The sequence below is a fragment of the Stegodyphus dumicola genome, chromosome 12 (genome assembly GCF_044657685.1).
Source record: "Stegodyphus dumicola isolate Sdum_Otavi_A_Nest chromosome 12, ASM4465768v1".
In the NCBI taxonomy this organism is placed as follows: Eukaryota; Metazoa; Arthropoda; class Arachnida; order Araneae; family Eresidae; genus Stegodyphus; species Stegodyphus dumicola.
The window spans coordinates 80,869,855-81,387,491 of NC_140779.1; the positions used below are offsets into that span (position 1 = coordinate 80,869,855).

Genomic DNA, 517,637 nt, shown 5'->3' on the forward strand with positions numbered 1-517,637 from the left:
GCAATTCCACTTTTTGTTTAATGGACTTCGAAACATACTTTCGCTTTGTAGATCCTTTACATATTAGTAAATATATATCAGAAATTCTATTTGACATAATCGCAAGTTCAAGCTTACTTTTATAAAGTTGCTCTAACAGTCTGCAAAAAATAATAAGCCGATTCCAATTCGAAGATTAAGGAACAGCGCAATCTGCAACATTAACTGAATTAGATAACTTTAGCTTAGCTTATACCGTCCGTTATACATTAAACGCGCATTCGTAAACGTATTTTGCGCACGCGCACAAGTGTATTCGCAGCCGTAAAGGTCTTACGCGCATGCGTCAACGCGACGCATGCGCAGAAAGTTAGTAGCTTTGAAGTCCGGATTATAGATCATTCCGGATTATGGGTGTCCGAATTAACGACTTTTGACTGCATTTCAAATTAACGTAACTAAATAAGACGAAAGGAAAGCAATGTGAACATTACACTTGAATTTAATTACTTATTAAGTAAAACGAAATATAGATTTTTTAAAATTCTTTCTAGAATGTTTTTAGATCTTGCTTACCTCCATTATGTTCGAATTCTGAAAATCCTTCACAGAAAGGTGTTGATGAAACTGATAGATTAAAGTAAAACAGGACAAGAAGGAGTTTATTGAAACATTTAATTTTCTTAAATATTACTCATTCAAAATTATTCTATGATTAACTATACGTCATCTGTAGGCAATGGATACTAATTCTAATAGACAATTCCTGATAAATTTACTTTGCACTTCTTTGGTAGAATAATTAACCCAAGTTTTGATTGATTCTTTGACTGCTGGAGTAAAAGAAGAACCAATAATACATTTCTGTAAAAAATTAAAATCTTGCTCTTCTAATATTTGAGGCTCTAAAGAAATATTTTCAATAGAACCTTTAAAAATGATGAATTTAACTGTTATCTGAGATGGCAATTTTTCTTTGCCATATTGAGGAGATGGAAGACACATAGGAAATGTTTTAGTGACAGTAAAACGAGGCGTATGGCCAAAACACCACTCCCAGCTCATAAGATCCTTTTTAATCAAAGTTATTCCAGAACATGTATCTTCGTTTGGGATAACATGAAAGACATTTTCATTTTGTACCTAAACAGAAAAAAATACAGAAATATATTAATAGAAACAAATTAAAAAGGAATATATTTCTATGGAAATTTGATATAAATTTGTTAACACGAATATCTGAATACTTCACAGAAATTGTAGTTTTAAAATCTTTTTCCCTCCATAATTATTCGTTTAATTTCTTACATTACTGGTATAGTTAATGTAAATAGAACAAATATAAACTATGATATATTATATAAAATTTCATAATTGAATCTACAATCACATCCAACAGAAATTTCGAAGTTCCTCATATGCTATAAAATTTTAGAAATAATTAGTGTCAGATACATAAAAAATATCAAGTTACAAAAACATAATAAAATAAGGCAAAACACTGAGAAATATTAGAAAAGAAAGCCTTTTATTATTCTGCATAATTTATACTCACTTATAGTAAAAAAATAATTCAGCACAAAGCTTATTTAAAATATAAACTTTAAATTTTAATACAAATCTAATATTATTTACAAGCACAGCTTGAATTTAAAAGACCCTAAGAAATGTCTTTCTTCACAGCCCTATGGCTATTTTTCCATTATACCTGGTGAACGTTAAAGTACACTTACAATTAGAATTTTCACTACATCCTTTCTTAAATTAGCTTAAACATAAAAAGTAAAGCTTGCATAACCTTGTTAGTAATAAAGTAAAACTTAACATATAATAACAACTTATATTTAAAAACTTATTTGTTAAATGTATTTGATTGACCAACAACGCAATTTTCAAATAGCAAACACCACGAAGGAAGAAGTCACTACCTTTCTTAACTTTTTTCTCCATCCCCTATTTATTCCTTTCTCAGTTTGACAATGCTGAGAACAAATAACTCAAGTTTTGGTATGCAGAAAGTCCCTATCATTGTTAAAACCATATCTGTTCCGAATAATTTGAGTTTATTAAGAGGCAAAGCTTAACAGATGGTAATTTATGATTTCAAATTATGATGTCAGCATTATACTTATCTAGTAAGCTTATAACTTTCATATCAAATTATTCTTACATAACTCTAGACTATACAACTCAAAAATGGTTGATAATTGATTCGACTGAAGTTGTCATGTTGATAATTTCTTCTGTATTACTTTCGCTGTTAATTGCAGCTTCCGCAACTCTCCGGACATTCTCTAGGATACAGTAATCAGGTCTTTACATATTGTTTTAACATGATTCTGAATTTCAAGATATTCAAAAATGAATCTTCCTAATTACCCTCAATGATATTTGTCACTTGCCATTCCTTTGGAGGATTCCTCTAACTAAAATCATTTGCTAAAGCAATTGTTAATTGTGTTTTGAATGACTGGTAAGTCATTCAAAACCCAATTGCATTGACTATAATATGCATGCATTGACTATAATATGCATGCATCGACTATACTGCATGCACTATAGCTATAATATGCTATGCATTGACTATAATGCATAGCATATTATAGCATTGACTATAGCTATAATATGCTATGTATTGACTATACTATATGCATGCACTGACTATACTATATGCATACATTGACTATACTATATTATTGACCATGCATTGACTATAATATACATGGCATCTTATAATGCATGTGGATCAATATATTGATAAGATGTCAATTTAATTATGTTCTTCGAAGTACTTGCATTTTATTTATTTATTATTATTATTTTGTTTTTGTTTATCACATTTCAAATATCTTTTGCTGCCTTTTTTTCAATTTTTTATTTTTTCATTAATACTATTTTAAAAGAAAAATCTCTAAAGATATTGCTTGTCATCTGTGAATTTTTGTTGTTACGGTAAATGACAGACAAATTCTTGATTCTTTTCAAACATTGAGATCTTTTGTTTTTGCCAAGAACCAGAGGAGTTTTCTTAATATTGTTTCCATATTATACGTTAATAACACACTAAATTGTTACCTTAGTTTTATAAAGCAGTTGTTATTTAACTTTTAAGCATTAATGTGTAAACATTGGATTGAATTATTTAATTCAGGCAAAGCACACGAGGGTTATCTGCCTAAGCTTCATCACAGTTTTGATCAAGAGCTTTCCAAGGAATAACGTGTGTTCTCGTAATGGCTTAAGACAGATAGGTTTCGTCTGTATCATAAATTTGATGTAGCTTGCATTCCTTTAGCAACTTTGACCAAATGTTCTTTATTCATTTATACTGAATATTGATTTATATTTTGCTTCTCATTATATAGTTTACGATGAAAATGATATTTTTATATCTTGTGAGCTATTCCTCAAATGAAAGAAACTCTTCACCCAGCATTTTATCGAATTATAATTTTCAAAATGAGCAGCAGCAGAAATAATTTTTGCAAAATGAAAAACAGTCACACAGAAATAATTCTACAAAAAATAACTATTTTATAACATTGTTTGCACGTAACAATATAGATAACCTTAAAATTTATCTCAATTTCAATTCTACCTCATAATACTCACTTAAATTAGTACATCTTGCTTGTTTTACAGAATACGTAATTAATATTTTTTTTTTAATTCGCTACTTCGAACTATGTGCATATAATTTAAAAAAAGGTTATTTTTTTCTAAAAATGTTTTTTTTTTTTTTTTTTTGTACCATTCTGTTTTCTGTAAACTTTTTTTATGCTAACCTTTTTAATTACACTTTGTAAAATCAACTAAAGACCTTTGAATCCCTTTATGTGATTAAAATACATTGGGTTGGAAAGAAATTAATTTCAACTTGTATACACAAACAGTGTTCTGTTTGTTTTGTTCCTTTTCTGTCAATCTTATAATTTTTTTTTTTTTTTTTTTAAAGATTTGGCAGATTGCATTTTTAGGTTGCTACAGAAACAAATTTCATGATTTTGCTTACAATTGTTAGTTTACAGTCAGTTTTAACATGAGGCGCAAAAATAAACATTTTCAATACATTTTACTTCTTTATTTCCATAAAAGAAAGAAAGCAGCCAAAGCTCACAAAGACAGATATGTGAAGTTTACGATGTTGACTGCGTAAAAGAATGCATTGTCAGAATTAGTTTAGAAAATTTTGTTCTGGAGATCTTTCACTTAAAGGTGACCAACATTCTGGCCGATCTTCTGCAGTTGATGATGACAACATTAAAGCCATAACTGTATCGAATCGTCATATAACTGTGGGAGATTGCAAAAAGGTTAAATATATCGTACACAATTACTGAAAATTATAAGATTACATAAAATGTCTTGGACTTGTTATGAAGCTTGATATTTGCGTTCCCCATGAATTGAAAGAAATTCACTTAACACGATGAATCAGTACTTGCAATACGCATTGATCTTTTCTTGAAATGAATTGGTGAAGAATACTACTGATGGTGAAGAATGGATCATCTGTAATAACATGAATCGAAGAGGATCATGGTCCAAGCCTGATGAATCAGTACAGTTCATACCGAAAGCTAAACTGCATCAGAAACAAATCAAGCTGTCAATTTGGTGAGATTACAAAGGTGTATATTTTGAGCTGCTTCCAAGCAACCAAACAATTAACTCAGATGTTCACTGCCAACAACTTATGAAATCGGAGGAAGCAATCAAAAGAAAATGCCATAACTGGCAAATCACCAAGTAATCCTGTTCCACCATGACAATGTGAGGCCTCACACTCCTTTAACAACATGTACAAAATTATTGGACCTTGGCTAGGAAGTGATTTGGCCTCCCCATATAGCCCCGGGCTTGCACAATCGGATTATTATTTGTTTTAAAGTATAAAAAACTTCTTAAATGGTAAAAATTGCAGTAATAATGATGACCTCAAATTGTACTTGGTAGAGTTTTCTGCTGATAAAGACCAGAAATTCTATGAGTATGGAATCATGAAGTTACCAGATTCCATGCTCATAGAACTTCTGGTCAAAATGGCAAAAGACTATTGAACAGAATGGAAGATATTTGAAGTTCATTTTTTATATATAATTTTTTTTATAATATATATAGTATATATAATTTTTTATATATATAAAATATTGAATGATCTAAAATTCACTGTGTTCAAAAACAAGTTTTTCTAATACTTGCACAATAGCTGCAAAGTAAGATAATAATAATTTCTTTACTAAAGAAATATTGATTATATTATCGGCTAATCTTTGGAATATGGTAACAGGTAGTTTGGCGACATTTTGGTAAGGCGATAAAGGTTACTAGCTGGGACTTTAGCAGTGTACATTGATAAAGTCAAGAGTGTGCGCAATGCCATTTTTGTGCAATTCTGGGATGTTTTTTTTAAGTGAACATGGATACCGTGTGCATGGATACCGTGTATGTGCAATTCTTAAAAACGCGGCAAGCAGTTTGCAATTCTGCCCTTTTCCCCAATTTCGCACCTAATCTTCGTCATGATTAAGCACTTTTGTGCCATAAAAGTTCTAGCATAAGCGTAAATCGGCTAGCAGATTGTTGGGAAAAAAATGTTGAGTGAAAAAAAAAAACATGCCTTTACTTCGTGAAAACAAGGCGTCCAAACAAAAACTAGTAGGTTGTTGTAGCAGGGTTGGTCGCCAAATTTTCGCCAAAAATCGCTGAGTTACCATAATCCAAATATTAACCATATTATCTCCTAATATAAATTTCGTAGAATGTATCAAAAAAGACAGAACCCATATGTAGGAAGTTTAAAGTAACTTGAATGCAAATCATGAATAACAAAATTTCAAACTTTGAAAAAGAAATTAATAATTAAAAACAAGTAATTATTGCTATTGATCGGAAATTAGTTGACTTTTCGAGGGGAACAAACCAACTCCTGTTCAATGAACAATAATTAATAAATGCGAAGGTGTTTCGTCTTTTACTCAAGTAAGAATGATAATGCCAAACTGGCAAATTAAGTTAGGTCAAAATTGTAGTTCTGTGAAGTGATGGGATTTATAACCAAAGTATAGTACCGAAGAACTCATTCTGAATGAAGCATTTTCGCTAATACAAGATTCTTTATAAATTTTGAGTGAAAAGCCAATTTATGTAGTAAAATTCACAAATTACTTGAGTAAATGTCCCCCAACACCTTCGCTTTTATGCATGTTAATTCAAGAATATTTTTATAAAAGTAAACATAATAAACAGTAGTAATCTTAACTGGAATTATGAAATAAAACTCAAACTAATTGAAATAAACATGAGAAAAATAAGAAACATAACAATGCTATCTTTGCAAAAACAAATCAAATAAAAGTTGAAAATTGAAATATATATAATAAAAAAGTTAAATGTACATGAAGATGTAAAGGCCAGAAAATGCATTAATTAACTTACGTTCTTTCTAGTGGGATGTCAGTAAAGTGTTTTCTTCTGTCTTTTACTCAGAAGGGGTGTGTGTCCGAATTTCTGAAATTCCGTTATCAGCAGTGGGGAGACTGAATTATTACAGGCGGTGAAACTTTTTATGAGCTGTTTTTGGGATGTGGGAGGGACTAGGAATGTTTGAGGGATGTTTGTTGCGGAGTTCTTATATGAGAGAAAACATCTGTTAAAATTTTGAATATACTAACTAGTGAATGGAAATTAATTTCTGGCTAATTGTCGTGTCGGAACGAGGATGGAAAGAAGAAAGAGTAAAATGTAATTTTTACTGCTCTTTGACAGAATAAAGAGTATGGAATAGGCTAATTTTTTTAGTAACAGCATAAGAAAAGTCTGAAAACAATTATTTTTTACATTATACAGTACAAAGTCTTTAATCCGGATACGTTGAGACTTCGGAGATTCCGGATTAGGGGTTTTTCCGGATTATAGATCATCAATTTAAATCTGGTAGAAATTAAAATTAAAAATATGAAACCGTTATTTATGAAAAAAAGAACAATTATGATCTAAAGGGTATCAAAATTTACAAAAAAAAAAGGTTAATATTTATTTGTTTATTTTATTAAACATTTCTTTCAACGCGCGCATGCGTAAAGCATACATTACGCATAGTCAAAATTAGAAAATTGCAACCAGAAAACTATTTGATGTGTATTCGTGATATTTATAATGACGAGGGATTTGATTTAAATCATATCAAAGACGAACTACATCGAGATGAAATACTACATTTAGTAAAAAATTATAAGCTGAATAAAATAAAAACATCTGCGACAGATCAACTTCCAGCTCATTGCACGCCGCGATGTCCCCCCCCCCGCAGAGCAGCGTGAAATTGATAAACAGATTTCGGAATGGTTAGAGTAACAAAGGATATGCCTTTATCCATTTATTGCAGCAATTCCACTTTTTGTTTGATGGACATCGAAACATGCTTTCACTTTGTAGATCCTTTGGCAGCTCCGGAATTGGAAACTCTTTTTGACATAATCGAATGTTCAAGCTTACTTTTCATAAAATTGCTCTAACAGTCTGCAAAAAATAATAAACTGGATCTAATTAGAAGATTAAGAAACAATGCAATCTGCAACATTAACTGAAATAGATAATTAGATAATTTTAGCCTAGCTTATACCGTGCGTTATACATTAACCGCGCATGCGTAAATGTATTATGCACATGCGTAAACGCATATGCGCATGGGTAAAGGTATTATGCGCATGCGTAAACGCATTATGTTTGTAGCTTTGAGATCCGGATTATAGATCATTCCCGATTATGGACGTCCGGATTAAAGACTTTGTACTGTATACAATTTTGTAATTACACTATGTGCAGATCCTCCAACTGATAGTCATCCAACTTATACTGCCTTCTCAGGTTTAGGAATAAATTATCATATCCCTATCAGTTAAATGATTTAGAGTGAGTATTTAATACCTGCCCTTTTAAGACAATGGTTAATAAATCAATTAGGTATTAGATTATTTTTGAGAATTTTAATAAGGAGCAAAATTCAGAGCTGTAGATTTATCGTATCTGTGCAAATATTTTTAATATGTGGTATTTGATTTAAGATTGTATTACTAAATCACTTTTTTGGAGATGTTGGAAGTCCAATTTATTAATTTGTTAGTATTGAAATTGAAGTTTCTTGTTTTCTCAAACAGCAAAATTTTTTTGTAGTTAATTATTTGAAGATCGAGATACTCGATGTTATTTTCTGAATGATTAGTCTTATTAAGTGTAAAGCATTCTGAATAAATCTCGGAGTATTCAATCTTATTAAAATTATTAAATGTACTAAGATCATCTATATATCTGTAAGTGTGCTTGTAGTAATTTAATTCTTGCTGTTGTAAATTTTTTTTGGAAGGTAAATTTTTTGATAAATAAAAAGAGATTACAGATCGAAGTACTGGAATGTGCGCCCAATGGAAGTCCTCCGACTTGTTTAAAAAGTTGATTTTGAAATTTAATGTAGTTACAAAAAAGGGTAGGTTTTCCATTTTAGGTAGGTTTTCCATTTAGTAATGTTCATAATCGTGAGCATAGCAGGGAAGAGTTTAGGCAGATCTAGTAGACTAGTATAGATTTCTTCTGAAGGAAGTGAGGTATATTAGTTTTCACAGTCATAGCAGTTAATGTTTTGTATGTAAATTGTTTGAATGGCATTAATGACAAGAGTGTTATTATGGATGATCTAGCAATAGTTATGATTAGTGTTACAATTATTGAAAATAATTTTACAAATTTTTTTAAGCTGAATTGCAAAATATTAGTCTACATTTTTCTTGTAGTTATTAATTCCATTTGCTATAAATCTGAATTTTAAATTTGGGAAGTGCATATAGGTTAGTAAATCTGTTGTATTTTGGATTTAAAAAGATAGTATTTAGTTTTTTATGAAAAGTTTAAATTCTGTTAATTATAGATGTTTTTGTAAGGTTTGCTAATTGATAAGTAGTTGCATTGAAAAGTTTTTTATTAATAATTGCTACATAAAATTGTTTTCATATAATGCTAAAGTTATTATTTGTTTTATCTATTTTTGTAATAGTAAAAAGTTTTTTTTAAATTTTTTATATCAGACAGTAGTTGTGACCAATTTAATGTACTTTGAAACTTGAAGTGATTAAGTGTAGTGGAAATATGTTTAAGTATTTCATCTTTCTATTTTAAAAAGGTATCTATAGGTAAATTCAGTTGATTTCACAGCCAGCTAGCATTGCTGATACTCCAAATTTAAGTTCTTAGTCTAAAACTGATGTTATTCATGTATTCTGGTGGAGGAGATAAAGCAGTACAGATATACAACAGATTTTTAACATAAGTAAAAACATGTTAATGAAAATAAACCTTACAGCACACACCAACAATGTTAGAAGTAGGAAGATTGTGTACTGCAATTTATTATAATATTTTTCCAGCTTAAAAATTACATCTGAAACATTAATTACAGTAACTTAATGCAATTTTGTGTGAAAATTTCATATAACATGGTGCAATATAGTATCATCAGCAAGCTCTTAGTTTCAGCTCTATGGTGTTACATTATATACTGCAAGAGGTAAACATGAATGTTATTTAAAGAATACTACCTAATTGATTTCATAATTTAGATCTCCTGAACACTCTACTCTTCTTTCAATTCATTAACTGATTCATCAAGTACAAAGTGTATAACTATCCAGGTCTGCTATATCCAGAGATTATGTGACACAATATATGTGAAATTGAACAAATTGCTCTCATTATGCAGCACTGCAGTATGTTCAACTTTTATACATGACAGCAAAGTTGAATTTACTATATGAAATCCAATCTTCAGGCATAAAATAAATTCATTTAAAATGGGGTTGTCTTTTCAACAATAAAAACTCTTAAAACATGTTGAGGCTTTTATGTATTATCCTATCGACTGGCCAAGTAGTACTACTTAGCCAGAACTCTGTATCCTTTCTGTCAGAATTCTGCATTCTTATTCTGTGTCCTTTAGAATTCTCTAGTAATGATTGGTGAACATTGCTGAAATTTCCTCCAAGTGTTGACGGAATAATATGTAAGTAGCCATGTTGATTATTGGATATTATTTCATAATACGACAGTGAAAATCTCAGCTCATAAAAACTAGCATATTTTTCAAAGAAAAATTACTTTTAGAAATTAACAGTGCAAAATTTTAACAATTGTTTTGTTTAATAAATTTATTGATTATTTCTAATTGCTTCCAATCAAAGTTCAGAAAACTTCTCCTATTTAATTTAATAGAAATATACTATCTTTACATATAACATTTAAATATGTAAATATAATACAATTTGTTTGCACACATGCAATTTGAATTACCTTTACACATTTTGAAAAGAAGAAGTTTTTAAAAAGTTGTCATAGATTTCATTAATTTTGTTTCATAATGAGATCTTTAAACACAATTCACAAATAGCATGCATAGTGACATTTTTTTGCAATGATACAATTTTAAATTATGAAAATATTTTTAGATTGAAAGACAGATATAGTAATTAGATATTAAAAAAAGAATTATCTCTTAAAAATATAATTTTTAAGGAAAAACAAAAATAGAATATAAAGTAATTTTTATTTAGTTAACATTATATTTATTATAACAAAGAATAAAATGGCTAATTTATTGCATTTTAGGAAAAGTGAAAAAGTTTATTGCTTTTTCTTTAAAAGTTTTAGCTCTGAAAACCAACTAAATAAGGTTGAAAAGAAAAATTTGACCTTTGTCTCAGTATGAAGTGGCAACAGTTTTTATAGAGGAAGAAAAATAGTTCAAAAGAAGCAGGCATAATATTGAAGTTCCCCTTAATATAAACATCACAAATTACAAAATCGTTCTCACAGTCAAGACTCCAAATTACTGCCGATTAAGCTCAAGTACACATTAAATCTAAAACAGACCAAATAATAGGTGCAACTTACTGTATAACATATACCGCTAAATTTCAAATCAAACATTTCCTTTTTTGGGGGGAATGGGTGGGTCATGTAACTGGTCCAGAGAATAAAAAGTCATACAGAAGGTAGCCCAACAGAGAAGTACACTTAAACATTGTCAGATTAAAGAAGGCAAGCAACAAGGCATTTATTTTTCACTGCATTAGTTATGAGTGCCATCACGCACAATGACAAGCAACAAGGGATTTATCTGTCACTGCATCCATTATGAGTGTCTTCATGAAAGTCCTGTAAAAGTAAATGCATCAATCTTTCTGTGCAGAAGAGAATACTGAATCTAAAAGCATTCATGGGTTTGTTTTTGATGATTTAGAGTTCAGTGTTGCCAGATGAGAATACAATGAATATTTTACAGAAGGTAACATATGAAGAATTACAAGTAATGCTCGATGAAGCTTTACTTCAAATAAAAACAAACTTGCAGTAGAACTCTGAGTTATTCAACAAACTCTTTCCAGTTACTAAGAAAGATTCAGAAGGCAAAAACATGGATACGAACTGAGCCTCAAGAATAAAATATGTGAAGAATTAAATATTTGAATTTGTTCAAAAAATAACACAGAATGTCTTTCATGGAAGATGAGATGAGAAAGTACTACATTTATAAAAATCCCAAACAAAAAAGAATACAGAAGAGATCCTGATGAAGATATAACATTGATATCCCAAAAAAGTTCTGTTGTGCATCTGAAAGAGTATGCAATATGTACTCATTTATGAACTTTTGGAAAAAAATAAAAATATTACAGCTACAAGCAACAATTACTGTAACTGAAACAGAAAATTGTTCAAAAATAGCAATTAACTGGCAAAGTGATTCACTCCATAACATTGCTTCTAGGTAATCCTCAGCTACACATTTAAAAAATGGTCAAGAAAATGTTATTGGAAATTGAATGGGATGTTTTACAGCACCCCGTGTATAATCCAAACTTAATCCTTTGAAAAACATTGTTCTAGTCAATGCACACTTCTAAAATTTGCTAGGTGCCCAAACAATAAGATGCACAGATAATGACATTACATTTTTTATGATTAAAGATATAATCATTTTTTCTCGAATGCATGATACATTGCCTTAGAAATAGTTCAAAATTTATTTGTACACCAATAAATATCAGCTCATCACAGCTTTTTAATTGTAAGGAAAATAATACCACTATAACGTTTTTAAAAATCAGGTCTACGTTCTAAAAATATGTTTAAAAAAATGAAATATGGTGAACTGGTGAAACAGGAGAAAATTTTTAAATACTACCAATTTCACAACAAATTTATTATCACTTAACAAATATTTTTTTATCTATATCAACTTCTCTCCTAGTGTTGTTTTCAGAATTCCAGAACTGATTTGCTCAAAAATAAGAAGTTCTACAAAATAATAAACATACTAAACACATACAAATGCAGTAAGTGGCCATAAATTAAAGAATACAAAAATGCACAAAATAAACATAACATACTAAATAAACAAAAACAAATGAACAGTAATAGAAATACATAAAAGCCGATATATAACAAGATAGAAATAAGCAAGCAAAACTATTTAAATAAATCACAAGATTGCGTATACTTACTTTATAGTATTGTTTATACTCGTCTGCAACTGCATACATTAAGTTATCCACATTTAAAGCTGAACATACAGATTTCAGATTTTTTACTTTAGCACGAACGCTTGATGTTGCTTTGCTTTCAATGCAATCCTAGATATACACAAACCTTATATAAAGCATTTTAATTTGAGAATCAAATATTCCTGAATATAAAAGACTATGTTTATCCTTACCAAATCTCTGTGTAAAGCCTGTTGAAGTTTCTCTTCATCAACATCAACAAGGAGAGTACAGTGATGGTAAGCATTGGTTCTGCCTAACTTAGAAGCAGTACCAGAGATATATAAAATTGTTAATGAAAAAGCCAAGAGGTATAAAATTATCAAAATAATATTTATCTAATTGAAACAATATATCTGTTAATTAAAATCTGATAAGAAATGCAAGTATAAAACAGTTATACAGCCTTTTTTGATTATGTATAATCGACAGGATGGATATAAGACTAATAAAGAGGCCATCATATATTGCCTATTGCCTCTGAATAAGTAGCTTATAAGAAAAAGTTAATATTTTAAATTAATTATATATATATATATATATATATATAAAACTGAAAATAATATAAAAATAGTAAGCAATAAGTTCTAACAAATCAGTAGCTAAACTATGCCATGAAAGCTGCTACAATTTGGTGGTAATAATTTAAAATTAAATTCAAAGGTTAGATTACATTAATTGATTAAGGCAAAGCAACTCAAGGGATGCCCCATGAAGGACATTTTAACAGAAACTACTTGTATCCACTTAACACACAGAGAAAACCACAAAAACTCTATGAACCAGGATTTGAAACCCAGGTTGAACTACCAGCATTCAGCAAGTCTACTACTCAGTCCCCGGTGGGCAAAAGTAAATTAAAAATTATATTAAGATTTTATTTATCACATATTGGATAGTATATGAAATACTTTTATTATTCAGATTTTATATACTACAAAGTGGATATTGCCAGTCAAACCTTGATATGACGAATCCCCAAATATAACAAACACTTTGATTCCATCCAATTTCTTATACACTGCTGTAGCAAACTTCCAGAAGTAGGAAAATGGGATACAACGAATTATATAGATATCTCTGATAGAAACTTTTTGTTTTTTTTTTCTGGAATTTCTGCGAATTTTAATGAAAAAAAATCATTAGTCCATAAAATATTCTATGTTTAATATGCTAGAATGCACATTCCATATTCCATCTGGGGGGGGCAACCTTTACATTGCTTTTCTTTAATGTTCAATCCCTTTTCTGCATTCTAAAGCAAACTGTAACACCCAGTCTATGAGAATGATATAGTGATTCCATTTCAATTCTTTGATGGAATTGTCAGACAGAGCTCTATTCAAAGCTGATACCATGATGGAAATTTTGAAAATTTCCCTTCTTAAGGAAAGAGGAAGTAGTGAATCTTACAAGTTTGAGTTATGCAGTTGATTCATCATTCAGAGAATGAACTTTTTTTTTTTTTTATCCTTATCAGTTTTTTGGTGTTTGAGTATAAACACTATCCAAATTCTGTTCCCAAAATGAGGGTTTTGCATTCTTTAGGTCTTTTGATAGACACAGGATATTCCTTACAAAAGTGACTGAATCTTTCCAGCGCAACCATACATTTTTCAAGTAACAGGTAAAGGTAAATTGTCAGTATTTTTTGTTATTCTTTATCATATAAATACAAAAACATGGTTTTTACATGTGCTTTTATATTTTGTTACATAATCTTTTCTTATAGAATCAGATACAGCAAGCCAAAATTTTGTGTTTTGTTCTGTACATATTCACTACTATTCTATTGTTTCACCTAATTGCCTTCTGATTAGAAACTTTTCATTATCTATGCTTTTCACAAAACTCTTTCCTCAAGTTATGCTGACTTATTACTATTCACTTCGTTTCTATAAACTTTTCTACACAAAACACATGCTGCTACATAGGCAATATAGCATTCATAGCTATTAACTTTTTAACTGTCAAGTTATTTTGATTATTTGGGTGCATAAATTGTCAATTTTTTTTATTTCCAAAATGAAATGTTTGCCTTGCAGTCGAAAAAATCAAAAAAATGCCACGCACTTTGAACTTTAACCTCTATCCTTTGAAACCTTCAGTAGAATGTTGCCATCTGTTGAACTGAGGCCAAAATAAACTTCTTGTGATATATATTCGGGTATAACAATAAGATGCACTAAAAAAAAATTAGCCCGAGTAATATTCGGGCGTGACATTTTGGAATACTAGTGCTGTGCCCGAGATTATTTCAGGCATGACATTTAACAGGTTAACAATCAAAGCTACATTTAAACATACATTGTAGCAGAGGTTAGCACTCCCTGGCTGCTGATAAACTAAGTCATACAACATAAAATATATTTGTTGCATAGGCTATTGCTCCATGATCTGATAAAATGTGACTTTGTAAAAAAAACTTTGTAGTATTGACTGACAGTCAATACTACAAAGTTATCTACATCTAATCTTCCATCGTACATCCACAAAGTGCAGCTCCTCTTCTATAACACTTGACAGACAGTGTTTCAAATATAGACAAAGTGCAGAAGTAAGGTTCTGCAAGATATGTATGAAAATGAAAAAGTGTAGTAAAAAAGATCATTATGCTGTCACTAGGGCCATGTACATTATTTTCAAAACAGGTAATTCAAAATGCTATGCCTAGTATGTATATATATATATATACATTTTTAATATATACAACTCATGGATATTTTACATTAATATGGTTTTGCATAACAGGTATACATAAATTTAACAACTTATATTAATATATGTCTGAATCAGCATATTGTAACTTATTTTTTGATTAGTTTATTAATTTCTATAGTAATGCAAAATGCCCTGAAACATATAATGTGATTTTAAAATCAAGATTAACATCATATTTACAATTTCTGAATCTAGAGATAATACTCATCTATATGTGCTATTAGATAATGACTACTAAGCTTTTTCAGTTGTGTTGCAAGATGATGAGTATTCATTTAATTGAACACCCATGACCTTGCAGAATGTTAATTTTGAATAATTATTATTAATATTCTCTAAAGCAGCATTTTGAATGTTATAGTACTAATATTAAATTAATTATGAATGAAGTGTTTAACATGTTCCATACAGTACAACAAGAATGACAGTCCTATGGACGACAGATAAATTCTGCTTGAATTTCACAGCTTTTACTGTCAAAAACACTGATTAATAAAACTAAAAATGCATGAAGTATTTTTACTATGCTATTTGCTATTACTAAATACAGGCATCAGATATACATCTAATTAAAAAGTATTTAAGTATACAGAATTGTTTTTCATAAGAAATTAAAAAACTCATTTTTGTTTCCTTCAAGGCTGGATAAATGGAAGTTTGTGTAGCTCAGTGGCAATTATATGCCAGTTATACCAAATATGAGTGGAAGGATAATTGAATTATAGCAAAGTGCTTAAGTGATATATTTTAAGAGAAAGTACGACTTTGTGGAGGATTTTCTAAAGAAAACTGACTCCATTAATATTATGCCCATTTAACCAGTTTGTTCACTAAGACATAAGCAGTGATAAGCTACCAGTGATATATGCTCTATTCAGCTTACTGTGTGAAAATAAGAGATTATTATTTTTCCACCAAAGAGTTTTATGACAGTCCTACAATCTTTGTCAAAACATCACATAGTTAGCATAAACATTTCACCTTATGGGGAAGAAGGGGGGGGGGAGAAAAATAAAAAACACAAATTCAAAATGTTTTTTTCACTTTCAATTTTCAAATGTGTTTTCAATTTTTAAATATATTTTTCAAAACACTATTTCTGTCATTTTCAATAAACTGAAAACAAAGTGCAAAAATACATGAAATTTTTCAAAAACAAATTTATATTCCTAGTTATTCTTACACGAAACCTTGATAAATATTGAGAAATATCACTATTTAAAAAAATTTAATAACTTGGAGTTTAATATACAAGGTTTTGAAAGCAATCTGAAATTTTCACAATAAGTAGTAGTTAAATAGCTTCTTTTTCCTAGTTCTGAGCATTATAAAATTAAAAACAAAACTGAACTAATGATAAACTAATAAGTACCTAAAAATAACAAAGAGAAACAAACTGGATAATTCATTCGGCTCTTTACAACATGAAATCAAATATCTCGATTTTGTTGGTCTGGTCCAAAGCCATGGATTCAAGCTGTTGTCATTTTCAGCCTGTTATGTTATCAAACATATCCATAATACTAATTTTCATAGTTTCATGATCCCTTTACTAATTGTTTTGAAAATTAGTGATTATATTTTGGCCCCTATGTTTTAAACTGTAGCTACCTCAACTCATGTATTTCATGCAAAATGTCTGAACTTCATCTTTGAAACATTTATTATTTGAAGTGTCAAGAGGTCCTAAGATTGAAGTTCAGGTTCCTAAAATCACAGACACATTCATTAATCTTAAGATAATCTTTTTCATTTTCTCATCTAGATAGCTTTGTTTACTTTATACAGCCTGATTATTTTCTGCATGAAAAATACTTAGATGTTAATTTTTTTAAAGAATATGTCATGAAACTAAGGATGGAAAAAACACATAAACACATGGAAATCAATATATGAATTCAGCTACATGACAAATTAATTTTAAGGAACAAATATTTCTAAATATTAAAAAAATAAGTTAGAGTAGGCTGAAGGGTATCCCTCGTATTATCATGAAGTTGTTGATTCATTTATTGCAAAGTTGTTTAATTTATGGTAACCTGAGTAGTTGAATGTTCCATAAATATACTTTTATCTAGAATTGGGTGCCCTTTGACTTTTTAAGTGAAAATATATCGATGTGTACATGGAAATATAGTGATGTGTACATGGATGGATATTTTGGGAAGTCAAGGGAGTGTGCAATGCGAAGTTTGTGCAATTCTCTGATTTATTTTATTGAAAATAGATTGACGTGTACATAGATAAAGTCAAAATAACAAGTCAAAGAATTGCACAAATTCGGTATCCATGTACCGCCAAAAACCACCAAGGGATACCCGTAAATATACTTTTACCAAAAAATATATTTCAGATTTCTAAGTAAGCTTTTTTCAAATAAATCTGTAAAAACAGAAAATAACAAATTTTAAAGGAGTTTAGTAATATTTAATTATTTTAATAAACTTCTAACACAGAATTTAGAAGAAGTACACGATCTCTCGTTAAGATAACTACAGATTAAAAAAACTAGGAAATAAAACAAAACAAAAAGTAAAAAAAAGTTGATGAATCAAAACAATACAACTGAAGACACAATGTTAATCTAGATATGATAGAAATTAAATTATGGTAATTTTTTACTAGCCAATCTGCTAATCATAAATTTCTTACCTATTATACAATTATTTAACATTTCTCTCTTGTACTAGTAAACCATTCATTGGTTACCCATATTAGTAAACCCCCATTGGTAAGGCATCAATCATCTTAACAAATAGGTTGGCAATTAATCGTTTATTATTTAAAAATATTATGATAACTTTTTAACACTGATAAAAGATTTATATTAACATCAATATTAGTATAAGAAATAAAAACACACAATAAAATCTTCAATATAAAAATAGCATAGCTGTTAGTTAGAAATTCAAATTTAAACTTTATAATAATACAAAGAATATTCAACCCATGGGTTCTGGTCACTTACAATGACAACAAAGAGTACATTACACATAAACCAAAAGAAAATATTTTGGGAAGTACAGTTAGGACTTTTGTTAAGCAAATCTTTTGAAGCTCAAGCTTAATTTACACACTGAATAATACATTGCGGATTTTTTAAAGCATCATATATTATGAAATATATGAATCTTTTTAAATTGTATATACAGTTTAGAAACGGATTTGTATAGTAATGAAAACATGTTATTTTATTTGATATAAAATAATTTAACTATAAAACGGGGAGGCTAAAGTGCAGAATCGCCCACTTATTTGTCTGGCGCATTTTACAAGAGTAAGAAGAATTGGATTTTTGTCAATTTTCTTTAACTTTTTAAAAGAAAATAGGTCGATGTGTACATGGATAAAGTAAAGAGTGTGTGCAATGCCATTTTTGTGCAATTCTGGGAGTTTTTTAAAGTGAAAATAGTTCGACGTGTACATGTATACCGCGTATGTGCAATTCTTAAAAACGCGCCAAGCAGTGGGCGATTCTGCACTTTCACCAACGAGGAGACATAAAAACTAATATGAGCATGAGTTCACAAAATATTTCGGCAAAATGATTTAATCCAACAAATGTAAAATAAAAGGATACTTTATATTTATTATTGTACAAAATATCATGCCTATCAGATATAATTAAACTTATTGACCATTTTTTAAATATAGAATCACATATGATTTGCAAATTATTTCTTCGATCATACTTCTTTCTGGGCGTTAAAAAAGAACAGTTTACATTCCCATAATCATGATAAACAGTTCCTCCGCCACTGTGTCTTCTAGCTATTTTAATCCCAAATGTGTTACAATAATCTACCGAACATTCAACCCATGGATTTTGGTGTCTTCCAATAACAACAGAAGGTGAATTGTACCATAAGAGAAGAATAAACATATCTTTAGAGGTAAAATCTTGATTTTTGTACAACCAATCTTCTAAAGCTAAATTATCATATATATCTCGAGACTGAGAAATAATAACAGAATTATGGGAAATATTTAGCAAATTAAACTTTCCAGTAGCTGCAGAAGATTCGCCTGTCGTTGTGGAAGTAAAATATACATTAGTCGGATAAAAACTCCTAATGTGAAAAACATTACGAACTGGTAAACATCTGGTAAACATAATAATAAACAGACGTCTTGTTCTGCATTCATTAAGTCTTTATGCCAGAAGTGCGAAAAAAAATCAAGGTATGTAAAATGAGGGTGTTAAAGGACTCTAAGATAACTATGGATTTAATATTAAAAACACTTTAATTGGAAATATTTACAAAATTTAGAAGCAGTATATTTACAAAAACGGTTGAACTTATTTTCAAAACAAAAACTTTAAACTTTTTAAAAAACAGAGCTGAGTTGTAGATGGTATTACTCAAACAGAACGGCAATTCCGCATTTCAGAAAAATAGCTTTATATTTTTATATGAACGTAGATAGCTGGATGAAAGTATAAAATGACAAAGATAGAAAATGAAAAATAAGATGTCTATATTAAAGTAGTTGAGTGGGATTAAAAAATTTAGTCTTTTTGAATTTTTGTTTAGCGGGTGAAAAGATTTAAGAAGTGCAAAATGAACACATTTTTGTCTGTCTGTCTGTAGCTGAAAGTTTGTTTGTATTTAGATTTTGTTCCTGAGCTTGTCTTATTACTGTATCGTAAAAAATGCCGATTGCCGAAAAAAGAAGTGCTACTGATGGAGTTTTAGTGCCTTTCAAAAAGCCTAGGACGGATGTAGTTCCTAGTGCTCAGGAAATTCAGGTAATTAAATAGGTATTCCGAAATATTATTTCTTTCGTAGTATGGTATGAATTATAGCCTCAAAAGCTGTCATCAAGTGGTATATTTTATTTCGTGTGTATCAAAAAATGTGTTGAACTAATTTGTGGGTTGATCTTTACAATATGGTAACTGGTAGTTTGGCGACATTTTGGAGGCGATAAAGGTTACTACATGGCACTTTGAGAATAATGTGAGCAGTACTCAGTTCCGATTACGCATTATTTTGTGTGAGGAAAATGAGAGATCATGGGATATGTCATGTGATATTAATGGACGAATTACGGTTCTTTAATCGGAAAAGGGGGGGAAATCGGGAAAAAATCTGGAAATTTTGTATGTGGCTTTATTCTGTGTTGTGTGAAACAGTGATCGTGAATTTTTGGATCCCATGGCCGTAACTAAAGTGAATTCGGAATGGGTATTTATGTATGTATTAATTTAATGTATGTGCTCATTGCTCATTTATATTTTAAGTAGTGTTTTTGAATTTAATTATATTTTAATTAAATGATAGTTATTTTGTGAATTTTATGTTTGTAGGAATTTGGTATACGTTTTAGTTGAAGTAAACGTGCATGGAAATAATTTAAATATCTGACAATAAGTATTTGTAATGGTTCCGGTATGAATTCGTTGGTGACGTGTATAATGTAATAGATGATTTAGAGGTAAAAGTTTTTGGATATTTTATTTATTTTATATGTGGAAATGTTCATTACTTTTTCGCGATCAGGTAATTTCATATTTGTTCTTTTTACCGGGTTTAAAGATTGAGAAAATTGTCATGTATTTTCGTGAAATTTTTCTAATTTATGAGAAAAAAGCAGTGTACATGGATATAGTGAAGAGTGTGCGCAATGCCATTTTTGTGCAATTTTGGGATGTTTTTTTAAGTAAAAATAAGTCGGCGTGTACATGGTTTAGTGATATTTTAATTAAATGATAGTTATTTTGTGAATTTTATGTTTGTAGGAATTTGGTATACGTTTAAGTTGAAGTAAACGTGCATGGAAATAATTTAAATATTTGACACTAAGTATTTGTAAAGTTTGCTGTATGAATTCGTTGGTGTCGTTTATAATGTAATAGATGATTTAGAGGTAAAAGTTTTTGGATATTTTATTTATTTTATATGTGGAAATGTTCATATTTGTAAAGGGTAAATACTTTTTCGCGATCAGGTAATTTCATATATGTTCTTTTTACCGGGTTTAAAGATTGAGAAAATTGTCATGTATTTTCGTAAAAATTTTTCTAATTATTGAGAAAAAAGCAGTGTACATGGATATAGTGAAGAGTGTGCGCAATGCCATTTTTGTGGAATTCTGGGATGTTTTTTTAAGTAAAAATAAGTCGGCGTGTACATGGTTTATGTGTATGTGTTATTTTGAAAAATGCGTAAGGAGTATGGTATTGTGCACTTTTTCCCAATTTTGCAGTGAATATTTGTCATGATTAAGCAGTTTTGTTTGATAAAATTTCTAGCATAAGTGTAATTCGGCTAGTAGATTGTTGGAAGAAGTGTTCAGTAGATAAAAAGAAATGAAACATGTCTTTACTTCGGGAAGACAAAATGGCGGCGGGGGAAAAAAAATAGAGGGTTGCTGTAAGAGAGTTGTTTGCCAAATTTTCGCCAAAAAATCGCCAAGTTACCATAATGTAAAGATCAACCAATTTGTGTTTTGATAGCGTCATTTGTACTGACAGACCCTTATAAACACCCAAAATTGGGGAAAGTGCAGAATCACCCACTACTTGCCGCGTTTTTAAGAATTGCACATACTTGGTAACCATGTACACATCGGCCTATTTTCACTTAAAAAAGCATCCTAGAATTGCACAAAAATGGCATTGCGCACTCACTCGACTTTATCCATGTACACATCGACCTATTTTCACTTAAAAAGTAAAAGAAAATTGACAAAAATCCAATTCTTCTTACTCTCGTCTAATTTTTTAACAGTATTTAAAAAAAAATCACTTGGCTTGAAATTTCATCGTTGATAACTCTTACGTGTTAAAAAATTGAGCGTTGTCGGATGCACTTCTGCAAAGAACCCAGTAAATGTAAACATCAATATTTTTTCCCATTAAATAGATAACTCTGCCAAGAAAAAAGGTCATTATTGCATGATTATTTTACTTCTGTTAGGCTTTATATATTGTTTTTTGTGCTAACTTGAATTCAGTACAAATTCGCTTCACGTTTTAACCGGTTAATTTTGAATTTTCAGTTCTATATGATTAACATATTGTTTTTTCTGCTAACTTGAATTTATGTTACTTATTCTTTAATTATTTTGATTATATGCACTAAATACCACGTTTATGCGGCTTACTTCCATGTGTTTTAATATTTGATAACTGTAAGCGGATCATCCTCGGCATCGATCAACCGTTGGTGAACATGGCAAGTAAAACTGCAACAGCGCCAATGGGTTCTTTGTGGATGAAAACCCGCATTGTTATATGTAATATGCGTATTTTCAAGAAATAATGACTTTGCCACTTTTTTCTTTTTAATAAACTGATGAATTTGCTACTGTATGATAAATAAGATAAATGCCAGCTGATTTCTGGTGCATCATAAGCATAAGTAGTGTAGGGGTGATATAATTTTTGGTTTTCACACCTCATCATGACTTTCATGTCATTTACCAAAGGTAATAAATAAGTATCTTGAGATACTAGTCATTGTCTTAAAAAATGTGCATGTTTTATTTTATGATAGAGTTATAAATCATTTTGCTCATGAATAGCTCATCATATATTTAAGACGTATTTGTGAAGCATATAATTTTATTTATGGCACTTTAAGGCCAGAATGTATCAATTATGCACAGATTTTTTGTTCCTCCAAATACTAAATCTCATTCACATCTTATTCTTTTTTCAATCAAATTCAAATTTTATTAAATCTTATTATTTTTCATAATGTTATATTAAAAATATATTCAATAGCACAAATATTTATGTTATTTCAGATAATGTAAACATCAAAAAAGAAAGTACTTCTCTGAAAATTATTTTACCGGAGGTCGAATGAGGTTGATCTCTTTGTATTTATTATTTTTTGACAGTTTTGTGAAAATTTGTTGGAGTCATAAAATAATCCTTTTGAGAAAATACAAAATAGGCATATTTATCTAAATCTGAATTCATCAGTTTGTATTCGTGGCTTATATATATCATGAATGATGCTGTACTTATCTGTTAGGGGCTAATTTAAAATTGCTGTATATCCAATATTTAGATATGTGTTCTGAAATAATAAACACGGATTATTCTGTGTATTGCTGCCTCGTAAATTTGTCCAAGTTGTAGTTAAAATAAGAGGTATGTCCAAAGGAAGAAGAGCTAACATGGCACGCATATACTCAAATTATATAATATTTTATAGATTTTGGATGAGATAAAAATTTAGTTATAATCAATCATATAAAATTATAACTAATCATATAAATTTTAACTTGCAGTTAAAATTAATTAATATAATTACAATTCTACATGGAAAAATTCCATTAAAAATAAGAGAACATGAAGAAAAATTTGCAGTAATTCAGAAAGGGAAAATCACAAGAAATAGGCAGTATTTTGAGGCATTTATATTTTATTAGATCTTAACAATATGCAAGTTTTAAGATAATGTAATTTCATGCTTATGTTTAAAAATATATTAGATTAATTTCTTGATTTATGCAGGGACCACCACGAACATCTAGTCTGTTGGCTCCTATTATGCTTTTAACAGGACATCAAGGAGAAATATTTTGTGGTACTTTTCATCCTGATGGCACAATTTTAGCATCTGCTGGGTATGATCGTGACATATGTAAGTATACTTAATTAATGTCTATAAGAAAAATAAATGAAAGTTATCTGTCATTTATGTGAGGTTGAATTAATACAATGAAGGTGCCGTAGAAAATTCAGTTTGGGTTTCAGAAGTTCGATTTTAGAAACCATAAGTTGGCATTATTTTAATTTTGATTGTTTATTTCAGTTTTCTGGAATGTCTATGGAGAATGTGATAATTTTGCTGTACTAACTGGCCATACTGGGGCAGTCTTGGATTTAAAATTTTCAACTGATGGAGGGTAAGACCACTAGGAAAAAGTCTAAATTTTATAGTACATGTTGCTTATATATATATATAGAGAGAGAGAGAGAGCCCTCCAGAAAAATTTCCAGTTTTTCGTAATTTTTTACAAGTTTTTAATTTTTTAAAATTTAGATCATATTTTTCAACTCTAAATCGAGATGAAATGTTCATAATTAAATTTTGCAAGGTAAAGGAAATTTTGACAGCAAATATTGTTGCTGTAATCTCTTAATGAAATTTTAATCATGCAAGTTCTGAGTTTTGAAAATTATTTTCAGATTAATTGTTATATGATCTGAAGTGTTTTAAAATAATACACAGATTTATAGTGTTTAATGAAGACTTAAATAATATTCACAAAGTAAATATTTTTATTTAGTTTGATGTTTTAAATTTACAATTGTTATTAATTATTAATTTTATCCAGATGGTTATATGCACATTAACAATTAATTTTATTTTCATCATGTTTGAAAGCATTTTGATAATTCAAATGTTTTCATGAATGCTTTGATTTTCATCAGCATAAAACAAAAAATAAATAAATGAAATGAGAAAGAAATGAATCCAATATCATAATTTAATATTTAGTTTTCATTTTAAATACAGTCCAAAATCCAGACCCTACAGAGACTGCAAAATTTGTAGTCCTGGCCTGAATATGCCTTAAGTATATGTGGGAATTTATTTATTCTGGACTGAGAGAAGTCTTAACCATGTGTGGGAAATAAGTATAATAAATAACTAAACTAAAATAATGCAGGCTTAACTTCATAAGTATACCAAGTTTTTTATGGTGATGGAAGTGCTCTAATTATTACTCAACTAATGGACGGTAAAATTTGTAGTATGGTTCTAAGTCCAGAAAATATCGCTATTGATAGTTAAGAAAGGAAAAGAGAGGTTGTTGGAACAAAAATATTTCATTTGGCAATTTAGTTGGTATTTTCTAGACAGCAATATAGAAGAATAATAGAACATTATAACTGAACAAGAAATTATGTCTTATTTATAGAATTAAAGAGAAAGTATTAACACAAAAAGTGAAGCAACTTAAAGAACGTACTTTGAAAGAAATGTTTCATAAAGCAAACAAATAAATACAGTGCATTTGTCTTTAAATCAGATTTGCCTGTTTGAAATCATGTTATTGCATAACACAAAAACTTTCCAGTTTTTCCTATTGAAAATTAGTAGCTGTATGCATTATATACACTAAAAAAACCATTTAATTGAATTTAAAAATTTATTTTATCTTATTTAAATTCAATTAAGACAATCCATACAGCTTGGAACCTGATGTTTGGATTTTAGAGTTTTGTATGAACGAAAGGTCTTAAATGTAGACTAAGAAAAGGCCGAGTAAATAAATAAAGCACAGTTTCTGCTATTAATTTTTTCGAGTTCTTTTTTTATGAAGAAATATTAATAATATTGTCAATTACAATACATTCAAAATAGCTTTGCTTTGGTTGTATGGATTCCCGATCTTCTATAAGTTAGTGTGATTTTTGTAAGAAAAGATAAAGTTAACTGCTATTCCTCTGTTTTTCTCTTACATTTTGAAAAATTATTAAAATTTGGGTTTTGCCTTCTTCTGAACAGTAATCAATGGAATATTTTAAAAATCATAAAACTGGTTATACTGGTATGCATACTTAAATTGTTTAAGATGCTCAGAGACTTCAGCAAAAAAACACTGCACAATTGCATGACAGCGCTTATTCATTCGTATGTAAGCGAATTCATATGGTGTCAAGTACACAAAGACTTTTTTATATGCTATATCAGTTACATGTATTTATTAGTTATCCAACCAAATAAAGAACTGTCTGATGGAAAATCATGCATTTATTTAAAATTCATTCTACTATGATGAAAAAGATAGCATTTTTTAAAATTTGGTTATGTTAAAAGTGAAAAGTTCTGGGTACTGCAGTCTTTCTCAATTTAAACTATTGGCAGATTATTTGTTTAATGATAGTCATTAAAGTGATAATTTATAAAATACATATCTTGCTTCAGCACTGAATGAAAAACCAATATATACAAATGTTGCCAATATTTGCTAAAGCTGTTTGTGTGTCTCATAGTATCTTGTATTGAAACACAGTATCAAGTAATGCCACTGATTTAACTCATCCCTTCAGCATAATGTTTGTCCTTCTTCATAACAAACAAGCAATGGAAAATATATTCCATGATTAATAACATCCGTTTGCATGGCATTACACTTTCCTGTTTGCTTTTAAACTTCTACAGTTTTTGTACTCTTATTAACTATAAATTTTGTTGTTGACACCTGAGATTTTAGATCTTGAAATACATTTTCTGTAAATTTCAAATGTGGAAATTTATTAATTTTAATTTGGAAATTATTTTCACAAGAATTTAATGTGCCGTAAGAAGTAATTATATAAAGTTATGTTTTCATTTTTTGTTTTAGATTTTAAAAGTTTTATTTAGCTCTTCAAGTAGAATTTTCATACCACTTTTATTCATACTTGCTATACAAATGTTTAGTTAAAAGATATGAAACATTAATACAGTTTACTTAAACACAATTAGACTTCCAATACTTTATAATTTTAATGCATTTAAATACGTTGTTTACTTTATAACTGTTTGATATTTTGTTTGCTTAAATGATAATCTGATAATATATGATACTTTTTAATCACTGATGTATCGGAGGTTACAGTGTATAGTGACATAGTGGATAAAACATGCGTTTCCTGTTATGGATTTGGTTTCCTTGTGACTGAATGGGTTGACTATATATTTTTTCCATGTGTAATATGAATATGAGTCAATTTTCCTTAGAATGCCCCCCCCCAGGGATGCATCTTTCTTAGACAGATAGCTTGTGCTTGATCAAAAGAATAAGCTATTTATTATGGAGTCTTTTCCATAATAAATAGCTTATTCTTTTGATAGATTCCACTTCAGTTTTAGTCTTTTGAATGTATAAGTCAATTTTGGCTGTTCAAGTATTATTTGAAGGTTTCATATGTATTTAGTGTAACTTATAATTTTAGCAATTGCTAATTCAAAACTTTATTTTGCTTTTCACATAAATATTTTTTAATAAAGGTGCTAAATTATTGATATTTATCAAATCCACTGATAATAAAATATTTCTGAAGAGAAATTTCTTTGATGCATTGTGTGTAATAAGATAACTGTTATTATTTTATTACTTATGAATTTATTTATTTATTATTATTATTATTTTAAACTTTTTGTTTTAGTCTCATTCCACAGCCCTGGACAGTATAGTGCTGGCAGAGGCTAATCTGCAATGATGTTTTATGCATGATGATGAATCCTATATAAAGCATATTGTAGTGCCTTTTGGATGCTTAAAATCCATCAGTCTGAAAATTCCCTTGAGAAATGGACCTAGGGAAAGAGGACTGCGTTATCTCAGAATGTATTCATTTGAGTATTTTTGATCCAAATGAGATGGAAGCTTATGTTTAAAATCCTTGTGTGTGTTATTTTAATTAAATAAAAGGATGGATCACTGATAATGCTTTAAAAATAATGCTTCTTGAATTTGCATTTTATACCTGAAAGTAGGACAAGTGTGACGTTTTGTCTGTGACGTCGTGGATGCTTCAGTGGGAACAGAATCAACACTGATAGTGGTGATGCATCACTTTTTAATAACACAACATATCACAGATACAACATTAATACATTTAGAAAACTTTAGTAGATATCCGAGCTGGTGACACGATCAGAGACGTTAACAAAGATGGTACTCGTCATCACTCGACAAACAAACCTTCTTTTTTACTAAAACCCCATTTTTAATCCCATAACTTGTTTCACTTCCGCTTTACATTTTTGTTGTTCATCAATAAAAGTACTTGAGTCTATTTGAATCGCAGGACTTGTGGGGACACAAAGGTCGACAGGAGGTAATATCTCTCTGTTTTCAGACCTCTCATGAGCATCGTCCTCCTCTTCCAATTCTAACTCATTCTGCTCAGAATTTTGATTCGTCTCACTTAAATTTTCCGCTTCCTTTAATTGTCGTGCTTGAGATCGACTAACGACCGCATTAACATTACCGACATACGACGAATAATTTTTCTCAGTTCCTCTGAGAAGAGCCGCTGTCTGGTTGCCTAATATATATCGTCCTTGGTCTAAGTGGTCTTCTATAACAGCTGCTTTGGTGGTTACTGTACCCAAATCGCATTCAATATCTACTTCAGCAACAGGTAAACAAGTCATATGATCATCCAACAAATGTCGAACCCACACATGTTTCCCCTTCATTCTATCTCTGTCTACATATTTCTGACAAATAATATCTACCGTTGCTCCTGTATCTCTTAGAATAGGTACTTCAAAACCATTTACTGTTCCATTTAATGTATAGGGATCTAACAGATTCTTCTCTGATCTCCCGCTTATCCGATACAAATCTGCCTTTTGAGTTTTTAAATTAGGGCACTGAGGACGTAAATGGTCAAAAGATCCACATTCATAGCACTGGAGTCTTTTTCTCCTATCAAAATTCGAGTCTGACTTTTTCCCAACATTGCGTGCATCATCATCTTTTTTAAATTGTGTACCTTGAGGGTTTTTTCTATTTTTGAAAACGTTACCAGTGGACTGAAAAACACCCATTTGTCTACCAGATATTTTCGTTTTCATTTCACCCAATTTCGTTTTCCCAACTATCGTCTTTTTCGCATCTTCAAATTCCTCTATTTTACCCACCAACTGTTTTGGTGAAGTGATCGTGGCCCATTCATCTATAAAATGTTCCTTAAACTCATTAGGCGTGTGCCTTTTAATCTGATCTACCAACATTAAATCCTTGAGTTGCTCAAATGTTTCGATTTTTAATCCCTTAAGCCACCCATCTAAAAATGTCTTAATTTCGTGATAAAAATCGTACCACATAGAATCCAGATTTTTCTGAGTCTTAACAAGAAGTTGCCGAAACTTCTCCGCACTTAATTTAAATCTTTTAAGTAGTAATTCCTTAATATGTTGGTAATCTCTAGCCTGTTCTTCAGGTTCCCTAGCAATTATATTATTTACCTCAACCGGAAGGACACCAATGAGATATGACACCCATTGATCCGTGGGCAATTTTAGAACTTTAGCCTGCCTCTCAAAAAGTTCTAAGAATAAACTGATATCATCAGTTTTTAAATTAAACTTGGGCATAAGTTTCTGAAAATTCTGATTAAATACCGCTTCACCTCCAGGTTTAGCAGATTCAGTGTTCTGTTTTGCTTTAAGGCATTCTAGTTCTAACTGTTGCCTTTCAATTTCTTTATTTTGCTGTAGTATCTGAAATTCCCTCTCCCTAGCTTCCTATTCTAACTGTAATTCTTTCGCTCATGTTTGCTTCTCTAAGTTTTCCTTTTCTATCCTATCAGTCATAATACTTTCTAACAAATTTTTAACAAATTCTTCCTCATAATTTTTACTATTCGTTATTAAATGTTTTAAATCTATTACTTTCATATCTTCTAAAGCTATTTCCCCAAGTTCTGAAGCGACAAGGAATAGATCCCTTTTCTTAGCTTTTCCCAAAAATGCCATTTTCACAAAAGTAATTGCTCAAAACAAATAAGAACACAAATAGTTATTCACAAGTAATACACATAAAAATATATCAGAGATATAAAAAACACTTTCTTCTTACTTACAAAATTAGGCAAATAAAAATAAAAGGTTAATAAAAGCATTAATCACTGTGGATTTATTTCCCTTCAAACATAAAACGAATAAACAACCTTACTGAATACTTCTTATAAAAAAATAATAAATTCTTTTCATTTAGTACAGCCAGACAGAAAAAAAACCAGAGTGGCGCCAATAAATATAAACACCTTTAATTAACTATCGTTTCAGATACTTCCGTTAGCAACCACATGGCCAATGCAAATACTACGTAAATTCGATAGGCGCAGGTTTAAATCAGAACACTATTAGAACATTTCTTTACTGCACAAAGTTTTAATTTTTATACCATGAAATGATAAAAATTTAACATTCTACTTATCCGAAAAAACACATCATATTAAAATACAACACTGGTGTGCTTTCATGAGAAAACCAAAGTAAGAAGTTTTTAATATCTTCAACAACTTATTTCTTTCACAAGAATTTAACATAAATTTTCTTCTAATGACTTAGAAATGAAAATTGCAATATTGCACTGATGTGCTTTCACATATACACAAAATAAACAGTTCAGATTCTATCACACCAATTTATAACGAAATGTTAAACATAAATACACTGATGTGCTGTTTATTTACGGGAATGGATTTTCCCCATTATCATACTAAAGAAAAATATCTCGTTAGATATATAAATGCAACACTTTGATTGTTTTAAAAACTCTTATGCACTGATGTGCTATAAAATGCACTGATGTGCTACGTGTTAATGGGAAAATGTTTTCCCGAATATACCACAAAAGGAAAATATCTTGTTAGATATACTATAAACCAAACACAGTGAGTGTTTAAAACTCTTATGCACTGATGTGCTACTTCTGCTTTGGGAATTGATTTCCCGAATAAGTAATAAATAACTACATTATACACTTCAGGCCTGGAAATGAATATTGTGGAGAACACATACCTGGTCTCTTGTCACACAAATCTCGGTGGAACCTCCAATTTTTTTTTATTTTCTTTTTGTCTGTGACGTCGTGGATGCTTCAGTGGGAACAGAATCAACACTGATAGTGGTGATGCATCACTTTTTAATAACACAACATATCACAGATACAACATTAATACATTTAGAAAACTTTAGTAGATATCCGAGCTGGTGACACGATCAGAGACGTTAACGAAGATGGTACTCGTCATCACTCGACAAACAAAGTCTCCACACCTCAGCTTGCTGGCGGAGCTTCCCAAAACTCTTCTCTCACAGGCGTCTCACAGAAATCTCATCTCTTTACGCATGCGTAATTCTCAGTTAAGTCGTTGCCATTCACAGTTCTTTAAATAAGGTGTTAAAATGAATTATAGTACTCGTAGTGTGAGGAGTTTGCTAACGACGTTCTCTCTAGTCAAGAGCATCATAGGTCTTTCTAGTAGAGTTCAGGAGCGTTCTTTACACAAGATAATATCAAAGCATTACACATATTCATTATCATATCAGTACTCATTGTGAATAGACAATTAATTGAATCACTACTCTTCATGTACAGGAGGGAGTAATCTGATTTTGATTCTTTTCTTCTTTGTAATAATGATCCTTCTCATTTATAATTTTCATTTGTCATGATTCTCGTAATACATATAATCATTGACTATTTGATTCTAAGTATTATAAAACTTGCTAACATAGTACTGTGTTGAAGAAAAAAAAAAGGTGTCAAGTTTTTAAAATAAAATGGATTTCTTATGTTAAAAAACTCTTATTTTGCTAACAAAAAGTATAGCATAATCTAATTTGTGAAAGAAAAGATTTAACCAAAGAAGTGGTATTAAAAAAATGAATGCATATAATGTCAGTCCCTTACACAAATTTGGAAAATTTTTGGCACTATCTTCAGAACTCAAATTTTATCTTCTTATTCCTTACATTGGTACTTTTTAGTTGTATTTGTATTACTTGTATTTTTATGGGTGACTACTGATTAATTGTCAAGATAGACATCATTTATCACCAATTGATACCCAAAACTAAGTAATAAGAACTGTGAAATAGTTTTATTACTATTAGTCAAAATTATGGCAGTTGTCAATTTGTAATCAACCGAAAATGAAACTGTTCCTATTTTACCTTTTACTCAAATTTGAGAAGATGTGCATAGAATGGAGTAATATATCACTACAAAGGCCATTTAGAGATGAAGTGTGAAAAATTGTCAAAAAAAGAAATGCCTTCACATTGGTATCTGGTTCAGTGCTTTAAAAGTCACATTCCTGATAGCAATAAGCTGCTATTGCTGATTTTAGGCCACCTTAAAAATAAAATAAATAATTAAAAAAAAAAAAAAAAAAAAAAAAAAAAAAAACTAGGAAAATATGTTTTCTGAAGTAAAAGTAAGTCTCCCTCCCCCCCTTTTTTTTTGTTTACACATTTCTGTAAAAATTCATTGTTTAAAAGTCCTGAATTTTCTATTCCTCTTTCATATGTTGCTTAATGATTTTCCCATTGGTGCTTTGATTGCTTCTAAAACCAATAAGTACCATCATCGCTGTCTTTCAGGAGTTAAACTAGTGTAATTTCTGATCTAAAAGGTGCTGAAGAAAGCATATCTTAATAATACATCTTATAAAGTTAGCAAAACAAAAACCTTGAGTTGAGTGTAGATTTTAGTTAAGTCTCAATCGAAAGGCGAACAAATACAGGTTTCTCTTTATCAAGAGCAAAGAAATTTACAGTGATGGAAAAGTCATGATTATATTCATACCCAAAAGGAGTAAAGCAAGCCAGAAAGTAGGACCAAATTTTGGTAGAAATGGTAACGAAAACTGAAAAATTAAGTTAATAGAATTAAAAAATATTACATTATAAAATCCACTGAAGAAGCTTTTGGATAATTTTTGCAGGTCCAAAGTTAAAATTATGATTAAATTTCCAACTATGACTTCTTAATTTTGACTTGTCAAAAACAAGATTAGTGTTCCTTGCTGCAAAACTTTAATGCTCTTTTAGTTTGTCCAATATATCTCAAATCATACTGATAAGATATAGTATAAATTCCCCAAGAATTAAAGTGAAAATTTAAGAATCGAACCATGGATTTCATTGATAGTGAAAAATGAAATTTGAACTTCTGGTTAATTTATGCAATTTTGTAACTGACAAACTTATTGACATTTCCTTCTCATTCACTTTACTTGCTATTGGGTGTAAATATGACCATGGCTTTTCCTTCATTGCTGATTGTTTTGCTCCTTATGAAGAGAAGTACTTGTTTGCCCTCAAAATTGATAGAGTTTGACTAAAATCTATGTCAAATACAACATTGTTGTTTTGCTAATTTTATATCTTCATTCTCCTTAACCATAGTTTAGTGTAAAAAATATATATTGTTAGATACACACATAGTTGTAAGGAATTGATTATATACAGAACCAATGATAGCTGGATAAATTTTATTCTTTCCCCAAGAAAAAATGTTACAATTCTGGAACTTTTCCCAAAAGTACTTATACAGCTCTTAGTATGACAGAGCACATCAGTAGCTACCACTTCAAACTACTAAGAACATTAAACACAATGCAAAGCACATCTAAAAAGCGAAGCTCTCACAGAGATCTCTCAGTGCTCCAAACTCGGTTAAAAACTGAGACCTGATACACTCTTCAGTCTTATATAGTTTTTCCCTGGTTGCTGGGAAATCTCCAGTATGTTCGAGTTCTCTAAATTCTTGGAAGGCACAGTTACATATAGAGATCAGACTAATTATAGTTGTACAGGGATTTGACCAAAATGTTGCCTAGTTTGGGGACTTCTTGATAATTTCTCACCAAGCCATTTACGTGAATGTTAAATATACTATGATTCGCATTTATTACTAAAATTACTTACATACAAAATTGATAATAATATATAAAGATGGGGGAAACTTAAAAAGGAAAAGAAACAGTTATGCATATTTCTTTGTCTTTTTATCGTATGAGTTTTTTTATTTTACCAACTGAAAAAATTACTAAGTAGATTATTGTTCATTGCTCATTCTACAGTTTTCTTCATTTCATGACTTTTCTTAGAATTATTTGTTAATTATATATACATTTTTTCCTGTTGCAGGTATTTATTTTCTGCATCTACAGACAAAACGCTAAGTATATGGGACACAGAAGTTGGTGTTCGTATTAAGAAACTGAAAAGTCATACTTCATATGTTAATAGTTGTTGTCCTGCTCGCAGAGGGCCTCAATTAATATGTAGTGCTAGTGATGACTGTACTATAAAGGTAGTTTTTGATTTTAATACTCTTTTGGCCTTATTTATTTAGATAATAGTAAATATATAAATAGAATTACATTTTGAATAGAAGAATTAATTGGCAAATTTTAATTTTTATGGTGAAACAATGCTATAAATTTCTGCCTAATTTTAACATGAAAATAATATTGCATTTTAATTTCATAGAATAACTTTAAAAACCAAAATGTATTCTTTAATTTGGCAGTATAACATTAAACAAAAATTTGTATTGCGTATCTTGTCAATGATCAGCTTTATAAAATTATATTTCAGTGGTGGAATTCAATTTCACTTTGTAACTAAGTTTTCACAATTAAACTTTTTCACAGATTTGTAAGATAAGCATTTAATGAATGGTTTTTAATTAAAAGCTTACAGTTTCTTTATTAAATAATACATAAAATTTGCAATTAAATCTTGATTTTTGTTCATTTTCCATCATTTTTAAATCTGTAAAGCAGACTTAATGATATTTTAAGAAAGAGATCAATTCTTACCTTCCCCAAATTTGTGTAGCTGTAATTTTAATTTTTATAGAAAGAATACTTGTGTTAGAATAGCAAAAGCTTCCTTTTTTTAATAACATTTGTGCAATTCAGTGGGCATATTTTTATTTAAAATATTGAGATATTTAATGAAATATGTCATGTTTATCATAAAACTTATTTATGTTTATTATTTAATGATGAGATTTTATTGTCTATAGGTTTGGGATGCCCGGAAACGAGGAGCAGTACATTCCTTCCAGGATACTTATCAAGTCACAGCTGTAACATTTAATGATACTGCTGAACAAATTATTTCAGGAGGCATTGATAATATCATAAAGGTTTAATAATTTTCTCCTCTCAAAAGCAAAGTAATTTAAAAATTTATGTTTACTTTAAAGACACATATCATATGTGGTGGAATTATGTTACTTCAATAGAATCGCATTTTAAGATAATTTAAATTTGTCAAACCAGTTGTTAAAATTATAATTATGATGCTGGTTTATGAAGTTATTAAAGGAGTCTGTGCTTGCATAAAACTATCAAATTTGTAGTAGCTTAGTGTGGATTGCAGCAGAATGAAAGAGATACTATATGGAAGCTGCAGGTATTGCAAATTTAATTTGCTAGGTTTTGAAAACATTATCTAAATAATTTTTGTTCAGTATACTTTTCAAATTATAATTCAGAAAGATTTCAGAAGACATACTGGACATAAACTTTTTTTTAATTATGCAGATACACATATATTCAGATAAATCAGTACACATCACTATAGACCACACAATATACAAATCTAATGAAAATTATCAAAATGTTGAACATAATTGTCTAAAGCAAGCATCCAGCATTTTCTTCTACAAGATCACATACCCAATTCAAACTGAAATTTCCAAGCTTTCCTGCTGTTGCCAAATTAGGTATCAAAACAAACAATAGGGAATTGGGAGCATTGCAGCACCAGTGCGTAATTATTTACTTTTGGGCAACAATGCAATAATATAATCATACTTTGAGCATTCACTTATTGATTAATTTTCCTGATTAGTGGATTAGAAGCAAGAATGTAGTGATTGTATAATTATTCGGTACTTACGAAAAATTCACTCAGCCATTTTCGTCAAATGAAGACAGTGGCACCAAGAGGTGGTTTTTAGTCAGTAATGATAAAAACCTGGCACATGTGATTCAGTTTTAGCCAATAATGATAAAACTTACCATACATAATTCAATGTGATGATCTTAATGCTGATTTTCTTTCTAGCTCTTGCAGTAAAGCTGTTACTGTTTTAAATTTTTTATAGCTCTATGTTGTAAATGTTTAAAATTTTGGATTTACCAGCTACAGAACAAGAAGCAGTAGAATACATTCAAAAGTATGGAATCTTACCATCATCCAAAAAATGTGTTAATGGCCATGATATGTCACTCTATTTAAAGACACAGATTCAATAGAGTTGTAATATTAAGACTTGTCAGAACTGAATATCCATTTGGAAAGAAACATGGTTCAATGATTCAACCATTTCATTTTTGACTTCACTAAGATTCATTTACAGGTGGCATAAGGAATTAACTAGTATTGAATGGTGAAAAGAAGAATTTAAAAGTTCAGTGGCAAGACTGTTATTGATTGAAACAATTATTTAAGAGAAGTTTCTATACACAAAGTCCTTTAACTTCAGGGGGGGGGAGGGAATGAAATTCGAGAGATCCACCTTATTGCCTAAACTGATGAGAGCCTTTTTTCAAAATGTAAAAACCGTGCAGGGAAAATAACCCCGAACAATGATTGTTTGAAGGCATTTACAAGGAAACAAACAAGTGTTTTATGGTCAAAGCTCCAAATAGGAAGGTGATAATGCTTATTTATGCAAACGATAAAAATAGCATTGAAGAAGGTTCTGCAGTGTACTTGGAGTCGTAGAATGCTTATAAAAGCAATAAAATTAGAGCTGCTAATTTTTAACATTTTAAAGTTAATTATAGTTATAACTTTGTAGATCCAAACACCAGAGCACATACACAAAACACTGAGCGATTGTGGGATTTGGCCAGATGATGGTATAAAAGAACACCTGTCATGGGACAGCACAACACCACTTAGATTCTTATATGGCTGGTTTCATGTGGCATTATCTTCACAAAGGAAAAGACATTTATTTCTATTTTGAGTGCAGTTGCATATTTTATGCCACTGAAATGATTGACAGCCGTGAGATTTGGTGAACTTTTGCCAAGTTTTGTGATTAACTGGATTTTTCATAAGTACCAGTTGTTTTTTCCTGCATGTTATTTTATTTTCATTAATCTTTTAATTTGTATTGTTTATTGTAATTATTCTGTAAATTTTCAATACATGTAATACATTAGTGTGAGAAATTCTGTAAAGCTTTGCCCATTAACATATAAATAAATATTGTTTTCTGTACTTGAGATGATCACTAGTGCAGCAAACCATTTCATAAATTACTTAAATCTCATCACTGTATAGTAGCAAATGTCTTTAAAATAAGTTTTTACTTTTTAGGTGTGGGATATGCGAAAGACAGGTGTTCTTTACAAAATGATTGGTCATGCTGAAACTATTACAGGATTATCTTTAAGCCCTGATGGTTCATATATCCTTTCAAATGCTGCAGATAATTTATGTAAGAAACTATGCTTTTCAATGCTACATCTTATTAGAATAATATTAGATTTAAATGTATTAACATATTTTTTATTATTTTTTATTTAAATCAAAGTTGTACCGTTATGATAAATTATTTGTGTTTCATTACAGATCTTTGATCCTACAGTCTTTAAAATATTAGTGCTTTCAGAATGATAAAAGTGATATTTTTATTTATTTGAAATCTGTATAATGTTGCAGCTTGGTTTAACAATTTTATAGCATATACTGTCAAAACCTTAGTCTTAAGATTTAGTAATTATTAAAAGGATGAAAATTCTGTTAAGTTTCACAGTATGGGAATTATTGAACTGCTGGCAATTATTTTCCTTCTTACTTCCATAAATACCCTAATGATAGGAATTTACTTCAACACATGCCTTAGAATATCATCCCACTTATAAAAAGTGGAAATGTTAAGCATATGGTAATTACATTCATTTCAGAATTTGACAATAGGTTATTTTCCACATATAAAAAGTATAATCATTTATTATTTTTATATTGTATTGCTTTTTTCCTGTAACAAAGCATATTTTGTAAATTTGATCTATAATTTGTTCTATAGTCATTTCAGTCTTAATATTTTAATAACTTTAATTATCTTACTGATAACGGTTATAAAGGCAAATTTTTATGTTTTAGTAAGAATTTGGGACATCAGACCATTTGCACCACAAGAAAGGTGTGTGAAGGTTTTTACTGGTCATCAACATAATTTTGAAAAGGTATGTATTTTAAAATCTCTAGTTGTGTGAAATACTGAAAATGTTAAAATTTGTGCAACATATATTTGAGATTATATTAATGAATCCAAATATTTATATGGATAGAATCTTCTGAAATGTAGTTGGTCCCCTGATGGTAGCAAAATCACAGCTGGTTCAGCCGATCGATTTGTTTATGTTTGGGATACTGCTTCCAGAAGAATCCTGTACAAACTCCCAGGTCATAATGGATCTGTAAATGAAGTAAATTTCCACCCTAAGGAGCCTATAAGTAAGTTTTTCTTAGTTATTAATTTTAAAAGTAAAAATGTTTGATTAAAATACCGGAAGTATAAAAATTAAGCTGGAATTAAAAGACAAAGTATGGAGAAAAACATTAACTGTATTCTTGTATACAGTCAAAAGTCATTAATCCGGACTCGTCGAGACTTCGGCGATTCCGGATTATCGATTTTTCCGGATTATAGATCATCAGTTTAAATCTGGTAAGATGGCATGCAGAAATTATAAAATTAAAAATATGAAACTATAATTTATGAAATAAAGAATAATTATGATCTAAGGGGTATCAAAATTTACACAAAAAAAGCTTAATATTTATTTGTTTACTTTATTAAACATTTCTTTCAATGTAAGTTGTTTAAGTTGCTTCGTTTTATGTGATAATACATTCTCTTTAATTCTATAAACAGACATAATTTCTTCTTTAGTTACAAAGTTCCGCTGTTCAAGTCCTATAATTGCTGTGTCGAGAATACCGACTAATTTTGTCAATCGAAATTTTTTCGTTTTCAATAACCTCTGTGTCACTTTCTCCACTATCGAAAGCGAATTATAATGACCGCGACTTAAATCATATCAAAGACGGAGTGCATCGAGATGAAATACTACATTTAATAAGGAATTATAAGCCAAATAAAATAAAAACGTCTGCCCTGAAGATAAGGATAGTGCTGACAGATCTCTTCCAATTCATTGCGCGCCGCAGCATGAAATTGATAAACAGATTTTGGAATGGTTAGAGAAACGAAGGATATGCCTTTATCCATTTTTTGCAGCAATTCCACTTTTTGTTTAATGGACTTCGAAACATACTTTCGCTTTTAGATCCTTTACATATCAGTAAATATATATCGTAAATTCTATTTGACATAATCGCAAGTTCAAGCTTACTTTTATAAAATTGCTCTAACAGTCTGCAAAAAATAATAAACTGGATCCAATTCGAAGATCAAGGAACAATGCAATCTGCAACATTAACTGAATTAGATAATTTTAGCTTAGCTTATACCGTCCGTTATACATTAAATGCGCATTCGTAAACGTATTTTGCGCATGCGCACAAGTGTATTCGCAGCCGTAAAGGTCTTACGCGCATGCGTCAAAGTGACGCATGCGCAGAAAGTTTGTAGCTTTGAGGTCTGGATTATAGATCATTCCGGATTATGAGTGTCCGAATTAACGACTTTTGACTGTATATGCAACATGCTTGTTAAAGCCACATCTTTAATTTTTACCTCTTATTTAAAAAAAAAAAAAAAAAAAAAAAAAAATTCTCAGGAATAAGCTAAGAAAGTTGGAGGTGTGAAAGCAGCTGAAATAAAACAGTAGCTTCAACACACTGAGACAGAATTTTTATTACCAGTCAAAAGGAACGTGTTTGAGTATTTAGCACTTATTATTTATTGTCACAATCAGTACCTCTAGAGTTAAGTTACCTGCACTACCAGTATCTCACTGCATTCCATCCACAAATTTTATATGTGTGTACCTATTTCTGATCATTCATGTGTATAAGCTGCATTCTCAATTTTGATATTCTGTTTTGTTAAAAAAAAAAAAAAAAGTGCAGTTTGTACATGAGAGAATACAGTGTTTATTTTTCATTAGTTTTAATTAGCATATATTCCAACATTTAGTGCATGCTTTTAATACAAAATACAAGATCGAACTTTACGGGTGTGTGTTATACATTATAAACAAAATAGATTTAAAAATAAGGAAAAAATTAGTATATAAAAGTTATATTTCTCCATATACCTAAAGGCTGTTTGTTTAAAAGAAATGATATTCCTTATGGACTTAAAAAATTTCCTTACCTGATAACATAAAAAGTTTATACAGTCAAAAGTCGTTAATCCGGACTCGCCGGGACTTCGGCGATTCCGGATTATCGATTTTTCCGGATTATAGATCATCAGTTTAAATCTCGTAAGATGGCATGCTGAAATTCTAAAATTAAAAATTTGAAACCGTAATTTATGAAATAAAGAACAATTATGATCTAAAGGGTATCAAAATTTGCAAAAAGAAAAAGCTTAATATTTATTTGTTTACTTTATTAAACATTTCTTTCAATGTAAGTTGTTTAAGTTGATTCGTTTTTTATGTGATAATACATTCTCTTTAATTCTATTAAACAGACATAATTTCTTGTTCAGTTACAGAGTTCCGCTGTTCAAGTCCTATAATTGCTGTGTCGAGAACACCGACTAATTTGTCAATCGAAATTTTTTCGTTTTCAATAATCTCTGTCACTTTTCTTCGCTATCGGAAGCGAATTATAATGACGAGGAACTTGTTTTAAATCATATCAAAAACGGAGCATATCGAGATGAAATACTACATTTGGTAAAGAAATTAAGTGTATTAAGTGTAATAATTAAGCGTATTGTAATTGAAATTAAGTAAATAAGCCAAATAAAATAAAAACATCTGCGCTGAAGATAAGGATAGTGTTGACAGATCAACTTCCAATTCATTACGTCGCGGCGTTCCCCCCGCCGAGCAGCGTGAAATTGATAAACAGATTTCGGATTTCAAAACATACTTTCGCTTTAGATCCTTTACATATTAACAAATATACATCGGAAATTCTATTTGATATAATCGAAAGTTTAAGCTTACTTTTATAAAATTGCTCTTACAGTCTGCAAAAAATAATAAGCCGGATCCAATTCGAAAATTAAGGAACAACGCAATCATCAACATTAACTGAAATAGATAATTAGATAATTTTAGCTTATACGTCCATTATACATAAAACGCGCACGCGAAAACGTATTCTGCACTTGCGCGCACTCATATGCGCAGTCGTAAAAGGTCTTACGCGCACGCGCAAATGCCTATGCGCATGTGTCAACACGGCGCATGCGCAGAAAGTTTTTAGTTTTGAGGTCCGGATTATAGATCATTCCGAATTATGGGTGTCCGAATTAACGACTTTTGACTGTATATTTGTCTTCCATTATATTTTCAGGCACATCATAATATTCTGTTTCCATCTTCACCAATACTGTTACTCTGATTCATACATAAATAATCATCTTCCGTTCCATCTAGATTGCTAGATATACTACATTTTTTAATAACTTTTGAATTATATCGGGTTTAATTTCATTCCATGCTTTTATTATCTACTTTCACAGTATTTCTAGTCTGGCATGTTGCATTTTGCCTCCTTTTCAATTCTTGCCTTCGATGGTCTCTTAAAATAAACAGTTTTAAGTGTACAGAAAGAGAAAATATCCAATTGCTAATTCATTCCAATCTTAAGTGCATTATTACTTCAAATAATGTCTCCCTTTTCTTGAAACACTAGAATAATATTCTTGTGCACAGCTTCATTGAATACAATGCACCCTCTTTGCAGAATTATTTATCCCTCAATCATTTCCCCCACACACATGTTGTTTCCCATATCACTTTCTCTGTATGCCATTGTTCAAAAGCCTGTGAAAATTCTTTGAATGAATGACTTCAAAAGATAAGAGCATTGTAGTTTGTTTGTAAAGGAAAGGGTGCTTATTATACAGTGAATATACCTGAAAACTAAAAAATGTAATTTAGAATTATAGGTGTGCATTATATGCAGGAATATATGGTAATTATTTTTTATTATATTTTTATTTTGTTTTAATTATTTAATTCTGCAAGTGATAACTGAAACTTGTATGAAAGGAATTTTAAGTGTAGAACATAATCATTTTTATAGACTTGGAAAGTTCAAATAAGATCAGATTTTTACTATAAGATCTTCAGTTTATTCCATTTTAAAATTTCTTTGCAGTTTGGGCTTTTTTTTGTTTATAAAAACAAAGCAAACCTAAGGAAAACTGATAAAGATATATGTTGTTGTTGCTTATGCTCACTTGTCTGATGTAGTCAGCCCAAGCCCACAAAATTCTTTGTGGTAAGAAGTGCTAGAGTACATCTGCCGTTGGCAACAGCCTTGAGCACCATTCAGGCGACAGTGCAATTTAGCTCAGTTCCGCCCCCAATTTTGAAGGAGAGCACGTGGGGGGAGGACAGGTCCGAGAGTTTCCCACCCCTCTCTCCTTCCACCAAACCACAAGAGAGGACTTTTGGCTCACCGCATATTTAGAGTGCCGCTATGCTGCACCGACACTATACATTTACAAACATCAATGCCTTCTCTGGGATTCGAACCTGGGTCCTTCGGCACGACAGTCGATGACACTAACCACTATACCGGCTGGTCGACGATAAACATATATTATTATGATTATTATATGATATGATTTCTTTTCAATATCAGAGAAACTGTAAACTTAAAAAGCAACCGGAAGATTACTTCCATATATAAAATGAAATTTTTAGTTTAAATGTAACAAGTCACAAAAGAAGTGTGCTTTTACTGTTTTTGTGATTTAGTAGCAGCAGTGAAATGATGTTTTTTTTTTCCTTAAAATTTAAGGAGCCAGTTTGGTATTTGGATATTGGATTGTGATGGATTGTTATATGACAATGGTTAAATAAATGTTCTTGTTTTATATATCTGTTACATATGGTGCCCAATAGAAAAGTACGAGTTAGCTGAGACAATTTCATAAAGCATTACAATATGTCATTTCTTGGGAAAGCCAGAAATGCAGACCTGATAATGCTAGCCTCAAAACTTGAACAGTAAAGTAAAAATGTTTTAGTTAAAAGAGTTAATAGTTAACTTGAATGAATTTAAGAGAAATGAATACTATGTGAAAAATTATCATGAGACCATTATGTGAAGTCGTTATTGAAGATGAGCACAGATGAGATAAGGAGGTAGAAGAACAGAAAAAGCAGGAATATGAACTAGTTACGCTTGACTCTGCAAATTCAAAAGGAGCAAGAGCCTATTCCTGTCCAAAGCCTTGTACTTAAACTTGTCTGCCAGAAGATTTTGCGAAGTTTTAAGCCTGAAGAAGATGATGTCAATATATTTTTAGTTCTGTTCATGAGATAAATGAAACTTTTGAAGGTCAAAGAAAGCTTATGAGAAACTCTTTTCCTTGAAACTTTATTTTCATCAGAGGTATCTAAGCTGGCTGTTAGGGAATTAGGAAAAAAATTCAGAATTATGCTCATATACAAAGTGCTCTCCTTGAATGATTTAAGATGACTGCAGAAAAATTCAGGAGGTTGTTCACAAAAACTAAGAAGAATCCTGGTGGTTCTTAGAAGGAAATTTACTTCCAACTTGGGACATACTGTGAAGATTGGTTACCTGGGTTGGACCCCCCCCCCCCCAAATATGTAAGCATAAGGTATTTTAGTAAATTAGGAGATTCAGCCTTTTTTCTGCAGCAGTTGTTGACATGGTTATGAGCTTGAAAACGTCTGCTAAGTAATTGACTAGACTACAAGTTTCTGTTAACTGATAAAGAGCTTTCTTCCTTTTGCAAAGTTCAGCATTTGCTGTTTGAGATGACTGCTTGTAGAGTCATTAGGATTGTCAGTATCAGGCTGCTGAAAAATGTGCAATGCCCTCTCTGGCACTCAAACCTGGACCACTCGAATATACACCGAGTGTGCTACAGTTACACCACGAAGGCATTCTGGAATAAGGGAGAAAATACCTTAAAGGTACCTCCCACTATTAAAGGGTAACTAGGAATAAAGGGACACAATCTCCAAATCCTGATGGTGATGAATTATTGTCCACCACCTTTTAGTTTGGGTGTCACTGTAGAGACATTAGGGTTTTTTTTTTTTTTTTTTTATTTTGTTTGTTTGTTTTTGTTTGTTTTTGAAGCGGAAGTGAAAAATGAGCAATGACCTCACTGGACTCGAACCTGGTCCTCTTGAACATGTGCTGAGTGTGCTATGGTTAGACCATGAAGACATGCCAGAAGGAGGGAGAAAATACCTTAGTATACTCCCTCTTTTAAAGGGCAATAAGGAATAGGGGACCCAATCGAAATCCTGGTGGTGATGAATTATTATCCACCACCTTTTAGTTCGGGCATCACTGCAGAGGCATTTTTTTTTTTTTTTTTTAAGTGAAAGGAGTGAAAAATGAGCAAAACTCTTGCTGGACTAGAACATGGACCTCTGAAAAGCATGCCGAGTGTACTACTGTTACACCACAAGGGCTAGAAAAAGCTGCAAAGATTAAAGATAGTTTTCCAGTTTTTTTGAGTGTATGCAAAGAATTGTGTGATAGAAACATGTGTAAATGTAACAGTTAGCCCTTCAAGCAGCCAATCTGTATACATATGTTCAATAATATTTGTCATGATAGTTTTAAGCATGCAGACATACATTTTGAAATGTGTCCAGATAAATAAAGTAGTATATATTGGAAGAAAAGAAGTCAAGGAACAAAATGAGACAGTCATTTTCGAATTACAGTAAAAAAATTAGCATTTACTCATAACTTTTTGAGTAAGTTTAGGAATTTCGCCACATGAAGGATTAAATTATTGTATTTATAGTTTGACCACCTCAAATGCAACCCTGGCTGGCATTCTGCCAGAATACAAAGACTCGTCTAAAAGGGGCCTTGTTACTTGCTGCAAGATGAAAGGTTGCATGTAAGTCTTCTCTTCTCTGGAAAGAGAGAATTTATATGCTAGAGGGAAAGAATGTCTGTCATCCTTTCACCCTATTTTGAGAATAATTTGGTCCGAATGGCGCATGCGTGTTTGCACTATTATGGTTGTGGATGAGGCGGTTGAATTGTTCTTGCAAATTTCCCCCTATCATTTTCAACATATGGTTTATGTAACAATGCAAAATGTATCCATAAACATGTGTATTGTGCAAGTAAAAAAATATGAAAAATAATAATTTTAACCAACTTTTTTGAAATACAGAGTCTAACAATGGTATATCCATTCAGATATGTTTTTAATATGCTATGATCCATTCAGAAATGATATATGTGGTGTAATTTTCTCATGGGTTATTTATATATAATATATATGTTATTTACTCACATATCCTTCTCTTATTTCAAGAAGGGAAAAGGGAGAATACATGAATAAATATAGTATACTGTTATTTCAAGACCTCCACACTAGCAACAGCAAAAAGATAAATCTCAACTTTTTTCAAAGCACAACAAATGAAGCACCAATATCAGCAGTTTTGCTACTTTTTTGGATTTAAACTATCATGCCTGAGTGCTATAATTTGGTATAATCCAGGTATATTTTTGAATCTTGAATGCTTAAATAAATAGCAGTTGTTTTCTGGTTTACTTTAAAGCATTTCCTAAAAATATTCTCTTTCTTTTGCCTAGTGGTGGAAATCTGTAAATGTATTTATTGGTGTAAAAAATTATACAACTTTTAAATCAAATATAAATGTCTCTGTGTTTATATATACATTTGTGTGCAAAATTAGGAGAATGCTCATTATATCAAATTTCTGAAAAAACTGATGAACAAATTTTAATGAAATTTGGTATGAATATACATTAATAACAGTGAGACATATATACAATCCAAAAGCCATTTTACGTATGCACGATTCTCAGTAAAGCTCATAGTGCAGAAATCCAGGACCAACTGTGCCCTCACAGCAGTCAAGGTACATAAGAAAGGCAATCAGATCCTCGTAGCAGATTTGTCAAATACTTGCAAAGATGTGCAGCGATCCAACATAATGCCTGCCTAAAACCATTACACCTCTAGCACTGTAATGATCCTTTTGCTTTGATGAGGTAGGAATGGTACTGCCAAGCAGAGATGAAGCACCAATATCAGCAGTTTTGCTACTTTTTTGGATTTAAACTATCATGCCTGAGTGCTATAATTTGGTATAATCCAGGTAGATTACTTTTTGAATCTTGAATGCTTAAATTAATAGCAGTTGTTTTCTGGTTTACTTTAAAGCATTTCCTAAAAATATTCTCTTTCTTTTGCCTAGTGGTGGAAATCTGTAAATGTATTTATTGGTGTAAAAAATTATACAACTTTTAAATCAAATATAAATGTCTCTGTGTTTATATATACATTTGTGTGCAAAATTAGGAGAATGCTCACTATATCAAATTTCTGAAAATACTGATGAACAGATTTTAATGAAATTTGGTAGGAATATACATTAATAACAGTGAGACATATATACAATCCAAAAGCCATTTTATGTATGCATGATTCTCAGTAAAGCTCATAGTGCAGGAATCCAGGACCAACTGTGCCCTCACAGCAGTCAAGGTACATAAGATAGGCAATCAGATCCTCGTAGCAGATTTGTCAAATACTTGCAAAGATGTGCGGCGATCCAACATATTGCCTGCCCAAACCATTACACCTCTACCATTGTAATGATCCTTTTGCCTTGATGAGGTAGGAATGGTACTGTGTTCCAAGTTCTCTCCATATACAAGAATCAGTGTCCATGCCGAATCTGTAAATACATGGTGCTGCACTGAAGTCTGGTCCAAGGTGCAGTTTGCACGATGCTTTGTGTGCTGCAGTGAGTGGAACACAAACAGTGGAGCTTCTGGCATGCCCTGCAAATGTAGACTGTGAAACTTAGCAGAATGCAGCTCACGTAAGAGCTGTAGCAGTCTTGAAAATGTCAAATAACAATCCTTATTCGTTATTGTGGATCTTGGCTGACCTTGTCTTTTTCTTATGGATCCAGTATTCTGTAACTGTTTTCTCAAATTTCAGATGACACTGGGCCTTACATTGAGCTGTGTAGCCACTTTCGCTTGTGATTAGTCTGCCTGTAATCTGTGGACAATTCTTTAGCTCATTCCATCATTCATACATTCATGGACATTCACCCGATGCCTTTTAAATGTACCCGATTCTTGCAAAAAACACTGTGAAGGAGTATGAGCTCACAAATCGGCTAAAACCCTTGTGCGGTTAGATCCCCAAGCACAATCACAGCTCGGGAGGCATCTGGACACTTACATATTTGACTCTATTTTTATTATTCTTCGGAGGCATAATTAATACCTTTGGCTCAATACTTTTCATAATAAACATAATTTTCAGATTTTGCTAATTTTGCACATAGGTGTGTGTGTGTGTATATATATATATATAAAGCTGACCACAGTTCACATTTTTTTTTCCCTTTCCTTCTAGTTATGTCATGTTCAAGCGACAAGCAAATTTACTTGGGAGAAATTGAATGAAGGAAATTAAATACTTAATTTGAAAAATACGGTGTAAATAGTTTTTTAAATGTAACTTATGTTTCAAATAAATTATGTATTTGAGTGGTTATTGCTCTCTGAATGTTCTTCTTTAATAAGTTTTAATAATACTGCAATCTATATTACAATATAATTTTCTAAATTCAGTAATCATATATTGCAATGGAAACAATTTTTAATGCATTATAGATTGCTGAAGATTTTGCATATTCTAATGCCTCATCTGCTCTTTTATAAACAAATATTACTATTAAGTATTGGGCTAACCAGAATAATTAGTTGAAGTCACAAAATACAAGCTTTATAGTCAGTTGGTTCGTTATATGATAAATATTTTGATGCATTTCTGTATATAATATAAATACGAGCTGAATTTTTCAGCAACTTTTAATGTACTGCTGTAAAACAAGAATAACAGTATTAGTCGTTATGAGTAATTTGTCTTACTTCTCACGTAATATTCTAATTCCCCTTAAATTTAAGGAATTTACATAAAACCATTCTTGTACAAAGTGTTGTGAAAAAGGTATTATCATGTTGATTTCTGATAAACTTTTAAATGAAAACACAATAGAGAAACTTTATAGTCCTTTGAATTAAAATGTATACTCTCAAAAAATAGAAAATCTAATTTCACTCAGTAATAACAAATCTTATGGATATCCTTTTTCAATGAAAAGCAGTTTTAACAAAAGTCTATTAAACTACTGAAAAACTTTCAAATCTATACATGCTGTAAACTCTAATTCAATATCATGAAATTTTATCAGCCATATTTTTAGTATTTCTTTTGATATTAGTTTGAGCTGTGGCTTTTAATATGTTAACTACCATAAAGATTTCAGATATTGATCATTAGATCAGCACCATAGTAAGATCTCAAATCTTTATTTTCTGATGTTTTCACTTCTATGCATTTTCTAGTTTTCTTTTAATATTTAACCATGTGCCATATTAGAAAATTATCTAAAAAATGTACGCAAAATATACTTGTTATTCTTAAAATGTCTCATGAATAATCATGCATGTTGCATTTGCACCTGTTGTCAAAGTTGTACTATCATAAAATGTCTTCAGCAGAGGTGACAGTATAGCAGTTCCATCCTAATTCTGATAAAAAATATCCTGGAAATGAAATGTAAAAGTTTCATACTCCTCTTGTCCAACCAACAATTAGAGTAATGGGTTTTAAGTACCCAACCCAATAAGTACATTATACATTCATTATTGTCCAGTTTTATGGTCTTTTGGGTATGGGAGCTTCCATTAGCCACTATACTAATCAAATTATGTAAAATTCACAACTCTGTTTTCCTCAGATTAAAAAAAAAAAAAAAAAAAAAAAAAAAAAAAAAACACCTTAATGCTTCTTTTTAAAATGATTTTATAAAGTTTTGGTTTTAATAAAACAACATAATTAATATCAGTCTTTATATTTAAATATATACAGCTCTTTTAAGTTAATTTTATTTATATATATTTTCATATGCCAAAAAATTATCTAAATTTTTTATTTTTTAAAGCACACAAATTCATGTAAAATTGTAAATCAAATAGATATACTGTAGATCTCATAGAATTTTGAAATTATTGCAATAAATGTCAAAATATATTTCCATTTGTTTATGATAAAAAACTACTGATTGGGTTTTAAATATTAGTCTTCAATACACAGTCAGGTAAAATCATCAAATTAAGCAAATTATTGAGTACTTATTGGTTAGAGACCATTAAATTGAAGCCAAATTCTGGCTTTAGTAATTGCTAATATTGTAAATAGGTGCTGTTTTGCAATACTGATAATATGTTTACTGCAATTAATTTGAACTTAGTGCCATTTTATTCATGATATACTGTCAGCTAGGTTCTTTTATCATTTTGCTGCAATGATGAAGATCTGGAATTTGTCGAGAAACCAAGACACTATAAGCTTCTTTTAACCCCTTAACTGCCGCAGAAAACGTACAAGATTCACTTCCCAGTGCCACTGTTTTTCACACAGGCACGCATAGTTATGCAATGTATTAGGGGAGAAATAAATGCAATTTTTACTTTCTAAAAAGTTTACTTTCACAAAATAAAAGAAAAAAATGAATGCACAAAATTTAATGTTTTGAGTAAAAGTATAATAAAAAATGTAAGTATAATAAAAATGATGTTTTTATAATAAAAAAGATCCCTAAAATGGAGTTTCGTTCAATTCATTTTTAAACTAGTAAAGTGTAATATCAGATTTCAGTGTTATACCTTGTGAAATCAGTATGCCTAAAAAATCATATATTTCTTCTGAGCTGGTTGAATGCCACAATTTTGTTCTTGATTTTTCATTTGCAATGTGTTGGTTCATATACTCATCTACAAAGCAGTTAGTTTCAGTAACAATATGAAGCACAAGCAGTTCATCAAAAAATAATTAAAAAAAGATAAATGGGTTTGAAACATACGTTATATCTTTCTTTATTCCTGGAACCTACTACAAAAAGTAAATGAAAACGGAGGACACAGAATAAAAAAAATACATTTTACTCAAACAACACCAACCAATACTGCGCAGTCATTAATTTCAATGCTTTAGACACACCCCTCTCTCCAATTTCTTCCCCCCACTTCTCTGAAAAAGTATCCTCCTTCGCATACTTTGTCAAGGTCAATGTGGTGTTGCATTCCAAAGCTTTGGGAATAATTTTATGGGTAGCAGCGCAAAGCAAATGATAGTAGTTTGGAAGGGCGTATATATACACCTGTGGAAGTTAACACATTGGCTGAGCAAAGCGTATATATACGCCCGCAGCAGCTAAGGGGTTAACAGAAAGTTGCCAGTAGTGATAAATTAAAAAAAAAAAATTATCAGCAGTAGCTCAGTGATGGCCACCAAAAATTTTAATATAACACAATATTTTTAGTTGATTAAACTATTATAATTTAAATTTTTATCACTGTGTTTATAGTGAATTTATAATACTGGATAAAAACTGCCAATGTTTCTGCTGGTGACAACTCCAAAAAGTAGTTGCAAACCCATGGTTCCTATAACTGATAAAAACCTAGTCTTGAAATAATTTTGTTGAAATATTTTGAGGTATGTGTACTTTCTTGAACAGTAGGAGATGGGAGAAAAAAAAAATCATTCACTGAATAAAATAGATTTGATTTATTTATAAACATAAATATCCATCTTTACAGATATTTTTGAATTACACATTCTGCACAGGCTTCTGTGAGTTGTTTACAGTGGAAAAATTGTTTGAATAAACAATGCATTTATAATTTTGATCTAATTCTTGTACTTAAAAATTTTACTTCATAACCATATATGCAGTAAAACCTCTTATCAAAAAGTGACTAATATTAGAACATAATTAAATAAGATACTGATATCAATAATCATCTTGTTTTTTAAAGTGATCAATTTCACAAAAGATCCAAATTGTCTATAATCTTAAGTGACTGTTTTAGGGAGATTTCATAGCATATATTGCAAAATAAAGAATTGCCATATTTTTTCATCCCTAAAATAATAATTTCATATAGTTGTACAAATGTTAAGTAGTATACATTTCCCAAGAAATTGTTCAAATAAAAGCAGAACAAGCAGGTTACGATGCTACTTTTCACATCACATGATATTTTCACTTCTAAATTATTAGTTTATACAATCATACAAATAAAATTTTAAGTAATGTAAATTTCCCCTAAAATTCTTCAAATAAAAGCATAAAAAACATTATAGTGCTTAAGCAACCATTAAAAATATTTTCATTGTTATAGCAGAAATACTTCATATTTTAATCTTAATCAAAATCAATTAAAGAAAGCATCATTTGCATGTCAAGTCCATTTTTAAAATGATCTCATCTACTTTCAAAAAAATTTCTGCTGTTGACTCAGTATCAAGAGATATACAGACACATTTTCTTAACAAATGTAACTCACTGATGTATTTAACTGAATTCCTTGCTAATGTAATATTTCAATAAATGAAAATTACTAGTTATTTTACAAACTTCTGGTTTGAAATATTTGCATATCTCAGAGCAAATTCTTTAAGAATAATTATAACTTATTTATACTGCTGCAAATACACTGATGCAATTCAATATTCCAGCTGTAATGTCTTTGTTTTGATAGTTGGAACACCAGTCAATAAATATTTTGATGATCAGAACCTCTTTAAAGGCTTAAAAAACATCCATGATCATATTTTACAATAGAAAAATTATGAATCCAAGAGAGGAAAAAAAGGCAACAGTACTTTGTAGCAAATATATTTTTAAAAACAAATTATAATTTTTCAAATACAAATTTGAAATTTATTCAAAAGAAAACATCCTATTTAAGCTTACTTTGATATAGTGAACTATTATCAAACTAGCAGAAGAATTTTAAATAAGTGACTGCATATGCCCAGAATTATGTAGTTATGTTAAATGAAATAAAATAGTTTTTCATAATTATTCCACCAAGTGTACAAAAATAGTCAATGTATTTTTTCATGGAATCACAGCATTAGAGGTTTCTTATAAAGGCTGTATTACAAATTTTCTTGCTGCTTGGTTTGGACTATCTTTTAATAAATATAAATTTTACATTTTAACTGTATAACAAACAGATAATGACAAAAGTATTTAATTGCATAAATAATTAATGTGAGCTTGATATTCATATAATTTCACATACATAAGGTATGCGTGTCAATCCATATATCTAGGAAATCATACATAGCAGACTCAATCATAATTTTCATTTCTTTTATACTAAAAATAATGGTCTAAAAAATATTACAAATGTAAGTAACTTGAATGAGACTTTTGTTCTTTGAGCATTTACTTTTATATCATTAAATATAGCTATTTCTTTTTGATACTAAAAATTCATGCAATTTAATATTTTTCTTAATCAACAATCTAAAGGTGTGTATATATATATATATATATAGTATATACTTTCTTAAACAAAATTTTCTCATTGAACTACTTTTGAATTTCACAAATATCTGATAAAAAAGGTTTACTCTGATGCATGAATTCATTTTAAATTTTGCAATTAATTCAAAATTATAATTAAATCTTTGTATTCCAAAGGTGAATCTTAGTTGTAGATTAATTATTGTGCACTACAGGAGATTCCTAGTCGTTCTAGGTACAAAAGGTTAATATTTAAGCAAAGGAGCAAATACTGTATGCTACAGATTTGACAATATTAACACTACAGGTTTGATATATGTTTTAAAGTTTTACAATATATTATGATTTTTATATATATATCTATTGAATTTAATGATCTATACAGGATAAGCTAAAATAGCTTGAGTATGAAACAAATTATGAGTTAAAATTAAGGTTATAAAAAATACAGATGAAATTTTTAATTTAATCCTAAAATCAGATACAACAATGAAATGACCACTATTTAAGTAAAGCTAAATATGTAAAAATTTAAAAAGGATGACTAGTAGCACAAATTAACACTCACTGTAAAAAAAAATGAAACTATTAATAATAATAATTCAGGTAAACTAATGAATGAAATGTAAATTTAGGGCTGACACAAAATCACGATCTCATTTCAATAATTAAAAAATTTTAATTATTTATTCATAAAATTATGACATAACAATGCACATTTGTAAACAGCTGATTAAACATGAAAAATGAGGTAGTTTTGATTGTTAAAGGTTTTAAATAGTAAACAAAACTAAAAACAAATCACACTAAAAATATTTAGCTATAAATAGTATTATGACAATTATACTGTATAGATTTTTGGCTCTAAATTCACTAAGAACCAGTTCTATTCCATATTTTCCTAATCTGCATCTCACAATAGAAAATATGGTGATTATCTAAAGCTTTATGAAAATTCAGGGAGGAAATCTAAATTATACGATATAAATAATGATCACTAATAATAATAATTTCAGAAATACACACAAGATTCTAAAACCTAATTATTTAAAATAAAAATATAAAAAAGTTATTTTAAATCATTATTTTCTAATATAATAGAATCTGAAAATGATACTGAATATTTTTCTTTAAGAAAGCAGACTTTAAGAAAATTTAACACCTCTAATAAAATTATCTTTAAAACTATGTTTTCTTTCTTGGTCTTTCAAACATGCCTAAAACATTTCATTACACAGCACTTTCAGAATATTTAGAGTTTTCTCATAATAGTAATCTGCTTGCTCTATTTTAATACATTAGTATATAGTTATTATTAAAAAATTCTGAAAATTCATGAATTCTCAGTGCAAAATTCAATTTTCAAATTATTTTTCTAATTATCGGCAGTAATGTCTTAAAATAGTAAAATTAAATTTTTCATGCAGAATTGTGTTTTTATTGCTTTTAATATATATAAAATGCAACAAATCCTGTTCAAAAATATGATATGTCTATTATGGTAAGCTGGAGAACAATAAAAAATTCTTTATTATTGTCCAAGACCACTGCATAAATTACAATACAATATACTTAATTTAAAAATGAAACCTTTACAACAAAGCAAGTTAATACAATAAGATGAAAATCATAATTTCATCATTCACTTAAGGTAATCAAAGTATAATATCATTGAAATAGCCAAAGGAAAAACATTTTTACATTCACCATACAGTTTATAAAACTGTTGAAATACATTACTGAAGATAGATACATTTGTAGAATGATTTTAATAAAGCATTTAAAAAAATTTATATTGCAGAATAAAAATTTCTGACAAGAGCATATTATATGAAATGGAAAATAATGTGTTCTAATTTGAAATTTATTTTTCTTTCAAAATGCCATATGTGTAATGTAAAGAAGCTGTGGATTGAAGCATAAGTTTTTGCCCTTTCCAAAAAAAATATTTTTGATCAATTAAAAAATGCTGTGAAAAGATATTAAAAATTTTTAGTGCAAAATGAGCAACATTATTTATTGGGGAAGAAAAAACCATCATTCATTGTTTTTACATGTAAATGAGTAGTTGAAAAAGGTAAATATTCTAATGTTTTTAAGATTAAGTCTTTGGTGACAACAGAAAATTTGCCATAGCAGAAATCATCTGCAAAGTCTTCAAATACATCTGTAGCAACAATAACTGAAAAAATAGATGGAGATTTATAACTTATAAAGGTAAAAAAATTCCCCCTTTTTATTTATTTTATATTTATTTATTTATTGTGTGTTATGCCTCTGAACACAGAAAAATGTTTTAAGAGTCCTGTGTGAATACCATTTAGGTAGAAGAAAAATGGAACTACATTGTGACTTTTGATGAAGCATATGTTTAACTAAATGAAAGTAACAACAACAAAAGTCTACTCATAATAGAAAATGAGGAGAAAAATATTTACAAAGGGTAAGAATGTTTTGCAAAGGAAGTTTATGATTGCTGCAAGTTTTTTCTTGAGCAAACATTTTAAAATAAGAAAAGTAAAATGTTAAAATCAGCTCATAACCAGGTACATGTTTATATTTGAAATTTGCAGAAGAAATTTCATTTCTTTATCCCAACATATTTCAAAGGGCAAGAAAGACAATGTCATTAATGTCACATTCTGAAAATTACCTCTGCATTCTTTGTAAAAATAAAGACTGGTATTGTAAGTTATACTTTATAACATATTCCTGTGGCATTTATCTAAGGATTGTTGTACTAAAAAGACCTTTTTAAGTTCAAACCTGTAATAACTGTTAGAAAAAGAGGAATGGAAAGCAATACTCTTAGAAATTTTCTATCCTAAAAGCACAATGCCAACTTACAGCACAGAAAAAAGGCCCTCAGGTTGAACATTTAAAAAATAAAAATTTAAGTTAAACTACCTCAAAATCATTCTAAAAATGTATTAACAGTCTCTGAATTATTAATATATAACACTGCTACAATTAAGTGTCCTGTATTATTTAAAAAAAAGTCACTTTTCAAACATACTAACACAACAGAATTTTAAAGAATATATTGGTTCAATAAAATTTATGGAATGAAAACGCCTTCTCTTTTTTGGCATAAATTATGCTAATTTAGACTTTTCAGCTTTTTAATGCTATTGTAATAATATGATATGAACTTATGCTGGATGATTTGATATGTAACAAAAGTAATCATGAACAAGATTGTCAGGTGTTTTAAATTCAAGGGAAAAACAAGTAAGTGCATTAAGTGGAAAGCTTCAGAATGAATGCATATTCAATACTTATGAAATTAGAGCCTTTTTTATTTATAATTTCGTTTTTCCTTGAATTAGAGCAATAAAATTCTTAAGTAGATAATAACATCTTCCATGAAAGAAGATAAAACTTACCATATTATGCACAAAGTAAACAATCATAGCTATGCAAAATGTGTATTTGGACTTAATTGCTAAAAAATATATTAAAATTTGAAATTAAAAGGTAATATTGTATTCAAATGTATAATCACATCACAAGATAAAATTATATTTTGAAAAGTTATGACTAGTACTCATGCATTTAAACTTATTGCTTTGAATCATTTAAGTAAATTTATTAAGTATTTAAACAGATTAAACACTTTGGCATTTAAAAATTCATAATGTTTCATTTGATTTCTTTACACATTCATGAATAATTTTTAAATACAAAAATAAATATTTCCTTTTCGTTAACACATATTGCATTTCAAAAGTCATATAATGTTGAAATCATAACTATGATAAATTGAAGAGTTTCAATAATGTTAAAAATTGTGACTCTCTTAATTTTATAAACAATTAAAAATAATGTGCATAGAAATAGTGTACACAAAGAAGTCTATAAAACTAAGATTTATTATTTTTTTTTGAGGGGGGGGGTTATATTCAAAGCCTTTCAGCATTACTATGCACTACTGTGCTAGAACCAAACTCCAATACCTTAAAAAGAAAAAGAAAAAAAAAAAAAAAAGGAACATTTCATTTTCTTTTAGAGAACATTTCAACCTAGCATACACCAAAAAGGCACTAGAAACAATAACATAGCGACCATATGAAATTAAGATGTAAATGAGATCATATAGCACCAATTCTATGCGACTAGCTACTGCACATTCAAAATATCTTTGGATAATATTTTATTTGTAAAAAATATGATATATTTTCATTTGATTTTTATTTTATACAATTTTAACTTAAAACCCAAGACATCTGTCAGGAGAGCAGAAAAAGCAGACAGTACGATCACTTTCGTAATATTGTAGAGGTACGAATTTGCACAAAGAACAGAAATTTTGAAAGGATTCTCCAATTCCTAAAATAAATAAAAATAACAATTAATTAAATGGCATTTTCAACAGAGATTTATGAATTTTTTTTCAAAACTGACAGAACAACTTTTTGATTAATGAGTTTTTTTAGTAATGTCTTCAAAAATATTTAAATTTAAAATGAAATTATTTCTCAAATTAAAAAAATATTGTTTAATGCATTTGGAAATATTTATGAAATGCAATATATACTCAAACTATTTCAAGTAAAAATTTAAAATACTCATTCAGCAAATATGAAAGAGTTTAATTTATAAATATCTCTAAAAACTATTAAAGTTTATATTAACAAGCTTTAAATACATTATTTATGCAATATAAAACAGGCTTTATTTTCACTAGGACTAGAATTTTTTGAAGGATTCTAGCTAACTTTACTTTGAAATTTTCTTACACTTTTATACTGACAAAATCCTGAGTAATGCAGAGCACACTATTATTATTTTTAAATCACAATAAAAAAACTAGCTACAGATTGCACATAGACATTAATGGTTCAAAATTAAGTGAAATTCAATTGCAAAGGAATTTTATTTATTTATTTTTGTAAAATTTCTTTGCTTCCCAAAATACAGAGAATACTTTGCTGTCTTGGGGAAAAAAAAAAAAAAAAAGAAACCAGTATCCATAATGGCAGTGTATGATTAAACTTTACTGAATTTTCAGTTACGTTATGCTCATATGACAATTTCATGCCAAACTTTTTTTAAAAAAATAAATTTAAGGAGAAAGAATTTCATAGAGTGAAATGTATTAAATGTGCATAGTTTGGAGCACATTTGGAAGGTCTACACTTTATAAAAAATGGAAAGTTAGACAAGTAAAATTTATTTCAATACCAAGTACTTCTAAATAGGGTTCAAGGAATTTATTTTCTTGTTTAAATATGACAAAATATTTGAAAATCATAAAACATGAAAATTAATGACATTTAAAAAAGGGAATAATTAATATTATAATAATTTCAATGGTGTCAAAATAACAACATATATATTAAAAACTTTTTAAAAATTCTGTAAATTTCCAATAAAAATTTTCAAGCCAACAAATTTTATAATCATTAAACTATTGATAAATTATGAAATCAAATGACCAAAAAATTTAGATTCAAAAGAAGGATAGCTGGTTTTAGATGTAAAAAAACAGATATATTTAGACAAAAAAACAAACCTGCCAACAGTATGCACTTAAATTACAAATTTGGCTTTCAATCACTGAACTGATAAAATTTTTAGCATCTCTATGGAAAGTTGCATTCTCCACAAAAAATGAATTTTGTGCATAAAATAATATATCTATGACAATTATCATAAAACAATGAAACAATGAAAAATTCATTATATTTGAGTTACATATTATAACAAAACACTTCAAAGAACTATTTATCATATGGAGGAGTTTCTAATACTAAACTAATTTGCATTTATGTTACATAAGAGAAAAACCACAAGATTCCAATGCAATCAACTTACTTAGCCACTAGACACAAATCCCAGCTAAATTATCTGCATTTAAAAGTTTTAGTCATTGATTACTGGTGGGTATTTAAAAATTTATTTGCCATGTTCCTCCTATATCTATTACTAGCAAATTTCTTTTACATTTGTTGCTTGATTAGTTGGTAAATAAATGACTTTTTAAAAAAGCAAAACCGATTCATTCATTATACATGGAGAAAAATTGAAAACATCCATGCAGCCAGCATATTCACTAGGATTTGAATTCAGGTCTTCTACCAATGCCAATATCTATTAGACATTAACAATAGAAAGAGATACAATACCTGCTGCTTGTTAAAATATCTTTCGCTCCAAACATATTTGAATTTGTTAAGCGGCTGAGTTTAAAAGATTGCAATTTGTGTATTTTAAACAGTGATATTAGTTTTAAACTTTTCAAGTAAAATAGAAACTAATAATTAATTACACACAAAATAATAAATTTATACTAAAATTATTCATGCAATTTTGAAATACATTTTTAATATTTTATAACCACGTTCTTGATGAAATTTTCTCTCTTACAAACCAGTATTCATACTTCCCATTATTCGAAAGCAGTTCTTCAATTGCATTTTCAGTTTAAGAATTTTTCTTCAAATTTGCATTGCTTTTCTAGATTTGACTGACGATGGCATGTCATCACTTTCATAGTCAGTGGAGTTCTTTTAACACTTTCATAGTCAGTTTTTATGCACCTTGTCCCAACATTATTGCAAACTAACACATATTCTAAAAACGGAGCCTCATAACTTCCCTCACTGATGTCTGAGCATTAGCTATAGTTTGCAATTTATCAGAGTCTCTGTCTATGTAAAAGTTACATTTTTTAAAAGAGATTTTAAGAGATTAATCTCTGCACTGATTATTATATGCATATCATCTAGCAGAGATATTGACTTACTTATCTCCTTTGCAGTCTTTCATTTTTCATAAAATTCAGTTCTATTTGTTTACTGAGCATCTTCTGTGAAATGATATTTGAAAGCTACCCTAAAATTAAAGGCTGAATGTATGAAACTGTATTTGTATGAAGAGACACTAATGTGTGTGTATGCCACATAGTTAGGTAATTTTTTCATTTATCAGTTTGCTATCCCATTTCAAAAGAAAATCAGTAAAGATAACATTTGTCATCCATAACTTCTTGTTTTTATTCTAAGTTAGAAATAAATTCTCGAGTCCTTTCAAATATCAGGATTTTCTGCTTTTATCAATTACCAGTGCTGTTTTCTAGTTGTTGGGTCCATACTGCAAGTTAAAATTTCTTCAGTTTCTTAAATTAATTGCTGTTTCACTTTCACTTTTAAATATTAATGTGTGTTCTGGCAATGTTCTGTAGCAAAAACATGAATAAGAAAACTTTATTATTAAATTAAATACGTTATTTTTAATTTTAAAGCTTACAGTATATTTAAGCAAAATTAATTGTATCACTATTATAATTCATTTCTTACATTTAACAGAATTGTTAGTATATGTTAAAGAGCACAACATATTATTAGCAAAATGATTTAAATTTTAAACAAAATTTAAGGGATGCATAATTATTGTACAAATGACCAGTGGATTTGAATAGTAGTCTTCAGAAATTCATTTTATTAAGAAAAATTTATACTAAGAAAACTAAAATGCAAGTAATTTGATATATAATTTACCTTAAGTAGATCTGCTGCTAATTTTAACACATTGTTTGCTAAAATCAGTTCTTCCTTTTTATGAGGCTTTTGTTCCATGTGCAAATACAGATTAATCTGAGGAAAAGAGTATACGCAAATTAAGTTTAAAGCAATATACTTATTATGAAAATAAAAAGTAATCAAAATTCTCACAATGTTAAGCACATTCTGCATCTCTCTCATTTGTGTGAAACACTAAATCAATTTTAACAATTATTTAGAACTTCTAATAAATAAATTAGTCCTTTATACTTTCTATATTTGATGAAAGAGAATGACTTATTTTAGCACAAATTTACATTTCTAACAAATATTAACAGTTTGATTAGTCGTTTTCAAGCTAATAAAAATCATATCTATATCAGTTGTTACAAAAAAATTTTATCCAATTAAAGTTATTCATAAACATTTAACTATCAGCTATTTTTATAAACCTGGAACACAATTATAGTTCCCAAAGATCGTACATTACCAATATTAAAGTTAAGTAAGCAATATAAATGTATTGTATTTCCAACAAATAACTTCAAAACTAAATTATAGAATTTCTCTAAATTTTCAAAATATTCATTGCAGTCTATCCACTCTAGAAATAAAAAATACCTATAATCACAATAATTTAGTATTGAAATTTTACATACTTCAAATTCTTCCAATTAAATATTCATGTTAACACACATAACACAGGTATAACAATTTACTTTGCACTTGACCTTACATAGATTTCTTATTTTAGTGATACATACAATAAATATAATTCTTCCTATTTGCAATTTATTGTTGCTATATTTTATAGCTACATACAGGGAACTATATGTAGTTGGTGTTTGTTATTAAACAGTATAATTTTTTCAAAATTTATTTTACAAGTTATCTCTATTTTCAGACTATACTTCTTTAAATGATATCTGTATATTTCTTTTCCATGTGTTTCCATTCTAAAGTGTTCTTATGAACATGCTTATATTACTTGACAGCTAATCTGGTCATACCAAAAGCCATCAAAATGCTTTTTGAAGCTTTTCTTCTTGTTTTCCACTTCTTTTCTAGATTCTGTACTGGAAGAAGGTGAACACAAAATTTTTTGCAATAATGCCTACTGTTACACCATCGTACTATATCAGACATGGCCAAACTGTGGCTTGCAAACTACTTGTGATCCTTTGCCATATGATACACATCTTGTTTTGAATAAATATAGTTGAATTTCTTAATACAAATGGAATTTGAAATAGAAATCATGCAGTGCCATGTTTCTTTATTAATCAATTTACTTTTTGATATCATGTATGTAAATTTGATAGATTTCAAACTGTCCACTGTTGGCTTACCATCAGAGCAACAAATGCGTAAAATCACAAATAATTTCATTTCTGGTAATTACTTTAATGTTTTACACTATGTACACATTAAAATGCTTTATAAAACATCATAAAGTAAGATGCAAATTATTCATATTCACATTAGACTTTATTTTACACAGGTTACTTATGTGTGCCTGGAAATATTACAGCATTTCCAAAATCAAACAACAACAGCCCTTTGTCTTCATCCAGTGCACGCCTTTTAAGAAATGTAGTCCGATGACCGCTTCAATTACTATTCCAATTATGTTACTTTTTGAACAGATAATGGTCATCAGAATAGACTAATAAGAAGTTAATCTAAAACTCAGTGGTAATAATTTTATTTATTTTACTCTCCCTAATATTTTTTCTCTCAAGTTAATTTTACTTCAGGCAGTATGTGCTTACATTCCTATGTGATCCCGTTATTCACAACACTTGTGATCAACCTGGAAGATTTGCTATTCGTTGTATGGTACTACTTTTATTCAGTCCTTGAATAGCGTGTGTAACTGCTGAAGAAATCTGTTTCGCCTTGTAATCCATATAGGGCTCTTTTAATCTATGGAAGAATTTTACAAGGATTTTATTTTGGGTGGAGTGAACCATCAGTCTCTAAATTGGTTAACAGACTTATCTCAAATTTCTGAAGAGCTCCTTCAAAATTAATTTCCTATCTCTAAGCAAGTCAGACATTTTTATGCAATTACTTCACATATTTTGCAATCATTCACATTAATATCCTTAATGAATATTTTTTACGTATGAAACTCTATCTTTCTTAATAATTCCTTGGTAATCCTAGGCAGGGATCATAATTTATTTCATCAGTGGTTGTGTATGCTGAAATATTTGGAGTCATGGGAAGAATCACTGATTTGACAAAGATTTTAGTCAAAATGTTTAGTTCTCATTTTATAAAATAGTGTTATTCCAGATAAACACCTTTCACCTTAATCATCAAATCATATATAATAAGGCTGCATCAAACAATGAGGGATCAACAGAACACAAACCTCTCTCTTTTCTAAAGTTTCTGCCAAAATTGGCATATTGATGTTGGTGAAATCTCTTTAGGTTATGATTTTTTCTATTTTCCCATTTCTTGTTTGATAACTTTCTTTCTTTCTACTTTAGAGGCATTTTGGTTAGAGTCAATGGTAAATATAGCACTAGGTTAAAGGCATTTTGCCACCAGGCATATCTAAACTTTTTCACCCCTTAGTACCGCCGCTGTGATGCAAGCATTACTCTTCTTTTAATCTGTTGATATTTTTTGTCTTCCTAATTTTCCATCATCATGTACATCTGATACATTCTTCATGAAAGCTTAATAGCCAAACGAAAAGTTGTACAATGATCCACTGCTTGATCACCATAAATTTCAGGCAATAATGTGAAATTTTACTACCGTAGACATTTAAAGTCTGATTTTTTATTTTCTAAAGTATCCTCCGCATAAAGACTCCATTTTGAAGTCCATTTCAGATTTATTTTCTATACACAGGTTAAGTAACCCAATGTACTATGTAACCGTTAGGCTGATAATAATTTATTTAAAATTTTCTTCTGAGTTACTTAGAAATTCAAGATCAGACAGTAAGTCATTTGACCGCCTTCATGGGCCCAGCAGTTAGAATATGGTAGATCTGTTCACCTATTTGGCAACAGCTTAAGAGCTAAATTATTGTGCAGACGTCTGCCGTGTTACAAAAGGCCTCCACATCGAATATCTATGCATGTACACTGCTAAAAAAAAGGGGGGGACAGTTCAATATCTCTTGTTCTACTGGGACAATTCACGAAATTCAAACTGCGTTCTTCATGTCTCGAAAGCGCGACTTAATAGCACTATTCTAACATAGGTATTTTGACACAAAATCGGACTTTTTCTGAAATAACATACCAATTTTTTTACATATTTCGATTCTACGACTCAAATTATGCCTAATAATTTGAGTCGTAGAATCGAAATAATAAATTTTGTAAAATTTGGTGCGAAATTTACTGAGAAATTCAAAAATTTATGTTGGCACTTTTTATTCAGTTTGTGCCAAAATTAGTTCACTTGGCGAACTTCTTAATATGTGGCAACCTATTTTCATTTCAATTTTTAGACAGTGCGTGAGAGGAAAAAAAGACTCAATCATTCCTTCTTTCAAATAATGTTCTTTATCTTATGTTTTTAATTATAATTGTTATTAATTTTAAGCATTTTTTTTTCAAATTTATTTTAATTGTTTAAGTTGCAATTTTTTAGTTAAGTTGCAATTAGTTTCTTTCGAATAACTGTTTTAAAAATTTCTATTTACTCATTCGAACTGCATAGTTTAAATCAAAGGTGCATCATTTACTTTTTTTTTTTCAATAGTTTTCTTTATACTATATTTTTAGTCATAGTTACTATTTTAGGTAAATTTTTAGACTTTTATTTTAATTGTTAGTGTTGCATTGTCTCTTCAGATAATTATTTTAAAATTTTCTATTTATTTATTCGAACTGAGCATTTTAAATATATTTATTAATATAAATTTTCCAGAATTTGATTTTATTTATTTGAATTGCATTTCTTTTGGAAGAATACTTTGTAACCCAGACTACGATGCATTTGAAAACTGCATATATTAAAAGAGAAAATACAGTAAAGCACACTTAACACACCTTTCAATGTTCCGTTTAGAAATGATATATATATAAATAAGAGAGATGTATAACCGACATTTTAACTTAGGATGACTTGCATACACTGCTTTAAACAGTTCTATCATTGTGCCCATTGCTTTACACAATTTTATCCTACATTTGGTTTCTTAAAATGTTATTCATATTTTAGTCAAATATTTAATTTTGCGGCAAAAATTTATTTTTTTCTTCTCTTTTACTTCAGGTATTTTGCTTCATTCTTGCTCTTTTTCTTTAGGCATTCTGCAAGTATATTAAAAAGCATCCAACTTTTCGAAACAATCTTGGTATTTCTAACAATCATTTTAAATAAAGTTATCGCCTTCCATTTCATAAAGTCCCACAAATGGCTGAGCAGTAAAGTTGCTGAACACTGGTAGTTCACTCCGGGGTTCGAATCCCGGTAGATGGGCTGGTTGCATGGGCGTCTTCGTGTATTTTCTCATGTGTAACGTGTATGCCAGCTGGTTTCCCTTAGAAATTTCTTCACGAAGGCATCCTTCCTTTTAGGCAGATAGCCCTGCTTTGCCATAATTTAATAATCCAATTCAATCCATTTCATCAGAGCCTTTATCAGTTTTTAGAGGCTAAGCATTTTAAAGGTAGGAGATAAAAGGAAAGACTTGTTTCATCAAGAGGTTTTGGTTTATTTAATTACGACAATGCACACTAGGACTATTTGCCTAAGGGGAGGGATGCCTTCGTGGAGGAATTTCTAAGGGAAACTGGCTCGTATACACACATAAGGAAAACCACGAAAACGCCCATGCAGTCAGCCCATTCATGGGATTCGAACCTCGGATCGAACTACCAGTGTTCAGCGACTTTACCGCTCGGCCGCTGTTTCATCAGGAGGATAAAAAAAACATCTTTAGGTGACATCCACATACATCACTGGATAAACTTCTTCAAATACGGGGATTCTCCGCTTATGATATGATATGATGTTTTATAACATAATTTAAATTTATACAACCATATAATCTAAAACCAGTCGCTCTTCACTTTAATCTGCTATGATATCGTTTTTGTCTTTTCTGTAAACACAAGCTTAATTGATGCTGGTGTACACGTCCAAGTGTTTTCTCTTTGAACACCTAAATTCTTTGAAGTATACTGAAAGTATCTTCAAAAGCGTCCAACATTTTAAACATCTTGGTATGTCTGACAGCCAAATTTCCCTGCAAATTTTTGCTTACTTTTCTCCCTAATTTTCTTCTTTCCTTCTACAGTTATTTTCAGTGCTCACACAAGAAAATTAAGATTTTTCGATTGCTAGACTTCCATAAATTTTGCATTCTTGTCAATTTTTTAAAATACCAATTACATGAATTGCGTTTCAGCTGAAGACAGCTTTTCATTTTCTAGTCATTTTAACTATAAATAAAGTTTAAAGCAAAATCCAAAGGATAAATATTTTAATTAAAAGATTTTTGCTAAATGACAAAGAAATAAAACAGCCCAGCAGTGTTTATTCTGTACCACCGAGTGACCCGATTCTTATATCGGCTGAAACAATCTAAATCATATTAAAGATCATGTTTTTTTATACAATCTATAACGCGAGAGAAAAATTAGCTTCTTAAAGAGGATTAATATAAAAATTTATATTTATATATATATTTTTAAAGCTGGGACTTCAACCAAACTGTCATACTTTTAAAGTTTAATTTACATGGTGGTTATAATTAAAGTTCCACTTTGAAATGGTCATAAAAGGAAAACTACCGGACCAAATGTTATCACACTTGGGAATCATGTAAAGGAGGTTATGGAAATTTATTTTCCGTGGGGAAAAAAAAAAAAAAAAGAATTCAAAAACTCACCACCAGGGGGAAAATGGCGCTGTACGCAATATTGTTAAATGAAATAAGACATGAAAACATTAGTTTAAAATGTGTTTAATCGTTTACGAAACGTGTTACAAAGCATGTTCAATGTAGCGTTCAGTATTTTCTGAAAGCAAGTTAAATTCTGTTACTGCATTCTCAACAGCAGCTCTTAGCATATCAGGAGGAATGTTATGGACATGTCGGTGTATCACATTTTTCATTTCTGCCAAATTGTTTAGATTATCACCATAAACAGAGATAACTTTGAGATAACCCCATAGCCAAAAGTCACAGAGGTTGAGGTCTGGTGCGAAGTGGGGAAGTGTCGGCGTATAAGACGTTCATTCGTGAAATGTGTGGTGATGGCGATAAGGAGCGCGCCTTGCGCCCTCCGATAAGTGTGGCAACCCTAGAGGAGAAGTTTCTTACGAGTAGCGAGCAGAGCGAAACAGGCAGGCTGTCGGGCAGTGTGCGCGAAGTTCCGAAATAAAGCTTAATTTTTATTGTGCACTATGTCTTGTTAATATTTATATTAATGCAGTAAGAACATAATCTGTGATATGGAATTTGAGGATTGGCGGTAAAAACATAACAGGAAATCACCATAATGGTAACCCGGACTGTGTTAAATCGTATGAACAGTTCTCAAGCACTTTCGGTTTTGACTACAAGCCATCACTCAAGATCTCCAAACCAGAAGTAATGGATTACATCGGTTTTTATAATTACGTTTTCTACTTATCATTTAATTTAATTTTCTTTAGTTAAATTTTTGCTTTTATTTTGGCTTAAAAACCTTGCACAATGTCTGATGTTCATGCCGTCCAAATTCCGGTTTATAACCGATCAGACCCATCTTTATGGTTTATTCTGTGTGAAAGTACCTTTGCTCTTGCCACTCCCAAACCTATCACAGAATCCATTACTAAATATAATTATGTAGTTGCTCATCTTCCTCCAGATATTGCATCAACAGTACGGGATTTACTTATGAAACCAGACCCTACTGATCCATATACAAAGCTCAAAACTGAGTTAATAAATCATTCAGGAGAATCTTCTCAGCAAGAAATTCACCAATTATTATCTGGAGAAGAATTAGGTTCTCGAAAACCTTCCGATTTGCTTAGAAATATGAAGCGTCGAGCAGAATCTTTAAATGTTCCTGATAACTTAATGTTAGAATTATTCCTTCAACGTTTGCCTTCGACTGTTCAGTCTATTTTGGCAGCGGTTTCCAATTTAACTGTAGATAAAGCTGCAGAAATTGCCGACAGAATTTTAGAAGTAAATCCAACCTCAGGGACTTGTGCCATTTCTCGCACAGTCGATCAGTCTCTTGAGGATAAATTATTTAAACAAATAGAAAAATTAAACAAACGTATTGATCGCATTTCTCTTTCTCGTGGTCGCTCGCCAAATCGCGGAGATCGCAATAAGGAAAGAAGCAATTCCAAAAGGAGAGATTATTCTGTTTGCTGGTATCATAGACGTTTTGGGAAAAAGTGTAGAGATGACAAATGTACAAAACCTTGTTCATGGCAGGGAAACAAAACCAGCAAAGAATAGAGGCGACTTATTCTTTGCCTCAAGTTTCACGTCGCCTGTTCGTTCGTGACCGTAGAACAAACCTTTCATTCTTGGTCGATACCGGCTCTGACGTGTCCTTACTTCCAGCAAATAATTCTCAAAAACGGAATTCGTCCCAACAAACACTTTTCGCTGCTAATTCTTCTACTATTCATGTTTATGGTCAAAAAACACTTTCTTTGGATTTCAAATTAAGACGACAGTTTACATGGACTTTTCTTATAGCAAATGTTAGTACACCCATTCTTGGAGCAGATTTTCTCCATTTCTTTGAATTGGTGCCTGATCTCAGAAACAAATGTCTCAAAGATTTAAAAACGCATTTTAAAACCGTCGGTTGCGTGAAAAATGCAAGCATTTATTCAGTAAAAACTGTATTTAGTGATACACCATATCACAAAATTTTAAAAGAATTTCCTTCAATTACTAGATTACCAGATCCTAACCAACCTGTTAAACATAACACCGTTCATTATATCATAACTAAAGGTCCACCTGTGGTTGCAAAACCTCGTCGGTTAGCTCCAGATCGCTTAAAAATAGCAAAACAAGAATTTCAAACTATGATGCAATTGGGGCATTTGAGACCTTCGAGCAGCAATTATGCATCCCCACTTCACATGGTTCCAAAAAAGGGAAGTCTGGAATGGAGACCTGTAGGAGATTAGCGAGCATTGAACGCTCAAACAATAAAAGACAAATACCCTATTCCATGCTTAGCCGATTTTACTGCTGCATTGCACGGTACTAAAATTTTTAGTCATGTCGACCTGATTAAGGCATACCATCAAATACCAATTAACCCAGCCGACATCCACAAAACCGCCATATGCACACCATTCGGTTTATTCGAAAGTACCCGTATGCAATTCGGCTTATGCAATGCATCTGCGACTTTTCAACATTTTATAGATGAAGTTACGCGGGATTTAGAAGGCGTTTACGCTTTTGTCGATGACTTGCTCATAGCCTCTAAAGATTCTGAGGAACATTGCAGGCATTTGAAAGCTTTATTTTCCAAACTTCAGGAATATGGACTTTGCATAAATGTTTCAAAATGCACCTTTGGTCAAACATCTATTGATTTCTTAGGTTTTCACCTTAGTGAAAACGGAATTGAACCTCTTCCTGACAAAGTCAAGTGTATTTTAGATTTTCCTCAACCTACCACTCTCACTCAGCTTCGCCGATTTTTAGGCATGTTTAACTTTTACAGATGTTTCATACCTAAAGCAGCACATATTCTTTCCCCTTTAATAAAATTGTTAGAAGGCTATATTAATAAAAAGAAATCTCGTTCTCGTGTTCAGGATTCATCCCCACAATTAAATTGGAACGAGAATGCTGAACAAGCCTTTATTGCTGCCAAAAATGCCATTGCTCAGGCTACCCTTTTGAGACACCCTATTCCCGGAGCCCAGCTAAGCATCTGGGTAGATGCCTCAGATGTCGCAATCGGCGGCACACTTATGCAGTTGTCTCAACAAACATGGGAACCTATAGCATTTTTCTCTATGAAACTCAGTAAAAGTCAACAGAAATGGTCCGCGTACGATAGGGAATTATTTTCTATTTATTCTGCAATTAAGAAATTCTGACACATGTTAGAGGGCAGAAATTTTATAATTTATACGGATCAAAAACCGTTAATATACGCTTTTAAACAGAACCCTCATAAATGTTCCCCTCGACAATTGCGCCATTTAGATTTTATTTCTCAGTACTCTACTGATATTAGGCATGTGCAAGGTTCAAAAAACGTCGTTGCTGACGCTCTTTCAAGAATCGAAATTGATTCCATAACAAAATCTCCATTTTTGGATTTTAAAAAATTTTCGGAAGCTCAAAGGCATGATCCGGAGGTACAAGACCTTCTCAAAAACAACACATCATCTTTGAAACTGGAATTTAAACCGTGCCAATATTCTGATGGTAATATTCTTTGTGACATATCAACAGACATTCCTCGTCCATTTGTTCCGAATTCCTTTCGCAGACTCATCTTTAATCATCTGCATAATCTGTCACATCCAGGAATTGCAGCTACTACGAAGCTTATTTGTTCTCGTTATGTATGGCTCGATATGAAACGTCATATCAAAAATTGGGTGAAATCCTGTGAATCTTGCCAAAAATCGAAAATTACTAGGCATACTAAAGCACCACTGGGCACATTCTCTCTTCCTGATGCACGTTTTTCAGAAATCCATATGGATATCGTCGGACCGTTACCTCCATCAGAAGGCAATGTGTACCTTTTGACTCTAATAGATAGATTCTCCAGATGGCCTGAAGCCATTCCCATCCCGGATATGAAAACGGAAACCATTTGCAGAGCCATCTTCAACTGTTGGATATCTCGTTTTGGCTGCCCATCGATCATAACAACAGACCAAGGTTCTCAAATGAGATCCGCACTTTTTGCAGAATTTACGCGCATTTTAGGTACGAACAGAATCACAACAACAGCCTATCATCCAATGTCCAACGGCATTGTTGAACGATTTCATCGACATTTAAAATCTTCTTTCAAGGCTCACGAGACCAATAACTGGACTGAAACACTACCAGTTGTTATGCTTGGTATTCGGACAGCCGTAAAGGAAGATCTACAGTCATCTTGTGCTGAACTGGTGTACGGCACAACTCTCAAGCTGCCTAGTGATATGATAACGTCATCTAAGATATCTCCGTATGACACACAATTTATCACGAATCTTAGGCATAGAATGCAACAATTGAATCCAATAGCAACATCTGCACATTGCCAAGAAAAATGTTACGTAAGTGCTACCTTAAAGTCGTGTACGCATGTATACTTACGTGTCGATCGAGTAAAGCCACCTCTGTGCCAACCATACACAGGTCCGCATAAAGTCCTTTCTAGAACGGACAAAACTTTCACAATTGATGTTAACGGTCTGAAATCTACTGTGTCTATAGACCGTGTGAAACCAGCCTATTTGCTTTCGGACTCTAATTTGCCTGAACTGAAAACAAATAAAGACTTAAAGACAGTTCAGCAGAATAAATCTGCAAACGAACTCTCTAAGACACAAACTGTCACCAGATCGGGAAGACATGTTCACTTCCCTAAGAAACTTGCTTCTTACATAACAATTTAAAACACTTTTTTAAAATTCATATCTTAACATATTTCTTGTTATTTCATGTTTATTATATGTGTCAATACCTTGTTATATATTGAATTGCATTTTGATCTTTTCTAATTTTATATTCTAATTTTGTAATCATAAAAAAAATACCCGACAGCACGGATACTCTGAGATAATTTCATAACCTATGTCGTTCCTTTGAATAGCCATTAAAGGAACTGGGGGGAAACTCTGTGGTGATGGCGATAAGGAGCGCGCCTTGCGCCCTCCGATAAGTGTGGCAACCCTAGAGGAGAAGTTTCTTACGAGTAGCGAGCAGAGCGAAACAGGCAGGCTGTCGGGCAGTGTGCGCGAAGTTCCGAAATAAAGCTTAATTTTTATTGTGCACTATGTCTTGTTAATATTTATATTAATGCAGTAAGAACATAATCTGTGATATGGAATTTGAGGATTGGTGGTAAAAACATAACAGGAAATCACCATAAATGTTCCCTAAGTAACTATGCAAGACATGTGAGGTGGGGCTGAGCCCTGCATAAAAATTGTAGTATCTAAAATGCCACGTTACTGCAGTTCATGTATCACGAAGCATTTTAACATTGACTCTAAGCGAGCTGCAATCACAGTGGTCCAGCTGTCGACTGCTACTCAGAGAAAATGAATGACTGCTATGCAATCGAATGCAGTAGGAGAATGCAATGGAACTAAATAGATAACATGAGGGATTTCTTTGGCCCCATTCGATTAAAAGCGTTTTGAATCGGTATCTTCATGTTTTAGGGCCGAATTTAAGCTTCAAAAATTACAAATTAGCAATCTGTAAGAAAACGATTTCTAGATTGTACGCACTTGTTCGAGTGATTTGCGATCTCACATTTTCTGATCTCTATTTCGTGGTTTTCACGGACGAATTTCTCCCTTACATGGATGGCGCACTCGACTTTTATCGAATTTAACACCTTTAAATGGTAATTTGCTTACTTCAAAGTTTTTTAAGGGTATACAACATATTACACCCATGTAATAAAAGGTTAAGTTAGATTCCGACACATATTTCATTTGGTGTCTGCCGATAACATCGCAGCAAAAACATCGCGGAGAAAACAACCCAAGGCGAAAACTTCGTGCTACAAAACATCGTGGGAGAAAACACCAAAAAGAGAAAATATTGCAATTCTAAAACATCGTGGTACAAAACATCAACGTCAAAAATATCATGGTAAAAAATAAAGTATCTACAAATCATCGCATGACGATAACATCGCAGACATGCTTTTTTCATACATTTTTTTGCAAACATGCTTTAATAACTGTAAGTGGATATTTCCATAATGATTTGTGAGCGCAAGATGTAAAGAAGGATAATTTTTACTTTCACATTTTTTTATTAACTAATAAATTTTTGCTGAAAAAGTAAGAAGGAAACTTAAGCATAGAAAATTAAATGCAACTTATTGCTTATACTTTTCCTGAAAAATTATCAGTAAAAACTTTATAAAAAATGATTTAACAATGGCTTTTGTTAGTTAACTATGTCGAGTTAAAATTCTAGTATTTGCTAGAAGTTGCATTAATTTGCTATGCTTAAGTTTCCTTCTTATTTTTTCAGCAAAAATTTATTAGTTAATAAATAAATGTGAAAGTAAAAATTATCCTTCTTTCCATCTTGCGCTCACAAATCAATTTGGGAATATCCATTTACAGCTATTAAAGCATGTATGAAAAAAGAATGTCTGCGATGTTATCGTCATGCGATGACTTGTAGATACTTTTTTACCACATTTTCGTTGACGATGTTTTTGAACCGCTTTATTTTCGACAACGATGTTTTGTACCATGATGTTTTAGGACTGCAATGTTTTGTAGCATGTCGTTTTCGCCTTGCATTGTTTTCTCCGCGATGTTTTCGGCTATAACCATTTCATTTAAAAATATCGCCATTTTCCCCCTGGTGGTGAGGTTTCGAACTTTCTTTTTTTTCGCGGAAAATAAATTCCCATGACCTCCTTTGCACAGTTACCAAGTTTGATAACATTTGATCACCGTTTCAAAATGGAACTTTAATTATAACCACGCTGTGTATTATTAAATTTTAATTTGAAGCTATGCGTTGTATGTATATCATGCATAAGATTTTCACTTTTATGGAAAAAATAAAGAATCGAAGCAAATATACTTGGATAATGGACCAAAACTGAAAAAATTTCCCCTCCCTCCGAAAATAAAATATTGAAACTTCAACCTTGAATTTATTGGATTATTGAAATATTCAGTTTGACTTATCTTCTAAGTCCTAGTTCCGATAAGAATTCCGTCAAAAATTCCAAATTACTGAAGCTGAAGTAAAAGCTTTAGTATATATTCACTGTATGTTAATAAAGTAATCAGAGTGTAATAAAAATAGATTACAGAATTTACGCTGATCCAACTTTTTGTCTGAATGCACAACATGTAATGGAAGAGAAGGCTGGTAGAGATTTGTTGTTGACATGCCTCTAAATGTAGATGTCATACTCCTTTTGTCTCTTCAATGTCAAAAAACTTTCCTTTGAGAGCCAACTTTTAGTTTTTGGGAAAGAAAAAAATTCACAAGAAGGCAAATTTGTAGAACATGCAGGATGATTGAGTACATAGACTTATTTTCGGAAAACAAGCGGTTCTCCGATTGGTTATTGAATAATGAAAAGACGCATTGTCATGCAATACAAAACATTTGGAATACGTTTTCTGACTGAATAACGTAAGATTAAAAGTCATCTGCTTAATTCACAGCCATTTACAAGTCAACTACTTGGGCAATTGCAGAAATGTTTTGATCCTGAGCTTGTAAGACAAACCTAATATCACTGGATTTAAATACTTCTTTAATCTTCCGAGAACATTCCTTCTTTAGCTCATATTCCAAGAATATTAAGTGAATACAATTATTGCAAAAGAAATTGAATATTCATTTGCACTACGACTTGTTAGTTTGCTAACGAGTTAAAACTTAAATTCTGCCTTTTGTGTCTACGAATACAAAAATATTTTATTGGGTTGTTCGGAAAGTAATTTCGTTTTTTCTCGTCAGAGGACTTAATTACATTTTTTCGAAACCAACTTCACACTTAAGCCGCATAACCATTATATGTCTTGAGAGCTGATATTACAAGGCTTGTGTGTGAAAAAGTTCTATTAATTCTACGCAGTAGTGTTTGGTTGGTGCCCTTTTAAATATGGAGAGCAATAAGCAGCATTTTCGTCATATTTTACTTTTTTACTTCAGAAAAGGTAAAAATGCTGTCCAAGCGAGAAAAAATTGACGGATGTGTATGGAGAAGGCGTGTTAACAGTACGCCAGTGCCAAAACTGGTTTGCAAAGTTTCGATCCGGCAATTTTGATGTCGAAGATGCACACGGTCTGGAAGGCCGGTCGAAGCTGACAAAGATGCGATAAAGGCATTAGTTGATGCAAATCGGCGAATAACCACACGAGAGATCGGTAAGAGGTTAAATTTGTCGAATTCGACGGTTTATAGCCACTTGAAAGGCCTGGGCTTAACCTCGAAGCTCGATGTGCGGGTGCCCCATGTTCTTACGGAGCGAAATTTGTGTCGTCGCGTTGCCGTGTGTGATTCGCTCCTCAAACGTCAGGAAAATGATCCATTTTTGAAGCGGATTATTACTGGGGACGAAAAATGGGTCGTATACAACAATGTGAAATGCAAGAGGTCATGGAGCAGAAAAGATGAACAGGCTCAAAGCGTTTCAAAAGCCAACATTCACCAAAAAAAGGTGATGCTGTCCGTTTGGTAGGATTTCAAAGGAATCTTTTTTTTTTTTTTTTTTTTTTTTTTTTTTTTTTTTTTTTAAGCTTTCACTGGACAATACAACTATTAATTCGGAAGTCTATTGTCATCAGCTTGGACAAATTGAATGATGCACTTAAACAGAAGAGGCCAGAATTAACCAACAGGAAAGGTGTAGTGTTCCACCAGGATAATGCGAGACCTCATACAAGTTTGGTCACTCGCCAAAAGCTTTTAGAGCTTGAATGGGACATACTGCAACACCCACCATATTCTCCAGATCTGGCACCTTCCGATTATTATTTGTTCAGATCCCTGCAAAATTTTTGGATGGTAAAACCTTTACCTCAAACGAAGATGTCAAAAACCACCTGAATCAGTTTTTTGCCAGCAAGGATCAAAACTTTTATGAGCGGGGAATTATGTTACTGCCAGAAAGATGGCAAAAGGTGTTGGACCAGAATGGCCAATATATAATTTAATAAAATATTTATTCATTATATGAAAATTGTCTTTCATGTTCCCCCCAAAAAACGAAATTACTTTCCGAACAACCCAATAAATATTTACAAATAAAATATTAAATTGGAGACTTAATTGGAGCCTCAGCAGTTGCCTAGCATTTGAAGATTGTTAAGTACTAACTGTTTGTTGCGAAGTCTAACTCAGGCTGCATGGTTGGTTTTCGTAGTTTCCTAGGTTCTCTTTACAAAGGTTCTCTATGAAAGCATCTTAACCAAATAGCTCCCATGTTCTTTCTATGTTCAAACAACCAACTAACCTAGTTCAAGCACGATTTCCAAGTGAAGTTACTAGCAAAACCCGAATATTCATTAAAAACTATGTAGCTTGCCAATCGGGAGTAACATGAAAGATACGGAGCCAATAATTGAATTGCTGTTACGGTACACTGTTTCTAAACTTAGATGGTCATTCCTTACATAAATATAATTGATTTGTAACTTCTACTAGAGCTGACGGTAAGAATTGTAGTGCAAATAAATAATATCGTGTGCAATCTTGATTAATATAAAATTAGAAATATTTTCATTCAGACAGAAAGTTTTTTGAAATATCTGCAATTACTTTATAAGAAGGATTTATTAATAACCGTAATAATTACTTACTAATTACTGATGATTAGAATTCAGTTCTTGACAATTACATTCTAAATTAGAATTTTAAGGGTATAATGAAAATACGCTACACATAAAAATACATTTTAGGATAAAAAAAAGAGGTGAATTTTTATGTTTAAAAGCTTTTTAAATTCATTTAATAAACATCGTACCCTCGTTGTTAATTGAATCCAGAATTTGGGTGTTGTTTATATAATTATTCTTACTTGTCCACAGAACCAGCTGACTTATCCAGCCATTAAGTACCTGCAGATCATTTCTACATAACCATTGAACTTCCATTAATTCGGTCTCTAGAGGGTTGTATGTTTATATCCTAATTTGACTTTTATAAAAATGATTATTTTAAATCTTATGTTTTTATAAAAATATACTGTGCTTTAAAAATATGGATGATAGTATCAGCTGCTCTTTCACTCACTTCATAAGCAACAGCATGTTTAGAAATAAATTATGCAGTTAATGTCATAAAATATTTTCATAAAATTCAAATAAACATCAAACGAAAGTTCGCAGTTTTACACAATTCGATTTAAACGAAGTTAAAGTAGCAGACGATAAAACGCCGAAGATAAAAATTTACTCTTATAAATACTTTTTTTAAAAAGGAAGAAAGACAGAAATTAAAAAAAAAATAGTTAAAAATTTGAATAATATCATCTATAATTAAAAAACATAGCTTTTCATATAGTATTAATAAATATTTATTATGCATCATTGAGGGAAAAAATTTCATATAATTAATTCTCCGTAAAATTTTACTTGAAATTTAAAGTTAAAAATAGCTGTGGCAATTCACTGTAACAAAAATTGATAAACCACATTTGGCGTTATTATCGCTCAGAAAAAGATGCCAAATTTCAAAATGTGAAAATATGTAAATTCGTGTATTCTTAGAAAATTTTGAATAAAAAAAGCCTAATTTTTTGCAGGTATGCTTAGAAATACACTTACTTTAAGATGATGGTAAAAATTGTATAGGTTATAATTCAAAATCTTTTTCGAAAAATTTATAAAAATTATTTAAAAATAGAAATTTAAAAAATAAAACACAACAAATGTGTAAACTTTATTTGGAATGAACCTAATTTCAAAATGTGAAAAGAAAAATCAAAAAAGTTTAATAAAAAAAGAGATATTAATAAATATTTGCCAAATTCAATTAACATTGAGGAGCTAATGTTTTAAAAACTACTCGTACGATTTTTACAAAATTTGGTATTCTGGCATAATTTGAGTCATAGAACCGAAATATGGAAACAAATTGGTATGTTATTTCAGAAAAAGTCTGATTTTGTGTCAAAATACCTATGTTAGAATAGTGCTATATATAAATCTAATATATATCCTAAGTCGCACTTTCGAGACATGAAAATTGCAGTTTGAATTTTGTCAATCGGCCCAGTAGAACGGGAGATATAGTACTGTCCTTTTTTTTTTTTTTTTGAGCAGTGTACATAGAAATAAGAAGAGTTATGCATTCATGGCATATCTACATTTGCAAAATAAATTCATTATAGTAATGACCCGTATGTTTTCGTCCTGTAACATTAGTTTTGATTTGCCAAACAGCTCAAAATTAAACAGGTTGAAGAGTTCGGATGGTAGATGGATGGAATATATGCTTGACGAAGCATCTATATAGCCCACATGAACTACCAGATTTATAAGCAAATGTCCAGAATTATTGTAATGATTCAAGAGGTGGTTTCAAGAATTTTCAATGATGTACATGAACTTCATTATCTATGTCCAAAATTATCAGGACCATTCGAGAGAAAGTTTCTGAATTTTCAATGATGCACCTGAACTTCATTATCTATGTTCAAAATTATCCGGATGATTTGAGAGATGATTTTGAGAATTTTCAATGATGTGTAGTGTACTGATTACTAAACAATTCTGGCAGATTCTGTTAGATGCTATGCTGAAATACTGCATCAGTCAGGACTGTCATGAGAGATACTGATTATTCAAATACCACTGAAATTGCAATCATATTCTTTTTTGGTGAATTATTCTATACTAGGCATCAGTAAAAGTAGTTATTCCAAAGTTTGGGAAAAATTTTTTTAATGATTTCTTAGGTTAGGATCCAAAGATTCAAATGATCTCAGTATGTTGAGAAACAAAACTACTTTTAAGCAAAAGCCTAAACAAGTTAAAAGATTATTTTTAAATTAATATTCTTTCTTAAACAACAGTTTCTCTGCAGTGCGCATTGATGTATATCATTTAATTTATCCTTTCTAAAAGACTGCTCGAGTTACAAAAAAAGGACTCAATTTTCTTTTAAAAAATGATTTGAAGCTTACTCAAATAACATATTTTTATGTAATTGTAGACAATGAATATGCTTCGGATTTATTTTACTTATACTAAAATAAAATAACAATAATTAAAAATGGAGAGGTATAAAGGAAATCAGAAGAAAATATTTAGTTTCTCTACCTGAAGAAAAACTGCTCAGCTGCCCAGAACACTAATTACAAATTTTTATTTTCTTGCAACTTAACTCTTCTGAACACAAAACAGTAGATACGAGATGCATTTATTCATATTTATATGCAATCATGTTAATCACATATTCATTAATTTACTTCAAAAGTTTCTTTATATACAAAACCTGTCTCACTATTTTTGAAACGATATAAATTTGACTTGCTCTCGATCATTCATAAAATCTATCACGTAGCTTCCATCATCTTGAAGTTTGGCCATCCAAGTACTATATGGTGAGTTTAAAAGACATTAATTTTGAAACCTTTTTTCAATACCCATAAAATGCTAAAATTTGAAATTTACTACTTATTAAAATTTATAAAATTCCCAAAGTTTCTTTTCCTTTTTTTTCTTTTCATAAAAATGGTTTAAGTCCCAAAATTTCAACAATTTTTCAAATCGAAATTTACATATTATAGACCAAACTTTTTCTGTAAGATTTTTAGTAGAATGAAGAATAACTTACTAGTTGGAATGTTAAAATTTCAGTTTTATGTACTTTTGCCCAAACACACACACAGGAAAAAAGACTTTCTAAAATTTAGATGTAAAATCCTTTTTATGTATTACAAAAACTAAAAAACTACACGTGGTGCAAATATTTCTGGAATAAGAGTACTAATTAATTCACAAATGACCATTTTACTTTATTTTAAAATTATTTATGAAAAAGGCTAAAATATTAATTTTGTATTTGTACAAATGTTATAAAATAATTTTTAAAGCTTCAAAGTAAATTTAAAATACAAAAATCATATTTACTATTAAAGCAATAAAGTTCTAGCACACACTATTTAAAATTTTAATTTATACATATAACATTCTTACCTGCTCTGTGATGAGGACTGATAAATTTCGATACTTTTTATTTATTTTTGAACCAATTATCATGAAGCGTAAAAGGTAAATACCAAGAGCTATTGTCCAGAATAAAAGTTCCCAACAATATAACATATCAGCAAACTGACTAGTTTCCTTCAAAATCTATCAAGAAAAATAGATATTTATCATAAAAATTCAGAAAGTTTAAGTATTCAGTTAGTACAGTATAAAAGAACTAATTTTTCATTTCTTTAATTTGATTTGTATATTAATAACAAGTTACAAGAAAAGAAAAAGAAACTTTTCAAAAACTATAAAATTAAATAAATAAATAAAGGGGAGGGAAGAGAGAATATTTTGAATTAATGTTTAGTTCCAAATAAACTGATCTCTTTTTCTTAAATTTATTTATTAACAATTGAAATGACCAAAATCATTCAGAATTTCTTTAAAATATTTTAAGAAATATATCGATAAGCATAAAATTTCAAACAATGTACAAAGCATACAGAATGATTTTCAATGGAACTTATATTCTTTTATTTATGATTATTTTAGATTTACAGTTTGCTTTCCCTTTCTCCCCCATTTGAAAAAGATATTTAGTGATAGATGGAAGTCCTCCCCCTTGTCACAAATAATAGTAAAGTTTTTTGACAATCAGTAGGCATACAAACTTTACAGCAACAGAATACAAGTCAAACTTTACAGCATCAGAATTTCATTTGCAAAGCAAAAATATATCTCAATCTCATAACTCAACATCTAAAAATCTTCCCTCCCCCACCCAATCTTTCTCAGAATTACAGTAATGTCATATTATATATATATATATATAAACCAAAGGGACCCAAAAATTAGAGTCCTACATTATATTTAAAGAAAAATAAATAATGAAGAATCTGCATGAATGTATGCACATTTCTTTCACTGTGAAAAAACAACAGTGATTTGAAATTGGGAATTAAAAATTTGAAACTGTTAGCAAATTTAAATATTTAGGATCAGAAGTTAACACTCTCAATTATTTAATGCCTGAGATCCATAGTAGAGTCACAGATGCTAACCGATGTTTTTTCAGTCTAAAAAAATACTTGAAGTCTAACTAGCAGAAAAATGAAGATTTTAATTTACAAAAGCTTAATCAGACCCATTCTTACATACCTGTTGAGACCTGGGCAATGATAGAAAAAGCTAAAAGTATCATTTCTGTCTTTGAAAGAAAAATTTTGAGAAGTATTTTTAGTGGCATAAAATATAACAATATCTGAAGAAGAAGAACTAACTCTGAACTCTAAAAATCCTTTAAAGAAATATATGTAGTAAAATATGTAAGGATTCAGAGAATTAAATGGGCAGAACACCTGCGCAGAATGGGTGAAAATCAAGTAACTAAAAAGATTTTCACGGCCGGACCATTCGGCACCCGAAAAAGAGAGAGACCTAAACTTAGGTGACTCAACTGGAAACAGACTTAAGAATTTATAAATAACCAATTGCATGTCCATGGCCAGGGATAGAAGAGCTTGGAATTTGATTCTGAGGAAGGCAAGGGCCCATCCTGGGCTGTCTGGCTATTGAAGAAGTAGTAGAAGCATGAATGTATATACATTTCTCGCACTGTGAAAAAACAACAGTATCCAGAGACATAAAATTTTGAATAACGCAGTCCTCAACTTGAATATGGGATCTGGAAGCCTAAATTTGGAATCTCAAATTAATTTTATTACCTATTTCATATTTTGTAAAACTTTAACAAACAACAAACTCAACAATTTCAAAACAAACATTGGCAACACTGTATGGGTCCCCCCCCCCAAAAAAAACCTCTTGTCACCAGCGTGCGAGACAGCGTATCGGAAATTCTAAAGATATGCTTTTCCTAAATAGTTTATGATATTGCTCTTTAATTTAATTTTATGATTTAAGTGAGAAGAATATGATATTTGATAAATAAAGATAACATACAAAACATTAAAAAAAAACCCTTCTGGGTGTAATATAAAATATGAAAGCTTTCAGATTTTTTATGTATTTATATATTTATTTTTACTTTTAAAAATTTATATACTCTCCTTTCACTAACATGAAGCTCCTAATGATATTCTAATTCCGAATTTATATATCATTATCAAAAGTTTGTTACTGAAATTATAAGTCTCTTTCATAAATAACACATTTAATCTTCACTGAATTTAAAAAAACAAGTTTTCCAGCTTTCAAATTTTTATAGCTCTGAAATTCTAACCCTCTTAAAATTCTAATCAAAATAAACTTTTTCCATGATATAAGACAACTCGAATAAGTTACATAAAATAATAACTAAAAATTATTTGCTTTAGATAAATTTACTATAGTTTAATTTTATTAAAAAAGAAAAAATTAGTGAAAAATTCCACTTGAAATTGAGCTTAATATAAAGCTAAAAACAAAAGTTATAAATACAGTAATTTCATTTCTTATCATAATGCAACATTAATTTTTGTTACTTTGTAAATGTATTCTTTCAAAGATGGTATTTTATGTAATATATAAATACTTAAGTAAATATTTAATTGCAAATATATACAGAACAAAGTCCAAAATCCAGACATACTATATATGGAGCTCTAGACCACTAGCAATTTTTTTATTTTTGTTAAAAATGTTTTCTTAAAAAAATCCAGGAATGAAGAATATAATCTCAAGGAAAAACAGGTGCATAGTAAATGCAATTTTTCTCTTTCTTTTAATAAGATTTGTACCTGCATGTCACTTTCAAACACATACTGTCTATAGAATTACACAAAAGGCTAATGAAAATACACTGACTGACATTGAACACTTGAGTAATTGTGAAACCACATTTTTTTTGCTCTTGAATGTTTGCTGGGGGTGGAGTTTAGTATTTTTCTACCTGATTTAAAGACTAAGGAAGCCAAAGGCATATTTGTTTATTGTTGGTCAAATTAGTTTTCTTTTACTGGTTTAGCAGCAGGAAAGAGAGAAAGAATCCCAGGAACGTAAGTTCCATGAATGCAGGAAATTGGGCACTTCCTTGATTTTTTAATTTGATAGAGTTTATTGTGTTCTGCAGGCTGTTATCATTACAAAAACATCTTATCAAATTTAAAGTTTGAATTTTTGATTATGTCGAAAAGAGTTTCTAATTCTGGACCTACAACAGGATCTGCAAAGCGGAAGCATGTTTTGATGTCAACCACACAAAAAAATTAATAAAGGCATATCAGATTTAAAGTTATGTGAGGAGAATGGTATTAGAAAGTCAACAGTATCAGACTTTTTAAGTCCCCACCCTCGAATTCTGAATCTCCTCTCACAATCAAAAGCACAAAAATCATTCATTATGCTGAAAATGATGATTAAGACAAAATGACAATTGAATTGGTGATACAACACTGCAGCAAGGGCATGCCAGTGAAGGGTCCAATGGTAATAGCTCAAGCCAAAATATTTTATGAGATAAGGAAATGGACTTAAAGTTGAGTGCATATATTTGAAAGATAAGTTAATCAAATAAAATTGCCATTGTATTAGCAATTAAAATTTTAGGCCATGGTAAGTCAATTAAAAAAGTTAAAAACCATGGCAAGGTAATTAAAATTTCAGGCTAAAAAGCTTCAGCTGAGAATAAATTTATAATGCTGAAAAAACTGCTGGTCTTTTGGGATATGTACCCCTAAACACCTTAAAAACCTTTGTGGAAAAAAAAAAAAAAAAAAAAAAAAAAAAGCCCCAGCTGGTGTCAGAAATTCTGAAGTGAGATAATGATTTTGAGATGTGCAAAAAATGCACAAAAACACGAATATAAACTTTTTATCAGCAAAAAAATACACAAACTTGGGCACTTAAAGGAGTAAAGATTTTCAACATTATCTATCATTCAAAGAAAAGCGCATGGACAATACAAACATTAATAAATGACTAATTTGAAAATTATTTTATACTCAGGGCTCGGGAACATTTGAAACTGGTTGGTTTGCAAGATGAATCAAATATTGTCCTGATTATATACAACTGTTCAGTACAAATTTCACTTAAAGTTTTAGCAAAAGATAACATTTCTGTCTTATCTTTCCTCCAAACTATACATCCATCATTCAGCCAATGGATATATCAAAGCGCTTGAATGCACTCAAATGCAGATATATAGCAGCCTTTTTAAAATGTGCACTGAATTTTTTTAAAAGTGGACCATTAAAAATTTTTGATACATTTTAATATAAAATTTACTCACTACATGGTGGAGCACTACATGGTCATAGAAGGATGTGTCTGTAGATAATTTTAAAAATGCTATGCATAATTTAGGGTCAACTACCATATTTCATGGGGATGGAGCCACAAATCTGAAAGTTTTCGTATATTACATGTAAAAGATGAAATTTTCCAATTAATATAATTAATGAAGAAACTATAATATATATAATGACAAATGAATATGATATAGACAGAAATTTTCCATTGTGGTGACAAGGTCCCAAGCGAATAGTCAGTCGGTAATGGACGCCGAAATATGCAGTATGATTTTATATTCTGAAAATATCACTATTGATAGTAAAGGGGGGGGGATTCTCGACATAGAAATTCAGAACTTGAACAATGGTAATTTGTGACTGAACAAAAAATTGCCTACAAAATTAAAGAGAAAGTATTAACACAAAAAAATGAAATAGCTCACACTGAAAGAAATGCTTTATAAAACAAACAAATGCAGTCAAAAGTCTTTAATCCAGACTCATCGGACTTTTTCAGGCCATGGTAAGTTAAGGCCAATAATAATGTGATTCCGGATTATCGGTTTTTCCGAACTATAGATCATCAGTTTAAATTTGGTAAGATGGTATGCAGAAATTGTAAAATTAAAAGTATGAAACCGTAATTTATGAAATAAAGAGCAATTATGATCTAAAGGGTATCAAAATTTACAAAAAAAAACTTAATATCTATTTGTTTACTTTATTAAACATTTCTTTCAACTCGCGCATGTGTAAAGCATATATTATGCATAGTCGAAATTAGAAAATTGCAACCGTAAAACTATTTGCTGTGTATTCATGATATTTATAATGATGAGGAATTTGATTTAAATCATATCAAAGATGGAGTACATCGAGATGAAATACTACATTTAGTAAGGAATTATAAGCCAAATAAAATAAAAACATCTGCCCTGAAGATAAGGATTGTGCTGACAGATCAACTTCCAGTTCATTGCGCGCTGCGGCGTTTCCCCCTCCCCCGCAGAGCAGCGTGAAATTGATAAACAGATTTAGGAACGGTTAGAGAAACAAAGGATATGCCTTTATCCATTTTTTGCAGCAATTCCACTTTTTGTTTGAAGGACATTGAAACATGCTTTCCCTTTGTAGATCCTTTGGCAGCTTCAGAATCGGAAATTCTTTTGACATAATCGAAAGTTCAAGCTTACTTTTATAAAATTGCTCTAACGGTCTGCAAAAAATAATAAGCCGGATCCAATTAGAAGATTAAGGAACAACGCAATCTGCAACATTAACTAAAATAGACAATTAGATAATTTTAGCTTAGCTTATACCGTCCGTTATACATTAAACGTGCATGCGTAAACGTATTATGCATTTACGCATGCGGAGAAAGTTTGTAGCTTTGAGGTCCGGATTAAAGACTTTTTGACTGTACTGTGCTTTTTTTTGGGGGGGGGGCAAAGTTTAATATTCCTGTGATTTTAAATGTTTCATTACTTCATATTTTTAATTTTATAATTTCTACATGTCATCTTAATAAATTTCAACTGATGATCTAAAATCTGAAAATTTCTAAACTCCAGAACAGCCAAAGTCCTGACAGTTCCAGATCTATATACAGTAATACACAAAGAATATAAAAGAGCATCTCATGCATGGGTACATATATGTCAAAAGAACAATAATACTTAGTGTGAAAGTGAAGAAATGAAGTGAAATCTAACATGAATATTTATAACTAATTAATAAATATTAAAAAATTATTAATCACGTAATTCAAAAGACAAAGAAAAAAAGCATACTCTTAAAAGTTTTCCCTAGACCTTTTGTATCTTTCCCAAAACAAATTTCTCTGAAATAGATAACTCAGAAACGATAATTTACTTTTGTAGCTTTATACCATTTATATCAAATGAAATATTAAAATGACATATAAAAAAGAGTGATCAGAAATACTCTAAATTATGATACAATTAAAAATTGCATTGTTACATTAAAAATAAACAAAATTCAAACTCAGATTAACACAGAGACTTATAAGAGACTAAATTTTAAATTTCAAATTAAAATGCATTTCATTCATATACTGCTATATTAATTTAATTTTTTACCTGAATGCATAAAATTGAAACAACACAAACTTCCAAAATAAATGCAATAGAAACAATAACATCAACAGATCTCTGAGGGCCCAATTTCTGTAAATGAAATAAATAATTCATAACACTCATTCAATAATGTATTTTAAATACTGTCTAAATAACACATTAAAGTAAATATTTACATCAAAAACACTTTATAACCTAGTTTCTTTTCTTCCAATATATTTTGAAAATGACCTTATATAAAAATATTTTTGATTTGGTACGAAACAGAACAAATCACATAGATTGGGGGTTCTCAACCTTTTTGTCCCTAGCACATTCTAGAATATCTGTTGGATGGCAGGCACCATTTCCTTTTTCAAGGTGAATTTATAACTAGATAAACATAAAAAAAAAAAAAAAAAAAAAAAAAAGATTGGTTGTATTTTGCTTTGTGCTGGTATCTGTGTTGGATGCAATTTCTATTTCATTAAAAATGAGAAAACTTTCACATAGAATTTTATTGGAAACTAAAACATTATTGTGATCGCACAGCGGTGGACACACATTAAATGATCGGCTGGATAATCATGCAACTACCACCTTTTTGCCTATGGTTTAGGACTGGATATGTATTACCCTTTTTATCTGCTTTAATAATTTACATGGACTATTGCTTTTGCTTTGGGTTTGTTTGATTATTTATTTCTCTCATTCTCTCTCTCTCTCTTTTTTTTTTTTTTTTAAATATATACTGTGGAGGTAGAATTGATGGTAGTAGCATTTATTTGTAAAAGAAATTGTGGTATATTTTTGTATATGTAGCAATTCATTACTGGCATTTGTGAAAAAAAAAAAGGAATTCATCACTGTCACTGGCATTTGTGAAAACATTGCATAAAATGTCTCTATTTATTATTACTCCTTTGATCCAGTTTTCACTTAACAAGGACTTGCATATTTTCTTAAAATATAAAAATGAAAAAAAATTATATATATATACATTAATATTTTAAACATTTTTTTTTTTTTTTTTTTTTTTTTTTTTTTTTTTTTTTTTTTTTGAGGAGGAAAGAGATGGTTAGCTTCATCAGGATTGGTTCAATGGTCTTTGACAGTGCTTTCAGCAATACTAGATACTCTAAACATGCATTTACTAGCTTAATTTTTGCATTATTCTCTCTATCTACATATACAGTACCAAGTCCGAAATCCAAATGTCCAATATCTGGGTCCCCCAGACCACCAGATTTTATTTTAGAATTGTTTTTTTTAGAAAAGAGAGATACATGCATTAACAGTACACATTTTTTAATAAAGCACATTAACAGATTCTTAATTTCTTTCATAGTTTAATGGTACTAAATAAAGCAGCTCCATATTGAAGGAACACAATTATTTATTAGTATAAATCTTTCTGATCAATTGCGTAGCCACTTTCTCGCTTAGCAAACATCTCAAATCAAAAATTTCTACGAAGTTTATGGCTGATTTTATACCTACTAAATAACTTACTTCCTAACACCAACCTGGGAATCATTTTTTGCTTTTATCACCACATAATTACTGCCTTGTGGCAGCTTGAGAAATGTTTCACACAATAATGTCTAAAACATTTTATCCCTAATATTAGTTATTGAATACCAAAAACTGTAAATACTGATTTGTTCCCTATGAAATTTAAAGGTTTTTCAGCTATCAAAAATAAATAAATAAATAAAATAAAATAAAATAAATAAAAAATAGTAAAATTTGATAATCAGTGACTAATATACCAAACAGCATGGTAACTTTTTATGTTGACTTACACTCTTCACTGTGAAGTACCATTTTGCACTGAATATGTTGATAAGCATAAGATGATATATAAGTTGATAAGGATGTTGATATGATAAGAATGGATATGTTGATAAGTGCTGAATATGTTGATAAAGAGAAATTGAACAAAAAATATCTTTCCATATGTAAGAAATAGATTTTGTAAATAATATCCATAGACCAAAAGATTATATTTAGCACTATTTCAATTAAGAATAACTAATTTGTTGTTCAGATAAGCCTTCAGTATATGCAAGAACTTATTAATCAGGACCCAGATAAGCATATGTGGGAAACAGACATAAATATAATAAATAACTAAACTAATATAATTCAGACTTAACTTTTACAGGGTGCAATAGAAACAAGACAAAATTTAGTGGAAAAAAACATCTCTAGTCGCCAGTCTCATGACAGATTGCCAATAGTGTATAGCAGATGCTTAACTGTAAATTTAAAAGTTTTCAGCTATTGGGGAAAAAAAAAAAAATTCCAATTAATGGAATTTGTGAAAATTGTGGAGAACTGATAATAAATGAAGATTATATAGAATTTTTTCACTGTGATGACAATGCCTCAATTATCAATCAAATGACAGATGGCAAAATCTGTAGTATGGTTCTAAATTAAAAAAAAAAAAAAAATACCACTGCCAATAGATATTATGTCATGAGAAAGAAACACATGTAAAACCTTAAAATATATGAATGGGTATAAAACCTAATATACATGGATAATCTATTAATTAATAAATACATAAATATAAAAAAATTAGGCATTATTATGTAATGTTTATTTCTATAAAATGCATGCAACTATAGATAATTAACAAATATTTATCCCTATAAAAATAAACGATTGGTAGTAAGTTAGGGCTGAATTGAGAATGATTGATAAAATAAATAACTAGGCTTACATTTATAAGAAATTAAAAACCATACAGCACCTTACTTAAAAATAAATTTCCTGTTAAAAGATTAAAAATTACATACTATATAGTTTTTGTTTTGCAATAATTATTCCAGTTTACATTTGAGTACAGCAAAACAGTTATTAAAAATCTGATATTTATCTAAAATAAAGAAGCTCTAAAAGAATATAAACACCAATGGAAAAGTTACATCTACGAACTTCAGACAAAAAGTATACAAACCTTCAAATAAGACCGTATAGAAAGCCATATTTTAATATTCCTAACTTTGTTCAAACGGAAGTGAGGCAAATTTGCTCGCTTAGCTCGTCTTGAAGATGTGAGAGAGCAAAAATGCTTAGCATAAAAAAAACGCTACATAAAGATAAAAGAGACCATGTCAATTAAAAAGGTATATCCAAGATAATAATAAGCACACAGAGTTGAGAAGATTACATTATTACTTTACCTGTTTAAAAGTTTTCTCAGCAACAGAAAGTAAGAAGAAAAATGCAAGGCTGAACATAAATCTCTCCAGCATGACAATTAAAACTACAATTTTTACTCTGAAAAATACAACAAAAATAAATTTCCAGGACACTGGTTAAAAATAATAGTAAAAGTAATCAAATATTAGTAATGGTACAGACGTATGTTGTTGATTATGGATGCATTTACACAATGCAGATAATTTTCACACAGCCTTTTATATTATAAAAACATTCTGTCACACACTGACAAACTTTAACAGATTCTAATACAGAAATTTTTTCAAAAAGAAATAAGAAAAGATCTTAATAATGCTACATAAATACTTCACAAATTTCATTACTTTCTGATTATCTGCGCTCCTGCTGAAAAAACTGTAAAAAAGAATCTGATGCACGCAGTACATTAATATAATTTCATTAACAGTGATAAACTTTTAAGTAGACTAGATGTTTGTTTCTTTACAGCTCACAATTTTTTTGAGCATGTTTTACATAATTGGAGATGCCAGTACCACTGTTTATTACTACAATAAAATTTGTAGGAAACTGTCTGGAATTCACAAGAAATAAATTCTGGATACTAAAAACTTCCAGATAGTTGGGCACATAAAAATTGCAATTCATGGTAGAAAAGCCATCTGAATGGAAAAAGAAATTTCTCGATCAAATTATAAAACAGTTGTCATCTTTGTTATTAGCTTGAGTATCAAAAGCCTAAATTTAAAATTATATAAGACTTAGGGAAAATAAGAATTTTGTATATAAAATCCAATGTATTTCAAAGGCTTTCAATATATGAAGTTAAAACATCTTATCCGATTATAAAATGACATCAATCATGAAAGTTGGCAGAGGTGCCGTCAAACCTGCACAGTCATTCTGGTAGAAGCTTAAAAATATAATTTTTTTCTCTTTAAATCATAAGTTTCAAGTCACGGATATAATATATAAAAACTTATATTGCATAATTTTTTACATTGCATCATCATTGTTTATTCATTCTCAAAGTCACGCATCAGGGTCGGTCAATAACACACATTTTCTCTTCTTTTTTCCCAGCCAGGATCGTGTTGAATCCATATTGTTTCACAGAAGGGAGATACCAAATTTTAACATTTTTAAAAAATGCAAGGGAAAGCAGATAATTAAATAAATAAAAGTTTCCTTGTATTTTCTTTATAAAAACTCAAATGGCTTATCAAGAATTAATCTGGTTTGCATAAAACTAAGGCAAAGATCTTATGACTGTGTTGTGATATCATGCTTTTACATAGCTGGCGCTAAATTGCACTATTTGATGACAGTTTTTATATGTCAAAAATGACTGAAAGGAAAGGACATTAAATAACAAATTTTTTTAATTACTAAGATTTTTGGCCTATATGCATTGGCCTATAAACAGTGATCATAACAATGAGTATAGTGATTGTGATACACAAACTATTGTGAACTTTGGAATCTCTTATATGCTCCAGTGCCATAATAACAAAGACGTCTAATGGAAATTCCCATTACAAATTCTTTCATAGCAACTACCCACCTTTCTTTATGTGAGGGATATCTAAATCCAAAGATGAATTCTTGGAACAATACAATGGATACAGCAGCAGGGAAGACATGTAAGCAATGTCTTTTGAAAGACAGCCATGTAATTTTATTAACAGTTATAAATGAGCTTTTGAGAGTCCTATACATGCTTTATAATGGCTTTTCAAATCTCCCATTTGATTAATTTTTCAAAAAAGTTTTTTTATTAAAATATATATATATAATTTTTAGGTTAGTTGAATGCTGGATAGTCAGGTTTTTACCGCATTACCAAGTTTGATTATGATTATTTAATACATTTTAATGTGTTCTAATAAAAAGGTTCCAATTTTCTAATTCAAATTAAAATTCTTTACTAGTAGCTCCAAGGCTAATATATGAAACACAATTTGGTAAAAAACAAGTAAATCCTTTAACTCAGTATTTTTATTTCATATTAAATGAATGTAATATTTTGGTAGAATTCAAAGTAGATCAATTTGATTTAAATTATTTATGTCACACTAAAGTGAAGCTGCTGGAAGTAATCTGCTTACCACTTCAGCTTTGTCTTCACACAGTTTTTCTGTGATTTACCACATCCCTTCACCTACTATTTGTACTAGCATTAGCTTTGGTATTCTGAGCCCTTATTCCAAATTTTGTGTGCATTTTTCAGAACAGCAATTAAAGCACAGCAAGCAAGAGTTTATCTGTTATAGTGTGGTCGGAGACACTTAGCCGATGGAACACTTAACCGACAAGACATTTAGCCAACAGGGACACTTAGCCGACACGGATGCTTAGCCGACAGGATGTTTAGCTGACAAGGACAGTTAGCCGACAGGACACTTTGTTTACACGAACAGTTAGCCAACATGACATTAAGCCAACAATGAGTCTCGCTCTTCCCAATGATTTTAAATTTCTAATACTTTCACTTTCATATTTCATTACTACTTTGCTCAACACATCACACTACATTCATTACCGTATGAAGTCATTTCGCTCCTCCCACTAATGAAATTTCCTTTCCCTGTCAGGAAGTAGAGTGATTCACCCTACTCCTTGCGACACTGGAACAACTTTTTTTTATTTAAAATGCTATTTATACCCTATACAATTTCAGGTTAGGCACCACGTATTTATTACAGGTTAGGCATCGCATGCTTATTAATCTGGGATAGTAATCTGGCATGGGAATTCGTACCTCGTGGCCTGCGGCCAGAAGTAAGTTTGGTTTATGCAATTATGGTAAAGCCAGATGGCTGTCGCGTAACGGGAGGGATACCTTCATGGAGGACTTTCTAAGGAAAACTGGTTCGTATACATGTTATTCATGGGGAAACCATGAAAACACCCATGTAGCCTGTCCGTTCACCGGATTTGAAATTCGGAACGAACTGCCAGTGTTCAATGACTTTACCGTTCAGCCGCTGCTGGACCTGACAGAAATAGAGTGACCGTTTTACTTAATATAAAATCAGTCTCTTCCAATGAAAATTGCCTTTTTACGCTAGAACTTTATAAATGCATTCAGGAAAATGGGCACCAAAAATTTCCCTATTACCATGTAGCTACAACAAAAACTAGAAAGAGAAGGAATGAACGAGAAAAAAAAAAAAGTTAATGAAAATTTATACATTTTTAACAGATATTGAGAAAGTTACATTTTATGAGAATAACATGAAACAATATAACATATTATATTGAAATTACACATCACGACTTTCAAAACAGAGTACATAATATTATTATCTAGTTACATGACTGATCTAGTTAAATCTAGCTTTGATAGATGGCACCACATTATGGTGACTTTTCAGGATGTCTCGCTTTGCTCCGCCCTGCTTGGTGCTCCTCCTTCTGCAGATTCCTCCGATTTCTCTTCGGGGATTTTCCAACATCCGAAATTTCATATTAGCAATGTTTTCGATATATAAAGAGTGAAAAATGTAGTTTTTGAGAACAGAATTCAGTTATGAATGAAATAAAACCTTAAAGAATATTTTACTTCTAAATTAAACATAATGCACAAGTTTAGTGCTATAAACATTAAAATAAGTATTTTAAGAGGGAGGCGTGGTCAATAAAATGTTACAGAATTTTTATCTCAAGTATGATGGCATGAACAGCCCGTTATAGAGGTCAATAATTTATACCTTTGCTTGTCTTAATGAATTTTTTTTTAATTGTTTCTAATAACAAAATAATATATGTTTCGAAACTAACCCTTCACTACCGTATGTTTCTATAAAAAATATAATTCAAGAATAACAATAATTTTTATTGCATTTATTTATTATTAACGACTACTTCACACCTCATGTGACAAGGTAGTCATACCCTCTCAACATCTGCGATCCTGACTTAGGTTTCACTCATGCATTCTCCTACTTTCAGCGCTCTATAGCAACTAACTCAGACAGCTGGAACAAAACTTGCAAATCCTGCAAGTTAATCGGTTGGAAGAGCGAGATTGGAAAATTAATATCATTAAGTAAACAAGAAAAATTATCAATGATGTGAAAGTGTTCAAAAGAACCCAGTTGATTAAATGAAGAAGCTTTATGAATAATGTTTGAAGATCCCAAATGTAATTAAGTGACCACTGTACTTAGCTAAATTTTTTTTTTCCTTTCGAAATTTAATTCATATTTCCCGACGAGAAATTTCAGCGATTTTTCAGTTTGGCCGATATACACTAAGAGCACGATACATATCAAACAGTGCTAAATTAACACAGTAATTAAAAGCCCATATGAGATCTATAAGAATCAAAAAATGAATTTTACTGATAGGTGACAAAATAACTTAAATATTGAACTTATGGAGAGGTCGAGAAATTTTCTAATTGATAGTAAGTTTAAATAATGATTTGTTACGTACCAGTTAAATGTCACTATTGGCTTAGTATCCTGTTGACTAAATGTCTTGACAGTTAAGTGTCCTGTAGCTAAATGTTCTGACGGCTAACTCTTTGTGTCAGCCAAATGTCCTGTTGGCTAAGTGTCCTTGTCGTCTAAATGTCCTGTTGGCTAAGTGTCCTTGTCGGCTAAATGTCTTGTCGGTTAACTGTCTGTGTCGGCTAAATGACCTGTCGGCTAAGTGTCTGTGTCGGCTAAATGTCCTGTCAGCTAACTGGTGTCGGTTAAGTGTCACGGACCCGTTATAGTGCTTGTGTAGTTGGAATTATCTATTTACCTAAGTATTAGTATTTCTCCAAATTTTATTTATTTTTATTGACAGTGATGCCATACATAATGAATGGGAACAAGAGTAAAAAAAAATTCTTGCATTATGAGCCACAAACCACCTATTTTTAGAATATTAAACTTGGAGAAACATTTGTTGTACTTCCTGTACTTATAAATACACAAAATCCTCAGTGCATAAAAAGACAACCAGCATAGCAATTGACAAATAAGCATATTTCCTAATTTTAAATAACTGTTGAAGATTTGCAAGTCCTTCTTTAACAGAAACACGAGTGCACTTAAATCTTTTAAAGAATTTAGAAGTCAGCCAAGTAGGGGCACAAGAAGTACAAAAATGTCATGGACAGTTCAGACTGGGTACTTTAGCACAATCCCTTGGCACAGTTTGGCAATTTTTCACAGAAGAAAAAGAACAATGACTTATTCCAGAAGTGCACATTTGAAAATTTAGAAAAAGGGGGGAAAAATATCCCAATTTATTCACAAAAACTATCGGAACTTGGAATAAAATAAGCAGTATGACACTGCTGATTAAAATTGAAGAACTGCTGCCAGGGTTTGCTACATTTCACAAATTTTGTGACTTTAATGAAGGTGGTTATAACATGTAAGTACTCGAGTTGTATCTTCAGGAGAAAATTACAAGCTTTAGCTAGACTGTGAAAGTGTATATACACAAAGTAAGTGTTAAAATATTGCATAATTTATTTATAAGTAATTTTCTTGTTTTTCTAGTATTGACAGTATTTTCAGTATTCACTGAAAATTTGTTTAAAATGTTACATGATTTTGGATTATGTTTACAAATGGATTAAAATTATTTCTACAGTATTTTATAAAAAACAGATCTTGCAGTATAAACACCCTTCCAAAACAGATTGTGTTCATTAAATGCAATACTGCATATTGCTCTGATTATAATGGATGTTGCGATGTTCATGCAAGATGTAGAATCATCCTAATACTGGCACTCTCCACTTGGCAAAAACAATTTATCAATTTCCGGAAATTTTTCATCTTATTAAATTATTATGAATTATGAGATAACTTGATGTTTATGGATATAGAAACATCATACGCATCCCAGACAATATGAAGACTCTATACAACATATTAATATCTAAAGAAATGCTATTTTTGGTGTCAATACATCTTTGCTCAACCTCTGGTAGTTCTGATGGCTGCAATACTCAAAATTTAATATAAGGTATTTTATTTTGAAAATGAAATCATTTAGTAAATATAATTGTAATTATTGTTTTTATTCAAAATAAATTTTCTTAAAAACACAAATTCATGTATTTTTCTGCTATTTGTGTTATTTATATTTGTAGTTCTATTTGTGCATTTTTAACTAATAAGCATTTAAAATCCACTACGCATAAAATGTTTGAAATATTTTACTGCTTTTTGCTTTACCTTAAAAATTAGCACAACAGCACACTGTAAATATCATACTAAAAACTGAAAGGAGATATATTAAGAAGTAACTTATTACGAGGAAAGAAAGTTTTGTTTCATATTTCTTGATTATTAAAATTTTGATTTTGATGTAGGAATGCTAATGCAATGCACTGATTTAGAACTATTCTGAAGATTATGTTTCTTTAGTAATTGAATAACGCAAAGTATACAAGACCTATCTACCTTAAGAAAGGGATGCTTAGTTGAACCTTAAGAAAGGGTTTACCTTAAGAAAGGGATGCTTCGTTACAATGAAAACAGCTTAATTTTTATATTACACATGGGGAAGATATAGAAACTCATATAGCTAATTCACATTCAATAGAATTTAAATAAGGTTCATGTTAGCATCATTCAGTACCGAAGAAGTGGCAAACGCTAATTACTTTACACAACTTCCCAGAACTTGATTTTCCTGAAACAACACAGGCAGATATGCAAGAAGGACGGCCAAGTTTTCTGCTTCCAAGGAAAGACTGGAAAAACTCCTCCTAGTGCTAGACACAAAAACTCTGAATTTTTTTATATGAATTAAATTAATAAATTCATTGTTGTAGTTATAATATTCTCTGAATTTCTTTGATATTTTGTAATTCTGCATCAGGATTAGGAATAGATTAAAATTATTTCTATAGTAATCTATAGGAGACACAACCCTGGAATAGATTGCCTTCATTATGCAAAGTACCTCAGTATCTGTTTATATTAATTTTAAAATTTTATTTCATTTGTTTATTTCATTGTTTTTAGTTTGCTTATGATTTTAACATTGTACCAAGCTATTTCTAAATGCTGATATCTTTCACATTATTTCTAAACATACAATTATTTGCCTGGGTGCACTGCTTAAAACACTTATAAGTGTTCTTTTGTGTAAAAGGGAGAGGGAATTGAAAATATGAATGAGAAATTATTTGAGAAATCTTTATAAAGAATAAAAGCTTGCAGCCATTTTGAATAAAAACTTCTGTTTAACAAAAATAAAAAAACAGAAGCATATCAAATGGTTAAATATTGGATTCGTAAACCTATGAAAATTATTTCAGCGATAAAACTCAAATTCTAAGAAATTAAAAATAGTACCGTAATTTTGCGCGTATAGTCCGCGGACTATCTGTGTTTAAAATGCGAATTTTTGAAGCTGCGGACTATCCACCAGTGCGGATAATACGTACATATATTGTGATGTGATTTAATTGAATGATGAATCATATGCACAATTTGTCAAGAAGAAACTGTTTACTAAACATAGTATATTATTTCCTTTTTAAATACAGATTAAAATATGAACCTTTTAAATACAGAGGTATAATTATTCCAAACAAATTAAGCATTCATTAACTTACCTCCATCCTGTTCCTAGCATAGTCTCCAGAATTCCATCTGTTATTTTGACCACTTCTTCAGAACTTGGCACTGACAATGAAAGTACATCTGTTGTGGCATCCTGGATGACATATGTAGCAATTCCGTCACGTAAGCGAAACAACAGGGGTAAAAAAGACAAAACCAAAGCAAAGAAAACTCCAAAGTAGAGATATTCTGTGCTATCCTGTGAGGAATCCACTTTTTGAATGATGGCTGAGCTGACATCTAAAGCTGTTAAGTCGACTTTCTTGCACTCACTGTGTTCCCATATGGTACAGCTCACTTAAGAAAAGGATTAGTAAGCATATGGAGAAGTTAGAGAAATGCAAGAAGGAAAAGATAAAAGAAATGAAATTATTAGAGTTATTAGATAACACAAACAGAAAAGGAAAGTTATCTGTAAGTACATAAGATAAATAATTTTATTGTATTGTATTTATCTACTCAAAATTTTAGCATCTAAATATACAGAAATCCATGAATGACAGGAAATACTGATACTATAAATTTGGAAGATGAATCCACTAAAAGTAAACTCCAGTTGAAACTCAACTTATAGTTTTTATTAAGATTATTTTATTTAATAAAAAGAAAGAAAAATATTTTTGAGTGTTACATATATATATATATATACATAAAGAAGCAATGTAAAATTAAAATACTAGATAGAATTTTCTTCCTATAAAGAAAAAAGATGTTTCCAAAACTACAATTAGTGCATTACTAAATGAAAATGCCTTTTCTTTCTTTTCTTCCCTCCTCAATTTATACACAGAAAGGTCCAATAAAATTAAATCAAGTGCAACACATACACATAATGCATTTTAATTTACTAATTAAAAATTTCTAAATATTTTAAAACAAAATTTATTACAATGATTCAATTAGCAGGAAATAAAAACATTAATCTTAAAACATTAAGGAAATATTGGTAAGGTTAATACTAAAATAATGCATGGTTTTAAACATTTAAATTTTGAATATTTCTGAAAATAATACACATGGCCAATTCATTAATCAATTATCACACAGCATATGAAAGCTGCCTTAAAAAGAATGCCACTGCTTAAGATTAAAAAAAAAAAAAAAAAGGACTGGTTCAGATTTATATTTTATACAAAGATAAATTATACATTGAGTATATAATGTACAGAATTTGTTTTTAAAATATTATCAAGTACCTCAAAATGAATAACTACTAAAGTGAAATTAATAATCACTGTTCAAAATAAAAACTCATCTGGGTGCTAATTTTATCATGATCCAAATTTTAGGATATTTTTAGGGGTTTTGAGAATATTGCACAAACCCTTCAGTAACAATTTCTTTTGGATTACTTTTCATTACATAAATTTTAATAGTAATAAAAAAAAGCACATTAAAATACCATCTACTTGAATGAAAATCTTTATTTCGTTCAACAGTGTGTGCATATTATCAGAATTTAAGATATTGATAAATGTAAACAGTAATATAGAAACATACACAATATCATGCTCACTTAGTTAGGTGCTAGCTTTTATATATATAACTGCTGCATGTTTAACACTTCTTTCTTCCTTTTATTTATTTATTTTGTGAAATATTAGTGTAATCTTAGGCCAAAATGTTTTTTTGAAAAATCAATCGTGCAATTCACAAGCTACAAAATTTTCATAAACTTATTAATATGAATTATAGCTTAAAAATTTTTCATGAAATCGGCATAAATTGTATGTCACAAAATTTTTTGCCATAGGATTTACACTGTGTACCATTTTTTATGTGTTCTTAATTTATTTGCACATTCTGAAATTTCATGCTACAATTAGAGCTTTTGTCTGCTCTTCATGTCACAGTATTCAGTTCTTGAAAGCATCTCTTTAGGCAAATTTTTAAATATAAGGTGCCCATTGAATTCAATACAAATGTGTATTCATCAGTTTGAAAATGCCTTTATTGCAATAATGGAGAAGTTACATATGTATAATTAAAAACAACTTTTCTTAAGACAGATGTTATACTAAACTGTTTCTAAGTTAACTGTTCATTTTTCAAAAATTCAATGGAACATTTTCCCTATATTTTTAAAATTCATTATACAAATTTTAATAAAATGTTTAAAAGAATTAATTACAATATTAAAGGTTTATTTATTTACTTTTAACTACAAGTTAAGAGGAAACAGTAACTATTTAACAAAATTTAGATTACTGGACACACCGACAATGGTAAATATTATTATATGCATTATTTCTTTACTTCTCATAATAAACACATATTAATGACTTTTATATCTGCATTCCAAAAAAATACTTAACAGGCGATTTCAGAGTAAGTCTATCATCAGCACCATTTTCAAAATGTTATGTTTTTTCCTTTTAAAGTCTATAGCTAAAAATTCAGCAACATAGTAACATGAATTATTTCCAAATTATGTCTTAATTTATGCATTCTAAACATTTTAAAAATTTCTGCAGCTTGTTGCGTGGGCAGTGAAGGACCAAACTTCAAACTAACAAGTTTTTTCTGAATTTTGTAAGGATTATTCAGAAGCCTAAGATATTTGTTTCAAATGGAAAGAATCTACAACAAATCAGAATAAATCTGGTGTAAGTGTGTGTATATTTTTCCTTTACAAAGAAGCACCCCATATGGCCCCTTGAAACATGTTGAGTTACTTATTAAAATCAAAAACTATTTTTAGCTTCAAAATATATATAAAAAATTATATTAAAATCTTTCTTTGCCTTTTACTTTTAGTGTATTCTTTACCAATCATGTTCTCATGCCATCAGCATATTATTTATTATAATTTTTAAACTATTAATTAACATTTGGAATTCTCCATTCAGCTAAAAAAAAAAAACTGGTTAAAAGTATGTGATAAAAAGATATAAATCTAGATCTGCTGATCCAGGCAGACTAAAAAAACCTCAAATAAGAATTTTTAAAAATTAAATTAATAGGTACCGTAGAAATACACTTCTTCAAGTTAGTATTTTCAACAATTTTATCTCTCAATATTATTGCCGTATAAACAGAAACCCTACTGTATAATTAAACAATGCCATTATTTATTCATCACCATCCGAAATAAAATAAATAAAATGCTCTCTTTGATGAATAATGCATAGCCCCAAGCGCATACCACTTGATAGATTTGTGCAGCAGACAAGACATATTTTAAAACAAGCATCTAGATTTGAAATGCTGCAGATTAAATTGAATTTAATAAGGAAATGAAATGCACAAGAGTTGCTTCATACAAAAAACAAACTTTCATTACAAGACAGCTCAGTTTAGATTCAAACCAATATAGGTGAACTAAACATGTACAGTAGAAAATATATATATATATATATATATATATAAAAAGGAAGCAAATAAATTTCAAATTCCTCATCACTGAAATTCAAACATTTAAGACTTCAGATAAATAATTTAAAGTTATAAAAAAGTTTCAAAGATACTAATTTCAAATGAATGCAACAAACTGAATTATAAACATCATGTACAAAATTTAAAAAAAGCCCATGCAGCAAATACAGTCTTCATGCAATAAATTAAAATTTGTTACATTTTTAAAAATGTTAAAGCCCATTTAACATTCCTTTTTCTTTTCTTTCTCTTAAATAAATCTATACTTCAGACGCAGCTATCCAGATTTTAGAAAATACAAACAGCTCTTTAGTTCTTACAAAAGTATACTCTATATAATTTATATCATAATTAGCTCCAGTTTTCAAAAGCAATGGACCACACCTTTTTTTTTTTTGTTTGAAAATATCTTGCTAAAATGATTAATTTGTGCCATTTAGTACTTATATATATATATATATATATACTTAATCATGACTATGTTCAAAAACATATTATCAAAAATTACTAAGCCATCTTTAGTTGGCTCTTTGATATTCTTTTATGTTAAAAAGTACACTTATATTTCTATAAAAATTATTTTGGCCACAATATTTCTCATAAAATATTCCTTCTTATTCCCCTTTCCTTTTTCACAAAAACACTTGAGTATTACTTAACAAGCAGAAAAAGCAAAAATACATCAGAAATAAAATTATATCTTTTTACAATCTCACATGATTTGATATAAATTTAAAAGGTATTTGATTCATTCTATATGGATCTACAATTAATGTGAGAATTCTGAAGGCGATGATTAATAACGAATAGGCAATGAAGTTCTAATATTTATATTAAATATATGAAAATAAAATTTGCTAAAAAATTACAGCTTTAAAAAGGCATGAATTTTGAAAGCATTTAATTATTGTGCTGCATTAAACATGTAAATTCTAGTATACTATATTTCATACTAATCTTGTAAATTTAAATAACAGGTTCTTTCCCTCCTTTAAATTAAAATTGATTATGTCAAAGTTTAAGTTGAAGTTAGTTTTATTTTATCTATCTTTCAAACTCAAAAATATTTACGAGTTACCTATAGAAGAAATTGTTAAAACAGAAGAAGCTAAGAAGCATGGGAAAAGGGGGGGGGGAGAAAACTTGGGCATGAAGAAAAGAAATAATATGTTAAAGAAATAATTACAACAAAATACAAATAAATTTACCTGATCTTGGGCGGTGACCTAAAAACAAAGGATAAGGAAAACAATCAACACAAAGAAGATGAAAATAACATTTGGGTTCAAGCCATGCAATTATTCACAGATGCAAACACAAATACAGCAAAATTTTATTATGTTATACAGAAATTCATTACCTTTGTCAGTACCAGGGTGTCCTATATTACTTATCTTCTTAGAAGGCTGAAAAAATAAAAAAATTTTGCATGAGAAAAATTTTCATTAAGAATTTTAATTACATAAATACAGAATTAATCTTCTGTCCATTAATGGCCTACAATATTCAAACTCATTCAGCTCACCTTGTATTTCATTCTGACAGATTTTCTTTAGTGCTTGCTGTCTCATACAGATTCTGGTTTCACTGCATTTTGATCTGACACTAATTAAAAAAATTTTGTTTGCTCTCTCAATTGTTCTGACAACAGCATGTTCTCTCTCTTTTTAAAACATATTTATTTATGATTATAATTTCCCCCCTTCTGAAATAATTACATATTTGAGATAAAATACCTTTACATACTCAGATTTGAATTTAGACAAGAGTAAAGTACTTCAAATAGGAAAATTCTATGGAACTTATTTAACCATACATTTTTTGAGAAAATATTACTTCACATTACATTTTTACAAATATGAAAAATTTTAAAAGAGATTTGTATAATGAACAACATTCGATTAAAAGCAAAATACATAAAAATTAAAGAGATAAGAAATTTTGGTAAAAAAATATTTCAAACATATTTATTGCTGAAATAAATATTAAGGTTTCTTTTGAACTTATTCTATACAAAAACAAAATGAAAAGTCACACAGCATAGGCAAGCAGACTCAATTTGAAATCTTAACATGAATCTTATATTCACAGGTAGAAATTCAAGGGGTCGTGGTGCCATGCGACTGGTCTGCCTCTGACAATCCAGCAATCAGAATTACGTCCTATCGAGGTATTCTTCGTACATTGCCATTTAAATGTGCAGGAGCTCCATCATACTGAAACCAGATGTTTCGGCATGCAGCCTGCTGGACCATCAACCATCAGATCCAGGAGCACTCTTTCCACAAAATATCAATAAACAACTGAATTAATAAACTGATTTATCTTTCTCCAGCAACATCCTCACCTGAAATGATCACACATTCCACTCTTCAATAAGCCTGTGGCAATGACCTTTTTAGACACCTTGTATAAGCAAATTTTAAAACTCTAAAGCATAGTGCCGACTAGAATTTATTGTTAGTTCTGTTTGATGTATGATCCAGATGTCATAAGCAAGCAGATGTTGTGTTGCCGCTGCAGTCAATTTTCAGGTCAGCAAAATTTTCTGTTGCATGACATTATCATAAAGGACATGTTTTCCTGAAAAGTATGTACGAGGTAAATGCTGAAATAACTAGTATATGAGCACATGGATTCTGCACTGCAGTCTACCATGATGATAGTGATGAACTTCTGGATGCTCACATTATAATCAGCAATGAAACATGGGTTTCACACTTTAGAAAGCAAGCAGCAGTCAGTTGCACTGGCATCATGCAGAATCTTCAACAAAGAAAAAATGAAACAGACTGTGTCAGTGAGGACAATGATGTGCATGATGCTGCAGGATAGATATGGTATTTTACATATTGAATTCCTAACCAGAGGATGGTGTGATGCTGATCATTGCTGTGAAAAATTGTAAAAGTTGCAATGGATTATTCAAAACAAGCAATATAGCACCCTCAGAGCCAATACTATCTAATTCTTGACCCCATACTGCTCATGGTGCAACACATCTTCTGCAAGAGTTCTGCTAAGAGATCTACTATATAGTACTAACATTGCTTCATGAGATTTCTATCTTTTATTACACCTAAAGGAATGCCCGGGCAATTATGTTTACTCTCTACTGATGCCTCCAAAAAGACTTACTCTCTGAATGTCCATCAAAATTAAAGATATAATGAAAACATAATGCAATTAGTACAAAAAAAATATTTCAAATTTTTAATTTTCCCTCTTAAAAGTAATCAATGATAAGTTAAAAACTAAGTTGATCCATTTTAAGAGAATGTTTTCTTTCAAAAAAGGGAAGGATGCATATATTATAAAATATGTATGTGTATGCAAATATATATTTATATTCATTCAAACTTATAATTGATTACTTAGACCTTGAAATTAAATGTTGTGAATATTATCTGATGAAAACTGTTTCTTTTCAATATATATTGGGAGCATCTCCAAAAATATAACTAAGCTATTACAGAAATTATCATAATAGAAATATAAACAAAACCTTGATAACTAACATCATGGATTAGAACTCTTTATAATTACACTAATTAACAATATATCTATCAAATCCTCAAAATTGTGCCTTATGCCTACCTAATTTTTCTTTTTGATGTATTTGACAGAATTAGACAAAACTTTTATAAGAAACCTATTTTAAATGTATATCAAATATGCAAATAAAAAAAATTCCTTTACCAAATAAAGCATCAGATTTAATTTGAAAACCAATTTGAGCTTAAATGGATGCATTCTGCTTCCAAGCTTTCTACCTATTTCTTCTGGACCAAATATTTATAAAAATATGTTTTATTATTAAGTTTTATGTCATATAGTAACATACAAAATCCCTAAATTCAACTCAAGCACATCCCATTAAAACTCGAAATGCATGCACTTAATGGATTTTGAGAGAGTTTAATCTGTTGTGTTACATATTAGTATACCTCTTTTGCTGTACTATACTAAGGTCTCTTCTGGATAGTAATCCCATATTCTTTTTTGCTTTAGATTATATTTGAGACTACAAGATATCACACAAGACCATATACAGCAGCAATTTTTACTTTCATTTTTCACTGAAAAAATTTTTAGTTTCACTGAATTTATTTTTACACTTATTACTATAATACCATATATTTATGAATCTCTGAAGTAAGTGATAATTTCTGGGTATTTCTTTATTTGCTCCTTTAAAAATACATTTTGCTGTTTAGTTAAGTGATTTAACAAACTAGCCATTTGCGCAGTCAATCACCTAAAACAGTTACTATGAAAAAGAAACAAAAGGTATAATGATTTTAGTAAGTCCAGCTACTGTAATTTCATTAAAATACCTATTGTTTTTAATTAGCTATACCATGAAATAAATGCATTTTTTATTTAAATCGATCAGAAGAGAAAGTTTAAAACATACTATCAAGAACTGATTTTGTTGCTTTTAAATTGTTTTATTAATCAATAACAGAAATATTGAATTTGAAAGTTAAAAATAAAAAGGTAGTGGCAGCATATTCTTTTTATTTGATGGAGTTTGTTGATAAAGTTTAACAAACGTCTTAGATTTTATCATGTGGCAACACATTTCTTGTGCTTTTATATAGTTGAGTTTGTTCAAATATTCACTAAATCAGCACCAAATATGGAATAAAAAAAAACTAAAAATCCAGGCTTTGAGGTGCATATGTCAGGTGGAGGACTATACATGTTCAAAATTTAATTTTAGATGGTGCCATTTTTTTACAATATGAGGAAGACAGACAGATTTTTCATTATTTAACAATAGAGATCAAATGTAATACAGTAGAAGTCCAGAAATCCACAAAGCTTGGGACCAGAGCTTGTGCGGATTTTAGGATTTTGGAGATTTCAGGACAGAAAAGATAAAGCATAATATTTGGACTAAAAGTGCAAAATAAATAAGGCGTATTAGATACATTTAACTAAATCATTACATACATTATTGCAATAATTTATTATATGCATTGAATTATTATTACATATATAAATTGATTATATTATTCATTGTATTATATGTACACAGCATCGAGGTTTGCCGATTTCACCTCGTAAAGATTTCCGGTTTCGGATTCCGGTATTAGAATCACTGTTGCTGTAAAATTTCAACAGCTTTTCTTTATTTTCCGTACATCATACACAATCGTGTCGCAATTCCATACTATTGCTACAAATTGAGGAGTAGCACCTGCCTCCATCTTTTGCAGAATTTGCATTTTTTGCGTTACCGTCAATGCAACGTGTTTACATTTTTCAGCGTTGCAAGTAGTAAAATCATGAGTGTGTTTCTTATCTGTCATTGTATTAAAAAGGGCTGAAACTTAAAATATTTTTAATTTATCCATAAAATATCGGGATAAAAAAAAAGCAGCACTAAAAAATCTCGTGAAATAACAAAGCTCAGAAAATACAACAACGTGAATCGTGAACTTGAACGAAGAGCTGAGTGAATTGTCTGCTTTTTTATCTCAATGCAGAGATCAGAGGGAAAAAACTTTTATCTTATTTTTTAAAACTTTTTTTATGTCAATAATTTGGTATATCCGTTATGACTCATTATTATTCGGTAAGTATTTTTTCTTCGATATTTCGTACTCAATGTGGCGGTTTCCGGAATCTATAAACTGAATGTTTATATTTTGAGAGGCAACGTGGATTTCAGGAGTTGGCGTATTTTCGGAATTTGACTGTACTTTTTTTTGGTGTTGTTGTTATTATATTATGAATCTTTTTTTCCCTAGCAGAAGCTTTAAATAATAATTTCAATATATCTTCAATAAATCTCTCTCAGGAGTCTCTGTGAGTACTAAATTCTGTTACCAAGCACTCCCCTAATTTTTAAATTTTTGCCGCCTCTAAATTTTGAGTCCTAGTGCTTTACCTAAATTCTAGAAATTTTATCATTCTTTTTGTTACTCAGTGCTTCTCTAAATTCCAAAAATTCAGTCTTCCCTAAAATCTGTCGCCTGGTGCTGCTATACGACCTCTGGCGTCAGTTTCAGGTTTATGAGAATAACAAATCAGTTATTTTTAGTTCAAATAGCACTAAACGTAATCTTTTGGTCTATGAGTATGTATCATTAACAAAATCTATTTTTAGCATATGAAATGAAATTTTTGTTAAATGTTTCCTCGTCAACTTTCTTAGTGCATTCACTTAAATCTGTAATCATCGGCAAGGATTTTGCCTTATGCTTAACATAAAACATAAAAGGTTATCGTACTCTTTGTTATTCAATTACTAATAGGCATCTCTACACAAGTCATTACTTAAGTTGCCATGTGTTGATAAACATGCAGTGATGAAAACAAAATATAATAAATAATGACTCACCAGGTTGGCACCAGGTGTAAAATAAATGATGTTTCCATGTAGAATAATTTGAGTTTGAGATGCATGTCAAGCAGACACACAGCTAGGGAGCCAAATTATTGATCACACAAATTTATGCTAAAATGATTGTTTCTGCGGTAACAATGTATTTTATTTAATGCCGAAGTAAAATTAAGAATCGGGACTTGTTGAATTAAGAATCCACATGTTTTATTACTAGCAGCGGGGATCAAATGCACATACATAAAGCTGTGAGAACATAAAATTCTCACACCGCTCAGCTTATCTTCATCGCTACTGTAATTGTAATCGCGGGACTGCCACGTGCGCTGCTTGCATAAAAACTGGACATATTGGTTTTTCAATCTCTCTTTCTGCTGACGATGTTTCAACCAAGTGTGTGGGGCCTTTCGGCCTCAAACATCTCGTCCTCGTATTATGGAGCATCACTCACGTTTCTCTGCTATTTTATTTTTCCCTGAGTTGGATGAGAAGATATGTTCCATTTTCTAAAAAGTGCACGATTTAGTGATAAATATTTTGGATGGAAATTAATCTGTCGTGATGCGAGACCAAAGGTAAACCTACATCGAATGCCTGAACTGTGCTGTTTCCAATATGTGTAGACCTGTTTCGTCAACCTCGGGAGAAGCCGACCCTGTGCTCAAAGAATAGAATTGTATGATAAAAGAAGGGTCCTTTAGTTTAGAATACTACCACTTCACATAAAATAGTGAAATTAGAAATCAGTATTGAGCACTGTACCACTGATGTTCTTAGATTAATAAGTCAGACTCTCTATTTGGAAAATAGACGGTACTCGTGACACGCATGTTTCACATATCAGTTTTGTGTTTCTGAGATCTTCATGATGATTTTTGTATTATGTGATATATATTAATATTCAAGTGAAGTTTTTTTTATGAAATAAAAGTGTGATTAAATGATTCTACAAGTCTCATGCATGGGGGTTATTGGGTAAGTCAACCATTTTTGTATTCCTATTATTAAATTGTCAATGCAATGTACTCCACTAATTTTCAGGCTAGCTAATTTTATGCAGACATGGTTTATATTTGATACTCCTAGTATCACACCAGATTAGGAAGTCACATTTTCAACACCTCAAAAGCATAAAAAAAAAGTTTGTTGTTGGCTTTGAGGTACGGATTTTAGATCATTCTAAATACTGGACGTTCAGATCTCGCACCTTTTACTACACTGTTGTTACAATAGAGAGGGTGAAGTACTCAAACCAAAAATTAAGGGGATGTTGCTAATTTAAAGTATAATTCAGAGTTACACATTTTTTACCTTGCATAGATGTAAGCAATATTAGAATTTTAATTATTACCTCCTAGGAACAGTATTTCAGTATTATTGTAACTACATAAAGTAAATTAATATGCAAAAAAGTCAAATGTGATCGATAAATAGTAACCATTAAGATGCTATTAAAGTTTGGCTGTACAAATATATGATGCATTTAAATTATACAAAGGAAACAGAATATTAAAAAAAATTTACAATAGAAACAAAATGAAAAAAATTATAATAAAATTGTTTCTTTGCCAAAGGAGAAATGACTTTTCAAGCAGAAATAATTTTTCTTTCATAGATGCATAATAATGATATTATAGATAGCTAGATAAATAGATATATTGGATCAGTTCATAAGTTCATGCGCATTAAGAGTAGGCGTGGAATTCACTATGACGCATTTACTTAGACAGTACAATTTTGAACCTGTTGAAACTTGTCATCGTTTGACTAACATATTATTCAATTCATCACCAACTTTCATAAATATCGAATGCATTTTGGTACCCATAGAAGATAAATATAGATAACCAGTACAAACGTGCTGTGCTGCATTTTTTATTTTCGTGTGGTAAATCTGCCAGGTTTGCAGTGATAAAAATTAATAGTGTACATGGTAAACACACTATTAATGCAAGGACTGCCCATTAATAGTTTAAAAAATTTAAAGTTGGAAGAAGCAGCATTGATGATGAACCCCATTTAGGACATTTTGAACTGTTAGAACCAAATTAAATGATTAATTCAGTAGTTTATAGTGAACAAACCGTCTAAACTCAGAATTGATCAAAAATGCCCACAATTGGTGAATATCAAGAAAATGTTGTTTCATCATGATGACCGCATATGGCTTGAACAAAGCTGCAAAAAATTAGTGAATTTAATTGGGAGCTTTTGCCACATCCTGCTTCCTACCCAGATATTGCCAAAAGTGATTTTCACTTATTATCATATTACAAAATTCTTTATTGGGAAAAAAATTAATTTCTAAACACAAAGTACACAATGAACTTTCAAGTTTGTTCATATCAAAACCAGTCTTTCTACAGCAATGGCATAAAAAAGCTGCCTGTAAGATGGCGAGACATTGTAGATAATGGAGGAAAATATATAATTGATTAAATGTTAAATTGTGTTTTTTATATTATTTAAAAATTTACCAAAAAATGCACACGAATTTACGGACTGACCAAATAAATGTGAATTTTCCTCACCCAAAGCCACTTGATATTATAAACATGCGTTCACACAAAAATGAAAATAATTAAAATGTAAAAACGTGTAAGTAAAAAAATAAAATACAGCACAAAAAATAAAACTATCATTTTTCTTTTCAGCGTCTACCCCCCCCCTTCATTTTTACTATTATTTCTGCTTTTAGCATACAAGACATCATAACTCTTCAGGTTTATTTTTTTGTGGTCTTGATGTTTGCTTCAACATTCAAACATTTGTAGTTTCTTTGTAAATATGCTACTTGTCTTATATTTTACATTTAAAAATTTTCCATTTTGTCATGTATTGTACTTTTTGTTCACATATTTTAACATTTCTACTGCTTCTATTTTTATGTTTACACACAGTTACAATTGTACAGTTCACTATGGGTAAGAAGAGCTCACATTCTTAAGTAATTCCATTTAACCTAAATAAGCAAACTTTATTGTTATTTTATTATTATTATCTTTATTAACAATTTTATATTAGTGTAGCTTTATGAATATTTTAAATTCAATTATGTATTGTATTTTATTTTATATTATTTGATTTATTAATTTAAAATAATTGAAATACTGGCAAATTTTTTTTTATTATTATAATAATTCATGGTTTTAATTTTCTATTGCTTGGAAATAGTTTATGAAAAAGATTTCTAATAATAAATTAATGGAGTTGTATTAATTATATATATTGAGGGTATTTTTGTGATTATTTTGATTTTCTCCGTGAATTTAAATATTAATTTTAAAATACAAACATGACTTTCATCCATATTCTTTTGTTTAAAATGTTGCTGAAAAATAAACAATGGATCGAAGGCTACATTTTTGCGCTGTTGGAAGAGAAATACTCTTATTCAATTATTGAAAAAAGTGTGAAAAGCATGGTTTTTAACGTAAAATAAGTGACATAATTAATATGAAAGGAAAGGAATGTTAAAGTTTACATCCAACTGGGAAAAAGGCAAAAAATACATACCCAACAAAAGTACGTACAGCTTTTATTAAATCTAAAGTCACATCTTGTGTTTTAAAGGAAAATCTTTGCAGTATGAAAATTATTTGGCAAGCAAAAAATGAGAAAATATAGCTACAATTGATGAGGCTTGGATATACTTATCTGATTGTGACAGAAAAAGATTCATTCACTACCGAAAAAGAAGAGAAAAAGACTTAATATGTTGGTTCAGAGAAAACAAGGAAAGTTTTTCTAAAGGTTTTATGGTGATTACTGGGTTTTCTTATCACAGAAAACTTAAATAAGGAAAGTAGACAAAAAATGTCAAAATTAATTCGAATTACTATCAGAAATATGTTTTAACACCTACACTAAGACCCCGCTTAACGCGGGGGATACGTTCCATCAAAGTAGAGCGTAATGCGAAACAGTGCTAAACGAGGCTATCTTTACATGTAAATATTGGGGTTAGGGGAAGATGGCTAGGAAATTGGTTAGGTATTAAATTTAAAAAGTATGTTTTTTTAATAAAAATAAAACCAAACATTTATTTTTTAAAGCCCAAATTAACACCACATTATTATTTCTTGCAAAAATAAAAACAAAATATAAATAACAAAACGAATATTCTTAAAAAAAAAAAAAAACAAATAAAATTCTCAGTCAGTCATATTTAGTTAGCCTTCCGCATTTTCAGTGTTCTGCCTTTTTGTGACAAAAGCATCTAATGTTGTTTGCCTTTTTCTTTCGCGTTGTTCTCTTAAAAGTTCTTCATAAACGGATAGAGCATCTCTAACACCACGCCTTACTTTTGAGCTCCTGTCAAATTCGGATCATTTTCAATGAATTGATCCATTATTTCAGTTATGGTAGACAAACTCCTTTTTACAAACGCCATCGAAAGTTCTTTTTGCTCTTCTTCTGAATCACTGCTGTCAACATTTTTGTTTTCTTCTTGTTCAGTTAATTCCTTGAGCTCATCATTATTAAGACTAGCCGCTGCTTCTTGAATTATTTCTTCGACATCTTCCACATTTACCCCTTCAAAATATGTCTGTACAATACCGCACCAAACAAGAAATACAAGTACACTCTTTCGGATATGTATTTGAAACCTATCGCTGCATAATATTTCGTGGAATCCCCGTATGCTGCGAGCGATTTCGTGGAATCCCCGGGTTGAAATAAAAGAGCGCTAAACCGAAACAGCGCTAAACGAAACAGCGTTAAGCGGGGTCTTACTGTACTTTTAATTACAAAATTCCCTCTCTTTATCCAAACAATCTTCACTGTGTTAAGTTCCATCAGGATAAGGCTCCAAGCTATACCTCTAAATCTACTCCTGTATTTTATGAGAAATGAAACCAGAATTGAAGCTATTCCCTTTAAATGCATCCCACCCAAGTCCCCTGATGTGTCTTCTATGGATTGCTGTGCATTTGGACTTTTAAATCAAGCTCTTTATAAGCTACATCTCAAAAACTGGATGGATTCTGGAAGATTGTGAAGGAAGAGTAGAATAAAACCAACCTTGTTGTTTTAAGAAAAGGACTTTTATCTCGAAATTCAAGATGTAACATGATAGTTCAACAAAAGGGCTATCAGACTGATCATATTAGAAAATAAAATTCCACAGTTTGTTTATATATAAATCTTTGCATAATATAATGGGATAAAAACAGAAGAGCTATAAAATAAGTTAAAATTTATGAAATTACAATGCTCATTAATTGCATGAAAATGAAGCAACAATAATGCATAAATATAATTTAGGTAGGCCAAAAGCTCCTATCAAAACAATATATAAAGAAATTAACAATGTGGAAGCACGTCCCACAGACCAAAAATTTAAAGAAATAATAAAAATGATTAAAATATTCTCAAAACATGAATTAAATCTGCCAGGATTATGCAAAGTGAGCATCAATAACAAAGAAATTTAGGCAAGCAAATTTAATTTAGCTAGATGATTTTGACAAATAAACTGGATTGCACCAAGTAGGATCAGAAGACAAAGGATTAAGATCAGATGATGACACCCCTTGAGATAAACATGATCTTAATTAAGTTTCTTCACCTAAATTTCTTTGCTTGCTAATTTTCAATTTTTCACTAACTTTCCATGTTGATAATATCTCTGCATATAGTTTTAAGAGGAGTCAAAGTTTCTTGACTTTTATTATATATACATATATTCATATGTGTGTGTGTGTGTAATAAGATGACCTGGTGGAAAGTTACAACGGATTAATGACGGTTCTCTGCATTATAACTTGAACAGACTTTACTGCATTCTTACTGCTTAGATAGAAAGATGGCACTCGAAAACAAATATAATCGTAAATTCCACACATAATTTCATTCCTTGATAATACACATCATCACTATAGGTGCTCTATGCACCCCACAATTTTATACAGCTTACATTTCTTAAAGAATAGACGGAAATTGGAAAAGTAAACTCTGCGTGGCTAGCGGCAAGGCAACTCAGCAAAAAGAAGCAGAAGAGAAGAATGAAGAGAGGAGATGGGGAGTTATGACGTAAGAAAAAGAAAAAATATCATTAATGAATCAATATAAAAGCTGCACACCCCATTCCTGTGCGATTTTGCCAAAAATGTAAAAAATGAATCAAAATGAACAAACATGGTTGAAAACTGTAGGAGAAAAATTATAGCCGAAAATAGAGCTATGAATGCTCATAAATAGCTATATGTTTGAAAGTTGGCCAAGACAGAGCCATAACTGTGCAAAAATTTGAATTTCTTGACCCCCTTTCAATTTTAATTTCATGTATAACTATAAAATCAGCAAATGCATAAATTGGAAATATTTAAAGTAACCTTGCCATCACACTAGCTTTAATTACACGAGACTTGCTCTTTATTATTTTTAACACTGGTTTTTGTAGATTTTAATTACATTTCATCCTTATAACAACATGTGTGTAACATGTAACAACACAAATCAAATAATTTACGGTTTGGGGTTGTTTTATTCATTTCATCTTCCCTGATGAAAAAATTAATAATTCTTTTACACATGTGTAATTTTTCTCATCAAAGAATATTCTTTTCATGTTTACTTTAGCTAGCTATTTTAACACTGTACTTTATGATTATCTGCAATCCTACCAAAGGTCATAAACTTGTTGGTGACTTTGGACAGCATTCGAGAACTCATTAGCTGTTTTAAAAATAGCATACACCTAAGAATTCCATACAGCAGTAATCAATGAATAAATTTTAAAAAGCAAAATGCACTGATAATAAAACACTTATATTTTTTCAGAAATCCCTTATTTGTACACTCAGTAATTTGATTAAAAATCGCTTAAAAACACTGCAGAATTGCACACCAGCCAAAACAGATGTGCTTATGTGCACACCTGTGTTACCACATAAATACTTTTCAATGACATTGGGTTACTATTTAATTATTTTGTCAACATACTGCTTTGTCTCATGTGCTTTGTTGTGACTTTTTGGTGGAAGTGTTTATAATCAGAAAGTTCCCCTTTTGTTAAGGCAGAATTTATAAACAATCCAAGGTCTGAGATAGGTACACCTGCTAGTCAATAATTTCAAGTGCATATTTCAGTTATTTATAGCATTAAAAAGGCAACAGAGAAATGTATGCAAAGTGAAGGTGAGTATGAGAAAAGCAAGATTATGTTACTAATGTTAACTTAATATGAAGTTATTTTAGTTAGCAATAGAGAAACACAGTACTGCTTTATTGTTGGTTGACAAAATTTTAATTAAATAAGTACGGTACTCCAAAAACTCCAGTTTCACTTTTTCCATTATGCAAGTACATTAGTCATTTGTACTATACACTGACTACCAATAAGTATTTGGACACCTATGATAGAAAAGAAAAACTAACTTAATTCAAAATCAATAGTTGGTAGAGCCTCCACAAGAGGTAATTACAGCGTGGACCCTCCGGGGCATACTTTCCACAAGTCTTTGTATGACAGCTAGTGGTATTTTCCTCCACTCGGCTTGGAGAAGACATAGAAGTTCCTTCACTGATTTTGCACAGGTAATGCACCCCTGAATTCGGCGGTGCAACTCGTCCCATAGGTTCCCGATAGGGTTCAGGTCTGGACTCTGGGCAGGCCAGTCCATTCAATGAACTCCATTGGCACCATACCAAGCCTTGGTTAACGTCGAAACATGACAACTGGCATTGTCGTCCTGAAAGTATCAGGGGTCCAAACCGTAAAACTGCCACAACGTAGGAAGCACATTGTTATCCAAAATAGTGCAGTAGGCATTGGAGTTGAGCTTACCATGAATGGGGACCAAGGGTCCCAGCCCATACCAGGAGAAACACTCTCAGACCATAATTCCAACTCTGCTGAACTATTGGCACAATGCATTCTGGCAGGAGACGTTCTCCAGGTAGACGCCAGATCCAGATCCTGCCATCCAAATGGCAAAGGGTGAACCTTGATTCGTCACTCCAAAGAACCCATTTCCACTGATCTACAGTCCAATTTCGATGTGCTTTGCACCACATTAACCGAGCAGCGCGGTTGGACTTTGTGATCAAAGGCTTATGGGCAGCAGTACAACCATGAAATCCAAGCAGATGTGCTTCCTTATGGATGGTATTCATTGAATTAATACACTCCCGGATGCCTTTTGAAACTCCTCGCGGATGAGGGCCATCGGTTGGGTGCGGTTCTTCCGAATTTCTCTGGACAGCACTCGTCGGTCTCTATCTCCCAGTTTCGTTGGTCTGCCGACTCAGGGCACATTCCGACAATCACCGCTCACCTTCCACTTCTTAATCACATAGGCCACTGTCGATTTTGGGTACTTCAGATCGCTAGATATGTCCCTTAAGGATCGGCCACATTTGTGATACCCAATAATTATACCTTTCTCGAAATCAGAGAGCTCCGAACTGCGAGGCATCTTTCATGCGACTAAAGCCGATGCTGTTTCCTACACAATATACACCGGCGGACTCCGTGACGTATCTTAGGACCGCAGATATCTTCATTTGTATAGGTGTCCAAATATTTATTGGTAGTCAGTGTATAAGACAAAGATTTATTTAAATCATTTTACTATTTTTAGGGCAGAAAGGAAAAATAATGAAATTAAAAGAAGATTTAAGGCTATTACAAATTAAAGGTAGAACTGAGATACAAAAACAAAGGTGAATACATAAATATGCACACATATGCAATTTGCAAGGAAAACTGGACATGTCTTCAGAGCCAGTATTGTATTAAAGTCTTTATATTTTGCATGCAAATAATAAAAACATAGCATTTTAAGAACACATCTTACTTCTCTTATCTCCCATGCAAAAGGATTCTCTGAAGGAGAGATGTCACTTCCATTACTATCAGAACACTGTGATGAATAGTCTGTGCAATCACTCTGACAATCAGTTATCAAAGGCCATTCCAAATCAGAAGTTTGGGGCTATATATAAATAAATACAACTAAGCAATTAATCAGCCAACTAACATGCATTCTTTTACTTGCATAAAATCAAATGTTTATGTATTAACATAACCACCTTATCCCAGTTTGATAGAAGATAAAAAATTGTGACTTGAAAGCTAGAAAAAAAATTGTTACATGTATAATTTGCATTTCATAGATATTTATCCATAAAATCATTCAATCTCCTATTTACAAGAGGGCACTTATTTTTTATTTTATTCACTTTATTTTTAATTACTCAATTATTTTATTTTGTACTCTTGGAAATTTGTTGCTACTGCTTTCAAAACCTAATCACAGCAGTAGTTCCCTGTAAAAATTTTGCAGTAAAATATAATACATATTTTTGCAGACTCTATTCTGTAATTTCTTCCAATTCAGGCAAATACCCCATATTAATAGCACATATTTTAAAACTGAGTTAAGACAAAAAATATCTAAAATAAAAATTGTCTATAAAACCCATTGGAATCTAAAATACAATAATAGAGTGCATACACATTTCTGCACATGGAAATAAAGTACTTTTTTCCCCTTGGAAATAAAGGAATATCAATTAAAACGATTAAGGAAACTGGAATGGAATAAGTTAGAGCAATTGCCTATGGTCAAACTTCACTTTTGTAATATCATTCTAAGAATAAAACAGATCTGTAAGTAGGATGCATAATTATTAAACATAATCTGACAATTAACAATATTTATAACACAAATTCTAGAATAAAATCATCTTCATAAAATTTATCAAGCAATTAACATTAAATTACAAAATTTCTTGAAACATGTATATTTGACACTTATAACAGTTCAATATATTTTAAGGAAGATTAGTGACATTTTATTTAACAAGCAGCTTTACTCTGATTCTTTCTTTCATGCCTACATTTATACACATTTTATGTCCAGTGCTATAGGTTAAAATGAGGAAAAAAAAAAAAAAAAACATAATCAATATCATTCATAATACAAGCTTGGCTGTGTCACCCTTGCTGCTTGAGAAATATCTGCTGATCAGAACAGAAGTGAAAACCTAACATAGGCATGGTTGGTAAGTGCTGAAAGTTAGTTATGTTTTGTCTTTTTGAACAAGTTTGTGTCGTAGCTTAGCACAGCGTTGTTAATGGTGAAATTCCAGTAAGACTCTGAAGCACTTGAACCAGAGCTGATAAGTTGTTCTGTATTATTTGGTTTCACTAGCCATACAGAATAGTGTTTTATGTTAATTTTTATATTTTGGGGTTGTATCTTGTAATGATTAAGGAAAGGCAATAACTCACTTTAACACAGAGATAACTCTTAAGAGTGAGCAGTCCATCATAAATAATTAAAATTTGATAGTTAGATGCATTTAGTCATTATAGATTTACATTGTGACTTCTTTTTTAAATATACTTTTTAAAAATATTCATTAATAAAGAACTATTAAAATCCTAATCTAATAAGTTTAAAATAACAATTTCGCATAAAATTTATGACAATTCTAAAACAGTATTAGAATAATTTCACAGGGTTCGTACACATTTCTGCACACGAAAATTAAGTACTTTTAAGGACTATTAATGAAAAAAATTAAGGACTTATGAGCAAATGGGAACTGAATAAATTCAATTAAAAATATTATCTATGCCTGAATTTCACTTTTGTAATACCATCCTAAAAATAAAATAGATCTCTAAGTAGTCTGCATTATTACTAAACATGAATTAATTAACATAATTATTAATAAATTTGAGAATAAAATAAACTTTATGCAATTTATCAAGTAGCATTAAATATTTTACACTTAAAACATATGGACATACTTGAAAGAAGATAAGTCACATTTATGTTTAACTCACAGTTAGCTTTATGTTGATTTTTTTAAATGTCTCATTTTGTCACGTACTTGCTCAGTCTAGAAGTTCAGTAAATAGCAGGTAGATTTTATGTCAAACGTCATAGGTTAAAATGAGAAGTAAGATCATAATCAGCATGATTCAGAACAAAAGACTGAATGTTGTTACTGCTGCTGCTTGTCTAGAGAGAGACCTTCTCATTAGAACAAATCTGAATAGCCTGATGTAGTGTTGAAAGTTAGTCGGGCTCTGTTTGATGCTGTTAGTGTTTGATGCTGTTAGTGTTGTAGTAAAGGCTGAAATCATAAACAATTGGGTGATTTACATAATAATAACTGCACATTTTCTTTGAAGAATAATTTTCTTTGTCTTTATTATTTTCTTTCTTCAACACGTTTCCTTTTAATTTTAGAATTTTTGGATTTATTTAAAGATTTCCGTTATTCTAAAAAACATGAAATGCATTTAGAATGTATAGAAAATGGCTAATTTTATTTTAGTAATATGAAAATTCAGAAGAAATATATATAGTAAAGGCCAGTTACAGAGCCGTTGTGACAGAATTTTTAGAATTTGGTGTCACACCGAACAACAAAATCTAGAAATGGCAAAATTTTGGAATTTAGAGCAGGCATTGGAAGCAGAATTTAGGCTCCAGAGAGATTGCATCAGGTGGGAAAATGCCTAGTGCCAGCTCTGTGCATGATGCATTAAAACATATTAGATGAATCTTTTAAACTGTAAGTTTTCAATTTCTTTATTAATAAAAAAATCCCTTTCTATTAATTTGCCTGCCCATGTGACAAGATTAGAAGCATTTTTGATATTTTCCGTGCTTGTGTCTAGTGAAAAGTAGAGAAAATAAAGAGATAAGAAATTCATCGCAAACTTTCAATAAAATACATCCATTAGGTGTTGATACCATGGAGACATTTTTCATTTTATCACATATTTCTCGAATCTTCCAGAATCGTGGGTCTATAAATCTTGCCTTCAAATCCTTCTAAACTTTCCAAGCTGCAATGTCTAAAATACTAAAGAAAAATTATCCCTACGAATTCAGTAACAGCAAAAAGCCAGAAATATTTTGGAAAAAAAAGGAGGGAAAAATTGTAAAATTAATTTTATAGAGAAAACTGATACATGTTCTGAGAATTTTGAATATTCTGAGACAATTACATAGGGAAAACTTTTACTATGAAAAAATTAAAAAGAAGATATTTTTAACTAATTACATAGCTAATTTTGCTTTTGATAAGAGCCATTTCGTAAATTGTGTTTTATAGCATTATACCTTCTTTATATTTCAGAGTCAAAATATTGTATAAGTTGCCAAAATGAAATTTCATATGACAGCGAAAATTAAAAATGTTTTATATTAATGCTATTTTTTAAATATAATTTCAATATATTACCATTATTTTAATGAAATTTATCAATGTTAGAACGTTTTGAAAAAAATCGTCCAAAAATTCTCAGATCTCGGAATTAAAAATTTTCTATAGAAAATGATCTTAAAATCGCCAAAATGTTGATAAGTCGCCAAATTTAAAACCGTTTAATAAAAGAATTCACATCTCCAAAATCGAAAAGTTGTTTAAGAGCTCTTTATTAGAAAAAATGAATTTCTAAATGCTTTTATCTCACTTCTTGCTTAGAAACTAGTATCCCATCAATTATATTAGAAATAGAAACAAATTAAAACCGATAAACCCATTTAAAAGATCACCATATATGCGCCAGTGAATCGCCAAAAATATTCCTCCAAAATGCTAATTCACACTCAAAATGGCAATTGTAAAAAGAGACAGAAATTTCAGATGATTAAAATTAAGGAGCTTCTGCTGATTTTGGCCAAAATTAAGGACTTTTAAGGGCAAAAAATCGATTCCAAAAAATCTAAGGACTTTTAAGGACCGTACGAACCCCGTTTCACATTAAAAGCTGTAAAAATATATGTTTCGTAGCAGCAATATATAACAAAATATTTATGTGTCATTTTAATTTGAAAGAATTCTTACATATTTCTGCTATGTACATCAGTTTTCTTCTCTTTAGCATCTTATTTACTTGTTTCAATAAACAAAACAATGTTCCCACTTGTCTCTAATTCATCTCCTAATCTGTTAATTTCAACAATATACCTTTGAAGAGCATTTTTTTTTTCCAATTTGCATAGTCAACTTCTTCCTCACTAAGCTTCATTTTAAAATTTTCAGATTTAAATAAAGATTTTTGTTATTCTAAAAACAGCAGCATTTAGAATATACAGAAGCAGTTAATTTTGTTTCCTTAATAATTTGAGTATTACGAATAACTCTGAAAGAATATATGGTCAGGGTTACCGCCAGAGCCACTGTGGCAGAATTTTTAGAATATAGTGAAACACTGAGCAGCAAAATGTTTAGATTTTAGGACAGACACTGGCAGCAGAATTTAGAGATGGCAATAATTTTAGAATTAAGGACCTACAGAGATTGCACAAGCAGCAAATTGCCTACCATAAATAAATCACTGCGTATGGTGCACTGTGACATATAAGATGAATCTTTTAAATTCTCTTTCACTTTCTTTTATTAATATGAAAATTCTTTACTACAGATACCTGTCTACCTGACAAGAATAGAACTATTTTGGCAATTTTCTATGCATGTGTCTAGTGAAAAGAAGAGAAAGTAAAGGGATGATTAGCACGTTAAGAGAAATACTTTCTAGGATCAAAAATAGAAAAATAATTTTAGTGCCACTGTTCTTTAAAAAATTTTCCAAAAAATAAATTCATTACAAACTTTCAGTAAAGCATGTCCATTACAAATTAATACATGAATGCAATTTTTATTTTCTTTATTTTTTTTCCTGAAATCTTCTAGAACATAAATCTATAAATCTTGGCTTCAAATCCTTCCAAGGTGCAAGGTCCAAAATAAAAAGTATTTCTACTTGCTGTGTGAAAGCAAAAAGACATTTTGAAAAGAAAATTCAAAAAAGAAAAGTGTGAAGTAAATTTCACAAAGAAAATTGATACATACTGAAATATTTTGAAATAATTACAGGGGAAAAAACTCTTATGAAAAATGTAATAGAATAAAAATGAAATTAATTAAAAAATAATTACAGTAGCTTAATTTCTCTAGCTAAGAAATGTTTCAAGACCTGTGGTTTCAATAGGATGCATTTATTATCTTGTTTATTTTTCAGAATCAATATATTCCTAATTTGACAAAATAAAAGTATTTGCTATTTCTCAAATATAATTTGGATATATTATCACAAAATGAATGATTTTTTTATCAATGTTAGAATGGTTGAAAAAAATCATCAAAAAATTCACAAATCTTCGAATCAAAAGTTTTGTTTACAAAAAATCACCAAATTTAGTGAAGCATAATAAAAGAATTCATAACCCGAAAATGAAAAACTTGCTTCTGATGTAATATTTTATAAACTCTTCATTCTCAAAAACGAAATAATTTCAAAATGGTTATATTTCGATTAAGGTAGAGCCTCGTGCCCAGAAACTGCAGTAGTTTACTCTTTATGTTACAAGTAAGAATGAATTTCAGTAATAACCCATCAAATACATATTTGTCACTCACCAAAAAGGCATTCCAAAATATTGATTCACACTCACAATGGTAATTGTAAAAAAAACAGACAGGAAAGGTAGATGAGTAAATTTAAAAGGACCAAAAATCATTTCTAATAAACCTAAGGCATTTTAAGGACTTTTAAGGGCCATACGAACTTTGAACAAAAAGAATGTAAATGAAAATGATATTGCTTGTGCATACAGTTTCCCCAGTTTGGCACATTCTAAAAACTTGGAAACTTAAAATAATTTGGACTTCTATTATAATGGTTGTGCTAATGCATAACTACCAAAATCAATTATATTTCATTGCTTGCTCATAATGCAGTACAGCACTTTTAAAAAGTATTAAGGTATAATATGATGAATAAAATATAATGATGGAATTAAAAAAAGCACATAGAATTAATTGTACATATATTTAATATAATTAAACAAAATTTTAAATAATTACAAAATAATTCAAGATATAACAAAAATTCACAAATGTACAGCCATAATGGCTAAGTGGTTGCTAATCAGCCACATGCTGCTTATGAACAAACTAGAAAACCCGACGGTCATACAAAATGACCGCTTTTCTAGATATTACAAATTGTAATTAAAATAATTTGTGCGAAGGTGTCTGCTAATTTAAACTGTATTAATTATTGTATGTAAACCCAGGGTATGTAATTATTGTATGCAAACCCAGGGTAGGCGGCGAGGAAGCCCCTTTGCTTACTGCCCCATGGGATTTCCCCCTTCCACTTGCTTAATTGTTTAAAGTAGAGTGCAATAAAAGAAACCACTGGCAGTACATTTCTTCAGAGCCACCGCTAACTCAATAAATAAAGGTGATTTAAATAATAAAATATTAATTCACATATCAAAGATCTCTTTGTACACAACATTTCTTGTGTAGATCTTTCCATTATTTCTAAGCTTGCCTTGCAGAGGACCATAAATTATTTTTAATTTTACGTTAGTTTACATTTAATTTAGAGTTCTTTCACAAACTCTTGAACAGGAAACATAAGGTTGACCGTGTCCAAATGCAGGCTCAGGTGAAAAAATGCCAACACGCTTAAGCATTTGACCCTGAGACATATTGATGGTCATAGCAAAGGCAAGTTTTACAGGAAATTCTCTAAGTCTCAATTGAAACGGCAACACTGTGCCATGGCAATTTCACCCCAATGGCTAGTACAGTTACGCAAGCAACCAATAAACTATCGGCGACAAACAGATACTTACGCCGCATGGTGTGAATTAACAACATGGGGTGAAGTGACATCATCTCTTCCGAAATGGCTCGGTCCCGAGCTTAGCGAAGCACACCGTTGGATTCCTCAGGTCAGCGGCACGTCATTTTGACCATTTGCGTCTTCTTGGGACTTAAATTAGCAGAGATATTAATTAAAAACTAATTTTACCCTATGTTTTCCCTACATTTTCCACTTTCTTTCTTGGGTTTTCCCTATTACAGGGATTTGGCTATGAGCCAAATTTTTTTTTCTTGAATATCTATGGAATGGCTCCGAATTGAAATTCAAGACGTTTTCTTTCTCCGAATTCATTGATACCGTCCTCATCTTCGTACGGCTTTAATCGACTGAGATATTAATTAAAAACTGTGGAAACATTAATTTCCGCACTCATTTTTCCGAGTGGCAACAATAAACAGCGGCGACACACACTTTAGCCGCTTATATATATATATATATATATATATATAAATATATATAAAGATTAACAAAAATGAAACAGCAAATTTATAGAAATTTGGTAATAGTGATTGAACATGTGTTATACTTTTATTGTATTGATCAGCAAATCTTTTCTCATATTTATTTGTTTTGAAATTCTGTTAAATGGATTTTGTATTAGGCGGAAAGTTTTACTGCATTAGATATTAAATCATTTTAAGCGGTAAAATAAAAATATCAATTAAGAAACATTCTGCTCAAAGGTTAATTCAAGGTGCTATTTTTGCTCTTTAATTAACTTTCAAGCATAATTAATTATATTTCAAGTTGAAGAGCTTCAGAAAATCAACTGGAATACATAAGATACACCAAATTTTGTTTTAATCCTTTGATGCTCTGAAATATTTGATCTACAAGAGAAAATTCAATAAAATTAACTAATAAATATTTATTTCATGCTAAACAAAATTTAAATAATCGAAAATACAAATATTATTAACTTTCATAAATATGTTACCCTTCACAATTAAATTTCCTCAAGCAATAGCAAGTGCAATTTACACTGCATATTACTTACGAAAGCATCTATCTACATCTTAACATTTTACGCCTTAACCCATTGATGCACACGATATCATTTTTATAATTTTTTTAACTAAAAACTCCAGAAATTGAATATTATGATCCTAGAGACGAATAATATATGAATTAAAAAAAAATCTACTCTTGCCCATTGTTTTGTGAGTGGTGGCTGCACTGTGAAACCACCTCGCATCTAGGACTTTGAAACTTACCTAGATAGCAGGGGGGGGACGTACCTTTTTCCGTGCGCGTTTCCAATAAATGACGAAATTAATAAATTTAAAAAAAAAAAAAAAATGCATGTAAGAATTGCTTTACATTATTTTACAAACTAAATCATCAGGAAAAATTAAAAAATAAACATTTATGTAATTTTTCTATAGCAGTGAAAGTATAAGTACCTACATAACAAGGACGTTTGGCTACACGGATTAAAAAACTCAGTAAAATAAGGATAAAAAAAAAGACTTTTTTTTTTTTAATTGCAAAGAACAAATATTTTTTGTGACACTGTTCAAACAATGTTTTGTCTTTTTTGGTACATGCATAGACCCACATTGCACGTTTCACACATGTATCTTCTTCTATGATGTTTCTTCTTTATGCTACAAAATGTACACTGATTGGATCTAAATTTCACTGGTATATGTACAGCGTTATTTAGTTTCTTTTCATCTGGCACATGATATTTGTGTTTTTTTTTTTTTTTTTTTTTTTTTTTTTTTTTTTAATGTTAACGGGAAGGGGGGGGCTTGGACTTTTTGGTTTTGGTATGGATCATTCATTTCCCATTCATACTTATTTTATTCGTATTTAGTCTCATATTCAGAAAATATTTTTAATTTAAATAAAACTTTACGTGATTTCTATTTTTAATTACAGCAAAGTACATTTACATTAAATTTAAACCACAGGAAACAATTTATAAAATCACAATACTAGCTAGAGGAGCAAGTGTGTTGAGGTCAGAGAAAAGTCTCTGGAAAAGAAAGACCTTTTTACTGAGCAGGTGCCTGTATTGTTTAGTAATAAAATAACTCTGTGATTTCACAACCTCTTACCTATATCCAAGTAAAAATAAACATTCCTATTTGAGAAGCAAGCAACCGCCATTGTGAAGAGCAGTGGTTTCAATGCACGACCACCGAGCCTCTAGAGCATTGTGACACAATGCTCTAGTGGGGCAGTGATCGTGCCCTGAAACCACAAAGCAAATGGCATACATATAGAGGTTTTATATATATATATATATATATGCAGTTTAATTATTGCTATTTTTAATTGCTTATGATAGAAATCATGATGTGCGATGAATAACTTTTGAAATTTAAAGTTGTTTATATTAATTAAAGGAAGTTATTTTGTCTCATTGAAAACTAATTTTAAAAGGTATCCGATTTGAAGTACTAAGACCTAAAACATGTATCATTCTGTAGTCATTTTGTGTTATTTAGAGATAAAAGATCAGTAATCAATTGATTTTCACTCAAAAAGTTTGGAAAGAAGAGGATAAAAAAAATTGAAAATTGGTGGTTTCAAGGCGCGACCACCGCGCATCAAAGGGTTAAGCAAAAAAAACAATATTTAATGAGACTGGAAAAATTTTAAATCGCTTTTGATTATCGTTAAAAGCTTATGCAGTATTAAGAATCTTACTTCCTGTTAAATCATTAGGAGTATTTAACGGTATGATTACGTCATTTTTTCTCTTCTTGGCGCCCTGCATGTCGCAGATGTTCACTACAGCAACCCTGTAAATGCTCGCTCAGTTTTTATTGCTGTTGTAGTTAGTAGTAAGTCATCACTTGAAAGATGGCACGCATGTGATTAAGGTTTAAGAATAAAATATTAATTATTGCAGTCCACATCTAATTAAATTGAAATTGTTGTATAACAACGCCCACATTGCAGGAATACTTCCATTTTACCATAAACTGATGTAATCATACAGTAATGCATAATAATCTATATAATTAATAAATACATTTAAATAAAAGTATTACAAATATACAAATAAAGTCAAAAGCTTGTTACACTTTGTTGATTTCTACCATATTTAAAATCTCAAAATGAAGTTAAATCATTTTAATAGTTGTAATGTATGCATGCAATTTCATTCCTAAAATTTCATTGTTGTTTTGTGATCTGTCAGGTCTGACAATCTCAAACCTCTAGCACCATAAATATTCTGTTTAGCCTTTTATAAAACAGAATATGTATGCAACATTCAACAACACTGATGTTTAGAATTTGCATCTATTTTACAAACACAGTTTATACAGATGTTAAAAGAAAAAAAAAAAAAAAAAAAAAGGCTGGATAAAATTATTAAGGCAAAACAAATCTGGGTTTTCTTTATGATTAGGGTGCCTCTGAGTAGGAGTTCCAAATTAAACTAGTCTTCAGCTAGTAGACAGATCATCCATATGCTGGGAGTAGAACATGGGGTGAACTAGCAGTGTTTAACAGTTTTAGCCATTAAGGTATTAGATTACTTATTAAGGATATGATCTGATCAAATTGATTTTGTTTCTTCTTTTATGTATTCATTTTAATTTTCTCTATAAACCAAAGATAAGTTATCAATGATTTTTTCCATAATGTAGAAGATATACATTGTATTTCTATTATTATACAATAAATTCTTTGAAATAATTCCAAAAATGCAAACACAGGAAAAGAATTTCACAACAAAGTTAAATGGAAAGAAAAATTAAGAAACATGCTTCACACAAAATACAGAGTCCCAAAAATGAAATTAATCCAAAATTTTATAAATTTCAAAGAGCACATATTTATTACTAAACTGAACTCAAACATTTATGATTAAAAATACCATTTATGATTAAAAATACCTCAGAGCATTTCAGTTTTGCTCATATTACAGACATCAATACTGAATCAGTCTATTGTTTACTGTAATCAGTATTGCCATTCTCTTAAGAAGTATAACCTACTACATTTTTTATTTATTTATTTATTTTTTATGTTTCAGATAGAATAACATATCACTTGTGAAAAAGAGTAGTTGCAAGTTTTAGCTCTGGCATAGTCTTGCAGCTGACAATCCATTTCCTGTCAGAAATATTTAATAGGGTTGTGTCCATGTTCTGAACATGCCAGCCCCACTCCTCAAGAAGCCGGTCAAAAAACCAGCTGTGCCCAGCCTATACTTCATGGTCCAAAGCCTCATCATGGTGCCAGGGTAAAAATAGATACTCTTTATCAAGCATCCTCCATATTTGTATATAGCTACTAAATCACATAACATGTTGAATGACTCCGTACGATACATCACTGCTGCAAGTTCTCTGCTAGAGTTTCTCACCAATAAATGTAATGCTAAGAATAAGTAATCTTCAGATTTAACAAATTTGCCTTTCCATGAGACTCTAATATCTCCCTGGCATTACATCCAAAGGCAGAAAAAATTTTAGTACAGATTTTTACACAAGTTCTATGGAATTCCATTTAACAATCTTCTTTAGTATTTTGTGATTTCTATTCCTCTAAAGGTATGGCTCTGTAGTCCCAGCATCTACAAGTATCCATTGCATGATAATATTTTAAAAATCTCATTAAATGATTTACCAAAAGGACAACAGCCTTTTACTGCATTTAACTCACACTTTTCTCCATTCTATGCTGTTCAGTCTACATTGTTGGTCTACCTCATCTGCCATTTTTCATATCTGCCTGTGATATACCATAGATATGATCATGGGAGCATTTGATCATGTAATTTTGATCTTGTTGATCGTATAATATATAACAAGTATGCAAAAATAAAAAGGCAATCAGTATGCAATTAAAGGAAATCAAGCATACTATTTTTTTCCCAACTGCTACAACACTTTCACTAAAATATCAAGAAAAATTCATCATCATGTAAATTTTTATAATAATGATTTCAATAAAAAGTTAAATATAAATTGTAATACATATTAAACTAAACAATGATTACCCCAAAAATACATATGTACACAAAGAAAACATTCAATACACCAAATGCAATAATGCAACAGGTTTTTACAAAACTACATGCATTCATTAAAATAAAATCAACCAATTGGAAAATTAACTATAAATCAGATTCAAGAGTGCATTCATAATATATTACTAATCACAAAAATGTATAACTGTTAAAACACACTTTTCAAAGTGGTGAATATTACTTTTGTATTTTTAATTTAAGAAAATCTGATTCAAAAGCGTTTTGTTTTTAATGATTGCACTAACACATTTTTATTATTATAAAAATCAAGCATGTTTACCATAAAAAATATTAGTTAAAAAGTTTATTACCTTTGGTGTATTAGGAGTAGTAGTATCAGCACATGATTCACCAGAGCTGGATATTTTTTTAATATTTATTGGCATTTTGATTTCACGTGGAAAATTCCTCCTATATGCTCCACTTCTATCACATGAATTATCACAAGTTTGAGATATATTTTGGTTGTCTGACAGTAAACTTGTAGAAGATAAAAAATTTGTACAGTGTGCATTCTTGTTTTCTATAACACTATCAAAAGAATGCCTATGATTTTCTAAATAGCTATTATTCCTATAATGAGGTTCAACATCTGAATACCTTCTATAAGTGAATCTGTCTCGTTTTATAGAGTACTTTTTAGAACATGTTTTTGCAATATGATTGCTATTTTTCATCCACCGTTCTGTAGCATAGGATGATTTTTTGGCAATAAAAAGGTCTTCATCTGAGCTGAAATTATGATTGGCTTCACTGCAATATGAGTTAAGAACAGAATTGAGCTTTCTAAAGGGCATATTTTTATCACCTAAATTATATTCTGAACTTGTTGCTTCAGACACATTCAGAAATGAGGGAACATAATCAATGGGATTATCCATTTGACAATCACATTTTGCTGATTCGGAGAAAGCTGAATCTTTAGAATTTTGACTGACACAACTTTCTTCATTTGAAATACTTCTGTTTAAAAATGCTGTTCTATTTGAAATTACAGTCTCCTGAGAATTATGTATCTCAATATCTTTACAGTCTTTTGTGCAATTCCCAATATATCCTACAGATGGCTGTATAAAATCTGGATCATCAAGACCACTTTCTTCATTTGAGCAGCTTGGCTTTGAAATACTTTCAAAGGTAAAACGAAGTTGCTGACCTAAAAAGTAAGAAACTATGTCACAAATATATAGCAAATATAAGATGTATGGTATATGTGTTATTAGATGTAGCATGTGTTTGGTTAGAAACAGCTAAGCTCTCAAATTTAAAAGAGTTATTTCTTGGTTACACATTAAATTTGATTTAAATACTATTATGATTACAGATGCTAAAACTGAAAAATTATTTTAAAAAACTCACATTGGGATCAGTAAAAAATTCTGCTCATTTTAATAATTTATCATCATTAAAAACTCCTGAAAAATTAAAGGAAGCTAAAAATTACAATGGTTCAAATTCTTAAAAATATTAAACGGCATAGCTGACTTTTATATGTCTGAGATATACCATATATTTCTGTGTATAAACTCAGAAGTTTTTGACTTTTTCTACAGCTAAATTACAGGGATTGGTTTATATACAAATCCACTATCTCACAAAAATATAGGTATTTTTTTGTTAGCAAGGACTAAGTGATCATTGACAAATATCACATTTTTTTATTGCTTTAGTTTGTATTTCTTAAGTTTATGAAAAAATTAAATGAAATGAGATATTTTTTTATGAAAATGAGTATTTTTATTTTCAAAACTGTTTATAATGCTGGTTTGGTGCATCATCGGCAAAGTAAAAAATCTGATATTGGGAAAATTTGTACCCCACTTTCTGTATTCTTGATATACCATATATTTCTGTGCATAAACTGAGAATTTTTGGACTTTTTTCTAAAGCTAAATTACGGGGGTTGTTTTATACATGGATCCACTACCTTACAAAAAACAAAGATACTTTTCTATTAGCAGGAACTAAGTTATCATAGTCAAATATCAAACCTTTTCATTTTTACTTTAGATTTCTGAAATTTATGAAAAACATCCGAAGGTTTTACCTGCTTCATAATAGTTTTGCCCTCATGAAAACATGTTTGAATGATACAGGAATTTTTTTCCATTTCGGCTTAAATGCAGGTTTTGAATTGTGGATACGTTTTTGAGGAAAAAACGCACTTTCATTTTATACACAGATCAGCTTATATTCTGAAATATACAGTATAAAATTTCAAACATAGTGAAGACTAATGGATAAAAAAGGTGGCTACCAGTTTTAATTCCTTAAAATGCTTATTCATAGGCATGGGTTTCTTATTACAATATTTTTTAAGATAAAGTTTTTCCAGAAAATTTCATCACTACTAGTAGGAATGTTCTTAAAGTACAAAATTTTAATTTTAATTGGTTGTTAAAAAAGAAAATGTCTAATTTGTAATACATTCATTATGCTTTATTAAGCCAAGCGTATTTTCCCAAAATTCTGATTTTTTTATGTGTAGAATTCACAGATATTTGTAATTAATATTTTCTCAGGTTCAGCTGCAAATTTACTAGCCAGTGCTTAATATGTAATTCATAATCATCAAAATCAAGCAACTTTTCTATTAAAACTGCTTTCTAAACTTGGTCAAAATTCTATAAAATATCCAAGTTTGGAGATAAACATCTACTGAAAGATTATTTAAATAAGTAAACTTTTTCTGTAACATTTCTGTGAAATTTAACTGCTCAGAAACAGAACCATTTTGTATTGAAGTCATTAAAGCATACTGAATAAGCATACTACATCAAAGTTATAAACTCCTCCATTAAAAGTACTGGTTTGGTGTATTTGATTATGTGAAAGCCCATGAGGCTTATCTACGTACAGGAAAGAATGCCTTTGTGAAGACTTTCTAAGGAAAACTGGATTGCATTCACGTTACACATGTGGGAAAGCAAAAAAAAACATGCAACCAGCCTGTTTACCAGGAATCAAACCCAGGACAAACTGCTAGTGTTCAGCAACTTTACAATATGGCTGCTGTCAACTTACTAAAAGTATTAAATTTGTTTTAATATTCACTTGTAATTGGAAGTACATTCTAAGATCATTAATTAAAGAAGTAAAGTCTGTATAAACTCTAACCTAAAGCAAAACATGTTAGTAGTCAATGCACGAATGACATTTTTACAACTTTGAAATGTGAAGGTAAGTTTAATTACATTTAACTTAAAATCCATAAATACAAGTATAAAACGTGAATAAAAATATTTATTTAAAATTATATACATACTTAATTCATTTTACATAAAAAATTTTTCATTTTAATACCTAAGCAGAAGTAACACTAAATCTGCTAGTATATTACTGAAACAAATATTTTAAATCACAAGTAATCATATCGGAAGTCAGAATCTATATATCTTTGAAGTTTCTGGATTCTTATTTTAGAGAAACAATAATAAAAAAACAATAAAAAAATTCTACACAAAAACAAGAAATACACATATAATCATCAACAAAAGTACTTATAATTCATTTATAAATTATGAATGTAAAGATTCATAAGTAGCATGTTTTGCAAGCTTAAGTTCCTAGTTAGATAAGATTTTTGTGTAGCATTGTTCTGCATTTGCCTGCGTGTTTAATTTTTTAATGAGAATGGTTTCAAGAGTTTTCATACCTAAATTTGGCCAAAACACAGTCTGATCCCCACTTTCTTAATAATAAAAAAAAAAAATATTTCACAGGCTGCCTTTGAATGGAATACTTTTTTGTTATAGCAGCCTCTGGAAATACTGCTTTGAATGGCTCAAAACTGAAATTGGAAAGTTGTGTTCAATTAAAAACTGAATTAAATAGCATTCAGCTTTTATAACAACCATTTCACTGTCTTTTATGAAGAAATTTTATTTTCCTTTGATTTCATAGTACTAATTTCTTTATACTTTTGAGAAAGTACATACTGTTTACAGTCATCTTTTGCGTTATGAGCAACTTAAAAGTCCTTGTTGCTAGCACATAGTGCATGATTTACAGAAACTTTAGATGTTTTAATGAATGGAAATTCTGCAGAATCTGAGTTTTTAAATATCAGCCTCTTATTCTGAGCTGACATTATTAACAAATTTTAAAAACTTCCAGCTTAATCACAACTCACGAGAAGCCAGCACTACATTTTCTCACCACAATATAAACGAACGAGACCTGCAAGGTATACAAACCCTTTACTGCAGGGTGTTTGATTATGCAAATCTTTGAAATCAGCAAGCCCATCAAATTAATACCTGATACGTGATGTAATAATTATTTTGTCAATCATAACGGGAATAAGTTGGTTCCATTTTGCATATTATTTCCCCTGTCCACCCTCTGAATAAAATCTGTAGTTTTTGAGGTAACTTCCAAATTCACGGTTTTTAAGGAATTTCCGTAGAATCTACAGCTACTAGAGAGAATGCATACCAGTTGGAGTCTGAGTCTGTAACCACTTTTTTTTTTTTTAATATTCTGTACACAGATCCCCTCTTCACAGTAGCTCATATCTGTTTTCAGACACTTAAAAAATTTTCAGTTTTATTAGCAAATGTCAGCTAACAATGTTAGCAAAATGATTTTGTTTTTACTTCCATGTATACTATTGATCATTTTTTTTTTAAACTTCCTTGTGTTCAAGTGATTTAAAACATTTTGATTAAAAAAATAATACATTAAAAAAGTTCTGAAAATAAAATCACATAAATAAGTATTCAGGCAATAAGCTTATGTTTAATATGAAAATATCAGGACATTCAATACTGTATTAGATATCCTTCAATTAAAATAACACTTTGAATTCATTTTGACATGGGTTTAACTAATTTTTATATCAAGAATGTTCTATTCTTTTGTAAGAATTTCTTTTAATAAACAGAGCTTTTGAAGAAATGTCAAGTTTTCTTTTCCCCAACTCACTCCTTACATACTTGATAAAATTCAATTCTGAAAAACAGGATCATTATCCTGATATAGCTTCAATGTATTTTACATTTCAAGCCTTCTTGTAGATTCTTCCAGATTTCTGTTAAGATATATTGCATTAATATATTTATTTTAATTATCTTAATGTATCTTATTATATCTTAATATATTTCATTAAGATATAATAATATACATTAAGATATATTACATTTTTCATATATTTATAATGATCCATATTATTTTCTATAAAAAGTAAATTTCTCATTCCAGTGGCAGCAAAACATATCAAAGCCATTATGTTTCCAAATGTTTAGGCAATACAGTACAAAGTCCGTAATCCAGACTCGTCGGGACTTCGGAGGGTTTTTTTCTAGATTATAGATCATCAATTTAAATCTGGTTAGATGGCATGCAGAAATTATACAATTAAAAATACAAAACCGTAATTTATGAAATAAAGAGCAATTATGATCTAAAGGGTATCAAAATTAAAAAAAAAAAAAAAGGCGTAATATTTATTTGTTTACTGTATTAAACATTTCTTTCAATGTAAGTTGTTTAAGTTGCTTCATTTTTTTGTGCTAATACTTCTTCTTTAATTCTATAAACAGACATAATTTCTTGTTCAGTTATAAAGTTCCACCTATCGGAAGCGGTATTTTCTGGATCTACAACCATACTACAGATTTCGCTCGTAAATTTATTGATGATTGGGGCATTGTCATCGCAATGAAAAACTTCTGTGAAGTTGAACCTCTGCCTGATTATTATCTTTATTTTGATGTAATTTAGTAAATCGCGATTGGCAACAGTTGAATTTTAACATCTACGTTTTCGAGTTTGTTCTATTGTTTACTTTCGTTTTAAGTAATGAGAAAAGCAACTTAGAAGGTTGTTTACTCGAGCATGTAATACTTTTGACAAGGAAGAAATCAAATTAAATCGTGCTGATAAAATTAATAAATTAAAGCTAATTGAAGAGAAAGCTTTATTAATGATAGCATGTGAAGAGAAATATAAACATTTGTTATATTCTGAAAATACTTCCGATACCGAAACAGAGAAAGCGGTAGATGAGTCAGAAATGTATATTGATCGATGGAGATCTTTAAAACAGAAGCTAGAAACACTAGTGAGTGAACAATTATCTTCTAAAAATGAAAATTTGAACATTGTTTCGCAGCCGAACACTTTATTACGTTACCCAAAAATAAAATTACCTACTTTTGACGGTAGTGTAAGAAATTGGCTATACTTTTGGGGTCAGTTTAAAAAATTGATGAGGACATTAATATTGATTTTCACGATAAATTTTCATATTTATCTCAAGCAATTGAAAAAGGCAGTCCTGCTGAAGAATTAATTAAAAGCTATCCCCCAGGGGGTAATAGTTACGAAAAAGTTTTAAAACAGCTGAAAATGCGTTTCGGCAGAGAGGAACTATTTATTCAGGTATATGTCAGAGACTTATTAGTATTAGTTCTTCAAAAACAGAACACTTCTAAAAATTCATTAAGAAAATCGTTCGATCAACTTGAGAGTAAACTGCAATCACTTGAATTATTAGGTGTTACTAGAGAAAAATATGCTGCAATGCTTTTTCCACTAGTTGAATTATCATTACCCGAAAAAACTCTTGTTGCTTGGCAGCGCTATAGATCTGCTCATTGTAGAATTCGAGAAGTGAATTTAGATAATTCAGATGAAAGTAAAACTATAATTGAGAAAAGTGATTTAGAATGCATTTTAGAATTTTTACAAGCCGAAGTTGAAGCTGAAGAACACATTTTTTTAGCCTCTCAAAGTTTCAACACATCGAAACCAAAAGCAGAAGTAAAACATAATCTTTCCTATGAGAAAAAGGTAATAGAGAACGAATGTAAGAGTAGAAAGTTTTCAAATATACCTAGTGCAACAGACCTTCTAACTTCATCTCAAGTATCAAAACAGTGTATATTCTGTTCTAATTCACATTTTTCTGGAGACTGTCTAAAAGTAAGAAAAATACCTTTAAGGCAGAGGGAGTCACTGGTTCAACAATCTCACAAGTGTTTTTTATGTTTGAAATCTGGACATTCAGTCAAGGATTGTAACTTGAAAGTTGGTTGTTCGTGTTGTGGTAAAAAACACCACATTCTTCTGTGTAGAAAGATGCACCAAATAACTATGTCAAAAAACGAAGAATCACCTGAAGTTGAAAAGAAAACTGAGATTAGTGCTGAAGTGGATCAAGCTCTTTCCAATTTATCTTCTACTCCGGACGTAATGCTTCAAACATTCAGTTATAATTAGAAGTAATGGGAAAAAATGCGTCGCAAGAGCTATTATCGATACTGCTTCACAGCGATCATATTTATTAAGAAGTACAGCTAAAGAAATGAACTATGAACCTCAGAGTTGTGAATATTTACAACACTCTTTATTTGGAGGGAAGGACTCGGGGATATGCAAGCATGATGTATACACTTTATATTTACCGAGTGTGCATGGGAATTATAATTGCAACTTTAAAGTTCTTAGTCAACAAATTATTTGTAAGTCAGTGCCACCTACTGTCAACAAGCTTTGTCTGAAAGAGTTAGCAGCCTGTAATATAAATATTGTGGATTATTGTCAAAATCCTATTGAGATTCTTATTGGGGCTGATGTAGCTGGAAAACTCATGACAGGTGGTCATCGTGAGCTGCCTTGTGGTCTCGTAGCTGTTGAGACCAAATTTGGATGGTCAGTTATGGGACGAATGCCGAATACTTCGAAAAGTGAGTTTTCATCATCGTTCTTAGTTACATCCTTGTTATCTACTGTGGAGACCATAACAGATCTATGGACTTTGGACACACTTGGGATCACTGACCCATCAGTCAAGAAAAACCAGACTGAACTACAAGAAGCTGCTCGGTTACATTTTCTAAATACAGTTTGTATAGTCGATGATCGTTTCAAGGTTGATTTGCCCTGGTTGGAATATCATCCACCACTAACAGACTATTTTGACTTAGCCGAGAGAAGACTGAATAAAACTGTTAAACGTCTTAAAATCGAGTCCAATTATGAAGCTTATGGAGATGTTTTCAAGGAATGGCTAGAAGAGGGAGTAATTGAAGAGGCTGATAAAAATTATCAAGGGCAAGTTCTTTACCTTCCTCATCGAGAAGTTATCAAAAAGAATAGCACTACAAAACTTCGACCGGTATTTGATGCTTCGGCCAAAGTAAAGGGATTTCCTAGTCTTAATGACTGCTTAGAAAAAGACCTAAATCTAATAGAACAGCTTCCGAGTATTTTAACATGCTTTCAAAAAGAAAAGATTGGTGTTATTGCTGATGTACGAAGAGCCTTTCTTCAAATAAGTGTTTCACCTACTGATAGAGACATTTTGCGGTTCTTATGGCTTGATAGTGATGGTCAATTGAAAGTGTACAGGCACTGCCGTGTAGTTTTTGGTGTAGCAAGTAGCCCTTTTCTTTTTTCTTCTAAACTCTACTATTCAGCTTCACCTACAAACTGTTTTAGAGAAAATAGAAACCGGTGAATCCTTATATACGAAAGGTGTCATTCAAAAACTTATGCATAGTTTTTATGTTGACAAATGTGTCAGTTGGGTTAAAAATGAAGAAGAACTCAATCATTTTATCAGTGTATCAACTGAGGTAATGGCTGAGAGAAAATTTGACCTTAGAGGGTGGGAGGAGTTCAATGATATTAATGCTGATGCTTCTGCTGATACAAATGTGCTCGGTTTAATATGTAATAAAAAATCTGACACTTTAAGAATAAATACTGGTAATATAAAAGAGTTACGTTTTGAAAAAGTGACTAAGCGCTTAATCTTATTTACAGCTCATAGATTGTTTGATCCTCTAGGTATATGTTGTCCTGTTATTCTTATCCCTAAGTTATTACTTCAAGAAACTTGGAAGCAGAAGATAACATGGGATGAAGAAGTTGATACCTGTACGAGAACTAAATTTTTAAAATGGTTGAAAGATACTGACTATCTGGAAAAGATCCATTTTCCAAGATATTTTGGTTCAAGAAGTACGAGTGAAAATACTTCAGTACATATTTTCTGTGATGCCAGTAAGCATGCTTATGCCATGGCTGCTTTCATTCATATAAAAACTTTTGATTCTACTAGAGTACAACTGATACAAGCCAGGAGTAGTAGAATTACACCAACTGGAAAAGAAGAAACTACTATCGCGAGATTGGAATTACTTGCAGCTACTATAGCGTCTCGCCTTTCGTCCGAGATACTGAGTGAAGAAGTTTACTTCTGGACTGATTCTTCTACTGTTTTAGCATGGATAACGAGAGAAGAAGCCTGGAGTGTATTTGTCCAGAATAGGGTGAAGGAAATAAGAAGACCAACAAATAAAGATTCTTGGAGACATATTCCTGGTTGCACGAATCCAGCTGATCTTCCGAGTAGAGGTTGTTCAGCTCTCTCCTTATTGAAATCTCAGTGGTGGTTAGGTCCAAGTTGGCTTTACTTGCCTGAAGAAGATTGGCCTAAAGGTGACTTAAAATTAGATGAGACTGAGATTGTTAGAGAAAAGAAAAAGAGCATAGTTTCTTCTGTAACAAAATGTTTAGTTTCTGCATGCTTGGTTACCAAGAGAGACTGGTATTACAGATATTTTTCCCAATACAAAAGGATAGTTAATCTAATTGCCTGGATCCTAAGATTCACCTCCAATTGTCGAACTGAAAAAACAGTGAGAAAGCATGGAATTCTTGATTCTGATGAAATTTTTGAGGCTGAGAAGTTATTGATTAAAATGGTTCAAGAAGATTGTTTTGTGAATGAAAAGGATGAGAAATTAAGAACTTTAGGAGTATTCAAGGATGAAAGTGGAATCCTCAGACTAAAAACTAAACTTACCTTTCGTGAGGATACAGAAGACTTTAAAACGCCAGCTATTCTTCCATCCAATCATGAGGTTGTCAAAAGACTAGTGTGATACTATCATGAGAAAAATGCACATGCTGGTACTCAAATTTTAATAAATATTCTACGAGAGAGATTTTGGGTTCTGAATGCTCGTAAAACTGTGAGATCTATCATCAATCAATGCACCGTGTGTAGAAGATTTTCTGCAAAGAACCTAGAAACTCATACTGGGCTCCTCCAGAAGATAGATTACGAGAAGCAGCTGTATTTGAAATCTGTGGAGTTGATCTTGCAGGACCAGTAATCCTGAAAGGCAACAAGAAATCTTGGATTTGTTTATTCACCTGCGCCATTTATAGGGCAGTCCATTTAGAGTTGGTTGAATCGATGTCTACTGAGAGTTTTCTACTAGCTCTTAGAAGATTTATAGCTCGTAGAGGACGGAGCAGAATCATATACTGTGACAACGGAACCAATTTTGTTGGTGCTTCAAATGTACTTCAAGACTTAAACTGGAAGCAAATCACTGAAGACACATCTATACCACCAATTCAGTGGAAGTTCAACCCACCAACTGCCTCCTGGTGGGGAGGCTGGTGGGAGAGATTGATAGGAATTCTTAAGAAATTGTTAGACGAGTATTAGGAAGAGCTTCGCTAACTTCTGAAGAAATGAACATGACTCTCTGTGACTGTGAAGCAGTAATTAATTCCCATCCATTGACATATGCAACTGAAAGTGATGCTACTTTAATGCCTTTAAGTCCATCTCTATTTCTGCAAGATAATCAAATAAGTGGTGTTCCAGATCTTGATGACATTGGGCATAAAAGTCTTAATAAGCGAGTCAAATATAGAGAAAACTTGCAAAAGGATTTGAGAAACAGGTTTAGGTCTGAATATTTAGGAGCACTTATTCAAAAAGCAGGAAACAAAATTCTGTGAAAGTGAATATTGGTGATATTGTATTGATAGGAAGTGATAACACCAAGCGAATCAATTGGCCATTAGGTAAAATAATTCAGATTCTTCCAGGAAAAGATGGAATTACAAGACTTGTCAAGCTTAAAACAGCTAATGGACACTTGCTAAGACCAATTCAAAGATTGTATCCACTTGAAGTTTCCAACGATGATCCCATTATTGAGACATTTTCAACCGCGAAGGTGGGAGGTGAAACCTGTGCCAATTCTTCCTTTGATAACGTGTGTGGACTTGAACCTCAGATTCAAAAGACTAGAGCAGGTCGTACAATCAAAGTACCTAAGAGACTGGACTTGTGAACTACTTATAATTTTCTTTTTGTAACTTATAAAATATTCACAATTTTCTTTTGTAAGTTAAAATTTTGAGGTAAAAATATTAACTTAGGTGGGAGGATGTGAAGTTGAACCTCTACCTGATTATTATCTTTATTTTGATGTAATTTAGTAAATCACGATTGGCAACAGTTGAGTTTTAACATCTACGTTTTCGAGTTTGTTCTATTGTTTACTTTCGTTTTAAGTAATGAGAATAATGACTTTTTGAGATGTTTTTCATGAGTATTTAAAAACTAATGAGTAATATTTTATGCCTTTATGTTTTGAGTATTGCTTTGAGGTGTCAAAGCTAAAACTAACACTTAATTAGACTTGTAAATAGAATCGTAATATTAAACTGTTTGTGTTGTGACGAGATGTCTTTCATTAGATAATTGATTGTATACTCATTTTCCATCATAATTCTTCTGATATCTTAGGTAAAACGGGATAACTTCTGTTATATCATCTTCATTTATTACCGCTTCTCCCCATTTCTTTACAAAATCCAATAACTGGAAAATTTCACCTTTAGTTTGCAATATCCGAAAATCTTCAAATTCACTGCTATCATCTTCATCGTCCTCACCATGAAATATTGTAGCTGGCCAAAAATTATGCCAAGCATTTTTAACATATCTGGAGACACATCCTCCCAACGCGCATGCGCAAACGTATTACATGCATGCGTAAAGCATATGAAAAAAAAAAGTTTGTGGCTTTGAGGTCTGGATTATAGATCATTCCGGATAATGGACGTCCGGATTACAGACTTTGTACTGTATGTTTTCCAGATTTGCTTTACAACAATTCATCCATCGGACTCCAACACATTAAATTTTGACTCGCCTGCAAATACAACATTATTTCAATCTGATAAATTATTGCTTACCACCAATTTTGTGAATTCTAGGCATATTTTCATTGTTTTCTTCTTGATGAAGAATTTTCTTCTTGCCAGACACCAAATGAACTTATGTGCTCTAATGAGTTTTCTAGCAGTTTCAGAATTAACTTTTATTGCAAACCAGTCTTCTAAATATGCTAAAAATTTTTATCACACTAATTTTGGAGTTCTGTTCGATTTTTCATAGGATAAATCTGTGACTGCTTTGTGTTAGCGTGGAATGTGGTCTAGATTTCAGATACATTTTGAACAGTTCCATGCAATTTTCATCATTTTAGTGCATCAAAGACAGTGTTTTGCATCAAGAACCTTTTGAATATTTTTTATACTTCTATCACTTAAATATCCTGTGGAAATTCCTACTCTGAACATAACGTGTATTTGGCAAGATGCTGATTTGTAGCATCTTGCCATGTTTACTTCAAATATAGCCCTCCTAATATATTTTGCTAAACATGTAATAACTTTCAAATTCAGACAATTCTTGTGAAGTATTTTTACTTAACACAAAAAAATAAGACAAGAAATAACATCTCAACAAAATTTTCGAGTGTCCAAATCATTATGCGAGTTCCTGAATGTATTACGATTTTATTGGGTCATCCAGAAAGTTCTGCAGATTTTTTATGATAAATATAAAAACATGTAGTAGTAAAAAAACACTGGAAAATTTCACTGAATAAGATAAGCTCCATTTTGTTCTATAACTTTTCGCCATCTCTCCAGCAGATGGAAAATCTTCAAAGAATTTTGAAGTTACCTGAAGAACAAAGTCTGGTGAATATAGGGGGGGTGACAAAAACATCTCACCACAAGTCATTCATCAACTGACATTCATCCAAATGTGCAGTCAAGCATTGTCATGATGCAAGACATAAAACACCTCAATAATTGGTCTGCATTGGCTGCTAAGCTTCTGTTTCTGCTATTAAAGCATTTTTCTGAATTTTTCAGATAAGGTGGCAACAATTCATAATATATATATATTTTTTTCTAGTCTCATCATACACAAAGCATTGCTTTTTGGGGGGATTCAACACCCCTCTTGATGTTACTAAAGGATTATTTTTGGACTTTTATTTCTTTTCTTGTAGCATTACTATATAAAGTCTATTTCTCCAGTAATCAGCATTTTTTTTTTTTTTTTTAATTTTTTATTTTAAAGGAGCCTCTTTATTTCTTTTCAACAAAGAATGACATGCTGAAACTCAAAGCAAGCATATTCTGATCTATTAATGTATGGAATACCCATACATCACAATGACTTAAATAGCTTATCTTCTTCAAATGATCATGAACTGTACCTTTCAGAATATTTAGGCTGTCAGATAGCTTCTGAATTGCATAACATGAGATTTTAAGAGAATCTCTTTTAATAGGTCCCCGTTTACGAAGAATTGTCACCCAGCATGGGCATCATTTGCGAAGCTGAAATGGCCACACTTAAACCTTTCAAATTGTGTTATAAGAAACAGCTTTTTGCCCTATTAGGGGCACAAATTTTACAAGTAGTCTGACTAATTTTTTTTTTTTTTTTTTTTTTTTTTTTCCTCCAAAATAAAAAAGCACAATATGACAAATATGAACTTTTGAATTTTCCATTCCTAACACTGCTCTGGAACAAAAATTATGCAACATGAACAGAAGACCATATTTAAACATCTCATCTCTCATACTTAAACATCTTGTCTCAATCAAGGTCATGCCTTATGAGCAGTCACAAAATAATTAGTAAACACACTTCAATCTGAAAGAGTGCAGAACTTTACTTAATGCATTTCAAAGTTTTTATAGCTATATACAAGAAAATCTATTTCTTATACTTAAAAACAGTTCTGAAAATTAAATACAAGACATATTTTTTTGCCAAATTCTTCAATACATTATTCAAAAATTTTCTTTGCAACTAATAAACTATTTATCATTGCAAACAAAATAAATCTATCAACTAATAAAAAAGTAAGAGTAATTAATAAAATCAAACATGCAAATTAATAATTACTGTTAGATGTCTTTTCTAAAAAGACAAAGACCACTTTCACAAAAGATAAAATCATCTGGAAGTAAGAATAGGTAATGTCTTGGAGAGGATTCACAGTAAGCTGCTATTACATTTCAGTCACAAGAACAAAAACATGTTATTTATTTACATTACACCTCAGAATACCTGTCCTTTTTTTTTAACTTTTAGAATTAGAGATAAACTAATTTGGATCATGTACATTAATTTTTTTTCATTTAATATCCATATATTAAATTTCATTTCTCTTATAAAGATCTTATTTTCAGAAAAAAATGTAATAAGTTTTTAGTGTTGAAAGAAATACTAATTACCTAGAATTTTAGATATATGTACATGTATATATATTAATTTGATTTGAACAGCACATTTTATATAAATATTTGTATGTCAACAAAGATAAATTGAATCACATAAAAGATCAGAAATAATGTTGCATTCAGAGTTAACTATTTTACAAAAAATTACTCTTTTCACATGGCTACATCAACGACTGCACCAAAATTTATAGAAACTGTTAATCAATAAAAATAATTACCTTTTCACTAATTAATAATTTCTATAAATTAAGTAAAGTGATTTTTGCTGCAAATTATACTTCTCTTTTACACTGGTCTACCAATGTAATGTAAATTTAGTTCAACTGCATCTTAACAACCAGGAGTATGGTAATGTTTAGTTCTATGGATTAAAAAATATACCATAAAAGGGAAAAAAAAATCTTTTGCCAATTCAACAAGCAGTTACTTTGCCAAAAAAGATATCGAGACTTAAAAAAAAGTAACAAAACCAATAAAAAGAACAATAACTTCTAAGAAAATATTATACCACAAATTTAATCTAAAACTGAAATGACTGCTAATAAAAAACAAGAAATGAATAAAGAATACCACTTCTAGATGATCTTTTACAATCACATGTTTGGCACTTTGAATCGGGCTTTTCAGGATCACTTTGCACTGATTGAAAAGAAGGAATATAAAGCTCATCGCAACTCTCCTGGACCATTTGGTTAGGATGGCGATCCCTGAAGTTCTGTATCTTGTCTTCTGATGCAGAATCAGGAGACGACTTTGATTCTCCATCGTAATCAGAACGCCTTTTCATACGTTTAGACTTCAGCTTTCGCCTATATTCATATAAAAATATATTTGATAAGGACAAAATTTGATTGACAGATAAAATCATTTATTCATCCTTTTATAATTATTTCATAACAATAAAAGAAACTTGGTCAAAATAAAATAAAAACAATCATATTTTATATTATTCATTTCAAAATCCAGCAAAAAGTTTGGTTGTTTTTAATTTTGAATAAGGGAATATCAAATGTTCATCATTTATAAAGTGAAATTTGAACTGTTATTATCTTTTACAGAATTTTAAAACATAATTCATGTAGCTAATAAAACAGATTTATACCACTGACAGCCATGAATGTCCAAAACAACTGTTAAAAAAATAAATTGATAGCAAAGAAAAAAATCTGCAAAATAACTTCAGAACAAAAACATCTTGCTTATTACACATCATGCAAATATGCCTCAGTAACTACACATGAAAACAGAAACATACTAAATATGTAAAATGCTTTTTGCTTCCTATAGATTGCATAAGAATTCATATTAAACAACTGTTCTGTACAATATTTCAAAAATAGATAACTTTAATGCTGACTGAAATAAAGCTTTTCATAAATCAAGTATGACTTTTACGACTGCTTTAACCATTTGAGTCCTTTGTTTTTACACATACATTTCAAATCAATATATTTTATTTTTGTCACTGTTTATATGTATTAGGACTATCAGAAGAAGAGGCATTATTTATACTCATTTTAAGGACGTAATACATTCATATGCAGATAAATATTGTGATCTTGACAATTTCTATTCCCTTAATATCTACATTTCTTACATTTGAAATTTAATAACTAATAATTGAATAAACGGACTTACTAAACGAGGACTTGCTAATTAAAGTTAACTGCAATTTAAAATACAAAATATATTAAGAAACAAGTATTCATTTACATGTGGCTAGGATGCTTCATTTAGCCAACCAATTGTTTAACAAAAAATAATTTCTAATGTAATAGATACAAACAGCTTATTAAATATGGTAACTGCAAATCATGATCAAATGTGAAGCAAATTGTGTGTAAGTTTCGTTTTGCTGATGTGTTCTCCTTCTAAACTGTTCTAAGTGTGCCTGAGGGCTGAGCTGAAATTCTCTTAATAGCGTAAGTGCTCACATAATGTCCGCACTTGTTTTACCAAAATTACATTACTAAAATGCAGGTGCGATCAAATGTTGCGCTGTTTCTCGTGAGTAATTTTGGGTGTAAATTTCATTTCAAACAATCAATTCAAGTTCTAAGAAGAAAATGGCATAAGTAATAAAAGTATCAACTTTATCAAATTTAAAGTTGTCTAATAGCTACTTAAAATTTACAAACTCACTTTCTCTCATTCACATATATAATATAAATTACCCCGTTTACGTTATCAAGACTCGGCATGTATTAGTTCGTACAGGAGCACAATATAGAGGCAAAAATTAACCAACATTTGCAATTTTAGTATTTACTTTTACACAAATTAAATGAATGTTAGTTCTTTTAATATCTTGCATAGGTTATTTAAAAAAAATATCTGTTCCACACACTTATCTTCATAGTCACTGGGCATTTTTTGACATATTGTCATACACCGGTGAAACGAAAAGCCATTTCAATTCATCATTCGCTGCAACCAGCCTTCACTCGCTTTGAATTGCGATGTAGGAATGTCTTCTCGTGCTGCTGCAAGTGCTCTTATCTCCTCTAAGGAGCCAAAAAAGGAAGCTGCAGAATGGAAGCAATTTTCCACTACCATGCAGTTAATTAACAACATTGAAGTCGACAGATGTATTTTGTTACCAGATAAATCAAAGTGGAGTTACATGGTTTCTTTGATGCCTCAGAGGCAGCTTATGGAGCAGTTATCTACTGTAAAGCCGCATCAAGCAGTACAACAGCAAAGTTGGTGTGCAGTAAATCGCATGTCTTCCCCCTGAAGAAGATTACAATCCCAAGACTTGAGCTCTATACATTGTTGAATATCTGAAAATTTAGTGTTTTAACCATTTATGACTTTAACTTAACTGACTGTGGTGCCGGACAAAATTCAAAAATTATATAATCATATGAACATTCATACATCATATCGAACAATCAATTGTATAAACAATCGTATAGTGGTAGTACAATTTAAATTTTCGGTTCTCGTTGTGAGTAACCTATGTAAAAGGAAAATCAATAATCCAAATTCAATTAAAGCTTCATGTTTCTTAAAAGCCTACCGGCTCAAACAAATGGAGTGACATGACAGATCAAAGTAAGTTAACACACAAAATAAACAAGTGCAATTAAAATTCTAAATCAAACACATTTATTAAATTCTTGAATATAATAATATTATTAGTAAATAGTTGGGTAACTGATTAGTATCCCCTACCACATATTTTTATTATTAAAACATTTAATTAATAATTAATTTTTTTTTACAAATTAAGAAGGTGTTACATATTTTAATTCTCCAAATAAATGGTTCTCATTAATTAGGAATTAACATTTTTCTAATTACAAATTAAATAGGTGAAACAAATTTTAATCCTTCTAAAACTGGGCTTATAAAGGGCCATTATAAATCACTTCTCAGTTTTACTAACTGTAATATTTAATTTATATAATTAATGTCAATATATACATGGTAGATAAATCATTATTAACTGTTCCACCACAGCATTTGGAAAACTAAGAAAAGAGAGAAAATAATCTTAAAATTTTTTCACTCGCTTTTCCGGGTAGCAGGATCCTTAGTGTCCAATCTACAGGGAAATGAGCCAAGCCCATTTTCCTTCTGTCATAATCCTTTCAAAAGCATATAAAATGATTAGAAATCACGAGTGGAAACTACAGTCTAATAATTCTTCAAATAGCATTATCTGTCCATTAGGTGAGAAACAATTTTCTGAACACAAAAATCTTTAGTGTCCAATCCAATCCACTGAGAAATGAGCAAAGACCATTTCCCCCCCCCTGTCAAAACACTTTTGGAAGCGTCCATTGATTTCAGGAACAAGGGGAACATGATACCTCGTTCTGGAACAAATATGTATCTCATGACAAATTCCTTCAAATGGAATGTCTCAAACATGACTATTCAAGTTCTTCAAAATACACGATGAAGCAGCGAAACTAAATTTTGCATAGAGCACTTTTGGCAAAAACTTCTTAGCTGTAATAAATCTCTTCTGTCTATAATGAACAATTCTAACTGTAAAGACTCTAACATGACTATTCAAAGATCTCAAAATACACGATGAAATGGTGAAATCAAATTTTGCATAGAGTACTTTCTTCGTTTGGAAAAATTCTCATCAGCGGAAAAGCCGCGAGAAACCTCGCCTCACACCAAGGCGCAAGCTCCCCGCAGGAGGTCAAGCCCCACCAAACTTTGTCTTTTGCTGCTTTACATCTTCGCAACTCAAATCTGTTTCCAAATCCTACTCAATAGCCGGCGCTCACGAGAGCAAGACCCGCAAGGGGTAAAGCCCCACTTTTCTTTTCCCTTCTTCTTCAAAAATCAGTATCCGAATGAATCTAACAAAGTGCAAACCTCCCAGGAAATCTCAGTTTCTCTGCCTCTGTAAGTTCATAGGCCTACAAAAAATCATCAAATTAAATCTTACCAATGTCAGAATTTAACTTTATCTAAACTGAGAAAAAATTCCACCTCCATGACGAATCAAACACCAGAAAATCTGACAATGCAGCCTAAAAAACATCTGTACACACAACGTGGGAATTAAAGTGGACCCCCCCAACTAACAAGTGGAAACTAAGCTTTACGAGAATTCATTTACCTAAGCTTATAACAACCCCCCCCCCCTCACTGTCTTGAAGTAAACAAAATTGCAACTACAGTCAAAAGTCATTAACCCGGACTCGTCGGGACTTCGGCGATTCCGGATTATAGATCATCAGTTTAAATCTGGTAAGATGGCATGCAGAAATTATAAAATTAAAAATATGAAACCGTACTTTACGAAATAAAGAACAATTATGATCTAAAGGGTATCAAAATTTACAAAAAAAAAAGCTTAATATTTATTTGTTTACTTTATTAAACATTTCTTTCAATGTAAATTGTTTAAGTTGCTTCGTTTTATGTGATAATACTTTCTCTTTAATTCTATAAACAGACATAATTTCTTGTTCAGTTACAAAGTTCCGCTGTTCAAGTCCTATAATTGCTGTGTCGAGAATACCGACTAATTTGTCAATCGAAATTTTTTTCGTTTTCAATAACATCTCTGTCACTTTCTTCACTATCGGAAGCAAATTATAATGATGAGGAATTTGATTTAAATCATATCAAAGACGGAATACATCCAAATGAAATACTACATTTAATAAGGAATTATAAGCCAAATAAAATGAAAACATCTGCCCTGAAGATAAGGATAGTGCTGACAGATCAACTTCCAATTCATTGCGCGCCGCGGCGTTCCATCCCCCCGCCGCACACCAGCGTGAAATTGATAAACAGATTTCGGAATGGTGACGTCATTTTTTGCAGCAATTCCACTTTTGTTTAATGGACTTTGAAACATACTTTTGCCTTGTAAATCCTTTACATATTAGTAAATATATATCGGAAATTCTATTTGACATAATCGAAAGTTCAAGCTTACTTTTATAAAATTGCTCTAACAGTCTGCAAAAAATAATAAGCCGGATCCAATTCGAAGATTAAGGAACAACACAATCTGCAACATTAACTGAATTAGATAATTTTAGCTTAGCTTATACCATCCGTTATACATTAAACTTGCATGCATAAACGTAATTTCCGCATGCGCACACGCATATTCGCAGCCGTAAAGATCTTACGCGCATGCGTCAATGTGACACATGTACAGAAAGTTTGTAGCTTTGAGGTCCGGATTATGGGTGTCCGAATTAACGACTTTTGACTGTATAACAAAGCGAAAGCAAGACGATTTTCGTTTCAAACGCCATTAGTAAAAGGTGACAACACAACACCCTACTGCCTCAATTGTTAGTAAAAAGGCCATAAACCAATAAAACAGATGTGTTTCCTCGCAAGTCTCTCGCCTTTGCTACTCAAGAATAATGAGTTAAATAAAGCCCTAACAATTTAAGAATACTTTTATCCCAGATTAAAATATACATGAGTACAAACAAACAAAAAACACAAGAATAATGATAACTTAAAACACATATTAATAATTAAAATTCACGACATAACAACAGCAGTTCTCTTGGCGAAATTAATGCATCGAGTGAGATCAGCTTTGGAAATGGAGCTTTCCTCTATTCACCTTTGGAATGATTCTATGATTGTGCTGTTGCGGATTAAAAAGGAGAAGCATATGTTCGAGATGTTTGTTGCAAACCGGATATCGAAGATACAGGATCTTACTGAAATTGAACAGTGGCATTACATCGTGTCTGAAGAAAACTCATCTGATTTTATATCCATAGGTATGAATGTTAAAAAACTGCAACTAAGCCAACTGTGGTGGAATGGGCTTGACTTTTTAATGAAGGATAAAGTACCCTAGTAGAACTGTGCCAGAAGCAGTAATTGAAGGAGAAACAAAAGAACTTAAAAACTGTGCTAACTCTAAACTGCTAACACATTTAAATCTAAATGTGAATGTCTTTGGTTAATGAGTTATTGAATCATAGCAATAAGTATAAAAAATTAATTCGTATTATAAGTTTTTGTTTTAGGTTTTATAAGAATTGTAAACAAGAACCAAAGAAGGTAGGTAAATTATAAGTGGAAGAATTAAGAGCAGCTGAAGAAACTTTATTAAAATTAATGCAAGGTGAGTATTTTATAACTGAGATAAATGGTCTTAAAAAATCAGGTATGATTGCAAGGGATAATTCTATTAAAAATCTTAACCCCTTTAAATGATAATAATGGGTTACTTACAGTAGGAGGTAAATTAAGAAATAGCAATTTAATTTATGAGAAAAAATTTCCTGTTATTCTGCCTTCTAAATATAAATTACAGAGATAATAGTTAATTACTGTCATTTTAAATACCTGCATGTAGGTCCCCAATCATTATCATAGATAAAAATTGTGGATTGTAAATGGTAGAAATATTTGTAGGAAGATTATAAAACAATGGATAACATGTTTCAAAGCTAATCCCACAGTATATCAGCAAATAATGGGTGATCTACCTAATGAAATAATTACAGCTAATCTTACATTTAATTGTACTGGAGTTGACCTCTGCGGCCCATACTTGAAATATAAAAACTAGAGAAAATCTATATATCAAAAGGTTTATTTATGTATATTCATTTGCATGGTTACTAAAGCCATTCATTTGGAAATGGTAACAGACCTAATGCCTGAAGCATTAATTGCTACCTTGAAACGCTTCTTTGCCCAAAGAGGTAAGTGTTCGAACCTATTTAGTGATAATGCTACGAATTTTGTAGGTGCAAATAAAGAATTCAAAAAGTTAAACAAATTAGCAAGTGAACAAGATGAGCTTTTGGCTGGCTATTTGAGTTCTGACAATAACGAATGGAAAATTCTCCCTCCAAGGGCATCCAGTTTTGGAGGCCTTTGGGAGGCTGGAGTGAAGTCTTTCAAGTATTATTTGAAACATGTCGTAAGTAATGCAATTGTTATTCGAACAATTTTTAACAGTTTTGACACAAATTGAAGAGATTTTAAAATTAGTGACCTCTGACACCCCTATCTTTAGATATCGATCATTTAGAAGTTCTAACACCAGGACATTTTTTGATTGGCAATCCTGAGCCAGATATCACAAATGTTAATGTTCATAGATTAAAATTATGGCAGTAAATCACAAAGTTTGTACAAATTATTTGGAAGAAACGGAACTCCAGTTATTTAAGTCACTTACAAAATCAATCTAAATGGCAAATCTCAAAGAAAAATATAAATGTTGGAGACATGGTTTTAATTAAGGATAATTTGCCTTGTCGTAATTGGTTAATTGGTAGAATAATAGATGTATTTTATGGTAAAAATAGAAAGGTTCATGTGTGCAATGTTTAAACTCAGAATGGTACATTCAAACGACCAACTACAAAATTATGTGTATTACCACTACAAAAATGAATATTGCCTTATCATTATTGTGGTATTGAATATGTTACACATAAAGTATTGCTGTGTAATTGTATTTCATGTTGATTTATATGTTAAATGTCATATTATGGTTGATGCTTTTTATGTTAATTTGTTTATATATGAAATGTAGAATCTCGTACATTATTTGTGTTGTGCAGCCGGGGGAACAGGAATGAGACAAATTTTGGAATATAAAGTGATACGTTTATTTTAGCATCCATCTCACAAGCGTTCCTCCTGTACCTTGAAGAGAAGCCCTATTTATAGAAATGTGTGCATCATGGTGCTCATGCAATCAGTGATATTAATTGAAATCACGAGGTGACGCTATCTTCTCATCAGGAGTGTTCTTAAGGACTTTATGTAATATGACAGATTTATGAGTTTGGCGATTTGGTGGGTGCCAACAAATTCATATAATTTATAATAAAGAAAGGATTTCGCCAAAATTTAGGAACAGGGATGCAATTTAGGTAGAGAATCACCAACACATTATTAAGCAATATGATTAGAATTTAATTTAATCAACTGATTTAAAATATCATTACATATATATCTCATTTCAATTGTTGTATGTTAACACACTGCAGCGCAGGGCGGTATGTATGCGCCTGCGCTTCTGCAGAGCAGTCACGTGTGGTGACATGACAGGTATGGCCGATGACGACGAACGAGAGAGAGAGTGTGTATGTCTTCGGCTCATTGAAGCCATGAGTATTTAAATATAAAGAAGTGAGTTAAATTCAGTGCAATTTACAGTTCAGTGGAATATTTATTAATTTATGTGAGTGAGCTATCGTCACAACATATGGTTTAAACAAAGTATATGTTACATGTATACATTAGAAAATGATAGTTAATGTAAGAAAAAGAATAGTTAGTAATGCATGAAAGGACAAGTATGACAGCTGAAACATAAAATTAGGCAAAATTGATTCTCAGATTGACACAGGTTTCACAGAAAAGTTTTTAAATATTTTGATGAAGATTGGGATAAGTATTTTTTTCCCAAGATTTAAAACATTCTGCCAACTATTCAGAATACTTTTTTTTTTTTCTTTAAAAACAAATATTCATTTCTTTAAAAACAATTCCCCTTCAAATGCAGCATTTTTCTGCAAAACCAATGTCAATCTAAAACAGTGTTTTGCCTAATTTTATTACCTGTAAGGGTGTCCCTAATCAACATAATTAAAATTCACAGTACCTGAAAACAATATCTTTTAAGATCTAACACTATTATGTAAAACCATATACACTATTATGCAGCACTGCATGTTAATATTCAATGCTGTTAATTATAAAAATGTAAAGTTTAAGCGAAAAATTAAATACAGTAAGACTTTACCAAAATTACATAAAGTAATAAATGCATGCTGCCCTGCATTTACTACAGTATAAATCTGCAGAGCATCTCTATTTTCACATATAAACAGGGTAAGTCTAAATTGTTTTTACAAAATGAGAATACCCATACAGATCAATAATTACCATGGAACATAAGGTCAAACTCCACTCTGAGAAGATGAAAGGAGTAAAAGTAGAATTCCAACCTGAACTTACAACAATGTTGGAAAAGCGAATCAATGATAACAAAAGTTCCACAATCTGATTTATTGATCAGACAAAAACTCACAGCAAGAGCTCAAAAGTGGTGGCCATGCATATTGTTGCACGGTTCACACCAGCGATTGAATGACTGGTGCAACCTGTTGAAGATTCCTGCTATTGTGTGTTCCATGGCAATTACTGCTCATCTGGATGGGCACTATCACCCCTGTTATTCTGTAAAAACAATTTAGACATGCCCTGTATATGAAAGTTATGGATTTTTAACACAAAAAAGCATAAAATTTGAAAAATATTGCACAATATTAAGCACTGTTTCAGCATTTTTATTGCTTAACACTCTGTTGGAGGGAGGGGGGGATTCGCCTTTTCCTCAAAAATTACACACATAATGAAACAACGGTCTAAACTGCACTGCATATTTATGCACATATGATCAGGATAAACATGGGCACATATTCAGGGATTTGAGAAGGAAGTTGAGGGATTTGAGAAGGAAAGAAGGGAAGGGGAAAAAAAAGGATGATTTTAGCAAACTACTATATAAAGTTACATATAATAAAAATACCTTTTTGTTCGAGTTATAGGTTTAGGTGCCTTTTTGCTACAAAAAGTAGCTACAATCTGTGAATGAATAATGCCCAACATGAACATCATTGCTGTGGGCGTTAGAATTTCAGATACAGGTACATCCTACATAAAAAATACAATTACACAATATTGCTTATTATTTTGAGGTTTATTGATTACATTAAGAGATCAATATATAAGTGAAAAATTAACATCTTTTTTATTTTTAATGTATAAATCTCAATAAATTTTAATTTTAATGTTAAGAATAATTAAAAATGCATAAAATTGCTGAAATCAATTCTTTTTCTACAGAAAGCTTATAATTTTTAAAGAGTTAAAATTTTTCTTTTATCTATAATAGATCAAAGCCAAATTTCAACACAATGCAACTATTACAAAATAAACATTTTTGTAACAGAAAAATTGAAAAATTTAGCTAAAAACAAAATTCTTTTAATAATTTTTTTTGTTTTAATTTTACACAAAGATATTTTAATATACTAAATTTGTTATGATTTACTAGAAAACCAATATATTTCTATTTTATTTTTCTGAGTCATCTTATAAAAAAGCAAAAAGAAAGAAAAAGGCTATTTTTTACATACTTTCATTCATGTTTTGATATCTTTAAAAGTTACTATTTTGCTTATCCCCCAAAACCCTTAATAATTTCTAAATCCATTATTAGGGTAATGAAGAAATATATAGTATTTTAGTATACATACGGTATACTGAACATATAGTATTTATTGAATTCAAGGATGTAAATTCTCCCCCCCCCACAACACACAAATATCTTTGAAAGTACTATACATCTTAGAATCTATGTGTATATATATACATCTGAAAACACAGATTCTCTCTCTCTCTCTCTCTATATATATATATATACACATCTATATTACTGTTCTTCAAATAGGTTTAGGACATAGCACTGAACATTTCATTTCACACATTTTGTTCATTTAAAAAATACCATTACCAAAACCAGGATCATTAAAGCATAGGCCCACTGGGAACTTGCTCAGAGGCCTTATGAGCTTAGGGGCTCCACATTCATTCATTTATATTTCATTTCTGTGAGTGCTTATCATAGGGGCTCCAGCACACTTGTTTACATAAGTGGCAATAATACTGTGAAGTCATCACTGAACGCCACTCTTTTTGACTCAGAAAATGATATACATACCCTGTTGCCCAAATTCAAGTTAAACACACTTGTGTGAAATAATTCAAAATAGCTACCATTAATATAATGAAAACTGATATCGTATATAATTTGGGGAATAGTAAATGTTATGCAAGTCTCTAGTGGTTGTCATAAGGTAAAAGAACAAGTTTTTTCAGAAAACATGAAAGTGTCCCATTTCTAAATATGTGAAATTTGTTTATGGAACTGTGTTCCTATAAGAAACTGTGTTATCCTACAAGATAAATCACAAAACTGGCTGATTTTATGTAAAAGGATTTCCAACATTCATTTAGACCAGCATTTCTTAAATTAAGGGTTGTGACTTTCTTTAACTTATTCGAATAATTGTACAGTTACCAAATATTTTTACACAATGTATCTGAAAATACGAGGGCTATCCAGAAAGTAGATTACGTTTTGGAATAAAAAAATAAACAAAGTATAGGAAACAAATTTTATTATATACAGATGAAAGCCACACTCAAATACTACTTTTCTACATAGTCACCATACAAATTAAGGCATTTATCGTAGCGATGTACGAGCTTGGAAATTCCTTCGTCGAAAAATTCGGCCGCCTGCGCCTTCAACCACTTCGTTACCTCTTCTTGCAGCTGTGCGTCTTCATCAAAACGCTGCATAGCCAGCCACTTCTTCATTGCTGGGAATAGGTGGAAGTCGCTCGGTGCCAGGTCGGGACTGTACGGCGGATGAGGAAACAACTCCCACTTAAAAGATTCAAGAACTTTACGAGTGACATTTGCCGTGTGGGGCCGGGCGTTGTCGTGAATCAACAAGATCTTAGAGCTCAACATTCCTCTGCGCTTGTTTTGAATTGCTCTTCTGAGTTTTTGGAGAGTTTGGCAATACCTTTGAGAGTTTATTGTAGTGCCTCTTTCCAGGAAGTCCACCAAAATTACACCTTTTCTGTCCCAAAAAACAGTCGCCATCATCTTCCTTGCCGACATTGTTTGCATGCATTTCTTGGGTTTTTGGGGAGAACTTGTGTGCCCCCACTGCATTGATTGCAATTTCGTTTCACAGTTCACATGTTTCACCCATGTTTCGTCACCAGTAACGATGCGATCGAGTAAAGAGTCACCATCCTTATGGTAAGCGTCCAAAAAGTTCAACGCTGCAGCCATTCGCTGATTTTTGTGGTCCTCTGTCAAGATTTTTGGAATCCATCTTGCACAAAACTTGTGGTAACCAAGCTTTTCGCTGATGATTTCGTGCAACAAACTTCGCGAAATTTGTGGAAAACTCAAAGAAAGTTCCGTTATTGTGAAATTTCGATTTTCACGGACTTTAGCATCGACTTTTTCGAGAAGTTCGGCGGTCACTATGCCGGGTCTCCCACTTCGATCTTCGTCGTGAACATTGGTTCGGCCATTTTGAAATCTTATGACCCACTGACGCACTCCACCTTCAGTGATAATGTTGTCCCCATACACTTCACGAAGCTGCCGATAGATTTCTATCGGTTTACAGTTTTTTGCAGTCAGAAACCTTATTACTGAGCGCACCTCGCAGCTCGCGGGATTTTCAATTAACGCAGACATTTCAAACCGTCACAGTATCTGAACGGAGCACAGCACGAACCTCTCACTAGCACGGCTAGATGCAGACTGAGCTGCGCAACGCTCTGACCCCAAGATGGCCGCGCTAGCCCCGCCCCTAGCGGACACAGACGGAAACGTAATCTACTTCCTGGATGGCCCTCGTAGATAAAGATAAAACAATACAGACAAAGAAAAAAGGAAAACGTTTTGACACATTCTTTTTATAATAGAAATGTTCATTTTACTTGCTTTGCAAGTGATGCTGTCATTTCATCTATTACTTATTTAAAATTTTCACACTATTCTATGTCTTAAAATTAGAAATTAGAGTTAATGATCTAAAACTGCAATAGTATATTAGAGTACAAGTGAAAAAATTGACAGTTTCACGCATGCATGTGTGTGTGTCGGATTTGTGCAATGCTTATGTGATCCTACTTAATTTTCATAAATATTATTGGGTCCTGGGGGTCGCAAAAAAAAAAAAATCTCAGAGATAAAAAGGGGTCACAACTGAAAAAAGTTTAAGAAATCCTGATTTTGACAATGAATTGAGATGGAGAACCATCAGTAAGCTTGAGGCAATCAGTCACACAGAGGTCTTTTTAAAGTTATAGGAGTAGTACAGTATCTTATGTTAATTAACTAATTATTATGATTTAACAACATACTACAACTTCTCTTTTCCATATTTGCCCAAATGCAAATTAGCATTCTGTGTACTTAAGCTGAGGGTTTTCATTCTTTGTTCAGAAAGCTTCTGGCAACTGCATGTTATTATAGTATTTTTGCCAGCTCTGATTATGAGCGATATGCCGCTTTAGCATTTTCATCTGCTGATGCTTTAACCCTTTCACAACAACTGCCATGCACATGTGCCAACATGAAATGGCAATGTTTTCTCATCCCCCCAATCATACATTCGTGTCAGAATAAATTAATTTTCCAAATGGCTAAAAGGTCATAAATTCATTCATATTGAATCTACAAATACTAATGCAACTAAACATTAGGATTAAGAGAAAAACTTTGTTTTTAGGAAAAGCTTATGCTATGATCTTTTTTTTTGGTTAAAAAAAAACTGCAGAGCATTATCCATTTTATGTGGAATAACAATTTATCAAATGACTGCAGCATTAATAAAAATAAAACACATAAAAAGATATTTTTTTTTTTTTTTTTCAAAACCGATTCTGCATTTGTTGCATTCAATAGCAGAAGAAACAAATGACTTATTCTTTATAAACCTAAGAGGTATGACTTGAAGGAAAATCTCAAATTCAAATTAAACTTTGTGTGCAAATTATTATTCTAAGAGAATGAATTATAAAAAATTTCAAATTTGTGATGAAAAATGAGTCCAGCTAACAGATTACCATAATGACGGAACACAAGAAGTAAAATAAAAGCTAGTTATACTTGGCATTTTACTGCCACTCAAAGGGCCACCATTAACTGAGAAGTACTTGTGTTTTAGTTCATTCATTGATCTTAGAATTTTTGGTATTGCCAGAATCTGGAATTCATCTTAATATCAAAGAAATATGGCATATATGAAACAAAATTAGATTACCAAACAGAAAACAATAAAGCTTATGGGTACTATTTGGTTTTGAGGGCCGTAAAAAATCGCCAAACTATTGTTGATGCCAGTGCTGCCAAAAATAAAAGCCGCAACCCTAACGCAAGAAAGGAAGTATAGTAGTAAATAACTATCTACGATTGATGTTTTAATTTAGATGAAAGGTTAATTTCATATACCGTAACTTCCGGAAGAAAGGCTGCATTCAAGAAAAATGGCGGGAAAAAATTAAAATTACACAGAAACGCCGCAATAGATTAAATTGCGCTCGACATCATTGTGGGCTGTATAGATGCAAAATCTCAACATGTGTCCTGATATATGATATATCAGTTAAGAAAAATGCATGAAATGAAACCATAACTCAAAAATAAATTAAAGAAATGTTGAAAATATATTTACGTTTACGAATATACTTATATTTACCCACTAAAGAAGTCCATATTTGTAATACTCTGACTACATTATAAAAAATGTTGCAACAACGAAATATTAAATTTGGATGACAAAAGGAAATTTTAAATTTTACTTACAAAAGGAATTACAGTAACCTATACATCATATGAAGCCATCAAAATCTGATTCTTCACTACCTGAATTAAAAAGATTTAGTAAATCCTGATCCAAGTCTTCCAGATTGTCACATTCATCCTCTTGGTTTACAGTCTCTGTCTCTTTATCTAAGGATATAATTTCAGCTTCTTTGAACCCTGCTATTATTGATGATGTTTTTACCGATTTCCATGCACTTCCTCCCCACTTTGCAACTTCTTCATAAGATGCTCTACGCATTTTACTGCTTTTGGTATATGTATGCAATCCTCCACTCATCCAACACTCCCACCGCTTTCGGACTTCAGCTTTGAAGGATTTATTACTTGAAAAATAATGGTTGTAAGATTTTTTTCAAACCACCAGGAATTATTTCTATGGTCGTAGACAATTTTTGACATATGGTTTTCACTGAGTCAAGTAAATGAGCACGCATGGAATCCATTATCAATAACCCTTTTGGTTGGAAAAAAGATCCCTTATGACACTGCCAAACTTTTTGTAGCCACTGATGCATGATTGTTTCGCACATCCAGCCATTCTCGTTTGCACAAATAATTATGTCATTAGGAAAATTTCCCTTCGGAATAGTTTTCCATTAAAAAATGATCATTGGCTTTAGCTTGTCACCGTTTGCGGCACAAGCTAACACACATGTAAATGACATTCTTTCATGCCCCGTCGTAAGCACAGTTTTTGCACCAGTTTCATCAACAGTTCTGTTTGCAGGCAAGTTGAAAGCTAACGGCGCTTCATCCATACTTATTATCCGTGACCGAAGAAGTTTTTTTTTGGTCAATAATATGTCACATATTTTAGAAAAGATGTCTTTTTATCCTGCCAGTTTATTGGTAATTGTTGCCCAACTGTTGTTCTAATACACACAGAAATATTTTTTCTTTTCATAAATCTGCTACACTAGCAAGGCCCTCCTTTGAAATCATTTATGTTCATTTGTTTTGCTATAAATTTTGCTTGTAAGCGAATTTTTACAGTCGAAATTGCCATTCCCTTTCCTTGTTGCTCCTTTATCCAGTTTGCAAGGTCGTCCTCTAGATTCGGCCACCTTACAGTACCACTTCTTTTGGCTCGTTTCTGTTGTGGCATATTTTTAAGTTTTCTTTTCAGTTCTCCAACGTCGAATACATCTCTTGTTCACTTCAAACTCTCGAGCTGCTGACCCATTTCCAATTTGTTCAGCCCGTGAAATTACATTAAGCTTAAAACCAGCACTATAGCTTCTATGCCATTTAGGTGCCATTTCCAAAAATTTTCCGCTCCCTTCTTACTTAAAAACTATCCAACAAGTACTTGTACCCAAACTGATGGGATCTGTATCTGGCAGAATGCCAAGAAATAATGATTCATGCTGAAGGGAAAATATGCCAGAGTTCGTTACTGTGAGGCAGGCGGAGTTATGTCCGCCTTTGAAAAAAATTGCAGAAAAGGCAGGGGTGGGGAGAGGATGGGTCCTGGAAGATTCATGGAATGGCAGAGGAGAGTGACTATTCAAACTGATGAGAATGCTGATTTGAAAGGGGAAAGAATGTTATTGTTCTGAGATCCCGTTTAGGATGAATAAGGCATGTAGGTCCGTTCAAGGGATAGAATATAAACAAAATAACGTTCGCAAAAAGCAACTGAGTGGTCTTTTGTGTGGGAACAGCACCAGTCTATGTACAATGACAAGGCCATCCAAACTATGTACAATGACAAGTTTATTCAAACTATGTACAATGACCATCATAGGAAATATTTTATTTTTAGCTGCACCTGCTGAAAATTTAAGTTTTAAACACGTAAACGCCGTGGTGTTTCTTCTGAAAATTACGGTAATATTTTTTATTATTATAATTTATGTAAAAAAGGCTAAACATGACTGAATGGAAGCATAAGAGTAAATAACTATTCCAGATCACTATTATAATTTATATAAAAATTGCTAAACATAGCTGAATGGATGCCCGCATCGCTATTTCGCTTAGTGAGTTATCACTAAAGCATAGTTTCATCTCGTTGGTTGTTCAAACATAATTTTCTATAATGAATGATGCCTATTCTTTGAAAAAATTCTTGGCAAAGCGCTCACTTATTTGTTTGCCACTTTTTACAAGAGTTCAAAACAATTGGATTTTTGTCAATTTTCTTTTAAAGCGAAAATAGGTTGATGTGTACATAAATAAAGTTAAGGGTGTGCACAGTGCCATTTTTGTGCAATTCTGAGACTTTTTGTTTAAGTGAAATTAGGTCGATGTGTACATGGGTACCGAGTATGTGCAATTCTTAAAAACGCGTCAAGCAGTGGGTAATTCTGCACTTACCCAAAATTCTATTGCACACTTTTCGTCATGGGCAATTCCCAAATTTTTAAAACCATAGGATATCAAAAAAGAATTTAAAATTTAAAAAAAAAAAAAAAAAAAAATTAAACTAATATTTCAATGGCGTCTTAAGAAATATAGAACTATATAAACTTACGCAATCTGAAATCAGCACATACACTAGATTTGTCACGCTGTTAAATGCGCATGTTTGCTAGATTTGGCGCTTTTGCACATACATTTTCGCTGCAATTTTTTTACGGTCCTCAAAACGGAATAGTACCAGCTTATGTAATACAAAGGAGAATTTCAGTTTGATAGTCTGGAATTTTGTTTAATCATTAGATTACTAATTATCACTAAAAATCCTTAACATTTATTCAATAATAAATTTGTAGCTTACAATAAAAATATTAGCCAGATGTATTTTAGTTCCTTTAATATTTTGAAATAAAATATTGGTATTCAATTTATAAAAACTGCAAAATTAAATTATGCATTTATTAATACAAAATATATTAAAATGACAGATACTAAATATTTATCAAATAAGAAAACATACATACTGGAAATTCATCATCATCAGCAGAAAAATATAAATAAATAGCTGCAATTTTTAAACTATATAAAAGGATAAGCATGCATGTGACCAGAGTATTTGTTTGCTGTTGCCACCTAAAGAAGGAAAACTAAATTTAATACAAGAAAAATGATATTTTAAAATATCTTTTATCTAACATATTTCTTTATAAATTTATCAAAAAAAAAACTATTAAAAACACTAAAATAATCCAAAAATATTCATAACTTAAATAATTTTAACACTACAAATCATGGCATTTTCATTCATAACAAAGCTAAAAATCAAATGTTGTGCCTTTTGGGTTAATAGACATGGAATTTTCTTCCCCCTTTTATTTTTTTAAAAGTAAAAAAAAAAAAAAAAAAACTACTCAAACACAGTCAAACTTTATTATGAAGTCTTTCCAGAAAATGGCAAAAGTGATTCTAATAATGTGATTTTATATGCCGGGAAGGGCTTTCACAGTTGTAAATATACGCCTAATGAATGATATGGAGAAGTAAACATTTTTAATTAAATAGTGGCACTCGATTTATAAATTTAAATATTCAACATAGAATTTTGTTAGCACAGTTAAAATTTAAGTAAATAATGATATTATTCTGTTTTAAATTAATTCATATTCTTTTATTTATTCAGACCAAAGCAAAGAGATGCAGATTAAACTATTTGATATCTCTTTCAAAGAAATCAGGAATAAACAATTTTCGGAACTTTTCCTTAATCTGCCTGCAAATCTGGCAAAAGAGAATTTTGAGAATAAAAAGGGCCACCAAAACATAATAAGATCCGATCGCCAGATCTGTCTATTCTATTCTTTTTTTCAAAGCATCATCGTCTGCCCCAGCATGTTCCAATACATCTGGAACATCACATTCTCATGTTGGAAAATACAGATAAAGCAGATACAGAACCAATAAATGAAAGTCAGAGCTGAAGATGACTTATCCAATAGATGTTATTTAATTAATTTTGAAAGAACTAAAGTCACTTCCAAGATAATTTTAAAACTATGCTTTATCATTCTTATTCTGTGAGTGAAGACATAAAGGAAATAGGGAAACAAAGGGAACAACTCGTTAAAAAACTATTATTACAACAGAATAAAAACCATTTTACTAGAAAGAAAATTTCCTGGAAAATACTGAAATTCTTAACCTGGTTTTATAAAACTGAAGTGATCCTGTAAGTGATACTGACATTTCACATCTGATATTATATGCAATTAACTTAAATAATGAAATGAAATATCTTCAAACAGAACTTTTTAAAAATGTGACCCTATATATAAATGGAATGATTCTGTATCCACATGAACTTTACAAGGAGGTTCAACTTTATGTACTTCCATTATTTATAAATTATAAATTTAATCAAATATATTTTAAGTTAAAGCAAACCCTTTTATTTAATTACATAAAAATATAACATTACCAATTGTAAAAAAATGGGAGTAGAAAAACACGTCTGATGCCAGATACTGTAGCAGCAATCCAGCTATGTTGAGGCTTTGCTTTTGAAAAAGCAGAACCTAATTTATGAAATAAATAAAAGATGTTGAGCCAGTTGCATCTGTAAGTATGTAATGAAATGTTTTAAACCAACTTCAAACATAGCTTATTAAAAAACAGATAGCAGATCTCTAAAGTATATAAGGATTAGAAGTACCAGTATTATGCAGTCCTAAATCAATATATGAACATATATATTAAAGTTTTACTTCTAAAAACATTTAACAATTAATGGCTAGCTATTGACCAAAATTGCATGCTTTCTTTAATGAAGCTAGATAAAAAACTTTTTTCAGAAAGAAAAAAATTCATAAACAAGAAAAAAAATGCACCTATCATTCATATATGTTTAGATCATCTGCTTGCAAAATGAACTGTCATCTACCCCATTATCCCATACTTATGTTACCTTACACGTACTATAATTATTATACATGCTGCTAATATTAGCTATCAAAAATTAAAAATTCCTAGAAAATAAAAGTCTGAAAAATCTACAGTACATGAGAAGTAGTAGTTAATCATTTTTATTGAAATGGCATGACATTTTTTTTTTTTTTCCTTTTTTTTTCTTCTTGGAAGCACTATTAGCAGATTTAGATGCACTCAGTACGTACACTACTGTATTATTTAAGAATCTTACTTAAAGTTTGCAGCTATGCATTAAACATGTTGAGTTAAACCATTGTTTACTGCAATGGCTTAATTTATTGAATCTGGCAAAGTTATGATAGCTATCTGCTTAAGTGGAGGGATGCCTTCACGGAGGAACTAAAGGAACTAACTTGTACTCATGTTACACACATGGGGAAAACCACGAAAACCAACCATTCAGCTGGACCATTTACATTGGGATCAAACTACCAGTACTTGGCAGTCTTAACAACACAGCTATACTAGTGGGCCCGAACTGATGCACTATTCATATGAAAACAATCAGCATTACAATGATGCATTTTAAGCATAATAATGGTGTATTTTAAGCAGAGCTCATACCAATATTAATAGCTAAAAGTGGTTGCAAAATTATTTCAATACAATTAATAATACTAAAATTAATTTCTTTGGTTTATTTATGCAGTGGCTTATACTTCACTCATTCACATTAGTGCACACATGAAGTTTGCAAATACCTGCCCAAAGCTAACATGAGGCAAATTTTAACTTTTTGCAACATATTTTCATTCTGTGATGACAAATGATAAAAACTAATACCTACCTATATTTCACATGCTTAATGCTACACCAAACTTTCAAGCTTAATGCTACTTTTTTTTACAAAACTTCAAGTTATTTTTTGATAATCTGTAAATCACATAATTTGTCAGCTAATTTTTTTAAAATTGCTTTACATGCAGAAAATGTTTTCCAGTATACTTAATAACAACTGCATTGAAGTGCAAAATTCAAGCCTGAATATTCCAAAGGCCAACATTAGTTAAATTAAAAATCTGATACTGGGGGGGGGGGGGGGGTGAAACAATTCAACAAAATTTTAGAAATCTGAAAATGGGGATAAAAAGTAAATTAGATATTTACCATCAAAAAAGAATATCTGATTTTCAACAAAATTTCCTTTTTGTTACGCAGCATTTTGCAGTTAAAAAAATGAAGTATGCATTACAGTTTAGTTTTGCATTCCACAATGCTTAATAATGCATTGTTAAAAAAGTTTAAAGATTGTCAAGAGGATTTAGATTAATTGCATATTTAATGTCAGCATTGTTACGTCAAACCTAGTTATGGAATAAACTGTAAAATTATATAATATAAAAATGAACAAACTATGTGTGTGTGTATTTATGAATACTTCTTAAATTTAAGCATCACTTTAGCTTTTTAGTGGGGTATTCTAGAGCTGTGAGAACAGATCTGCTAAAAGAAAAACAACTAACTATCCTTTAACATCTAAAGTCTCTCTATTTGTAAACTGATGAAGGTAGAAATTTAAAGTATTCTCTATTTAACAAATACAGGTATGTGCATAAATGAGCGTTAATCCATTATCAGTGATAAATCTCACTAGAGACAGTTTTTATTTGTCAAACATAGTTAGAAAGGAAAAGTAGGTAAGTATCTCTAGAATTATTCTTTCTGCAGTAAACTACAAATTATCCATAAAAATTAGATAAAATTACCTCATTGACACTGATTTCTGAAATATGTAAAAGAGGGCTTTAAAAAAAGTTAACCTTGATGATATTTCAATTTCACTGTTCTCATGAAAAGAGACAAAACATCGTGTAAGCATGTTTGTAAAATATTTGTTATTAGGCAGAATATCTACTGAGAAATGGTAACAGTTATTCTAGTTTTATTTTCTTTAAATTCTAAGAAATATAGACATGTCTGCTGCAGTAAGAATGTCTGTTATGATAAGTATGTTTCAGAGTAAGTTACTTGTAAACCTAATAAATTACAAGTATGATTTATCTTTTAATAAATGTTTGTTGTTTTTGTTAAAAATGCCTTATGAGTGATTAATTTAAAAATAGAAGAAGTTAACAATCATAAAATAAATTTTTTTGCACTCTAAGGATGAATATAAATAATTCAGTATCAAAGATATAAGTGAAATTTGCAAGTTATCAAAATCCAGTATTTCTCATCACTTCCTTCACAAATACTTCAGTGCTAAACAAAATATTTATTTGCAAAATCATGGCCTTCTGGCAATCTCTCTTATTATAACCTAACTGAAAATTTTTACCTGCTTTTATTTGAGATACACATTCTAACTTCTAACATGCTACTAAATTTTATCTGGAGTATTTTAAGATGTATATGAAACTAAACATAATCAAATATTCTACATCAATTATAATTTCAGTTCAGACAGTGAAATAAAGTGTCGATGCAAATACTATGAATTCCTTATCAGTTGTATTAAAAGGCATTTACATTTCACTGTATTAACACATAGGATGGATACTGTTGCAAACTCAGCCGATAGGGGATGATAGTGAGCCCTTGAATTTAAAACTGATTTGTTTACGTTTATCTTTAGAATGTAGCTAGATATGCAAGATGTGTCTTGTCAAGTGAATTGTTCTTCGTACAATGTTACAATGTGTCAATAAAAGATTAAAAGCTAAGTAATATTCAATTACTCTCTTTAAAAGCTCAAGAACCAGGTAAGATCTATTATTTATATCCGATTTGTTCTATGGTGCAGAACTACCGGGAGCTATAGTAATTAAAAATGACACAGCCTAGTGAATTAGAGAAGTTAAAGAGTAAAAGAAAAACTATTCAAATTTCTTTAACTAAAATTGTGAATAAAATAAATACAATATTAATTATGACTATTTGGATGACTTAAAATGTGAGAAGAAAAAGCTAATCAGATCTATCAGCTAGAATCTACCATAGAAAGCATTATAAGTAATTTATAAATGCTTGAAGCTGATGTTCTGACAAGCCAGGAATACCGCGAAAAGATTACGAGTTCCAAATCGAAACTTGAAAGACACTTTAAGCGTAAACGTGAAAACAAAAGTAAAATTGATGCACACAATGAATCCTCTAGAATTCCTGAAGAAGGGGTAATTATTAATTATCCTAATGTCAAACTGTCAAAATTAAAAACAGAACCGTTCGACGGCAAATATGAAAACTGGCAGGGATTTTGTGGACAGTTTGAAGGTGCAATTCATGAGAATAAACAGTTATCAAAAATTGATAAACTATTTAAAACCATTTTTAAAGGATTCCACATAAAAATGTATAAAAGGATTGACATTAACACAAAATAATTACGATTTAGCTGTTGAGCTATTAAAAGAGCGATTTGTTAAAACCAAAATTATTGTACGTTCACACGTAAACAAACTTTTAGGCTTAACTATTGCGAAATCATGTTCGAACTTAAAGGAAGAAACAGTTATATGACACAATTACTATCCAGATTCAAAGTCTTGAAACAGCCAAAATTGAACTAAACAATTGCAGTGGAATTCTTTTCATCATTTTAGTAAAATTAATTTCTGAAGATATGGTATTAGAATATAATCGTTCTGTTAACGAAGAAAACTCATGGAATTGTTTAAAATTACAACAGTTTCTTAAACGGGAAAAAGAAACACATGAGAAAACATTTTTATTTCGCAAGACAGATGAAGTCGATAAAATGAAAATTTCGCAGTTCAGGAAATATGAGAATTCTAAACGTCTACTGACAGCAGCGGCATTAAACACTACTGCAATAAAAAATGCATGTACATTTTGTTCTACAGATGAACATACGATAGATAAATGTCCTGTAACTATAAGTGAACGGGAGGCTAGTTTATTACATCTCGGATATTGTTTTAATTGTTTAAAAGAATCTCATGCTTATAGATTTCGCCGCGATCGAATATGGTGCAAGAAGTGCGGTAAAAAACATAGCCATTATATTTGCAAGGAGGGATCAGTGACAAAAGGCTTATCGGGAAATGAAATAAACAAAATAAAGCCAAATGACAGCAATATCAATCATACATCAAATCATTTCATTTCAAGTCGAGAGGGTTGCAACATATATTTCCAGACAGCCATAGGTATGCTAACTAAAGAAAACAGGAAGTGAAAATTAAATGTTTAATTCAGAAGTCAAACAACAAAAATCAGCGTTATATTTACAAAATTTTCACAGGACTAGTTTCGATGGTTTTACCGAACCATCACCTTCAGCTGCAAAACCGCAAATGAACAAGATAGGAAATAATGATTAGATAAGATAAGAAAGCCTGGACAAGAATAAGCAAGTGGCGCCATCTGTTGGCGAAACCAGAACTAAAACATAATTTCTCTAAAAGCCGAAGGCAAATTTGGATTGGAATTAGGATCATTAACTAGAACAGAAATATTTTTATGAATGTGAAATGCCTCTAGAAAATCCAGTTCTCCAATGGAAGATGTTTTTTGAATAATTTTGGCAGCAGAAAAATTGAAAGTGTGATTTTCGGACCAACAATGTTGAGCAACAGAAGACTTCTGTGTTTCCTTTTTTCTAACGTATGCCTCATGTTCTTTGACGCGAAATTTTAAGGCTCTCTTAGTTTGGCCAATGTAAATTAAACCACACTGGCAAGGAAGGAATCCTATAAATACCCCAGGAATTCATATCCAGAATGGGGTCCTTGAGTATAGAGTTTGGAATTTTATTGATGGGAGAATAAACAACCCGAAAGTTAAATTTCTGCAAAATATGTGCAACTTTATAGCTAATTGATGGAAAGAAGGGAATGACAACAGAATTTTTATAATCTCCTAAAATAAGAGTGTGGCTTTTAGTGTGTTGAGATGAGAATTTTTTAACTGCTTGATTAATAATGTTGGGTGAAAAGCCCCTGTCAATAGCTATTGCTTTTAAATAATTTAGTTCTTCATCAAGGGCTAATTTGGAGGAGCAAACTTGAAGAGCACGGAAAACATAGGAATAAAATGAAGCTAACTTTTGTTTAGTCGGATGACATGATTTAAAGTGTGGTGGAAGGCAAACCGATGAAGGTTTACGGTAAACTGTAGTACTGAAGTTGGATGTGTTACGTGTGACCAGAATGTCGAGAAACGGAAGAGAATTGCAAGTCTCAAGTTCAAAAGTGAACTGAATAGCAGGATCAATAAAATTCATTGTTGAAAGAACTTTATTTAAATCATCTTTATTACTTTCAAACAGGGTAAAAGTATCGTCTACGTAGCGGAACCATGCTGGGAAGTTTAAAGTTTCAAACAATTTTGATTCATAATAATGCATGTAGATATCAGCCAGGATGGGACTGAGTGGGCTTCCCATGGCTAATCCCTCAGTTTGCTTGTAATATTTATTTTGGAAAACAAAACGTGTTTGTTTCAAACAGAGTTGAGTGAGAGAAATTAGCTCATCAATTTCGATGCAAGAGAAATGAAATTCACGAAGTCTGGTTTCTAGACATTTTAATGCACCCTCCACTGGGACATTGGTGAATAATGATTTTACATCAAAAGAAACCATGAGTAAATTACTAGGAGAAATGTTTTTAACCTTTTTTAAATTGATCCCCAATTTTATTCAAATCAAATCTAATCAAAAACCTTCGAGTCGCGTTTCAAGAATTCTGTTAAATTGCAAGCTTGCTTTACTTCGGTCCGTGATAAGGGATACACGTCAACAATTGTCCAAAATTGAACATGAACTCTATAAGCTTCATCTGGAACTTGCTAAATCATATCCAAAATTCACTGCCCTTGAACAAAAGTCTTGGTCTAGAACGGAGAATGCAGTTAACCGTCATAAAAACACCCTTGCAGTTAAATTCGAAAAACTTCTTTTACAGTCTTCCAGTTCAAGTAGTTCAAAAAATCTTCCCATTGTAAACATCAAGCCAATAGTTAATATTTCTAATGTTAGTCTTTCAGAAGAACAAGAGAGAATTCTAAAATATAATTTTAACTTCTCACAAACCTGTAAACCCTCGATTCCAAAGATTTTGGCTCCTATCGAAAAAGCTTTCAAGTTCAGTAAAGTTTCAGATTCACAGAAAGAAATGATTAGGCATCTTATTGCTCATAATGTGAAATTCAATAATAAACCTTTGAAACCAAATCTAACTGCGAGAGAAAGAGCTACAATGCGCGAAATTCATTCTAACCCGGATATTATCATTTCAAAGGCCGACAAAGGTGGCCAGATAGTCGTCATGGATAAGAACACTTACATCGATGGTGTCACTAAACTCTTAAACGAAGGACCATATAATCCGATCCCTAAAGATCCTTCACCTTCAGACTTATCCAAAATAAAAACTGCGATCAAATCTTCGCAAATCATTTCAAGCAACTTAAAACATTCGCTTATCCCATCTGTTGCGAATTGTGCCAGATTATATGCTCTCCCCAAAATTCATAAAAATGGTATTCCTTTCCGCCCTATTGTATCAAATTTAGGTACTGCCTCGTATCCATTACCTAAATATTTAGTTTCTAGATTTTCCACTCTATTAGACAATAACATTTACACCATAAAAAATTTAATAGAGTTTGTAGAAAAGGTTAAAAACATTTCTCCTAGTAATTTACTCATGGTTTCTTTTGATGTAAAATCATTATTCACCAATGTCCCAGTGGAGGGTGCATTAAGATGTCTAGAAACCAGACTTCGCAAATTTCATTTCTCTTGCATCGAAATTGATGAGCTAATTTCTCTCACTCAACTCTGTTTGAAACAAACACATTTTGTTTTCCAAAATAAATATTACAAGCAAACTGAGGGATTAGCCATGGGAAGCCCCCTCAGTCCCATCCTGGCTGATATCTACATGCATTATTATGAATCAAAATTGTTTGAAACTTTAAACTTCCCGGCATGGTTCCGCTACGTAGACGATACTTTTACCCTGTTTGAAGGTAATAAAGATGATTTAAATAGAGTTCTTTCAACAATGAATTCTATTGATCCTGCTATTCAGTTCACTTTTGAACTTGAGACTTGCAATTCTCTTCCGTTTCTCGACATTCTGGTCACACGTAACACATCCAACTTCAGTACTACAGTTTACCGTAAACCTTCATCGGTTTGCCTTCCACCACACTTTAAATCATGTCATCCGACTAAACAAAAGTTAGCTTCATTTTATTCCTATGTTTTCCGTGCTCTTCAAGTTTGCTCCTCCAAATTAGTCCTTGATGAAGAACTAAATTGTTTAAAAGCAATAGCTATTGACAGGGGCTTTTCACCCAACATTATTAATCAAGCAGTAAAAAAATTTCATCTCAACACACTAAAAGCCACACTCTTATTTTAGGATATTATAAAAATTCTGTTGTCATTCCCTTCTTTCCATCAATTTGCTATAAAGTTGCACATATTTTGCAGAAATTTAACTTTCGGGTTGTTTATTCTCCCATCAATAAAATTCCAACTTCTATACTCAAGGACCCCATTCCGGATATGAATTCCTGGGGTATTTATAAGATTCCTTCCTTGCCAGTGTGGTTTAATTTACATTGGCCAAACTAAGAGAGCCTTAAAATTTCGCGTCAAAGAACATGAGGCATATCTTAGAAAAAAGGAAACACAGAAGTCTTCTGTTGCTCAACATTGTTGGTCCGAAAATCACACTTTCAATTTTTCTGCTGCCAAAATTATTCAAAAAACATCTTCCATTGGAGAACTGGATTTTCTAGAGGCATTTCACATTCATAAAAATCTTTCTGTTCTAGTTAACGATCCTAATTCCAATCCAAATTTGCCTTCGGCTTTTAGAGAAATTATGTTTTAATTCTGGTTTTGCCAACAGATGGCGCCACTTGCTTATTCTTGTCCAGGCTTTCTTATCTTATCTAATCATTATTTCCTATCTTGTTCATTTGCGGTTTTGCAGCTGAAGATGATGGTTCGGTAAAACCATCGAAACTAGTCCTGTGAAAATTTTGTAAATATAACGCTGATTTTTGTTGTTTGACTTCTGAATTAGTATTTATTCGGCGTGTTATTGTGTCTTAATTAAATGTTTATTCAATATAGGGAGTGAAAGAACTTTTATTGCTAAATGGATATCTAGTTAATTAAAGTTAGAAGTGATATGTCAGGAATGTTTAAGTATTTTTGTTTTTGGTTCCAAAGCAGAAAAACACACAATTACTCATGATTGTGAAATCATGAGTAATTGTGTGATGGTAAACTTGAAAAGTGTTTATAATTCAAAGGAAGTAATAACCTTAGAAGCTATCGAAACTCCGTGTATTTGCGAAGCTATAGTTAAAGCACCTGGTAGAGAGATTAGTGATTATTGTAAGCAGATGAAAATACAAATGGCAGAAGAATTAGATTCTGAAAATTTAAAAATATTGTTGTTAATTGGTTCAGATTATTTTTGGAGTATTGTTACTGGGAAAATAAAACAAATGGCAGGCTCATTAGTAGGAATGGAAACGAAACTTGGGTGTGTGTTCAACAGATCTGACACATCAATCAGATTGAACTCTAGGGAAGTCAGAATAATGAAAATATTGTTCGAAATGAAAACATTGAAAAAATGGAAATTTTAAAGAAAATATTTGATTTTGAAAGTTTGGGAATCGAGTGCAATGAAAATTTTAAAGATGATGAGGATTTTAAGGGAATTCGAAAGCTCTATAAAAATGGTTAATGGTCGCTATGAAGTCAGTCTTCCGTGGAATAAAAACGTTAAATTTTTATCCGATAACTATGCTATTGCCGAAAGACGTTTTCAAAAATTAGTTAATAAATTTAAGAGAAATCCTTCCTTTCTTACTCAGTATAAGGAAATCATTTCAAAGCATGTTGCAGAAGGAATAGACGAAAAGGTTGATTCCAGTATGTCTGAAAGTAAAGTTTATTATATGCCTCACCAAGCAGTAATTCGTGAAGATAAATTAACTACAAAAATGAGAATTGTTTTTGATGCATCTTCTAGTGTAGCAAACTCCGTTTCCCTTAACGACTGTCCGAATTTAATGGCAGATTTATTGGCATTATTTCTGCAGTTCAGATTGAACAGGGTCGCCTTGACAGCTGATATTGAAAGTGCGTTTTTGCAGCTAGCATTAGCACAAGAAGACAGAGACAATGTTAGATTTCTGTGGATTAAAGATGATACCAACATGGAACCAGAAGTGCTGAGAAGGATGCGGGTTAGTTTTGGGCTAAGGTCAAGTCCATTCTTGCTAAATGCAACATTGAAACACCATGTAAGTAAGTATGAAAGAGACTACCCAATTGTGTTCCAAATCCTAAGTAAAAAATTATATGTTGATGATCTTATCCATAGTTTGCAAGATGAAGAAACTGCCTTTGAAGTTCATCGACAGGTGAAGTTTGTTTTAGGAGAAGCTACATTTAACATGAGAAAATGGCAAACAAATATATCTCTACTTCAGGATCGATTTAATGAGAAAACTGCTTCTGATACTTCGCCCTGTAAGGACTATAGCTGAAATTCTGAGGAAGATTGTATAAGCATTTACAATGAAAAACCGATGAATACGAACAATGTATATGAATTCAAATCGTCGAAAAGAGGTGCAATAAGAACTGTTGGAAAGGTGTTTGATCCAATTGGATTTATTTCTCCATTCACAATTAGGGCGAAAATGATACTTCAAGAATTATGGAAGAGAAGACTGAAATGGGATGAACCCTTACCACCAGATTTGGCAAAAACATATGAAAATTGGTGTGAAGAATTGCAATACTTGAACGAAGTGACGTCAATACGGCATTTATTTGAACTAAAAGAAAATGACAAATTAACAAATTGACAACTTCATTGTTTTGTAAATGCAAGCAAAACAGCCTATGGAGCTGTAATTTATTTAAGTTACAGCAATTTAGTTGGAAACTCTAGTTTGGTTTTAGTAGTTTCAAAATCAAGAGTTGCACCAGTGCATGAAGTTACATTACCTAGGTTGAAACTTCTTGCAAGGCTTGTAGGAGCTATATTATTTCAGTACATTCGAAACAACTTGGAACTTCAGACTTAAATTTTATTTCTGGTCCAATTCAATGATCGTTCTTCATTGGATCAAGAGAAATTCTCAAAAATTGAAGGTGTTTGTAAAAAACAGAGTTGAAGAAATAAGAACTATTTCTAATTCAAATTGATGAAATCACTGTTCCTTAAAGTAAAACCCAACAGATTTTCTGTCTAGAGGAGACAACTTAGTGGCTCTTGAGGGCAAGAAACTGTGGTCGAAAGGACCACGTTGGATAAAGAAAGATGAAGACCATTGGCTGCAATCGAGTAATGAAATTTGGATTTAAATGAATAGTAATTCATTTGAAGGTGAATCCGAAATAGACAATGCTGTTACTTTTTTCATAGGAACTGAATCAGAAACACTCTTTGACATACGGAAATTCAGCAAACTTAGCAACATCTTACAAATCACAGCTTGGATTCAGAGATTTATATACAATGTGAAGAATTCACACAATAAGAAAAATGGGTATTTAAAAACAGAACTACTTCAACTAGCTGAACAATATTGGATCAAAAGAACACAGATGGAATACCTTCCGCAAGAATATTTGGCTTTAACTAAAGGAAGACCATTGCCAGAAAATTCAATCATTAGACAATTTAACCCTATTCTAGGTAAAAGAGGAATAATTTTAATCAGAGGGCGTCTTCAGTATATTAATATTTCACAACAAGGAGCACAACCTTTTGTTGCCAAGTGCTTGTCACTTGTCTGATCTCATTATTAAGGAGTGCCATGAAAGAGTAAGACATGGAGGTGTAGCAGAAACACTAACTCATCTCAGAGAGAAAATGTGGATTTTAAGAGCCAAGCAAAGAACTAAGAGTGTTATACATAAATGCCTTTTATGCCAGAAATTTCGAACGAAGTCAGTGACTCAGATTACTGCGCCACTGAGAGCTGACAGATTATCAGAAACATATCCTTTTCAAAAGACTGGATTGGATTACTTAGGACCATTATATATTAAAGATCAAGATATCATGAAGAAGACCTATGTACTGTTTTTTAATTGCGCAGTAAGAAGAGCAATACATTTGGAATTGACTCTTGACTTAACCACTCAGTCATTTCTACAAGCCTTTCGAAAATTTGTTGGAAGAAGAGACATTTGCAGTGTGATTTATAGTGATAATGCAAATACATTCCACAAGGCAAACAGAGAACTGAATCTGCTGTGGAAAATCATGAGAGGGGAAGAAGTGCAAAATTTATTTGGGAAGTTACCTATCAAGTCGAAATTTATCGTCGAAAGAGCCGCCTGGTGGCGTGGTTTTGGGGAACGCTTAGTAAGATCAGTTAAGATATCCCTGAAGAAAATCTTAGGAAGAACATCAGTTTCATTTCAAGAACTGGAAGTTATATTGATAGAGACAGAGGCAGTTATCAACTCGAGGCCTCTCACTTATGTTTTAAGTGACTTGTTCTTTGTATAATGTGTCAATAAAGGATTAAAAGCTAAGTAATTTTCAATTACTCTCTTTAGAAGCTCAGAAGATCAAGAACCAGGTAAGATCTATTATTTATATCCAATTTGTTTTAGATATATATTCAGTATGAGGAACAACGCGGATCTTAGTTTACATTAGGATTTACTTTACTTATTGACCAAAATTATATTATTTCATTACCTAAATATTTATATGCAAATACTACAGATTTTTCTGATGACTTAGATTTCAAATAGCACTTATTCTAATAATAATAATAATAATAATAATAATAATAATAATAATAAAAAAAAAAAACATGAAGGCCTCAGAAAACAGGACAGTTACAGAATTAAATTTGCCAAAACTAGGAAAATTATTGTAGAAAGCTTAGTTTTGTCATACACTCCTTTAATTACAACTGGAAAATCCATTTTTTTTTTTTTATTTTTTTTATTTTTGTTTATTCTACTGCTGTTAGTTGTCTCATATTATTGGGCAAATTTCATTTCAGTAAACTAATTTTCAACAGGCTATGAGTTATATTCATAATGCTTTAACATGCATTCAAAAATTTAACACACTTTGTCTTAAAAAATGACTATGTGTTTGTGAATACAACTGCTATATTTGTAACTATATTTTATTTTTAAATGCACTGACTATTTATAAATTCTTGACATTTCAGATACTTCAGATCAGATCAATCAAATTTTGAGTGATATAGATTTTCATAGATTTTTTTATAATTACTATAATGAATTCATTTATGCTTATTTTAATTAAGATTTAAAAAGAAATAACAAATACAAATAAAATCTTAAATACAAAAACTATAAATATGAAGTACCTTGTACAAGATCAACATCTATTAGCTCAGTTTTAATACGAGCAGTTTTCTTTGGGACAGCTGAAACACCCTGCAAAAGATTAAAAATATATATATTAAGTATATGAAAAATATTTCCGCTTTCTATGATAACTTTGAAGAAAGCCAGAAAAAATGCCATGCAACTAAAATATTTTACATTTAAAAGACATTTTATTCGTGGAAATATAAGCATAATCCAAGCTACTATTTATATCCCACACTTTCATTTACACATTAAATTTTGCTTTAAAAAATATCTCATTACTTAACACATAAAAGTTGCATGGTTTTAAGTTTCTAACCAATTATTTTGTTATTTTGGCTTTGCCTTCCCTTCTTCTTGCATCGGCTCCCACCAGAGTGCACATTAGTTAAGTATTTAAATACAGAGTTCTTGAATTCGAAAGAGAGCATTAGAGGCTATCACTGATCATCTCATTATTATTCTTCCTAGTAAATGAGCTATTTGAATTGGATTTAGATTTGATAGTTAGAATTGCTCGTAGGTATTAAGGAACCAAGCCAAAGCTTGTACATGAGTTGGTGGTTTAAATTTAATATCTGAATTTACCTTAACTTTTTTTTTTTGCAAGCAGTGAAGATCATTTTCTGGTTTTATACAGGTTGTGACTATCACAGTGATGATTATTTTTTTAAACCTTAAGTTAGAGTTAATTTATTTAAAAGTTTAAGATTTGCAGGCAGAGTAAAATTTTAAATACATTCAAACAGCAATGCAACAGACAGGAAATTTACTATTATTACGGTAAAAGCCCAACAATCTGACATTCAGCTAACAGAAAGCTCAAGTAAGAGGAATATTTAGAATTTTAGAAAAAAATCTATAAATAAGAGATTGTAATACCATAATTGAATACTATTAACAAGCATACATTTTTCACCAAACAGTGTGATTTAGTACCATTAATAGCATCACACTATTATTATAAGAAGTTGGTTTAATTTTTGTAAAGCACGATACAAGTTCTATTTTTCCTGTAGCAGAAATAATGCTAATACTTGCCACAGCACAAGCATGTGCAGCACACATCACACAAACTTTGTACCAAGTGCTTCTTCTTCTTCTGTTTTGCTTCTGTGGAGGAACCTTCACGATTGCACAAGTAACTGTTAATCCTGTTATATTTACTTTCCATTGCCAAGTGGGCTATCCTTGTGTACATAGAAAGCTGCTCATCCTGAATAAAGAATGCTTTTTTGCTTACCCAAGTGTTGTTATTTTGGAGTCAGACAACCAGGGAATTTTCACTACATCAGTCATCTAGATGACTAGTGGCTCGGACATGATGGTCGACGTGGAAAGTTATGAAGCAATAAAAATTGAAAAGTGGGTGAGTAGCTAACTCTTTAATTTCTTTACAAATAATAAGGCATTGTACTGAAATTAGTTATAATTTAAAGAATAATTTGAAAGTTGCTTCCTTAGACTGTTAAAACTGCTGAAACAAATGACAGATTTGAATGAAGAACCTTTTGCTATAGAATGGGTAAAGCAGAAATAGGCAGTTGTTAAGACAGCAATGAAACTAATTCCAAAAATAGAAATGAATTTAAATGAGCCGTTAACTGATACACTTACTAGAAGTGCAAAGGTTGAAGAATTATGTGATCTGTCTAATGAGCTAAAAAGAAAATGTTAATTCACTAAAAGTTTTAGACAATAAAATTAAAAATAATATACATTTAAATAAATTAGAACAGAAAGTTTTACATAACCAATATTATCAAGAAAAAGTCGCCAAATGGCTATGGAGAATTAGACAGTAATATAAAATTGTATTTGGGTAGTGATTGGAGTGTTAATACTTTACAGAATGTAACTTCTGAAAGATTTGCTAGAAGTATGGTGAAACTGCCTAAGTTAGAAATATTCAAATTTTATGGGGACCATTGTACTTATCTAGATTTTTATCTAGATTTTTGGAATAGTTTTGAAGAAGCAATACATAATAATCAAACATTGAAAAAGGTTGAAAAACTGAACTACTTAAAAATCTTATTTGCAAGAAAAGCTCTTAACATAACATAACAATGGTGGCGTTTCCTTCTTAACCCTTTAACTGCTTAAGACGTGTTTAAACGTTTTTGGAATTTCTTTAAAAATGCTTAAGACGTCTTTACACGAATTTCAAATCGCACGAAAAATGCTTAAGACGTGTATACACGAAGCCCGAATTTCGCGAAGATTGCTTAAGACGTGTTTAGACGACGCGATCTGGTCTTCCTTCCCCTACCTTTCTGCAGGCGGCTGTCAGTTGCCACAAAGGTCTTAATAGGGTGTGAAGTCTCTTTGAAAAGAGCACTTTAGGAAAAAGTCCTTAGAGTGAAGTATCTTTGTCAGACAGCAGGTATGTATTATCTGTGTGCCGACTAAAAGTTTGCGAAAGAAGATAAATTGTTTTACAACTGTTTGCCTTGTGGTACTTTATACAAATGAAAGTCAAACAGGATCCGACCTTGTTATAGTACATTGCCGAATTTTAGTAAAAACAAAAAAAAAAATAAGAATTGTAACGGAGGACGCCTTTATGCCTATATGTTATAGAATCAAATATTTTATTTTTGTATTGAAAAATGATTACAATTTCTGATTCGTCAGGAAAAAATATAAAATGTTGTAACCAGCTTTCTTGTTTGCCTTCGTATTTCAAATGCGTGTTATTATAATGGTATATTCTTTTTTTTACATTTTTAAATGTTAAAACTGTGCTTTCAGCATGCCTGAGTTTTGTACTCGTATGTGTGGCTCTATGCTCCGTAGAAATGGCGAACTGACATATAAAAATTACATGAATGTTGAAAGGAAGATATTCTACTTGAAACTTCAACTAAATGGAATAAATGAATACGCTGAAGGAATTTCCAGAAATATTTGTTTTAAAAATTTTATTATTAAGATTTTAAATATAAAACGTTTTCAAATCTAAAGAAAAAAATATGTAATCCTTGAAACATTTTTGGAAAGAAATCTATCGATATAAAATCTCTTAAAATTAATGGAGTGTAAATCAATTAAAACAGTTAGTGTACGGAAGGGTTAGATATACTCTGCACAAAAAATTACAGTCAGAAGATCAATTATTTAAAGATATAAATTAATTACGTTAAAAGAATTTAAAATAAATTAACATCTGTCCAAATGTCAATGCTAACAGCAATAGCACGAATGAAAGTTATTCTTTAAATTCCGAACTTAATTCATCCGTCGGTACGCAATGATTGTGTCTTTGCGATTACTTTTCTTATAGATACTACAAAAGGCCGCCAATGAAGTAGCGGTAATATCGTTGATTACTAATAGTTTGAAGCGGGTTCAAATCCTGACGAATGGATTGCCTGCATACCAGTTTTAGCGAATTTTTGCTGCCCATGTTTAATGTGAATATGAGCCAATTTTAGTTAGCTTTTCATGATCACGTGCCTTGACTACGAGTCCTCGCTCGGGTTATGTTTGGTTTGGCTTGTTAGATTATTAAGCACGTGAAGGCAATCTGTCTAAGGGGAGGTATGCTTTTGTGATAGATTTTCTAAGGGAAACAATCTCGCACTACAAAAAGTTAAAACTATAAAAATGCCCATGCAATCAGCTTGTTCACGGGGGTTTGAATGCAGGTCAAACTATCAGTATGTTAAGAGAAGCGATTTCAAGAATGTTTAATTATTTTATTTAGTTTGTCATAAGCTAAATAAAATAATTAAACATTCTTGAAATCTCTTCACATTACTGAAATGGCAATAACTTCGAATTGTACTATGCTACCACTTTTCCTCTAATATGAAATTTTGAACTTTTCCGTTATCGGACAGCACACCAGCGACTGAGCGGAGTCTAACGGAACAACTGGTGGTTCTGTCCGGGGTTCGAATCCCGGCAAATGGGCTGGTTGCCAGGATGATATTCTTAGTTTTCCATATATGTAACATGTATGCAAGCCAATTTCCGTTAGGCAGTCCTCGAACGAAGGCATCCTTCACCTTAGGCAAATAACCATCAAGTACTTTACCATAATCAAATAAACCTTTATCCATAACATGCTTCAAATATTTTTATGTTGAAAAGTTCATGTGCCAAAGTTGGCCCCGTTGAATGAAATATGTTGTTTATTTTTTCTTTGTTTTTTATAACAACAATGTTCTTGTTTTCAGAATCTGAATTATCAATAAAATTCTTTTAATAATATGCGATTCTATTTTGTCTTTTTGTTTAATGAAAAATTAATTTAAGCGACAAATTTCTTACATTTAGAAAAATTTTCGATTTTCGAAACGAGTTGCTGTCAAAAGCGCATCTTCTCGTTGCTGCATATATTTATTTAAAGCAAACTGCTTGGCCCATGTGCTTTTATATTTGAAAAGATTCACAGAATTTTCAACAGGGAAATAAATTTATTAATTTTACTGAATTTTATGGATTCTTTGTGTTTTGAGGTAAAAGTCAAACCATCAGATATGTGATAACCTTATAATAAGGGTATATAATCAGGATTTTGCGCCAGACATTCCCAGCGAAATACATTACAAAAAATTATCTATGTAGAATTAATGTATATTTCATTTAGTATTTTAATTTATCAGTGTTATTACACATCAGTTTATCAGTGTAAGTTATATCGAGTTTTAGTTGTGTTCGATATAAGAATTTTATTTGGTTTATATAAATCCGATTCGTTTAATAATATTATATTTATTAAATACTATTTATTAGGTTTTTCCAAATCTGTCAAACCCAATCAATGGCCTCCTGGCTAAGATATCTGATTATCGCTATTTCGACTCATATTCGAATCCAAACAAATGAACTGGTTGCATGGTTGAATTTTGTGATTTCCCCTACGTGTAACATGAACATGAGTACGTTTTACTTAGAAAGTCGTCCATGGAGACATTCACTGCCTTCGGCTGATAGATCTCGTTTCCTTTGCCATACTCAAAAAATCTAAAAATTTTTCAAAAAGACTAACAGATGCATATAACAAAATAAAATTAAGTAAATGCATATAAGAAAATAAAATTAAGTAAATGTATATAAAAAAACTGAAGTAAATGTATATAATGAAAAAAAAATGAGGTGAAAACAAATTTTTAATAATTTTTCAATACAGTAGTTTTTAAAGTGCTTGTTTTCAAATTTTATTTCATTTTTATGTATGTACTAATATACAGTGTATGTGTGCGAAAGTGTGCTTGTTCGGCATATCCATATATATTAATTAAATAAATCTGATTTGAAAATGCATGCACTAATGCGCTATTCTCGTAATTTGAAAAACACTAAAGTATTGTCTGAGAAAAATATTTATAAAGAAAATTAAATTTCGTCTCCTTACTCGGTGCTATATAAAAAATTTAAATAAGCTTATTAATTTTTTTCTTCTTTTTTAAAAACAAATTAGTTTCTTTTCATCTATATACGAAAAATAACAAAATCTTGCTGTCAGAATGGAAATTCTTAAAAATATAAAACTCGTTTTTTTTTTCGAACAAAAGTTTCTGAGAAATTTCTCTAGGTCAGCAGGTAGTAACAGGACCACCGACTGCTTTGTTTGAAAAACCCGATGAAGTGGATGATTTTACCCCCAAAAGGTTTTCTTTAACGAAGCAGATGTGGTCCAAATGGCTTTGCTGAGAAGTGTTCATATTTGAATAGCTTGAAGCTTGAAAGCTTGAGTTGGAAGACTTATTGTTCTCGAAGCAATCAGTCAGACAGCAATAAAATTTGTTATAGATATTTCTCTCTCTCTATGTGTGAGTTCTTGAAATCTTGGAATGGGTGAAAGTTTATTTTGTTTTACATAAGGAAACTGCATGTAAAGCAAAATAATTCAAGGCACCCATTGTATGTTAATCATTGTACGTCCCCTCAGCTCTTCGGTTAGGTATTAAGAAAAGAAATTCCTATACTGCTTTTGTATTACAGTCAAAAGTTGTTAATTCGGACACCCATAATCCGGAATGATCTATAATCTGGACCTAAAAGCTAAAATCTTTCTGCGCATGCGCCGCGTTGACGCATGCACATAGGCGTTTTTATGCGTGCGCGCAAGACATTTACGACTGCGCATATGTGTCTGCGCAAGCGCAGAATACTTTTCGCGTGTGCGTTTAATGTATAAAGGACGGTATAAGCTAAAATTATCTATTTCCGTTAATGTTGATGATTGCGTTGTTCCTTAATCTTCGAATTGGATCCGGCTTATTATTTTTTGCAGACTGGAAGAGCAATTTTATAAAAGTAAGCTTGAACTTTCGATTATGTCAAATAGAATTTCCGATGCTGGAGCTCCCAAAGGATCTAGAAAACGAAAGTATGTTTCGATGTCCATCAAACAAAAAACGAATTGCTACAGAAAATGGATAAAGGCATATCCTTTGTTTATCTAACCATTCCGAAATCTGTTTATCAATTTCACGCTGCTCTGCGCGGGGGGGGGGGATGTCGCGGTGCGCAATGAACTGGAAGTTGATCTGTCAGCACTATCGTTATCTTCAGGGCAGATGTTTTTATTTTATTCGGCTTATAATTCCTTACTAAATGTAGTATTTAATCACGATGTACTCCGTCTTCGATATGATTTAAATCAGATTCCTCGTCATTATAAATATCACGAATACAAATCAAATAGTTTTCTGGTTGCAATTTTCTAATTTCGGCTATGCATAAGATATGCTTTACGCATGCGCGCGTTGAAAGAAATGTTTAATAAAGTAAACAAATAAATATTAAGCTTCTTTTTTTGTAAATTTTGATACCCTTTAGATCATAATTGCTCATTATTTTATAAATTACGGTTTCATATTTTTAATTTTATAATTTCTGCATGCCATCTTACCAGATTTAAACTGATGATCTATAATCCGGAATCGCCGAAGTCCCGACGAGTTCGGATTAAAGACTTTTGACTGTACTTGTATAGTGAAAGATTTGAAAAAAATAGCTTCATATGAAAAGTTTTTCTCCAATGAATGAATACAGCTGAAACATGTTTCTGTCAGTATATCCACAAAACAATATAAGTATTGTACAAATAGTATTGTACTCTTTTGTATTCTATTGCATTTTTATATTACTTTGTGGTAAATTTTTTGATTCTTAAATTTCTCTCTCTCTTTTCTTATAATACACAAGTACTCTTTCAAATATGGCTGACCTATGAACCTAAATTTTATACTATAAAATTTTATATAAAAATTAGCCGTAATCATTAGGCACAGCTTTGTGTATATTATATTCATGAATACATGCCTGCAATTAATACTAAGAATACTATTGATAAAATTCGTGATATAATTAATAATGAAAATACTGTTTAAGCTAAAAATTGATTTGAATATTTTTTTCACTATAGGGTAACATGAGCCAAACAATTTTCGTTAGAAATATACAATTATGCTAATTTGACACATCAGATAGAAAATATTTTATCGTCATCATCGGATATGATAAAAGATTTTTACGCTTAAGATTTTGGTTTATGATAAAGCACACAGGACCTATTTGTCTAAGGGAAAAGAAGTATTCAGGGTAGATTTTTTTTTATGGGAAACAAACTGTTAATTCACAATCAATTGTACTTATAAAAAACCCCTAAACCTCCCATGCAGCCGCTAGAATTTACCGGTGCTCAGCTATCTTACCGCTTGGAGACTAGTTGGCTTTCTGAACTTACGCAATATCTATCTGAATTTGAATATTTGCATAAAAAACGAGCAAAATAAAATGACACATTGTAAATAGTACATTTTACTGAAATCAAACTTTCTTTGAAAAAGGAAAATTAATTGTAAGGAATAAGATGGATGCATTTAATTATTTCCAAGTGGGCAATAACAGCGCTGATCATATGTTTCGTATAGGAAATCATTTTCTTCGTGTTATCGTATAACGGAAAATATCCACAGATTATATTTTACAGTTTTTAAGAAGTCATGGGTTATCTGCTTTAAGAGAACACCTTCATGGGCAATTTTCTAAATAAAATTGGCTTGAATTCACGTTACGCATCGAGAAAATCATACAGACCACAAGCAGCTAAACCGTTCGGTTGCCAACAACAAACTACCAACATCCAGCAATCTTATTCACTCAACTATAGTGAACTTAAACTAATGTTTGTATATTATTAGTAGTATTAAAATAACGAAAATATTTATTCTAATAAAAATTTTTGTTTGAATATCTTTCCTAGTAAGGTATTTCCTTTGGTTGGAGATTTGTCAACAATAAATGCTATGTTCAAACAAGACATTTATTTAGAGCATAATGCTTCAAAATGTATGCTGGGATCCCTAGAAAAAAAATATCGCCGGAAAATATATCTCCGAAAAAATATTTAATTATTCATATTCTTATGATTAATTATTAAATAATTAATAACTTTTATAATTATTAAATGAAATGTTTATTTATACTTTACCAAATGTACAGCAACACGCTTTCTTTACAAAAATACCATATTGAATAAATTATATTGTAAGCTAATACGTAACAACATTGCTTTGTTTAATTAAGATACAATAACAAGCCGAACAAACATTAAATTGGAAGTCAAACAACAAAAATCAGCATTATATTTTCAAATTTTCACAATCTAATTTTCATTATATCTTATCTCGTTCATTTGCGCTTTTGCAGCTGAAGGTAAACCATCGAAACTAGTCCTGTGAAAATTTGAAAATATAACGCTGATTTTTGTTCTTTGACTTCCAAATTAATTGCTTTGTTTGTTATTAATATGTCTCATCTTTCCTATTTCAGATAAAATTTACTAGTGTTTCTTGGACAGGAAAGCAAGAATTTTTAATTTGAATCAATAAATTTATGATACACTGAAAACGGTTTCAAGTTGTAATTCCCTTTCTGAATATCTTGAATGTATATGAAAAAGTAAAATGCAAATTTAATATTAATATTATCACCCTTAAAAACACCCAAATGTTTTGTATATTACTCTTAAAACTATGTAATAATTAAGGAAAAAAGAAATTATTTAAAATAATTATTAGTTGCATGCAGTTGAAGAATATAGGAAAATGCTGAAGGTTTTAAAGATTTTTAATTAATGACAAAAATACAGAAAAGCGGAAATAATACGAAATGTTTCAGCAATATCTCAGAAGGAATGAAAGTTGCACTAGATATTTGTCAGAATATAATTTTAGTGATAGCAGTTTAATCAGTCTGCATTGAAATTCCAGTGATAATCACGATGTGTTTCTGTGACATACAGATTTAGGTTACTTAGGTTAAAAATGCGTAATAATTTAAAATTTAACTGGGTAAATTTTAAAACCAATTTATTTGAAAACTGGCAGCTTCGCTGCGAGCCTTCGTCTGGCTTTTAAATGTACCGGAAAAATGGCTGAAGGGAACTCCAAACGTTAAATTTAAAAACTGCGTAGGATTTTACTCTGCAGAACAACTTCATAAAAAAAGTTATTATGTATAACAAAATTACAATGAAATAAGCAATATCCCTTAATACAAATATTAATTATCCTAATAAATAAATTAACCAAATTCCCTTTGCAAAATCTTAAGAACTCAAATGGTATAAAGGAGGTTAAGAACTTTGTTTCCTAAAAAAATCAGTCAAAACTTTTCAATATCTTAAAAACAGTGAAATGAGCAATAAATAAAATAAAGGAATGCAAAAAACAAAAAATTCTGAAAAGCAAAGTATAATTAGTGATATTTTATCTTATGTTTTCAAGGGAAAAAATTACGATGAAATAAGCTATATCTCTTAATACAAATATTAATTATCCTAATTAAAAAATTAACCAACTTTCCGTAGAAGAACAAAAATCATGCAAAACTTTTCAATATCTTATAAACAGTGAAATAAGCAAAAAATAACATGAAAGCAACTCAAAAAACATAAAATTCCGCGCAGAATTTAACTCCACAGAACAACTTTATCAAAAAAAAAATATCAATAAAAATATATTTATATAAAAATGACAATGATCTCTTAAAAACAGTGACATAAGAAATATGATGAAAAATTGTTGCCAAACCCATATTTCTAAAAGAATGAAACTATTCAAAATGATGCGATTTCATCAAAAATCTATCAACAACAATAAGACAGAAAATTGTTGCCAAAATCACACTTTTAAAGATGTGAGAAGTGTACTCAGAAGCTTCATTTAAAAAATCTTTTAAAAATACAAAATATTATCATTTTTCCAAAATTCTTTTTGTAAAAGCATTCGCAAGGATGAAAGTTTGACGTGTCCAAAAATCAAAGAAAAATAAACTGTCCTTTTTTTAAAATAAACTTTTTTAGAAAAAATCTCATTAAAAAAGTGTTAAGCTCCCTTTGTTAAATAAATTCATATTTAATCGATTTATTGAAACACGAAATTTATTTTAAGTTCGTAAAATAGCTAAGTGCATACGTTTCATGACGATGTGAAAATGGAGTGTGTAAAGTAAAATCTCGCTTTCCTATAGCCTATTATGTTTCAAAATGACACGATTTCATCACAAAACATGAAACAAAAAAAATTCGAATTTCGAAAAAATCGCTTCGAAGTGCACTGGCTCTTGTGTAGATTTACCTATGTACCAAATTTCGTAGCCGTGAGTCTATTAGCTTACGTGCAGCGCAAATGAAAGGCACACACACAGATAGACTCTTTCTTTTATTATATGTAGAGAAGATACGTAGAGATAAGATTGTTTAAGGGAAGGGAAGTTTCACAGCTGTACCCTGCGGCATTAAGACGGTCATCACGGAAAGTCTAGCCTTTTGCAATTCTCTTGAGAGCTCACATCTACCGAACAATATCTAGTAATCAATCTCACTTAGTGGAATCATTGAAGTAAAATTCTGGGAGGGATGGGAAATAACAAAAGAACTGCTTGACAATTTTCAGAGGTTTAGGGTTATTTTTGCGACATTTTATGGGAAGTTCGGTACAAAACTAGCGACAGTTTTAAAGGGATTCGCAGAAAATCACTCGACAGGCTAATGGTTAAAAAAAGAAGGAAAAGAGCTTAGGCAATGCTGCCCATTGCTCTACCACCATTTGAACACTTAAAACAAAGATTTTAAATGGTTATTCCTGTGCAAGGTAAATAGTAAATAAGTAGATAAGATCCCAAACTGCCAATAAATATATACTATTAGCAAAACATCTCATCTCCAAATTCAGGGGGTCGGTTAAAACATAAAGACATCATTGGATGAAGAGCTGATTCAATCCCTCCCAAACCACCAAACGCAAACTCTCTTGACCAAACAAGGGTGCGATGGCGAGTCTGAAAAATAAATTAAATAAGGAAGACAGAGGTACTTCCTTAAGTCAAGTGGCCAGGTGGTGTATATAGATTTGATATTTATATTCCAAAACACAGCTGTGAGAGGGAATTACCTGCATAGTTCCTTCCCCCTCCAAAGGACTCACAGGGCGTCTCATTGCTTGTTTCTTGTAGTTTCAAATTCACCTTACCTGTAGGTGTTTAGTATACATTAGGAACCCTATTATGCAAAACAGCCCTTTGTATAGAAGGGCTTGATTGAAGCTGATGTAGGGAAACCCCAGGAATTTGTTTCTAGGGATAGAAATTCTGGACATTGTCCCAGGAATTGAATAGATGTTTCCTCTTCTTCTCCACATGCTGGGCTGAGAGGAGATACGACAAGACCACATTTGTGGAGATGCTTGGCCAGATGGGCATGTCTGGTAACAATCTGAATTACCTGGCGTAAGTTAGTTCTGCTGAGGTGTATGAGTTGACCTGATAAGTTAAGTGTACTGAGCACCAATTTAGAATGAGTACAGTCTGGTAGTTTAGACTATATATCATCATGTTTGTTCTTTATCCAACTTCTTACTTCTTTTTTAACAGTTTTATATGAAACTGGGTAAAATGGTTCTGGGCCAAACATGGGTAGTCGTGAAGCATCTTTAGCTAAAAAAAAGGGGGGGAAAGCTCTTGCTACAGTTTCAGGGTTTTCTTCTAGTAGTGAGAACTACGACTCTTCCATAGCATTGCTTAAAGAGTAGTTTGGTCAAACAGACCTTTTCATAAGTTCTTATATAAACTGTTAACTATCAATCCAGTAAGAAATTGCACTAATGTAAAGGCATTAAGTAAGCACAATGAGCATTAAGCACAATTAAGAAGCTTACAAACTCTTAATATCACCAGTAGTGCATACGGAAATATATTAAGTCCTTTGATTTTACAAAAATTACCGAAAAATATGAACATTGAATATCACACAAAATTAAAATCAACTTCAGAGTTGAACATAAATAAACTTTTAGGCTTTTTAAGCAAGGAAGTGGAAAGCAGAGAAGTATCTAGCTCATTTATTTAAGCCAACTATAGAAATGTTATTAAAGGGGTCAGGAGAAAAACCTTCGAACAAGATTGCACTTCCAAAAGATATCTTAAAAAAATGCACTGATGCACATATCAGAGGTGCAGCTGCATTGACCAATTCACTGCAAGATGGCTGTATTTTTTGTACAGTTAGGAGAAACGAAGCAGAAAATTGCCCATTGGCTGTTCCGGTTAGGAAGCGAGAGGCAAAATTGGCGCATCCGTTGCCTATAACGTAGACATGTCACAAAACAGTGTTGGCAAAAAGACACATGTAGTATATACAGCAGGCCACATAATTATTTAATTTGCGATGGGAAAATTAGGAAAAGTGAAACCACACCCGAATCTGAGAATACATCAACTTCAGTTTCTAACTTACATTATTCATGAAAGGGAAACATTTTACTACAAACTGGTAGTGCTATTTTAAAGGCAGGTGAAAAACATAAGTTAGAAAGAATTCTGTATAATTCTGGATCTCAGCGTAGCTTTGTCAAAAGAGAAATAGCGGATCATTTAGCGCTAGATGTAGTTAAGAAGGACTGTATTAAAATATTTGGATTTGGGGGCAAGTTCATCTTCGTGAGTTTATGGCATAGTTCATTTAAATCTGCACAATAGAATTAATCCAGTATTACATATTACAGTTGAAGCCCTCATTACAAAGAAATCACAAATGGGCAAATAGAAGGTTCTACTAACTGGGTAAAGCGAATGGCGCTCACCAAAGAGTTTCAATTATCAAATACTGGAACACATACAGATGTTGATGTTTTGATAGGAGCCGATTATTTGTGCGATATTTTACATAATAAATCAGTAAGATTAAGCCGAAGATTAATCGCTACTAATAGCATTTTCGGATTTGAGGTTTAAGGAGGAACTTTTTATAAGCCTAGCTCTTCAGTTGTATGTGTAAGTAATGTGATAATTTAACAAATATGTATTTCTGAGAAATTAGAAACTTTATGGGAGTTGAACATGATAGAAATCAATTCTGAAGTGGAAAACAATGCAGTGAGGATATCATGCATTTGTTTGATAATAACACGGTGTATAAAGATAAAACATATAAAACTAAACGTTTGTGGAAAAAGCATCAACAGAGTTTAAGTAATAATTATGATGTAGCTAAGTTTAGACTTAATAAGCTGGGAAATAAATTAAGAAACAATTTACAATTATTCCAGCACTATGACGCAGTGTTACAGGAACAGTTAAACAAAGGGATTATTGAAGAATGGCAATCCCAAGTTCTGGGTAATAAGAGTTACTACCTTCCTCATCACGGAGTTGTGAAAGAAGAGAAATCCACCACCAAGTTACGCATTGTATACGATGCATTCTCTATGGATGAAAACGAAGTATTCCTTAATGACTGTCTAGATCTGGGAATTAATCTTCTACCAGATTTGCTTAAGATAATAGTAAATTTTCAGATTTAAAGTTGGGTTTGTAGCAGATATCAAGAAAGCATTTCTGCAGGTAAGAATTAGTGCAGAAGAAAGAAATTTCCTTAGATTTCTTTGGTTTAGGAATAATCAAGTAAATTACCAAGAAAATAACTTGAAATTATTTAGATTTGCAAGAGTTCTGTTTGTGGTCTCATGTATCCCATTTCTCCTCTCTGCAACGATTAGATTGCATTTAAAAATATATATAGAAAGTAAAAACAAAGCTTGCCAAATGTTACATAATCTTTTATGCTGATTATTTAATTTGCAGAGCACTGTGGAAAAGGCTTTGTTCATATCTTTGGATACATGAGAAATAATGGGGAAGCCAGCATGAAGTTACGAAAATTTGCCATGAATTCTGAAGAGATGAAGGACATATGTCAGAGAAAGATATTGACTGTCAGCCGGCATCTAACTTCAACGATATACCATTGAAGGTTTTGGGACTTGTATGGAATAATGCAGACGATATCCTGAAGATTGATTTATCCAATGTTTTAAAGGTGATCGAACGCGTTGGCAAAAAGCAAGCAACAAAACATACCGTGTTAAGAACATGTGGCAAGATTACTATCAGAATGAAATTTTTATTAAGGTCAATCTGGGAGAACGGAATTAATTGGATGAACCTTCACATAATGATCTGCAGTCACAGTGGAAGGAATGGTGTATCAAAATCAATCACCTGCAAAATTTGGCCATTAAGAGAGTCTACTGCGAAGATTTTTTATCTTAGGAAGTGCACATATTTTCCAATGCTAGTTTAAAAGCACATAGAGCAGAAGCTTACTTAAAAACGTGATCCAAAGCAGGCTGGAATACAAGTTTCCTGCTAGCTAAATCTCGATTGGTGCCAGTTAATTAAGTTACAATTCCACGACTCAAGTTTCTGGGAGCCAATTAAGTGAGTTACGCTTCCACGACTCGAGCTTCTGGAAGCTCTAATAGCAGCGAAATTAGGCAAATATATGTTATCCATATTTACATTTCTTAAACCTACTGATATATTTCTTTGGACTGATTCACAAATATATTTGTGCTGTATCAAGGGCTGTGCTCGAGACTGGAAGTAATTCATCTAAAATCATGTTGTAGAAATCCAACAAAAGTCGGAACCTCAAAATTGGAATTTTTGTCCAGGGAAAGAAAATCCAGCTGATAAAATTATGCACAGGGAAAAAGCACATTCTCTTGTGTCAGATAAGCTTTGGTGGAATGGACCTGGTTGGCTTCAGGAATCTCAAAACCCAAAGTTCCAAACATAGATTAAACGTCGGGACTATGCAGACACTGAAAATGAAAGGCGGTTAAATATTTCATGTGAAGTTAAAACAGAATGTGAACCGCTATTGAATTTGAATAATTATAGCAGTCTCATAGGGTTATTTGAATAAAAGCATGGATAAAGTACTTTGTTCAAAATAAACTGAAATCTGAGAAGATAAAAGGATACATGGCAGAACAGGAATTAGCTGAGTCTGAAAGGTTCTGGGTAAAATATGTTTAAGAAACAGAGTTCCAAATGGAATTAATACAATTATCTCGAGGAAAAAAGGTGATGAATAGATTTTCTCTATTGACTGGCCTTGACCTGAAATTGGACGAAAATGGACTCGTACGTTTAAGCAGAGGGCTTCTGAATTCATGTTTTACTACTAGGCAAAAAAAAACCCGTGGATATTTCCTAGAGAGCATTGATTTACAGAATTGTTAATTACACGAGAACATCAAAATGTGTTGCATTCCGGGGTTTCTGACACACTCATACAAATTACAGATCGCTATTGGATACTGAGAGGTTACCAAAGCATCAAGAGAGTTTTGAAGAATTGTTATAAATTCAAAAGGTTCAAGGCAAGCCATGGAACTCAGATAACAGCTCCATTACCTCTCGAGACAGTTAAATAAACATGTGCATTTGAGGTTATTGGAGTAGATTTTGCTGGTCCACTGTATGTGAAAGGTCTAAATGAAAAGGCATATATAGCAGTTTTCTCATGTGCAGTAACTTGCGCTTAGAAACGGTTACAGGCTTAACAAATGAGAAATATCTTCTTGTTTTTTGACGTTTCATAGCAAGACGTGGATTATGTAAGGTCATAAATAGCAATAATGGAAAAACTTTTAAACAAGCCAAATACGATCTCCGAAGATTATAGATGTCAGTTACTGATGATCATGTTATGAATTATTACAGAAAAAGGGGAATCAAGTTTAAGTACATAGTAGAAAAGGATGCTTGGAGGGGGGATTTGGAGAGAGGATGGTACAAATAATAAAAGTTTGAGGAAGATTCTAGGAAAGATTTAAAGATTATCTTATGAAGACATGCAAACTGTAATTACGGAAATTTAAGCTATCATTAATTTTCGGCCAATTACTTATGTGTATAATGATCCTTTTGAACAATCTCTTCCAACTCCTTCTTATTTCTTAGTAGGTAAAAGACTGACTGCTCTACCTGATCTAGCTAGATATATTGATAACGTTACCTGCAGCAGAAATGCTATCCTGAAAAGGTATCTATAATCTCATGGCCTGCTGAATAACTTCTGGTACAGATGGTGCAAGGAATATTTACTCCAGTTGAAGATAGCTCACCATATAACGCTATTGACATCATGCACGGGTTACAGATGGGTAATGTCATTTTAATACAAGAGGACAAGTTACCTCGCCATATGTGGCAGTTTGGAAAGATTACAGACATTCATAAAGGAAGAGATGGAAAGGTATGCAGTTGCACATTCAAGTAGTATGTTAAGAAAGCCAGTGCAATTACTATATTATTTAGAAGTTTAAAAGTTTGTAAAGGTATATCAATTTAATTTCATACAATTTTATCTTTATGTCTGATGAACTTTGTCCGGGAAAGGGGAGAGGATGTGGCAGATATTATGCTTATACTTGCCACAGTGCGAGCAAATGCAGTGCACATCACAATAGACTTTAAAACGGGTCATAATTTTGTACCAAGTGCTTCTTCTTCTGTTTTTCTTCAGCAGAGGAACCTCCACGATTGCCCAAGTAACTGTTCATCCTGTTGCATTTACTTTCCATCATCAAGTAAGCGATGCTTGTGTATATAGAGTGCTGCTCATCCTGAACAAAGAATCTTTTCTGTTAACCCAAGTGTAGTTTTTTGGAGTTAGACAACCATGGAATTTTCACTACACTGCCCTCACATTTAGAAAAAATTATTAATATTTGGAATTTAAAAAAAAAAAAAAAAAAAAAAACATGAGAAGTAAATTTGAAAACAGATAAACAATGATGATGTAACATGAAAAAATAGGATAAGCGATTTAAATTTCTGTGTGCTATATCCATAATTTGCATTTCTTCATTATTTAACAAAATAAAGAATGACACGTTCAGTTAAACTTCTGCTGGAATGACTGGCGACATCTCTGCCAACTTTCATACTCAGGGAAATTTCATAATCAGATATGACCTATGAAATCGCTTATTAGACTGAAATAAGTTTTTTTCCCTCTCAAAATCTTAAATTTAAATGTTGGCTCACCATTCCCCCGTCACTAATTTGGCTTTTCTAACATGGATTCCATTTCTAAATGCTCAACTATATGGAATTTTCACATATCTGGAAATCAGCATTTCCTGAGCCTTCCGGATAGTCAAGCTCTTACAGTACTAAAAAAAAAAAAAAACTTAGCAGAAATTTATCCATAAAAAATTTGTAAAGTTATAAAAATTATTTACCCTCAAAATTCGCTGATCAACAGATTTTTCCCATAGTTGTTTATCGTAGGCACCGATCTAAAAAGTAAACAATGTAAGCAATGAAAAACTTGATGAAGATTAAATATACATACATGATGAAATTAAAAAACTATAAAAAGTTGAAATTTTAAACCTTTTTGCTTTAGATGAGACAGAATCACCAATTTACTCTCACTTTTACTATCCTTAACAAGTTTACTTTTGTATGCATCAATGTATATGCAGTGCAGATCCAAGACCATCGGCTGCCCATGTGTAAATTACAATTGGCTGCTCCTTTTTACAAGCCTTATGCTTGAAATTTTTAAATTAATAATCATTTCTCTGCCCTTAATTTTGACCACATACATGCTGTGTGCCATCTTGTCCCCTGCTAGGATTTGCCTACATATATATATGTAAAATATAAAAAATATGATGGCTTTGCTCTACGTGAACAAGCAACCTCCAATTAACTTTTCGCAATTTCAGGATCTTCCTTTTAGACCAGTATTTTCAAGAGCATTCGAGCCTATTACATAACCGCTTCTATAAATAACGAAGTCGCACCATTTTGCATCATATTGCTTCTCTTCTGCGCTACAACACTTCGCTGCTGCTTAACCCATCTTTCCTTTGTTAGAATAGTTATGCCGCTGAAAGTCTAAATTTAATCACACATAGCTTAAATCACTATTGAATATGTAATTTGGAGAATTTCATCTAAAGTAAAAATGATCTGCGCTGAAAATTGAAATAAAGATATGGAACAGTAAAAAGTGAAATCCTTCTGTGTCATCATTTCTGCTATATTCCACTCTGCCAAACAATGCCCGGACTCTGATGGCAAGCTTAGTCACTCATGTGCTTGACTGGCAAAATATCACACACACACACATATATATATGCAAAACGTAATACAGTCAAAAGTCGTTAATGGAAAGTTGTAAAGTCCGGAATGATCTATAACCTGGACCTCAAAGCTAAAACCTTTCTGCGCATTCATCAATTTGACACATACGCATAAGACTTTTACGGCTGCGAATATGCGTGTGCGCATGCGCATAATACGTTTACGCATGCGCGTTTAATGTATAACGGACGGTATAAGCTAAGCTAAAATTATCTAATTCAGTTAATGTTGCAGATTGCGTTGTTCCTTAATCTTCAAATTGGATCAGGCTTATTATTTTTTGCAGACTGTTGGAGCAATTTTATAAAAGTAAGCTTGAACTTTTGATTATGTCAAATAGAATTTCCGATATATATTTACTAATATGTAAAGGATCTACAAAGCGAAAGTATGTTTCAAAGTCCATTAAACAAAAAGTGGAATTGCTGCAAAAAATGGATAAAGGCATAATCCTTTGTTTATCTAACCATTCTGAAATCTGTTTATCAATTTCACGCTGCGCTGCGGAAGGAAGAGGAGGGGGAAAACGCTGTGGCGCGCAATGACTTGGAAGTTGATCTGTCAGCACTATCCTTATCTTCAGGGCAGATGTTTTTATTTTATTTGGCTTATGCTTCCTTACTAAATGTAGTATTTCATCTCGATGTACTCCGTCTTTGATATGATTTAAATCAAATTCCTCGTTATTATAATTCACTTCCGATAGTGAAGAAAGTGACACAGAGGTTATTGACAACGAAAAAATTTCGATTGACAAATTAGTCGGTATTCTCGACACAGCAATTATAGGACTTGAACAGCGGAACTTTGTAACTGAACAAGAAATTATGTCTGTTTATAGAATTAAAGAGAAAGTATTATCTCATAAAATGAAGCAACTTAAACAACTTACATTAAAAGAAATGTTTAATAAAGTAAACAAGTAAATATTAAGCTTTTTTTTTTGTAAATTTTGATACGCTTTAGATCATAATTGTTCTTTATTTCATAAATTACCATTTCATATTTTTAATTTTATAATTTCTGCATGCCATCTTACCAGATTTAAACTGATGATCTATAATCCGGAATCGCTGAAGTCCCGACGAGTCTGGATTAACAACTTTTGACTGTATTTTCTGATTATTTATGCCACATCAAGAAGTTGCAAACTCGCTGCCAACTTTGGAGATCATCGGCTATTTTCATGACTTTTTGAAAAACATTCCTAAACTATTGATATTCATCACAAGCCTTATACCAAAAGACAACATACTTACAAAATTTGAAACAGAAGTTTGGCAATTAAGTATTATCACCGTAATAGAAGTTGCCAAATTTTCCAAATGTACCAAACTCTGGCAACTATGCACATAACCATTCTTCAGACAACCATGCTCATAGCAATCCTTCAGTCAAGTAACATTGCCATTATAGTACGGATTCTTTTTATTTTATTCCAAGTTCCAATGGTGTTTAAATATAAGCTGAACATGTTTAAGTTTAAATCTAAAATATGTGCTTATTGAAGAAATTCCAGTAAATTGAAGCAATTAAAGAAATTCCAGTAAAATTCCTGCAGGAATACGATATACTGCCTAAGTGCTAAAGGGAACAGTGATATGATTTCGGTAGATAGCTGGTGATCAATGCCAAGGTTTTGCACAATTCTCTCATATTTTTTAACTGAAAACAGATTGCTGTATATATAAGAAGAAGACCAGCATTAAAAAAATTACAGACAGACTTCACGAAAATCATGTTTATATTTTTTAATATATCATTATAATCCTTATTTACTTTTAACATGTTGATAATATTTCCACCTTTCCATAAATACAGGTACTAAAATTTTTAATTATTAAATAAGTATCAAATGATACATTTTTAACTCTGTCCTTCTTCCCATGTACATAGTCATCTGTTTTCACATCACAGAATTACAAGCTCAGCATTACATACTGGTATTTTATGAATGCACATCATGACTGTTCCCTTTAATGATTTTTAAGCAAATACTGTATTTATGCAGACATTTTAGCAAAGTTTTCTTTATTGCTGGAAGAAATATTTAGTACAACTGCTTCCATTGCTAAAATTTTAATAAATAAATGTTTTAAAATAGTCTAAAAACATCAGTAAAACAGCACTGTATTAAATATATTTGAAGAAGCAAAATTTTTTCAAATCGGTAAGCTAGTATCTTAATAAAACAACCATACATCCTTTATTACAAGAAACTTCAAGTTCAGAATTTCATCTAAAGGTTTCAAAACTGAAATATGCAACTTACCAATAAAAACTAATTACTCTGATTTTTATGGTGTGCTAATAACAAATAGTTTTTCATAATTTAATAGAACTGAGATATTTGATAAAATATCAAAAAATATTAAATTAAATCATTCAGCAAAATACTGTAAACGGTAAAGCATTTTTATTGTAAACATATTTACAAAATATTTTTATATATTATTTTTTATAAAACAGTTTATTTTATTCAACCATTCATTGGTATTTATCATAAAACATAAAACCATTATTTAAGCTCTCAGTTTTCAAAATATGCTTATGCAAATTATGAACAGACTATCCCATTTAAATTGCTAAAGCATTTTTTAAATTTATCTACAGTTTTTAGCATACAACTAATATGTAAATTTCTTTTCTTTCTTCACATTAGAAAGCATAGGTATTAATTATAAAATTTACCAGAAGATTCACAAACTACGCTTCAGTTTGTATTTTTGTATGAATATTTCCTATTTATATACTTAAAAGTAAAAGCTAAAAAAATAATTAACTATATATTTTCTTTTAAAAGCATTAAAGCTAGATAATATATTAAGGATTCTCAAACTTCTAATTTACTGTGCATTTATAATAATTACGTGTACAATAATTTGAGAAATAGCAAAAATTTTTAACATAATTATTTTTAACATTAACACAGATCTTCAAAAATGATTATGTCAAATTAATTACAACAGGCTACAAACCTGGAAATATTTTTTAGCTTTTTGAATGACAAATAAAGAACGTGCTTTGAAATCTTAAAAATATTTATGATTATCCAAATTTGCAGTTAAATATTGCATAATTTCAGAAAAATCATCACATTACAAACCTAACATTTGTTTAATTTAAATATCTGCATAAAAAATATCATTCTAATATTAAAATATAATAAAAAATAATACAATTCAGGAAAGCATACAGTAGAGACACTATTTTAAGTTTGAATAAATTTATTTTAAAATTCTGATTTACTTATTTTAAGTCATAATTCTCATGATTATTTACGAAATTTTTCCAAGTGGCCTATGCATATCAGATTCTCTTTAAAATACTCATTACATATCTTAAAGGGAACACTTTAAAAAAGTGATCTACAGTACATATTGACTCACCTTTTCATGGTACCAATTAAGTGCAGAAGTTAACAAAGACATGTTTTCAAACTGAGTTCAAAACCCCGTTATGTATAAATAGTGAAAAACCAATTCAAAAGCACCAACCTAAAAATACATCAGGAAAATTATATTTTCCCTTCACATTTCAGAAACAGATTGAAGAAAATTAGGCAGTTAAAAGAACATGCAATGAAAAATTAGTAACAATCTTATAACATAAATTTATTACAGAACAATGACTGCTTGATAAAAAAAAATTAAGTCAGGTTTGATCTTTACATTATGGTAACTTGGCGATTTTTTGGCGAAAATTTGGCAACCAACTCTCCTACAGCAACCCTCTATTTTTTTTTCCCCGCCGCCATTTTGTCTTCACGAAGTAAAGACATGTTTCTTTTCTTTTTATCTACTGAACACTTCTTCCAACAATCTACTAGCCGAATTACACTTATGCTAGAAATTTTATCAAACAAAACTGCTTAATCATGACAAATATTCACTGCAAAATTGGGAAAAAGTGCACAATACCATACTCCTTACGCGTTTTTCAAAATAACACATACACATAAACCATGTACACGCCGACTTATTTTTACTTAAAAAAACATCCCAGAATTGCACAAAAATGGCATTGCGCCACACTCTTCACTATATCCATGTACACTGCTTTTTTCTCATAAATTAGAAAAATTTCACGAAAATACATGACAATTTTCTCAATCTTTAAACCTTGTAAAAAGAACATACATGAAATTACCTGATCGCGAAAAAGTATTTACCCTTTCCAAATATGCACATTTCCACATATAAAATAAATAAAATATCCAAAAACTTTTACCTCTAAATCATTATACACGTCACCAACATTATAAATTACATTATACACGTCACCAACGAATTCATACCGCAAGCATTACAAATACTTAGTATCAAATATTTAAATTATTTTCCATGCATGTTTACTTCAACTTAAACGTATACCAAATTCCTACAAACATAAAATTCACAAAATAACTATCATTTAATTAAAATATCACTAAACCATGTACACATCGACTTATTTTTACTTAAAAAAACATCCCAGAATTGCACAAAAATGGCATTGCGCACACTCTTCACTATATCCATGTACACTGCTTTTTTCTCATAAATTAGAAAAATTTCACAAAAATACATGACAATTTTCTCAATCTTTAAACCCGGTAAAAAGAACATATATGAAATTACCTGATCGCGAAAAAGTATTTACCTTTTCCAAATATGAACATTTCCACATATAAAATAAATAAAATATCCAAAAACTTGTACCTCTTAAATCATCTATTATATTATAGACGTCACCAACGAATTCATACTGCAACCATTACAAATACTTAGTGTCAGATATTTAAATTATTTCCATGCACGTTTACTTCAACTAAAACGTATACCAAATTCCTACAAACATAAAATTCACAAAATAACTATCATTTCATTAAAATATAATTAAATTCAAAAACACTACTTAAAATATAAATGAGCACATACATTAAATTAATAAAAATTACCTTACAATCCTAATTACTTTAAACTAAATCATTGCTAATAACAATTTTCCCAATAATACCAAATTCCTTTCCACCTTACATTTAGAACAATGCATAAAAATAATATCCTCAAATAATTAAAAATACTAACTTACCTAATCTTCTTCAGAATCTTCATTACGTGGCGGATACACTTTTTTAATTCATTCAATAAAATTATTGAAAGATTTTTTCTGCGAATTTTTCCTCCATACTTCCTCTGCTAAATAAAAAGCAAACTTCTCTTTATCACAATACCTAAATACCCATTTCGAATTCACTTTAGTTAGGGCCATGGGATCCAAAAATTAACCAACACTGTTTCACACAACACAGAATAAAGCTAAATACAAAATTTCCAGATTTTTTCCCGATTTCCCCCCCTCTTCCGATTAAAGAACCATAATTCGTCCATTAATATCACATGACATATCCCATGATCTCTCATTTCCCTCACGCAAAATAATGCGTAATCGGAACTGAGTACTGCTCACATTATTAGTAAAGTCCCAGGTAGTAACCTTTATCGCCTCCAAAATGTCGCCAAACTACCAGTTACCATATTGTAAAGATCAACCTAAGTCAGATTAAATAAATTAAAATGTATGAGAAAATTTCAGTATTTCTGAGACATTAAGAGTCTAACTTTTGTTTACATGACAGTTTTCCAGACATCTAGCTCTTCCCCCCCCCCATAAAATAACAGTACCAAATCCCATTTATACTATTATTAAAAAGTAACATATCAAAATGTAACATGGCACAGTACATATAAAAATGTAACTTTCAGGCATATTTGATTCTCTTCAAAACATTTTGTAATACCCAAAATAAAAAAAGACCGATCAATAATTCCTAGTAGATAATAAATTAATAAACATAAAATTAAACTAAAAAATTCTCTTCGAAAGATTGTTATACATGAAGCAGAAACGACAGATGAGCAGTTTCCAGCAGATAACAAATTAAGAAATACAAAATTAAGCTAAGAAATACTAAGTAAAAGAAGACTAAGAAAACTAAGTTAAGAAAACTAATTATAAATACTTAATATAATTTCAGGTATCAGAAAAAAAGTTTTTATTTTTACCTGCATTCCCCCCAGATGAATCGAAGATAACTTCAAATATTCTGTTATAATAGATATCTTGGATATAAAAAACATAAATTTAGTGTTAAATTAGGGCAACAAAATTACTGAACAAAACAGCGAATAAAAACATAACAGTAACAGAAGCTCATCAGAGCTTTCAGTAAATTTCAAGAAAATAAAATTTCGTGAATATTACATTCTTTCGTAAATTACATATTGTAAATGTGAATAATATTAAATTCTGATTATCTCAAAAACTATATAAATATATTTCAGATATGTCAACAAATTATTCCTCAATTGCAAATATAATGTACCCAAATTAAAGCCTCCGCACTTTAATTCACCGATACCATAAACTTAACTCAACAGCAAAGTGAAAAACACAAGATTTTCCTGCCCCCCTCTCCTCCCCATGCTTTCCAAATACTGCATCTGGTTGGCTTACAGAAACTGTTGCCATTTTCTTAGTTTTATGTTTAGAAATGTAAATTACATCAAATTTGCGTTTTTTAATGCGAATAATGTTAAACACTGACCTCATCAATTAAAAAATTACATTTACAGTAATAACTTCGAAAATTTTAGTGATAATTGAAACTCACCTGAGAACCACTGACCAATTTAAAGTTTCAAATTATGACATACATCGTCCCGACTGATTACATAGACAATTATAAGAGTACTTAATATTGTTAAATGCTGCACCGGAAAACATGCATATGATCTGTCTCTGCTGCAGAATACTGAAACTTTTGCATGCGTAATTCACTGCAATCACACTGAGTATCTGCTCGTTTCGGTCTCTAAGGCCCCTAATAAAAGCTTAAACATGCAAGATCTCGATATCATTTTAAATCTCGGTAACCCAACTATCTTAGCAGCAAATTTCAATTATAAGCATCAAAATTAGAATTCTCACAGAGACAATCAAATGATGTTTTACTTGACAATTAATGTACTCATTGCAGGCACAGTTCTGACATTCTTGATATAGCCTGCAACCTGCACAATCTCCATATTCACATGTTGATAATAATCTTCATTCTGATCATCTGTCTGATATATACTGTCTGATGCAGCCTGAGATATACCTGCAACACAGCACGGTCTCCATATTTACATGTTGATAACAATCTTCATTCTGATCATCTGTCACTGAAATTTACCACATATGGATTGCGACAGTCTATAAAATGTTATGTTAACTGATTTGACTACAATCATATTCTAAATAAGGATATAAAAGCTTCTGTTCCTCTCACAACCAACGATGTTATTAATAATGTCATTCAGTATCGTAATTCAAGTACTCAATCTAATAAATAATACCAAATTCACTCTTTCAGAATACAAATTTAAACTTCCAAGACATATTCTAGTGAAAATCAGATGGAAGTCTCAGGAACAATTTTCAAGGAACACAAGATCCTTGAGGTAAAAGAAATCTTAATAGACATGATGACAAGCGAAGCATAAACTATGCTAGGGCGAGACGCTCTGTAGACGATATGTTTCGAAAGAAAAGTATCGGTCTTGTCAAGTGGCGCTATCCGTCGGATGAGTGCTTTTCAGGACGTCTTTTTACAGGAATGATCTCATGCAACTATAAAACCGTAGCCTACTTTATAATATGGATTCGTGAAATGATTGCATAATAAGATTAAGACAAAAAAACTTCTACTTTGTTGCTGGGTTCATTGACTGAGATACATACGGCTTGGCATTGAGATATATTATTGTGATATAGTACAAAGTAAGAAAAATCTAATACTGTATCTTAAACATGGCAGATCTGAAATTGGATGATTTATGTTTGACGAGAATAGTTAGTAGTTTTGAGATTTTTAATTATGCGTACACTGCGTCAATTGATGCATCTTTGCATAGAAATTTGGAATTTTTACGTAAGTTAAATTTAGTAATTTTATTACTTTTTTATTAAGAAATCTCTGTAGTTAAAAGAGAATTATTTACAGTATACTAAATACTAGTTAAATTATTAAATAACAATACTAGTATTATGATGTGCGTTGGAATCAATAAATTTTGTATTAACTGACAGTTGGTAATTCCCAGTAAAAGCAGAACATTTTAATTAAAGATTTGGGAAATAGATGTATATTTTCTTTTAATTCCGTGTTTGTTCTAGATTCCAGTGATAAAAATAAAATAAAATAATTACAATTTTAAAAAAGGAAATGCTTAGTTTTATTTCGTTGAATAAGTTTTATTAAATTCTGTTTATTTTATTTAATAACCCATACAAGATCATGAATTTTCCTAGTCAGTTTATGATTTTCAATGTATGACTTAATAAATACATGCATAAAAATAAATTTAATATTCTTCAGTCAGTTGTGATTAGTTTATAAGCAAAATTCTTTTGTGTTTCATCCGTGAATTATTTAATTACGTAAATATATATGCGACATTTCTTTATTATTTACTTGTTTTGGTTGTTACTAACCATTTTTTGTTCATATACTCTTGAAAATTTACTTATATTGCTTAAATCTAAGTTAGACTTCTTATAATTAAAAAAAAAAAAAAAAAAATAAGTAAAGTATTAGTATTTATTAAGTGCACTATTTTTAATTGCGCACAAAAAAATTTTTAGATAGATAATAGGAAAAAATTACAGTGAACAAAGCCATATATACCATGATAATAAATACCTAACCAGGGTGACCACCCACTAAAAATGTTTGGTACTAACTGAAGCAAGAAAAAAAAAATACTAAATCTGAGAGAAAAAAGCATTAAATTTTTATTTGTTTTTATGTTATTCTGTTCTGAGCATTTTGCAGCATTACTTAAAATTTTAATTATGTAGAATACTTAAATGGATTTTAATTGTTTAATATACTTAAATGCAGGTTTCTGTATTTTAAAGAAAAGCATTAAAATATTTTTCATTACTTATTACTCAACTAGGTCATTGATGAACTCAGGTTAAATTAACACTTGTAAGACAAATATGAGAAGAAAAGTTGAACTCACTTCATCATAGTCAATTATGTGTGTGTGTGTGTGTGATTATGGCAAAGCCTCGAGGGCTATCTGCCTAAGGGAAGGGATGCCTTCGTGGAGGACTTTCTAAGGGAAACTGGCTCGTATACACATTACACATGAGGAAAACCACGAAAACGCCCATGCAGCCAGCCGTTTGCGGGATTCGAACCTCGGACCGAACTACCAGTGTTCAGCGACTTTATCGCTCGGCCGCTGGTGGGCCCCATAGTCAATTATGAAACCATAAGTTGTGACTTAGCTGAAGAGGAATTAGGGCAGCATGTTTTTGGGGGTGACATTTTTCATGTGCAGCATAATTTCATGAAGAGCTTAAATTGCATCTGTACTTCTAAATTCTGTAGATAAATTGTAATTTTGGCTGGAGTACACTAAAACCAAAAATAAGAAGGCTTTCACACTTCTTTTATGTAACTGTACCTCAATTTTGGCAGAAGATTCTTTTTGATATCAGAAATTTTATTTTGATAATAAGGAAGATTATCAAAATTAAATTCTTAAAAATTAATTCTTATTTCTAAATGCATGCCTATTTTATCCTGAAAAATAAACTCTTTGATAGACCTTGACACTGAGGAAAGAAAAGTCCCTATCTCATTATCAAAGTCTTATTCTCCAAGAAGTATGATGAATTTATAATAAAAAGTAGGTGAATTTTCCTATCTGAAAAGTAATTACCATGCTTGGACTGTGCTAGTGATTTTTCATGGAAAAGAGCATTAACAGACTCTTTAGAATGATGTAACAAAATATGGGTTTTCCTTGGCGAAACTTAGCGATTTTTGGTGGTACATGGATGCTGAGTTTGTGCAATTGTTTGACTTGTTATTTTGGCTTTATGTGGTGGCGATTGCACCAAAAATCGCTAGTACATAAAGCTAAAATAACAAGTCAAGAAATTAGGCAAACTCGGTATCCATGCACATATCGATCTATTGTCACTTAAAAAGTCAAAGGAGCAGCCAGTTCTACACTAGAACCAAACAAAAAATATATAATCTCAATAAACTGCATTTTAAATCAAACAATGAAATAACATAAAAAAGGAAATTCATCTTAGCACTACACAAAGGAAATATCCACTTACCTTATTTAGAGATTTCAGTGTCGTCAGTCAAACAAAATTCCTTAACAGCATCCAGAAACTTCTAAAATTATCTGAACTAGAATCTGTATACTGGCGTTGGCACATAAATCCACAAAAATGGCAGTAAAAAATATCCCCCATAGCACCGGTACCCTCTGACTTTCGACCATACGCATTTCTTTCATACATACAGGACACTTATACTTGCTACTGAGTAAACCTTCATTTACATACCAGTCAATTAATGCTCTTTTCCCTTTAGTTCAAAATCGTACAGAAATTCAAATTAATCTTACCACGTTCAGCCATTAAACCACAAAATAAGCAATGTACTTTCTAACCAACATCCAACACACACATAGCCTTTACAAATCTTTTCCCATCATTCAAATTCACTGTAATCATGCAACCAATTATGTTATTATAGGGTTTCCATAACATTCAACTACCCAGGATACCATAAATGAAACAACAACTTGGCGATGAATGAAACAGCTTCGTGATAATCCAAGTGGGGCACCCTTCAGTATACTCTAACTGATGTTTGCTCTCAGTTTATAGATCAAGCCTTGGATTTCAGTGAAATATTTTCACTGTCACATTTCTGGCAGGGAATTGTGGCCAGAATGTTTTAGACTATTCTTTGTGTGGTCTTTCTTTGTTATAGTGGCCCCTGAGATTGAATCGCCTATCAGCCAAGGTATTTTGGCAAAATCAGGCTGCATGTTCTTGTATCTCCCCACATGATCATGTATTAACACCAGCTACATGTTCTTATACCATAAACGTGAGCAACACGGTGCATGCTCACTGCATATTCTTATATTCAATTTTGATGAGGTTTCCAAATTCGCATTGTTTATTTAAAATAAATATATATATGTAAAAAATATAAAAGCAAACTTCTTAATTTAATTCACTATAACCTCTTTTATTTAATTTAGGGACTTCCTCTCTTTGGCTAAAAATAGTGCCACAAGTCTAAACTGTGTCATTCACAGTAATCAAGCGATCTTGCCTAATGCTTAATGTATATGTCTCTTTCCCAATCAAAATAATTGTAAACCAAAATAACTCGAATTGAAACTTAACTTCCTCCCTTCTTCCTCTGAAGTACTGCGACTCTTTCTCTCTCTTCTGGCTTGTGCTTACATCTTGTTAAGATGCTTTGCCGCAATCATCTATGCTCTGTAATGATCGCTTATATCACAATAGTATCAAAATTGTTCTGGAAATAGGCATACTAGAGTGCCAAGTGAATTGTCGCCACAAACGTCAATTGGAAAATAAAAATGGAATTGAAACTGCCTCGACTGCCAAATTTCTTTAGATATTACCAAGTCAGCATATTAGCATACTGTGCAATCAAAATGCATCCTTTTCAATATGGATCTAAGTACGCGTCAACGCTGCTTGCTTTTTATTATGTCATACATTGCTTTTTTTTTTTTTTAAGTGTGTATGAATGACATTAACAAGCTTTAATTCAAAGTAATGAGGTGGATGCCATATTGTCCCCCCCCCAAGAAAGAGGTCTTTCACCTGATAAATGAGTATGTAAAAAAGGCACAACATGAAACTCTATGTGAACATTCAAACCATTTGGAAGTGCAGTGTTAAAAACTGCAAAAAGAGGAAGGGCTTTCATGTTGGAAATTGATTCAGCAATTCCAGAATATAGTTTCTCTCTTCTATTAGATTTATGTATTCTTGGGAGTTTCCATGAAATGATGTGATAGACAGCTTAATATGTGCAAAAATGCTGTAATTGACTAGAACAATTACAGGCAATATAATAATACAGTCAAAAGTCGTTAATCCAGACTTGTCAGGACTTCGGTGATTCCGGATTATAGATCATCAGTTTAAATCTGGTAAGATGGCATGCAGAAATTATAAATTTAAAAATATGAAACCGTAATTTATGAAATAAAGAACAATTATGATCTAAAGGATATCAAAATTTACAAAAAAAAAAGCTTCATATTTATTTGTTTACTTTATTAAACATTTCTTTCATTGTAAGTTGTTTAAGTTGCTTCGTTTTTTATGTGATAATACATTCTCTTTAATTTTATAAAAAGACATCATTTCTTGCTCAGTTACAAAGTTCCACTGTTGAAGTCCTATAATTGCTGTGTCGAGAATACCGACTAATTTGTCAATTGAAATTTTTTCATTTTCAATAACCTCTGTCACTTTTTTCGCTATCGAAAGCGAATTATAATGACGAGGAATTTGATTTAAATCATATCAAAGACGGAGTACATTGAGATGAAATACTACATTTAGTTAGGAATTATAAGCCAAATAAAATAAAAACATCTGCCCTGAAGATAAGGATAGTGTTGACAGATCAACTTCCAATTCATTGGGCGCCGCGGTGTTAAAGATAAACAAAGTTTAGATAAACAAACGTTAAAGTTTAGATAAACAAAGGATATGCCTTTATCCATTTTTTGCAGCAATTCCACTTTTTGTTTAATGGACTTCGAAACATACTTTCTCTTTGTAGATCCTTTACATATTAGTAAATATACTATATCAGAAATTCTATTTGACATAATGGAAAGTTCAAGCTTACTTTTATAAAATTGCTCTAACAGTCTGCAAAAAATAATAAGCCGAATCCAATTCGAAGATTAAGGAACAACGCAATGTGCAACATTAACTGAATTAGATAATTTTAGCTTAGCTTATACCGTCCGTTATACATTAAATGTGCATTCGTAAACGTATTTTGTGCACGCGCACACGCATATTTGCAGCCGTAAAGGTCTTGACGCGTGCGCAGAAAGTTTGTAGCTTTGAGGTCCGGATTATAGATCATTCCGGATTATGTGTGTCCGAATTAACGACTTTTGACTGTAGTAATAAGGATAAGGATTCTTAAAATATTCTTAGGAGTATTATTATAACATTTTGTGTTGTTTATTTTCGCATTGGCTGTTCATGAGCTTAGTAAAGTTACAGCTGAGATCTTGGGGCTAATTTTAATTTGCCAAACATGGTTGAGGACTCCTTAACAAAAAAATTTTGGTATTTTTCCATTTCGCCGGCACAGGTGATAAAGTCACCAAAATGATACAACCAATGTCAAACGGTATATCTCGGCTGGTAACCTTTTAGCACAGCATTTTCAAAACAAGTTGCTGCCATTTTTTATTAGTCATGACTTTTCCCTAATATGTCAAAAGTGGATGAAAAAAACCAATTAAATTTAGGATTTGCCCAGAACATAGGAAGAATTTGCCAGATTCTTTCAAGCAAAAGGTGTTTTCCCTAAAATTGCCTCTTGTGATAATAATTATGAAATGAAATTCAGTGGTGCTGCACCCTTTCAATTTGTCGCATTAAAAAGAAGTATCCAGAATGGCACATGGTTTGAGCCATTGAAATTGAATTTTGTGAAGTGTGTGAGGTTTATTGATGGTTGGAGGAAAGAATTAACTTTAGTTAAATAGTGCAAAAATCAGTCGGTTAGAAATCAGTAGCACAGGACAACTGTGGACTGGAATAACAACATGCGCAAGGTTTTTACGGATTCTTTGCTTAAACATTAACAACGGAAAATATGACCTAATATGATTGTCGAAGTGGATGAAAGTATGTTCGTGAAGTGCAAAAACAGTGTGGGACAGATTCCACCGCAACAGTGGATCTTTGGAGCTTACTGTGAAACAAATGAATGTTTCCTTGTGAAGCTGCCAAACCGATCCATGAGCATTATATTAAAAGCAATTAAGGAAAATATTGAAAAAGGAACTAATATATTCAGATTCGTAGAAATTGTACTGCACTGAAGAACTGGAAGCGGAAAGTTTCGCACAAAGTGAACTATAACTACAATTTTGTCAATCTGGAAACTGGAATGCACACACAAAAAATAGAAATACTGTGAAGTAGCACCAAATGTCGAAATGAGAAACACAGAGGAATGGCATGACATCGTCTAAAAAGTTATCTCGCAAAATTTATGTGGAGAAGGGAAACAAAAGACCCATTTGAAAAAAATTTTAACGATATTAAAATGTTTATGCTTCTAAAGTAAAAAATTCTTAGAATTAACGTTTGCTAAAATTTTTTATATGTATACTGTGTGTTGTCGCCAAAAAAGTATGCTTTTTGAGATTTGTGCCGGTGAAATGGAAAAGTACTGGAAGTATCCTTTGTTTTCATATCTGTATATCTCTTATAGAATTCCTTTCCATAGTCTCATACTATTTCTACCATTATCTATTTTCATTATTGAAGCTTTAACCATTTTATAATGTTTTATTAGTGTTCTGGAAAAGAAATTTTTTTTAGTTCTGTCATACCTTGAAATAGTACATTATACTTTTCTTAGTTGAGTGAAATTGTAATTCCAGTCAGAGGCACGAATAAGACAAGTTCCAGTATTTTATCAAGTATTTATTATTAATTGAATAATTTGTTAACTTTTTATTGATCTCTTTACATTTTATTAAATTTTAATGTTAATTATTTAATTGTGACTGTTATTAACACCAGAGGTGCTGTTAGTCTTAAAATATCACATTTTTGTCCCTATCACTTTTCTAATGCTGACACTAAATGATATCACCATGTATTACTTTTAAAGAAAAAAATGTAAAAAATGTGTGGCAACATCAATAATAGGATGTTGCCACCAAATGTTTTCTCTGTATATTATTTTTAAAGAAATAATGTAGCAAGTATTAAAAAAAATATGATAACATGTCACACACTATTTGAAATTCAAAAGATAATGGATATTATATATTTTTAACAGTTTTTTTAACTTCCACATAACAGTTTGTTACCATTGTAAGATATTTATTTTTTCTTTTAAACTTGATGTGCTTGTTATTGATCAACAAATTATGCAAGTTAAAAGCAATAAATGTAGCTTTTTCTCTCTCATATTAATTACCATAAAATTATACTAGCTAGATTTATTAAAAGTATTATATATTTTTTCTTTTTATTATAACTATTTTAGGCAGCTGGCTGTGCCAGGAATTAGTTAAAAGATATGCTGTTAGAACTGGATCAATAAATTAACATAGCTTATATAAAAAATGTATTTATTCACAATATGCACATTCAAGAAAACAATCTTAGTCTTACGTACATTAAAGATATTGTAAACTTCACAACCCAATTCAAAACGTAACAATAGCATTTTTCTGATGTTGCCAATCTCTAAAGAATAAAACCTTATTATTTTTTATCAAGACACACACACTTTTTGCATCATAATTAAAATATCAAGTTACAACCAGCTCCTACCTGTGCCTTGACAAAGTGTAAATTAAGGCAAATTTTAATTAATTCAAAACAATTTCTTGCCAAAAATATTTGGCAAGAAACTCCACGGTGCCATATTACTATCTAAATTTCTTGTCTACATTTCAAACTTTAAGCCTAAAATGTCTCCAAAAACGTGGTTTTCGCACATGCAAAAACCACGTTTTGAACACACAATTTAAGGTAAAAATCCGGAATAAGAACAAAAAATTTAGATAACAACAACGTAAAGTTTCTAACCAGAAATATTTGACAAGAATCCATGTACACAGCAATATGTTTTAACTTTAAAAAAATCTACGAATTGCACAATCTAGGCAGCAAAGGAATCTATGAACTATGCACACCTTGCTTTAATAAATTAACATAACAACAATAAATTTCAAAGAATACCATGTACACAGCATTCTGTTTAAACTTTTAAAAAAATCTATGAATTGCACAATCTAAGCATTGCGCACAAATCAACAAAATAAACTAAAATAATAAAATAAATTACAAACAATTCAAATAACAACAGAAATTCAGTGAAAAAACAATAAAATAAAATGCACTTACCATAATACATACATGAATAAAATTTCGCCAGTCACACAACGTCTGTGAACAAAAGTGCCATGATTTTGCTATATCACGTCTTTTTGTGATTCAAAATTTTGAAAGTAACGATAAAAACTTCCTCCAAAGTTAACTACACGAAAGTACATGAAAACCACAATCCAAATCTTAAACTCCGCTGACAGCCACATACTTTACCAGCAACCATTTGACTGCAAACCCACTCAAGACTATCAGAAACACCATTCTTCGTCTGAGTTCTCACATCAGCTCCGCATTTCAGACATGCCAAACTCCAATTTAAAAGTCCTGACTCCCACAGAAATTCCAAAAATGCACTTCTATCCACATAGCAAAAGACTCATTAACAACTCCAACATCGTACCTTTTAATACTAAATTTACTTAGCACACAATCTAAAATATGCAACTGAAATCTTGCTACCACGTCTCTCATTGCAACATTCAAAACACACACGACATGAACCAACAAGCAATGAAACCACTGCAGCAAAAGAGTTAAGTTTCAATGTCAAAAGGGTTGCCATACAAACAGCATCATCCACCAAACCATCCCACGGCACAAAATCGTGCCAAAAACCAACACAGAACACATATCGCCACATTTGGTGATCTTAAGGCACATATAAGAGTAGAGCCAAAAACGTCTAGATTATCACTTATTATTTTCCTTTCTTAAGGACTCCAAAATCTTTCTCTAAAGTGGGTTAAAACTGTTCTTACTCACAGTATGGCAGGTAATCCTTAAGAGTGTGAGCTGTTAAATATCTGACAGTCAGATGATCAGACAGAACAATAAGATATTTGAAAATCTTCCATGCCTTCTTCAAGTACAAGCCATATTTCTACTTTTAGTGTACCATCATCTTCAATCAATGCCATAGACTAATCATATGTTTTCATATCTTCAATTACCCATCTTCCTTGCAGAATTTAGATGAGAACCTTTAAGGCCATATTGATTTCTTCACATGATAAGATTTGTGATTGAACTTTTTCATCTCCTTTTGCATTTCTGTAAAAGAAATATAAAAATCAAACTCCTGTATTTTCGTTCAACACAACATTTGTTAAACTTATTATAACCTTTTTCTTCTCCTGCAAAGCTTCCTTGGAACTAATTATTTTTTCATTAGGCCAACAAATTTTTGGCTGTTTAAGCCAAGGTGGTCTTTCTGCCACAAAAATCAAAGCACATCTCTTTCTTCTTTGATACCAATCTGTAAGAAAACCTGTCTGATCACTGCTATCTTTCCATTTCTAAACTTGTGTAATAAGGGTGGAATTGATTGTGTGAAGCTTGGTCTAGTATGAAAGCAATCATTAAGATCTTCACATCCATATGTCTTTGAAGGCACATAAAAAACTGGGCAGATTTTAGTTGTAGCACTCGGCATTTTGATTACTGGTCAGTGTGGAAAATAAAAGATGGGTTTATCAGTATTAACTTCCTTTACTTCTTTAAGTATGCCTTCTGGATGCCATTGTAAAAATATATTATGATAAGCTTGCAAAATATTGGCCTTTTTTAATCGATTAGAAACGGTACATAGTCTTGCCTTAACAGTATCAAAATTATTAGGTGTCCAATAATCCAGGGGAACTTCATACCATCAGTCTGAATTAAGGTTATTGTTTCTTTGAAATCACACAAAATTTCTCCACTTTCTTAGTTTTGACTTCAATTGGATCAGATATTCCTAAGAAATCCAGATCCCACATCATCATAAACATAAGTCTACAATATTCATATCAATTTCTTTTTATTGTCTGCCTATGATACATCATCCAAATTCTGTTTCTAAAGCAGAAAGTCCTGATTTCAAAGCATTTAATCACTCAATGAGTCTTTTCCCAAAAGTATCAGCTCCAAGCAGCATCTTAATAGGTGGCTCACCTGGTTCAACATCAGATAAAATTATTTCTTCTGTGGCAAGCTCTTCAATCTGTGGATCTGAAACTTTTAGCAATCTTAAAGAAATCACTGGCTGATCCAATATTCATATCATGTAACATTATTTCTTTTTAAGACTTTCTAATTGCACATCATATCTGCAATGAACTGCTTTGGTAGTTCACCAAAAGTCCTTGCAATAAAATTTCATTTCCAGAGAGCTGTAGTTTCAATTCTTATGCAAGCTCCTTTTCTATCTAAGCTCAATACAAGCCATCATCCAATAATCCTCTTATGTATCTCAGTTTTCCTTTATGTCGGATTGCAACTTTGATAGTTTTTAAAATTTTCAAAAATGACTCCATAAGAATCGTAGAACTCGTAGTATCTCCAGCATTTTTTGGATGCTATTTGCTTAATTCTGGACACAGCAATGCACAATGTCATCTCTTATATACAGTACAAGTCCGTAATCCGGACTCGTCGGGACTTCGGCAATTCCGGCATGGCTGCATAGTTTTCAGTTGTTGTACCATGGCTGCATAGTTTTCAGTTGTTGTACCTAATGTTTCCAATGCTCCTAAATAAGTTCTGAATTTATTATAGAGAACAGTTTTATACTTGAACAATTAGTCACCAAAATTAATAGATCTCGAATATAAATTCCAGTCAACAAATCATCCCTCCCAAAACAGGATTTTAAATGCACCACCAGTTTGAGATAATTCTCTTTAGAAGGCGAATAGCAGTCCATGATATCTCGAGTTCTCGATTTAGGCTTCAAGAAGATAACAAGTATTGAAACTTAAACATTTAAAAGAAAAAATAACCTCTTCTTTTAAATGTTTATCATCACGTATGCATAGAGATTGGCCCCAAAACACTACCCAGTTTCTTGGTATTAAATCATAATCTTATTAATCTAACTTTAGAAGTGTTGAATTATCTTGGCTATATCATTGATACTCTTGAGTTTATGGAATCTTTACCTTTAGAATAATTCTTCAACTCAGTTTCAATATCTATGAATCTATGATTCTTGTATTAAAGTCTTCATCAGTAAATTCAGTTAATTTATTTAACTGCTCATCAGTATTAAACAAACACTTAGATTTATAAGCAATCTTATTGCAAAGAGAATGAACCTGCTTACTTTTGATTTCTTTTTGTGACATCAGATTTATAAATTGATTGTAAGCCAGAGTAGAAGAATGGCATACATTACTTTTCTGTTTTCCATTTTTCTAAGAAATTTACACTCTTGCCAACTTCTGTTTTTTTAACTGCATTAGTCATCTTTACAATTAAAAGTTCTGTTTACATCCATATATACAGGTCTGTGCAGAAAGTAATGAGATTGAATTTTTCGTGCCCATCAGAAGGCCAAAGGGGCAGAGTTTGCGGGCTATACAGGTGGTGGGGGTCTGTCAACCACAGAGTCTCGAAGAAATCAATTGTCCTTGAGCCTTTGCTGCCTTCAGATCATTCGTGAAGTAGACACATGCTTGAAAGTGGCATTGGTTTTCAGATTTCAATGGAGTGGCGAGTAGTGATATGCCATAATGTTTTGTGTAAAACTAAACAAGTCGGCTACTGAGGATTTTTGTCCAAGGCTTAAGTGTTTAAAGCCTTCAAAGATGAAAGAGATGGTGTCAATGATGAACAACACATTGGTAGTCCATTGAGTTCTTGAACCTCAGACAATGTGGCTAAAATTAAAAGGCTTTTGGAGTCTGATCGTCAGATGAGTGTCTGAATCATTGTGGAGACATTGGGACTTACAAAATCGATCGTGCATCAAATTGTCAGGGAAGAACTTCAAATGTGGAAAATTTGTGAGAAGCTGGTTCCAAGTATTTTGACCAACAGACAGGGGAAAAAAAATAAAACCTTGAATGTATTTTCCATGAATTGTTGGAGTGTGTAACAAGTGACCCTAATTTTTTTAAGTGAGTGATTACTGGTGACGAAACATGGGTTTTTCAGAATGATCCTGAAACAAAGAGAGTGACACACACACATAACCAGTCTCCTTGTCGAAAGAAGACTTGGGTGAGCAAATTGAAACTTGAGTTTCGCTGTCTTCTTTGACACCGAGGGAATAGTGCACAAAGAGGTCATGCCGCCTGAACAAACATTTAATATTTTAACAATTTTATATAGAAGTGCTTCAAAAGTTGAGGAATCAAATCACATGTGTCCAACTCAGTTCCTGGCACAACACGTTTCAAGGCTGCCTCAAACACAGTACAGCCCTGATCAGTAACCACCAGGCTTTTTTATATTCTCTTGGTTAAAATGTAGTTTAAAAAACATTGTTTTGAACTTGTGGAAAAACATAACTTGCATTCTGAATAGCATTCCAGTTGAAGACTTCCAGGTGGGCTTCAATGGGTGGCAGAGCTGTTGGCAACTATGTATTAATGCAAGAGGAGGCCATTTTGTAGAATATATTAAATGTCTGTAAAGTTATCTTCAAGTAAACAAATTTTTTGTAATCAGTCTCATTACTTTCTGGACAAACCCTGTGGCTTAAAAAATATTCTTTGACTTTTAATATTAATCTTTCACAGTTACAAATGCTGTTGCTTTATGTTAGAACTGGATCAGTAAAATAGCATAGCTTAGAATGTATTCAGAATGTGTACATTCAGGAAAACTATTTTAGTTTTACATACATTAAATATTCTGTAAAATCCAGAACCCAATCCAAAAGATATTTTAAGAAAAATTACATTTTTTGACATTGCCAAATTCTAAAGCTTGGAAACTTATTATTTTATTATTAAAACACATGCACTTTTGTTTATGTCATAATTAAAATATCAATTTGCAACAATTGCTGTTTTTAAAAATTTTGTGATTTTTGTTGAATTTTATGTGGTGTAAAAGTGATGTTTAATAATAAAGTTAAAAGCACAAAAAAGTTCAGTTATTAAGAGTGAGTCCAAGAGCAGACAGATAAACTGTGATCTAAATGTGAGCATAAAAACCGTAACAAATTGTCTGGTGCAATGTTAAAATGTTTTGTTTTCATTAAAGTGGGCATTGCAGTAAATCAGTATAAACTCTAAAAATGGAACAAGTTATCCAAAATTTAAATTGCAAATGTGAAATTTACCGGAATGAATGGTTTCAAACTGGTGATAACATAATTATGGGATGTACCAAGTATGTTTGATACTGAAAACTGATATCAAAGCTACATTCTTGAAGAAATTTTTACACTCCATAAATTGAAAAGTGTCTGGAGATTATTTCCGAAATGTCATTTTATATGGCAGTAAATTTAGCATGCTAGGTTATAATAATAATCTAAAAAATAATTATGAAATCGGAAATTGTCTGCAGTATTATTTCTTCTAATTCATATTGCCATTTTCTTTAAATTTCTCCTCCCCATCATCCCCGCACTCAAAAAAAGCTATGTACTGCATAATTTTTCCATTTTGAAATTTAGACAGTGAAATTAAGATATTTTTCTCTTAGAGACAGGACTTAAAAGAGAAGGGCTAGCTCATAGAGCGGTTCCCCCTGAAACAGGCAGTGGGGAGTGATGACGTAGCAATGATGCCACTGAGCGCGGAGATGCAATTGACAACATAGAAATTAGCATTTTAAATTTGAAGAACCAGCGTTTAAAATTAGCTATGTGTGAAAGATAGCTATAATTTGGAAGAGACAATGTTACTGCAGTATGCATTTTACACTGAACATTAAAAAATTTAATAGTACTCAATTTTAAAATAATAGATAAAATGCACTACTCTTAGCATGAAGTTCCCCCCTTTTTTTTATTTGCAGGGCTTTTTTTTTTTCTTTAAATGCCTGTTTGTTTCTAATCATTTCTTTATCTGCATGTTAAAAACTGTACTACTGCTTCTAAGATAACTATAATAACAGCTATTTAAAATTAATCAAAAAACAACCTTAAATTGGCATAGTTTTAAACATGTATGGTTATATATGGCAAAATTTCTGCTAATCTAAGTTTGAGTTTCAGCCTAATTATAAATTTTACATTGGCATATTTTTCTCACAATTCAATATGATAACATATATTTTTTAAAAATAATTTTGTAACTTAGGCTTACATCAATATTTCATTTAAATAAATACATGTAAGAATGTTATCTTAATTTAGACAAAACAACTTTACTCATAGTACCTAAAATAATTATTTAATTTTTCAAAAGTGGGGATTAATGGGGCAGGTCTTCTTATGCCAATTACTTTAATATTATGCTTTATATATATTTTATCTAGAATGTTAAGCTAGCACAAAATCGAATCAATAATATCAGAGGATACAATAAAAATAACTGTAACAATAACTTAACAGAATTAGTTCTCATTTGAAATATGCTTTACGCTATTAACTTCTAAAATGTCATCTAGAAATATTTCAAATCAAAACATATTATATATGCTTACTTGTACAGTCGCAATGCAACTACAAGTTGTTGAAACATTATTTATTGGCTGCCACATTCAAGCAATGACTGCACAAAATACCGTGAACTGCACAAAATATGTTTTCGAACTCATAAACTGTATTCATCCATGAATGAGAAGGTATAGTCAAACCTCCTAAGGACAATAATTTAATCCATTCTGAATTAAATATTGGTTCATCAGCACTGTTTTTAGATATTGTTCCCAATGATGGGTCTTTGTCTCGCACACGATAGGCAATATAACCTGCAACATATGTTAATGCTTCTTTTTCGGCTGTCGAAAATTGTCTGTTGGAATTCAATTCTAATTCCCAAGCCATAGAAGAAGGTTCCTCTATGAAATCCAAATCCAAATTATCAATAGTATTTAATGGAAAAGCATCTTCCTCCTCAGTTTTCAAAGCCCTTTTAAGTATTTCTGATGTTAAATATGAATCAGTATTTCTGCTTTCTTTAATCATGCATACTTTTGAAGATAAATTTGGCAGCTTATTAGCGAGTATTAATTGCTTTAAGCGGCATATAACTTCACTAGGTGATGGATGGTCATTAAACCTACCAAGCCCTCGAATCTGACTAAAGAGACTTTCAGTGCATCCTGAGTTAATCTAGAGGTTAAAATATATTTAGCATCATGCGATGATTTCAAATCCTGGTGTAGGCCAAAAAGAGAATTTATTGACATTATTACAGTCAAAAGTCGTTAATTCGGACACCCATAATCCGGACCTCAAAGCTAAAAACTTTCTTCGCATGCGCTGCGTTGACACATGCGCATAGGCGTTTACGCATGCGCGTAAGACCTTTACGACTGCGCATATGTGTGTGCGCAAGTGCAGAATATGTTTTCGCGTGCGCGTTTTATGTATAACAGACAGTATATGCTAAAATTATCTATTTCAGTTAATGTTGATGATTGCATTGTTCCTTAATCTTCAAATTATTTCCGGCTTATTATTTTTTGCAAACTGTAAGAGCAATTTTATAAAAGTAAACTTGAACTTTCGATTATGTCAAATAGAATTTCCGATACTGGAGCTCCCAAAGGATCTACAAAATGAAAGTATGTTCCGATGTCCATCAAACAAAAAGTGGAATTGCTGCAAAAAATGGATAAAGACATGAAGAATGTGACAGAGAGGTTAGTGAAAACAAAAAAATTTCAATTGACAAGTTAGTCGGTATTCTCGGCACAGCAATTACGGGACTTGAACAGCGGAACTTTGTAACTGAACAAAAAATTATATCTGCTTATAGAATTAAAGAGAAAGTATTATCTCATAAAATGAAGCAACTTAAACAACTTACATTGAAAGAAATGTTTAATAAAGTAAACAAATAAATATTAAGCTTTTTTTTTTTTCTAAATTTTGATACCCTTTAGATCATAATTGTTCTTTATTTCATAAATTATGGTTTCATATTTTTAATTTTAGAATTTCTGCATGCCATCTTACGAGATTTAAACTGATGATCTATAATCTGGAAAAATCGATAATCCGGAATCGCCGAAGTCCCGACGAGTCCGGATTAACGACTTTTGACTGTATTCCTATTTGGAAAGGCAGTAAGTTGGCTTTTCCCTGAACTCTTAATCCACCAATGACTTTCTTCATTAATTCCAAAACTTGAATTTGTTTTTCATGATGTTCATTTAATCCAAATGCTGCCTAAGTATTTTATCTGAAGGAGGATATGTTTTAGTACTATTCATAATATCGAAAAAATTGTCGATTAACTCAAAGAAGTCGAATGCTTTTTTATTTCCTGTGAGTTGGAGTATACCTTTTGCAGTAGTTCTTGAAAATAATGTTTTCGCTGGAGCGACTTTTTGGCTCTCGTTTCCCTTGACCATTAAATAATCTGGTTTTAGTTTGTGACACAATTTAATTTCTCCTGAATTTTTATTTAAAACCTCTTTAATAATATCAACATTTAAAACAGTTCCATCTTCTAAAACAAATACTTTATCTAAAAAATGGTTTCTCAGTAATTTGAGGCAGTGCGCTAAATCTGCAAAAACCCATATTTTTTTCGTTTGCAATACTGGATTTAGAAACAGAACTATTAATCGAAATCTGTAACTCTTTCCACAAAGTACTAGATCCTCCTAAATCAGACACTATTGCTTTCACTTCCACTCCAGATGATTGAATATGTCTTATGAGTGAAAAAAGAAGTTCTTTCTTCATTGGAGTGTTAAAGTAAAAAAAAAATATTGGTTGTTTCCACTGCGAAATGAGACCTTTGATTAAAACAAACTGCACTTTTTGAAAAGGACCGAGAATTTGGTCCAGTTTAGAGTCATAGCAGAGTTTAGAATCTATGTGCATTTTGTCGAAACTGAGAACGCATATTTTTTCTACAGAATTCAAATATTTGCATCTTTCCTTCATTACAGCAAGAACATCATTCTGAATTCCTGGACTACATGAAAATTTAGTGCACCATCTCTTTAATGTGCTAGTGCTAGGTAACGGAATTCCCATTTTTTCTTTCCAAAAATCGAAGCTTTTAGATGACAGAGCTCTTATGACATTTCAATGTGAAATATCTTCACTAGTCCACCTGATTTTTTCCTTCTTTTCTAGCAATGCGTTAAACTGCGTCTTTGTAAAAATATGCTTTAGACGTTTTCCCAAATTCTCCGATCTGTGCTGTTTGAGATTTTAATTTTTGAATTTCCGATACAAATTTCTTTCTAGATGTCGTCCACCTTCTTTTTCGCTGAGCAAACATTCTAAAATTTTTCTTTTCTCTATTTTTCAATACTTTATTACAATTTTCTAAGGATATTATTTTGTTCTTCAAATCATCAATACATTCTTGTTTATCTTTACACTTACGGCATTCAGGGATATTGTCACATAGGGCATTGTCACTTGCGAGTTTTATTTTAAAATCATTCACATTTGGTTTATTATTGTCAGCTTCAATTTCATTCTCGCCCTCAAAATAAATTTTCTTTGGGCTTAATTCGTGTAGTCTTTCAAAAGCACTCTGCATTAGTTTTCTTTTCAAATGTCTCCGATTTCTTGGTGTTATTTCGTTTACTGCACACGATAAATTTACTTTCAGCACAGTATTGCATTTCAACAGTTTCTTTTACGGCAATCCAAGCAAGCGATTTCTCATGTCATCTTCATAATCACTGCACAGAAAATGTTCGCTGCAAATTCTTGCATTTCTCACATTAATAGAATCCTGTCTTTGACATTTATGTATCCATTCTTTCGTCAAAAGCAAATTGTCCTTGGGGAAAGCATGAAATACAACGTCTCTTCCTTTCGTATTTCTATAAGTGTTACGGCACGTTGCTATACAAGAAGGCATATTACATAAAGGATACTTTAAATATAGAATTTAAAAGGAAAACTGACTAAAACTATATATATATATATATATATATATATATATACACACACAAATTATTTTAAATATTTGCATTATTAGAAAACAAATATGTATGATTAAAATTAATTTGGGATATGCAACCTCCAGAAAATCGTCTCGCAACTGAATGAAACTACAGTTTTAAAGGTGCGAAATCAGATCAGGTATAACAGAGACACGTCAGATTACTTCCAGTTCCCCCTTCCATGAGGCTCACGTCGGCGAGGAGTCGAACAAAGGAATGACCTAGCCCTTCTATTTATCCCTGTTAAAGAGATACCATTTGGCATCCATTAATTCATTTGTTTATGTAGTAGTAGTACTTTATTATGAAGCAATAGTTAAAACCACACAATATTTTCAGCTGAGGTCTTATGGAATAGGATACTTATGTGTTATCCATTGGCCAGCTAATGAGTGTGATTTAGCACCAATTATGGATGAGGACTTCCTTTAGAATTCTGAAGTAATGACTGGTGATTGTTGCCATAATTTCCACCAATTGTTGATGGGATAATACACAAGTGCTCAGAAAAGCAGCAAAATTAATGGAAAAGGGGAAGAAATTCATTGAATGAATGTTGTATTTTGTATGTGGTTAAGCAGTTGTCATTGAACAATGAAGGTACAGATTGTTTGAATTTGAGTTTTTTCTGTTGACCCAATAAAACCACAGTTTGCAAAATTGTAATATGTATTCATATATTTCATTTTTTAGTTTGTATATAATTTTTTTTTTTTTTTTTTTTTTTTTTCCAATTTACAGAGCGAGCCTATTCAGCTGAACTAATAGCAAGAATGAGCGCTGAAAGAAAACTATGTACAGATTTCCTAAAATTCCTATTAAATAGATTTGTCAAAGATTTGGATTTCTCAAAATTTGACTCTTGTCCCTGGGAGAGTGTTTTAGACAGTGCTACTGAGATTGCTGAGGTATAGTAATTTCTTTTGTTAGTAGTGCTTTCAGAAAACTAATCTGCAGAAGTGCAGTTTGAAAAAGTGAGTGGCCTGTGGGAGGAAGTAGAGAGAATGCTGTTATTTATTCTACTACCATCTCCATTTATTAACCTTATACTGTACTGCTTTCTCCATTTATTAACCTATTGCTTATGTCATATTATAAAATTATCAAATTGGAGAGTATCCTTCCTTAAAATCTAAGTGCACTTTTTCAATCATTTGTTCTTGAAATTTTATATAGTTAATTCTTGTAATGCTTCTGAAGATCTCTGCAAAAAATTAACTTGTAGCAAAACATTTTTGCTGTTATCATAACCTGTAATAGCTAGAAATCTTATCTTTCAAACTAGTTCTAAGAAAGCGTACTTGTACCGAAAGTTGCCTTTGTAAATTTGATGTAGAATCATACATGTACAAGCTGAAGCTTAAAAAATACAACCTGGAGTGTTTCATTTGTCACAGATGAATTTTCTATACTTTGTAATTATCTCTCATCAATGCTAATTTTCATTACATTCATAAGTATAAACCATATTTTCTCATAATTTCGTCCAATTCTTTTCTGAATAATAAAAAAATATCATTAATATTTGTATGGTATGAGGTACCTTGAAGATCTATGGTTCAAATCCCAACAAGAGCATAGATGGTTACTTGAAATTCTTAGCTCTGAAGCAATATAAAAATATCTACAGCAGTACCTGAACCAAAATGTTGTGAATGGTGATGCATTATGACCTGGATTTAATTGACTTGGTATGTGCATGTTAATATAAAAATTCCATTCCCTCTCCACAATCAGTGGTTTTTTTTTTAATGGGGGAGAATGTAACGAATTGCAAGAAGTAGATGGGAAATTATTGACAAATATGAAAATGGTGTCTGTGTCTGTTCTTTCTCCCTGATTTGGTATGACGAAATCAACAGTCTGCATATTATAAAAAATAAGCTGATGTTTCAAAAAGCGTAACAGTTCTTATTAAACAAGGATAACAGATGATTGAAGAAGTTGAGAAATTCCAGCTCATTTAGATAAATGAGCAAATGTTAGCTATTAACAAATTTTCTAAAGGCGTCATTTATATTAAAAAAAAAAAAAAAGGCAATTGCGATGATCTGGGAAAATATACTCTAGTATGATTGCTGGTACTGATGTTTACAGAGCTAGCTTAACGGATGGTTTGAGAATTTTAAGAAAAATGTAGCATATACATAGTGCCATTAGGCATGAAGATGTTTCAATTGTTAATCAAAAGGCTGCGGAGGAATTTGTACAGAAATTTGGTGATTGCATAAAAGTTAAAACATTTCTTCTCCAGTGGGTAAATGCCTAGTAGAAAATAATAACCAAACAGGAGATAGCATTGTAGCATTACCTGGATATGATTTCGTGAAGGGTAGGCTAACTCATTTGCAATATAGAAATACAAGAGAAGACATTTAAGGCCTAACCATTACTTTTATTGTACTTAAAATTCAAGGTTGTATTAAAAAAAGCGATAAAAAAGAAATTACTTGTTAGGTGGAAGGCTAAATTTTTTTATTGAGTGGGATTCGGGAGATGGTGGGATAATTTTTTAAATGATTTTTATTCAGGATAGTGGATCCATGAAGTCTTTGCCTCGGGTGTGAAAAATACTTAAAAGAAAACAATCTGCCATTGAATGGCCTTCTTGTGATAAACCTGCTCATCTTTCAGGCTTGACTGAGTAGGTAGAAAATTTAGATTTCATCAAAATGAAGTTCATGCCTTCTAAAGTTACTCCTGGAATAAATGGATCAGTAAGTTATTTCAAATTTCGAGAAGTTCTGCACTAAAGCAATTCTTTTAAGATGTTCTGACGTAACTGCTGAGACAGAACTAACACGACCATAAATTTAGTCTGGAGGAAATCACAGCCAAATTGTGTTCCAGGTAGAAACTTTGAGTATTCTGACACTGATGAAGTTCCGGTTTTTGATGATGATGATGTGTGTTTAGACAATAACATGGGCCTTGAAATTTAGCAATGGGAATGTGAGGGAGTTGCTAGAAGATCACAAACATGAATTCAACATATAAGAATTGGAGCAGAAACAGCACCAAAGAAAAATGTCTTGAGAGGAAGAAATCTGGAGGTTTTTCCTATTTATTTTATTTGCAAAATGGGATGAAAAACAAAGTTTCAAAGCATGTTATCATCCTGCTGAAGAAGTCATACTATAAATCATTGGGAATCCCATGCCTTACTTTAGGAACATTTAAAATATAGTCAAAAATGAATCACAATGCATAAATTTTAGTGAGACAAAGCCTCTGTAATTCACTAGTAGAGATGAGTGATGCTAAGAGGAGCCCCCTCCTCTTAACCTAGATAAACAATAGCTACCTGACATTTCTGTGTAATATTATTCTCCTTTCAAACATTTAACATTTTGTCCTTCCTTTACTGTTTCCTACTTACACTGCCAACTTTCCACCATACAGATACTGTAAAGTTTTCCTATTTTTCATATGTTTAATATTGTTAGATCTAATTAATTTCATTGATTTTCTATTACAGATTTGCAGTCAAAGTTAATAAGCAATTATTTAGGGTTTGAAAAAGGATTAATCTATTTTACATTAATTTCTATGGGAAAAATTGTTTCAGTTTACAAACATTTTGGATGATGAACTGTCTTCAGGAATAAATAAACTTCATGAACCGAGGTTTCACTTTATCATAGTACTCTCATTTTGTAAGTGATAACATGCACAGCTTAAATTTTAAAATCCATGATTTGAATCCTAGTGCAAAGTTTATTGCTCAAATTATCTGGCTTTAAAAATTATGAAAATGTTTCTACGATGGAAGGTATAATTCTTGCGGATTCACAACCTTGATCCTTTTTTTCTTTGTGGGTGGAAAATTTTTATAAAGCATTTTGCCACTTTTAATGCAGAATTTATGTATGCAGAAGAATTTTAATGCAGAAGATGTAATTATTAACCATGGTATTGGCTATATAATTATCATAATGTCTTTGTTAATATAAACTAAATTCAGTGGCGTAATACCCTAGTGGGCCAAGGCCAGCAGTGCCCCGAAATCTGCTTTCTTGACCGTGGGCCACGGGGTGTGTAAGATATGCCCTGAACAAGTGGTCAGCTTGTCGCAGAACCCCCAGTGTTTAGTCCCCAAGTGAACTTGGTACTCATTTTATTGACCCAAGGTATGGAAATCAAGGGATGAAACCTTGCCAGCTCGGGGATCAAACCCTAAACCTGTGGTGCTGCTGCACAATGCGCTAGCCACTGCGCCACCAGGCCTTTCTGTTAATATAGTAGTTACAATTAGTAATAAATATTATTTTATGTTGTACAGGTTAATCTAATATTTTTATTTTCATTAAAGGGAAGATCACACTCATTTTGATGAAACGGAATGCTTAAATCAGTTTTATAAAAGGGCAGCAAATTTCTATTTTGTTCAAAGTAAAACGATTAAATAAGTATTTATTGATGTAGCTTTTCAATGTTTATACAGTACTTTAAATCCTTAAAAAGTTTTTATAAACTCTATTTTCAAAGGTCTTTTATTTTTTTTATTTATTTATTTATTTATTTATTTATTTATTTATTTGTACTTCATTATTATTTTTGGAGCAAAAAACAAATTCTTAAAAGTCTTTAAATCTTGCTGAAATATTTTGCATTTGCCCTAATGATGCTTTATGTGAACACCTTTATAATAGAGGTTAACGCGAACATCACATTATGACTTGCTTCGTTAGCCTGCACAATATATAGGAGTGCTGTGCTTTTTTGATAGCATTTGGTATCTGTTTTCTAGATTAAAGAGGTTGCTTTACAGTGGGATAATTTCATTAATGTGTAGAAACATTAGGATTTTTTTTTTTTTTTTTTTTTTTTTTTTTTTTTTTTTTTGAAGCAGAAGAGATGAGAAATTAGCAACGCCTTCGCCGGGAATTGAACCACGGACCTCTGGAATACAGGCCCAGCGTGCAGAACCACTACACCATGAAGGCACGCTAGGAAAGCGGGAGAAATAAATTATATACTCCCCTTTTTGAAGGGCGACTGGGGTTTTAGAGGACCCAATTACCAAATCCTGGGTGTGGAAAAACCTCATCCAACACCCTTTTAGTTCGGGTGCCACTGTAGAGACATTACGATTTTTTCCTTTTTTGAAGCAGAAGAGATGAAAAATTAGCAACGCCTTCGCCGGGAATCAAATCATGGACCTCTGGAATACCGGCCCAGCGTGCAGCACCACTACACCACAAAGGCATGCTAGGAAAGTGGGAGAAATACCTTATAAATGTAATGTGCTATTTCTGTTTAGAATAACTATGTTGTTACTTGTGACTGAATTGAATAATATTATGCCAGCAAAAATGTGTATTCAATTTTTTTTTTTTTCCCCTTTGTTTTGGAAACTAGTAATGTAAAATAGGCAAGTATGTGGATAAATATAAAGCAAAGTGCAGTCTTTATTAAAAAATTATACAAAGTGTAACAGCACCCTGTATAATTTTTGTTTATTACAACATTGAGGGGGTTAAAAGTAACAGTTTTTGTAACCTAATATGTGATGAAATCGAAATGCTGATACATAATAAGTATGAAGAACAAAAAAGTTTCTTTAATGAGTTATTTACAAGAATTGTTCAAATGAACAACGACCAACTTCAGTACATGCATTATAAAGATTGATGCACACTTTGGAAGATGCCTGGCATGCATACACTTTTGGAACTAAGAACTGTAATTCTGGCAATGAGGTCTTCAGGAGAGTTGATCTACATCTCCTAAATCAGATTCTGGCTGTATTATTTGATGAGCTGGAAGTGATATTGTTGCAATCCCAAAGAAAGCATATGGAATTTGTACAATTAAAGTAGATGGACAGTGTATTTATGCGAAGGAGGGCACTTACAATCCATTCAGTCCAAGAGGTCCTTTTCAGAGTTGAGTTTTGAATATTGGTTTAAAATTCTCATAATAGACAAGAGAATTCTCTCGCGTACTGTATCTTCATGAAACCATTGTAGTAGTTTTCCACTTGGTCATGACGGATAAGGAGGGGAGGGGAAAAAGGCCAAAGCAATAAAATACTTTTTGTGAGGCCAGTTTATGAAGATCTTACTTTTTGAAACATTCTGTATGTAGTATGCAAATGTAATTTTCATGAAATTTTGCTAATTTAAGGAAATTTAAGCTGAATGCTTATTTCTAAATTCAGTATTCTAGAAAATATAGCTCTCCCTGTTTTCTGGAAATTACTGTAAAACAATATCTTTCACATTTTTTAAATGATAGAAAATATAATGAAGAAGACTACTGAGGCTTCTTAAAGTGACAGTTCTCCATATTTAATTTTTGTTTGTTTTACTTCCAAAAATTTTAATACTATTAAAATAATATATTATACAAGAGTGGTCAAATTAACTGTGACAAACGATTTTTTTACAGATTTTTAGTTACAAGCTGGCACTAGCAGATTCCTCTAAGCAGTTTTAACTGCCTTAATGTAATTTGGTTGTCTGCTTTGGACTACTTAAAACTGGTTTAATCAATAAATTAGAATTATTGCACCATTTTTAAGCTTATTTCTGTGAGAAGTTACTTTTGCATGCTTTCTAAGTACATTTTGCATTTGTTCATTTTAGTGTACAGTCAAAAGTCGTTAATCCGGACTCGTCGGGACTTCGGCGATTCCGGATTATCGATTTTTCCGAATTATAGATCATCAATTTAAATCGTGTAAGATGGCATGCAGAAATTCTAAAATTAAAACTATGAAACTGTAATTTATGAAATAAAGAACAATTATGATCTAAAGGGTATCAAAATTTAGAAAAAAAAAGCTTAATATTTATTTGTTTACTTTATTAAACATTTCTTTCAATGTAAGTTGTTTAAGTTGCTTCGTTTTATGTGATAATATTTTCTCTTTAATTCTATAAACAGACACAATTTTTTGTTCAGTTACAAAGTTCCGCTGTTCAAGTCCCGTTAAGTGCTGTGCCGAGAATACCGACTAACTTGTCAATCGAAATTTTTTTGTTTTCACTAACCTCTCTGTCACATTCTTCATGTCTTTATCCATTTTTTGTAGCAATTCCACTTTTTGTTTGATGGACATCGAAACATACTTTCATTTTGTACGATCCTTTAGGAGCTCCAGAATCGGAAATTCTATTTGACATAATCGAAAGTTCAAGTTTACTTTTATAGTATTGCTCTTACAGTCTGCAAAAAAATAATAAGCCGGATCCAATTCGAAAATTAAGGAACAACGCAATCATCAACATTAACTGAAATAGATAATTAGATAATTTTAGCTTATACCGTCCGTTATACATAAAATGTGCACGCGAAAACGTATTCTGCGCTTGCGCACACGCAAATGCGCAGTCGTAAGAGGTCTTACGCGCACGCGTAAACGCCTATGCGCATGTGTCAACGTGGCGCATGCGCAGAAAGTTTTTAGCTTTGAGGTCCGAATTATAGATCATTCCGGATTATGGGTGTCCAAATTAACGACTTTTGACTGTATTAAAAATGGATATAACTCTTAGAAAGAGAGATTATCACACCTAACAGTCTCACATCCATGTCTGTTAGAAATTTCACTTCTGCCCAGTTGGTGTTGGAAAATCGTGCATTTAATGAATTCTGACGAGACAATGAAATTGGATCATTTGCTTCAGAAAGGAAAGGCAAATGTGGAAGGAAATCGAAAACAACTCTAAAATCTAATCGGTTCCTACTTTGAAACAACATTTTAATCGAACAAAAATTAGCAAAGATCTTAAAAGAGGTCTATTGGTATTGATATTCATCCTTTAACCCGGCGTTACTTGCGCCGGTCTTCCGAGGCCTGATCAGTTTGTTAAAGCTGTATAAACCCTATCCCTTAATACTGAAAGGGACCACACCCAGTGTAGCTGAGTGTAAGGTGACCTTTGATGCAAAGGACTAATTTCCGGAGTTTTATTTTATTCTGTTCAGACTAAAAGCTACTTTTCGGGTCACTTAGGCCCGGTGCGAGTAAACGTGTTTCTAATTTCGAGTTTGAAGTGCACTGAGTTTGTAGCACAACATGGCTCGCAGATTAACATATTATGAAGAAATGGAACGATTACGGGCTTTGCTAGATGAAGTATCGACTGATGACGAATGTATCGAAGGTGATGATTTATTGTCTAATTGCGATGGAAGGTTTAGTGAGCGTAATACGTTGTCTGAAGAAGAAATCGAGTCTGATGAAGAGGATGCTACTGATTCTAATTCAGTTGATTGGTTTATTGGAAAAGATGGAAAGACAATTTGGAAGAAAACAAAATTTCATCAAAATGTTCGAGCTTTATCGCGAAAGATCATTTCAAAGTTGCCTGGAAATGTTGGAGTGGGAAAAAACGTAACTTCTCCTCTTGAGTCTTGGAGTTTATTACTGGACGATCTTGAATACGACCGTCACCTGTACAAATATGTATATTGACACTATCAGTGACAGCTTTCAGAGACCGCGATGCTAAAAAAACAAAACTCTCCGAGATTAAAGCCTTTTTTGGATTACTATATTTATATGGTATACATAAATCATCCCATGTACTTGTGAGATATTTATGGCGCACTGATAGAATGGTAATAGAAATATTTCATGGGACCATGTCTCATAATCGCTTTTTGTTTCTTAGATGCGTAAGATTTGACGATGTTAGAAACAGGCAAATGAGAAAAGAAATTGACAAACTTTCCCCAATAAAGTATGTATTTGGCTCATTTGTGCATAATTGTCAGGAGTTTTACACAGCTGGATCATATGTTACAACTGACGAAAAACTCGAACCATTTAGAGGACGCTGTTCATTTCGACAGTACATGCCAAAAAAGCCAGCTGGTATGGAATAAAGATGTTTGCTCTTGTTGATGCAAGAACTTTCTTTACATGTAATTTAGAAGTTTATGCAGGTACTCAGCCCCAAGACCCGTATCATGTAAATAATTCATCAGTTGAAGTCTTCAAAAGGTTAACAGAAAAGTTAAATTCTGGGAGAAGTGTAACAGTCGACAACTGGTATACTAGTTATGAACTTGTAAAATATCTCCTTCAGAAAAACATTACTCTAGTGGGCACCATAAGAAAGAACAAGAGGGAAATACCGAAAGAGTTTGTGAACAGTAAAAATCGTAAGGTGCATTCCAGAAAGACATGACTTTAGTGTCGTATGTATTATGAAAAAAAAAAAACGATATAGAAATTCATACTTAATAATAATTGCTGAACATCATTTCTGTGACAAAAACTAGTGTAAAAGTTTCATACTGGATTATGAGGTAGGTAACTGTGTGTATAAGTCACATAACAGAACATTTAAATCAATATTGTACCAAATCACCAAGCTGTAATAATAGTAGTTATTATAGTGTAACATAAAAACAAAATATGCAAACAATTCTAAATGCGTTGTGTAATTTTCAATAACCCATTCTATGTTAAGGTCCAATGTAAAGAGCTAATTACAATAATTACAAACAGGATAATAGAATCAAACTAACGTTTATTTATGGTAGGAAAATATTATGATTACAAATCAGAAGAGAGTCATGACACTCACTATTTACGTTACAATTAAAACGTGGTGGCTGGATCAATAAATTTACTGAGGAAAACAACAGAAAAGGATGACATACCCTTCTTTAACATCTATAAATATATACTTTTCACATTTCCGGATTTGGGATCCATCATACAATTTTTTATAGATTACTGGTACAGGCGAACAGATTGATCCATGGAAAAGATCTGTAAGTAAAAAATAAAGTTATTAAGCTGATTAAATTTAACTAAGGCTATTGTTTCGGAGGCCTGGCTTCCCTCCTATTACTGCTTCCAACCAGTAGGACACAGGTCTTACCTCCACAGGCCATCATGACAGCGAAATTTTAGGAAGAAATATAGATGTTGCAGCCTCTCTTTGCTGGTTATTACGTTGCTATGTCTATGATGCGGCTCCCCTCCAAGCTGCCCGGCAAAGATGACATCTTTTTCCTTCTGGTGTTTCGAAGGTTCCCGTGGAAATTTCTTTTCTCCGTCTCTCGTCTCCCCTGAAAACCTTGCGCAGCCGCTTTAGTAGCTGGCGCGTTTTTTGAAAACTTGGCATAGATGTTGATCAGCCGGAAGCGAAAAAAAAGCAACCCAACGCTATGGATCTTTACGGGAAGGGGTTTCCCGACTACCAGAGGAGTCGTTTCTCGCTATTCTATCGTTCAACTTCCAAGGCCACACCAATGTGTCATCAAAACTGCAGACGGAAACAGGGGGTGAAGAAACTAGCCTCTCTCCAGGGTCCCAGTCGATAATGCAGATCTTCTATCTCAACGAATATTTTCTCCCACCATAAGTATGCTGTAGAACATCTCCCTGCTTGCCTGGTCCAGCAAAACAGGGTCCTCTTTTCGTGAAAAACATATGGTATAACTATCCAGCACTTCGCCCCCCCCCCACACACACATGGTGGAACGCTTGGTAGAAAGAATTTTTGGGTGCAGTACAACTGCTCATAAGAATTTCCGCTGAAGGAAATCCAAGCCAAGGGCAAGGGGTGAAAAATCTCTGAACTAAGTCAATACAAAATGACTTTGGGAAATTAAAAAAATGAAGCTACTAATTACACAACATTATAATTCATAATAAAAATGTCAGCACTGTAATAATTGTTTCCTCAGCCACAATTTAAGTCCACTCATATATTATCCAAAATAAAATACAAATAAAATCAATTTATTTTTCTTCTACCGCTAGTCAGAAAGTATGTATTTGTTTAACTTTAAAAGAAAGAGGGATACAAATTAAATTACTCAAGGTTAAGAAAAAAAATTAACACACCAAAAGTGCAGCGACAAGGCTTTAAAATAAAATTAAAGTCAAAAGTTAAACAACCTTAAGGGTCAAAACAACTAGAACAAAAACCAAAAATCTTAAGTCCCTAAACTCAAACTCAAATTAAACAACTTCAACTCAGAAAACTTTTAAAGCAACTTAACCAAAACTTAAGTTTACAAAAGTTACAATTTAAAATTAAAATTAACTTTAAACAGAAAAGAAAAAAAAGAAAAAAAAAAAAAAAAAATTAGAACTTCAATTACAAATCAAAACTGAAAAAAGAAAAACAACTTAAGCTTTAAAAAAAAAAAAAAAAAATTGTTAACCTCTTATCTACAATGCATAACAACGACGCTATTGACCAAACAACAGGTGACGCAAAAAAAACCTGAAATAATATCGTTTTATAATTTGACGAAAGGAGCTGTTGTCAGCCAAATGTCAGCAGCGTATTCAACTGCAAGAATCAGCAAAAGATGGCCCGATGGTTCTATTCTTTGCATTGCTGCAATCAATGTTCAAGTATTACTCCAATGCTCAAAACATCCATACTTACAGCACAAGAAACGGAGTCAGTTTTTAAGAGATTTTGCAATAGATTTGCTGAAAGACTACACAGCGGAGAGGTGCACTGTACCATGTCTCCCTCGACATTTGCAAGAAAAACTATCTTCCAAGAGCAAAGAACCTACTGATAAAAAACAGAAAGTAATTGAGAGAAAAAGGTGCTATATTTGCCCAAGTTCAAAGGACCGACAATCTAAGATAAGTTGTACAAAATGTGAAAGAAATGTCTGTGGAGATCATTCTGTTTTAACATGTACCAATTGTACATAAAACTTGGTAAATTTAAAAAAAAGGTTTGTGCATATATTGAATAAAATTAGAACTCTAATATTGTCTTAAATTATGTTGTTAGTAAATGCTTAATGGGGTGTTTAATGACCTGCATAAAATATAAATCCATAAACGGGCCTCGCAGGCCCGGCGCGAGCACTTGCGTATGTATGATTAGCACGAGTAACGCCAGATTAAGTATGTTGCATAGACTTCTCACTGCTGGTTGGAAAACAAGAAAGCCAATTAAAAAACCACTTTTGACATGTAAAATGAAGTAGAAACAATTATTGAGGGCAAAAAAATACAAATCTTGGATCATAAATGACTGGAAAAAGGTCTTTCTCAGCAATGAGACTTATTTATTTATTCATGGTTACACATCTAATGTTGTTATATGAAGCAAGGGTGAATCAATAAGATATCAAAGTTTCAGAAAAAACCATAAAATACTCAAAAACAAATGTTTTGGGATTACATTGCGGATGGCACTCAAAGTCTAGTTCCTATTGATGGAATGATGAATTCATTGAAGTGTATTGAAATTTTAAAACATAAGATAGTGCCATTCTTGAAAATCTTTTCAAGGGCATTTCAACATGACTTGGTTCCATGTTATAACTGGAAATCTGTCAGAAGATTCATGTTAGAAAATAGAATTAATGTCCTAGATTAGCTTGGAAATTCAACAAACTTAAAGCCAGTGAAAAACTTGTGGCGTATTATCAAGGAACATGTCCTTCACACTTAAAAACATCTTAGCAAAATGGATGGTATGGCAAAAGAGTACATGATTAAGAATGCTATAAAAGTATGGTTCTGTGATGAAGAAGTGAAACATATATGCATTAAAATAATAGAGTCAAGGCCTATAGAATTGCCAACAATAACAACAGCTTTGACTCTATTATTAAAGCAGTTAAAATAAATTGTTTATCAGAATATAAGAAAAAAAATGCCTGTTTATAATTAGGTTTATTATTTCATTTGTGGGATAAATGTTATTAAAATGTAAAATATGTATGTAATAAAAAATTTCTTTTCGAAGTGCATTCTAGAGGTCTTTCTGCAAAAGGAGGACATATCTTCAATTAATTTTGTTTATTATCACTGAAAATGCAGATGTATACATAAGCTAACAAAAATTGCTTTGTCCTATTTAATTTGCACACTATAGTATTTTAGCTATTATTTATATAGATTAATTTATATATATTCCATGAAATTTTTATGCATAATACAGTTTTATAGCAATTTACAAAATTTTTTATACCTATTATGCTCTGGTCTTGATATTTTTTGTAAAAAAAGGCACTCTTGCATTACAGTGGATAATTTTTATTGGTGCTTTGCTTTATTATTTAACGTAATTGAGTTTAGATTAAATTGGATGTAAAATATATATATATATTTAAATAATAAATCTAATTCCCCCTCTTTCCCCCCCAGAATCTACTTAAGGTAACTTTTGATGAAGAAATATTCTTTCAACATGACCAGAGATTAAAAGGATTTCTAGAACTGTTACAAAATGTGAAGCATCTGGTTTTGCCATTTGAGTGTGATGATGAAACAGTAAAAATTATCTCTAGAAGTTGCCCAAATCTTATAGAATTGGATCTGTACGTCAGCATTGTTAGTGATGATGCACTAAGGAGTCTGTGTGGTGCTAAATTTGCTTCTAGTATTCGCATATTGCATTTGAGGTCCTTAAGCCGTAATGAGAAAATGATTGCGTCCATTCTTACTAGCATGCCACGTCTTGAAATTTTGAATAATTTTTATTTAGTACAAGCATTACAGTTTTTGCATAGATATGATCTTATCACAAATCAATTAAATGTAGTAAAAAAGTATATGTTAACTCATCTTAATTTATCTTGTGTGCAACCATCTGATTGTGTGGAGGCTCTAACTATATGTACTGTTCTTTGTCCAGATATAAGAAACCTATCTTGTTGTGTATATATGCAAAGCCATATAGATTTACTTTGTAACTTTAATAAACTACAAGACTTAGATTTGAATTATTCAGAAGAAGACCTACTTGATCTGAATAACTTCTTGAAAATGAAAGGTTTTAATTTAATTTCATTGCAAATCAATGGATGTTTTTTAGTTTACATTTCAGTTTTGATAGAGAATTGTCTGAAACTAGAAAAATTGTGCTTGTTAAGGCTTAAACTTCAGTGGTCAAAAAATGTTAGTGTCTTTAATTTAAAACGTATGGAAAGGTTAAAAATTTTTAGTATAGGCATTCCGTACTCAAGTACAGAAGATTTAAGCTTATTACTGAATTCTATCCCAAATGTAGTTTGTCTGTCTCTGTCAACAACCCTTCATTTAAAAAGTGCAATTTTGAAAAACTGTGACTTAAAGAAATTAAAATATTTTAATATTGTTTATGCAGTTTTGGATGTAAATTTTGTAACATTGATTCTTAAAACATGTACGTCTCTCAAAATACTGAATCTTCATTCATGTTATAATTTATCTGAATATGATTGCAGAATAATAACTGCAGCTGCATCTGCTGCAAAGAATTCACCTGCTGTTACTTGGAACAGGTTTGCCCGTATTTCAGATGATGGACAGTTTATGATGTGGTGAATTCAGTACTGATTCCTAGAATGTTCTGAGAGTTCCTGGTGTAGGGAATATAGTAACAATTGTCATGAATGTCTGAAATTAATGTTAGAATGTGCTTTATTTTAAAATTCCTTCGTTGAACATTCAGTGTATTCTAATAAAAATGTTATCGAATGAAAATTAATTTTAATGCTTGTATTTTGTGCTGTTTTTTTAATTATTATTATTTTTAATGTTTAAATATTGTTGTAATGTTTAAATATGTGTTAAAATATTGTTCATGTATTCTTGTTTATTTTGAGAGTTCGTAATTTATCCACTGCTTAACAGATAGAAATAATTTTCTTGGCTACAGAAATATTTCAAAAATTAATCAAACCATTACATTCATTCCCTCAAGCATCTTATATTCTACATTACTCACTTTATTATTAAACCTTTAGAAAGTATAGTTTTGTACAGGTAATGTTAGTTTCCTTCCAGAGTATTGCATTGATATTGTGATTAGAAGATTATTTTCTAGTAAAAGTATTATCCGCAATTCTTGTTCATATGTTTCAACTCTGTGCCTTTTCTACTTAAGTATCAATGCTGCTAAATGTTATTTTCCAGTTGCAGCATATATGTATGATCTTCAGTGCAAGTAGAGGATTCATCAAGCACTCTTGAAATTATGTTATCTATGTCTGTGTTTCTTCATAAAAGGAAAAAAAAAAAAAAAAAAAGAACAATTTAAAGTGTTTTGATTTCAATGAATGTAATGACATGATTTTTTTGAAATACTTCTTTTCATAAGAATATTTTGATCTGTTATCTGGTGAATATTCATGTGTATAAATAGAGTACAAAGTCCAAAATCTGGGCATCCAATATCAGGACTAGCAGATATTTTTTTTAATAAATATATATAAAGTTCAGGAATGGAGAATCTAATACTTGATTTATCTCTTGACTAACTGAAATTTCTGTGTGATACTTTCAAGACCTGCTGTCTAGAGCAGGGTTTCTTAAACGTTTTTCAATCGCAACCCCTTTTTATCACTGAGATTTTTCAGGACCCCATAATATTTTTAAAAAATTAGTTGGACCCTATAAGTATTGTGCAAATCTGACACACACACATGAGTGAAACTGTCAATTTTTCATTTGCACTGTGATATACTATTGGAGTTTTAGGTCATTAACTTTAATTTCGAAGACATAGAACAATGTGAAAATTTTAAATAAGTAACAGACGAAATGACAGCTTTTTTCTTTGTCTGTATTGTCTTTATCTATATTCAGATACATTGTGTAAAAATATTTGATAATTGTAAAATTATTGTAATAAGTCAAAGAAATATCAAAATTGCTAAAATTTTTGGTGATCCCTTGCTGCACATTGCGACCCACAGTTTACGAAACCCTGGTCTAAAGAATCACACTGTGGCCAATGACAATATACTCATTGGAAGGACCACATTTTTGTGGCTGTGGAGGGGAGGTTAAAATTTTTTTAATCTGATATAAACAGTTGTTGAAACCGTAAGACATATTTGTTTGAAGTGGGATGTTGCTCATACTGGCTGTCTTTTGCTGCTTATGAAAGTGAGAAAGAGATTATGAACTTAATATAGCAAATTGCTCTCTTCTTTAACTTTTTAATTTGACTCAGTTTATAATTTTTTGCAGGCCATTATTATTATAACTATCTTATCAAATTAAAGTTTGAATTTTTGATAATGTTGAAATGAGTTTCTAATTCTGGAGCTGTAGCAGGCAGGATTTGGAAAGTGAAAGTATATGTGGTTCTTGCTATCTCTAACAGCCTTAGTTGGAGAAAATAGTATTAATACAATTCAGATATTTGGCACCTTCTCTTTCTAGCAGACTTTTGAGGAAACATTGAATAGATGGATGCATCCCTATGTAGCATGAGGAGAAGCTGAGAAGGGAATTTCTGTATTGAATGTGGCTTTGTATTTACATCTTATTTTATGATAAAAGATTAAGTAATTGATGTGTTTCTATTACAGTTGAGAGACAAAAGAACTTCATCCATTCTCTCACCCCTCAAAAAAAATAAATAAATAAATAAATAAAAATAAAGCAAATTTGCCCTTCTTAAAGGCAAGAATAGTGCCTGACCTGTCTGCACCTGGCACAAGTTTTTGGACAGTTTTGAATTTATGGATTTCCTTTTGGTGAAAACTTATTTCTGTATGATGGACAAGTAGCAATATGTCCTTTTTTAAAATAAAACTATAGAAAGGAATATGTTAGAATTTCTTTCAATAAAAAATTTATGAAATCAAAATGTTTGTTATCCATGTCAATTCACAATGTATGTCAGGTACACTGTGAAAGAACATCTGATGTATACACCACATGACTTCCTTGTACGGAATATTAAATTATACACATTTTTTCTTGCATTTCATTTAAACTTATTGGATTGAATTAAATCTACTTCGCCGACAGCGCATAAACCACAATAGAATAAATGCATTCTTTAAAATTCACTCTAGTATTTGTTTACCATAGCGACACTCTGGCGCTAGATTCACTTAACAGTATTATATTTCGTTCATATTATAACTCATAATGCACAAAATTCATATCATTTGAAGAATTATCTAATCGTTGTCACATATTCTATTCAAATACTATAATAAAGCTAGAACGATGTATAAAAGAAATTAAGCAAACAAAACAAAAAAGAAACAGTTTTTCACAGACGATTGAGTATTTCTCATTCAATTAATTCAGTTCTCACTTCGCGAGAAGGCAAAAATACATAAAAACTCAAAATATCTATATTAAAATTACGAAGTAAATCTCAAACACTTATTTCCTCGAAAAAATTCCAGAAAGGATTAAGCATGATTTAATTGGCAATAATAAATGAAGCGTTATCTTTGTTGTTGTGCAGCTACGTTTCTCTAGATTGGCAACAAATCCACTAGTCTCCTGTTTCAAATGTAAACATCAATGGCCGCGATTAAAAACAGGCTTAGCGGCAATTAAACAACTTTAAAATTGCTGATAATTCTAAAAATATTGCACACAGATTTACTAAAGGCATAAAATCCTTAACCGGAAGATAAAAACAACTTAATTAAATCATTTTAAAGCAAAAAATGTACAATTTACAAACATATGAGTAAAAAAACAGATCAATGAGCCGGGTAACAGAGTGGATATATATATAAATATATTTATATACGTTTGGTGCGGCCGATTGCAACCAAAATACGAGGTGCACATCTACATATTATGGCAGTCCTATATACAAAATTTCAACGTTCCGAGGCTACTCGTTTTTGAGTTATGCGAGATACGTACGTGCATACGTTCGTACAGACGCCACGAAAAATTCTCTTCAGAATTAATTTTAAAGCAGTTTTATAATTTTTTTTGAACGAAAAGAGTATTTTATTCTGTCCTTACGTACAGATATTACACAAAAACATCGTTAAATTGCATTCGATAGCGGTCAAAATAGATATTTTCTCAAGAAACATTATTTTAACTAAACGCTAGAGACTCGGTATTCTTAAGGGGGAAAAAAATGAAGCGATACAGTGTAAGTGATAGGAACCATTCGTTGATCGTGGTCCTCATTTTTCTACATATACTGATCAAAATTCACATGGGCTTTAAAGTTAATAAATTCAGATAGGATGTTCAAACAAGAATTCTTCACGATTTTGAGTAAAGATAGGAGCGCAATGAACTTAATTGATAATAACGGAAATGTAAGTTAAACAGTAAAAAAGGGAAGGATTTGTGGAAGACTTTGTAACGCAAAATTGCTTTATTCTGCGTCATTCATTTTACTTTATTGTGTTTCAATTAAAAATTGAAAATAATTGCTACATGTCTTGGGATTTTTCCCGCACTAGTTGCAATACAGATTATTAGAACAGCCCCGAACGTATAAGAAACTTACACATATCCACAAACATTTTTTTTTCCAAGGCTAAACATCAATAGTGTAGTATAATATGGAAGAAGAAAATGTCTACTTTCCAACAACATGTAAGCATCTGAGTACGGAACACATGAATAAGAGATGAATATTTTTTCTGCTTATTTTCTGAATGAGACAACGAGTTTCACAAATTGCGCATGAAAAAACTAATGAAATATTTTTAATCTTATTCTTGCCCATAACACATTATGTATTCTAAAATTTTCCGGTTTGATGACTGTATTGTACATATAGGCGAATTTGTTAAATTAGTGATTCCGTTTTCTGAAGATTCAGGTTCAGAAACTTGAAACCAAAGAGATTAGACATATAATGGAGTATATCGTAGCCAAGTGAAAGTGATAAATTAGTTTTTTGATGTTTTTTATGAATTCTCAGATATGTAGCAAAATTATTATGCCCCTCAGAGGATCTTTTTTTAAAAAAAATTTATTGTGATCACTGCCTTCTATTACATAGACTTTAGAAAACATTTTCGGTTAATATATCGTATTTCGTAACTTTTTTTTTAAATGCCTCTATTTTGACTCAAAGATTTAAGAAATGAGTTGTAAATTTCAAATTAAGGGAAACAAAGGAATCAAGGAGTGAAATAATAATGGCCTAAATAACTATTGGTATATGAAATAACAAATTAAGTTTTTAGAAAATTTAAAAATTATAAAAAGATAAATTATTAATTATTGTACAGAGTAACAATTGGGCATTAGGGATGTTAATCTGTTACATTGCTGATTTCGTTCATGATTTCGAAAAATACGAACATCCTATTCATAGGGTCAGATAATTCTTTAAGTTTTGGCATATAATTATTGATAATAATATTCATGATTTTAATCTTCCTTAGACCGAACATTTCGATGATTTCGGAGATATTTCGCATGAAACTTGCGCTTTTTCGTAAGCCAAGAGTCGGGTTTTTAGTGTTTGCTTTGTAGATTTTTTCCTGGCGGAATTAATTTCTTCTGTATGGCTATTATTAAGGTTGCTATAGGGTTTAACATGGGCAGCAGAAACCGAGTTCTGGTCGCGTTTGGTTTGACTGAGGGGGTGATACCTTGATTTTTGGCCATGTCGGTAAAGGAAATTCCTTTTTTTACAGAATAATCTTTCTTGGGGATTTACTACACCCACGATAAGACGATACATGATCTCCAAGGCAGTTACTGCACTTAGGTTTGTCAATTCTACCTTTGTGCGGGCAATCCATGGTCTTATAATCTAATGAGCACTTGACACATCTGGGTGCGAAAAAGCCGTTTTCAGACGAATGGGGCCACCTTTGGCAATTGTAGCACTGTGGCACCTGATTCTTTGAGATGTATTTTTCTGATTTTGAGATTACTTCAAAATTGGCTGGAAGAAGTTAAGATTATTTATGGGGGATTCCGATAAGTGTGGGTTGCATAGCCTTAAATTGATGTCAATTTCTAGGAGCGCGTACTTAAAATTATCTGAATACTTTACCTCCGCGTTGGTGATGGCTTTCTTAAAAATATTATTATTTAATTTATTGATGAATAACGTAGACTATGGAGTTTAAAGTCTCTGTGTAGCTGTTCATTGCGAACGAACCAGGGGACTCCTGTGATTTTTCGTAAGTAGTTGTTTTGGAAAATCTGCAATTTATTTAATACGGAGGTGGGAACAGAGCAACATCCAAGGAAGGCATATGTAAGGATGGGTCTTAATATTGATGTGTAAATGTGCTTCTTGCGAGCAAGATCTAGTGGTGAGGAGGCGTCAAGAAAGTTTCGGAACTTCCTAGAGATTCCTATGGCTTTCCCGATGGGCATGGAAATGTGAGGACCCCATGTAAGCGAGCCGTTAAAACGAACTCCCAAGTATGTAGCCTCTCTGACTTTGGGTACTGTTTTATTAAAGAGGGTCAGATCTGCATCAATGTTTTTTCTTTTGTGCCATCTTATCAGTAATAATTTGGGTTTTGTGGCATTAATGGACGTCCTCCATTTGCCACACCATTCCTCTATCTCGTGTGTGTAGTTTTGTATTCTGATCATGGCATGTCGTGGATTAAGTGAACTAGAAAGAATGGCGGTGTCGTCCGCGTAGCAGGCGGTGATGCGGTTTGTATTTTCAATCATAGGGAAGTCCTTAACATATATAAGATAGAGAATAGGCCCAAGGATGCTTCCTTGGGGGCGCCGGCTTTAATTAATGTGTTTTCAGAATAAACATCGCCCTGCCTGACATAGAAGGATCGATCACTCAGAAAGGAGTGAAGAATAAAAATCGTTTCCCTGGGGAGATCGAAGAAAGCAAGCTTGTAGATAAGTCCGTTATGCCAGACGCGGTCAAAGGTTTTTGGCACGTCCAGCGTAAGGAAAGCAGTTGTCTGGTGCTTATGAATAGCTGCGCCTAAAAATTCAACGATTCTGACAAGCTGCAGGGTGGTAGACAACCCTTTTCGGAAACCAAACTGCTGTTTTGGAAGCGCGTTTAGGGCTGGATGTAGTCTACTGCAGATAACTTTCTCTAGGATCTTTCCCAGCGCAGGAAGCAAGCTGATTGGGCGAACCCCATACGTATTATCTTTTACGGTTTTACAACGCCTGCCTGTACCTATGCTATTTCCCAGCTGAATGGAAGCAAGCGGTTGTCATCTTAATTCCGGGAATTAAGATGACAACCGCTTGCTTCCATTCAGCTGGGAAATAGCATAGGTACAGGCAGGCGTTGTAAACGCTATAGAGTTTGTTGATGAAATTACCAGGCAGATGTTTAATCGTTGAATTAGAGATTTTGTCCTTCCCAGGTGCTTTTCTGTTATGAAGTTTAGCTATAATAGAGCTAACTTCTGTGGGAGAGGTAAAAACAGGGCGATTTTTGACACTGGGCTGGTTAATCCAACTATCGACAAGCATGTTAATGTGATTAATGAAATTTCGGTCTGAAGTGGTCTCATTTGGAGTGAACTGTTTAGCGAAGTGGGTGGCAAAGGCTTTTGCTTTGTCTTCGTTGCTGTATTTGAATCCAGTGTCGTCCTGTAGAGGTCTGGTGCTTGTTTTTGTTGACTTCATTAAACGGAGGGACTTCCAGAATTCTCCGTCTTCCGCATTTAATTTTTCAGTTTTGTTATTCCAAAGTTTAGTCTGGTGGGAGTCAATTAACCTTTTAATGTTGCGATTAAGTTTATTAATTTGCGATTTAATTGCCGGGTCACGTGAGTAGGCGAAAATCTTGCGGAGTCTATTTCGTGTTTAGCTAATTAATTTAATTTCTTGCGGAAGTTTGAAGTAATATTTTTTATTAATAATTTCTGTAGTAGAATTTTGAAATGCCTTATCAATGCAGGTGGTGATGTTTGCGATAGCCCGGTCGATATCATGCGTATTTTTAAGTTGCTCTGTTTTGGGGAGGGGATTTTTAATTTCAGATTTGAATTTGTCCTAATCAGTAATTTTGTAAATGGTGTTGGCTGCAGGCCTGCTAATATCCAGGTGTGCCAGAACTGGCACGTGATCTGAAGAAAGGTCATTGATTACTTCCGTAGTGATCGGTAAGTTATCAGATGTGAGGAAAAGATCCAGTATGTCTGGATACTGTCTTGTGTGAGTAGGCCGGAAAGTAAAATCTTCTGGGGGGTAAATGTAGTATGGGTAATTGAACAGGAAGTTTTAAAGGATATCACCGTTTTTATTTGTTTTGCGGCATCTCCAGCTAACATGTTTAGCATTAAGATCGCCTCCGATTATGGTAGGAAAGGGGTTATTTAGTAAATTCTGTAAATGTTGATCTTGCAGCCTGAGATCTGGAGTGATCTAAAGGGCGCATACAAGCATATTTCCCCAATTAGGGATCCGAACGACTACTCTTACTTCTTCAAACCCATGAGAATTGTCAGAAGCGTAGAACCAAGCGCAGAACCAGGAATCCAAACTCCGTTTAACATAGATTACGGCACCTCCGCCACTATGTTTCATCCTATCGCAGCGATAACTGCGATAGTTAGCAATACTCAGGGAGTGCGCTGACGTAGCGTGTGTCTCAGTGATTAGTGCAATGTCAGTGTTGTAGTGTGTGAGAAAGTACTGCAGTTCGCTAATTTTGGTGATAATACTCTGCGCATTCCATGTCATGGTCGTCACTGGGGTCATTTTTACTAAGGACCTACGATCCATAATTTATCTCAGTATCGGGCCTCACTGTATTTGATTTTCAGCCATGGCAGTTGTATTGTGTAGAAGCGCTATAAGATCAGCGAGGTTCTTCATGACCTGCTGAGCGTCCGCTACAGCTTTCTGAATTTTCCCAGCAAAAATATCAGATTGAACAGCCTGGGCGTAGGATTTATTGATAATGACACTTTCATCAAACTTGGGGGCATTGGGTTTCTGCTTTCGGAAGGCCTCATAACAACCCCTCGAGTTGCTGATATGCTTCCCGAGACAGTTACAACATTTCGGCTCGGAATCTTTGGGTTCCGGGCAATCCCAGTTTTCTTGAGGGCCTGCACACTTACAGCAGCGAGGCGGGTGGTATCTTTGAAATCGAAAGCAATGTGTCGGCCCGCGCCGACCACTATATCTTTCGACTTTAATGTGCAAGTATATTAGATATTTCAGATGGTATATCTCATTGTTCCTATGATTCTTAGAGAGAGTGACCAGAAATAGGGGCATTTTAGCCCTATCTTTTCCTCTGTCCTTCATCAGTTGTTCCACTTTGAGCGCAGTGAAATCTTTTTCACGGAGTTTCTCCTGAATGTCCGTGGGTTTCGCATCAATGGGAAGATTTCTTATCACAACTTTGAGGTTCTTCTCCTCAGGGAGAAGGAACGAGTGATAATAAAGTTCTTTTTTGTCGAAAAGGGCAGTCATGCTTCGGAAGGTGTCCGAATTTTTTGTGTGTATCTTATAGTTGCCTTCACCTTTCTTTTTCGAGGTGAAATCGGTCAGTTGTTCCTTTTCAAGCAGTTCAGTGAAAGATTTCCAATTGTACTTGCATTCTCGAATGCAAATCGGCGGCATTTTCGCCGCCCTGTGCGGGAAAGTGAACTGACCATCAGTTCGGGTTGCTCCAGTCTGAGTTTCATGAGCATCACTATCCATTGACCCAACCGGGCACGTGACCTCATCCAAAATGTTGATTGGCCGAGCTACGTTTTCTGCCAAAGACATACTCGCGTGAGCTGACTTTTCAGCACTCTCAATAGATGGCGCCACATTATCATATTTACGTTTTTCAGGTTGCTTAGGCTGAGGGGGAATGCGTGAAGAGCAAGGAAAATTTAACTTACCTCGAAACTCCGAAGCTTGGACCTTGAGAGATTGTAGAAGCTTGAGTAACAGTTCCATACTAGTATCCTAGTCAGTGACTAGGATCTGCTGGCATCTCATCTGCTGGCAGGTCAGAATTGCCGATTATACGGATTGTATCTTATATTCAACTTCTTCTAATCTGTTTCGTGTTCATTTCTTATCCGAATCATCCATCCTAGGGTGGTAGTCCAACACAGTTTTCCTTCGCTGGAGGGGTCTCCGGCGAGGTAGCAACAATCCTAGATACATCGCTGTTCGTATCAGTCAGAGCGCTTATGATGAGCGACCTATACGTACCAAAGATCAGGACCGAATGTCAAATATTGAAGTGAGTACTGACGTTTCGCGTTTCCAAAGAATTTAACAGTCAAGTTCGTTTTAGTGTTCAGTATGGAAAATTCGTTTGACTGACCAATATTTCAAAGAAAATAGAAAATATAAAAAAGTTTCTTGTACATTTGTTAATGCAGTTAAATCATTTGGATCAGCCGATGTTGGACACAATGGCCTAGAGTTGAGACAAGCCTCAACCTGCGCTATCAAGGTCTGAAATTCCGGATAGGTCAGCACAGTATCACCAACAGTTCTTTTTAGATGTAATTTCATTGCCTTTACTGCCGATTCCCATAGTCCACCAAAATGGGGAGATGATGGCGGGTTGAATATCCATTTTATTTCCTCTAAAGACAAAAATTTGTGAATTTCTTGATTTTGCTTACATTGCAAAAAACATTTTCTAATTTCTTTCTCTGCACCTTTAAAGTTGAAACCGCAGTCACTATAAATCTCAAATGGTTTCTCTCTTCTTGCAATAAATCGTTTCAATGCACCTAAAAATGCCTTTGTTGACAAATCTTCTACTACTTCAAGATGTACTGCCTTGATTACAAAACACACAAATAAGCATACGTAATATTTAAGTGATTTTTGTCCACGTCCTGCACGATGTTTAATCATGAACGGTCCAGACAAATCTATTCCAGTTCGATGAAATGGTTGCGATTGTGTTACTCTAGATTCCGGTAGATCAGCCATTATTTGACTTGCAGTTTTAGCTCTAAGTTTGCAACATGTGATACAAGATCTTACTACTTTTCGGGTAGCAGATCTAGCAGCTATGATCAAAAATTGCTGTCTAATTAAAGATAGAAGAAGTTCCGGTGCTGCATGCAGATATTTGACATGAAAGTGTCTAATTATGATTTCTGTCAGATTGTGTTTTGAAGGTAATAAGATTGGATGTTTTTCATTTTCTGATAGTTGCGCATTTTTCAGTCTTCCTCCTACACGTAACACTTTGTTGTCATCTAAAATTGGACACAAGCTAAGGAGGTTGCTGTTTGTAGGTAAGTCCTTTCCCAACTCCAAACATTGAATTTCTTTAAAAAAGTGAAATCGCTGTATTATTCGGACAATACAGAAAGTTGCAGCTCGAATTTCATTACTAAATAAAAAAGACGTATTTCTTTCTAGATATGCTACTTTAGAATTCGATATGAATCTTAATATCCATGCAAATATGCGTTGCAACTTTGGAAATGAAGCTATATTTGATATAATAGCAAGTTCCTGTACAGGTTCAGAAACTACAAATGAGACTGTTTTACGTGCATCTGGTAATGCCTCTTCATCTATAAGAATATTTTTAGACTAGGCAATCTCACTGCACTTTAACCAAGAAGGACCATTCCACCATAATTGATGAGATAATAGTTCTGCAGGAAATAACCCACGTGAAGCACAATCAGCTGGATTTTCCTTTCCATCAACATGACTCCAGTTCTCAGGTGGTAAGATGGATTGTATTTCAGAAACTCTATTGGATACGAATACTTGCCATTTTTTAGGATCTGACCTTAGCCATGACAACACGATTTGTGACTCACTCCAAGCTTGCACTAAATCAAAATTCATAACTAATGCAGCCTTTACAGACTGAATCAAGCGTGCCAATAACACTGCTGAACATAATTCCAGTCTTGGAAACGTAATAGATTTTAATGGGGCTATACGAGTTTTAGCTGTTACAAGTTTAACATTAATGTCAGAGTTATTGCAAGTTTTGATATAAATAAGTATGCATAACCCCTTTCAGACGCATCACAAAATCTGTGAAGTTCACATCGAAAATAATCAGGTAGCAGAATTTTCCTAGGTATATTTATAGAATTCAAAAGTTTAACTTCTCTACATAGATTTCTCATGAACCTTTATCTGTCTGTACATCATTTTAATATCAGCGGTTATTGCAATGTTATGAAGTCTAAATCTTAGTAAAATACAAATTAAGTCATCTTGTATTTTTGGGCCTATCATTAGCGTATCATTTAAGGAAACATCTGTGGTTGTTTTAGCGCTCGCATCGAAAGCAACTCTCAATTTTGTTGTTAAGCTAGAGTCCTTCAACACGAAGTGATGTGGGATATAATAGTGTTTATTCTCTAATTCATAATCTGTGTCTGGCACTAATTCTACGTGTTCTAGTGAAAAGTACTCTTTCATATACTGAATATACTGGTTGTAAATTTCTTTCATAGATAACAGCCTCTTCTCCAAGTATTGAAATCTTCTGTACGCCATTTCATTCATAAAACATAATAGAGATATTCTAGGGAGTCACCTAGAATATCTCTATTATGTTTGAATGGTAATGCAACTGAATAACGACCTGATTTGTCTCTAAAATGCGAGTTTTTAAAATGTTCTTCACAAAGTTTTTCTTCATTTGTTAAAGGTTGTACATTTGGAAACTTTTCTAACTCACAGAAAGAATTTACTAATTCATCTGTGTTTGTATTCAAATGATTTACATATACTGGCTCAAAATTTGTAGTACCCGAAATTATCCATCCCAACCTCGAATTTAGAGTAAATGGTAGATCAAGACCACGTTTGACAATTTCTCCCGTCATTAAATGCAGAAATACATTTACTCCAAATAAAATGTCAACTGGTTGTGACTTGTAAAATAATGGATCAGCTAATTGTAAATCACAGAAGTTATCGAAGATGATTGATGGCAAAGATACATAGGGAATGTTATCTGTCACCTTGTCCAGTACAAACGCTGATGTTGATACACGAATATCACTTTTAAAATGAGAAGTGAATACTAAATCGACTTGCCCATTACTTATAGTATTAAATTCTCCTAGACATGATACAGAAATGGAATTATCTTTCACTTGTAATTCTAATTTCTTCACACAATCCCTTGAAATAAATGATCTCTGAGATCCAGTGTCACATAAACATCTACACTTCACAAACTGTTGTTCAGAATTTTAAACTTTTATTAAAGCAGTACACAATAAAATGTGACTGGTTTGATTACCTTTTGCATTCGAATCATAATGAGAGGCACAAACTGTGGCTGAAACATCCTTAGGACTCGTTAATTCATCTCTTTTAGGGATAGATTTCATAGGCTGAGATATACTGTTTAACTGAGTTTTATTCCTTGAATTATTTACAATGTGCAAAATACTGTGATGCTTTTTAAAGCAATGTTGACATGTATTTAAACTCTTGCATTTTTTGAGCAAGTGCATATAGATAAACAATTAAAACAGTAACGATTAGGTTTTACAAATTCTATCCTTTGCTGAACCGATAAATTTAGAAATTTCGAACATTTGGCTAAACTATGATCTTCTTTACAATAACCACAACCCAAGATAGCAACCAGAACATTATTCTTATTTTGAAACACAGATTTAGGTACCTTATTACTTGTTGATTTGCTATTTTGAAGTGTTCTTGCATAGTTTTTTAGGAATTCAATTAAAGTCGTAAGTTTTGGAATCTCGTTAGATTTTAACTGACGTTCCCACCATAATTTTGTAGAAGGATCTAATTTTTGCAAAATTAAATAAGTCATTAAAGTGTCACCAAAATTATCAATGGTTTGATTCAATACTTCTAAAGAACCATTTACTTCATTAATATTGTCAACTAAATTTAAAATAGCAAATGCTGATTCATTTTGAATAGTTGGTAAGCTTAGAAAACGTTTAATATATGCAAAAATTTGTTCTCTCTTATTTGAATATCTTTCGTCTAACAGATTCCATGCTATTTCAAAATTACAATCCGAAATTTGAATGGTTTGAATAATGCGATATGCTTCACCTTTCAACGAAGCCTTCAAATACTGCAATTTTTGAGCATTAGATAAATTTGCATTATTTCTTACACAAGCACTGAAAAGATCTTTAAAAGCTATCCATTCTGTAATATTACCACCAAAAGTCGGTAATGTTAACTTGGGTAATTTAATATTATCAAGAACCTGTTCTGAAATACACTATTAAAATTATTTTTACTATTTTGATTTTTTAATATTTTTTCACCTTTAAATTTCCACAAATAAATTTTATCTGTGTACTCCTGAACATTATCTATTTCGTTTTCTAATTCTTTAGTATCTGTAATTAAACTTTCGATTTCAGAATCAAGCTTCCTTACCTCAGTTTCCTTTTGTGTCAATAATTCGACACATTCCTCTAGTTCTATTAAATTAATTTCATCTACAGTTAAAATAGTTTCAATTTTCTTTACATAATTAGTAACACTCCTGCGTAAGACCGCTCTTTTTGTTTTAAAAGTTATAAGTTCACTCATAATTGATCAATTCAAAAACAGAAATGGTTTTTAAATCACTTAACACTATTATTAAAATGAAATCAAATTCTATGCTGTATTACAACATTGTTCTTAAAATTTAACAACAAATTAAACGAATTTTTGTTCAAAATCCACTTACCTCACAAAGTGGAGTAATTTTTCACCAACCATATGCATATTTGCGTTGTTAGAATACACTTAGAACAGTCACTATCTTCACTAGCTCTCCGGCTAGACTTTTGACCAACAATAAATTATAGTTCCTTCAATCACATTGACAGATAGCCCGTATAAATAAATACAAGTTTGTCGTTTGGGTGGAAAACAGTTACATATGGAACTGCAGCTGCTCCATATCTTGCAACCAAAGTTTTGAGTCAGTTAGCTATTGATGAAGGATTGAACTTTCCAAAGGCAAAGAATATACAGTGTATCAAAAAAGTGATGGGACACTTGTGCTTTACAAAAGGAAACTGTAATAAAATAAATTAAAAAAACATGTAAAATTTTTTGTGGGTGTGTTTCATACTTAAATTTAGTAACAATTATTACATAACATACATTTTCTCAAAATATTAAAATATTAATTTAATAAAAATACAATTGTTTAGAACGGAGCAGAAAATGGCTCACTTAAGTGATGGGACACTACGTACTATGCAACAAAAGTCGTCTGAAGTAAGCAATAAAAATATCTTTTGGGGTATTTATTTTTACTCAAAAGCAATTGTCAATAATTTATAAAATCGTCTGCAGTATTTCTCTCCAGTTTGTTTTGGAATTTTTGTGTTTTTTAGCTCTGTGCAGCCATGAATGCTAAACGAAAAGAAACTTTGCCTGGAATTCGAAAATTAGTTATTAATTTGCATATTGAACGTGGAAAATCTATTAGAGAAACTACTGAAACAGTTAACTTCAGTCATTAAACAGTTTTCAATATCATTAAACGATATAAAAGAATCATATGATTCAGGATAAAAGAAGACCTGGCCGACCATCAAAGCTATCCAATGGAATAAAGCGAATTATTGTTCGAAATATTTAAAAAAATCCAAGAATGAGTGCTTCTAAAGTTACTGCTGATTTACAAGCATTATATGGAGTAATTTTTAATTCTGAGACTATTAGAAGAGTAATTCGATCTACTGGATATCACGGTAGAGCAGCCAGGAAAAAATTCTTCGCAAGTGAAAAGAATAGAAAACTCAGACTGGCTTTCGCAAAATCCAACATAAATAAGAATTCTGATTACTGGAATGAAGTTATATTTGCTGATGAGAGTAAATTTAATATATTTGGTTCTGACGGTAGAATCTTGGTGTGGAAAAAACCCAGGGAAGAATTTCGCAAACAGAGCTTGGTGCCAACAGTAAAACATGGTGGAGGAGGTGTTATGGTATGGGGGTGTATGTCGTCAGCTGGAGTTGGTAATCTTGTTTTTATTGACAGTATAATGGATCAGTACAAATATATTGACATTTTAAATCAAAATTTGAAATCTTCGGCACGAAAATTGAACCTTCATAACGATTTTAAATTCTACCAGGACAATGACCCCAAGCACAGTGCTTTGAAGGTTAGACTCTGGCTGCTGTATAACTGTCCTGAAATAATAAAAACACCCCCAAAATCTCCACAATTAAATCCCATAGAGAATATTTGGCAAGAATTGGAATCAAGAATTCGCAAACACACCATTTCTACAAAACAACAATTAAAATCGGTGCTTCAAGAAGAATGTGGTAAAATCATTCCAGAAATCACAAAAAAAAAATTAGTCGAATCCATCCCAAGAAGATTAAATCATGTTTTAAAAGTAAAAGGAAATCCAACAAAATATTAAAACCTTTTAAAAAGTAAAATTTTTGGATAAATATTTGATGGAAAAGTAAGTGTCCCATCACTTAAGTGAGCCATTTTCTGCTCCGTTCTAAACAATTGTATTTTTATTAAATTAATATTTTAATATTTTGAGAAAATGTATGTTATGTAATAATTGTTACTAAATTTAAGTATGAAACACACCCACAAAAAATTTTACATGTTTTTTAAATTTATTTTATTGCAGTTTCCTTTTGTAAAGCACAAGTGTCCCATCACTTTTTTGAGACACTGTAGTTTTAAGAGATTTTTATGTTGATGATATGTTAACTGGTGTAAAAGATAGTTCGGAAGGTATTGCATTGATAGACGAATTGCAACAACTGCTAAAAAGTGGTGGCTTTGAGCTTCACAAATGGTCGACAAGTGAACCGTCATTGTTAAAAACCTCCGGCTCGACGGACCAACAATAAATGTTCTTTACTTAATATGTTTCACAAACAATAATCAATAAACAAATGGACTGTATTCCTTCACTTTTATTTCATTATACTAATTATAAATAAAATGTCAGCAATGCGTGATAATTGATACAATATAAGCGAGCCATTCTAATGGCTGTCACAAACACAATTCTATCAATCAATTATCTTGTTGCCACACATAAAGTTCGAAACTACAGGAAGAAAAACAAAAGAAATTTACTCTGTTTGCAACAATAAAATGAAGCAAACGATACTCACATAAACAACATTATTACTTTAATTTTTATTTTCTTGTATCATAACAAAAATTTTGAGCAAAATTTTAAGAATATTTTCATGTTTAATGTATTTGTGAAGTCGCTGTGTTTTCGTAAATGTTTTGACAGTGCGTTTTCAATAGTCGTTTAGACATTTCGAAAATACTTTTTTCCCTGCTATATATTTATGTCAGTGAATTTTTTGTACTTTTTCTGTTAATTTTCAGCTTATGAGTTCTACAAATATTTAAAAAATATACTTATAGATCGTTTATCTTGATTTCTTCAGTGTTTGGGAAAGTAAGTATTTATTTTGTTCACGAGAATGAAACTGATGTTTTTGTTTTTGTTTTTTTTAATTTTATTATTCAGAGTACAGGTGAATTTACGACAAAATGCTAAATTTTGTCATCATTGCTTAACATTCATGCGAATTTCGGTATTCCAAATCTTTGACATAACTGCAATATTTTCCTCCAATAATTAGAAGACGAGTGGAATAAATGCGAAATAGGACATGAAGCAAAAATTTTGAATGAAAAGAAATTTTTTCAAAATGAGGAAAGTGAGGTTATTCACATGGATGTGTAAATTTTTTCAATTGCTTTCGGAATGATATAATATTCGACATGTAAATTTGCAACTGGGAAAATAGTGAAGGACAGCTATTCTGCAATATCTGGACGGCAATTATCCAGAATTGATTATATTAGAACATTTTGTAAAGAATGGCTCTAACAAAGGTAATATGTTAGCAAACACCTTAAAACTAAGTGAGCTCCTAATACTAACTCTTACAAAAATCTTAGTAAAATTGTTAATTCTACATAAAAGCTGGGATCAAATGCTCAATAGAGTTTCAATATGCTCCACTGAGAGTATACTCAACGCAAAAAAAAGTGTAACCAAATAGAGTAGACTGAACCCAGTCGAGCATTTACGCAATAGAGTATATTTCATTGTCTTTCAAAATCTTTTTGCTTTTGAGTTGTAATATTTCTGAACCTGAATCTTCAGAAAACAAAATCACTCCTATTTATCAAATTTTGCCTAAATGTACAATACAGTCATCGAAATGGAAGATTTTAGAATAAATAATGTGTTATAGAAAAGAATAAGACTTAAAATATTTCATTATTTTTTTCACACGCAGTTTGAGAAACTCATTATGTCTCATTCAGAAAATTTGGAGAAAAAATATTCACCTCTAGTTTATGTTTTGCATACACGTATGCTTACATGGTTGTTGGTAATCTGACATTTTCTTCTTCTATTCTCTATTTTATTATTGCTGTTGGCCTTAGAAGGAATTTTTTTCGTGTATATAGTATACTTCTCTTATACGTCTGGGATTATTCTATCAATCTGCATTATAAACTAGTCTAGGCAAAATCTCAAGATATATAGCAATTATTTTAAACTTTTACTTGAAACACAATAAACTAAAATTAAAGATGCAGCTCATATGTAGAATAAAGCAGTTTTGCATTGCAATGTCTTCCACGAATCTCACATTGTCTTCCACGAATCTTTCTTTTTATTAGTCTTTTACTTGCATTTCCGTTATTATCAGTTAGGTTCATTGCGTTCCTAGCTTTTCTCAAAATCGTGAAGTATTCTTGTTCGAATATTCTATTTGAATTTATTTAGTTAACTTTAAAATACTAGTATATTTTGATTAGCGTGTAGGAAATGACAACTAATATCAGCGAATGGTCCCTAGCACTTACACTGAATCTCTTCTTCGCCTTTTTTTGCTTAAGAATACAGCTGACTAAAAGAGAAAATGTGCTTATTCCTTTGCGAAATATATCTCATTTTTTTATTATTATGTATAATGGTATCTTGAGACATTAAATATTACATATGTTAGAAGAATTGTATGTTTCTAGTGTTAAGCTAAAATAATGCTTGTTGAAAGTGTTGTCTTTTTTTAGATTAAATCATACAAAAACGTTTTTAAATGGCCGGCTATGTTGGATGATTATATGGATTTCATGTCCATGTTACCTGTTATGTATGATGTTTTTTGCATGATTTTATTTAATTATGATATCCCTGATAGATTCCCTCTGGGAAAATGTGATTTGTCTGTCTTTTTTAAGTTCAGAATGCTTTTAAAAAATTGTCAACAAGAACAGTGAGTAAGGGGGATCTATCTCCGCGTGGAGGATATACTATCTCCTGAGGTTCTGCGTGCTGTTGTGTGATGAGAAGGGAGTAATTAACAACTTATCGATCTCTTTGAAGAAACGCATTTCCAGTGGAGTTTTACCTTGTTGTGATCTCGGGGCTTCCTCGAAAGAGGGTCCAAATTTACTGCATCACCTAGTAGTGGTGATCAGCGAAAACTCCAGAGTAGCGGTCGCCGCAAAAAGCAACCACTTCACTTGTTTCACTGGTAAATTACAGTCTCGTGGCCAATATCCAGGAAAGTCTATCATTGTCCAGGAGAAATCGTTTGCCGGATTCTTTGAGGTCGCTGGAGATCAGATGGATGGAAATGAGGATATCACAAGCTGATGCTGCTAGACGTCTCAATGTCTTTCGTATTGTGGCCTACCGACTATGGAATCAGTTTGAAATCGGGGACTATGTGTCTAGAAGACATGTTCCAGGCGGACTTAGAGTTACAACACCTGCGGGAGTTATTTAGCTGTTTCGGAATAATGTTCGGGAATAATGGTTTGGACTGGGATCTCTCTTGGTGGTCACACTGACCTGCATGTGTTCTATGGAGGAACTTTGACAGGTGTGAGATATCAAGATGAGATCCTTGATCAATATGTCCACCCATATGCTGCCGCTATTGATCTTGAATTTCTTCTGATGGACGAGAATGCGCGATCTGACCAACGTCGGGTTGCTGAAGAGTATCTTGAGGGTCACAGTATGGAGTGGATGGAATGGCCAGCGTAGTCCCCAGACCTGAATTCGATAGAGCATCTTTGGGACTACCTTGGGAGACAGGCTGCTTCTTTATGGACACATTCCTTATTGGAACCCATTTTTGTAATGTTACCACCCCATTTTTTCTTAAAAAACTGTGATATAGTGTTTTTCTGTGATATACTGTCTTTTGGAAGACTGGATTGCTCTAACAAGAATGCAATTTTTTGTGTTTCATGTTTGTGTTGAACGTTAGAAACATTCTATGTCGCATTCATTAAAGAACTATTTAATTCTCAAGTTAGACACAAAATTGGAATTGTTTCATTCTCAAATTAGACACAAAAAACATGCTGTTCCTTAACTTTTGGAGGCCATGTATATTTCAATGTATCTAAATTGTTTCCAAATCATTTTCCATAGTACTGGCAACTTACTTTTATAATTTGAAAGGCAAGACTATCAGCAATTCACCATGAAAATTAAGCTGAAGATGTTCCGTAACAATGTTGACAACAACTAATAAGATAAACGAGAATTTCCGTATAAGAGAAATGGGAATTTCCGAGGAATAAAACGCAGTCTTCTAATAACTAACGTCAGTAAATAAATAAATAAGTACTAATAATTTTAAAGCGAAAGAATTATGATATATAAATAAATCCACAAAAATTATTGCATTCTAAAAAGGATTTATTTTTTGATTAAACTTTGAATTCAACGAAGACATTTTAAACAGAGTATAAATAATATTTTAGCCCAATTTTATAGTATCACCCTTTAATCAATCCCATGAATAATATTCAAATGAAATTTGACTTTATACGAATGCCATAGTTAAAAATAGGAACATGGGAAATGAGTAGAAATAAGTTGAAGAGTCATTAGGTTTATATCGATTCAGGCATCCTGAAAACTCTGCAATGCCTTCTTCGAATTAGGACTCAGGACCTCCTGACTACGCATCGAGTGTGCTTCCAATATTACGAAGGCATGTGGAAAGGAAGGAGTAAATACCTTATATATATAGCGCCTTTTGGAAGGGCGATTGTGGATTAGGAGAACCAGTCGCCAAATCCTGGTGGCGACAAATTATTGTCCACCACCTTTAAGTTCGGGCACCACTTGTAGAATCATTTAGAATTTTTTCAATGTTAGCAAGCGATCAGCTTTGCTTTCGCTGGGATTCGAACTCCAGACCTCAGGAATACGAGTCGAGTTACACCACGAAGGCATGCGGGAAGGAGAGAGAAAATACCTTATAAATCGGAAATTTAATAACTGATCGGTTTCTAAGTTTCACGTTTATTTTAAGCGAACAATGTTTTGTTCAGTCAAAGATATTTCCTTCCTTAATTTCTCTTGAATTCGAAACACAAAAGTGCATTAGAAATGAAATATAACTAACTTCATTTTTACCAGTCATGTTAGAGAACTGATAAGGATACCAAAAAATGACATCTTAACTTCGAATGAATCCGAAATAAATGAGCATTTTCACGTCGAAAAAAAAAAAATTGATGACACACAAAAAAGTTGGGAAAACATTGTTAGGCAAGAGAGAGAAAGGAAAGGCTCATATGGCCCCCTGATGTTTGTTTCAACATTAAGCAACGAAAGCTGACATCTTCCTGTTTCATTCTCTCGTTGCTGTTTCCTTATAATTAAGCCCAACCATAACAGTAACATCAGAATTTTTCTAGGTAGTATAATATTCAGTCTGAATTCTCAGCATTGTTTTATAATTGTGTTTAGGATAGGTATTTGCAATGTTCATTGCTTTATTGTATTTTCTAGTCCTTCCAGCTGCTGCTTACATTGATAGAGGTAAGAAATTAAACCAGCATAGCGTTGCATTCAGGATATATTACGATAATTTGAGCTGCTTCAATTACAAAAGCTAAGTAACAAAGAGACTGGCACTGTTTAAATGTATATTTAGGATATTTTTTAATTATACAGCGATATGTAATGAAATCTTTGTTAGAAAACTTCTGTGTACATTTTGAATTCGTTTTACTCTTCAACACTGCATTCGTTGAATACTGTAAGGTTACCTTACTTAAGTTTCATTAGTATGAATATTTTTCTAATCTTATAATAAAACCACGAGCACTGAGATGACCTTTTTTTTTCTAAATTATTATCTTAAATATATTTGCAAAATTTTTTAATTTAATATGCTAGTAAACATATAATCTGGAATTTTTTTAAATCTAAAAACATCTTTCCTCTCTTCGTGTTAACAGCAGTAATTATACAGGTGAACTAGCAAACTGCCAACTAGTTGTTATCAGTTTTGGGAGACATCTCTTATCATAGACCGTTGTAAGAACTGCAAACTGTACTGCGGGACAATATTTTTAATCATGATGACTAAAAAAGTATCGATTCTGAGAAATTTGCAAATCTTGCGGGAAAAAAATCTTTAATTTTATTTCCAAAATATGCCAACAAATTATATAGATGTACAAGAAACTGAGAGATTTTCAGGCGATAGTCATTTTGATATATTTACCTTCATTTTATTTTTTTAATGATGTACCAAAAGGTATAATTTAAAATATTATAAAGAAGTCCTTTGTACTCTTTAGCTTTTTTTAGAGATTTCCTTCTTTTGAAGAGCTATTGGTTTTAACTTTTTTTCTTTGAACTTCAATAAGAATTTTTCAAAATAATGGAATTCTGCAACTAAACAATTGCTGCTGGTAGATAGTTTTTGCTGTCTTCGATAGATTTAAACAGACCAGCATCTTGCTGCCAGCCTAGATCAACTTCAGTATGAAGAGAAATTACCAATACTTGCAGGAGAGTTCGATATTTATGATTTGTTACGTAAATTATTAATAAATCTGTAAGGATTATGTTAATTTATATAACAGTTAACTGTTTTATATAACAGTTAGGATTATGTTAATTTATCTAACAGTTAACAGTTATTATGAGTTTAAAGTTCCTTTCCTGTCTTCCTGAATTTCAACTTAAAACTTCCGGCCAGAACGTAGTTTTAGAATCGTATTTGAATGTGAATGAGGAGAAGTATTTAACAGTGAAGTTCTACTAACATCGAGAGAGAGAACCAGTGATTCTGACTAGCGCGCGATCGCCTTCTTAGGCTATTGTCTCTTAAGCTATTATCACGCTCGGCCGTACTTTAGGCCCTTCATTGCTTCGCCGTTATTTAGAATTAAGAGGCCAACTCTGTTAGAATCTTGATAGCTTCGGCTATATCTTTTTAGTTAAGATTAGTTTAGTTCTTAGTTTCCTAAGTTCGATCCCGAGTGGCGGCTTTATTGTAAAACTCCAAGACAGAGTTCTGTTAAACTTTATTGGAATAATAAAGGGTAATTTCACCCTTCTTACGTGTTTTTCGATATCTCACGAACTCAAGCAATTATTTGCTGATCAGTTCTTAAGATTTTTCAACTGTAACCTAAAAGTACACAGCACAGAATCTTACAAATCATAACATGAATACTGCTGAATTTTAGCATTCCAGAAGTAAACAATTAATGTCATTATCCCAAGGTTATTGGAAGATAATAAAGGGAATTTTGTGCTGAAATATCTCGAAATTATAGAATCAGTTTGATGTTTACTTGATGTGAATTAAGCTTCATTGAAGTAGAAAACAGTAGTGGAATAAACTGAAATTACATTCGTATAAGTGTGGAATGTAGCGATCCCATTAACATCGATCAAAGGCATGATTTGCAACTTTAGGCCAGTAGTACAACAGTGGTAGTACAGAGGGAGAACTAGAGCTTTTCCTACCGAAAAATCAATTCTGAACCAAATCCTAAAAGAAAAAGCTCACCAGCGCCACAGCGGTAAAATAACTGAACATTGATATTTCGATTCCTGTTCAAATCCCAGCGAACGAGCTGGTTGCATGGGCATTTTCGCGATTTTCCCACATACACAATGTAGATACGAGCCATATTTCCGCAGAAATTCCTTCATGAAGCCACATCTCCGCTTAGGCAGATAGTCCTAGAGTGCTTTGGAATAATCAACCACACCAAAACCAGAAAAACGAATATTTATTCACCAAACGGCTGATAATACGCTGAACTGAAACGAAAGAAAACAGAAAATAATAGTCCTGTGATCACAACGAAACTCAGGAACTTCAATAATATTCTTACCATGTCAATTAAAGATAAAATACTTAATCAAAAAAAAATAAATAAAAAAATAAAATTTGTAAGGAGTTATCCTATGTCCCCCAGTTGTTCTCTTATCCTACAAGATGTTAACGCATCCAGCTAGCAACTTGAAGATCCGTATTTTGGACCCTAGAGAGGGCATATTTTTCATTTATCATTTTATTTATCATTCTAATGGATTCAAAAAAATTTATACATATGTTCAAAAATAATTTCAGGTTTTAGAATCCTGTTTTGTTTCCTTCTAATTTTACATCAGTATTTAAAGAGGCTTATAAAGAAAAATAGAGATTTTGAGAAATAGTTGAACGAAGTGAAATATTTTATATACATTTTCTATCTCATATACATTTTCATATTCAATTAATACTACTTCAGTTATAACATATTGTTGCGTTCTACGGGTTCGTGGATTTGGAGTAATTGATGACAACACTTGATGAAGAACCAAAACACAATTTATTCGCCAGTATTATACAGGACAGTTCCAAAACACGTTTGCAGTCTTCGAAAAACTACGACAAACACGCTGAAACAACCAACAACACAGCCTTCAGGCTATAATGGGGAGGACAGTTTCACGGCAGAGCACGAAGGTACAGCTCCCGACTCGGTCGATCGCTCTCAAGCTAATCTTTGAACTCAAGACAGTGCTACTATATACTACTCTGCGTATAGGCAGGGTATATACAGCTTTAACCCACCTTCGAGAATATTCCCGAGAAAACCGCAAAGAATGCGTTCTAGAATTTTCTCGCTCCATCTATGGCATATCGCCAATTTTGTCGCCAAATATCTCTAAATGGGCGATTTCACACCAACTCTGGTAATCCTGCCTTACCCTGGAACTTTCTGGCTTTGCAAGGAAGCTATCTCAAAGCAGCTGGACATTTCGCAACAATAAAAATAAGTAAAGATAAATTTAAACAGAGATTTTGACAAATAGTTAAATGATTGAAATGTATTTATTAGATTACAGCAAAGTAAGCTAGGGCAATCTGCTTAAGAAATGAGATTCTTCTTCGAGGACTTTCAAAGACAAATTAGCTCGTATTTATATCACACATAAAAAATTTCACGAAAACCCTCAATGCGCGAGTCGATTTGCCGGAATATGAACCCGGGTCAAACTACCAATGTTCAGAAATCTTATCAGCTTGGCAGCTTGTGGGGATAGTGGAATAAAGTGATATATATTGTACTGTTACAAATTTGTATGCAGATAGATGATTTTAGTACAATTATATGTGGAATTATATTTTTTCGTGTTACATTATACAGAAAAATTACAATTTCACATATAATTGTATTAAAAATCATCTATCTGTGTACCATTTCGTAGCAATACTCATGTTTACGTATAAGACAGACATATTTTTAATTTAAGACACCATTGGTATTGAATAATCATATTAACATTTTCACGATTACATTTATGAAATACAACGAAGTAAAAAAAACTGACAAATATAAATGCATTTCAGATTTATATTTAAAAAAAATTACACATTTTTTAAAATCGCTTAGAAGGTAGAGATTTATTTAAAATGCTCTCGATTCTTTCTCATTCAAACTTAAATTATTTCATTAAAGTCATAGGCACAAGATTAGACTATGAAAAATTTCTTGTTTATTCTAAAAATTAATGCATTTCCTTGTTGATGCTGGCGAGGAATTAAGTGAATTAGGTGTCAGTTATATGTTAGCTTTCTTTCTGTCTTACTCTAACGAAATAAACAAACATGAAATTTTCTGATCTTTCGCTAGCATTTCTCCCCTGCCTAGCCATAGTGGTAGTGAAAGGGAACAGAATGCAAAAAAGAAAGATTGTACGTACAATTTTTAAATTACTAAGAAGTTTAAAATGATTTAGAAGAAGCCTTGAGAACATTTCAGAAGGCCGAGGAGCTATTATAAATAAAATTAAAGCAGATTTGTTAAATGTAACATAAGTTGACATAAAATCGCAAATTATGTTCTTAAAGAATGCAAATGCAAATCATACGGATAGATTTTAAAACCTGTGTGAATTCTAAATCACATCTTTTCTTTAAGCAAACTTCGAGATAATTATGTAGCTGAAAGTTTTACGGGAGGCTCAGCAAAACAGTTTTCGAACTCAGAATATTAAAAAAATGTTGCAAGAAGTTTAACATCTAATGTCATCAAAATACCACTTCCTCAAATGGTGCAGTGTTTTATACATTCTTGATTCAAATGTGATCTTTTAATTGTCTTGGTTATTCTAAAATGTTTGAGTGAAATATTCGTACATAAAGTTCAGTTCTATTTCATAAGCGTCATAAAGATTTTAGAAAGATATATAGCAGATATTTAATAATGGTTTTCCTGAAACTTTACGAGTTTCATTCTGCTATTCAAAATATAGTAATAATTAGCACAGTCCGGTTAATTGATTCTGTAATCCTGTTAACATCTCGGACTATTTGAAAACCGAATTAGTTTAGGAATTAGATGCATGGAGACAGACGGTAAATAATTCTAAGAACTTATTTCATCACTATTTTTGGTTATCAGTTGGCATTTAATTTATGCAAAAAATGTATTACATATGATGCATCTAGTAATATCTAATCATAGTCTTTTAGATTCTTCTCTTTCTGTATACAACATCAAAGAACTGAAAACTGAAAAGCTAGATTTTACTTTGAGATCAGTTTTATGTATGAAGAAATTTCGATTAAATTTTCAATTTCAAGTCAATATTAAAAAAAAAAAACTGTTGTGTACACCACATGATTTCCTTACGCAGAATATTAAATTATACGTAATTTTCTTGCATTTCATTTAAATATATTGAATTAATAGTTAACGGATTTTGAATAAAATCTACTTCGTGGATAGCACATAAACCACCAATGGAATAAATGCACTCTTTAATGTTCACTATATTTATTTACCATATCGACACTTCGGCGATAGGTGCTAGTGCACAAAAATTATATCATCTAAAGAATTACCACAAGTTCTATACTAATAAATCTAAACCGATATATAAAAGAAATTAAACAAATGAAAAAGAAACAGCTTTTCGTAGACGATTCAGCGCCGCTAGTCTAATGCGCATGGGCTACTAATTAATTTAGTTCTCACTTCGCATCAAGGCAAAAACACATAAAACTTCAAATTATTTTAATTAAAATTTGAAAGATATAGAAAAACATAAAACACCAAGTACAGTTAAAATAATAATAATAATAATAATAATAATAAAATTACAAATAAAATTACAGTTTCTACGCAAAAACAAGCTAATAACTTAAATAATAATTGTTGTTGTTGTTACTTATCTCCATGTCTAGGAATATACTAGACAAGGTCTACGAGTCCATTCACTTTCAGAAAATCGAAAACAAGATAGGAGACTTGTATAGGTCTTCAAGAGACAACTCCAGGCACTCAAGGATATGTGCCAGTGATGCCGGTGCATTTTGACATTTAGAACAAATTGGGTGCATCTTTGAGACCTCTCTCAAAAGTAAGTCCTTTCAGGTGTCCACTGAAGAATCGGGAAAGTGTTGTCTGAACACATCTATCGCAATCAGTAGCAAGAGATCTTCCAGGACAATCAGTTTGATACCAGGGATGATTCGGAGGAACGAGCCAAATTTGCCTGTCTGCACGTCTTCTAATGGAATACAGTTCCAGCTATGTCAATGAATTGGTAACTGGTAAGGGTTCTTCAAAAGCCTTCTTCGCCAGAATGTCTGCCATTTCATTCCCCCATATGTCAACATGGGAAGAAATCCACTGAAGGTGCACTTCACAGAGTGACGAGACCTGCTGAAGTTTGCTAAGAATTGCAATTCCGGCCTTATCACCAACGCTTCGCCAGTTTGAAAGATATTGGATGGCGCTACGACTGTCAGACAAAAACCATACTGCCTTAGGATCTGTAAAGGACGAAACAGCGTTTACTCCCTTGTAAGGTTTATATTTATTTTAACTAACATTTATTTTAAATTTAAACTATCTTTCCTGTCAAGCCTTACTTTCCCCTGGAACTGCCAATGCCAGAGTATGTAAATTTTAGTAGAACGCGCAAGGATTCAAATTATCAGCGGAAGTATTCTGAGTTAAATAGAAAGGAAACGATTTCGAGATGTGCTGTTCGTACTTCACGAGCGCGGAGGTAGTTAGCCAGAAATTGAAGAACCCCGCGTTTCGGCCTGTGTGCTTGCCTCGGAGAATTGTTAATCGTTCAACGTGATATTCAAAGTTTGCTGAATTAGCAGCGGTATTGTGAAACGCGGTGAGGTTAGTTACTTTTAGAGAGTCTCGTAAATAGAGTCTTGTTATTATTTTCTTTTCAGGTTCTTATTTTTATTTTACCGCCGGGTCGGCGTAGTTTGTGAGCGTCAAGAGCACGCAATTGTAATTTTTTAAGTTGAATAAAAAGGGACTTAAACCCTTAGCAAGACTCTGTCTATTTTCCAGTTTCAACAGTCACCTCTTGGTTGCGTGCAGGGTGGAGGCGCGCAACTCTACATTGGCGGCCGAACTCTTATCGAACTGAAATGGCCGAAAATCGGATGGAAGCCGCGGGACAACACCAAGAAATGGCAAGCCAATTGGAAGGATTTGGATACCTGGTCCAGACTTTGAGAGCGTCAATCAAGCCAAACGTCAATTTCAACGGAAAAACTTCGGTGGCAATATTTCTAGAAGGCCTAGAAACTCACTTTCAGCTCTACCCTGTGCCTGAAAGACAAAAAGTTGCCATCGCCACATCTGCACTAAGAGGACAGGCCGTGCTATGGTGGAAGAATATAGGCAAATTTTTATTAGGGGAATTTGGAAGCCAGACATATACATTTGAAAATTTCAAAAAATCGTTAGTAAAGGCCTTCCCCATAGTGAAAGATCGAGCAAGGCTGGAAGCCGAACTATATAGTTTCTATCAACGGGATATAGAAGAGTTGACGGACTTTATTTTGCGAAAAATTAAGCTGACGGATATGCTGTATGGGAAGAAACCCGACGCGGAGATTATTGAAATAATATTACCAAGATTGTTACCTGCTGTTCAAGACTACTTCGAAATTAGAAACCCAAGCACATTGCAGGAGCTCTTCGAATTGGCGGTGAAGTTTCAAAATCGCAGAATAGCGGAAAAAGCTGGAGGGGCAACGTATTCTCAAAGTACCCGAAGGAAATCTTCAAATGAGCAAACCAGAAATGCAAACCGCTCTTATGGGGGAAAAAGCTATCAAGCTAACTCATCGAACCTCGAAGGTCAAGGCCCAAAACGAAAATTCGAAAATAAACATCCGCATACCCAGTAGGCAGAACTTGAAAGGAAAGCTTTACACGAGTAGAGGGGCCTGTGAAAGCGAGGGTCCAGACCCCGGAAGTTTTAAAAAAACCCTCAAAAAGACATTTAAATACGGTCATCGTAAAGAACTCACATCTACCAATTATACAAGTCCTGGTTGGCGATGTACCAGTAGAAGCCCTCATCGATACAGGAGCAGAAGGAAATTTTATGAGCGAAACATTCTTCAAAAAGAATTTTTATAGGGTACGATTATTTAAAACCAAAAATACCGAAATTAGAGCGGCGCAAGGAAAAACCTGTCACTGCATCGGGAAATTATCATTAAACATACAGGTAAAAGAGGAAAGCCTCAAAGTATTAATTTTTGTAGTGAAGAATCTGCAAAATCCTCTTATTTTAGGTATGGAGTTTTTAAGGGCCTCGAGGGCCAAATTGAATTTTCAAGACAGTTCCGTGGTGCTGGAGATGGACCAGAGGGTGGTGGAACCTGTGGAAAAACCGCAAGTGGACCTTAGCCATCTGAATGACCATGAAAGTCAAGCCATCCAGCAAGTGGTGAGTAATTTTTCTAACTTGTTTTCAGAAAAGCCTGGTAGTTGTCAAATAGTTACGCATCAGATACAATTAACTGCCGAAAAACCTTGTAGGACTAAACCATATCGTTATGACAAACAAAAAGACGTAATCATCGAAGAACATATTCAGGAGATGTTAAAGAATAAAATAATAACGCCCATAAATAGTGAGTGCGCGAGTCCAGTCGTACTATGTAGGAAAAAGAACGAGTTTCCTCCTTCGGATAAAAGGGCTTGGAGGTTTGCTATCGATTACAGAAAACTAAATAGTATTACTAAATTCACAGTTTACCCTTTGCCGGTTATAGAGGAAATTATTAGAAAGATCAAATCTACAAGATACATGTCTACTTTGGACTTAACGTCTGGCTACTATCAAATAGCTATGAGACCCGAAGACATACATAAAACCGCGTTTATAACAAAATCGGGCACTTATGCATTTTTACGCATGCCCTTTGGGTTGTGTGGGGCCCCATCAACATTCCAGAGAGCTATGGACATTGTTCTAAAGCCTGTCCTAGGAAAATCAACTTTAATCTATCTAGATGATATAATTATAACGAGTAGTACGTTGGAACAACACATTAAAGATCTAGAAGAAGTTTTTAAATTATTAAAAGAGGCCGGTCTTACAATTAACGCCTCAAAATGCAAGTTCGCAACTAAAGAACTTAAATATCTCGGTTATAAAATTTCGCAAAAGGGTATAGAACGCAAGATTCAAAAATAAAAGCAATCAAGAATTTTCCACCGCCCAACACTGCCAAGAAACTTTCTTCTTTCCTTGGGTTATGTTCTTACTATCGGTCTTTCATAAAAGATTTCGCTAATATTGTTGAACCACTCTTAGTAATTAAAAGAAAGAGAAGTAAATTTACGTGGACAGCGGAAGCAAATACCGCATTCGAAAGATTAAAAGAAGCGCTCATCAATGCCCCTGTTTTGAAATTTCCGGAGGGGGACGAAAACCTGGAAATTGCAGCAGATCCGTCGGACAATGCGGTGGGTGGGGTTCTTATGCAAAATAGCCATCCTCTGGCATTTTTTAGTACAACGTTGAGTCAAACACAAAGGAATTATACAGCTACAGAGAGAGAAACATTAGCCGTATTAATGGCTGTACACAAATTTCGAGTTTATTTCGGCAAAGCGCCAGTAACAGTCTTTTCGGATCATGCGGCTGTTGGTAGACTTTACTCGGGGAAAAACCTAACGCCCAGGTTAATAAGATGGGCTTTAAAACTCCAAGAATATAATCTAATAATAAAATATAAACCGGGTAAGGAGAACAATGTAGCTGACGCACTTTCTCGTATAAAATTGGACGATGAAGGAAATGAACTTAAATGCGCTGTGTTGACTTCAAAAATTTTAGATTCTAGAGATACGATTATCACTGAACTAAAAGCTGATCCTGAATTTGGAAATATCTATGCATATTTGAAAGACCCCGAAAGCTTTGAACACACAGATATCGATGCGATAAGAAATAGAGCAGAAAACTATGAAATAATAGATAATTAATTATTTTATATGAAAACAACAAACGAAAATCTCGAGTACAAACCAGTCATCCCATCCTCGCTTCGATTAAGCATTTTGAAGGAATTACACGACGCGAAAACAGCGGGTCATTTAGGGGTCAGAAAGACTTTAAAAAGGGTACGCAAGGCGGTATATTTCCCGCAATTATACAAAATAGTAACTGCGTATGTCAGGTCCTGCAATCAATGTCAGTTAATAAATTATATTAATTACAGCCCGGCCGGGTACTTAAATAGCATTCGCGCTACATTTCCGAATGAAATTTTAGACATAGATCTTCTTGGTCCCTTCCCCCAGAGTGAGTTAAATAAAAATCGTTTTCTTTTAGTAATAGTAGATCATTTTTCAAAATGGACAGAAATTGTTCCACTTAAACGCGCGTCAGCCAAAACAGTCGCAGATGCATTCTTACACAGATACATTTTAAAATACGATGCACCGATAAAAGTCATTAGCGATAACGGAAAACAATTCATTAGTCAAATATTTGAAAACATATGCACTGGACTTGGCATACGCCATATCAAAATGGTTCCGTATAGACCACAGGCAAACATAGCAGAAAGGGTGAATAAAAACATCGTAAAAATAATTCGCAGTTACGTTAGCACACATCACAAGCGCTGGGGTGGCTACATAAATGAATTAGCTTATGCTTTAAGAACGGCAAATCACGATACTACGGGGAAAACCCCAGCAAAATTATTTTTAGGCCGAAAGTTAATTACGCCTTTAGATAAATTATTCTTTGTGCAACAAAGAGAGCAAGAGTTTAAACAGAAAGATGTGCAAAAACTTATTGATCAGGCGCTTAAAAGCTCGGATACGGCAAGAAATAAGCAAAACGTGTATTACGATAGAAAACGCCGTGAAGCAGATTTTAAAGTTGGGGATAAAGTATTGAAGCGGAAATTTTCTTTATCAAGTGCCCCAGACAATTTTACTGCAAAGTTAGCTCCAAAATTTGAAGGCCTCTATGTAATTCAGGAAATCAAAGGAGTCGTATTGTACCTTAAGAACGAGAGAGGGGAGATCTGTAAAGCAAGTCCCGACCAGGTGAAAAAATACTATAATCCAAATGATTTTGAAATCCTTAAAAGTTTCTTGCAGGACTCAAGTCTAAAAGAAGTAGAAGGTCCAGAAATAACGACAACTGTTCCACCACCCAAGAAGCAGAGAACTGAAGAGAGACCTAGCCCTTCTACAACCCAGACGACGGTACCAAAACGAAAAAGTGAAAACTTTCAGACTCCAGCATTTAAGAAAAGCAAGAATGCAAAGCCACCGCGTAAAGAAACCTTGGTAAAGAGGAAAACACCACCTACAACGTATCGCAGTAGAAATTATACATCAAGGAGAACGCTCCCAGGGCCAGAGAGTCAGGTACAAACAAGGCCGCCGTTCCGGAAAATAAAAAGGCAGCAGGAGGAACGGAAAGACCAGCAACAACAGAAGAAATTCAAGAATGACTCCAGACCGGAGGACGCCAAGACCAGCCGTCCAATGGAAAAACGGAAAAGACAACAACCTGACGATTACTCCGCCAAGAGGTCAGCATGTAGAGGACGCAAAAGAAAAACTAATGTGGACTACACTCGGAGGTCAGTAAGGAGAAGATTGATGTCCATGAAACCTATAAAGTGGGAATAATTTTGCCAGAAAAGAATGACGGAGTTTCAATCATCGAAAACTCAAAGAAAATCTTCTATAAAATTTTTTTCTTTTGTTCCGAAATGTTATGCATAAGTACGAAGTTCTATGTTTTGACGAAAGTCAATATGTCTCGGTTGAGACTTAGTTTTGTTTTACTTTATTTAGCTAAGGCAAAAGTATTATTTTCTTTAAATACAAATATAAGAACAAGCATTTTCTGTTGGTCGAAAGACTGATTCTGTTATGTTAAAGCCAAAATTTGGCCGAAGATAAAAATAACTTCGTATTCTTGTATTAATAAGAATTTTAGTTTCAGTGCCGCCAGCTTGGCGAAGAATGAGTAAAGTAAAAATTTATTTTCTCTTATTCATTTTATGGTACATTGTAAAAATCATATGTATTAAAATTTTGTAAATATACGTAAATAGCTGAATGTTATGTAAAAGTAGAATTTAGTCTAGAAGCATAAAATTTTAGATGCTAAAAGTAAAATGCTCAAAAGCAATGAATTCAAAATTTAAGTATTAAACTGTAGATAAAGTCATGCTTTAGAGCGAACGCCTGCATGTCTAAAGATGAATGAGGAGGAAGTTAGAATGAATGTGTTTTGTAGGGTTCTCCACCTACACTTGAATTTTTAAGAATGTTAAAGTAGCTCATCGAGTTTTAGAATGTCGAGTAAGGTGTGTCTATTTGGTCGTTGAATTCTAACAAATCATGGTGGTTAGGGGAAGTGTTGTAAGACTAAAACACGAATATTTCCGTTTGACACCACACATGGTGGAGAGCCAGGGTAAAGTTAAATTAATGCTTGAAAAATTGAATGAATGTGAATTAAGCAATAACTAAGGAAAACGAATCGTTTAAAAACAAAAATTTATTCAGTGTCAAGAAAGTGTAAATTATAATGTATTTAGAAAGATACTGATATTTATTCCTTCCAGATGCTAGAAGGAAAAGAACAAGATTGATTGATGAAGTCCAGGAAAAGTTGCTGTAAGAAGAGAGATTTATATAAGTATCGACAGAAATGTAGTATACATTTTGTTACATAAGATTTTTTTTTTGTGTAAACCGGGCTCTTGAGAGTTAGTTCAGAATTATAGAAACTTTACAACAGGTCGTTTGTAGGACCTGCTTCCAAGTTTTCCAAATTCTGGCAGCGGCAAATGTAGGGTTTATATTTATTTTAACTAACATTTATTTTAAGTTTAAACTATCTTTCCTGTCAAGCCTTACTTTCCCCTGGAACTGCCAATGCCTGAGTATGTAAATTTTAGTAGAACGCGCAAGGATTCAAATTATCAGCGGAAGTATTCTGAGTTAAATAGAATGGAAACGAGTTCGAGGTGTGCTGTTCTTACTTCACGAGCGCGGAGGTAGTTAGCCAGAAATTGAAGAACCCCGCGTTTCGGCCTGTGTGCTTGCCTCGGAGAATTGTTAATCGTTCAACGTGATATTCAAAGTTTGCTGAATTAGCAGCGGTATTGTAAAACGCGGTGAGGTTAGTTACGTTTAGAGAGCCTCGTAGTTAGAGTCTTGTTATTATTTCTTTTCAGGTTCTTATTTTTATTTTACCGCCGTGTCGGCGTAGTTTGTGAGCGTCAAGAGCACGCAATTGTAATTTCTTAAGTTGAATAAAAAGGGACTTAAACCCTTAGCAAGACTCTGTCTATTTTCCAGTTTCAACAGTCACCTCTTGGTTGCGTGCAGGGTGGAGGCGCGCAACTCTACACCCTCTTCGATGGCTATAAGCTCGCTCTTAAAAACCGAACTGAAGTCAGAATTTCTTTCCTTTATTTTAACAATATTTCCATTTGTCCATTTAATGACAACTTCACTACTGGAACGAGAGTCCTCGCTTTTACTCCGATCAGTATAGATAAGGATAGCTTCAGCGGGAATTGCGTGTATAGTTTCTAAGGCAGATTGTCGTAACAGGGTCGGAATATCACTTTTCTTGGAAATTCGAGACAAAAGTACCGTATGAAACTCTACTCTAGGGAGTCCCTCAGACGGATCTAAAAATTGTTTCAAGGACTGCTGCTCAACATTACGGTCAATTATACCAGCATACGCAATTTGACTAAGTGGGCTATTTTTCTTAAGTCTTTGATTATTACTCCAGTGCTGCGGGAATTCTGAAGTTCTATTTTGGGAGTCATAACTGAAAAGTTTATTATAATATTTTGCAAGGCGAGCATTTCTTCTTAGGCTAAGGGGTTGAAGGTCTGTTTCATACAACGCAATTTTATTCGAGCAACTGTTGCGTAAGCCAGTTATAATACGAGAAGCACTGAGTTGGATTCTTTCCAGTTTCTGGAGGTTGGTAGAAGAGGCACAACAGTAAACGGGGAAACCCCGTATTCCGAAATAGGTCGTATGATAGCTGAATAAACAGTTCTCAAGGTGCAAGCATCGGCTCCCCAATCACGTCCCGAGATATACTTTAAAATGTTTAGTTGTTTTCTGCCCCTAAAAACCATTGCATCCACATGTTTGTTACTAGTGATCTCTGGATCGAGAAAGAAGCCCAAATATTTGGGATGTTTGTTATACGTAAGAGGCAAGTTATTCATAAAAACTTTTGGATGATAATTATAAAACATCTTATTGATGGTAAAAAAACTAACAATAGATTTAGTTGGATTAAAACTCAATTTCTGGTCTTTCGAGAATTTCCACACTTCTTCAAGGATAAGATTTATATTTGTCTCAGTTGAACTCACATCTGGGCCAGAGCTCCAAAGAGCGATATCATCCGCAAATAGCCCAACCTCACATCTCCTTGATATGATAAATAATAATTCGAGACTGAATTAAGCATAATTTAATTCGCAATAATAAAAGACGTTACTTTGTTGTTGCGAAGCTTAGTTTCTCTAGATTTGCAACAAATTCTGCTAGGTTTCAAATGTAAACAAACATGTCTGGCATGGTAATAAAAATTAGACTTAGCCGCACTTAAAAAACTTTTAAATTGTTGATAATTCCACAGTTATTGCATGCAGGTTAACTAAAGGCATAACAATCTTAACCAGAACAACATAATTCAATCATTTTTAAAGTAAAAAATGCACAATTTACAAACATATAAGAATAAAGAAACTGAGCTGGCTGAGCCGAGTAACAGAGTGGATATATATATATGTATTATAAGAACAAATAAAGAGTAAAGTTAAAATTAATTAAATTTGAATAATTCTCTTGTGCCATTGCTGCAAGGAAGAATATTTGTTATATATATATATACTTTTGGTTCGGCAAATTGCAACCAAAATACGAGATGCACATCTACATCTTGTAGCAGTCCTATATACAAAATTAAGTTCTGAGGCTACTCATTTTTGAGTTATGCGAAATACGTGCGTACGTACGCACAGACACCACAAAAATGGTAATTATAAAACTTTAAATATATATGAAAATTTGTTAAACTTTTAATATATGAAAATTTGTTTGTTTCTATATCTATATTAACAATTCATTTTAAATCAGTTTTATAATTTTTGGCTAAATCGCAGAATAGGCTGCATCAGCAGATGCTGTGTTTACTTCTCTTATGCTTGGACACGCCTTTTTATGACGTAATATTGGTTACGCCTCTCCTTAAAAACAAGTTTTAAGTATGCTATAGCTTCGTATTTAAAGAAAACTTAAATAAAGTTTTAACTGAGTTGAAATGGTAGGTTTATAATGTTCTGATCGAGATTTTTTTAATTATAAAACTACTTTTGTGTGGTGTGTGGTAGTGTTAGCATTTAACGCAACGAATTATCTCTGACAAATGTATTATTAAGATACCAAACGATTGAAAATGATCATTATCAAACGATTGAAAATATTGAATGCATGAGTTAAAAATTATAACCGTAACTTCTGAAAATACAGAAAAGAATTCTTTTGCTTAAAGAATGTTTTGATTATTGATGAGTGTGTCAAAATCCGTGCTTACTGCAGAATGGATGAGTATCTGAATCTGGATTTTTTTTAATCAGTTGGAGCGAAAGAGGCAAAAAGAGCGTTATTGAGTGGTGTATGAAGAAAAGTTTGATTGCAATATCGTATAAGTGCCCAATTTGTGGAACAAACATGAAACTAGTAGAGAGACGGTTTTCAGACGTATAGACGATTTTGCGCAATGCCGAGTTCGTGCAACTCTGAGATTTTTTTTAAGTGAAAATAGATCGATGTGCACATGGGCAAAGCCAGTGTGGTGCGCAATGCCGAGTTTGTGCAATTCTGGGATTTTTTAAGTGAAAATACACCGATATGTACATGAGCAAAGCCAATGTGGTACGCAATGCCGAGGTTGTGCGCGATGCCGAGTTTGTGCAATTCTGGGATTTTTTGAAGTGAAAATAGATCGATGTGCACACGGGCAAAGCCAATGTGGTGCGCAATGCCGAGGTTGTGCGCGATGCCGAGTTTGCGCAATTCTGGGATATTTTTTGAAGTGAAAATAGAGCGATGTGCACATGGGCAAGCCAATGTGGTGCGCAATGCCGAGGTTGTGCGCGATGCCGAATTTGTGCAATTCTGAAATGTTTTTTGAAGTGAAAATTCATCGATGTGCACATGGGCAAAGCCAATGCTGTACGCGATGCCGAGTTTGTGCAATTCTGGGATGTTTTTTTAAGTGAAAATAGATCGATGTGCACATGGGCAAAAACCAGTGTGGTGCGCAATGCCGAGTTTGTGCAATTCTGGGATGTATTTTTAAGTGAAAATAGATCGATGTGTACATAGGCAAAGCCAATGTGGTGCGCAATGCCGATGTTGTGCGCGATGCCGAGTTTGTGCAATTCTGGGATGTTCTTTTAAGTGAAAATAGATCGATGTGCACATGGGCAAAAACCAGTGTGGTGCGCGATGCCGAGTTTGTGCAATTCTGGGATGTATTTTTAAGTGAAAATAGATCGATGTGTACATGGGCAAAGCCAATGTGGTGCGCAATGCCGAGGTTGTGCGCGATGCCGAGTTTGTGCAATTCTGGGATGTTTTTTGAAGTGAAAATAGATCGGTGTGCACATGGGGAAAGCCAATGTGGTGCGCAATGCCGAGGTTGTGCGCGATGCCGAGTTTGTGCAATTCTGGGATGTTTTTTGAAGTGAAAATAGATCGGTGTGCACATGGGGAAAGCCAATGTGGTGCGCAATGCCGAGGTTGTGCGCGATGCCGAGTTTGTGCAATTCTGGGATGTTTTTTGAAGTGAAAATAGATCGGTGTGCACATGGGGAAAGCCAATGTGGTGCGCAATGCCGAGGTTGTGCGCGATGCCGAGTTTGTGCAATTCTGGGATGTTTTTTTAAGTGAAAATAGATCGATGTGCACATGGGCAAAAACCAGTGTGGTGCGCAATGCCGAGTTTGTGCAATTCTGGGATGTATTTTTAAGTGAAAATAGATCGATGTGTACACAGGCAAAGCCAATGTGGTGCGCAATGCCGATGTTGTGCGCGATGCCGAGTTTGTGCAATTCTGGGATGTTTTTTTAAGTGAAAATAGATCGATGTGCACATGGGCAAAAACCAGTGTGGTGCGCGATGCCGAGTTTGTGCAATTCTGGGATGTATTTTTAAGTGAAAATAGATCGATGTGCACATGGGCAAGCCAATGTGGTGCGCAATGCCGAGTTTGTGCTATTCTGGGATGTTTTTTTAAGTGAAAATAGATCGATGTGCACATGGGCAAAGCCAATGTGGTGCGCAATGCCGAGTTTGTGCAATTCTGGGATGTTTTTTTAAGTGAAAATAGATCGATGTGCACATGGTCAAAGTCAATGTGTTGCGTAGTGCTGAGTTTGAGCAATTCTCTGATTTTTCTTTTAAGTGAAAATAGATTGATGAGCACATGTTGTGGAATTCTTTGATGTTTTTCGAGCGAATACTGATCGTTGTGTAGAAGAGAAAACGAGGTTGTGTGTGATGCCGAACAGTAATGTAACTTTATTTATGTGCAATGTTTAACATATCGTTAGTGTATTTTAAATTTGTATTGTTGTTTTAATTGTGAATTATATTTAAAACGTCATTTTTCATTTAAATTGTATTTTAAATTTTTTTGGCTTTGATATGTTTATAACGCTTTCCGACTTACGACATATATCGATAGCCCTACGATCTACTCAACAGTAGCAAAATTGTTAACTTTAACTCTTGAAGTAACGTTTACCTCATATTTTAATACGTAGTGTTTGGTATCGTAATTGCACTTGATGAGTTCATTGATAATATGTGTGTATGTGCGTATGTGAAGCATTGCTTAGTGTTTCAAGTTTGTAGTATTTATTTTATTATATTATTTTCTTTCATTCTGAGAAATTAGATTTTTTTATTTATTAATGCGTAGAATTCTAGCATGCCTACACAGAATATGGCGTGATTTAGGAATTTTAGAAACTGATATGAAAGCTGTGTAATGATGTTCATATGCAATAAAAATATTCTTCTTTTTTTATTAATGTAAAGTTTAAAATTTTTAGAAATAATGAAAATTGTCTAATTATTGGTATGTAAGGAATTATGTCGTTACGTAGCAAGAAGGTAATTTGTAAAAATGATAAAATTGAAACGTTCCACAATATGAATTTAAATTTAAGAAAATATTTTATTTGTATAAATAAAAAAATTAATAAAAATAATAATAATAATTTAATAAAAATCTTTGAAAATATTGAAGCTCTACAAGTATTAGAGACTGCGACGTTGTTTATCGTTTTAATAATTGGTAGAATTCGCTCACTGTATCATGGTAATTTTAAATATAAACAATTTATTATACTTATTATCAGTAACGCCTAAGGTTAAATGTAATAAATATAACTTAAAAGTAAAGAATTTGATATTAATTTACAATAATAAACAATTTATTATTGTCATTTTTAAGAGAACATAGAAAGCACACGTAGTGTAAATGCGAGACTGCATTGTGACGTCATAAGCTTAGTCCCACCCATTTATGGACGTCAAGCAGCTCCTCCTATTGAACTTTGTTGATGCAGCCTATTCTGCGCTTTTACCAATGTAAATTAAAAGTAAAGAATTTGATATTAATTTACAATAATAAACAATTTATTATTGTTATTTTTAAGAGAAAATAGAAAGTACACGTAGTGTAAATGCGAGACTACATTGTGACGTCATAAGCTTAGTCCCACCCATTTATGGACGTCACACATAGCTCCTCCTACTGACTGACTGACTGATAACTTATAGCCAGAATACCACTGAGATCAGTAGTTTATCTGGCTCAATCAAATTTATGCCGGATGGGCACAGTAACATAGAACTATCTTCACATAATGTCCGCAGTAAGGAGGAGAAAGACGGATAAAGAATAGGAAGACCAGCAACGCAAGAGCAACTACTGAAGTACACGTAGTGTAAATGCGAGATTACATTGTAACGTCATAAGCTTAGTCCCACCCATTTATGGACGTCACACATAGCTCCTCCTACTGAACTTTGTTGATGCAGCCTATTCTGCGCTTTTACCTTTGGGAAAAGAGTCCTTTATTCTGTCCTTATGTACAGATGCCACGCAAAAACATCGTTAAATTGCATTCGATAGCGGCCAAAATAGATATTTTCATTGAAATATGATAACCGAAATTTTTCGCGATTACAATACTTCCTTTTTACTTCGTACAAGGAAGCAATAAACACTTCAGCCGTTAGTTCTTTGACAGATATTCCAGCTTTAACCTATTCGGCCACCATTTCTTCATAAGCTCGTTATTCATCTATATCTATATTAACAACAATTTTATCATAATCCAAGTTTTTTGTATTTGCAGTCAGTCATACTGATAGAAAGTTTTTCTTTGAAGTTACCAACAGTGAGCCAAGTATGTTAAACGCTTATATTGCTTGCGAATAACAGTTTTTTTATCTACAGCATAGGCATGCACTGAATACTATAGCATTATAACACAAAGTGGATTAAGGTACAGAACAGAAGCTGCGATTAAGTAATAATATAATTTCTAGCGCTAATTATTACAATTAAAATTTTAATTACTTTAAATTATATTAGTATGAAACCTAGACTGCAGGGACGAATTTAAAAGCCGGATTAAATGAGTTAAATGAGATTTTATTGAAGCTTGTATTCCTTTCAATAGGTTCTCGACATGGAAGTTGCAACAAAATAATGTTTGTCAGCCGCCAAGATTGGAGAGCTCGCTTGCCTGTAAGAACGTTCCCTATGGCTTTACCTGTCAGCGACGTTATCATATTCGACACAGTTTTCGGAGAGTGCCACAACACAGCTGCTTGCATACGCAATGTGCAGTTCCTCCAAGATTTTCATATGGATGATAAAGGTTTAACTTTCTTTTCCTTTCTGAATTGGTCTCATTGTGCAAACTGTAGCACTTGCTTGTAATCCACCAAATAACGATGCAATAGAAGCCGTATACAATTGCGACAATTTGCGTGATTCATATTTCGTTTCCTTTCTAACAATCACGTACTTTTTCGCAGATTGCTCTTCTGTTCCCTGAAGATGCTGTCTCGGTATTCCTTCAATATACCGGCTGATCCAAGTAAAAATGCGTTCTTTAGTAATTGGACATTATAAATAAATCGCATAAATGATAGTACTATACTGAAGGAAACTAGTAGGAAAATATCGTAAATAGGAATTTATTTTACAAGCAAACAATATAAAACAATATTACAGAAGGGGCTCAAAATACCCTCCTTGGACTCCTTGCACGTGAAATCACAGTCTGATTAATCTTGCCCCCAGATATAAACGCCAAGTGTCACAATAGTGTTGCGTGCGTACGGATTCGTTACGAAATGAATGCACAAGTCCGATGAAAAATCAACAAAATTTATTATTATCACAAAAAAATGCTTAAATTTCCTCAGATATTCGGGGAGTATTACAATATCTCACAGTAATTATCTTTTAACTACTCAAACGTTCAAGATAACTTCATTCAAAACAGCTAAAGAAAGCTAATCCGCGAATTTGCTACAATCAACAAGAGCAGTTTTCTAAACAAACTCTTTAAACAACAACTAACTACGAATTAAGAGGTTTTCATGCCGCTTATATAAGCTTTTTTAAATGCGCGAGAATTTTCTAGCACTTTCTGGAAATCAAAGAGATATATTTATTTATTAAATGTTAAATGCACGTGCTCTTGTATTTTTAATTTTCCGGCTTAGCTTTCCTTTAATATTCGTCACGCGCTGCACTGCATGGGGAATAAAACAATTTAATTTATAAGTCATTAGCTGTTTAAATACCAAATTCGTAACAATAGGTTCACAAATGTTCTCTATAAGTAAATCAGTGTTTTGGAACTTAATTTTACAGACATTTTCTTTTCAGATATCTCCAGAGATAAAAGTCACATGAAATCAAATTCGAGGAACGTGACAGCCATAAATATTTGCCTGCTAAGGGTTGTTAATTCTTCATACGCGTTTGGAACCAAGGTTAATAGACAGACAAATGCTCTTTCAAGTTCAAGATTTTCTCTTTCCAAAGATTGAGACAGTGACGTATCTTATCTATGCGTTCAGATTTACGAATCAAGGACGCCGACCTCACCATGATGGTTGACCTTCTTCAAGAAGAACAAATCTTGTAGTATAGTAACCTCGTTTTGAAAGTGGAAAACTTAAAAGATGATGATGCTGAGGAGTTGTCCTTCCACTACCTATCAGCTGGCGATTAAGAAAGACCGCTCATTCATTGGTCTTTCTTCTTATTTTTTTCTTTCTTCTTATTTATTTCCCTGGTCACAGTGTTTCCAGGGAATTGCTTTTGTTAATTTAAGAAAAGAGAATTATGCTTCTGCCAATTCTAGTCCGAACAAAGACTTTTGCAAAGAGTGTTTGACAAGTGCATAAACTAAAGAAGCAGTCGTACATTGCCCGGAATTTCCACCAAATTCATTTTATTGAATTACTATACAAGCCATAGTCCTCAATGATTGTTATATCGTTATACGGATTAATTTTAAACGGTATTGATGTATGCCAGTAAAGTCCCAATCACATTTTGTTTCGGCTACGCGGGGCTTGACGTCGAAAGGGAGAATTCTCAGAACCCGTACAATTTCAAGAAAACCACGCAGCTAGGTTACCATTTTCACTTACTACAAAGAGTTGAACGCCAAACACTAGTCGATTATAGCTAAGATTGGGATCACGTGAGGCTTCAGAAGCAGAACTTTCGTCTGATTGGTTGTCTCTACCCGGGACTGAGGTCCAGCCGAGACATTTTCGGTGAGGTTTGAAAAAATCCCGGTAGCCGCAACATTGTTTCCGTAGCTAGGCGGGACTTCGCTTCAGGCGGGGCTCTTTTTTCTAGGAATCCTCCCGTTTAAACCAGTGCTGCCAGAAATCTCGTTTCTCAGAAAAATTCCGTTTAGCAGGGACTGTAGCCATGACTGATAACCTCTTAAGATATTATGGCACAGAGGAATCAGTCTTTTGTAAATTTGAGTTTTAAGAACGGTGGTTTTCTTATTGGTCTTATAGAGTTTAAGGTGTTTTACTATCATGCACACTAAGTAACCTCTTTAATAAGACTTGCTAGCGACTTACCGCTAGCCGTTACAAACACGAACGAAGGTTGCAAAAAGATCCTTTTATCAAACTCAAAATATAGAACAGAAGGCACTCCTGGTGCTTATAGACTCAGCCAGCATTTATAACTATAACAAAATACGAATTTCAAATTTTAAACTAATTAGAAAGGCTAAGCAGAGATATTTAAGGAGAAAGTTGGCTTTTTTTTTTTATACACGGGTGTGAAGACGACTATCGGCAGGATTAATTAATTCCGTAGACAGGAACGCTTAGCTTATGATAGCAAATTATTAACGTGGCCTTCAGCAGGCAGAACACGCTCTATCTAAGTAGTCTACAGCCTTTAAATACTATTTTTTTCTATCTCATGAACATTCTGGTAGGGAAACAGAAACGAGGAGTGACAGTAAATATCGAAAACACAAAATAACTGGTTAATAAAAAATAATAGTTACTTTTTTATAACCTCAAGAATTCACATTTACTGCCTTCCGTTTCTGCTAAACTAATAATTAAAAACTCAGTGTTCGAAGGATTTCCATTATATGCTGCCCAACAACTGTTATTCGTTTAATTTACAGTGACATTAGATTTTTTTTGGTCCTGAGAAAGAAATGGGAAAATTCCATTATATTTTGCTGGAATTCGAACCACAGTTTTTCCCTTTGCCTGTTGGACGGGTTACCCATTGCACTACGAGAACATGTACAGAGGAAGCGACGCAAGCTTTTTATAAGGAATTTTTTTTTTCGGAGCAAGTAACGGGAAAAGGCGAGTATGCTTTGTTTGGTATTCGAAGCAGGTATCTCCAACTGTTAACTGGATGTGGTACCATTCACACCACAAGAGTACGTTCGGACGAATGCGATGATTTCTTAAAAACTAAGGAAAAGCTTATAATTTTTATACAGCTCTTCGCGTACTACAAAAGTTTGTGCAGTAGTTAGTTCAGAAGTGTTGCTTACATATACCTAATAATCGTCTCTGGTGCAAGAATCTCTCTTTTAAATTTAAATATTTTTGTAACACTCCTAAAAAATAAGAAGAAATCCTCTCCTATTTTTGTATTTCAGGCTGGTGGGACATCGCATACAGCTTTCTGATTGGAGGAGATGGTCGCGTGTACGTTGGTGTGGGATGGCACAACGCAGGAGAGCACACAATTAACTACAATACTATTTCCATCGGTGTGGCATTTATGGGCAACTTTAGTAGCATCGCACCTAGCGAGCAAATGATAGCTGCTGGAAAATATCTAATTGACTGCGGAATTGAAAAGGTAAGATCCGTAATATGAGAGACCTCGCTAATAGTTTATAATGAGTATTTAACCCTCTCAGCGTTACCGACGGATTATTCTGCATTGAAAGATGGCTTTCCAAATCTTTAAGGGCTGTTCACACTGGGGTTTATCAGAGCATGAAGTATACGACCTATCCCCAAAACAAGTTTTTCACCATAAGGCAGCGAGTTGAAAAATCTGAACTGCAAGCACAGCAGAGCTAGTCTACACAGGGTACTGACTCCGTTAGCTCAGATAAACCGCAGTGTGAATGGCCCTTTACACACCGAGTATTCTGTCATCTCTTAATAGATCCGAAATCGTTTCAAAGGTTTTTTTTCTGCGTTGCATTTTCCTTCTCGAAATCGTTGAGAACGGAATATTCTGTACTGCCGTTCCTCCGATCTCCTGTTTCGTTTAATTGGTAGTGGGGAAACATCGATTGTTAGAAGAAAGATGTTATAATGCGAGGGTCATAAATAAAGATCTTAAATCCAGCCGTACCATCTGCTGACCTGAGGGCGATTTTCATTTCTTCTGCAAAAGAAAATGTAATTTGTACAGAACCCATGAACAACTTTTAAAGAAATTAGTATCACCTAATTTACAAATAATTTCTTTTACCATGGAATAAATACTTAAGCAGGTATCTTACAATGTCTGCAGAGACACATAAATTTGAGATAATTTTTATTTTTAGCCTTGATTTAAGGTACTATATTTTTAAACTAACACTATAACAATTCACAAAAACAGTTACTTCAATATGTATTTTCAATAATTGTTCTGAAATGAAAATGAGATTTTTGAAAGAATTCACATTAAGTAATTCCATTTTAAACTTGTACAGTTGCGCGCCTCCAACCTGCACGCAACCAAGAGGTGACTGTTGAAACTGGAATGTAGACAGAGTCTTGCTAAGGGTTTAAGTCCCTTTTTATTCAACTTAAGAAATTACAATTGCGTGCTCTTGACGCTCACAAACTACGCCGACACGGCGGTAAAATAAAAATAAGAACCTGAAAAGAAATAATAACAAGACTCTAACTACGAGGCTCTCTAAACGTAACTAACCTCACCGCGTTTTACAATACGCTGCTAATTCAGCAAACTTTGAATATCACGTTGAACGATTAACAGTTCTCCGAGGCAAGCACACAGGCCGAAACGCGGGGTTCTTCAATTTCTGGCTAACTACCTCCGCGCTCGTGAAGTAAGAACAGCACACCTCGAACTCGTTTCCATTCTATTTAACTCAGAATACTTCCGCTGATAATTTGAATCCTTGCGCGTTCTACTAAAATTTACATACTCAGGCATTGGCAGTTCCAGGGGAAAGTAAGGCTTGACAGGAAAGATAGTTTAAACTTAAAATAAATGTTAGTTAAAATAAATATAAACCCTACAAACTAATGTATCATTTATATGTTTGCATCGAAATTCATTTGAGCATTTTATACATTGAAATATGAGGACTAGGTGCGTTTCATTAAAAAGTATTAAACTAACTTAATTCTTATGAGGATTAATAAGGATTTAGAACACATTACATGAATCTATAAACTTATTTCTAAACTTTGCAGGTTACTACTATCAAAGATACAATGCATTAGTTTCAGACTCAATATAATTCTTTCGCCATCGTCTTTATGAAGTAGCCCTACTTCATACAGAAGATGGCAAATAACTTTGTGTTGATGAACCTCCCTATACCTTTAAACAGTAAATAAGAACAAATAATAGGCTTCCCTAGAAGTGGTTCTTCCACCCGAAACTTTGCCCTTGTTTTCTAAATACTATTCCTGTAGTCTGAATTGATTCCATTACTTGCAGGCCCACCTACGGCCGAGCGGAAAAATTTCTCAACACTGGTAGTTCCAACACTGAACAATTTTTATGAAACTAGAGAACTCGGATGTAATCTTATTCAATATTTCAAGCCAGAAGACTGAATTATTCCATGTATTTCTGAACATGTAGATTAACAGAAAATTTCCTTTCCCAGACGTATATAACGGCTTTCCTTTATCTGTCATTGCCAATGAATAACTTAATCCCAAATAATCTTTTATTCAGCAGCTATTAAATCGTTATTACTTGATACATAAAAAGTCCCCAGTTAAATGATAATCATGATCTAATGTAATGGGGTTGTATACGGTTACAGAATTTGATTAGGTTTTACATAATTTCAATTAGAAATCCGTAATATAATTTTTAAATGTGAAATACAAGTAGATAAATGCATAGCGTAATGGCCAGAAGACCAGAAGAGTTTTCAATAAAACCCTGAAAAAAAATAAAAAAAAAAAGAAGATGGTTATTTACTAAAATACAACAAACCACTTAAGCAATTGAGGTTTCTTTGGACTACAGGATCTGGCCTAAGGAAGAGTTGCCTTTGTGGAGAAATTTTTATGGAAACCTAACTCATATGCACGTTACGTACGTGGAAAAGGGAAATGTTTTAAACAGACTGCCATCGTCCGCTAGGATCCAAATTTGCACCACATCACAGGCGCTTAGCGCTCACTAACTTTTAGAGAAAAAAAAAGTAAAAAATCTAAAAGCTTTTCAGATTTTATATTACGCCCAAAAGGGCGTTTCTTTAACGTTTTGTGTGTTACCTTTATTTATTAAATATCATGTTCTTCGCTCTTGAACCATAAAATTCGATTCAACAGCAATATCACAAACTACAAAAGAGCATGTCTTTAGAATTTCCGATACACAGTTACGCGCTGGAGATAAAAATGTTGTTGTTTTTCTTTCCTTACAGTTGTTACCCTTGCTCGCTTTGAAATTCTTGAGTTTGTTAGTCGAAAATTCGTTAAAGTTTTACAAAATATGAAATAGACAATAAAAAAAATTCATAATTACAAATCTTTAAGGGCTTTCAGATACCCGGACTACGTTATTCAGAATTTTGTGTGTTTTTTCACAATGAGGAAACATACATACATTCATGCAGATTCTTTATTATTTAATTTCTTTAACTATAATGCCGGGCGATAATATTTGGTGGTAACAGTTTGAAAAGTGAAACGCCGTTAGTAGACGACGCAAAATGCGAAAACGAAATTAATAGCCTTTCTGGGCGAATTTCCTCTTTGAGCTAAAAAAAAAAGCTTATGGGTAAAATAAAAAGATCAAAAGAAAAGAAGAAATGCAAACAAGAGTGTACTTAAGTAGACAGAAACACGTAACAGCCTACGAATAACTAGAGAAGCAACAAATCTAGTTAAAAACTGGCTGCTTTGGCTTTTTCTAGATCCTTAAGAAACACATAATTGTGTTTGAAATGTTACTTGCTTAATACGGTTTATTTACTTAATTCCGGCCGTTATTTTTTCCATAATACTTTTCTTCCATTTCGATATTTTCCGTTGCCTTCAGCAGAATGCATATTAGCTAGCTCAAGTTTTAATATAAATAGTAGTTATTTTTGACTTTATGATTTCGGAAAATTTGACTATAAATTTGCTAGCTATTTTCATTGAGATTTTGATGAATAATTAATTATCTGTCTGCTTAAAATTAGGCACAAATGCAACCTTAGATTAGTGAGGATTTTGAATAAAAGTATTGATTTTGAGGGCGTGTCCAGAAGCGTAATATTATCTGCTCTTAAAAAAGAGGAATCTATGTAAGTCACCCACACCCTCGATAATCTCCCTTTTTCATTTGAAGAAAACGGACCTATGAGTGATCGCTCACAAAAGTAATGGAATTTTATTTAAAAATCTATGCCAATCTAAGATTGCTCTTTTGCCTAATTAAAGTTCTTTTTTGTCGCGTGTTTGTTCCAGTTCCAGTTATCTCTCTGTTCTCAATTTAACCTTATTTAGGGTATTGAAACAGAAACTTAAAAATTTCATTCCGTTCTTATTACATAAGTCATTTGAAAGTCATTTGTCTTCACAAGTCATTTAGAAATTTTACTGAAGACAATAGGTATCAGTAAAATTAGCCCTTTTAATTTGTATACTCTTTATAATCGTACGAATTCTTCTTTTACTTCATTCAAAAACTGAATATATCACGCAATATCCTCTTATGAAGCTTACGATTGTAATTTTATTAAAATTAATAAATAAATAAATTGTATTTAAAAAAAAATTCTGTTGCGAAAGCCAGTCTGAGTTTTCTATTCTTTTCACTTACGAAGAAGTTTTTCCTGGCTGCTCTACCGTGATATCCAGCAGATCGAATTACTCTTCTAATAGTCTCAGAATTAAAAATTACTCCATATAATGCTTGTAAATCAGCAGTAACTTTAGGAGCACTCATTCTTGGATTTTTTTAAATATTTCGAACAATAATTCGCTTTATTCCATTGGATAGCTTTGATGGTCGGCCAGGTCTTCTTTTATCCTGAATCATATGATTTTTTTATATCGTTTAATGATATTGAAAACGGTTGAATGACTCAAGTTAACTGTTTCAGCAGTTTCTCTAAGAGATTTTCCACGTTCTATATGCAAATTAATAACTAATTTTCGAATTTGAGGCAAAGTTTCTTTTCGTTTAGCATTCATGGCTGCACAGAGCTAAAAAACACAAAATTTCCAAAACAAACTGGAGAGAAATACTGCAGACGATTTTATAAATTATTGCCAATTGCTTTTGAGTAAAAATAAAAACCTCAAAAAATATTTTTATTGTAGTACGTAGTAGTATTTAATGGTGTCCCATCACTTATGTGAGCCATTTTTGTTCCGTTCTGAACAATTGTATTTTTATTAAATTAATATTTTAATATTTTGAGAAAATGTATCTTATGTAATAATTGTTACTAAATTTAAGTATGAAACACACCCACAAAAAATTTTTACATGTTTTTTAAATTTATTTTATTACAGTTGCCTTTTGTAAAGCACAAGTGTCACATCATTTTTGTGAGACACTGTATAAAGGGGAGTTTTGTGTGTTACCTATATTTATTAAATATCATGTTCTCTGCACTTAAACCAAAAAATTCAGTTCAACAATAATGTCGCGAAACAATTTGAAATGAGTCTACCTTTAGAATTTCCGATACACAGTTCAGCACGCTGGAGATCTGTAGCAATCTTGCTTTTAAGCAAGAAGAAAAGAGATGAGGACTTTGGCGAACGCCGTTTCCTCTAGTCCGTAAGGTTTTCCACTTCGCGCGCTGGAGATAAAAAGGTTCCCCCCCCCCCGTAGTGTGTTGCCATTGCTCGCTTTTAAATCGTTGAGTTTGTTATTCAAATATTCGTTAGTTTTACAAAATATGAAATGGATAATAAAGCAAATTCCAAATTTTAAATTTGGGCTTTCAGATGCCCATATTCGCAGTAGGATTACGCCATTCAAATTGGATGGGTCTAGGTACCGTTGTTTTATCACAGTGCGAGAAACATGCATACATTTATGCAGATTATTCATAATTCACTTTCTTCAAATATAATGCAGGACTCTAACATTTGGTGGCAACAATTTGAAAAGTCATTCCCCGTTTGTAGAGATTCGACGCAAAATCGCAAAACGAAAACAATAGTCCTTCAGGGAAAGCCCCTTTGGACTAATAAAAAAAATGCTGGTATAGAGTCTCACCTTCATGGGAAGCATACGCTATGTCAAGACTAGGCAGACTGAAATGAATTATCTCTCTGCCTTGTTAATCAAATAGAGAACATTTATGTAAAAGGCCCTTTTCTTAATAACTCAAATAGTTTTATTGAAGGCACTTCTTGTGCTTGCAAAAACAGCTCGGATTTAAGCCTAATTCAGAAGTAAGGAATTTAAATTTAACCAAATTAAATCTAAAGTTAGCCCAAAGGCTACGCAGAAAGGATTAACTTCGCAAACTGGCTTAAACCAGTGAGACAAGCACTATTGGCAAGAATAAAGTAACACCGAAAATAGACTGCTATCGTAGAATTTCAATTAGTACGTGGCCTTTAGCAGGCAGAACACGCTCTGTCTAAGCAATCTAAAACATCGCTTTAAATACTAGCTCTTTCTACCTCATTTGAATGTGCAAACTAAAATTGGTAGTCTTGCAAGAAAAAAAAAAAAAAAAAAAAAAGATCCCATTTATACAGGTTTGTTTAGTGTTTGTTTTCGTGACGTGTAACTTTGGCATTAACTGGAGTATTATTGCGTTCAAATCTGTATTGCAGAATACAGATTAGTTAGATTAGAAGAGCATGTTGTAAAACAGTTACCATTCCTCTCAAGGTTTGTTACCTTTCATAACATCAAGGCTCAACAATGTCTCAGTTGAGATGACGGCTAACATTGGTAGTTAGGTTCAAATTTTGACAGAGATGAGCATTCTTGTAGTTTTCTTCGTGGGTTAGATGAATATGAGTCGGTTTATTTCAGATATTTCTCCATAAAGGTATCCATACGACTAAGCAGATAACCTTAGTGCGCCTTGCCTCAATCAGTCTCTCCAATCCAATAAAATTGATTTCAGTCATAACAGCAACTTAAAACCGCTTTCACAATAAGTGTAGTTTTCATGGCTAAACATCCTTATTGAAATTTAGTTACTTATGTGTAAGTTTCACTTATAAAGTCCTCCACGGCATCCCTACCCTTAAGCAGACAGCCTTAATGTGCTTTGCCTAAATCAAACTATCCAAATCAATTTAATTTCGCTCCTTTATGATAGCGACATAAAAACACTTTCACAACAAGTACCATTTTAGTACTTTTCCCATGTGCAAGGTAAATATGAATCAATTTCCTTTAGAAAGTCCTTCACGAAAGTATCTCTATACTTAAGCAGATAATCTAGTGTGTTCTTTCTCAGTTATATCCAATCCAATTGAATTCAATCATGACAACAAAGTAAAACCACTTTCACAATAAGTATCGTTTTCATGATTTTTTCTATAAGTAAGGTGAGGAGTCAATTTCCTTTAAAAAGCCTTCCAAGAAAGCATCACTATACATAAGCATATACCCTAGTGTAATTTGCTTTCCGTTTCGCCATAATATCGACATAATAAGACTTGAAAGCCGTTTAAGTTCCTCCCCCCCCCCGCACACATGTAAACCGAATATGAGTCAGTTTTTCTTAGAAAGTCTTTTACAAAGTTCTCTTAAGCAGATGACCGTGGTGTGCTGTGCTTCAAGCAAACAATTTAGTCCAATCTATTCATTTCATTCAGAATACAAACAAAAAAGTATTGTTACGGATTTCGTATTTAAATAGCTAATGTTAGTTGAATTATAAATTAAATTGTTTTATTCTCCGTGCAGTGCAGCGCGTGGCGAATATTGAAGGAAAGCTAAGCCGGAAAGCTAAAAATACAACAGTACGTGCATTTTAACATTTAATAAATATATATCTTTTTTTGAGTTCGAGAAAGCTCCAGAAAGTTCTCGCGCGCGATTTAAAAATCTTGTAAAAAAGAGGAAAAACCTCTCAATTCCATTATTTTAGTTAGTTTGTTTAGAAAACTGCTGTTGTTGACTGTAGCGAATTCGCGGATTAGCTTTCTCTGGCTGTTTTGAATTAAGTTCTCTTGAACGTTTGAGTAGTTATTCGTGCAGTATTACAATATCTCACAGTAGTTAAAAATAACTACTGTGAGATATTGTAATACTGCACGAATATTTTAGGAAATTTAAGCATATTTGTTGTGATAATAATAAATTTTTGTTCATGTTTCATCGGACTTGTGCATTCATTTCGTAACGAACCCGTAAGCACGCAACAATTTTTGGTGTCAGGAGAGGGGTTTGAATGCCAATTACTGGAGCGATGGAAGAACAATTGAGGCAGCTCATCATTGCTTTTGCTGCATTCCAAGAAAGGATGGAAGCTGGCCAAACATCATTTAAAGAAGGGATGAAAGACTCTGTTAAAGAAGAGATTAAATACATTAAAGAGGAGATGATCTAGTCAGGAAAAGATTGAAGCAGAACAACAAAAGATTGAAGCAGGACAACAAAAGATTGAAACAGGTCAAGAAGAGATGAAAAGAGAAATTACCTGCATAATAGAAAATAAATTTGAAGCTATGGAAGGCAGAATTGATACAGTTGAAAATAAAGTTGGACAAATTGAAGAAAAGGTTTCTTCCGTAAAAGATCAAATTGAAGAAAGAGTTTCTTCGGTGAAAGAAGAAATAGAAGGAAGAGTTTCTTCTGTAAAAGAACATATAGAAGAGAGAGTTTCTGCTGTGGAGGAACGAATTGAAGTAAGAGTTTGTGCCGTCCAACACCAAATCGAACAACAAATTGATGATAGGGTTCCTGCAGTAGCCAAAGAAGTGGATATTTTAAAGAAATTCGTAGCGACGGCAGGGAACAATAGTGATGGTTTTAAATTTTTACCCATGCCTGCTCGTTCCTCTCTGAAGTTATCTACATATGATGCGAAGACCTCTTGGCAGTGTATAAAACACACTTTTCTATAGTGGCGGAAGCGAATGGATGGGATTCCCAAGCTAAGGCTTGTCATCTCGCCGCTTCTTTGAGAGCAGACGCAGCGGATATCCTTCAGACTCTTCCCGAAAACAAAAGGTTAGATTTCGAAGCTCTGTCTGGCGCGTTAGAGCTGCGCTTTGGGGAGAAGTGTTTAAAAGACTACAGCAGGCTTCAGTTAAAATCCCGCCAACAGAAAACCACGGAAACACTCCAGGAACTCGCCACAGATGTTGAAAGGCTATCTATCTCACCTTTTTGGAGTGCCCGACAGAAACAAAGGAAATCCTGTCCCTGCAATATTTCATCGACGGCATCCGGGATCCTGAAGTACAGAAAGCTCTACGAATGGCGGATGTTAAAGATCTTAAAAGCGCTCTATCGTACCTCATGAAATTCGAGGCAGCCCAGCAAGCCACTCGTTGAGACCGCCACCCAGTCAGAGCTGTGCGAGTCCACGAGTCAGTGGATCAATTGATGGCTCGTTTAGATGATTTATCCAGACGAGTCGACGCTTTGATACAGAGTAGCAGTGAGAACAAAGTGGCTGTAAAGTGTTGGAGATGTGGTTCTGAAGGTTACCTACGACGGAATTGCAGAACACCCTGGGGTACGGAAAATAAAACAGATGATTTTGCGAGACAAGTCTTGAAAACGGAACTCTTGAAGTCTTGCTTGAAACGGAACAGAAGTGAAAAGAAACCAGTTGTAATGTGCTGGAACTGTGGTGTTGAAGGCCATGTGCGAAGGAACTGCAGAACAAAGCACGGAAAATATGACAAACGAGTAACTGAAGAACACCCCGGAGCACAGAAATTGATATCATTTCCCAGCAGCGGCGGAGGAAACAAATGAATGACCATATCGAGGAACAGAGGTTGCCAGAAAATGAAAAACCTTGTTTTAAAGCATTCAAGATTTCTACAGTGAATGGCAACAGTAACGGACTGTCCACCAATGGACATATCGATGGAGTTCTTTGCAATATGATCAATGACACAAGATCTAATTTTACTATCATTCGGAGAGATTTAGCTCAACAATTTAAAGATAAACTGATTTGGACGCCATCCTGTGTTACCCTCCAGACTGCGTCTGCCGAAGAAATCTCCATCCATAGCTGGGAAGTTAAACGTGAGCATCACGTTTGGAAGTGCCGTCTACCATCATATTGCTTATGTGGCGGATATCACAGATCTATGCATACTTGGATTGGACTTTTTAAGGAAATACAATTTTTCCTTAGACTTCAAAAACAACAAGCTGTTCTCAGCATCTGAGGACATGACTATCCATACTCAAAAGGGTTCATCGCCAGAAAACGCCGACGTCCCATGTAAAAGACCCTACTCTGAAAGCTGCCGAAATCATACTAGGGTTGGAGAGAAACATCAGACTACCGGTTATTCTCCATCCCAAATGCTCTTCGGTCGAGACCTTCGTCTGCCTTGTGACAGTTTGTTTGTTCGCCATACGGATGCGCCTTCATCGCCTGAGGAATACATCCAAGATGTCCAGGTCCGTTTTGAAGTGATGCACCGTTCCTCACGAAAGCGAGTGAACTTGGCAACGGAGAAAATGAAGACCAATTCGGCAAAAGAGCTATTGGACATCAATTTCCAGGAAGGAGAGAAGGTGTGGCTGTGGAACCCGATTCGACGAAAAAGACTCAGGCCTAAATTACAGTCACCTTGGGATGGTCCGTACACAATCCTAAACAGACTGAATGACGTCGTGGTTCGGATCCGTAAGTCTTCGAACTCTGAACCTAAAGTCGTTCATTACGACAGGTTAGCTCATTACTATGGCTATAGTACGTAATGTAAATAATTGTAAATAGTGTAAGACCATGGTCCTTTTCGTTTCTAAATGTGTAGTGTTTGATTTCTATTTTGTATTTGATTTCTATTTAGTATTTGATATCATTTGATTTGTATTTAGTATTTGATTGCATTTATTGTTCATATTTTTCTGTTATTGTAATGTAATGCTTATTATTGCATTTATGTCCTTAGTTGTAAGTTTGGCTTCCTGTCCAGGGATTGTACTGCCCGGGACGTGCAGTCCTTGGGAAGGGGGCAATGTTACGGATTTCTTATTTAAATAGCTAATGTTAGTTGAATTATAAATTAAATTGTTTTATTCCCCGTGCAGTGCAGCGCGTGACGAATATTGAAGGAAAGCTAAGCCGAAAAGCTAAAAATACAACAGCACGTGCATTTTAACATTTAATAAATATATATCTTTTTTTGAGTTCGAGAAAGTTCCAGAAAGTTCTCGCGCGCGATTTAAAATCTTATAAAAAGGAGGAAAACCTCTCAATTCCATTATTTTAGTTAGTTTGTTGTTGTTTTAAGAGTTTGTTTAGAAAACTGCTGTTGTTGACTGTAGCGAATTCGCGGATTAGCTTTCTCTGGCTGTTTTGAATTAAGTTCTCTTGAACGTTTGAGTAGTTAAAAGATAACTACTGTGAGATATTGTAATACTGCACGAAAATTTTAGGCAATTTAAGCATATTTGTTGTGATAATAATAATCTTTTGTTCATTTTTCATCGGACTTGTGCATTCATTTCGTAACGAACCGGTACGCACGCAACAGTATTTTCACGAGTATCATTAATTGAGGTAATTTAAGAAACTTAATATTTCAGGGTTATTTAACACCAACCGTGGAAGTACATGGTGACAGAGATGTTACTTGCACAGAATCTCCTGGTGATCGCCTGTATGCCATCATCAAACAATGGAAAAACTTCAAAGGAGGAAGGATGCTCTATTATAACTGTAGAATTTCAACTGTTGATCCACGAGCTTGAGAGTTCAAACTTGCATTCAACATCTCTTCTAGTTACAAGAAAGATGAATTTTTAAATGCATCAGAAAGATTCTTTTTTCTTTTTATTTGCCAAAAGTTAAGTCTGTTCAGATTTTGAAAATATAAGCATTTCATGAAATAAAAATTAGTCTATATTTTCCTGTAATTTTAAGGTAAAAAATACGTATTTCATTTATAAGCAGTTAGCTGAAGAAACATGAGAAAATTAAGTAACACTAAAACCAGCCAGATTAGATTGGGAGAATTCTAATGTTATTTATTTTCAATTTTTCAAACCTTAAAGTTTTATGTAATAACAACTTCCCGCTATTTATAAATTTTATAGCAGTTTTGATATTGATCTGGCTCAGAATAAATATAACACTGGAAAGCAAAAGAAGAATTTCTCATACTTTAAGTAAATGAATATTTTGATCTTGCGTTACGAAAGGTCAAACATTAATAATACAGAATTCAAAATTAGGCTAAAAAATAACCTTTAGCTTGTAAGATTCTCACTAGTGTAATTCTCAGTTACTGTAAAAAGTGACGAATCTTAAGAACTAGTTAGCGAATAATCGCTTAAGTTCGTGTGTCAAGAAACAACAAGATGGAAGGGTAACTGACCCTTTATTATTCCAATAAGATTTAACAAAACTCTGACTTGGAGTGTACAATCAAAGCCGACACTAGGACTTGAATTTAAGAGACTAAAAATTAGACTAAAACTAAGATTAACTAAAGAAATATAGCCGAAGCTATCAAGATTCTAGACTAGTTGGCCCCTTAACTTTATTTGACTACGAAGCTTATCAAGGGCCTGAGTACGGCCGAGCGTAATAACAGCTTTGAGAGAGAGAGAGTAGCCAAAAGGCAGACGCGCGTAAATCAGAAACTCTGATTCTCTCTCACCAAGACCAAAGAACTTCGCGGTTAAATACCGCTCTTCCTCATTATGTATTCAGACATGATTCTAAACTACGTTCTGGCCGAAAGTAGTAAGTTGAAGTTAAGAATTTGACAAGAAAGGAACTTAAAATTTAACTGTTAATAAAATTAACATAATCCTTACAAGTTTATTTTGAATTTTAATTTATTAATTGAATCAAAATTTAGCATATTATGAATAAAGCTCTGTCCATTTTGAAAAAGGGCAGTCAGACACAGGTCTTTGTTTTCGTTCCTAAAGAAGAGGGAGCTGTGTATTATACCAATAGAGTTATACCACTAAATTCAATAGAGTTTTCTTTAGAATCTACTCAAAACTAGGGCTGCTTTTTTGCTTAGTTTCAGATGTTATACTGGCGTCTTTCTCTTCCAGTTTAATACAGCATTCATTATAAAAAGTAAGGAATATGCACCCTGAATTTTTTTTGAGGTTAACTAATTACTGTTAAATGAACAAATAAACAAAACTGTATTAATTTTATATTGAAAGCTTAATACAATACAAATGATGCTTAATTCTGATTCTATCTTAATTCTGATCTTTTAAAAACAATGTTTTCCCTATACTTAAAAACAATATTTTTCCTATTGTAACAATGTAAAATAGGAAACATTGTTTCCTATTTTATCTAAACAACGGAACATTGTTTATCTAAACAACAAAAGGAAAAACTTTGTTTAAACTTATAAACAATGCTTTTCCTTTTATTAGTATCTGAAAACAGGTTATTATTTTGAGTATTCGAAGAATTCGTTTCTGCAGAAAATTGCATATTTTAAAAACAATGCACTTTTGATTTTCCAGTTGTATAATGTATTTTATTTATCTTCTAACAGGCCTGACATCATTTGACTTTACTTAATTAAGAGTTTTATCAAGATTCGTAGCCATTTTTTTATATAGAAATTAGGATTATTATAGATCAGCAATGAAAACAATTAAGGATCTCTCAGCAAATAAAAATAGAATAAAGTAGAGCCATATTCGCTTCAGCCCCTTTCACTCTTGTAATATCATTCTAAGAATGAAACAAAGTTATGTACGATGCATTATTATGAAATATAATCTGATAATGACTTAACTGTAAAACAAGTTTGATAATAAAACCAAAACCGTAAAAATTCTCAAACTAAATTAGGGATATAATTTCGTGAACCATTTATAATATTTTACACTTACATTAACAGAAACGCATATTTTAAAGAAGGTTTGCATGGTCACAATTTGAAAAAGTTCTCATATCTTTAAACATATTCATTAAAAAGTACTATTAGAATCCCAACGTGTGTAAATTTTTCACTTTAAATTAATAGATAACTACACAAATAAGATATTAAATTCGTTTCTTAAAGATATCAGAACGTTTACATGTACGTATTAAAAGATACAAAATATCCAGTACACAGTAAAATAATCATGTGTTGTATAAATATGAAGATTTTCGGTTATTTTAGCATCTTGTGTCCATTTTCTTTTCTTTACCTATTTTCTAACTTCATTTCCTTTGATAAACAAATTTCAGTATTCCTATTGGTATCTGCGTCATCTGCTATTTCATATAGCATTTAGTTATTATTTAATCCGTTTGAAGAAAAGTTTGTTTTTGCTTTTACTACAGTTTTTTCTTCAATAATTTTCCTTATTATCATTAAATAAATTAATGCTTTTTATTATAAATACATAGAATTTCACAATACTTGGAAAGCGCAGAAGAAATTGCTAATCACATATTTTAGCGATTTCAATGCTACAAATCTGATGTATTCACCACATAGCTTCCTTGTGCGGAATATTAAATTATGCGCATTTTTTCATTTAAACGTATTTCCTCGAAATTCATTAGAGATATATTTCTCATTCAACTAATTCAATTCTCACTTCTCAGCAAGGCAAAAATACGCAAAAACTCAAAATATTTTCATTAAAAATTAAAAGATGTAGAAAAACATAAATCATCAAATACAGTTAAAACAATTAAAGAAACAATTTTTACAATTAAAATTAGAGATTCTGCGCAAAAACAAGCAATTCGACCAGCAGCAAGAAGGCAGATTTTTCGGTGTTTTCTTTTTGGTCCCACTTGGCAAAAAAGGCACTGAAGGTGCGGAAAGACTTCTTAATTCACTATTCTGCTAAGTTCCAAATGTAAAACAAATACGGCTGTTATGGTTTATAAAAAAAAGTTAGGCTTAGCCGCACTTAAACAACTTTTAAATTGTTGATAATTCTATAGTTATTGCATGCAGATCAACTAAACGCATAAAAACCTTAATCGGCAGATAAGAATAACATAATTCAATCATTATTAAGGCAAAAAATGCACAGTTTACCACGCTTTCAACAAGATGTCTGCTCTTGTTTTCTCGATGCAATTGTTCGATCACTTATTAAAGTGAAATCAGTTCGTGAATGAATAGCGATCTTGTTGAAAACGTGACATTTCAACAAGAGCTTTCCATGAACTGTAAAAGAGCTACAACTAATTTGACATTGAAGAATCGGTCTTTTTGCAAAACTGAGTTTTATAAGCGGTGAAGATGAGTTTAATAAATGGCGGTTTTTCTATTGATTAGTGTATATTCGTTCTGGTTCGCTGGAAATTTGAACGTAATATGCGGCTCAATTTATTAACCAGTGAGTTTAATAAGAGTCCGCCACTATTTATGTAACTGTCGTAATTACTCAATGCATAATATACTATTTACATCGCGAAAGGTATTTTAAAAGCCTCTTTCTTCTAACGGGAAGGGGGAGAAGATTGGCATTCTTGAAATCTTTTGAAAGGGGCTGTGGTACGAGTGGTGTTGCGTCACCAGATTTCCTTGTCTGATTGTTTAACATCCAATGAAAAATAGTCCTTGATGATTTGATTATATCAGCACAATGTAGATGTAGAAAATTTTAAAAATCAAATTAATATGGGAATTAATATGAATTATCAATAATATGAGTTATCAAGTTAATCAAATTAATATGAGTTAATATGGGAAGGTTAAAAAAGAGGGTGGAATTTTATAAGAATTTATAGACTGAAGCTTTCCAAATGGTCTAGAGTTTGCCTATTACGGTGCATTGTGCAATCCCGCCGTACGCCCCGTATCCAGTATTTATTACAAAAATAATGATGTAGGATAGTAGTAGATTACAAAATAGTCTGAATACAATTTGAAATTCACAATAGCGAGGGTAGTAATCACCATCCAAATCTACGAGTTTCTACCAACGTCTTAGTAGTTTTTCAAAGCCTTCGACATAGAAACTTTGTGGCCCAGAGTCCAAAAACAGATCAACTTCATTTCGGAAGTCCTGTCCAGAATGGAAAGTAGCACCAGTACGATGTAGTTACATTTGTGATAAAAAGATTAAAGTTCGAAGGAGCAATGTCGGGCTATATGGAGGGTGTGGCAAAATATCCGCTTAGAGTCCGTACAGAGTCCAGCCGATGAATGCAGACACATGCGGTCTTGCATTATCTTGATGGAACATTACCTTTTTGGTCCGGAACTCTTCGACGTTTTTCCTTGATAACAGCGTCAATACGGACTGACATCTCGCTGTATAACTTACTGTTGAGGGTTTTACCCTTTTTCCAGATACTTCTTGTGGATAATACCACGGCAGTCCCATTAGATACAAAGCATGATCTTTTTGTTAGTCAAATTGCGCTTTGCGATGCTACCGACGGGGTCACCGGATGCAGACTAAACCTTTCTCGAACTTTGAAGTAAATCCACTTTTCATCACAAGTGAAGATCCGGTCAAGAATTTTGTCCTTGCATTGATATTCAAGCAGAAAAGAGCAGGCCGGAACACGTCTGTCCTTATTTGCTTGAGTCAGTTCATGCGGCACCCAGCGATTGAACTTAAGTTTTATGTGATGCATAGCATTAACCTCTAACTCCTTAACAAGCTCTTGAGTAGTTGCATACTGATCTTCTTCCACAAATTTTCGCAGGCGATCCTCATCAACATCTGTAGGTCGGCCAAAGCGCTCTGCTACTTAAATGTCATAGTAGTTTTTGAACTTTCGGTACCAAATCTTCACAGTGTCGTATGATACAACATTAGTACCTAAAGCTATACACATGATTTGGTGACATTCTGTAGCTGAACTTTTGCAACAGAATTGTAAGTAAATGATGGTTCTAATCTGGTAGTGTGATAGTTCCATTTCAGACACCTTGTACTTAATGAAAAGGACATTATTTTACAGATTTCACAATATAGTATTCTAAAGCAAGTCTCTTTCTTTCAAATGCTAAAAATAATTTGACAAAATAAGATTAAACACGCCAACGCGAACTGTTTGCTCAGATGATATTTGCGATGGCGGAATACGTTAAAACAGATATTAATCGAAAATATAAATAGAAAAAACTTGTAAAAATATAAACGAATGAAATTTACCAAAAATTTAAGTATTACTTACAGAGGTCTCATTTAAGTATTACTTACAGAGGTCTCATTTAAGTATTACTTACAGACGTCTCATTGACTGTATGTTCGATTATAACGAATAGAACAAAATGTTTATACAGAAGGTTTGAATTATTTGAGAATATGCTGTTGATTTCTTTGTTTAATTTAAGGAAGATTGAGAAGGCTCCAATAACGTTTTCAGGATTATTCCGTGGAATTTTCTTATTTCCTAATCTGACTTTTAAATTAGTTTTAATAGAATGTTTCGAAATATTAACCTAAAATTGAAAGTTTTTACGAATTTGTAGTTGTTAGATGAAATACTGGGCATCTGACCACATTATTTGAGTTTCAATCAGATATTAGTTGTTTGCGTAGCGTCCATGGTTGGCATTTGTTGAATAGCAAAGATTTCCTTTGCAGAATTCGATTCCGGGCCAGCAGCCAGACCTAGGCTTTTTGGAAGTTTTCCTCTTGAGATTTAACCCTTTACGGCACAGTGTCTCCAGTTTGAACACAGTTAAAAATTTCCTTCTGTACGCACAGAAAACTTGAATGAAAAAGGATTTATAGGTTACTATAGGTTACTCTGAACCTTCTTTATTTATAGTAGATGGCGGCTCAAAACAAACCAGTCCATATATTTTAGCCATGTTTAGTTTTTTAAGACCCTCATTTTTCAAAGAAATTTTCCAGATTTTTTTAGGGTATAAAAGGAATTGTTTGAAAAGAAATTTATATGTTATTTTTTTGGCTGTATGTTAATAATCTTATTCTATATTAGTTTTAAATTTTTACCTTGAAATCTTGCCTAAAATCAAACCGCGAACCCTAGGTGGGCCCAGACCGGACTCACCGATAATCTAGGACAACTGAGAGTCTGTATTCTTTGTTTATCCTCATCTCATCGGTCAGTTCATTGACAACAAGGCTCGTTTCAGCACTCTTTTTGAAGCTCTATTCAATCAGTGTGCCACTTTGGGCACACCCACAGAATTAAAACGATAAGTGCTATCTTCACAAAATTTTACTTGTGTGCTCCACTAGGCCTAATTAGACTGCCTACCTTTTTTATTATCAAAATTCTGACTTTAAAAGGTAGTGTGCCGGAAAGGGTTAAAGGGCTTTTCGGGCCTTTTTTTTTTTTTTTTTTTCGCAATTAACAGCACGTGTCAAATTATGGTTGCAGTACGTAAAGTTCGCAATCCATTTGGCTTCACTTTCTGAGCAGTTCTTTACACACCTTCGCTTGAGGCAAGATTTTTACAAGATTTAAGTTCATGCACCTTTGTTTTCCACTATGCTTATCTTAGGGGTAACTGAGTGCGTTCTCACTAAATATTCGATAAGATAGATTAGTGATGAAATTAACTCTCTTTTTCATCTTTTCCAGAACGGTAGAAATTGATTTATTCTGTAAATCCCAATTCGCTTCACTCTGTGCTGGAGAAGATATTTTTGTGCCAAAAATTCTTCCGTACTGCTAGTTATGAACGGAAAGCGTTCTGCATTGAAAATAATGGGAGCATTACTCGAAAATTATATGACGGATGTAGCAAAATCTACACCTGCAGGTTAATGGAGGGACGTCATTGGACTAGAGGGACTAAGATAGAGACCTAGCGTTTTAGACATCAACAGTTTCAAGTCTGTTTTTACCTACTTCCGAAATTATTAAAAACAGAATCATTTTATCTATTTTGAAACAGTGTGTCTGTCATTAAAGAACAGTCAGGTTTTTCTCGAATGGGAGGAGCTCCCTTTCGTCGGCTTCATGCGAGGAAGTGCCGGCGGTAAGCCATAAGAAATTTTAATTTTCTAATGACTCTTATCGAGGAAATTAATTTAACTTTTAGGGCTATATTTAAATTCTTCATGACAGCGTTCTTGTAATGAAAACGTTCAGAGCAAAATATATTGACGCAATAATTCCAAGTAAAGATTATGGTGAGGAATATATTATAACTGTTGTCATTTAAATTGTTAAGCCAGTGAACGAACTTAGAATTAAAGTTTATCCTATAGTCTTCGACTATTAGGCTTAGTTTAAATTCTGAAATTTACTGTTACTTTAAGTTGCGTTCCCACAAATGGTGGCTAGGCTAGTATTGTGAGTTCGAGACGTGGGTTTAGGTTCAAGTTCTGATTTTAATAAAAGGGTCATTTTAACCGTTTCAAGACTCTGCTGTTCATTTGAGACAGCGGTAATTCGCTTATTGTCTGTTAGTTTGATATTACGTTGTGCTACCAAAGAAGATCAAACTCCATGGCATAAATTTCATTTTTGTAACTTCTTTATACTGATGTTGTAATACAGGCGAAGAACATCGTATAATTATGTTTAAGTGAAGGTTTATTCTTACTTTTACTTAACTGTCGAATGTTACATGCATCTTTATAAATACTTTGGTATTGAAACACCATTTAATAGTTTTAAAAGTATTAGACATGGTGTAATATTTCTGTATGGACAGCATCCATTTACAACAGAGTAAAAGGAAAAATAAAATACTTCAGTTTTTATTTTTCAATAGAAACATTCTTCTTTAATACTATTATTATTCCTTAGCAAATTCACTCAATAAGCGTTATTTTAATATAACGGAAGAATAATCTAAAATATTCTCAAGTATTTCATATCTGTTGATTATTGTTGCATGTTTATAGTCAGCATTTGTAACCTTCAAGTTTTCCTCCTTTAAAACGAGGCCATTGTTGAATGATTCTGTATAAGGCATCACCGGGGGAAAAAGTGCACGTACCATCGCGAGCACCGTGTATTTCCCGAGTTCGTGATATGTAGCCCTAAAATAGAAATATAATAATTTAGTTAAATTTCAGTAATTTATTTCCGTATGAATAATGTAGAGAATTTATAACAAGATTAGACACTAAAATTCGCGAAACGTCTTATTGAGGGGAAAAAACCAACAGAAATACATACAATGTACACTGCGCTAAGGGAAAAAAAGGGGGGACAGTTCTATATCTCCCGCTCTACTGGGCCAATTGACGAAATTCAAATCGCTTTTTTTTTGTGAGTGTGTGTGTGTGTTTCGAAAGCGCGACTTAGGATATATACTAGATTTATATGTAGCATTATTCTAACATAGGTATTTTGTCATAAAATCGTACCTTTTCTGAAATGACATGCCATTTTGTTTTCCATATTTCGATTCTACGATTCATTGTATTCATTGTGCCTAAATATTAAACTTTGTAAAATTTGGTGCAAAATTTATGAAGAAATTCAAAAATTTATCTTAGCGTATTTCTTCAGTTTTCGCCAAGGATAATTTACTTGGCGAACTTCTTAATTTATAGCAACCTATTTCCTTTTCTTTTTGCACTGTAGATGAGCGGAAAAAACGTCATAGTTCGTACTTTCAAATAATATTATCAAAGTGCGTAAACTACATTTGGCTTTATTATCGCTAAAAAAAAAAAAAAAATGCCAAATTTCAAAACACTTCAATATGTAAACTGACGTATATCTTAGAAAATTTTGAATAAAAACTCTATTTCTTGTAGGTGTGTCTAAAAATATATCTACTTTAAGACGATGCTAAAAATTTTACAGGTTATATTATAAGGTATTTCTCCCACTTCTTTAGCGTGCCTTCGTGTTGAAACGGTAGCACGCTGGGCCGGTATTCCAGAGGTCCGCGGTTCGACTCCCGGCGAAGGCGTTGTTAATTTTTCATTTTTTCTGGCTTTCAGAAAAATACCTAATGACTGTACAGTGGCGCCCGAACTAAAAGGGTTGTGGATGATGATTCTCCGCACCCAGGATTTGGCGAGTAGGTCCCCTAAAACCCTAATCGCCCTTTAAAAAGGGGAGTATATAAGGTATTTCTCCCACTTCTTTAGCGTGCCTTCGTGGTGTAACGGCAGCACGCTGGGCCGGTATTCCAGAGGTCCGCGGTTCGATTCCCGCTGAAGGGAATTAAATTTCTGTTAATTTTTCATCTTCTCTGGCTGTCAAAAAATACCTAATGTCTCTACAATATTACAAAATGTTTTTAGAAAAAATTATAAAGAATATTTAAAAATACAAATTTTAAAAATAAATCATAAAAAATGTGCGAATTATATTTGGATTAAGCTTAAATTTCTAATTCTGGAAGAAGGAATTAAGTAAGCTTAATAGAAAAAAGCGATATTATTGAATATATACCAAATTCACTTAACATTGAGAAGCTAAAATTTTGCGAGCTAATTTTTTAAAGACTACTCGTGCGATTTTTACAAAACTTGGCATTTTGGCATATTTTGAGTCGTAGAATCGATGGAAAAAAATTAGTACGCCATTTCAAAAAAAGTCCGATTTTGTGTCAAAATACCTATATTAGAACAACGCTATATATAAATCTAATACATAGCCTAAGCCGCGCTAAAAACGCAAGATGAATTAGTCAATCGGCCCAGTTGAACAAGAGATATAGAACTGTCCTTTTTTTCCCTTCCCTTCCCCCCTTTTTTCGGCAGTGTACATATATATGATAATAAATTTTATATTTCATTGAATTCTATAGCACTAAAACTAACTTCGAACTACTGAGAGTTTATTTACATACTGCTAGCTGAATTGCTTTTGTTGGGGCTGGGTGATGTGCTAATGCGCAGTGTCAGCAGAAAAAAATATTTGAAGCCATTAGGGAAAAATAGACGCCTTTGTATCTTGCGTACATAATATTTACAAGGAAATTTTCCTTAGATGCACCCGTACTGTTCAAGATGATTTGGGTCTTGAACCGTGAATGATTACTTAGACAAATACTATCAGAGGTGTTATTTAATTATGCTCCAGAAATGTTGCTGAGTATCACAAGTGATCGTCTTTGGAAAAAGGCCACAGAAATTTCTTTATATATTTATTTGCAATATTTATTTGATGCAACCTTAAAAATTGTTCGACTGTACTTTAAACTCGAAACAATACGAAAATCTATTTTTTAAGACAGAAGAGAAACACGGTACTATAAAACATAAATTATTAGAGCAACAAGTTTGTGTCTGGCTTAGATTTTGGTCAAGACTCTGTTTATTTCGAGGGCAAACAGGTACAGGTCTCTCTTCATCAGGAGCGAAGAAGTCACCTTCCGAAATTAAAGAATCCAGCAACTACGTGGAAGAGTGAGGCAAAACCCCATTTGATGAAGGGGGAACCCTCCTCCTTTAGTCCTGATGAAGTGAGACCTGTACCTTAGTTGCTCTCGAAATCAATAGCGTCTTGACTAAAGTCTACGCCCAACACAAGCTTGTAGCTTTGCTAATTTTATAATCAATCTTCTGTTTGTTTACGAGAAAGAAAAGCGCAGCCATAACTTGGCACCATAACCTAAATGTATCTAATGGTAGAAGCAACCCTGCATACGAGATTTATTCTTAAGTACAATAATACTAGCTTCTAATTTACAAACGTTACCAAAGCCTCTACCCGTCGTAAGTTTCTTGCCAACATATATGAAACTTCATATAACAATAATGTAAGGTGGTTTTTCTCCAGTAATATGAACGAAGCTAGATAAAAAGGTTTCAAAAACGGAACAACAGGTAGAACAACCCAGAAGTCAGGAAAGAGCAAATATAATTTTTACAGACTTGAAACATATTGCATAGTCTGAATTTTGTTTTAAGTCGCATAAATAATTTATTTTATTGAAATACGTGTGGAAGAAAAGATTATTGAGCAAAGAATCAGTTAACATGATCATCTTAAGCCACGCGTGTCTAAAACCGCACATGTGAGTACAGTACAACCCCAATTATTCGAACTCCGATTATCCGATTAGCTGATTATCCGAATCGCCTTCAAAATTTAAGAAGAAGAACTGAAGAAGAGAAGGAAAAGGAGAAAAAGAAAAAAGAAGCGCAAGAAAAGGAAAGGGAAGAGACAGGAGAAGAGGAGGATGACGTGTCACTCGAGGAATTAAGAAGCATTCTTTTGAAAATTCCTGGATGTTCAGAAGTTAGTGCGGAGGATACAGCAGAATGGATGGTGTGTGATTCATTAGACCCTGGTTTCAAAATCCTTAATGATGATCAACTTATTGGAAGTGTGAGAGAAGAAAGTGTCGAGGAAGAAGATAACCTTAATGTCGAAGCTGAAGTAGATACGGGACTACCAGCATTGTCAAGCGGATGCGCAACTTGGTTGCCCGAAAACGAATTACTTTGACCGAGATGTTCAGGAAGCAATGACTTTTAGCACTTGTAAGTACTGTACAGTACGCTATATAACACGTGCGTAAAAGCTTTGCCTTTTCCTTTTAATTAATTAAAAACCTCCCTTTCTTTAAAAATAGTTTTTCTTTCATTTTCAACATACAGTACATATAGTAATTAATTAAATTGTATGTAGATTCTTTCTTTGAAAAAATCCAATTATCTGAATTTTTGATTATCCAAATGGGGTTCGGTCCCAACTGATTCGGATAATTGGAGTTCTACTGTATACGTAGAATGCTACAGGAAAGTTAAGTAAAACGCGATTGTTATTCATACTTAATTCTACGTGAAAAACTGTTAAGTTTATGTTTATTTCATAAACTATTAGCCTTTAGTATTTTAAACTTTTCCCACTACATGTTCCTCATTTTCTTTCAGATTAAGACATGATGTAAATTTCCAAGATTCTATTTTTTAAAATGCATTTAATTTGAAAAGAACTATAGATTTATTTCCAACTCTCCTAGAACATATTATTTTTCTGCCGAGAAATCAGTACTCCAGAAGGATCATCATTTAAATCTTATAAATGAGAAATGTTTCTTCACATATAAAATTAAGTCATCTAATTATGTACAGAAATGTTTAAAATATCTGAAACATTACTTCTATTCTTGATCTCTTTCTCGTCCAATGAAGCTCCCAGATGTTTTATACACCTACGGATTTATATACTGGGATTTTATGTTCGAATATTTTATTATAATTATCTAAAAATAAGAAAAGCTTTTATTTCCTTCCGCTATTAATTTTTATATAAATTAATTTTATATCAGAAAAAGGTTTTTCTTAAATAAATATTACATAAAGCTATAAAAGTACTAATTAACTGCAAAGTACTATGAAAAAATAATGGAAGGAAGTCATTTTTTATTTCTAGTGGAAATAAAAAAAATTAGGAACGTATGTATCATTTTAAGCAAGAATGTGCTTGTTCATTTAATTAAAATATAATAGTGTTATTACATTGAATTATCAAAGGGAAGTAGCAGAAAAATCACTACTTTATACGAAATGGTTTTATAGTTTTCAATCTTTCTAACATTGAAGAAGCTTATATTACTAGAAATTACATTTTCCATTGCTGTTGTACCTTTCACCCAAGGTATATTTTTTAAAGATAATTTTGAACTCCTTATAAGGTATTTCTCCCACCTAGCGTGCCTTCGTGGTGCAACGGTAGCTCGCTGGGCCGGTATTCCAGAGGTCCGTGGTTCTATTCCCGGCAATGGCGATTACATTATTTTTCATCTTTTCTGCTTCCAATTAACCTAATGACTCTACATCCTCAAGATTTACAGAATTCAATAGGTGTTCAGTTTGATGGAGGATTTAATGGACCTTTGTACTGGGCAACACTGGACATACTATATTCTAACTTCCCCCCTTTTCAGCGAAGTAATTTTTTCAAGGCTTAGAAATTTTCTTCGAATCTTCGTTTGACTGTTCACAAAATCTTCGATAAGTAAGACGAGATCAAATCGATATTGTATGACCAGTAATGGTATGATGATAAACTTCTGCTCAAATTTTCTAGCAATTTTTCTCAGATCTAGTACTAGTTTTTCAGCGTAATTCGCTTTGAGCAAGAATGTTGTTAGCTCCACAGTAAGATTTAATCTATATACTTGAACTGTTCTGCTGTTTCTAAAAGATATCAAAGTCCTGCAGACCCTATATTATACTGGAAGAGAGTTATCGCTGTAGTCTGAAACTCCACTACTTTCGAGTATTTAAATTAATATAAGATAACATTAAATTCAAATGGAGGTAACATGTAGTCTGCGACTGCTCATGAAAAAGACTAATTAAGCTGGCTCATAATTACCGGGGCGTATTTTAAACGTAGCCTAAGAAGTTCCTAAAGCCAGAATATAACTTAGAGCTAACGATAGTGAGTAACAGCAAAACGAGGCTACCAGAAGCTCTAAATCTTAAACATTCAAGCCCTCGGTTTAAATACACAAATAATTAAGTTGCATTCTGTTGAGGACTACAAAAAGAAGAAGTTATAATAAAGGTCAAATCGTAATAACTGGTTAATTAACACAAAATCTTACATATTCTTGATTATGTCTTCTGTCTAATTCCTTCATTATTATATAATTCAGACGTTTTGTATCAAAGTTTTGATATTTGAATTTATCTGCTCACAATATTTTCATATATTTCCTGTTATCTGTTTCCCATATTTCTTGGCAAAGCTAACTAGTTTTGCTAAGTACAAACTATGTGGTAACGATTCCATAATTCTTCATGATGCAAAGTAATAATCAGATAGAAATTCTACTAGATGTAATTCTTCCAAATGATATATTTTTACACTGTGCTTGTTCTTTGAGCAGTCAATCCACAAAATTTCATATTTCATATGAACGATTATTGAACTTCCATATTAATTTGCTTTGATTATTATCTTTTTTTCAAAGTTAATAACCGTCATGAGTTTATTTTTAATATTTATATTTTAAAAATATTTTTAGTTATCTTTTCACATTGTCAGGAGTGTATTTTATAGCATACAGTGTCCAAGTACCTTTTATTTTGCTTCTCTATTCAATTTTGATGACTTCGTTTCAATATTTGTTATACTAAAATACTAGGAAAATTACATTTTACATTTCTGTGTTTCTCAAAGTTCACGAAAAGTAACCACTCTTTCCTTCATTCCCACGAGAGTGTAACAAAATGAAAATATTAAACAATAAATATTTTTATTTTTAAATAAAAGATTCAGTACAAAGTATAAATAAATTTAGGAAATTTAAAATTATTTACGATTCACAAAGATATTAATTTTCATCGAAATAAAATCTTAGGCAAAATTAAAAAGCTTTTTTTTTCCTATTCTATATATTTCAATGCCAATATTGCTTGAACAGAGCTAGAGCAGACATTCAAACGTACAAATAAGGAGGTATTGAAAGGTTGCTGCAAGAAACAAAAACAAAATAAATAAAAAAATCTGAAAGGTTTCAAATTTTAAATTACGTCCAAATGGGCGTTTTTTTAACGTTTTGTGTGTTAACTTTATTTATTAAATACCATGTTCTTTGCACTTAAATCATAAAATTCAGTTCAATAGCAATGTCGCAAAATAATTTTAAAATGAGCCTATCTTTAGAATTTCCGATACACAGTTCCGCGCGCTGGAGATAAAAAGAGATTATTCCATCCCCGTAGAGTGTTACCATTGCTCGCTTTGAAATCCTTGAGTTTGTTAATAAAAAATTCGTTAAAGTTTTACAAAATATGAAATCGATAATAAAACAAATTCTAAATTTCAAATTTGGTCTTCCACATGGCCGTATTCGTAGGAGGATTACGTCATTCAAAATTCGACGGCTCTATGTACCGTTGTTCTATCACAGTGCGAGAAATATACATACATTTATGCAGATTTTTCATTATTTAATTTCTTCAAATATAATGCAGGACTCTAACATTTGGTGACAACAGTTTGAAAAGTGAAACGGACATTTATAGTGATTCAACGCAAAATCGCAAAACGAAAACAATTGTCCTTCAGGAAAAAAGCCTCTTTGGACTAATAAAATTTTTGTTTTGCAGTTTTGCACAAATTATATAAATTCTCTACTGCTGTGAATGAGTACACGCAGATGTCTGAAATAGCATGCAATTCCGTTTTTACTTTCTATATCCAGGTAGATAACATGAGACAAATTCTGTTAAAATTATGTGATGAGTTTTGCACCTTTTTAACCTCAGTGTAAAATTCCATATTTTAGATAACCTAAGATAGTTTATGAAGAGAATCATTGTTATTACAGGTGTGTTGTCGCACTGATGCGAAACATATGAACTTACTTAACAATATGAGGCGAAATTTGTCGACACGTAAAAGCCTTCGAATTTTTGTCAAAATTTGCCTGTAGAAACGCAGGCGTACGACTTGACAAAAGAGTTATAAAATATTATTTAAAAATATATATACGGGCTCTGCAAACGATCTTGAATGTCTGTATAATAGCATTTCTTAAAAGCAATTTCAAAAGAAATATCACCGGGTGCTTTGAAATGAAAGGAGAAAAAATACAGAATACAGAAATCAGCAGCAAAATGACATACAGTAAATATTCAATAACTATTCTAAAATAATTTTCTTAGGCAGAAATTTCCTAAAAGACCTGATATTAATAAAACAATCGCAACAAATTTGGAGAAATTATTTAAAATGATATATGACTTAGAGGAGGGAGAGAAAAAGTATAAGTAATGAAGTACGAAAAGATGATTTGAAATGAAAAGTAAAAAAATACCAGAATACATTAAACAGCAAAAAAATGACATCCAGTATAAGCATTCAATAACTATTCTAAAATAATTTTTTAGACAGGAATTGACTAAAATAAGGAAGCCTAGATATTAATAAAACAATCGCAAAATATTACGAGAAATTATTTGAAATGATATTGACTAGGAGAGGGAAGAGGTGTGTGTGATTATGGCAAAGCCTCGAGGGCTATCTGCCTAAGGGAAGGGATGCCTTCGTGGAGGACTTTCTAAGGAAAACTGGCTCGTATACACGTGACACATGGGGAAAACCACGAAAACGCCCATGCAGCCATGCCCGTTCGCGGGATTCGAACCTCGGACCGAACTACCAGTGTTCAGCGACTTTACCGCTCGGCCGCTGGTGGGCCAGAGAGGGAAGAGGAAAATATAAAAATGAAGTAGGAAAAGATGATGGCTGTTAATGAAATAGAAATTATGAGCGAAAAATAGTTCATGAAATATTGGTGTGGAAGTAATGGTAAAAATTTAATAAATAAGGAAATTAATCATATTTTGTTTGAAATAAAATATATTTTTTCTCTAGGAAAAAAAAAAAAAAAAAACAGAGTAAAAAATTTATTGGAAAGATAACGAATTGATTGCATTGAGTCTACATGCTTTATCCGCCACTGAAATCATTTCTAGGCGAAATTACAGATCAATAATCAAGTGTCTCATATAAAAACTCTAAATGGCTGATTTGGGATTTTTATTCCCGTAATGGAAACTGAAAATAGGCGTCAGAAATTAGTTATAAAAGACTGCATGGGTGTGTCGCAAGAACACCAGATCTGCATTAAAAAGCCGAACGCGAACAACGTTTTATTGATTTTTTTTTCGATTAAAATGTCAAACAAAGAAAAGAATCAGTTTCTGGCAGCGAGTTCCGATCGATTCTAGATCCTAGCACCATTAACAGGACATGAATCAAATATTCACTCCTATTAGTTTCCGGCAGAAATGATACTCAGTACTTTTTAGTCTTTTAAAGACCTGCAATTCGTGCTTGAAAAGAGTGTTTTAATTTTTATGCTGTTTAAAGGAAATTGAATTCGTTCCATTACCCTACTGTCAAAGTAAAATCCATATAGCATCAAAAAACATTCGAAAGTTTTTTTAGCCTAAAAGAGGCGTTACTCCCGAATGGGATATTAGTCTCGAAACGGCATTTTGCGTTGTTTCACTATAAATGTCCGTTTCACTTTTCAAACTGTTGCCACCAAATATTATTGCCCTGTATTATATTTAAAGAATGTAAATAAGGACAAATCTGCATGAATGTATGCATGTTTCTCGCATTCTTAAAAACAACAGTAACTAAAGACATCAAATTTTGAATAACGTAGTCCTCCACCGTCCTCCAAAATTCAGGCACCTGGATGCCCGAATTTTAAATGTGTTTTCTTATCTATTTCGTATTTCGTAAACCTTTGACGAATTTTTGATGAAAAAAATCAACGATTTTAAAGCGAGCGGTGGCAACACTGTACGGCAAAAACATTTCTGGCAGAGAGTTTCTTACAAGATTCATTATATTATTCGTACAGGATAAGAACATTTCTTACAGGATTATTAAGTTTCCAGTGCGCGAGACTGTCTATCGGAAATTATAAAAATATACTGTTTTTAAATATTTTCTGATTTTACTGTTGAATTTCATGCAGCGCTAGCGCCAAGAACACGATACTTAATAAATAAAGTAAACATACAAAACGTTAGTAATAAAAATAATTAAAAAAATTTGTAATGCCTTCTTAGTTAAAAAAAACTGAATATTGATACTGCTATGCCCCTTTTAAAAGTTTTGTAATTTTGTTGTTCAATTGAATATGCGTAAGGGCGAAGAAAATGATGCTTAATTAAAAAAGCTAAAAGTTAGTAGGAAGGAGTGTCAGCAGAATGGTAGACTGCGAAAACCTCGACAAACTATTTTGGGTAACCATTAAATTCTGAAACCTTTTTTTATTATTATTGTTATTTTAATTTTATTTCTTAAAACAGAATTTTAAAAGAAAAAGAGGGGTAGATAAATATGTAGTGAATAATAAAAGATACTTCAGGATATTTGAAATAGCATGCACAATATCAGTAGCGTTGTTGACTACTGTTACGTTCTTTCATTGCTTTCAGAAGTTGTACGGTAAACAGATTTATGATTACTTTTTGATTTTCTGATAGTGGTTTGATTGTAATCCTCTCTTGAATTTTTGAAAACATTATACTTCTATTTTCAGATAATCTTAACGAACGAAAACGCAGACTCAAGTGAAGGACATTCAGTGGCCAAATGATTCTCCCTCTGGCGAAATTTGGCAAACAAGATGTAACTTCCTAAGAAAAACATCTAATAAAATAGGAAGAATTCTCTAAGTTTTGAGGCCATGGCTTCATGCGAGAATCAAAAATTAATTATCACAGAAAAATATACGATAATATGATGAAATACTTCATTAATTCTTAGTAAGATAGAATTCTTCACATTTAATGGAATTTTTTAACCTTATTTTTCTTGAAAACACGAAGTATCTAATAATCCTGTAACTTGGATACAACTAGAATAGAGTTCATAACAGTATGGACAGAACTAGAATGAACTGTTATGCGTAGAAGAAAGAACTATTTTTTTAAAAAATTCAAGGAATCTCAATATCATATGATCTAAAGTTTTGAGTACTCATAAAGTCAGCTAGATGATACGGAATTAACTGTAAATCGCATGTTAATCGCCTTAATTCATCTTTATTGCATTATGATCTATTAAGTTTAATTATGATTCTACCTTCTTTTTGTTAATTGTATCCTAGAACGAATAATTTGACTTTCATCTGACTGAAAGTGGGCTGACCGGCGGCCGAGCGTTAAAAATCTTTAAACACTAGTAGTTCCCGATCTCAGGCGAACGGGCTGGCTACATGGACGCTTTGGGTTTTTCCATGTACAAAGTGTATACTAGCCATTTCTCTTAGAAAGTCCTCCTTGAAGGCATCCCTCTTCTTAGGCAGATAGTCCAGGTATGCTTTGCCATAATCAAATAAACCAAATCAAACCAAAATGTCTCCGAAAATACTCAATACTTTTCCAGTTGATATTTAAAACTCTATTCGTGGCATCTTTAAAAAAACTGCAACTTTATTCCATGCTGAAGACAGCCATTTCGCTGCAATAGCTTGAATACCGAATGCTGTGCCAGCCCTAACGGAAAAAAGAATTATTTCCAATATTCTTGCAGCATAGAGTTAACTTATGGATAAGGTCATATACCTTGCGGAACAAGGTTAATCTTCTAATGTTCTCTTTTTCTGTACTTTTGTCCAGTTTGAATTCTTTTGAAAGTTTCAAATCGAGATTTGTTTTCCAAAAAATTATTTTAAAACTATTAAATTTTATTCCGCGCTTCTAATATTAGGCTTAAAATTAAAAAAAAATGAAAATATGTTTTTTGGGACTTCTGAACAATTCAACAAATCGAAAATCTCTCTTTTTAATGTAAATTTTACGTTTTGAAAATATTCTTATAAAATCATAATTAATTGAACTTTTGAATAGCACTTTTTCTTACGTTTTTTGAATGAAATGTACATGTATTGTCATCGCTTTCTTTCTCAAATGAAAATAAAATTAATAATACTTAAATTATACGAATTATTAAACCTTTATTCCTTTTTGACAAAATTAGAAAGTAATTACATGGATATGGAAATCTAAAAATGAGCATAATTGTAAAACTTTAGATAACATTTCTGAGAATCTTGACGCTTTTAAAGATATTTTTGAGAAAACTGTACTCTAGATCCGGGTTTCTTAAACTTTTTTCAGTCGTGACCCCCTTTATCATTGAGATTTTTTTTCTACCCCCAGGACTCCATACTATTTACAAAAATTTTGTGGGACCTCCATCAATAAGTGACAGACGAAATGACAGCGTCACGTGCAAGGAAAATGAACGTTTATATTATAAAAAGAATGAGCCAAAACGTTTTCGTTTTTTGTTTGTCTGTATTGTCTTATCTTTATCTATTTTCAGATACATTGTGTAACAATATTTGGTAATTGTAAAATTATTATAATAATTTAAAGAAATATCAAAACTGCTAAAATTTTTGGCGACCTCCTGCTGCAGGTCCCGCGACACCCAGTTTAAGAAAACCTGCTCTAGATCATAAAATAAATTTCACTTTTTTCATGTGTTCTAAAATATCTTTAAGCAATGTTTGAAAATTAGAACAATTTTTAAGCAACGATCTAATGTATATCATACAATGATTTACTGAAGATCTTGCATGTTATATAAAGACAAATGTAAAGAAGAACTTGAAGATTATAAACAGTTTTAAATGAGGTAATTGTAGTCCTTCTTTTTCCGTACATGCAGATAAACATTAATTTTCCACATAAATGTATGAAAATATGGTAACCAAGGAAAGCGTTAACAAAATTATTCACTTTTAAAGCAGCATCACAAATCGAATGTTTTACATTTGCCTCTAAATTTGAAATAACGAAGTTTGCAATTAATTATCTCTTGATACATATATATAATATGTAAACAAGGAGGGAATTTATTTACTTATTCATTTAATCAATTATCGCAAAAACGCTACAATATAACTTAAAACGAAAGAAGCCTTACACAAGCTTAGCTCAAGGCATTCGAAGGGAAACTATATGTTAAAAATGGGGATTTGATATAATTTTCATAATTTGGATTATGGCAAAGCGCGGGAGGATTACTTATTTAATGAGGAAGGACGCTTTTTTAGAAAACGTTTTTAAAGGAAACTGGCTCATATTTTTTAACACGGAGAAAATAAGAATACGCTTTTGCAACTACACCGTTTGCCGGAATTTGAATCTCGGCTACTAGTACGATCACTGCACCCGAAGAAAGCTACAAAACATCCATTGCAGGGAGCAGATTCAATAAAATTCTAACGCAAATTAAGCTATTCAGTTTCCAGTAGTCTTACCGTCTCGACTGCTGCTGAACAAGCGAGAAAGAAAAAATGATTTGGGGTTTCAATAATTTAATATTTTAAAAATACAATAATGTATCAAATGATAGATAAAGAAATATACTTAGAGCTTATTATTATTATTAATTTAAAGCAAAGAAATTTATTCTTATTCGTCGTCCTTGGTTTTTTTTAAAGATAAAATTGGTATACTTTAATGGCAGGGAAACAAACAATAGGCTGTAAAATAAAGGGACAACATTGATTTCATTGTATTATTTATAACTGCAAAATTTTTTTTAAAAAACTTATGTTTTTCGTCATTTTTCAAAGATCTACAGTGCTGAATGTAGATCTTTGAAACTGATCTCAGTGATGAGTGAGATCAGTGTGTAGTACGTTTTCTTCGTTTCCGCACGTGTAAGTTGAATGCACGTGTATGTTGAGTCAGTTTTCATTAAAACTTTTTCCAAGAAGGCTTCCATCTCGTTACATAGATAGACGTAATGTGCTCTACCGTAATCAAATAATTTTTTTAACCCAATGGCAGGCACTTGTCTGTTGAGCACTGGCCACTCCAAAGTTCATAAATGGTGACCATTTTATTGTGGAGGCATTTAATAGGCGGCCGCTGTTGCCTCCTATGAAGATACGGACAGTTACAACCATGCCTTCTTCGGGATTCGAAACTCGGGCCCTTCGTTACCACAGTCGGCTTCCCTAACGTCTATACTGTCTGAGCGGCAGTAATCAACTAATCCAGTCTAATCCATTCCAATCCAAACCAAAGAGCTATAATTACAGTACCTTTCTCATTTTAAAATGTTGTCAATTATAAAATGAGCTTTTCAATTTCAGTATCATCAATAGAAAATAAAATCAATAGAAAATTTCTAGTCTTAGGTAATAAAATAAATAAATAAAGTGATTTGTTTCATCTAACAAATATCTTTTTAACAATTGAATTCACTTTGGTAACAATTATAGTATTCCTATTTAAATTAGTAATTTAAAAATATTTTGCTTCAGATAAATTAGTAGGCTTGGAAATTTTGCGAATTTAAAAGATGCTATCAATTTTAGTATGCATCCTTTTTTTAGAGATATTTACGTAAAAATAAAAGGTTCCTCTTAGAATCAATTAGGAATTACCCCTGTATAGCGTTTTTTTGTTATAGTTTTTTTATCTTTCACATATTTCTGTAACATTTACCTGTTGTATTCCACAGATTATAAGTCGTCGTGCTGCATTTAGCATCTGGCTGTTAGGTTCTACATTCATATAATTTCCAATAAAAGCGATACCATGCGATTTTGAGTTCCATCCATAAGTATGAATACCTTGGCGCGTCCAGCCTACTCCTTCGTAAACTCTGCCATCGCCACCAATTACGAAAGTATAACTAATATCTGACCATCCTGAAATAAATGTCACAAAAGTTTCAAATCATTTATTACAATTCTAGAAAAAGAAATAGAAAGTTAGAATATCTTTAATTCACCAGATCTATTTACGAATAGACTGTAATTATTTATAATAAAATTGTCAGCTACCAAACTTTAAATTTCATAGTACGTTTCAACGAGAATACATGGTACAAACAATATTTCTAATGCCTCTAGTTTAAAGTTTAATACAATATCTACCAATAAGTATTTGGACACCCATGAAAATGCCGATATCTGCGTTCCTGATATACGTCACAACCGCAAGCAGCCGATGGCTCACACATTCCAGGAATTTCAACAGGCAACCGGGAGTGTTGTTTCGATGAATGCTATCCGTAAGGAAGCACATCTGCTTCGTTTTCGTGGTTATGCTGCTATACATAAGCCTTTGATTACAAAGCCCAACTTAGCTGATCGATTAACGTGGTGCAAAGCACGCCGACAGTGGACTATTTTTTTAATGGGCGAGCGCCTTATATAATAGCCATTACCTTTGCACCACTATAAGGGTTAGAAGTGGTATCCATTTCACTATGGAAATACCTAATATGTGGCCTCCCTTGCCTTCTATGAAGGGATGGACAGTTACAAACATGCCATGCCTTCTCTGGGATTCGAACCCGGGCCTATCGCTACGGCGATCAACGTCACTGGCTACTATGCCGGCTAGGCGGCCAGTGGACTATTGATCAATGGAAACGAATTCTCTAAGCCAAGAATCAAGGCTCACCACCTACCGTTCGGATGACAGGATCTAGCTCTGGCGTCTGTCTGGAGAAAGCCTCCTGTCAGAATGCATTGGGGGCCCACAGTAAAGTTCGGCAGAGGTGAAATTATGATCTGGGGCTATTTCTTCTTATATGGACTGATCCTTTTTAAAAATTCATGGTGAACTCAACACCGACGCCTACTGAACTCGTCTGCATGACAATGTGTTTTCTACTTTGTGGCAGTTTTACAGATTGGACTAAAGTTACATTCAGCACGACATAGCCAGCTGTCATGTTGCGAGGTCGACCATGGATTGGCATAGTGACAGTGGGGTTAACAGAATGGACTGATCTGCTCGAAGCCCAAACCTGAAGGCTGTCAAGAACCTCTAGGACGAGTTGGATCACCGAATTAAGGGGTGCAACAACCGTCCAATATCGGTGATGGAACTTAACGTCTTCTCCAAGACGAGTGGAAGAAAATGCCAATATTCGCCATACAAGGACTTATGTAAAACGTGCTTCAGAGGGGTGAGGCTGTTAATGCCGCTAGTGAGGACTGTAACAGCTATTGAATATAAATAAATTTCTTTTTCTTTTCTATCACAGATATTCAAGTATTTACTAGCTAGTGTATATTACCCTAGAATTAAATGCAACTGAAGTGTCTTTAGAGAATCAAGGAGTCTCCCAATTCCCAATGATTTCTACAATAGAACAGAAAGTCATGAGTGGCCTTCTAGTAAAGCAATACTTACTTTTTCAGATTTTCAAGCTCTGATAGTCAGTCGAGATTTAAATTCAAATCTTTTGTATTCTTCCTGTGATCATTTTGAAGAATGATCTATTCAAAGTCTATCAGAGATATCAGTAATCAGAGTACTAAAACTGTCTTTGAGAAACGAAATGTGTGGCTCAATGATGTGTTAATTCCATTACTTCATTTCTTATTGTCTTGAATTTTTCTTATTAAGAAAGAATTTACGCCTATTCTTTCTTCGCTTGATGTCAGTCTTGATGGGGGATTATTGTGCAACAGAAACCTGCTATTGGATTATACACTCTCAGCCCTGTGCTAAATTCTCTCTCCTTTGAGTTTTTATAAAATACAGAGCTCACCATCTGTCTTTGAGAAACAAAATCCTCATGAATTATCTCTCAATTAGGATAGGCACTAACAGGACCTGTACTCAAGATTTCTAAAACTGAAGATTCTTTATCCTTGGCTAAATTTTTCCAGCACAAACACATGATTACAATTTTGTCTCAGGATTTCAAATAAAGCAATAAGTTTCATCTTCAATAACAATTTTTTTAAAACTCGGTATAAATGTTTGCCATTTAGGTCAAATCTTTTGCACAGTTTTAGAATCAATAATAGCAGATGTTCACTGGATCAAGGTAAACAATTAAGTGCATAAAATATGCGATCCTTAAGTCGATTATATTTTAAAACATTAAAGTTGATATGTGATAGTAAAAATGCTTTCAATATAACTTGGAAATTTTGCTAGAATCTTTTCAAAAGTTAGTCACAAACCTCTGCAGAAGCATTGTGCTAAAATTTAATTAGAGAGGAATGGGAGAGCGGATGAAAATTAGCTCTCATGTAACTGATTTTCTACAGAGAAATTACTTCTATTCATATGATAAACTAGACGAAAATAGAGAAAACCCTCCTCTCCTGCGTATTCATCTAATCAATGATTTCCTGCGTATTCATCTAATGATCAGCTTGAAAACTGAGTCAATGTATATCGGAAATTTTAGACATTGAAGAGTACTATAAGAGCCTCTACGACTCAGAGTCAGCCTGATAATAGAGATGATTACTCTGCTTCATTTCTTGGTGCCTTCTGAATGATGGGTTTTATACATATTCTCCCTTAGCTCGATTTCAGTCTTGATGTAGGATTACTTTCCTGTTATAATTCATTAAGTGTTTCACTTCTGTGTGATATATATAAATTTAATTATTGTAAAATGTTTTTCCACATTTCGATTCTACGACTCAAATTATGCCAAACTGCCAAGTTTTGTAAAATTCGCATGAGTAGTTTTTGAAAAATTAGCTCTCAAAATATTAGCTGCTCAATGCTAATTGAGTTTGAGATATGTTTATTAATCACTGTTTTTTTTTTATTAAACTTACCTGACTCCTTCTTCCAGAATCGAAATTTAGGCTTGAACCAAATATAATTCGCACATTTTTTATGAATTCTTTTTAAAATTTGTATTTTAAAATATTTTTTATAAATTTTCGAAAGATGTTTTATAGTATAAAATTTTTAACATCATCTTAAAGCAGATGTACTTCTAGGCACACCTGCAAAAAACTAGATTTTTTTTTATTCAAAATTTCTGAAGATATACATGAATTTACATATTGGCGCGTTTTGAAATTTGGCATATTTGTTGAAAGCGATAATAACATCAAATGTAGTTTAGACACTTTGCTACTATTATTTGGAAGTAGGAAGGATGTAACTTATTTTCTTGCTTATGCACAATGTAAAAAGGAAAAGGAAAATAGGTTGCCATATGCTATTAAGAAGTTCGCCAAGTGAATTATTCTGGGCGTAAACAGAAATAAGTACGCCAAGATACATTTTTCAATTTCTCCATAAATTTCGCACCAAATTTTATAAAATTTAATATTTAGGTGCATAATTTAAGTCGTAGAATAGGAATATGGAAAAAATTAGCTTGTCATTTCAGAAAAAGTCCGATTTTGTGTCAAAATAATATAGGTATTATGATTTTGTGTCATAATACCTATATTAAATATAGATAATTAATATGTTTAATATATTAATATAGGTATTAACACAAAACCATAATACCTATATTAATATATTAAATACATTAATATAGGTATTATGATTTTGTGTCATAATACCTATATTAAAACAGTGCTGTATATAAATGCAATATATGTCTTAAGTCACGCTTTCGAGACAAGAGAAACAGAATTTGAATTTTGTCAATCGGCCCAGTAGAACGGGAGATACAGAACTGTCCCCCCTTTTTTTTTTCTCGCAGTGCACCTCTATTTAAAGATTCCTGAATAATATACTCGTATATAAACTGAGAAAGACATAAATAGATTTAGAATACCTAAAAAAAATTCTTTTTTTATTTCCCCTATCTAATTTTTCATGTCCAGGTTCGTTTTCCAATGTTCAGTGACATCACAATCTTTCGCTTGCAAACGTAGGAATAAATATTACTACGAGATCTCACCCTGATCATCGATGAGTTTCAAGTTTTGGAAGATTCCTTAAGAAAAAATTTTCAAGGCAAGTTATTTCTTACCGGGAATGGAGGCAATACGCTTCTTCCTTCTAAATTTTTGTGAGTGTCCGTAATAGGGAAAGAAAAAAAAAGATTGGTATTTAATACTATGAATGATTACTTTGTTGGAAAATATAGGTTTAGTTTGTATAGGTTTTATTGTGCCAATATTTAGCGTTGAACAGATTTTTATCTTGTAGAAATGCATTTAATACGTAATGTAAAAATAAATTGTATTAATCTTTTCATTCACATATCTCGCAACTTTTAAAAAAATTTTAAAATTAATAAAATAAACAAAAGATAACATTTTTGCAAGTTTCTGATTACCCTTCATATCCATGTGAAAATTCTGCATGCTGCGCATTCTAGCCGAGCACATTTCTTTATTATGGCATTCCGGTGTAACAGTGTGAGCAATGAAAACATGTTCCACTTGTCGGTGAATTGGCACCGTCCACTTAGGCTGCCGGGCCTGCCATTGTGCCCGAGACACTATTTCAATACCAGCACCTATAACAGTCCAGTAAAGCAAATGATACAAAACGTCTTGTTGACACATAAACAAAATTACTATTCACAGCCTAATGAACTATAAACGAACACAAAGAAGTGCACTAAATATAACACCAGAAGAATAAAATGAGAAAATATTAAAAAGTGTTCTGAAAATAAACAAAAACCAACGAAAGCTTTAACGTTATACTTTTAGTTTCATAAAAAATTTAATGCAAAAACAGAAAGCAAATAAAATAAATTTTAGATAAGATTATAACCATTCTTAGCTGATGCAGTCACATGGAAGCAGACATCTGGATAAAAGTTTCATTCTGTGCGTAACAGCTGAGCAATACATAGCATTTGTTGTTCTGTTATAGATGTTAAGATGATGCGTATAGAATTCACAAGTTTGTAGTAATATTGCCTTATCACTTCCATCCAAATCAGTTATTCCAAACCATGCCGAAAAGTGTATATGGCGAACTGTTGAAGAGATGTACTATGTTGCTACCTGGTCGAAGCTGTGACGTCAGAAGCTGAAAAACTTTGGAGCTCTGTGGTTGGCAGGCGGTTTATCCGTAGTTGTTATCAAATTCTGACTAAACCTATACCAGGAAATCTCTGCATTAGCAATAAAGAAGCCTTAGACACGGAAACTCAAAATTTTACCAACAGTGTTGAACAAGCTTTAAGTTCTCCTGCCAATAAATTCATCAGTAATCATCCTTTTCTTCCTCTTCCCAATAATATCAGGCATAATATTAAATATAAAAATCGCATCAGGAAATTATGGCAATCTACTAGAGACCCAAGAATTACAGCTCACCTAAACGCTCTTCAAAGGACCATTAAAAATATATCAGGAAATTTAAGTCTCAACGGTGGAGCAACTTCTTAAACACTCTTGCTACTGAAGACAATTCCCTCTATGACATTGGTCGTAAATTCAAAAAGTCTTTCAAGCAGATTCCTCCACTTCATGGTTGCAATGGAACCATGAAGACAAAGCCAATACTTTCGCTGACATTCTTGAAGATACCTTTACTCCCAATGCTTCCCCATATGATAATGATCATATCACCAAAGTCAAATAGCACAGTATCTTCTTTCCTTAATAGCCCTGGACCACTCAATTCCACCTTTCACGATTCTACTGGATGTTATGGCGTTTCTTACGTTATGTAATTACGTGCTTAACTAAAATTATTAACTCAGTTATCAAACTCTCTTACTTCTCAAAAGTATGGAAACATGCAATTGTGTTGTCTTTACTAAGCCTCATCAAAGTTCTACTTTTCCCGAAAATTATCAGCCTATCATTTTACTCAGTCAAATTTCTAAAATTGCTGAAAAATGATTCTGTTTTATATTAATCGAATCATGCCTCCTATCTCTTATACTCCCGATGAACAATTTGGATTCAGACATCTTCACAGCACCAATCATCAGCTTCTCCGAGTTATCATTTACATTACTGATGGATTCAATTGGAAATTTCCTACCGGCGCAATTTTCTTAGATATTGCCAAAGCCTTTGACAGAGTGTGGCACCAAGGACTTATATTCAAACTAATTCAGCTCAATTTTCCGAACCACTTTATTCGACTTATTGCCTCTTTCCTCAAAAATTGCACTTTTGCTATCAAAATTGGAAACACCTCTCAACTACAAGAAATGTTACTGCAGGTGTCCCTCAAGGCTCCGTTCTCTCTCCTTATCTTTACAATATTTATACTCAAGACATTCCAAAAGAATCTCATATTACTATCACCTTATTTGCCGACGATACCGCTATCCTAACTCAAGCTTCAACAATCAGTACTGTACAAATTTTTCTACGAAACTATTTGGAGTTTCTTGAAAACTAGATGACGCTTTGGAGAATTGCCGTTAACACTGACAAAACCCAAAGCCATTATTTTCAGAAAAGGACAAACAAACTTCCTTCCGCCTAATCCCATCTTCTTTGACTACGATATTCAGTGGACGGATCAAGTGAAGTATCTTGGAGTCACACTTGACAAAAAACTCACTTTTCGGCAACATTTACACGAAACTGTCAGGAAATTCAATATCTCAATAGCTACTATGCGTCCTCTCCTCGGCAGACATAGTAATCTGACTATCAACAATAAACTTGTTTTATACAAGTACATCCTTAGACCTAATTTTTTTTACGAGATGGTAGAAATATCCCATTCTACTATCTCGTTTCTTCTCATCCTTTTGTTGTCCACACATCAAAAGACAGGAATAGGATTGTGAATTTTAAATTAAGGAAAGCACGTTAAGCTTATCTGCACATGGAAAGGAATACCATAATAAAAAACTTGATCAGGAAAGTTGACCTATATTTATGCTGCTGCAGAGGTGGTCCTTTCAACCGCCGAGAATAGTACTTAGGGTGAAATCTGTTGCTTCATGATCGCAATCATTTCGCCACTGGGAAAGCTTCATTAGCCATTATAATACTGATTATAAATATTTATGAACAGTATTATAATCAGTATTATAATAAAAAACTTGATCAGGAAAGTTAATCTATATTTATGCTGCTGCAGAGGTGGTCCTTTCAACCGTCGAGAATAGTACCTAGGGTGAAATCTGTTGCTTCATGATCGCAATCATTTCGCCACTGGGAAATCTTCATTAGTCATTATAATACTGATTATAAATATTTATAAATAAAAATATAACAGTAGTTAAAATAGCGGATATTTTATTAATAATCTTGTCGTAGAAGAATCTTGTCGTGTAAGAATGTATAACTTAGCACCGGTAAATTTTTCTTGGTTTATTTGTTTAAATTCTTCAAATTAATTTTTGATATCCTAGAGATCCGATTTTCTTGACGTTTTCAGTGCATACATATTTATGATGATGACACAATATCCCACGAAATTTATTTTTGAAACTCGACACTTTTAGTTTGGTTTTGGATTTTTCTCACAAATCCTTTTTTAACCATCAAATTAATCATCGCAAAAGTTTGATCATTACACTATCAGATAAGCTGAAAAATAATCTTTCAATTGAAAGTTTTCAAAATTTCTAACTTATTTTGCAGAACTCTGGAATGTTTTTGAAAATCGTTTGGATTTTTAGTTGCCGTGGTATTGTCAGCAGCTGTAAATTTTTAAAATAAGAAAACTTACCTATTAACAAACAGTTTTATGGTAACATCAGATTTCTAAATCAAACGGAAATTTAAATAGATTGAATAGAACTTTACGCCTAAATACGGAAAAAAATACATGTATTTAACAAGTAATGAATTTTCCTTTTTGTTGCTTTTCCGTGTTCTGTCGATAAAAGAAAGCAAAATGAAATATATGAAAGTATACTTTTAAGGTTCATGCATTTAATAAAACGTACTAAAATAATTTTTTAAAAAATTTTATTGATCATATGCGACTAAAAATAATATCTTGAAGCTTCTGTCCACGACTTGTGTTAGGTATTAATAGAATGTCAAAACAGCAATAGAAGTTCTAGTGTAATAATGATACATGTAATGTAAAAGAAAGATAGCACTCAAATCGCCTAAATTTTTTTGACGATTTTGATTTAAGATCCATTATTAGCAGGCCTACACTTTTAAACATACATGATTAAGAGTATTTGAATTTTTTTATAACCAAAGAAATATTTTTAATTAAAACCGTGTAATTCAAAATATGTTTTTATGTATTTTACAACATTTTGGAAGCTTTATTAACGAAGTAGTTTTGGATAGTAATAATTCGTCGATTTATGGTGTTAACGTTTATCTTCTTTCTACTGCAATAGAAAAGTCTTCCGAAAGAAATTTATGCAAATTATTATTACGAATCTTTACATAAATAGATGATTTAGTGCAATTATATATGAAATTGTTGTAATTTTTGGTGTAATGTAACGAGAAAAAATATTTGAAGAGACAAACTATGCCGGAAAAGGAAGAATATAGGGGCAAGTCCATTTAACATTCGGTGTCTCGGTAATTTGGCAAGAAATCGCCAAATGTCGCCAAACTTGGCGACCATATAGGGACATTTTGGTCCGATCCCTGTATCACCGTAATAGGTATTGTAAATGAATAAATGTAATTGATCGCTATATTAGCTGCAACCGCAATTCGAATCTCATATTGCTTTCCAGTAATTTCGAGAAGCAGAAAATAGATAGACATATCTCGGCAGCTAGTTAAAAACTACATAGGGCCGGAGAGCAATCCGCTCTCAATAGTTAGTTGTTGTTTAATTGTTATTGTTGGGAGTTTTTAGTTCAGCGTGAACTGTATCTCTGGGTTAGCTTTCTCTTTAGATGCGCTTTACATTGCGTTTAACGTTATTAGTAGTTTGAAAAGTAACTACTGATTGTACTCTGTGATACTGTGAACAGCTGTGCGAGTATTTCTGTGGGAAAAATTCCAGAGATTTGAAGTATTTCTTTGATAAAATAAATTTTATTAACCTATCATTGGATCCGTGCACATTGAATCTATTACCAACCCGTATGCAGCCAACATTATTTTATGTAATGAGAATACATTTGTTTTATTTACTATAAATAAATGCATTCAGCTTCAACTTCTTAAATGGTAAATAGAACCTTATACGGAAGTATTACTCACTAGTTTTACCTTCTTAACTTATGAATGACGAAATAAATCATATTAACATATTTGTATTAAAGAATCCCATTACGGAACATTAATGATGAAAAAAATTGAGTACATATTACAATATGAAAAATACAAAATCGAATGCAACCAAAAGACAAATCAGTTCACTCTTAATCGAATTTATAATATTTAATAAAATAGCTTGGGATTTGAGTTCAAATAAATTCGAATTCGTGTTAGTTTAACACTAGAAACATGAAATATAACGTAAGTTCTGTTTTGAAAATTCGCAAATAAATTCTGGAAATTAAGACACAATAACACGCCGAATAAATACTAATTCAGAAGTCAAACAACAAAAATCAGCGTTATATTTACAAAATTTTCACAGGACTAGTTTCGATGGTTTTACCAAACCACCATCTTCAGCTGCAAAACCGCAAATGAACCAGATAGAAAATAATGATTAGATAAGATAAAAAAGCCTGGACAAGAATAAGCAAGTGACGCCATCTGTTGGTGACACCAGAACTAAAACATAATTTCTTTAAAGGCCGAAGGCAAATTTGGATTGGAATTAGGATCGTTAACTAGAACAGAAAGATTTTTATGAATGTGAAATGCCTCTAGAAAATCCAGTTCTCCAAGGGAAGATGTTTTTTGAATAATTTTGGCAGCAGAAAAACTGAAAGTGTGGTTTTCGGACCAACAATGTTGAGCAACAGAAGACTTCTGTGTTTCCTTTTTTCTAACATATGCCTCATGTTCCTTGACGCGAAATTTTAAGGCTCTCTTAGTTTGGCCAATGTAAATTAAACCACACTGGCAAGGAATCCTATAAATACCCCAGGAATTCATATCCGGAATGCGGTCCTTGAGTATGGAACTCGGAATTTTATTGATGGGAGAATAAACAACCCGAAAGTTAGATTTCTGCAAAATATGTGCAACTTTATAGCTAATTGATGGAAAGAAGGGAATGACAACAGAATTTTTATAATCTCCTTAAACAAGAGTGTGCCTTTTAGTGTGTTGAGATGAGAATTTGTTAACTGCTTGATTAATAATGTTGGGTGGAAAGCCCCTGTCAATAGCTATTGCTTTTAAATAATTTAGTTCTTCATCAAGGGCTAGTTTGGAGGAGCAAACTCGAAGAGCACGGAAAGCATAGGAATAAAATGAAGCTAACTTTTGTTTAGTCGAATGACATGATTTAAAGTGTGGTGGAAGGCAAACCGATGAAGGTTTACGGTAAACCGTAGTACTGAAGTTGGATGTGTTACGTGTGACCAGAATGTCGAGAAACGGAAGAGAATTGCAAGTCTCAAGTTCAGAAGTGAACTGAATAGCAGGATCAATAGAATTCATTGTTGAAAGAACTTTATTTAAATCATCTTTATTACATTCAAACAGAGTAAAAGTATCGTCCACGTAGCGGAACCATGCCGGGAAGTTTAAAGTTTCAAACAATTTTGATTCATAATAATGCATGTAGATATCAGCCAGGATGGGACTGAGGGGGCTTCCCATGGCTAATCCCTCAGTTTGCTTGTAATATTTATTTTGGAAAACAAAACGTGTTTGTTTCAAACAGAGTTGAGTGAGAGAAATTATCTCATCAATTTCGATGCAAGAGAAATGAAATTCGCGAAATCTGGTTTCTAGACATCTTAATGCACCCTCCACTGGGACATTGGTGAATAATGATTTTACATCAAAAGAAACCATGAGTAAATTACTAGGAGAAATGTTTTTAACTTTTTTTACAAACTCTATTGAATTTTTATGGTGTAAATGTTATTGTCTAATAGAGTTGAAAATCTAGAAACTAAATATTTAGCTAATGGATACGAGGCTGTACCTAAATTTGATACAATAGGGCGGAAAGGAATACCACTTTTATGAATTGTAGGAAGAGCATATAATCTGGCACAATTCGCAACAGATGGGATAAGTAAATGTTTTAAGTTGCCTGAAATAATTTGCGAAGATTTGATCGCAGTTTTTAATTCATAAAAGTGGTATTCCTTTCCGCCCTATTGTATCAAATTTAGGTACTGCCTCGTATCCATTAGCTAAATATTTAGTTTCTAGATTTTCAACTCTATTAGACAATAGAGTTGAAAATAATAATAATAATAACATTTACACCATAAAAAATTCAATAGAGTTGTAAAAAAAGTTAAAAACATTTCTCCTAGTAATTTACTCATGGTTTCTTTTGATGTAAAATCATTATTCACCAATGTCCCAGTGGAGGGTGCATTAAGATGTCTAGAAACCAGATTTCGCGAATTTCATTTCTCTTGCATCGAAATTGATGAGCTAATTTCTCTCACTCAACTCTGTTTGAAACAAACACATTTTGTTTTCTAAAATAAATATTACAAGCAAACTGAGGGATTAGCCATGGGAAGCCCACTCAGTCCCATCCTGGCTGATATCTACATGCATTATTATGAATCAAAATTGTTTGAAACTTTAAACTTCCCGGCATGGTTCCGCTACGTGGACGATACTTTTACTCTGTTTGAAGGTAATAAAGATGATTTAAATAAAGTTCTTTCAACAATGAATTCTATTGATCCTGCTATTCAGTTCACTTCTGAACTTGAGACTTGCAATTCTCTTCCGTTTCTCGACATTCTGGTCACACGTAACACATCCAACTTCAGTACTACGGTTTACCGTAAACCTTCATCGGTTTGCCTTCCAATACACTTTAAATCATGTCATCCGACTAAACAAAAGTTAGCTTCATTTTATTCCTATGTTTTCCGTGCTCTTCAAGTTTGCTCCTCCAAACTAGCCCTTGATGAAGAACTAAATTATTTAAAAGCAATAGCTATTGACAGGGGCTTTCCACCCAACATTATTAATCAAGCAGTTAACAAATTCTCATCTCAACACACTAAAAGGCGCACTCTTGTTTTAGGAGATTATAAAAATTCTGTTGTCATTTCCTTCTTTCCATCAATTAGCTATAAAGTTGCACATATTTTGCAGAAATCTAACTTTCGGGTTGTTTATTCTCCCATCAATAAAATTCCGAGTTCCATACTCAAGGACCGCATTCCGGATATGAATTCCTGGGGTATTTATAGGATTCCTTGCCAGTGTGGTTTAATTTACATTGGCCAAACTAAGAGAGCCTTAAAATTTCGCGTCAAGGAACATGAGGCATATGTTAGAAAAAAGGAAACACAGAAGTCTTCTGTTGCTCAACATTGTTGGTCCGAAAACCACACTTTCAGTTTTTCTGCTGCCAAAATTATTCAAAAAACATCTTCCCTTGGAGAACTGGATTTTCTAGAGGCATTTCACATTCATAAAAATCTTTCTGTTCTAGTTAACGATCCTAATTCCAATCCAAATTTGCCTTCGGCCTTTAAAGAAATTATGTTTTAGTTCTGGTTTCACCAACAGATGGCACCACTTGCTTATTCTTGTCCAGGCTTTCTTATCTTATCTAATCATTATTTTCTATCTGGTTCATTTGCGGTTTTGCAGCTGAAGATGGTGGTTCGGTAAAACCATCGAAACTAGTCCTGTGAAAATTTTGTAAATATAACGCTGATTTTTGTTGCTTGACTTCTGAATTAAATTCTGGAAAATTGTATAAAATTACATTTGCAATATTAGCAGAAATAAGACGTTGCATTTCAAAGGAAAAACAACAGTTACAGAGCATTATTTGAATTTTGTGCAAAAATAATACCATAAAAATGAAACTTACATGCATCACTGCTTGCCCAGAACGTTGTAAATAATATTAGAAGAATTAAATTCAACATTTTTTCTCAAATTTCTGAAAGAAAAGCAAGATATGTCACTAAATTTACTTAATTTTTTAATTGCATTTTAACTGAAGCTTTTATTTATTAATTTAAATAACTGCCATTTCAGTAATACATAACTATTAAAGAATATTCACAGTGGCAGTTTTCCTGTACTCCATAAGAGCACTAATTTATACAAAGTTTATCAAATAATTAACTATTAAATTTTAAATATCAGCAGATTTCTTAATAAAAATTTATAAAGGTTTCGCTTTGAAAGCATACTCTTCAAAGGGTATTCTTTCCAATATTTTGTCCAAGAATTAAAAATTTCCGGGTTGAATGCACCCAAGCAAATCTTTTCGCGTTAGTTTCTTGAAATTAAAAAAGAATGTTTGTTTATATATTCGATTACCTATTAAATATACTATATAATTAACTTGCACTATATATAATAAATAATATTTTATATTGTAGAGACATTAGGTTATTTCGAAGCAGAAGACATGAAAAATGTGCAGTTACCTCGCCGGGACTCGAATCTCAGACCTCTCGAATACGCGCCGAGTGTGCTGATCATTACATCACGAAGGCATGCTAAGAAGGCTGGAGAAATACCTTATATACTTACTTTTTTAAAGGGCGACTAGGGATTAGGGGACCCTAGTCGTTAAATCCTGGTAGTGGGGAATCATCAACCACCACCGTTTTTAGTTCGGGGGCCACTGTAGAGTCATTAGGTTATTTCGATGCGGGAGACGGGAAAAATGGGCGATGCCTTCGCCTGGACTCGAGTCTCGGACCTCTCGAATACGCACCAGATGTGCAGACCATTACACCACGAAGGCATGCTAAGAAGGCGGAGAAAATACCTTATAATATTATTGGAATTTATTAAACTTTAGTAGTAGAAAAGTGCCGGTTCAGTGCCAGGAGGCGGTGAGCGGTGCAAACTCGCAGGCGTATTGGGGAGGTGAAGTACGCGGAGGCGTAGCAGATGAGAGGGAGTGTTTCAGGATTCTTCATATAACTGATAAGATGATCTCACACTTTGATAAGAGATTATTGATTTTCCCATGGTTTTTGTTAATCAGGTTTTAAACTTTGTAATTTTTCTTCGTGTTCCCACTATTTATTACGTATATGATGATTATTTCCTAGGTACCCTTAACAGCGCTTATTTTCGAATTTAACGATTGATTCAGAAGGCCTTAATTTTACATGTAAATTTTTATTATATTTCCATATATTTTTAAGACATTTAATTCTCTATATACTCTGAATTTTCCTTTATTTCTTAAATCTTCTGTTCATAATACCAGACTTACTTTCCGTAATTTTAACTACATGACTCATTTTAAGTATTAAATTTATTCTACCCATAATTATTTTCATGCTTTTTAACCAATACTCTTAACTTACTTCTTATATTTTATGAGCATAATTATTCAGATTTTCCTTTCTATTTATTAAATTATTCAACGTTAGATGCAATTTTTAACTTTTTTGCTCTTTTTAAGATTAGTGATCTTTAACATATTCTGTATTTCATATATTTTCCTATCATACAGATAAACTTTACTTAATTTATATGTAACATTTTTAGCTTGTTTTATACATTTTAACCTTCATAATATTTAAAATACTCTAATTTTTAACCAATTTATATTTTCACACTATATAAATGACTTTTACTTGATTTCTTTCATACATTTTAACCTTCATAATTTCCAATATAATCTTAATTTTAACACAATTCGTATATTTTCCTACGATATACCTAGTTTTTATTTAACTTTAGATTTAAATTTTAACTCCTTTTCTACTTTTTAACGTTTTTAGTTTCAAACATACTCTGAATTTTTAACCAATTTGCTAGATTTTCACACTATGTACATAACTTTCATTTAATTTTTAACTACTTTCTTACGTTTTAACCTTCGTAATTTCAAACATATCCTTCACTGTAGCTTAATTCCTCTATTTTCTAATCATATATATGAACTTTATTTAATTTTAGATGATATTTCTAACGTGTTTCGTACATTTTAAACATTCATAATTTTTAAAGTACTCTATTTATTATATTTTCCTACCATATACCTAACTTTTATTTAATTTGAGATGTAAATTTTAACTTCTTTTATATTTTTTAATATTTTTAGTTTCCAACATACTCTAAATTTAACTAATTTGCTATATTTTCACATGAATCATTAATGACTATATATTTCACATGACTCATACATGACTCATTTAATTTTTAACTACGTTTTAACCTTCGTATATTCAAACAGGCTCTTAAGTATAGCTTAAATACTCGGTTTTCTTACCATATATATGGGCTTTATTTAATTTTAGATGCTATTTTTTTAACTTGTTCCGTACATTTCAAACCTTGGTAATTTTTAAAGTACTCTAATTTTGAACTTGTCTATAACATTTTCCTACCGTTTACATCAACTTTAATTAATTTTAGATGTAATTTTTATACTTTTCTGACACTTTTTCTTTCTAGTTCCCAACATACTCTACATTTTAACTCTTTTTTATAATTTTCGACTGTAATCACGCTTTAGATTTTACTATTTCAGCTAAATTTACATATTTAAATGTCTGAAACATAGAGATAGTTTACAATTAAGCATTTTATTTTACAACTGATAACTATTATTTATATCCAATGCACTGAATATCCCTTACTTAGTCTACATTTTATAATACTATTTTAATTTGCCAATTCTACAATTTATCATCCTGCAGTATTCTTACCACGACTGTACTATTTTACGTCATTATTAACTTTATTCAAATTTTGAAACTTTAACATTTCCTGCATATTCTGATTGTTTCCTTAAAGTTTTTACATCATTTTTATCTGAATGCATGCTTTTAAGCTCTTCAGTGTTACCAAATGCGATTAGGGAAGTGAGCGATTAGGGAAGTGAAGATTAAACAAGCGACTAGGGAAGTGAGGCCTTGTTAAACTAGGATATGTACATATCCTGGTAGTGGTAGTTTAACAGGCTGTCACTTTCCTAATCACGCGTTTACGAATTTAAGATAATAAAACTACCCCATCTTACCTTAGATGAATCATTTTCATAAGGTTGGATCTTGGAATCATCGTCTTGGAAAACGTGATACTACATTTCTAAAAACGTGAAATGTGCTTAATATGTGAAATATGCATAGAATTATATAAAATGTGATTAATTTTTTGAACGGTTTAATGTATTCTTTAAGTGGATCCTTGAGCGTTGTATTCTACGTTCTGAATTTGATATAGATTAACCAGCATTCTTCTAGTTCTAGTTGCTGTAACTGTAGTGTTATGTGAAATGTATGGGTGTTCAGCTTCGAATATGGCACTTAAAATAGTATTGTGCAGTAAAAATTGCTAATAATATGGGTATAAAATGTCATTGATTCGTTGTAATAGTTTGCTTATGCAAAATAGAAACTTTTATTTTCGGAAAAACTACCAGAAATGTATCAAATCATGTGATACATGTGATACATCTGGTTGGTTTTCAAGTTCGACTGAAGTGATATATCTTCGAATATAATTTTATATAAGAATATCTAAAATTTTCAATGGGAATGTTTTCTATTTTTGATACTGTTTCATCGCACTAAGTCTTCAAACTCTTATGAGATATAATTATTATTCACAAATTTTCATGAAAGATGAAAAATATTTGATTTTGTTTTCTTGAACGTTTTAGAGTCATTCAGTAAGCATCTGAAATTAAACTAGTATGGCACTCTCTACTTAATGTGAAAGGATATATATTCTATGAAAACGATTAGACTATGTTCTTAGAATCTACGAAAAAGTGAAATGTTTGGTTCGAAATGATAAAAAGCTAGCATGAAGTTCAGTATATGTTCACTCTCATTATTGAAGATATCTTCCTAATTTCTGAAATATTGATGTTTTTACTCTTATTATTTTCAAAATTTGGCATTTCATCAATTAATTAGCTGTACTATATTGAAAATTCAACTATTTTATTAATTGGTTGGTTTTATTCAAATGGTTTAGAAGTAAAAGAGCGGTATGTTAGGCAGTTTCTTTCAGAAATATATCCGTATTTGAAAACTCTGTAGATAATTTGCCTTACTGAAGATGTTTTAAATTTTTAAAAATATATGGATGATATGATGCTATGTTATCATCTAGAGTGTCTGTTTTCTTTGAAAATAGTGTATAGAGTAATAATAAGAATTGAATCTTCTTCCTACAGCAGAATTTATTAGTATATATAGAAGAGGAATTAGGAAAAATTTTCATGTTTTTGTAAAAAATAATGTAATATCTGGTTGTCATTATAGTAGAAAGTGTTTTTTTTTTCAAAAGTTTCAGAGTATTAAAATATGGTTCTGAAATGAAGTTTTCTGAAAATAATCACTGTATTTTCCAATAATATAAATTAAAATAGTTAAAACTAGCAGTCTTTGACACAGTATGAGTATGAAAACCACTAAAATATCTGTTGCAAACGTATAAGTTTTAACTCGGAGATGAAAATCGTTGCATGTATGATTAAAAAATATCAAAATTTGGTTTGAAACAAAACCACCGAATGATAAATATAGATCGATATTGTTTCAGGGTGTAATAGTAAAAGATATCCTAGATTTTAAATAAAATCATTTTCTTTTTCCGATGAAAGTAAGTGTTAAGCTGAATCTATGGAAAAATGTAATGCTCCGGTTTTCATCTGTTAGGGGATATGGGTATGCCTTCATAGGAAAAAAGTGGAAGTTTCACTAAATTTTCTCTTTCATATAAACGGGCAGATTTAGAAAATGAAGGAAAATTCCTAAAACCATTTTTTCATTACCTTCCTCTTACTTCTTAAGGGTTGATAAGTTACCATAGGAATACTCTTTTTAACCGTATATTGCTTATAGGAAATAATTTGTTACTCAGGTTTTATAGTAATCCTTTACAAGATTTCACATTTCATGAAAATATGCATAAGGTTTTACTATTCCTAATGAGTGGGACTTTCTTAGTGAGTATATGGGTCTTGGATATTTAATTGCATTTTCCCCCAATAATGTTTGTGAGTAATCTAATACTATGAAGCATAAATATGTTTATCATTTAAAAATCCTAATGGAAAGTTAAATCAGCACAAAATTATCTACAGCGCTGATTGTACTACACAACGATTTCTGATTTTTATGTGTATAGTGACAAGGCTAGATAAAGTGAACTTCAGGTTTTTCCAACTGATAGTAAATCTGAAGCCGATAAGAATCTGTTAAGACTCATTTTTAGGTAAATAAGTTGCTTTCTATAGCACATTTTCTAAAATTTGTTGGAATTCTGAGTAAAAAAGCTTAAATTTGGTAAAGGTTCTATCCTTATTTTGGATAAAACTGTAAATATTCTATAGTGGAACCTGCTTGTTTTGTATTTAGTTCTTAAAATTAAGAAAATAGTTCTAAGATAGTTATTCTGCACTGACGAAATACTGCAGGAAAAGGTGATATGATTTTGATAGCTTTTAGAGTTTTTCTCTTGGAAAAGGTAATATGTAGAAACATTAGTTAACTTACAGTTCTCGAAAATGCATGGAAGGTTTCTATAATGCAAATTTATATGTACAATTGTAGGAAAATGGAATAATTATTTGGGTGTAATTTTTTATTGAAAAGGGGTTATTCCTCATTAAATAAATATTAGTAAGAAATATTTAACTGATATAATGAGTATTTTAAGAAGAAATTTCTGTATTCGATATGGAAACGTTAAAATATTCGAAAATATAGCTGAGATTTGGGTGAAGTGTCTCTTACTCTTTCTTTCTTTGGTTCTTTCTGTAACTATATGTATATTGGTAATGATATATATTGTGTAAAGGTATGGTAGTGTTTTCCATGATTTGACAAGAGAATATATTGGTAAATAAATTAATGAAAACTGACACTCACGAAATAAAATTTTAGTCTAAGAAATTAAAAAATAGACTATATATGCAATTATCTAGGGACATTTAGTTGGAACTGAACTAGGTTCGAAGAAATGTGTTAACATTATGCACTAGAAATAAAATTATATCTATTAAACATAATTTCAAGAAGTGAAATGATAACCATTGAGTAAAATTAATGGTCATTCACATCTAATTCGATAGTGAAAATGTTTATCTTAGGAATTTCTTTTATACATGTAACGTAAATAATCGCTAATTTCGCTTGAAAGTTCCCCATGAAGGTAGAAATACCAGTACCTGGTGCAGAAAAAAGGTGATGAAGTGAAAATTTGCATAGTCGGGACATTTAAAGTCTTAAAATGATGGTATGAATGCAGTGAATTAGCAAAAAATACCGAATTAAAAGCTATGAAACGTCCAAAACAATATGAAAGATTTCTGTATGTGTACATGAAACATTGAATATGGCTCTAAAATTACGCATGAAAGTAGTGAATTCGTTCCAAAAATGCAGAATCTATCAAACTAAGTTAATGAGAATCGAGATTCAAACAGTTGGTAACACCGAAGAGCTTAAAAGCATGCATTCAGATAAAAATGATGTAAAAACTTTAAGGAAATAATCAGAATATGCAGGAAATGTTAAAGTTTGAAAATTTGAATGAAGTTAATAATGAAGTAAAATAGTACAGTCGTCGTAAGAATACTGCAGGATGATAAATTGTAGAATTGCCAAATTAAAATAGTATTATAAAATGTAGACTAAGTAGGGCTATTCAATGCATTATATATAAGTAATAGTTATCGGTTGTAAAATAAAATGCTTAATAGAAAACTATCTCTATGTTTAAGACATTTAAACATGTAAATTTAGCTGAAATAGTAAAATCTAAAGCGTGATTACAGTCGAAAATTATAAAAAAGAGTATGTTGGGAACTAGAAAGAAAAGGTGTCAGAAAAGTATAAAAATTACATCTAAAATTAATTAAAGTTGATGTATACGGTAGGAAAATGTTATAGACTAGTTCAAAATTAGAGTACTTTAAAATTTACCAAGGTTTGAAATGTACGGAACAAGTTAAAAATAGCATCTAAAATTAAATAAAGCCCATATATATGGTAAGAAAACCGAGTATTTAAGCTACACTTAAGAGCCTGTTTGAATATACGAAGGTTAAAACGTAGTTAAAAATTAAATGAGTCATGTATATAATGTGAAAATATAGCAAATTAGTTAAATTCAGAGTATGTTGAAAACTAAAAATATTAAAAAATATAAAAGAAGTTAAAATTTACATCTAAAATTAAATAAAAGTTAGGTATATGGTAGGTAAATGTAATAAATAGAGTACTTTAAAAATTATGAATGTTTAAAATGTACGAAAAATGTTAGAAATATCATCTAAAATTAAATAAAGTTCATATATATGATCAGAAAATAGAGGAATTAAGCTAAGATGAAGGATATGTTTGAAATAAAGAAGGTTAAAACGTAAGAAAGTAGTTAAAAATTAAATGAAAGTTATGTACATAGTGTGAAAATCTAGTAAATTGGTTAAAAATTCAGACTATGTTTGAAACTAAAAACGTTAAAAAGTAGAAAAGGAGTTAAAATTTAAATCTAAAATTAAATAAAAGCTAGGTATATCGTAGGAAAATATACGAATTGTGTTAAAATTAAGATTATATTGGAAATTATGAAGGTTAAAATGTATGAAAGAAATCAAGTAAAAGTCATTTATATAGTGTGAAAATATAAATTGGTTAAAAATTAGAGTATATTAAATATTATGAAGGTAAAAATGTATAAAACAAGCTAAAAATGTTACATCTAAAATTAAGTAAAGTTTATCTGTATGATAAGAAAATATATGAAATACAGAATATGTTAAAGATCACTAATCTTAAAAAGAGCAAAAAAGTTAAAAATTGCATCTAACGTTGAATAATTTAATAAATAGAAAGGGAAATCTGAATAATTATGCTCATAAAATATAAGAAGTAAGTTAAGAGTATTGGTTAAAAAGCATGAAAATAATTATGGGTATAATAAATTTAATACTTAAAATGAGTCATGTAGTTAAAATTACGGAAAGTAAGTCTGGCGTTATGAACAGAAGATTTAAGAAATAAAGGAAAATTCAGAGTATATAGAAAAATAAATGTCTTAAAAATATATGGAAATATAATAGAAATTTACATCTAAAATTAAGGCCTTCTGAATCAATCGTTAAATTCGAAAATAAGCGCTGTAAAGAGTATCTATGAAATAATCATCATGTACGTAATAAATAGTGGGAACACGAAAAAAAAATACAAAAGCTAAAAACTGTTTAACAAAAATCTTGGGAAAATCAATAATCTCTTATCAAAGTGTGAGGTCATCTTATCAGTTATATGAAGAATCCTGAAATACTCCCTCTCATCTGCTGCGCCTTCGCGTACTCCACCTTTCCAATCCGCCTGCGAGCTTGCACCGATAACCGCCTCCTGGCGCTGAACCGGCACTTTCCTACTACTAAATTTGCTTTTATTTGGATATTTATGAAATATTTTGTAGTGAAAATGTCATTGTTGCCTTAGTAGGTGATCCTTCAGAAATATATTTAACTTCAAAGCACATTTGCAATAAATAGTTAAGCAAAAACAAAAACAACAACAATAAAAAAATATTTGTAAAACCTAATGTGGCCTAAGGGAAAACCATTTGATGAATTAGAATGTTCTGCGAACTACCTTACTCTCGCCCCCTTAGAAAACAATTTTTTAGTGTACATTACTACAAGACTTTAAATAAAATTAATTTAGTTTTATATTGGTATCTTATCAATTAAGTTATTAGAAGGAAAGTTATTATTATTTTTAGTTATTCGAGGCTATTAGAGTTTGGATAATCTTTTATTCTGTCATTTAAAAATTACATTAATGAGAATACATTAATGATGAGTCTACCGATTCTTGCACAGATATGTTTGGATACATGTTGGTAAGCTTGAAATCGGCATATGCATGACATCGATTTCAGTACTTTGTTTTTATTGAGTTAGTGGTGAACACTCTTTCTTACATGGAATATGTAGAAGCAAACTGAATTGGAATTTTTAAAGAACCATTGTACATTTCACTATAGTCCTTTTCACTGGTATTGATGTCAAGAAATTAACTTGTCGATACCTTGTACATAAATTAACTAGTCATTAGGATAGTTTGAAGCAGGAGACACGAAAAATGCCCTCGCCGGGACTCGAACACGGATCCTCTCCAACACGCACCGAATGTGCTACCGTTACACCACGAAGGCATGCTGGAAGAGGAAGAAAATGTATTATAACCTTCTGTTTGGAGATTTATTTTACATCCGGTGTCGTTTTCAAATAACGATATCATTTTCTACTAAAAAGATTTTAAGGCTGGAAATAATAAAAAGTTTCTTTATTTTACAAAACTAACTCGCAAACCAAGTTTCCTCTCAAACCGCTTACATTCCTATGGGCATTGAGAACAGTCAAAGAAATAGCTCGTGGACAGAGAGTAATTTCATTTAGTTTTGGGTATTTCATTAGTTTTCATCTAGTTAACTAGTCTATGTCTTCATTAGTTAATACTTTATAAATATTTTCCGTTTTTCTGCACTGAAGATGAAATTGCTATAAAAGCACCAAATGCTTAAATTACAAAAATACATAACCAATCATAACATAATTTTTATACGTTTTGTGTTCTTAATAACTACATATTTTGATTACGGTTTTTACTTTAAATTAAAAGTTTAAAGGGATTAATATGAGACTTTGTGTTTTGTTAACTAGTTAGATTATAAGGTATTTCTCTCGCCTTCTTACAAAGCCTTAGTGGTGTAGTGGTCAACACACTCGGCGCGTATTCGAGAGGTCCGTGGTTCGAGTCTCGGCGAGAACATTTGCTCATTTTTCATCTCTTCTGCTTCGAAATAACCCAATGTCTCTACCGTGGCGCCCTAACTAAAACAATTGGTGAATGATGATTCCCCACCACCAGGATTTGGCGACTGGGTCCCCGAATCCCCTGTCGCCCTTTAAAAGGCGGAGTATATATAAGGTATTTCTCCCGCCTTCGTTGTGTAGTGGTCAGCACACTCGGCGCGTATTCGAGAGGTGCGTGGTTCGAGTCCCGACGAGGTCATTGCACATTTTTCAAATCTCCCGCATCATAATGTCTTTACAAGATAATTGCTAATATTTGAGGTTTAGTTAAATAAGGGTTTAGTGAACCCTTTTATAAAAAGGATAATTTGATATATTCTTTTAAATAAAATGATAATTAAATTTATGAATAATTTCATTAATTTTTGATAACTAAATTTCAAGAAAATGATGAGTTATCATCTAAATGCACAAGCCTCCCTCCCCCCAAAAAAAAGAAACTGTTTCTTGTTTACTTAAGGTATACATATTTTTTATCGTCATATGAATGGAGAAATCGGAGATTCATTTAAATACGGCAATTAAACTTAAATTTCATTATACAAACAGGAATGACACATTTTTCTTCCATTTTCAACTGTTGAAAGTTTTTAAGCAGCTTCAATCTCTCTGAAAAATTTAAACTTTGGCAAGCCAAAATGTCGAAAACATAATGGAAATCAGTTTTAAACATGTTGGTGTGTGAGAAGTCTGTGTCCTCCCGACGTCCTGGTTGTCGATGTGGCCAGCAGCCGTGATTTGGATTCGTGTGGTGCGGCGATATGATATATGGCATCCTGACATGGATGGAGCTGTCGAAGATCGTAATGGAAATAGGAATATAGCTGAACGTCCCATACAGCATTTATATGAAATATCGTATGGAATTGTTACAGCCAAGAACTTGTCGACATACCAATTAAGTGAATCGCGTGTTATAAATCTTTCATCTTCCGCAAATATTTTTTTCCTCACATGTCATAGGCTGGCATACTCTGTTCATCGGTTTTGTTAAGATCAAGGAAAACACCCATTGAAGTTTATGCTTAACTTACAGTACGTATGCTCTTGGGTAAGGAACCAAGTTTCAAGCTATACGCCAAAACTCTCAACGTCACCCCAAATAAAAATTTAACAAAAACAAAATGTAATGAATTTGTAATAAGAACACTTATATAATTATCTGAGATTTTTCCTGTGAGATTTTGAAGTATTTTACTCAAAGGAATAAAAAAAAGCATTATAAGTACAGCTCAAGAAGGATAAAACATCAGCTGAGAATTTCTGTTTTTTCGAAACAAATCGGAATGAAAAAGAATCCTACAACTCGAAGTAATTCTTAGTAATTGTCTAAAACAAAAAGTGGTTAATAATGGATTCAGCATGACAGATCGCAACGAACAACCTCTGAAATTTCGCAAATCAAACTGATTTATAGAAAGCCCTTAATACGGTTTTGGTGTCTTTAATTCATAATTCTTGACTAGGCCTTGTGTTGCAGCTATTCTCACTGGGATTTATGTTGAAGTTTTTATACCCGACGTGCTTAGATATTCAAGTCCATTTTCTTTCTGCCTTGGAAATTTGCCAAGAGATATGAATTCTGTATAACTTCCTGTACCAGACGAACTTCGTATAGTTAACGGTTTTCTCTCGCTTTTCATTTCCTTATTATCTTCCCCTAATTTATGTTTAACTGTTATTTCGCGTTTTCGTGTTTTCTACTGCTGTGGCTACTAGTGTTATATGTTTTCAGTTGTTCCTTTGCTTAATGCTAATATTATGATTTTGTGGTTATAGCAATTTTGTGATTCTAGTAATATTACTATATTACTAGCAATGAAATAATATCAGACGCCACCACTTATCCCAATTGTTTAGCGTGATTTTACTTTTCTCGTATTCATTTAATTTTAATTAACAATATTTCAATATTTATTTCATTTCTGCATGTAGAATTGCGAATAGTAATCATTACTTTCACAAAAAAGGTGTGAATTTACGAAAATGAGTAATTAATATTATGAATATTATTTTTGTTGTCCAGTTAGCAGTTAAGTTTAGTCAATTTTTAAGTTGCATATTCTAGCTTGTCCTTACTTGCGGGGCGAATATTCATTAAGACTAAATGGTTATGCAAATTTAAATCACAATCAGGTGAATTAAATAGGGCTGAGTTAATCCACTGAGCATTTGGTTATAAAATTTCAGTTATTTTCAGGATGTGATACTATCTCTTGTACTATCTTATCAAACTATGAAAAATGTTTGTACTCATTCCCTTACTCGGTCTTTATTTTCGCAAACGTCGGTCGTAATCATATACTTCCAATTACAGAAGTGTTTTAAATGACGAAAATAGTCATGTTTCTGCAATGTCAAATGAAAAAAAAAACAATTAGTTTTCGACAAATAACGAAATCTAACTGCATGTATAATAGCAATTTTCATCTGTAGTTAGTCTAACAATAAATATGTAACGATGTTTAATATAAATTTACTGTTTTTCTAAAAAGAATATTTAATATCCCGTACAGGAAGTCATGTGGTGTCCGTATCCGATTTTTTTTTTACTCAATAATGTTTTATTAGGAATGTTCAATATAAAATGAAGATCTAACGATTAACAGATGAAACCAAACCGTTTTCATGTGCATGATTCGAATAGCAGGTTCATTATTCCTCACTTTCGTATATAAGCTATTGCATCGTGTTCGGAAACATGTCATGGAACTTCAGTTACTCAGAACTTCGAATGTTTTTGCTTGTTTCTGAAAGATGAAAGCTTCAATTTTACAAATAAATTTATTAATTTATTCAAAAGTTTGGTGAAATTGGCTAATCAAAGGAATGCGCTATTATTGTGTAAAGTTTATTCTAAGTTTTTAACAGTTATCTTGAGTTAAAGCTACTTTCCTATCCTTCTTAATTTCAGCTTACAATTTCCTATCAGACTGTGTTTTTAGAATTCCGGTTAATGCAAACGCGTAAGAGCGGTATTTAAGTTGAAGTTTCACTGACTTCGTTAGAGAGCCAGAGATTCTGACTAGTGCGCGTTTGCCTTTGGCTACACTCTGCCCAAGCTATTATTACACTCGGCCGTATTTCAGGCCCTCGGTAGCTCCGCCAGTTTATTCGATATTTAGGGGTTAACTACTTAGAATTTTGATAGCTTTGGCTATATCGTTTTAGTTAAGCATTAGTTAAGTTTTATTTCTTACTACTTTTGAGTTCAAGCCCAAGTGGAGGCTTTGCTGTACGCTCTGGGAAGGAGCCGGCTGTTCGATTCTTATTTTGAGAAATAAAGGGTAATTAACCCTTCTTGAGTTTTACGTATCTGTTCCTGAACTAAAGCAAATATTCGCTTACCTGTTCACGAGGTTCCTACACACTTAGCTGTTAGATAAAGGCCGGAACCCCACAATTGTAAGAATTAAACGAATGCAGGTTTCCCTTGGAAACACTATATTTACATTACATCAGGATGCTTTTAGTGTTTATATGCTTGTATCATGCCTTCATTCGACTTTTCAGTGTTCGGATAATGGACTCTAGAATGATTTTGAGACTGAAGATAAAAGACCAGTGTCTGTTTCTTAGAAATGCATAAATTAGATAAATGCCAATCAAAGCTGAGTTTTAAATATTAATAGATAATCTAGGTTATCCCTTTTTCTTGTTTGAAATAGAATAATAATATAGAAAAATTAAAGTGAAATTATTAGCAAATGACCAACAGAAGAAAAATCTTTACCTCTTAATTTACAGATAAGTAACATAAATGAAGTAAGTGAAAGGATAAATGTTCGAAACAACTTACCTTAAGATTTTCAGGTTAAACTGATAGCATATCGAAGAAATATTTTTAATACAAACCCTTCCTTTTCCTTATAAGGAAATAACTCCTGATAATCGCAACGGTGATAACATTGTTTTAAAATGTTCTTTTAACATCTAGAAGTTATCTGATAATTTTCGGAAGTAATGTATTATTTCGTTGAATACGTTTCACGAATGTTTACTAAACTATCAAAGGGTAATGCTCGATTCTAATTTCGCTTTCACATTTAAGAAATGAACAAAAGTGTTAAATTCGAATCTTATGTAACGATTACACGTATTCCAAAACTGTTTAGGAACTGTATCTCCAGAAATTTTGAGATTTGCAAAGAAATCTCAGTTCTCAATCTCTGATAATTTTATTCTTTATATTTCTGATTCCCGATTCTCAAGAAAATTTTGAAAATTTAAATCGTGTTTCCACTCATCTAATAAACCCCATTTTACCACATTTAAAAATTGTTTTTTTCATCAAACTGAGTAAATAAATTAATTTTTTTTAAGTAGGAGCATTAATTCGATTATTTTAAATACAGCATAGAAATGATACTGGATGATTTGGCAATGAAATTTCATTGTAAGACTTTTTGGGAATTGAATGTCTATTTAGTTTATTTTGCGGCAAGGCCGTATATATACGGTCTAGAATATTTATTGTGATATCTGTAAGAACGTATATATACGTGCATATTAAAATATGTCAACGAAATTAAGGCAATATATCAAAAGAAAACAAATCCAGGTGTGAAATACCAGTTTTTACATCAAAATCAAAAAAATAATTTGTTCTCATAGTAGTTTTGGGAAATGTGTGCTTCCTTAGCGAAAACCCTGGTCGCCCAGAGGGTTCGACGGAAATATCATCTCGATGCGATCAATCATTGCTTTCAAATACAAGAATTTTATTTTCAAAATGCAATTGGATATGAGCTGATTCACGCACTTTCACGTACATGACGAAGTTTCTTTTTTTCTCATATATTTCACAAATGCCCCGTGTATCTGCCATTGCTATATAAAGCATCTATGTGATAAACCGTTTGGTCGCATTTACGTGTGGTAATATATCGCGATCAACCAGATCCTAAAGTTCCGTGATAAAGCTCCGAAAATAACGGCATTAAAGGGGGTAATAAAGGCACAACTATAAAGATGATTAACTTCTGAGGGTCTTGATGAACCTTTCCTCCATAAGTCACATGAGATTAAATCTGAAGGTGAGAACGGCCATTGCATTAACGCTTCATCTCTTTGTCCTGTGCGTCCTATCCACTTTAAGTGACAAATCAAAAGTGATGATTATCATTTTGAAAGTGATGATTTCTACATTCATGGCAAATTTTGAGTAAGATTTGTTAAGATGAATTGGTAATGCTTTGTGTAGTACTGAGCCGGTAAACTAACTTCTTGAAAGAAGTAATCGTCACTGTCTTTTTTCTATAAGTACAATTTAATCCCTCTCACAGACACATAACTATCTGCCGAACCCACCATCTTTGCTGGTGTTGTCAAAGATGGACAACACCAGCAATGATGGTGAACGTTTGTGAACTATGTAAATTAAAGAGCTTACCTTTATTTTAATATACAAAATATGGTATTATTTACTCAGTTAAATTTTCTCACAGTTTTAGGAATAATCCTGAAATTAGTTTAGTAATTAATCCTGAAATTCGTTATTTAGTTAATTATTTTTCAGATATTGCATAATAATTCATTTATTTCAATTACTATTTAAGAAGTAATTGAAACATTTCTTAGAACCATTTCTTTCAACGAGTAAGGTATTATTTATTTACATTTATTTATTTATTATTGTGAATAAATACTCTTTGGTCACTTCCGATTTCTTTGGAATTCCTTGACATGTACGGCACTGAAACACTTCAAATAAAATAATACCTTAAGAATATTTGATAATTACTTAAATGCAATCTAGAGGTTAGGCTAACTACGCATTATAAAGTAAATATCTTCATTCTGAAAAAGTGTGCATAAATTAGCTGAGGTTTACCACATTAAAAAAAGTAAATATATATAATAGTTACATATTTTCCCTATTGGGTGGTTTGAAACACGAAGATAAAAAGTTATAAATTTTTAATTGTAATTTATATATGTTTTGACAACTTTAAAAAGTGCAATCACATCCTAACGTCTTCAGCTGACGCAGCTACTGCTGTGCCTCCGCACACTTATTACAACAGTATTAAACGACATTACCACAATAGTGCACTTTAACAGATTTTAAGCAGCAGAAAAATATTTAATGCATTTGACTTTTGATAAAATTATGTATGCATGTTTGTTCCTCGCATTGTGAAGAAAAAGACAGCACCCAGAACATCAAATTTTGAATAACGTAGTCCTCTACCTGAGCATGTGCATCTGGAAGCTCAAATTTTGATTTTCGAATTTGTTTTATTATTTACTTAATAACTTTGATGACGTTTTGATTAACAAACTCAACGATCTGAAAACGAGCAGTGGCGACGCTGTATGGCATAAAACCTTTCTTATTTCCACCGTTCCAGACTATCTATCAAGATTTTAAACAAATTTTGTTTTTAAATATTTTGTGATTTTGCTCTTGAATTCAATTTTATGTGACGTAAATTTGAAGAACGTAATATTGAATAAATAAGGTTAACAAATAAGAAATTAATAATATTTTTTTCCAAAAAAAATTTTGTTAGCCATCTTACTAAGAAAACTATATATTGAAATGATAAACTGAGGAAAGACTGAACAAAAATGTGAAAATGTATGTCAACACTTAACATTGTATCGGGAATTCTGAATATATCTGCTAGTCTGCTTTTAAAAGTTTTGTAATTTTGCTATTGAACTGTATATGAAGATATATAAAGATATGAGTGAGAAGATAATGTTTCTTAATAATAAAGCTAAAAAGACAAAAAGAAATGGGTTAAGAGAAGCAGACAAGTAAACTACGAGCTTAGCGAGAAAGTAAAAAACCTTAACAAATCCTTGTGGGCGATCTTTAAAATCAAAACCATTTCAGGTTTTTTTTTTAAATTTTTATTTATTGATACAAGTTATATTGTTCTTTGAAGAAAACTTGCCATTCTTAGTGATCACATTACAAAGCTTGTATAACATAAGATTAAAATTTATGTAATTTTAAACAGAACTCTGTACAAAAAGTAGACTTGATTTAAAAAGGCACATCAAAACTGTAATTCTACTTTCTGCTTTTTTGGATCAAAATTGAAAAAGTGTTTTACGTTTCAAAACAGAGATTAAAATATAAAATCTTTGACGCTATTTAAAAAGACAAAACTGCTTGAGTAAAACAAACGGCATTATTCATATTGTTGTGTGCATACGGGATCGTAATAGATTGAATGCACACAGAACCGATGCTAGTTCGATAAAATTTTGCTTTATCCAAAAAAACACTTTACAGGATAACTTTCCACAACAATAGTCGTACAGCTCTTCACAGTATCGCAAAGTACACTGAGTAGTTACACTTTAAACTTCAAAGAACGTTAAACACAACGCGAAACGCATCTAAAGAGGAAGTTCACACAGAGGTATATCAATACACCGAACTTAACGCTGAACGGAGAATCTGAGATTATAGCCAAAAACAACGGAGAATCTGAGATTATAGCCAAAAACATCGTAGAAGAAAACGTCGCGGAGAAAACAATACAAGGCAAAAACGTCGTGGGTGTAAAACATCGTGGGAGAAAATAAAGCAAAGAGAAAACATCGCAGTTCTAAACCGTCGTGGTACTAAAATATCGTGGTTCAAAAACTTCACAGTTTAAAAGCATCATCGTCGAAAATATCGTGGTCAAAAATAAAGTACCTACAAATCATCGCATGACTTTAACATCACACACATACGTTTTTCAGGTTTTAAAAGTTGTAAATGCATTTTCGCAAAATGATTTGGTAGCGCAAGAAGGAAAGAGGGTGAAAATGTTAACTACAGTTTAAGCAGAAACAAAACAAGACAAAATTTTCACTAAAACAGTAACAGAGAATGTGAAAGAAAATAATGTGATAAATTAACTTAGTGACTAAGTAATTTGTACTGAGGCAACCTAATGAAGATTGATAATATATTTTTCATGAAAAATTATCAGTAAAAATTTATGAAAAATTAATAACATTTCTAATTAACTATGTAAATTTAAAATTAAGTGCTGTTAGTTGCATTAATTTTCTTTTCATTTTCTGTTTTTAAATGCTTAAGTCTCCTTCTTACTTATTCAGCAAAAAGTTATCATTCAAAAATATGAAATATAGAAGTAAAAATAACTCTCTTTTCTTCTTGCGCTCATTATGCGAAAATACACTTACTTTTAAATCCTGAAAAACTCATGTGTTCAATGCTATCGTTATGCCATAATTTGTGGGTACTTTATATTTTACCACGATATTTTCGACGTCGATGTTTTTAAATTGCGAAGTTTTTAAAACTGCTTTATTTTCGACCACGATATTTTGTACTATGATGCTTTCTTTTTTCTCACGATGTTTTGTACTACGACGTTTTCGCCTTACGTTATTTCTCCGCGACGTTTCCGTAGACTCGCTCCTGTATTGTTATTTTTCCGGCAGAACACCGTTTCTCTCTCAGCTTTTAGATTATACAGAAAAAAAATTTCACATACAATTTTACTAAAATTATCTGTACATGTAGAACATTCGTAACAATACATTCTTGTTATTGTTAGATTCTTGTTAAAACAAATAATATATTTAAAAAATAATTCTAGTTAAAATTTTTTTGTGTACGTCATTTATCAGTTTTCGATGTTTATGCGATTACAGATGCATGCTAAGTAAAACAGAAATTGTTTCAAATTATGCCTAGCAACGGTTATTGGAAAAATAAAACAGAATAAAGCTTGCAAAATCTAATCAATAAATATTTTTCCAATTTCTTTCAAGCCATGTACTCTCTGAAATTATTGGTGTCAAGATCAAAATATTTGAACGAACTGTCAGAAATGTGTTTTTCCGCGTCGTCATGACAACATTCTGCACCTGTTGCAACTGCTGTTTTCATAAGAGTTACCTTCTCATTTATTTACTGATTTATGAACTTTCTTATTTATTTATTTATTTATGGTGGCCATATTTTGTTCTTTCTATTACGGATCTAGGTACATCTCTTTCCAAAGTGATATAGAGTTCAAAAGCAAAGTAAAATAACATTTCCTTTTGTCGATTATAACGAGCAAATCTGAATACTATTCAACATTGTTTTTTTTTTCGGTTATGGCAGAAATATCATAAGCTATTTGTAATTGATTAAGTATTTTTAATGGGGAAAAAAGGAATAATCAAACGATGGTGAGTTTCATAGTTAGACCACGACCAGTTGGTATTACAATTTTCCTCAGTCCAGTCTTTTCAACACAACAAGTACCAGTCTTTTTCAGCACTATTTTCATTATAAGGACTCCTATATAAGTTTGGCTTACGAGGGGCCGAGCTGTAAAATCGCTGAACACTGGTCGTTTCGATCTGGTTCGAATCCAGACAAATGGACTGGCTGTATGCGCTTTTTTGTGGTTTTCCCCATGTGTAACGTGTGCATGAGTCAGTTTCCTATAGAAAGTCTTCCATGAAGGCTGACAGAGAGCCTAGTGTGCTTTGCATAATAAATGAAACCAAACCAAACCTATATAAATTCTGGCAATGCTTCAAGGGATTAGTAAATGAAAATACACAAGCAATCAGATATTTCATTAATTGCTTGCAAAGGCTTAAAGAGTTAATTACGTTTTTCATTCTATGCAGATAATTTATGGATACTATTTATATTATTTAAAATAGTATAATTTTGACATATTGAAAGCGAAAAGAAATGCTAATCTCTTATTTTATTTTATTATGCAATTTTTAGCATTCGTCGCAAATAATGACCGAACAGTTTGGTCAATTTGTACAGTTAATGAAGTCTGTAAGTAAATGTTTAATGCTCCAAATAAACCAAAGTAATGGTTTATTTGGAGAAAAAAATTAAAAATGAGCAATGGACTTGCCGGAATTCGAACTCTGAGCCACCCACATGACGTGCTTCAAACTATACCACAAAAGAGAGGAGGGAAAAGAAACCTTGCATTTTCCCCACTGAAAAGTTGACTTGGGAGCAGGGGTCCTAGTGGTGATGATTTCTCGTCTATATCCTTTTAGTTTGAGCATCATTTATAGTAAAATTAGGTTTGTAGAAGCAGAAAACATGAAAAATATGCAATAACCTTGCCAGTATTCGAACTTCTTTACTTCCCGATTGCTAGACGGACATATTTTAAATTCCTTGCTCAACTGAACTTATTTATTTACTTGCTATTTAACCTTAAGCCAAGGAGCCTAATCTAATCATATACCTTTACTTGCTTACTGCAACCTATCACCTAAAACATTACAGCCCCCACCAGTGGTCGAGTGGTCAAGGACGCTGAATACGGCTAGTTTGATCGGGTTCAATCGGGATGGCTACATGTTTTTCGTGATTTTCTCGATGTGTAACGTGATTACGGGCTAGTTTCTCTAGAAAGTCCTCCATGAAGGCCTCCCTTCCCTCAGGCATATGAGCCTCGTGTGCTTTGCCATATCCAAATAATGAAAAATAAATTAATCACTATGTTAATAAAATTCTGTTTGGTCTCTCAGCAAACATTAGTATTTGTTTAATTGCTGTCGTGCACATTGAAGAGTCAGACATAAATTTTTTTAGCTGTTAAGTCAGCTGCTGTAACTTCAAGAACTTTTCCAGCGCAAAGTTTCATGAATTTTGTGAAAAGAAAGTTTTATAAGTTTATAAATTCAGTATGTGTAAGGTTTCGTTCCGTTAAAATTTACAAAAGTTTCTAAGCCTAAATTTTAGCATAAATTCCATAAATATTAATTACATGATTTCATTCTATAGCTCGTTATAAAACAATATTAATAAACCAAAACACCATTATTAATAAACAAGCATGATATCAGTTAAAAATATGACGTTGTAATCGTCAGGTCAAATAACAAATACAGCATTTTAGAACTAATTTTTAAATTTTAAATGCAAATTATTTATGCAGGGTCTGGTGTTCCATGAAACGAATTATGTCCATAACTTATGCAATTTCGCTTCTTTCAAAACCGATAAAATCGTTGAATGTAGATAATTCTTTTTTATCTCGCATTTGATTCTCTAGAGAGCAAAATCCCTGACGACGTGGTAGCTTTTATAGTTTTCCCAAAAACGCAACGTGAATGAGAGCCAGGTTTAATGAGAAAGGTCTTCCGCAAAGGTGTCCCTTTCAAGGCAAATAACTCGCGTGCCTCGTAGTAATCAATATTGCCGACCTCACTATCTATGCTACTAGAAGAAGAAAGTTTTAGAACTAAATAATACGGTACAAAGGAAGGTGAAAGCCTCTGTTCGCAGTCACTGCGTTAGTTAAATTTAACACATACGCAGCAGAACATATATGTCAAGGGTGAGGAGCACAAGATTACCCTAGAAATAAAATTTGATCATTATACTTTTAATTTTATTATAATTACTCTAACGGTTCTGAGGAAATCTGGCCGATCTTTAAATCCATATGGTTGCCCGAAATCCTTAAAAGTTACTGTTATATGTTTTAGAAGTCCATAATACAGGAACCGAATGCCGTATAATAACCGAATATCAAATGCCTGCTATTACTTTTAAATGTGCAATAATCACAAACCATGTAAAAACTAAAGATGTCACAGTAGTTTTTAACTTTATCCAAACAAAAACATATATTTCCAGAGATTGTATATTCACAAAAATAATTTTTAACGCGCAAATGCAGTATCAAGTCTAGCAATGTATCAGACGAGCAGAAGAAACAAAGTTACTAATTTCCTTCTCCCCTTCCCCCAAATCTTTTTTTCTTACTTTTTTACTTCCTTGTGCGAAATAAAGGAAGTACTGTAGTCGCAAAAAATTTCGGGTATACTATTTCGACGAAAATTTCCATTTCAACCGCTCGCGAAACCATTTGAAAGATTTGCATGACGTCTGTACGTACTGACAGAATAAAGGACTGTTTTTACCAGAAAGGATTGTAAATTGGATTTAAAGTGCATTCAGAAGAGATTTTTTTCTTAATGTCTATACGCACGTATGTATCTCGCATAACTCAAGATTGAGTAGCCGTAGAACGTTGAAATTTTGTATATAGGACTGCTATAGCATGTAGTTGTGCACCTCCTTTTTTCGTTCCAATCTGATGCACCAATCATACACACACACACACACATACATATACGCATATATTCCCATTCTGCCACCAGGTTTTTATACTAAAATTACGACGTAAAACTTAAACACTTATTTCCTCGAAAACATTCCAGAAAGGATTAAGCATGATTTAATTCGCAATAATAAATGAAGGCGTTATCTTTGTTGTTGTGAAGCTTAGTTTCTCTAGATTGGCAACAAATCTACTATTCTGCTGTTTCAAATGTAAACAAATTAATCTGCTTGCGTATTGCAACGAAAATATCCATTTTGACGGCTATCCAATGCAATTTAACGATGTTTTTGGGTGACATCTGTACGCAAGGAAACAATAAAGGACTCTTTTTCCCAAAACGAATTATGAAACTGATTTAAAATGGATTCAGAAGGGAACTTTTCCTGGCGTCTGTACATACGTATGTATGTATCTCGCATATCTGAAAAACGAGTAGCCTCATAACGTGGAAATAGGACTGCTATAACATGCAGTTGCGCACTTTCCTTTTTGGTTGCAGTCGGCCACACCAAAAGTATATATATATACCCACTCTGTTAACCGGCTCGGTGAGCTGAGTTTTTTATTCGTATATGTTACTAAATGGTGCATTTTTGGCTTTAAAAGTGATTGAATAATGTGTTTTTTTATGTTCCAATTAAGGTTTTTATGCCTTTAATTAATCTGCATGCAATAGTTATAAAATTATAAGCAATTTACAAGTTAAGGGGCGAGTTAAGCCTTAACCATCATTTTTTTACATTTGAAACTCAGTAGAATGGTGAATTAAACCAGTTTTTGCAGTTAAGTAAGCCAGTTTTTGCCAGTTTCGTCTTTTTGCCGAGTGGGATCAAAAGTAAACTTTGAGTTTTGTGCATCGAAAAAAATCTGCCTTCTTCTCTGCTGGCCGAGTTGCTTATTTTTGCTCAGAAACTCTAATTGTACTTAAAAAAAATTTTTTTTTTAAACTGTTTTAACTGTATTTGGTGTTTTATATTTTTCTGCATTCTACAATTTTTAATGAAGATGTTTTGAGTTTTTATGTATTTTGCTTTTCTGCAAAGTGAGAACTAAATTAATTGAATGAGAAATATATCTTTAATGGAATTAGAGGAAAAATGTTTAAATGAAATGCAGCAAAAAATATGCATAATTTAATAGGTCATACAATGAAGTCATGTGATGCCAACATCAGTTTTTTTTTTATTTTAAACGTACTACGTTAACAAACTATACAGTGACTAAATTCAGATTTTATAAGTTAATTTCACCGTCTGCAATGAAACTTAAAGCTCTGTATTTGTTTGGTACACTTATGGAGATACAAATAAATGCATCTCTGGCATTATTACAAAGACATGATAGTGCATGAAATCAACATAATCTGTGACAGGTATAGAAAACGGAAAGGAAATCCCCATATTCAGTGGTTTTAACCTCTTTGCTACTAAGCAGCCCAGATTATGGTTAATATTGCATTATTCAGAAAATGAGAACATTTTAGAAAAATGCCTTTACTGATGTTGGAATCTCGGTGTAAAAAATAATTGAGAGTCTTCTTTGATGAGGATTTGGTTCCCGAAACTCCAAAACTGCACAAAACATGAGAAAGAAGTATTTTCTTGATTATAATTTGAAATTTCCATGCTAATATAATTCAGATCATTTAACTAAATATATTCGATATTGTAGTGTTCTACTGGTCTGTGAATTTTAAGTAATTGATGATTACACATGATGAAGAATCCAAACGCTTTTTATTCGCCAGTAAGTACTGTTACATAGGGCAGCTCCAAAGACAGGTTTACACTCGCCGAAAAACTTCCACAAAGCGTTGAAACAATCAGCAACACAGACTTCAGGCTATAACTGTGAAGGCAGTTTCACGGCAAAGCACTAAAGTACCTCTCCCGACTCAGTCGATTCACTCTCAAGATAATCTCTGAACTCAAGACGCTATTTTCTTTCCGTACACTCTAACCTACCTTCAATAATACTCCCGAGAAATCACCTAAAAATGAATTCTAGATAGTTCTCACGCCGTCTATGACATATGATCAATTTTGTTACCAAATATCGCCATTTCTCCCCAAATCTTGTAACACTGCCTTTCCCTGCCACCTTCTGACAACCCTCATTCACGTTGCTCACCCGGCATACTTCTTTCTCTGCTCCGCTGGAGGAGCTTCCTTTTGATCTGCTTTACGGAGAAGCTATTTTACCGAGCAGTCGCTGGGCATTTCGCAACAATATGATTTTCTTCAGATATGCAGATGCCTTAAATGTTTCGATACGTTTCAATAACTGTATTTATGTATTTACTTTAGAGTATTAGGAAAAATGCTTCTATATATACGGCTAGGTAAATACTCTAACTAATTGGAAGATTTAATTACGTCAAAGCAACTTTAGAAGCTATCTGCGTAAGAGATGGGATGCATTCACATAGGATTAATTTACTTTGGTTCATTATTCCTTTACTTTTAAGGAAAAAATACAAGCACTTCAAGCATATTCAACCTTCCAGAGTTCAGAGCGAACTACGAGCATTTTTTAAGTTCAGCACTCACAACTAATTAATCTGTACATTCCACTAAAATGCTATCAAGTTGAAAACCTTAACAGCATTAAAATGTTAAAAGTTTTTTTTATTTAAATTCGTTGTTGCGTAATTTTCCCAGAATAAAGTAAAGAAGACTGCTTTCTTATCATTCTTGAAAATTATTATCAAAATAGGATACGTATTTGTTTAACAGAAGCACCTTTTCGAAACTATTAAAAATAATATCAGTAAAAACTTTAAGAGAGTGCTAAATAATAAAGCTGCTTCCCTTTCGTAGTTGTTTCTTCTACATGTGCTTGTTTCAATGCAAAATTATTGACTTATTACGCCTAGATAAAACTAATAGTATGTGTCTTATGAGCTATCTCATTTGCCTGACAGTTGCATCAAATAAAGACCATGAATTTTAACACGGCCATAAGGCAAGGCTCCGCCTGTCGTTGGCTCAAACAATGGAAACCTTATAGTTGATAGCAGGAATTTTTGCAGCTCTATTCTAATTTTGAAGGAGAATTTCCCTGGAACGAATCTGACGGTTTTCCCTTTCCCAGAGGATTCTTGGCTGGATAGCATTTTAAGTGTTCCCAAGTCTTAAAGACACTGTATGCTTAAAAACATCCATGCCTTTTTGAATTTGGGATTCGAACTCGGGCTCAAGGTTACGGCAGCTGACTCCTCTACAACCATGCCCACAGTGTCATGTGAAAAGTAATAGTAAATATAGCAATCTAGATGAATATTGAGGAAATTTTGAAATCACAGAATTTCGCAGAGTAGCCAGAGATGAAATATTTTTACACAAATTAAGAGCATGTAATAATTCAAATTTTAGTGACATTTGATTATGAAAATAATTTATTTTGCAGAAATTATGAAAAAACTCCAAACTGATATATATAGAAAATGCATATATCAATAAAGATTTTAACATTAATTGACTTTTTAAGAAAAAAATAAGTTTATGTGAATGGTTGAAAATAAACTCTGGTGTGACCTTAGTCGAATTCGAGATCAACAAATTACCTAACTGATATTCTGCACGCTACGCCACCAAAGGATATCCAAGGAATAACTTTTTATTCTTTACATTTCATTCTAAATGCAACAAGAGAGAGCGGAGATGACATCCAGTCCAAACCCCGTTTGGTAATCTATTATTTAAATTCTTATCCCCCCAAATACGCACTTAAAATTACTTGGGGAGACGAATTGTGGTCTATAGTCGAATGGTGATGAGTTATCATCTACCATTTTGACTGGTTCCTACATGTGGGATAAAGCAGTTGTTATAATGGTTTATAAGAACAGTTTATGCTGATCGTTACAAAACAAGAGCACAAGACAGAAATACTTTTAATTCTTACAACTTAAAAGGTTACCTAAACCTTCATTTGGTTTTATTTCAAACGAAATGATTCCATTCCTGACAAAAGACAGATAATTCTAAAATTTTATGCGTTTATATTAACCGCAAAAAAAATATTCAGTTAATACGTTTCAATACTATTTCCCGTCTATTTTTACTTAAGAGAGAATCGTTCCTTTTCCTTTATTATTACGACCCATGTTTTATTAATGAAGAACTAATCACTTTACTTCGTATTAAAATATTTTTCTGTTCATCAACTGAAATTCCGTCACGCAAAAAGGCTCTTTCTACTTGTAGATACGATAATTAAAAGAACTAATTTTAAACGGCTTCGTTTTTCATTTATCATTCATCGTGTTGTCAGATTTGCTACAAGTCTTCTTAGATAATTTAAGATCAGTTCTTCTTTCCTTTTCAAATCCATACGTTCTGGTAAGCATGCATGCAGTTTAATATCAATTTCTGAGTGTAAATATGATAGTGTAACAACAGTTGTGCATGTCAAAGAGAGAGCATTTATTTTCTTTCAGTGCTTTTTACTACGCATCCTTTTATTTAATGCAATTCTGTTTTCGAGCACGAAAGGTAGTTCAGTGACTAGTACTTTTTGCATATATAAAGCCCACCAGCGGCCGAGCGGTAAAGTTCCTGAACTTTACCCTGACTGTTTTAATGAACACTGGTAGTTTGGTTGGAATTCCGCGAATGGGCTGGCTGCATGGGCGTTTTCGTGATTTCCTCCATGCGTAACGTGTTAATACGAGCCAGTTCCCCTTAGAAAGTCCTCTACGATGGCTTCTTTCGTGTAGTGCGTTAGGGCGGAACACATAAATAATGATAATAATAACAATAAAGGATAATATATGCATGCTAAAACATGAAGCATTACATGCGCATGAAAATCTGTGGATTTATATCACGAAGAACATTTTGGAATATCTTGAATTGATGTCCAACCATTGGATCATATCTAATATGAAACAAATTTAAGAATTATTATAATTTTTGAAAACGGAAATGCTGTATGATCAAAAGTGACCATATTTAGTATTTAACTCTCTTGTTCTGACTTTTAAAGATCAAAATTTAGGTTAAAGCTCCTTCCTTACGAATTTTTGTATTCTTTAGATAACATCACGCAGCAAGGACAATTTTTGCTAAGTTATTCCATCCACTTTGAATGCGCTTCTTTGATGCACGAGAGACATTTACCAAAACCTAATATTGCGTACAGCAATAATAACAGTGATTTTTATTTTATCAAAAACACTAATATATATCAAAATCCAAAAAAAAAAAAAAAAAAAGAATCAATAAATCAAAATTTAAAAAAATCGAATCAATATAACAAAAAAAAAAAAAAAAAAAAAAAAAAGGCCAAAATTAAGCAACTGCAATTTTTTGTGAACAATAATAACATTATAAAACATTTCTCCCACTTCCCTAGCGTGCCTTCGTGGTATAACGGTAGCACGCTGGGCCGGTATTCCAGAGGTCCGTGGTTCGATTCCTGGTGAAGGCGGTTGCATATTTTTCATCTTTTCTGTTTCCAATCAACCTAATAACTCTACAAGTGGCGCCCGATCTAAAAGGATTGTAGATGATGATTCTCCGCATCCAGGATTTTTCGACTAGGTTCCCTAAAACCCTAGTCGCCTTTTAAAAAGGGGACTATATAAGGTATTTCTCCCACTTCTCTAGTGTGCCTTCGTGGTGTAACGGTAGCACGCTGGGCCGGTATTCCAGAAGTCCGTGGTTCGATTCCCGGCGAAGGCGGTTGCATATTTTTCATCTTTTCTGCTTCCAACTAACCTAATGACTCTGCAGCATTTTTGTGTATTTTACTTGAATGAGCTTGAATATGACCCTTAAATGCGAGTGAATGTAGAATCTTCATACTGCGTTTTGAGGAAAATATGATAACTACCACATAATGAGTGAGCTCTTCAGAAAATAAAATACGAGATAAAAATGAATTACCTACGTTCAACGATTTTATCGGTTTTGAAATAAGCAGTTTTGCATAGCTGATAAACATTTCTTCCTTTCACGGAGCTCCAGATTCTAAGAAAATATTTTATATCTAAAACTGAAATGCCAAATCTAAAAACGTTTGTATTACTAGGTGACATTATTGTATTGCTAGGTACACTTTATTTTCTGTGATGAGTTTTTGAACATTAAAATGTCAGATTTTAGCTGATATTCCGTTTGCATTTTGAAACTGATATTTTGATGTAATAATGTTGTTTATAAGGACCTGAAGAAAAAAAGGATTGATGTCACTCTCATGCTGTTCAAAAGTTTGAAATTGAAGCACCGACAGAAAAATGCATTTAAAATCAAATTGCCAGTGTTTAAGCAATTAATTCTGAACTTAATGCTTAACAATTTTTCTAAATTTTGAAATAGGAAACATTACATTGTGAAACTTATAAAACCTTCTTTTTTACAAAACTTATAAAGTTTTGCACTGGATAAGATCTTAGAAATTACTGTAGTATATTATTTAGAGACATCAGGTATTTTTTTAAAGCAGGAGAGATGGGAAAAATGAGCAATGCCCTCGCCGGGACTGGAACCACTGATCCCTGGAATACGCGCCGAGCGTGCTGACCACTACACCCTGAAGGCATGCTAAGAAGGCTGGAGAAATGCCTCACAATTAATAACTCAAGGAGTAATCAATGGAACTCTCAGCAATTTCCAAAGTTTAAAAATCTTCTTGACAATCATAAATTGTAACTTAACTTTCGATAGACTGGCAACGTATTATTGCTACGCTAACTATTATCGCTTAAGTAACAACTGAAACTTGAGAAGTATGTAAAAGACCCTTTATTTAAAACTACATGAGAAGAGTTTGCGCTTACATCTCAGACAACCACAGGTGGCGAGATAACTTAAGAGTAAAGGTAAGTTCAAATGCAAAATTTAAAATTAAATATACTACTAGCCAAAGGGTACACAGATCAGTTAATGCAAAATTGGCTTAAACAATTGGCAAAAACCAAAATTGGCAAAACTTAACCGGCGTGGATAACAACTATCGGAAATTAAAATGCAAGGCCAAAGACTACAAAGGTTATCTTATCTAGCAACCTAGTAACGTGACCTCGAGAGGCAGAACATGTTGTATTTTATAATCTAAAACCTCAGTATAAATATTCGAGAACTAAATTTGCATTTTGGAGGGAAAACAGAAGGACGAAGTAACAGTAGAGATCCAAACTGATTTATTAACTGGTTAACTAAGATAAAATAATATGAAAAATTAAAGAAATAATATTTATGTCTTCCAAGAAATCAGGCAGTATTTTATTAACACATTGGATAATTTATTAGGTTAGATTATTTTTGTTATTTGAATATAGCAAAGATCAAAAGGGCTGTCTCCCTATGGGTAAGGATACCTTTGCGGAAGACTTTTTATGGCAGCCTGGTTCGTATCTACGATAAATAATGTGTTTTCGTCAGATTAATTTTTATCAAATGAAATTGTATATAAAATGCAGTGGTATCTTTAGCCGTGTCAGTGCATTTCTACAAATGTCCTAGAGACCAGCGCAATATCATCCGCTTACTTTTGCTGTATTATATGCCAGTGGTACAGTTAGTGCAGACATTAAAGAATGTGGATGCAAAACAGAAACTTGGATGATTTCTACTTTGATGTATCTCTAGTTTGAATGTTAAGATTTGCTCTGCTGCTGTTTCTTGTTGTTTCTTATTTTCCTAATCTTGGATAAGATATCGGATCAGATATATGAATTTTCTCATGGTTAAAAGGAAGCACCTCTCGTTAGCCAAATCCTTGGACACCCTACTGTAGCTGAATCCCAATAACTTGTCCACCTCCTTCTCAATTTTGATGGAGATTATCAATGGGGAAGGATTCAAGGGTCTTTTACCTCTTTTTCCCTAACACCAGCTTCTAAGATACGAACTTGACTCGACGTTATTTTAAGTGTCCATGCTGAGAAGGTACTTCAAATTTGCAAACATCCATGCTTTCTCTGGGATTTGAGCTTGTACCCTAAGATATGGCAGCTGGCACTTCTGAATACCGTCCCGATGAGGGCGGTATGGTCTTTATAAGAACGTGCTAATCGAGAAGAGCAGTTATATGGGATCATTTAATGAGGATGCCATAGTATGCCGCATTTTCTCAAATGCCTTCCTCATGTATTTAGAAAGTAAATCGAAACGTTTTTTAAAATCATCTTGTAAATATTAGTTAAAGCATTTAGCTTGAAATTTCCCTTAATTCTTACTAATTGCACAGAAAGTGCAAAAGAAAAGATGACCCACTGATAGAATTAGATAGATATATTTACACGTACATATAATCGAACCCTTTCTATAATTATACGTAATGATATATCTTTTACAAGTAAGTCAAAGAAAAATTTCCTAATGATATACTATTAGCCAACATTTTTTCCCCTATTACGTGATTTTCTTTTTCTGAGCAGATGAAGCTAAAACAGGTACTGATATTTTTACTTGCCTCACAAATGCATATAGCAGATAGCGGGGCAAAAATAAAAGAAGTTGTTTTATTCCAAATTACATCACGTAACCTTTAGGGATTGGGAAATGTATTAAGCTTAATAATTGCTGTCTGCTATATCCGAATAATCGGAAACACGAAAAGAGAAAAGAGAACCTTGAAAGAAATTTTATGTCAATTCCTCGATTTCTGTGTTGAAGGGAGAATAGTAATCGATATTAGAGACAGTCGCCGGTGCGCGTGACAGTCATCGACAGGTGGCTCCTCGCCGCCTCTCTTTCCTCCTGCTGAATATGCCGGACGACGATGAACACGGAATTCAATCTGCATGGTGAGCGAGAAGTGGAACAACTCGAAGTCCGGCTGAGTGGTAGCAGGACGCGGTTGTATTTGAAAACTGTTGAGAGTTCGCGATGTGCTTTTATAGGCCCGAATATAATCTCCACTATTTTAGTTAAATTTGTGAATGTATGTAATGATTGCAGCTTGAACTATTTTAAAATAAAAGCGTGCGAAACGGTTTGCAGTTCCTCATCTATGAAAATGGGAAATGATTTCTGTGCAGCCACGGAACTCTAGAATCAGTGGAAACCCACAAAGTGAGCATTAATGTATTTTATCGAATTTAGTTTATTCGCTTTTTTACGAAAAAGGTGGAAAATATTTTTAATTTCCTAATATAAACGTAAATATTTGTTCATACTTTCCAGGAAATAATATTTTGCTTGGAAGCTAAACAAAAAGCAAAATATTCTGTTTATTATTAGCATGAAAGACTATTCTCAGTTGTTTGTTTATGAAAAAGTGGCACCGCAAGCGAACATACTTTAAATTCATAAATATGCAATAGACGTTTTCTTTCCACCCGTAAGAAGAAACCATCTTGTACTCACATTTGAAGGTATCCTGTTTATGGGTTCAGTCGATTCCAGTTCCAGCAAAAACATAGCTATTAATATCGTTCGTAGCGCATTTCTGCCAACCATTCAGGATAATTGAAACTCCATTCATGAACGAATATTACATAAAATTGAATAATCACCATCAACTTAAAATTCACTAAAATGATGAATTTTTATATTCATTAGCATTAATTATGGAGGACTATTTTCCTTATATGAGTGAGTTATGTTAATTGGGATTGAAACATTAAGCGTATAACTTTATTATGGAACATTGCCGAAATTCGAAGGTTTCTCTTACTAATGTACTAAAAATAGCTGATTTCAAAGATGAATTTAGCAATTGCCTTTTTTTAAAGTCGGTGAACATGTCATGAATGAATGTAGTTAATTCAATAGTTTCAATCCTTTCGTGTCCGGATTTTTTCAAGAGCATTATGATGAATAGAAAAACTTTAATCATAAAAAGCATATCTTATTTGCCTGCCATATGAGCTTCTCTACGGATACAGTGGTCAGCGAAAGACCATACCAGGACGTCATAGCCATCAATGACATTTCCGACTTGTTGGAGTTGGAAGCGATCAGAAGGAGAAGACACGCCGCAGAAAATGAAAAGTACAACCATCATGGATGGATTGAAGATTTGGCAAACGATAGAAATCCGCATCGCACTTCAAATTTGTTCAATAATCACTGGGTGAGTACTTTCAAAATTTAGGTGAAATATTTTATATTTCTTTTATTTAAAATTTTATCGGGAGTATGTTATTATATATTTTGAAAAATACTAATATCAGAAAGTAATGACTGATTTATCATTTGCTTCGTTATTTTCCTTCTTTTCCGAACTATTTAAAATATTCTAAATTTGACAACCGTAATTTTTTCCTTCTATTGAAGACTATGCTTTTAATCCGTAAACGGATTAAGCTTTTATTGAATATTTTCTGTTTGTCACGCCCGCGTGTTTTGCCTAACATAAATCTTACAGAAAATTTCCTACTGAATGCAGAAAAAATTCCGTTTATAAATTTACACCTAGTAAAAGCTTTTGATATTTTAGATATCCTTGAGAAAACTAGATAGAAGCACTACCTTTTATATAACTATAATCATGTATTTCATTTAGAAATTTAACTATGTAATTGAATTTCCCCAATAAATCTATGAATACTTTTATGATGGCTTTCACGAAACTAAATAAACCGGACGTGCTTTGCAGTTTTACTACGGAGGTACATGGGAAAGAGGGAGAATATATTTTAAGCATTAATGAAAAACAAGTATACGAGTATTTTATACTAGAAGTCTAATATTTAAAAAATGCATTACTCTACAATTCTTGATTCGTGTGTTACTAAGATACAAAGAGTAATCATCTTCGTATGATTCAGAATGTATTAGCTATATGTGAGTTCACAGTTTTAAGAAGGAAATACATAAGCTGATAACGGAGAAGCTATGAAAATTGAATTTAATTTGCGTTAAGCATAATGCACAGAAGTTCGGCTCCTAACGAATGAGCTTTCTGAATGGGGTATAATGGCTTTCCCCATGTATAATATGAATATGAATTAGTTTCCATTAGAAATTAAACTATGAAGCCATTTATTCTCTTAATCAATAACGTTTGCCATAATGAGTCAAACAATCTATCCTAAATGAATATCCTGAATGGGATATAATGGCTTTCCCCATGTATAATAAGAATATGAAATAGTTTCCATTAGAAAATACACAATGAAGCCATTCATTCTCTTAACCAATAACGTTTACCATAATCAGTCAAACAATCTATCTAGTCATAGATGAATTGTTATGTATCCTAATGACTTGTGTGCATCAAAACTGGATTCAACTGACCCCCTTCTCTTTTTGTCATATTTTTTAAAAGGTATAGTCTAATCCAGGCTTCCGCAATCTATGACCCACCGGTCACCGAGTGATTCATTTCATAATTTCAAGTGACCCACTTGAATTACGAAAATAAAATGCATTATACGTATAAAAATAAATTATGAAATATAAATATAAAACGGGCACATGAAGAATATAAAAAATAAATAAACCGAAAATAAATGATAACAATATTTTTGTTTGATTTATAAAGTTGTAGTAATAAACGTGTATTTTTAAAAATTCATAAGAGTTCATTTTTAAAAATAACGTAATTTCAAAGAGAAATCGACAAATTTAGCAACGCCCGCCCGAAATTCATGATTCCAAAAAATTGGCTTTGCCATTTTGTCCGCATTCAGTTCAACTTATAAATGCGAACAAATATTTTCACACATGAAATTTATTTTAAGTAAGAACAGGAACAGCTTAACTACCGAAACTTCAATTGTTTGTATTTGTCTTAAGAGAGCTAATTATAAACCAGACTTGACTAAATTTACGTCACAAGTTCAGCATCAGGAAAGCCCTTGATGTTGAAGAGGAAAATGAAATTCATTCAAATATGTTTGTTTTTATAATAATTAGAATTTTAATTTTAATTTTTATGTTTAAATTTTAAACCGTGTTCTAATAATTTTCTCAATAAAATTTACCAAGGAAGACTGTTCTAAAATGAAAAAAACACTGACACGAAACTTTTTCTTATTACGCACATTTTGATTGGTTTTGACCCGCAGCTAAAACAGTTTGTCGACGCCTGATCTAGTCTATAACTGAGTTTCTAGTACGAAATATGATAATGTAATTAGCAACACTTTAGAGTAACCGTTTGCTTTTAGTGATAATTGGTTAAAGATAAGAACGGTTGTAGATAGTTCGAAATCGTAATATAACCTATAGCAATAAGCCCTTTTAGTAGGCTGTACACATTCAAGCATACATTTCCAAAGCAAACAATATATATATTTTTTTCCAATGGCAGACTGTGAACATTTACAATGTAACAGAATCCATTAATCCATACAAGACTAGATGGGGTAGTCTCTTTATTATGAAGGTATTTAATAGGTGGACCACCATCGCCTCCTATGAAAAGGACGAACAGTTACAACCATGCCTTCTCCGGAATTCGAACTCAGGCCCTTCGGTATCGCAGTCAGGCTTTCCTAACCGCTATACCGTCTGGGCGGCAAAGCAAACACTATTTGACTATATAATAATCAATACCTTTCGGAAATAATTGAAAATGCTGAAATATTTTTATTTGCCGTGTCCTCAATTTGTTTCTAAATATGTTACTTACAGAATTCCGAATATTAGATTATGTTATTACATGGATACCACAGATCAGTTAGCAATTAATTACATAGATTATATAGATCAGTTAGAAATTATCACATTTTCCCATTGTGTAGTAAACGCCAAAAAGTAGATTTTAGAATGTGTAAGGCTTAATATTTCAAATATTACTACACGTTCTATACAATCTTAAAAGACAAACTGGCAAAACATAAAATATATTTGAATGCCACATGACTGTGGAAGAAGGAGACAAGAAAGACCTTTAGTCTATACTATGTTGTATGGAAATGGGAGAGCAAAATGTAGTGTTTCGAAAAGGAATCGTTGCTATCAAGGACATTTCTGCGATGAGCTGTTTCAAGTGCAAACCAATACTAGAAAACAAAAGTGTTTTCCCAACCGAAAACTACGTATCAGAACTTCGCGAGTAATGTGAGAAAGATGACTACTAACAAGTAATTGCAAGACTGTTCTTTTATTTTCCTCAAAAAGAAAGGCCTTATATTTTATTTCACGTTTCTTTCACTTTACTACACGTCTTTCAATAAAAGTCTTCTAATGACTCTCTTTTCATTACTTTGCATAGTAAGAATTTGTCATTCTGTACAATTCACGTCTTCTCAATAAAAGCCTTTTCAAGAATCTTTTTTAATACTTTGCCTAAACAGCCTTTGTTGAAAGTATGTAATATTATATTGATATAATTCAGAAATTTCTTATTTTGACCCAAAACATCAGATATTGTATATATTGTATGGTCGATATCAGAATGCTGGCTTTTCATCATCACCGGTAACACACACAGGGTGGGCGAGAAGTAACTGTCTATTGAAGATTGTTTATTACTTTTTAAATAGTTTACGAAATTTCATGAAGCAAAAAACATTTTGTTCTTTACAATTTATTACGCGATATCTCATTTATGTCATTGCAGGTATCAGTGGCGGACCGTGGCTCAACATCTAATGCTGCGGTGAACGGGCTTAGCTGGCATCCCGGTACGATCTTTGTTCGGATTGTATGTCAGGTTAAACCACTTTCGCGAGAGGCCTGCCTTTGTGATTTCTGAAATTTTCGAATGAACATTTTCTGAATAATATGCATATTTTTTTACGTCCTGGGTACTGGAGCGGCGACCGCATCTTCTAGCATTGGATACAGAACCTGTGTCCATTAACTTCAAATGGCAATTACTTAAGTCTTTGCATCCACCGACGCGTGAGGTCCTTTCACGCTTCGCCCCCATTTCTGTGCTTGTACCAATAAACGAGGTACTTCGTACCGAAATGCCATCTGAGTTCACTCATGCAAGTTTAGACTTTGCGCCATGGTTAGCCACTGATACTTGCAATGACATTAACAAGATATCATATAATAAATTCTGCCACTGTAAGGAACAAAATGTTTTATGATTCAGGAAAATTAAGTATTTAAAAAGTTATAAACAATTTTCCATAGGGAGTTGATTCTTGTCCATTCTAATTTTATTTATCTAAAATTCTTCTCTTTGTAGAAATATAAGTAACAACAATAAAACATCGAATAACCTTTAGACAAGTATATTAATAATAAAGACATTTTTGTGAATAAAAATTTATGATATTATATTACTTAGCGTTAATCCAACATATTTAAATTTAGATTAAAGAAGCTTCATTTGAATATAATTTACAAAGTTAAGGAAAGATAAAGAAGAACCTCAAAAATATTCTTAGAAGATGCATTACAAAACGTTGAACGCAGTGTGAATGGAGTTCTTAACTCAAAATATCGTTAAAAGTAATTTGTGTGCGAACAACGAAACATAAACAAAATTCTAAGCATGATACCTGTAAACTTCTTTTTCTAAGAAACATATTTAAGCGGTCAATGTTCTTTTGTGAAAATGATCTCAACATAAGCACTCAGAATATGATGGCATATCGATTATCAATTTCGTTGCTAAGCTAAATGTTGAGACAACGCATTTATTGCTTCCAGGACATAATACTACTCGCTTAGAAAAACATTCTAACAACAAGAAAATGTCAGCTGAGATTTTCTCATCAACACTTAGATATTTATTGCAGTATGCATCGAAAGTATGTGTAGCAACACAAACAAGACATTAAAATTAAAAAATCTGATGTGTACACCACATGACTTCCTTGTACAGAATATTAAATTATACGCATTTTTTCTTGCATTTCATTTAAACTTGTTGGATTGAATAAAATCTACTTCGCCGACAGCGCATAAACCGCAAGAGAATAAATGCATTCTTTAAAATTCACTCTAGTATTTGATTACCATAGCGACACTGGAGCTAGATTCACTTAACAGTATTATATTTCGTTCATATTATAACTCATAATGCACAAAATTTATATCATTTAAAGAATAGAATTATCTAATCGTTGCCACATGTTCTATTCAAGTACTATAATAAAGCTGGAATGATGTATAAAAGAAATTAAGCAAACAAAACAAAAAACAAACAGTTTTTCACAGACGATTGAGTATTTCTCATTCAATTAATTCAGTTCTCACTTAGTGAGAAGGCAAAAATACATAAAAACTCAAAATATCTATATTAAAAATTACGAAGTAAATCTTAAACACTTATTTCCTCGAAAACATTCCAGAAAGGATTAAGCATGATTTAATTGGCAATAATAAATGAAGACGTTGTCTTTGTTGTTGCGAAGCTTAGTCTCTCTAGATTGGCAACAAATCTACTATTCTGCTGTTTCAAATGTAAACAAATATGTCCGCCATATTATTTAAAAATTAGGCTTAACAGCGCTTAAACAGCTTTCAAATTGTTGATAATTCTTGCTCGCAGATTTCCTAAAGGCATAGAAAAGCTTAACCTGAAGATCAGAACAACATAATTCAAATATTTTTAAAACAAAAAAATGCACAATTTACAAATATATAAGAGTAAAGAAACTGAGATTACTGAGCCAGGTATCAGAGTGGATAAATATATAAATATATTTATATGGGTTTGGGGACGTCGATTGCAACCAAAATACGAGGTGCACATCTACATGTTATAGCAGTTTTATATACAAAATTTCAACGTTTCAACGTCTACTCATTTTTGAGTTATGCGAGATAATATGTACGTACAAACACCACGAAACATTCTCTTCAGAATTCATTTTAAAGCAGTTTTATATATATATATATATATTTTTTTGGAGGAAAAGAGTCTTTTATTCTGTACTTAGGTACGTACAGATGTCACGCAAAAGCATCGTTAAATTGCGTTCGATAGCGGTCAAAATGGATATTTTCGTTGAAATATGGTGCCTGAAACTTTTCGCGATTACAATACTTCATTTTTAGTTCGTACAAGGAAATAAAAATGTCCTAAACAGAACATTTTTTATAGTCGAGCAAATCCTCTCAAAAATGTGCAAAGAGCTTCTGTATTAGTGTTTTTTGTTCAAATTGTGGGTTTGCTTCATTTCGATAAGGAGATTAGTTTATAGCATAAAGTATGAAATTTCATACTTTATGCTAATAAAATGCGTGATTTTAATAATAATGCGTGTTAAGGTATGTTCAAGTGACACTTTTGTAACGATATTTTACTTTAGTAATTGAATTATCAAATAAGATTATGAAATTTAAAAAATATTTAAAATCAATAATCATTTTTATTTTCACAATAGCGTAAATGGTAAGATTTTGAAAATGGGGAGTGTTTTGTTACACAATTTATTTCTCTTTTCTGAAAATAAATTTGTCTCTTAAGAAAGAAAGGCTGCTCCCGTGCCATATTCAGTGCTTTTTTGAAAATACCACTAAATGAAAATTTTTAAAAAGTGCTTCATAAAATTAAAGTTATTAAAACAGTTAATACATCAAAGCAGTCTCATTGTCCTTTTCGTTCATTAAGGACTATAAATAATTAGGTTATTTTTACAAGTTTTGTTTTTCGGGGGGGGGGGGAATCCTACTGCTGAAAAATGTCGCCTTTTCAGATTGCGTGACTTGTTGACAGTTACAGATTTAATGTGTAACTATTTATGTATTTTGCAGTGATTATTAATTTTTCGGAGCCAAAGCGTGCACCTGAATCATAAAAAGTCACCAACTGATTTCGGAATTAACTAGAAATGCACGAACAACAAAACCATTTCCTACTCCATTGCCAAATTTGTCCTTTATACATATAATGTGTGACTTACATGCAGTTTAATTGAAGTAAGTGTTAAGCTAAATGTCAGCTGTCTGGGAATAATATATTAGGATAATGTGTTTGAAATATCGGGTCATGAAACTGCAGACAAAGGTTGAGCTTACTCTGTTACAATAAACTTTTGTTAATGGAAATGGCACTGTTAGATGCAATACATTTTTTCCAACAAGATACAATTGCATTCATGCATTCATGTTAGGTTTTTAGAAGCCCAAAGCTTTGAATTTAAAAACTCGTAAACAAATTCGAAGGCGTTTTGACAGCTGCGAGCACTTTTTCCCCTACATTTTTTTCCCTACAGACAAAATTTTTTAAAAATACATTGTTGCTTCCGTACGAGTTTGAAATGGGTTGAATGAACACAGAACTGGTGATAACTTTGTAGAGACATTAGGTATTTTTAGAAGCAGGAGAGAATGAAAAATGAGCAACGTCCTCGTCGAGAATCGAACCACGGACCTCTGGAATACGCGCCCAGCGTGCTGACCACTACATTACAAAGGCATGCTAAGAACGCGGGAGAATAACTTATATACTCCCCTTTTAAAGGGTGACTGGGGTTTAGGGAACCGAATCGCCAAATCCTGGGTGTGGAGAATCACCATCCACCACCCTTTTAGTTCGGGCGCCACTGTAATACATTGGGGGTACACTCAGACCCTTCTGACCACGAAGTGGCCTCATGGTCAGAGACATTAGGCATTTTTGAAGCAGGTCACTTGAAAAATGAGCAACGCCTTCGCCGGGAACCGAATCACAGACCTCTGAAATACGCGCCCAGCGTGCAGACCAACACACTACGAAGGCATGCTAAGAAGGCGGGAGAAATACCTTATATACTCCTCCTTTTAAAGGGCGACTGGGTTTTAAGGGGAACCAATCGCCAAATCCTGGGTGTGGAGAACCATATCCACTATCTGTAGAGTCATTAGGTTATTTCAAAGCAGGAGAGATGAAAAATGAGCAATATCCTCGCCGGGAATCGAACCATGGACCTCTGGAATACGCGCCCAGCGTGCAGACCACTACACCACGAAGGCACGCTAAGAAGGCGGGAGAAATACCTTATAGTTTTATACAATTTGTTTCCACAAAAGAAACACTTAAAAGTTCTGGACTTTCCAAAACTAAAGTACTTGTACAGCTCTTCTAAGAACTTCTAAGAACAAAATCAGCAGTTACCACTTTAAACTACCAAGAACATTAAACACAATGCAATGCAAAGTGGATCTAAAATCGAAGCTCAGATGGAGATCTCTTAATACTCCGAACTCAATTATGAACGTAAAAATGACACATTGATACGTGAGTAGATCCCTTGCAATCAGCACGGTAGAAGGGCTCTTGAAATGTTAGTGAGATAAAGCTAAGAATTGGGGCATAACTGTATTGGATCAGGGTGAGTATAAAATGAATATAAGGACAAGGGTGATGCAGACCATAGCAAAATGTGGGGTGTGGAGTAGGCAGTAATGGAGTGTGGGAGAGAACAGTGTCAGAGGGGTGTGTGTGTGCAAATGTAAAGTAGACATGAGACGAAAAAAATCTTGAGTAAATACTATGCATACAAAAAACAATTTAGGCAGTCAAAGTACTATGCGCAATTTAACGTTTAGAGGAGAATAAGAGTGCTATGTGTCTACGATGTACTGCAAGGAGAGAGAGAAACCAGAATTGAGGGGCCAGAAGCAGAACTGAGAAATGAAGAAGGCTCATACCCTCAAGTGTCTGACCTGGAAAGTATCCATCCTTAAAGAGGTGGGTAGCATAGGTGCAGACTGTAGTCGTCTTCAAGAATTTCGTAGAAGTCATCTTTGTATTCCACTTTCTCACATGTGACTGCTTTAGCGAAGAAGTTTTCATTTTGCCTGAGAATGAAGTTTTCGATATTTTCAATGTTGGGGTCTTTATAGACATTCTTGTTTAAAACAAAGTAGGGGGCTTTGGTGATCATCCTTAGAATCTTGTTTTGAAGCATTTGGATATTGTTATGCACTATACAGTTTTTGCCCCGGCTGCCAAGAAATTTCCAGTACCTTCAATTTCTCGAAATTACTAGAAGGCGAAATGGTTAAACTTACATAACTCCAATACGATTACAGTTACATATAGGGATCAATTATAATTATTCCATTACAGTAACAATTATACAGGGACAGGTCCAAAATGTGTCCAAATGCTCGCCAAGTTTGGCAACTTTTGTCGATTTTCCCCCAAATTTGGCGATAAGAATTAGTCACCAAAACGATCGTCAACTTATCGATATCACGTCAATATAGCGAGATACATACTTATTTACCTAAATGTTATTGCCTTGCCCCTATAGCCTTATTTTTCTGGCAAAGCTTTAATGTCTTCAGATTTTTCATGTTACATTATACAATATTTGTAACAATATTATTCATATATTAAAAAAGGAGTAGTTGTTTGGTTGATGAGAACAGAATCTCATAGAGCAAGTTATGTATTTTTTAAAATGCTCTTTTGACACATGTTGTTCGCAATTTTGGATCATCCAGATGGGTGTAATACTTCTCAGAAATTACGATTTTATCCATTTTAAGAAGGAATACCAGCTGTTAGTTATCAAGTAATCAATCACGCTTGTTTTCCTCAGAAGAAGGCTCAGTTTTGGCAGAAGACTCATCTTCGGGTAAACTATTTAAAGGATCGGCAACTATTATTATATAAAACACATTTTTTGTCTTATGTTCTTAGTAAAATTCCCTTTCAAACGTTTTTCCAAGTGTTTTTCACAGTTTCTTGATTTTTTCCAAGGGCTTGAAAGAAATGGGAAGCTGTCAAATAATGTATGGTCAACTCTTCTATCTTGCTCTTTGACGAGACTCAGACTTCACTACTGTTAGCAATATTTCGTTGTTAATGGCTGCTACTAAATGTTCATGATGATAATTTTCAAGGATGACATATCACTGGATTCAAGGTTTTACAACCACAGTTGTATGGTTTGCTTGTTTACAGTGTCAACTTCAAATTTTCTGTTAATATTCCTCTCTGCCTCCACTTCAAACTGATAAATTTTATAACAAAGAAAATAAATATCCATTTTTGTTTCATTACCTCATTTTTCCTTCGATCATAGTACAATATAGAATCCAAATCAGTCCATTAACATGTCCAGCGATATTTAAAGATCATTGGCAAATGCACTTACGCAATTAGACAGTACTTTATTATATGTAAATAAGTTCATGTTCATGTGTAGAAACTTGATATTTATTCAAGGCACAATCAATAAGGAATTTTTATGATATTATAAAAGCAGCGTATTTTTAGAATATGATTGCAGATATTGACAAATTTTTGGTGTTTAATTAATGCAAATTTTGAACAAGAAGGCCTAATTAACTTCATGTCAGTAACAGGGAAAAGATTACTTGTTTATAGGAATATATTCAACGTAGACAGATGATTTTCCAAGTTCTGCAAGCTCAAAAGTCAGGGAAGATCATGCAAAGTGCAAATTAATTTATAATTCAGTAATTATCATTTGCAGTATCAATCCCGTTGGCAGTTTGACATTAAATCTTGAGACAAATGTCTTTTAAAATGACTTACAGTGTACTTTACTAGCTTTTTAGTTATATTATAAGGTATTTCTCCCACTTCCCTAGCGTGCCTTCGTAGTGTAATGGTAGCACTTTAGGCCGGTATTCCACAGGTTCGTGGGTTCGATTTCCGGCGAAGGCGGTTGCTTATTTTTCATCTTGTCTGCTTTCACAAAAATACCTAATATCTCTATAATATAATGATATTTTATTCATATCAGTCACTTATTATTAAGCATTTAGCTTCGTATTAGTGCCATTAAATTACAGAAATATAATAGAAACAAAATATTAACTTGTTAGACTTGAGAATAAAAAATCAGTCATTCTAGTTAAATATTCATACATAACGGCCACTACGTCTTTCCTGATAAATTCTGTAGGGATCGCTTTCGAAGCAGATTGTATGTGCAGGAGCGTTGCAAAGATGGCTTCTGCTTGTAATTTTACCATTTTTCAAACTGAAAAATGTTCTTTAGTCGCTTATATTCATTTATGACCATCAGGTGGTATTTTTCGATGCCGTTCAAAAATTCATTATTGATGGATGTAAATTTTAAATAATTAGAGTCGTAAATGAAGTTTCCTCAGGAGATGTGTAATTCAAAAGGGACGAAAATTACAGAGCTGCTGAGGAAACATCGACTATTAATGTTAATTAATTTTTTAGACTTATTTTGGAAAATTTAACACCGATTTATGTGTTTTTTCGTTCTAGCTTTCCACATGGGAGAAGTGCAAAGCAAAGTTGGTTCGATTAATGTTAAGTAAAGTTATCCCTTAATAAGAAATGTGCCAAATACCTCAAGGATACTCTTAAGTGACCTGTATTCTTTTAGAGAATAAATACTCAAATGTACTTTAAAAATCTTTTCTGTAATGTAGATGACATACCTTCTGAATCCGAGCTCTTTAGCTAGAATAACTCCTGATTAGTTAACGCAAGAATTGTAGTCATTAGGTTTTTATGAAGCAGGAGAAATGAAAAATCTGCAGTGCCCTCGCTAGTACTCGAGCTCTGGACCTTTCGAATAAGCCTTGAGTATGCTTCCAGTTACACCATGAAAGCATGCGGAAAACAGAGAGATAATACCTTATATACTCGTATTTTCTCTTTTAAAGGGCGAGTTTGCGATTGAGAGACCCCTCTCCCACTAAATCCCGGTGGTGACAAATTATCGTCTAACACCTTTTAGTTCGGGCGTCACTTATAGAGTCATCAGGGTTTTTTTGGGGGGGGGAAGTAGGAGACGTGAAAATTATGCAGTGCCCTCACCGGGAATCGAATCCTGGATCTCTCAAATACGCATCGAGTATGCTTCTAATTACACCACGAAGGCAAGCTAAAAGGAAAGAAAAAATACCTTATTGCAATAAGCAGGCACTAGGCTTTCATTTATACAATTATCGTTAATCGAATCGCTTCCTTTGTGCCTACAATAAAACTACCATCATATTTTTACCGCATATTTTGAAATTTATCGTTTTTTTTTGGCACAAATCAACTGTAAAATACTTTTTATGTTAATTAACCAATTATTAGGAATTTAATCTTCACTGTAACTTCTCCTTTTCGTATTCCTAGCCAGAATGCAAATTAGCTTTGCGTGTATTTAAGCTTAGGGTTTTGAATCTTTAGTTTAGAGCAGGGTTTCTTAAACTGTGGGTCGCGACCCCCAAGGAGGTCACCAAAATTTTAGCAGTTTTGATATTTCTTTAACTTATTATAGTAATTTTACAATTAAAAAATATTTTTACGCAATGTATCTGAAAATAGATTAAGATAAGGTAATACAGACAAAGTAAAAGACGAAAATGTTTCGACGCATTCTTTTTATAATATAACCGTTCATTTTACAGTACAAGTGAAAAACTTGACAGTTTCACTCACGCGTCTGTCGGATTTGCGCAATACTTATGGAGTCCCACAAATTTTTTGTCAATACTATGGGTCCTGGGGGTCGCGAAAAAAATCTCAGTGATAAAAAGGGTTCTCGACTGAAAAAAGTTTAAGAAACCCTGGTTTAGAGCTTTCTGACAATCTTGTCTTGATGTTACTATTCTACAATAGGTCTGCTTAAAACTGATATTCCGGCCTTAGCATTTTCGCTAGCCGATGTTTAATTTTCGGCCAATAAAATACCTGAGCCAGCTTATTCTATTTATTGTGTATTCTACGACTGTTCTCGACGTTTGAATTTACTTGTTTCTTCTGATTTGAGACAAAATTAAAAAAAAAAATTATTTAAAACTTTTTCTGTGTATAATGGGAATGGTACCCCTAAGTATTGCAGCCAGTCTGCTCGACGTTGACAATTTAGTTAGAATAACTGTACCACCAGCGTAGTCAGCAGTCATGACATTATGCGGACTTGAAATATAAGCTATGTATCAAACTATATAAACTTGGACTTAGGATGGAAACTAATCAGATTTAATCATCTTAATACTGGAATAGTGAGTTGAAATTTTGTCCATAAATTTCATTTCTTGTAAATAGCTGTGTAAATGTTTGAAGACAGCCGGAGGATTCTTTTTAGTCGACCAATTTAAGCAGAGGTCAGCGTGCCGCACTTTATCAAATGCTTTTTCGAGCTCTAAAAAGAGGGCTTCTAGCATTTGCATTTTAAAGATTAAACAGTTTTGTTTCTGTAAATCTAGCAGCATCATGCAGTGATCTCATTTGAAAATGCATTAATTTAATCAGACAATATTATTACATTCTTCTTAAGATAAACCCTTTCAGTTCTTTAGCCATGGAAGGAAGCAAGAAGACTTGGATCTACAGCTTGAGATCTCTTGTAACAAGCTGTGACTTATCTCGCTTGTCTGACAGTAACATCAACACCAGCCCACGAAATTCATCGTGGCAAAGAGTTCAAGACTGCGCCTATCGTTCGCAAGAGCCTTGGGCAGCTTACAGGTGACAGTACAACTTTGCTCAGTTCCGTATCCAAATTTTGGTGGCTAGCACCCCAAGTAGAAGGGTTCGAGAGGTCTTCCACCTCTCTTCTCGTACCAGCAACCTCTCGAGAGGATTTTCCTCTCGCTGCAGATTTAGAGTGCCTCCATACCACACAGACCTTATACATTTATAAAAATCCATGCCTTCTCCGGGATTCGAATCTGGGCCCTTCGATCCGGTAGTCACTAACCACTTTCCCGGTTGGGCGGATGAGCTCTCTATAATGCCTTTATCTAGCAATTTAATGGTGCAGATCCTAGCATTTAGGAAGCCTGTTATCCAGGCATTTAAGAGGAATTGATGTTCTTTTTCTTCGCCCTTACTTATTTTAACCGAGTAGGCATGAACTGATGAGCGACTCATAAAATCTACTGTTAAAAATTTTCAGTCAGAAATGAATTAAGATAAAATTTATTATTGCAATATGTATTAATTTGTTAGTTTTAAGAAATTGAACACATTATAAAATGTTTTAATATTATATTTTAATAACAATATGTGGGAAATTTACTTATTACTAGTAGATAAAATATTTTTACGTGATTTACTAGTAGTATTCTGCCTTGTGTTAAGAAATGATAGCATTTTGTTCAGAGTTTACCTTATGATCATTTTTAGTATTCATTTCACCTTCATCTTCATTTCTTTTAATTATCTCTTCATAAATTCTGTATCAATTTACAAATTTCTTCACACATCTACCATTTGACCCGGTTTCAAGCATGAACTATATTGAAAAACAAATTGCTTGATTTCTAATTTAAAAGTATTATTTATGCCTACAAAAGTTTTTACATAGAAATATATACCCTAAAACACAGTTACCAATAACGAGAAATTGTGATAAAAAGATAGCAAAAACAATGAATGCAAAAAATTACGAGGAAAAGCGGTAAAAGTATAAAGAAATTAAAAACTGAAAACAAAATATATTTAGCCTTCAATTTATAGTTCTTGATTATTATATGGAATAAAAAAATCTGATGTGAACATCACGTCACTTCTTGTACGACTTATTAAATTATATACATTTTTTGCTGCATTTCATCTAAATTTATTTCCACGAATTTCATTAGAGATCTATTTCTCATTCAGTTAATTAAGTTCTCACTTCGCGGAGAGGCAAACATACATAAAACCTGAAAACATCTTCATTACAAATTGTAAAATACAGAAAAACATAAAACACAAAATGCAGTTAAAAACATTAAAAAAAAAAAAAAACAATTTTTGCAATTAAAATTAGAGTTTCCGCGAAAAAAAAAAAAAAATCTGCCAGCGGGAAGGAAGACAAATGTTTTAGTGCACAAAACGAAAAATTTACTTCTGGTCCCACTCCGCAAAAAGATAGTGAAGCTGGTGCAAAAACTGTCTTAAATCACTATTCTACTAAGAGTTCCAAAGCTAAACCAACGGCGGCTTCGTTAGGCTTAGTATCACTTAAACAACTTTTAAATTGTTGATAATTCTACAGTTATAGCATGCAGATTAACTAAAGGCATAAAACCCTTAACCAGAACATAAGAAAAACATAATTCAATCCCCTTTAAACTAAAAAAAATGGGCAATTTACGTACATATAAGAATAAAAACTCAGTTCACAGCTGGGTAACAGAGTGGGTATATATATATATATATGTATTTATATATGTTTGGTGCGGCCTATTGCAACCAAATAGGGAGGTGCGCAACTTCATGTTTTAGCAATCCCATATACAAAATGTCGACGTTCTGAGGCTACTCGTTTTTGAATTATGCGAGATACATACGTACATGTGTACAGACGTCACGAAAAGTCATTTTAAATATTTTACCATCCGTTTCGGAAGAAAGAGTCCTTTATTCTGTCCGTACGTACAAATGTCACACAAAAACATTGTTCAGATGGATTCGATAGCGGTCAAAACGGATATTTCCGTTGAAATATGAAACCAGAAATATTTCGCGATTGCGGTATATTCTTTACTTTGGAGAAGGAAGTAATTAAGAAAATTTTACTTGAGACGTCATTCGACGCACCGGCGTTCGCCAATATAGTTTGGATTACATAAAACTCTGTTTAAGGAGGGGGAAGAAAGCAAGAAGGAATTTTTTGCCTCTTACTTATATTTATTGAAATTCTACACAGAATAATGTCTTCAGTGGCAAACAGTGGCTTCAGTGGCTTAAAGTTAAATGAGCGTTAAACTACTCTACGTGCATTAGGTATCATCATCAGCGGTGCAAAGCATCAAACGTCGCGTAAATACGCTGTGTGCCAACTGGAATTTAATCGTTTACCCATTTGGCATCTGTAATACATCACATTGCAGAAAGATTCTAAATTTCGAGCATGCTTTTTATGATTCACGTGACAATTTTTCGTTGGTTTCAAAGCAATGTACGTTTCACAGACACCTATCTAAAATCAGACTTTTGATATTTTCCGGAGCTGGCAATTATGAGATAAGATAGTATGATACGAGTACTTACTGCGCATACTAGCAGCGGCTCCAAGAAGGGGATAATCATTCCCTTGCTTTCTATATAAAAGTGCATCTGAAAAGAAGAAACAAATTGCACTTTCAGAATTGTGCTAAATGCCTATAAATGTAAACAATTTTAGTTTTAATAAAATGTTTAATCAATGGCATAAGATATTCAGTAATTTATAGTACAATAGTCTTCTTGTTAAAATATTTTTCTAGAGGATAGATTAATTAATATAAATTCTGTAAACATATTTAAAGGGCTAAACTAACCTACCACATTACATAAAAAATCTTTAAAGGAGCCTTTACTCCCAACTCCGAAAAATCGCTCCTATTATAATTTAGCCAAATCTGTTCATACAATTAATTTAGTTACAAATTATTGAGATCAAAATTTTGATAATCATCTGTTCCTCACGACAATGGATGCATTTCAAAAGGTCTTAAAAGAGTAAAAATATTTTATTTATTTTTATGTTTTTTCAGTTCCATTTCTACAATAAAGAATGTCGAGATGTCAGTAAAATGCTAATTCTTTAAAACCTTGAACTACTTCCATATCTCTTTCAGCATCTCATACTTTAATTCAGTCAAATTAATAGAATTATAAGTTTTATTTGAAAAATACTTTTGCTCCTGAAACAGAGGGATCTTAGCTTAATCACGCTCGAACTCCTTTATTCAAAATCTACGCATAAAACTAAGATTGCTTTTTAAATTATACGTCATATTTTTCTTCCAATTTTAGAATTGTAGCAGTTTAAAGCTCTTAGACTTTTATTTTAAAAGTGATGCAGTATTATAATGAAAGAGAACATTGATAAAAGGCTTGTATGCTTAACGATCTCCAATATTTTCAAAGTCGTGTTAACAAAGTTTTAGTAAAAACACATAAAAATAAAATGGTTATTGTGTTTTGATATTTTTTCCATTTGAAAACATACAGACTCCCCGTGCATCACAGATGTGTTTTGACATTTAAAGTCAGATTTGACTGTAAGTATGGAAGCACTTAGAGAAAAACTTTTGCGTGCAGTTTTACTCTTCTGTTATTTCTTATACTCAACTTCGTTTAAGGAAGTGCTTATTACAACTCTATTTTGTCAGCAACTTGAAATTAATTAGAAAAACTGCAGTCAATTTATGTTCCTGACACTCCTCAACAATTTTGGCGTAATACGTCATTATAATATGGCTAAGTACCCATACTACAACAGAGAGGTACAGCGCTATCTGCTTAGTATGATAGATATAATTTAGATATCATAGAAGATTTCTTGAAAGAAGTAAATTACGTTATGATGCAGAAATAATGCGTGCTTTCGAATAACGTTATGCATTTCGATCGCGCAGTATGCAATACATTGCATTTACATTTTACACCACAATAACGTATTTCATTTACGCTGTATATCGCAAAAATACACAGAAAGCTACGAAATGGACAGGCAAAACCCTTCAGATTCCATGAAACGGAACTGAGAAGAATGACCTTCGTTTTACGACTTATTCAGATTCTCATGGGACAACAGAATTTTTGCTCTGAAGTTCCCCTTCCCCCAATTTTGAAAGGCAGGCCATCGGGGGAGGACGGGTCAGAGGTCTTTCACATCCCTTCCCCTACCAACAACCTCTCGAGAGGACTTGCTGAATATTTTGAGTGCACCCATGCCGCACAGATACCATACATCCACAAACATCCATGCATCTGGGATTCGAAACTTAGATTCTATTAGACTAGATTAGATATCTATTTATATCTATGGATTAGATATCTATTTCATTTCCGATTTTTTGCAATAATGAAGACACTGAGGAACCTTTCGCATGTTACAGGACTTTTTATCTCTTCCGATGAATCTTTAAATTTTTAAAAATTTCTCATCATTGAGTTTCTATCTTTCACGTTAATAGTAGTCCAATTTCTTCTCATATAGCAACAGGGATTGGTTCTAAAGTTTAAATGGTTCAAAGTACTCATACGAGCCCAATCTAGAAGACCTGTATTGCATATATTATGCAGCGTACGTCATACCACTGAGAGAAAGTAACTCTAAAAGTAATTAAACAATTAATTATTAATTCATTAATGTAGTGCTCCAGCTGAGCTCAGAAGCGTAACACACTGGATTGATTTTTATCAACAACTGTTTGCGATATGGCTTGGAAGGGTAAAAATACAATTACCTAAATGGAGTTTATCAGATAAAGAGCAGTAATGGTCTAAAAAGGAAAATGATAGAGAAAATTGGTTAGATTACTTGTTTAATGCATTTATGTCACCAATGATTGCAAAAGACTGCAACCATATTACAGTATATAATCATCGGTGATTACAAAATTGCTTCTACTGAATGAATTTTATATCAAGTTAGAGCATACCATATGAAAGCATTATATGCCATAAATTGAAGGTAAGAATATACTATTATTAGGTATTATTAGAATTCAATGCATTCAAGTTAAGCTACAGAAGATAATGAATGGTTAGAGATATAGGATTTTTACTGATTTATTTAAGAAATACATATAGAATCGACGTATTAACTTCAATAAAACTTCTTTTGCATTTAGGCTTCGTGTTGTGAGTTTGCGAGGGAGGTGGAAGGCAAGAGAGGAAAGAAAAACTGCTTTCTGTCGAAATGGTTTAGATATTTGAGTGTATTGATTAAGTACAATGTGTAAAAATAATATATGAATTGAACAATTATCAAGTAAAAAAATTCAGCTGGGAGATTACCAACTAAATATTTATTGTTATTTATACCTAAAAACAAATAATTAAAGATTTTGGTTTTTACTAAAATCCGACTCTCCATATAAAACAAGTTAAGAAAGTTTCCCCTTATTATCATCCACATAAAAATTTCCTTATCTGGATTAGCATAAGCTTCTTCAATCAGAGTTACTTATGGTAACTCCGATTTGAGATTTCGAGCATAATTAAGTACCGTATATTCCGGCGTATAACGCGCACCCTTTTTCTTTAACAAAAAAAACCTGAATTATATATGCCTTATATATTATATGATATATATTATAATTATATATGCTCTTATCTTTTGAAGTCATTCATTCGAAGGTTTTCCCAGGCTTTCGAACAATGGTATACTGAATTAACAAGCGATAAGGGGAACGATATGAATGTTTGTGGGGGGGAATGCTTGACAGAATAAATAATTCTGCAAACAAAGAGAGTGGATCCTATTCAATGCAGATGTGAACACGAATGTTATTCTAGGGTTTTGAGTAGTAGTAAATATAGCTCTTTCTAAGTAAACTTCTTTTTAAGAGTAAAGATGGTTTCTGCCAAAAGAAACAATCACAGTGCTCGTTTCAAATGCAAAGTCATTCAACCTGAGAAAGAAAACAGAAACTGTGTTGCAAGAAGGATGTTTGATGTTGTTGAAAGCTCCATACGGTGAGTTGCAGAAAAATGAAATCACAATAATTAATACACTAAAGAATAAATGTGCTTTGCTTAAAGCAGTGACGAAATGGCTGTCCTAGAAGAAAGTGTTGCGGAGTAGGTCCTAGAAAATCGCCAGAGAGGATTAATTGTAACAAGAAAAGGCGAATGTTTATTTACCTTAAAGTGAGCAAAAAGCTATTAAAATGTAATTAAAAACTTTAAATTGGTGTAGTCAATTTATAAAACGGAATGTTTTAGTTCTACGAGAAAAAACACAAGTTTCGCAAAGGTTTCCGAAAGATTTGGACAAAAAATTTAAAAGTTTCCAGAAGTATGCTTGTTATTGAACTATGACGGCAAAAAAAAATATTACTGCCATATACTGGAAATATGGAGTGAACTCTAGTAATGTTTGATATGATACGAAATAAAACAATTTATGAGAAAGGGACAAAAACGGTTCACATAAAACAACAGGTCACAAAAAAATCTCACCTCACCGTAGTGCTTTCCTGCTTAGCGAATGTTATAAAAATTCAAAATCATGGTTATTTTCAAAAGAAAGACGATACCGAAATGTAACTTTCCCCAAATGGTGCTTTCATTCATATTCACGATAAAGGACGGATGGACGAAATCGGGGTGAAATTGTGGGTAAGAAATAATTCGCAAAAGCGCCCTGTTGTCTTAATCCTTTCCGGAACGCTACCTTTCAAAGTTATAGTTTTAATTTAAAAAAAGTAGGCAGTCTAATTAGGCCTAGAGGAGTACACAAGTAAAATTTTGTGAAGATAGCCCTTATCTTTTAATTGTGTGGGTGTGCCCAAAGTGGGCAATTTCAATCAATCTATTCCCACTGGGCACACTGATTGAATAGAGCTTCGAAAAGAGTGCTGAAACGAGCATTGTTGTCAATGAACTGACTGATGAGATGCGGAGAAACAAAGAATGCAGATTCTTGGTTTTCCTAGATTATCGGTGAGCCTGGTCTGGGCACACCTAGGGTTCGCCGTTTGATTTTAGGCAAGATTTCAAGGTAAAAATTTAAAACTAATATAGAATAAGGAGATTAGCATACAGCCAAAAAAATAAAATAGAAAATTCTTCTCAAACAATTCCTTTTATACCCTAAAAAAATCTGGAAGATTTCTTTGAAAAATGAGGGTCTTTAAAAACTAAACATGGCTAAAATATATGGACTGGTTTGTGTTGAGTTGCTATCTACTATAAATAAAGAAGGTTCAGAGTAACCTATAGTAACTAACTAACTAAATAAATAAAATCTATAAATCCTTTTTCATTCAAATTTTCTGCGCGTGCAGAAGGAAATTTTCAGGTGTGTCCAGACCGGACACACTGTGCCACAAAGGGTTAAAGAATCCACAATGTCCTTTAGTTTCGGACTTTTTTCAGATCCCATCTAACTCATAATGCGAAGAAATTGTTGAAAGAGTGTAATACAGACAGGGCTGTTATTGCAGGCAGAATAACACTATTAGTTCAGCCTTTAGATGTGTGTATCAATAAAACATTAACTATTTAAAAAGACAGTGATATTCATAGAAGGTGAAAAGACATTTACAAAAAAAAAATGCATAATGCCAGTCTAAGATAATAAAAGTGTGAAATGAAATTAAAACCGGCATAATTCAAAAGTCATTTAAAAAATGTAACTAATACAATCTAGATGAAAGGAACGAAAGATTATTATTTATTTATGAATATGTTACGAATGGAGGGAAGATAATTACTCGTATTTATTTATGCTGAAGATGAAACAGTATTCGATGATGCGTCTGAAAATACACTCTTTTGCAAAAAAAATCGAAGCAAAAAGAAGAACTTTTGCGATCGTGATAAAATTTGGTATGCAAAAGCATCTTGATCGAACATGCAAATGATCAATGTTTCAAGGCAAATGAACAGGAATTGCGATCATATAGCGCATTTCTAATGCGCAATTCACAAAGTATAAAACCAGTAAGAGAGGCGAAAAATTTATCTTTTTCTGTTGCTGCCATTGTAATTCTGCAAAGAAGCAACTAAAGATGCCATTACGACGATATCGAAGACTTTGCAGACAGCTAAACAACTTCGAATGTGGCCGCATTGTAGGGTTGCATGAAGCTGGGTGGTCATAACGAGCAATAGGCCGCCACCTGCAGCGTACAAACACTGCTGTGCAAAGATGTTGGCAGCAGTGGTTGTTACAAGGAAATTGCCGACGACATAAAGGCTCTGGAAGGCCAAGGAGCACAAATGCGAAGCAAGATAGGAGGATTGTTCGCCAGGCCCGAATCGCTCCAACGGTATCATTGTCGCCTATTCAACGCCCTACCGCCACGTCTATACCTCCCATGGTACCGTTCACCATCTCACGGCGCATGTCCGGGGTTACGCTCACAGAGGGCATTAAGACGTTTGCCTTTGACCCCCACAACATCGGCGGAGTCGTTGCCTTTGGTGTCGCAAACGATTATCATGACTGCCATCAGACTAGCATCATATAGTGTTCAGAGATGAATCCCGCTTCACTCTTGAAGCAGATGACCACCGTGTTCGTGTCTGGAGAGGACCGGGCCAGCTGTCATAATCAGCCTTTGTTTTACAATGGCATACAGCTATAACTCCTGGTGTGATGATGTGGGGCATTATTTCTTGTGATTGCAGGTCATCTCTAATCATCCTCCGTACATCTTTAACAGCTCAACGATATGTTGCTACCTTAATGCGGCCGGTTGCATTACCCTTCATGGCACGTCATCCTGGGGCCATTTTCCAACAAGATAATGCCAGGCCACATACCGCTCGCATATCTCTGAACTGCCTCCGTGCGGTTGATACTCTTCCTTGACCAGAAAGGTCACCGGACGTTTTTTAATCGAACATGTCTGGGACATGGTAGGCCGCCAGATTCGGGCACCACAAAATATCGCAGATCTGGAGCAACAACTGATGAATACATGGCAGAATATGTCGCAGGATGACATATTCTGCCATGTATGAACCTCTACCATTCCTTGCTTCGACGAATTCAAGCATGCATTGCCGCCAGGGACGGTTCAACCAACTACTAATTTGAACACTCAATCGGTGATTGTAAGCCGTAAACAGGTACTATGACCTTGATTTTTAATCATTTTATTATCTGTGTATGAGCTATACACATATTAAATTTCATCAAAAACAGCCAATTCCTTCATGGTGCTTCGATTTTTTTGCAAAAGCGTGTATAACAGAAAACGAATATGAAGAACTTTTCATGTTATCCGAGAATGAAATTTTTTAAGTTCATAAGTTATGTCACTTCTTTTAAGCAAACAGCATTTAGGTACATGTAGAAATCTAATTTTTATATGCTCACCTTTTCCTTATTTTTAAATCTATTATTTTTATATTCAGCGTATAATGCGGACTCCTAAATTTCGATCTCAATTTTTCTACTAAAAGTGCGCATTATGCGCCGAAATATACTGTAATTGTAAGAAGAGTAAAAACGATTACGTACCCTAAATTACAGTGTTACCTTATAAGGATCTTAAGTTTTACTAATGTTTATTTTATTTTAAAACTTTACTGTCCTTTCTTATTTTCCACTTCCGGGCATAATAAACGCCTTAATCCGTTTATGCAAACTGTGCTTGCTAACGCTTAAGTAGAAGTATTTAAGTTGTAGCTTTTCGCCAAAAGACAGTTAAGAGAGAGAGAGAGAGTGAGTGAGTCTTCCAGCCACTTTTATTTCATGCACGCTTCTTCAAGTGAGTTGCTGTCCGCCTTATCGGCTAAAGTTTTAGTCCTTTTGGTATTGAAGACGTATTGTATTTTCCCACAGTTTGGGTACTACATACGTAAAAAATCTAAAAGGTCAATCTTAGTGTTATTCGTCTCTGTAAAGTATTCGAGTTTAGCTCTTATTTAAATTTAGTTAACTGGTAGCTCTTATTTTCTTACGTTCAGACCACAAATGTTTGGTCTTTGTATCCTGAAGTGCAGGAGCACTTGTAATTCGTGGAGAATAAAGGGTAATTAAACCCTTCTCATCTTTGTTATCTCTTCTACGGTCTAAAAGATCATAGTTTCCAGTAAACTCACTGTTCGTTTCAAAACACTTACATATTTCCAAAACAGCTACGAAGAAGCAGTAATCTTGATAACCTATAATCTATAGATGGTTGTAATTATTATAGATTCGCAGTAATATATACAAAAGAGTACAATCAATTAGATTTTTAATGTGATTATTGTTCTAGTTCTTTTAGACTTCTTGAGTTGTATATAATAAACTGAAATTAAAACGGGATGAGTATTTCAAAATTTATTCCATGACATTCAAGAAGTCACATTTCATCTGCTTTTTACTATTGATGTTCGGGTGTGCATAATAGATAAGTTCTGCGAATTCAGGACAGTAAGACTAGCTCTTCTTATAATTGGAAGCATATTCGACAAGTATGGACAGGTCCAGAGCTCGAATCTCGGAGAGGTCGTTGCTGTTTTTTCGTGTTTTCTGCTCCGAAATAATTTTAATGTTCTACAGATTAGTCTTGCATTAAATTCCTATAGTTCTGACTTCACTCCAGCGTACACAGTGATCAACTACAATAAAACGAGTGTACTGATGCAACCGGTTTGTGTTAACACCATCCTTATTATAATGATACATAAGAAAGTCCCAACTTTCCATAAGCCTATCTTCCATTCCAATGGTTCTCAATATGTGTCTCGGGACATAAGTTTTGGTGGGTTGACGCACCAGTATTATTTTTTTCCTAGGAATATCTTTTTTCCCCTTTTCTTTCTTTCAACTTTACATATGTCAACCGCGATAAAAATAGTAACTATATGAATGTGAGTCACGAGGTTAAAAAATTAAAAAAAAAAAAAAAAACATTTTTCTGTTCGATGCAAAGACCATAAGATCTAACATCGTTTTCTATCGGTTTTATATGTTCTTGATAATGGGAAGCGACTGCGTAAGAGGTGTAGATGATGAAGAGCTATACATGAGAAAAGCACCGATAAAAGAGAATATGTTACATAAGCTTTAATTAATATAAAAATTGAAAAATGTGTTGCACTAGTATACATACTCTGCAAAGTTTTGCCTATATATATGTTTTTCAGCTTTTTCCTCCCTAGTTTTATCAGTATCAGGTTATAATTCTTCAATGATTATAATAATCCTGTTAACTGTATATTTTTACAATCTTACATTTTATTTCATTTAAACTAATTTAGGCGTATTCGGGTCTATTGGTAGGTTACCTGCTGAGGCATTGAAACCTATTACAAGTTCTTGTTCTAAGGCCGCTGTGAAATGGTTGAAAGTACAATAGAGATACATTCCTTGATATAATAATGCATGTGTATTTTCTATGCCCGGACTCCCTTTTATACAGATATAGTCTTTTTTTAATATTTTACTTCCAGGCAATAAAATATAGTCTGTAGAGTTGCGCGCCTCCAACCTGCACGCAACAAAGTGGTGACTGCTGAAACTGGGAATTAGACAGAGTCTTGAGAAGGGTTTAAGTCCCTTTTTATTCAACTTTAGAAATTACAAATGCGTGCTCTTGACGCTCACAAACTACGCCGACCCGGCGGTAAAATAAAAATAAAAAACTAAAAGAGATACTAACAAGTCACTAACTACGAGGCTCTCTAAACGTAACTAACCTCACCGCGTTTTAAAGTACCGCTGATACTTCAGCAACTCTGAATATTACGTTGAAAGATTAACAATTTGCCTAGGCAAGCACACAGGCTGAAACGCGTGGTTCTTCAATTTCTGACTAACTACCTCCGCGCTCGTGAAGTAAGAAAAGCACACTTCGAACTCGTTTCCATTCTATTTAACTCAGAATACTTCCGCTGATAATTTGAATCCTTGCGCGTTCTACTAAAAATTTACATACTCTGGCATTGGCAGTTCCAGGGGAAAGTAAGGCTTGACAGGAAAGATAGTTTAAACTTAAAATAAATGTTAGTTAAAATAAATATAAACCCTACAAGTCCATAATATTCTCCATCATTTTTATTACATGATTATTTTCCCCTCATAAAAGCTTATCGCATAAAATGGGTTATGCCATAAAGTGAAAATTCGTGCAACTGAAATTACACTACAACACTAATTACCGCACTGTCAAAAAAAAAAAACATCAGATGGGAAACACGGTTTAAATTACAAAGGCCGTGTATAACAGCATAAAACCTAAAAATGTACTATGTATTAAAGAAAAAGATTTCCTTTAAAATAAATAACTACCTAAATATTATTTGTAATGAAAAATGGTGTCATGCTAAATGTCATTCATTTTTATTCCTTTATTCTATACAACTTCACTTCAATTATAGTTTCATGTTTCTCTTGGGAATTCATTTTTCCCTTTACCATTTTATTTACTTTTACGAAGTCAAGTTTTAAATCACTTATGAAGTCATGCTTTAAATTATTTATTCATATTTCCATTTTCTTAGGTTCCGTTTGAGAAATACCGAAAATGAATAACATGGGAAGAGAATTTTAAAATGAGAAATGAATTTGTTCATGTAACTTTTAAAGAACCTTTTAAAGAACTCCTCTTAAAAATTAAGTATCTTTTTGTTCAAACATACTGCAAAGGTATGTAAATTTAGACAAACAAATATTGCTGCATTAATTTATTTTTTAAAAGTTTAATTGCAAACTCTTTAGAATGAAGGTCTTACAAAGAGCACGAAGTTATACTTTATTCCATATATTTTTTTTTCCAAAACCTTAATTTCCATATAGCTAACGAAATGTCAAGACTTTATAGTAAAGTATAATAATAATAACATAAAAAAGAATGACATTTTAACATACCACAAGATAATGATCACAAAATAAACCATATGATAATAATGTTTTAATTTTTGGTTTAAAAATGATGTAATTTTCCTTTTTCTTCGGTGTCCTGCAAAATTTCAGACTTGTTTTGTCTGTTGAAAATACAGAGACTTGTCGTAGGTTTTTAGACGGTTTCCATTGTACGAGTGTTTACAGAAATATTTTATTTAACGTTTTGTGTTTTAAATTTTTTATTTGGTAACTCTTATTCTTCACTACATTTTTACACCATAATTCATAATTTCTTTTCAATCTTTTGTAGTTCAGGAGGTATTTTATCCCTTCCCTCTTGAGCAGCTTTCGAAAGTTCAAGGAGGGTTGTAGGTTGACGGATGAATAATCCGATTTTTAAAAGCTCAAAATCCGTGAATGATAACATCAGGAGATTTAGTAAAGATATGAGTGAAGGATATGACCTCTATATATGTATCTTGTTCAGTTTTTTCCAGGAAATTAGCTGTGGATTTTGGCATGTGGCTGCTTGCTTATTGATGCAGTTCTACTAATGGGTGGCAGTGTTGCTAAAGAGACGAAAATTGGGTGTAAAATATGTACCTAATCTAATCTTTTTGCTTGTCAAAATATGTGGAGTTGATCTTAGCATTTTTTTCCACTCTCTATATTGTTAATTTGTTGTTATATGAAAAACATGCAACAATCCTACTCCATTTGAAAAACTTACTTTTTTTTTCTTTTAGATTCAACTTTAGATTCTTTGAACCATGATTTAAGAATTTTTCTCCTCTTTGATGATAATAAATGAATCTCTTTTTATTTCTGTCATTTAAATACACTCAAGATTCATCTATTGTAACAACATTTTCTCGTTTTTGTCCGGATAAATGTTTCTCATAAGGAATTCTATAGCGCGTTCGGCGATTTGTCGTGGAGAAAGACAAAGCACAGCATGTTATTTTTTACCTTTTTAAGATTAAAATCAGCATTAATGACTTTTTTTATAGTTGAGATTGAGCATTTTAAGGATTTTGCAACTATCCTTTAATTTGGTGGGTCTTCTTTTAACATTAAAGGTCTTACCGTTGAAACATTCAAAGCATTCCGTTTTTTCTTTGTATAGTGTTTGGAACAGATTTTCTACTTGAAACCCAACTTGGTGTTTTTTTCTTCCTTTCTTATTGACAATCTTATCAATCGTAGCTTTAGATATCGAAAAACTATGGTTTTCGCGGCATTTTTTAATAACTAGATGCGAATAAGTTTCTTCAGAAAGAGCACAGATATAACCTTCCATCCATTGCTTCTTTAAAACCGCCATTTTGCGTGAAAACAAAACTGTGAAGCAGCAGACGATAATTTATACTTTCAAAAATTTAGTTGCAGTTAAAAAAAAAAGAGATTCCAAGTAGGCCGAATTTTTTGACAGCAAAGCAAAATCGTCTAAAAAGTTTGCAAACAGTCTTTCTATCGTTCACATATCATAACGCTCAAGCTTTCCAAATCTCATATAAACAAATTGCTAAAAATGAAATAAAATGCAGCTAAGATGAGAAATTCCTTATTTAATAAATTTTCGAAGTAAAAGAGAATTGTTTTACAGGAAAAAAACTGTTTGTTATTTTGTTTCATTTCTTTATAGCAAAACGGCAAACTTCACATAAAAAAAAGAAAAGATCAATAAACTTCTTAGACACTGAACGAAGCACAACAGTTTCATATTTTCACTTATTCCCATCTTCTTACTTTTATTTTGAGAAATATCAAAAAGGAATAAAATTCTGAATTCTTATTTAACGATATTCTGAAGTGCCTCTTTAGAATGAATATACAGCTGTTACAGGAGTTGTTTAAAATTTTGATGACATACAGAATCTTGATTTCTGTCAGAATATCAATTTTACTGCTAAAAATACTGATTTGTTTGTTTTGGATTTGAACTATTCTTCGCTTATACACATTTCAAATGCGTCGCAAACTGCAAAAATGCAGTGAAATGTAGCTAAAATGAGAAATATTCTAGAGCTAAATGGTTACTATTTAATATAAATTTTATATGTTTATTCGTTTGAAATTTTTTATATGAAAAACTTTTCATATGTTGTATTCTATATTCATACCATATTTTCATCGTAAGTTCTAAGAAAGTAGAGATGGATTATATTTCTTCTTTTGTCAATATATTACTATAAATTTCTTTTCAATAAGAAATCCAGTTTACTTTTCAGTTGCCCAGCAACGAGGTTTTGAAGTATTTTAAATATGCAAGAAGAAAATATTCTTCCTTTTATGTATGAAGGTAGAGATTTCTATTGCTGATATTCTAGTGAAATTGATCATTCCTTGAATGCTGTTAAAACACTGATATGTTTCTCATGTATTATTTTACTAAAGATGCGACTATCTTGCTACTAATCAGAAAAAATAATTAGATAATAAATCGCTTTTAAATGTCCAAGATACAATTTTGCTTCATTTCAAAGCCGTATATATTCTTAAGAATTTTTTATTTCTTTTTACAACATTTCGGCTTTCATTTCAAACTAAATAATAGAAATTTAACTTTTTTCTAACATTGTACGTTTGAGGTCAAGAAAACATTTTGTACTTAAAACTGTGAAGATATCAGTTAATAAATTTAATGGCATTTTTCTTTAAGCTTTCTAATTAATTTCTAACAATTGTTATTAGAAGCACTTTTAATAATACATTCTTTACAAATGATTCATTAAAAGTGCATGTAATAGAATTATTGGAATCTGGAAGCATATATGAAGAAAGACATTTGATTAATTTTAAAAACTTTTCTCTTTAAAAATGTACTTTTTTTTTAAATTTCGAAAGTTTTCAAGATAATCTATACTATATCTATAATTCCAATTCCATCAATGATATACCTTGAGTAATGTACAAAGAAATATACTTTATTGAAATATTTACAAAACCATTAAAAAATGTACTAAAAAAGGTTTCAACAGAAAATCTGAATTACAACGTGATAGCGAAATCATTACATTCAGGCTTATTGATTTCATGCAATCTTTTGGTATGTCAAATTTAAAGTACTCATAAAACAATTTCTTTCGAATTTTGTAAGTAAATAAACTAAAACAAAAAACTATAGTTTGAATCCATTTAACTCGATATAGATGTTCTTTCAATTTATTTATTCATAATAGCATTTCATTGTCAATGCTGATGTTTTTCGTTTCATTTCAAGATTAAAAATCAGATCGTGTATTTTTCACTAGGTGTCTATTCAATTTTATAAGATTGTAAGGCAAATACGAATACAAATGAATATCGTCAATTTTGTTTCAGAACTTGTGTTCTGAATAAATTCTGAACGTACTAATTAATTCCAGACTGTGAAAATAATGAGACAAACAGTTTATTTAAAATTGCTAGCAAAAATTTTATCATTTCTTATCGCGTCTGAGAGCAACACCCATCCTATGTGTAATAGGAAGTAAACCAAATTATAGCTTATTTTTGATAAGTAGCAAATATTATTATTACAAACTAACCTATTTCAGTTTGTTATGAGTAACCTGGAAGAATTTCAGTAGATGTATGCTATATAAAAAAAACATAGAAGATGAAAATAAAATAACAGACTCTCTTAGATCAGGTTAAGCTATAAATTCTTGGTGTTACCGATGATTTACTTCTATTTCCATAATCTCTTTTCTCAAATTTCATTTTTAAAGAAATATATTTTCAATATATTTATTTTCAAAAATTAGCATATTAGAAGTGCCTTTCAAAGTCTGTCTCGCAAGTAATGAGAACAATCTTTGTCTCACAGCGCGTCAGGTAAAGGAAACGGAGATCTAAGCAAATTGGAGGAGGGGAGAGCATATGTAGACAGTTTAATCTTCTTCAACTATGTTCAAAATTTTATAATAATCTGTATGTTAGCAAAGCGCTTGGTACTTTCTGTGTTTTGGCAAATGTGTGAAATCGCAGAAGAATGTCGAGCAACGTGAAGCAGTAAAGTTTTGCGTGATAGAAAAATATGGTTCCGGAAAGCATTGATGAGGGCAGAAAATTGGGAGGGAAAAATTGTTCATAGGCGGAAAGGAGGAGAGTTTGGGTTAAGCATCTTTTTTAACTTCAAGAGCTAAAAACAATATAACTTATACAACTTACAACTACTGACAGATACATGAGTGTTTAAGAAAAAGACTTGTGCGCGGCTATCATGGAATTACAAACATGTAATCTGTTACCACGAAGATGCTTCAAGTTACCATCCCCTTTAGAAAATTTTGACTAGAAATTTATAACAGCGTCTACCGTACAATCTTAACTTGGTGGTAGCTGTTCTATTCTAACAAACTCAGAACTCACGTTTCATTTTGAGACAATTAAAAATGTTATCAGTCCACTGCAATGAGGGCTTTGGATAGCAGTTCCACTAAGTGAAGGTTTCTTCCACTAAAAAGATGAATAACAAAAGTGGAATCGATTTTGAAAGTAAAAACTGCAATTGGATGTACATTCAGTAAAAAAGTACTCGTAACATATTGTGTATAACCACATTAAAATTATTCACGAAGCTCTATTAGAATATGGAATACTGATACTGAAATGAATTTAAAACGTTTTCTTTTTCAGCCAATTTCATCGAGTTTGACTGGAAGCTTATTATTAATATACATGTTGCCTTCCATATTCTTCAAAATATTATAGCAGCTTGTGAAACAAAATGCATTCCGAATCGAAGCTTTAATAATAAAAAATTTTGTCTTCGTTATCTTTAGTATCAGTAAAAGAGATTTAACATTTCGAAAGAGAGCTAAACAGTACAGGTTCCCGTTAAAATTGGATGTAGAATAATTTTAATGTGTTTAATGAAAAAAAAACTGCCATATAAAATCTAGATTTAAACAATTACTGTAGAATCACTAATCTCAATAACAAAAATATACTTGAATGTCGAATCAAAAGTGGTTACAGCGCATCAACAAGGATATATTTAAACTTCTATCTACACATACTATTAAAATGTGTGTAGAACAAAAGTTTCATAAGATGAATAAAATGGGGAACAAAGAAAATACATCTGTAACGCATTCTTCAGTCAGCATGAAGGAAATAAATAATTCCTGAGACATGCAGTATACATGGGCATGTTAGTGACCATCTGAGTGCATAATAAAATCATTTCGACATCATTCAAGAAAGCAATTAATGCCAATGATGTTGGATTCAGTTCTTATTTTAGATAAGAATACATAAAATTGGACTTTGTTAACTTACTGATAGTCACATAATAAAAACTGGCTATAAAAATCAAACAACTTAATCTTGGCAAAATAATCAAAGTTTGAAAAACAGGCGTTGGAAATCGAGGAAATGTTACAAGGCAGTGGATTGCTGATCCATATACAATATAGGCAGAAGCTGCACTTAGTCTACTTTTACTATCCATAGCGGAAACCAAAACATTTTCTCAAATGTCAAATTCAAAGCAAGGTATCTTTGACACGGCCTGAAGGTGGGGAGTGGGGCAATCAATGTTGTGTGGCAACCTTGACTGCCACACTCTCTACCTTCAACTCCACTACCTTCAAATCCACCACCTTCAACTCCACCAGCAACTGAGTTGAAGCATTCTTTCTTCCACAAGGTCTTTCCGATTGCAAACAAAGCAAACCTCAAAACTTTTTGACTGGCTGATTGTCACTTCTACTGCATAATAATTGCTATCATCACTCTTTAAAATTGCCATTTACTTCAGGACTCTCTACAAAATATTTCATCTGCCATACTTGAATATTATGCTTATTATTGCTACTCTACTCGAACCAAACTCCACGATCGCCAATATTCGGAAGCAAATCCAATTGCTAGACTGGGATAGGATCTCTTACCCACGCGCCCAAAAACATAAACTTCATTCACACAACGAAATACGAATAGGAAGTCACTGAACGCAGACTGAGTGGACTCTATGCCAATAGACATAGGCTGATTATTGGACATCTCTTCCCCCCCCAAAGCTAAAGCCCTAACACTGTACTACAAGGATGTCAAACTCGCGGCCCTCGGGCCGCATGCGGCGCACAACAAATATTTTTGCGGCCCGGCCAATATATCGGCAAATAATAATATATAATAATAAAATAACATATTGACGAAGAAAAAAAAATGAAATGTTTACTGCTAAGTAATTAACGATAATTTATTCAGTGTTGTTAGATTACTCACAGCGAGCTGACACACACTACTTAAATTACAAATGCGTGTGAGTAGCTTGCGTTCAGCTACCTTCGGCTTTTGGGGGACACGTGCACTCAGAACTCGTACGCATCCCCCGATAGCCAAATGTGGCCGAACTCATGGTCTCAGTTTTCCAATCATAGTTTTGTACGATATGCACTTTGCTTTATTATTAATTATTACTTAATTCATATTGTTACGGATTTCATAGTTGTTTATTTAGTTAGTTTTTTTATTTAGAATTGTAATTAGATTTGCTTCATGTTGCCTTAGCAACGCAGACGATTTTTGAAAAGACAGCTGCGTTGGAAGGTTAAAAATAGAACAGAGCGTGCATTTAATACATAATAAATAAATATCTCGTAATTGCTGTTGCCATCCACAAAAATCCATATATTTATAGATGTTTCCAGTGGACTCTATGCCAATAGACATAGGCTGATTGTTGAACATCTCTTCCCCCCCAAAGCTAAAGCCCTAACACTGTACTACAAGGATGTCAAACTCGCGGCCCGCGGGCCGCATGCGGCGCACAACAAATATTTTTGCGGCCCGGCCAATATATCGGCAAATAATAATATATAATAATAAAATAACATATCGACGAAGGAAAAAAAATGAAATGTTTACTGCTAAGTAATTAACGATAATTTATTCAGTGTTGTTAGATTACTCACAGCGAGCTGACACACACACTACTTAAATTACAAATGCGTGTGAGTAGCTTGCGTTCAGCTACCTTCGGCTTTTGGGGGACACGTGCACTCAGAACTTGTACGCATCCCCCGATAGCCAAATGTGGCCGAACTCATGGTCTCAGTTTTCCAATCATAGTTTTGTACGATATATTGGTGCATGCATGTGCATGCACTTTGCTTTATTATTAATTATTACTTAATTCATATTGTTACGGATTTCATAGTTGTTTATTTAGTTAGTTTTTTTATTTAGAATTGTAATTAGATTTGCTTCATGTTGCCTTAGCAACGTAGACGATTTTTGAAAAGACAGCTGCGTTGGAATGTTAAAAATAGAACAGAGCGTGCATTTAATACATAATAAATAAATATCTCGTAATTGCTGTTGCCATCCACAAAAATCCATATATTTATAGATGTTTCCAGTATATTCGAGAAATTAATTATAAAGCTTATAAAAGCCGAGAACAAACAAATCATCTCAGTAGTAGCTGTAGTTCTAGCGAACTGTTTGTTTACTTAATGCTGTGATTGATTTGTAGCGATTTCGCTGTGAGATACAATTAGTTTCTCTGTTTTGAATTGATTTTTGCTAAACGTTTGACATTTTGTGATATTGTTAGAATATTTTTGAAGAAATATTTCAGCATTTTGATTTATCTCTTGTGGAAAGAATAAATTTTTGTTAACTTTTTAACGTTAACCGTGTTTATTCCAGCCCTTTGTATTCAGTATGTCTATATCAAAACCGAGTGGTAGTAAAATTAAACGAAAAATCGCTGACGAACATAGAATATTCCAAGTAAAATGGGAATTAGAATATTTTTGCTGTGAAATAAAAGATAAAATAATCTGCTTGATATGTAATAATACTATTAATGTACCAAAGTTATATAATATTAAACGTCATTACGAACAACACAAATCGAAATATAACAATTACGAAGGATTAATGAGAGAAGAAAAGTTGAAAGAGCTCAAGTTAGGAGTGAAAAAGCAACAGTCCATGTTTAGTAAAGTATTGCAAGAATGTGAAGCGGTGGTACATGCAAGTCTTGTCCGAGTTGATAGCTAAACATTCGAAGCCTTTTACTGACGGTGATTTCATCAAGGAATGCCTAATGAAAGCTGTAAAAATTGTTTGTCCTGGAAATGGGAAGGCTTTTCAATCAATTTCACTGTCTCGAAATACAGTTGCGGAAAGAGTTACTGATTTAGCCGCGAATTTAAGTGATCAGATCAAAGCAAAATCATCTAGTTTCGAAAGTTTCTCCATTGCCTGTGACGAGAGCACGGACATTAGTGGCAAAGCTCAATTAGCAGTGTTTCTTCTTGTGACAAGAATTTTAACATTTTTGAGGAATTACTGGAACTAATACCGATGCCTGGTACTACCACAGGAGAAGATATATTTACTTGTGTTTTTGGACTTCTGCAGAAATACAATCTACCTTTGGCAAAATTAAATTCTGTAGCTACAGATGGCGCTCCATCAATGACCAGGAAAAACAAGGGCTTCGTAGCATTACTAAGAAAAAACTAGTGAAATTCACGGTTCAAACATTCATCATATGCATTATATTATACATCAAGAAGTTCTATGCACGAAAGTAATAAATATGGAGAATGTTTTGTCATATATAAAAAAAAGTTATAAATTTTATAAGATCTCGAGGTTTAAATCAGCGTCAATTCACTGCTTTCTTAAGTGAGTTAGATAGTGAATATTCGGGTTTGTCCTACTATACCGAGGTACGTTGGTTATCTTGCTCCAAGATTCTCAAACAATTCTGGTATTTGAAAGAAGAAATATGTCAGTTTTTAAAAACGAAAAATCAAGACGTAAGTTTGTTTTACGATCCAATATGGATACAAGATTTATCTTTCTTGGTTGATATAACCAAACACTTAACCGATTTAAATTTATCGTTACAAGGAAAAGATCATATCATTACGAACATGTTTGACATAATTAAAGCATTCGAATGTCAACTAGTTCTTTGGGAAAAACAACTTAAAAATGAAGATTTGACGCACTTCCCGACGTGTAGCATGAACAAATCAAGTTTAGATGATACTTGTTCGTATCAAAAATACGCAGAAAAAATTGCAAATTTAACAACTGAATTTGAAACGAGGTTTAATGATTTTAGTTCCCTCGAAGACAAACTTTTTTTTTTTTTTTTTTTTTTTTTTTTTTGTTTTCTTCGATTTTTCTCAATAAGTATTGACTCAGTACCCAGCCATATGCAAATGGAGGTGATCGAGATTCAATGCAACTCAAATTTGAAAGCAAAATTCATTGAAGTGGGCGTGCCTGAATTTTACAAATATTTACCTGCCAGGTTTGAAAATACTCGAAAATTCGCATATGAAATTATTTCCATGTTTGGTAGCACTTATCGGTGCGAGCAGTTATTTTCAGTCATTAAAGGTAATAAGTCTCCTATTAGAAACCGTATTAATGATGCTCACCTTGGGTCAGCGTTGAAAGTTATCATTGCAAACGAAATTTCTCCCGAAATAGGAAAGATAATAGCAGAGAAGAGATGTCAAGTATCAGGACGTAAACATTAAATTTTTCTTGTTCTTTTCTATATAAATATATATATGTGTTTATTATTGTATTATTCAAAATAAATCTACGTTTCTATGAATATTGATTTTTTTTTTTTTTTTTTTTTTTTTCGGCCCGCCTAAAGTTAAACCTTGTTTGTTTGGCCCAAGTGTACCTATGAGTTTGACATCCCTGCTGTACTACATACGACCTGCCAAATATAAATCTTGAGTATAAAAAGCACTTCTATCAGCAGAAAGATTAAATTCGTGCTGGCAACTGATTCCTTTGTACGAAGCCAAATTTACAAACTACGAAGCCATTAATTTGATATTCCGCACAATATAACCTGAGTTATGTATCAGAGGTAAATTTAAAAGCCAGATTTTATTGTTATATCTGAACGTAAAGATTACATCCTTTTCAAGGCGGAAGGTTCTACATTGATGCTTATTTTAATTTTTTTCGCAAAGGATTAATAATTCAACTATAATAACTAAAATCTCATGCGTAGGTTAAAATTTCTAATTTATAAGTAACATTAAGTGTTTATAGAATTTGTTTTACTTACTTTACCATTTTAAATTTACAGTCTTAAAAACGATGCAAAAATTTAAAAAAGTCCACTTTCACAGTACATTCTTTTTATTTATATTAAATAAAAAATTACCTTTCCTAAATATGATCTGAAATGATAATTAAATATGTTTTGACAAAGACAAAACAGGATTTTAAAATTTCATCTAAAGTTACAAATAGCTGCATATTGTCGAAATATGACCAACAGCTAGCACAATCTTTAACAGTAGTTATATCTCGGAATCCCAGTTTACGTTTTCGTAATACAATAACAGATGGCAGCACCAGTTATTATTTCAGGATTGAAATTATTTTGAAAATCTTATATATGAACAAGGCATTATGTTTCTAAGCTCTGTTTTAAACTTTTAAAATGCATGAAACTAAAAAAGTGAAATAATGTAGAATACCATTTTTATTTTAATCGTTTTATCTCACAATGAAAAGCACTATCAGCTACAATGCTGAACGCCGAGGTTATGTCATTAATTAATACATTACGCATAGGGCAAAATCAAGTTCCGCAAAGTTAACTTTCTGTGGAAAAAACGGGTTAACGTATAGTTCACTTTAAGAAAGTATGTTTAATTTTTACAAACCTAAATATTATTGCAATTAAAAAGGAAAGATAAAACAAATGTTAATTGAAACGATTTCTATAACTGCTTAAAAAGTAGATGCATGATACAATTAATTTTTTTAAGAGTTGGTGATTTTTGCTTGGAACAAGTCTGACGCAACTCATTAAACGCTTCGGGGTAAGAAGTGGAAAATTTTTCAGCACTTCTCATAAAGTGTCCTCCACTTACTTCAAATACTTTGGATCAGGCTCCATTACAAAATCAGGAGTTGCCGTTATTTTGTTAACAATTCATGTAACTTTCCTCGGTCGTTAAAGGCTCTTTATTTTCTTTACTTATTGCTGCTTTCAGCGTCAACTGGTATTTTAAGATCATCCAATATTTTATTTTTCATTTCGCGATCGTCTTTCTCGACTAATTCTTTAATTTTTCTTTCTTCCATGTCTGAAAATCATTCACCGCGTTTTGTTTTTGTTATTTGTACATATTTCTGTACTCAATTTTTGTTATTTCAAGTTATGAAAACGTCTGCTCATAGAGGTATGCTGAATGAAAAACTACTTTCAGTAACTTTGTATTTAATAGGGTTCATTAGTTTAAAAATTAGTAAATTTTAAAATTGCTTTTGAGTGTAATATCAGTATGAAGAATAATAATCTCAAATTCAGCCTCCGATTTGTTAAAAACAAAAAAGAATTTTCTATTGATGAAGTCACTTTTGTTACGTTTAATTCCAAGAAAGCACTAAAGTGCACTCCCTAGAAAATAGTATCTTGAAATTGTCATTTAAATTTTGAGCTAAGTAAGAGAAGATTTTTCAACATGCTTAGATGGATCCTACTCTAGAATAAATTACGGGTTTAAAATGATGGTAAATAACGGAGAATGTTGATACTCTTTTTCCAATAAGTTGTTCTCATACAAATCGATTTTAGCCAGTAAAGCAGATATTGAACTCATGATTTCCAATGCGTGTTTCTCTTTTCCTTGTAATATAATATTTAGGTCGTTGAGTTTTGCAGTGATATCGTTTAAAAATGCTGAGTTTGCAAGCCACTCCATGTCATCTTGTTTTCAAGTCATAAGATTGGGTATGAGAAAAATTTTGATCTCCAATAGGATTCCAGCAAATCTTGTTAAAACTTTTCCTTACTCAGCCACCTTACATCTACATGGCAAATTATGTCACTGTACTCGCTATCTAGCTCATCAAGCAAAGTTTTAAAAAGTCGATGATTCAAAGCCCGTTCTCGGATAAAATTTAGAATGCGTACAATAAATAGTGAGTGAAGTCAATAGCGATTGAGGTGGACTTTTTTAGCGGTCAGATTTTCCTTGATGAATAACGCAGTGTTATGCATTAAATTTGGAAGATGTGTCATCCTGCTTACAGAGCCCAATAAGCTTCAGCATTATTCCCCGTCATAATTGGCGCACCGTCAGTTGTGTCTACGACGAGTTCTTTATTGGTAGGTTCTCTTCCGTAACATGGTTTATAACTGCATCTGATATGTCTTGCTGTCGAGTATATTTTGTCAAATCCAACCTGGTCAATAATGCGTTCTTCAAGGAGAGATAAGGAAACAACATTCTCGTGAGCATAAGAAGTTGGGATGAATCAGTAACATCAATAGATTTATCAAACTGCCAGTACAAATGCACACATTGTTCGAAATCAAATCTCATTCAAATGTCGTTTGCCATATTGTCCACTGATCGTACCATCATGTTTCGTGACCACAGACCTATCTTTTATAGCTCTGTTACATTCCCTAGGGGACTCTAAGATATTGTTCGCATAGCTTCTTTCACTATTTCGTCGTCTGAATGTACCCTTTTATGTGATGCAAGAATGTAACTTAATTTGAAGGATGGTTCTCTGCGATTCTTTGCGTCACTTTTAGGGCAAAAAGAATGCTTTGGTGAACTTTGAGAGAAGATTTCAATGACTGAACTTTATATCTACGTCAAGCAGACTTGAATGGGTATTTACCAGTGAAATTATTATGAACGGTTTTATGATGACGCCCAATATTCGATCGCTTTGGTACTGCTACTGACGCACTGTATAATAAACTGCTTTTTCACCCCGACGCATGCAAATAACAGCTTTTCATCCCATTCTTTGTTGAAGTGATTAGTTTTTCACTTTCTTCGATGACTCTGGTAATTCACTTACTCGACACCATAAAACATGCGAAATAATTAAACTGTTATTTTAAAACTAACCAGGAGTAGCGTAATTTGGTAGCAGCAACTATTAACCTTTATAACTTATTGCAACTGACAACCATCGACTGCATGGCCAGGTGGATTATTCATGGTTTGTGCTGACGTGTAGCGGCGTCAGCAGTGAACAGGGTTAGTGTTAAAGTAGACACTAATCCTAATCCGGCGAACAGATAAAACCCCCCAAACGGAATATAGTGAAAGTGACAACACGCGAGTAGGTGAACACAAATGAACGCCTCAACAAAGTGTAACTAATTGTACTTATTTTATGGTTGTTTTTTACATTAGGGTTGAAGTTTTTATCACACAGCGATATTGCGATTGTAGCTGGCTGCTACCTAAAGATAGTACTGCGGGCTACCAGACGCCCGCGAGCCACCGGTTGAACACCAGTTGATTAGCGCTTTATTTGCGGAGATATAAACATGTGTAACATAAACAGGTTTTGAATGTTTTTGTGATTCATTCATCCGTTTGTTGGATTAAGGAAGTGGTGCTCGGTAGAAGGAATAAAAGCTTTACATTTTGTAAGCAATGTTGTGAGGTCTTCAGTACCCTGACCTGGAGCGTTATCGAGAATTAGGAGAACTTTAAAGGGATTTGCTTTCTTAAATTATATTTGACTTCTTTAAAAAATGATGTTTCAACCTAGTATTAAAGAACTGAAGTTTTCTTAACTGCCTCGATTTGCCCAGCACGAGAAGCTGCAGAACTGGTGTTCTGCAGCGTACCGCATATAATTGAAATTCTCGAGTTGGGCAAATCGAGGCAGTTAAGAAAACGCGTATACGCAAAATCGCGTTCCGCAGGTCCACGTTCGGCAAGGGTTTACTGTATTTTAAAAGAAAAACTACTACTTTCAACTTTTCCGGTGTACTAATTATTATTTATTATTTAATACGTGCTACACCGTCAGGCACTACACGACTACTCAAGGGGCACTTCGTGGATATCCCTTGAGGATTATTTAAGGAAAACCGGTTCATACCCCCTTTAGACATGAAAACCAACCCATTCGTCGGGACTCGAATCCCGGACTGGACTACCAGTGTTCAGCGGCTTTTACCGCTTGGCCGCTGGTATTCTTCGGTAGCGTAATTGATGACAAAATTCTATCCACAGTCAGTATCAGATTATCGCTTTTGGAGGCCTAAGTGCTTAAAAGAAATTGATGCCTCCACATAATACTTACGCCTATTCTTTTTTTCTTTCTTTTTTCTCTCTCTTGGTTTAACTGCACTGTGGTAAAATCATCAATGGACAACTTTGGTGGTGCCCCCTTGAGTCGCTAAATACTTTTTTTGGTGCCTCTTTCCCTTGATGCCCTAAGCACTAGCTTATTTTGCTTAACCATCCAGCTAGTTTTAAAACTCCAGCTAGCTTTTGATTAAATAATGTTTCTTTCGAAAATTCTATAACCTTGAGAACATGCTTGATCAATGAGGTCCTTCATGGTTTTCTACATTTGGGTTGAGTTTCAAATAGAATATTTCAGGGAAGGAGTAACACAAAAGGTCACCGAATAGTCCCGCGTTTTTAAGCTACAGCAACTTTGCATAATCCGTGTTTTTTGCGAAGTTCAAAAATAAATCATTACGTAATCTTCTAGTGTAATTACTTTTCCTATTTCTCATCAGAACTCTTAAGCAGACTCCGAAATGACTTTGCAGAAAAACCACCTATGCAATAACACAATTTCAGCATCACAAATATGCAGCCAGTCCATAATAAGTCGAATAAGTATGGTTATATGAATGATGCTATGCGTTTCACAATCACAGTCCTTTGGTATTATGTAAAGTGTAACGAACCTGTTGAAAAACATCGAACTGGTGTAAAGAAGAATGAATTTGCTATTTTTTATGATCTTTTGTTTCAAAAACATCTTATTTAAGAAATGTCAATAACATTTTTATATCACTTTTAGACAATCTGGCAAAACAGAAGTAGAGATAACAACACAGGTAAAAAATTTCTAAGCGGCAGTGAAAGCTGAGAAGAAAAATGAAGAGAAATATAGCGGAAACCATTGTAAAATTTTTAAAACAGAGACCGTGGAATAAACTGCAGATCACAGCATTCAAGTTGTTGTTAGATAAAATAAAAACTAACGATGCAAATGAATCTTCTTTATTAGACAACAGTGTACTAATCATCAATAGACCTTCTATCGTTTGAATAAAGAGAGATTGATAAGATTAAACTAACTAATACGAAAAATAACTAGGTAAACCAATTATAATCGCATTTGTTTAAATGTAATAAAGAAACAGAAAAAAAAAACATACAGTTAAATACAAGAGATAAAGGATCATGAAAATCTAGTTCTCGTTCGAATGATGAGCAAGCATTTTGCAACGAATCTTTGAAAAATCGTTATTTCTTGATGGTAAAGAAAAAGATGAAAATAATTTGCTTCGTTAATAAAATTTCGAAAAGGAAACAGCATTCGGATCGTTGCAAATTTTCTTAGAGAAAATGAAAAGCCTCAGTTACTTTGTCTAGTTTAACTTGTCTAATTTACTATGTCTAACTTTGTCTTTTAAACACTAACTTAACTGCAAATGGGGTACGTTAATTACTTTGATGGCAATGAAATTCTCCTCTTCCAATAACTACACTTAGAAGAAGAATAAAAGAAGGGGTCATTAATGGTAAGAAATAATTCCTTCTTTTTAGAAGGAATATAAAATGCTAAGAACATTCATTACTAGAACTAATATTTTCAATCTTCTAATTCTGGTTTAATTTTACTGGTTTTGTTAATTAGGTTTTCCCTGCGGTACCCAAAATGTAACACACATTAAAAAGAAAAGAAATAAAGAAGACGCTTAGCAATCATGAATTGGAACTAATTTACTAATAATTGTAAATAACAACGTAAGCTAGTGATTTGAAAATAGAGGTAGGAATTAGAGACTAATAAGGAATGAAACGGTAGACAGAGCAAAGGAAATACCCATTTCACCCCTCTCCCCGTCTGGTAAGTCGGGCTGAGGTTAGGAAGACTGGGATAGAACCAAAGAATTTGTAGGAACATCTACAAATTCTTTGGATTATCGGAGCGCATGCGCAAATGAATAAACCTGACTTGGCTTTGCCCCTGTAAAGGTTGCCTTTTGGATATACACAGACCAAGCTAGACCGTTTCCGTTTGGCGTTGTTGTGCTGTCGAAGCTTTATTTCTTCTCCCTACAGATTCTTTGATAGAATTGGGAAAGATGACACTTCTCCGCAGGTGACAAGAAGGAAGAAATATTGGGCAAAACTTCATTTTGGCGAAACAAAGAGTAAAAAAAAAATTATATTTGATTTAAAATTTCAAATTATCCCGATGATGATAATTTTCTCGTGGAATCAGTTTTTAAACTGTGATGTACTTTCCGATGCTGTCTTTAATTATAAATTTAGTACTTTCCATCCCATTTCTCTTTTTGGAACAGAAATCTCTGTCGTTATTACTCTGTGTATCGGAAGTCAATTTAGCTTTTGTCAAAATAAATTGTCTCTAGAAAACCTGGCTTAAATAACTTAGTATTTTATTATAGCATTTCCCCCTCTATATTTTTATCTTTCTTCAGCCATAGAATGCATTCCCGACATTTGACGATTTTATTCTCGAACACCTGTATATATATAATAATTTTCTGCTGGGCTCAAATCAATATAAAGTCAAAGAAGTACTTTCATATATTTGAAAAAAAGCAAGTTTTATCAGTTTGTTACCTGTATCTCAGCCTGACTTTGCTAAAATGTCAAGTAAAAATACAAGCATCAAACTTAAAGCAAAATTATTTTTAAAGAAAATGTAAAATTATATACTTTTCTGCAGAATTCGGGAGAATTAATTTTTAAATGTTTATTTTCCAAAAGGGTAGATATTATGCATCGCAACAATTGCTTTTCAGATATTGCATCAAGCACTGCGATTGTATCATTATTTGGAGATCTGAAACAATATGGAAATTTAGAATGTACATTTCTGCAAATACATTGAGCCAAAACAAGCTCAAAAGTGATCCTGCGCTTTTTTGTTTTATATGTAGAAGAATCATGCAAAACTAATCAGATTTTTCACTGCCATATAAACTATGAAAAAACACACATAACATGCCTATGGGAATATGAAGGTCATACCTTAATGGGCTACAACTGATACGCAAAATCTTCCCTTTTTTGTATTAGTTGGATAGCATATTTTAAAATTAGCTTAGCATCAAATTTTGATTAAGAAACAATTCTGTGGATTGAGAATATATTTTTTGAGTCCTCAGAAAGTATATCTACTAACTCTTCAGGAAACAAACACCAAGCAGTTCATGAGTTACTGAGCGCTGAAAATCGAGGCGAACGAATATGTAAGCTAAGTGCCTTCTCTGTGAGGGAGAGCTATGGTTTTATGTGATCACGGCAGATGAGACTTCATATCCAAATTCGGGTATAACTAACAGGTATTAGAAACGAGCTGCAGTAAGTGCCTTGAAAAAGTTTCGAAAATAGCGGATATTGAAGGTCGGAAGTTGAGATCTTTTGAAAGCTACAAAACGTCACTCTGCTCTAACAAGGAATATGTCAATATATTCATCGAGAACGGACAGTCAAACTGCAGTTCGAGGGACACATAGCGCGTGAACCAAAAAGAGATATGCGAATGGACATCTCTACAAATCCACTTTACAAGAAGTCACCGGCAGACAGACAGACGAATTCCTTTATATATATATGGTAATCAATTTTCGATGACACCGGTAAGCGATCATCTGTGATAACCGTACGAAGGCTGCAAGCTTTTACGGCTGATCTCGGAACAAGCCGTCGCAGACTATTGCATGCTGCGCCGAAAATTTGGCCTCATAAAAATTTCACTATATAAACAAAATTTAATAGAGGAACGTCGCATATCATCTTTGAGTCGTGAAACCCTAAAATCCTGTTGGCCAATATCTGCTGGTTTAACTACTTTCACTGAGCTCTGTAGTTATTTTTTTCAATATGTGGCCGACAGCGTTTTCTTCTCCTGGATCTTCAACTCTTAAACTAAACATTTTCCTTTCTGTTTTCACAGATATTTTTACTTATCTTCGGGCATATCACGTGCGCACTCTTACCATTTGGCGATTTATTCTTGAATTTCTGTGTACACAATAATTTTCTATTGGGTTGAACGTAATTTAAAAGCAAACGAAATATCTTCATTCATTTAACTAAAAAGCAAATTTTAGGAGTTTGTTATAGTTGTAAGGACAACAATATTAACTGTCGTATTATACAATATTAAATAAATTAACTTCTGTTGTGTGAAATAAAATTTGGCCCGGATACTTAATCTAATGGTTAACGTCAGAGTTTTTTAACTGTCAACTCAAGAAAAATTAAAGTGAAATAAAATTTTAGTTATCGTCTCTCAGTGGATTACAATTAAAGTGATAAAACAAACTAAAACGATTGACTTAACGTAATCACAATATGCATTACAAGATGAGGCTACTTGCCTTATAGCTAAGATTCAAATTATTTACGACGAGGTACTAAACACACAACCTAGTCGGTTACACTATCTCTAAACTTGTAAAACACTTATTACGTTACAGTTATTAACTATCTTTAAGGCGTTCGCTTAAACAGCAGAAAAAAAAATTTTAGTATGGCACAGAAGCGATGTGTCTGAAAACTCTAAAATTCTTTCGGTTAGGATTAACGTCCTACTTTTAATGTGTGCCTCATGGCATTAAATTTGCATAATTTTGTGGTATGATCCAAGAAAAGTAGGGTATAAGTTAACTTAATAATAAAACTTAGGAATATTTTTCACAACTGAACTGCATAGTTTACGTTTATGCTTCGATTTATGATCACGTGGTATACGAACATTGACAATACGTAATAGTACTTATAATGTTATGAATTTATGCAAGGAGTTTTCAGTATCACTTATTGCTTTACTGCATACTAAAATATTTGAGCAGGATACATCTTGCTGCATATAAATAATGATAAGATTTTTGGATTAAGAGATTAACAATTTTTAAATTTGCGAAATATATATCTAAACTGGATATTTTTCAAAACATTCATCAGTTAGTCGATATCTTAGCTTAAAGTTCTGAATTATCTCCATCACTTTCCAGGATATAAAGAGCAGAGCTTACAGAAGTGGTCATAATATGCGTTGGTGAATTTTAAGAGTTTATATTTGGAGTACTTTTGGACTTAGAAGTTTTGGATTTTATACAGTTTTCATCCAAGAATGTATATCTGTTCCTAAGACTTCGTGTACTGAATTTATAAAAATAGACAGCCACCTAGAATACCCACAGATTTGTTACTTGTTTTTCTTGTTGTTCATATTGAAAATCTGTTGCTTGATCTGTTGTTGTTGTTGATTGAAGAAAGGTTTTGAGAGTCAATTGAACATAGCTTTTGGTGCCTTCTTGGTATCTAGGAAAAGGAGCGCATTTTTATCTAGATTTTTGAAATTTCATAATTTGACAGTATTCTTGCTGTTATATCCACCAATTAAAATTCAAGTATTGTTTTTTACTGCTAGCACAAAAATATTTAACTATTGTGAACGCCAAAACTAGTGCTATTGCCAAAAGAGAGATTGCTATGCAGTTTAACTTAACTGTTATTATTCCTAAAAAAACCATGAAAAAGGACTAAAAATATAGCTACATAATCAGTGTTACAAAAACTATTATTAAAAGGATTCCCAAATCGCTGCTTTCAAAAAAGAATCATAACAGTTAACGAAAAAAAGCACCCTCAGTATCAAATTAAATGTAATAAAAGAATTAGACAGATTTGACAAGAACGCAAGGAAATTAAAAGGCTGAGAACCTAGTCAATCCTGACTCAAATTCTGATTCCGTATTTAGATATTTCTTGAGCTTGATATGCTACAGCTCATTGTTTATTCCTGATTTGGCAAAGTAGTCATTTCACTCATTAATTACAGACAAGAGGAATGAATCCCAAAAATATCAAAGTTGTAATTATATCGTTACTTGAAAGATTACGATTTCTGACGCTGATTTTTAGATTACTGCAGATATCAGATGAAATCTGATAGAAATGGGGGGGGGCGAACTGCATACCTTGCGTACAGCAAACTTTCAAGAAACACTATGCACTAACATATTATTACAGTGCTAAGTTGCACAGAAATTTTCAAAAGAGGTAATAACAGATCACCTCAAAGGACGCTGGCTTATATAATGACAATAGAAACAGTTTAGAATACTATTGTTGCATTCTACGGGTTCGTGGATTTGGAGTGATTGATGACAACACTTGATGAAGAATCAAAATAAAATTTATTCGTCATTATTACACAAGAGATCCAAAGACACGCTTACATCCGTAGAGAAACTATGATAAACACGCTGAAACAATCAGCCTTCAGACTATTAATTTTTATGTAAATCGGGTTCGTGGATTTGGAGTGATTGATGACAACACTTGATGAAGAATCAAAATAAAATTTATTCGTCATTATTACACAAGAGATCCAAAGACACGCTTACATCCGTAGAGAAACTATGATAAACACGCTGAAACAATCAGCCTTCAGACTACAACGGTGAAGACAACTTCACAGCAAAGCACTAAAGTAGGGCTCCCGATTTAGTTCTGTCGCTCTCAAACTAATCTCTGAACTCAAAGCACTACTACTGAGCTCAACATACTATACTACTACTCAATATCCAACTCACGAAAAACTGCTACTCTACGTACAGGCAGGCATTTATATCTTTTGACCTGCCTTCGAGAACATTCTCGAGAAAACAGGTAAGAATGCATTCCAGAATGGTCTCGCTCCATCTATATCATATCGCAGATTTTGTCGCCAAATGGGAGATTTCTCGCCAGATCTAGCGAACCCTGCCTTTCCTTGCCATTTTCTGCCAACCATAAACCCGCTTTGCGGGAAAGCTATCCTACCGCAGCTTGGCATTTCGTAACACAATTATTAATGAACATTCTGTTGGGAAGCCGTTTTTAAAATATTTTTGAAACAGTTGTATTAATAGCAATAAATATGTTAAGTGTGATGCCAAGCCTTACATTTTTTACTCCGAGTTTCAATTCGACAATGGAGCAACAGCCAACGCCAACTAATAACCAACAACAGCGTTGGCAACAGCCAGGCTCTAACCAGTTTGGGGGTTGCTCGTCCTCTTACGTTTCTTATCTCTTTAATTGCAGCTTCTTAAATGTAAGGGGCTGAGAGGTGTTTAGCGACCATTTTCCCTCACCAATTCTACATAACATTTTTCAATAGCAAGTTTTCGTGTCTCTCCAAAAAATTATTCCTCTGCTTAACAATTTCATTAACACTGTTTCATCATGAAATTTATATTCCTCGTCGAAACACCTTGCTAGGATGAAGAACATTTTTTAAAATTTATGAGGACCCTAGCGACAAGTTCTTTGCCCTATTTTTCAGTTCGAGACACTAAGCAAAGGAGCAACATATGGTCGATCAACTAATATAAAAATATTTGGACATTTTTTTATCCCTACCAATTCCTATAAGATTCTCCCAGCCATTCGTTGGTTAATAATTAATGACTTTCCTTGTGCATCAAGCTGTTTACTTCCTTCCTGTACCTGGTGCTTCATCTACGAATTCGTGAGTTTCGTTCAAGAAACTAGTGTCTACCAATGCTTTCTATGACATTGAATATGTAGCTAAATTCATATTATAAATTACGATTCTGAGTGAATGTTAATTTAACATGTGTAAGAATTATTTTTGGGAAATACTACCTATTATAAATTTGAATTATTACGACACTCCAAGTAATTTTTAATTACCTCTTCTCTTCGGTTATTGTTGACAACTCAAACACGTCTAAAATAATGATTATTTCTCAATATAATATATATTAATGATCATTTCTTAATACTTTGATAATTCTCGGCATCATATATTCTACTACACTAAGTATAAAATTTTAAATTCTGATCTAACCAAGATACAAGAAATGGCAACAATAAAATAACGAACTAGAGAATTCGCCAAAAATATTCCTGTATGAAATAAATGTGTAACTAAAAGCATGTGCATAAAAGGATTATGAAAGAAGCAAAGGGAAAGCTTGAAAATAGAAGCTCAAAATTTACTGCATAAAAATCCGCCCCATTGGGCGTTTGTAATATTTCATCACTCACAGGTAAAATTATTGTTTGTTGAAAAAGAGGTTAACGGCTTTCGTTAAAGTATGATAATAGACAATCGAACAAAAATGACAATTGTCCGAAATGTTTAGATCAGCATTTAAATTGCCATTTTCTCTCTAAACCCCGACCTTGGCAGACACAAATTGTCATTATAGACCGTTGAACTTCGTACCTCTACAGCAGAGGAGGCGATATTATTTCGAAGTTAACGACGATGAGGTTACACTCAACAGTGGGCTATTTTGATATAATGTTATATGAATTCCATTTTAATATATTTCTTTTTAATTGATATAAGTGAAGTTAAAACTGGAAAAATTCCAACTTATTCGCATTTGTTTCCAGTGCTATAATAAAAGAATAAAAAGTAAGTTTTTTTTTTTTTTTTTTTTTTTTTTTTTTTTTTTTTTTTCCCCAAGGAGCTAAAGTAGTTTATCAAATGTTTTATCTACCCCCTTCAAACAACAGAGTTTTCTATGACGCGAACGCTAACCTAATAGGCTGGACTTTTGCCTTATATTTCATATTTAACTTAAAAGGGGTCTTAAGTTATTTGGAGCAGAGGACGTGAAAAATTAGTTATGCCCCCACCAAAATTCGAACCACAGATCTTCTGAATATCAGCCGGATGTTCTACCAGTTAAACCCAAACAGCACGCACGATGGGTTAGGTTAGACAATCTGAATATGCCAAAGCCCTTGCGTGCTATCTGGAATGATGTCTTTGCGGAGGGCCATTCAAATGGAAACATATCCATGTTACACATGGGAAAAACCATCGAAAACACCCATCCAGCCATCGTGTTCAACCGTGTCTGTTGAGTCGAATTACCTGTATTCAGCCACAAGTTTTGGCTGTTGCCAACGCGGCCGCAAGTGGGGCGCACGGTGGAGCAATAATTCCTTATTACTTTAACGTTTGTCTTTTTCCATGTACTCAGTGAAGTTATTGAAATTTATTTAATGTAATTAAATAGATTCAAAACTGTCAACAGTTTAATATGTAAAAACTGATTGAGGTAAGTTTGGTGTTTACAGATGCTGAAATTTTAAATTTAGAAAATAAAAGAATTAACGCAGAACCACCGAAACGGACATATACAACTTCTAAATTTTGGTATATCTCCTTAATTTCAGTTTTTTATTTATATTTTTGCTGGATATACTGTGCTTATCCTCTGTAGAAAGAAAATCAGAGGAAAAGTTTTAAGTTTCCAAAGAGTACATACTGTACGTAATATTCATCAAAATATTTTCGAAGCATACTCTTGTAAATCTGAAAAAAAAAAAAAAAAAAAAAAAACAGGACTTAATGGTTGTACGTATTCTATCCAGTATTTCTTCGTACTGTTACGAATTTTATATAATGTAACATGAAATGCTCGAAAAAGCGAAACTTTGGCGGAAAATTAGGATTACAGGGGCACGTCTATTTAACATTGAGATAATGGCTATCTAACTAAATTGGCGAGATATCGCCAAGTTGGCGATGGTGTTGGTAACTAATTTTTGTCCCCAAATTTACCGAGAAATCGCCAAAATTCGCCAAACTTAGTGAGCTTTTAGGGAAATTTTGGTTCTGTCCTGTAATTGTAATTGATATTGTAATTGAAAAATTGTAATAATCCCTATATGTAGCTTCAGCTGTATCCAGCTTTTATATGTAAATTTAACCGTATATGCCTTCCAGTAATTTCGAGAAATAGAAGCTATAAGGTAGCCGGTGTAAAACTATATAAGCCCGTAGAGAGCATCATTTCTCAGTTTTCATATCATTACACATCTATCCTCATTTATCTGTATTATATATAATTTTCTGCCTTGAAATCCACTGTTATTTTATTAGTCCGTATCGTGTACTATAAAATACAGATGCTTTTTTATGAATTTGAGTAACTACCCTGCATTTTGCTAAATACTAGTATCACCACTTCCAATTGGCTGCACATCTCACGTGATCGGAACTTAAGAATTAAGAACTATAACTCTGGATTCGGTTTCGAAACTTAACAAAGCATTACGAATTAGATTAACAAAAACCATTAGATTATTTGAAAAAGGAAGAATTACGAACCAATTAAACCTTTTTCGGGATTCGATACTCAGATCTTCCAACTTCTAGCTTGATGTGTTAACCACTTACGTAAGAGGTTAAACCTTTTTCGGGATTCGATACTCAGATCTTCCAACTTCTAGCTTGATGTGTTAACCACTTACGTAAGAGGATAAACCTTTTTCGGGATTCGATACTCAGATCTTCCAACTTCTAGCTTGATGTGTTAACCACTTACGTAAGAGGTAAAGGGCAGTACGACACTTACATCGCAGTGAAGGTCCTTTGAAAAAGCACGATCCAGTCGTTAAAATCAAGATAATAGTGATTTTTGTTCACACGTTTTAGTTCGAGCGCCAGCGGTTATTTTTTTCCAATCAGAAAAAATCGATCCAGCCTTTTTGAAAGATTGGTAATAAAGAAAGAAGAGAAAGCAATCCTTAGTTTACTTCTTTAGATATTTTCATTCAGAACTGGAAAAGATATCAGATAAAACGCATATGTTAGCTTTGCTGTCATCCTATAATCTAATCCTTCAAAAAGACTCAAAACTTTAAAACCATATTAAAAAGAAGAAAGTTCTTATCAGTCATGAAACTTGTAAGAATGTGAGTTTTAATGCAAAAAGAGAGGAACAGAATTTCGGTATCCGACAGCTATTGCAAATAATCTTTTTACAGCAAATTTATTTTAAATAAATATCTCATATTTAAAATGAAAATGATGGATCAAAATCATCTCTTTTAATCTAGGCACACTATTACCTCACAGAGTTCCTGCAAATGTAACAAGAAAGTGAAACGAAAATTATTTCTGATTTCAGGTATTGCAATGAATTAAAAACTTTGTTTTAGTATATTAGTTTTAATATAACATTCTAAATTTAATTATATTATCACAAAAAAATCTCACAAAGTTTCAAAAAATATACATCAATTTCGAAAATAATACTTTCCCATTTCACAATGCTTTTCCTTGATTATTCAAACTTTTGTAAACTTTTTGCCTTTCTGTGTCGTTTTAGTTCCCAAAAAGCAATGCACTTTTCCCATAGAATGCTGCAAAAGATTTGTGTTTTGGTTACGTATCAAACTCTCTTAGTTTTAGATGCTCTTAGCAACTGATTCATCCGCAGCCAAAGGTAATCCCTATATAATCGCTATTTAAACATAAGATTCTTTGACAGCATTGCAATAGGCCCAATCTGAAGATGGAATTCATGATTTACTTGCCGACGTCAGCTGTTCTAAGATCTGAATTCGCTTGGTCAATGACCATTTAAAGATTATTTGGACTTCATATTTAAACACAATTAGTTATACATTGATTAGCTGAGAGAACAGCAAAGTTACCAGCTGAGCTTACCACAAATACCTGGTATTTCTTAAGCTTCTGATGGAGAAATATGAAATATAAAGCTTTGTTATCTACGAAATATGACTTATCTAGATTACATAAGCTGCAATGTAAGCTATATAAGATAGCATCTGATTTATACGTACCTTCCATAGTGAAGGCTTAACAAAATATTGCTTTGAATTTGTATATACAGATAAAAAGCCATGAAAACGCTTATGCAAGGCTCTTCGCAAAATAGTTGAATGTTTAAGCTAAGAAAAGATTAATTTCCATACATTAAAGAGCTAACTGAAAAAGAGCAATAATAGTTTAGTTAAAAATTTTAAAACTTACATATGTTTTGCATATCTAACAAAATTAAAGACTTTGTGATTGTATTACAAGGAGCTCCGAGAATGTATGCCCAAATATAACAATTTAATTCATGGAATAGCCGTTTAATATCATCTGTGATATAATTGTACTAAAATCACGGGCATATCGTACTTGAGAATTTTTCATTTAATACGTGAGTAAACATTCAAACTGATACAGGCAGATGTTAGTTACTGTGAGGACAATATTCATCTACGCAATGAAAAATGTGCAGTCGTTAAATTTGGTGTATTGAAAAGGTGCTCTGAAACATTAGAATTGCAGGAAGTGGCACATGGTGAAGATTACATAGGAAACTCCAGTATGTTTATATAGCATAAGAAATTACAAAAGAGTCAAACTGTATGACAAACGACTTTAGAAGAAGAAAATTAAAAAAAAAAAACAATGGCAGATGTTGATTAACAGAATACGACATGCGCTTTAGACCAATAAACGATTTAAAATAAGATTCATAAATAAAGAATTTGTAGGATAATATAATTTTTCCAATTGTTATTTTTAATTTTGAAACCCTTTCCTTTAAACTCTTGTTTTCCACCCACAACTCCTTGCCAGAATGAGATATCAGTATCGTATTTTATTTAAATGAACTAGAACCAGTATTTAATTGGAAGTTCAGTCACTTCAGGGGATTACCGCAAGGAAGCTTAATTCTGCCTATTTTATTCATTCTCTATATAAATGACTTACCTATCATCCCTTAACTCGCTTGCAGCGTGTTATGCGGGTGATACTGCAATCCTGCGTAATTTCATTACTCCACATCGAGCAAAAGAAAAACTTCAAAAAGCTGCAGATATCCTCACGCAGTGGTTTATTGCATGGACAATCAAAGTAAACACCAATACATCCCAAGTCATATTCTTCAGATTTAATAAAGCAAACGCCGACAGTTTTAAGTTAAACGACTTTCTAGTTCACAAAGTTAAGTGTGTTAAATATTTAGGAGTACAATTGGACGAAAAACTTACTTTTAGGCGTCATATCACATCAGAGATAAAGAGTATAAAGCTTTAGTGCCAATATATACATTGTTAGGTAGAAATTCAAAATTGCACTTAAATACAAAGAGGATAATTTATTTACAAGCCATTAGGCCAAAACTTCCCGTGGTTTGTAAGGAACACGGTTATTCATCATAGTTTGAAAATTTTGTGGCTAGATAGTGAAATTCTAAAATTATGACACAATTTCTTTAACCAGTGTGACAAACATGATAATGAAACTGTGAAGAACATCGGGAAGTATGACTACTTGGTGAACCAGCGTTTTAAGAGACCACCAACGATACAGCATAATGAAAAATGGTGATGAGTGTAAATAAGCTATACATTTAATTTTCTATTTTAATTGAATTTTCTACTTATTTCATTTACATCTGGCAAAGCAGGATAGAGACTTTGCACCCATCAAAGCAGGCATAGACTTTGATTTTGTATTATGTTTGTCCACTCAAAATCGCTATTCTCCGATTATTTGAAAGAACGAACAGTCGCTTCAAAACACCGTCTACTTCTTCTACTGCATGCTTAACATTACGATAACCAGATCTCGTCGAGACTACACAACAGATAGACGCTACTGTCGTAGTGCTTCAAGATTTGTCAATATATTGCTTATAGTTGCTACACTGCCACAACTAGATCCAACGCAGCATTGGAGATGCAACACAGCTGTGTACAGGTATTCCAAACGTCTGGATTTGGATTTTTTTTTTCATTTAGGATTCCAAAAGAACAAAATAGAGTGGTAAATGACCTCCGGGTCGTTCACCACTTATATGATCTAAGATCTACTTCTGAGGAAGAACTCAGAAATTCTCAGTAAGAATGTGTTCTGCTTTCGGGCCATGTCATGATTTAAGGCTATCTTATTATGTGCTGTCGTAGTTATACGTGTCTGTTAGTATTCGCTGGTGAAGTTTAATTACGGGCCAACTCAGGTATCTTTGAAAATCTTCGGCTAAAGTTTAGCTAGTTAGAATCAGTTTAATTTCTAGTTTTCTACCTTAAATTAAAGTGAAGGTTTTCCTGTAAACCCGAGAAGACCGTCTGTGAGTGCTTCTTTGAATGAATAAACGGGTACTTTAACCCTTAGACTTATATTTTATAGTAGTAGGAAAACCTGCGAATAGTCGCAGGAAACTTCCATAAAAATTCCAGTGGCCAAAGGTCACGTAAATTAACTAGAACTTTATAAATTAACCGAATTAAAAGATTCGATAGGAAAAGATTTTTATGACATATGTAAGGATTATGCTAATTTTATTAACAGTTAAATTTTGAGTTAAACTTCCTTTCCTATCGCTTCTTAATTTCAACTTACCACATCCGGCCAGAACGTAGTTTTAGAATCATGTTTGAATGCAAATTAAGGAAAAGCGGTATTTAACAGCGAAGTTCTACTGTCTTAGAGAGAACCAGAGATTCTTGTTATCACGCGTCCGCCTTTTTAGGCTACTCTCTCTTAAGCTATTATTACGCTTAGGCGTACTTTAGGCCCTTGATAGCTTCGAAGTCAATTAGCGTTAAGAGGCCAACTCCGTTAGAAGTTTAATAGTTTCGGCTATATCTCTTTAGTTAAGATTAGTTTAGTTTAATTCTTAGTCTCTTAAATTCAAGCCCAAGTGTCGGCTTTATTGTAAACCTCCAAGATGGAGTTCTATTAAACTTAAGTTGGAATAACAAAGGGTTATTCCACTCTTCTTACTTGTTGTTTCCTATCCCAAGAACTCAAGCGATTATTTGCTTACTTCTTCTTAAGATTCTTCACATTCAACTGTAACTTAGAAGTACACAGTACAGAATCTTTACACATTTATGCTTCACACATACAGTCTTAATGCGCTTTTCATGACAAACGTTTTTCTTAAGAAAAGCGATTACTTGAAAGTCCCCCTATCATTAGATTATCTGTTCAACTGACTGTGTTTCCTGTACTTTTCAGTCATTTTTAAAAACTAAAAGCTGTGCTAAAGGGACGAAAATTGTCTACGATAACTGACATGTAACAACAGAATGTGAGCTAGCAGTTCTATAGTATTCTCGAAAATCAGTACCAGGGAAGTTTCTAGGTAGTAGAATGTTATATAAATCGAACTGAACTGCATAGGAGTGTCAAGGTTATAAAAGTTTATAATATGGTTAAAAAACTATATATCGCATATTAATTCTGATGTCGAGTTCTTGGATCTTAACGGACCTTAGAGGCAGATGTGAGTCAAAATATACGTGGTTGAAAGCCAGCTACTTGGTTTACAGACTTAGGATTCTATTCTAAATGTTTCCCGTCTTGTATCTGAAGGTCAGAATCACGAAAAGAAGTACCTCAGAATGGAAAACTCATCTCTTTAGTTAACTATTCAGATGGCTGTCACTCCCACTCTAGTTGAGGTGTATAATTGCCACAATCACATGGTATCTAGTACCAGATTTAAATGAGAAGATTTTATGAAGGAGCTTTTTCTTATCAACAATATATCTAAATACAGTGAACGGCCAGCAATATACGAGTATAATCGCAGTCTTACGCCAACAGTTTTGAATGCAAAATGATTCAACGTTTTAGTTGCATAAAGGTCAGTGAGAATTTATATTGTTTGTAGGTGAATTCCAGATTCTGCAAATGAATTACGATTTGAAAGTCACCCTATTATCTTTTAATATTTATGGAAAGAAATATTATAGCTGATTATATTCTAAAATAATTTAGGTAGACTCATATTAAAAGAAATAATGAAAGGATCACTCTTCTCTTTAACTTCAAGAAAGAGAAGATTTCTCTGTCAAATTCTTAGAGTATCGTAGGCAAGTAAAACAGTAGCATATATGTTTTTGTCACTCAAGTTATCGAACCTAATACAATTATGTATATGTGGGGTAATCTGCTTGCTGATGAGTGTTTTTCCTTCAAGTCTATTTTTCTCAAACTTTGGATGAGCTTGGAACAGCCTTGTTCCAACTCACTTCTTCAGTAGTTCCAGAACTTGTAAAGAAGTAGGTAAACTTCTGTAGTGCTAGAACGTACCTTGAATGCAGTGAGAAGTAATCACTTTCAATGTTGAGATAATTCTGTATTTAAGTTTGAGAATATTTACACTGACAGTCTTTTGCACATGTTAATTATCCTAATAAAGAAATGTGTGGAATACAATGATTTTGAAATTTACAATATTTTTTATATAACAAAGATTTTTACAAAATTCCTTTTCCATTATACAGCATATAGATAAAATTGCTATGCTTTTCTTATTTTGCACGGAATTTATGAAATGTTGTATATTTTGGCAAATATTTTTATGACATAAATATTATTTTAAAATTTCTAAATTGGTGGATGTTATGAAGCACATTTGAAAAACCAGAAATATTAAAAAGAATCAATGTGATAAAACTGATTAAATTTCTATCCCTTATAGTATTAACAGTTTTTTATGTTAAAAAGTGCGTTAAATGTAAATTTTTAAATCATGTGACTTAACAATGAAACTTCGTCTTGCTACAAGAGCCAAATTTATAAAAAAAAATGGAGCTTCAATATATTTGTAAAGGATACATAAAAAACATCCCTACAAGCATCTTACAGCACAGTTATCGGTGCAAAAAGTGAGAAACAAATACTTCCTGCTGGTATTTGATATAATGTAAGGGGAAAATACACGATAACTTCAAAAGCAGGAAACATTTACTTGCTGTGGATGATAAACGTATGTTTGATATTTCGAAAATCTTTCAATCACAAATACATTTGCATCTTGCCCTCAAAAGACAAAAATTTATTTATTAATCATCAAAATATTCAAACTCTTTATATAAAGTAAATGAATAAATGCATGCATGTATTATTTAAATAATATGTAATGCTGTTGCAATATGCTAACTTAATAAGTTAGGTAATAATTCAGCTCTTAATTTCGGGAATTTTAAGGAATTTTCATAAATTTCAAGAAAACAAATTTTAACTGTTGGAATACTCTTCACATCTTAATAATTTTGATACTTGCCGAAGAGACTTTTCTAAATCTGAAGACACGTTGCAGGAAAAAAGATTTAAAGAAGGAAATTTATGATGTATAATATTAATATAAAAAACACCGTTCACTTAAATGGAAATAATGATCATATGTAACGGCATACAAATAAGATTACCAGAAACTAACTTGTTTACAAATGTGAGTTTCAAATTGAAAATTTTTATAATATGATGCTTATTTAATAACATATTAAGCACTTATAGAGGATGGAATCTTAAAGTTGATAAAAAAAAGTGTCTCACTAAGAAGCGTTTTGAACTAAATCTACGTATTTTTTGGCCTTATTGTTAGTGTAAATTTTAGAATGCACAATCTTTGTGATATTTTTATTTCAAATCTTAGACCACTAAATTATGCACTGCAACATTATTTTTTGCGAAAATATGCACTGCACGGTGACCTTCATAAGGTTCTTTATACGAAGATACAACTTTAGCATGAATTTTGCCTTTCACCTCTTTGCTATAAAACTGCTATTCTAGTTATATCCAAATATATCCGAAACACAATGCTTTCATTGCAGAAGTTTTATAATGTTCATAATAACGCATTATGTTGATAATGAAAGCATTATTCTTGGGAAGAAGGTTTCTCCTTTTCATTTTGTTTAAAAGTATCTCTGCCAAAGTAAAACCTACCAGGCTGGTTCTTGGGTTTCTTCATCGACCTTGAAGTTTGTTTTAAGTAAGCAATGAAGGGAAACAACTCCTTTAGTTCACAAACATACATAAGTTTCAGAACATTGTGTTGCTTGATTATTTTTTCTGCTTCACGAACAAGCGTCGGACGTGCTTCCACGAAGGACACTTCGAAATTTACTCATTCTCTTCATGCTTTTTATATTTAAATTAGAATGAGTAAGTCCTACCTCGCGTGTTTAACGAAGCTGCGCATTTTAAAAAAGAAAATGCTTAATATCGTTAATTTTTTCGTAAGTGAAAATTTTGGAGAGTTCAGATACAAATTATTAAACAATATACGTTATAAAGAATTCGTTTCTATAACTGTTGAATCTAAAAGTCATCTGCTTTGTCGGCAATCAGTAAGGAATAAAAGAGCTGACAAATATTTAAACCAGGACGTTTTTCAATTAATTCGTGAAGATTAAACCTTTTCGTCGCTAGAAACCTGAAAATTCAACAATCCTTGGATTCGAACTATGAATATTCCCTTTATTAGCTAGATTTCTTAACCACGTATACCACAACAGCATGCATGGGTAATCTGTTAATTCTATAAGTTCTTCCTCCCCCCCTTACAGAACAGCTAGAAAGAGGCACGAGACTAAAAAATTAAATGAAAATTTATGTGCAATTTATGTGCTGGTTAGTTATTGTCCCTCGCATTTTCAATTCGAGCTCCATTATTAGTCTAATCACGTTTTGATGCGGGAAATATAAACTGCAGGAAATTAATTAGCTGCGCTGTTAGGGGATTAAAATCATATACCTTCCACTTGCTATCTGGATGTTAACTTTTTGCACTACATAGCGACACTGCAGGAAATCCGATAATATTTTGAAAAGTTAACTTGAAAAAATGTTCCGTTCCTGGAAAACTTGTACTCACTTTTAATCGGCAACAGAAACGGCTGACGATTTCTCTTGAAAGGCGATTAGGTTTAAATCTTTGAAAGCATTTATATTGTTTTTAAGTAAAATCAAAACTTAGATATACTTCTAATTCCCAAAAATTAAATTGATTTCATTTCTTTTATTCATTGAACAAAAGCATGCTTATCGACGTTGATATCAAATAGTGGTCAACAATTTAGAATTAATTTCAAAAAGAGTCTTAATAAATAAGCCAATGAAATATGAAAGAGACAGCGGGAAAACTGATTTAAAGAAATCTATCTTTCTTTTCTCTTTCTTTCGTTACTTTTAGCTTACGAAAATGCTCTAGAATTTCTTGTACGGTACTGAAAAAGAAAATGACATTTTCTGTCAATGATTTTAATAGTTTTTCAATAAACTTTATTCCGATTAGCATGCTGTCATTTCATTTTATACTAATCTGAGGTTGCTTAGAATTAAGATAACAGTGTTAAATCTGCTTATGATAATATTAAACTATTTGAATTGTCATTCACTTATGCACGCCAAAGAGAAATATATATTTAATATTTGATGATTATCAAATATCAAATATATTTGATGACAGAAACGTTTAGCGAAGTCTTTTCAATCCTATCCTCCCGGTACTTATTTTAACTATTATGCCATTTACCTTTTATAAGACCTGCGAAATATTGCTTATACAACGTTATTATTATTCAGCTTTCTGTATGAAGCTGACGATAAATAAACTGATCAATTATTCTATAATTATGACTGCTTAAAATTCGTCCTAAGATAAATGAATTCACATTTAATTTTTTTTATAAAAATTGGAAGACTTCAGTGCTGAAAAATTATTTATAATTATTGTGTAAGTCTTCGTGTCATTGTTGGAAATATAAATGGAAAACCAAAGAAAATTATAAAGTATTTCTGCAGAAAGAAACTTAAGAATGAGACTTTCTCAGATTATGCAGTTCTCGGTACATAATTCTTATATTAGTGGTCGAGTGAATAAAGCCGCTTAAAATTTATGAAATTTTGCTTTTAGTTATTAAAGCCGGAAAAGACTGGATGTATCGGCGATTTTATGACATACCTCGTGAATAAAACTCTTTTCTACTTAAAAGATTTCCCATGAAGCATTCCCATTTTTAGTAGCAGATAACCATTGACTATATAAAATGAGAGTGGTATACCTTTGCTTTTCTTGTGCGTTACATGTTTTCCTATTTCGGAAAACATTTTATTATAATCATTCCTTTTAATGAAAGAAAAGAAAACGTTTATAGTCATAAATTTTTATACTTCTGTATTTTCTACTCAATAAAAGTATGAAGACAAAGGCTGATCATTTAAAATATAGGGTAAATGTGAAAAGAAACGCATAATACTAATACTTCTTCGCAGCTGTTAGAAACTTCCATCTGAGATCATATGATATTATGCAATCTGTTGTTGTTTTCAAATAACAAAAGTTGAATGAACGCTTCCATCATCAATTAATACCGTAGGTTTAAAATAAAAATGTCAGTGCCTTGAAATAGCACTAAGGTAAAAACTTTGTACAATAAATTTGATTACTGCACTGAAAATATTAAAAATATTGTAATCTATTATTTATGATTAAAGTGAAAGCGTTTTATTATAATGAATACTTTCAATCATAAACCAATTTTATCACTTAATAGAAACTAATTTCATTATCATTAGCATTTTTTCATATTTTGGTTAATGTATACTTAATGAGTAAAAAATTTTGTTATCCCACTTTAGGATTTTTATATGCATATATTTCATGTTTCATCGCAAATATGACTGAGTATCTAAATCGGCCGCAGAAGCCCGAAAGAGCATTTAGAAACTTTCAAGACTTAAATTCACATTAGGCTATTATAACGATTTCGATTCCCAATTCTTATTTAAATTAAATAATAGTAAGAATTGAATTTTTTAGAAGGAATTTTGTTTTTGTATAATCTCTCTTTTTAAATAAAATCTCATAATAGCTTAGATAAATTTTATTTTTAATTTATTCACACATCATCATTAGCCTTAAAACATTTACTGCATCTCGGTTTGAAATTCGGTTAATTTATAGAGACTTATCAGGCATTTTGGAGATGAAACCCTGAAAACGCAGCTGTACTGAAGCTACAATTCGAATTACATATTTTCCAGCAGCTAGCTGGCACTCATATTGACAGGGCACTCACAGGGAATGCGAGAATATCATACATTCTTTTTCTCACTTAAGAACAGACTAGGAGAGAGACACGAAATCTCACCGATCAAATCCAGATAGCGACGAATTAACTTCCACTAATTTTAATTCGAGCGCTAACGTAAAGGCTAATTAGACTTTTGCAGTCAGCGAATGTAGTAAATCAGTTATGCCCACACCACGATCTTCTGATTGTTAGCGTGACTTACTAACCACTTCTATAGAGAAAGCATTCACGGTAAAATGAGAAAATCAAAATAGATTTGAAATGCACTATGCTATAATTTGAAATTCATTTAGTTACGATCAATTGTTATCTGTCTAGTGTTATATTAATTTTTTTAATTGGGTGAAAGAAAAGGCATTAAAGAGATTTGCTATTTATCAAATCTTTACCTGTGACCCCCTCCCGCAAAAAAATTGAAAGCATTCAGGTTTTATATTACTGCTAAAGGGGCGTTTTTCTAACATTTAGTGTGTTACTTTTATTAATTAAATATCATATTTTTCGCACTTAAACCATAAAACACAATTTAACAGCAATATCACAAAATATTTAAAAGAGCATATCTTTAGAATTTCCGATACACAGTCTCGCACGCTGGAGATACAAATGTTTTTATTTTTTTCCGTATAGTGTTGCCATTGCTCCCTTTGAAATCTTTGAGTTTCTTAATCAAAAACTCATAAATGCTTTACAAAATACGAAATAGATAATTAAACAAATTCCAGATTCCAAATTTTGGCTTCCAGATGCCCACATTTGGGTGGAGGCGTACGTTATTCAAAGTTGGATGGCTCTAGATACCGTTGTTTTATCACACTGCGAGAACCGTACATACATTTATTTAATTTCTTTAAATATATATAATACAGGGCTCTAACATTTGGTGACAACAATTAAAAAAGTGATTCGCCGTTTATAATGAATCAAGCTAAATGCCAAAACGAAATTAATATCCCTTCTGGGCAAATTGCGCTAAAAAGAATGAGAAGAAGAAAGAAAAGAATTTAATACATTTTCGCAGACAAATTTTACATCATAAAATTATTAGTTGGCTCACATTTTTAAACAAAGAATCTTTTAATAATAAGTTAATCATTTATAATCACAATTATTGATGAATATTTGTAATAAAGACTTAGCATTAAGCATTCATACTCAGGTGTTTTGTAAAATTATCAATCTTTTCTCATTCTCCTTTTTTGGAAGCTATAATTTTTTTTTAAATATTTATTAGCAAAAATTTACCATGAACAACTTATTGCATTCTCATTTCTTGTTTCATTCTTGATAGCTAATGCGAAACTTCTATTTCGAAAAGTACGTTAGGGAAATAAATTATTATAATATCGCAAACAGAGGAGAGAATACTGAGAATATAGTCTATCGATTGAGGTCACTTGAAACACTTCTTTTAGTGCGGGTGACATCCAAACCCGCATTTCCGAAAAATATTGGAGAAATAAGGTTGGTAAACGAGGCTAAATCTACATTCTTATTAAAAGCAATTTCCGCACGAATGTTTCTGTGTCACATATATTTTCACGAAGCGTTTCCAGTCAATGCATTTTTAATTTAGTTAAAAGCACTGAAAAGCAATACGCTCTTAAATTTTACAAAACTTTTCATATTCTTGTTTTTCTTATCTGAGTCGCTTGTTATTAAGCATAGCAGAAATTAGCAAAACTGTAGTAAGTAATAAAAATGCATTATTGAACTAAAGTGAAATACTCTCTATGATACTTTATTTTAAAATTTGATTTGCCAACTTAAGCGGAGTAGTGTAGGCTATAATAGTGCTAAAGCAACTATCAGTGCAATAATAAATGAACTTACGATAGAGTTACATAAACAGTAAAGAGTATATTACGACTTAAAATAGTTTATAACATAAAATATAAAACTTGCAAACCAACTTCATACAGCTGGATTAAAGCAGTTAACTCTTCAAAACTTTAATTACAAAATCAGTTAAATATCTGGATATATTCTAGCTCTAACTACAATGATTCTTTCTCTAACCAAACATCTCTCAATCTATTATCGCTTTACCAGTGCGCGAGTGGCTGAAAAAGAATTGAATACAGGTAGTTCGCCCTGAGTTCGAACCCAGGCTGCATGGTTTGTTTTCATACCCATGTGCAACATGAACACGAACTAGTTTCTGTTAGGATGCCTTCCATGAAGGTGTCCCTTCTTTTAATCAGACATCCCTTATATGCTTTGCCATGTTCAAATAAATTCACCTCATTTTCACAACCATGGAGCAAAGCAAGTCCATTTTCCCTATGCTGCAAACACATCCAGATGTAGACGCTAATATCACACTAAAGCATAAATGCGATTGAAAAGAAGCAGTACTTGAACTTAATTTTATTTAACTAAGATTTGTATAAAACTTCTGAATTGACAAATGTTTTGGGGTGTAAGATAAGAAGATAAAAAATTGCAAAAAAAAAAAAAAAAAAAAAAAAAATCTAAAATTTAACTGTTAGGAATTAATATAACTGTCACACATGGTAGTTTTATCAAGTATTACTGAATAATAAAAATTAAGTGTTTTCATGATAAAATTCATTTTACTTTTCAAAAACTACAAAACTGTTAATCGGAAAATCAAATTCAGACGCTTTCAAACGATATTTCCTTAACCTTACCAGCTTCGCAAATCCAGAAGTCGTTTATGGTAACAGTGTTAATTCTTGAAATCTAACTAAATTTAAATTCCATTTTATTTTCCGTTATTAATGTGTAAGATTCTGTACTGTGTACTTTAAAGTTACAGTTGAGTGTGAAGAATCTTAAGAACTGATAAGCTAATAATCGCTTGAGTTCGTGGTACAGGAAACAACAAGTAAGAAGGATGAAATAACCTTTTAATTATTGTAATAAGATGTAGCAGAACTCCGTCTTGGAGTTGTACAATAAAGCCGACACTCAGGCTTGAACTTAAGAAACTAAGAACTAAACTAAACTAATCTTAACTAAAAAGATATAGCCGAAACGATCAAAAGTCTAACAGAGTTGGTCCCTTAACGCTGAACTGCGAAGCTATCAAGGGTCTAAAGTACGGCCGAGCGTAATAATAGCTTAAGAGAGAGTAGCCTAAAAAGGCCGACGTGTGCTAGCCAGAATCTCTGGTTCTCTCTAACTAAGACAGTAGAACTTCGCGGTTAAATACCACTTTTCCTCATTTTCATTCAAACGTGATTCTAAAATTACGTTCTGGCCGGAAGTTGTGAGTTGAAATTCAGAAAAGATAGGAAAGGAAGTGTAACTCAAAATTTAACTGTTAGATAAATTAATATAATCCTTACAAGTGTGATATATATGAATTTTTAAAAATTTGTGAAGACGAAAATAATTTCAAATAATTTCAAGAGCATATTGTAAGCCAAAAGATTTTTTCTTTCTTTTTAAGGAATGTTGGCTAGTATAAGATATTTTCCGTTTTAAGCAAGAAAAACGATGGGACTTACATATCCCGTATCTCATTACAGCCTTAAAAGTTCAAAGTGCCACTGGAAAAATATTGCACAATTTAAAGTAAGAAATTAACAGCTGTTAAAATGAAAAATTTGTTTGCTTATTTTCCTGGTTTACATTAGAACTCATCTTCCTTATAAAGACAGCATACTATACTAATTGTATAGAATGTTGTTATAAATGATTCAGTGGAATTCAAAGCACTGCATTTTTAAACATCTGTTTTAAATATTACTCATAAATTAATAATTAAATATCACTCATAATTAAATATCACTGATACTTAAAAAGAACGCAAATCCACAAAGTTTTCTTCGTACAGTGTAGAATTACATGTAAGCCTCTCTGATCGCATAACACATCCAAATAATAACCGAGTTCGTAGTACAAGCCCTTTCTCCAGGTCTCCTGATTTGACCCCATGTGACTTTTCCCTTAGTAGGTACATTAAGAACTGCGTATTCGTACCTACTCATATTGTCAATTACATTAATAGAGCTCAGAGAATTCAATACTGGTGTTGTGATAATCATTGACATGGCAGTCATGCAAAAAGTATGAGCATAATTAGATTATATTTGGACGTCCTTCTAGTTATCAACGGAATAAACGGGGGATATTTTAAGAGCTTGAAGAAAACTTGGTGAATTTCTGGTTTTTCATGTATCAATCATTCTTAAATATGAATAATATTTTTAAAAACGCACGGTTTTGAAATCCTAGCAATAATTTATAACAGTAGTCCTACAGGATAATTTATAATCTTGTAGAAAACAAATAATAAATTATTAGCAAAAATAATAAATAATATGCTCAAAAGTAACAAATTATTAGACGTTCCTATATTTCTTTTTTGGTTGACCAGCTAATAATCATTGTTAATTTTAGGTGCGGTGTTACATACTAGTATTCCCTGAGATATGAAAATTTCACAGTACTTATAAAATTGTTCAGCAAGTTTGAACGTTAATACCTTACATGTTGCACATGTATTGCAATAGCTAAAAAAAAGCAACATTTTTATTACAGGACTTTTTGGGAGCGAAAAAAATTAAATATGTTTTTAAGGATTAGCGATACATCTTACATATTTGTAAAACTTCTAACTTTTCCCACGTGTAACGTGACATGAATCAGTTTCTCTTAGAAAGTTCTCCCCGAAATACAAGGGTAATAACACGATAAACAAGGAAATTTTACGATCTGAAAGCAGCTGACGAGTCGAAAGTTTTTTTTCATACGAAATGAAATATTTTTTTAACAAGACGAAAAAATTTTAAATCTCACTTATTAATATTTTTCAAAATGTAACAACAGTAATAATAACCCAAAGGAAAAATTCAAATTTATATTTATTATTTATCAGAAATCTAGACATTTGTACCTGCGAGAAATTTCTGTTGGTTGCACTTTGTTATTCAAACATATTGAAAGCTAAATATTAAATTTTCAGACCGACATTTATTGCAACTCAAACATATTTAAAGCTCAATATTGAATTTTCATACCTGCATTTATTTCAAAATATTGAAGTTATTTAGTGGCTAATCCATTGAACTAACCATGAAATAGTAACTCAGTTTAAATTAAAATAAACAAATTATGAAAATCTCGAAGTTTTCGGAAAAAAATTTCCAAATGAAAAAAATGAAGAACAAGGAGAATTTTTTTCTTTCTCTTTGATGATTTTGATTTAAAATCAGTCATTTTTTGCAGCCTTACGATTTTATTTCAATCAGTATTAATGCGTTTCATTAAAACCATGCAATTTCACAAGACTTTTATATCTTTTATTTAAAAGGTTAATGAATATAGAAAAGGCTAAATAAATAAAAAGTAACTGCCATAATCAGCAACTAATAAAAATAGCCAGAACTTCATCAACAAGAATAAACACTATAGTTTACTTGTCTGATGACTCTATTAGCTGAAAGTAATTCGATCATTTTCAGGCATATAATGTACACAAGCGATATCAGGATTGTTGGAAACAGAGTACGAGAATGAACAAAGAAGCAAAAACATTCGAAAGATATTTATGAGAAAAAAAGGAATTAATGTATAATATTTCTCCAGCAATTAAAGAGAAAGTTGTGTCACAGAAATGAGTATTTCTTATCTTAAAACGAATAAAACACAATATTTTCTTCTGCAGAGAGAACTCTACAATTCTATTGAATCTACAGATACCCATTGTGATGCAATTGCGTTTGAGTAATAGTACTTCTGAAAGTATAGTTTTCGTCTGCATATTTTACTTTCACAAGTTATGATTCAGCCAAAAAGAAAAAAAAAGTATATGAAAGATTTCAGATTTTATATTGCACCCAAAGAGACATCTCTTTTTAATAGTTTTTTCTGTTACCTTTATTTGTTAAGTATCATACTTTTCGAACCTAAACCATATAAAATTCAATTCAACAGCAATATCACAAAATATTTAAAAGCAGCATATCTTTAGAATTCCCGATAGACAGCCTCTTGTGTGTTGGAGATAAACATGTTTTTTTTTTTTTTTCGTACAGTGTTGCCATTTCTGGTTTTGAAATCGTTGAGTTTATTAATCAAAAGTTTTACAAAATGTAAAATAGCTAATAAAAAAATTGGAAATTCAAAATTCTGGCTTCCAGGTGCCCATGTTCGGGTGGACGATTACATTTTTCATAAATTTGATGGCTCTGCTTACCGTTGTTTTTTCACCATGCGAGAAACATAATTACATGCATGCACATTCTCCTATACTTAATTTCTTTAAAAATAATACAGGGCAATAATATTTGGTGAAAACAGTTTGAAAAATGATTCAGGCTTTTACAGTGACTCAACGCAAAATCCCGTTTCGAGACTAATAGCCCTTCTGAGCTAAAGTCCTTTGCGCTAAAAATCTTTTTATGCAATATGTTATATTTCATAAAAAGTGTTTGCATTCATTTACTAAAAGAACTTACTTTTATTTGTGTTATACACTGGTACATTTTACGCTGAGTCAGCAAGCATTTTACGCAGTTAAGAACATTCACCTTTTTTCGGTCACATAAAAATTCCTCTATCACTATTCTTTGACTTATTTCAATCGCTGTTGAGCTATTGCATCTATTTATTTGTTCTATGGACTGTATTATGTAGACTTGGTGCCTTAAAACATCAGTAAAATACAAATAAATCTCAAACCATTATCTCGAAGGAAATTTATTACAGACGTCACACAGGCTGAAGAACAGCGACTCGGTAAACACGGGGAAAACTCGAATTCCTTCTTGCTTCATGAGAGCACACTTAAAAAAAGAGTATCTACACAGTTTTAATTCCAACTGGAAGTTAGTTATCAACTGAAGCTCCAAGCACGCACTTAAAAATCTTAACCACTTTGCATTTACGCCGCTCCTCAGCTCGGTGGCCAAAAACATCATTTGCATAACATCAAACATCATTAATGCTGTTTCTCTAAAACGATTATATCGATGCTTTTATCCATTATTGCTTAATGTTTGTCTGTATTATAGTTTGGTTTGTTTTATTTGATTATAGCAAACCATTCCAGGGCAGTCTGCCTAAGGAGAGGAAGGCTTTCGTGGAGGACCTTTCTAAGGGAACTGGCTCGTATATACCTTACACTTGGGAAAAACCAAGAAAAGGCCCCTGCGGTCAGCCCGTTCACCAAGACCCGACCGAATTGCCAGTTTTCAGCGACATTACCGCTTGGCCGATGGCGGAGCCCTGTCAGTTTTATAATTCCAGCATTCTTTTTTGATGGCCTTGCATTTTATTGCAAAGCCTTGTTTGAAATTCAGAATTCTATTAAATGGTCTTCAAGAATTCGTAATTTGCTTTCAAACTGATTGTTGGTTTCAGAAGCTTTGATATTTAATGTGCCATTTTTTGGATGGGCAAAAGCGAAATTTAAAACTAAATAGTAATAAGGCATGTCCATAGAAGGTGAATAAAAAAATTTAAAAAGAAAAGTTTATTTGTGAGAAAAATGTCTGATGAAAAGAGGGTTCGAAAGTGAGTTGTCAAACATTTTCAGAAATAAAGTATCTCAGTTACCAGCTTCGAGAATCATTCATGCGTATGATTGAATGATTTAAGTTAAGTAGCCACGCCTATCATCCTTTCTTTTTTCCCTTATGCTTTTTCATTTTTATTACATTTTATTATTTTTTCTCCTAGCGCAGCTTAATATTTTTACAGAAAAAGGAAATTTACTTGCAAGGAAAGGAATGAGTCTAGCTAAATCATATAATTACAATGACTATTGAATCCACTGGCAACTGAAAATTAAGATAAAAGGGATATCAGACAAGAATATGATTGCGCGAACTAGCTACAGTTTACTCTCGATTATCCAGGCTAATGCAGATGAAGCAGGTCATGGATAATTGACAAGTATGGATAATACAATTTATCAATTTTCATGCATGTTGTATGTGTTTATTTCTTTAAAAAATTAGCAATTACTTTGTGTTTTAGAAACGAATTTCGCAGCATATTTTTCGAAGTGCTATTTTATCACTGCATTCAAATCCCGTGCCGCCCAGTTAGGATAGTAGTTAGTGATTCTGACTGAAGTACCGAAGGGTCAGGAGTCAAATACTGGAGAAGGTGTAAATCTTTGTAAATGTATAGTGTCTTTGCGACATAGGGGCACTCTATGGCAAGCCAAAAGTCCTCTCGTGCGGTTTGGTGGTAGGATAGAGAGATGTGAGACCCTCGGATCACCCCCGGGGTGACCCCCTTCAAAACTGAGGTAGATCCAACCTTCTTGAGGCTCTGGCAACCATTCTTCTATGAAATAGTGACTCGACAACAAGCAAACATTTGAATTCCCTTTTGTCGAGGAAGTCCAATAGAGTTTCAACAAAAGTCATTGCTGTTTAGGAACTAATTGTAATTGTCAGTATTTTATTCGCCTGTACTTTTAGTATGATTCTCTGCTTCTGTTCTTGCGAGATTCAAAGCGATATCCTCATCACTCAAGTATTTACAGTCTAGCTCAGTGGAACCGCAATCGAAGCCTTCCTCGATGTTTTTACAGAAAATTGATTTAAGAGATCGGCATTTTCGAAGAATTTTACATTTTCAACTTTTTGACATACAACTTTAGTTATTACAAATAGATAAATCTTTATATATTAGAAAGAACTTTTTTCCATGCTCGGGCTAACGCGTGCTTGTTATGTACACACTCTAGCTAAAGTGTTGAGTGTGCGTGCATGGGCACCGTAACGCATGGATAAACTGCAGGCCGGATAATCTGCAGCTGGATAATCGAGAGTACACTATAAATGGCAGATTAAATTTTATAAATTATTCATAATTATTTACTTAATTCTGTTTGAAATAGCAATTCTGTACATGTACTAAAGTAAATTAGATATTACTTTGCTAAATGCTTCCACAATTTAATATTATTCCTTACTCTTTTCCAATTAAAATAAAAATGTTTATTTCGAAGGAAATACAAAAAATTGTTGCAAATTTACTTTTAAAACTTCCTAGAAGTAGAATGCGGGATTTGTATTCTTAAATAAAGTGCAATTCACATTCACTTAATTGAAATTCCGTTTTCCATTAAAAAAGTGTGCATTCTTCTTTTAAAAGTTTTAAAACCTAAGCAGCTGTAAAGAACTTTAAAATCTATAGTGCAGTGCTTCTTAATTCTTGATGTATAACGTGTATATGTGCCAGTATCCTTAGAAAGTCCTTCACGAAGGCATCCCTCCCCTTAGGCACATAGCTCTAGAGCGAATTAAAATAAACCATTTTTATTTCTGGACACCATTCATCTTATCATAACTAATCGTCCACCTCTTTTTCTTTTTCTTTATTTGTGACATCCTCTATCTTTTTGCATATGTTTGTATGTATTCGAATATACGTAGAAATAAAACTAAAAATAATAACAATAATAATGTCTGCTGTTCGTCCATTGTTTATCTCAAAATCCGCCTAAAAATAAGAATAAAAATATTGCTAAATCCCGAATGTATCCTGAATGGGCAAATCCTGAATCCTGGATTAATGCTAAATCCTGAATGCATTCTTAAACAAAAATTAGTTAAGCCAATATCATTTCGGAATGCACTAAAATTTTAATATATTTCTTTTACTTTTTATTCCATTTATACTCTTTATTGCCATTTTTAAGCAAATATACATATTAGCAAATCTTGCCTTTAACCAACACAATTAGAGCAAATTGCTTCTTATGTTTTAGTTCTGTTATTTTTCTTTGGATTTAACTATGATTCTAGCCAAACATCAAATTGAATCGGCAAAGAAATGCTCAAATGGCTTTTCGATACACTATTTTTCTAAACGCACTTTACTATCGTGAGACAATCAAGACTGTGTTCACGGTTTCGGGGGAAACGTGATCATTTTTTTAATTTTCTCACGCAATGTTTATTAAGTGGATTAGGAAAAAGGGGAAGAAGAGGGGTTTGTGTTCCGCTTATGCTTCGTTGCTACGACAACAAGGTCGGATGCGCACGCATCCATCCACGCTCCTTTCTTGTCAGTTTGTTGGCAGGACAAAGTTTCCATTGCGCTAATGGCAACCGTCAGCCCAAGCAACGCCGCGGTAAGTTCATTCTTTTTACCATTCTATGCAGAATTACTAATACATGAAGATATTTAAATAACAATTTCCTATTACCTTAAAAACTATTTAAATAATTAATTTTGTAACTGATAAATATTTTATTTTCTTCAGTCTTGTTTACATTCAACGTGGGATTTTTCATCATAATGTTTATTTTCTAAATTTAAGGCTTTGGAAAGGTTAATTCCAATCATTTAAAAAGACATATGCTTATATAATACATTTAATAAAAATAATTAATTGTGAAAGTAAATCTTATAATAAAAAGAGAGAGATTCTAAGGGAATCTGTTTCTTATTATTAACTAAATATAATGTTTTAATGTATTTGTTATTATTCCTTTAATTCTACACAATTTAATAAATAATTTCCAGTGATACATGTACAGATTTTAAAATTTTACTCTTGTACAGTTTTGCGCTGAATGCGTCATTAAAATAATATTCTTTTTCTCTTTGCTAGTAAATTTTATTTCATTATGTAGCTTCTTTATAAAAATCGACTAACTTGATAAAGAACTGTAGTATTTTATATCTAAATGAAAGCATTAAATATAGAGGCTCCCAAAAGTGTTCTTACATTTTAAGAATTTGTAGAAAAAGATTTATAGCCCGGAACAGAATTCGAATATAAAGCCCAATATTTTTTATATATAGAATGTATTTGGACAGACGTTAGAGTACGAAGACACAGCATAAAAACAAAAACCGAACTAATAACAGGAATGATGGAAGAATGGAGGAACACTGATGAAGATATTACAAAAAGAACTGCTGAACTCTATGCCCAAATATTTGAAAGCTGTCATAAATGTTGCAAGATATCCTACAAAATACTAACTAACAAAAGTACAGCAGTATTTACTAATGTATGCTGATTTCTTAAAAGTGTACTAAAATTTTGTAAGGTAACTTTTCTGTTACCTTTTGATTATTGTATTTTTAAAAAAAATCTTTTACTATGTTCATAAAATAGCTAATGAATTTTTGCTAAAAGAAACTTTATGATATTATTAAAAATGGAGATTCTCAAATATTAATTTTCATTAATGAATAAAGTAATATTTCACTGAACTTGTAATGGTATGAATACTTATCGAGAGCTGCTGTTTATTTGCTGAGTGACGGGGAAAAGTTTGTTTAGCTGTACGCTATTTGATATCACATTAGGTTTTATTTTATATTATATTAAAACGGCTTTCAAATGTAGTTCAAAACTTGGTGCATAATTTTTTAGCTAACTACCGAATAACGCAAATAACCGCTTAAATTTCAAGATAGTCTTTCATATATATATATAAAGGAAGAGAGAAAAACAAACTAAAAAAGACCTGTGCGGTCAAGAATTTTGCGCATTGAGCTGCAAAATTTGAAAACAAGGTAAAAAGGAAATTCTTCATGCTATTTCTTAAAAGCGAATGTGATACTGTGGTTCCCATGTAAAATTTTTTAACACTATGTAAAAATAAATTGTATTACAAAAGTTTAAATAAAAGAAGTATGAAATACTTAACAGGAAAACTGACAAATAAAAAGTGAATGTAAAACTCAAATCAAATTTAAAATTAAAAAATATTGAAAGTTTAAACAATCCTAAAACATTTTAAAATAAACACAACAATTATTTAAAACACAAGCAAAATAACTATATATATATATGACGTCATTTATTAGAAAATAATATAGCTATAATGTAAAATTAGTGCCATTTTATCACGGAGACTTGTTATAATAAAGCTTATTAAAGTTTTGATATGCAATAAATTTAATACGTTTTTATTTTAGAATTTCTAGCAAGAAAACCAGAGCAATAGCTTTTATTGTTACATTGTGAAATTTTTCAAAATATATTTGCTTTCAGACTTTCAAGTTGACTCTTTCAGGGTTAGGTTGCCATATCAACTGCCGTAGTATAAAAGAGAGAATCATTATTTATAGCATGGCGTTAATCTTTTTATGTGTCTTATGCCGTTTTGTATTTTTTCATCTTCAGCTGTAAACAAGTAGTAGACATTTGATTATTAGAACCATAATTTTCTGCAGTCTTTACATCAATCTGATGTAATAAATATTATCCGATTCAGATTTTTAACAATTTTTGTATTTACAGTGAGGATGACAACTTTTTTTATTTATGCAATATTTTGACTTAGAGCACCGTTTTTTTCATTTCTGAAGAAAAAGGAATTCAGAGACAGAACCAGATATACACATTTAGGATCATATTTAAAGAATATGATAAAGAGCTATAATTTACAAGCTTTGCTCTCTCAAAGTCTGCGGCTATAGTTTATTTAGAAGCTGATTGAAATGTAAAATGCTTTCACAACAAAAATTTAGCAACTTATACAAAAGAATATTTTATTGCTCTTGTTCCTTTGATCCGAATCAGTACAACGTTAGGTTACTCCTCTTCCCAAAGGAAATTTGAGAAACTTTTAGTTTTGTGTCTGCACTAATCTAAATACTCCCCACCCAATATGCATTTTAAACACTTTCCAAACCTAAATTTTATGTGCAGTACAAAGTTCCTCTTCCTGTCATTCAAGACAATACAAATATTTGGAATAATTAATTAACGGTAACTATATTAAAAATATCGAACACGATAATGATAGTTTGTCTTATTTTAAAAAAATGAAAAATTTTATACGCATTTAATATAATTCTTTGATTATTTTAGATGAGTATGAATCATGTTAGTTAAATAATTTGTCAAATTTTCTAATAAGGAATTTATTTTAATCTATTTTGAAACTTAATTAGTTAAATAATTGCATTTGAATAAATTTGGGAATTTCTTTATTTAAGGTTTTCATTCATCAAATAAAATTTAACTTAAACATATTTTAATACGTTATGTATAGTTGATATCCTCTATGGGCATTTTGCGTTTGATAAAAGACATATCTATGTAATAAAATAGTAGAAATTATACTATATTTTGTATTTTGTACTTTAAAGCATAAAGTACATTTTATAATCACAGGAAATGTTCAGGTTTATTTTATAATTAATAAAAGAATTTAAAATGGCGTCACCCTAAATACTTGTATTTCGCTCTTCTTCCTAGACATCATTGAACATAATTTCCAAAAATCTTTATTTGCAGTATTCATAAACTTATACTAAGATATAAAAATCTCGATTTCAAACTTACATTTAAAAGCCAATTATTTTTTCTATCTGAAATATATCTGCATAATACTAGTTGTAACAATAAAGTACTGAGAGTACTGAAGCTTCCAATTATTGTTTGTAAAAATCTTTAAATCACAATATAATCAAAAAGGAAGCAATAGCAGTTGGAAATCTCGTATTCAAAATAAATGTTGCAAAAATAAACTGTTGCAATTTTGAGTATTATAGAATATAACACAAAGCATATAGCACTAAATCGTTTATTTTAAACTGGCACAAAATTTTTATTCTACTCAAAGCGTAAGATCCCTAATAGCGTGGGAGTAATATAATTAAGAAAACACAGTCATCATTATTAGATAGAATGAGGAACTATGAAGCACGAGATGACGCATTGTACGAGATGACGATCTTAACACTTTCATCTGCCACCTACTTTGTTAACGATGATATATATATTTCTAATTTTATAAATTAACGAGGTTTATGTTTCTCACACTATCCTTACTGTGGCAAGTGTTATTAAATAATCTCCACAAGTAAGATTTAATAAAACAACAATTTAAAAAAAATTAAAGTTAAAACATAAATAAATAGCATACGTTTAAACAGTTATATGGGTTTTTAAGAAATATTTATCAAATGAATAAGGGGTTGTTAAAGGCATTTATTCTTTTGACTTTACTCTAAACTTATGACATTTTCTATTGAATATATCATTTTCGGTGATAATGCTGCAATGTATATTTGAATTAATTTTCCAATTTTGACAATAATATATGAATTGATTTAAATTAAAACAAACTTCTAAATTTCCATTTTACATTATTTTTTATTTAAATTACATGAAGAAATTAATATGTGTCTTTAAAAGCTAAAAAATAATGTTGAATTTCTGGTTTAGGACTTAGCACATACGGCACTTACCTCAGGCCTCATTCAGCACAGAATGACAAACACTGTTCAAAGTTTAATCATATATAATTCATTGAAGATATTTGTGTTTTCATTTTCAGTAATTTGCTAATTTTAACGAAATCTGAAAGGATAAATTGCAATCGAAGTAATTCGTTAATGAACGTAGGATTGGATTGGATTGGATTATTCAATTACGGCAAAGCACACGAGGGCTATCTGCCTAAAGGAAGAGATGCCTTCGTGGAGGACTTTCTAATGAAACTGGCTCGTATACACGTTACACATGGGGGAAAACCACGAAAACGCCCATGCAGCCAGCCCGTTCGCGGGATTCGAACCTCGAACCGAACTACCAGTGTTCAGCGTCTTGCGTCTTTACCGCTCAGCCGCTGAAGGGCAATGAACGTAGGTATTTAAAGTTCATTTCAAGGGCAGGGATTATGCAACCCACTATTTTTGTATGAAAATATACTACGATTTCGCGTGATTTTTATTGTTTATATTATAAAATCTGTACTTATATTTCAATAATGAAAAAATAAATCAAACAAAAGTTTATTTTAAAAAAATCGAAAAATGGCAATTGTAGGGCTTTAACTATTTAATTTTAACTTATTTTATTGTTTTTGCTAATCAGAAATTCGCTTAAATGTAATTACGGCTGAGCAGAGTTCTAAAGAAATTTTAAAAGTTAGTTATCTTGTGAAACACTGTTTCAAAAGAAACATTATAACAATTGATGTAAATCAAAAAATTTAAATAGCAGTACTTAATTATTTCTTTAGTAAAATATGATAAAAGCATGCGAGATTATTACACCTAAGGTGGCTTAGATATTAATAACGATATTTTTATTTATTTGAGCATAAGAATTTTACACTGTTCCTTGAAATTCTGTTAAGATTCTTATTATATTCCTAAAAGGGAAGACACCCCACCATTTCAGTCATATATGATTAAGAAGTTTATGATAGCTAACAAATAATAAAACATTAATTAAAACTCCCTAATTTAGAAAGTTCTTTTTACACATTATTTTATACTTTTTAGTCTGTGATGCGGAAAACTAGTAAACAAAGTAAATCATTGAAAGCAGGAAAATAATTCCTTTTAATCAGTTCACATGGGATATAATGTTTTTACTCCCAAACTCTTCCGATGTTCTGATGGCATAATTTGATTTCATCACCCCTTAAAGTCATGAGGCACTAGTAGCGAAGAATTAAATCTATAGATTTAACAAACCATCATTTTTAGCAAACGTTAACTTAAAAAAAAGGTTTTTATAAAAGAAATAACAAAATTCAGTAAGTTAAATTTTCATAAAAACTTCAGTTGAAGTATTTTTTATCACCTATCGCGTAATGTAAAAATTAACAAGGATATATGAGAAAAATACAGCTCCAAATAGAAAAGCAAAATATACATCAAATTTTGAAAACATTACTGTAGGATAGTAAATTGTCATCATAAATATCTGTGTTGGAGAAATTCAAAAAAATCGGGTCAAACAAAGAAAACGCCCTTGCACCCACCATGAGTCTAACTACCAGCGTTCAGCGAATTTACCGTTCAGCACTGATGAGCCATGAAGGTAAAGAATATAAACTAATAAAGAGAAGACGGATAAAGAACAGTTTTTAAATTTTAAGTTTTATTTGAATTTCAGATATCAAGTAAAGATAATGCGCTGCGATAGCTATTAGTTTTAATATAAAAAATGCAACATACCATCGCTTTAAATTTAAAAAAAAATAAAACATAGTCAGCCATTTATAAATAGATTAAATAACACGCTTCCCATCCATTTCAAATGCAAAATATAACGAATACTCAATGCATCAACTTTCAACAGGTAAAACATGAATTTGCTTAATTATAAAAGCTGCAATATTCATAAATTTTAATCGGATACAGAAATACCTGTCAAGGTCAGATCGTATCTAAATATGTAATCAAAGAACAATAAAAGTGGTAGCGACGACTAACAGCCGCAAAGTAAGTCTTTAATCAAGACTCTGCTGTTAGCAATTTCTCTTTCTTTTGGCTTTATGCTTTTTCTTTCGTATTAACTGCGTTTTCGTGTTTAGTATACATAGAGGAAGTAACTGACATAAATTCAACTGGAGCGAAAACGTGAAGGCTTTTGCTTGAACAAAAAAAAATCTGGAACTTTGAAAACCTTACGTCATCTGCTAAATTTTACCACACAATTTTGAAATATGGTGTTCCACACAAATGCATTTGCATCCTTCGTGACTATGAAATGAGTAGTTGCCGAGGTTATGTGATTTATGCATCCATGTATGATATGTGTAACATACATGGATGCATAAAAGAAAAGAGATTGAAAACTGAAAACTAAAAACTGATATGCATTCTCTAACGATGATTTTATTGAATGTTGCGATTATGATTCTCAGTGTAGTTTTTATGCTTCCTTTGATTTCTTTAAACTGTTTGTAAGTTCTTCCGTAAATGTATTTCACCTTCAAATGGTCTTTTTTTGTGTTAGTAAAGAACTGAATAAAGAATTTTACTGTTGCTTCAGTAAATCGAAACTAAATTTTCGAAAAAATCGGAAAAAATCGAAAAACATTTTTAAATCGAAACAAATTTCTAGTGTCATGCAAGGATATCTGTTACATTCAGATTAACTTAACGCTGAAATGTACAAGAAAATGACGATTGAAAATAATTAATTTTTAATCAAATAATATTTTAAGATGTCAGATTTACTCTATTTAAAATAAGCACATTTTTATTTGTATACAAGAATACTAGTATAACTGTATTCATACAAAATTAATTCTTAGAAATTCATTATTTACATTTTTTATATCATTTTGATCTTCTGTAAATTTTATTTGTATATTGCGACTTATAGTACGTATCGTATTCTTCAGTCTCTTGATTCGCTTCAGTTTTTAATTTTAATTATGTATATAAATGTATAAGATAAAAATTAGTGAAACAAAATTTTAAGTTTAATTTTCAATACCTCTTTAAGTTTTCTTTTTAATTTATTTATTTTCCATTTTTATTCTAAAAATAGCAACTTCTCATAATAGATTTCTCTAAGGTGATCATTTCAAAATAGTCCAATACAGCGTCTTACATGACGCTGAAATCAAAACTAAAATGAATCCTTCTCACCTAACCTTTAAAATTGCATTTATTCTTCGTATCTCTAGTTTACAAACTTGCTATCTGCTGTAGCTCTTACTTTCTTTTTTCTTTTTTAAGATATCCTAAAAATATAAGAGTACCAAGAACAGGTGCGCTTTGCACCCAAGTTATATATGTTTGCATTCAAAAAATATTTGTCTACAGTAAATGAAATATAAACTTATCACGATTGTACTTGTCACCTTTAATGAATCGGCTTTCATTTTTAACATCTACGTTTTCTCCTCCAAAACATAATTTCGTTACCTTAATAGAACCTAATACATATGCATTTACACACACACCAGACATTTAATATTTATTTTCCTGTATGTCCAAAGAGCATAAATACATGCTGAAAATATTGTTTTGATGCGTAAGCAAGGCAGGGCTTGGACATGCAGTTCAAATGAAAAAAGTATTTATTGCTTTAAGTTTAATTATTAATGTAATATCCAACGTTTTCTGTGACTGCAGCCCTACTTCAGGCATTACCTCCCAATCCTTTTTTCGAAGAAATCGTTTGGCATTTCCACAAAATATTCTTTTATTGCACTTTCGATCTCCTGTCAACTGTGGCAGTTTTTGATTATAAAAAAATTCTGAAGGGACTTGAACAGGTAAAAACTGGAGCGATAATAATTGGACTCTTAAAGGAAGAATAAAAATTTTCGATTATTTGCTTTTCTTAAGTTACATTTGCAGTATAATTTAGAGTTATCTTGATGAAGAATTACTTCAGATCTATTGATAAATACAAGCCTGTTTATGGTTAAACACCGTCTAAAATTATCTCACTGATAACAAAATGTTTTTATATTACTATTTAGATATCTTCCAGGTACCCAAAATGTACCACAGTTTTTATATCCAGCCACAAGCAGAGTAAAATAGCTTTGAGAAGGAATGCAGGTTTTCCAGGGAAACTTGTCTTTTCTTCTGAGTTCAACCGTCGTCTTTCTCGAGTAATATTACCATGAAGAATCTGCCTCTCCACTTCAGATACAGTAAGCTTTATTAAAGGTTTCGGGTTCATTTCCTCTTAACAGAGATCTGCAGTTTGATACTTGTTGCTATCACTTTTCTGTTGAGTTCATACAGAGCTTAAAACTTGGAGGAAGAAAACTTTCCTGTCCATTTTCAAGTTATGTGTAATTTAGTGAAAACCTTTTCACTATTTCCCTGGACCGAAGACTCCAGAGAAAAAGCAGGACTTTTAAATCATCATATGCCATTTTATAAGCCAATTTTTGTGCAATAAAAGCAAAGAAAGTAAGCATTAAGGCTTCAGAAAGAACGTTTTACGTAGGGTCCTAGACTAATCTTAACCGGATTCTGAAAGTAGTAATATCCTAAATTCACCTAAAAAAATTAAACAAAAGTATTTGTAAAATTAGCATTTTTTGTTCTAGATCTAATAACTTTTTTTTTCATAATTTAATACTAAATATATTAAGTGGTCAGTCCGGAAATTAATCCATATCACTTACTGGTTACTCAGATACGACTATAGTCTGTTACATAAAAATAGACACTTCAAAGTAGTAGTGACTTTTTCCTTATTTATGATCATAACGTATGTCGTCATCACCACATCAGCAAATCAGAGGACTTTTGCTGATGCTTCTTCGAACTTTTTGCCTTAACAATTGGCCTTAGCAATATGGTTATGAGGCATGTTTTGGGGGGGGGAAGATGGCCTTAAAATACCTATTTTAAAGTAACAGACTATAACAGCAGCTTTAATAATTCACTGCATAAACGCAATGCATTTAATATAGGGTGCGGCACGGAAACTTCCTTATTTGAAACGCGCGTCATCTAGCGACATTTATTCCGAGAAGAGTGGGGTGGCGCTCATTGAAAAGAGCGATACCTAAAGTTTTATGTCATGTAGGTTTAGTAACGAACATCATGCAGTGGACGAAAGAGGAGCGCGCGTTCTCCGTGGAGTCGTACTTTTCAACGTACTGCATTTTCACCCATATAAATTGGCAGTGGTGCAAAAACTTAATCCACGCAATTTTCTTTCACGAAAAAATGCATGCAAAGCCATTCTTGACGATACACCTCATGATGCCCTCGTGTTCTTTAGCGATGAGGCTCATTTTCCTCTTTCCGGTTGCAGCAAAACATGCGAACCCCCGAGAATTTCATGAGCAGCCTCTCCGCACAGAATGTGTGACTGTTTGGTGTGCATTGTCCAGAATAGGCATCATTGGACCATGAGTTTTTGAAGAACATTTCCCTGGACGCCTTATTTCCTTACGAGGCGATTGTCAGTGGCCAGCGCGCTCGCCTGATTTACTCCCCTGTGATTTCTTTTTGTGATTTTTTCTCTTTCTATCTGAAATCTCTAGAACAATATTCAAGCTACTATCGACAACATACCCGTTGATATCCTGGTAAAAATGGAAAGAAACTTCAAAACTCGACTATCTCAATGCATTGACCAGCACGGAGGCCACTTTAATGATATTATTTTTAAAACGTAATTAAAAAAAATACTTCTTTATATATAACTTGGAAAAAAATTAAACTGATATCGCTTATACTATTTGTGTTATTCACTTTTAAAATAAAGTAGTTTCCCTGCCGCACCCTGTATATGTCCGATAAATTTATCATGAGGTTATAATGTCAAATGACTGCATGCCTATGCTTTACCTTGTATTACATTTATATCTTTTAGGGAATCCAATTTAAATTTTCATATAATTTTCCCCAATGTGAAATGCTTTTTTGAAATTGGGGGTTTGGATTTCATTAAATATTGGCTTCTCTAAGAAATCCATACTAAAAGAAAAGATCTGGTGAATGGTTACTGAGGCATCTGCTAAAGAGTCTAGATTTTATTTTCATTTACAGGCAGACAGACAATAAGCCAGGCAGAGAGATTAAATTAACTCAAAGCTTTCGTATATATACATGAGTATTCTTATTTTGCATATTACCTAAATTAATATTTAACAATTTTATCACATAATTCTGCAATAAAACAAAGTAATTATTTAAAAATAATTTCATGCTTTATCTTGGTGTGCATTTATTACATTTTACATTAAATGGACATTCAAAATATAGTAATTAAATAAAAGAATATATTTCCAGGCACCAGTTTTATACATTAAAAAGGAAAGAAAGAAAATAAGTCATCTTTGCTGAACACCAGTATACTACTCAAAGTATCAAAGTAGCATTATACTGCTGTTCTAAGCGATTTTTAGCAGGTGTGTATATCCTTACAAAATGAAAACTTGTATGTAAGGTGATCTAAGCATTTCATTTGCGTGTTGAAGTAGTTTTCCACGGAAGTACTTTTATCTTTGTAATGGTCATCATTTTTCAGCTCAGGTGAAGTAGCAGTACCACGTTATAGAAAGCGTCAAACATTTATAGGACCTAACAAGCGTATCTAGTAGGGTGGTCACGTAATACGAGGTTAACGACTTTAAGTATATTTTCCAGTTAATGCTCCAGCTACCCTGAAATCGATTACTTAGAAGAATTCCCTTTCTCTTGCTATATTACTAGTCTCAGGGTTTAAGAAGAAACATTTTGTAGGAAATCCGTAGCAAACGCAAGCAAATTTTTTAAGCGTTGTTTTTTAAATAAAGTTTTCATACTACAAACGTATAAATTAATTATAGATATCTATTTATCTTGGAAGTTTAATCCATTATATCAATGAAAGAAACATTTGAAAATACCCAAGAGCTCATATTCTCTTTTAAACACAAAACATAGTTGTAGATAACACTCACGCGTCACGAAACATAGGAAAAACAGTTCACAAAATATCAAATTTCATTAATGTAGTATATGGGTTCCCAATGGGATTGGTATTGACCCCCTAAGGATCGATTAAATTTTAAAGATGGGCCAATGATGATCAAGAGATCGACTGGCAATTGATAATTAATTGTATATCGATATAAACTGTATCGTGCAAAATCTACAAAACTAAGATGAAAAATGAGATACAAGCTGAATATTTCTGATCAAGGTGATTTAAAACTAAATTAAGTAATTTTATACCAAATATTGAAAAAACAACTACATCAATACATCAAGCGCAGCCATCATATTAATAAAAATTGAACTTTTGTACCATTAGAATCTGCAATTCTCTTTCCGAAAACTTGCTTACGTTTGTAAAATTAAAAATAATAATGAAACAAAAATTTAATAAACTGTTTTCATCACAATTTTTGTTCATTTTGTTCATAGTTCATTTATACAACTGTAAAGTAAGAAACAAACTTTTCGGTCTTACTTCAAAAAGATATCCTAATACACTAAGGAACTAAGGAACACAGTAAAACATGTGGGTTTTCCTTAGTTCAATTAACCAATTAAATTCAAGTTTTTGTTATGTTTTCTGAATTCCTCAACTTCCCCTCGCATTTCCTTTAAACAGGTGAATCTTGGAGTTTATTCAGAGTGTGTTTTCACTAGCCAGAGCATGTTATGAACTTGTCCTTGCTGTTACGCAGAGTTGCTGATACGCCTTTTTGACCATTTAAAATAATTATCACGTCGGGTAGATTGTCGAGTCAACCTAGTTAGCCTTAGCTTAAAGTGCCAGTCCAGCATTCTTCTTTAGCCTTAAATTTATTGTGTAGCGGTTCTTAAGTTCCACCGCAAGTTGTCGGTGCACGGTATCAACTATGCACGAAGTACGTGCCCTTCTGTTCATAGTTGATGATAATAAAGGATTATTTTTACTTTTCTTCTGTGTTGCTATCATTTAAGCCTGCGCGAGAAGTTGATAGGTTCCTTAGTAGGATCTCGTAGAGTTTAGGTGGCCAAATAGATCGCGATCCTATGAACAAATCTCTGGAAATTCTTAGCTAAATCTTTTCAACCTGAATACCACAAAAACACCTCAAAAAGAATATTTACACCGCCCTAGGAAGTTGAATTTAATTTTTTATATTAGAGTGTGATTAGTTAAATTAATTGTGTACATTTTATATGACAAAATAATTGACAATGTTGTGTAAAAATACTTATATATATAAAGTATTTTTATAAAGTATATATATATATATATCTTTATAATGCAGAAAACTGTTTCCTGGGATACCTCCTTTCTTCAGAATCGATAAAAATTCTGTTGCGCATTCTTTACAATCAATGTGGCATTTTTCTTTCTTCATATTTTCTTTTACCTATATACATAAAACATTTATCATTAACTTTTCTGTGCTGCTTTCTAATATAATAATGAATACTTAAAAATAATTTTTCTCCATGTAAAATAAAAGATGATTTCTTTGTAGATCTTACATTGAAAAGAATAATTAAAAACTCGCTTTTCTTTAAATAATCGTATACTATTAATGAATTTTAAAGTTTCCTGGGATACCTCCTTTCTTCAGAATCGATAAAAATTCTGTTGCGCATTCTTTACAATCAATATGGCATTTTTCTTTCTTCATATTTTCTTTTACCTATATACATAAAACATTTATCATTAACTTTTCTGTGCTGCTTTCTAATATAATAATGAATACTTAAAAATAATTTTTCTCCATGTAAAATAAAAGATGATTTCTTAGTAGATCTTACATTGAAAAGAATAATTAAAAACTCGCTTTTCTTTAAATAATCGTATACTATTAATGAATTTTAAAAACTTACAAGTCAGATATTGTCATTTATTAAGCTTCTGTTAATTTGCTTAAGTTAAGCAGATTTAATTTTTTTTCAATTACAATACCACTTTCAGAGCGTTATTAAAAACCTCTGCTACAAACAATAACTTGGTAACTAGAAATTCTGATAAATTTGGTTGATTAGTTATTGGTAGATAAATTATATTATTCCGCTTATTATATTCCGCTTTCCTAGCATGCCTTCAGGATGTAGTGGCTCTGCACGCTGGGCCGGTATTCCAGAGGTCCGTGGTTCGATTCCCGGCGAAGGCGGTTGCTAATTTTTCATCTTTCCTGCTTCCAAAACACCTAATGTCTCTACAAGCATTCTAAGGTTAGCTCTTAGGCCCACCAGCACTCGCTGAATATTGGTAGTTCGGTTCGAGACTCGACTCCAGCCGATCGAGTTAGGTGTATGGGTGCTTTCGTTGTGTCCTTATATGTAACATATATACGAGCCATCTCTCCTAAAAATTACACCATGAAAGCAACCTGAAGCAGATATTCCTCGAGTGCTTTTTCATTATCAAAATAAACCAAACTAATGTAATCTCACTTTGAATATATTTGTAAAAAAGATGTGTTCTCAGAAAACATTTCTGAAAGAAACTATCTTGTATTTTGTGCTACATATTAGAAATATTATACATATTACACATTATACATATTAGAAATACTATTTCAGCCTTTGAAAACCAAACCCGAGAACTTTAAGTATTTTGCGAGTCTAGTAATTCGAATTATTAAATGTATACGTATGTCGTTTTAACGTAGCATTATATAAGACTGTAAAATTCTTTGATGAGACAATTTAACTTAGCAGATTGTTATTGGTTTCATTTGAAGATTTAATTAAATAAACTAGCTACATTGAAATTTTGAAAAGTGATACTTAAAAAATTAATTCTGCCATATATTTATCAAAAATATTCTGCACGAATGATAACTTAATTAAACATATTTTGTTTCCAATAACCCATTTCAAAATTCTGCAGTATTTCTAAAATTCTACTAGGTATAAAAATGCTTCAAAAAAGCATTATTCTGAGATTAGTAGGAAAAAATCTTCACATTAGAACGTTCATTCCACAAAAATAAATAGTTATACGTTCAATACTGTCAGCTCTAATATTAAACTTGAACTTCATAGACGTGACAGGTAAAGAATCGATTGCTTCCTCAACCTTTTACATTAATACGAATCTGTATTCATTTTTCTTCCTGTCTGGAAATATAAGCAGAAAAATCGATTTTTTTGCCCCATATTTTTGTATTGAGCTGCATTGTATTTTCACTTGACCTTCTGAAACAAACTGATACAGAATTAAAAGTTTTTCTTCGAAAAGAAATTGATCATATTCGAATTTTGATGAATAATAAATCGATATATATTTAGCAGTACCATTTTCTTCCGGCATTACTCATCGGTGGAAAACAACAAATATTTTAGTTGAAACTATGCACGTATGATAAAAATTGTCAACATAAAAATTTGTAAAGAACAACAATGTAAAAGACCAAGGACAACACAAAAGAGGAGGGGGGACTTTTATTGGAATTACAAGTTTTCAACCGTCCACCTTCGCAGACGATAATGCACTGCATGCGGGAAATTGTTCAGAACAGCAACGGACGTAACACCGCAGAAGGAATCTATATGACCGCACATTTTATGGCGTCTTTTAATCCTGACAGATCTCGTGGATTTGTTGTGCACACCTTAGATTTCAGATAACCCAGAACCAGAAATCTTTCAGGATGAGGTCAGGGGATCTCGATGGCCAAGGAACTACAGACTTAAATATAAGTCTGTAGTTCAAATAATAAATAACTCTATCTCCAAAGTGCTGTTATAGCACTTGCCGAAAAATTGCGGCCACGTGCGAAGGAGCACCATATTGCATTCATAAAATGTCATTAATATTCTGAAATGCTGCAATTCTGGAATTACTTAGTTCTGAAATATAGTTATATTTTGAGTCCTTGTGGTGGAGCACGTTTCAATACCCGTGGAAATGACCCGTTGAAAGAAATACGGACGGAGAAGGAATGTGCTTGCGATTCCGCACCCCATCAGTCCCTTTAGCTTCCTGTAAAGGTATTATGTATATTAGCTTATTAACAAATCTAAATTGGAAGAACATATATTTCAGAAATGGGAACTATTTGCTTTGTTGTAAAATAAGGTAATTTTGAAATTGTAATTAATATCCATGATATGATATAATTTTTTTAATTGTAATTAAACTGAAATGTTATTTCCTTTGTAACAGCTATTCAGTTATTATTTTAAATGTTTACTTATCAATTTACCAAATACCGAATGGCAATAAAGATTTTCGACAATGAGCAGAACAAAGCCCATATACGATGCACATTCAACTACACTCAAAGCAGCAGATCCGAAAATTGAAGAGGGCAAACACTATTTAAAGTGTTAAGGCAAAATGCCAACAATATGATTTAAAACAGTCATTTTTGATTTTCAATACGATTTATAACAGCTTTTGTATATAATGCCGCCAAACTTAGTTAAAAAAATAAAGAAAGTCGTATATTGCTTAATGGATCATGAATAATAATTATCAGTCAGAGTCTCCTGTGATACTGTCAGCAAAACATTTAGAAAGCTTTCACAGCAGTCACTTCCGAAATATCTGAAACTGACCAGTATGTCTTGCAGAATAAAAGATTAGGCACAACAGTGGTAGTCATTTTTCTAAGGCGAACACCCTCACTCGACCGCAAAATTGCTTCGAATTACTGGTGATCGTTTTCGAGAAATTTTAGGACATCACTTCTAAGAAGAGAAAAAGATAAACAGGAGAGAGCCAAAATAGCATTATTTCAATTTACAGTTATAACAAGTCTCCTTACAATGTTTAGCCCTCTATGATCATTCAGAATGATTATCTATGAAATGCTTATTAATAAATATATTTCATTGCTTAATGTATTATTCTTGCATTATGTTTGTTTTTGCATTATATTTGCATCACTATTATTCTCCACGATAAAAATGTCCCTTTTATTACGCTTACATTATTAAGTATGTATATTAATTTCGTCTGAAATGATCTTTCTTAAATTTAAGAATTTAGGTTCCTAGTTTACATTATGTACGTACTTGTGTTTATCTTATGTATTTGTGTGCGTTGAAGTACCTCTGTTTATTCGGAACATCATAATTAACACCCTATTTATCGGTTTTGATAAAGGTTGAACTCTGTTGGTGCACCCATTCTACATGCGTAGATAAGAGAATGTAACAAAATTTAACTATGTTTTTCGATGCAGACATTTAGGTAAAATGGATTAAAGGATAAAATATTTAATTGAGCTAATTGTAGTAAAACGTTTCAATTCATTATCGATTTCATTCAGAAAAAGCGTGTATTTCTAAATAATCATGTGTTCATGGTGTTCCTTCGAAGTTCGGAGCCCCTGGCGGCCGCCAGGTCCACCAGCCGCTTAATACGCTTCTGTTCTTTGCCATCGCTTGCCAGTAAAACATAGACACGTTCGCATATAAATTAGATTTAGAAATGTTTTAACCTAAGCTAAATAAAGCATCTGAAACCAATGCCTTTTAACTGCCAGAAAATCATAAAATGTATAATAACATTATCCAGTTAAAAAATACTTGGCATAATATTTAGCAGGAAGAATCAAAATTAAGTACAGTGGATGCAATTTATATTAAAAGAATGATCATTGGACAATTTATGTGAGAAATTATTCTAATTTTCTTCTCTATTTTAAAGAACAGTCTTCGATTGAATGTGGCTATTCACAATTATAATTCACGCAATTTTTAACATCTACTTTAAACAGTAAATGATTTTACAGAAATTATGGGTTTGAAAATTTATAAGTTAATGTTTTAAAGATTAGAAAATATTACTGTATCGTCTGTAATATCGTACGATTAGGTTGTATTTTGCCAGAAATGAACATATCAATGAATGCATACTAGAATTTATTATCTTTTCAGCATATTTAAGCACATGAGTTGATTTCTGCAGTTTTCAGTGAAAAAATGGTTTTACGCAATTCCACATATCCATCTCAGATAGCTACTGTTATCTTGTCACAATATATCTAATTTATACCTGACATCAGCGGGAATATTAACAAAATAGATTATTAGTTAACTTAAAAACTCTACTTAATGTTAAGAGTAAAATTTTTGACTGAAAGTTTTCAAACTTCAGATATTTATTGCTGCTGTGCATATCAGTAGTTTTTCATAATACCTAGGCTTGCAGAATTTTGTGATGAATATCTTCGACAGGATTCATGAAAAGCTTTCATGCATGATCATGGATTACGTATGCTACCGGAAGCTGAGCAATAAAAGCAAATTCAAATAAAAATGTCATTAATGTGGATGATTTCTAGAATTTGAGAAGGCTAACGATTCCAAAAACCTATCAAGCATATTTGAACTACGTGACATAAAACCGGAAACTGAAAATTCACGTGCACAGAAGTGTGTGAAACAGATAAAAAAGACGAACATTAAAGGGAATGATGGCATTCATAATCCGTTTGACTACTACCCAGACAATTAAATATGAATAAGGTATATGATCGGCAGCAGCAGACTTTTTTTCGTGGTTTAGAGTTGGAATGGTTAAGGTTTGGGTAAAATTCATGTAATCAGCTTGCTTTGAGTTAATTCTTATTCGAGTGGAAAACATAATGACTGCAAAATATGTCTTTTTTGTAAGGGAGGAATTAAAGTTATAAGGTATTTTGGTTGGTTAGTTGGTTTATTAGATTACGGCAAAGCATTCGAGGGCTATCTGCTTTAAGGGAGGGATGCCTTCGTGGAGGACTTTTTAAGGGAAACTGGCTCGTATACACGTTACACATGGGGAAAACCACGAAAACACCCATGCATCCAGCCCGTTCGCGGGATTCAAACCTCGCACCGAACTACCAGTGTTCAGCGACGTTACCGCTCGGCCGCTGGTGGGTCTATAGGATATTTTATTTTTACTTAGCAAACCTTCGCGGTGTAGTGGGCAGCACACTCGACGCGTATTCGAGAGGTTTGTGGTTCGAGTCACGGCGAGGGCATTGCTTATTTTTCATCTCTTTCATTTCTCTTTAAAAAAATACCTAATGTCTGTGCAAAGTATTGAATAATTATAGCATTTTAAGTCTTTTGTCTTTAAACTATAATTACAGCATTTTAATTCTTTTAACGTTTAAAGTTTAAAGTTTGATTCATAGAGCTATTTGAATTCAAATTCCGGTGAGCGGAATTATGCATAAGGTTTCTGCAAGGTTTTTCTCAATTAAAATAAATATGAGACCATTTCTATAAAAAAATCCTCAAGGAATGCAACTCTTCTTTAAACAAATGACACTCGTATATTTTCCTTTAAGCAATCAACCTAATCTAAAAGTTACTTTTTTGCTATATGTGAATAGCAAACCTAATAAAAAATTAAATTTAAAAGAATTAATTTAAAATAGCTAAAAATAATTAAATAAGAATATATCAATACAAAATTTAAAAAAAAATAATATTTTTTTAATGAGGTTTATTTAGTTTACATAAGAGTTATTTTATTTTTTGGAATCTTTGCTGTCATTTCTTCCTTTCCGTCTTCTTGTCAGAATGCAAATTATCTCGACTGTATTTAAAGGAGGCTTTGATATTGTTAAGACAAAGTGCGTTCTGCAGCTTGAAGGCACGTAACCAGCTTTGCTATTCTAGATAATTAGATAGACAGTTCTAGATAATTAGTTCTGCTGTTCTAGATATCGGCAGTGCTTCTTGCCTATGTGCCGATAGTTAAGTTCACGCCGATGAATTCTGAGCCAACTTCGCGCCAAATTTACTCCGTGTAGCTTTTGGGCTATTAGCTACTTAAATTTAGTTCTTCATTTCAATTACTACTTAAGTTTCTCGCCATAACTGCTTGCGGACTTTGTAAGTACCAGAAGTACCTTCTGTTCATCATATTAAGTTTAATAGTATAAAAGGTCTTTTACATCTTTCTGAAGCTTCTCACTTTAATTTTAAATATAACGATAAGTCGCTTGAAGCCTCCCAAAAGGTTAATCACATTTTACAGTAATAAAAGACATTAAACCTTATAAATCAATGACACAATTGTTTATTATTTGAATTGTTTCATAGACACATAATCTGCGCCTATAATTTTGCTATTCATCTAAATATAATACAAAAACATTGTTGACTCTGTAGACAATTCTTTGGTTGCTCTCCGACAAAGATATGTATAGAATATTGTATTCAGGGAAAAGAAAAATTTGATTAAAAAAAGAGCCGTTTATGATAAATTTAGTAATATCACGAAAACATTTAATTACCACGCATTACAGAATATTAAACACATTAAAGCTCAAAAGCTCACAGCTGAAAAGCATTATTGCATACTTTATTCATAACTCTTATCGACCGCATATTCTTAATGATCTGATTACATAATTTTCTATTTTGAATATACCACTTTGAATTGAATACCAATGAGCTATCAGAATATTCTGAAAAGAGAAAGTTTATTCGTGATAAGAATCTCTTACCAAATGCCACTTAATCCTCAAAAGAAATCTAGTAGCGATATGCTCATTCGTGATATGAATATTACATTTTGGGCAAAATGTCGAGGAATCTTCCAAAAATTATAAAGATAATTTTTTTTCAAAATAGGTGCGTTTTACTCTGAATATATATTAACTGATCGTCATAAAAAACTAACAGTATATTTTTATTATGTTAAATACAGTGCATTTAAAGAAAACTACATGTATTAATGTACTTCAATCAAATAATATACTGAACAGTTGGTCATAGGTGTACGTTTCCGAGTAAAACCATACATCAATTAAGATAAGCTTTCTATTTGCGACAATTTGGATTACACAGTACCTTTTAAAAAATTACACGAAAATAATATATATTATTAAATGTAAAACCACGCAAAGTTAGGATTTCTACACACACACACACACACACACATACCCCAGAGAGACGGTCAGATTAATAATTTATTATTTATAGTATTGAAGATAATTCAGAAATATAGTTATGTCTGTAATATGCAAGCACTGAAATACAGCTTCAAAATTACATATTTTAAGACACTTTCACTCTATAAGAAGTGAAGAAAATGCTCAACTTGGAGATCGTGTAAAAACCAAATTTCCTTTTAAGTACAGAATTTCAAATGTAACATTTTCAAAATTTTTGAATGAGAACTTGAAACACATGCTCCTAAATAAATATGTTACATAAAACGTAACTTAAAGATGTTTGTTCTGGAAAACTGAATATGCATAGTGGTCTTTCAAGATATTTGCATATCCAAATATTTATATTAAAAATATTTTGCTATGAAACTTAGAGCATGTATGTCCTTCTTTGATTTATTTTTTCTTTTTAACTTAAAGTATGGGAAATAATTTTTATTGTTGGCACTTTTTATCTCTAAAATATGCGCTGAAAAATTCTTATGCTTTCTGCAAGTTGTTACTAAGGGAAAAAATGTCTCAGTCTGAAATGATAACATATTTAATTCATTTATAAAATCATGGTCAAGCATTAAAGAAATATTCAGTCGCACAATTTTCCTAATATATTTTATACATAAACAGAAATGAAACTAGTAGTAAACGATCCTTTGTCTTTAACCTATTTAATAGTTAAGTTATAATTTGAGTTTCATTAGAGATGTATTTCTCATTCAATTAATTCAGTTCTCACTTCGCGGCAAAGCAAAAATAATAAAAACACAAAATATCTTCATTAAAAGTTTAAAGATATAAAAAACATAAAACACCAAATACAGTTTTAAAAAATTACAAAAAAGAATTAAAATTAAAATTACAGTTTCTGCACAAAAACAAGCAAGTTGGCCAGCTGGCAAGAAGACAGATTTTTCGGTGCACAAAACTATAAGTTTACTTTTTGTCACACTCGGCAAACAGACACTGAAGGCGTAGAAACTGATTTAATTTGTTTTGGACGCTATACTGAGTCAATATAGGGGATAATTTAATAACTTAAATGATAATTCCAGAATGGATTAAGCCTAATTTAATTCGCAATAATAAAAGAAGGTGTTACTTTGTTGTTATATTGTCAATAAATCCACTATTCTGTTAAGTTTAAAATGTAAACAAATATGGCTGCTATGGTAAAAAATTAGGCTTAACAGCACTTAAATAACTTTTAAATTGTTCATAATTCTACAACTACAACATGCAGGTTAACTAAAGGCATAAAAACCTTAACCGTAAGATAAGGACAATACAATTCAATCATTTCCAAAGCAAAAAATGCACAATTTACAAACATGCAAGAATAAAGAAAGAAATTGAGCTCATTGAGCTGAGTAACAGAGTGGATATATGTGATACATATATTTATATACTTTTTTTGCGGTCGATTGCAACCAAAAAAGGAGGTGCACATCTACATGTTATAGCAGTCTCACATACAAAATTGCAACGTTCTGAGGCTATTCATTTTTGAGGTATGCGAGAGACATACATATATACGTACGCACGCCACGGAAAAAAATCTCTTCTGAATCCATTTTAAATCAGTTTTATAATTCATTTGGGGGAAAACAGTCCTTTATTCTGTCCTTACGTACAGATGTCACGCAAAAACATTGTTAAATTGCATTCAGAATGGATATTTTCTTTGAAATATGGTACCCGGAATTTTTCGTGTTTACAATACTTCCTTTACTTCGTGCAAGGAAGTAAAAAGGACGTACTGCGCAAATTTTCATTGTGAGTATCATTACTTCCCAATTAATTTTTCAAGGCTGGCTCCTTAATATCTTAAAAATCGATCACTAAGATAAGACATAATTATTTAACCATGATGAATGACAATTTGAGTTGGTGACTTAATAAAAATATTAGCAAAAAACATTTATTCCCGCTGAAAAATCAAACTTGATTAAGATCTCCTTAGACAAATCTTACATTATTTTTGTTATAAGAGGAAGATTCGTAGTAAGAAAAGCTATTATCAAGTTAGCAAATTTTTTATCTGATTTTTGGTTATTAATTTATTCATAATTTAAAATATAAACTATATAATAAATAACTAAGACAGTTAGCCTGTAAATTATTTACTTATCAAATTTCCATGTAAAAAAATCCAAGGCTTTTTCGAATTATTTAATGAAGTTTGTATGGAAGGTATAGGCATTGAACCAATTATTATGGGATGTTGCTAAGTGATTTTAAAGCACTGAAAGACTTTTGTCTAATAAATTAATAGTACTAGATAGGATTTCTTGCCAAGAAAACTATCATAAAATGGTTTTAACTGCTACCTAAAGGGCAAGGCTGATTATGATGGATAGTTTCAAAAAAGCTGTTGTTGGCTTTGAAGCTAACTTTTTTCAAATCCCTAGGGACCAAGATTCTTTTTTGTTCCGTTCATTTTTGTATAATTGCCTTAGTGCATAAATTTGCTTATATAAGTGCGCATTAGTGGTTAAATACGGCAGTGGTCACGCGATTAGGAACTTGTAAACAGGCGTTGTCGTAGCAACCGCGTAATCCGACTAAAATGCAGCCATTTCACAGATGGCCATCAAACTGTGAGGGTCTTCCTTTTTAAAGACTTGCGTACCTGGTCGCTTTAATGGACTTATTATAGATGGCACAGAATCGATCCATCGTTGTCACTCCGAGAGGCGGAGGAATAGCATTTGTAAAAGTGAGATTTAAAAAATCAATTACTACTTTGATCTTTTCCATTGTGATCATCAAACTTGGAATTTTGATGACTCTTAAGAAGGTTTATGTTAAGTATGTTGCACGGGCTTGCATTCAGTTTTATTGCACTGAGGTTTACCAAGTTTAAGTGCGGTTTAATATACATGGGTTTTATTTTTGAGGATATAATTTGATGAAATAATCTATAATGACAAGTTCTGTTATAAAGCATTTTTTCTGAAATTAATAAGAAAGTTCCTAGCTCCCTTAAAATTCTAAAATTTTTGTACTTGATTTTATTTTAATACTAGTTTCTAAATTCGAACTATTTTGAACCTTAAGATTTCAGGCCTAATTTTAATGATTCTATAGTTAAGTTGTTCTCTTTATTTATTTTTTAAGACTTCAAATTTAATTTTACGGAATCTGCTGTATCAGGTTATGAAGTTGGTATTAAAATTTCATGACGTTTCTGTTTGTTCCAAGATTCACAGGATTACTCTGTTCATGGTGTCTGTTGCGTGTGTTTGATCAGTTCATTTTTGACAGACCACTCTGAAATTAAAACCCAGCATTCCGATAGCTGCTAGACTTGAATCCGATCCTAATCATTTTGGAAACAATAAGAAGACCTAGATGACAATTAGATTGACAGCTATAATCTGTATTCTGCAAAACAATGAGAAAATTTCAATCTCCTTCCCATGAATTTTTACAGTGTGACCATGAGAGAATTTGACCATTTTACAGAGAATATTCATTTTTGCTGTTATGCCACTGGATTATAACACAGGCAATTTTCCTAACCGCAAGGAATGAAAATTAAATGTTCTCATACTCGAGTGCCAATAAGAAGACAAGTTTAAATTTCAGAGCCTGGATAATACTGGAGAAATGGGTGAATGTTTAATAAAATCCCTACAATGTTACAGTCATTGAACTGCTCCCATTTCTATTTCCATCTAGTATTATTTTGAAGAATTTTACTGCCATAGCTCAGAAATCAATCTGATTCACGGTAATATGTCGGCTTCTTTGTAATGTTCGCACATCAGAGAGATAATAGACTTATTATCTCGGAGGACAAGTGCTCCTTATCCCAAATAGTCTTTAGAGCAGGTGCTTAGGTACCATTATATATTTCGCGACCTCCTGATTATCTTTTTGAAAACGCACCATGACCTAGAATATTTGGAACATTATTTAGTCTATAAGGTATTTCTCCAGCCTTCTTGGCACGCCTTCGTGGTGTGGTGGCCTGCACGTTGGGCGCGTCTTCCAGAGATCCGTGGTTGGATACCCGGCGAGGGCTTTGCTCATTTTTCAGCACTCCTGCTTTAAAAAATAACCTAATGACTCTACAGAGAGGCCCGAACTAAAAAGGATGTTGGATGATGATTCTCCACACCCAGAATTTGGCGACTGAGTCCTCTAAAACCCCAGACGCCCTTTAAAAGGGGGAGTATATAAGGTATTTCTCCCGCGTTCTTCGTATGCCTTCGTAGTGTCGTGGTCTGCACGTTGGGTGCGTATTCCAGTATGTATGCTTGTATGCTTCCAAAAAATACCTCTACATGTCTACTCTTTTCTCTCACAAGCGAAATTATTTTCTCCATAAATGATATGTCCATTTATCTAAATGCTGATAAGAAATTAATGATGAAGCTCAAAATGACGTAGATTAAAGCTGCGCTCATTCAAAACGAAATCAAATTGCCACAAAAATTCCAAATTTAAAATTTTTACTACCTACTTATCAAAATTTCCCCCTTTTTTATACTATTTTTTTTTTTTTTTTTTTTTTTATTTGAATATATCGGAAAAAAACTTCCTATGTATTTGCGTTTGAATTATTCATTGCAAACTCAGATTTATTTATTAGAAACTTATTTTTATAATTCTTATGAATTAAGCATGCCCATAATCTTATAAAATGCTTTAATTTCTTTCCCTTAATAGTTACAACGATACTGTATTCTAAGCTTTGATATTTTTATAATATTATCCTCTTTTTTTATTTACAATGTTTTACATGGTTTCATTTTTTGAAAATTCGAATACAGTACTAATCCAAATTGCCGTGCTCTGAGTTTGTTCTGTACCTTCAGGCCGGAAAAATGTATTGAAGTACGCAATCAACATTAAATTGCACAACTTTTCAATTTGCTTGAAAATTTTGAAAATTATTTAATCGTCCTTTTGAAACCTATTTTTTTAATGATTTACCAATTGCATTGATAAAATAATATCTCTTTAGAAAAATTGTTACCTTTAAATTAAATTGTTATTAGTTTATTTTAATCTAAATTTGGTAAATTCAGCTATAAAATTCTTTTCCCTTTTTTATCCTAAATTTTACAGCAGAATTTTTAAATTTTTTACATGATGTGTGCTTTTTAAGTAGTGTTATATGTGCTCAAAATATAACATATAAAATTTATAAATCAAATGCAAGTCTTGCAAACATATAACACCTATCAAAATTTGCTAAAATTTTTAAATAACAAGCATTTTTAATTAAAAGAAAGTATGTTTTATTTATTGAAATTTTATTTAAATTTTGAATTACATTATTACTTCCTTGCAGGAAGTAAAGGAAGTATTGTAATCACGAAAAATTCCGGGTATCATATTTCAACTAAAATATGCATTTTGACCACTATTGAATGCAATTTAATGATGTTTTTCCATCCTGTACCTGTACATAAGGACAGAATAAAAGACTCTTTTTCCCAAAACGAATTATAAAACTGATTTAAAATGGATTCAGAAGAGACTTTTTCGTGGCGTCTGTAACGTATGTATGTATGTACAATATCTCACGTAACTCAAAAACGAGTAGCCTCATAAAGTTGAAATTTCGTGTATAGAACTGCTATAATAAGTAGTTGCGCGCCTTCTGTTTTTGGTTGCAGGGCGTATCGAAAGTATATATATATATATATTGAATGAGCTAAAATTCATTTAATTCGAAAACAAGTTTTTCTAATACTTGCGCAATAGCTGCAAAGTAAGATAATAATAATTTATTTGCTAAAGAAATATTGATTATATTATCTCCTATTATAAATTTAGTAGAATAAACCCACTCTATTACTCGGCTCAGTGAGCTCAGTTTTTTTTATTCTTATATGTTGATAAATTGCGCATCTTTTGCTTTAAAAATGATTGAATTCTGTTGTTCTTATCTTTCGGTTAATGTTTTTATGCCTTTAGTTAATCTGCATGCACTAGTTGTAGAATTATCAATAATTTAAGAGTTGTTTAAGGGCGGCTAAGCCTAATTTTCGTTTCCCATAGCAGCCGTATTTGTTTACATTTGAAACCCGGCAGAATAGTGAATTCAGTTTCTGCACCTTCAGTGTCTTTTTGCCTTGTGGGACCAAAATTAAACTTTCATTTTAGTGCACGGAAAAATCTGCCTTGTTGCCTGAGGTCCGAACTGCTTGTTTTTGCGCACAAATTATAATTTAATTGTAATTTTTTTTATTTTTGTTTTAAATGTATTTGGTGTTTTATTTTTTTCTATATTTTTCAATTTTTACTGAAGATATTTTGAGGTTTTATGTATTTTTGCCTTGTCGCGAACTGAGAACAGAATTAATTGAATGAGAAATATAATGAAATGCGAGGGAATAAGTTTAAATGAAATGAAGCAAAAAAATACGTATAATTTAATATTCCGTATAAAGAAGTCATGTGGTGTACACATCAGATGTTTTTTAATTTTACAAGTCAGAAAAATGCTTCGACTTTTATAATATCGTTTATAAAAATGAATTGTTATTTGTCCTTCACATTTAAGGTACACTTCAAATCGATTCAAATTACCTGGATTTCAATAAAAAATTGTTTCGAAAAATTTATATCTTTATCGATAATTATGTAAATATTTTCATTTTATTCAGGGACAGAACTCATGAAGATTCAAGTTATCGACAGAATAAGTTTTCTGTTCCATGAATTTCAAAAACTGATATATATATATATATATATATGTACTATCATCATAAATTTTCCTTACCGTAGTAAATTGTATTATTTTAATACAAACTTCTTTACGGATTTTAGTTTTAACTTAAACTGAAACTTTTAAATTACATATTTTACATTCACATGGAAAGAGATTTCATTTCAAATGAAAAGTGGAATGCTTTTAATATTAAAGTACGTTTCTTTCAGTTAGATTTGAAAGTTAACTTTCTAAAACTGTCAGCTGTTTTTAAAGGTATTGTTCTCTTAAATTTTACATATGTATAAATTAATTATTAATTAATAAATTAATTACTATAGGTAGAAATTTGGGAAAAATTTTCCAATAATTTTTTGTCTTTGTATTGCTAATAATTTAAGACAATTTGATGCACATATGTACTTGTTATTTCATACAAAATTTTTAATTAAACTATTGCGGGTAAATATAAGTTACAATAGTTTTAAAATCAAATTAAATTTTACAGGCTCCTGGCGGAGAGCCTGCAGCTAAAGGGTCACAAACCGGCGTTCTGGATGCTAATGTATACGCCACGAAGAAAACCATAGCACAAGGCTTGCTAGATGTGGCCCTGCTAACAGCAAATGCATCGCAACTCAAATACTTATTGCAAGTTGGAAAAGAGCACGAATTTTATTACGTTATGATGACTCTAATAAGCCTTTCCATTATTTTACAGGTAATACTTTCTTACTGATTTCGTTTACCTGCTCTCTTTGATGTTTTACAAAATACAAAAATGTGTTAAAAATAGAACTGCAGAAATTTTTTTTTTTTTTACTTTTCACAAAATCTGTTTCTTTTTAAAATATAAATTCGAAATTTTCGCAAAGCAATGGATTGAAATTTTTATTTATAGAATAAAAACAGATTATTTATTAAATTGTATTAATTAACTACGAAATTAACCACTTAAAAATAATTAATACTAACTAGACCAGAATTTGGAAACATTTTAAATTAATTTTCTCTCCTCTTATTATTTGCAATTTTAAAGCAACTTTATACACAAGCGGGTATATTGAAAAAAAACCGTAGCTGTAGATTTGCAAGTCTTTAAGTAGTTAACACGCATTTCCCACATTTAATTTTAACTGCAGTATAATATCTTTATTCTAATTAGTTTAAGATCGGAATGTCATAAATGCCAAAACATTATGTAAATTAAATTAGTTAAGAATGAGCTATCAGTTTAAAATTATATCCAAAAAGTGTCTTCCGTCTACTTCACTAATATATATCCATAAAGTTATTATAGTTCATAGGTCTGAAATAAATATTTGCGAAAAAAACTCGTAAGACTTCATATTAAGTTTCTCATAATATTAATATAAAATAATAGTTAAAATAAATAGCCATCAATAGTAATATAATCTAAAATTTAAAAATAAATAGTTTAATTTAACAAATTTTTTGCGCTTGATATTAAATTACCGTATGCTTCTTCACGACATTAAACTCATTTTGTTTTTATCATCCAGCTATTCCAAATAATTATTATTTTCTCGAATAATTTTAGAATCAAATTAATCAAGGTTATTGATTAAAATCCAGCATATTACCAACTTTGAATTCCCCCTAGCACGAAAGCTTAAGGAAACGAATTGTTATTTAACATTTAATTGTGATAGTGGTTTTGGGTTTTCCAAATAAAGTCCCCCCTCCCTTAAAATGCATATAAATTTGTTTGCTATTCTCTTTTACTTTTTATCAACAATAATATAACTAAATCTAATGTATTTTTCACGGCTTTGGAAATAATACTACTTTCATTTCCCTTTTCCCACCTCCCTTAAACTATGCAATTTCTGTAGCAGAACATATGCAGTCATTTTTTAGGAAAGGCAGTAAGCAATTCAATGCGAATTAAAACATTTGCCAGTGTATAATTAAACATAAACACCCGGACATTCGGGGTGAGCTTTCGTTGTTCTTTCTTCATAGATGTGCCTGGGATCTGTCCTCATCCTCAAGGGCCATTGTGACATCAATGAAGCTTCCCAGCAAGCCAGAGCAGAAAAACTCAACGACGCAGCTGTTTGGATTGTTTTTGCATCAACTGTAGTCCATGCTTTCCTTTCTGTGTTCCACATCAACCCCCCAGAGCAGCTACCTTTCAGCGCCTACTATCTTAATAGCACAAGTCCAACCACGATAAATCCAACAGAAGACTATGATACAGAATCATAGCACATCTTGTAGCAATCAAGAGTATACATCGAGCCAAACTAATTTGCTACAAATTATTTAAGTATATGTGAGCTAATTCATTGTTCACAATTCATGAATGGATAGTTTCAAAGATGTTATTGAATTAATCCGAAGTGTCATGCAACCGTAATTGATTTGCTCGAAGCATAACATTAATCAACAAAGTGCATTGATCCAGAGGTGTTCATTCGTAACAAAAATGATCCAAGATATTGTGCTGTGATATCACGAAGCATTTTGATTGTAAGCGTAAGATGTTATTACAAAATTCATTTTACCTACCTGATTACAGGGGTAAACTTGATATAAAATAACAAGCATTACGTTGTACAGGGTTCATTACAACCTAATGGTGAATTTTTCATATTGTTTTTGTAAAATATCCTACGAAATTATTAAGGGCTGAAAATATTAAGATCTAGTCAACTAATTTAAGCAAAAACTCTTAAAATAACGGTTTAATTAAGATCATGGAATGCCCTCTCATGTCTGTTTTAGAATAAAAGTCGAACTCTTACATAAGTGTGATGGAATCCGTTTCATTCCGTGTAACTCATAAGTGTGGTGGAATCCGTATAATGTTGATTAATTCACTTTTTTCTCACAAATATCAGTGAAAAATTTTGAAATTATCAGTCAATGAACTATCAATACGATGTATGCAGACATATGAATAGTAGACATTATATGATTAGTGGCTGATCATTAAACATCCAATCCAAAACATTTCTCGATAAGTTCGATAAGAAATTTAACTACGAGAACTAAGTCTGTTTATCTTCATCACTTGACAGTTTTAGTGCCATATATTACTTGAGCTACAAAAGCTTTAATTTAAGAAATCTAATTAAGATCTTATATAACAATAGGGTTCAAATGGTATACAAATTCTACCATGCGATATAATTTGACGTCGTGAATCACCATCAAAATATATTACGCAAATTTCGACGCTGAAACATTTATTCAAAACTATAATTGATAATTATGATTGATATGGTGGACTAACTGTATTTGTTTGTGAAATTTATTGTTGGATAAAAACTATCATTCTTATATCATTATTCTTAGATCAACAAAACATGGATTTTTGTTATGATTAAAATTATGATCTTTTCCTTTTTAAAAAATGCATATTTTATAAGTAGATAATACGATATTTCTGCCAAATACTGAATAATTGAATGAACAATTAATAACTAATGAGAACAATGACGCACAAATCTTAACAAATAGTTAAAAATTATTATTTTATGGAAGGTTTGTGTAAACTAAAAACTCCTATGAACATTCAGATCTTCTAACACAAAGTTATATTACATTTCTTGATATTAAAAAGATTTTTTATTGCTGATTGTATACTTTGTTTACCCATTTTCGTCTTGAAGGTGGTAGTTCACCTTTTGTAAAACTTATATTGCATAGATACTTACGCATTATCGCAACCATCTTGGCGCAGTTTGGCGAATTTTAAGGAAGAACAATTACTTTTATTGTAAAAAATTATATATTACATACATATTCTACATTTCAACTATATATTTATCCCAAAATACAATCCGTAAACCTAGTTACAAACGGATTTTTGTTTTTGTAGTAAACGAAATTTCGCAGCGATCGCCTTGAAAAAGAATTCGAAGCATAGTTCCTTTAGAAATTTTGACAATAACATATTCCTGCAGAAATTTCACCTGTGTCTCTCCTATTATAGGAAAATCATACAAGCACAAATTTTAAAATCGAGTATAAGACAAAAATAATTATAACTTTTCTATAAGGAGCCGTTGAAACTCGGAACACAACAAAAACAACGCATACGAAATTGGCGACGTTGGAAAAAAAATATTTGTCATGCGCATGGTTACCTGCGTAATTATTATGTGAGTAATTACCAGACTTTCATATATTCTGAAGATTTGGCAATTTCTAATAAAGGTTGGTTGCGATAATACGTAAGTACCGTTTCATGTTACAGGTGTTGGTTCATCATGGGATTCAGTTGCACAATTTTATTTCAGTATTATCCAAAACTGTTCATATATTAAAATCTTTTGAATTTTAAATAAAGTTTGAATAACGAGTTTATAGTTTTATTTACAATATTAGTTTAAATTTAAGGAAAATATATCCCTCCCCTCAAAAAAAATTGCAAAGCTGCATTGATTTCATCAGTCATAGATTCCAATAGTTATATATAGCATTTTTTACACATGTATAAAATATTTGTTTTAATTCAGTTCAAAGAGTGTATTTTTCTTGAGCCACTGCTGGCGATTTGGATTGAGCTGTTTTAGCCTGCACACACACATATGGAAGTAATCCGAAAGAAAGAAAAAATAAATTAAGGTAATTTCTTGAGGACCGACGCCATATTGTCATTGCAACTTAAAGGTTTCTCTTGGACTTTAAGGATATGAAAAACAAATTATTTTGTTTTTCATATCCTTAAAGTCCAAGAGACCAGAAGAGAGATTTTTGCCATTTAATCAAAGGAACAGCTACCTAACTAGTTTGGTGCTATGTTTACTAACAAGTACAATTTCATCTCTATAGGCAAAATATCATCTATCATTCTTGGCTAGTTTTAAAACAACTAATTTAACAAAAACAATAAGACCGTGTTAAGCCATGCTGCTTGGCACACTGCTTATCTCAGCGCCTATCGGATTTTTGTTAAATACTTGTACTAGTTAAATTTACTCTAGAATTTAAGATTGCATTGTGAAATGGATGCAAATGATAAAAAAAAACTCAAAACGATAATTGGTAATTTACATTTTAGCCTTATAAAATGATCTCACAGAAGAATCTTTAAGTTACAATATCAATTTGGCATCCATTTACACCTCAATAAATATTTCTCTTTTTTTTCCATGCTATTTGTACACAGTTACAATGTATTGTAAATCGTAAATTATTTTATGCATTAAAAGTACACAAATCGATAATACTGCTATTATCCACGCACACGTTCACAGTATATACACGTTTTTGTCCATAAAACATAGATGAGTTACAAAAAAATCTTTATTTTTATATAATGATATTCCAAATAAACTTGTTTGACATTTCATTGTTAATGAATATTGTTATGCCAAATATAAGTTTGAAAAAATGTAACAAAGAAATGCGAAATACATTAATTCTTCATTAGAAACAGAAAATAATATCACTTACATCAAAACACAGTTATTGCTTGTATACAAAATGTAAAGCTCCCGGACAATACTTTCTGGATTTTTAAAAACTAAAAATGTATATATGTATTTAGTTGGATTAGTTACATAAACATAGATCATGAACTTCATAATTATTGGTTAACTTCACAATTATAATTAGCCAGAGGCCTTAAAAACTTTCATTGCTGTAATTTTTACTTTTTGAGATAAGTGTGTAGCATGGATTTTATAAAAAAGAATAAGCTTGGAGAAATAATATTAAAAGATTGTTTCTTAGCATTTCACTTACTTTACCACTGTTTGTTTTTTATTCCTGTATTGATGCTGTCTCTTTTTTCCTCTGTTAATGTTCAATTATTCGTCAACATTAGGTAAGTTTCTATTGCAATACTTTCTTGATGAGTTTAATTTATACAGAGACTGTTGGCACATTTTTAGATGAATTTGCTTCGTTATAAAACAAATCGTCTGCTTTGAAATTCTTTTTTTCAATGGAAACTATATTTTTGAATGCATAAATAATCGTCTGCTACTTGACAGTTCTGTTTTCATGCAAAACGGCGCTTTTAAAGAAACAAGGTTATGTCTGTGCTCTTTCCAAAGAAAATTACTTCTACCTAGTTATTGAAAAACGCTATGAAAGCCATAGTTTTTCAACATCTAAAGCTACGATAGGTAATAATTACAACAAGAAAGAGGAGGAAGTCAAAATTTGGCTTCACGTGTAATGATTATCTAAGTACGTATCCAAGGGAAAAAAGGAATGTTTCAAATGTTGCAGAAGTAAGTTTTTTTTAATGTTAAAAGAAAATTCGCCAAGTCAAAGGACAGTTGCAAAATCCTTTAGCAACTGTAAACAAAGTGGTTAATGCTGATTTGAATATTAAAAGGCTAAAAAAACATATTGTGGATCTTCTTTCTCCACGACATAGAGCCGAACGTAGAACGCGCTGCAGAATTCTTTATGTGAAATATGCATTCGAGTAAAAATGGAAAATGTTCTCACAATAAATTAATCTCGGATGTATTTAAATGACTGTAACAAAAAGAGATCCATTTATTACCATCACAGTGAAGAAAAAAATCTTAAAACATGGTTCAAAGAATCTGAAGAAAGTTTTTTGAAAGGATTTATAAAAAAATTAGAACAAGAAACGTGTACTAAGACTGTACCTTTCACTCATATCCTTACTAAATCTCTTGATGTATCACCCATGGATTTTTGGTCTTTTGGACTTTTAAAAAGGGGACTGATCAGACGTCGACCAAGAACTCTCCTTATGCTTTATAAAGCTGTTCAAGAGAAATAGGATAAAACTTCTCTTCCAACGGTACAAAATGCCTCATTGTCTTGGAAATCACGATGTAGAAAGAGAAGTAAGAATAAGGGTTATCAAATAGAACACTTAAAACACAAAAATTATAGGCCAAATATTTCTGTAAATACAATGAAAGTCGTTTAAAAAATGTGCGAACAGCCTTTACATGCATGTCATACAAGATCTACATTTTTAATCACTAAAGAATTTGATAAAGATTATGTTTTAAATCTATAGGAGTAGTTTATGCACATTTATCTTTTCAATAGTAATTTAATTTGCCTACAAAGAACGTTGTGGAAAAGAATGAGACAAATTACATATTTTTTAAAGGTTAACGCTATAATTCAATAAAATAAAAATATTATTCAATAAGTTCATTTTTGATATCCAAATTTAAATTTCTATGTGAAATCTATGTGAAATCTTTTTAGCCTGTCATGCCAAGATTTGCTTTATATCTTGTCACACACACCTGCACAGTTTCTTTAGAAATTCATTTCAGAAATCGAAGTTAAATCCCTTTGAATTGTGCAGATTTAGTCTTCTTTTTTTTTTTCATTGAAATATATTGCTTTTAATAAGAGTCTCAAATCTTTCGACAACGTTTGATTTAGGTATAGGGTGTCTTATACGATTTAGACACAAAATTACATTTTGGCTATTTCAATAGTTGGTAACATCTAGTGTATTTTGACTGATAGCTAGGTCGGATAAAACAAAATAGCTACATTTTGATTGCATTGTTTGATTAAAGTAGTGTTTCTAAAATTTTTTAGAATATCATGCGGACCCTCTTTCTCTAGTTCCTTTCAAGAGCAATTTTTTTAGCATATGTTATTCCCAGATATTTTTGAAATACTGTTAATTAAAAGTAATTCAAATTTATGTCGTTATTAAGTAATTAAGTTAACAGAATAAAATTTGGATATTTTTTTATTCATTCAAGATCATTAGTGTGTGTGTGTGATTATGGCAAAGCCTCGAGGGCTATCTGCCTAAGAGGAGGGATGCCTTCGTGGAGGACTTTCTAAGGGAAACTGGCTCGTATACACGTTACACATGGGGAAAACCACGAAAACGCCCATGCAGCCAGCCCGTTCGCGGGATTCGAACCTCGGACCGAACTACCAGTGTTCAGCGATTTTACCGCTCGGCCGCTGGTGGGCCTCAAGATCATTAGAGATTGGGTAGTCTTATTAGCTAAATATAAATAAATGATGTCTCACATTAATGAGATGGATGAAACTGCTGATTCTTGCATAGTTGTTCTATGTTTGGATGTGCGCTAAAAAGAAGCTCAGTCATAGTGATTAAAGTTCGTCTTTTATCGCGAAGACCAGAGATGATGTCCGTAGGTAGGATAGGTGGTTATAAGTTTTATAAAATGTCAATCTTGGGGGGGGGGGAAGATAGACGATTGGCCCTATGTCATTTCCAAATTCTGAGATTGTACTGTACAGTGTGGATGTATAGCAGTGCTGGGGAAACCTCTGACTTGATATTTGGGTGACACTCGTTTCCAGAGCCATCAATGAAAACGAAACTTGCATAATACGAAATTATTTGCCTCTTCCAACGGCCTCATCTTTGTCAACATGTATGTCACTTACCTCAAGTACATTCGACTGCGTTCTTGGCAGACAGATGCACTCGATCGCTGTGTTCGTTAAGTGCTTTTGAATGCTTGGAACAGATTACTTAACATTTTTAACTACGTAAAAAAATCTAGCAATGGCTTTACTAACAATTTTTCCATCAATATATTTTTGTGAAATTTTGTTCTCAAATTAAATAATATTAATACAAATATATCAAACCGGCTGACAGATCAAGTGAGTAAAGCTTGGGGCTTTGGAGTGCACAAAATATAAACCTTCAATTGAAAAATTTATCAAATTTCAGACACCAAAAAATCACAAACCTAATAAATAATATGCGTTTCGCTTTATATATATATATATATATATATATATATATAAATCTACCTTTCCATTTTCTACAGAGCGCTTATTTATTTTCTGTGTTCTCTTACGATTTGATTATCATTGTTTATATTATTGATTTTTTAATATAAACTAAGTATTAAAAATAAAAAATAAAAAAATATCAGATGCAGAACGTTTTTTCCAATAAGGTTGCCCAATACAGTCCAAGAAGTTACGAATATTTTTATATGTGATACGGAACGAGAGTTAAGCTAGGTTTTTTTTTTTTTTTTTTTTTTTTTTTTTTTTTTTTTTTTCTAATTTTGTCGAGTTCAAAAAATTCTCCATCATTGCTCTATAGTGTGTGGATATAGTGTTTCATCTACAATTTGCAATTAATTTGAATTTTACGTTTTACCATTTCTGAAAATCTAAGAAGATCACAAGGTAGGCTTCGAGGATGACTTATGGTCGTGAATCACAGATTGAGAAACAGTGGATTAAAGGAATAAAACATTTTTAATGCACTTATTTGAATAAATGGATTTATTTACAGTTCCCTGAAAAACGATTGGTCTGGAAATATCGCCGTCTTCATGGCATGCCACACCATTAATTCTTTTTCCCCTTGCGAATTTTTCTTTTTCAAAAATTAGGATTAATTTGGATGTAGACAGTAACAGAGTTAATGAATTTGAAATCATTTACCGTTCGGTGAAAAAAGACCATTTAGAAAAAATATTTTCTTTCCCTATAGCATGCCATACCATTAGTTTTCTTGCGAATTTTTCTGTAGGGTTTATTATGAAGTACACAGTAACACAGCTAGGAATTATTAAATGATAATATACTCTCTAACTGTGCTCCTATGAGCCAGTGCAACTATAAGATTCAAATCAAGCATTAAAAACTTTTCGCTAAAGAGTTTCATCCCATTTTCGAATGGCACATTTTAGGCTATCAATTTTGTTTGATTTCCTTAGTCTTTTCATGTATTTTAGATTTATCTTTTTTGTATAAGATTTTTAAGCCTAAATCTTCCTTAATTTGGTGAGCAGTTAGTTTTGACACATTCAGCTTTGAGCCAGAAATGTCAGTTTTTCCAACTAGCTTTACTTTAATCATTTCCATGATCTGTTTGCTTACTTTGTGCATCAGCTTTCCAAAATATTGATTAAGAGCAACATTTTTTTGCTCTTTATTCTGCTTTAAACCTCTGCAAGTCTTTGCTTTTGGTATTTGGTTGTTTTTATAAATTTTAATTGCAGCTGTTTTGCGTCTTTTACACTCCCAATTATAAATCTTTACTATTTTCTTCTAAATTCTCACACATCAGAATATGTTTTTAACCATTATATTTGTAATTAATTCGAAATAGAGCAAATGCATTTTATGTATGTAAGTTAATTAAAATTATTAAATCTTCTATATAAATAAGTTAACCAAAGTAAACAATTCAATAATTAATAATCAAGTAATTATTTTTCTAAAGATAGCGAAATCTAGTTCCTGGTTAATTAAATCAACATTCTTAAATATATATTATTTTTAAGATTCCCAAAATATGAAATTTACTTCTAAGTGTTCCGATATATCTATTTTATTTAGGAAAATCTTGAACAGGTTTAGCTAGAAATGGACAAGACACGAGAAAATAACAATTGACTGTACAAGTATAGTCCCGCCACAACTGTGCAGTTACGCCCCAGTTCTAACGGAGAACATCCTGAAGCATGTTCAAACTACTGCTATTGCTAGCACTCCTCAGAGCCTAGAGGAATTAAATACGCAATGTTATACTGGTATTTAAAATGATTCTGTTCTGCATAGATGGAATCAGTTAATAAAAACGAACAATACAAACCTACTTTTTAAGAGGAAATTTTAAATATTTTAAAATGTCAACACTCTTCCTTCACCATCATCCTCTCGAGAAGACTTTTGGCTCGCCGTGTATTTTGAGCGCTTCTTTACCGCAGAGATACTATGCGCTTACAAACATCCCTGCCTTCTCCGGAATTCAAGCACCGACCTGCATAGAGGGAATCAGTATATGAAAAAGAACAATACAAACCTACTTTTTGAGAGAAAATTTTAAATATTTTAAAATCATAGGGAAAGTATAACCACAGATTATTCTGTGGCATCGGTGAATTCAAAAATCATTTCTCCATGCTGCTGATATTGGTTTAATTTTTAGTCTAATAAATATGAAATTTTTTCATTAAAAATTAAGAGAGATGGATCTTCCACATCTGAAAGATAAATTTTCTCATGTAACCATAGTTTCGTCGGTTATAGGAAAGCACGCAAAGCCAGTCATTTTCATGAACCATTGCTTTTGAAAGGCTCTGCGTGGAACCACATATTATTCAAATTCCACGGAAAAAATATTCATTAAATGTTCGTACAATCATTTTAAGAGTATAATTAATATATATGGTGACGCAAAAACCTCCAAAAGTGTTTTTGGAGTTAGGACTAAGCTTTTTTGCACGCAATAACAATAAAATAAAAGCGTAATATCGATTTAAAAAAAAAAGAAATGATGATGACAGAAAAGGCTGTAATGATCTTTTTCCTGCTCCGAATAAGCTAAATTCCATTGCGCAGAGTAAACCATTATGTTGCCCAAGTAATTGATGATTTCACTGTCACCCTGTGGAAATTTAATGCGCAGTTACATATAAAAAATGAACAAAATGTATTATAGTCATTACGTTCCTTATTTTATCTGAGTTCAATATAATTTTTGCTTTAAATTAAAACAAGAAATTTATAGAGTATTGTTTGACAGTTTTAAACTAGCTAAAGCATAAATTTAAAAGTTAGTGTCTGTTAAAGTTGTGTATAAAGAAACTGACATTAATCCTAATACAAACAATTTTTATTTTTTCAAAATTTTGTTTTAGCGGGAATTCACTTATGAATAAATCCATTTATAAGCTGCAATTTTATGAATTAATTGGACATATGAATTTATTCTTTGAATGACATTTAAGATCTTTTATATACCTTAATTCTTAAGGGTCATAATTTGTTTGTTTAAAAAATATGAGATTACAAGATTTGAAAATCTGATCAACGATAACTTTAAAAGAATACTCCGTTGTTTAATATATGTTTTATTCCTGTAAATTGTAACTCTTTTTTTCTTTCATCTACAGTAGCATCATTTCTCAAGATGGTAATTGCCTACAAGTGAAGCCCATTTCGTCATTTTATTTTACTTGCAGGTTTCAACAGGCTGTCTGATGTTGCTAGTGGCCAATACCAACCTCAACGAAGTAAAGCGGCAGCGAAGAGCTGAAAATCTTAATAATACCATCACTATAGGGGTTTTTCTGGTGGCTATTCTGAACATCCTCATCTCAGCTCTTGGTATAAAAAACAGCGACGATATTCAAGAAGCTATACTCGCTGCGGCGGAAGCGGCAGTTGGCAGTTAGTCCACCTGATATATTGGTTTACACTGTTCATCTGCTTCATATTCTAGTTCGGATACCTCATCCATGATAGAATTTTTTATCTATCAATCATTCGCTTTCGTATTTATTGTATTACATGTAGTTTTTTTTACCACTTCACTTACGGTTCTTTCATCAAGTCATTGAATGTTGTTGTTTTTTTTTTTTTTTTTTTTTTTTTTTTTTTTTTTTTTTCAAACATTTCACTACAATGGATTATTTCGAAATGCACATTTATACCGGATGATTTGTCAAAGTATATTAAGTTGTTAAAATACTGCAGAAATAAATTACCTGTTTATAAAAATTTTTAATCTTTTTAAATATAAGTATGCTTTTCACACGAGTAATGTAATTCTCAGAAATTTTATTACTCAAGTAAGCTAAAACACCAAGAACTTTCAAAATGTAATTTGCATAAGTGATTTCAGTCAAGCAGGAAATTATCCACCTATTTTAGTCAAATTCCATTTTCAGAACCTTTCATACTTAGCATGTTAAGCGTTATGTCAGTCACCGTTGACTAATACCTTCCATTCCGACTTCACTCACAGCTATAGTCCCGCTACAGGTATAGTATCAGTTAATGTGTAGTTTGGCACTCAACGACGCACACTTTCCTTCGCACGGCGTCAGTCACTGGTTACTGACAGTATACTTTTCATTCAAGTCGGGTCAATTATTGTTGAGACTGGCAATATACGAGTACAATTTAAAAAGCTATATTCTTCTATCAAATTTGTAGATGCCTCTCCACCATCATATCAGTAAAATCGAATAACCCAGGTTAAACGGAAAGGATTTCAGTCAACAACAGTCAGAAAACCGTCAACAACAGTCAGCCGAGTCAGAAACCAGACTCGGCACTCCTTTATATACAATACAGATATTATAATTCAAAGCAAATTTTTGCAATCTATATTCAATTAAAGTAGATATATCAACTAAACTAAGAGCAGACACTTGTGCTGCTACTCTATAAAGATTCTGTTGAATGTCATGATCCATTAAATGCGTCAGCCGAATAAGGGCCGACACGCATGCTACATTATAAAAGTTTCTTTAGAATTTTGTTATCCAAGATTCTAAAGAAACTTCCTTGTTATTCCTAAAATCATTCATGACAATTGCGATACCATGTTTTACTTAAATAATAAAACATATGCATTTAACAATTAAACTAAAAAAAAAGTAAATTAGAAAGTAAATTCTAATTTATGAAACTTTCAGTATAATTATTAGTAATTTCATAATACTATTAGTGGAGGTAGTCTAAGACGTTTCTTACATAGAATCCAATTATCCAACACAAAAAGGAATAAGTGATCGTCAAATAACTAAGAATGTCGGATACCAAGTACTGCAGAAGAATGATTGATTGTTAAAGTACATCCGCAGAATAAAAAAGCAGTACTTTATTCATAAAGTTACATAAAAATAGTTTACCAGTTTAGTAAGCTATTTTACAAAAAAAATGTAGTTTAACGCCTAATTTAGTGCTAATAATTATTGTTAGGGTGATGAGTATAATAGTTCTCAGAACTGCGGATCACTTGCACTAAGAATAATACTTCATGTAAGAGACACATAACCATAGTTTTAAATTTATCTTAATTAATGCACTGATAATCCAAACATGAACCTAAAAATTACAACCAATGATAAGGTAACGTTAAAAAAAGAACTCTCAAAAAATTTTAAATAAATGATTACGCTTTCTACACACAATTGTTTTATTTCCATACAAAAATTTCACTTCACTCATTGCGATATTTAATCCAGTGTTCCATAAAGCATTGTTTAAGGCTAATTTTATTCAGTATCTACAAGAACATGATATATAGCACGAATATCACACATTATCCTTAGGAAAACCGCATAGCGTTCCAAGTATAACAAAATCATATACACGTATCTGAGGTTTCGATTTTACAAAAGAAAATTGAAATTAAAGGTAAGTACTGTAATTTACGGGGGGAAAATCAATGGCAATATATCTATGTAGAACTATTACTCGTATCACCTTGTCTTGGAAAGTCAAGTAACCCCAGATAATCCTCAGAGTAGAAATAACATGTTTTCACAAATTGAAACTGTTATTCAAAATCTTTAGAGTTCAACCACTCTTCTGTTATTTAGGTTTCAGGTATTGATAATAAGTTCCTTCCCTAAAGCACTATTTGAGTCCCATATTCTAATCCTCTTTGGTTAGAAAGTTCTCCACGAAGGCATCCCACCCTTTAGGCAGATAGCCCTCGTGTGCTTTGCCATAACTGAATAATCCAACTCAATCCTAATCCTCTTTGGATTCAGTTGAACTAATTAATCACGGCAAATACATTACAGCTACCACTTTAAGGAAAAATTTCCCATCGTGAGAGAGTTTCTAAAGGAAAATGATTCAAGTTAGGCATGTGGAAAACCGTAATACGCCCCATGCAGTAGTTTCATTCCTAGAAATTTGAACCGGATCAAATTGAAAATATTTAGTTGTTTTATCCACATGGCCATAGGTGGGCTAATCTCTCTATATTCAGAATGTAAATCCAGTTTTTTTTAAATTGCAAGTCATTCAAATTATAATACTTCCCCTATCAGATAACGAGCAACCAAATGGTTTATATGGTTATCGATAATTCACTAAGTTCTTCATATTTAAGATCTTAAAACCTAATTTTCAAAACTGTTTGAATATTTCATAATAACAAAATTATCTGTATCAATAAATACGTTTCCCAAAATTTCACATCGGAAAACGGAAAAAGAACTTCTTAAGATGCCCCCCCTTTTCACTCCCTCAACTCACAGTTTCTTCTGTATTACAGAAATAGAGTTTTCCTGTGTTTTTCTAATGTAGAGAAGTGAATTTAAAAAAAAAAAAAAAAACGAAATGATGTGAAAGAAAGAAATAACTAGAATCAGTATGAAAAGGAAAATTCTCTGAGCTTTTCTATTCCTAATAAATGAATAAATGAATAAAATCTTACTATTAAACAACACCGAATAAAGCACACAAAATTCTAAAATAACATTGAGAGAAAGAAAAATGTGGTAAATACATTTCTACAAATGAATAGAAATGATATTGGTAAAATAGTTTAACATTCTTAAACAGGAAAGAAGCTGGCGCACCGGAAAGTTTAGAGCCTTCCGGTGCATCCGGTAACATTTTTGTGGTGATGAAATTTACTTCTGTAATGTCTATCTTCCTACGGTGATGGCAGTCCTAATGATGCGTAAAACTGAATCGTTGGAGATCTGGCTGAAGGAAATGAAAGAGACTAAAATGCCGGAGATAAAGAATCGTCGTTTGTATTTATCAGATAATTTGATACTTTTTCGTTATCAGATCAAGGAGTTTAAAACAGTATAGGAAGGAATGAACTAGAATTAAAATCGTTAACTAAAGTTGAAAAAAATTATAAATATACAAAGCATCAAGTAAATTTAATTCACCCCATTTATATAAATTTTAAATAATTTTATTAAATGAAAAACTGGAAGATTATTTGAAAGACAAGTAACTATAACAAAGGGAAATTTATCGTTTACTCGGTTTGTGCTATATAAACACAAGACTGAAAATTATCTTAAGCTAACGAGGTAAGTCTAATTCTCTATATTGAATATATCGTATCATATATATTCTTTAATCACAAGAAATTTTATAAATTTTTCAACAATTCAAATCTAATTTCAAATCGTTTAAGATTAGCTTGCGAATCATATCCATGAAATGTGATAACAACATAATGTCGTCTATAATGACAAGACTGGAAAGTCCTAAAGATTTAAAAGTCTGAGTGTCGTGCATAATATTTAAATATCAGTGCAATTTTCAATTTTAAAACGACATATTTCCTTTTTGGCTGTTACACAAAATAGCTCATTTCATTTAATAAGGTGGGAAGGTGCCTATATTCATTTACTTTACAAATAGTGTAGAATGACATGAAAAGTGGAAATAATATATACAAGGTGCAACCACAAAGCAATTTAAGGGCACTCATTATTTATTTATTGAGAAATCACATTTCATTTTAACTTGAAACGTGTCAAAAAATATGAATCTCTATCATGATTTCATCCATCGGATGAGTAAAATGTCCATTTTGCAATTCTAAACGCTCGCGTAGCAAACAGACCAGAAAGTGATTTGCTTCCTAGGATACTGATTACAGAAAAACAGGTTAACGTTTGAACTAGATATTCAAAACCGTCGTTACATTTAATAGGACAAGGTCAGGGCGGGAAATGAAGCACGTTTTGAAATATTCAGCTGGGGGGAGCTGAATTTCTTGTGAACAAACAGTTCCTTTCCTATTGCTTTGAGAATTTAAGTTCTCTACTTATATATAATTTTTCAGAGATATGCCTATTTTTATTTATGGTTCATCGTAAAGGAATAAATTTACTAGAGTCAGAAAATTTTAAAGTTCGAAAAGTGCATGTTATGCATTAAAGTCTTTCTTCGTCCTAAAAGAGATTATTAAAAGTTGCAACAATTCAGGCACAAATGATACAGGAACAAAAATGATAGTTTTGTATAACAAAATAAATTGCAGCTTACCTAAGAATTTAAGATTTAATCGTCATAAAATTTGTTATGGTATATTGCAGGCATCGGCAACCTATGACCTGCGTGTCACGAGTAACTCATTTCATAAGTTCAAGTGACTCATTTAAGTTCAGAAAATAAAGTATACTATATAAAAATAAATTATAAAAACATATTATAAAACATAAATATGAAACGACCACTTGAAGAATAAAAATTAATCGAAAATAAATAATAAACTATTAATAAAAAAACTGAAAGCTTTCAAATTTTATAATATACTTAAAGGGACGTTCTTTTCATGTACACATACGTTTCGAGAGCATTTGGGTTAAAAATATTTTAAAAAATAGCATATCTTTAGAATTTCCTATAGTTAGTCTCTCGAGATGGAGATAAAAAAAATTTATTCCGTACAGTGTTGCCACTGCTCGCTTTGAAATCGTTGAGTTTCGTAATCAAAAATTCGTTAAAGTTTTACAAAATTTTTTTTGCAACTTTTTACAAGTTTTGCAACCTATAACGCCATCTTTTGGCAATATCAACAAATATTTCTCAACGTGCAATTACGCAATCATATGCATTGTAGAGACATAAAGATTTTTTGGAAGCCTGAGACTTGAAAAATCAGCAATGCCTTCCTCGGGAATTGAACCACGGACCTCTCGAATACGCGCTGAGCGTGCAGACCACTACACCACGAAGGCACGCTAAGAAGGCGCGAGAAATACCTTATAAGCATAAATCACTTTTCTATAGCATACAAAAATTCCAGTCAATCAAAAATTTCAATTACAAAAGAAGTTATAGATAACATATTTCAATTAATTAAACGTTACGACTATAACTGACAAAAATTAATTAAATAGTTAAATACTTTCTAAACTTACTAAACTAATTCAAGTAATGATATTCAATTCACTCATTAAGTAAGAAAAAGATATGTGTAACGAAATCGTTAAAATTCGAAATTTGTCCGAAATTCAGAATTTAAGAGGACATACGAGTTGCGCAGTATGTTTTAAAGTTCCTCTATCAGTTTTTAGTTCGAACGATGGAACTTCACCGTCAGGTCTAGGAATTCCTTTTTTAATTTTGCTTCCGTAACTGTCTGTTTTTATTGTCTCCTTTAAATAAATTACATCTCTTTTCAGTTCTGGTTGAAATTTAAGATTCTTCAAGGAATGGGTAATTCTAAGGTTTAATAAATATTGCTGCTTCCACTTAACGCCACAACTCTTTCAACAGCAATTCTTGATAACGTTTTCTCTTCAGGAGCGTTTCTCTTATTGTTTCAGTACCGATGATTCTTGCAAATATCACAGGTTACTTCATATCGGCTTGTCCATTATTTAGGAAATGCACTGGAGTTTAGATGTGTGGCTTGTCATTTGTATTATGTATGTATTTAGTGGTCGTGGGTAAAAATTTACTCTACCTCTAAGAGAAGTAAAGACATTTCTTCGAAGATCAACAGTGCTTTCCCTACAATCTTTTTAAACATACTTCAACATATCTTTCAAATCCGTCATAAAACCCTTCCCACCATGCGACTTGCTGGGTTCTTTTTTTTTTTTTGACAATAAAACTCTTGAACTTGTCATCTCCTAATACTTTGGAAAAATTCTCAAATTCTTTCTTTTTTTTTAACTCTTGGCGTTGTTGTTGGATCCAGTCCATCAGTCCAAGCTGGGAAGGGATAACGACACTAAAATAAGAAATTTTACTGTACAAAGAATGACTTTTTTGTCTCACAGAAAATTAAATAAATTTGAAATAGGGAAATGCAAATTTCACTGAACTTGACAATTTAATTTTTCATAAAAATACGATAATAAAAAATTCGTTTCGAACTGTTAGTACTCTCATGTAAAGAAAGATCTAATGTAGAGAAGTGAATACAAGGATAACATTATTATTTCATTATTAATATACATGATAATATTATGCTCATATTTGTGCTGAAATCGGAAATTATTTTGTCTTAAGCTGCAGATGTATTGCCACACAAGCAAAAACAAGCAAATGGTCTAGCAATTCCTGCAAGATATTGAAATTCTGAAAATAAAAATACAAACACACCAACTTTTGGTTAGAATCCAAGAAAAATGTCATGCAAAAAGCACTCACATAAAAAATGTAACAGAACATATAAGAATGAATTTTTGGATATATTTGATGACAACAAAGTACACTAACGCTATCTGCTTATGGGATAGATACTTTCATGTATGCCTCTAACTTGGATTCACGTTATACATGAAAAGAGAATCATGAAAGCACTCACGCAGCCAGCTGGGCGCCTCTAGGAATCGAAACCGGGTGGAATTACATATAGTTTTGTCTTATCGACGTCTATGGCTTGGCCGACGTGGGATTCAAGCATATAAAGAAATCGAAGATTGATTACAGAATGAAAACGTCCAAAGAGTTTTAAAAAATTATATCAAAATGTTAGCTTTTATTTTTATGAATTAATTCGTATCCTTTAAGATGACTGTAAACTAAATGCTATTCCAACTTCAAAATAGATGGCTGGCTGTTGATTATTTTCATAGCAAGCTGTTAGTTTTTGTGCTTCTGCACAGGAAACGAAAGTGCTTAACAGAATAATAAAATGTGAGCAAATTTTCTCCAACTTCTGTCAGTTAATATTTTTGGAAGGGGAAAATGCATTTGCTTAGCAGAGTGCTAGTGTATCTCCCTGCAGCCCACCAGCTACGCCAAATGACAATGCAGATACATGTTTCATAACTGACTAAATTCCCCTCCGAAAAACACTTGCTTTGATGAACAGCATTAACTGTTACGAAGCAAACCGAAAACGTTCAGAATAAACGTAAAAGTTAAACCGTGCTTTCATCGAGATTCGAGCCACGAATCCTCATTTCATAGCTGGACATACTAATCAGATACACGTTTATTTATCAGAGCGAATGCGTTTATTTATTACATTCTCCTAAAGGATGACTGTGGAGAGAGACGAGAGCCAGTGAACTAAATCTAGATATCTAGGGGATGAAGAGTTATCATTCATCGCCATTTTAATTCGGGAGCTTCTGTAGAGAAATATAGCTTTTACGGAGCAGGACATATAAAAAAAATCATCTTTGCAGTCAAGATTTCAAAGCTTTCATTAGAAGCACATATTTCAAGCATGCAAAATACTTTAAGTATTTAAGAAATCAAGCATTTTTACATAAATAATTTCTTACTTTACTCAGCTGAAAATAACCTTAAATTAATTACATGCAACAAATTTCTAAAATTTTGAGTAACGAAGCTGTTTTTTGATACCATACAAAAGTTTTCCTAAAACAGTCTCTACGACCAAAGCTAACATCTCATTCTACTAAATCCGAAAAGATTGCTAAGTTTCTTGCTTCATACAAAATTTAAAGATACTTGCTTAATACAAATATTTTAAATTACTTGCATAAATATAAAATTTTAAGCTTCTTGCTAAATATAAAATTGTAAGCTTCTTGCTTAATATAACAGAATAGAAAGGCTTCTTCCTTAATATAACAGAATAGAAAAGCTTCTTCCTTAATATAACAGAATAGAAAAACTTCTTCCTTAATATAACAGAATAGAAAAGCTTCTTCCTTAATATAACAGAATAGAAAAGCTTCTTCCTTAATATAACAGAATAGAAACGCTTCTTCCTTAATATAACAGAATAGAAAAGCTTCTTCCTTAATATAACAGAATAGAAAAGCTTCTTTCTTAATATAACAGAATAGAAAAGCTTCTTCCTTAATATAACAGAATAGAAAAGCTTCTTCCTTAATATAACAGAATAGAAAAGCTTCTTGCTTAATATAACAGAATAGAAAAGCTTCTTCCTTAATGTAACAGAATAGAAAAGCTTCTTCCTTAATATAACAGAATAGAAAAGCTTCTTGTTTAATATAACAGAATAGAAAAGCTTCTTCCTTAATATAACAGAATAGAAAAGCTTCTTGCTTAATTAAAAATGCATTGCCCTCTTCCCGAGGCAAAACTGAAATAAATATTTTCAACCAACTTCGCACTGGCTTTAAAATAGATTTAAATATAATAATTTTGACTTATCTTTTGCTTGGCGAATTCCATCATCTTTTTGTTTACAAAGTCTTCCCAGGAAGGAACTTGGTTCAACTGTCTGCCTGGGATTCTCCGCCAGGGCTGGTCGTTCCCATTGCTCCCCGTCGCCGGCTGTTTACGTTTTACTCCTCTGTCTCAAGCCACTTTCTTTTGGCGTTGATTCACTTCTACCTGAGCTGGACGCTTGCCCGCTGTGGCCGAAACCTCCCTGAACTGGTCATTCAGACTGGCTTCCGGATACTTTTGGCTGGTCATTCGTGTGATCTCCTCGGTTCCTCAGGAATTTCTTTCTCATCAAAGGCTTCTCTTCTATTCGGAGTTTCGTTTGCGGAACTTGCGTTGCTAACTTATCCTTGCCTTCCTTCTTAGTGGCTGGATTCCTGATCTCTGATGTCTTCGTTTCCTTTTCCTCCCCTCTGCCTGTTGGTAGATCGTGTGCAGGGTTTAGTTTCTCTTTTCTTTCCCGGAGACTTGTTCCTCTCTTGCTCTGTTTCCAGTTTTCATTTGTCCATACGTTTTGGCTCATCATGTCGCTGCTTCTTTCTTTCAGGCCCCAATATCTGGTTTCTGTGCTTTTTACTCCTGGCAGAACCATTTGATGTTGAGGGCCCTTCACCTGTTTTTGATGCTTTCTGTAAAATATCTTTAAAAATAGGCATCTCATTACGATCATAGTATTTTTTAACTTGATCCATATTGGCAGTAATATTGCCTTCTTTACTTCCTTTTAAATATAAAAACCAAACCACAAATCCGTTCTATCAAGAACAGTCCCTCATATCTCGGAAATGATTTTGATACTTTATCTAGTGGGGGTGGGCAAGATAACGTATGTTTCCTTTTCAGGACTTTATCGCATATTTTATGGTTAAAAGTCTGTTCTTTTCTTATTGTAATAGAGTAGTTGTTTTTCTCTGTCTGTGTCCAAATTTTTAATTGCGTCATTAATTAACTTCTGAATATCATTTAGTTTAAACTCTGCCTCCCTTTCCTGGACAAAGAACAGTTTGTCTAAGGAATTAGTTATCTTCCTCCCCAAAAATAATTCACAAGAAGTCTTTACCATGGTATCGTGCTTGGCCGTTCTGAGGGCATACGCCAATTCATTTACACATTTATCCCAGCGTCAGTGATATCTTTTTACATAACTCCGTATGATTTTAACTATGTTCCTATTTAAGCACTCGGGAATATCTGAGTACACGACTATCGGTGCCTTACCAAAATAGACTCTAAATTTCTGCACCGCTAAAAATACGGCCAAAGTTTCTCTTTCGGTGGCCATTATGCATGCTGTGTTTGATTTACAGTTTTTGAAAAATACCCCATGGGCTGCTGATTCTGCGCACTCGAACTTTCGAAATTTTAGTTCCCCTCCGGGAATTTTAAAACCGGCGCTTGAAATTAGCTCGCTTTTCAGTCTCTCAAATGCGGTGTTAGCCTCATCTGTCCACGAAAATCTGGCTTTATTTTGTCAATGTTCTATAGTAAAAACACATGCCTAAGAAAGGAGAGTTTTTTTGCAGTTACTGGGCAGTGGGTAATTCTTTATTGCTATTACTTTCGAGTCCTCAGTTTCAATTCCCCGTTTTGAAATCTTATAGCCCAAGTATCTGGGTTCTTCTGCCGCGAATATACATTTACTAACATTTATTTTTAGGCGTGCGTCTCTTAGTAAGGTAAAAACTTCGTTTAAATCTTTTATGTGTTCCTCAATATTCTCGCTTTTCTAATATTTTAGTATACTTTAAATATGCAAAACATTTGATGATTACAGTGCAAAAAAAATATATATTCTGTCGTTACAAAAGATAAATTCCTGATATAAATAACAAAGAAATATAAACTTGTAAGCATAAATGACAAATTTATACATATTAATTAAATTTTTAATCAAGCTACGCTGTGTCAATGTCTGTGTAATCGACTAAATGAGGGTTTACAAAATTATGACTACCGCGCATGCAAGAACGGCTAATATTATTTCCCAGAATGGAAAACTGATCATGTCTCCTTGGAACATTATAATGTTTGCTCATCGACTAGAGCCTCTTAATGCATATTAGCAAGGAAAACATTTCTTAGAACTTTATCGTCAAATATTTATGCAAGGGTCATCGACTAGCCGTGTATATAAAGACAGTTACAACGCTTCCTCATTACGTAAGTGGGAGCCTTTGGTTATAATAACAAACTGTGGCAAGTGTAATTATTTTCTAAAACTGGATTGTTCGCAAAAAAATAAGATTTTCCTTCAACTTTAAGCAAACCATCTCAAAGTTGCTTTTTGAAGCTCCACTGTTCGCACATGTTCACTTGTATCATAAATTATATCAAGGGTTCACCACCTACTTTGCCTCATGCCCCTATTTTACCACTGCTAGAAGATCATTCTCCCCTCCTTTCCAAGTCAAAACAAACATATATATACTTTTTTTTAATTAAATTATTTTTAATGCGTTTTATAAATCAAACAGCAAAATGTATAAACAATGCTTATAAACACCAAAATTTGAAAATAAGTCGTTTTTATATTCATAAAATAAAATTAAATACTTAACAGCCAACTAAAAGACTGACCGCAATTTCCCCCTGAAACTATTAAACCTCCTCAGGGAGGAATTTCTCCCCTAGTTGAGAATCTCTGTATGATATCGACAAACATAGTAAAGGAATAATCCGAATTTTAAATATTTTCGACGCATTTCATTCCCTTCAAAGTATTTATAATTTACATTTAGCTAAACAGAAAATGATTTGAAATGGAGCTTTTTTTATAAGTTTTATCTCCATAAATATCATTTTATTTTGCTTTGTTGTAACGATCTCAACTCAAACTGCTCGCAGGCCGCGTGCGAGATCTGAAAAATGGCTGACAGGACAGAATATTTTTTAACAAAATTAAATACTGTTTATCAAAAAAATTTTAAATATTTTAAAATGAATATTTAATTTCTCTTACTGAGTGTTTTTGTTAAAGCACACATAAACAATAATAATAATATCTCAAAGGAAAAAAAATTCAAACTTTTATTTATTTTCTACTTGAAACCTAAAATGTGGTACCTGCAAGATATTTTTGTTTATATTTAGCTGTCAATATACATGAATTACACTTTGTAATTCATGTATATTGACAGCTAAATATTAAATTTTCAGACTGACGTTTATTTTTAAAAATTAATAATTAAAAAAAATAATTAAATAAATAAATAAATAATAAAATAAAATAAATATTAATTATTATTTTTAAAAAATTATAATTAAATTTCTAACATGCTTAATTAATCATAAAATAACTTACTTTAATTTAAACTGAAAGAAATTATGAAACTTTCTTAACTTTATAAAGATAATTTCGTACCCCCATCCGATAAAATTTGAGAATAAATAATGTTAACTTAGTCTATTTCTCTTAGTAAATTTTTCTTTGACGCTTAGGTAAAAATACATATTCTTGTATGTAAATAATTATAAACTTTTTTTTATTTCTTAATACAGATTGAGACTTGATGGCGTTTTGATTTTGATATGTAGCCTAGAAAAAGAAATTACTAGACATTATCTTCATTATGGATTGCAGGATTTTTAAATTAATTTTCAAATGCAAAAAAAGGTGTTCACATATAAATGTATTCCTGAACAAATAGATTACCCTTATTTTTCGATAGGTACGAATAAAAATTAATAAAATCTGTATCTCCAAATCTTTGAATAAGATTTAAATTGCATTGTACATTAATTAGCTCCATTTATGAATTTTTTTATGTATTTATACATTTTCTGCTCCATTTATAAATTTTCTTCTGCACCATTTATAAATTCTCGCTAGTTTGTAATGACAATGAAAATAATGTAACCACAGATTTCAAATAATATACCGGCTGCATTTAATTGCTTTAGGGGCCGTCAGTTTGAGACCACTGCTTTATAGAATTTTAAAAATCTTTATCACATTTATAATCTAATTAGGTTATTTTGTCTATTGTTCATATTACATATTCCAGATCAAACATATAGGTTATGTCAATAGGTTTATTATGTCAAAATATTCGAAGATCATTTATCTTAGGAATAACACCGTTTTTTCGGGCTCCTTTTCACGTTACATATAAGAAATAATCGACTTCAGTTTATTAGCAATACATAGTATCATTCTTGGATCTAAATCAAACGATTCTGTATTAGATATGTAATATATAGAGGGTTAGAAAATCTTTAACTAATTACAATAATATATCTTAATTTATATTAATTAGCCATATTATTAAAAACAACATATGACTTTTAGAAATGCTTTATTGCTTTTAAATGGATGGGACATTTAAGCGGTTATAAACGAAAAATAAATTTAAGGCCTTACGCTTTGCCAAACATAAACCTTTAGGAACTGCGAGGCGCGTATTAAATGGAAGGCCTTACGTTTTGTACTGTGACGACACTTGCCGATAAAATAATATACCTAAGGTACATAATGTACCGTCTTAATCCAAAAAATTTGGAGACGTTCTAAGGGCGTTTCTAATGGCAAAACCATGCACTCATCAGAAACATAATACTTAAGAATTATCAACGTTTATTACTAGCATAAGCTATTTTAGATATTTCATTCTTTTTCAAGCTGTTAATAAAATTATCTTAAGCATAAAATTCCTCTTTAAATGAAAATGTTTGGACAGACACCAAGGTTTCTGAGGAAGGAGTGAAAATGCGGTTTTATTGTTCTGAATATAGATTTGGAAAAAAGCTACCTCTGGTATTTGAATTTTCTCTATTATCTCAGACCTATTATTTCAAAATGCATTAATATCAAAAAAGTAGGTCTCATATTTTTATAAGTTTTAAATATTTTTACATTTTTATTTGTAGATGTGCGTGTCGTGCACCCAATGGCTACCCAAACCATCACACGAGGTGCAAGGCCACTATGCCGATACTGAATGCAAGCAGGCGAAGTGCGGTCTCCTCGGACACTCCAGACACGTATACGACCATCCGAATACTGTACGTAGAACCGGGACTCGTTTGAAAAGGCGAAATTGTGCCACGCCTGTACGCAGCTTTGTTGTTTGGCGCACGGGAGTTGCCGTCTCTCTCTATGCTGCACTGCCAAGGGACGCCGAAGTAATGGTCCCCCTGCTAATAGTCTACACTGCTGCAAAAGTCGATGCACATTACGAGCTGATACTGGGCGTACTGCAAACATGCCCATTTCCTGACTAATGGTCCATGATGTGGTCGTACGGTTCTGCAGGGCTGACCTCACAATATGCCTGTCCTCGCTGGCGTTAGGAAGATGGCGAGATCCTACATTCCGTTCAGTATGACCTTTAGCAATCCTTTGATTCCATATTCGCATGACAGTGATTGGATGTCGACCAGTGAGACAGGCGATATCACGGAACGATAATGTACAATTTTTAAATGCAACAATCCTGCCTCTATCGAATTTCGGAACTTACTGGTAAGCATTCCCTCTTCTTATTTGAGGCATAATACGATATTCCGAGCAAACTGCAACCTTACAAGGCACTTTCCGAATAAGAAATCCTTTACACAACTTTTCTTTCATGGAGTGCTTTAAGTGTCATTTCTTCCTCCTGCGTCGTCTAAATGGGCTGAAATACTAATCATTTGTATATCCCAAATTCTTCCTTTCGTGTGATTTTTAATGTTCGTCAGATCATTCCTTCCTAGTTCTACAATTTTAATAGTCAGCAGTGTATTAGTTAAAGTAAGTGGAAAATAACATAATTTCTCTTCTAACTGCACACGAAAATATTATAATTCTTTCACGATATCATAATTATTCTTCCCCTGGAATTATAGTAAGGAAAAAATGTACAAAAGAATAAATAATTCCTCTTATAACACCATCCGAGAATATCATAATTCTTCTTACCTTGGAATTAAAAGCAAGAAAAGAAAAATTCTGAAAGAAATACTTTATAAAATGAAACATTTTATAACTTCTTTCACCCATGAAGACTTTTAAATCTGTTTACCCATGATCTGTTTACCCCATAGTTATGAATTTAATAAATGGCACGCACACACATTTAATGCCCTGCTCATTAAGAAGTGATAAGGTTTCATATTAAAAGCTTTAATTTTTTAAAGAGTTTTAAGTTTTGGTTTATTTTAAGCAACTCAATATATAAATGTTTAATTAGTGCATGAAACCTCAATTTTATAATTTAAGAAGGACCGATAAGATTTTAAAATAATTTAGAAAGTTGTTACTTTGAATGTAACTTTTATAAACGAACAACACTACAAGCAATATATGCGGAACCAATATTCTGGGTTTCAGGAAGTGTAGTCATTGAAGCCAAACAAGTTTTTTCCCCTTTTTTCAAAATATTGGATATATTTTCTATTCCTCTGGCAAAGGCCTTGTCTACAAGGCACTTAGATCGCATGATTAATCAAGCAATAAAGACCATGAGTTAGCTATTTGTTCTTGAGGGAGTGAACGAAATATGAACAATGTTTTACCAAAGATAAAAACAAAAATCCAAAAAACATACGTAAATGCTTCTCTTATCATTAAATCTATTGAACATCACCTACATGTTGTTGCTGTTAAATAAAAGTGAAAATTATCAACCAATGAATCAGCGTTTCACTTGATCAAATCGGAATAAAACTGGACGGTATGAAAATAAACAATGTGTATTAGATTGCTCTTCATGTACGTATATGTTAATATACAGAATATTTTTTGACTTAATAAAAAGTCTAAACAAGTCGTTCGTTCAAACACTCATAGCTTTCGTTAGCATGCATTATTTTGTTTTTAAGAAAAATTAGCATTCTGTCATCCTATCGCCCACCAGTGACCGAGTGGCAAAGTCGCTGAACACTGGTAGTTTGGTCCGATGCTCGAATCCCAAGAATGGCTGCATGGGCGTTTTCGTAGTTTTTCCCATGTGTAACGTGTATACGGGCCAGTTTCCTTTAGAAAGTCCTCCCTGAAATCATCTCTTCTCTTAGGTAGACAGCCCTCGAGGCTTCATCATATAAAACCAAAAAAAAAAAAAAAACCCCAAAAAATTGTCATCATATCATCAGAAAGAGATTACTTTTATGTAAACACTAAATTTTAGTTCAGACGAACAATAACTACCTTAAAGTATTAGCTAAAATATTTAATGTATAGTATATTAGCTAAAATATTTAATGTATAGTTTACATAATATTTAATGTATAGTATTGCATGTTACCTGAATGGTGTCTTAAAAAATTGAGAAATGAGAAAGGGTAATTTTCTGTTATATGAACGAGATTCAGAAAAGTAACCTTTCTCCTTTCTGTTATCTTTCTGTTTTCTGTTATGTCCTTTCTGTTCCTTTTCTGTTATCTGAACGACATTCAGAAAAGTACTTGACAAAGATTTGATTGACTTTAAATTTTAATGCTCTCAGTTTGTACAGTCTTTAGATTATTTTAAAGCAGGAGACATGAAAAATGAGCAATGCCCTCATCGAGACTCGAACCTGGACCTCTCGAATACGCACCGAGTGGGCTACCGTTACCTCACGAAGGCATGCTGGAAGGAGGGAGAAAATACCTACTGGAGATTAGGGGACCCAATCGCCAAATCCTGGTCGTGACGAATTATTTTTAACCACCTTTTAGCTCAAGCGCCACTGCAAAATCATTAGGTAATTTTGAAGCAGGAGATATGAAAGATGAGTAGAACCTTCCCCGGGACTCGAACCTGGACTTCTCGAATACGCGCCGATTGCACTACCGTTACACCACAAAGGCATGCTGGAAGGAGGGGGGAAATACCTTATAACTACATAGCTACAAATTTAAAATAAGCACGTAATATCAATAAAAGACTTTAAGCTACAAAATTTGTGTTAGGAAAAGTACACTGGTGTGCAAAAATTAAGGACGAAGTCGAAAAATTAGCATATCAGCTGAACGAAGAGGCAGAGCGGACAGAAAGACCAATCAGGAGATTAAGGTGATGTTCGGTAGCACATGCGCAGATATGCAGGTAGACGTAATGGGGGAGTGTCTGAGTAGTATAAAGCATGTTGTCGGTGTAAGATCAGTATTTCTGGCAAAGAGATTGCACACCGTATAGCAGTTAAAATCACACCGAGTTGCTGCCTCAGCGAGAAATGGCGAATAATCAATCTGTTAGACGACGTCTGGATGCTTTTACCCGAGGTCGAATCATTGGGAAGTTGGAGGAAGGCCGCAGTGTGACAAGTGTGGCTGCAGAGTTCGGAATTGCTCACAGCATCGTTTCACGACTTTGGAGACAATTTCAAACTACAGGAACAGCTATCCGGGAGTTTAGTAGCGGTCGTCCACGAGGAACCACACCCGCAGATGACCAGTATATTTCCTTACAGGCAAGAAGAAACAGGCGGCAGACAGCGGGAGAAATCGCTTGACACACGACACAGGCGACTGGACGACCGATATCGCGTTTTACCGTGGCCAGAAGACTGCACGGTGGTGGTCTGTTTGCACGACGCCCTGTACGGTGTGTACCTCTAACGCCTGCCCATCGGAGAAGGCGTTCTCTGTGGTGCCGGGAACACCGGAATTGGAGAGACAATGAATGGGGACGAGTACTCTTTACAGATGAGAGCAGATTCAGTCTGAGTAGCGATTCTCATCGCATACTCATCTGGAGAGAGCGGGGAAGCCGCAATCATCCCTCGAACATCATTGAAAGGAACAGGTATGGAGGTGGCGGTGTTCTCGTTTGGGGAGACATCATGCTTGGTAGTCGTACAGACCTTCACATCTTCGACGCAGGTTCAGTCAACGGGACCCGTTATTGTAACGAGATTCTTCTTCCATATGTGCGTCTTTTTAGAGGCGCTATGGGTCTGCAGTTCCTTTTCATGGGCGACAATGCACCATGTCATCGCACAGTAGCTGCCGAACAGCTCTTAGAGAGTGAGGATATTGAACGTATGGATTGGCCGGCACGATCTCCGGATCTCAATCATATCGAGCATGTATGGGATTTTCTAGGCAGATGCTTGGCAGCTCGTACCTTACCACCAGTAACGATTCCGGAGCTTCGATTGGCGCTGCAAGACGAATGGGCAGCAATCCTTCAACAATTCATTGACACCCTCATTCTCAGCATGGGCAGACGCTGTGAAACCTGCCTAGCAGTCAGGAGAGATCATATCCCCTATTAAAGACCGGATGTTTCTTGCTGGACACCCATCACAGGGATGTTTCGGCCTTCAGTCGCATTGCGCTCCATGCTACTTTTTCAATAAAGCTTCTTTTTATCCCTCTGATTTCTCTTTTAGTAAGTGTAGCTTACATTACTCATGTCCTTACGTATTGGGGATCTTACGGTATTAAATGTGTTGATTTGGAAAGCCTTTGTACAAAGTTATATTGAAAAAATCGTCTCGTCCTTAATTTTTGCACACCAGTGTATATTAAAAAGTAACGGGATTTTAATATCCTTTTAGATGAAATGGTAACAGCAATAAGCAGATATCAGCTGAAATAAAACGAATAGTCAGAAATGAAATGAACTTTATAATCTGTAATTCATTTCAGCATCTCTAAATACGTCATGCTTATCAATATGGAACTTGTAAAAAGATGTGCTTGCAAATAAATACACATACAGTCATCAGTAATTTAAAATTAAAACTTCTTTCGCCTTTCACGAAATAGGAAAACAGAAACTACAGCTACGGTTGTATGCGCGTTGCTTACCAAAAGAACCACGTTCGCGGCAAAATTAACTAGGATATAGATGAGAATTTTAAGTTGTTGATGAAAGAATTTGGATTATTCCATTATCCAAATACATATATCCCCTCCTTTAAACGGATCCCTTTTTTTTCCTGCTTTAAGAAAAATGTATAAGAAAATAAAGATTAAAATAGCTTTCGATTATCATGGTATTCATTTGGCTATATAGTATAAAAATATAGTCTTATAAGTGTCATATCTAAATTAACAGCAAATTTATTATTTCGTATTAAAACCTTTATCATTATTTAATATTTACCTTTTTAATTACATATAATATATTTCCAAAAAATATGGTGTTAAAAAATTTACATGTTATATTTTTCCTAAAATACTATGTTTCTTCTAAAAGTATTATGCCTATGTACTATATTTTCCTAAAACTTTTGTATTAAAAAGATTTATATATTTTTTTTAAAATGTTATATTTTTCTTAAATAATTAATATGTTTAAAAGCTTTATGCTGTGTTACAAATTTATTTGTTATTTTTATCTTAAAATTATTGTGTTGAAAAGAAAGCTCTTGTTTTATAAATGTAGTTTTTTCCATTTGACTTATTTTTTTCTTTTAAAGGACATATGAAAACGTGTTTTGAAGGACATAACACTGTTCTAAGGATTAGTTTGACTCATAGTTTCTCTCCCCCCTTACATTACTTTATTTCCTCCACTTATACATTGTCCTTCAAAATGTCTTACGAGAAGCGGAACCTTATCTTTGGAATTAGTTTGCCGTTAACCATTAAAATTCTGTTCATATTTTATATCAATTATATCATAAAAATTTCTTGTGTTTGTCTTTGCAAAGATTTTCAAAACGCTGAACTTTAAATTTTGTCTCCCTCGATTTCTGGGCTCAGATATTTCGGTCTTCCTAAACTAAACTATTTTCTTTTCAAAAACTTTTTTTTTATTTATTACATGCTCCGCCACTTGGTACTACACGGAAAGGGAGGGATGCCCCATGAAAGATATTTCTAAGGGAAACTGGCTTGTATCTACGCAACACATGATGAAAATCCTGAAGCCCATTCGTCTCGACTCGAACCCCGGATCGAACTACCAGAGTTCAGTGGCATTAACCGCTCGGCCGCTGGTGAGCCTTTCAGAAGCTATGTAGCGGATTTATAGAAATTGAACACTTTAATATTGAACTGAAGGTTTAACATTACATTTTTATTGCTCTTTTTTAAGAATGATATATAACTAAACTATTGCTCTCTTTTTAAATCAAATCTTAAAGTTCAGCTCTTAAATATTTTAGCATGATTTGTTTAACCGTTTTATAAGTACAATTTCTAATTATTAAGAAGTTTGTAGAAAGAAAAAAGTCAATACGTTTCTTGAAAAAGATAATATTAGTCAACTTTTAATTGAAAATGCATATTTTGGTGTTCGCTTTTCATATTTTTGGAACTTATTTCATTTCTTAAACAGGTAGTTCCATTATTGCAGCAAAATTAAGAGTTAAATTTATAGAGTCATTAGGTTACATCGATGTTGTTGCTTAGGGATCATTAGGTTATATCGATGTTGGAGACGTGAAAAATGGGCAGTGCCCTCGCCGGATCTGAAACGCTGGACCTCTTGAATGCGCGTCGAGTAGGCTTCCAATTAACCACAAAGGCATGCGGAAAGGAAACAGAAAATATCTTATATAATCCCTCTTTTAAAGGGCGGCCGAGGATTAGAGGACTCTATCGCCAAATCCTGGTGGTGACAAATTATTGTCCACCCCATTTTAGTTCGGACGCCGCTGTAGAATCGTTAGGCTTTTTTAAAGCAGGAGCCGTGAAAAATGTGTAGTGTCCTCCCCGAGATTCGAACGCTGGACCTCTCACGTCGCGTATGCTTCCAATTACACCCCGAAGGTATGCGGAAAGGAGGGAGAAAATACCTTATATAATTATTAAATTGTTGCCAGATGCATTAGGGCTATAATGCATCTGGCAACAATTTAATTGGGGCTATAGGCTTGAGAAAAGCATACCCTCGTGGAGGATTAACTCTTCTGTATTTTCATTACAGTTTGGTTTGGTTTATTTTGATTATGACACAGCACAGCCTAAGAGAAGGTATTCCTTCGTGGAGGAATTTCTAAAGTAAACTGGCTCCTATCTACGCTACATGGGGAGAAAACCCGAGAAAGCGCCCATGCAGCTAGCCTGTCCCTGGAATCTAACCCAGGTTGAAATACCAGTATTCGGCGAATTTACCTGCTCGGACGCTGTTAGGCGCCATTTTAACCACATATCGGAAATATCGAAAACGTCATATAATACACACATTCAGCAACAAACTTCAGAAATTGGGAGAAGGTTCTCGTGTTCTACGCGTTTAATCGCTAGCCGACTAGACTCAATGGCAGTAATATCAGAAATGCTATCCGGAATCACTTTTAAAAGTTCCAAATTAGAAAATTATTAGCATTATTTTCATAACTAACATGATCGACAAACATGTGCTTTCTTTTCCTTTTAGTGTAAAATAAACTGAAAGCAGCAAATTTCCCAGATCTAGATTCCGAATTTTTTAATTATATAGTCAAAATTTTAAAGCAATTTCTGTTTCTAAAAATGAAAATGTATTTTTTTCGCATTTCTCTTGAATGGACAACATTTAACCCGGTGTGCAGGTGTTTTGCCAAAGTTTTCATAATGAGCCATTTCGTTACCATGGTTATCGATCTCATCGATCAGTTATAACCTTCGTATAATATGAGTGAACTAAAAAAAACCCGGAAAGACAATTCACATTGGTCTTTTTCATTACGTCTAAATTGCCGTACATTGTGCGACTTTATTATAACGAGATCAACAATGGAAACTGCAATATACTATAAAAAGAAACCGAAGCACGCTCGTAATAAAAAGTGACTTTACGGTGGTTTAAAAAATATGTTTTCCGTTTGGCGAACTTGGCGAGATTTATCACTACCAGCTGTCAACCGTAACAGATATTCTACGACTTTGAACAGGTTTATCAGTCCAAGCACAATGCGGAGAGAAAACAACCAGTTGCGAGAAGATGAATATAAACTAAAGTTGTCTGTTCGTTGTGGATCTCTAGGCATAAAGTTCGTACTATTATTTTGAGAAGTAAAAATTTCATAGAATTTTTTTAACCTCCAATTAAATAATGCCTCAAGTGCAATGCAGAGCGGGAAATGGTGTTTGCGCTGCTTTACAATATCTAAAAAAGCTGAAATTTTGTACCTACTGCAGTCGAAAATCTTACTCGCAACTTTCCATGGACGTTGCTTTGATAGTTGTGAATGTTGCGCACATGGTTAAAATAATAAGAGGTGGCTCACATGATAACCTATATACAGTTAAACTCGCCCTAGTTGGACTTTCCATTTTTCTTGAGGTAAGTTTCTCAATTTTTTCCCCGTAGCTTTTAATATGTTCTCTTAATAATAATAATAAAGAAGAAGAAAAGAAAAAAAAGAAAGAAGTTTCTAATTTTATCGTTTACCTTAAAGTTTAATTCTTGTCGTAATTATTCTTAAGAGTTTTAAGGCTTTAAGTTACGTATAGAAGTTAGATGAAACACTTTACTTGCACAGAGTGCTTTTTTACTACATTTGAAAAATCCTGATTTGAAATTCCATCCTGTTATTAAAATAAATTTTGTCAGTGTTTCCTTTGACGATAACTATTTTCTCAGTATACTAATTTTAAATGATTTTAAAATACTCCAAGGTTTTTTAGTGGTGAAGCGGATGAAATTGCTAAAACTGTTATTTCGATCCGAGTTGAAATCCAGATGATAAGCTGATTATTATAGACGCGTTTTCTTTGTTTCATCTCCTATATGGCAGGAATAAACTCCAGGTTTCCTTAGGAAGTTCTCCATGGAAATTTCTTATCTTGACTGCTTTGCAATAATCACAAAACGTGAATACTAGGCAGTTTCCCTTAGAAAGTCCTCCACGAAAGCATCCCTTCCCATAGGCAGACAGCCGTCGAGTATTTAGCCATAATCGATTAAACTCATTAAGCAAACTTTCTGTAATGTTTTCTTCACATCACTCATCAAACAGGAATAAATTTAAAGTTTTGTAATATGTCGTTCTTACAGAAATCCTTTTGTGTATATTGTAATATATAAGTACGGACAAATTGATGTGGCTGTAATAAGACAATGGATAGCATTAACTGAGCTAAAATATTGCTTCTTGATTTGTGTAAGATTTTCTTCGTCAGGGAACCTTACTCAGCCTTAATTTGTTGTATACAGAGCAGTCCAAAAGTTCTTGATACATTTAAAAATTTAATTACGGAAACGTTATGAGCAACAGAAGAACAGAGTTCATAAATATCATAACACTAGTTAAAAAAGTCATTATATAGGGTGTACAAAATGTCCCTGAACAACTATATCCGATTATTGTGGACACCCCATAACAGATAATTTTGTAGCATTTTTTATAGTGTTATTACACATGTATGAATGTTTTCTCCCTAAAAATTCGTTTTGGTTTAATATGCATATGAACACACGCTGATAGTTCGGTTCGAGGCTTGAGTCCCGACGAATGGACAGGCTGCGGACGCTTTTGTGTTTTCTCCATGTGTAACGTTGATAAGAGCCAATTTCTCTTAAAAGCCCTCCACGAAGCATCCGTCCCTTTCCGTGTAGTGCCTAATAGAGAAGCACATATCAAATATATATATATATACACACGTAATGTGAAGATTTGGGAATTCGAAAATTTTCATATTACAAGAGAGTTGAGACGTGAGAGCCTGAAAGTGAACGTTCGGTGTGGGATGCTGCATGACTGCTTGTGACCATTTTTCTTCTATGGACAAGCAATAGGTTTGATAGATTATATGGCAAAGCACGATAGGCCTATTTGCCTAAGAGGAGGGATGCCTTCGTGAAGGACTTTCTAAGGGAAACTGGCTCGTATACACGTTACACATTGGGAAAACCATGAAAACTCTCATGCAGCTAGCTCATTCGCCTGAAAGTGAACCCAGGTCGAAGTTACCAGCGTTCAGCGATTTTACCACTCGGCCGCTGGTAGGCCGAACAAACGCAAGAGCCAAATCTTACTTCAGTACATTGATTAATTGCATTTGCCCACATTAGAAGACTGTCATCCAGGGATCTTTTTCAGCAGAATGGAGCTCCATCCAACTCGCCAGACCTAAAGACTGGAATTAGAAGTGCCTTTGCAACCATTGATCACGATATGATGCACGGTACAATGAACAGAGTTGGAATATTGGATTGATATTTTGCGCGCAACCAGTAGTGCGTATGCCGCGATTGTTTAGACTGGAATTAGAACAAAAGACTGGAATCGACACAAAAACTTTGAGCCTTGCTTGTAAAAGCATGATCAATATCAAAAGTGTAAGTTGTTCCATTCCCAAAAAACAAGTTGGGCATGGACGATTTCGGTTTTTTTCTCGGATGGAATATGGGCATGAACCTGTTTTCATGAAGGCATTCCTCTCCTTAGGAAGATAACCCTAGTGCTTTCCCATAACAAATAAATCAACTGAAAAAAAAAAGAGTCGATTTGTTTGACTTTCAAAATGCACTGAAATTTTGCATTTCAAATCAGCTCCAAACAAAAACTGAATTTTGATAGCTGTTGATACTTCATTCTAAAGGATCTTTTTGATAGCATACCCCAGCAAGCCCCACTTCACTTCTTCAACGAAAGTTTTGGAAACCGAAACACTGTGTTTGCCAAAACAAAAGCAAACAGCCCTAAAGATTGACTGTAGTATCACATCAGGCATAAAAATGCGTTGCGCTGTGGCAGAGTTTGGGTTGTGATGCAAATTACGCATGCCCTCGTTGTGAAGTCAAATGAAATTTCGAAATATGACATCAATGTGCCTGTAACGGGCCCCGCGGAGTGTAAAACGTTAATTACTATTTTAACGGTAAAGAATTTCTAATTTGCTCTTTTTTCTAAAATACCATATTAGGCGAATTTTCCAATTAGCCTTCCGTAATTTGAAATCATTGGCATTGGCATTCAGACTTGTTAAGCACTTTAAACCAAATCAAAACCTGAATTTTGTTAGATTTGTATTGGAAATTTTATGGATATGGAATTAACTATCCAATTGGTAAGAAGAGTAGATTGGCAGGTCATGAGGAAGGTTAGCATAATACGTCTAACTCTTCTCTGTTTCTAGTGTTTTTCCAAATAATTTATCAGCTATTCCCTAATATGAAAATTAAATCTGTTGAGTTGCTAATCTCATATAAAATGCAATTTATGATGAAATGAAGGAGATAGAATAGCTTTAAATAGAAATGAATTACCATTTCATATGAAACTGATGGGATTTAAACATTTTGCTCAACGTTTTGTTTACATTTATTTACACTCTCAAATCAAGTCGTAATTTAGTAGTCACATCCCATTATAATCAAATTACGTCTTTTTATAATTTGATTTTTCACAGTGCTAGAAGACAAAGGCATTACGACCTTAATTGAAATCTTAACAAAAACTTACAGAAATATTTAGATTCTGCTCATTATTGACTACAGAATTTTGATCGGCAAATATTGGAAAACGTTTCCAGTTTTTTAAATATTTTTATATTGCCTATTTTTAGTAATATTTACAATACTTTAGTTAAAATTTTATGTTTAATCTTTCATTGAAATAACAATATATTCTGACACCTCTGGCCTATATTCTAACCATTCTATTAAAAATAATTTATCAAAAATAAAGCTATATTTGTCTGCTTCTTTGATCAAATATAACATCAGCTGGAGAATATCAGAGTTCTGTGTATGAAGATGTAAGTAACTTTTACAGAATTTTTTCACATTTCCTTACTCTTACCATTATAAGAAAACATCGTTTAATAAATTTATTAAATAAATGAAATATTAAGTTTTATTTAAAATATGCCGGTTGCTATAAAGTATATGCCGCGCGGGAATATTTATTATATACCTAACAGATGAAGATACTTTTCTGTAAACGAAGCGCCACTTAAGGCCAAAATAAATATTGGCGCGAAAACTAACTAGATAGCAATAACAAAAGCCATACGTGAAACTTCATGAAAAAATTAACTAGTAATAACGAAGTAATGTATCATATAATATAATATATGTCATGTTTAATGTGCTCATTGCTGAAATTGTGCGTTACGCCGAATTTGTGCAGTTCTCCAATTTTTTAAGTGAAAACTGATCCCTCTGCATATGGGGAGAACTGTTCGTTTGAAATTATTGAAAGCAAGTTCTGTGAACAACGGTACGCCCCAGTACACAGCGATCTATTTTCGCTTTAAAAAAATCAGATAATTGTGCAACGGCATTGAGCACAACCTTAGCATTGCTTACATCATATATATATGTATATGATGTAATTTATTTACATAATAAATTTTACGCATAGTTAGGGTTTCTGCCATTTAGTTGGATTTCGCACCAACGTTTATTTTGGCGCTGAGCGGCTCCCCGTCAACGGAAAAGTACACTGTTTTCTTTATATTACATGTTACCGGTATACATGAATATGATGTCAAAAGACTGACTAAGATTTGTTGTTGGATATTATTGCAGCTTTTCAAAAATCATAATGCTCATATTTCAAACCGCAGTCGAAACTTGAATATCTGATAATAAGCTTTATCATTAACATTTAGCTGATCTCTCTTTCATCTAAAATTATTTAGATAGATACTGTAATTTCAAGAAAAAGGCCAGTTTCTGCAGTGGTTTTAATTCTCGAGTTCCTATGACGCTTTATCTAAACATCACAAACACACATATGAAACTGATACTAATTAAAGAAACGTCATGTCCATGATATTTTCTGGATTCATTAAAACACTTTGCTGTGTTAAATTGAACAAATAGTTTCTAAGAGCAGTCACGCAATGTAATCGTGCATAGAATGCATTAATAAATTAGAGTTCATTACCAAAATGATCTCCACCCAGTGGTATTGCGTGCAAGAAATGAAATCGTACATGCCTTGCTCGTTTCAGCCGTTGCGCGGTCAAGTTCATGATGATGTCCGAATAAAATAGATAAAAAAATTCTTTACAATGTAATCGAAAAACTTACTATTAAAGCCAGACAAAAAGTTCTTTAATTTACAGTCGGAAATACAAAATAAACACCTTAAAATTTGCGAAGATCCCTTAAAATAGCATCATGCAATTTAAATCGAACTAGTTGTAAAATCTATTATTTAATCAGTAGCGCAGTTTTAGAAATTCCTCAAAAATTTATTAGTTTAAAATTTCTTTGTCTTAATATGTTCTTAAAATAATTAAAGGTGTTTAAAATTAATAAAGGTTAATTATCTTCCAATCAATTTTTGTAAAAAGTATCATGTATCTTGAACAGCTGAAAATTATAGTTAAATAACTTTTCATCGTCAGGCGCCCAGCCGTTATAGTGGTTGGTAACCCGTAATGCCGTAGGGATGAGCCGGGTTCGAATAGGAGGGATCGGTGGCCACCTATTTAGGTGCTTCCATAATGAAATAGTCACTACTTCCGGCCCTTGTGATGGCCCAAGGTTAATTAAATAAAGCGCTGGGCCATTAAAAAAAATATCTTCAACAGTTTAAAGTCTCACTTTGAATTCCTTATGAAAGGTCAAGTATTAAAAGTTGTAGAATAAAATCCCTTACAAATAACAGCTTGAAGCTGAATTGAATTTCTCGAATATTTTTGCATACTACTGTTCCAAAATAAATTGTTTCAAAGTGTTGATACTGAAGTAAAGGGACAAATTCGAATTCTTTTTAGTTTTCCTCCCCAAGAATAAAAGAAACTTGCACTTTTAACTAAACAACGTGAAGCATCATCAAATAAAAAATGAAAATACATCGTTAAACACATAATTTTAACTCATTCAAAACTACATTAAATATGACTTTTATAAAACGTGAATTATTAGCCATAGTTTCAGTTTCTTCTAAAATAAGAAAGAGGGAGAAAGCTGGTACAATTTTTTGGGCCTGATTCTCATAAAGCGCCCGCATAGCACCCCATTTGTTTTTTAAATAAAATCGCAAAAAGCTTGACCAGGGAGCCAATTATTTAGTTTTATTTTACGCACTAATGAAAGTATTGCAATCGAGAAAAATTTCGGGTTTCAGATTTCAATCGAAATAATAGGTTTAACCGTTCCCGATTCAATTTCGACTATTTTTTGCAAGATGCCAGTACGTACGGACAGAATAAAGGACTCTATTCTAAAGTGGATATTGTAAAACGGATTCAAAATGGATTTTTTTCGTTATGCCTGTATATACATATATATCTCAACTTCAAAACGACTAATCGTAGAACGTTGAAATTTTGTATATTGGACTGCTATAATATCTAGCTGCTGACCTTCCTTACTTATTGCAATCGGCAGTACCAAAAGTATATATATATATATTTAAAAAAGATACTAATTATGCCGCCAGATAATTATGCAAATATTCAGAGTCGAATAATAAACGTGTCTCCTGAGCTGTTATTGCGGATGGGATATAAGAGGACGAAGGTTTTTCTGCGATTTATGTGCTCGTACACCTTCGAAATTCGCGTGTTTCTCGCAAGAGTTGGGTATATTTTCTACGGTATCAGGTAAAATGAAGTAACCATGAACTAATAGATTATGGAATTAGATGAAGAACTGTCGGTTGATTGAAGGCAGACCAGTCACAAGCGCAGGTGGCTAGAGAGCTCAGTATAACTCCCAGTGTAGTCTGCAGTTTGCGAAAACAATTTTCAACACGCTGGATCCATATAGAGAAAACCTGGATAAGGTCAACCAGTACTCACAGCGACGGATGAGGAACGTTATTTTGCGCTTTCTGTGCGGTGACACAGGACTGCTACATTTTTACAGTTATCATGTGAGCTGTATGCTGCCACTGCACCTCGATTTTCACTGTCTAGAGTTGACCGAAGGCTTCATGACAATGAAATAGAACAATGCCAAAAGACCGCAGTTTGCATCCCGCTCACTGCAGTACAGAAGACAGCGAGTATAGCATTGTGCAGACAATGTGGGTCCCTTGGACCAGACTTCAATGGAGCATCGTACGTTTTATTATATGACTCCAGATTCAGCCTGGAAACTGATTCTCGGCGTACCTGTTATCTGGCGAAAGTGTGAAATACGATACCATTTCTTCCTCATCAGGGAAAAGGATCATTGCAGCGGTGGAGGTGCATTAGTTTGAGCAGGCATTATGTTGGACCACCGTACAGTCCTGTATGTGTTTGACAAAAGCTCCCTGATTGTTATGAAGTACAGACAGGAGATCTTAGAGACTCATCTTCTCGGAAGGGCAATTTCATCTTGCCATCTTTCCCCTGGGTTGAAAACTGCCTTGCTGCAGGATTGACTGTCACAGGGACTGCCTTCTGTCCAATATGCCGTCACCACGCTGCGCTATCTATCTGGCTTGATTAGGAGACCATACCCATATTAGACTCATTTTCAGTTCAATATCCAAAAGTGGATTTCAAAAGTGGATTTTGGGCATTCCTTCACTATGAGTTTGACTGATAATCATGTTTACCTAAAATTACTTTTGAATGGTACACCTCTATTTCTGTTATGTCTGTTCATACGAAATTTCATTAAAATATGTCCGTTAGTTTTTCAGATATTCCAGATAATGTCAAGTGCGTGTGTATGTGATATTTTAAAAGTTCGCAGTCATGGTAAGTTGGTACAGTTTAGCAGGGAGCTAACTAGAGAAGATGAAACCAATCTGCTTTTTAATCATGGCCGAGAAAATTTGTTGTGTAGATCTGATTGGAGCAAAATTCATTACTGCGTTAAAATATCATTTTTATTTTAAACAGGAACAATAATTCAGAAATACATTTTAGTTTAAATTGGTAAGACACTAAAAAGAGCAATGGGTATTAATTGCATTCATATTTAAAAGCTCGAAAAGGCTTTGTTTTAATCTTAAGCAGAAACTATGTCTTTTTTTTTATTTTAAGCACTTTTCTTTGCGTTCTGTGAATAATTTATCATTTTCCTTGCACTTCAATCAACAGCATTGATTGCTCTTAGCCGTGACACCGCCAAAAGACTTTACAGGCCTGTGCTCGACTTTTCAGGGGCGCAATTGGTCTTGTTTTCTTGTTAATGGACAATAACACTCGCACACATAGGGCTCATCTGGTCAACGATTACCGGGAAGTCAGGATATTCGCCTCATGGATTGGCCAGTCAGATCTCCTGACTTTAACCCTACAGAGCATATCTGAGGCACTTCTGGGAGAGCAATTTCATCTCGCCATTTCCGTCTGAGAACCATTCCGTAGATCAAAACTACTTTGCTGTAGAAGTGGGATTGACTGCCACAAGGACTCCTGTCCAGTATGCGACACGTTGCGCGCCGTGTCTGGCTGTGAGAGAGGACAATACCCCATATTAACACTCATTTCCAGTTCGATATTACAGCGATGATTTTGGACATCCCTGCATTCGCAGCTTTACTGAATAATTGTTAAGTAGGCAGGAGACAGACTTATCAAGGGAAAGTTGCCTCCAAACCTAACTCTTCAACTACTCAATTGGTGTTTCGTTATTTATGTAGGCAAGTGTAAAAGTAAATTCAAAATTAAAAGCAAAATCAAATGCCGTAGATTACCAAAAATAAATTTAAACAAGTGGAACTTTGAGAAATTAGCAAGTAAATGACTAGAATTAAAATTAATTAAAGTCAAATAAGAGTAGAAAAACCAAATGTTTTAGAAAACCAAAGTAATTTAGAAACTCTCGCCTACAGAAAACTTCCCCGACACGAATTATGCATTTAAATCAAAAATAAACTATATACAATCTATAAAAAATACATAAATAATACTAAAAAAGCAAGTAAATAATAGTAAGTTTTAATTACCAAATTATATTTGTATTGGAGAGTGGAGCAGCATTAGTCAAACAAAGTGATGTTAAGTAGTGTGGTTCTGCTAACTTTATAAATAGAGGGTGCTAATGTAAGGTAAAGTTGAGTGTTAAGCTGCTACCTGTGAGATCTATTTTAAAAAAACCTAATTTTAAACTCTTAAGTAATGTAAAATGTGTGTTCTGTTTTCAAAATTGTTGCTAACTGTATTGTAAAAATTGAAAAATGTTAACTTTTACGTTATGTGAAAAAAAATTGCAAACTATTAAGGATTGTAAAAAAACTACGAAAAAAAGTTTTTTCAAGTAAAATTAATTGATTATAAGTTTGAAATTTTTTTTTAATGTTTTTAGTTAAAGTAAGAAAATTTATATATATATAAGAAATTTCACTCTCGTACGATACAAATTTACTCGGATATTTAATTTTAAAATTTGCACTTTTTAATTTCATTTTCAACTTGGCTTGAGAGATCAGTTAATTAAGTTATAACAGTTAGAAGAAATAAGTTTAAATGAAGTGCAGCAAAAAAAGTACATATTTTAATAGGCGTACAAGGAAGTCGTGCGGTGCCCATATCAGATTTTGTGTACATAAAATTCACAAGTTAGAATAATTAACAAATAAAAAACTAAGAAGGAAAGTTAAAATAACTAACAAATAGAAAAATTATGTTTGCAAAAAAATTTTGCACTATTATCTATAATGCTAAAATTTGCTTCTACAAAGTACGCCCACAAAATAACCCACAATTTCTTATAAACAAGAAAAAGATTACTAACCTTCAAATAAATTCATCTCTTTCAAAATGATCGACAGGAAAATACATTTTTTCCAACGTTTCTTTAGTTCTTACGTTTCTTAGTTTTTCCAACGTTTCCAACATTAAAACACTGTTTATAGGTATGTGAACTAACCGCTCGCAAAATAGACGTAGCATTTGATTTAATATCCGAGACGTTTTCAAATCTCTGTACTTTCATGGCCATCTTAAGCTATAGAAAAAGGGGGGAAATCAGCTGGCGAGAAGTCGGAAGAATATATATGGTGATTTATCACTGTAATTCAGTGCTTAGCAAGGTATTGTAGCACAAACAATGCTGTATGAAATCTGGCATTAAAGTATAAAAGAACCAAACTTTCTTTAGATCATCGAAATACTTTTTTATAGGCGTTAGAACTAACCATTCGCAAAATATGCGTAATATTTCTTTTAATATCCGAGATGTTTTCAAATTTCTGTATTTCAAATTTCTACTCTGAAATTTTCAAATGACCACATCAAGCTTCGAAAAAATGAAAAAAATTCCCTAGCGATAAATCATGAAAATTTAGAAAGTGATTTATCACTGCAATTGAGTGCATACTGCTGTACAGATAATGCTGTATAGGACCTAGCATTATCGTGTAACAGAAGCGGTTTTTCAGAATCAAAATGCTCTTCCTAACTCACCTTATCCTGTTTCTCAATCAAAAAAATACTGATTAATTGATTGATTTTCAGGGACAAAGTCACCGTGAATAAGTCCTTTGTAATCAAAAAATGCCTGATCGACATCTGTGATCTCGAAATGATCGAAAATGATCTCGACATCTATACTCTTTTCAGCCCAGAAGGGATATTAGTCTGGGAATGGCATTTTGGCCGTCAATTTTTGTTTTTCTTACAATTTGTTGCAATTGTACTTGAATTTTAAGTAGATATGCATTATTTTTCCTATATTATTCATTTAATAAGTAATTATTCATCAAGTTTATTTTCTTTTATCATATGTAGGGATTCGAACAATAACCACTACCAGGACCCATAATTACAATCAATTCTGGGTCCCGAGATTCTCTCTTCCAAACCGTCTAAGGTAATAATGTGCCTTTTTTTATTTCTCTCCTTCTCAACCAGTATCCGAGTGATTAAGATGGCTGAATACTGAAAGTTCGAAACGGATTTGAAGCTAGAAGAACTGGCTGGCTACATGATTTTATTTTCCCGCGTATAACGTGAACACGAGCCAGTTTTTCTCAGAAAGTCCTCAATGAAGGCATCTCTCCAGTTAGGCAGATATTCCTAGTATGTTTTACCATATTCAAATAATCTAACCTAAACTTTATCTCTGCTCTAAGAAGCCCACCAGCGGTGGTCGAACGATGAACGTTATTAATTCGACCTGGTTCGATCTTTAAATCATCGAACTTTCAAAATAGGAAATATTCGTTATTCAAAATAGGAATTAGTCTTTTATCAAAAAAGCGTTCAGCTTCATAAGTAGTTCGGTTAGACGTTTCTAGAGGAATTAAAATGGTGATTTTTTCCTTAACTTCTTTTCTAGGAAGAAAACAAATTCAGGGTGCTGTATCTGACCATGAGCGCGAAAACAGGTAGCAACGATTTCCGCTTCCATTAAAATCTTGTTACAATATCGCGGTGTAAATACCGCTCACAAATGAAATCCTTTAAATAGAATATTTTTATTCAAAAGCCTCAATACCTTTCCATGAATAATTATTCTTTAACAAAACAAATCGCTAAGCTGTTCATTAGATTAAGTTTCCCCTCGTTGCTGTCTCAACCGGCCCAAGTTAATAGATGGATTTTTAAATTAAAGAATTTTTCTTTTCTTTTTTTTAACTAACTAATCGGTTTGAAGTTAATAGAGAGATTTTTAAATTAAAGATTTAAAGACTTTTTTCTTTTTTCTTTCAAATTTAATATGAGGTATTTTTTACCATTCAGCCTCTACAGAATTTCAAACAGAAGGATGAAAAATCTTCTGTTTAACACCATTGCTTAAATTACAAGGATTTGCAATTCCTACGTGTTGGGCTTAAATATGGGATACAGACATTTCATTCCCAAATCGAAGACCGATCATAGCTAGGGCCAGAACTCTAGGTTAACAGCTCACTGCCTACTCTAACTAAAATATCTAAAAGAATTATACTCATTAGACTGTCTCCTTTCCATGGATTTCTCTCCGATGAGCAATTTGGATTCTTGGAGATATTTTCCATCAGTAAGCAGCATATTTGCATTATTTGATTGAGTGAGTACAGCTATTCACCCTGGCTATTCACAACCGCCAGGCAGCTGCCTTACTCATGCTGGACATGGTCACTTTGACGGCATTTGGTGTAAGATAATCTTCCACCTCACAGAACTTAATTTAAAAAGACAGTTAATTTTGTCGATTTTTTTTTCCTTCTTAAAAGAATATATATGTGTGAAGTATGGAAACATATTATCATCGGCTGCCAGTACATTAGCTGGTGTTTCACAAAGATCAGTAGAGGTTTAGTTTTGTAACCTTTATTATCTGTTAGAAATCATTCTTATCCATTAAACACCAAAATAAGCTCAGTATTGTAATATATGTATTATAAATAGTATAATAAACTGTATTATATTTATGAATATCAAAATATAAAGGTACTCAAAATCAATAATTTTGACTTAATATATATATATATATATATATTACTATATATTTTAAGGGTTGTTGCTCATTTGAGGCCATATAAATTTGATTCACTGAAGATGATTCTTTTACCTACAACCTTTGAATAAGTTGACCATTCAGTGAATAAGTTAGTAGTATTGCCTATACAATAATTTTAAAATCATTGCGAAATCACCGTGTTTATCTACAATGATAAAGTCTCGAGAACTACTCATCGCAGGGTATAAGTGCCCACAGAAGACTTTCCATGGAAACAAACTCCTATTCATTTTATACATAAGAAAAATCCCACCTAATTAGTCCACTAACAGCCAACATCAAAACAGGAAGAATTTTTACAGCTTCGTAATGTTGTCTACTTGGTCTTTGATGGGCTAATCAAAACATACCCATATTAGTGCAGTTGGCTAAATAGAGTACAGCTGCATGCAAAATCTGATTGATGATACTCGAATGCTATCATAAATTGAATAGCTGAAGCACCCGAATTATGTGCATGAAACTTTAAAAATTTATATGTAAAATTAGGATTTTCTGTTTGATATCTTCAACCTATTTTTGCTCGAGTATGCTTGAAGTATTTTGTTTATAGATTCGGTGATTAACTACGACTTTTTAGTAGTTTATTTCTTTCAGATGTTGCATGATTAAAATAAAAAGAAGTGTATATGTAATAAAATGATAAATACTATTCGTATACAATAGTCAATACCCATACATATCCAAAATTTATATGAGAAACTTGATAAAAAAGTGTTATTTCTCGAAATTCTTATGAAGTCTTAATGATTCTAATAGCACAAAGTTGCATTTTACCATTTATTAAAATTTCAGTTTCTTTCATATACTAAATGATATATTGAGAATGGTTAGAAATATAGACTTGTTTTTATGAAAAAATAAATAATGGTTAGTAATGGTTAATAATAGATTTGTTTTATTGTTAATTTTTATGGCATTATAACAGCTTCATATTATTTTCAACGATTTCAAGCAAAATGGAGTCAGCAATAGTTATGGTTCCATGTGGTATTATGGTTTCATATAGTTTCATTTAGACATTAATTAAATTTATAATTATTTGCCCGAAATGTGAAGCTGTTTTAATAAGATTTATTCCATCATTTAGCATGATGTTTTTATCTCAGCAAACATCCACTCATGTCGTAAAAGTAATCTCTGTGAAATATGCATATGTAACAAATAGTCATAAATCCATTTTTTTGATACTGCATACAACGAACTTTTCAGTGCTGTTCTATTGACGGGACGCCAGTCGCCGAATATGGTAGCATGTTTACAAAGCGTCAGCAATAGCTGTGCAGTAATGTAGCGAAGAACGAACATCAATCCAGTAATTTTCCCTCCTAGATTTTCAGATTGATTGTAGATGGGTCATTCTTCGCTGATTTACGCAATTCTTTGATGTTTTTTTAAGTAAAAATAAATCGGTTTGTACCTAGAGAGGACTAGATTCGTTCTCTCCATGTACACAGCAAACTGTTTTAGCTTAAAAATATCAGTGGATTGCACAAATTTGGCATTGAGCACAGCCTTGGCATTTGTCACATTATATACGTAAAATAGTTATTCTTTTCATGAAACTTTATGAAACAACGCTTATGTTTGGCACTAAGTGAAGCCCGCTGACTGAAAAGAACCCAAATTTTCTCTACGTAAGCTCTTAAAAAAATGAATTAAATTTATGTTATCTCTGCTTCCTTAATAAATTTAATTTTAAAGTGATTATTGACTATCTTATAATGAAAGATTAATAACAGCCACATAATTAAAAGAAAACTCTCTTTTATATATTTCAGGTCTCGATAGGATTTCTGCTTTGCATCAAGGAAAGGTTCGACATAAACGATGAAAGGCAACATCGTATGCTGAATGTTTTAAACGATTTAGCAGTCTGGCTGATTTTCTTCTCAGTTACTGTGCACGTTTTTGTATCCGTATTTGTGGAAGAACATCACTTGCCCTATCAAGCAAAATATCGGTCACAGTCCAATTATACATCGACGCATTAATAGTTGTATATATATATACTCTGTATACTAAAGAACAATCCTCTTGCTTTGCATATTGTAAATTCATTCAGAATAATTTTGAAATATAAATTTTTATTTCATAAAATTAAATTAATAATATTCATTTGTTTTAACGAAGAACTTATGAATCATTATCAAAAACCTCAAATATAAGGAATCTATACTAATTACAATTTCGTCACATATTTAATGTGGCAAAACAGTAATTAGTAGGAAATAGAATTAAACATAATTCATCAAGATTAATTAATTTGATTTTGTTTTCTTTATTTACAACAAACTGATGAAATGGGATAATGAAGACTGACAGGAAGATTTCATGAAAACAGAACTAGAGAATAAAAACGATTTTCTAGAAGCATAAGCTTTTCAGTTACTAAGAGGAAAAAAGAAATTGAAACTATTTTAACAGTAGATTCTAATTTTAATTTCAGAAACCAAGCGCCCATAGCTGAGTTAGGGAACATTTGGCTTTAATCGATTTACAATATCCAGTTAGAGCCTTACTAACTTTTTAATGAATATTTTTAACCTATTATCATCCGATTAGATGAAAAATTAATGCAATTGCTATTAAAAAGGGGGTGTATAGTTGTGCTAACTCATTCCAATTTGGGAACGCCTATAACTTGTTTACTGCTATCTTTCACTAGTAAAAGCATTCGTATTATACTTACACACATCTGATCCTTAAAATTAGGTAAATAATAATTCTAAATGGTTACCTTATTTTTTAATTTTTGTAGTTTTTTCATCAAGAAAGAATTTAGAAAAAATTAGAAATTCCTAAAATATATATGAAGGTTATAAGACAGCGATTCTCAACCAGTGGTACGCAAAAGAAAAATAGGTGGTACGCAAAGGAACAAAGTATTTTTGACTATTAAATTCAAAAATTAAATACTCCAATATCCTGTTTAAGTTTTTTTTCTAACACTCGTAAATTTACAGCGTTACCGTACGCAGTGACGGAGCTCAGGCTTTAAGAGGAAAATATTCCGGTGTTATTTCTAAAATAAAGAAAGGCGCATCGGAAAATAAATTTACTCACTGCTCCATTCATCGTGCAACTTGAGTAGCCAAAACAATCCCCGAAAACCTGAAAAATCGTTTTGAATCAAGCTGTGAAAATTGTTAATTTCATTAAAAGCCGAGCTTTAAATTCAAGAATAGTTACGATTTTATGCCAAGAGATGGGCAGTGAACATGAAACACTTCTCTTACATTCCGAAATAAGGTTACATTCTAAAATAAAAGAAAAAATTCTTTAATCAGAATTTCAAATTTTTATCTGTGATCCAAAATTTGAATTGCAAAAATATTTATTTAGTGAATTACAATTGGCGCGTTTAGCATATATAGCTAATATTTTTGGAAAGTTAATTGAATTAAACTTAGGATTACATGGAAAAAGTGTTAATTTGTTTACAGTTACAGATAAAATAAATGCAATGATAAAAAATCCGAGCTAATTATCAAATAATTGGATAATAATATTTTAAGCTTTTTACCACTTTTAGGAAGTTTTCTAACTGAAAATAATTTGAAAATAAAAGAATTAGCATCCGACATTTAAAAATCATCGTTTTTCATTGCTAACTAATTTCAACATGTATCTTCTCGAGGATTATGAAAAAGAAAATTGAGTTAGAAAACCATTTTGTTCAAATGTACCTGAAATTTTATCTCGGGACGAAAAAGAACAATTGATACGACCTATTTGTGTGAATAAGGATTTTCTTCTGCGAACAAGGATATATTTGAAAAATAAATACAGAACAAAATTTAAAAGTGGATCCTAACTTAGTCAAATCTAAGTGAAATAAGACCATACATAAAAAAATTGATATCTCTTAAACAGGCCCAGATTTCACATTAAATTTTAGAATTAAATTATTATAACTTAAGTTTTGGTAATTAAAATGGTAACCAAATTTAATGTAATATCTTTTATGTTTGCATATTTAATACAAATAGTCAATCGGTTGTGCAAATGGCAAAATATATTTAGATACGTATATATATATATATATATTTGTATATTTCTTTTGAGAAACTGAAAAATAATCATTGTAAAATGTATTGGTGGTAGTAAAGATTTCCAATTTTTGTTTAGATGGTACGCGTTAGTCAAAAGGTTGAGAACCACTGGAAACATAAGAAAATTCTCCAAAAGTATAAGTTTGTCGTAAATAAATGTATAACAAAATAAAATAATGACAATAGTATTAAAAAAATTACTTTTTAGACCTTATACGCTTATTTTCCACACAATCCTCATTTACTGCTACATTTTACCTAGCATAGGTTTGCGAATTGAGATTGGCATCCAACCCTACTAGAAACAAGAAACCTGATCGCTACTTTATTCGTAACTCAGAGGCAGTACTTAGAACTAACGAATACTATTAATCAAAGAAGTGAAACGATGAAATGAAATCATTTGTACCCGATATTTGAAGCTGCTGAAAGTACATACGAGACATTTTCTGCAGCAGCAACTATAGTCTGTTACTCTAAAGTAGGCACTACAGGGTCATAGCAACCCTGCCTTCATTTGCGATCATAACTTGTGTCGTTTTTACCGCAGCGAAAATGAAGGGATTTTGGCAAATTAGAGGATTTGATCCTTTATGGCTGCAGTTGTCGTCGCCAGTCATGGCTTGGGGTTAAGCAATGGCTTCAAAGTGCCTATTCTAAAGTTACAGACTATAGTGATGCAATGCGAACATTGACAGAAAACCGTACTTAATTTCGGTAATGGTTAAGTCATCTTTTCAGTAATCCGTGATTCGATGCTCCAAGGGCTGTTGATCTTTCACGTGTAATTTTCTATGCTCAAACAATCTCTTATTATAATATAATAAAAAATGTAGCCAATCAGCTGCATCATGCTGTACCAGGGTCATAGCTAGAGAGGGCATCTGTCCCCGGGCGCATAATCCAAAGGGCGCCAAACTAATGTTACGACATTTTAGAATTAAATGTTTTCCATCCTTGGCAAGCAGTAGGGGGCGCGAAATCTTCAGTTGTCCCTGGGCGCTGAAAACCCTAGCTACGACTCTGTGCTGTACGCCCATCAGCTTTCAGCTGTAAAATAGCTGAACACCGACAGTTCGCCATGAGTCTCAAATGTCAGCGAAAAAAGCTAGCTTCGGTTCCTTACTATATATAACGTGAATCTGAGCTAATTGTCCTTGAAAGTCATCTTTTCTTTGACGCAGATAGCATTCATATGCTTTGCCATAATAGAATCCAGTCATATTTTGTAGTGTTATTCGTACAGAACTATACGAGTAGGATCCGTACGCTATTAAATAGTCGTACAATTCTTTGAAGCTATGCAATATTATCAGTAGATAAAAAATACGGGTTCTGCGACACGCGGTGTGGGCGTGGTCAATGACGTCACACAGAGGGCGGGGCTAAAGGCAACGTCATCACACTAGGAGGCGTGGTCGCGAGTGGAGTTGAGTTGTTTTTAGATTGCTGATTGAGCTGCAGACCTCCTGCTTTTCATTAAGGTTAGTTTTTTTATATTGGCAACGGGCAATATTTTCTGCATCTTAATTTTGATGATATAGCGATACTGCCCTCTATTAATGAAAAAGTGAATTATATGTTTTAGAAATATATTTTTTAAGTCTGGTGTTAAAATTATTCAATGCGCGACTCTGAAAACAATGCAAAAGAAACAAATATAAAAAAGACTTTCCTTTAATGTAACTACAAGATAATTTGTTTTTATTACTCAATTTTATTCTGATAGTTTTATCCTTTCTAGTTTTAAATGAAACTTTAACTTATTTCTTAGGTTTTCTGTTCATAACAACATATTCATTTACTGTCATATTTTTTTAATACTTAACGTTTCTAATTTGTAATATTTTATTTAATTTCCACATACTATTTTTTTTAATACCTTTAATAAATTTCAGCATACTCTTATTTTTAACTTATATGTTATATTTCACAAACGTTCCGGCACATGCTGTTTATTTGTTACATTACTTAATTTTAGATGCAATTTCACACTTTTTTGAACGTTATAATGTTCAATATATTCTGAATTTTAACTTCATTTACTTTTTTTAAACCACTCTACTATTCTATACACACTTTAACTTAGTGGTTTGAAATTCTATTTAAAAAGAAACGTTTATTTTCCGTGATCTTAGTTCTTTTACTAAATTTTCTACAAAATTTCTAATTTCTTTCACATGTTCAACAATATCTTCCTTACATTACCGAATATTTTTTTAAAAAACTTAAGTCTATAACTGTTAATTACTTCTCTTACGTTCATGATTTCCCTTCTGTGTTTATATTTCTTAATTCTAGTTTAACTTATTTATTATAATGTTTTTATTTCTGTCTCATCACTCGTAATTCCAACATTTTATCCCTTTTTATTTATTTTAACGATATGTATTGTTTTCATTTACTCCATATTCAAACATTTCCTTACAATTTTTAAAATACTTGTTTTATTCTCCGATTATAATAGATCATCTACAGGTTTTACTCAGAAATTTCCATTCAAAACTTTACAGTTTAAAACCATTTATATCTAACTGTATTTCTTTCTCATATAGTTTTACGATCTTCAAAGTTTCTAACATCATGTTTAGTTTTAAATCCCTCTTACCTTTAAGTGTGTTGATAATTTTCATTTCTAATTTTACATCCACATTCAGTGTTTCATCCACACATACCAAAATATTTCTTACATCTTCTGATATTTAGTCTATGTCATATTTCAGTACTTCAAATGAATTTACACTGCTCACATTATTATTTTTTCATGTTTTAGAGACACTGACTATACTAATTTTACTATTTTTCCTACACTAATTGCATCTATGTCAGCACTCATGATAAACTAGCAATTGTTTTGCATCACATGCATAAAGAAATTCTTAAAACCAACTTTTTCAATATCCTACTCAAATTACTGTTTTCCAGATGGGAAATACCAGTATTCTTTGGTTTTACTCTGTTTCATCTTTCTAAATTTTAACATCTTACTTTTAATTCTAACATACATCTTTTGAACAGTTTTTTCTTTTAATGATAGACTTACCTTATTTGTTCAAATTAATTCTTTCATTCACCTTCTTTACTACCTTTCAGTACCTTCATAATTCACTATGCAAACGCAATGTCTTTCACTGACATTCTGTTTAATAATATTACAAGTTTCGTTAATTGACAAAAAGCGAATTATTTCTCAGTTCAAAATAGAACTACTATATTTTTGCACAAACATTACCTTTATCCATTCAAGACACCCCTTAACCTGTAACTGACGTAGCGATAGGAAAGGAGACACTCATCATATGCTCTTTCGACATTTGAAGTTTCTAGAACTTCTTTGACAAGTATATCAATACCATCAGAAAATATACTTAACATTTTTACCCTGTTTAAAGGCAACATACTGTTATAAGAATGGTTTTAGTTAAATTTATAAGACAAATAAACACATTTTGTGCTAAATAGGCATAAACATTTAGATTCAGAATATTTCTTTTAAATCCGATGTAAGACTTGAATTTCATTCATGATACAGATTGTCTCTTGATTTTCTTTTTGTTTACCTTACACTAATAGAAAATTTTTATTTTAGAATTTCAGCTTTTAACGAAATAAAAACTACGATCCACCTGCTGTTTTTAAGAAAAGGAACTTTGATATATTTCTGAAAATGTAAATGCTTTTAGAGTTTTCTTTCAATAACGTTGATTTTCATTACTTTACTAACTTCAATAATTCTCTTATTAGCTAATATGAATGAAAGAAGATTGTCAAAAATGTGACACAGTATAATTCTTACGAACATACGTACCTTTACCAGCATACAGATATTACCGATTGAAATGAAGAAAGATACAGATATTTTACTACAATCTACATTAAATTAAAAAAATATTTAAACTTTCATACATTCCAAAGAATAAACGAAAACTCAATAGATATTGTCATGTTTGTGTATATGAGATAAAAGTTTTAAGAATGGTATTTAAAGTAATGCTTAGAACTTCATAAAAGCGAACATTCACTGTGTTAATACACATATCATCAGTTATTTACATTAATCAATGTAATATTAATCATTACATGTACTATATGCATATATATTTAACGTTTAATTGTCTTACAATTGAATAATTAACTATTGAGAGAAAGAGGTTCATATCTTACACTATTTAATTCACATTGAACAAATTTTTCCATCAACCACATTTATTAAATTCGCCAAAGCTCTTTTATTTCTGCATTTTCACACTCACGACACATTTTAAATGTAACTATTGATTACCATTTCAAACACCGATATCATAACTCAGTGTAAAACTACATCATAACTCATTTTTTCCCTACTAACTACAATTTTATATATTCAAGAAGTACATCTAAGACATGATCATTTTCTATGTTCTAGCAAATCGATTCAATTGCGAACATACTATTAAGACTTGCGATTTTAGAAGACTTGCATGTATTAACGATGTCAACGTTTCTTCGTTTTTATGAGATTCGCATCAAATCTTGTCGCATTCGAATGTGGTGTAAGAGATCACTTTTTCTTTTAAACACTTGTAAACAATGGATGCAATTTATAAGAAGAGAAGTATCATGCTGTTTCAAAACATCATCATCAGCATATTTCTGTTTCTTTTGACACCAGCAAAATTTAAAAAAAAAAAAAAAAGGTTCGTGAGATTTTCTTCAAATTCTGTTTTACTTGAAAAAAATGTCCGAACATTCAATACGATGTAAAGATTCATATTGTTTTAAATTCTTATGCTCACTAAATATTTTTTATCATGATTTACTCTTAAAAGTAACTTTATAAGTTTTCATATCCTTTTTACATGAAAAGAACTTGTGATTATTCATTACAAAATTCTAAGACGAGGAGCTTCGCGACTTTTCAAACTATAAACTTAAATTTCTTAGGACATACACTACATCTGATGTTTCTTTCATGAGATTTCAAATATCTCTTCAGATTACTCGTATTCAAGAAACCTTACAAATATATCACATAAGTTCAGCGAATAATCGCTTCATAAACTCTTAAATTTTCAACACGAGTGAATCACTTGAAGCATATACTGCACTGTAAACATACAATACTTAAAAAAATTGTTATAAAAAATAAAAATACATTCATTTCACCAAGAAGCTTTTCTATTTAAATACATTTATTTATTTCCAAAGAACAAGTTTCTGTATTACACATAAAATATACTTAGAATTTTCTTACATTAATTAACATCAAATTAACAGCAATATCCATTTACTGACATTTGATATACATGTTTGCTTTAAAATTAAAACTAAAATTTCAATATATTTCTATTAAAAAAAACATAAGGAAAAAAAATAGTCATAACATTCGATAAGTGTTGATGAAATCATTTCGTTAATGTATTTTTTAGATAATTTTTGCTATTTAAGAATGCTACGTATTTCTATATCATTCAGAATTGTCGTTAGATTCAAAAGCGAATATGAGGAATATATGTGATACAGAGTTAAATGTGGAATTATACGAAGAATTTTATTCACGAAATGAAGCTGATATTTTGCTAGATGAACTATCACATTATGATTTTAAAAATATTAGTTTTGAAATTAATGGGACTCAGTATGTTCCACGAAGAAAAGTACTCGGTTTTGGTGATGAAGGACTTAGTTACGAATTCTCTGGAACGAGCATTTGTGCAGAACCATGGACTCAAACTCTTCTAAATGTAAAAGATTATGTTGAAATGATAACTGGCAAAAAATATAATTTTGCTTTATTGAACTATTATCCTGACGGAGTGGCGAAAATTTCAACGCATAAAGACAACGAAACTTGTCTCGAACCTAAAAGTGATATACCTATCATCAGTTCAGGTGCAAAACGTCAAATGGTATTTACCAGGCGAAATTTCACATCTCGAAGCATGGACTTAACTCATGGAACTCTCCTTGTAATGAAACCCCCAACGAATCAATTTTGGATGCATGGAATACCCTCTCAACCTGACGTTAAAGATCCTAGAATTAGTATCACATTCCGAAACATAAAAATTTCGAAAATTAAAAAACAACGCTTGGAAGATAATGAGGATGAACTTCCAGAGGATGCCTGGTTTGCCCACTATATGAAATCTGTTCCTGAAAATATCTTCATGCCGAATAATCGAGAACAGAAAAAAGAAAGTTCGAAGTTGATTGCACAGTGGACTCTTGGTTGGGGATATTTTGTGTCCATAAATCAGTTTGAAAACAGAATGAACATTCATCTACGTGAATGTGTGGAACAAAATAAAATATTATACCCTACTACACGCGGTGTTGTTATAACTCCTGCAACATGGCAAGAATTTTCCTTAAAAATATATGAATTTAATCTTGTCTATACGAGTGCCAGCATCATTTGCGATAATGAGTTGGTACTTTTCAAAAAAGAAGGTGAGTGTATTTTTCAACAATTTTCAAACAAGATGAAAATTCTTTTAAACTAAAAACTACATAGCTAAAAGTAAACTGTGATATTTTAAAAAAATTGAAAGAAATTATTCCCGATGTATCTAATACTTTATATAAAAGTATTTTTGAAATTATTTTACCGTTGCAAATCAAATGTAAAAACAATTGTTCGTATATGGCAAGTGATGATGATGAACTTTTTAAAGAACTCATAAACTCTATCAAAACTGAATTAAATTCAGTGATTAAAAAACTATTTAAATGCGAAGGTTGCATTGTAAATCATCCTTCACAAACAAGACTTGATTGCATTTTAATAAGTGTTGATAATAATAGAATTAAATATATTGGTGAAGATATATTTTTATGTATTAATTTTAAAAATATAAGAGATTCTTTAAGGCAGAAAAAAAATTTTCATTTATTTTATGATAGGTTTTTTGAATTGAAATGTTATGAAGATTATAAAAATGCATTAATATAAGTACAGCTATTCTATTTAAATTTCTGTGTTTGTTTGATGTTATGACTATTTTTTTTCCTTATGTTTTTTTTAATAGAAATATATTGAAATTTTAGTTTTAATTTTAAAGAAAACATGTATATCAAATGTCAGTAAATGGATATTGCTGTTAATTTGATGTTAATTAATGTAAGAAAATTCTAAGTATATTTTATGTGTAATACAGAAACTTGTTCTTTGGAAATAAATAAATGTATTTAAATAGAAAAGCTTCTTGGTGAAATGAATGTATTTTTATTTTTTATAACAATTTTTTTAAGTATTGTATGTTTACAGTGCAGTATATGCTTCAAGTGATTCACTCGTGTTGAAAATTTAAGAGTTTATGAAGCGATTATTCGCTGAACTTATGTGATATATTTGTAAGGTTTCTTGAATACGAGTAATCTGAAGAGATATTTGAAATCTCATGAAAGAAACATCAGATGTAGTGTATGTCCTAAGAAATTTAAGTTTATAGTTTGAAAAGTCGCGAAGCTCCTCGTCTTAGAATTTTGTAATGAATAATCACAAGTTCTTTTCATGTAAAAAGGATATGAAAACTTATAAAGTTACTTTTAAGAGTAAATCATGATAAAAAATATTTAGTGAGCATAAGAATTTAAAACAATATGAATCTTTACATCGTATTGAATGTTCGGACATTTTTTTCAAGTAAAACAGAATTTGAAGAAAATCTCACGAACCTTTTTTTTTTTTTTTTTTTTTTTAAATTTTGCTGGTGTCAAAAGAAACAGAAATATGCTGATGATGATGTTTTGAAACAGCATGATACTTCTCTTCTTATAAATTACATCCATTGTTTACAAGTGTTTAAAAGAAAAAGTGATCTCTTACACCACATTCGAATGTGACAAGATTTGATGCGAATCTCATAAAAACGAAGAAACGTTGACATCGTTAATACATGCAAGTCTTCTAAAATCGCAAGTCTTAATAGTATGTTCGCAATTGAATCGATTTGCTAGAACATAGAAAATGATCATGTCTTAGATGTACTTCTTGAATATATAAAATTGTAGTTAGTAGGGAAAAAATGAGTTATGATGTAGTTTTACACTGAGTTATGATATCGGTGTTTGAAATGGTAATCAATAGTTACATTTAAAATGTGTCGTGAGTGTGAAAATGCAGAAATAAAAGAGCTTTGGCGAATTTAATAAATGTGGTTGATGGAAAAATTTGTTCAATGTGAATTAAATAGTGTAAGATATGAACCTCTTTCTCTCAATAGTTAATTATTCAATTGTAAGACAATTAAACGTTAAATATATATGCATATAGTACATGTAATGATTAATATTACATTGATTAATGTAAATAACTGATGATATGTGTATTAACACAGTGAATGTTCGCTTTTATGAAGTTCTAAGCATTACTTTAAATACCATTCTTAAAACTTTTATCTCATATACACAAACATGACAATATCTATTGAGTTTTCGTTTATTCTTTGAAATGTATGAAAGTTTAAATATTTTTTTAATTTAATGCAGATTGTAGTAAAATATCTGTATCTTTCTTCATTTCAATCGGTAATATCTGTATGCTGGTAAAGGTACGTATGTTCGTAAGAATTATACTGTGTCACATTTTTGACAATCTTCTTTCATTCATATTAGCTAATAAGAGAATTATTGAAGTTAGTAAAGTAATGAAAATCAACGTTATTGAAAGAAAACTCTAAAAGCATTTACATTTCCAGAAATATAACGTTCCTTTTCTTTAAAACAGCACGTGTATCGTAGTTTTTATTTCGTTAAAAGCTGAAATTCTAAAATAAAAATTTTCTATTAGTGTAAGGTAAACAAAAAGAAAATCAAGAGACAATCTGTATCATGAATGAAATTCAAGTCTTACATCGGATTTAAAAGAAATATTCTGAATCTAAATGTTTATGCCTATTTAGCACAAAATGTGTTTATTTGTCTTATAAATTTAACTAAAACCATTCTTATAACAGTATGTTGCCTTTAAACAGGGTAAAAATGTTAAGTATATTTTCTGATGGTATTGATATACTTGTCAAAGAAGTTCTAGAAACTTCAAATGTCGAAAGAGCATATGATGAGTGTCTCCTTTCCTATCGCTACGTCAGTTACAGGTTAAGGGGTGTCTTGAATGGATAAAGGTAATGTTTGTGCAAAAATATAGTAGTTCTATTTTGAACTGAGAAATAATTCGCTTTTTGTCAATTAACGAAACTTGTAATATTATTAAACAGAATGTCAGTGAAAGACATTGCGTTTGCATAGTGAATTATGAAGGCACTGAAAGGTAGTAAAGAAGGTGAATGAAAGAATTAATTTGAACAAATAAGTAAGGCTATCATTAAAAGAAAAAACTGTTCAAAAGATGTATGTTAGAATTAAAAGTAAGATGTTAAAATTTAAAAAGATGTAACAGAGTAAAACCAAAGAATACTGGTATTTCCCATCTGGAAAACAGTAATTTGAGTACAATATTGAAAAAGTTGGTTTTAAGAATTTCTTTATGCATGTGATGCAAAACAATTGCTAGTTTATCATGAGTGCTGACATAGATGCAATTAGTGTAGGAAAAATAGTAAAATTAGTATAGTCAGTGTCTCTAAAACATGAAAAAATAATAATGTGAGCAGTGTAAATTCATTTGAAGTACTGAAATATGACATAGACTAAATATCAGAAGATGTAAGAAATATTTTGGTATGTGTGGATGAAACACTGAATGTGGATGTAAAATTAGAAATGAAAATTATCAACACACTTAAAGGTTATAGGGATTTAAAACTAAACATGATGTTAGAAACTTTGAAGATCGTAAAACTATATGAGAAAGAAATACAGTTAGATATAAATGGTTTTAAACTGTAAAGTTGTGAATAGAAATTTCTGAGTAAAACCTGTAGATGATCTATTATGATCGGAGAATAAAACAAGTATTTTAAAAATTGTAAGGAAATGTTTGAATATGGAGTAAATTAAAACAATACATATCATTAAAATAAATAAAAAGGGATAAAATGTTGGAATTACGAGTGATGAGACAGAAATAAAAACATTATAATAAATAAGTTAAACTAGAATTAAGAAATATAAACACAGAAGGGAAATCATGAACGTAAGAGAAGTAATTAACAGTTATAGACTTAAGTTTTTTAAAAAAATATTCGGTAATGTAAGGAAGATATTGTTGAACATGTGAAAGAAATTAGAAATTTTGTAGAAAATTTAGTAAAAGAACTAAGATCACGAAAAATAAACGTTTCTTTTTAAATAGAATTTCAAACCACTAAGTTAAAGTGTGTATAGAATACTAGAGTGGTTTAAAAAAGTAAATGAAGTTAAAATTCAGAATATATTGAACATTATAACGTTCAAAAAAGTGTGAAATTGCATCTAAAATTAAGTAATGTAACAAATAAACAGCATGTGCCGGAATGTTTGTGAAATATAACATATAAGTTAAAAATCAGGGTATGCTAAAATTTATGAAAGGTATTAAAAAAAATAGTATGTGGAAATTAAATAAAATATTACAAATTAGAAACGTTAAGTATTAAAAAAATATGACAGTAAATGAATATGTTATTATGAACAGAAAACCTAAGAAATAAGTTAAAGTTTCATTTAAAACTAGAAAGGATAAAAGTATCAGAATAAAATTGAGTAATAAAAACAAATTATCTTGTAGTTACATTAAAGGAAAGTCTTTTTTATATTTGTTTCTTTTGCATTGTTTTCAGAGTCGCGCATTGAATAATTTTAACACCAGACTTAAAAAATATATTTCTAAAACATATAATTCACTTTTTCATTAATAGAGGGCAGCATCGCTATATCATCAAAATTAAGATGCAGAAAATATTTCCCGTTGCCAATATAAAAAAACTAGCTTTAAATGAAAGCAGGAGGTCTACAACTCAATCAGCAATCTAAAAACAACTCAACTCCACTCGCGACCACGTCTCCTAGTGTGATTACGTTGCCTTTAGCCCCGCTCTCTGTGTGACGTCATTGACCACGCCCACACCGCACACCGCGTGTTGCAGAACCCGTATTTTTTATCTACTATTATCATACAATAATACTTATCTCCCGCAATGTTTAATTATTATTATTCTGTACTAATGTGAGAAACGTATGCTTTAAAAACATATCTTATTATCTATAATAATGGTGCATATATTCGTAAAATTACCAATTAGATAAATAAAGGGAATTTTAAATGTTAGGTAATTCATTTTTGTTTGTTTAAGAAATGCCACAAAGTACACAAGGACTATCTATTTATGACAAGGGGCCCTACGTTACATTTTATGCAAAACAGGAAAATATCCATCTAGCTAATGGCCCGTTCATTGGGATTTGAATACGAGTCAGCCAGTGCTGAACTTCCTTATACAATCGGCAACGAATTGGACGAAAATTTATTTTAGTTTTGTTAGACTATTCAATCATTTAACCATTTTGCTGTAGAGGAAGTAAAATTATTAAATTAAATACTTTCTGCTACAACTATAGACGCACGATGAAAGGTTAACAAAATTGAAAATCATAAATATTTAGCCTATTGGGATAGTAATATATTAATTTTCAGTCTTGTGCCTTCGCATCCACATCCCCCCCCCCGCTCGCTTAGCGTGTCGGAGTTTCAAATTCTATGCGACGGAAATGAACATTCAGTGCTTAAAAGATCAGGAACACACAATAAGCATTGCTTTCTCTTTGGATATTTGGCATGACAGACAGGATGATGAAATAATCTTCCCTTCCAATTTCTTCAGATTAGTGAACGTTATTATTGTTAAATCTCTCTTGGGTTCCTTACTAATGAAAATGTATTGTCCAAAAACTCATTCAAATGGCGAAGTTTAAATATAAAGCATTTTTTGTTAAAAGAACATTATTAAAAAGTACAGAATGAATGCAGCCAAATTACTAGGAATACTATAAATTTTGGTAATCAAGATATGAATTGGCGATAACAAATGCTTTTGGGTGCCATTAAATAGTATCAAGTAAGAGTTTGGTAAAACTTGTATTTGTGATTTAATCATCAAAATTAGTAAAAGACAGTATTATCAGTGTTTTAGACCAGTTTACAAGAATGAGTTCCTTTGCGTACAACTGCAAAAGGAAAATAACTTGCATTTTGCAGCATATTTATATGCCTCAATTTTATCTGGCTATAAAAAATAATGATATATCTGAAAATAAACAAAAGATGATCCAGATGTTGCCCGCTTGGATAAAAATAAGAAAGTCAACATTTTTTTTAAAAAAACTCCTACAGAATTCTAAATTCTCACTAATGTGATAATATAATAATAATGTTATATTAGAAGATTAAAATGTTACTACTATCTGAGTAGAATTAAATCTATCAGTTTTCCTTATTTTTATTTTCATGATCAAAATTGATATAAAACTTCTTTGTTCTTAAGGATGTAATATCAGTCACCATCTTATCTAAACCTTGGACAAATTTCTTCATAATGAGAAAGCTTAATGAATGATGGATTCCTGGCAACCAATGCTTGAGCTGCAAACATCCGGGCATTTAAAAGAGAGAGTGCTTCGAAAATTTACTAGGAACTAAATTTAAGATAGGTTATTTAAATATGACAAAGAACATGAGGTCTACTGATTAAGAAGACAGAGTTCTTCATGAAGACTTCATGAAGGAAAACTACCTCGTAGTCATATTACACATGAGGAAAAATCAATCATGAAGCCAGCCTGTTTGGCTGGGATCGAATCCAGGTCAAACTCTCAGTATTCAGCAGTCTTACTAACTTGGCCAATGGTGGAAGAACTGAATTTAAAGCCAAGTATTCAGATTATCTGTAGAAACAGCATTTAATTCATGCATAAAAAAATATTTTTTATTTATGTACTTTTTGCTACTCAGCTTTTGATCAGTAATTATTAAATTAAATTGACAGGAAAGTGCTTGCTGTGGAAAACAGATGGGGGATTACATTCTAAAAGAAAATGGCTTATCTTACACATGGAAGAAAAGATATTCAATAGAACATTTGGCCCTTGAAACTAAAATCACAAGAAAACAATACTCTTAATTGCACATTTAACATGAAATTTCAGAATCTGTTGAAATACTTAAGTATAAATGTATCAGTTACTGTCTAGTTTATCATTTCATGCCTATTATGCATTTAAATTCAAGAATTTGGGTGGATACCACAACTGAACTGATAAGTTATAACTGCAGAATACTCATACTTTATCCTATGTTCAGTATCCTGAAAAAGATCAGAATGGCTGCATGAAGAGTTTTGTTGTTTTCCCCCATATAACAAATACAGACCAATTCAGAAAATTTTCCACAAAGGTAATTCCCATTTTATTGGCATATATATAATGAAATAAACATTTTGTATCTTAAGTAGATAGAAAATTTAAATAAACCATAATTAGAAATATTTCTTGAAATATATCTGCCTTTTCCTTTGATATTTTTTATGTTTAAAAAGAGATTTTATGCTGTATTTCTCCCACTTTCCTAGAGCTCCTTCGTGCAGTTCTGCATGCTGGGCCGGTATTCCAGAGGTCCATGGTTCGATTCCCGGCGAAGGCGTTTGCTATTTTTCATTTCTCCAGCTTTTCCAAAAATACCTAATGTCTCTACAATTTTAATTAATGAAATTTAACATCTGCGAAAAACTTCTCATACATCATGAAAAACTAATACACATACTGCTGTTTTCCTAAACTCCATCAGTATGAAAGTTATTTTTTGAGATTTTTTTTAACATCTATATAGGGTATTTTTTAAGAAAGAATCAATCAGCAATATCATTTTAATGTATATGTCTTCATAATTTTATGCGTGTGCATTGTCTTCTCGAATATTTGTACACACACAAAAAAAAAAAAATTAAGTTGGCAGTGTGTATGTTTTATGTGATGAAAATATTTAAGAAGATAGAAAAGCCCACTATCCTTCAAATAAGGTGAATATTATTCACTTTCTAACTACAACAAATGTTACACTCATCTGCAAAAAAATCATATACACTCATCTGCAAAAAAATCGCAGCACCAAGAAGGACTTGTACGATCGTGACGAAATTTGGTATGCAAAAACATCTTGATCGAACATGCAAATGATCAAAGTTTCAAGTCAAATGAACAGGAATTGCGATTATAGCGCACATTTCGCAAAGTATAAAACCATTAACAGAGGAGAAAAGTTTATCTTTTTTTGTTGCTGCCATTATAATTCCGTAAAGAAGCAATTAAAGATGTCATTACGACGATATCGAAGACCTTAGAGACAACTGTAGGGTTGCGTGAAGCTGGGTGGTCATACCAAGCAACAGGCCGCCACCTGCAGCGTGCAGACACTGCTGTGCAAAGATGTTGGCAGCAATGGTTGCTACAAGGAAATTGCTGACGAAATGATTCTTCGGAAGGCCAAGGAGCACAAATGTGAGACAAGATAGGATTATTGTTCGCCATGTCAGAACCGCCCCAATGGAATCATTGTCGACTATTCAAAGCACTACAGCCACATCTATACTTCCCGTGGTACCGTCCACCATCTCACGCCGCTTGTCTGAGGTGGGGTTACGCTCACAGAAGCCTTTAAGACGTTTGCTTTTGACCCCCACAACATCGGGGGATTCGTCTGGAGTGGTGTCGCAGCCGATCATCATCACTACCATCAGACTAGCATCATATAGTGTTCAGAGATGAATCCCACTTCAATCTTGAAGCAGATGACCATCGTGTTCATGTCTGGAGAGGACGGGGCCCAGCGATCTCAATCAGCCTTTGTTTTACAATAGCATACAGCCATAACCTCTGGTGTGATGGTGTGAGGCGCTATTTCTTATGGCAGCAGGTCATCTTTAGTCATCCTCCGTACATCTTTAACAGCTCAACGATATGTTGATACCATCCTGCGGCCAGTTTCATTACCCTTCATGGTACGTCATCCTGGGACCATTTTCCAACAAGATAATGCCAGGCCACATACCATTTGCAAATCTCTGGACTGTCTCCGTGCGGTTGATGCTCTTCCTTGGCCAGCAAGGTCACCAGACCTTTCACCAATTGAGCATGTCTGGGCACAGTAGACCGCCAGATTCAGGCAACACAAAATATTGCAGATCTGGAGCGACAACTGATGAATGCCTGGCAGAATGTGTTGCAGGATGAAATTATGATATGCCAATGATCTTGTGTCTATGATATGGTGTTTTGCTGAGGAAATTCATGTGACAAAGGGCAATAACAAATGCTGCTACATAGTGTCAGACTTTGAGGAACTTTTACCACTGAATTTATAATAAATACAGCAGCATGCTTTCTGCCAGAATTGTATTATTTCAGGATAATACAAAGCCCCAAGCTACTATAAAGATAAGCTCAGATGAATCTTTTGGCTAGCAGCCAATGTACGATGCCTAAAGACTACTGTGGCTTCCTATAACTGAAAGATTTCTCAGTGCCAAGAATTCCTAAACCAATGAAAAAGCAAAGGTGTTCAGAAATAATTATCCTCTGAAGCAACACTTTTATACACAAGTCTACAAAAACATGTCTCACACTATGACAAAGTTTTCAACAATGATGATAACTATGCAGAAAAGTAGCTGAAAGTACTATATAAAATCTGAGCAAAAATAAGGTACCAAAATGCTTAGTAGTTCATTTTCTATTGTAAAACAATTATTTAAAAATAGCCTTCACAAAGTATTCCTCAAAAGATGGTCTGCAAAAAATAAAATTTATGGTTGAAGAATTAAATATGCTTTTCTCTTCAGAAAAATCACAATATTTATATTATGTAGCTAATATTTTTCTGCTGGTATCAGTACATAATAAAAAAATACAAAAAAGTAACCACTGGTGCTATGCCTATAGATAAAACAACACAGAAATTTTCTACATTTAAAAATTCAGATAGAATTAAAAATATATTTTAAACTTTTTATCATTATTATAATAAGCTTGCTATTATTACAATTATAACACTAAAAATCCTATTATAGGTTATATTTCTTATTGAACACTAATGTAATATTAGAAGATTAAAATGTTACTACTATTTGAGTAGAATTAAATCTGTCAGTTTTTCTTATTTTTATATACGCTATATATATCAATACTTCACATTGCAGTAACATACAAAAATATATAAAATATACAAAAATTAAAAATAATGTTTTTATTAGAAAATCTCTTACAAAAATATATAATTACACTTGCACAAAAATATTTTAAACTTAGTAAACATTCAGTACACTTCGCCAGTGGGAAACAGGCATATGTCAACCAATTTTAAATTTAGTGTACAATGAGGCAGTTTCAGAACATTTGTTTTAATTAAAAATTTGTTCATAGAAGAGATATTCATTATCTGAAAATAAGTAACCTAAGTTTCCTAATTCATGATACTTGGATATATTACATTTGTCAAAAAAAAAGTTCAAGCTACAAATTTCTCTACTGTTAAGAACTGGCCA

At 32.1% G+C, this 517,637-nt stretch overlaps 8 protein-coding genes across 24 annotated transcripts; 5 read left to right on the plus strand and 3 right to left on the minus strand.

The window, feature by feature from the left end:
• Positions 1–637: 637 nt before the first annotated feature.
• On the minus strand, positions 638–19,584 carry Lipt1 (Lipoyltransferase 1). Its single transcript, XM_035364468.2, has 4 exons — positions 18,871–19,584; positions 12,743–12,850; positions 12,531–12,659; positions 638–1,122 (listed from the first exon to the last, which is right to left on the minus strand). The coding sequence occupies exons 1-4, from the start codon at positions 19,402–19,404 to the stop codon at positions 706–708; spliced, it is 1,188 nt and encodes a 395-aa protein (XP_035220359.2). The 5' UTR covers positions 19,405–19,584; the 3' UTR covers positions 638–705.
• A 272-nt stretch (positions 19,585–19,856) lies between these two features.
• LOC118193391 (U5 small nuclear ribonucleoprotein 40 kDa protein) lies at positions 19,857–47,471 on the plus strand. Of its 2 annotated transcripts, none has more exons than XM_035364469.2 (9): positions 19,857–20,040; positions 23,764–23,893; positions 24,065–24,158; positions 33,926–34,091; positions 34,812–34,934; positions 37,127–37,247; positions 37,916–37,998; positions 38,104–38,269; positions 47,331–47,471. In XM_035364469.2, exons 1-9 carry the CDS (start codon positions 19,945–19,947, stop codon positions 47,378–47,380), a joined length of 1,029 nt encoding a protein of 342 aa, XP_035220360.1. In that variant the 5' UTR covers positions 19,857–19,944; the 3' UTR covers positions 47,381–47,471. The 2 variants fall into 2 exon arrangements, with proteins under 2 accessions (XP_035220360.1, XP_085662760.1); XM_085806634.1 differs by lacking the exon at positions 19,857–20,040 and adding an exon at positions 20,375–20,487.
• A 3,057-nt stretch (positions 47,472–50,528) lies between these two features.
• Positions 50,529–197,506, minus strand: phtf (putative homeodomain transcription factor). 6 transcript variants are annotated; one of them, XM_085806636.1, is made up of 20 exons: positions 197,409–197,506; positions 197,089–197,145; positions 194,431–194,538; positions 190,129–190,185; positions 172,567–172,636; positions 159,743–159,839; positions 158,292–158,400; positions 150,512–150,636; positions 141,064–141,302; positions 126,432–127,276; positions 114,271–114,408; positions 100,472–100,517; positions 100,320–100,337; positions 95,730–96,033; positions 88,153–88,249; positions 87,927–88,058; positions 84,983–85,069; positions 78,652–78,807; positions 59,808–59,903; positions 50,529–56,634 (listed from the first exon to the last, which is right to left on the minus strand). In XM_085806636.1, the coding sequence occupies exons 3-20, from the start codon at positions 194,470–194,472 to the stop codon at positions 56,485–56,487; spliced, it is 2,808 nt and encodes a 935-aa protein (XP_085662762.1). In that variant the 5' UTR covers positions 194,473–194,538; positions 197,089–197,145; positions 197,409–197,506; the 3' UTR covers positions 50,529–56,484. The 6 variants fall into 6 exon arrangements, with proteins under 6 accessions (XP_085662762.1, XP_085662761.1, XP_085662763.1 ...); XM_085806635.1 differs by having other exon boundaries at positions 197,089–197,501; XM_085806637.1 differs by lacking the exons at positions 197,089–197,145; positions 197,409–197,506 and adding an exon at positions 196,115–196,690.
• A 1,146-nt stretch (positions 197,507–198,652) lies between these two features.
• On the plus strand, positions 198,653–233,385 carry LOC118203847 (uncharacterized). Of its 3 annotated transcripts, none has more exons than XM_035376138.2 (3): positions 198,654–198,847; positions 217,592–217,758; positions 229,950–233,385. In XM_035376138.2, the coding sequence occupies exons 2-3, from the start codon at positions 217,624–217,626 to the stop codon at positions 231,108–231,110; spliced, it is 1,296 nt and encodes a 431-aa protein (XP_035232029.1). In that variant the 5' UTR covers positions 198,654–198,847; positions 217,592–217,623; the 3' UTR covers positions 231,111–233,385. The 3 variants fall into 3 exon arrangements, with proteins under 3 accessions (XP_035232030.1, XP_035232029.1, XP_035232028.1); XM_035376137.2 differs by having other exon boundaries at positions 198,657–198,998; XM_035376139.2 differs by lacking the exon at positions 217,592–217,758 and having other exon boundaries at positions 198,653–198,998.
• LOC118203848 (peptidoglycan-recognition protein 1-like) lies at positions 226,319–335,674 on the minus strand. Of its 5 annotated transcripts, none has more exons than XM_085806645.1 (5): positions 335,625–335,648; positions 321,869–321,940; positions 313,356–313,538; positions 308,786–308,991; positions 226,319–226,583 (listed from the first exon to the last, which is right to left on the minus strand). In XM_085806645.1, the coding sequence occupies exons 2-5, from the start codon at positions 321,924–321,926 to the stop codon at positions 226,545–226,547; spliced, it is 486 nt and encodes a 161-aa protein (XP_085662771.1). In that variant the 5' UTR covers positions 321,927–321,940; positions 335,625–335,648; the 3' UTR covers positions 226,319–226,544. The 5 variants fall into 5 exon arrangements, with proteins under 5 accessions (XP_085662771.1, XP_085662767.1, XP_085662770.1 ...); XM_085806641.1 differs by lacking the exon at positions 226,319–226,583 and adding an exon at positions 257,803–258,505 and having other exon boundaries at positions 335,625–335,674; XM_085806644.1 differs by lacking the exon at positions 226,319–226,583 and adding an exon at positions 264,526–264,660 and having other exon boundaries at positions 335,625–335,662.
• LOC118203849 (peptidoglycan recognition protein-like) lies at positions 252,097–286,975 on the plus strand. 2 transcript variants are annotated; one of them, XM_035376145.2, is made up of 4 exons: positions 252,097–252,249; positions 271,791–271,991; positions 275,295–275,500; positions 286,562–286,972. In XM_035376145.2, the coding sequence occupies exons 1-4, from the start codon at positions 252,192–252,194 to the stop codon at positions 286,724–286,726; spliced, it is 630 nt and encodes a 209-aa protein (XP_035232036.1). In that variant the 5' UTR covers positions 252,097–252,191; the 3' UTR covers positions 286,727–286,972. The 2 variants fall into 2 exon arrangements, with proteins under 2 accessions (XP_035232036.1, XP_035232037.1); XM_035376146.2 differs by lacking the exon at positions 252,097–252,249 and adding an exon at positions 264,530–264,662 and having other exon boundaries at positions 286,562–286,975.
• Positions 335,675–352,594: 16,920 nt separating the features above from the next.
• Positions 352,595–466,234, plus strand: LOC118183470 (ninjurin-2-like). Of its 4 annotated transcripts, none has more exons than XM_035353020.2 (3): positions 352,595–353,937; positions 451,706–451,918; positions 453,184–455,530. In XM_035353020.2, exons 1-3 carry the CDS (start codon positions 353,728–353,730, stop codon positions 453,427–453,429), a joined length of 669 nt encoding a protein of 222 aa, XP_035208911.1. In that variant the 5' UTR covers positions 352,595–353,727; the 3' UTR covers positions 453,430–455,530. The 4 variants fall into 4 exon arrangements, with proteins under 4 accessions (XP_035208911.1, XP_035208912.1, XP_035208916.1 ...); XM_035353021.2 differs by lacking the exon at positions 453,184–455,530 and adding an exon at positions 463,113–466,234 and having other exon boundaries at positions 352,659–353,937; XM_035353025.2 differs by lacking the exon at positions 352,595–353,937 and adding an exon at positions 424,513–424,615.
• An 18,398-nt stretch (positions 466,235–484,632) lies between these two features.
• On the plus strand, positions 484,633–499,233 carry LOC146993702 (ninjurin-2-like). Its single transcript, XM_085806647.1, has 2 exons — positions 484,633–485,119; positions 498,910–499,233. Exons 1-2 carry the CDS (start codon positions 484,889–484,891, stop codon positions 499,120–499,122), a joined length of 444 nt encoding a protein of 147 aa, XP_085662773.1. The 5' UTR covers positions 484,633–484,888; the 3' UTR covers positions 499,123–499,233.
• The last annotated feature ends 18,404 nt before the right edge of the window (positions 499,234–517,637 follow it).

Bases quoted from the DNA above. Each gene is read 5' to 3' on its own strand.
- Lipt1 (XM_035364468.2), bottom strand. From the start codon at position 19,404: ATGTTTACCAGATGTTTACCAGTTCGTAATGTTTTTCACATTAGGAGT. The intron at 12,851-18,870 runs GTATCCTTTTAT...ACAATTTTATAT, and splicing joins TGTACAATAATAAATATAAA to ATCTCTGGTACTGCTTCTAA. The intron at 12,660-12,742 runs GTAAGGATAAAC...GTGTATATCTAG, and splicing joins AGGCTTTACACAGAGATTTG to GATTGCATTGAAAGCAAAGC.
- LOC118193391 (XM_035364469.2), top strand. From the start codon at position 19,945: ATGCCGATTGCCGAAAAAAGAAGTGCTACTGATGGAGTTTTAGTGCCT. The intron at 34,935-37,126 runs GTTTAATAATTT...TTTACTTTTTAG, and splicing joins GCATTGATAATATCATAAAG to GTGTGGGATATGCGAAAGAC. The intron at 37,999-38,103 runs GTATGTATTTTA...TTATATGGATAG, and splicing joins ATCAACATAATTTTGAAAAG to AATCTTCTGAAATGTAGTTG.
- phtf (XM_085806636.1), bottom strand. From the start codon at position 194,472: ATGTCTTTGTTAACTTCTGCACTTAATTGGTACCATGAAAAG. The intron at 150,637-158,291 runs GTATGTATGTTT...TTTTTTATGTAG, and splicing joins CTGATGATGATGAATTTCCA to GATGTACCTGTATCTGAAAT. The intron at 141,303-150,511 runs GTATTTTTATTA...ATATGAATATAG, and splicing joins CCTATAACTCGAACAAAAAG to GCGAAAGCTGAAGTCTAAAC.
- LOC118203847 (XM_035376137.2), top strand. From the start codon at position 198,878: ATGGCAGATCTGAAATTGGATGATTTATGTTTGACGAGAATAGTTAGT. The intron at 198,999-217,591 runs GTAAGTTAAATT...TCCAATTTACAG, and splicing joins TAGAAATTTGGAATTTTTAC to AGCGAGCCTATTCAGCTGAA. The intron at 217,759-229,949 runs GTATAGTAATTT...TTTCCCCCCCAG, and splicing joins GTGCTACTGAGATTGCTGAG to AATCTACTTAAGGTAACTTT.
- LOC118203849 (XM_035376145.2), top strand. From the start codon at position 252,192: ATGTTCATTGCTTTATTGTATTTTCTAGTCCTTCCAGCTGCTGCTTAC. The intron at 271,992-275,294 runs GTTTAACTTTCT...TTTGTATTTCAG, and splicing joins TTTTCATATGGATGATAAAG to GCTGGTGGGACATCGCATAC. The intron at 275,501-286,561 runs GTAAGATCCGTA...TTAATATTTCAG, and splicing joins TTGACTGCGGAATTGAAAAG to GGTTATTTAACACCAACCGT.
- LOC118203848 (XM_085806641.1), bottom strand. From the start codon at position 321,926: ATGTTGAATTTAATTCTTCTAATATTATTTACAACGTTCTGGGCAAGC. The intron at 313,539-321,868 runs GTAAGTTTCATT...GGACTGTTATAG, and splicing joins CTGGGCAAGCAGTGATGCAT to GTGCTGGTATTGAAATAGTG. The intron at 258,506-308,785 runs GTAAATGTTACA...CGTCCTTTACAG, and splicing joins TAATCTGTGGAATACAACAG to ATCCTAAGGCAGTATGGTTT.
- LOC118183470 (XM_035353020.2), top strand. From the start codon at position 353,728: ATGAGCTTCTCTACGGATACAGTGGTCAGCGAAAGACCATACCAGGAC. The intron at 353,938-451,705 runs GTGAGTACTTTC...TAAATTTTACAG, and splicing joins ATTTGTTCAATAATCACTGG to GCTCCTGGCGGAGAGCCTGC. The intron at 451,919-453,183 runs GTAATACTTTCT...CTTTCTTCATAG, and splicing joins GCCTTTCCATTATTTTACAG to ATGTGCCTGGGATCTGTCCT.
- LOC146993702 (XM_085806647.1), top strand. From the start codon at position 484,889: ATGCCTCAAGTGCAATGCAGAGCGGGAAATGGTGTTTGCGCTGCTTTA. The intron at 485,120-498,909 runs GTAAGTTTCTCA...TATATATTTCAG, and splicing joins GACTTTCCATTTTTCTTGAG to GTCTCGATAGGATTTCTGCT.